The 576,716-nt window shown below is 37.1% G+C and overlaps 1 protein-coding gene, 1 long non-coding RNA gene and 1 pseudogene across 7 annotated transcripts; 2 read left to right on the plus strand and 1 right to left on the minus strand.

Annotated features, from left to right (window-relative positions):
• On the plus strand, window positions 53,814-367,211 carry LOC110255689. The gene is made up of 3 exons (XR_002336348.1): window positions 53,814-55,349; window positions 111,173-111,270; window positions 366,577-367,211. It is a non-coding gene; the product is annotated as an uncharacterized LOC110255689 (long non-coding RNA).
• MINDY3 (MINDY lysine 48 deubiquitinase 3) lies at window positions 438,420-521,032 on the plus strand. 6 transcript variants are annotated; one of them, XR_299132.3, is made up of 16 exons: window positions 438,422-438,752; window positions 450,641-450,720; window positions 454,400-454,460; window positions 456,162-456,335; window positions 459,567-459,618; window positions 460,761-460,875; window positions 463,658-463,731; window positions 464,617-464,696; window positions 480,615-480,685; window positions 485,923-486,003; window positions 505,530-505,602; window positions 512,083-512,155; window positions 514,734-514,821; window positions 516,938-517,009; window positions 518,208-518,322; window positions 520,053-521,032. XR_299132.3 is itself a non-coding variant. In XM_003130735.6 (15 exons), exons 1-15 carry the CDS (start codon window positions 438,659-438,661, stop codon window positions 520,200-520,202), a joined length of 1,338 nt encoding a protein of 445 aa, XP_003130783.1. In that variant the 5' UTR covers window positions 438,424-438,658; the 3' UTR covers window positions 520,203-521,032. The 6 variants fall into 6 exon arrangements, 5 of the variants coding, with proteins under 5 accessions (XP_005656870.1, XP_020920489.1, XP_020920490.1 ...); XM_003130735.6 differs by lacking the exon at window positions 518,208-518,322 and having other exon boundaries at window positions 438,424-438,752; XM_005656813.3 differs by lacking the exons at window positions 456,162-456,335; window positions 518,208-518,322 and having other exon boundaries at window positions 438,420-438,752.
• Window positions 570,014-570,391, minus strand: LOC100512488 (annotated as a pseudogene).

A 576,716-nucleotide genomic window follows, 5' to 3' on the forward strand; every position in this document is an offset into this window, starting at 1 on the left:
TTTTCTGTGAGACTCCACTCAACTGACTCCAATTGGGATTGGGGTAACGGGAGCAGGGAAAAGTTCACTGGTGCATCTGGGTCAGAAGTGAGTAAGGGGGTGAGCATATCAGGGCTTGGCTGTGCTCAGGTCAAAAACCCTGTAATTTCAAGTGTTCTAAGGGCCAGTGTGGGCTGTGGAAGTGTATTTAGACCTTAGCGCCATGCAGGCATGTGTGTGTGTGTGTGATTCTGAGGCTTTAATCATTGTCCAGAGAGGGCAGAGAGAATAGTAGGCTGGGTGCAGATGGGTGGTTCTCACTCATTCTCTGTATTTATTTCAGATCAGCAGGAACCCTGCTTCATACTTTTCTTACCCTGAGATCCAGACAGAAGGAGACCCCAACTATTAGGGTCTATGTGTCACTGAGACCTGTGGCAGGGAATGGGAGTAAAGCAGATCATGTGTACATGTTACAGTCTTCTGCCCAGACTCAATACACCTTAGTTCTGCTCAGTCTTTTTTTGTTTTTTGTTTTTTTTTTTTTTGGCTGCTTCAGGGCATTTGAAAGTTCCCAGGCCAGAGATCAGATCTGAGCCACAGTTTTGACCTATGATATAGCTGCAACAAAACCAGATCCTTAACACACTGTGCCCAACCAGGGATCGAACTTGCATCCCAGAGCTCCAGAGATGCTGCTGATCCCATTGTGCCACAGTGGAAACTCCAGTTCTGCTCACTCTTCATTGGCTAAAGTAAGTCAGGTGGTTTTTTTATGACTTCAAGGAGACAAGTAGCTGGCCACGTATCCAGACTGAAGAAAAGTGTAAATGTAAGTGAATAGCACGAATGACTACCAGGATTTTAGTAGGAAAATTAAGACTTTTGCTAAATAGATGAAATGTCAAAAGTTTTTATGTCTGAAACTATGCCAATGTGTGTGGGAGAAAGCGGAGGTCCAAACGCCTTCAGAACATATTAATGTTAATATTACCTTATGTATTTTTTGCAAAAACATTCTTTTCTGGCTCATTTACTCCATTGTATATTTGGATAGTGAGCACCTTCTCCAAATATTTTGGCAGAGGGAGATGGAGGCATTCTACAAAGTACTGGATATTATTTAATATCTTACAGATTCTCAAATCAAGGTTTAAAGATAATTTAGTAAGATTAGAAGTAGCATTTATATGGTAATAAATATTGTCAGTTTTTTCCTACATACAAAGATGGCACAAAAATAATACAGGCAGTTTGGAAGCAAATGAAGATTAGGCAATTGAATATGGGTAAAGTTGGCTCTTTGCATGTATTTGCTACAAAGTCAAATTCTGTCCTCAGTGACTCCTGTACAATCTCTACCATTAGAGCTGGGTCCTTTGTTACTATGTGTAAATGTACCTGATACTATATCATGTCAACCCCAAGGACATGAGTAACTGCTGGAAAATTGGAGGGTCATCTACAAGGGCTTTAAACCCATGATCCTTTCACACTGGTCGCTACCCACAGGGGGTTGTTCACACATTATGAGACATGGCTTCATTCATGGTCACTGGGAGGCTAAAACCTTCCAAGGCTTTAGGGCTCATGCTGACCTTAATGTTCTCTCTGGTGTCTGTTAACACTTAGGAGCGGATGACTGGGGATACCGAAGACTGCTGAACTTCCTGCCTCCGTCTAGGTGCTGAAAAGCAAAGGACTAGCTTCCAGGGATCATGGTTTAGCATGATGGTGCCACGTGCACTAATTCATTCCCACCTCTTGAGATTCTCTTTGTACAAATCAGTAATGCTAAAGGCATCCAGTATATCTAGCGGGATCAGATGTATGTGATAATGTCAAGTTTAGCCTATTTGCCTCCCTCTGCCGTGTATACTACGGTGGTGGACGTGAACCCAGAGTATTGGTCAGAGATTGTGGAATCTCTTTAAATTAGTGGTACTTTTGACTAAGGTCATGTCTAATTTTTTTTTTTTTTTAAGAAAGGATAAATATCTTCTAGTCAGTTTAAGAATCCTAGTAAATGAGTTAAACTTAATGCCTTGGACTTATTCTTGATTCTTAGGCAATTTCCTTGGCGCTTTTTTAATTTCATAAATGTAGAAAAAAGCCCATGGAAATCTCTTATTGCAACATCACGAGGCCAAGTAAACAAATTTTAGTTAATTTTCTATTGTTTCTTGGCCAAAGAATCATAATTACATAATCATAGCACTATAAGAAATGCCATGTTAGGCCAGACCAGTGGTGCAACCAGCTGGCATCTTATCCTTGCCTGGGAGTCTAACTAATATTTTTTGATCAGTGTGAAGTCAGTCTCAAATGTGCTGACATTTTTTCTCTTAAGGAGGCTTCATAAGTACCTACTTTTTCTGAAATTATTTTTATGGATGCATAAAAGTGGAAAGAGCTTTATCTAAATTCTCCTGAAATATTTTTCCATTTTATCATCACCCGCTGGCTTTTACAAGATAACACACGAGCCTATTTGAACCCTAATACTCTTGGAGAAGGGGAAAAGGGTCTGTGGAGTTGGAATGTGGGTGTTGTATTTTCTGTTTGGTCCTGTAGATTCATGTCTCTCCCTTCTCCCCCTTTCTGTTCCCTGGGAGGCTCACCTTTGGAGACCACATCAACTACCCTTGCCTTACTCTCTGACTTCTCTTAGGTTTCAGCCAATCAGAGGCACTAGCAGGAAATCAGAGTGTAGGAATAGGGAAAGGTCAAGGTATTTACTTCTCTGGCTCCCTCTCTCTGTGGTCTAGGTTGGCCCAGGTTCTGCTTTTCTATCAAAGATGACAGCTCCTCTCCACCACGGGCAGTCATTGAGTTGCAGAAACTATTCCCACGCCTTCCTGCTTTAGTCTTAGGCTCAATTTCCCTGTTACTTGTCCCTGGCGGCTTCATCAGCTCTTCTTGGTTGCTTTTAACAATAACCTTCTGCAAATAGTCACTTTCATTAGCTCTCTTCACCTGCCCTTTTCAAATGAGCCATCTGTTCCCTGCTAGGTCCCTGACTGATACAGGATGCTTTGTACCTTTTGTCTGGATACTCTGTTCCTTAAGGTGCTTTCAGAGAGACTGGGTAACTCTGTTGGAGTTAGAGTGGTCTTCTATCCTAAGAACTGATTTTATTGAGTGCCACAAAGGATTTGCTGGTGGGAATAATGGGTGTGTTTTTTTCTCTCTGTGCCCTAGAAGGAAGTATCTATAGTGCCTTCCTATATGCCAAAGAGGAAAATGAACTCAATACATCCTTGGACAGTGTAATAGTTTCTGGTGCTGCAGTAACAAACTACCACAAATATTTGTGACTTAAGACAACAAGGACTTATTATCCCACAGTTCTGAAAGTCAAAAATTTAAAATGGATCTCACTGGGCTGGAAGTAATGTCAGCATGTCTGCATTCCTTCAGGGACTCTAGCAGGAAGAACTTTTTCTCTGCTTTCTCCTGTTTCTAGAGGCTGCCACATGGCTTGATTCACGGCTGCCTTCCATCTTCAAAGCCAGCGAGAGCTAAATGAATCTTTCCCACATAGCATCCTTCTGACTCTAACTCTTTTGCCTCCCTCTTTCCTTCTAAGGACACTGTGCTTACACTGGGCTCACCTGAGTCATCCAGGATAATCTCCCCAGTGCAAGGCTCCAGTTGATTCGCAACTTTAATTCCATCTTGCAACCTTAATTTGCCCTTGCCATAAGACATAACTTAATTGCAGGTTCTGAGAACTAAGACTTTGGCATCTTTGGGGCCATTATTCTGCCTACCAGATAGAGCTTGACAATCTAGAAGGCATGGAGCTCTATAAAAACTAAAAGTTATGCTTTTGTCGCTATGGGGTAAAGAGTATTCCCTAGGAGTTCAGGGACTTCAAATTAGAGAGCATGGATTCTGAGGGCTGCTCCATCACCAACTAGCCAGCTGTGTGACCTGGAGAGAGCAAGAATGGTGCCAGCGAAACTGAATATTCTTTCGGCTCTCACAGAGAGTGAATGTTTGGTTGAACAGATAAGGGAAACACCTTTTAGATTCTAGTACTTCAAAAGTGTGCTAGAATTTCTTTTATTTACTTGCGATTTCAGTAGAAATGATTAAAAACATATGATCAACATGTACCAAGGTCTTTCCAACATATTCAAGCCAAGAGTTAGAGTGATATATTAATGGGACCACAAGGGGTAATGGTGACATTGACTCTGGCATGTGAATTTTTCCTGTGCAGTCTGCCTCATGACCTACACTGACTCTGCAAGAAACTTTGTCTGCATTTAGTTCAGTGAGATCATTAGCTTCTCTTAAAACCAGAACATGCCATTGAAATAGTCATGGTTTGTACTTCATCTGAAGAGCTTTTCCTAAACCTTCGGAATCAGTTCTCACCTCCAGCCTCCCCAATAGGAGCCAAAAAAGCAATGTGAAAGTGTGAAAATAATAAAACAAAAACAGTTCTAGAGCATCCCAAGAAGAAGCAAAAAGGGTTTTGCAACCCTCTTAACACATCATATGTGGGTTGGATGACGTGACATTCAGGCTGCTGATACACAGGGAACTGGGACCCTTTTTCAAAATGCGTTGAAATTCTGAGCTATCTTTTCTGTGCTGAGATATCCCCTGGGGATTTTGGAACACATATTTTTTTGAAAAAATTCTATCAGACCTATTTCTCCAACCATTTACTTTTCCCTTCCAAAAACCATAGTAATAACCTTTTCTAACTACATTAAAAAAAACTGTACCCATGCCAAAAAATTGCAGCAACATATGCTAATTCATTGCTGTAGTAACTTTATGACTTGACGTTACCTTAGAAATGAAGTCAGCCCTGAAACAGGGATTGAATTTGACCCTCCTGAGCAAATTCTAACAAGGAAGGTAGGTAGCACTGTGTCAAAGCCCTTGACTCTGTCTTCTGGCGAGGACGGACAACATTGCTTTGAAGCATCTTGTTGAACTCAAGAGAAGTAAGAGGCTGCACAGAACAAGAAGATGAGAAATATATCCTATCTGTAATAGGACCACGTTTTGCTATTGGCATGCAGATATGACTAGTAACTAAGTCCTTTAGGATTTGGAGGTACTTGGGTGACCCCCAAAGTTTCCTTTCCCTGGATCTCAGAAAGCACAATGAATTCTCACCTTTAAGTATTCTTTGAAGCAGATTAGTCTCATCCAGACTTAAAATTCAACCACTTGATATGTGAATGTATGATCCTGTGTATTATGTGATGTGGGAGCAGCATAAAAGAGTAAGTCCTTGTGGTGTCAAGGAGATGGAGAGAGAAGACATGAACACAAACAGATCACAAACCACACAAAGCAGTATTAGTGTCAGTTGAGACCACAAGATCTTGCATTTTTCTAACTCTTGTGTCATGTTATTTATTGAAATCCTCCAAGAAGACTTCTTAGACCCTGGTGAGAGGTGATCTGTTTCCATTTTGTAGCTTCATGGCTCTATTTACTGCTTCTCTGCAATTAAAATATTCATTTGTGTTTATATCTTAAGTTTCCTACTCAGTGGTACCTTCTGGAGGGCAGAAAGTAATGTGAAGTAAGCTGTTTCTTTCTGGTGTCTGTCTCATGTTTCGCCTAGAGTAGGAGTCCCAGAAAGTTTTATAAAGTGGAAAAGGGAATACATTATTTCTTGTTAAATGAATAAAGGAGAAGTGTAATAAAAACTTGGAGTATGAAGAGATCAGTCTTGGCTGGGATGATGAGGGAAAGTTGTATGGAAAAAGTAGTATTTGATTTCCTTTTGAGATGATTCTAAGAGTAGAGTCTGCTAATATGGCAAATTCATGGCATAGAAAAATATAAGATGTATAACTCTCTAAAGAGATATCTATGGATAGTATCATGGTCTCTCTCTACCCACACAAAAGGATCAAGGATTTCTGACTTAGAGGGTCTAGCACAGTACCTGGCACACAGAAGTGGGCAGTAAAAGTTGAATGAATGAAATGCTTTGATGAAAAAGAGTCATCTCGGGATTTCTTGTTGTGGCTCAGAGGTCATGAACCTGACTAGTAACCATGAAAACATGGATTTGACTCCTGGCCTGGCTCAGTGGGTTAAGGATCCGGTGTTGCCATGAACTATGGTGTAGGTTGCAGACGCGGCTCAGATCCTGCCTTGCTGTGGCTGTGGCTTAGGCTAGCAGCTGTTGCTCTGATTCAACCTCTAGCCTAAAAGCAGGTGCAGCCCTAAAAGCAAAACAACAAAACAAAACAAAACAAAAACAATGAGTCATCTCATGTGGTTATTGACAGTCAACAATTCATTTTAGAAAAAACAAAATTAAGATTTATTAAGACCTCTGTTGTAGAAAATTTGACATGTATTTTTTAATTTTAATCTTTGCAGCTATGCTGTGAGGCTGATATTATTCTCACCATTTTGTAGATAAAAGACTTGAGGTTGATGAGAGCAATTTCCTAGGTCACATAATAAATAGTGGCAATTCAGGTTTTACTCTTCATGGTATTTCCATGAAGCAGAAGATATGGGTAAAGCAGACAATGTAGGTATCTTTCCTTGCCTCATTGGTTTGTACTTTAAAACAGCATCATTATTTTTATTTTTAACCTTGCCTGCCATGAAGTAAAAATTTCTTTGGAGTTCCCTGGTGGCTCAGTGGGTTAAGGGTCCAGCATTGTCACTGCTGTTGCTCAGGACACTGCTTTGGTATGGTTCAATCACTGGCCTGGGAACTTCTGCATGCAGCATGCGAGCCCAAAAAAACCCAAACCCAAACAAACCAACCAAAAAACTCCTGAAACAAAAATTTCTTAGTCATCACTTTCAGAAGCTACTGCAGTCTTTGTTTTGAAGGTCCCAGAGTTTCTCATCTCACCCAAACCCTCTGGGTTTAGAGAAGTGTTCATGAAATCTTTCCATTTTTCCCCTTGCATTTTTTCAAACCTTGTTTGATTTTTACATTATCACATCCTCTGGTATTATATATATAAATAAACTAAATTCAGTGCTTCTTGAGCATTGTGATTGGCTAGACCAGATGGAGGATTTCTGAACTAGAACTAAAAATCAAAGCACAAGTGCTTTTTAAGGAGGTGGAAGTTTAGAAACAACTTTTCATGGCAGACTTAGCTTTAATCCCAAGCAGCGGGACTGGGTTCGTTTTCAAGTTGTGTTTGATGATGAATATTGGAATCTCCAGCCTTGAGGTACTACATATTCATCACACATCTATATTTCCCTTGACAAAGAGGTGTGTATAGCCAGAGCTTATCTGTGGGGTTTTGCAGGGCAGTGTGGCTCTTAAAGTTTGCAGATAGTTGTTTTAGCTTTTGACTTTTAAGAACCTGTGAGCAGAACCCAAGTGATGAAAAGTCTCTTTGTTGAATAGATTCCAGGAGGTTCCAGAAACACAAATACTGAAGAGTAATACATGCTCTGAGGTAGATTCCTTACATCCTCTCATTTAATCCCCAGGATAATCCTCTGAAATCAGCATTACAATTCCTGTTTTACAGAGGATAATGAGAATGTTTGGGTCCAACAGCTAGTGTAGAGAGCACTGATTTAAAATTCAAAAAACCAAAAACCAAACTCTCCAATTGATTTCAACACCAATTCTGAACTTACTACCAGTTTAGATTCATCAGAAGACAGCTTTCTTTGGTCATGCAGAGAAGGAAGGGCATAGAACTTCATCTCTAGGTGAATACATCAGTGTTTCATGGTACATAAATTGGGGCTATCCAATGCTTGTTTTCATGCTTCACCACGACCAGAAAAAAGATGTCACCCAATAGGACAGTGCAAACAGGAAAATCATATGGAAAATGTTGTTGTGTAGTGGTTAATTTGTAAGATTTGGAACCAGGAAGTTTTAGAGGTTGACTTCTATTATTTTTTTCCTAGTTGTGTTGCTTTAAGCAAATTGTTTAGCCTGTCTGCCTCTGTTTCTTCATCCATTCAAGAAAGATAATGCAATCAATCCTCATTATTCATGGATACTGAATTTCCCAATTCATTTATTCACTTAAAAGGCATTTATTTTTTAAACCATTTCTTGAGGTACGATTAATGTATAAAAAGCTGTCATATCTAATGTATACATCTAGATTAATTTGGGGATGAGCATCCACTTGTGAAACCCACCAGCATCAAGGCCATCAACACATGGATCACTTCCTAAAGTTTCTTCCTGCCCTTCTTATTATTACTATTGTTGTTTTCCGTAGGAACACTTAAGATGTACTTAGCAACTTAAGTATATGATACGGCATTGTGAGCTATAGGTACAGTGTTGTATAGTAGATTTCCATAACTCATCTTGTATAACTGAATCTTTGTACACTTAAATCTTCACCTCCCCTTTGCACATTTACCCTAGCCCCTGGTAACCACTGATTCCACTCTCTGCTTCTATCACAGAGTGTCTCTTTTAGATCCCATATATAAGTGAGATCAGAGAGTATTTCTTTCTGTTTTTTCCACTTAACATAATGCCCTCCACATTTATCCATTTTGTTACAAGTGGTAAGATTTCTTTCTTTTTCATGACTGAATAATATTCTGTTGTATATGTATAAATGCGTGTATATATAGACGTGCCACATCTTCTTTATTCATTCATCCACTGGTAGACACTTAGGTTGCTTCTGTGTCTTGACTTTTCTTTTCTTTTTTTTTTTTTTTTTTGTCTTTTTGCTATTTCTTTGGGCCGCTCCCGTGGCATATGGAGTTTCCCAGGCTAGGGGTCGAATTGGAGCTGTAGCCACTGGCCTACGCCAGAGCCACAGCAACGCGGGATCTGAGCTGCGTCTGCAACCTACACCACAGCTCATGGCAACACCAGATCCTTAACCCACTGAGCAAGGGCAGGGACTGAACCCGCAACCTCATGGTTCCTAGTCGGATTCGTTAACCACTGCGCCATGACGGGAACTCCCTGTGTCTTGACTTTTGTGAATAATGCTGCAAAGAATATGGAATGTAGATATCTCTTCAAGACCCTGCTTTCAGTTCCCTTGGATATATTACCAGAAGTGGGGTTGCTGAATCACATCTCTATTTTTAATTTATTTAGGCAAGTCCATATTATTTTCCATAATGGCTATGCCATTTTACATTTCTACCAATAGTGTCTAAGAATTCCCTTTTCTCCATATCCTTGCCAACACTTGGCATCTCTTGTTTTGTTTTTTAAATAATGGCCATCTTGGAGTTCCATTTGTGGCACAGTGGAAACGAATCCGACTAGGAACCATGAGGTTGTGGGATTCAATCCGTGGCCTCGCTCAGTGGGTTAAGGATTGAGCATTGCTGTGAGCTGTGGTGTAGGTCGCAGCGGCTTGGATCTGGCATTGCCGTGGCTCTGGCGTAGGCTGGCAGCTGTAGCTCTGATTAGACCCCTAGCCTGGGAACCTCCATATGCCGGTGGTACGGCCCTAAAATGACTAAATAAATAAATAAATAAATAAATAAATAAGTAAATAAATAAATGCCATTGTAACAGGAATAAGGTGATACCTTATTATGGTTTGGATTTATACTTCCCTGATGATTACTGATTTTGAGTTCTTTTTATATACTTGTTGGCCTTTTTATGCATTCTTTGGAGAAATGCCTATTCAGACCTTTTGTCCATTTTGAAATCTAATTATTTGTATGGCTTTTGCTATTGAGTTGCATGAGTTCTTTGTATGGTTTGGATATTTACCTCTTATCAGATGTATGGTTTGCAAATATCTTCTCCCAGTCCATGGATTGCCTATTCACTTTGCTGCTTGTTTCCTTTGGTGTACAGAAGTTTTTTAGTTGGAAATAATCACAATTGTTTAATTTTGCTTTTGCTTCCTGTGCCTTTGGTGGCATATCCAAAAAAGCATTGTCAAGACAAGTATCAAAGAGCTTTCCCCCTATATTTTAATCTAGGAGTTTCATGCTTTCAGATTTCAAGTTTTTGACCCATTTTGAGTTGATTTTTGTGTATGGCATAAGATAAGGGTCAATTTCATTCCTTTCTTGGGTATATCCAGTTTTCTCCTGGATATCATCATGTGTTGAAGACACTATCCTTTCCCCATTGTGCATAGTGAAACTCTTGTCAAAAATTAGTTGACTAGGAGTTCCTATTGTGGTGCAGTGGTTAACGAACCCGACTAGGAACCATGAGGTTGCGGGCTCGGTCCCTGGCCTCGCTCAGTGGGTTAAGGATTGAGTATTGCTGTGAGCTGTGGTGTAGGTTGCAGACGCAGCTCGGATCCCGTGTTGCTATGGCTCTGGCGTAGGCCAGTGGCTTCAGCTCCGATTCGACCCCTAGCCTGGGAGCCTCCATATGCCACGGGAGCGGCCCAAAGAAATAGCAAAAAGACAAAAAAAATTATTTGGTTATATATGCATAGGTTTATTTCTGGGCTTTCTTTTCTGTTCTATCTGTCTATATGTCTGTTTGTGTGCTAGTACCTTATTGTTTTGTTGTCTGTAACTTTGTAATATAATTTGAAATCAGGACATGTGCTGCCTTCAGTTTTGGTCTTCTTGGTCAGGATTCCTTGAGGATTAATTTTTCTATTTATTTGAAAAATACCATTGGAATTTTGATAGGGGTTACAATTGACTTCATAGATCACTTTGGGTAGCATGGACATTTGAACAATATGAAGTCTTTTAATCCATGCCCACTAAATATCTTTCCATATATTTGTGCCCACTTTCATTTATTTCATCAGTGTTTCCTAGTTTTTGGTGTATAGAATTTTCATTTACTTGTTTCATTTTATATATAAATAATCTGTTATTTTTGATGCATATTACCCCAAAAATCAATGCTTGTGAGGTTTTGAGGTAGATCTGCAAATAATGTGAGTTGCCCAATGTGCCTTTTCTCTCTCAGTTGCGATTGAACAAGGCAGCACTCAACCTTCCTGTTTCATCTGTGTCTTTTTTTGTGGTCTATTTGGTGGCAAGTTTTCTCATGTTTTTGTGCTTTTTGGGGTGGCGGTGGTGATTTTGCTTTTTAAAATGGCCCCTATGGAATTCCCTCGTGGCCTGGTGGTTAAGGATCTGATGTTATCACAGCTGTGATGTTGGTTCGATTCTTGGCCCAGGAACTTCTGCATGCCATGGGAACAGGCAGTAACATAACATAACATAGCCCTTCAGCATTATGCTGAAGTCTTGTCCAGGGTTCCTTTGTGCAGGAAGGCTGTGATATACCTTAAAAAGAAAATAAGTATGTTAGCTAAACTTTGTTCAGGCAGAAGTTAGAGTATGTTGGCTGTGACTTCAGTGTTAGTGAATAAAGAATACAGTATATCCAGCAGGAGTAAGAGGAACTGTCTTTCCTGTCTATCTGTATGGAAGGCCACTGTGAACAGTGCTAAGGTCATACCCATCATGTATGATGAAGCTATAGGAAAGAGGGAAATGTAGAGGATTCATGAGATGAGTTTTAAGAAACCTAGCCCCAGATATTTCTTTGAATCATCAAAGGATGCCCCCTATACCCATCATGAAAATTACGCTCTCAGATTATAGCAGTTTCTCCTAAAGAATTTAAAGGTCATCAGAGCAGATGAATTTATTGGACTAGTTATTCAACATCTGGAAGGGAAGAGTCTTTGGAGAGTAGATTATAGTCAAGGAAGATTTGGGCAAATATCTGAGTCACTGTCCCAGAGTAGACTTTCTCTGTCATGAGGTGGTGATAGGGTGGAGATAGATTCATGTAGTTGGAGGAGTCATGACACCCAGAAAGTGCTGGAAAACTCTCAATGCCTATTATGGGTTGGAGGGAACAGTTTAGGAGGTGAGAAGAGAACATATAGGTGGATCATAAGAGAAAGTACAAACTTACTTGTTTGCTTTATTTTACAAGTTGCTCAGAGTCTTGCTGAGGCATACGAGAAATCGTTTTGATGTGCCGCATACAATGAAAATCCAGTGCATTTGGCTCAAAATAACAGTCGTGATTATTTAGAATTTGTGCTAAACGCTATTTTTGTTTCACCAAATTGCCTCGTAGTCATTAATTAAACAATTACTCAAACCGAAAATGTGTCTCTTAGGAGAATGTTTAAAAAAAAAAAAAGCGTAAAGAACATAATCCTCATTAAGAACTGTTAGACCAAGTGTGACAAGCTCTTTTGTCTTATAGAAAGCAGAGATGTGATTTGGTATTTAGTCCAAATAAATGGGTTATGACACATCCCACCCTTTAAAATGTTCCAAAGCTGGTGGGATAAAAGCAGGAGAACTGCAGATGGTACAACAAGCAAAGGCATGGAGTGAACCTAGTGTTGCTGCGTAGCAACAACATTAGCATTTCAGTTGTTGGAATGAAGTATTGGAGTTTTTCACTTTTTCCAAGGGTTTATGCACTGATATTTCTGCAATGGTGTATCAAATGATTGAAAATGAACAAAGGCTTGAAAAATAGGACTGATGAATGAAGGAGAGTTTAACTTTCCAGACCTGAAATGATTCAGTCTGGGAGGCTGATGAGTTAGTTAGAATTTTTTCAGTTCCTGAATGAAGACTGTCCATAAGACAGTAACTAGCTCTTCTCTCTCTCCATGAAATTTATTAATAGATCTCAAACTATTTTCAAACACTGAACTACAATAGGCATTATTGGGGTGAGTTATGGGAAAGAATGTCCCACTTATTTGGGCAGGAAAGACAAATAATTTAGCAAAGAAAATGTACAGTCTCTTTCCCCTATGAATTTTTTCTGTCCCCCGCCCCCCAAATTGGAATCAATTCTCTTTGGCCTGAGATAAATAGGAACAGTCTTGTCTGAAGACAGGGGGCCATTGATGTTTGGACATCTCTGTTTTCAATTGGATTGGTTGTTGCAGTCTGTGTACTGTGCTCAGTGCTATATTAGCCTACTGCTATTCTAAGACTGTATGGCTTTATTCTTTTTATAAGAAAGATCTCAAATTAGAGGTTGAAAATGTAAAAATAACGATTGTCTTAGCCCCAAGGAATTCTCAAAGCAGATCCATTTTCCTTGCCTCGTATAACTACAAGTTCATTATTAGCAAAAGCAATTTTATTCCTATTTCCTCTCTTGCTTCCTCCTCCTCTGTCCCCCTCCTTCCCTTCTCTCTCTTAATCTAACCCATGCAGAGTGGTTACTTGAGGGAATGGCTTTATGAATAAAGACCATATCCTTTACTCGAGAGCCTTGGTGTGTGATTATAGATTAAAGCTTTCATTTTGAAAGAGCAATACACAGTCATAAAAATAGCAGTAGCAGCATTATTTTAATTACTGTACATAGAAGCAGAAGAAAAAATTCAAGACAAATACAGCACTGTAGTTTGTAGGCTTCAGGGGCTGCACCCTGACTAATTGTACCAGTGTTCATGCTGGAGCCAACCAGCCACCTCTTGGGTAAAGTCATAGAGGTTATTCCTGTATCAGGTATTGCTTGAGCTGATTCTATGCTTCTCATGGTCCCTCTGTTTTGTTTTTGTTTTGCTTAGATCCCATAATTATCCACTCCCCACCTCCTACAGGCTCTATGATCTTCTAATCTTTCACTACAAGGCTTTACCATGTGCTCCTCAACTGCTGTTTTCAGGTGATCTAAAATACAAATGCCCTATGTAAAATTTGGGACATGCCTATGCTAAAAATTTACTGTCGTTTACCTGAAATTCATTTTTAACTGGGCTTTGGTTGTTTGTTTTCATTTGCAAATCTGGCAGCCCTACAACTAGATGGGATTTTCATTAATTTAGTGGTATTAAATATGATTATTTCAAATGAGTGTTGTCTATTGCAACCCCATGGTTAATGGAGACTAAAAATTCTCCAAGCATAACAATATGGAGCAAACTCAAAGTTTGACTTTGAGGGAGTTAATTTAAGAGTGAGCAGAATACTTTTGACTAATGAAGCAAAGGGAGCTAGGTTTTGTTGGACTAACCAAACAAGTGGACCAAGAGAATATGATGGGTGGATTGAGCTGTAGTTTTTGATTTGGCCCATGGATTTTTCTTAGTAGAATAGAAGCTGTGATTGTTTTTACCCACGAAACAAAAGAAAAGATGTCATAAGGCGAGTGGCTTACTGGGGCCAGAGTGGGAAGGGTCGATCCTTGAATGCTCTTGTAAGTAATGCAAGTGAGGTGTGTATCCAATGTTATTCAATCTTCTGTGTATAACTAAGGAGAACATGGGTTCTGCTGTTTTTGTGTTGAGAATTCCCTAAATTTCAGTTAGGTCAAGTTAGTTGGCAGTGTCCAACTCTACTGTGTTCTTGCTCAATTTGTACTTGTTGCAACACTTTTTGTGAGAGAGGTGTTAAAATATTGGATTATGGGAGTTCCTGTTGTGGCTCAGCAGTTATGAACCCAACTGGTATCCCTGAGGATGTGGGTTTGATCCCTGGCCTCACTCGGTGAGCTAAGGGTCCAGCATTGCTGTGAATTGTGGTGGAGGTTGCAGACACACTTGGATTCAGTGTGGCTGTGGCTGTGGCATAGGCTGGCAGCTGTAGCTCCATTCAGTCCCTAGCCTGGGAACTTCCATATGCTGCAGGTGCTGCCCTAAAAAGGAAAAAATAATCAGATTATACTATGGATTTCTCTATTTATTCCTGCAGTTCTATTGGTTCTTGCTTCACGGATTTTGAAGCTCTATTATTAAAGGTTTAAGTCAGAATTATGTCTGTGTCCTCTTGATGAACTGATCCCTTATCCTTTACTCTTTATGAAATGACTTTCTTTATCCTACAAAATAACCTTTGTTCCAAAATCTATTGTATCTGATATTATTGTAGCCACTCAAGATTTCTTTTTATTTTTCAGATAATGCGTTTTTTAGTTCACTTGCTTTTAATCAGTTTGTGTCTTTGTATTTAAAATGTGTACTTTGGAGGCAAGCCATTGTTGGGTCTTGTCTAATATGACTACCTCTGCCTTTTATTCAAGTGTTTTAGATCATTTATATTTAATGTGATTGCTGATATGATTATGTTTGAGCTTATTGTCTTGCTACACATTTTCCCCATGATCAAGTTAGAGCATTCCCATGAAAACTTTCATAAGCCAAAATGGTATAAGTGAGGAAGTGATTACCTTTTTTTTCATAAAAGAAAAATTCCTTTTTGGATTTCTTTCCATTTGCAAAAACAGGTACTAATGTAGGTCTTTTTTCAAAGTGAAGTGGCATAAAGCAGACTTTCAAAAAGTGGAGGATATATGAATTTGTTTTGTATTTGTGTCATTTTTCTTGCTTCCCCTTTTCTTATTCCACCTTCTTTGGATCTGAATATTGTTAGTGGTTCCATTTAATCACCCCTCTTGGCTTCTTACCTAGAGTGCTTTATTTTGTTATTTTGATGGTTGCTTTAAATTTGTCTTCAATTTAATATGTCTCCTTGATATTGCCCAGACGACTAACCATGCTCCTTTGTTCTCTCTGGTCCTTCTGCTGGAAATGCTCCCCTCATACATATATCTCCATGGCTCACTTCCCCATTTCCTTTGGTGTCTGCTTAAATACCACTTTCTCAGAGAGCTCTTCCTGACCCCCTAATATAAGGCAGCTCCCTAAACCTGGTCTGTCTCTCTTTACCTTTAAATCTTGCTCAGTTGTACTTCTTGGCCCTTATCATCTCATGATGCATATTTATTTGTTTATTGTCTCTTTCTCCCTACTAGATCTGTAAGTATTATTAAAGAATGGGGCTTGTTTTGCTTGCTATGAAATTTCTTGTATGTAGAAAATCGCCTTTCTGTTTACTGAGTGAATGAATGAATGAATGATTCATAGTTGGGAGAGGAAGTGATATCCTAGTTTATGTCTGGTTTGGTCTGCTGCAGCATCTGATCACCAGAATGCATTTGGCTGAGCCATCTGGAGAGGGGAGTGCCCATCATCTCAGTCACAGCTCTGCTGTGGCCCTTTCCACTGTATACCTGCTAGAAAAGGGTAACCTTTCTGGTCAGAAAAAAAATATATATGTAAAGAGACAAAGAGAGATACAGAAAGAATGATAAAAATATACCATTTGGGTGTTTGCTTCAGCAGCGCATACACTAAAAAATTGTAATAATACAGAGAAGGTGAGCATAGCACCTGTGCAAGGATGGCTCACAAATTCATGAAGTGTTCCAAATTTTCCATTGTATGGGGAGAAAAAGAATGGATATATTTATATGAATGATCGATTCACTTTGCTGTACACCTGAAACTGATACAACATTATTTACTTCAATAAAATAAAATTAATAAAAATCTAATTAAGAAGATGTGGTACATATATATACAATGGAATACTACTCAACCATAAAAAAGAATGAAATGATTCCATTTGCAGCAACATGGATACAACTAGAGATTCTCATACTAAGTGAAGTAAGTCAGAAAGAGAAAGACAAATAGCATATAACATCACTTCTATGTGGATTCTAAAATGTTGGTACAAATGAATGTATCTACAGAATAGAAATAGACCCATAGACATGGAGAACAGACTTGTGGTTGCCAAAGGGAAGTGGGAGGGAGTGTGGTGGACTAGGAATTTGAGGTTAGTAGATGCAAACTATTACAGTTAGAATGGATTAGAAATGAGGTCCTACTGTACAGCACAGGGAGCTATATCCACCCTCTTGGGAATAGACGTGATGGAATAGAATATAAGAAAGGGAATGTATATAATGTGTGTGTGTGTATGTATATATGTGTGTGTATATATATGTATATACATGTGTGTGTATATAACTGGGTCACTATGCTGTACAGCAGAAATTGATACATTGTAAACATACTTTAGTAAAAAAACTAAAACAATGTAACATTTGGGAAATCTGGGTGAAGACCTTTAGAAAATCTTTCTTAAAATTTAATTTTTTTGGAATATAGTTGACTTACCATGTTCCATTAGTTACAGGTGTAGAGAAAAGTGAATCAGTCATACATACACATATATCCATTCTTTTTACCCCATGTAGGTTATTATATACTATTGAGTAGATTTTCCTGTGCTATATAGTAGGTTTTCATTAATCATCGATTTTATACAGTAGTGTGTATATGTTATTCCTACCTTCCCAGTTTTCCCTCCCCCGAACAGTTTCACCTATAATAACCATAAGATAAGTTTTGAAATCTGAGTTTGTTTCTGTCTTTTTAAATAAGTTCTTTTGTATCATTTTTATTAGAGTCCACATATAAGTGATATCATAGGATATTTGTCTTTGTCTGACTTACTTCACTCAGTATGAGAATCTCTAGATTCATCCACCCATGATGCTGCAGATGGCATTATTTCATTCTTTTTTTGTGGCTGAAGGCATTATCTTTTTTTAAAAAAATTTTTTCCATAAGTCTGAAATCACTTCCAAGTAAGAAGTGAAGAGAGTAAATTCAGGCACCTTCACTCCCATGCCTTCCTCTTATCCCACCAGCCAACAGGGTCTCCAAGTTCTGTTGTTTCCAACTTGTCCTCTAATGTGTACCATTGCCTCATTTCATTTCCCTCTGGCCATACCCTACTTACTGTTCCTGCTGCTTTCATATCCTCTTACCTAGAATCTTGGAACAGTTTCTGGAACTGGCCTCCAGAGGCAGTCACTCCTGGCTGCTGTCCACCCCACATATGGAAGCCAGAATGCTCGGCCTGAAATACAGATCTAATCATATTGCTCTTCTGCTGAGAGCCTGTACTGTCCCCTACAGAACAAAGGGCCAGCCCTTGGCTTAGAGCTTGATAGCCCCTCGCAATTAACCCCCCAAACTCTGCTCAGATTGATTTCCCTCCTGGCCCCTCTGTGTCCATCCCATTTGATCCCCTGCCATTCTAAGAACACATTCACACTTTCTCTTCTCTTTGCTGTCTCTCCCATCTCTTTCCATCGAAGGATATTTTCAAACGCTATCTCCTTTGGAGGTCTTCTCCCTAAAGATTCTCTGGTCATTGAGGATTTTCTGTGGAGACGGCATATCCATAGCACTGGGATTTATTTATACTTTTGTTGCAAAGTTTACACTGTTGGTTTCACCTCTGGTCTGTGAAGACTTTGACAGAAAGAATCATGTCTTGGGAGTTCCTTGGTGGTCTAGTGGTTAAAGATCCAACCATGTCTCTGCTGTAGCACGGATTCGATCCCTGGCCTGTGAACTTCCACATGCTATGGGCATGGCCAAAAAAAGAAAGAATCATATCTTGTTTACCTCTCTCTCCCCAGATTTAGAATACCTCTACATCATTACATATAAAACTAGTACTATTACATTTAGAATGGATAAGCAATGAGGTCCGGCTGTATAGCTCAGGGAACTATATCCAATTTCTTGGGATAGAACATGATGGAAGAGAGTGTGAGAAAAATATATGTATGGCTGGGTCACTATACTTGTACAGCAGTAATGGGCACAACTATACTTTAATTAAAATTTTTTTAAAAAGCCATGCCCCCAAAATAATTAAACCTAATAAATGTTTTGTTGAATTGAATTAATGTAATGTTGAATCTTGTTAACACTACCCTAATGGCTATTTCCACAGAGCCCTTGTCCGTTAAACTGTTTCATTTGAATCATATTTATTTTTACTATACCTTTCAAAAGCCCCAATCAGCTAAATTCTTCTCTATGGTATTCTGATGAGCAGAGGCACGTAAATGACCAAACGACTTGACCACTTCAAGAAAGCCATGTGGCAGTTTAAGGTGGTGAGCAAATATATTCTGAATAGTTTAGGGAGAAGGATCAAGGTCCCACAAACACATCAAAGAACACATCTACATGTAGAACTATTCATACAGATCATCTACTGAACGCTGGCAGAAGAACTTAAACCTCCAAAAAGGGCAAGAAACCCTCCACATAACTGGGTAGAACAAAAGAGAAAAAAGAGAATAGTTTATAAAGTTTCTGCCACAGTTGAAATCATGCTTTGCCTTGAATCCTTAAATACAGGCGCTTGTGCAGGCATCTGTCTTTAAAAAGCCTTCTGTAAAATGTTGTGGCCAGCACTCTCTGCAGGACCAAGATATACACCGTGCATAGTTGGGGACTGGCTAGTGTCACAGTCTAAGAAAGACTTTAATGTAATTTTTGTTTCTTCGCTACTTCATTTTAACATGATTTTATTTTATTTATTTTTGTCGCGGATTATAATCACTAGAATCAGGTATTGGAGTATGTCTTTTTTGAAGGGTGGAAAAGAAAGGTATACAGTAATTTCTAAAATTTTTCTATCAATTTTATTGGGTGTGAGGATTTTCTGTTCCCTAAAATATGTCTGAGTGATATTAATTTAAAGAGAGGCAAAGCTATACAACATAGAAAAATGACTGATGTCTTTCCTTTGTGGTTAAGAGCACTAGTATTTCAAGGTTGGAAATGTTCTAGAATGTTCTTTTATAAGCAAATACGTGTGACTTGGTTTTGTGAATTCTTTCCGTATGCAAATACAAGTTAATGTTTCCCTCATCTATTCAATTAATCTGTTTTATATCTGTCACAATAGCTTTTGTGAATTACAAAATTAGAATAATTTATTATTTTATTTTTTAAAGTGATAATTTCTGCTGTACAACAAAGTGATTCAGTTATACCTGTGCACACAGCCGTTCTCTTTCAGATTCTATAGTATTTTATTTTATTTTTCAATTTTTACTTTTTAAGTTTTATTGAAGTATAATTGATTGGCAATGTTGTGATAATTTCTGCTGTATAACAAAGTGATTCTTATACATGTACACAGAGATTCTATAGTATTTTATTTTATTTTTATTTTATTTTGCTTTTTAGGGCCACGCCCGTGGCATATGGAAGTTCCCAGGCTGGAGTTCCCGTCGTGGCTCAGTGGTTAACGAATCCAACTAGGAACCATAAGGTTGCGGGTTCGATCCCTGGCCTTGCTGAGTGGGTTAAGGAACTGGCATTGCCGTGAGCTATGGTGTAGGTTGCAGATATGGCTCGGATCCCATGTTGCTGTGGCTTTGGTGTAGGCCGGCTGCTACAGCTCTGATTTGACCCCTAGCCTGGGAACCTCCATATGCTGCAGAAGCGGCCCTAGAAATGGCAAAAAAAAAAAAAAGAAGTTCCCAGGCTAAGGGTCGAATTGGAGCTACAGCCATATCCGAGCAGTGTCTGCAACTTACACCACAGCTCACGCCAACGCTGGATCCCCAACCCACTGAGTGAGGCCAGGGACTGAACCCACAACCTCATGGTTCCTAGTCAGATTCGTTAATCACTGAGACAAGATAGGAACTCCTATCTGTTTTATATATAGTAGTTTGTATCTCCTAATCCCAAACTCCTAATTTATTCCTCCCCCACTCTCTTTCTTCTTTGGTAAGCATAAGTTTGTTTTCATTATCTGTGAGTCTGTTTCTCTTTTGTAGATAAGTTCATTTTTGTCCTTTTTTAGATTCCACATATAAGTGATATCATATCGTATTTGTCTTTCTCTTTCTGACTTAGTTCACTTAATATGATAACCTCTAGATCTATCCATGTTGTTGCAAATGGCATTATTTCATTCTGCTTTATGGCTGAGTAAATAGTATTTCAGGGTGTGTGTGTGTGTGTGTGTGTGTGTGTACCACATCTTCTTTATACATTCAGGTTGCTTCCATGTGTTGGAAATAGTGCTGCTGTGAACAGTGGTATGCATGTATCTTTTCAAATTATGGTTTTCTATATATGCCCAGGAGTGGGATTGCTGGATTATATGGCATCTCTATTTTTAATTATTTAAGGAACTTCCATACTGTTCTTAGTGGCTGCACCAATTTACCTTCCCACCAACAGCGTAAGAGTGTTCCCTTTTCTCCACACCCTCTCCAGCATTTGTTATTTGTGGACCTTTTTTTAAAAAACACGACACAATTATATTTTAATACACAACCAAAATACAAAACACCATAGTAGACTGATGGCATAAATACAGAGTATTTCACTTGCTATGCATAACAAATGGTTAATATTTGTCATAATGAACTCTTAGAAACCAGTAACAGACTGGTTTCATTCCCAGGGAAAAGAAATAAAAGAGGAAAATGAAATAACACAAGTGACCAATAAAGATTAAGCATCCATGTAGACCTTTTAATGATGGCCATTCTGACCAGAGTGAGGTGGTATCTCATTGTAGTTTTGATTTGCCTTTCTCTCATTATTAGTGATGTTGAATATCTTTTCATGTGCTTATTGGATATCTGCATGTTTTCTTTAGATAACTGTCTACTTAGTTCTCTGCCTATTTTTTGATTGGGTTGTTTGTTTTTTCTTATTGAGTTTTATGAGCCGTTTGTTTATATTGGAGATTAACTGCTTGTCAGTTGCCTCATTTGCAAATATTTTCTGCCAGTCCATAGGTTGTCTTTTCATTTTGTTTAGAGTTTCCTTTGCTATGCCAAAGCTTTTCAATTGAATTAGGTCCCATATCAGATTCCTAGGTATTTTTAATTACTCACAAACATGACACTGTTGGGTCCTCCTGAATTTTGAAAGCCTCCAGAAGTCTTTGTAACTGGTTTCCATATGTAGTCCTGATCATAATCAGTGAGTTTGCAGTCCTGTTCACTGCTGCCATGTTTCACCTTACAAAAGGGGTCAGGATAACTCCATAGATAGAGCCAAATATTCGCCAAAGGACAATAGAGGCATTTTGTTCAAGTCTCCAGGCGCTGAGTCAGCCTAGCTTGGACCGACCATAGATACTTGACTTGGGTAATCGTTGCTGACAGTTTCACTGGATTCTTGTAGTCTAGGGAATTTTTTCTGCTTTCTGAGTCCTTGAATTGCACAGAAGTGTCTCAAAGACTTTCAAAACACAAATCTGATAGAGATACTCTGAGTATACCTCAAATAAGTACCCCTGAAACTGACTTCCAATTACTCCGTTATAATTACCTTGTCCCCTGCCCCCTACCTTCCTTCTCATTTATTCCTTGAACCATTTTTGCTGGAGGAGCTTAAATGACTTAGTAGTTATTTCACAAATTGATGCAAAGGGCCTCATATGTCCAAACCACTTCAGTTCTTCTTCTTCTTCTTCTTTTTTTTCTTTTTAGGGCCACACTCTGGACTAGGGGTTGAATCAGAGCTGCAGCTGCCGGCCGGCCACAGCCACAGCAACGTGGGGTCCAAGTGACCTCTGAGACCTATACCCCAGCTCACAGCAATGCCAGATCCTTAACCCACTGTACGAGGCCAGGGATCGAACCCACATCCTCATGAATAGCAGTAGGATTTGTCTTTGCTGCATCACAATGGGAACTCCACCATTTCAGTTCCTATCTCCCTGCCATTATGGAATCTCACCCTGTTGCTTGTGCCATGGCAATAATTGATTTCTGCTAATGATCCAACATATCCAATGCATATATATTAAAATTTTTTTTAAGTTTTAATAGTTGATTTACAATGGTTCTTCACTTTTGTTGTACAGCAAAGTGACCCAGTCACACACGGTTCCCTGTGCTGTACATTAGGGCCCCATTGCCCATCATTCCAAATGTAACTGTTTGCATCCCCAAACCCCAAACTGCCCATTGTACATCCCACTCTCTCCCCCCCACCCCCTAGGAACCACAAGTCCGCTCTCCTTGGCTGTCATCTGTTTCTGTTTTGTAGATAGGATCATCTGTGCCATATTTTAGATTCCACAAATAAGTGAAATCATGTGGTATTTGTCTTTTTTCTTCTGGCTTAGTTCACTTAGTATGAGAATCTCTAGTTCCATCCATGTTGTTGCAAATGGCATTAGTTTGTCTTTTTTATGGATGAATAGTATTCCATTGTGTATATGTACCACAGCTTCTTAATCCATTCATCTGCCAATGGACATTTAAGTTGTTTTCATGTCTTGGCTATTGTGAATAGTGCTGCAATGAGCATAGGGGTACATGTATCTTTTTGAGTGAATGTTTTGTCCAGATATATGCCCAGAAGTGGGATTGCTGGATTGTAGGGTAGTTCTATATTTAGTTTTCAGAGGTATCTCCATAGTGGTTGTACCAATTCACATTCTCAGCAACAGTGAAGGAGTGTTCCCTTTTATCCACATCCTCTCCAGCATTTGTGGTTTATAGACTTATTAGTGATGGCCATTCTGACTGGTGTGAAGTGGTACCTCATTCTGGTTTTGATTTGCATTTCTCTAATAATTAGTGATGTTGAGCATTTTTTTCGTGTGCCTATTGGCCACCCATATGTCTTCTTTAGAGAAATGGCCATTTAGGTCTTCTAACCATTTTTCAGTTGGGCTGTTTGTTTTTTGTTGAGTTGTATTAGTTGTTTGTGTGTATGTGTGTATATTTATATATACACACATACATGTATATATATTTAATATTTTATTTTTTAAGTTTTATCAAAGTGTAGTTGATTTACGAGGTTGTGATAAGATCCAATAGTATATTTTAGCAGCAATATATTTATTTGCTGGTATGAAAACTTCCAAATTATTTCCTTATGTCCCAGAAATTATACAGAACCACCCTTGTTAAATATTACATGTATACAATAATGTTCTCAGCAGCACTTTTCATTCTGATTCTTTCACAGAATCTGCTCATTACAGAGTGGTCTTATCTTGGCTGTGTCTTTCTCCTGTGCACTTACCTACCTGCGCAGGATTGCTCACCAACATCCCAACAATCCCTACACTCGGATATGTAAACTTTAAAGCCAGCATGGCTTTCTAAGAATAGCTTGCCCCAGGCACAGACAAATCCCTTCTCTAAGCTCTGAGCCTGCCTATTCCCTAGTGAAAGCTAAGCCTTATCACCAAGGAATGTAGCAGACTCCTCCTGATATTCCTAATTATGGTGGCCATCTCATCCGTCTTTCAGCCTCAAGTCTCAAAGTCATCTCTCATTCTTCTTTCCTCCCTGACAATTCACCAAACCGCAAATGTGTAGCTGAAAAAGCACTGTGGTGGAAATCGGGGACACGGTATTCAATTCAGATTCCATTTCTCATTAATGAGGAACTTTCTGTGTCCATAGGTTCCTGGTCCATTTCTCCCAGGCTCAGCCCTTCCCCACTGGCCACGTATGCCTCCTGCTAGATAAGCCCACTGCTTTTTTCAAGTGCACAGAAAGCATTATTCAGGTATGGGCAAATTCTCGAATAGCCACTCCACATAATAGCTGCAGGTCACAAGTACAATGTCCACTTCCTCAGTTTTAACCCTGAGATGCTATGTAGTAAAAGCCGAAGTTCTTATGGAAGAAACTGAGATAAAATTCCTTCCATTTTCAGGAAAGAGATAGGATTATCACGTGATGTACTTTAGATGAATAGACTATATTTTACTTAAATTACCTACAAAGTTTTGGTTAATAAAGCCAAAGTTTAAATCAACCGCTGGGTTAGGACTGTCCATGTTGAATTTCTACATTGTTTCTCTGGTATTGATTTTTTCTTTACTGAATATTGATGGGAATGATTTTTCCCTTCTTGGTTACCTTATAAGTTATTCCCTCCTATTTGTTCCTTTATTTCCACTATCCACACAATTTTTATGGAAATTCTGAGGTTTTGTCTTCAATTTTTATTGAATATATGAGTGAAGTGCATAAAATGAGAAAAAAGACTAATATCATCTCATATATAGGAATACGTGTATGCAATATATATAGTAGTCAGCAAGTTCTGATAGTAATGAGTTGTGATAGGCTCAATGAAAAAATTTATGGCTTTTAGTATTTTTCAGTTCTTGTTCAATTGATATATGTTGAACACTGGTACATTTTCATCTCTGATAGAAAAGAGCAGTTAATATAACTTTCTCTGTTCAAAAATTTATATTTAAATAGAGAATTCTATTAAAGTATTTTTTAACTTCTAGCATAGTATAAATGTATGTCTTACTTCTTGGAGTAATCTTGAAAATTAGCGTATATATGGATTTATTTAAAATACAGAAAAAACATAAATTAGCAAGCCATTCGGCAGTATTTGGTAAAGTTGAAAGTATATGTGGCTTGTGGCCCATCACTTCCTCTTCCAGCCATTTAGAGTCATTCTCCAAATGGACACTGTTGTGGCGAGTAAACATACTTGTTAGTAACTAAGGAAATAGCTTAAAAATTAATAAATATGAGCATTGCTATTTGTTCCAAGTATTTTACATCCATAATCTTATTTATTCCTATTACATTTTACTACCTTACAAAACTCTTGTATTAAGTTTGGGTTGATATTCTTGAAAGTAGAATTCTAAGAATCTGCTCACCATTATACATTTATTTTCTTATTTTAAATATTTGTATAGGAGTTCCTGTTGTGGCACAGTGGAAACAAATCCTACTAGTAACCATGAGGTGCAGGTTTGATCCCTGGCCTCACTCAGTGAGTTAAGGATCTGGCATTGCCATGAGCTGTGGTGTAGTTTGCCCACACGGCTCTTGTCCTGCATTGCTGTGGCTGTGGCATAGGCTGGCAGCTGCACCTCTGAACGTCCATATGCTACAGGTGAGGCTCTAAAAAAAAATTGTATTTACACTGCTTTATAGAAATCTTACTTTACTGGCTAAAATAGCTAAGGCTGTGTTCACTGTAAAGATGACGAAGCCATCCTGACATTAACATGAATAGCCCTGGTGTTTGACCTTTAAGAGAATTTTTTTTTTTAGGGTCCTAAATAAAAGGTAAACAATGAGAGTAAAAAGGAATAAATTAAATAAAAGTGTGTTGGACCAACTTGAAACAAATTCAATGGACAAAAAAAAATAAGGCTTAAATAGAAACATATCAAATTGACTATGTAAGTAAAATTAATTATCTCCAAATTTAATAATTAATATTTTGCTTGTATAAAATTACAGTTTTTTTTTTAAACTTGTCTTTTGGTTTGTTTTTTCTTTTTCAGCTGCAGCCATGGCATATGAAAGTTCCCAGGCCAGCGGTCGAATCCAAGCCTCAGCTGCAACCTATACCACATCTGCAGCAATGCCGATCTCTAACCCCGTGTGCTGGCTGGGGATTGGACTTGTGCTGCTGTAGAGACAATGCTGGATCCTTAACCCACTGCACCACAGGGGGAACTCCTATTTGTTAGATCTTAGAAAGTTTTATCAAAAGGATGAAAATACGTTTGTCTTAAAAAAAAGAATATTGAATGATAAATAACTTAGATATTAAAGCTTGTTTTAAACCTGTACTAATTAAAGGGGCGATATTGATTCAGTCATAGATTTCAATGTTTTTTTGCTGCATTCTGGGCCTGTGACTGAAGCTTCTTTCATATTACTTTCTCTTCTGGTTTCATTCTGCTTCCTTTTTTTTCCTGCCTGCTTCACAACCATTTTCCCCCTCCCCTTTATTATGTCATTGTGTATTTTAGGTCATAAATCCTTGAAGAGACACATCAAATTCTGTTTGCTTCTAAATCATAAATCTTATTTTTTCTTTTCATCTCGTTGCAATGTTTTAATTTTTTGATACCACAGATTCTTTTTTGATTCCACTTTTTTTCTTTTCTCGATTGCAGAGTGAGACTGTAAACAGAGTAATACTTCTGCTCACAGATTTTTTTGAATTGTGAGAAACTTCCTAAAAGACTTTATAGCTGATGCTTTATTAAGGCAAATTTTTAGAAACAGAAAAACAGAAAGAAAAGGAATGGGAGAGATCTAGAGCCATGGAAATTCTGGAAAAGAAAACCTAGTCTTTGTAGGATTTGTTCTCTGTTTTGCCAGAAATCCCCTCTTTATGGCCATTTTTTCCATTTATGGTTTTCCATACCTGGTTTCCATGCTAGGTATGAAATTCAACCAAATGAGTCCTATTGAGAATTCTTTTGAGGCACAGAGGCATTTTATCCCATGAATAGTCTTTTACTTGATGTATGTTAAAGTTATTACTATACAAACACAAGAGTCAAGGAAATGTCAATTTTTCCATCCATTTCTCTTATTGTCTACTCTGCCACTGGCAGCTACCAATATGTTCTCTGTATCTATGAACCCAGCTTTTGTTTCATTGTGTTTTTGTTTTCTAGATTCCACATATAAGAGAGATTATATGGTGTTTGTCTTTCTCTTTCTGAATTATCTCACTTAGCGTAACGCCCTCAAGATCCATCCCTGTTATTGCAGATGGCAATATCTCATTCTTCTTTATGGCCAAATATTATTCCATAGTGTACATGTACCATGATTTCTCTATCCATTCATCCACGGACAGACACTTAAGTTGTTTCCTTATCTTGACTGTTGTAAATAATGCTGCATTGAACAGCGGGTATATATAATACTAACTATATCAAGTTAGTAATTTGTATGTGTGTGTTTTAATAAATATGCAGACGTGGAATTGCTGGGTCATCTGGTTGTTATTTTTAATTTTTTTGAGGACCCTCCATACCGTTTTCCGTATTGGCTGTACCACTTTGTATTCCCACCAACAATGCATAGGTGTCCCATTTTTTTTCTACATCCTCGCCAACAATTGCTATTTCTTATCTTTCTAATAATAGCCATTCTAGCAGGTGTGAGGTGATATCTCACTGCGGTCAACAATTATTAATTATGACTGACTCCATAGAAAGCATTTTCTCATTAATCCATATAAAATCCTGGAAGATAAATATTATACTCTCACTTCAAAGACAAGTAAAGTGAATTTTCAAGAAGATGAGAGAATAAGTTCTTAATATACTAATTTACCTAGATTCATTCTGTTAAAGCAGGAAAAACTGAATTTTCAGGGTAAAGACTGTAATTCGACAACTTTCCGTAGAAGTCATTTATTTTAACCTCCTCTCCAAGGCCTGAATCCCTCCTATAGTGTCCCTGCCAAGTAGTCATTTCTCCTGTGCTTGAAACTCTTCACTAGCAGGAAGCATTTTATCTTTCAAGACATTCCATTAATCTGTGAGCAAATCAAAGAGTTCTCATCTATATGTTATGGAATTCCACCCCATAAGGCTTTGGAAATTCATTCCAGACTTTCCTTCAAGTAACCACTATGCAGTTGTTAATTTGAACAATTATGTCACCTCCCTTCTCCAGAAACTGATTCACTCTTAAAACTTCAGTTGGACATGGGTTGAAGTCACGTAGGAAGAAAGGGAGTTGTAGGGGCAAGTTGTTGGCAGCCCTGTTAGGTACAGTGGCCCCTATAAGCTGATCACACTGAACCCACTTTCTCCCTGGTAGAGTCTCTGAAGACCAGGGATCAATAGCATTGAGGAAGTATGACCAGCTTTACTGGTTTCATCAAATAGGGTTACAAAAAGCCTCTTCGCCTATAATTCCTGAGTCTTATGTATTAGTCTTAAGGCATTACATCCCTCATATTTTGCTCTCTTTTCTACAACTCTCTGGTGTGCTTTGGGTTTTACTTTTTTTTTTTTTTTTTTGTAAAAGCTGCATTATTTCTCAAATAGCATCCTACGTGGATATTTTTACTTCATTTTCTTTTCAATCTGCAGCAACTTCATGCAGGGATCCATAACATGTTTGCATTTTGAAGGAAAGTTCCTGGTTGCCAAGGGAAGTCCCCTCTATCTTAACTATTTTAACATACAAAGGACAAATTTGACAGAAATCTCAGACCTCTCAACTGGTACGTCCCCTCTAACTTTATAGAGCTATTGGAGCAATCGCATTTAGTTTGTGATTTTATGATTTCTAAAGAAGAGAGAGTTCCTTGAGGGTAAATGTCAAGTCTCATAGTTCTTTTTCCCCAAATATGGAGCTAGTTCAGGGCTATACTCAACATATATTTGTTAAATGAAGAAGTAAGTTCTAGTCAATTCTGGATCTTCAATATTTGAACTGTAGTTTGAGAGGGTTGTTTTCACTGAAGTGATACATAAATACTCTGTTCTTATAAACATTACTGAAACATTCTCCTGACAGGAGAAAAAAATGAGAATGGATAGGTGTAAAAGGACATGGGTTTGGATTAGCAGACAGGAGAAGTGAAAGTTAAATCAGAGAGTTGGAGTAAGAATGAAGGATTTACATATTTGATGGTAGGATGCAAATAACCTGAGTGAAAAAGAGAGTGGCAAAGAGGAATGTGGATGGGGTGGCGGCTCTGTGTTTGTGTGTGTGTGTGTCTATTTGTGAGGATGTAAAGATAATAGCAAAGGGGTCTTGAAATGGAATCAACCGCATAAACCCAAATGAGATGAAAAATCCATCAGCAAACTAGTGTGGCACAGGAGGATGAGGGAGAGATGTGACTGATCCTGAAAGAGCCAATGGGAAAAGCAACAGTAAAAGCTTCCCACACGGAATGCTTATGAAAATAATGAAGGACTGAAAAAGGAGATTGTTTTAGGTGAATGACGAAGTGAGAAACAGACTGAGCCCATGTTCATTTAAGGAAATCTCAGAGGGGCACGTGTAGGACAGAAAATGAACATAGTCAAAAGGAAATTGGAAATGCTGCTGGAAATGAAGATGATATAGAAATCCAATGAAGATTGGCAAAATGGACTAGAGAGTAATACCCTAATTAAAAGAACAGATGTGAATTTTCATTATTCATTTGCTTTGGAATTAAAGATCTCGTAAAAATGAAGGTCTCAAGAATGAGGGTAGATAGCTCTGTGAAACTCTCTATGTATATACATACCTATATATGTCTATATATATAATAGTAATATATATGTAGCTACATATGTTATTATTATATCGATATATACAATACCTATATATATTTCTCTCTATACATATGTAGTAAGACTATATATAGGTCTCTCTGTTTCGCTCTCTCTCTATACATATGTGTGTATGTGTGTATTAAGACAAAAAAGGTAAAAGTACTTCCCTCTTTTTCTAGTAACAAGAACAGAAAGCAAAGTAACCCAGGTCATTACATATGTTTCATGAAAATTGAAAATGGTACAGTTGTGAAACAATGGTGCCTCTCCCCCAACATAGGGTTCTTTTTCTAATAGCGCAGTCAAATCCCCTGAAGTTGAACCTGTAGGGTCTTTGATGGATTTAGTGGCAGCTAGTCCACTTTGGGGTCCTTGCAAAGAATCCAAAGTGTTTTTCTTTCTTTTAAATTTAAAACTACCTGGACTAAACCATTACATTTAGAATGGATAAGCAATGAGGTCCTACTGTATAGCTGAGGGAACTGTATTCAGTCTCTTGGGATAGACCATAATGGAAGATAATAAAAGAAAGGAAATGTATATATATGTATGACCTGGTAACTTTGCTGTACAGCAGAAATTGGCACAACATTGTAAATCAACTATACTTTAATAAAGAATTATAAAAAAATAAATTACCTGGACCAAAAAACCTTATTTTCAGTGTCTGCCAGGTAAATCAGTACTTTACATCTTTAATTTTCAGCATCTTCCAGGTAAATCAGTAACTTTACATCTCACACATCTTTGTTTCTTGTTCTTTTCCTCTTGTGGATTATTCCACTTTCCCAGTAGAACTTCCTTAAGCCTCTTTGCCAACACGTGGCATTCTTCCTACTCTAAACCTGTAAAAGAGCATCCTGCTCTGTGAAATCTTTTCACACTCTACCCAAGTTGAATAACTTCAGCACTTGCATGGTCCCTTTGTTTCTTAACTTGTTTCCCAGTGCATCTTGTATTCAGATGATACAAGTATGTGATGGTTGGACCAAGAATTGCTTTATGTTCTCCGTATCTGCCTGTGATAGTAGAATTCTCTAGAAATTAGGGAAATTAATGTACCACTTATAAAATCATTGAGTGTTGGAATGGAGAGGACATTTTAGAGATCATCTAGTCCAACTTATTATGAGTCATTTATTAACAGCTCCAAGGGAGTCATTCACAATAAAAATAAAAACAATTAGGACCTCTGAAAAACTCTAGAACAAGAAAAATTACAAGATTCCCCCAAGGAAGGAAACGAGGCTAAGTGTGCTAATTGGACAGATGCTTGAACAGCATCTCTAACACATGCAGGCACAAATGCAGGGCTATGTTGATTCAATACAGTAGATGAGACTTCAAATCAAACAGAGACATTTATTAAGCATAGCGTCATGATTAAGATATGCCCAAGGTATCAGAGAAAGGAAATTGTGTTCCAGAAACATGAGAGACAGCATCCAGCTCATAGTGAAAAACCTCTCGTCTTTCCTCTTCTAAATCTGTAGCCTAATACGCTTAGAGCTCAAAATGTTACTGACAAACTATATCACTGAATAGGTTGACAAGGAGACTTTCAAAAACAACATGCAGTGTATATGGAATTCACATGCTAAAATCCTGGTAGAGATCCAGTGTAAGAAACTGACTTCCCTAGTTCCTGTTGAGGTCATTAAAGTTTACTCAAGTCAACAATTACATTTTCTCCACACGAATTTGACAATAGCCTGGAGCCTGTATCTGATTATAGTTCTTTTTTCCTTCTTCCTTCCTTCCTTCCTCCCTTCCTCGTTTGTTCTCTTTCTTTCTTTCCCTTCCTTCCTTCCTCCGTTCCTTTCCTTTCCTTTCCTTTCCTTTCCTTTCCTTTCCTTTCCTTTCCTTTCTCCTTCCCTCCCCTCCCCTCCCCTCCCCTCCCCTCTTCTTTTCTTTTTTCTTTTTATGGCAGCACATGCAGCACACGGAAGTTTCCAGGCTAGGGGTTGAATTGGAACTGCAGCTGTGACCTAAGCTGGAACTTGTGGCAAAACCAGGTTCTTATCCCACTGAGTGAGGCCAGGGGTAGAATGAACGTGCATCCTCAGGGAGAAAACATTGGGTCCTTAACCTGCTGAGCCACAATGAGAAGTCCTGATTCTAGTTCTGATGAACAAGGTTGGGTGTGGAGGAAGTCTGTCTGAGCCTTCTCCTACAGGCTTTCTTTGGGAAAGTGCTCCCAGGGTTTTAGGATGGAGAAACCCTCGGTTGACAAGCCCCAGCTGACATTTTGCCTTCACTGGGAAGCACTTGCTGACTTCTGGAGCCCAGATTGGGCAAGGTTAAATGGACATTTTTCCTCAGATGTTCACAGCTCTTTGCTGAAGACCAGTAAGGAGGCAGCTCCCTGGACAGTGGCACTGCTTTCTTGGTGGCATTTTGGAAATTCGTGAGGAGGTTTTGTGTGTTGAATGAAAGAATGCAGTTCTGGTATTTAGTGAGTGCAACCTGTGTCTATACAATAAAGTATTCTGTGGCCAGGATTTTCATACATTTTTAATAGCAGTTGATGTCTCCAAGAGTTCAACTACCGAATAAATTGAACAAAGACTACATACTGTTTTATTTGGAATATTGCCAAGAATCAATGGCAGCATCACTTGTGATATGTAAGCCCCAATGCCTGTCACCTCTCTCGTTATATACTAATGATTTTCACAGCCATGGAGAGTCTGTGTCTGGGGGCAAGTATCTATAGCACCATATCTTCTGCTGTTGAAAACCTGGGCATTTATGTATGTTGTATTTTATCCTAAGTGGCATTCCTTTTATAGCTTCTTTATTTTATAGTGAGGACAATGCATTGATTTTTTTGGAACTTATTTATGCAAATGTACATTTTCTATGAATTTTATTGCAGAACAATATAGATTATATTGAAAGCATGTACTCTAGAAAGAGAGCATTGGGTCTGAGGGGGATGCGGAGGTGTGGAGAGCATGAACTTTGAGGGCATATCTGGGTTCTTGATGGGTCTCTACCACTTACCAGTTCTTTTTTTTTTTCCTTTTTTATGGCAGTACCTGTGGCATGTGGAAGTTCCTGGGCCAGGGATCGAATTGGGGCTGCAGCTGCAACCTATACCACAGCCAAGGCAACACCATATCTGAGCCACATCCTCAACCTACACTGAATGCTGGATCCTTATCCCACTGAGCGAGGCCAGGGATAGAACCCACAACCTTATGGACACTATGTCAGGTTCTTAACATGTAGAGCCATGATGGGATCCAGTTGTTTTTTGATTAAGGGCAGTCACTTCTTTATGTCACCTCTCTTCACCTGCACAATAGGTAATTGCAGCCTTTTCTTGGTTATTGTGATTTATGTAAGTTCCTGATATGTAACTAGTGCCCAGTATTTGCTATTTTCCCTTTCCTTCCTTCATTCAGAAAATATTTACTGATGACTTACCTTGGCAAACACTGGTACAGGTGCTGGTATAGAAAGCAGTAAACCAAGGAAATAAAAGCTCTGGCCTAGCAGAGGTTACATTCTAGCGGTGGCACATCGTGTAGCATCACTCTTTTATGTAACTTCTTTTGCTCTTATCACATTGCATTACAGTTAACTGAAGGTATGTGACAGTCTCTGTATCAGATTATATGCTCCTTGAAGCAGAAGTCATGTTCATTCCCTTATATTCACTTCTAAGGGTCATCTTCTGACCACAGTAGGCCTCAACAAGTATTTTCCAGTTGGACCAAATTATCAGATATTGTCCACATTAAAATTTTTCTTTTTCCTTTTATGGCCACACCTGCAGCATATGGAAGTTCCTGTGCTAAGAGTGGAATTGGAGCTGCAGCTGCCAGCCTACTACAGCCACAACAACACCTGATCTGAGTCGCATCTGCAAACTACACTGTAGCTTTCAAAAATGCCAGATCCCTAACCCACTGAGCAAGTCCAGGAATTGAACCCGCTTCCTCACAGAGACTGTTGGGTTCTTAACCTGCTGAACCACAGTGGGAACTCCCCCATATTGAAACTTTACCATCAGAAATGCTAAGACCTCAAATTAAGTTTAAAGAGTGACAGACACCCCTAATGGATGTCAAGAGGATTTAGAACATTCTGTGCATGATGCCACAGTGTTTATTGACAGCTCCACCTTTCTTTTGCTTAATTCCACCTTAGATTAGGTAAGACAGTGCCCTGGGCCATCATCACCTACTGTGGTGATGCCTTTCCCATGAGAGAAGGAGTCCAGAGCCAGGGTTGGGATGGGGAGACATGTGTTCACCCTGAGCCCACGCTGCCCTCCATTTGGACTGGGTTAAGTTCTCTGCTTGATCTGCCCCATGGCTGATTCCGTAAACCATACAGTCTTCTTTCCCAGGTCTCTCCTGTTGCTGGCGTGCATGATCCTGGGTCCAGAGCATAGCCAGGGGAGAGTACTTTGAGAGGATGTGGTGGGAACTGTGTGTTGTTTGAGCTGGGACACTTTGATGCATGGGCATGAGGTCCCCATGGTGCCAGACCGAGCTGGCCGTGGCAGGTCAAGGATCCAGATCCCAGGGAGGTCATGTTCTGATGTGAAGTTCTCAGGAATTCTAAAATCAAAATGGAAATTCTGTGAAGGTAAGTGAATAGAAACAATGTCTTTAGCTGTTTGTTATCACAATGTGTAACTTTTAAATATTTCTGCAAATGACATGTGGGCCTCCACATTTAATTTTGCCCTGGATTACACACAGGTTAAAGATGGTTCTGATTCTGGTTCTTCTTTTCTAATTAAGTTAGCTCATATACAGGTGTGCATGTGGTCATTTTAAAGATGCTTCTTATAGTGTTTCATATATATGCTTCTTATAGTGTTTCATTTTACGGCTGTACCCATGGCCTATGGAAATTCCCAGGCTAGGGGCTGAATTGGAGCTGCAGCTCTGGCTTACACCACAGCCACAGGAACACCAGATCTGAGCCACATCTGTGACTTACACCACAGCTTGTGGCAATGCTGGATCCTTAACCCACTGAGCAAGGCCAGGGATCGAACTCACACCCTCATGGACACTATGTCAGCTTCTTAGCCTGCTGAGCCACAATGGGAACTCCCTCTTATCTTTTTTATTCTAGCAGGAAGGAATAAAAAAAATTTCTACATATTTATGAGAACTGTTTCTTTCGGTGCCACTAAACTTTAATTTTCCACTAGGTTGTATACAGTATTCCAAATCTAAGTGAAATTGTCACTTGTATTTTTCTTTGTGTAATTTCTCCTAGAGGATAACAAAATCCCCGTACATGTATTGGTAGCTTTATTCCTGGGTTCCAGCATGATAATATATTTTGTGACTTAGGATACCCTTAATATTATTGGGGTTTTGTGTTTGAATTTCTTTGGGTAGGAATTCTCATAAGAGTTTCTTTAAAAGAAAGATATATGCATTTGTTTGTTTGCTTTTTCCATATATTCCTATCCTGGAATGTTTTTCTTTGTTTTACATGCAAACTCATTATGCAACAAAGTTCTTACTTGGCTAGTTGCTGTCCCTGATGATTTTTACATAGCTGTTACAAATATATTGAAATGTAATGGTAAAATTTGTGTTGATTTTTCTTGTATTTTCTAAAGGTATTTTCTGTAGTATGTATTTTTGTAGAATAATTTTAGTTCCTTTTATTATAGATTTGCTTTTTTTGAATTTTTATTTTTAAATTTTTTTCAACTTTATATAATGATTTTTAGTTTTTTCATTATAACTAGTTTACAGTTGATATATGCTTAAATTTAAAACTATATTTCAGCTTGTTCATTTATATATTATACACTATATTATAGTATATTATCATTAGTGTTTTTCCTATGAATGCAATAATCATTAATGCTTCATAAATTTCTGTTTTAAGAGGTTGCTTAGTTTTGTCTATTTTAATAACTTTATGTTAGTTCTAGCATATCATATTAATATATTTAAATAATTGTATGCTATTTTCATTTTGAAAGGACTTTGTCTGGAAGTCATATTGAAAGCCATTTAGTGTTATGCATATTGATTCTTTCATATGAATTAATATACCCATTTGACTCTTCTCTGCCTAATGCAATCAAGATACAGCTCATATATTACCTCTGTCATAACTTTGACATTTATTCATTCATTTATTCAATAATTCAGCAAAATTTATTGACTGGCTGTTATGTTACATGCACAGCTCTAAGTGCTGGTAATACAGCAGTGAGTAAAAACAAACACCCCGTCTCTGTTCCCAGAGTGGAGAGATATTCATCTAATAATCACACTTTCCAGTCTATAACTTCAAACTGAGAAAGGAGCTCTGAAGAAAAGAAACAGGGATTTATGACAAAGACATTGAGAAAACATTACCTGGATCAACCCTAGATGGCACAGAGTAGTAATAGCAGTCTGATATAGTAACCTGACAGCCTGGAGTTCCCATTGTGGTTCAGAGGGTTAAGAACCCGAGATAGGGTCTGTGAGGTTGTGGGTTCAATCCCTGGCCTAGGTCAGTGGGTTAAGAATCCAGCATTGCCTAGATCCAGCCTTGCTATGGCTGTGGCATAGGCCAGCAGCTGCAGCTCTGATTTGACCCCTAGCCCAGGCTAATGTACCTCTGATAGATGGCTTGCAAAGATGGGTACAATAACTCCTCCATTTCTGAAGGCAGACTTCTTTGCACTGTGGGTATGCCATTCTTCCCACAAGGCTGTAGTCTCCTTCCCTTCTCTTTGATCTGGACTGGTCCTTTGACTTGCTTTGGCCAGCAGAATGTGGCAGGAGTGACATCATGTGAATGCCACAACCTTGGCTTCAAAGGGTTTTGCAGCTCCCATTCTCACTCTCTTGGAATCTTACCTGATCATTACCATGTAAGGAAATCTTGTCTGGCCTTTTGGGAGAAGGGCCACATGGAACAGAAATGAGGCTTCCAGCCAACAGCCAGAACCAATAACCAGACAATGTAAACGAGGTTCTTAGACCATCCAGCTTTATCTAGTCATATGCTGCCAGGTGACTACTGCCCCATGAATGACTTCAGGTGACACTAGCAGAAGAGTCAACCAGATGATCGTAATCCATACAGTTGGGCTAGAAAGTCATGAGCAAATAAACGATAGTCACATTCAGCCACAGATCTTGGAGTGGTTTGCTACCCATCAATAGATAATGAAAACAACAGCACTGTACATTCTGCAAGGGCTTTTAAATTGAGGTCTGTTTACTCTGGGCATGCATTAGAGTTGACAAGATCTACACAATTTTAATATTTTTTGTTTTTATCTTGAGGATAAGGTAACAATATTTTATGAATTCATTTTTGATAAAAATTATTATATGAATAATAGATAGATGCCAATTTTCATTGATAATTCATTCGTGTGAGAATGGAATTTTTGTTGAATAAGGATTTAGTTTTTTTTTAATTTTTGATTTTAAAAAATGGTTGATCCACACATCTGTTGATGGACATTTAGCTTCCTTCCAAGTCTTGGCTATTGTAAACAGTGCTCCTATGAACACTGAGATGCATATATCTTTTTGAATTATGGTTTTCTCCAGTTAGATGTCCCAGAGTGGGATTGCCGGATCATATGGTAGTTCTATATTTAGTTTTCTGAGGAACCTCCATAATGTTTTCCATAGTTGTTGCACCAGTTCACATTCCAACCCACAGTGTAGGAGGGTTCCCTTTTTTTCCATACTCTCTCTAGCATTTATTATTTGTAGACTTTTTGATCATGGCCATTCTGACCAGTGTGAGGTGGCATTTCATTGTAGTTTTGATTTGCATTTCTCTAATAATTTGTGATATTGAACGTCTTTTCTTGTGCTTTTTGGCCATCTGTGTCTTCTTTGGAGAAATTTCAATTTAGATCTTCTGCTCATTTTTTTTTTTTGTCTTTTGTATTTTTAGGGCCGCACCTGCGGCATATGGACGTTCCCAGGCTAGTGGTCAAATCAGAGCCATAGGTGCAGAATCCGAGCTGCATCTGCAACCTATACCACAGCTCACAGCAATGCTGGGTCCTCAAACCACTGGGCAAGGCCAGGGATCAAACCTGTGTCCCCATGAATGCCAGTCGGGTTTGCTAATGGCTGAGCCAGGACGGGAACTCCAAGATCTTCTGCCCATTTTTTGATTGGAGTGTTTATTGTTTTGATATTGAGCTGTCTGAGATATTTGTATATTTTGAACATTAATCCCTAGTCAGTTGCATCATTTGCAAATATTTTCTCCTATTCTGTAGATTGTCTTTCCATTTTGTTTATGGTTTTCTTTGCTCTGTGAGGGATTTTAAGTTTAATTAGATACCATTTTTTAATTTTAATTTTTATTTCTATTACTCTAGGAGATGGATCCCAAAAGGTATTGCTGTGATTTATATCAAATAGTGTTCTATGTTTTCCTCTAGTTTTATAATATCCAGTCCTACATTTAGGTCTTTAATCTATTTTGATGTTATTTTTGTGTGAGATATTAAAGAACCTAAATGTTCTAAATGCCCACTGACAGAGGAATGGATAAAGATGTGGTACATAGATACAATGGAATATTACTGAGCCATAAAAAATACTTAAATAATGACATTTGCTGCAACATGGATGGAACTAGAGATTATCATACTAAGTGAAGTAAGTCAGACAAAGACAAACATTATATAATATCACTTATATGTGGAATCTAAAAAATATATGATATAAATGAACTAGTATACAAAACAAAAATAGACTCACAGGCATAGAAAACAAACTATGGTTACCAAAGGAAACAGGGGGAAGGAATAAAAAGGAGTTCAGGATAAACATATGCATACTATTTTATATAAAATAGACAACAAGGATCTACTGTAGAGCAGTAGGGAATTACATTCAATATTCAATATATTGTAATAAACTAGGAAAGGAAACAATCTGAAAAAAAAGATACATATGTATGTACAACTGAATCACTTTGCTGTAAACCTGAATCTAATACATTATAAATGAACTATACTTCAGTTTAAAAACTGATATATTAAAAAAAACCTGTTGATGTTTTTATTAGACAAATTAATGTGTGTAATATGTTTACAACTATATTTGGCATATTAATATTCAATGAATAGAGCTATTATTATTCATTTAACAAATATATTGATTACCTACCACGTGAAAGGCCATGTTGTAGAAAAGCAGAAACACCTATATTCTTTTTTCTCCTGCTTTATTGAGGTATATTTGACAAAATTAAAATGTATATATTTAAGATGTGCTACATGATGTTTTGCTGTATGTGTACACTGTGAAATGATTAGCACAATACATCTAATTTACATGTGTCACCTCACGCAGTTACAATTTTCTTTGTGTGTTGTAAGAACACTTAAGATCCATTCCCTTAGCAAATCTCAAGTATGCAATACAGATTTATTAGCTATAGTCACCATTCTTTTCACTAGATCTCTGTGGTTTATTTATCCTGCATAATAAAACTTTATGTCCTTTAGCCAACATTTTCCCATTTCCCATACCCATCACCCCCTGGCAATCATCATTCTACTCTGCATTTATGGGTTTGACTTTTTTAGATTCTACATATAAATGAGATCATGTAGTATTTGTTTTTCTGTTCTGGCCACTTAGCATAATATCCTCCAGGTTCATCTATGTTTGTTTCAAATGACAAGATTTCCTTCTTTTTTAAGACTAAATTATATGTACATATGTATACACATATACAAATATATCTTCAGTTGTATGTATGTATATAGATATATCTCATATTTTCTTTATTTATTCATCTGTTGATGGACAGCTAGGTTTTTTCCATATTTTGGCTTTTGTGAATAATGCTGCAATGAAATGGGAGTGCAAAGATCTCTTCAAGATGCTGATAGCATTTCTTTTGGATATATACCCTGTAGGATTGCTGGACAGAATGATACTTCTATTTTAATGTTTTAAGGAACCTTTACAGTTTTCCAAATGCTGTATCATTTTGTTTCCTAGGAAGCGTGCAAGGGTTCCTTTTCTCCACATCCTCACCAATACTTATCTTTTGTCTTTTTGATAAAAGCCATTCTAAAGGCTTTGAGGTGATATCTTATTGTGGTTTGACTTGCATTTCCCTGATGACTTGTGTTATTAAGCACATTTTCACATAGTGATTAGCCATTTGCATATCTTCTTTAGAGAACTATATATGCAGGCCCTTTTTGCCCATTTTTCTTGTTGTTACTGAGTTGAGTTCCTTATATATTTTGGATATTAGCCCCTCATTAGATATGTGATTTTCAATTATTTTCTCTCATTCACTAGGTTGTATTTTCATTTTTGAAAAGAAAACCTTCTTTGCTGTACAGAAGGTTTTCATGTTGGTGCAATCCCACTTGCTTGTTTCTGCTTTCAGTGTCTAGGACTTTGGTGTCCTATCCATACAATCGCTGTTAAGAAGCTGTTTGCCTTTCTTCTCATCTAGCAGTTTTATAGTTCCAGTTTTTACATTTAAGTCTTTAGTCCATTTTGAGTTGATTTTTTAAGTATGAATTTAAAGGTCCAGATTCATTCTTCTTCACATGAGTATTTCCAAACACCCTTTATTGAAGAGACTATCATTTCCACATTGTGTATCTTGGGAACCATTGTCAAAGATTAATTGACCATGGAGGAGTGGGTTTATTACTGGGCTGTCTTTTCTGTTCCACATGCTTACACATCTCTTTTTATGCCAGGACTATACTGTTCATTTTTTTGTTTTTTATTTTTTATAATGATTTTTATTTTTTCCCTTATAGTTGATTTACAGTGTTCTGTCAATTTTCTACTGCACAGCAAAGTGACCCAGTCACACATTCACATATACATTCTTTTTTTCTCATATTATCATTCTCCATCACAAGTGATCAGACATAGTTCCCAGTGCTGTACAGCAGGGTCCCATTGTTTATCCATTCCAAAGGCAATAGTCTGCATCTATTAACCCCAAACTCCCAGTCCCTCCCCCTCCCTCTTGGCAACTACAAGTCTGTTCTCTATGTCCATGATTTTCTTTTCTGTGGAAAGTTTCATGTGTGCCATATATTAGATTCCAGGTATAAGTGAAATCGTATGGTGTTTGTGTTTCTCTTTCTGTCTTACTTCACTTAGTAGGAGAGTCTCTAGTTCCATCCATGTTGCTGCAAATGGCATTATTTTGTTCTTTTTTATGGCTGAGTAGTATTCCATCATGTATATATACACACCACATCTTAATCCAATCAACTGTCAATGGACATTTATGTTGTTTCCATATCTTGGCTATTGTAAATTGTGCTGCAATGAACATGCGGGTGCCTGTGTCTTTTTCAAGGAATGTTTTGTCTGGATATATGCCCAAGAGTGGGATTGCTATGGTAGTTCTATATATGGTTTTCTAAGGTACCTCCATACTGGCTTCCATAGGGGTTGTACCAATTTGCATTCCCACCAACAGTGCAGGAGGGTACCCTTTTCTCCACACCCCCTCTAGCATTCGTTATTTGTGGACGTATTAATGATGCCCATTCTGACTGGTGTGAGGTGTTATCTCATGGTAGTTTTGATTTGCATTTCTCTAATAATCAGTGACATTGGGCATTTTTTAATGTGCTTGTTGGCCATATGTAATTTATGGAGCAATGTCTATTCAGGGCTTTTGCCCGTTTTTCCACTGGGTTGTTGCTTTTTTGCTGTTGAGTTATATAAGTTGTTTGTATATTTTAGAGATTAAGTCCTTGTAATTTGCATCATTTGAAACTATTTTCTCCCATTTTGTAAGTTGTCTTTTTTTTTAAATGGTTTCCTTTCCTTGTCAGTTTGATTAGGTCCCATTGATTTATTTTTGCTTTTATTTCTGTTGCTTTGTAGACTCATCTGAGAAAACATTTGTAAGATTGATATCAGAGAATGTTTTGCCTATGTTCTCTTCTAGGAGTTTGAGGGTGTCTTGTCTTATATTTAAGTCTTTAAGCCATTTTGAGTTTATTTTTGTGCATGGTGTGAGGGTGTGTTCCAGTTTCATTGATTTACATGTGGCTGTCCAATTTTCCCAGCACCACTTGCTAAAAAGACTCTTTTTTCCATTTTATATTCTTGCCTCCTTTGTTGAAGATTAATTGACCACAGGTGTCTGGATTTATTTCTGGGTTCTCTATTCTATTCCATTGGTCTGTATGTCTGTTTTGGTACCAGTACCACACTGTCTTGATTACTGTGGCTCTGTAATACTGCTTGAAGTCTCAGAGAGTTCAACCTCCTGCTTGGTTTTTGTTCCTCAGGATTGCCTTGGGTCTTTTGTGGTTCCATATAGATGTTTGGATTGTTTGTTTTAGTTCTGTGAAAAATGTCATGGGTAAGTGACATAGGGATTGCACTGAATCTGTAGATTGCTTTGGGTAGTATGGCCATTTTTACAATATTAATTTTCCAACTCAAGAGCATGGAATATTTTTCCATTTCCTTGCATCCTCTTTAATTCCTTGATGAATATTTTACAGTTCTCCACATATAAGTCTTTCACCTCCTTGGTCAGGTGTATTCCTAGGTATTTGATTTTTTGGGGGTGCAATTTTAAAAGATATTGTATTTTTGTATTCCTTTTCTAATATTACATTGTTAGTATACAGAAATGCGACTGGTTTCTGAATGTTAATCTTATACCCTACCACTTTTCTGAATTGTTGATCAGTTCAAGTAGTTTTTGGGTTGAGTCCTTAGCATTTTCTACATATAATATCATGTCATCTGCCTACAGTGACAATTTTACTTCTTCTCTTCCAATTTGGATACCTTTTATTTCTCTTGTTTGATTGCTGTGGCTAGGCCTTCGAATACTAAGCTGAATAAAGCTGGTGAGAGTGGGCATCCTTGTCTTGTTCCAGATTTTAGTGGGAAGGCTTTCAGCTCTTCTCCATTGAGTATTATATTTGCCATGGGTTTGTCATAAATGGCTTTATATTATGTTAAGGTGTGTTCCCTCTGTACCCACTTTGGTAAGAGTTTTTATCATAAATGGATGTTGAACTTTGTCAAATGCTTTTTCTGCATCTATTGAGATGATCATGTGGTTTTTGACTTTTCTTTTTTTAATGTGGTGTATGATGTCAATTGATTTGCATAGTATCCTTGTGAACCTGGGATGAATCCCACCTGGTCGTGGTGTATGATATTTTTTATATGCTGTTGGATTTGGTTGGCTAAAATTTTGTTGAGAATTTTTACATCTATATTCATCAGAGATATTGGCCTATAGCTTTCTTTTTTGGTGGTATCTTTGTTTGGTTTTGGTATTAGGGTGGCACCATAGAATGTCTTTGGGAGTGTTTCTTCTTCAACCTTTTGGAAAAGTTTAAGGAGGATGGGTATAATTCCTCTTTGTATGTTTGTTAGAATTCACCTGTGAAGCCATCTGGTCCTGGGCTTTTATTTGTAGGGATTGTTTTTATGACATACTTAATTTCATTTCTAGTGATGGGTATATTCAGTTGATCTATTTCTTCTTGATTCAATTTTGGCAGGCTGTAAGATTCTAGAAAGTTGTCCATTTCTTCTAGGTTGTCAAGTTTGTTAGCATACAATTGTTCATAGTATTCTCTTATGGTTTTTTGTATTTCTGGCAATATCCATTATGATTTCCCCCTTTTCATTTCCTATTTTGTTTATTTGGGTTTTTTCTCTCCTCTTTTTGGTGAATCTGGCCAGAGGTTTGTCAATTTTGTTTACCTTTTCAAAGAACCAGCTCTTGGTTTTACTGATTTTTTTTCTATTGTTTTTTTGAATCTCTTATTTTATTAATTTCCTCTCTGATCTTTATGATTTCCTTCCTTCTGCTGACTTTAGGTTTTGTTTGTTCTTTTTCTCATTCATTTAGGTGGTGGGTTAAGTTGTCAATTTGAGATTTTTCTTCTTTTTTGAGGAAGGCCTGTATTGCTATGAATTTCCCTCTGAGCACTGCTTTTGTGGCATCCTATATATTTTGAGTGGTGTGTCATTATCATTTGTCTCAAGGTATTTTTTAATTTCCTTCTTGATTTCCTCATTGACCCATTGTTTTTTTTTAGTAGCATGTTGTTTAGTCTCCATGTAGTTAGTTTTTTTCTCATTTCTTTTCCTGTGGTTGATTTCTAGTCTCATGCTATTGTGGTCAGAGAAGATACTGAAAATAATTTCCATACTCTTAAATTTGCTAAGGTTAGCTTTGTGCCCTAATATGCGATTGATCCTTAAGAATGTTCCATGTGCACTTGAGAAGAATGTATATTTTTATTTTTTTTTTGGATGTAAAGTCCTGAAAATGTCGATTAAGTCTAGTTTTCTATTGTGTTGTTTAGGATCTCTGTTGCTTTACTGGTTTTCTGTCTAGAGGATCTGTCCATTGATGCGAGTGGGGTGTTAAATCTCCTACTGTGATTATATTCCCATTAATTTCTCCTTTTATGTCTGTTAGTATTTGTTGTAGGTATCTGGGTGCTTTATATATTAGGGGCATCAATATTGACAATTGTAATATCCTCTTCTTGAATGGATCCTTTAACCATTAAATAGTGTCCTTCTTTGTCTTTCTTTATGGCCTTCATTTTAAAGTCTATTTTGTCCGATATGAGTATTGCTACTCCTGCTTTCCTGTCTTGTCCATTGGCATGAAATATCTTTTCCCACCCCCTCTCTTTCAATCTATATGTGTCCTTTGCCCTAAGATGAGTCTCTTGTAGATAGAAGATTGTAGGTTTTTTCTCTTTTATCCAATCTGCCTCCCTGTGTCTTTTGATTTGAGCATTCAGTCCATTGACATTTAAGGTAATTATTGATAGATATCTATTTATTGCCATTTTAAACCTTGTTTTCCAGTTAATTCTGTGTTTCTTCTTTCTTCCTTTCTATTTTTGGTTGGATGGTTTCCATTTATTTTATGCTTGAGTACTTTTCTTTTCAGTTTTTGTGCATGTAATGTTCAGTTTTGATTCATGGTTGCCCTTTTATTTTAAAGTATGTTAACCCTTTCCTGTATCTGCTTGCTTTAGCCTGATAGTCATATAGACTCAAACACAGTATTAAAAAAAATGAAAAATTAATCTATATTTTCTTACTTTCCTTCCCCACATTCTATGATTTTTGTAGTCCTTTTTAAACATTTTGATGTGTATCCTTTTGCTGTTTCTTGTGTTTATCATCACTTTTACAGTAGTTTTCTTTTTCTTCCTCTTTTAGATTTGTATGCTGGCTTATTGAAGTGATTTCTTTCCAGTTGTGGTGTCCTCCATCCTATTTCTTCTGACTTCTTTTTTTAAAATTTTTATTTCCCCAATACATTTTTTTTCTACTGTACAGCCTGGTGACCCAGTTACATACATGTACACATTCTATTCTATTCTTATTATCATAAGACCTTTCAGTATTTATTTTAGAATGGGTTTAGTATTGCTGTACTCTTTTAGCTTTTGTTTGTTGGAGAGATTCTTTATTTCCTTTTCTATTTTAAATGATATTCTTGGTGGATAGAGTATTCTAGCCTGCAAATTTTTCCTTTCAGAACTTTATTATATCTTGCCACTCTCTTCTGGCCTGTAGTGTTACTGTAGAGAAATCAGCTGATAGTCTCATGGGGGTTCCTTTATAATTAATGCTTTGTTTTTCTGTTGCTGCCTTTAGAATCCTCTCTTTGTGTTTAAATTTTGACATTTTTATTGTAATATGGCTTGGTGTGGGCCTATTTGGGTTCAACTTGTTTGGGGACCTCTGTGCTTCCTGTATCTTGATCTCAGTTTCCTTTAGAGCTGGAAAGTTGTCCAGCCATAATTTCTTCAAATATATTTTCAATCCCCTTTTCTTTTTCTTTTCCTTCTGGAATTCCTATTATGCATAGACTGGCCCACTTTATATTATCCCATAGATCTCTTATGTTGCTTTCATGTTTTTTCATTTGGCTTTCTGTCTGCTGACCTGTTTGGGTGATTTCCATTATTCTATCTCCCAAGTCACCAATTCGTTCCTCTGCATTATTCATTCTGCTTATTAGTGCCTTTAGCTCAGTTTGCATCTCTGCAAATGAATTTTATAATTTTTCTCTATTCCTCCTTATATTTTCTAGTTCCTTTCTAAAGGAATCTGCATTACTTTTTATCTCTGCTCTTGTATTTCCCTTTGTTGCTTAGCAGAAATGAATCCAACTAGGAGCCGTGAGGTTGTGGGTTTGATCCCTGGCCTCGCTCAGTGGGTTAAGGATCCAGTGTTGTCATGAGCTGTGGTGCAGGTTGCAGATGAGGCTTGGATTTGGTGTTACTGTTGCTCTGGCATATGTCAGAATCAACAGCTCCAATTAGACCCCTAGCTTGGGAATCTCCCTATGCTGCAGGTGCAGCTCCTCAAAAATAAATAAATAAATAAAAGACTTTTTATCCCTGCTCTTAATTAGTTGATATTCAGCCTTAATTCCTTCAGTATTTTCACTGTCTCCCTTTTGAACTCAATGTCTATCAGACTGCAGAGGTCTGTTTCATTGTTTGCTGCTTCAGGTGAATTCTCCTGTTCTCTTAACTGAGAGTGTTTCTGAGCTTCCTTATCTTGCTTATGTTTTTCTTTTTCTGTGAGTTTAGGGAAGCCAAACTGTAGTCTTGGGGGGGCTACTTCTATGCAAGAACCTCTTTGTATTTTTGGGGGGGTGATTATTTCTTTTTGGTGTGGGAGTTTGAATATTTACTGTTTCTTTCTTTGGTGTGAGCAGGCCGTTATCCCCAGGGTACTGAGAGTGTTTCCAGGGGAGGAGGAGGCAATGGGTATGGCTAGTAGTCAGTGCCTGTTTTCTGGGCTCTTAACAGCAGCAAGGACCTGCAGAAAGGTGGTGCAGGCTACTCCTAGTTTGAGTGCCCTGGGAAGTGGTAATGAGCCTTATGCAGATTGACAAGGTGCCTAGAGCATTTGGCAATGGAAACACCAGGGTGTGTGAGTTCCCAGGGGACTGAGAACAACAACATGAACAGGCACCACCTATGGCCCCCATTAGGGAGTGTTTGATTGCAATGCCCTCCTCTGAGGTGACTGGAGACACAAGTGGTGCCTGTTCAGGTACCCCTAGTGGTGGTGGGCCACGCCCACCTCTGGAGTCAGTGATAATTGCAGTGGTTTGCCCCTGCCACCTGCAGACTATGCAAGAAGCACCTTGTCCTGCTTAGCCCCCACAGGAGGTGCTATACCAGCTCCTCCTAGTTGTATGTTCCTGGGAAGGGACAGTGATCAAGTGTCTGGGTACTGCCCAGAACATTCATTTGTGGAAGCAACTGGGTTGGTGTGCTTCCAGAGGTTTGAGAGAAACAACAGGTGGGGTTTGGTCACAGTGCCCTCCTCTGTGGTACCCTTGAGCTAATGGGGGCCATAGGTGGTGCCTGTTCATGGTCCCCTAGTGGTGGTGGGCCATGCCCATCTCTGGAGTCAGTGATACTGCGGTAATTTGCCCCTGCCACCTGCAGACCATGCAAGAAGCACCTCATTCTGCTTAGCCTCCGTAGGAGGTGCTGCACCAGCTGCTCCTAGTTGTAGGTTCCTGGGAAGGGACAGTGATAAAGCATCTGGGCACTGTCCAGAGCATTTGGCAGTGGCAGCAGCCGGGTGCATGTGCTCCCAGGAGAGTGAGAGCAACAATAGCTGGTGTTCCATCACAAAGTCCTCCTCTGTGGTGCCCTCTAACATGGTTGGGGCTGCAAGTGGTTCTTGTTCAGGGAGACCTAATGGTGGTGGGCCACGCCACTTCAGTGGTTTGCCCCCACCCCCACCTGCAGATCGTGCAGGAAGCACCCCGTCCCACTTAGCCCACACGGGACGTGCTGCAACAATTGCTCCTAGTTGTAGGGTCTTGGGAAGGGACAGCGACCAAGCATCTGGGTGCCACTCAGAGTGTTTGGCAGTGGCAGCTTCAGGGCAGGTGTGTTCCCAGGGGCATGAGAGCAACAACGTGTGGTGCTTGGTTACAGTGCCCTTTTTTTTTTTGCCAACCCCTGAGGTGACTGGGGCCTCAGGTGGAGCCCACTCGTAGGCTCCCAGGGGTGGCAAGCCACGCCTCCCTCTGTCCTCCAAGAAGACTGCTGCAGTCTGTCCCTGCTGCCTGTAGATCACGCAAGAGGCATCATGTTGCACTTAGCCCCCCACTGCCCCCAGCCCACACAAGAGGTGCCTGGTCACCTGCAGCCCATACAAGAAGTGCCCAGTCTCCCATAGCCCTAGCAAGTGGCTTCTCACCCCCTTTAGCCTGCACCAGAGCCACCCTGCCCTCTGGGAGCTCGCGGGTGCATGTGCAGGGAGATTCCTATGGTGGTCTGCCTCTCCTTCTCTCACCCTCCCCAACAATGGCATCTTGCTTCTCCTATGGGCCCAGATCTTCTCCTTTGTTCTCTCTGCCATGGCATTCCACTCCCCAGCCCATAGCACACTGCTCCTTAGCTTCTCAGGCTGTCCTCACACAGCCAACCCCAGTCCTCTTCCTGGGACTGACTTCTGGAGCCTGAGTCTCAGAACCCAGCCCTGAACCAAGTGTCTCAGGCTGTGGTGTCCAGGGCAGTGGTGCAGATGATCTGTGCAGCTCTCACTCTCCTTTGCCCTCCTCAGTGCAGCTGCTATGCTTTTCCCGGCAACTTTGAGGTCCCTCCATCTTGGCTGATCTCCTCATCAGTTACATGACTTCCCAGGATGTGGGTTTCTTCTCTCTCTCACAGCTCCCTCTCAGGAATGCTGGTCCCATCCTGGTTCCTTTTCTCTCTCTCTCTCTTTTTCTTTTGTTCTACCCAGTATGTCAAGAGTTTCTCACCCTTTTTAGAGGTTTAAGTTCTTCTGCCAGCATTCAGTAGATGTTCTGTGCAAATCATTTTTTTGAAGTGTTTGTGGGAGAAGGTGAGCAAGATATTTTACTCCTCTGCCATCTTGATCTGCCTCTCCTATACTGTTTAGATTACTGAAGTTTGTAATGTATTTTGAAGTCAGAAAGTGTGATGCGTCCAGCTTTGTTCTTGTTCAAGACTGCTTTGACCATTCAGGGTCTTTTGTGACTATGTATAAATTTTAGGACAGTTTGTTCTATTTTTTTTTGTAAAAAGTGCTATTGGAATTTTGATAGGGATGGCACTGAATCTGTAGATTGCTTTGTGTGTGTGTGTGTGTGTATTTTAACAATATTAATTTTTCCAATCCATGAACATGGAATATCTTTCCATTTATTTGTGTCTTTAATTTCTTTCATCAATGTCTTGACAGTTTTCCATGTACAGATCCTTCATCTCCTTGGTTACATTTACTCCTAAATATTTTATTCTTTTTTATGCTTTTGTAAATGGAATTAATTTTTCCCCAGTTAGTTTGTGTTTAGGAAATAGAAACACAACTGATTTTTGTTTGTTGATCTTGAATCCTGCAACTTTACTGAAATCACTTATTGTTTCTTATAATTTTTTGGTGGAGTCTTTCAGATTTTCTTTAGTAGTTTATGTCACCTGCAAATACAGACAATTTTGCTTCTTCCTTTCTAATTTGGATGACATTTATTTCTTTTTTTCCCCCTAATTGCTCTGACTAGGACCACCAATATTGAATTTTTTTGTTTGTTTTTTAACTTTTTAAAAATTAAAAAATTTTATTTGAGTATAGTTGATTTATAATATTGTGTTCATTTCAGGTGTATAGCAAAGTTAACCAGTTATACATATTCATTCTTTTTCAGATTGTTTTCCATTATAGGGCATTAAAAATAATATAGTTCCATGTATGATATAGTCGATTCTTATTAATTATCTATTTTATATGTAGTGGTGTGTATATGGTAATCTCAAACTTCTAATTTATCCCTCCCTCCCCATGTTTCCCTTTGGTAATGATAAGTTTGATTTTCAGATATGTGAGTCTGTTTCTGTTAACTTCATTTGTATCATTTTTTTATTAGATTCCATATATAAATGATATCATATGATGTTTGTCTTTGACCACTATCTCTCTATCTAATCTCTCTTTAGATTCATCCATGTTGCTACAAATGGCATTATTTCATTCTTTTTTATGGCTGAGTAATATTCCATTGTACATAGGTACCACATCTTCTTTGTGCATTCCTCTGTGGATGAATATTTAGGTAGCTTCCATGTCCTGGCTATTTTGAATAGTGCCACAATACTATGTTGAGTAAGAGTATCAATAGTGGGCATCCTTGTCTTGTTCCTGATCTTAGAGGAAATATTTTCAGTTTTCCATCATCAAATATGATTTTGGCTGTGGGCTTGTCATATATGATGTCAGTGCATGAAATTCAATAGGAGTTTTCAATCTTTACCTACTGGCCTTCTCAGCAAACATAACTTTCTTGATGATTCCATTATTCATTTATTAAATAGAAGTTTTGTTTTTACATAACTCACACACCATGCAATTTCACTCATTTGAAGTGTAAAATTCAATGATTTGGGGTATATTCAGAGATTTGCAAACATTATTGACCATTGTTCCATGGCATGGATATATCTTATTTGTCCATCATCAGTTGATGGATAGTTGTTTCCACTTAAATTTTTTTTAAAGTATATATCTAGGACTGGAATGGTTGATTCATATAATAACTCCATGTTTAACCATCTGAGAAACTGCAGAATGTTTTTTTTTTCAAAGGGGATGTACTATTTTACATTCCCATCACATGCATTATTATCTGACTTTTTGATTCTAGCCATCTGAATGTATACGAAGTGGTACCTCATAGTATTTTTTATTTTTTTTTGCTATGCCTATGGCATGTGGAAGTTCCCAGGTCAGGAATTGAACCTGTACCACAGCAGTGACCCAAGCCTCTGCAGTGACAATGCTGTATCCTTAACCCACTGTGCCTTAAGGGAACTCTTCTCATTGTGGTTTTGATTTGCATATCCTTGATGACTAAAGTAGAGCATCTTTTATGTGCTTACTGGTCATTCTTAAAATTTTTTTGAAGAAATGCCTGTTCAGATCGTCCATGTTTTAAGTTATTTATGTTTTCATGATTAAGTTACAGGAATTAGTCATATATTCTACATATATGTTCCTTATTAAATATATGCCCTGAAAAAACATTTCTTCCATTTGTGGGTTGTCTTTTCACTTTCTGGATGGTGTCCTTTGAAGACGAAAGGTTTTTAATTTTGATGATGTCCAGTTTATCTATTTTGTGTTGTTTTTGCTTATGCTTTTGATGCCATATCTATAAACTATTGTCTAATTGAAGGTAATAAAGATTTACTCCTGGTTTTTTCTAAAAGGTTTATAGTTTTAACTTTTACACTTAGGTCTTTGATATAATTTGAGTTAATATTTGTACATGACCTGAAGTAAAGGACTTCATTATTCTTGAAAAATTATCTTACCTTGGCTCCAATGAAACCACATCCTCAGCCATAAAAAAGAACAAAATAATGTCATTTGCAGCAACATGGATGGAACTAGAGCTCTCATACTAAGTGAAGTAAGTCAGAAAGAGAAAGACAAATACCATATTATATCACCTATATCTGGAATCTAACACATGGCACACAGGAACCTATCTACAGCAAAGATGCAAACTCATGGACATGGAGAATAGGTTTGTGGTTGCCAAGGGGTAGGGAGTGGGATGGACTGGGAGTTTGGGGTTAGAAGATGCATACTATTGCATTTGGAGTGAGTAAGCAATGAGGTCCTGCTGTATAGCACAGAGAACTATATATAATCACTTGTGATGGAACAGAACAGAAGATAATATGAGAAAAAGAATGTATATATTTGTATAACTGGATTACTTTGCAATATAGCAGAAATTGACAGAATATTGTAAACAACTATAATAAAAAAATTTTAAAAAGAAATCACATCATTCTCTTTTTCCCCTGACTCTCCACATGGCTGAGAACTTCCACATGCTGTGGGCACAGTCAAACAACAAAAACAAAAACACCAAAAAAGATAGGGGTTATGAAGATTGGATTCTCTGCTAAGTCGGTTACTACCTGGCTTTGTGAGAACCCACAAGTCACTAACCTTATCTCCTAGCCCTTTCAACTAGAAAAATCTCTAATTTCCAATTGTACCTCAGGCCCAAAGGTACTTGAATAAGACAGAAAAAAGAACACAAATCCATGTAGCATGACATTTGACATCGTTTTAAGTCTGATTTTTAAAATGATGCTAAGCATCTAGGTGCTATCCATGATGAAGTTATGATGTTTGCTTTTCTGATCAGAGGTAGTGTATTTCATCTCTTGAACCAGCTGAGTCTCAGTGTCTACCTCTGAAAATTAGTCCAGAATTGCACTCTGGAATTACATATTTACATTTTGGTTATTTAGAAGGTAAGGGAGAAAGACAAAGAATCATAAACCAGAGATAAAGTATACTTGATGAAAACGTTTCCACTTGTTGGTGTTCAGGCAAAGAAAGAGAGAGTCCGGCGAGGAGGTGACAGGGAGATGGAGGGAGCCAAGAAGAGCCTGTCCCAAGAGAAAACAAGCTTGAACCGTGGTGCAGGTAGAAGACATCAGAGAAAAGTCACACACATGAAATGTAAGGAAAACATGTATAAATGTGAAGAGAATGTCACTGCAATAGGAAATGCTTAATAGAGCTCTCCTGAAGGAGAGAATGGATTCCCCCATTTTATGCCTGCCTCTAAGAATCTTTTCAAGGAAAGTTCTATGGGAATAAAAGAACGGCACATGAGAAAAGCAACCTGAGGTTTTTTTGAAAACTGTTACTAGATAAATCCAAGATGCTATTAGAGATCATCCATACACGGTTTACAGAACAGAGCAACTGCCATAGGATACAGCCACGTGAACAGACACAGCTCATCTGTGACTTTAGGATAACCACAGAATCCAGATGCATTTTCAAACTGTCACCATCAGGGTTGCAAAGGTGGTTACAAATCACTTTGCAAGTAGAAATTGTAGCTTAAAGGTTAGCTTAGCAGGTTCGTTCTGTCACAGGGCAAGTATTAAGCTTTTGGACGTGTCTTGTTTACCCTTATATTTTATAGCCTTTGTGTCTGATTTTGATTTTTTCTAAAACCTAAGGGAAATTTTTCACTTCTCATTGCAGAGTTTTCTGGCTGTAGTTTAAGCAGCAACTGTTAGACAAGAAGCAGCAGTGGGTATGAAGCCTTTTAAGTTCTGGGAGTTAAAAATTAGTGTGTGAATTCCCATTGTGGCTCAGCAGAACCCAACATAGTGTCCGTGAGGATATGGATCTGATCACTGGCCTCGCTTGGTGGGTTAAGAATCTGGTGTTACCATGAGCTGCAGTGTAGGCTGTAGATGCAGCTTGTATCTGGAGTGACTGAGGCATAGGCTGGCAGCTGCAGCTCCATTTGACCCCTAGCCTGGAAACTTCCATATGCCATGGGTGTGGCCCTAAAAGGAAAAAAGAAAAAAAAATTAAATAACATGAACCACTACTTGAGTTCTTTTTCTGATGAAGTGAGGAATGGCTTCTAAATTGGGAGGAATGGCATCTAATTTGGTAGATGTCAGGAATAACTACAGAGCCCCAAACCTGTGTCCAGGGCCTAACGTGCTAGGAAGTCTTGACCAGAAACCGGCTGGGGGCCCCAGGGCCTCACAGGGATCCCTATGCTGATCAGACAAGACTTGAAGATCAAGGGCACCCAGGCTTCTCACTGCCGCTGTGGTTCCCATGGCTCCCCCTCTGAGATCTCTTGCTCCCACACTCCCCAGCCGCCACTGTAACAGCACTCCCTCTCTGTGGATGCTCTTTCTCAAAGCCCAGAATCTTCCCCCACCATCCTCCCTGCCAACCCAACCACCCCGTGTGCCCTCCCTCTTACCCGTCCCACCCCCGCTCAACAATGTGGGCCCCCCTCTCTTGCCTTTGTTCAGCTCAGTGATCAACTCTGCAAAATATTGCCTCTTCTCATCCTTTAAATGAGCTTTGGACCAGGAGGTCATCATTGGTACTTGTATGAGCTTAGAAGGCTAGTGGCTCAATTTTCCAGGAGCTCCAGTGGATCTTTTTTTTTTTAATTTTATTTATCTATTAATTTATTTATTTATTTAGTCTTTTTGTTATTTCTTTGGGCCGCTCCCGCGGCATATGGAGGTTCCCAGGCTAGGGGTCGAATCGGAGCTGTAGCCACTGGCCTACGCCAGAGCCACAGCAACATGGGATCCGAGCCGCGTCTGCAACCTACACCACAGCTCACGGCAATGCCGGATCGTTAACCCACTGAGCAAGGGCAGGGATCGAACCCGCAATCTCATGGTTCCTAGTCGGATTCGTTAACCACTGCGCCACGACGGGAACTCCTCCAGTGGATCTTAACATGTGCATTTCTCTGTTAGCAGACACTGCTTCAGAGATTATGGCACTTAAAACCAGGAGTTAGGGAGTTCCCTGGTGGTGTAGCAGGTTAAGGATCTGGTACTGCTGCTGCTATGGCTCAGGTTGCTCTGTGGCTTGCGTTCAACCCCTGGCCTGAGAACATCTGCATGCCATGCAATAAACAAACAAACAAAAACAACCCCAAAACCAGGAGTTAGGAAGACTGGATTCTCCTCTAAATTGGCTTTGGGAGCCCCCAAAGTTACGAAGCTTATCTCCTAGCCCTTTCAACTAGAAAATTCTTCCACTCTCAATTGTTCCTCAGGCCTGAGTTCTCTATCCTCCACACAGTTGGCTTTCCTTGTTACTGGTAGGACTTGCCACAGAATGGGGACCTGCCCTGTGCTGGCCAGTCTACCAGCTGCCTTATCTTCTGCCCTGTTAGTCAGTAGTTAGACTCATATTTCTTCCTATTTACTTCTCCCCAGATCCTTCAATCAGTCATTTTAGTAGTAGTTTTTGAGTGCCAGGTATGTGTGGGACCTAATTTCTGGGTATAAATGAAGAAGCTTAAAATATTTGTGTTTTCTGACCTTCTAGGCCTTAGGGTCCCATGTGAGTGAGGCAGACAATAAATGAGAAAAACGTTAAAAATTGTAAAATGAAGAAGGGCTGTGGAGGAGACCAACACAGGCTTTCTTTATGCCCATAGTGTTCTCCAAAGCTCCAGCTGCAGCTCTTGTAGCTGAATGTAAATTTGGCCTTGAGTTTGAGACCAGGTAATCCTGGTACCTGCAAACTGCAGAATCTACATTTCCACAGCCATGACCTTTGAGAGGCTCTTCAAGGTCAGATATGCATGAGAAGGTTGAGCAGGAATGTGGCATCTCTTAGGTTTCCTGAACATTCAAAACATATTATGTGTAGGATACTGTTTCATAAAAGGTATAGATAGGCCCATTATTTTCAATCTTTCTCTCTCTTACATACCTCAAAATGCATTTTTTTAAATACTGTACCCCATTTATTCAGTCTTCATGATTCATACAGTCGAGGTTTCCAGTTTCTGGAACCTCTGAGACCTAAGTTATACATTGGCCCTTTAAGAGGAACTCATTAACTCCTAGTTAAGGAGAAGATTCCAGAAAGGTGCGGAGAGACAAGCCAAAGATCAGCTGGAACCAATGAATGACAACCCTCTAGCTCCCAAAGCCAGTTTGGGTTTGCAGGCTCCTGGAGTAGCCGGTTCTTAAGGTGTTTTTCAGTCCATCCCTGCTTTTTGGTGAAAGTTCTAGCTTGGAGTTGGTTTTGTGGCTGGGTTCTTCGTGGTCAGCAACTGTGCAGCATGGGGGCAATAATCTTGCAAGCAAACAGCAAGAGAGCGCAAAATTGAAGAGCCTCGAGGGGCTGGTTCCTGAGCAACCAAGAGGAAGAGCCCTAGGAAAAGGTCCAGAGAGCTTCGGAGCCTTTGAAGGTGGGGAGATTACCGGAATTTAGGAGGTACAACCTTGTTATGTTGTCACAGGCTGTTCAGGCTGGAGATATTTAGTCTAGATATTATTTCCTCCTTTCCCCCCTAATTCCCCTAGAGTATGTTTGGGGAAGCCATCATTATCAATGCACCCTCACATTTCACTGAATGTGATTTCATCATTTCCCCACGGTCACATAAGGCAGACCTGGGAGGCCAGCTTTTCTTTCTTGAGGCTCCTATAACTTTAGTAAACCCCCCTAATAATTACAAGGGTGCTGGGAAGGTGGACAAGCCCCACAGAATGGGAGCTACCATATGTTTTCCCCAGTTCTCCCACTGTGCTTTGCAGTCAAATCAAACTGCTGTTCATTTCGGGACTAAGGATGCAGTGTTCTGGGATACAGTGTTCTCAGCCCTGTTCCCAGTGGATGAGTCTCCACAGATCACAAATAGCACAGCTGATGTTAGTGATTGCTTATTACCACACAGCATCGCAAATAGCCTGCCAAGTTGGCAGGTGAGCTCTTGGGCATGGAAACGTAGGGTCTCTGTTCGATGGTATTAAAGCATTAAGAGCGTCTAACTTAGGTGGTCTCATACTTGTTCAGATGTTTGAGCTCCTGAAAGTTACAGGCGGAGGGACTCTCTGAAATAATGACACGTGTGGTTCTGCTAAGTGGTATGGGAACAAAAATGAAACGTGTGCTCTATAAAAATCATAACCTGTGTGTGTGAAATAAGTTGAACCAGGTCCTTTTTCAGGGTTTTCATTAACTCTCACTACTTTAAAAAATTATAGTTAACTTACAGTGTTGTGTCCATTTCTGCTGTACAGCATAGTGACCCAGTCTTACATGTATATACATCCCCTTACTTACATTATCTTCCATCATGGTCTACCCCCAAGGGATTATATCTACTTCCCCGTGCTGTACAGTAGGACCTCCATTCTAAATGTACTTATTCATTGATTTAATTCTGTCCCCGCTTGTTACTAGGAATGGTAATAGACACCAACCACTGAAGACAATTCAATGAGGAAAAAGTCAAGTGAAAGGTTTTCTATACACAAGTTACATTTTTTTCCTGCTGTAAATCAGGAGGAGACCGCCATTATTTGATTGTTCTGGAAAAATAGAATACCACAATCTAGCTTTCAGAAGATGTATTTTGGAGTCACTGCTATTGAATCAAGTATAAGTAAATTTGATTTCAGGAATTTGTACTAATACAGAGAGGGGTCCCTTTGGACTTTTTTCTTAGGATTTTAAATGGTTGGCTAGAGAGCCAAGTGGTTGGTTAATTAATGGTGTGAATAGCAAGAGTGAAAGGAAAATTCTTAATCTGTTGAAGACACTCCATTTTCCCAAGCACTTTGGACACCTTTACGTAGGTCATTAGTGAGCTGTTTCCTCAAACACCTTACTTGTTGATTGCTAGCCTTTGAAAAGACTAGCAATCTTTTTTTCAGAAAAAAATTTTTATTTTAATGATTTTTAGTTTTTTCCATTATTGCTGGTTTACAGGGTTCTGTCAGTTTTCTTCTGCACAGCAAGGTGACCCAGTCACATATACATACATACATGCTTTTTTTTTCACATTATCATGCTCCACCATAAGTGACCAGATATATCTCCCCGTGCTATACAGCAGGATTTCATCGCTTATCCATGCCAAAAGTAATAGTTTGCATCTATTAACCCCAAATTCCCAGTCCATCCCACTTGAAAAGAAAATCATGGACTTAGAGAGCAGACTTGGGATTGCCAAGGTGGAGGGGGAGGGAGCGGGAAAGACTAGGAATTTTTGAAAAGATATACTAAGCTCTACTGTTTCGTCCAGCATCCTCTTTCTCTGTCCCATTTCCCCTCTGCCCTTAAAAGAATCATTCTTCAAAACCCAGGGCTTCTCAGAAAACCAATCTGAAAACCACCTAGTGGTTTTCAGTTTTCTCAAGATGGGTTGCTGTTTACATGGAACATGCAGTAAAAGTTCATTGTCATGTTACAACCTATTGATCTCTTACCACCAAAGGCTGTTGAGTCTCATCTATACTACTTGTTAGACTGCAGACTCTCAGAGGGCAGGAGTCAGGGTAATCCTGCTCCCCATCCTTAAAACCTGTGCTCACACACCTCTGGTAGCATCATTGTTATATTATTACTCGCAACGGTGACGAAGACAGCTAAGACTTAGATAGTGTTTTGGTATGCTAGGTAGCCTTCTAAGCACTTGACACACATGAACACTTAATTCTCCACAACCAGTGGAGCCAGTGCTATTTAAATACCATATGATATCACTTCTGTGTGGAATATAAATAGGGCACAAATGAACCTATGCAAAACAGAAACAGACTCACAGACAAATAGAGAACAGACTTGTGGTTATCAAGGGGGAGAGGGGAGGGAGTGGGATGGACTGGGAGTTTGGGGTTGGTAGATGCAAACTATTACATTTAGAATGGATAAGCAATGAGGTCCTGCTGTATAGCACAGGGCACTATATCCAGTCTCTTGGGGTAGAAAATGATGGAAGATGGCATGAGAAAAAGAATGTATGTATATATGACTGGTTGACTATGATGTACAGCAGAAATTGACACAACACTGTAAATCAACTATTCTCTTACAAAAAAAAAAAAAAAAAAATCTAGCACTACTGTTCTCTCCATTTGCATGTGAGAAAACCCGGGCACTGTGTGTTTGAATGACTTGGTGAAGGTGAGTAAAGGACAGAGCAGGATTCAAGACCAGGCCGCACGGCTGCCGGACCTGTGCCCTTGACTGTCACAACAGACTGCCTCTCAGTGCATCAAAATAAAGTGGCACCTCTGATGAGAAAATTTTATTTGATCTCAGCTCTTCCCCGACTGCTCCCTTATTTGCATGACATTTTTATGCCTTTCCTAGAGCTTCCGCATATTTTACCTTATAATCAAGTTTTCCAATGACCGGGTCCTAAATCACTATAAACCTTGCCATTTCCCCAAAAGCCATGCTTTTCATCACTCATAAGTCAGACTCAGTTTTAACTTCTTGGAGGTTGATGCTAGTAGCTGACAGGTGAAGGCTTTGTTTACCAGTCAATTTGGGCTGTGGACATCACTTGTAGATATTCAGCTGGGTTATTCTCAAAGCTTAACTGGTATTAAAAAGGGGGGAGGGGCAGGGGAGTTCCCGTTGTGGCTCAGCGGTAATGAACCTGACTAGTATCCATGAGGATGAAGGATGGATCCCCAGCCTCACTCAGTGGGTTAAGGATCCAGCATTGCCGTGAGCTGTGGTGTAGATCAAAGACTTGGCTCAGATCCTGCATGGCTGCAGCTGCAGCTCCAATTTGACCCCTAACCTGGGAACTTTCATATGCTAAAGAGCAAAAAAGGTGGGGGCAGGATTCCTTTTAATGAGCAATTTGTATAGCTACTCACAGTCCTTTTTTATTTCACTTTGTAACTGCACTCTCAAGCTATAATGGCTGATGTTTACATTAAAAAAGAAAAAGAAACAAACACAATACTAAAGTTTGAAATCCTAAAAAAAGCAAAACTCAGGATTGCTCCTCTGTCGCTGTGTGCCTCCTCTAACTGCTGCCGCCCCCAGTGATAGTGGAAACTGTTAGAACATCTTAAAAACATATCTGATGGGGTCCCACATTTATTCACATTGATTTTGCTCATCAAGTGTCTACCTGACTGGGTAGGAGAGAAAACAAAGCAAAGCAGCTTAGCCTAGGGTGAGGTTAAAAATTAAAAAAAAAAAATTATTTCGACAAAATACTTTCATGTGTTTCTTTCAGTGTAAATGGATTCCGTGGACAACTGCTCAGAGTTTCAGGTTCCCTAATGTTTTCTTTTCCAAGATGGTAGCCCATGGTAAGAGGCAGGGACCCTGTGAAACTGGGAGGACTAGGTGGCTGTGATAACTGATGTGAGCTTAGTACAGTCAGTTTGGATCCTGGGTAACCTGTGTATCTGTTATGGAAGTATTTGATGGATCAACTCACGATACAGCTGTATGGTTTTTTTAGGGTCTGAGGACTTGCGAAAACTCGAAGGACTTGGTGTCTCCTTGTCCTTCATAGGTTTTGAAGCCTCCTTTGAGTCACTGCCATATGTTTCCTCTGGCCGCTGGCTCCTCCTGCTGACAACCACCCCCCCGCCACAAAACCTCTGCCTGGAGCATGGGGGGGGGCTCCCTAGCAGGTTCCCCAGCTTTCACCTTAGTGCTCACCCCACCCAGGAAACAAAGAACTATTAGCAAACTCCATCTTCAGTTTTGGGGATGTGCCTATTTGAGTATTTTGGGGCCATGTGAAAGCAGCTCAGTGCCCTCTGTACCAAGGCCTACCCCACACAGACGACTGAAAAAGAGCTCCTCTGCCCTCCACATCCCAACCAGTGCAACTGATGTCATCCCTGCACTGTGGATGCACGACTGCCTCCCGCTATTAACTATGTTGTGCTTTTTCTTCCTGCATATAATGGAGGGAAGGCTCAGACATTTCTACCCTCCCTCTTTGACCTGGGTAGGGTAATCCCCTAAATAGTAGTCATGCTTTTCAAAGGCTACATCTTCTCTCTCTCTGTTCCTAAAACAAAATTCATGGACTGCCTTGGGGAAGAGTGAAACCAACTGAAAAGCAAACATGAAGACAGAGATAATTAAAAAGTAATGCTCCAGCCACAAATGTGTTTTAGCTAATATGGGCATTTAAATACCATGTTTCAGACTTGTGGTTGCCAGGGGGGAGCGGGGAGGGGGTAGGGGGTGGGATGGATGGGGAGTTTGAGGTTTGTAGATGAAAACTATTACACTTAGAATGGATAAGCAATGAGGTCCTGCTTTATAGCACAGGGAGCTATAGCCATTTACTTGTGATAGAATATGAATGAAAAAAAAATATGTATGTGTATGACTGAGTCACTATGCCATACAGCTGAAATCGGCACAACAGTGTAAATCAATGATCATTTAAAAGAGTTGAAAACTCTGTAATGTTAATAAAATAACTTTTCATGAGTAATTACAATCAAAATTATACTGCATCTGAAAACATATGATAACCAGTGAAAATGGTCATTATTTTAAAACTATGAGGACACAATATAACTTTGTAGTTGTAATTACAAAATGACAAAGTTGGCATGACTTATTCTCAGCACCCACAAACCATAGAATGTAAGAACTATAATAGGAAAGAATATTTATTGGACACCTAGTATGCTCTCTTCAGACAGTACATATATATATATGTGTGTGTGTATATATATATATATGTATATATATATTTCATTTAATCCCCCTAAGAGATTTAAAAACTTTTGAAACAGATGTTAGTTTTAGGTGGAAGATGAAACAAGCCCTAAAAAGACAAAAAATCAGCATAACCCAGCTGAATCCAGACTTCGAGACTCCTTCTTACTGAACGGTCCCATGTAATGGATTGAGTTCCCTAGAACAAAGTTAGCCCCAAGGCCACAGACTACATGGTTCAATGAAATGACCCCTGTCTATAAAAAACCAAGCACTCCCCTGCATGGGTGGGGGTGGGGGTGAGGACTGAGTCTTGCTTGCTCAGAGCATCTGACCACTCTGCTGGTAAATAAACCCTGCTTGCAATCTCATTGCTCTAACCTCTGTGTCCTTTTCCCCCACCATTCTAACAGCGTCTGTAAAAATTTTAAATAATTCCTTAATGAGGCAACCAGGAAGACGACCAAAAAGCAGGCTCAAAGAATGTTTCAGGAACAGGGATTAGTAAAGAAAGAAAAAGAGTGTATAAGTACAAATGCTGATTTAGATATACAATCAGTTAACATTGTAAACCTCATCCATTTCAGAGATTAACCTTTAATCTCACCAGATTGGAATTACCTGTGTTTTCATTACTTGTGGGTTGTTAATGCCATGTATGGTAACAACAACAAAATATATTTTCAGCAGGGCTATCAGAAAATGACCCAACATCCTGTAAAAAGTTAAGTACTCATCATTTTGACTCTTTCTGAGTTTGGAATATTTCATTTCTGTCTATGAGTTGGGTAATGATCTCTGCATTTTATCCCTAAGGAAACAAGTATGGGAAAGACAGATACCATGACCAGAAAACACATGGTTAATCACTATGGGAAGACCGTTCTTCATGGATTTATAGCATGTCTGCCTGTCTTGAAGGTAGAGTTATTTGGTCGGGACCATTTTTTCAAAGATATCTGTCTTTAAAACTGTGTCTTAGGAGACAGAAAATAATCTCTCCTTCCAGAACAAAGATGAGTCAATTTGCTGCCTATTATAAAAGGTTGGAGTTTCCTAGACTGAGTGTTCCTCTGCCACAACATAACCCACTGCATATATCACCTGGCCCTTTTAGCGTTGTTCTATGGGAATTGGGTGTCAGAGACCTGGGGCAACATGACAGCAATGCTATCGCTATTGCCCTTAGGAAAACATTAGCCTAGGTTTCTGATCCAGGAGTCTTGTCTTCTGCCAGCATCCTTGAAACTGTGACATGTTAACGTTTAGCTTGCTTGGAAAGTCTCAGGGTGCTCACAGTTCCGGGCACCAATGGTAGTCAAAGATAGGACTCAGTTCTAAACTCTCAGGCCTGGTGCCCCTTCCACTTTACCATGACCAGTCTGCATTTCCCGCCTACCTGAATTTCCTGCTCTTGCATCTTCTTTCCCAATCTTGTACCTCCAGAAATTCTGGACCGCTGTTCTCTCCTTATGATAAAAGACTAATGCTTCACTAAAGAAAGCCTCCTCACCAACCAGCCTCTGAAACCTGTCCCTCCTGTCTCCTTCACTGGCTTCTCTTTACTGTATGAGAAAAATAACAGACAAAACTAGTGAAGACTGGTAACTCGTACCCTTTTATGTTGGTGAGTTAAGTGATTTTTTTTTTTTTAACTGAGAGAGCATAAAGACAGTACTTTCGCCCAAATGGAATATACAAGAGGGTGGAAAAAATGGAAGGAGACATTAATTACACTTTCACAAAGCTTTTCTGGATCTCCTTAAACTTTGTAATTCATATTACATAGGTGTCAGAATGCAAACAAGGTATTTTTGGTAATTGGTCTCTACCCTTCCCACAGCACCAATGATTTTCTGAACTCACTCATCAAAATTGATCTCTGTTGTAAAACCCCTTGATGGCTCCCCACCAATTCAGGGTAAAATGGAAACTTACTTGTATAGATTTCACAGCCCTCCATGATCTGCCATCTTCTTCCCTCAACTTCCGCTGCTGCCTCTGCTCAGACCTGGACTCATCGGAGTTTCCTAAACCTACCAAGCCCCTTAATGTCTCCGTACCTTTGTGTGGAAGCTCTTGCTTTTTCCTACACTGCCTATTTTCCACTTAGCTTTCAGATGAACTCTTCTTGGAAGGCTTCCTGGAGTGTGGTTCTTCCTCACTGCCTCCATTGAGCTGAGCACCACTTTTCAGGACAGCACTTGCTTGGTGATGAAGTTGTTGAATTGTGTGTTGTGTTTCCCAGCTTGCATTTTCCCAAAGCCCTCCAGGCAGCTCACAGTGTTCAAGAGAGTCAAGGTATCCATTGGGCAATAACATAATTATTTAAGCCATCAAGCCATAAAGTAATTATCACAGCCTTTTCTCCCCTTTAAAACCACTGTGTTGGAGAGTTTCCAAGGATGGCTTGATGATCATGCAAGGCAGTTCCTGAGTAACAGTAACCATGACCTAGAGTCAGTAATTCCAAAGTTTCATTTTTTAGCCACACCCTACTACCCATCTTGTGGCAGTGGCCATCATACAGCTCAGAATTATGTGTTTTTGTTATTATAGGCCATCTATTATTTAACTCCATAACAGGCCTGATTAATTCCATTAAATACAGGGAAATCTGATTTTGAAATTCAGTAAGTTACTAGAGAGACACAAATGATGCTATGTCTATAAATTTACCTCACTCTGAACTTCTTAAGAGCCATTAATCACATTCATGTGATCAAATGTCTTGGGCTGATCGTCAAGATAAAAACTGATACTACAAAATTGAATACTAAAAGGGAGAAGCTATACTGTTGATTATTTCCAATTTGCTTTTTTTTTTTTTTTTAAGCTTTTGGGGAATTAAGACTATCCCCACTCACAATATGTTATTTACAGAAATGTACTTGCAAATAAGAGTCTGAAACCTGTTGATTTTTTTTTGAAAGCACAAAAATGCAAAATTACCGCATATCAGATGCTGGAAACAGTTTTTGCCTTTTAAAACAGTATTTAGCATGTAGCTAAGTTTTATTTTACATTTTAATATATATTTAATTCTTGAACCAACATGTCACAATTAATTTTACGTGTTAACAGATTATGTTTTTCCTTATGAAATTTAAAATAAAATGAAACATTTGGAGCACATGCTAAGTGGAACACAAGTCAAAATTTATCTGTACTTAGTTTGAATGTTAATAATGCCCTTTCTCCAGATAGCTACATGATTCATGGCAGCATTTGGATTTTACTCAGAAGTTACATTTGCAGAAAGGCTTGTCCTGGACATTCTTCTGTTTTCTTTCTTTTTTCTTTTTTTTCTTTTTGGCCACGCCTGCAACATGTATACGTTCCTGGACCAAGGATCGAACATGCACCACAGCTGTACAATGCCAGATCCTTAACCTGACGCCCTGGCAACTCAATTTTAAATTGCAAGACATATCTATCATCCCTCCTTTAATTTTCCTTCCATGGTTTGGTTTCTCTTTAGCAGTTTTCTCTCTCTTACATTCCATAAATTTTACTTTTCAAAAAAATTTGTATTTCTTATTCATCTCGCTCACTAAGATCCTTGCCTTCCTGAAATGTAAGCTCCAGGAAGGCAGGGATCTTGTCTGCCATACACATTGCTGTATCTATGATGCCTAGAACAGTGCCTGGCCTTTAGCAGGTGCTTGTAAACATTTTTTGAATTATAGGATAACTTTATAATATTGTTAAAAATTACCAATCTAGAAGACTGGTAATTTATCATTTGCCATTTTAAAGATCTTTACCTACTTTTCATATTTTATCATTTTTACAGGGGTTTGCCGTGTTACATATTATTCTCAAAGTGTATTGAATGGGGGATAATGCTGGGAAAAAAAGTGCTGTGCTGTGATGCCTGATTCTCTTTAACTGGACTGTGAGTTTTTGTGCTCAATGATATGCATTCATTAATACTTTTTCTTTGTTTCCTTTGTGATGCTAGAACTTAGCTCATAGTTGGTCCTAAAAGTAGTTACTGAATGAATTGATGATAAGGTTTCAGAGGAAGGCCAACAGATGTTAGTGTGAGAATGAATTCCCAGTACACACAAACATGGAGCCATGTTATAATAGCTGTGCTGTAAGCCTGATGTCTCAGTGTATCTGTCACTGTGTTTAGAGACCATTCATTAGTCACTCCTTGATTTCCTGTTTCCTCTTCCCTATTAACTTAAACACTACAGTCCCAATGTCAGAGTTGTGATCATGAGAAGATTTGCCCATTGTTGACTGTAGAAGTTACGCCAGTGGGAGGTAGCAGCAGAGTTACTCTGGGTACAAAGACAGCTGGAGTAAACACAAACAGAGATAACATGATAAATGAACAGAAATTGAATACAAAGTGAGCAGAAATGGAGTGGTTCTTTTTTGGTTAGGTAAAGTATAGAACTGCTACCAATTTCAGAGTGAAGGGAGTAAAGTGATTATAATTATTGTAAGTCATTGTGGTTACACAGATGAAGGTTAAGCCAGGAGTCACTGGGTCTTTCCCATCTTTTTTTTTTCCTGCCCAGGACACAATTGATATTATTCTTGGGAAAAAAGGAAGAAGCCTTGACATGCTCATATCTTTCTGCAAATGCCTGCATTAGGGAGATTTTGAACATGGTTACAACATGGGTCTAGGTTTGAAGAAAGGATAATTGTTGAGGTCCAGTGATTTTCACCCTTGGCTACTGGGCAAGTCAAGTCCTGACTCTTGGAGCTGTTTGTGAGCCTTCACTCTCTTCCTGTGTTCCCACTGTAGAACCATAATAAGGTTATACTCTAAAGAATAGAATTCTGAGATTTCACCATGTAAATAACTGAAGTATAGACAATAACCATGCTAGCTATTTTCCTGCCAAGTTGGGTTTTTTTTTTTTTTTTTAATAAGATTTTCCCCTCACCATTTACCACACAGCTGTTTCTGCTCTCACTTGGTCATGTTGGAATTAAAGGGGCATGTACCCCAATTTTTTAAAAAACATTTCCAGCCATGACTACCTTCTTTGTATAAATAACTTGCATGCATGCACAATGCTTTTCTTCCAAATTCTCAAGGAGCATTGTGAGGGGGTAATTAAAGCAGTCTGTTTCTCCAGCACGTTCTGTCTGTTTTTTCTTTTCATTATTAGATGTGATGACACATTTGCCTGTGTGGCTTCCCACAGATGGCATAGAAATTTTGTGATCAAATGGTAAGAGTAAACCAACTGTCGTCTCAGATCACAGCTTTCTGTGTTGCTCCCCACGTATGGGAATCTCACTTTAATAAAATGCTCGCTTCTTTTAAAGGCATCTTACCTGGTGTGCAGAAGATTTTAGAATAAAGTGGGAAGTTTGAAAAGGCAGCTGAAAGTGTAAATTACTGCCTAGTTGTGTGTTCTGTATTTTGACTCTCATAGAAAAGTGACTTAGAATAATTTCTGCATGGAAAATTTGATGATGACAAAATTAACTATTTTGTTTACAAATAAAGTAGAAATAATGAAGACTTTGGATTATATCTTGGTGAATTTATGAAGAAATCTTGTAAAGTTTTTTTTAAGTTGTACTAAAGTATAGTTCATTTACCATGTGATAATTTCTGCTGTACAACAGAGTAATTCAGTTATACATATACACAATCCATTCTCTTTCATTCTTTTTCCACATAGATGATCACGGAATATAGGGGAGAGTTCTCTGTGCTCTACAGGTCCCTGTTGGCCAACCATTCCATGTACCTTAGTGTACACATGCCAATCCCAAACCCCCAGTCCATCCCTCCCCCTGTTTACCCCCTTTGGTCACCATAAATTTGTTTTCAAAGTCTGGGAGCATGTTTCTGTTGTGCAGCTAAGTTAATTTTTATCCTTTTTTAAGGTTCCACATATAAGTGATATCTTGTGATATTTGTCTTTCTTGTGAAGTGTTTTTTTAATAGCCTTATGTTTGGTTCTAAATTTATTTATGTCCTTAGTAGACGTGTCTTAAGACATTTTTTTTTGCCTACCAAAAACTAAATAGAAAGAGCATCTCCAAAAGACAAAAAACTTTGTTAAAGCAACACCTTTAGCATTTAATAAATCTTAAAAAATTAGCTCTGACCTTCAGAATTATAGGCACTTATGTAGACAGTGTATTCATTTCATCTTGAATGGAAGAAGTATGATGGAAACCCAATGAACCACCTTTAGTGGCATGTTTCTTTTGTGTTTTGGCCAAAGGAGTAAGTAAAACAGAAGGGGTCAAAGACCTATCTAGCATGCAAGCCATGGGGGATAGGTAGGGTTGGAATGATAACTTGGAAAAGAGTACAAGATAAAAGCTGCCTCACTGAGGGGGTGAAGATAATGGTTTTGGAGCTGAGATGGTTGGAAGAGGTCAACCAGAGCAGGGGTGTGGTCAGCGAGTGTTCACAGCCATGTCTATGGTAACTGCTCTCAAGTAAAAGTTCAGGAGAAAGCACAGCCTGGAAGATTTTATTTTCTAACATAGTTGACTCAGAATTATACCAAAGAGCAATTGATAACAGATGCAAAGTACAGTGAAGCAGTGGTTGGAAAAAATGTAAATTTGAAATCTCTGCTGGTATTCTCCACTCAGCAGCATCCTGAACTTTTGAAGAAGTCATCGAAACCCCAAGTCTCAGCTCCTATGTGTATAAAATCCAGGGCTGGATAAACTGGGCTAGCAAATAGTGACCAACCAAGAACCTCTTAAATCATTATTGTATCTAGATTTTATATTTTTTAAATGTTAGTTAATTTTATGCAAATAATGATTATGACTAAGAAAATTTCAATATGATTATTGGGTTAAAATAACAATGGTAATTCATTTTTTGAATTATTTTACATTTTTTGGGGGGTATAATTGATTTACAATGATGTATTAGCTCCAGGTGTATAGCAAAGTGGATCAGTTATACATATACATACTTCCATGCCTTTTTAGACTCTTTTCCTATACAGGTTATTACAGAATATTGAGTAGAGTTCCCTGTGATTATACAATAGGTTATTGTTAGTTATTTATTTTGTATATGGTAGTGTGTATAGGTTAATCCCAAACTCCTAGTTTATCCCTCCCCCTCACCTACATTACCCTTTTGTTAACCATAAGTTTGATTTCATGTTCTATGAGTCGGTTTCTCTTTTATAAATAAGTTCATTTGTATCATTTTTTATTAGATTCCACATATTAGTTATATAATATGATATTTGTCTTTGTCTGACTTCACTTAGTGTAATAATCTCTAGATCCATTCAAGTTACTGCAAATGGCATTATTTCATTCTTTTTTATGGCTGAGTAGTATTCCATTGTATATATGCACCATATCTTCTTTATCCATTGCTCTATTGATGGACATTTCAGTTGCTTCCCTGTCTTGGCTCTTATAAATAGTGCTGCAATGAACATTGGGGTGCATGTATCTTTTCAAATTATAGTTTCTCTTGATATCTGCCCAGGAGTAGGATTGATGGATCATATGGTAGTTCTATATTTAGTTTTTTAAGGAACCTCCAAACTGTTTTCTATAGTGTCCAAACCAATTTATAGTCCTACCAACAATGTCAGAGGGTTCCCTTTTCTCCACACTCTCTCCATAAAAAAGAAAATGTCTACAAACATTAAATAAATAAATACATAAATAAATTTTTACAAATAATAAATGTTGGAGAGGGTGTGGAAAAAAGGGAGCCCTCCTACACTGGTGGTGGGAATGTAGACTTTTTGATGATGACCATTCTGACTGGTGTGAGGTGATACCTCATTAAATGTTATGAGAAATTCCAGTCCTTAGGTTGAAAAATGTTGGAACTCGTGGACAGCTAGACTTGAGAAACAGGGATGTTGGTTATCAATTCTCTTGAGTTTCCACTAATCCAGTCTTAAATCCCAACTTGTCCACTAACTACCTCCGTGAAGTTAGGAAACTAACTTCTCCTACCTTAATCTAAAAAAAAATTATGGCCACACCCACAGCATATGGAAGTTCCCAGGGACTGAATCTGCGCTGCAGCTGTGACTTATACCACAGCTGCAGCAACACTGGATATTTTAACCCACTGCACTGGGCTGAAAATCAAACCCACACCTCTGCATTGACCCAAGCTGCTGCAGCTAGATTCTTAAGCTATTGCACCATGGCAGGAACTCCTCCTACCTTCATTTTTATTCCCTCCAAATTGGGTAATTCCTTTTACTTGACTCATGGAGTTTTTATGAAGATTAAATGTAGCAATGAGTCAAGAAGCTGGATCATAATAAATGCTAGTATTTTTTAATTGATTCTTGGAGTAAAATCTGTTCTCAAACTTCCACTCTTTTCTATATAAACTTAGATTTTGTATTTGTTTTAATGTTTCTACTCATTTACTCTAAACACTGATTGTAATAATTAAGAGAAATTTTCTATGATTATTAGCTAACAATACCTTATATGTAGGCAGTAGGTCATTATCTTGAGATCATGTAGCCTAAATGTAGCATTTACCCACTGTTTCTTGCCTTGGTTTTTCTGTTTTCAATATATAATCAGTCATTTATTGCTTGGTAGAGTAGAGATGGTGACAAACATTCTGGTGGGTTTTGTTTTGGTGTTATTTTTAGTTTAAAATACTTAATGTTTCTATGAAATATAATTTTCATGGAAGAGATACTTTTTAATAAACACTGTCATAAAGATAGACATATAGATCAGTGGAATATAATTGAATCAAGAACTAAGCTATCAGAGTTCCCTTTGTGGCTCAGCAGGTTAAGAACCCAACATAGTATCCGTGAGGATGTGGGTTTGATCCCTGTCCTCACTCAGTGAGCTAAGGATCTGGCATTGTCACAAGCTGTGGCATAGGTCACAGATGCAGCCTGGATCTCGTGTTGCCGTGGCCGTGGCTGTGGCTGTGGTATAGGCTGCAGCTCTGATTTGACCCCTGGCCTGGGAATTTCCACATGCCTCAGGTGTGGCTGTAAAAAGAAAGAAAAAAGAGAAACTCTCATGTTTACAATCAATTGATTTTTTTAAGAAGGGTGTCAGGAAAAATTCAATGGGAAGAAGAAGAGTCTTTTCAACAAATGGTGCTGGGATAACTGGACACTCACATGCCAAAGAATGAGGTTGGACTCTTAGGTCATATACAAAAATGAATTACAAATTGATCAAATACCAAACTATAATTGCTAAAAATATAAAATAAAAAACCCAACAGGTACATGTCTTCATGACCTTGGATTAGGCAATGGTTCCTTCGATGTGATGCCCAAAGTACAAGAACAAAAGAAAAATGGATATATTTGACTTTATCAAAATTCAAAACTTCTGTGCTTTAAAGGACACTGTCATAAAAGTGAAAGAACACCCCACAGAATTTAAGAAAATACTCTTAAGTGGCAAGTCCCTTATTAGATTTATGTCTAGAATATATAAAAATGCTCATGACAATAACAAGACAACCTCATTTTAAAATGAGGCAAAGGATCTGATTAGATGTGGTCAATAAGCACATGAGAAAATGCACATCATTAGCTGCTAGGGAAATATCAGGCAAAACCACAGTGAGATACTGGGATAGATATAATCAAAAAGACAGATAATAAGAAGTGCTTGGAAGAAAGCAGAACCTCTATACATCACCGGTGGGAATATTGAATGATGCAGATGCTTTGGCAAACAGTCTGACAGTTCATTGAAAGGGTAAACACAAAGTTACCATATAACCCAGAAATTTCAATCCTAGTTATATAAACAGTAGAAATGCGAACATAGCCACGTTAAAAACTTGTACGTGCATATTCATGTAAGCATTAGTCATAACTCAAAAGTAGAAATAAACCCTAATGTCCATTTAATGATGAATAACTACATGAAATGTGGTATATCCATAGAATGGGATATAGTTGACCTTCTGAAAAATATGAGTTTGAACTTCATGAGTCCACATGTATGTGGATATTTTTAATTGTATATACTATATCAATACTATACAATCTATGCTTGGTTAAATGTACTGATGCAGAGGAATTGTAGATGTGGAACGCTGACTATAAATTATACTTGAATTAACCCTGCATGGCTCAAGGGTCAGTTGGGTTATTTAGCAATAAAATAGGATGAAGTACCTACAGCATTTAAGAACCTCGAAAACATTAAATGAGGTGAAAGAAACCAGTCATAAAAGGCCACATATTGTATGATTGCATGTATATGAAATGTCCCTAACAGTCAAATCTACAGACAGAAGACAGGGTACTGGCTGCCTTGGGCTTGAGGGACTGTGGAGAAATGAGTTGTGACTGCCAATGGTGTGGGGTTTCTTTTAGGAATGGTGAAATCCTCTGAAGTTAATGATGCTGGGGGTTCCTGTTGTGGCTCAGTGAGTTAAGAACCCAGTTGGTATCCATGGGGATGTGGGTTCCATCCCTGGCCTTGGTCAGTGGCTAAAGGATCTGGTGTTGGCTGTGAACTGTGGTGTAGGTTATAGACGCGGTTCAGATCTCAGGTTGCTGTGGCTGTGGTGTAGGCTGGCAGCTGCCACTCCAATTCAGCCCCTAGCCTGGGAACTTCCATACGCCATAGGTGTGGCCCTAAAAAGACAATAAATAAATAAATAATAAATTAATGGTGCTGATGGCTGTGCAATTTTGTGAATATACATAAACCATTGAGTAGTACTCTTAAATGAGTGAAGTGTCTGCTATGTGAATTATATCTCAATAAAGTTGTTATACAACAAACAGATACATGCACAAACTATGAGAAAAATAGAAAATATGTCTGAAATATTTTTTAAAATTTAAAGTTAAAGCATTAAAGAAAACAGCTCTGGAAACAACTTCTCTAGCAAAACATATAAAATGGAATTGAAAATGAAGAAAATCTAGATAAAGAGATCAAAGAATAAATCTATTTTGAATTTTTATTAACTGTCTCATGGCGTCATTTTACTTTGTCCATATGTCAGTGGCACTTATTTGGCTCTAAATATATGCTTGGAAGATTTTCCATAAAACAGAATCATCAGAAATACCCTATTTAAAATTTGTTGCATCATTTCTTTTTTCTTTTTACAGTCACAAGGGTGGCATATGGAAGTTCCTTCGCCTGAGTCAGATTGGAGCCACAGCAACACTGGATCTGCGCTGCATCTACAATCTATGCCTCAGCTTGAGCAATGCCGGATCTTTAACCCACTGAATGAGGCAAGGGATCAAACCCACATCCTTATGAATACTGGTTGGTTTCTTATCCCACTGAACCATAATGGAAACATCTGTCATCACATAATTTTTTCAAGTTCTATCTGTCAAAATAGCTGCCTCTCACAGAGCCTCAACCCTTCATCTGAATTTATTGATTGAATTAATGATGGAATTTAAGGACTGTAACATAGTTTTTGGCCATTTGGAAGCTGACCATACTCAACTTGTGATACAGAGGGTGGGATGTTTTGCAGGAAGCTCAAAGTCATAGTTCAGACTTTCTGAGCTTTTATTCAAGGGCCATTAAATTCATCTCTGCAAATGTAGGTTGGGAAAAAAAGGGGGCCTATGTGCAATGAATGATTACAAATTCATCCCTCTGATAGATAAAATATTCAGTAAAACTCAGCAAAATAATTTCAGTTGAAGAATGACAGCATATTATGGTTCCTATTTTGTGCAATATAGAATGAAAATAGATGCAGAGAAATAGTGGCTCAAAGGAGAATATAAAAAATGAATAATTAAATTGGAATATAGGATCTAAGGAGAAATATTAAAGGAAATGCAGTTATCTAGACTGTAGAAGAATTGTATTTAATCCCGATAATAGTAAACACCCAAGTTCATGTGCCTTCAAAAATAGTGTGAAGCAGCAACACCAAGACATTTCTGGAAACAAAAAAATTGGTTATGTACTAAGACAGGGTTACTTTTTAGTCGTGATGTAGTCTAAGTACTAAATATTTTAGTACATACTAAGTTACTTACTCTTAATATTGAAAGTCCTGTGTAATAGGGGATTTTTTTCCCACAGAGCTTAGACCTTCCACTTCAAGTCTGTGAACAGATAGACCCATTGTGAACACAACCTAATCTTCTCAGAGCTGGGCAAAACTTGGGCATTTTTTATTTTATATCCTGAAGAAATTTATCTTGATCCCAGCCTTCAGTTAATTCTGAAGTGAAATGGCCTTGGATTTATTTATTTTTGTACTTTAATAGAGATAATTTATTGTTTTTATTTTTTTCACTTTTTAAAAAGTTGTATTAAAGTATAGTTGATTTACAATGCTGTGATAATTTCTGCTATACAACAAAGTGACTCAGTTATACATATACACGCATCTATTCTTTTTCAGATTCTCTTCCCACATAGATTATCACAGAATAATGGGTAGAGTTCTCTGTGCTATACAGCAGGTCCCTGTTGGCTAATTATTCCATATACCTCAGTGTGCATATGCCAATCCCAGCCCCAAGTCTATCTCTCCCCACCCCACCAGTCCCTTTTGGTAACCATACATTTTTCAAAGTCTATGAGTCTTTTTATGTTCTGAACATAAGTTAATTAGTATCCTTTTTTTAGATTCCACATATAAATGATACCATATAATGTTTGTCTTTCACTGTCTAACTTCACTTAGTATGATAATCCCTAGGTCCATCCATGTTGCTGCAAATAGTATTATTTCATTCTTCTTTATAGCTAAGTAGTATTCCACTGTATACATATACCACATCTTGTTTATCCATTCCTTTGTTGATGGACATTTAGGTTGCTTCCATGTTTTGGCTGTTGTGAATAGTGCTGCAATGAACATTGGGGTGTATGTATCTTTTCTCCAGATAGATGTCCAGGAGTGGGATTGCTGGATCCTATGGTAGTTCTATTAGAACTGGCCTTGGTTTTAAAGTTGTACCATTCTCTTTTCTATAGAATAGCTTCAGACCTGTGTTTGCTTTCCCTAGTCAGGGATCTGTACCGTAAAGAGGACTTATGACTTGCAGCATTGGTGGTTTTGTATATTTCACCATAAGGATACAGAGAATCATGGAATCCTTAAAGATGTCCTTCTAACCTTCTACACCTGAGTATTTTACCGTCCATGGAAAGAGTCAGTGCAGATGTGATAGATTAAGGATCTTGAAATGGATATATTATCCTGGATTATCTGGGTGGGACCAATGGGATCAGAAGGGTTCTTGGAGTATTGGCAGAGGCAGGGGGAGAGATTTGAAGGTGCTATGCTATTGGCTTTGAAAATGATGGATGAGGCCATGAGACAAGGAATGCAGGCAGCCTTTAGAAGCCAGAAAATGGAAGGAGATGGATTCTCTGCTTGTATTAGTTTGCTTTGTCCTTATGATGAGAACTTTAGGACCTACTCTCTTAACTTTCAGATAAACCAGAGAGCACTATTAACTACAATCACCTCATGGTCTATTATATCCCCAGCATTGACCTGTAATGGGAAGTTTGTACCTTTTGATCACCATCATTAATTCCCTTTTCAACCTTTACCCCTGCCTCTGGTAATCACAAATATGGTCTCTTTTTCTATGAGTTTGAGTTTTTTATTGTTGCCTTTTTTTTTTTAGATTCCATGTACAAGTGAAATCATGCAGTATTTGTCTTCTTCTTTCTATGGCTGACTTATCTCACTTATCATAATGCCCTAGGGTCCATCCATGTTATCACAAATGGCAAGGCTTCTTTCCTTTTTAGAGCTGAACAGTGTCCTATTGTGTGTATAGCTACTACATCTTTATCTCTTCATCTTTTGATGAAAACTTAGAGTGTTTCCGTAGCTTGGCTATTGTGAATAATGCTGCCATGAACATGGAGCGCTGATATCTCTTTGACATAATGTTTTTATTTCCTTCACCTGTATTCCTGAAGATGGATGCACTGGATCAGATGAAAGTTCTATTTTTAATTGTTGGAGGAGCCTTCATACTGTTTTCCATAGTGGCTGCACCAGCAGTTCACAGGGTTCCCTTTTCTTTACCTCCCCTTTAGCATTTGTTGTTTCTTGTCTTTTTAATAATTACCATTATAAAAGGCATGAAGTGATAGCTCATGTTTTTGATTTGCATCTCCCTTTGGCTTAGTGATATTGAAAACCTTTTGGCCATTCATATATCTTCTTTGGAAAAATGTCTATTTAGGTCTTTGCCCAAGTTTAATCTGATTTTTTTTTGTGTGTGTTGTTGTTGTTTTTGCTATTGAGTTGTATGAGTTCTTAAAAATCTGGATTCTGAACTTTTCATGAAAACTCAGACCCTCTCATCCATGGCCTGCATTTTATAATGGCAATAATTGGCTGAAACTAAGTGGGTCTGTCCCTTTAATGGAGATGGGTACTCTCAATCCATCCTTGCCCCCACTTAATTAGGCTATTTTCCTGATTCCTTGAAGGCATTTGAGTATTGGCTCCAAGATTAGCTGATCCTTAATGTTTATTTGGTTTTCGATTCAGTGATTCTACATCCATAGTACAAGCTTATCTTTTTAGTAAGCTAACTTTCCTATTATCTAAACATGGCCTCAGTATATAATAACAGTGAATCTGGAGGTTCACATTATGAATTTATGGAACTAGATATAAAATACATCTTAAATTCCTTCCTGAGGAAATATGAGAGCTGTAATGTGCCAGTTTCTGCCAAACGTTCTTAGGAACAGATCACACAAAAAGTTATGCAGTATCTTAACAGCCACATTAAATTAAAGTGAAAAGATTATAGAAGACAGTGCAATGTCATGCATGTTCTATAAGACTATTTTTTAAAATTTCCGCATGGACTGTGGGGGAAAGACATTTAGAATCTGAATGATGGAATTGGTTATTCGTTTTCTAATTGATGATTTAACTAAGATGAATTTCCACTGGCTATAAAAAAGACTTGGTGAAGATGCTTGTGGAAAATGTAATGGGATTTGTCTGCTTCTTTACAAAATACTTCATAATTCTGGGCAATTTTCCTTCTATCATCATTTTGAGCATCATGTCCATTTTTTTTTAGGCTGGCAAACTAACTTCTTTAGCCATTCATTCAGACTCTGTGTGTGTGCGCATGTGTGTGTATTTTTCCCTAAAACAGAGACAAGCAAAATTAAATTTTAAAAATTCACACCAGGCCAAAGCATGTGACGCAGTGGTCTTGTTTCCACCACACAGAGAAACAAACAGCTTGTTTTAATAATCAAATACGTTTCCTAAGGGTCTTGTTAAATTGCTGAATGTAAATTGCAATTGGAATTGACTATTAAAGATCTTGGTAGAGTAGGTTAAACATCTGTTCAATTTATAACAATTTTATTTGTACTTCAGCTGTAACTGGGGCAATTAAGCCAATCAGAGCAAGCAAATCAACTCTAATTTACACTCTAATGGACTAAAAATGAATGAGTAAACACCGCACTACTAGATCCAAGTGATTAAACATGTCTCCAAGGATATTTTTTCTATTTCAGTATATAAAATCAGGGTGTTTATACTATAATTAACCACTTAAGAATGATGTAAATAAATTTGAACATATCTATTTTTTTCACATATTTTTATAAATTACTAAATGAAATTCAAGAATATAATACAGGAGTTCTTCTTAGACAAGTTTGCTTACAAAATTTTTCATTAAATCCAAGTTTATGATTTTATCTGAATGCTAGAATTTAAATGGAACATACAGACAGTAGTTATATTAAATAAAAGTTTCTACATTCATTCTATTTTTTTGCCTTAGCCATGGATTTCATTAAGGAAGATTAATAATGGATTTAGTATTGTGAGTTAAGATATTATTGATCTTCATAGGGCTCATACAGTTTAGAAATGACAACTTGAAAATGCAAAAATGTAACATTCAGGACAGTATCTAGGCAGAGCCAGGTAACATCCATCTTATTAGGATCCTGGAGTCGCTATAGCCACCAAGGAAGTGTATGCTGGAGCATGCATCCCAAAATGCAGTATGAGTGTTGCAAAGCAAACACCTTGTTTCAGATAGAGATCCAGGCTCACCTTACATGGAACAGCAACTCCCAGTTCTGGGAGCTGCTATTTTTAGTTCAGCAAATACCAAACAAAATACTATGGAATAACATGCACTAGATTGAACACTGATTAAATAATTACCACGTAATAATATACCAGACCAAGTGTCAGGCTCTTTCATATACCAATCACCTTATTTAGTGAGCTAAACTTCTCTCTACCAGGGAAAAGAACAACAGAGGTGATATGATATTTCGACTAATTTTTAGCACTCTCCAACTGGCCCTTCAGTAAGTTCACTTGTAGCATTTGCATAATTTATTTGGAGACTTAAGGGCTTGGGGAAGGCCATGTAGTCCATCCTTTTAATTCTACTTTGTGAAGAAAGCAAATTTAGCTAAGTCTGTTTCCTCAAAGGAAAGATCTTACGGCCCTATGTCTTCAAATGTATGGAGTCTGGCCTATCTCATTAAAATCCACCAAGTCAAGGAAAGCTACCTCCAGTCTAGACCTCTGCCAATGAATTTTGCAGGTATCCTTCACTCCTCCTAGATGCACCCTTTGCCATATCCAGGAAAACTTTCCCTACTATACTTACCACTTTCCTCTGACAATTAATCTTTGCTAATTTCTTTTGATAAAGCAGCAGTTATTTCTGGAGGACCTATTACAGAGTCATGGGCTGGGTCCCAAGCTTTCGGTAAAAATATTGTATTATGTTTGGGCAAATCCTTCCTACCCACCCTTCTTTCTTTCTTTATCTTTCATACTTCCTCAAGCAATTTTTGAGGTGTTGCTGCAAAGTGCCAGGTGCTAGGTAGACCCGAAGAATATCATTGTAAACAAGAAAGATATATTCCTTGCCTTATGAAGCTACTGGGAGAGAAATCATTTATTAAATATCCACAATGCATGGAAAAACAAAATCTTTTTTAAATTAAAGTATAGTTCATTTATAATGTACCAATTTCTTCTGTACAGCAAAGTGACTCAGTCATATATATCTATGTATAAATACATTCTTTTTCTCATATTATCTTCCATCATGGTCTATCCCAAGAGACTGGATATAGTTCCCTGTGCTGTACAGTAGGACCTCGTGGCTTATCCCTTCTATATGTAGTAGTTTGCATCTACTAATCCCAATTTCCCCATCCATCCCACTCCCTACCCACTCCCTCTTGGCGACCACATGTCTGTCCTCTGCATCTGTAAGTCTGGTGAAAACAAAATCGTCTTAACAATTACAAAGATGAAGTCAGGATACAAAGAAAACAATATAATAGAGGCTCTTTGCCTACTTAGGTTAAGGAAGGCTCTCTGATAAAAAAAACCTGTTGGACTGAGATATAAATATTGAATAGTTAAAAAGGTGAAGAGAGAAGGAAAAGGGATTCTAGGCATAGGAAACAGGCATATATAAATATTTTGAGACTGGTTGGAGTAAGGTCCTTAAGAGAGACTAAGAGACTAGGACTGAGAAACCCCAAGGCAGTGGTGTGAGCTGAATCTTCCCAGAGGTAGGGAAGGGTTAGAATTTATAGAGCCTGGAAATTGTGTTAAGGAAGGTTTTTATTTTTAAAGGGGTATAGCCTGTTGAAGAGGTTTAAGCAAAAGTAAAATTGTCACTTTGCCTGCAGTGAATCAGTGGAAGCAGAGTAAGAGCAGTTGGACCAGCCAACCAGCTAGGAAGAAGATTCTAGAATTCAGTTGTGAGAAGATGCTAGTTTAGGTTAAGAGAGTGGTAGTCATTAAGAGAAGTGGATGATTCGAGAGGCACAAAGTTATATGTGTTGGTTTTGAGTTATTCTTCTCCCCCCCTTTTTTTTTGGCCATACCCATAGCATATGGAAATTCCTAGGCCGGGACTGAATCTGAGTCACAGCTGCAACCTATGGCACAGCTGTGGCAATGCCAGATCCTTAACTCACTGTGCCACAGCTATAACTCTGGAGTTATTCTTTATTTTAGGTAATTTATACTCACTATTTGTTTTATTCTATTTTATTTAGGGTTTAATTGATTTACAGTGTTGTGTCAATGTCTGCTGTACAGCGTAGTGAAGATAGTATGAGAAAGCGAATGTGTACACACACACACACACGTGTATATGACTAGGTCACTATTTATTTTAAATTTTATCCTCAGTAAATGATGAACTTCCCAAACACAAGACTCTTCTCTTATTCCTTTCTATTTTCTTCAGCTTTATCTTCCTTTGCTGTTGTCTTCTCCACACAGTGGAATGCAGTTTATCTTGGGGTGGGGGGAGCCTAAACCAAGCCTTTCAACTCTGGTGCTTATTTTCAGTTGAACAGTCCAGGTTTTTTTTTTTTTTTTTTTTTCTTTTTCCCCCAAGTGTTGGTGACGCAGCTATGGGGCGGTGAGAAGTGAAGAGGTGAGTACTTGAACATGTTTGGAATCTGGCCAAGACATATTTACTTTTAAGGAGTCCTGAGAAATCTGGCTATTATAAATCCTAATTGAGTCTCATAATGTTTTCCAAGCCAATGAGACCACTTTGTGAAAAAGCAAAAGCATCTTCTCACCAGGGAAAAGGGCCATGTGCAAGAGGAGGAGGTGTAAATGGAGAGAAGCCACCAGCCCTTTCAGAAAGCTGCATGATGTAACAGCCCCACTATACACTGCCTCATTTGTGCTGGAAAAATTTAAACAGTCAAGAGAAATAGAATCCTGTCCCATTAGCATAGCAACAAGTGTGTTCTCAGCATAATCAACACAGTTCCAGCATGGCATTCAGCTCCATTTTGCATGCCCTTCTGTCTCACCTTTCATTGTCAATGCCATTGAAGTCCTAATGGAAAGACAGCCTTTGAAAGAACCCTGCTGGCTTTTTGGCTGCCTATTGGCAACAAAGGAGACAAGGAGAATGGGAAGGTACATTTGTAAAGTTCCACTTGCTTATCTTACTTAGGAACAGCATTTTATCCTTCAAGCTCATCTGCCAACCACTGTAATTAGGCTTTCTGGAAACAGTCTTGTAGCCGTCTTTACATCACAATAGCATTTTTATAAGCTTAGGACAGTTCATCTGTCTGGCAAGACATTGCAGCATACCCAGAGAATTCACTGTACCTTGGTGGATGCCCTTAGTTCCCAGAATGGAAATAGAAAAATTTCTATGACTGAATGGAAAGAAGTCATTTGTGAGCAGGCTTAAGGTATCAAAACTTTTATCTTTAAACCTAGCAACAAGTCTATTCAGATTGAATAATTTGCTTACAGAGGCATAAATGAACATGGAGTTCTTTCACTGGTGAAAAAGGAAAGAGATAATCTAAGAAAGAGGAAGATTGACATGGAGAGGTTGATGGACAAAGCAGGTGGAGAAGAAAGGCAAGCAGAAGAGCAGTGTATTGAGTTGTAAGCTTTCAGAGGTCAAGGTTCGTGTTTTCAGCATTCTTCTTTTCAACATGGTGGTACATATGATCATATTACTACGGCAACAAATAAAACCTACCCCAATGGAGCATTATTGATTTTAAATTTGGACCAAAAGCCTCTATCCTATATCAGGGCCTTCTATAATGAGAGAATCTCGAGTTCAACGCCAGAATTGTCTGCTTTACGTACTTTGAGAGTAGAGTTGTCCAGTGAAACTTCCAGTGATGGTGGAAATGTTCTATTTCCTGCCATCAAAGCACTTGGAGTGTGACTAGTACAACTAAGGAACTGAACTTTTTAATTTTTAAATTTTAATTAAATGACTTGTGGCTGGTGGCTTACCGTCGTGGCTAGGGCTGTGGAGGGCTGGAATTATCTTCTATAGATATTCTTGTATTCCTCCTAAGAGAGGAAAGTACAACCATCTTCTCCCTCCCCACCCTTAGAAGAGAGCTCTTCTGTGGTCATTAACCCTCTGAAATAAACCTCAAACCCTCAAGTGAAACTATATCTAAAAAAAGATACATGCACCCCTATGTTCACAGCAGCATTATTCACAGTAGCCAAGACATGGAAGCAACCTAAATGTCCATCAACAGATGAGAAGATTAGGAAGATGTGGTACATATACACAATGGATACTACTCAGCCATTAAAAAAAAACAAAACAAAGTAATGCCATTTGCAGCAACATTGATGCAAGCAGAGATTCTCATATTAAATGAAGAAAGAGAAAGACAAATACCATATGATATCATTTATATGTGGAATCTAAAATATGGCACAAACGAACCTCTCAACAAAACGGAAACAGACTCATACAGAAGAAGAACAGACTTGTGGTTGCCAAGAGGGAAGGAAGTGAGATGGTCTGGGAGTTTGGGGTTGGTAGATGCAAACTATTACATTTGGAATGGATAAACAATGAGGTCCTATTGTACAGCTCAGGGAACTATATCCAATCGCTTGGGATAGAACATGATGGAAGATAGTATGAGAAAAAAATGTGTATATGTATGACTGGGTCACAGTGTTGTATAGCAGAAATTGGCACAACACTGTATATCAATTATATGTTCATAAAAATAAGTAAATTAAAAAATAAGTTAACTATTTTAAGTGCCCACATGACAGTGAAAAAAAAGGTGCATTTTGAAGTCAGATAAAATGTTGTATATAATATATGCATAAAGTCAAAGGATGTAAATCAAAAAATAAAGAGGCATCTGAGGGACAGACTAACACCTCATGCCTTTGGGCTAAAGCCATGCCTCTTTAGACTTTCTTCCACTTCATTTTCAAAACCTAGTCATTGCAAATATTTCTAGCATCACTACAGAAAGAGAAAGAATAACTTCTGCTTTTGATGATCATCTATAAGACCAGCACAGTGCTGAGCCTCTACTTCAAAGATACTAAATAGATACAACGTATGTCTAAAAGGGAGTGCTGAAATTCACTCATGATATGACTATTTTTATTGTGAGATGTGATTTCCCAATGCTGGGAGTAGAGAAAGAATATTTTCTTCCTCTAATTGCAAATGCGAGATTGCTTAAAAAGTCTTTTGCTTGTAGGTAAGACCTTCTATTTGAGCCCTAGGCAGGGGTATGTATGTTCTTCACATGTGTCCTGTTGTCATTGACTCACATTAATGATTAGGACAATAGATATTGGGGGGCAGTGCTTGTGGCCCTGCCTGTGGACATCAGAAAACATGGCAAGTAGACAAAAGAGGGAGGCAGCATTTGGCCCAGTGATTCCACTGCAGCTGCTAAAACAGAAATGCCAATGCAAAGCTGAGCCACTAATTGGAAATGGAATAAACGAAAGAAATCTTGGTTCAAATGGCAGCTATATTTTTTAAAGAGAAGATTTCAGTTGAAATGCCAAAAGAGATAGTTAGCCAAAACATTTGTCTGTGGAAATTTCTCTTCTCAATTTTTATTCAGATTTACAGCTGGGTGCTAAGCAAAGCACTCCTTGAGAACACATGTCATGGATAAACCAAGATGTTTATTTTCCTAAGGAGCAGATCTGATTGAACTCACAACAAATAGTTCAATTAGCATGGTTACTAATAGGCTGAGCCAGGCAAGCTACAATAAACGAAATCGGTATGTTGGAACTGAGCTCCTAGGAAGGCCATATCAACAGTAAGGTTGTCAGCTGAGCAAGCCAGTTATGGCAGGCTTTCAGCTGTTGTGGAACATCAGGGTGATAGGGTCAGAACATGCTCGTGCAAATTCTGCAGAACTCTTGAGCATGGTATTCCTTTATGGCTCTTATGCAGGACTGATGGGATAAGTTCTTTGAAGTTAATATCAGAAAAATACTTTCTTCTGGTGAGCTGGCATAATTCCTTATATCAGTCCTTAAAACAACACACCTGACTCTCACGTCACCTTTGCCCTGGATTCCTGAAAACTCAAGAGTTGAATTCATTCTTCAGTTTTGCACTTGGCTTCTATTTCCTCCACTCCCACTTCTTTAAAAGCACTGAAGATACTGGTAGTCAATGAGAATTTAACTCTCTCCTTGGTGAGTAACCTTGAACAAGTGACTTTTTTTCTTTTTTTCTTTTTTTTTTTACTGAGCCCAAATTTACTCATCTCTAAGTTGGGGTCATAATTATTATTTCCCAGATGTTTTGCTATGGTGTTGATTCTCTTTTTTTTTTTCCCCACCCTGAGACATATAGAGTTCTTGGGCCAGGGATCAGATCTGAGTCACAGTTGTGACCTAAGCCACAGCTATGGCAACACCAGATCCTTCACCCACTGTACCAGGCTAGGGATTGAACCTGAGTCCCAGGGCTCCAGAGAGGCCACTGATTCCATTATGCCATAGTGGTATCTCCTATAGTGTTGATTCTTAAGAAACACTCAACACACAAGAAAGACCCAAGAATTACCAACTTTTTGAATTTGAATACTGTTGCCTCCTGATTGAGGTGTTTTCATGCTTGTCCACTCACCTTAATAAACCCAAAGGTAAGGAAAAATGCTAATTATTGAATTTTAAATTATTCTTTTGATATACAGCATATTGTAAATCATAAAATGTAATTGGAAGCAAGCATGGCATTATGAGATATCAACTATATAGTTTGAGGGTCACTATTTAAAGGACTGAACCAAAATGGGTATATTTGCTTTTTATTCACAGTTCCTTCTAAGGGTAAAATCTACGTACAGTGAAATGTAAAAATCTTAGGTGTAAACGTCAATGAATTCTGACCAACGTACATACTCATATAGCCCAGACCCTTGTGAAGATGTAGAGCATTTCCATCACCCAAGAAAATTTCCCTTGGGTCTCTTTCAGTCTAGCCCTTCCCACTCAGAGACAAAACTTTCTTGAATCATGTCACTATAGACTTCTTTTGTCTATTTTAGAAATGCATGTAAATGGCATCCTGCTATGTGTTGTCTTTGGGTCTGGCTTCCTTTCCTCAGTGCATGTCTTGAGTTTAACCCTATGATTGAGAAAATTAGTTCCTTCCCCTTTAATGCTAAATACTTTGTGTTGTGTGACATACCATGGCTTTCTTATGAAGACTCCTATTGATGTACATTCCACTGTTTTCAACATTGACTATCATGAAGAGAGCTGCTACGAATATTCTTTTACCAGCCTTTTTTGTAGTCACATGCTTTCATCACTCCTGGAAAAAGACACAGACATAAAATCCCATGTCAAGTGATTGTATCCTTTCATGTTTCCATCAGCAGAGGAGAGGTATTCCTCACCAAGATTGGGTGTTATGAGTCTCCCGCAGAGCACAGGGAACTGTGTCCAGTCTCTTGGGGTAGGACATGATGGAAGATGGTATAATAAAAAGAAAGTATATATGTGTATGACTGGGTCACTCTGTTGTACAGCAGAAATTGGCACAACATTGTAAATCAACATTGCTTAATAAAAAAATTAAAAAACCAAAAAAACCCACCCACACAAAAAAATACTTGTATTATTGAAATGAGTTATTTCCTTGTGTGTGTGTGTATGTATGTGTGTATGTGTTTATTTTTGCCTTTTTTTTTAAAGGGCCACACCCATGGCATATGGAAGTTCCCAGGCTAGGGGTCAAATCAGAGCTGCAGCTGCTGGCCTATGCCACAGCCACAGCAATGTGGGATTTGAACCACATCTATGACTTACACCACAGGTCCTTGATCCACTGAACAAGGGCAGGGATCGAACCTGCATCCTCATGGATATTAGTCAGATTCATTTCTGCTGTGTCACAACAGGAACTCCCTCTTTGTATATTTTTTAAATAAACATTTAATTTTGGAATAATTTCAGATTTACAGGATTATTTCAGATAGAGACTTCCCATTTATCCTGTACCAAGTTTTCTCTATTTCTAACATCTTACATTAGTATGGTAAGTTTGCCACAATTAATGAATCAGTATTGACATATTAAGTAAACTATAGCCCATACTTTATTCAGATTTCCTCAGTTTTCCCCTAATGTCTATTTTCTGATCCAAGGTTCCATTCAGGATTTTATATTTATTAATCATATTTCCTTAGGCTTCTCTTGGCTGTGACAGTTCCTCTGACTTTTCTTGTTTTTGATGAACTTGATAGTTTTCAGAAATTCTGGTATTTTGTAAAATGTTCTTCAGTTGGGATTGGTCTGATGCTTTTCTCATGATTTGGCTGAGGTAATGTGTTTTGGGAAGGTAAATCACAGAAGTAGGATGCCACTTCTCATCACATCATATAAAGTATATGTACTGTTAGTATGACATTGTCGAGATTAACCTGGAATTCTTGGCTTGAAGTAGGGTTCATCTCTTTTTTCCACCATGAAGTTAACTTTTTTCTTTCTCCCTTTCCAGAAAAAAGGGAAATTTTTTTACTCCAGAAAAAAGTCACTGTGGACAGACCATATCTTAGGAATGAGAAACTATGTTGTACCTCCTTAAATGTAAGGTAAAGTAGGTACATAAATTATTTTTAATTCTTTTGCACTGGCTTTTTGTCTATTACCTCTTATTTACTTATCTATTTAATCTTTTGTAACAGTATGGATGCATATATGCTATCTTATACTTTGGGTTATAATCCCATACTAATTTCATTTGTCGCTTAATCCAGTTTGGCAGTTGGGAATGCATTCAGTTAGCACTTGTGTCACCTGCAATGTATCACTGAATGTGCAATTATTTTTTTTGTGTGTGTGTTTTGCTACTTTTTGATATTGCAGAATGCTTCAGGGTCAGTCTGAGAGCCAGCCATTTCCCCAAGGAGACCTGTTTCTTTTTACCTGGAGTATGGTATTTAGAAACCAAGAAATGCCTGATAGGTGTGCTCATTGTTACTGGGATACCCTTACTTCTCAGCTGGCAGACAAAGAAAACATGTGTATATGTGTTTTAAACTATGTTTGCACTCATATCTATCAATATTTCTGTATATAACCGTCTGTGTCCGTATTAGGTCAAACCCGAGTTCAAACTGATGTCTCTAATCTATCATCACATGAGTCATTCTAGCCTACTCCCCTTGTTGATCTGTAACCTCCTACTTCAGTAGTGAGAAGCCTGGATTCCAGTATCTGCTAGCCATCAATTTTTTTTTCTTTGACAAATGCTATTGGTGTTATATTTAAAAATTTAATGCCAAGTTTAAGATCATGTAGATTTTCTGCCATGTTTTCTTTTGGTGGTTTTACACTGGCATTTTACTTTAGATCTGTTATCCATTTTGAGTCAATTGTGTGAAAGGTATAAGGTCTGTGTCTAGATTCTTTTCTCGGTTTTTTTTTTTTTTTTGATATTGTTGTATCTTTGTTGTAAAGATGATTGTTGTTGTAAAGTCAGCTGTATTGCCAGTTGTTGTTGTATCTTTGTTGTAAAGATGATTTCTCCATCAAATTGCCTTTGCTCATTTTTCAAAAATCAGTTGACTGTGTTTGTGTGAGTCTCTTTATAGGCTCTTTATTCTGTTGCATGTGTCTATATGTCTGTTCTCTGACCAATACAACACTGTCTTGATCACTGACTTAACAACTTGTAATAATCTCAAAAACAAATATTATGAGTCTTCCAGTTTTATTTGTCTTAAGTGTGTGTCAGTTATTCTAAGTCCTTGCCATTCCAAGTATACTTTAGAATTAATTTGTTGATGTCTACAAATTATCCTTCTAGTGGGGATAAAGTTGAATTTATAAATCAAGTTGGGAAAAATAGACATGTTTACATACAGCATCTCAGTCTGAAGACAAAAATCATCTATTTGTTTAGGTTTTTTATTTCTTTCATCAGAGTTTTACAGCTTTCTGCTTATTGACCTTGTTCATATTTTGTTAGATTCACATCTAACTATTTCATGTGGGGAGCAAGGTTAAATGGTACTGTGTTTTAATTTCAAATTCCAATTAATTGTTGCAGATATATAGGAAAGCCAGTGAATTTTGTATATGAGCATTTTATATTGACACCTTGTTGTAATCACTTATTAATTCCAGGAGATTTGTTGTCATTTTTGATTCGTTGGATTTTCTCCATAAACAATCATGTCATCTGTAAACAATGATGTTTTATTTCTTCTTTTATTTCTGTGTATGTTATATGCTTTATTGTACTAGATAGAACTTCCAGTGCAGTGTAGAATAGGAGTGCTGAGAGCAGATATCCCCACATTTTTCCTGATCTTTGGAGGAAAGCACCGAGCATCTCACCATTAGGCTTGATGTCAGCTGTTAAATTTTCTTTAGATGTTCTATATCAAGTTTAGGAAATTCCTCTCTATGCCTACTTTGCTGATAATTTTTATTATTAATGCACATAAGATATGTCAAATGTCTGTATCAATTGATATGGTCACACAATTTTTCTTCTTTAGTTCATTGATGTGGTGGAGTACATTGATTTTGTTGAACCAGCCTTGCATACCAAAAATAAATCACACTTGGTTATGGGGTATAATTCTTTTTAATACAGTGTTGGAGTCTGCTTGCCAATATTTTTAGAGAATTTTTTTGTCTATGTTCATTAGAGATATTGGTCTGTATTTTTCATTTTTATCTGGTTTCAGCATTAGGGAAATACTTAACATAGGATGAATTAAGAAGTCTTTCCTCTGCTTCTGTTTTCTGGAAAATATTGTGGAGGATTGGTATAATTTCTTGCATAAATATTTGGTAGAATTCACTAGTGAATACACTTGGGCCTTATCCTTTTTTTTTGAAGGTTATGAATTATTAATTCAATTTTTTTAAATAGGTACAGGGGTAAATGTTATCTCTTTCTCCTTATGTGTTGTTGGCAGTTTGCATCTCTCAAGAAACTGGTCCATTTCTTCTAAATTATGAAATTTGGGGGCATAGTGTTTTTTCATAGTTTGCTTTATTATCCTTCTAATGTCCATGGTATCAGTAGTCATGGCCCCTCTTTCAATTCTAATTTACATTTTGTCTCTTTCTCTCTCTGCTAGTTCAGCTGGAGGTTTATCAATTTTATTGATTGTTTTAGTGAATCATGTTTTAATTTTATTTAATTTATTGTTTTCCTGTTTTCAATTTCATTGATCTATACTCCAATTTTTATTATTACTTTCGTTTTCTTTGCCTCATGTTTAAGTACTTTTCTTTATTTTCCCAAGGTGGAAATTTAGGTTATTGATTTTAGATCATTCTTCTTTCTAAACATACGCATTTAATGCTGTACATTTTCTTTTAAGCCCTGCTTTTGCTAATCCCACAAATTTGGTAATTGGCTTTTAATTTCCGTTTAGTTCCAAACCCTTAAGTCACTTTTGAGACTTCTTTGATCTGTCTCTTATTCTGAGGTGTGTTCTTTGATTTCCAAGTATTTGGGGGATTTTCCAGCTTATTTTTATTAGTGATTTCTAGTTTAAGTCCATTGTAATCTGAGAACATATTTTGTATAATTCTGTTTTTTATGATAATTTCTATTTTTTTTTAATTTTGATTTTTTGCATCTATTTTTTTTTTTTTATTTTCCCACTGTACAGCAAGGGGGTCAGGTTATCCTTACATGTATACATTACAATTACAGTTTTTCCCCCACCCTTTCTTCTGTTGCAACATGAGTATCTAGACAAAGTTCTCAATGCTATTCAGCAGGATCTCCTTGTAAATCTATTCTAAGTTGTGTCTGATAAGCCCAAACTCCCGATCCCTCCCACTCCCTCCCCCTCCCATCAGGCAGCCACAAGTCTTTTCTCCAAGTCCATGATTTTCTTTTCTGAGGAGATGTGAGATATTTTTAAAATTTTGTAAAGTGCAATCTATGGTGTAGAATGTAGTCTGTCTTTGTGATTTTTCCACATAAACTTGAAAAGAATCTTCATCCTGTTTTTCTGTTTGTTTTTGGTTTGCTTACTCTTTTATTTATTTGTTTACATTGATATATAATTGACTTATAACATTATATGTTTCAGATGCCCAACATAATGATTTGATATTTGTATGTAGAACAAAATAATAACCACAATAAGTCAGGTTGCCTTTTTTTTTTAAAGGACTATTGTAAAATTTTCATTTAGTCCTCATTGATTGATAGTGTTATTCAGGTCAGCCATGACTTCATAGAATTTTTCCCTATTTAATCTATCAGTTACTGACAGGAGGTTTTGAAGTCTCCAACTGTAGTACTCAGTATGTCTATTTCTTCTTTCACTTCTATCAGTTTTTGTTTTATTTATTTTGATGCTTCTTTCACTTCTATCAGTTTTTGTTTTATTTATTTTGATTGTTACATATGCTTTGTGTGAAATTAATATAGCTACTCCAGCTTTCTTCTTGTTACCATCAGCAATAGTATATCTTTCCTTTTGATATTAAACTATCTATTAAGTGAATTTCTTACAAATAGCATAGATTTGTGTCTTTATAAAAAGGTACTTTGACAAGCCTTGTATTTTATTTATTTATTTATTTAAAAATGATTTTTATTTTTTCCATTATAGTTGGTTTACACTGTCTGTCAGTTTTCTACCACACAGCAAAGTGACCCAGTCATTTCTTTTTCTTACATTATCCTCCATCATGTTCCATCACAAGTGACTAGATATAGTTCCCTGTGCTATACAGCTCCAAATTGACCCCTAGCCCAGGAACTTTCATATGCCACAGGTACAGCTGTAAAAAGAAAAAAAAATGTTTTAAATGGTTTCCCTAGATTTAAAAATTTTTAATTTTAACAAGTGTAAAATGACCTTCAAATAACACTATTCTGCTTCAAATGGAGTGTAGTTATCTTATAATAGAACATTCCTAATTCCACTCTCCTGTTTCTTACGACGTATTTATCATTCATTCCACTTATTGATATGCTAGAATAACCAAATACGTCATTACTAATACTACTTTAAAGAGAGTAGTATTTTATGTCATTTAATAACAGTAAAAAAGTCAAAAGTTTTAGTTTATTTATTCCTTCTCTGTTTTTCCTTTCATGTATGTATGTATATATATAAATTTTTGTATATATGTAATTTTCCTTCTGTATGAAAAAATCTTTTCTGATTTCTTGCAGGGTGAGCCTGATGGTGATGAATTCCACATTTTTTATTGTTTGAAAAATCAATTTATTTAAACTGGAAACACAAAACAACCCCCCTCCCCAAAAACAGTTCACCCATTTCTCCCACCCTGCACCCTCTGCCTCTAGCAACCACCAGTTTGTTCTCTGCATCTGTGAACTTGGTGTTTTTCTTTCTCCCTTCCTCCCTCCCTCTCTCTTTCTTTTTCTGATTTCACATATAAGAAAAATCATTTAGTATTTGTCTTGGTCTAACTTCACTTAGCATAGTGTCCTCAAGGTCCATCCATGTTGTCAAAAATGACAAGATTTCATTCTTTTGTTGGTTTTTTATATATTTCTCTCTGGGTGTGTGTGATATCTCTATCCATTCATCCATTAATAGACATCTATGTTGTTTTCATATCTTGATTATTGTAAATAATGCTGCAGTATACATCAGACTGCATATATCTTTTCACATTAGCATTTGCATTTTCTTCACATAAATACCCAGAAGTTCAGATGCTGGATCATCTGGTAGTTCTATTTTTAATTTTGGCGGGAAGCTCCATACTGTTTTCCACAGTGCTTGTGCCAATTTACATTCCTACCAACAGTGCACAAGCGTTCCTTTTCTCCACATCCCTGCCAATGCTGGTTATTTATTGTCTTTCTGATAATAGCCATTCTAATAGGTGTGAAGCGATATCTCATTGTGGTTTGATTTGCATTTCCCTTATCATTAATGATGGTCAACATTTTTTTATGTGCCTTTGGCCATCTGTGTCTTCTTTGGAAAAATGTCTATTCAGATATACTACACAATTTTAAATCTCTTTTTTTCTTTTGCTATTGAGTTGCATGAGTTTTTTATATATTTTGGATATTAATCCCTTAACAGATAAATGCTTTGCAAATATTTTCTCCAATTCAGTAGGTTATCTTTTTCATTTTGTTGATGGTTTCCTTTTCTATACAGAAGCTTATAGTTGGATGTAGTCCCACTTAAAAAAATTTTTTGCTTTTGATGCTTTGGTGTCATATTTAAAAAATCACTGCCAAAATCTATGTCAAGGAACTTACTGCCTATATTTTCTTCTGGCAGTTTTATCATTTCTGGTCTTATATTGAAATCTTTAATCCATTTTGAGTTTATTTTTTTGTGTATGGTGTAAGATTGTGATCTAGTTTCATTCTTTTGCATGTGACTGTCCAGTTTTCTCACACCATATTTTGAAGAAATTTCCTTTCTTTATTGTATACTCCTGGCCCCTTGGTTATAAAGTAATTGATCTTTTATATGAGTGGGCTTATTTATGGATTCCCAATTTTATTTTATTGGTCTGTCTGCTTGTTTTCATGCCCGTACCATACTGTTTTAATTATTGTAGCTTTCTAATATAGTTTGAAAGCAGGGACCATGATACCTCTAGCTTTGTTCTTATTTCTCAGGATTTCTCTGGCTATTTAGTGTCTTTGCAATATCATACATATTTCAGAATTATTTATCTCCTTCACTTTTGAAGGGGAATTTCACTAGAACTTTACTATTTCCCCTTGCCCCAACACTTTTAGCATTTCACTCCACTTCTCACTTGCATGGTTTCCAATAAGAAATTTTCTGTAAATCTAATCTATTCTACAGGAAAAGTGCATTTTCTGTGTGAATTTTTACACCAAGATTTTATGTTTGTCTTTGGTCTTCTGTAGCTAGAATAAAATATGACCAGGTACAATTTTTAAAAATATTTTTAATTTCTAATTTGATGTCCATAATTACTTTTGGGAAGTTCCTAGGTGTCTACAGGACTGGTGTCTTGTGAGGCCTCTCTCCTTGATTTTTAGATGGCTTTCCACTCCCTATATCTTTCCTCTGTGTGTCTGTGTCTCCTCTTCTAATAAGGATATCAGTCTTGTTGAATTAGAGCCCATCATAATGACCTCATTTTAACTGAATTACCTTTTTAAAAACTCTATGTCCAATTCTAGTCAAATTCTGAGGCACTGGAAGTTAGGACTTTAATTTATGAACTTTGAAGGGGACAAAATTCAGCTCGTAACATAAAGATTACTTCTGCCTCACCTTGGGCAGGACAGGAAGAATAGAGGGAGCTGGAATAAGAAGAATGTCCTTTCCCTGATTCTTGAACAAGGCTCTGGTAAAATCATCCTAAAGAGTCAGCGTTTCTTTTGGAGAAAGCTCTGAGTATATTCTATAACGTTTACTCTACCCTTTCCCCTGCCAGAGCCATGAAAGAATCTTTCTCAAATCTTTACCATCTGGTGGGGTTCCTGAACAAAGCCCAGGAACTATGGAGGTTTCTCTACTGTAGCTCCAAAGAGTTTCTCACAGTCAAGCTAATCCACACTCAACCTTCAATCATTCATTCAAATGACAGTTTACTTATTTCTACCAGTTGATAACTTCACTGGATTCTGCTCCTATGAAGCAGATCTGGGCTATAACTCTGGATCCACTCATCTTTCTAAATTATACGGTGTCAGTTTGCCCTGCCAACTAGGTCTCTGATAAGTCCAGGAAAATTTGTTAACTTTGTCTACCTTTTTCTTGTAAGGATGGAAATAATAACTTCCAAAATGTTTATATATTGGAGTTGAAACCAGAAGTCCTGATTATATTTTAAGTCATTCTATTTACTTAGAATTAAAAATTTAAAAAAAATTAAACTGAACCCAAATAGAAATTTCTCTTTTCTTCCTGCCATGTGAGGAAATTAAAACATTTCATTTTCTCTCTTCTTCTATTTCTTATTGATTTGAGCTGTGAATTTAGAGATATAATGCTATTGAATTATTGGAATATGAGTCTGTCAAATTTTATTATTGACATCGTATTAACCACAATTATTTGGGTTTACATCTACATTTTACAGGCTACATTTTTCATATTCATTTCTTTAATACCATGACTTAAAAGTTTTTTATTTGGATGGATATCTTGGTCAGCTGAAATATATTTCACTAGATATTTCCAGAAGAGTTCATGGTTGGTATAATTTCTGAGTCCTTCAGTGGCCAAGAATATCTTTGTTGCTTTTACCTATAATCATCAACTGATTTGAGCATGAAATTATTCTATTCAGGTTCCCTTCACAACTCTGTAGAGTTTGCTCTGTGACTTTGCCATTTAGTGATGCAGGGATGTTTGCCGTCCCCTAAGATTTTTTTTTCTCTTGGTAGTTAGCTTTTTTCCTGCCAGGATGGTTTTAATAATTTTTATCCTTGAAATTCAAAAGTTTTATCAATGTATGTCTAGATATTTGTTTCTTCTCATTAATTTTGCCAGGAATCCTTGACCTCTTTCAAAGTTATCAGTCAGGTGTTCCAGTCAGAAAGTTCTTTTTATTATGAAGTATAGAGTGAATAAAATCTTTATAATGCATATCCCTGACTCTACCACTCCATTTTAGAAAATCATACTAGCCTGCCACATATGCCACAAATAATTTGAAATAAACCAAATTTTACAGCTATAATTGAAAGTTCTTGTGAATCCTTTCACTACTTCATTCTCCTTTTAAACCTAAATGTAAACACTATTCTCATTTTTGCGTCTCTTGCTTATCCATTTCTCTACACTGTTATATACATGAGCTCAAAAAATATATTCCTTTGCATCTTGCAATTTTAAATGCTATGCAATCATATTGCATCTATATTTCTGAATCTTTTTTCAGTCCACATGGTGTTTTTGAAACTTTCCTATGGTGGTAGCTGTAGCTCTCTTTTATTCATTTTAATATGCTGTCTCATTCTGTTATGTAAATATATCACAATTAATTTAGCCATTTTTATGTTGATGGACATTTAGGTAGTTTTGCAGGTATAATTAATGCTGCAATGAATATTCATTCACCTGCCTTCTGTGAGAGTTTCTTTAGGTTTTGTGGAGTTGTTTGCAACAGACACGTTGACCTTCAATATTAGCATTATTAAGGAGGTGGTCCTTACATGGTTCCTATGTGCCAGGCACTATTCTTAATGCTTAATCTATACAGACTCACTTATTTAACCTTTCAACAACTCTATAAGTTAGGTAGTATTTACTGTCCACATTTTATAATTGAAATACAAGGGAGTGGAAGGGATTGGGAGCTTGGGGTTAACAGATGCAAACTATTGCTTTTGGAATGGACTAACAATGAGAGCCTGCTGTGTATCACTGAGAACTATGTCTCGATACTTACAATGCAGCACAACAATGGGAGAAAAAATTATGTATACATGTATGTGTAACTGGGTCCCCATGCTATACAGTGGAAAAAAAAAAGGTGTGTTGGAGGAAATAACAATACAAAATAAATTTTAAAAAAAGAAAGCATACAGGCATGTTGGTGCAAACTGAAAAAAAAAAAAAAGAAAGAAATACAAGGCACAGAAATTTTAAGTGACTTGTCCAAGGTCACAAAGATGCAGGTAATAGAGTCAGGATTTGAACTCAGGTCATCTTGTCCAGAGTCTGCCCATTTAACTGATATGATATATTGAACAAAAATTTATTCTATTTCTCCTCAATTCAGTTTTAGAAGTCATAATTTACTTAGGTAATTACTTTGTCTAAGTTTTCAAATTTTTCACATAATGTTTTCCATTATATAGTCATATTATCTTTTCGTCTCTGCTGTATGTATATTTATGTCTGTTTTGATATTTCTCATGTTATATATTAATATTCTTATTTGAACATATGAAATATAGTTATAATTATATTTTAATGTTCTCATAGAAAATTCCAACATCTATATCAGTTCTGGGTTGGTTTCTATTTATTCATTTTCCTCCTCATTGCAGGTCATATTTTCTTGACTCTTTCATACTTGATAATATTTAATTGGATGCATACATTGAGATTTTTATTTTGTTGGGATATTTTTGCAGTCCTATAAATAGTTTTGTACATTGATCTGGGACGCAGTTAAGTTACTTGGAAATAGCTTCATCCTTTTGGGTCTGGCTTTGAAGATTTGTTAGATGGGATCACAGCAGCTAAGTTAGTTGAAGGCAAATTCTTCTGGAGACAATACCTGAGTACCATACCCAGCACCATGCATTATTAAGTTTTCCAGTGTGGCTGGTGGGAAGAGGCACTATTTTAACCAAATCTTTCATGAATTCTGGATACTTTGCCTCTAATTCTTGGACATTCCTCCCCCCACCACGAGCCTCTAGGGAGTCCCCTTTCACACATACACTCTGAAGAATATTCAAGGAGGATGTTATGCAGATCTTTGCATTCCTTCTTTGTGCAGCTCTGTCCTCTATAGAGGAAACTGTCCTGCAAATGCTGACTGCTTCAGTCCCTGGATTTTCTACAGTTGCCACTTCAAATTAAGATGGGCTCCACCCAAGTTCTTCCTCCAGGCACTGCTGCAAGGAAACTCTAAAAGTAGAAAGCTGGGCAATTATAGGGCTCACTTTGTTTTCATTGCTCAGGAATCTCTGATATATATGTGTTTATATGTGTATTTACCCTCATATATAGTGTGTTTATATCTACACACACATATGTGTGTGTATATCTATATCTATATATCTATATCTATCTATCTCCATCTTGGTTTAAAACAGTAGTTACTTTTAAAAAAAGAATTAGATCATTTGGTTTCTTATTATTGAGCTTTGACAGTTCTTTATGTATTCTGGCTACAAGTCCTTTGTCAGAAATATGATTTGCCAGTATGTTCTTCCCATCTGTGGCTTGATTTTTCAGTCTCTTACCACTGAGAAATAGTTCTAAATTTTAATAACATCAAATTCTCATGTTTTTCTTTTATAAATGATTACTCAGCTGTTAATATCTAAAAATCCTTTGCCAAACACAAGGTCACAAAGATTTTTTTTTTGAATTTTTTCTTCTGAAATGATTATAATTTTATGTTTTACATTTGGTCAGTTTTGAGTTAACCAAAAGTTGTATATTGTGTTAGTGAAGATTGTTTTATTCTTTTTTGGCATATGAACATCCAGTTTTTCCAAGTATCACTTACTTAAAATACTGCCCATTCTCTTCACTTAAATATTTTTTTTACAATTCAGTCAAAAATCAGTAGGCTGTATTTTTGTGGGTCTATTTCTGGACTCCCTATTCAGTTCTACTGATTTGTGTGCCTATTCATTTGCCTATATCACAATGTCTTGACTACTGTAGTTTTATAGTAAATCTTCAAATAAGGTGTAAGTCCCCAAAATCTGTCTTTACATTTCCAAATTGTTTTGGATATTCTAGTTTCTTTTCCTTTTTACTGAAATTTTAGAGTTGTGCTGTCATTTATAAAAAATGTCTATTCTTATTTGGGGGCACTCTTTTGAATCTATACATCAATTTGGGGAGACTTCATTCCTTAACAATATTGAGTCACCCCTCCCGTGAGCTAGATCTCTTTATTTGGTATTTTATTTCTTTAATGCTGTTTTGTAGTTTTCAACATACATGTTTCATACATATTTTGTTATATTTTTACCTAAGAGCATTCTCTTTTTTGGTGACATTTAAGTGGTACTTAAAAGTATTTTTCAAATTCTAAAGAATGTATACATGTATGTGTAACTGGGTCACCATGCCATACAGTAGAAAAAAAATTTGTATTAGAGAAATAACAATAAAAAATTTTAAAAAGTTTTTTCAAATTCTAATTTTTATTGCCAGTGCATAGAATTACAATAGATTTTAAAATACTCATCTTTGGTCCTAAGAACTTGATGAATCACTACTTTTACTTTTAGAGGGTTTTGTAGATTATTTGGAATTTTATATATGAAAGTCATATTGTATGTGAATAAAGACAGTTTTTATTTCCTCCTTTTGAATATGAGTGCCCTTTTTTTTTTTTTTTTAAATCATGTCCTATTGCACTGGTTAGGGTTTCCAGTATAATATTGAATAGGAGTTATGAAAGAGAACATCCTCAATTTTTTATCATATTATGGGAAGAAAATTAGTCTTTCACTATTAAGTGTGATGTTAGCTGTCATTTTTTTGGGTAATGTTTCCTATTATGCAATTTCTGTACCATTCCTAGGTGGTTGAGAGTATTTTCTTGAAAGGATGAAAATTTTGTCAAATGCTTTTCATGTATTTATTGAGATAATCATGCTCATTTAGTCTGTTAAGATGGTGAAATTACATTGATTTTCAGATATTGAAGACCACTTTAACTTAGTTCCTCTTTTTGAGGTTTCTTAGCCTTGTAGGAAGTATAAATGTGAAACCAGACCCGTGTGAGAGCAGCCAATAGTTACGACTTCTCTGAAGAAACTTCCCTTTTCCTTCTGAAGCTATGTCAGAGACAGATTTTCTTTTCCTGATGAAGATTTTTTTTCCCCACCCCAATTTCTTTGAATGAAAGGAGAGGAAACCCTTTCAAAGTTCCCAGCTTTATGTGGAGGTTTCAAGTTCAAAGACCTTCCCCGCCAGGGTCCAATGCCACATCTCTTATTTCATCTCCTGAGTTTGCACACAAATCTCTGAATGTAATAACTTGTATTTGGGCATTTTTCTTTTAGAGTGTTATTGGTTTCCTTTATCATTCTGGTTTAATGATCTAGGCTTGTATTGTTTTAACCCTTGGTATTTTTTCTTACATTGTTGAGAATGCCACACTGCAACTTTAAATATCATTGTCAGACTTTATTTAGCATTTTGTTAATTTTTAGTTAGAATATATTTTCAGAAGATTTAAACCATTGGATTATCAGGAGTGATTGCCCTATTGTAACAATTGTTATGGATTTAAACTTTTGGCTATACTTTTCTTTTAGGTCTATTTCTTTAGGATGGCATATAGCTTTTTGGTTTTAAATTTATCCTGAGATGGAATTCCCATTGTGGCTCAGTAGGCTAAGAACTCGACGTATCCATGAGGATGCAGGTTCAACCCCTGGCCTTGCTCATTGGGTTAAAGATCTGGCTTTGCTGCAAACTGCAGTGTAGGTAATCGATGCAGCTTGGATCTGTCATTGCCATGGGTGTGAATCAGCTGCAGCTCTGATTCAACCCCTAGCCCAGGAAATTTGATATGTCACAGGTAAATAAAATAAAATAAATGTATCCTGACTCTGTCTTTAAACGGATTAATTGAATCAATTTATGTTACTATTGTTACTCATATATTTAGACTCTTAAAAAAAATCAGGTATCTTCTAATGACCCCAGTCAGTTATAGCTGCCAAGAGTTTGAATTCTCTTCTTGCCAGAATTTATCTCAGCATGAGAAACAAAAATTGCCCCAGGGGGCAGTTAAAGCTCAGTGAGATTCTACTGGCATTCCTATGAAAAGCAGGGCTTTCCTTTGAGAATCTGGTCCTCAGCATCTACAGAGACCAGAGTTGTAGGGACAGAAAGCCCAGTTTCTCAAGTGGGTCACTGGAAGCGATGCTACATCATACCACTTACTTCTCTTTCCATCCCTTTTTTTTTCTTGACCTATATTTTCTACCCACTGGGGACATAGAATCATACAGTCATCTTTGATTCAGAGGATACACTGCATCCTGGAAGATGGTGCCTCTCTTAACAGAGAATTGTTTCTGGAAAAGCACCTTACTGTGCTCTGAACAGACCATTCCATCACTCTATTAAGATAGCAGCTTCACTGGAGCATGTACTGTCCATTTGGGGCTTGCATTACACACTGGGCCAGCCCATTAGTTTTTTTCTACCTCCACCCTCCTACGTCTCCTATCAGTTAGTCATAAAAGTTCCCCGGGTGCACTGGGCAGCTGGTAAGTTGCACCCAGCCCATGATATTTTGTAATGAGCCTGCCTTCTCACTAGACCGTATGCTTCAATAAAGAGGGATGTGTTTGGTTCATTGCTATATCCCCAATTATTCCAACAGTACCAGTTTAATAAATTTGGGTTGGAAGAATGAATGGTCTAGCAAAAAAAAAAAAAAAAAAAAAAGGAAGGAGTTCTCATTGTGGCTCAGCAGGTTATGAACCCTACTGGTATCCATGAGGATGCAGTTCGATCCCTGGCCTTCCTTGTGAATTAAAGGATCTGGCATTGCCCTGAGCTGTGATGTAGACTGGCAGCTGCAGCTCTGCTTCCACTCTTAGCCTGGGAACTTCCATATGCCACAGATGCAGCCTTGAAAAGAGAAAAAATAACAACAACAAAAAATGATTGAATCCCTCTCAAATGGGATTTGTTTCCCTTTACTCCTCAGGAGCTGTACACTGCCTGCCTCCAACCTAGAACCTACTTACCACTTAACATTTCTACTCCATTTGGTGCTCATTTTGTTGTTGATCTAGATTTTTCATTTCCACTTATCTTTTTGTTTTTTTTCTTGTCATTGGTGTTTGGAGGGGGAGTGCAAATAGCATAAAGTTACTGCACAATCATGATCAGAAGTTAAAATTTTTATTTTACCATTTCTTGGATAAGCGTTTTGTCTCCATTTGCTATTTCTCTTCATCATAATGGTTATTATATGCTAGATTTAGATCACCTTTTCTTCATGATTATTTAAACATGTTCATAATTTGCTGCTTTTATCCTTCTGATTTTGGGAATGTGTTCTACCACTTGTTAGCTAATTGGCAACTCTGTTTCAATAGTATTAAATCTTCTGTTTCCTGCCTTTTTCCTTATAATTTTTTTTAAATACAGCAATTATGCTTTTTATCTCCTGCTGTCTTTACTGGTTTTAGATTACTCCTTCTTATTTTCTATTGTGTTTCCCTAATAATTAATTTTCTTAAATAATTAGTACATGCTACATACTTTTCAAGCACATAAATGAATTATTAAAAATGCACAATAACCCTATTAGGTAAATACTGCTGTCACCCCATTTTATAAATGGAACTATGGAAGCAGTATAGTCTTAGAAACCAACGATGATCATAAGTAGCTCATAAGTAGCAGAGATGTGATTTGAACTTGTCGAAACCCATAGTCTTTAACTATTCCTCCACCTTGCCTGGAAATAGGTGAAATGTTCTCTTGGATTATTTTGAGAAACTGAATTAGAAAGTGTCTAAATTCTCTGCATTATCCATTTCATAGGAAGTACTTGTGTTGAGTCCTCAGCATATTTCTTGCCTTGAACTTCATTATGTTCTTTTTTAAAAAATTATTATAGTTGATTTGCAGTATTCTTTCAATTTCTGCTGTACAGCAAAGTGACCCAGTTATGCATTTATATACATTCTTTTTTGGACATTATCCTCCATCAATATTTTTCATGTAACCTCTGACTTCTCTTTTTCATCCTTATTGGAAACGGTGTAGCCATGCTTAGCATTGCCAGCGAACATAGTTTGTCTCAGAACGTATTGCCCCTGTTTAAATACTCTAGACCTAGCAGACCAAGGGAGAGAGGAGCTGTGGGTTTATTGCCGTGTTGGGTTATAGTTAAGGTACCCAAACCACTGGATGTATGGGGTAAGAACAGAAGGGATTTGCAACCCACAGTTTGCCTTCTCTGCTTACCTGTCTTACTTCAGGGGTATCAGTGCTGTTCTGCTGTATGGCCTCTCAGCAAGCTGTTATTTCTTGTGCAGGCAGGAGATTTCAAGAGAGTCCTGATCTTTGATTGTAGCTCTATTTGTGGAGATTTCTCAAAGTTTTTGTCATGGATCTGAAATATCTAGTGGCCAGCAATGAATACAGTTTTGTCTTCCTTTAAAAAAATTCTATTTTAATAGGAATCTTAAAAAGAGATGGGAGAGTTAGACATTCACATTCAAATTTTCTCTTTTGTTCCGAATCCTAAGTAGCAAATTACCAGACACCCTTAAGTAACAGTGAAAAGTAGGCTAGAATTTCTGTTAATTTTCCAGACACATTGTTCTCAAGCTTCCATTTAATAGTTACAGCCATGTATCAGAGCAGATTCTGAGTTCTGCAAGGCCCTGGCAAAAACTGTTCATGGAAACTCTATAAATGCAACAGTAGATGTGATTTGGAGGGTTTATTCTCAGCAGAAATTAGGGCCTGAGTCTTAGCAGAAGAACAGGAGGGAGAAGGTAGTTTAAGTTGTCTGTAAACTGACTTCCTCAGAAAGGCTCTGCTGAGATGAGCAATTGTATTTAGAATGGTTGCTGCTCATCTTTCTACCAAGATAATCATCTGACGTCAACATGAAAAAGCAGATGCAGCTTTTCAAACTCTAAGTGCTTTCGAACTCCAGTATTATTCCCAGTGAACCTGAAAGTCAAATAAATAATCACCTTGAAATTCTGGAAGAATGTGAAGAGCTGGACAAAGCTGAGCCCCAGACTTTTACCAAAGGAGCCCTGAAAGCTAAGCATCCATTTAAATTGGAATTTTTGCCTCCTCTGTTTTCTTCCATGCAGTCTCTTGCCTCTTTGCTAAATATCAAAGATATTTATGCTTAAACAAATGTTGTCTCCCTCTTGGTGCATCCTCTCCTTCTGGCAGGAAAGTCAGCCTGCTGAATTGGTGGCACTTGCCATGGCAACAGACGGTGATGTCAGAAACGCGGTGCCAAGCAATTAGATCTCGGAGGTGCCACAGTTAGGAATCTGAGGCTCTGAAGATGAGGATGAGACAGAGCAGTTGTTGTAAAAGAATCTCAGTAAAGACCGAGAGTCTGAGGCGTGCTCTCAGAGGTCTGTTGCTCAAGAAGGGTGACAGCAAAGGAAGCCAGGTGAGGCGAATGGGGATGCAGTGCTCTAGACAAGATTTCAAAGGAGACGTGTGTTGATGAGGACAATTTGCAGAAGGCCACATCCAGGTGGCTGGAACTCTGCCATATTCTGTGGCTTTGATGCTTTACAGGTATTCTCTAAGGCATAGAAGGGGAGGCTCCAGCCTCACTGTCTCTCACTGAGACCAAGGAGTCAGGACAGAAACAGCAGACTTGTTGCTTTTCTCTCTCAGAAAGCAGGCACATTTACAGTTTTGCTGCTTTCAAGGAAGGGACACCCTGACATCAAGACCTTTTAAGACCTGAAAACTGAGGATGCTGTGGGGAGAAGGATACCCTAAGAGATGTTAGGTTTTCGGCAAAACCTTCCAAAAGGAGGTAATGAAAGCTAGTCCCTTGTGTCAGTGATAGGAACAATCTGAGAGTCCTTTGAGATGGACTCTTAAAAGCTTTGCTGGTCTGATGTTGACTATGCAAAGGTAGAAACCAATACCTGTGGAAAATCATAGCTGAAGTTTTAAAATACCCATTTCAGTGATACAGTATGGATAAATTTGGACTGCATATGGCTTCTTATGTAAAGGAAGATTTCTTCTCCATTTAGTAACACATTGTCTGCTGCCTGTGCTTAGCACCTTCTGCCATATGTTCCTTAAAACAAGCTGCTGCAATTCAAGAACTAGCCCTAGTAATTAAGATCAAATGAGCCAGATGAAGAAAATGAGATGAAGAAAACCACATGCCTGAGGAGCCCAGCCTTTTTATATTAGAAAAAGGGAAACAAGTATTTGCTAATGGACTACTCAGAGGATTTATATGCAATCCACTCTCAAGATTATTGTTAACATATATGCACATATTTTGAACTGTTCTGGGCTTGATTGATTAGATCCATGGACATATTGGCTGTTAGATGCTGGGGCTTCCCCATGGAATATAAGTAACACTCAGTCAAGTGCAACTTATTTCATGAAAAAAAAAATAGGGCATAGAAGATATTATCAAACAGTTTGAGATGAAGCTTTCAGAGATCCTTTGAGATATTTGACCTCTCATCCTTATATTGTGGGTGGGAAGTTGAGGTCCAGAGTGAGTGAACAACTTCCCCCTGGTCATGAGCTAGCTAGAGAGAAACCTTGGATTAGAACATAGGATTTCTGACTCACCTACAAGCTCTGTAGTTCTCACACTTGAGCATGCATCAGAAACTCCTGGAGGGCTTGTTAAAATACAGATTGCTGGGTGTTACCCCAGTGCTTCTCATTCAGTAGGTCTGGCTTGTGGCCCCAAATTTTACTTTCCCATCAAGTTCCCAGATGAAGCCGAACTGTAGACCTTACTTCCCAGTCTGTAGGCTGCCTTTTGGAAAATAGCTGGGATTTTTTGTTTTTTTCCTTACAATGGGTTTTCTCAGACTGTGGTGGAACCTATATCAGAATCACTGTGAGGTGGTGGATATTAAAAATATAGATTATTGGCACATCTTAGAGTTACGGAATTTGAATCTCCAGAAGTAAAGAACTTCCATCTCCACTGTATGTGATCACCCCTCATAATGTCTCTTACCATCACAGTTTGAAAATCACAGTACTTGACCATACTGGTTGACTTAAAAAAAAAAAATCAAAGACAGAACTTTTTGGTGAGATGGTAAAATTAAAGGTGTCTGAATTTTTCACCATCCTCTCAAATCTTCAAGCAAATGACCAAAGGAATGAAGAAGAATTAAAGCCCCTGCATCTAATTTGGGAAAATGAAAAAGATGTCAGTCCTATGTCAAAAATGTCTAGAAGTTTTTTTTTTTTTTTTTGGTAAGATGTTGTGCCAATTAGACTCAGTTGAACAAGATGTTAAAAAAGCCCCTAGAGAAAGCAGCACAGTCATAGGTGAGTAAGGAGAAAAAGTCAGAGCAGAGCCCCACTCATGCCCACTGGAACGAGGGCAAACTGATATCACAGAGTCTAAGATGGGAAGTCCTCTCTCCAGCTCTGGATAAGTTAGTTGCATTCTACCAAACCTGTTTAGAGAATCCTAGATTTCCATGGTGAAAGTGTTTTGTGCATGAGGGCATCAGGACAGAGGAAAAGCACCGTGTGGATACAGATCTATGAAGTGACACCACGAAGACGTAGTCAAAAATTTAAGCACCCACTCAACAGTTTTGCTTGATGATAATTGTGGAGGAAATCTCCACAGAGGTGATTCCTCTGCTTGAAGCTCCCATAATGCAGGCTTTATCCATATTTTTACAGGCTAAATGATGACTGTGTTGAAAATTACTTTTATCAGTCTGGCAGTTTAAAACTAGGTGGAAGATTGGGAGTTCCTGTTGTGGCTCAAAAGGTTAAGAATCTGGCTAGTATTCATGAGGGTGCAGGTTTGATCCCTGGCTTGCTCAGTGGGATAAAGGATCTGGCATTGCCACAAATTGTGGTGTAGGGTGCAGGTCGGCTTGGATCTGGCATTACTGTGGCTGTGGTGTGGACCAGCAGCTGCAGCTATGATTGGGCCCCTCGCCTGGGAATTTCCATATGCCACAAGTAGCCCTAAAAGGACAAAACAAAAACAAAAAAGACTAGGTAGATTATAACTATGAATGGGAACACCGTGAGAGAATTCAGGGAGCACACATTTGCCTGACAAGTGGGAAGACCAAAGTCTGGATGAACTTTTTCAACTTCACTATGGGTCTAAGATTTGTTACCAAGCAAGTTGTCAGTCATACATGCTAAAAATAGAACAATTATATCAAGATATGCAAAGGTTCATAATGAAAACCTCTGTACCCTTCCAGACTATGTGGCATATTATGGACAACCAGATGATGAGTATGACAAAGTACAAATATTCCGGTAGAAAAATGGGCAAAAGGATAAACAGACAATTCACAGAAGAAATGAAAAGTAAACATATGAAAATATGCCTAGTTTCACTAAAGAAATGCAAATTAAAACAAGGAAATGCCAACATTTTGCCCACCGTTTTTGCAAAGATTTTAAAATGTGAAAAAATTGAAAAAGATATAAGGAATAGGCATTTATACTCTTTTGGAGGGATTTTAGGCAACTTGGAGTACAATCTTGGGAGGAAATTTCATGATATGTGTCAGAAGTCATAAAATGTTTATACCTTTGAATTGATTATTCCATTTATAGTAATTCTAAGTCAGCAATAATAAGAGCTATAACAATATTTATATTTAAGAATGTATATTATGACATTATTTATGTTAGTGAATAGTTTGTAACAACTTAAACATATATATGGTAATGTAAAATAAGTATTATTTATACCTAAAGTGCACTACTGTATAATCATAGTAGTTACTGAAGAATATTTAAAGATATGAAATATATTAATTATTTTAAAATAATAGGTCAGGTTACCAATTCATATAATTTTGCATAGAAATTCAAGAAAAAGAAGTGGAAACATATGCACCAATGTATTCTGTCTTCCATATTTTGTGCAGGAAGTATTCTTTTATTCATTTAAAAATGTTATTGGAAATATTTAATGTCTGTTTACATGAATTATTCTTTGTAAATACAATGGAACACTATGCAGCCATCAAGAGGACAAAATTATAGGTATTGGTAGAGGATAATCACAAGATTGTTAGGTGAAAAAAATAAGGTACAATACAGTGTGTAACTGTGTTAGGAAATAAGAATTTAAAATAAGGCATACTTGGCTAATACTGAATCCCCTCCAAACACAGAGAAGTGGTGAATAAAAAAATAATAATTACTTTCTATACATTCCAAGCTCAAAAAAGAATAAAAACACCCATGTGTTAGAAATAAGAGAAGATGGAAATCAAGTTACTAGGCTCACAAACTGAGAAAGCTACCATGATCTATGGGAGTACAGAACATAGAAATAGGCTTAAAGTTCTGTATCTGAGGTCTTAATGACAATGTGGGGTTAGATAATATTGCTTAAACTTATCCAAGGTTATGATTGAGACATAATATTCCTTCAATAATCTTATAACTGGTACCCCTTTGTTAATAGACTATAAAAACTTTAGAGAATTGAAATTTTTGCTTTTACATAAAACTATGGATAAAAGTATAAAACTCCGTAAGAGTTGAAATACCGAATATATGGCATATGCAATTGGGAAGTCTGAAATTATGTCACCTCACAGTTTAGGAATATAAAGCTGATAAATTAACATATAAGAAGTCCAGGATTGGTGGAATTCCTGGAGCAGCTGACAGAAGCCTATGTAAAACCATTCTGTTGGGAAATGTACATAACTCAGAGAACCAAGGACTCCCTGGGATAGTCACCTTGAAAATAAAAAAAAGAGGATTAACATCCCAAGGACATGAAAAAAGAGAACAATCTGAATGAGAATATAGGAATTTGAAAATATATAGGACATTAAGAAAGCAACTAAAATCACAGTGAAAGACTAGGATGCAGTGACAAACAAGATTTGCAAATAAGAGCATACAGAATGCTAGATGTTAATAGAGCTATTGAATAAACATAAAAGGTGGATGAGATACAATTGTAGAGAGCATTTGTAAATTGGAATATATGTTGGAGGAAATTATACAGAATTCAGCCCTGGAAAACATAAGTGATGTTGAAGATAGGCTCCAAATTGAGTCTGATGGAGCCTCTCTAAGACAGAAAGTGAGAGAAAGTCAAAATGACTGAGAATTTGATAAAATTAAAGAGTGATACAAAACTTCATATTAAAGAGTATGATAAATAAAAGTAAACCTACATCTAGAATCATCATAGTGAAGTTGCAAGTTACCAAAGTCAGATAGAAAATTTAATCATTATCCTGGAAAATGAGGGGAAAAAAAGAGGCATGATTCATGGAAAACACATAATGAAATTAACTATCAGTAATCACAAGAAATGTGAACAAAATTAGATTCATCTATTCAAAGAAAGAAATTTAGATATATCTCTTTAAAAAGCATATGCCTAGTCTGTTTATTTTAAAGGGTAAGCAGATGAAAGAGAAAGAGATGGAATAAGGTGAAACAAAATATTAGCAAGGCAAATCCAACTATGTATTAAAAGGATCATACACCTTGATCAAATGGGATTTATCACAGGGATGCAAGGATTCCTTAATATCCATAAATCAGTGTAATACATACAAACTTAAGAATAACAACCATATGATTATCTCAATAGATTCAGAAAAAGCTTTTGACAAAGTTCAAAACCTATTTCTGATAAAAACTCCAGAAAGAGGGTATAGAGGATGCCTACCTCAACATAATAAAAGCCATATATGACAAACCCATAGCTAACATCATTCTCAATGGTGAAGAACTGAAAGCATTTCTGCTAGGATCAGGAACAAGAGAAGGATGTCCACTTTCACCACTGTTATTCAACATAGTTTGGAACTCCTAGCCATGACAATCAGAGCAGGAAAAGAAATAAAAGGAATCCAAATTGGAGAAGTAGTAGTAAAACTATAACTGTTTGTAGATGACATGATATATGCCTAGAAAATCCTAAAGACACTACCAGAAAAGTGTTAGAGCTCATCAATGAATTTGGTAAATTTGCAGTATATAAAGTTAATAGACAGAAACCTCTTGTATTTCTATATACCACCAACAAAACATGAGAAAGAGAAAATAAGGAAATAATATCATTTACCATTGCATCGAAATGAATAAAAACTCTAAAGAGACAAGAGTTGTACTTTGAAAACTATAAGATGCTGATTAAAGAAATCAAAGATACACCATGCTTTTGGATTGGAAGAATATTGTCAAAATGACTATACTATCCAAGACAATCTATAGATTCAATGACATCCCTGTCAATTTACCAATGACATTCTTCACATACCTAGAACAAAATATTTTAAAATTTTTATGGAAAAGCAGTTTTTTTCTTGTAGTGGATTTCTAGTCTCATAGTGTTGTGGTACTCTGAAATCTGTAAGACACATGAAAGGAATTGAAGACAACACAAATGGAAAGATATTACCATGTTCTTGGGTTTGAAGAATTCATATTTGTAAAATGATTGTACTACCCAAGGAAATCAGTAAATTCAGTGCAATTCCTATGAAAATACTAATGACATTTTTACAGAATTAGAACAAATAGTTTTAAAATTAGTAAAAAAACACAAAAGACTCCAAATAAGGAAAACAATCTTGAGAAAAAACAGAGCTTGAGGAATCAGTCTCCCTGACTTCAGACTATACTATAGAGTTATAATAATCAAAACAGTATTGTACTGACACAAAAACAGGTTCATAGTTCAACAGAACAGTATAGAGACTCCAGAAATAAATCTGCATATTTATGGTCAGTTAATCTATGACAAAGGAGGCAAGAATATAAAATGGAGAAAAGACAGTATTTTCAATAGGTGGTGCTGAGAAAACTGGACAGCTACATGAAAAAGAATTAAATTAGAACATTCTCTAACACCATATACAAAAATAAACTCAAAATAGATTAAAGACGTAAATGTAAGACCAGATAATATAAATCTCCTAGAGGAAAACATAGGCAGAACACTCCTTGACATAAATTGCAGCAATGTATTTTTGGATCTGTCTTCTAGAGTAATAGAAATAACAGCAAAAATAAACAAATAGGACTTAATTAAACTTAAAATCTTTTGCCCAGCAAAGGAAATCATGGACAAAAAAGTTAAGAGACTAAATCCTAAGAGTATTCATCACCAGGAGAAAATAATTTTCTCCTTTATTCTTTATTGTTGTTGTTGTCTAGATGAGAACATGGATGTTAGCTGAATTGTGGCAATCATTTTACAGGATATGTAAATCAGTCATCATGCTGTACACTTTAAAGTTGTACAAGGATGTGTGTCAATGATTTCTCAATAAAACCAGAAAAAAATGTACATATATATGTAAATGTGCTTGGGTATGCATAAAATACCTCCAAAGAATACATAAGAACCGGGGAAGGAAATGGTATACCTGGATTTTAGGAGGTGAAGGAGATTGACCTTACATGTTTTGTGCTATTTGCATGAATTTACTCATATGAATAAATATAAGTAAACAAAGTTTTCTTTTAAAGTGAAGACCCTTTAATTATAAGGGATTTCTCAAAAGGTAATCTTAGATAATTTCTGGGCATTTGTATTGCCTTATGTAGATCATTAGATGCTACCATTTTGGAATTCTGTCCCTTCAGAAATTCTTGGGATAACAAGGTTTTAGTGTCTAGTCCTCTTGCCCCCTTCATCTCCTGAAATTTCTCAAGAAATAATGTCACTGGAGTTTGATGGCCTGGATATTTGGTAAGACATCCTTCTTAGCAAAAACCAACAAAAAGCTTTTGAGATGCAGAGCAGCAAACTCTTGGATTTCTTTCCAGGTCCATCACAAATGTTACTTCCTCCCTTCATTAAATCAATTAAAACATGTTTATTTATCTAGAAGCAGCAGTGTATTTGATTTTTTTTTTATGTTCTCTAAACCTTGGTTGTAGTCTTGACCTTCTAATCTAGTTCTGCACACACACCACTTAGATAGAAATATTTTCCTAGAATTTCAGTTTTAGATAGAGGAACTATTTAAATCTATGAAAGGACAGGTGATTTGCTCAACTCCTAAACTTTGAAGCTGACCATTTCTTTCAGTTAGAATATACTTTCTTCCTTGTAATTGTTCTCAAACTCTTTGGTTCATGTTTCATGTATTTAGTAAAGTCATAGACTATTTGAGAGAAGAAGTCTTCTTTTCTTCTCAGTTACTTCAAAGCAATTTAAAGGAAAATCACTAAGTAATATTTTGTGTCAGGCACTGTGTCAGGCACTCTGCCAGGTGCCAGATATAGAAAAGTACCTGTGACACTGGGCTTATGAGAGGTTCACAGTGTTCTTCTTCCCTATCCCTTAAAGTGTTCAATAACCTCTTCTTTTTCTGAGACAAAGAGAAACCACCGTCTTGTTCATCTACCTAATCAAGGGAGAAGCCTGGTAAGAACTATAGTTCTGTAATTTCCTTCATAATTTCTGGACCCAAGAAATAATTTCTGAACAAACATTAATTTAATCAAGCATATGATGCATTTGAGAAAAAATACTTCAATTAGGTCCCAAATTTCTCTCTTCCAGGTCTTAAGGAAATGATCAGTTTCTTGATGCATCAAGGCCATTGGTCTACATCATAAATAGAATTTCTTTCCTCGACATTGTGCTTCTATTTTTTTAAACAATCCAAACTATAAACAACATTCTCTCAACTTCTAACTGAAAAAATATTTTCTACATTGACCAGAAGTAATATGTCCACCAATTCTACCAACACAGAAAACCAGACATTTATGATCATCTCTTGATTGGAACACCGGGTATAACACAACTTGCTTTCCGTGCTCAGATCCTGAAATGCTTATCAACCATGGACAGGCCCTAGAAAAACAGAATTTCCATTAGGCTTTAACTGGTTCTGTTACAAGCTCTGGAAAGAGGAAAATAGATTAAGCCAGAGGTTGTCATTTTAGGTCCAGCCCAGTGCAAGTGTGTCTTATAAATAAAAGGTGTAGGAACTGCCCTTGCCCCATTAAAAATAATTTCTTAAGGTAAAAGAGAAATGGTCTTTCAAAGATATCCTAGGACATGAAAGAAATATTCCCAACCTTTGGTCAGACTTCTGTTGCCAAATGAGAATTTTAAATTAGTTCATACCAGGTATACAGTGGGGATTACTGGAGAAAGACAACAAAAGATTGGGAAAAGATTCTGGTGTTTGCACTTGGAATAAAAGAAGAAGGTTCATTAGTAAAAACTTTATTCAGGACCAGTCTAAAATTCAGAATGAAATCCTACGAAACTCAGTATGACAGTATTTATTGAAAGTGTTCTTATCCAGAAATGGAACAGTCATTCTTCACGTCAAAATTCCACTTGAAATAAGTCATGGACTACTATAACACACACACACACACACACACACACACACACACACACACACACACACAAATACATAAATTGGGTGTTTGGGATTAACATATACACATCACTATGTATAAAATAGATAAATAGCAAGACTTACTGTATAGTGCAAAGAACTCAATATTTTGTAATAACCTGAATGGGAAAATAATCTGAAAAAGAGTTTATATATAGCTAAATCACTTTGCTGTACACATGAAACCGACACACCATTGTAAATCAACTATACCTGAAGAAAAAATATGTCATGTGAATTTTTATCATTAAAACAATCATTTATAGTTAAGTATAGGCATTTTAAGCAGATTTAAGGGCCCCATCACAATTGGGGGATGTGTTCTGCGCTCTCCATATAAGCAGTATGTGTCTGGAATCTTTGCTCTTCTACACTTAGGCAACGTTCCAGCTTCCCACCTTTCTGTTTGGGGCAATAATATATTCATCTATTTTTCTTCATTCAGTAAAGTCCTCAGTTGGTGCCCATACTCCATTTGGTCTTAAAATTCTTTCTGCCTTTCACAAACTTGGTAGGATCTAGAGATTCTAGATATTTGTATCAATGGATAATGTCTTGGGGAAGAAACACACATGCTCAGACATCTTTAGAACAATAATGGAAGATGTTAAGAAATGCCAAGAAGCAGATCCAACAAATAGAGCAGTGGCAGGTAATTTGACCTGTCTTTCCTGTGTGATCCCTTCTAGCCTTGTCATACACTGTGGGTGGTTATGATGTTGCCTGGGAATGTAGAAATTGGAAAAATGGTCTGAGTAATACTCTGCTACAGGAAAGGGTTTTGTAGTCTCTACAAGTCCTATTAAAACCTACTGCATTGACAGCCTTGCATGTGGTTCTTTGGCTATACAAAGAAAATAAAACCTCCAAAGTTATTTCCAGGCACATTGGTCTTTTTCTTTTGAATTACTCAGAGATTACAAGGGGCCTTGACAATGAAAAGTGGGTCCTGATGACTCAACCTCCCTCAGCCAAAGTTGTGACGATCAGAGGAAATAATACATGTTGTTAGGCAGTATCTGACATAGAATAGGAGTGTAATTAATGTTTGTTTTTTAAAAGCTGCCGGGCAGTAACCTGAAGTTGACACGTGTTTTGTTCCTTCAACTTTAGGCGAAACAGACCTGCAGCTCAAGTTGAAATGATGGACAACTTGACCCTGACAAGGCCTTCCAATAATTTGAGATGCTGTTGGCTGTCTGGAGGGTAAGGTAAGACCATGGTTATTCCATGTTACCTTCATTCACTGCAGATTTTTTCCCATCAGTAACATAGAGCCAGGAAAGAATGTACAGAAACCCACTTTCTTGATTGACTGCAATGATATTCTTTTTGCATAACCTCTATAAAAAGAGGTAAGATAGCCTTTTGCCTTTCATGAGCATATTCGAAAGCTCCCCAGTTTCCTACAGGAAAAAGTAAGCAAAGCAGATTGGAGGATACTGGGAGGCTAAAGTACTTATTTGCTTTGATGCAGTTTTATCCATATTTATGTTTACATTTCACATCATATGGTATCCTAGTGGAGAAAGGTTTGGTGGTACAAGTATGAACTATAGACTTAAGTAGAATTGAAGAGCAGGTTAAAGGCAACCACTGAATTTCTAGTGCAAAGTCCCACTTAACTGTAGGTGCAGGAGACCACACCTATATTTAAAGAACAAAGAAGGTATCTGTGAAATAGAAGCAGAAAAGCAAGAGGAGAAATCAATGAAACCAAAAGATGGTTCATCAAGAAGTTCAATAACATTGATAAAACTGATATATTAGGAATATTTGAGTGCATTGCAAATGAATTTATGGCCGTTATACTCACATATCATTTGCATTAACACATACATCTATAATATTCTTCTCATTAATTAAGACATAAGAGCTACTAAAATTGAGAAATAAAGTTTTCTAAGAATAAACTATGAGAAAAATCATTGATTATTAATAACTTGGGGCTATTACATTACTAGACTTGTTGGGTCTGAGAGATGGGACAAAAAATTGTTATGTTTTACAGTAGGTCCAAAGGAAATGAATGTTCATTCTTACTGAAGGCAGGGCCAAAGAAAGAGGAAGAATTTCACCTTAGGCTGAAAGTTGATTCTGATTGCATATCTCCAGAATTTTTTCTCTTTGGATATTTGGATGAATATATACATATTGAAACATGACTTGTATTGAATACTATTAATTCTTTCATCATGTACAATAAGATGCAAAGGCTTCTATCTCTCTGTAATCAGAAAGCAGATTATAGAACAAGAGAGAAGCAAAGCTACTACTAGAAGAAGGTAAAAAATACTGTATGTGAGGCATAGGGTCACATGTATATCTGTGTCTACATACACAGGTATGTGTGCACGATGTTTCCCATGACTATCTGTGACATTTCAATGAAGTTAGGTAAATGAGTTGGTGTCCCTCCCCAAAGATCTAGGTTATAGAAGCCCTTCTTTGGACAGTGCGATGGACTTCATGAAGCTCTTTGGGCTCTTGGAGGCCTTTAAGGTCCTGCTGCCCCGTAATGCGATCCTGAATATGTTTGGGCCTTGGAGTTAGTGTGTATGAATCTCAGCCTATCCTAGAGCATGTGTCCCAGGCTGGAAGACCAGTCTCATGGGACCCAAGCGTAGAGCACATATTTCTGCTTGTGAGTATACTGGACAGTGGAATGGCTAATACGGACATAAGACCTTGGGTTCTGGCTCTCTTCCCATCTACCCTAAATTTCTTTCAGGTACTTGTATCAGAATTGTAACTGTTTTCTTTGTCTGGAACTTGGGCTGAAATTATCTGAAGGCCTAGTTGGATCTAGTCTGCATGAGTGGTGTAAAATTGTTTAAATTTTGCTTATGAAATACGTAATTTTGAAAAGGGTGCATAAAGCCAGAATGACAAATCTGCATGCATATGGGATAGAGATGTGTGTGTGTGTGTGTGTGTGTGTGTATTTATCTTTAGCAAAAGCATTGCTTAAACAACACACACCAAAAAAACTTGAAATCCCTACTCTGTACTCAACCCTAAGGCAAAATAAACAGGGAGAGTAATGAATGTATTAATGGGTTCTAATAGTGGTGAGTGTGAACATCATAAAAAATTAGGATTATCTGACATTGCTTAGAACATAAATAATGAGAGTGAATTACCAATTCCTCTCTTTTCCTCTCCTCCTTGATTTACCCCAGAAGAACCAAGATAGAAATATGGTCAAGTGTGAGGGAATCCTTTCTAGATCTATCATAATTTTGATATTTACTATTGCTTGTGATTATTCTTACTGGACTCGAAGCATGATTGAAATCTCTGTTCCTTATTTGCTTTGAAGTGTCAGATCACCATTGCAGTTATACAGAAGTATTGCCCTTGTATGGCTCTATGCCTAGGAAAGACCATGAAAATTTTCCAGAGAAAGAATCCTAAGTGTAAAATTCCTAATGTATCTGAGCCTGTCAGTGTGACATATTTACCTGATAAAATTACTAACACCCTATACTGTCAATGGAAATCACCAACTTTCTCTTATCCCCATACAGTTTTATTTTCCTACTCTTCTATAAATTTGATTTTTCCACAATTCTACAAATCATCATCCTTGAAACTGGAAGTTGTTTCTAGTTTTTGCCTTTTCCCTCACCCCCACAACCAAATCAATCCCCAACTGATCTTTCTTAGGTTGGTCGTCCCACAATGCCACTTGAAATTCTCATCCATCATTTCATTCAAGGATAACTGCAAAAACTCCAAAATGATATTCCTGCCTCACTAACCTGTCACAATATTTAAAGCAACTTAAATTTACTCTTTTCATTGTTTTTACATGGCTACTCAAACAAAAACCCTTAAAAGTCTTCTCATATTTTTTATCTTGTTATGCAAGGTTTCCAAAGTTGTCTCTCCTGCACAGGCAATAAAGAAGCCATGCATTCTTTTTGAAAAAAACTTGTTCTGGTCTAAATGTGTTGTTTTTAAGAAAATTAGGACCAACCCAGTTGGCAAGTGCATTTCTACATAAAGAGAAGCTGGAGAGAGGGGCTCTTGTTTTGGTGTTTTTGGCAATAAGCCAGGCACAGGGAAGCAATCTGTGGACTCCAGCAGAAGATATAAGTTGGGAAAGTAAGGGATCTTAGGTGACATAGGCAGAAAGAGAGTAAGGCACACAAAAATTGGAGGTGTTGGATGGCCTGAGCCTCCGTCAAAATGATAAAAATACAGAAATGAAGAAAGAAGAAAATGAGCCACATTAGGGGATAGGGAGGGAGAATTGATTCTAATTTGGACATTCTGAGTTTGCAGTGAAAACGTGTGACTGAATAACAACGGCCAATAGGCAATCCAGGACTGGAACTCAAGAAATGGAACTTGCCTCCAGATACAGACCTTAAATGATACCCATGGTTAAACTGTTGAATGATAAGTTTATCTGGAGAAAATATCAATAAAGGAGAGGAGAATTAGTGAGGACTGATTTTGTAAATATGGAGTCAGGAGATAAAAAAAATTGGGAAGGGGAAACAATGAGGTAAAGGGAACACTGCATGATTGTGTCATGGAAACCAACTGAGAGAGGAGTTCCAAAAGAAGAAGCTCCAGACAAAGATAATGAGCAGCCAGGATGTCATGAAATTGATGATGGAGTCATTGGTCTGCAGAGACATTGTCATGTGAAGGGAAGTCAGATTTCAGAAGGTTAAAGAGAATAGGTGGCAAAGAGTAGAAAACTTGGTTTTAAGAAACTGGTGATCCAACACAAGGAGACTGAGATAGTAGCCTGAAAATTCAAAATGGTCATGCTTTGCTTTTTTTTTTCTCCCAAACCGAGGAACATGTGAACTTTTTTTCAAAGCAGAAAGGAAAACAGAAAAAAAAAATCACTGTGGACGTCCCCAAAGGGTAGAGGGGGTTCACATAAGAGAAAAATCAAGATAGAGGGGATCCTTTTGGGAAAGAATGTAAGGCACCTACCTCTCTTCTGAAAAGAAGCACAAGAGCACAGATCTAGAGAAAAGAAGTTTCAGGTGGATAAGGGGTAATGTTAGCTGTTAGAATGAGAGTGAGATGGAAGACTTGAAGCATGGTTTGAATAACCACTTGCTCAGTGTACACAAAGTTTAAAAATAATTCAGTGAAAGAAGTGAGAACAATAAAAGCCTGATGGAACACAATGGCATGGCTTTTGAATGATAAACATTCAAAGAAACCACATCATTGTTCATCAGCATTTACTGATAGAGCCTCTGTTACTACTTGCTAATTAATTCACTAAGATTGATGAAGATTAAATTGGGATAGTGAGATACTGGAAAATTTTATTTCCTGATCCTACGCACTCGCACTCAACGTGAGCCAAAGCCCTGGTTGTCAATGGTTACACCACTGTGATTCAGAAGAAAGCTGTTCCACATTAGTAAATTAGATGAAAAACACATTGTTACTTTCAACATGAGCAAAAGCCACATGGTATGTTGCAACAAAGCAGAGGATTAGGGATCATAAAATCTGTCCAGTCTAAGCAAGGCAGTAGGAGTGATTAGTACTTACTCACTTGCACCTTGGGGCTACGAGAATTGTTTTATTTAAAATGTAGAATGAATTCATATAAAAGAGAAAAAAGGCATTGTTCATCAGAAAGGCCAAAAATGAGACACAGGTGAAGCAGAGATAGAGCTCTATTCGAGAAGCATTAGGGAAATCTGGTAAAGTATTAATAGGCTGAGAAAAAGAAAAGCCATTCAAGAAACAGGAAATCCGTGGCTGCTGCTGTGATTAACTGACTGGGCACGAGGCAAAAGCAGCAAGAGCTAGAAATCCAACCCACATTGTAAGTTGAAATGTAGGGCACTTTTCCCACATGCATTTTCTTCTTTATTAGGTAGGAATTGAATTGGAATTTGAATGCAGCTTCTTAGCCCACTTACAAGGCCAATGTAGCAATATTTCAACAGCACACATTTGCTTTTGATTTAGGATTCTTTCAAGCTAGGTCATTACAGAGGAAATTCTTCCTATGTTCCTAATCTCTTGATGTGTCCCATCCTAGAGGGGACATATGTCTGGACACTTATAAACAAAGAAAACTTGAATCCATTCTGCTCTGAGCCTGATGCCATATGCAATATACGGAGACTTTGATTATGAGCATGGTCACTGGTATCCAACCCTTCAACCACATGTTGAACCACAGAGAAGACACCAAGAGATTTCTTTTTCCCCAGAAAAATTTGAATAGCATCACAGAAATCAATAGAGTACTTACTAACAGAACATAACTACAAGCATTCTTTGGGTTCTGGAGGCAAGGATGGGGACCAAAGGGGCTAGAAACATACCACATGGAATCCACTTAACAATAGTGATCAGTTTCTGTTGAAAGCAGCGGCTCTGATGGTTGAGGATTTGAGCAGGGACTACATGTAATGGAAAGTCACCATCCTTTCACTGAGACACATGGAAGGTAGCAGCATTAGGAAAGAGACCTGGCTTGACTCCGTCATGAACCCAGAGTGATAAATAGATCAAAGAGACGCCTCGTGAGTCAAAATTTGCAGATAGCCAAGAGGAAGAAGTTGAATAATCCAGGTGCTAACTGATTAGAATTAGATATTTCAGTATAAGCTCATGTTTCTCTTGATGCAGATGCAAAAGGATACACCTGGAAGCAGTCATAGACCTAGGTATACACACATGTTAGATTATACACATATATTTCCTTGCTCTGTTATCTGAAGGCCCTGTAGCAGTGAGAACATTAGGACCCAAACGTTGGTTTCTAATACCATTTTCCCAAAAGGAACCAGGGTTCCTTTGTGAAATGGTTAACTCTAGGACTGGGGCAGCAAATGTACAAAATGAGTGTGGAGTACCAGAAAATAAGGAAATGCTAAAAAAGAAAAACACCACAGTGATGGGTCATGCCAAAGGGATATAGGAATGAACTAAAAGCACTTCCAATGGCCAAAGCTAGAATAATTGGAGATATAAACAAATTTAACCCAAAATATGAAATAAATGTCCATAATGCCATAAATAGATGGGTAAATGACTATGTGAGTGGGGAAACAAATCTCCCACATGAAACACTTTCCAATACTCAGTGCAGATCCACAGTCCTCAAGGAGAGTAATCATGACCTTCCCCTACTTCAGCGTGGGCTGGTGGTAACTCCATGAAGAATAGGGGAGTGACTTCATGATGAGGAAAACTGGCGAACATTGGCTTAGCCTGGTGTCAATTATTTGGGACACTAAGGAAGCTGGTAGAAGTGGGCTATGCTGAAACAGTTCCTTCACTGTTGCTGAGGTTTCTATTCAGCTTAAGGCTTTGGTAAGTTGTGTTCTCTTTTGTTTCCCATTCCCAAATAATGTTCTACTGCAAAGATATTCATGGAGGAATTTCCCATTGTGGCTCAGCGGTAAGGATCCCGACTAGCATCCATGAGGATGTGGGTTTGATCCCTGGACTTGCTTAATGGGTTGGGGATCTGGTGGTGCCATGAGCTGTGGTGTGGATTGCAGATGCGGCTTGGATCCCCCGTTGCTGTGGCTGTGGCGTAGGCTGGAAGCTGTAGCTCCCATTGGAAAAAAAGGTATTCATCGCTCCAGATTCCTATCCCCTTTCCTCAAAATGGTGATTTGCTAAACTGGTAATGACAGTTTATCATTAAAAGTAACTCTTCCTGATTAAAAATCTTGGTAGAGACTGAGAGGAAACAGGATATTCAACTAATCTTGTTAATGGACAAATATTCTGCCTGGAATGACTTGGTCATCTAAGGGTAAATAAATAAAAACCATTTTTAAATTGAATATGCAATATTGTGTTAATTTCAGAACAACATGATTTGGTTTTATACATGCATAAACATATTTCGGATTTTTTCTGTTTTAAGATATTATAAGATTGAATATACTTACTTGTGCTATACAGTAAATCCTTATTGTTATCTGTTTTTATACAGTAGTGTGTATAGGTTAATCCCGTATTCCTAATTTATCCCTTCCCCAATCCTGCTTTTTGGTAACCATAATTTTGTTTTCTATGTCTATGAGTCTGTTTCTGTTCTATAAATAGATTCATTTGTATTATTTTTTAGATTCTAACTATAAGTGATATATCAATATTTGCCTTTTTCTGACTCCATTTAGTATAATATTCTCTAGGTCCATCCATGTTGCTGTGCATGACATTTCATTTTTTATGTCTGAGTAATATTCCATTGTGTTTATATGTCACATTTTTATCCAGTCATCTGTTGATGGACACTTAGGTTGCTTCTATGTCTTGGCTATTTCAAATAGTGCCCCTATGAACATTGGGGTGCATGTAGCTTTTCAAATTGGAATTTTCCTCTTTTCTGGATATATGCCCAGTGGTGGGATTGCAGGATCATGTCATAGCTCTGCTTTTAGTTTCTTAAGGAATCTCCAACAGTTTTCCATGCTGGCTGTACCAATTTGCCATTCCTACCAACAGTGTAGGGGGGTTCCTTTTTCTCTACACCTCTTCCATCATTTATTATTTGTTGACTTTTGATGATGGCCATTCTGAACAGTGTGAGGTGGCTCCTCATTGTAGTTTTGATTTGTATTTCTCTAATAATTCGTGATGTTAAACATCTTTTCATGTGCTTGTTGGTCGCATGTGTGTCTTCTTAGGGTGAATGTCTCTTTCGGCCTTCTGCCCATTTTTTGATTGGATTATTTGTTTGTTTTGGCCACGCTCATGTGGAAGTTCCTGGGCCAGGGATCAAACCTGTGCCACAACAGTGACCCAAGCTTCAACAATGACAGCACCAGATCCTTAACCTTCTGTGCCACAAGAGAACTCCAGGTTGCTTGGTTTTTTATATTAACTTGTGTGAGCTATTTGTGTATTTTGAAAATTAACCGTTTCTTGGTGGCATTATTTACAAATATTTTCTCCCAGTCCACAGGTTGTCCTTCCATTTTGTTGATAGTTTACTTTGCTGTGCAAATGCTTTTAAGTTCAATTAGGCCCCATTTTTCTTTTTTGCTTTTATTTGTTTTGCCTTGGGAGAATGATAAGAAAATATTGCTGTGATTACATCAGAGGATGTTTTGCCTAAGTTCTCTTCTAGGAGTTTTATGGTGTCATGTCTTATATTTAGGTATTTAAAACATTTCGAATTTATTTTTGTATGTGGTGTGAGGGAGTGTTCTAATTTCACTTATTTACATGTGACTGTCCAGCTTTCCAAATACCACTTGCTGAAGAAACTCTTTTCTCCATTGTGTATTGTTGCCTCCTCTGTAAATGATTAATTCATAGGTATATGGGTTTGTTTCTGGGATCTCTGTTCTGTTCTGTTGGTCTATATGTCCTTTTTTGTGTGTGCTTCTATCATGCTGTTTTGATTACAGTAGCTTTGTAGTTATTATCTGAAGTCAAGGAAATTTAATCCTCCAGCTTTGTTCTTTTTCCTTAGGGTTACTTTGGCAATTCTGGGTCTTTTTTGGTACCATATAACTTTTTGGATTATTTGTTCTAGTTTTGTGAAAAATGTCATGGGTAATTTGATAGAAATTGCATTAAATCTCTAGATTGCTTTGGGTAGTATGGTTATTTAAACATTTTTAATTCTTCCAATCCAAGAACAAGGGATGTTTTTTCATTTTGTGGAATTATCTTTACTTTTCATTATCAATATCCTATAGTTCTCAGCATATAGTTCTTTCATGTCTTTGGTTAGGTTTATTGCTAGGTAATTTTTAATGGGATTGTATTTTTTTACTTTCTCTTTCTGATATTTCATTGTTAGTGTAAAGGAATGCAGCAGGTTTCCACGTATTAATCTTGAGTCCTCTTGCCTTTGTGGATTCATATGGTAGTTCTAACAGTTTTGTGTGGAGTCTTTAGAGTTTTCTATATAGAGTACATATTATCTGCATATAATGACAATTTTACCTCTTATCTTAATTTTTGGATACCTTTTATTTATTTTTCCTTGTCTGATTGCTGTGGCTAGGACTTCCAATACTATGTTGAATAGAGATGATGAGAGTAAGCATCCATGTCTTGTTCTAGAATTTAGTGGGAAGGCTTTTATCTTTTCACCACTGAGTATTTCATTTGCTGTGGGTTTACCAAAAATGGCTTTTATTATGTTGAAATATGTTACCTCATACCCTCTTTGGTAAGAGTTTTTATCATGAATGGATGTTGAATTTTATCACATGCTTTTTCTGCATCTATTGAGACGATTATGAAGTTTTTCTTTTATTGATGTGGTGGATAACATTGATTGATTTGCAAATGTTGAATCATCCTTGTGACCCTGGAATGAATTTAATTTGATCATATTATATAATTCTTTTTATGTATTGTTGGATTCAGTTTTCTAATGTTTTGTTAAGGACTTGCATCTATATTCATCAAATATATTGGATTTTAATTTTCTTTTTTTGGGCAGAGCCCCATGCTGCTGGAGAGACCCTGGATGAGTCTGAGCACCTGGGTAGCTAGGGGAGGCCAGAGGAGACCTAGGCCACAGGGATTAGCTGCAGAGGGTGGCGGAGCCAGCCTTGCACATACTGGGAGGAAAAATTAAAAAAAACACATTTTTTTCTTTTTTTGTAGTGTCTTTGGTTTTGGTATCAGGGTGATGGTGGCTTCATAGAATGACCTTGGGAGTGTTCACTTCATTCACTTCATTAGATTATGATGGATAGTTATAAGTTCTTTGTATGTTTGGTAGAATTTCCCAGTGAAGACATTCATTCCTATATTTTTGTTGCAGGGAGGTTTTGTTTTTGTTTTTCAGATTCTATTTCACTTCTAGTGGTTGGTCTGCTCAAATTACTTGTTTCTCTTCACTCAGTTTTGGCAGACTAGATGTTTCTAGAAATTTGTCCATTTCTTCTAGGTTGTCCAGTTCAATGGCATGTAACTTATCATAGTATTTTCTTATTATATTTTTGTATTTATATGGTATTTGTTATTTTTTTAATAATGACTTTTGTTTTTTCCATTATAGCTGATTTATAGTGTTCTCCAATTTTCTCCTGCACAGCAAGGTGACCCAGTCATGCATACATGTATACGTTCAAGGAAACTGAGATCTTGCATCTCTGGTTTCAAGTCACTGGTTTCTGTTAATGACCTGGTATTGGTTATTTATTTGTTTGTCTTTCATTTGGTATTTTGTTTATTTGGGTCCTGCCTTTCCTTTTTGGTGAACCTGGCTGGAAGTTTGTCAATTTTGTTTATCCTTTCCAAACAAAACAAAACAAAACAAAAACAAACAGCTCTTGGTTTTTTAATCTTTTCTATTTTTTTAATATCTGTTTTATTTATTTCTACTCTGATCTTTATTATTTCCTTTTTCCTGCTGACTTTGGGTTTTACTTATTCTTCTTTTTCTAATTTTTTAGGTGGTAGTTTAGATTGTTTGAGATTTTTCTTGTTTTTTTGAGGAAGGCCTATATTGAACTGCTAGGAACTTCCCTCTTAGAAATGCTTTTTGCTCTATCCCATAGATTTTGTAAGGTTGTGTTCTCATTGTTTTTTTAAAGGTACGTTCTTATTGCCTCTTTGATTTTATCTTATAACCTGTTGGTTTTTAGTAGTATATTATTTAATCTCCATGTAATCATTTTTTCCTTCTCTCATTTTTATTTCTGTGGTTGGCTTCTAGTTTCATACCTTTGTGGTTAGAAATGATACCTGAAATAATTTCTATCCTCTTAAATTTGTTGACGCTTGATTTGTGTCCTAGTATGTGGTGTATGCTAAAGAATGTTCCATGTGTGCTTGAAAAGAATGTGTATTCTGTCTTGTTTATTTGTTTGTTTATTTTTGGAAGTAATGAACTATTCTATTCTGTCATTTAGAATCTGTTGCTTTATTGATTTTCTGTCTGAAAGATCTGTCCATTGATGTCAGTGGGTGTTAAAGTCGCCTACTATTATTACATTCTTGTCAGTTTTTCCCTCTATGTCTGTTAGTGTTTATTTTATATGTTTAGGTGCTCCTATATTGGGTGCATATATATTAATGATTATCAAATCCTGTTTTATATTGATCCTTTTATCATTATGTAGTGTTCTTGTCTTTCTTCATGGAATTTATTTTAAAGCCTGTTTTGTCTTATGTAAGTATTTCTACTCTCACTTTCCTTTCCATATGAATGAAATATATTTTTCCATCCTCTCACTTTGAATCAATGTGTCTTTTGCCCTGAAGTGAATCTCCTGTAGGGAGTATATTGCGGGTTTTTGTTTTCTATCCATCCTGCCACTCTATATCTTTTGTTTGGAACATTTAGTCCATTGACATTTAAAGTATATATTGAAAAGTATGTTTTTATGGTTATTACACCTTGCTTTCAAGTTGATTTTGTAGTTCTTTGTTCCTTTGTTCTTTCTGTTTTTAAGCTTGAGTACCTTTCTTTTTTTATGCATCTATTGTATGATTTTGATTTTTGTTTTCATAACCCATACCATATCTACTTGCTTCAGAGTAGTAGTTGTATAAGCTCACACACATTCTGAAAATCTACATTTTTATTCTCCTTCCCCACTTTTCATGATTTTGGTATCCTATGTTATAGCTTCATGATTATCCTCTTGCTGTTAATTGAAGTTATAATCACTTTTCAAAAAAATGTCTTCTTGTTTTTAAGTATATGTACTGGCTTATTTAAGTGATGTAAACCTCTTTCTTATATTCACTTTTCCTGTTGTGTTTTTCTCTTTCCTATAGATTTCTTGCTTTTTTATTTATTCAATATTTATTTATTTCAGTATTTCTCTTCAATTAGATTTATTATTGTTGTATTCTTTTATTTTTTCATTTTCTGAGAAATTCTTTGTATTTCCATTCAAAATGGTAATCTTGCTGGGTAGAGTATCCTCAGTTGCAGGTTTTTCCCTTTCAGGGCTTTGAATATATCACGTTACTCATGTCTGGCATGCAAAGTTTCTATAGAAAAATAAGCTAATAGCCTCATGAGAGCTCCCTTGTAATTGACTCTTTGTTTTTCTCTTACTGTCTTTATAATTGTTCTCTAACTTTTGCCACTTTAATTATGTTTAGAGGGGGTTCAGTTTGGTTTCAACTTGTTTGGAACCCTCTGTGCTTTCTGTAGCTGGATATCTTTTTCCTTTAGATTTGGGATGTTTTCAGCCATAATTTCTTCAAATATATTTGTAGTCTCCCTTTATTTTCCTTCTTCTTTTTTTGGAACCCCTATTATATGTAGGTTGGCACACTTTGTATTATCCCATAGATCTCATATATTGCTTTCATTTTTTACTTATCTTTCTGTCTTCTATTCTGACTGAGTGATTTCCATTATTCTACATTCCAGATCATGTATTTAGTCTGTTCTTCATTGCCTTATCTCAGTTTTTATCTTGGTAATTGACTTGTCTAATTTTTATTGGTTCCTCTTTATAGTTTCTAGTTCCTTGTTATAGTGATCTCATTTTGTACCTATAATCTTGCTTAATTCTTTTTTTATTACTCAAATGAATTTATCACATCTATAGTTGTATAATGATCATCACAGTCCAATTTCACAGGATTTCCATCCCACAACCCAAGCACATCCCCCCAACTCCCCAAACTCTCCTCTGGAGACCGTAAGTTTTTCAATGTCTGTGAGTCAGTATCTGTTCTGCAAAGAAGTTAAGTCTGTCCTTTTTTCAGATTCCACATGTCAGTGAAAGCATTTGATGTTGATGTCTCATTGTATGACTGACTTCACTTAGCATGATAATTTCTAGGTCCAATCATGTTGCTAAAAATGCTGTATTTTGTTCCTATTAATGGCTGAGTAATATTCCATTGTGTATATGTACCACCTCTTCTTGATCCACTCCTCTGTCAATGGACATTTAGGTTGTTCCCATGTCTTGGCTATTGCAAATTGTGCTGCAATGAACATCGGAATACATGTGTCTTTTTGAGTCATAGTTTTCTCTGGATAGATGCCCAGGAGAGGGATTGCTGGATCAAATGGTAGTTCTAGGTTTAGTTTTCTGAGGAATCTCCATACTGCTTTCCACAGTGGTTGCACCAACTTACAATCCCACCAACAGTGTACTAGGGTTCCTTTCTCTCCACACCCATTCCAGTGCTTATTGTTTGTAGACTTTTTGATGCTGGCCATTCTGGCTAGTGTAAGGTGGTACCTCATGGTGCTTTTGATTTGCATTTCTCTAATGAGTGATGTTGAACATATTTTCATGTGTTTTTTGGCCATCTGTATGTCTTCTTTGGAGAACTGTCTGTTTAGATCTTCTGCCCATTTTTGGATGGGGTTTGTTTTTTTGGTATGGAGCTGCAGAAGTGTTTATAAATTTTGGAGATTAATCCCTTGTCAGTTGATTCACTTGCAAAGATTTTCTCCCATTCTGTGGGTTGTCTTTTTGTGTTGTTTAGGGTTTCCTTTGCTGTGCAGAAACTTTTAAGTTTGATTAGGTCCCATTTGTTTATATTTGTTTTTATTGTCAATACTCTAAGAGGTGACTCTGAGAAGATATTGCTGTTATTTTTGTCAGAGAGTGTTTGGCCTATGCTTTCCTCTAAGAGTTTTATAGTGTCTGGTCTTATATCTAGGTCTTTATTCCATTTGGAGTTGATTTTCATGTATGGTGTCAGGGAGTGTTCTAATTTCATTCTTTTCCATGTGGCTGTCCAGTTTTCCCAGCACCACTTATTGAACAAGCTGTCCTTTCTCCATTGTATATTCTTGCCTCTTTGTCCTAGATTAGTTGGCTTTAGGTGCGTGGGTTTAATTCTGGGCTTTCTGTCTTGTTCCACTGATCTATATTTCTGTCTTTGTGCCAGTACCATATGGTTTTGATGATTGTTGCTTTGTAGTATAGTCTTAGGTCTGGGAGCCAGATTCCTCTAGCTCCATTTTTCTTTTTCAGGATGTCTTTGGCTATTCTGGGTCTTTTGTGCTTCCAAACAAACAGACCTGAAAATATGTTGTTGGTGTTCTGTGAAAAATGTCCTTGGTAACTTGATAGGGATTGCATTGAATCTGTAGATTGCCTTGGGTAGTATAGTCATTTTGATAATATTAACTCTTCCAATCCAAGAGCATGGTATACCTTTCCATCTATTTGTGTCATCTTTGATTTCTTTCATCAGTGTCTTATAGTTTTCAGAGTACAGGTCTTTTGTCTCTTTAGGTTGGTTTACTCCTAGGTTTTTTATTCTTTCGGATGTTGGTAAATGGGATTGATTCCTTGATTTCTCTTTCTGATTTCTCACTGTTGTCGATTTCTGTGTATTAATTTTGTATCCCGTGACCTTGCTGTCACAAAGTGTAGAAATGCTGTCTATTTCTGTGTATTAATTTTGTATCCTGTGACTTTGCCAAATTCATGGATGAGCTCTAACAATTTTCTGGTAGAGTCTTTAGGATTGTCTAGGTATAGTATCATGTCATCTGCAAATAGTGATAGTTTTACTTCTTCCTTTCCAATTTGGATTCCTTTTATTTCTTTTATTTCTCTGATTGCTGTGGCTAGGACTTCCAAAACTATGTTGAAGAGTAGTGGTGAGAGTGGACATCCTTGTCTTGTTCCTGATCTCAGTGGGAATTCTTTCAGCTTTTCACCATTGAGAATGATGTTCGCTGTGGGTTTGTCATATATGGCCTTTATTATGTTGGGGTAAGTTCACACCTTCTGAAGGGTTTTTATCAGAAATGGGTGTTGGATTTTGTCAAGGGCTTTTTCTGCATCTATTGAGAGGATCGTATGGTTTTTATTCTTCAGTGTGTTAATGTGGTGTATCACACTGATTGATTTGCAGATATTGAAGAACCCTTGCATTCCTGGGATAAATCCCACTTGATCATGATGTACAATCCTTTTAATGTATTGTTGGGTGTGGTTTGCTGGTATTTTGTTGAGGATTTTTGCATCGATGTTCATCAGTGAAATTGGCATGTAGTTTTCTTTTTTTGGTGGTATCTTTGTCTGGTTTTGGTACCAGGGTGATGGTGGCCTCATAGAATGAGTTTGGGAGTTTCCCTTCCTCTGCAATTTTTGAAATAGTTTCAGAAGGTTGGTGTTAGCTCTTCTCTAAATGTTTGATAGAATTCAGCTGTGAAGCCATCTGGTCCTGGACTTTTGTTTGTTGGAAGTTTTTTAATCACAGTTTCAATTTCATCTTGGTTTAGTCTAGGAAGATTGTACTTTTCTAAGAATTTGTCCATTTCTTCTAGGTTTTCTGATTTATTGGCGTGTAGTTGCATATAGTGGTCTCTTATGATTCTTTGTATTTCTGTGATGTCCGTTGTTACTTCTCCTTTTTCATTTCTAATTTTATTGATTTGAGTCCTCTCTCTTTTTTGCTTGATAAGTCTGGCTAGGGGTTTATCAATTTTGTTAATCTTTTCAAAGAACCAGCTTTTCATTTCATTGATCTTTTCTATGGTTTTCTTTGTTTCTATTTCATTGATTTCTGCTCTGATCTTTATGATTTCCTTCCTTCTACTAACTTTAGGTCTTGTCTCTTCTTCTCTCTTGAACTGCTTTAGATGTAAAGTTAGCTTGTTTATTTGATCTTTTTCTTGTTTCCTGAGGTGCGCTTGTATTGCTATAAACTTTCCTGTTAGAACAGCTTTTGCTGCATCCCATAGGTTTTGGAGTGTCATATCTTCATTGTCATTTGCTTCTAGGTATTTTTTAATTTCCTCTTTGATTTCTTCAGTGATCCATTGGTTGTTTAGTAGCATGTTGTTTAGTCTCCACGTGTTTGAGTTTTTTGCAGTTTTTTTCTTGTTGTTGATTTCCAGTTGTATAGCGTTGTGGTTGGAAAAGACGCTTGACATGATTTCAGTTTTCTTAAAGTTACCGAGGTTGGATTTGTAGCCCAGGATGTGATCAATCTTAGAGAATGTTCCATGTGCACTTGAGAAGAATGTGTATTCTATTGCTTTTGGATGGAATGTCCTATAAATATCTATTGTCTACCTGGTTTAATGCATCATTCAGGGCTTGTGTTTCCTTATTGATTTTCTTTCTGGATGATCTGTCCATTGCTGTAAGTGGGGTGTTAAAGTCCCCCACTATGATTGTGTTATTGTTGATTTATCCTTTTAAGGTTGTTAGCAGTGGCCTTATATATTGTAGTGAACCTATGTTGGGTGCGTAGATATTTAAAATTGCTATATCTTTTTCTTGGATTGATTCTTTGATCATTATGTAATGACCTTTGTCCCTTAAGATATTCTTCATTGTAAAGTCTATTTTGTCTGTTATGAGTATTGCTACTTCAGCTTTCTTTTGATCCCCATTTGCATGGAATATTTTCTTCCATCCTCTCACTTTCAATTTGTATGTGTCCCTAGAAGTGAAGTGGTCTCTTGAAGACAGCATATATATGGTTCTTGTTTTTGTATCCATTCAGCCAGTCTATGTCTTTTGGTCGGGGCATTTAGTCCATTAACATTTAATGTAATTATTGATGTATATGTTCTTATTGCCATTTTATTAATTGTTTTGGATTTGTTTTCGTTGTTCTTTTTCTTCCCTTCTTCTCTTGTTCTCTCTTCTTCTGGTTTGATGACTATCTTTAGTATTGTATTTGAGTTGATTTTTCTTTGTTTGTGTATCAATTGTAGATTTTTGGTTTGTGGTTATTCTGAAGTTTTGATATAAGAGTCTATATGTATATGAGATTGTTTTAAGTTGGTGTACTCTTAATTGTAGGTTCATCTCCAGTGTCCTGCATTTGTACCCACCTCTTCTCATGATTTCTGATTTTGGTGGTATAACTGTGCATGGATGATTTCATATCTTTATGTATATATACCTTTACTGGTGAGCCTTGTCATTTGTGGTATTTTTGTTTCTGGTTGTGGCCTTTTCTTTTCTGTCTAGAGACATTCCTTTAGTATTTGTTGTAAAGCTGGTTTAGTGTTGCTGAATTCTCTTAGCTTTTGCTTATGTGTGACACTTTTGATTTCTCCTTCATATCTGAATGAGATCCTTGCTGGATGATGTAGCCTTAGATGGAGGTTTTTTCCTTTCATCACGTTAAGCATATCATGACACTCCCTTCTGGCCTGCAGAGTTTCTGTTGAAAAATCTGCCGATAACCTTATCAGGGTTCCCTTGTATGTTATTTGTTTCTTTTCCCTAGCTGCTTTCAAGATTTTCTCTTTGTCTTTAATTTTGGTCAGTTTGATTAATATGTGTCTTGGCATGTTCCTCCTTGTGTTTATTTTATATGGTACTCATTGCGCTTCCTGGATTTGAGTGAGTGGTTCCTTTCCCATGTGAGGAAGTTTTCAGCTATTATCTGTTGGAATATATTTTCTGTCCCCTTCTCTCTCTCTTCTCCTTCTGGCACCCCATAATATGGATGTTGGTGCATTTAACATTGTCCAGAGTTCTCTGAGATTCTCTTCATTTGTTTTCAATCTTTTTTCTCTTTTCTGCATTTGTAATTTCTTCTAATCTGTCCTCCACCTCACTCATTCGTTCTTCTGCCTCCTGTATTCAGCTGTTAGCTGCTTCTAGTGAATTTTTTATTTCAGTTATTGTGTTTTGCATCTCTTCTTGTTTAAGCTTTATATCTTGTATCTCTTTGCTCAGTGTTTCCTGTAAGTTATCCATCTTTGCCTCCAGTTTATTTCCAATGTCTTACATCTTCTTCAGCATCAACAGTCTAAAGTCTTTTTCCTGGAGGCTGAGAATCTCCTCATCACTTAGCTGGTTTTCTGGGGTTTTTCCTTTCTCCCTCATCTGAGTTATAGTTCTCTGTCTTTTCATTTTTACAGGTTTTTGGTGTGGTGATCTTTTTACAGATAATAGAGTTGTAGCCTCTCTTACTTCTGGTGTCTGCCTCCCTTGTGGCTGAAGTCGGTATGGGGGCTTGCTCTAGTCTTCCTGATGGGAGGCTGATGCTTGCCCACTGGTAGGTGGAGCTGATTCTAATCCCTCTGGTGGGTGGGGCTTAGTCTCTGGATGGGATTAGAGGCAGCTGTGTGCCTGAGGGGTCTTTAGGCAGCCTGTTTACTGAGGGGTGGGGCTGTGATCCCGCCTGGATTATTGTTTGCCCTGGTGCTTCTCAGTGCTGGTGAGTGGGGCCAGGTTTTCCCAAAATGGCCACCTCCAGAGAAAGGCACACTGCTGAATATTCCTGAGAGCTTTGCTTCCAATGTCCTTCGTTTACAACAAGCCACATTCACCCCTGTTTTCCCAGGAAGTCCTCCAAGAACTGCAGTCAGGTTTGACCCAGATTCCTATAGAGACTTTGCTTTGCCCTGGGACCCAGTGCATGTGAAATCTGTGTGTGCCTTTTAAGAATGGGGTCTCTGTTTCCCCCAGTCCCGGGGAGCTCCTGTGCACAAGCCCCATTGGCCTTCAATGCCAGATGCTCCAGGGGCTCTTTCTCCCAGTGCCAGATCCCCACATGTGAGAGTTTGATGTGGAGCTCGGAACTCTCACTCCTGTAGGTGAGTGAGTCTCTCTGAAACAGTTACTTTCCAGTCCCTGGGGCTTCCCACCCAGGATGTATGGGGTTGTTTATATCATGAAATCACCCCTCCTACCTCTTGATGTGGCCTCCTCTTTGTCTTCTGGAGTAAAATATCTTTTTTAAGGTTTCCGGTCCATTTTGGTGAAAAGTGCTCAGCCTTTAGTTGTGAATTTTGTTATTTTTAGGAGAGAAGTTGAGTTCTAATACTTCTATTCCACCACCTTAATCCCATCTCCTCTTGCTTAATTATTATAGCGTTTGTATCACTTTTGTAAATTCAAAATATGGTAGACTGAAGAAATCTGTCTCACTGTTTATTCTTTCAGGGCATTTCTCTTGTTCTTGTAGTTGGGAGTCATTTCTTTCCTTTTCCTTGAACTTAAATTTATCTGATTCTATAAGTTTAGGAGAAACAGTTACTTGCTGTGGACTTGAAGAGATGTTTTATGTGGGAGCATCCTGTATAGATTGTGTCAGTTCACTATTTTGGTGTGAGGGTGTTTTTGGTATGGATGCCTGCCACATCTTAGAGTTTTCTAGCCATTTTCCCCTTTATAGGGTGTGTGTTTGGTGTTAGGATTACCAAAGCCTGCACTGAATATTGCCAAGGCCTCCTCTTTACTCTGTATTTGTCACAGCCCTATTGGGGACAGAGTCTGTTCCTGTTGTTGGAGTAGAAACCCCTGATATGGTTCTAAGCTGTGATGTGAGGTATTTGGGACTGGAGCACTCTCAGATACTGTCCTAGGAACAGTCCACCAGCAGTAGGAATGAAGGGTTCTAGAATACTGCCAGACACTGTATGGTGCCAACAACATCCTCTACCTCTAGAGCTGCTCCTGGACCTACTCTTACTGAGGAAGCACTGATAATCAGCCTCATCTTCAGTGTATATGTACTCACAAAGTCTACTTCTTCTGGAGCCACACCCCACTATGAGCATGCTGATAGGACTGTTTCACAGCACCCACCTAGGAGTGAAGGTCCTGTCTTGGTTCCTTTTTAAAAACTTTTTGTCCTATATGGTTATATGGGAGTCTTTCTTGCAACTTTAGTTGTAAAAGAGATCTTATCTCAGCCTTCTGTTGGTTTTCTGTGGGAATTGTTCCACATGTGGATATATTTTTGATGTTTATGGGAGGAAGTGAGGTCCACTTACTTCTACCCCACCATCTTGATCACTCTCTGAATTGAAATTCTTTTAAGTTTTTAAAAAGTAGTTGAAAGCTTCATGGTATCCCTACAAATAACATTATTTGAGAGCCTAAAACTCTCTTTGAGTTATTTCAAAAGAAGGTTTTAATGTGGACTGATTTCTTGATAAACTTGACATTCTGAAATAGAAATTATTTTTAACATTTCTCCTAAGTCTCAAATGGTTATGTCTGGTGCACCGTTCATATGTTTGTGTGGTCAAACCATCAGGTTGTAATGGAGACTTCTAGGACCAATTTTAGAAATAACCCAAGAATAATCTGCTGTCATGGCATCTTAGACCAGGAGTAAGACCCCCACAGAGTACTCGTTGAGTGTGTTAATTAATGTCTTAAAGATTTCCTTTTTCAATCATAATAATATGAAGTATTCAAAACCTTTCTTGTACCCTAGTACCATCACATATATGAGCAACTCGATGATGACATTAGTGTGGAGTTGAGTATCTCCACCTTAGGTAATGTGTAGGCATTAATGAGGACAAGAGACCATTTAAAAACTTTCCCAGAGTTAAGTCTGTAATTTTATGGAAACAGACATAACTAAAGTCTCTTTACTTCTGGATGAATGTGCTTTATATAATACTTTTCATTTTTCACAACTTATTGGAAGTTAAATTAAGCCATTAGTGTATATACCCTGACAGATAAATTCTTTTTTTGTTGTTTCAGTTCTGAAGAGGATTTCAAAAATAAGTTTACAGTAGAGGTTGCCTTCTCTTTTTTTTATTGAAAGGTTTAATTTTCTTAAAAATTCTACAATCTAATTGTGTGGTAAAAAGAAATTGAATAAGGTTATAACTATCCCTTGATTAATCATGCTAGTTAAGGTCCACCTTCACAAATCCTTTAAGATACTTTCAATGGAATCAAACAGTTTCTTTCCTTTTTAGTTAAGCCCTCAAAAATGTTGGGTGGTGCTTACCTATATAGTAATTTTTAACATCCACAATATTTATGACTCTTAAGATGAAGATTTATAAAAGAAAAGGAATTCATTAAGCATGAACTCATTATGGTTAAATACAACAGGTTTTTTTTTTCTATTGCTAAGCCAGCCTTAATAATAACGCAGTAACATTGCTTTCAGTTGTTTGTTGACTATAGACGGCCAGGGAAACCACCAGAGAGACCTACTGATCAAGCAAAACTAAGTTTGCCCCACCTACTATAGTGAGAAAGAATACCGCCTAGATGGTAGGTAGCTGGATGGGTGGATGCCTGCATGCTGAGTGAATTGATAGATGATGATAGATAGATGGATAGACAGACAGACAGCTAATAGGTGGATGGATGGATGGAAGGATGGAAATGTCTCAGTAGTACATCAGAAGCAGGAAGTCGGGAGAAGATCCATGGTTTTTGGAGGTTTGGACTCAAGTGAATGAAGATATTTCTTCAAGATAGGGAGATAATGGGACTGGACAAATATGGGATGTAAATTGCTAAGATTGTGGATACAGCAAGAGAAGGGTCCATAGCAAGTTTTGATAAGTAAACTTGTTTTCTGAGACATGAGCTGTTTTCAAAAGTGAGCAATCTATTGTCCCAGTAGGAGAGCATTTTGCCCACAGAAGCAAACTATTAGGCTGGATAAATTAGTTGGCAAGAATTTTTTTGAAGCAAACAATAAACTAATATGTTGATATAAGGTTTTATTTTCCTAGGATAAACTGTCAGGTCATGCTGACACCTGTGGCCTCAATTCTTAGTTGCCAAAGATAAACTAAAACAGGGCGAATCTGTTTTTCCTTGTATCACACTGTTGTTCAATAATTCTTCTTTAATAGACCCTAAAATTAAAAGGCAGTGAATATGTATTAATGTTTAAGTCGAGTCTTAATTCAGATTGCCCCAGTTTGATTAACTTTTCTCCCATGGAAGAGCAGAAAAACTAATGATACATTGGAAGTTTGAGACTGCTGATGGTCTGCTTCTCCCAGCTGTCAGGCTGCTGTTTCATAAACAAGAAGTTTAGTGGTATATCTATTTTATGCCATATAACATCACAGCCAGAATGGAACATGGAAATACCTGGGCAGATGCTTAGCCTCATAGGGAAGAACTTCACGGGATGCCTGCTCGAGTGAAACTGTAGTTTAATCACTCCATTCTAATGATTCTAGAGAAAGCTGGAAAACGGATGGAGGAGACAGAGGGAATGGTGGGTGTTGGACACCCACGGCTTGAAAAATAGCCTGAAACTGAGTTTTTCCATTCATGACTTAACAGGGCTTCTTAAAGAAATCGTTACAAGTAGAATACTGTAACGCAAAGTATGAATTAAGATAAAAAGAATCCCACTAGTCCTAGTCTCTTGAATACCATACTGGACTATAAAGAGGTGGTTTCAAATACCATACTTGGAAGTCAAGTCTAGGAGGAGGAAAATTGGGTGGGAAATATCATAAGAAATTGATAAGGAGCTTATAGAGAGGGGAGAAGAGAGGAGATTTTCCATTTTTAGCAACCTTATAGGCACTTTAAGACACTGGTTTCCTCCATTTCTATTGGCACATCTTTCAATGGCATGGTACCTCACTCTGGCCCCCAGTTTCCCAAAAGCTTTTCCATCTAAAAATGACTATTTATTCCCCAGCTATTTCTAAAACTACTATTAATAGAGCCCCCAAAGCACTCCTGTCTGTTGAACAAATCACAGAAATAGTAACACACTGCAATCTGCTATGGAAACTTGTCAATTAAAATAATGGATCTTTAGTCACAAATCATTATCACAGTTTGACTTTAAAGTGAATGGATGATGTATGGTAAGGATAAAGGAAGGGCAATGATAAAAATGTGCCAAATGATTCCAGAATTGGACGATTTTTGTAGAGAATGCAGGTTACTGTGGAGTTGAGACCAACCCAGTGGGTATTACTTCTTAGGACAGACTGGGAAACATGGGAATTATAAGGCTTCTTAGTATTTTTTTTTAAGTAAAAATATTTAATTCAAGTGTGACAAACTTTTATGTAGGTTATGTAAGTGTAGATATGCATCAAGTTCACAAACAAATATGTCAATATCACCAGCGCCCAGTAGATTAAAGAAAAATAACAGTGACCTTCAAGCTCTTAGTTTCCTCCTCTGCTTTACCAGGAGCCCCAAATGTATTTTTATCTTCTTTGCCTTTGTTGATTGCTCCCTGCTTTTCTGCTTCCTGGATATGGAATCATAGCATACCTACTCTTTTGCACCTGGTTTCTTTTGCTCACTATAACATCTAGTGAGATTTAACTATACTGACGTTTGTAGATATAGTTTATTCATTCTCATTGCTTGGCTCGGGAGCATTGCATCTTGTGAACATGCCACAAAGTACCTGCTCAACGGTTGATGGACATTTGAGTGGTTTAAAGAGTTTCTGCTACTAGAAAATCATGTTGCTATGAAAATTCACATATGTGACTTTTGCTGAACATAGACACACTCCTCTCTGTTGGGTATTTTGCTAGAAGTAAAAATGGTGGCTTCTGGGGGCACGTACACATTTAGTTTTAGTAGGTTCTGCCAGTGACCTTCCAAGCTAATCATGCTAGTTTACACGCCTCCCAGTAAATCATGAAGTTGCAGTTGCTCCATATCTTTACACACACTTGGTATTTTCTGTCCTTTTTTTCATATCATCTTGTTTTTATATATCATCTCTCCAATCATGTCTAGAATTTCAGCCTTCCCTTCACAAGTGTAGTTAACCTACACAGTTCTTGAAGACCTCTGTGTAGTCAAGGTCTCTGAGTCAAACAGCGACCCAGATTGAGTTGATGGAACAATGTCAAAATTCTATAAAGTAAAAGTAGATAACTTCCAGGAGGCGAAGCCTTTTTCCCTTGTCATGAAACTGAATATTCCTATTATAGAATTTTGGTTACGAAGTAGGTGTAAAAATTATTATCTTAAATTTATAGAAAAGGAAGTTTATATCCAGAAGCTAAATGTCAAAGACCACCCCCTTTAAACTCAAGTTCATATGCACCTCTGTGGTGTTTTTCTACCAGGCTGTATTGCTTTTTTTTTTTTTTTGTTATGGGATTATGAATACACACTTTGAATACATCCTAGATTAGTTTTGCTCAATATGTTTGTTCCATATTTTGTTCATCTTTACATCTCCTATTTAGTTATTCATTACTTTGTTTATTTCTCCTCCCTGCTAGATGGCCTTTCATAAGGTGCAAAACTGTCTTACTCACTTTTTACTATCCATTACCTTCAGCTGTCTCTGGCACAGAGGAAGTACTCAATAAACAGTTTGATGGGAATGAATTAATGACCGCTGGAAGGAGCTTCACGTGCATGTGGGAGGATGAAGAATGATGTACTTTTTAAATTATTAAAATGAAAACATTAAAAAAATTTTTTTTTGTCTTTTTGAGGGCCATACCAGCAACATATGGAGGTTCCCAAGCTAGGGGTCAAATCAGAGCTATAGCCATGGCTTATGCCTCAGCCACAGCAGCGTGAAATCTGAGCCACACCTGTGACCTACACCACAGCTCACAGCAACGCTGGATCCTTAACCCACTGAGCAGGGCCAGGGATCAAACCCCAATACTAGTTGGGCTCCTTACCTGCCGAGCCATAATGGGAACTCCACATTTTTTAATTTAAAGCAACGTAATCTCACGGGAACTAGCTTACATTTAATAATTTGAGACTATTCTCTTTATGGCAAGATTTTGCAGGTCCATAGTTAAAACAAATTTGTAGACAGTCTCTCCAAGGTTTGGAAAACCTGACACTTCAAGACTGAGGAGGGTAGGCAGAATTAAAAGAGCGAATTCTTTTTACAGCCTCACCTGCAGCATGTGGACGTTTCTGGGCTAAGGGTCGAACCAGAGCTCAGCTGAGGCCTATGCCTCAGCTTGCGGCAACACTGGATCCTTAAGCTACTGAGCAAGGCTAGGGGTTGAACCTGCATCCTCATGGAGACTAATTGGGTTCTTAACCTTCTGAGCCACAATGGGAACTCCAAAAGCAAATTCTTTATTTTCTTTCCTGTCTTATTCTGAGTTATGATATTTGCTATAAGTTTCTTGTTTCTTAAGTAATTCATCTGTACAGTTTTTTAAAAAGTCTCTAATACTGCCTTCTTGAGATGGAGAAAGTTAATATTTTGATCCTTAAAGCAGCTGCTACCTTTTGTCATTATTTTTAGTTCTTGTGAGTACTAAGTTTAGATATAAAGTGCCAAAGTATTATTGCATGAATTTGTCATTTACAATTATATGACTGCATGTCTTAAAGAAGTATTGTAATTTATTCCTCTCTTTCCAGGTATTTAATAATTCCAGACAAATAGCTCTCCACTAAATTCTTAAGATTTCCAGGAAATAGAATAAAATAACATGACCCTTTTTGGTATCACACTGAAGTCTCATGTCCCTGACCTTTAGCAACTTTCTTTATGTTTTATCCTTACATTGTACTTTGAGTTTAATCATAGCTCAGAAAAATGCCTTCCCTTTTTTCCCCACTTTATTTTATTTTTATTAAAATATGGTTGATTTACAGTGTTGTGCCAGTTTCTTCTGTACAGCAAAGTGACCCCTCATACATATATACATATACATTCTTTTTTTCATACTATCTTCCATCATATTCTATCCCAAGAATGGATATAGTTCCCAGTGCTATACAGCAGGACATCTTTGCTTATCCATTCTAAATGTAATAATTTGCACCTACCAACCCCAAACTCTATCCATCCCGCTTCCCTTTAAATGGCCTTTCTTTTCCTTGTCACTCTCTGAAGAGGCAGCTCTCTGATCCAAAGGCTCACTGTCCTGTTGCATGTACAATTATGTTGGTTGCAGTCTTGCTGCCCTCTCTAATTTGCATTCTAACTAATGTAAAGGTGGATGCTGTTGTTTTGCAGCCACAATAATAGCACATGTAGAGGTGTTGGAAGTACTGTCATAGTTGTCCGAGGAAGTCTCTGTCAGCATTTTTCAGCAGAGGAAAACAGCGGGAGCTTTTTAAATGTAACTTTAATTATAATGTCTAAGAACCCTGGCATAGGCTGAGGATCTGTTTATGATACACCTGTCAGGAATAATTTGAAATGCTTCAAGATGTGTCTCATAAGTGGTGTCACCCCCTACAGGTGCGAGCCAGTGGTTCTTTCTTTTCTTCCCCTGTCCCAGATGTCTGTTTGCTCTTGGTCTGGCTACTCAAATACATAACAACTTAAAAAAAAATGAAGAGCCATAATCAATGATGTGAGATTAGCAAACCACTCAACAAAACCACCATACCTGTGACACAGCTAAATACCTCCAGTTTTCAAGCTGTGCTTCGGAAATGTAAATTAATACAAATACAAACAAAGGGGGTCATTTCTCACCTTCTAATATGAAGTTTATTTGTGGAGATTTATATTCAAATGTGACCTTCAAAGAGACAGATCATGAAACCTCAGAAAACCCACCAGCAGATGGCAATATATGTAGATTTACCTGGGGTTTCCTGATTGTTTTCTTTAAGAGACTGTTAGATTTATAATTTAGTTTGGCCAGGGAAGTTCAGGGGTAAGGAAATATTTAAACCAAAAGGATCAAGCAAATTTTATCTATTCGTATTTCTAATCATGTTTTTTTTGCAGGTAATTTTACATTTTCTCTAGCCCTTGAGGATTATATTTTAGACAATAATCACCAGGATTTCCAGTTCTCTATGCTGAGCATAACTCCTTGGAATGCAGTTGACTAGAAAGATAAACTGGGGAATCTTTAAGCACTTTGAGCAGATTACCATAGTTAGGGTTTTATTAACAATAACAAACACTTAAGACCTTGTTAAATTTCTCTTTGAATTGGATTCATACACTTCTGAGTGTTTCGATAATCTACCTGTCTATAAAATATTTCCAGAGATTTTCAATATATTGCAGAATTTTACACTAATATGCTGGTAAGAGGAATAAATGGTTTTCTGTTGCAAGAGTTGAACTATTTCAGTGGAGGCATTAAGGAAAGCAAATGCCTCTGCTTCCAGGCAGCTGAGAGCTTCAACAGTGTTCCTCTCTCTTCAAACCCACTGCCTAATCACAAAAATGAGAAGAGTGATAAGATCTCCTCTTCCTCTCTTTACCAAATACCAAAGTCACCTGTTCCTAGTTAGGTGGGGGGTGGGGTGGAAGGCAACCAACAGACTTCTTTACAGCAAGTTGGCAATTCTGAGGTTGTGTCTCAGAACACAAAATGAAAGGTGTTGAGCCCACATTGGATGTTCTATAGCTACTACTCTAATGGAATTATAATCTGCTAATACTAATTATGAGCTGGTATAGGAAACATAATACAAAATCTTGTTAGAGCACTTTTTTTCTCCTTATATATTCTGCTAACTCATGCACACCAGGGAAGCGAGGGAATATTGGAATTGGTGGCAGACGAATGATGGATGAATCATAAATTGGACTGTGTGTTGGTTTATTTAATTAGTTTATTAGAGTTCTCTGGCAACATCTAGGCACTGTGCAAAATTAATATATACAAGAATATTTAGCTGTCCAATTAGGAAAACATAAATTAGTCATATCATCTATGCTGTAAAAACCACAACTGCCAAAAGAAATTAAACAAATGAAAGTCTAATAAGAATAAATGCTTGGCATGTGTTCTGAATGCCTTGTGCATGAAGGCAGCGAAGCAGCCTGAGTTTATTAAGAAGGCAACTTCTTCCCTATGAGCTTGGTTATTTGGAATAGTCACCTTCACCTATCTCTTTCTTTAATATATTTACCTATGTGTTGTTTGATTGATTGGCAGATGATTGATTGTATGGTTGTCTTTCCAAATTATGAAATTTCTGGTTCATTTTTATACTAAAATTTTATCACAGAACTAGAAAAACTTAGAACATATCTTTTCCTTCCATACTTATTTCTTCAAAAGCTAAAAATTCTACTTCTGTTAATCATCTGTTTTGTTCTTATCTGTCTTGAAGATCACAACCCATTGGTTGAATATGGATCACCACTATACTGAGAAATATCTATAGTTAAAAGGAAACTTAATTCACCTTAAAATCTACTTTATCATGAACACTATGGATTCTGAAACATACTTTTCTTTTTTTTTTTTTATTTTCCCACTGTACAGCAAGGGGGTCAGGTTATCCTTAGATGTATACATTGCAGTTACAGTTTTTTCCCCCACCCTTTCTTCTGTTGCGACATGAGTATCTAGACATAGTTCTCAATGCTATTCAGCAGGATCTCCTTGTAAATCTATTCTAAGTTGTGTCTGATAAGCCCAAGCTCCCGATCCCTCCCACTCCCTTCCCCTCCCATCAGGCAGCCACAAGTCTCTTCTCCAAGTCCATGATTTTCTTTTCTGAGGAGATGTTCATTTGTACTGGATATTAGATTCCAGTTATAAGTGATATCATATGGTATTTGTCTTTGTCTTTCTGGCTCATTTCACTCAGTATGAGATTCTCTAGTTCCATCCATGTTGCTGCAAATGGCATGATGTCATCCTTTTTTTTATGGCTGAGTAGTATTCCATTGTGTATATATACCACCTCTTCCGAATCCAATCCTCTGTCGATGGACATTTGGGTTGTTTCCATGTCCTGGCTATTGTGAATAGTGCTGCAATGAACATGCGGGTGCATGTGTCTCTTTTAAGTAGAGCTTTGTCCGGATAGATGCCCAAGAGTGGGATTGCAGGGTCATATGGAAGTTCTATGTATAGATTTCTAAGGTATCTCCAAACTGTTCTCCATAGTGGCTGTACCAGTTTACATTCCCACCAGCAGTGCAGGAGGGTTCCCTTTTCTCCACAGCCCCTCCAGCACTTGCCATTTGTGGATTTATTAATGATGGCCATTCTGACTGGTGTGAGGTGATATCTCATGGTAGTTTTGATTTGCATTTCTCTTATAATCAGCGATGTTGAGCATTTTTTCATGTGTTTGTTGGCCATCTGTATATCTTCCTTGGAGAAATGTCTATTCAGGTCTTTTGCCCATTTTTCCATTGATAGATTGGCTTTTTTGCTGTTGAGTTGTATAAGTTGCTTATATATTCTAGAGATTAGGCCCTTGTCAGTTGCATCATTTGAAACTATTTTCTCCCATTCTGTAAGTTGTCTTTTTGTTTTCTTTTTGGTTTCCTTTGCTGTGCAAAAGCTTTTCAGTTTGATGAGGTCCCATGGGTTTATTTTTGCTCTAATTTCTATTGCTTTGGGAGACTGACCTGAGAAAATATTCATGATGTTGATGTCAGAGAGTGTTTTGCCTATGTTTTCTTCTAGGAGTTTGATGGTGTCCTGTCGTATATTTAAGTCTTTCAGCCATTTGGAGTTTATTTTTGTGCATGGTGTGAGGGTGTGTTCTAGTTTCATTGCTTTGCATACAGCTGTCCAGGTTTCCCAGCAATGCTTGCTGAATAGACTTTCCTTTTCCCATTTGATGTTCCTGCCTCCCTTGTCAAAGATTAATTGACCATAGATGTCAGGGTTTATTTCCGGATTCTCTATTCTGTTCCATTGGTCTGTCTGTCTGTTTTGATACCAGTACCACACTGTTTTGATGACTGTGGCTTTGTAGTATTTCTTGAAGTCTGGGAGAGTTATGCCTCCTGCTTGGTTTTTGTTTCTCAGAATTGCTTTGGCGATTCTGGGTCTTTTGTGGTTCCATATAAATGTTTGGATTGTTTGTTCTAGTTCTGTGAACAATGTCATGGGTAATTTGATAGGGATTGCATTGAATCTGTAGATTGCTTTGGGTAGGATGGCCATTTTCACAATATTGATTTTTCCAATCCAGGAACATGGAATATCTTTCCATTTCTTTACATCTTCTTTGATTTCTTTGATTAAAGTTTTATAGTTCTCGGCGTATAGGTCCTTTACCTCTTTGGTCAGGTGTATTCCGAGGTATTTGATTTTGTGAGGTACAATTTTAAAAGGTATCATTTTTTTGTATTCCTTTTCTAATGTTTCATTGCTGGTATATAGAAATGCAACTGACTTCTGAATGTTAATCTTATATCCTGCCACTTTGCTGAATTTATTAATCAGTTCAAGGAGTTTTGGGGTTGAGTCCTTAGGGTTTTTTAGATATAGTATCATATCATCTGCATACAGTGACAGTTTGATCTCTTCTCTTCCTATATGGATGCCTTTTATTTCTTTTGTTTGTCTAATTGCTGTGTGAAACATACTTTTCTTATCCAACAGTCAAAATTATATTCTCAGTCCTTTCACCTTATCAGTAAACCACTGAACATAAAAAAACATAGATTCCGGACTGGAAGAAAAAAATAAGTTAATTCATTACTGTATATCTTAAGTAACAAGTTTAGTATTTAACTGTTTTAAAACCAGTAGGTTGGTGATAATTATCAGTTTAAAAACAAAGTGACTAGCCTTCAGTAGAAAGATGCTGTAGATTTGAACACATTATTTGTTTCCAGTTATCTCTGAAGCCTCAATAACTAATGGTGAATTCTCATTTGCAATTCTAGGGTCATATGATTTTCTTAGGCTTAGAAATATCTGTTACTGTTTGTACTACCTAGTAGATCAAATTTGTGTGGTAAGCAGAGCAGGTGCTGTCCATTCAAAGTAAATGAACTCACTGCAAGTTTCTGGCAAAGGAATACAGAGAAATCAGAAAATTAAATGAAAATATTGCTAGACATTTATGAGCCATTTGAAAACATATAAACACACACCAACAGAGAGACAGAGACACACACAAACACTCACACACAAGAATGGCTAAAAATACTGGGGCCATTCTGAGTATCCAATGACAATACTGAAGGTATAATTTAGTATTTAAATTTAGAATTTGCAGTATATTTTGAAATCAGGAAGTGTGATGTCTCTGGTTAGTTCTTCTTTATGATTGCTTTGGCTATTTGGGGTCTTCTATGGTTTCATAAACATTGTAGGTTTTTTTTTCTATTTCTGTGAAAAATGCATTGGAATTTTGATGGAAATTTCATTGAATTCATGGAATTCTTTGGGTAGTATGGACCTTTTAACAATATTAACTTCCTGTCCATGAACACAAAATGTGCTTCCATTTGTTTGTATCTTTTTCTGTTTCTTTCAACAAAGTCTGGTACTTTGTATCGTACATATCTTTAATTTCCTCAGTTAAATTTATTCCTTAGAGTTACTGTTGCCACCCAGCAGAAACAAATCTGACTAGCATCCATGAGGACACAGGTTCAATTCCTGGCCTCACTCAGCGGGTTAAGGATCCAGTGTTGCCGTGGCTGTGGTGTAGGCTGGTAGCTATATCTGATTCAACCAGTAGCCTGGGAACTTCTATATGCCTTGGGCATGGCCCTGAAAAGACACACAAAAAATTATTTCTAGGTATTTTACTGTTTTTGATGCATTCGTGGATGGGATGGTTTTCTTTTTCAGATGTTTCATTGCTAGTGAATAGAATTGTAATTGATACTTCTTGTACCTTTACTGAACTTATTGATTAGATTCAACAGTTTTTTTTTTAGTTGAATCTTTGGGATTCTCAATATCTAAGATCATTTCATTTGCAAATAACCACAAATATACTTCTTTTTTAATTTAGATTACTTGTGTTTGTCTTGGCTGATGGTTTTGGTGAGGACTTTCAGGACTATGTTGAAAAAGAGTTGCTAGCGTATGTGCCCTTCTCATATTCCTGATCTAGGAAAAGCTACTGATTTTTCTCCATTGAGTATAAGGTTAGCTGTGGGTTTGTCCTATATGGACTTTCATATGTGGATGTATATTCCTCTGTACCCAGTCTGTTGAGGGTTCTTATGAAAAAACAATTTTGTGAATGTTTTTTCTGCACTTATTGAGGTAATCACATAGTGTTTATTTTCATCCTATTTGTGTATTCCATTTATTGATTTGCATGTATTGAACTAGCCCTTAATCTCAGAGATAAATCCTCCTTTTAAGGAGATCTTTGTTTTAGTTTGTTAATATTTCATTGAAAATATTTGCATCTATGTTCCTCAGGAATATTGGTCTATAGTTTTCTAGTATTGTCCTTATTTACTTTGATACCTGAGTGATACTGACCTCATTGAATGAGTTTGGAAGTATTTCTTTCACTTCATTTTTTTTTGGGAAGAGACTGAGAAGTGCATTCTTTCTTTTGCTTTATTTATTTATTTAACCTGTTTTGGGGGCTGCAACTACAGCATATGGAAGTTCTGAGGCTAGGGGTTGAATTGGAGCTATAGCTGCAGGCCTACACCACAGCTACAGCAACACAGGATCTGAGCCACATCTGTGACTTATGCTGCAGCTTGTGGCAGTGCCAGGTCCTTGACCCACTGAGCAAGGCCAGGGATCAAACCCACATCCTCACAGACACTATGTCAGGTTCTTAACCCACTGAGCCACCCTGGGAACTCCCGACATTCTTTAAATTTATGATGGAATTCACCTGTGAAGCCTTGTGACCCTTGGGTTTTCTGTATTGGGAGGTTTTGATTTCTCATTCAATATCCTTATTCACTGTTGATTTGTTCGGACTTCTTATGTCTTCCTGATTCAATCTTAGTAGTTTCTATGATTCTAGGAATGTACCCACTTCTAGTTTATGTAATTTATTGTTTTATACTTGTTCATACCAGTCTCTTTTGATTCTTTGTATTTTTGTAGTGTCATTTGTAGTTTTTCTTTTTTCATTTCTGATTTTGAGTCTTCTCTCTTAATCTTGCTAACAGTTTTTCAATATTTTTTATCTTTTCAAAAATAGCTCTTATTTTCATCATCATTTCTATTGTTTTTCTGATGTCTATTTCATTTATTTCTACTCTGATGTTTATTATTTGTTTCCTTTTCATGACTTTGCTCTTTTTTTCATTTGTTCTTCTTTTTCTAGTTCCTTGAGGTATAAATTTAAATTGCTAATTTCCAATATTCCTGGTTTCTTATAACTTGCAATTATCTCCCTAAACTTCCTTCTCAGAACTGATTTTGCAGCATCACAAAATGGTATGATTTTGGTATTTTGTGTTTCCATTTTGATTTGTTTTGAGATATTCTTTAATCTTTCTTTTAATTTTTTTCTTTGACCCACTGATTGTTCATGAATGTTTCTTAGTTTCCACATATTTGTAGATTTCTAAACTCTCCTCATGCTATTGATTTCTGATTTCATACCTCTGTGACCAGAAAAGATACTTCATATCATTTTAGTTTTCTTAACCTTGCTAAGGTTTGCTTTATGTCTTATCATATGATCTGTCATTGAGAACAGAACAGAATTCTTCTTTTTTTTTTTTTTTTTTTTGTCTTTTTGCCATTTCTTGGGCCGCTCCTGCGGCATATGGAGGTTCCCAGGCTAGGGGTCGAATCGGAGCTGTAGCCATCAGCCTACGCCAGAGCCACAGCAACGTGGGATCCGAGCCGCGTCTGCAACCTACACCACAGCTCAAGGCAGTGCCGGATCGTTAACCCACTGAGCAAGGGCAGGGACCCAACCCGCAACCTCATGGTTCCTAGTCAGATTCATTAACCACTGCACCACGAGGGGAACTCCAAGAACAGAACAGAATTCTTAATTCAAAGTTATTTTCATTCAGAGTTTTGGTAATATTAGTCACTACTTCAGTCTTCCATTGTTGCTCTCTCTCTCTCTCTCTGTGTATATAGAAGCTCAATTTATTTTTTTCACACTCTGTTGGTCACTTTTTATAGTTCTTGATCCTTGCACAAGTTTTGGATTGCCTCTTTTTTCTTTAAACTTGTAACCGTTAATCTTATTCCTGTGTTTGTGGTACCTGACATCCTTGGGGTTCTAATTACGACTTCTTATTATTCCTGAAGGTTTTTGGTTAACATTGCTAAGTTCTTTGATTATTAAGTCATTTTAGACTGGGAGTTTCAGAGCTTATATTTGTCTTCTCTCAGTCTGTGGCCATATTGAGGGGCCTGGCATCTGGATGTTTCCTTCCTGAAAGGTTGTATGTGCCCTTCTTGCCAGGCTTCCATGGCACCTTAAACCAAAATTAATTTCTTGGTTTTTATCTACTACAGGCCATTCAAGTAATGCCAGTAGGTAGGTATTTTATAGCTCTCTCTTTGATTAAAGTGTAGCTTTTGATGTCCCAACCTTTATGTGAAGATCTCATTTCCAGTTTCTCAAGATTTTGTGTCTTATTCCTTCTCAACTGTTAACGTCTTAGTAAACAAATGTCTTTAGGGGGACATTTCACTTTTTGTTCCTTGTTTTGAGATAAAAATCACATACCTTATGTTGTGGTCTGTGTACATGGGTCAGAAAATAATTTCCAGACTCATATCAGGGTGAAAAGAAAGAAGAGTTTATTGAGCAGGCAAGTTGGAGAGAAAGTGGGGTTTATTGCGATAAGATGCTGCTGGCACAGTGGGATGACTTCCTGATAATCAAGGAGAGCTGACCATGAGTGCATGGTCATGCCTGTTTTTAGAACCCAGGGAAAGGAGAGAGATTGTGATCCAGCTGCTGACCTGCTGATCGGTTGGTGAAAGAGGGATCTTATGATACACTTGCTGGTTGTTGGAGGCATATCAGACCCCTATAGAGGCAGCATGAGGAGTGAGCCACATACTTTTCCTAGTAGTGGGCAGGAAGGAATAGAACATGTTGCTCAAGGTGGGAGAGGGACATTACAATGAAGCTGGTGATATGAAGATAGGGTTGGGTAATTCTTGTCTTGGCCAGAGGCTTTGAGTTCATCTCCTTGAAGAGGCCTCAAATCCCAACACCTTAGAATTCATCTTTTTACAGTATAAAATTAATCTTTTTGCAGTATAAAATTTAATATGTTCACAAAGCTGTGAAACCATCACTCTCCCATGATTCAAGGACATTTTTATCACACTAAAAAGAAACCCATGCCCATTAGCAGTCTTGCCCCATGCCCTCCTCCCTCAGCTGCTGACAACCACTAATCTGTCTCTATGGATTTGCCATTTCCGTATATATCATATGAAATGAATTACATGATTGAAATCTTTGTGTCTGACTTTTGTCATTTACCATGGTGTTTTGAGGTTCCTCCCTATCATAGTAGATATCAGTACTTCATTCCATTTTTATGGCTGATTAATATTTCATTGTGTGGATATGTCATACATAGTTTATTCATTCATCAGCTCATGGCCATTAAGGTTTCTACATTTAAACTATTATTAATAATAGTGCTATGCATATTCATGCACAAGTTTTTGTGTAGATGTATATATTTTTTCATGTCTCTTGGGTCTGTATCTCGGGTTGGGATTGCTGGGTCATATGACAGCTCTATTTTTAACATTTTAAAGAACCACCAAACTGTTCTACAGAGCAGCTGCACCATTTTAATTCCCACCAGCAATGTATGAAACTATAAATTTCTCCACATCTTTGCCTACAGTTTCTCTTATTTGTCTTTTTTTATTATTGCCACTTTAGTGAGTATGAAATGGTGTCTCACTGTGGCTTTGATTTTCATTTTCAAATGAATAATGATATTGAGCCTCTTTTCATACGCTTCTTGGCCATTTATATATCATATTTGGAGAAATGTCTATTCAGATCTTTTGCTTATTTTTCATTTAATTGTGAGTTTATTGTTGAGTTTTAAGACAAGCCCTTGGCAGATATATGATGTGAAAAATATTTTTTTCCCATTCTGTGGGTTGTCTTTTCCCTTCCTCTCTAGTGCCCTTTAAAATAAGAAAGGTTTTGATTTTGATGAAGTCCATTTTTTTTGTTGTTATTTGTACTTTAGCTGTCATATTTAAGAAATCACTGGGTTACTTCTGCACTTGCCAACTATGTTTTAGGTCCTCCTTTAATTTTGATCCTTAGGTATTTCTTTTATATTTGTGCAGGCTCAGGCATGCATTTAATAGGAGATATGTTGTATTTTTTATTTTTGCATTTCTAGATTTTTTTAGTGGGAGGGATTATCAGAACATCTGGCATACCTTATTTTCAGAAATGGATATGACAGTTTCTACTAGTATGTATGGAGTCAGCATTGTACATACTAAAGAACACTTCCTTGGGAACTGAAGAGCCCCAAATTCAAATTTTGTTTCAACTATTTAATAGCTGTATGCCCTTGAGGATGTTATTTAATCTCTCACTCTGAATATCCTCCTGTAGAAATGGAGCTACTGATAATAACACCTAATTCATACAGTTGTTGTGAGGTAAAACAAGACCATACATTTAGCTGGAACATTCTAAGGATTCAGTAAATGTTGTGTAGCTATGTCATTATTAATAATAAAGTTCTCTTCAAAGTGCCTTTAGAAACTGCATGTGTCAACCATTTACCCCTTTCTTTCATTCAGAGTTAAATATTGTGATAAAGCTACGTTTTCCTGAATGGTAATTTATTGACCACTACGGTAGTTATTGTTTTACTGAGTAGGATGCTGAGGCTGAGGGAGACATAATAGACTGATGAAGTTCACCAAATGAGAAAGTAGTAGAGCTGGGATTTGAACCCAGCTTGTCTGACTCTGAGATACATACTCATTTTTACTCACTCCAAGAATCTCTTAAATCTAATTTCTCATTCTATGTAATTATTCTCTAAGTCTGATTCCATTACATGTGATGGTTTTCTCTCTGGATCTATCCAATACTGCAGCTACTAACAATAAGAAGCTATTTAAATTCAAATTATTTAAAATTGAATGACATTAAAAATTAAATTTCTCAGTTACTCTAGCCATATTACAAATACTTCCTGACTGCACCTGTCAAGTGGCTGTCATTGAACAACACAGACACAAAACATTTCCATCACTACAGACAGGTCCATTGGACTACTTTAAATGTTTTCCGTGGAGAGGACTATATCGTGGACACTATCACAGCCTTTGTTTGCTCCATTGTTGCCCTTCAAAATCATATCAGTCTTTTTTGCTCACTGCACTCTGCACTTAACCACATCAAAAATTGCAATCTTAGTGAACGACTCCAATCTGGTTGGCATTCATACATTGATTGCCCTATGCTCAGGTGAGTGAATGAGGCGCTGTTTTCCTCTCCTATGCTGTAGTTTGGCAACCATTTCCTCCTGGGGCAGACAACAGCATTTCAAATCATAATGACTCACAGCCTAAAAATAAGCTCAAGCACAGCCAAATAAAAGTATATAAAAATTATATCATCCTAAGAGTGAGCCCTATGTAAGCATTTATTTCTATTAGCCAAAGTTCTAATTTTTTAATGGAAATTTGCTGAATCCTGTATACTCTTAAACCTTTCTTGCATAAAAAGAAAGAAAGATAATACATCAATAAGCATTTATGTCAGTATTAAAGAAAGTAAGAAATTGATTAGCAGAACAAGGCACTATTGATAGAAACTCTAATGTTTGGCATCTAACAAGTGAAGATTATAACACCCTTTTCTCACTGTTCTTAACACCAGGTTTCCCAGCAGAGAAATTGAAACAAATTCTAACAAATATATTACTAATGCCGTTTACACAGATTAGGCTGGAGTAGACTTCTCTGACTCTTGAATCAAGGATTTACTGGTGCTTTGGTATATTTCCATTTTAGAGAACTTCATGGTCAATAGAATCTTGATTTCAATATAACTCATTAGTTAATAACTGAAGAGAAAGGGAATGAGAGCCTCTGTGCTCTCAGGAGACTAGGCATCAAACTCTGATTTGGCGTTATCTCCATTTTACCAAATCAGAACTGTACAATTTGATTTCTCAGCAAAAGGAATGTGATTTAATGAGCTGGTTCTCAAAGATGATGAAATTCTTAGGAAGCATAGCATCTATTATCATAATTTTAATACTTTTGAGAAAAGTCACCTTTTAAAATTGGAGTTGATATGATGCAGCAGAAAATGGATGTATTAGGTGTTTTAAAGGAACAGTTTGTTGAGAAGAGGTTCTGTGAGGATAGTGATGGGTCTGTCTTATCACCTCAACTCTTGCAACTTGCACAGTACCTGGAAAATACTGGTAACTCAATCAGTAGTCATCTATTCATCCATATCATACTGTTCTGAGTTCTGCCCTCACAGAAAAATATTTGACCATATCTTAACTAACAACAGTTTTAACAGAGCCTAACTGATGTGGGAGAAGGGAAATGCCCAAGTTCAGCCCCCTCTAGCAATCCTGCATGACCTAAAGTGAGAAGTGGGGAGAGTTGAAAACATCTTGTAAAGGTCACAGTCAAGGGACAGAGGCTCACTAAAAGAATGAGACCTAGTCATAAGATTATAGAATGCTTCTTCTCCCATGTCTTACTACCACAACACTAGGGTTCCTATATTATAATAGGGATTACAACAGAGAAAATTGCAAGACTGATTCTATTTAAGAAAAAGTCTCTAGGGAAATCCAAGGACAACAGAGGAGACAAAACTAAGGAGACTGAAGGAAATTGTAGCCTCTGACACCTGCAACTGTTACAGCCGAGAAATACAGCTTAATTCTGGCTAGATGAATATAAAACCTCACACTAAAGGCTTTTTTCCCTCAGTTCCTTTTATCTAATACCAAGCTTTCAACAAAAACATATGGGTAGAATAAAAGACAAAAAACGTATTTTTTTTTTAGAAACAAAGTAAGCATTAAACTGGACACAGATTTGGCAGAGGTTTTAGAATGATCAGAGCAGGAATTTAAAATAATGATGATTAGCATGCTTAGGAATCTAAGAGAAAAAGTGGACAGCATACAAAATAGATAAGTAAAGTCAGCAGAAATATGGGTACTCTAAGAATAAAGAAGGAATGCTAGAAATTAGCACAGTAACAGAAGTAAACAATGTCTTTTATGAGCTTATCAGTAGACTGGACACAGCTGAGGAAAAAAATCAGTGGGCTCAAGCTATAACAGTAAAGACAAAGAGAAAAAAGTTTTTAAAGGAATAGTATATCTAAGAAAAGTAGGACTGTTGCAAAAAAGGAAATATATGTGTAAAGGGACTTTCAGAAGAAATAAACAGAAGAAATACTTGAAGTAATAATGCCTAATAATTTCCCCAAAATAATGACATACATCACAAAACCACAGGTATAGGAAGCTTAGAAAACACCAAGTAGGATAAATACCCACCTAATCACATGACAGTTGAATTGCAGATAATCAAAGCTAAAGAGAAAATTATAGAAGAAGCCGGGGGGGGGAATCTTTTATTTATTTATTTATTGTCTTTTCTAGGGCTGCACTCGCGGCATATGGAGGTTCTCAAGCTAGGGGTCTGATATGAGCTGTAGCCGCCACCTATGCCACAGCCATGCAGGATCGGAGCCACATCTGCAACTTATACCACAGCTCATGGCAACGCCGGATCCTTAACCCACTAAGCGAGGCCAGGGATCAAACCCGCAACCTCATGGTTCCTAGTCAGATTTGTTAACCACTGAGCCACTAGGGAACTCCGGAAACCTTAACTATAGAAGAACAAGGATAAAAATTACAAAAGACTTTTCTTCAGAAACCTACAAAGTAAGACATACTGAAGTTAAACATTAAATGTTGAAAAAAAAAAAAACAAACCCCACTGGCCTGGATTTAAGTGTTCAGTGAAAGTATCCTTTAATTGTGAAGTGAAGAAAAAAACTGCTTTTTAAAACAGATAAAAATAAAGGGAATTCATTACCCGTAGACTAGCTTTGCAAGAATTGTGAAATGAAATTCCTCAATGAGAAGAAAAATAATACAGGAGTCCCCATCGTGGTGCAGCAGAAACAAACCTGACTATGAACCATGAGGTTGTGGGTTTGATCCCTGGCCTCACCCAGTGGGTTAAAGATATGGTGTTGCCGTGAGCTGTGGTGTAGGTTGCTGACGTGGCTCATACCTGACGTTGCATTGGCATAGGCTGGAAGCTGTAGCTCCGATTAGACCCCTAGCCTGGGAACCTCCATATGCGGGGGTGCAGCCCTAAAAAGCAAAAAAAAAAAAAAGAAAAAAAGAAAAATAATACTGATCAGAAAGGAGGTACGTTGGGGAAAGAATAAATGAAGTAAAATTTTCAATTTTTTTATCATTTTAATTGACCTAACCAGATAGTACTTTGTTTAAAATAATAATAGCAATGATGTATTTGGTGATTGTAACTTATTATAAATGAGTGCAATAAATGATCCTATTGGAATAAAGGACTGGAGAAAGGAATTTGGAATATTCTAAGTTTCCAGAACCACATGTGAATCACATTACATGATTTGAAAATGTTCTTAAATTAATTGTAAATGTATATTGCAAACTTTAGGGCAACTGCTAAATTTTTTTTAAAATTATAAATTTTGGAGTTCCTGTCATGGCACAGTGCTTAATGAATCTGACTGTGGGTTTGATCCCTGGCCTCGCTCAGTGGGTTAAGGATCCAGCGTTGCTTTGAGCTGTGGTGTAGGTTGCAGATGCGGCTCAGATCCCACATTGCTGTGGCTCTGGTACAGGCCGGTGGCTACAGCTCTGATTCGACCCCTAAACTGGGAACCTTGATTTGCTGTGGGAGCGGCCCTGGAAAAGGCAAAAAGACAAAAATAAATAAATAAATAAGTTAATAAATAAATTTTTATAATTTATATACCAAAAGAAGAAAGGAAATGGAATCATAAGAAATGCTCAGTTAAAAATGGAGAAAGTAGAAAAAAGAGTGGAAGACAAAAACATTAAAAAAATGAACAAAGATAATCAATAGAAAATTTGCAAATAATGTAGATATTAATCCAATTATATCAGTAATCACTTTAAATGTGAATGATCTAGGAGTTCCTGTCAGGGCTCAGAGGAAATATACCTGACTAGCATCCATGAGGACACAGGTTCGACCCCTGGCCTTGCTTAGTGGGTTAAGGATCTGGCATTGCTGTGAGCTGTGATGTAGGTTGCAGATATGGCTCAGATATGGCATGGCTGTGGCTGTGGCATAGGCCAGCAGCTACAGCTCCAATTCAACCCCTAGCCCGGGAACACCATATGCCGCAGGTGTGGCCCTAAAAAAGACAACAAAATAAAACAATGGTCTAAATACACCAGTTAAAAGAGAGACTGTTTTAAATGGCATCAAACTATATGTTTTCTATATGAAACTCACTTCAAAGAAACAAATAGGTTAGGAGTAGAGGGATGGGAAAAGATATACCATGTTAACTCTATGCTTATATCATATACCGTGTTAACACAAATGAAAAGAAAGTTGGAGTAGCTCTTAATTTCAGACAAAGTAGACTGCAGAGAAAAAGTATTGGAGGTAAAGAAGGGCATTACATAATGTAAAGGAGTTAGTTTTTCAAGAAGACATATTAGTCCTAAATTTGTCTTTGCCCAACAACAAATAATTAAAATAAATGAGGCAAAAATATATAGAACTAAAAGGAAAATAGACAAATACATTACTGTAGTTGAGACTTCAGTATCCTGCTATCAGTAAATAACAGATCCAGCAGGCAGAAAATCAGTAATAACATAGTTGAACCATCACTCAATTGAATCTAATTGACATTTATAGATTATTTTTATCCAACAAGAACAGAATACACATTCTCCGCAGGTCCACTTGGACATTCACCAAAGTAGATCATGTTGTGGGCCATAAAACACATTTTAACAAAATTGAAAAAACAGAAATCATACAAGGTATGCTCTCAGACTACAATGGGATTAAACTATATATCAATAATAGAAAGATAGCTGGCAAAATACTTGGAGATTAAACAGCAAACTTCTAAATGCCTCATAGATCAAAGAAGTCTCAAGATAAATTTTTAAAATATTCTGAATTAAATGAAATGGAAATATAATTTATCAAAAATTATTGGATGCAGCAAAGCAGTGCTTAGAGGGAAATGTATAGCATTAAAAGTATTTTAGGAAAGAAGAAATAACTAAAATAAAAAATATGTTTCTATCTGAGAAATCTACAAAAAGGAAAGCAAATTAAATCCAATGTGAGTAGAAGAAAAAAGTAGTGTAGGTATCAGTGAAATTTGAAACATAAAATTAATATAGAAAATCAATGAAACCAAAAGCTGATTCTTTGAAAAGATTAGTAACATTGGTAAATCTTTAACAGTGTAACAAGAACAACAACAACAAAGGGCAGACACAAATTACTAAAATAAAAAATAAAAGGGGGGTCATCACTCCTAATCCCTTAGACATTAAAAGCTTAATAAAACATACAAAAATCTCTATGCCCACAAATTTAATAACTTAGAAGAAATGGACCAGTTACTTGAAAGATATCATCAACAAAGCACATACAGAAAAATGGATTATGAATAGGCCTATATTTATTAACAAAATTGTATCAACAGTTAACCTTCCAAAACACAGAGCATCAGACCAAGATGGTTTCACTGGTGATTTCTACCATATTCTTGAGGAAAAAATTACAACAAACCTCTATATTCTGTTCCAGAAAATAGAAGCAGAGAGAATATCCCCTAAGTTTTTATGAGGCCAACATTACCATAGTAACCAACCCAGAAAGAGACAATTTAGACTAATATCTCTCCTGAATGTAGATGTAAACAGCTTCTAGAAAACATTAGCAAATCAAACCTGACGATGTATAAAGGAATTATACACCATGACAGATTGTGATTTATTTGAGGTATGTAAGACTTGAACAGTGTTTTAACATCAGTTAATATAATTTATTCATCAACAGACCAAAGCAAAAAACTATATGATTATACCAAAAGATGCAAAAAAAAGAAGCACTTGACAAGTCCAACACCCATCCATGACAACAACTCTAAACAAACTAGGACTAGAGGAGAGTTCCCTCAATTTAACAAAGTGTATCCACAAGCAATATGCCACTGCCATCATATCTTGGTGAGAATCTAAAGGTTTTCCCTAAGATTAGGAACAAGACAAGGATCTCTCTCTCACCAGTTCTATTCAGTGTAGTACTAGAAGTCCTAATGAATGTAATAAAGCAAGAAAAAGAAATGAAAGGCATACAGATTGGGAAGAAATAAATAAAAGTGATATTGTTTATAGATGACATGTATATAGAAAATACCAACAAATCAACACAAAAAAAATCCTTGAAAATGTAATTGTGAATTTTGAGAATACAAAGCTAATATTCAAAAGACAATTGCTTTCCTATATATATGAGCAATGAACAATTGGAACTTGACATTGAAAAAACACCATTTACATTAGCACCAAAAAATGAAATACTTAGGTATATATAAAGCTAAACAAAATTTGTGTAAAATCTATATGAGAATAAATATAGAATGATGATGAAATATGTCTTAAAACACCTAAATAAATGAAGAGATATTCCATGGTCATAGACAACAGGACTCAATATTATTAAGGTGTCAGTTCTTCCCATCTTGACTTAGAGATTCAATACAAGTCCAGTCAAAATCCCAGAAGGTTAATTTGTGGATAATGACAAACTGATTCTCAAGTGTTTATGGAAAGTTAAAAGAACCAGAATAGCCCACATGATTATCACCTCTCAATTTCAGAATTTGCAATAAGGCTATAGTGATCAATACCTTATAGTATTGGTGAAAGAATAGACAGATCAGTGGAACAGAATTGAGAGTCCAGAAATAGACCCAAACAAAAACATCAACCAATCTAAAACTAGTCTTAACATTTGATCCAGCAATTGCATTTCTGGATATTTACCCAAAATGAGTTGAAAGCTTTTGTTGTTAGAAAAATATGCACAGAAGTATTTATAGCAGCCTTATTTATAATTACTAAAAAATAGAATCAAGCAAAGCATCCTTCAACAGGTGAATGAATAAACAAACAGAGGCACATCCATACAATGGAATATTATTCAGCCCAGAAAACAAGTGAACTAGTAAGCCACAGAAGACATGGAGGAAGTTTCAGTATATACTGTTAAGTGAAATTGGTTAGTCTGAAAGGGTCCATACAGTGTGATAAACTATATGACATTCTTGAAAAATGCAAAACTATTGAGAGCAAAAACATCACTTGTTGCTAGGCATTCAGGGAGAAGGGAGTATTAATGAATAGGTGGAGCACAGGGCATTTTTAGGGCAGTTAAACTATTCTGTATGATATTGTGATAGTTGATATAGGATATATATGAGACTCATAGAACTGTAAAACATGAAGAGTGAACCACAATTAGAACTAATAGTGTATCAAATTTGATTTATCAACTGTAACAAATGTGCCACACTAATGCAAGATACTAACAATAGAGAGAATTGTGCCTGGAGGTTGGGTAGGTGGACAAAGTGTATATATGGCATCTTTTTGTATTTCTGTACAAAATTTAGGATTTTTATGTACAAAAATAGGATTTATAATCCTAAAGTTGCCTTTTTTTTAAGTCTCTAAGTTAAAAAAGTCAGTCCCATGACTAGCAAAACTAGTCATTAATTGTTTTCATGGCATAACTTTGAAATTCAAGATGCAATAACCAATTAATAACATTCAGTGAACTACATGTTATCTGTCATTCACATGTACTAACCATTTGAAAGAATTAACAGCAGTCCCTAACGATATTTGGCTTACAACAAAAAGAGAGTTGGGAATAAGATTCTGGCTCAAATATTATTTCCTGCATCATCCCACCCTGAATGCTGTCTGCCAATATGACTAATCACTTAACTAATTAGATGTTAAAGATTTTCATGATTGCATTTAGTGAAAGATTTTGGAACTTATCTATAATTATTATACATTTTGTGATCTGGTAGTATCACTGAAAAAAAGTTAGAATTCCAAAGAAATTCTATTATTAATCTACAAGGAAGTGCTACTGTGCCAGTAACAATGTACTGACTTGCCTGCTCTCCCCAAACTTCAACCTGTTCAATTCTCAAAATAGTAAAAATATTCACACACAGCTGTCAGCATAAACAAAACTATACTCTCTGCCTCACAGGGAGAGTGTTTGTAAAAACTAAAACACAAGCATGGCCGAGTATATCTCTACACAGGTTTAAAAAGGTATCATTTGTGTAAGAATCAGCAGTATCCAGAATGTTTGAAAAACTTGAAATAAAAATCTATAGCTAAAGGATTGCAGTTGAAACAAAAAACAATCTCAAGAGGTTATCTAACTGAAATTAATTTGATTTGAAAAGGTATGGTACAGAAGTTCCTCTGTGGCTCAGCAGTTAAGGACCCAGTGTTGTCACTGCTGTGGCTCTGGTTGCAGTAGTGGTGCAGGTTCATACCCTGGCCCCAGAACTTCCACACGCTGCAGGTGCAGCCTGAAAGGAAAAACAAGTATGGTACCATCTTACCAACACATCATAGCATATAGATAGTCTCTACCTGTTGTATACATATGCATGTAATGTATAAAGAATCCTTGGATATTGGTAGTCACAAATCATACGTTTATTATCTGCGATAAAGCTCAGGGACTTTAAAGAGTTGGTAGAGTGAAGAGACCATAGGTCAACTATCAGATATAGATCCTGGCTTCAGTAAAATCCATCTTCAGCTGGACATGTACATATCCTTAGGCAAGTCATTTGGACTTTTTGAGACTCAATGTATTCATCCCTAAAGTATATAAAATTATACTTATTGTGATAATTGAATGAAATCATAAAGGGAATATGAATGAGTTTTATTAAACATCCATAGGCATGCCTGATCATAAATGAATCAATTTTCTCATGATAGCTACATGGGACAGTTTTGGTTCTGGTAGTAGCATTTTTAAAGAAAAAGTAATTTTAGGGGGAGAGAGGGAGTGATGAATAAGTGGAGTACACTTATGAGGGGTTTTTAGGACAGTGAAACTAGTCTAAGTTTACTGTAATGACATTTGTTAAAACCCATAGAAACCCACAGAAACCCATAGACAAAGAATAAACCCTAACAGTGTTGTATCAATTTCTACTGCACAAAATAACCGTAGCCTAATTGTAAAAAAGAAATACAATATACAAAAAGAATGAAAACAACAACAACAAAAAACACAGACACAAACATATAAGATTTGATACTTGTGTTGTAATTTGGGGATAGATTACAAAATAGCTGTTACTCTCCTTTCCTTTTGTTAAATATTGTAAAGTTTCTAGTTTACATTTAAAAAGAAGAATAAACCTTAAGGTAAACTATGGACTTTAGTTAATAACAATGTACCAGTATTGGTATATCAGTTCTAACTAAAGGACTACCCTAATGCAAGATGTTAATAACAACAGAAACTGTGCTGGGAGGAGTTTATGGGAACACTGGACTCCTGTACAATACTTCCATAACCCATATACTGCTCTCAAAAAGTGCACCAACTTAAAAACTTCAATTCCTAACTGCTTAAAAAGAATGAGCATATAAGGGGAATGAAAAGGAAGAGTAAGGGTGAATGTGAAAGGGAAAGAGAAAGAGAGTATGCAGCTGAATGAAGAGAGATCCAAACCTAAGGAGTGAACCATGGGACCAATAGAAGAAAATGAAGGGAGGAAGCCAGAGATGAAAGGGGAGAGTGTGGAAAAAAATTACAGGGTACAGTAGAGAGTCACAGGGAGAAAGGAAGAGCCAGAGACAGATGCGGTACCAATCAGATGCCACACTTAGGTTGGCATATGGTTTATGAGTGTGAACTCCATTTGTCTAAAGCCCCATTCTCTCCATCATAAAGGAGAGGGATTCAAATGGCGATCCACCTGTCCTAGAAGTTATTCGGGGACTTTCCAAGGGAGTCCCTGGTCAGAGTCCTTTTAAAACTCATGATTTCCAGGTCTTCAACTTCCCCATTTATACCCCTTCCCAGCATCACGTAGGTTCTCTTTTCCTGCATTCTCTTTTACAGCAGTTCTTCTTACAGTCCACCAAAGATCTCCCTTCCCCAGCCTGAATCTTCTAATGATGCACTTCCTGGGCATGTTTAAAAAACAAACAAACAAATAAACAAGCCAGGGAGTCAAATAAAAAGAAAATTCAAGATAGTGTTTTAGAGGATCGGATTGAAGGAACAATCAAGTCGCCACGAAATCACAAACCTTCCAGTCTTCCTTTTCACGCATATTTTTCTGTTAAAAACAGAAATGGAGTATTTGGTCATTCTTGGGATAGAAAATATGAAAGTAAATATTTTGTGGTATGAAGGTAGGCGGGATAATGGCAATTTGTTTAATGACCTCACCCCTTCCATCCCTTCCACTGTTGGGAAAAGAATGCAGTACTCTTTAAACAGGGGTCCGTTCAAGTTTGGGGGCTGATAATGTGAGAAAAGAGAATGTATACATGTACGTGTAACTGGGTCACCACGCTGTACAGTAGAAAATTGACAGAACACCGTAAACCAGGTATAATGGAAAAAAAATCATTATATAAAAAAACCCAAAATTTGAGGAACCCTCCTTATGAAAAAGAACACGAAATTGTTATCACAAAATTAGGTGCAAGGATGACTATTTATTTAGAATGAGAAAAGAACACCCCACAAATTATATTTGTTTCAAATCTGAAAATGCTGACGAATGCCAGAAATACCATGATTGAAAAAAAATAATGTTTTACTAACTACCTGAGTCAAGAAATCCCTCATCTTTCCCCTCCATTTTTCTTTTTTGCCTGCATTTTGATCATTTTTTCACTTAACAATCAGGGTAACCTTATTTCCTATGCGTACATAGAATGGAAAGATGCTTCAATCTTTCCTCCAGCGTGATTGATGGAAATTTTTTTCTTGATATTGACAGCCTAGAACGCTTTCTATCATATTTACAACCATTATTGGTAATATCTGGTGACTCTTGAGGCTGGTTGTCACATGAAGAAAGTTTTCTTTCTCATATGAGCTGTGAGACTTGCAAGAAGTTTCTCAGACTGGCTTCTTGTTTCTCCTGAGCTACTCACAGATCTCCTATAGCAAACTTCTCAGACAAGTTCATGTCATGTCACTGTAAGTTCACATCATGTCATAACAGGAGGAGTATATCTATATTAGGGCATCTCAAGGAATAAGTTTACATGGTCATGACCACCTGTCGGCAAATCATGTGAAAATATGCCCTCAAACCCAAAGTAAGTGTTTCTTCAACTCCCTTTTCCTTTAGTTGTCTTCTCCAGAAAGCCTGAGGCTATTCTAGTACCAAGTAAATGACAAAGGAAGGGAAGTCAGAGAGAAGAGGGACAGCAATTAGGGCCACACGGTCTCCACTGTAATACCTATTATAAAAATAGAATGACTCCGCTAGCACATGTTGGACCTTCCCAGACCTGGGCTTGGAAAAGCTTTGTGTCATCACTGATGTTTTAGCTTCCTCACCTTCACAGGGTATTTGCTTAAGGGAGAGGTAAATGCTGAGTCAAAAAAGAAAAAAAATTAGAAAAAGTGCTACGAATAAGAAATAATGAACACTAAGAATAACTTGCTTTCCACATATTTAAACATAAGCAATTTTTTTTCTTTTTAGGGCCACACCTGCGACCCATGGAAGTTCCCAGGCCAGGGGTTGAATTGGAACTGTAGCTGCCAGCCTATGCCACAGCCACAGCAATGTCGGATCCCAGCTGCATCTGTGACCTACACTGCAGCTCACAGAAACACCAGATCCTTAATCCACTGAGGGAGGCCAGGGATCAAACGCGCATCCTCATGGATACTAGAAGTGTTCATAACTCGCTGAGCCATAACGGGAACTCCCTAAACATGAGCAATTTTAAAAACCTATTTTCAATTTCCATTTCTAACTCTTGGTATTAGCATGAAGGAAACGAACCTTTATATATCTGAAGCAGCTTAGTGAGGCTGATTCCCTTAAAGTTACTTGACTATTTTCAGGGACTACCAAAATTTTCAACTTACACCGAATATAAAACTTATGGATAAAATTTTATATGCTTTCTTTAGAATCTATGTATGTTATTCAAAAAGGAATTTAAAACCTACTTTACCAAACCAGATAAAGATTTGTACATGACCAAAAAAGTAGACAAAAAAAGAATTGTACCCTAGAAAAAAACTGTTTTTCAATACAATTATTCTAAGTGCATGCAATTATCACTTAAATTCATTTTAAAAAATGGTTAATATAATCCACTTCTGCACAAAAAGTGCAGTTATATTCTAAGTGCTCAATCAATAATTAATTTTTTAGCTGTAGCTTTTTTCTTTCATTAAATATACAGAAAAAGTACAATTATGATGTTTCAGGCTATTGATGTTGTTATCTTCGAGCTTATAAATGTGATTTTGGTTTAATTTTTCTCACATGCTAAGCAAAATTTACTGAAGGCATACCATATGTTGCTTCATAAATAAATTATAATCTTAACTAGACAATATATTGGATTATAACAGGCTAAGGAATGAGAAATACATTTTCTTATTTTTATAAATAAGTATGATGCAGATAAGTTAGTTATATTACCAAATTTTAAATTTTGCTGTCTTTTGTTCTCATTTCTTGATATGAATATTAACACTGCATATAAATAAATGAATTTAGACTTTTTCTAAAATTTGGATGGAACTGTTTGTTGACAAGAGAGAATTAAGCTTGCTTATTAGATTTTGTATAAACTGTTTCCCACAAATTGAAGGACCTAAATCTGCATCTCCATGGTTTCGATTGATAAGATGTTTTAAACTAAGGGTGAAATAAAAGCATTTAAGGGAGTTCCCTGGTGGCTCAGCAGTTAAGGACCTGCTGTTTTCATTGCTGTGGCACAGGTTCCATCTCTGGCTTGGGCACATGATATGGCGTGGCCAAAAAAAAAAAAAAAGCATTTTATAAAAATTATTATAGCTAAGTTGCACTGAAACAATCAATGTTCAGATTTTTCCAAATCTTTGTGAATCTATTGGATTATGCCAAGTGCTTCAAGCAGGCATAATTAATAAACATTTGATAAATCTTGGTCTACTTCCCAGAAATTGAGAAATTGAAAGATTCTATTGACGGAGTAATAAATGCTGTTGCAAATCAGGTCATTTCCAATTCTTTTCTTTCAAGACATTTGAAGGAGGATCTATTCAAGTTGTCAGCTCATACGTCATTAAGAATAATTTTCATGATACATCACTATATGAAATTTGGCAAATACTTAAGGAAGAATTTAAAGAATTGAGTAACATTATTCTAAAATTCTCTTCCTTCCCACCTCCTTATTTAGATGAACAAGGTCTCTCAGGTTCTACAACAATAATCATGGTGAATTGCATAGGATTTGTGTTGTACCCCATATCATTATAATAATAAATAAAATGCATACATAAATACATGAACTAAAACAGCCCTACTTATCTCACTATGAGATTCGTTTCCAATTAAACATTATTCTTTTTAAAAAATAAATTTCCAAGTTTGTTATTTATTTTTTGTATTGTGTTAAATTTATGTATTCCTAATAACAGTGATACTGACTCAATCAAGAAAATCATTGAGAGCCTTATGGGTAGAGAATTTAACAAACACAAAATTTTAATTTATGTACATGTTTTTGTGGCAGACATGTATTTTATCAATATAAAATCGATAAAAGACAATGAAAATATATTGCAGGAGAATAAAAATGTAGGGAAGGTGAATAAAATAGAACTTCAATGACATAAATTTTCCTAATAAAGAGCCTCTTCATGAATTTTTTATTAAAGTTATACAGTGTTGTGCCAATTTCTGCTGTACAGCATAGTGACAAAGTTATACATACATTCTTATTCTCATACTATCTTCCATCATGTTCTATCCCAAGAGGTTGGATATTTTTCCTTGTGCTATACAGTAAGACCTCGCTGCTTATCCATTCTAAATGTAATAATTTGCATCCATCAACCCCAAACTCCCTGTCCATCCCACTGACTCCCCTCTCCCTCTTGGCAACACAAGTCTGTTCTCTATGTCTGTGAGTCTGTTTCTGTTTTGTAGATAGGTTCATTTGTGGCATATTTTAGATTCCACATATAAGTGACATCATACAGTATTTGTCCTTCTCATTATGACTTATTTCACATATGGGAATTTCTAGTTGCATCCATGATGCTGCAAATGCCATTATTTCATTCTTTTTTTATGACTGAGTAGATTCCATCGTATATATGTATGTACCATGTCTTCTTAATCCATTTGTCTGTTGATAGACATTTAGGTTGTTTCCATGTCTTGGCCATTGTGAATAGTGCTGCAGTGAACACAGGGGTACATGTATCTTTTTGAATTATAGTTTTGCCTAGTATAGAAGTTGTGAGTGTTAAGCTAGTACAGTACATGGAGTTTATTAGATGCAGGTATTTTTATTTTCTTGTGGAAACAACACATACACAACACATAACAGGTTAAGTGTACCATACAGTATTATTAATGATAGGCACAACGTTGTATAGACCTTTAGAACTTACTCATCTTGCAAAACTGAAAGTTTCTACTCACTGATGAGCATTTCCACACTATCCCTCACAATAGCCACTGCTTTTATAAGTTCAACATTTGTAGATTTCACATAAAAGTGAGGTAGTATTTGCTTTTATGTGCAGTATTTGCTTTTCTGTGTCTGGCTTATTGTTAATTAGGTCTTCTGGGTTCATCCATGTTTCATAGAGCAGGATTTTCTCTGTTTGGGAGGCTTGAATAATATTCTGACAGACCCTTAGGTTGTTTCTCTCCCTCGGCTACTGAAAATGATACCTCTGTGAATGTGGAGATACAATATCTTTTTGAATAAGTGTTTTTGTTTTCTTTGGTTAAACACCCAAAAGTGGGATTGTTGGGTCACGTGGTAGGTCTATTTTTAATTTTTTAAGGACCCTCCATATTGCATAGCAGCTGCATCATTTTGCAAGCCCACCAACAGTGTACAGGGTTTCAGTTTCTCTATACCCTCACTACCAATTCGTTATACTTGTTTTTTGACAGTTGCAAGTAGCAAGAATGAAGTAGTATTTCATTGTTGTTTGATTTGACTTTCCCTAGTGATGGGTGGCACTGAGCATCTATTTATATGCCTGTTGGCCATTCGTGTGTCTTCATTGGCTACATTTTAAAAATTATAATACTAGTTTTATTTTTAAATGACAATATTTCTAGTACACTTGAATTTTCACCATTTGAGACTTATGATCAAGATACTTAAACAACTATTTTAAAATATGCAAAAGGAGTTCCTGCTGTGGTGCAGTGGGTTAAGAACCCGACTGTAGTGGCTCAGGTTCCAGCCCAGTGCAGTGGGTTAAAGGATCCAGTATTGCTGTAGTTGTGGTGTAGGTCACAGATGCTGCTCTGATTCAGTTCCTGGCCCAGGAACTTTCGCATGGCATGGGTGCAGCTATAAAAAAAAAAAAACAAAAAACATAAAAATAAAAATATGCAAAGCATACATAGATTTTCAACATAATTTTAAGAAATACAGAAGAAAAACATTTGAAGACTACTGCTATAAATGCCATAAAAACTAATGATGGTATAATCTTTTGGAAATAATTTTATTGTTATTGAGGGAATGTATAACTTAAAAAGTTATGGTCAGGCCACAGTTAATCTACTTAAGTGTATCTTTAAATATCACAATTTTAACTACCACCTATTCTTTCTGTCTAGTTAATTGTATGATAGTAACATTCTGGAATGTAACTCCTTGAAGACAGGGATTTTTGTCAGTTTTGGTCACATCTGTCTCTGTGGAATGTAGAATAATGTCTGGCATATATAATAAGCATCCAACAAATATTATCAAATAAACCTTAAGAGACAAACCAAATAAATTTTATTTATTAAAAAAGTTAAATTATAGCATCATGATTATAATGAAAATTAGTCATCTTCTACCAGGGCTCAGTAGACTACACCCAACTAGTTGTTTTTGTAAAAAAAAATAGGTCATGTTGAAACACAGCATCTATGCCCCATATGTTTCTCTAGTGTCTTTGGTGGCTTTCACACTATAAGGACAGAAGTCAATAGTTGTGTTAGAGACTGTATGGCCTGAATAAGCTAAACTATTTACTGCGCGATCCTTTCCAGTAAATGTTTGTCGATCTCTGCTCTATCACATCCTGCTCCACTTTCAGTGAGGCAGAAATTAAAACTCTTTTCGCTGTTTCTGCTTGTATTTAACTGTGCATTTATAATTGTCGCATATATTGCTATTAGCCTGCATTGAAAAACAGATGCTTGTGCACGCACACACACACAGTCACACACACTCCAAACAGATTCACAAACACTTAGGATTTTTAAAAAGTTACTGTGACTATCCAATTATTGTTACCTACTGACACATTTCATTTTTTTCCCCTTTGCAATCTTTTTATTTTTCTGTATTCAAGATTGCTTTGATGTGTGCAAATACCAGACAGAATTAATATTAACCTGAAATTCATATAGCCTTGGGAGCTTTCAGAAGGTTTTCACTCACATGCCCCTAAGATAAGTATAGAAAATTGTACAGTCTTGGGTATATCTTGATAAAATTCTACAAAACGTAGCTATTACCCAGATCAAGATATGGAATATTAGCACTACTCCACAGTGCCTCTTTGTTTCCTTCCAGACATTCCAGCCCACAAAGCAACCACTGTTAAGATTTCTACCATTACAAATCTGTATTCTTTTTTTTTTAACTTGTTACAAACTTAATCACGCAGCAAAACTCAGTTGTATCTTCTTTCATTCTTGTCAGCGAGATTTATTCATGTTGCATTCAGGTAGTAATCTACCATTATCATAATTAGTTTTATAAGAGACTGCCAAATCATCTTCCGAAGTGACTGCCCCATTTTGCATTCCCACCAGCAATGAATGAGAGTTCCTGTTGGCTCTACATTCTTGCCAGCTATTTGGTTGTTACTGTACTGGATTTTGGCCATTCTAATAGGGGCGTTGTGGTATCTCATTGTTTTAATTTGAAATTCCCTAATGACATGATATGGAGCGTCTTTTCATATGCTTATTGCCATCTGTATATTTTCTTTGATGAAGTGTCTGTTCAGATCTTTAGCGCATTTTTTAATCAGGTTGTTCATTTTCTAATTGTTCACTTTTTAAAGTTCTTTGTATTTTTTATGAAACCAGTCTTTTATCAGATGAGTCTTTTGCAGATAGTTTCTCTTAGCCTATGGCTTATCTTCTCATTCTCTTGACAGCCTTTGGCAGAGCACACGTTTTTAAATTCAGCTTATTTTTTCCATGGATTGTGCCTTTGGTGTTGTATGTAAAAAATTCATCTCCATACCCAAGGTCATCTAGAATTCCCTCTGTGTTTTATTCTAGGAGTTTTGTTGCTTTGCATTTTACATTTAGGTCTATGATCCATTTTGAGTTTAATTCTTGTGAAAGGTATAAGGTCTGTGTCTATTTTCATTTTTTTTTATATATGAACGTCCATTTGTTCTATTGCCATTTGTTGAAAAGACTATCTTTCCTCCATCATATTGCCTTTACTCCTTTGTCAAAGATCTTCTGGTTGCTTTAAACATCTTCTTTCCTCCTGTCTCCTTCCTCCCCTTCCTCCTCCCCTTCATTCTACCCTCCCTTGTTTCCTTTCTCCCTCCCTCCCTCCTTTCCTTCCTTCTTTCCGCTAGGCAAAGAGCACTTTGCCTAAATACATCGAGTATGTAGCTGTCCACAGCATGATGTGTGTAGTTCTACTTTTCTGTTTTACCTCTCTTGTTGTGGGTTTGTAGACCTTCTTGATTATGTGGCATGATAACCTTGATGATTTTGAAAGTATTGGGGCTAGGATCTCTTTTGATAATTTCTTTTTAAAATATTTTTTATATAATGGATTTTTATTTTTTTCCATTATAGCTGGTTTGTAGTGTTCTGTCAATTTTCTACTGTATAGCATGGTGTAACACCAGTTACACATACAGGTGTACATTCTTTTTTCTTACATTATTATGCTCGATCATAAGTGACTAGACATAGTTCCCAGTGCTACATAGCAGGATCTCATTGCTAATCCATTACAAAGGCAATAGTTTGCATCTATTAATCCCAAGCTCCCAATCCATCCCACTCCCTCCCCAACTCCCTTGGCAACCACATGTCTATTCTCCAGGTCCACGATTTTCTTTTCTGTGGAAACGTTCATTAATGCCATATATTAGATTCCAGATATGTGATGTCATATGGTATTTGTCTTTCTCTTTCTGATTTACTTCACTCAGTATGAGAGTCTCCAGTTTCATCCATGTTGCTGTCAATGGCATTATTTTGTTCCTTTTTATGGATGAGTAGTATTCCATTGTGTGTGCGTGTGTGTGTGTGTGTGTGTGTGTGTATGTGTGTATATATATATCACATCTTCCTAATCCAATCATCTGTCAATGGACATTTGGGTTGTTTCCATGTCTTGACTATTGTGAATAGCCCTGCAATGAACATGTGGGTACTTGTGTCTTTTTCAAGGAAAGTTTTGTCTGGATATATGCCCAAGAGTGGGATTTCTGGGTCATATGGCAGTTCTATGTATAGTGTTATAACATACCTCCATACTGTTCTTCATAGTGGTTGTACCAGCACCACAGCAGGAATTCTGTATGTTTCTTTCACATTTCCTTCTTTCCTTCTCTTTAGGCAACATTTTGTATTCTTTTAACTAACCTATCTTCTAGTTCACCAATCCTGTTTTCAGTATCTAACATGCTATTAAATCCATCACTAAATATGATCCTTTTTTTTTTTTTGTCTTTTTGCCTTTTCTAGGGCCACTTCCCGCAGCATATGGAGGTTCCCAGGCTAGGGGTCTAATTGGAGCTGTAGCTGCTGACCTATGCCAGAGCCATGGCAACACAGGATCCGAGCCACGTCTGCAACCTATACCACAGCTCATGGCAACACTGGATCCTTAACCCACTGGGCAAGGCCAGGGATTGAACCCACAACCTCATGGTTCCTCGTCGGATTCATTAACCACTGTGTCACAATAGGAACTCCTAAATATGATTCTTGATTTCAGTCATTATATTTTTTTTCAGTTCTATGGTCTCTGTTATGCTTTTTTATATATTTCAACTTCTGTCTTGAAAATCCCCATCTTATATACTGTTGAATATATTAATCATAGTTGTATTTAAAGTGTATTTCTTATCACCTATGGATTTTTATTTTATTTCTTTCTTTTAGTTTTTTGTATTGTTTCTGTCTCCTGGCATAAGTAGTCATTTTTGACTGAATGTTTCAATAGGCAATTTCCAAGTAGGGTTCATCCTGGAATAACAGTGGTTCTCAGTTTAGATGTTATAGTTATAGATTTTTATGTAAATAATAAAACAGGTGTTCACACATATAGTGTTTGCTTTAAAGATTTTTTTTTCCAATGGCCACCTTGCAGTAGACATTTAACATAGTGTGGAAATAATTATAGTCAACTTATTGTCCATGGACAGTTAACTTATATTCCTCAGAAACTGTTCTTGGCCAGTTGATGCTCTTTTAATAAAAGGTTCTCCTTATTTTATTGTTGGTCGAGTTTTATGGACTTGTTCAATGGGGTGGCACATAGGCTAAATAACAGCATGCAATGGTCCCTCCTCAGAACCTAGCAGAAGTCTCTATAAAGGTCAATGGTGCACCCATTCTTTTTCTCCTTCCTTTTTTTTTTTATAAGGGAAATGTCTGTAGCATATGGGGGTTCCCAGCTAGGGGTCGAATTGGAACTGTAGCTGCCGGCCTACACCACAGCCATATCAATGCAAGATCCAAGCCACATCTGCAACCTATACCACAGCTCATGGCGTAGCTCATGGCCAGATCCTCAACCCACTAAGCAAGGCTAGGGATTGAACCTGTATCCTCATGGGTGTAGGCAGATTTGTTTCTGCTGAGCCGATGATGGGAACTCCCCTTTTTCTCCTCTTTTCATATGCATGTACACACACACATTGTATCAACACATGTCTAATCAGGATATGGAAACCACAGGAATTTTGTTAACAGTATAATAAGTATTATTGTTAACTAGGTACTAGGGAGTAGAAAAGACAAATATTGACCACTTAGGTATTACCAAGTAGTAGCTATAGGATAAACTGCCACCTCCAGGACTAGGAGAGACAGTGAGAGAAAATTGGAATTACTATAAACAGGTGGTTTGGAAATGGGATCCTATGGCACTGAGACTTTTGACTTACTTGTCTGGTGCTAGGGACTCTGAGAGAGACAGTGATTCAGCTTTGAGAATGTTCTGCATACCCTCAATAATTGCTACTATAGGTGATGATTCTGGATAAAGAAATATTGCTAGAGTGATGATGAAAAGAGTAGAAGATGGGAGCCTAACAAAAAGAAATTATTTTGTCTCTCCTCTCACTTTCTATTGTTCTCTGGCAGCCTCTGAGGAGGAGTCACCTGGAAAAGAAATAATAATACCCTATTTCTCCCACTTTAGGATGCCCATTTATTTTACATTTAAACATATTTGAAATTAGCATTAATCTTAGAGTGGGTGGCAGGTCATGGTTCAGTGATCACGATGTTTTTTTTTCTTAATGTCATATGAAATAAGGATGCTTCTCATAATTAAGAGTGTCTGTAATTCTATGAAATATGGTATTCTTAAAAGCATAAGATGATTTTTATCACCAAACGTTCTGACCCTGGTAATGATGGTTTTCTCTTTTAAGTTCTCACACACCATCTGTTAAATAGTTTTGTAATTTTGCAAGAGGGTCCAGTGTTCATCTTTCTGAATTATAGTTTCTGCGTTATTTCCCCAATTTTCTTTTTAACATTCTCCCACCTCCAGGATCATGGTAATCTTCTTATTTTCTGTTGAACCGTCTCTCAAAGAACATGTTGACATCCTCTGAGCACTGATGCTGCCATCACATGCATAGGCCACTCGGGTGTCAAGGGATTTCAGTCATGTGGTCATAAAAACTTGCTTCAGAACATGATTGCTCTCTCCTACTTGAGATTCAAATTCCCCATTCATCGTGTTTGTTACTCTCTCCGGTTTAAATGTTTTGCTTCAAGGTCAGTGGCAACTCCTCATCATCCCTCAAGAGCACCATTTCTGACACCGTAATGAATGTATCCATGGTTTTCTAGATCTTTCCAGAGAAGATTGAAGTGGAGTCTAGAACCTTATTTCTGCTTTAAAGGGCACTCTAAAAGTATTTTGTGTAAATCCTGTTGCCTCTTTTATTTATTTATTCATTTTTAGGACATCACTCCTGGCATATGAAATTTCCAGACTAGGGGTTAAATTGGAGCTGCAGCTGCTGGCCTAAGCCACAGCCACAGCAATGCAGGATCCAAGCCATGTGTGTGACCTACACCACAGCTGATGGCAATGCCAGACCATTAACCCACGGAGTGAGGCCACGGTTCGAACCGACATCCTCATGGATTCTAGTTGGGTTCGTTTCCACTGTGCCACAGCGAAAACTCCTAAATCTTATTGCCTCTTTTAAAGCTTGTCCTGTTTTGTGTGGCTCTGGAATTGTACCTCTTCACCTAATTTTGAGCTAGGTTTGAAAAATATTTTAAATTTTCTGAAGCAATATGCCAACATCCAACAAGAGAAGAAACATCACCTTGTTAACACGGGTGAAGAAATATGATTTTGACAACTAAAACATAGGGCTCTATGTTAATTCTTAGGTAATGTATTCAATTAATTATTTCTGTTAACAAACTGCCCCCAAACTGGAGATTTCTTTTTTCTGAAAATCTCCTCACTCAGTGAGTAATGTTCATTCTGTATCACTTCTGTTTTCTAGGTTGTGGACTTGAGCCAAAATTGTGCTGCTATATAAGAGACAGTTTACCCTTGAACAACATGGGTTTGGACTGTGCAGGTCCACTTATATGTGAATTTTTAAAAATAAATACTATAGTACTACACAATCTGTGATGCAGAACCACATATACAGAGGGCTGACTATGAATTTACAGGATTTTCTTCTGCATGAGGGGTTGGCACCTCTATGCCTTGAGTTGTTCAGGGGGTCAATTGTAGATTGTCATTTGCTCAGACTTCTATAGGTTTTCTCACTATTTCTCTGCTCCTTCATGTTTTGTTACTTCCCCACTGCCTATGCTCTAAGCTGTGCTATGTATTTAGGTTTTTTTTTTTTTACAGATGGATTCCACTTGAGGGTACCGATGTATATATATTTGTTTATTATGACTGCATAAAAAAGACTCCCTCAAACTCAATGGCACTAATTATGATTTATTTAAATCTTACAAGTGCATGGGCAGTTGCAGTTTGGTTGGTTAAGGGTAGGTTTGCATGGCCCTGACTCCAAGATGCAGGTTGAGCCCAGGTCAGCACCACATGTGTCTCATCCTCTTTAGAATAGCATGTTCTCCTCATGGCAGTGGCTGAAACAGGAGACACCATGCCTCTCTCCTAACAGCATCTCTGTTAATATCCCACTGATAAAGCAAGCTCAGTGGGTAGGAAATCATATTCTACTCCCAAGAGGAGAAGGTGGGGAATGTATATTTGCTCAACAATAGTTCTAATTATACTAGAAGTTAACCAAAGAGTAAAGATAGACATTGCAGATAAAGCTTCCATATGAATTGATCTCTTAGTATTTCTAGTACCTCTCTGTCACGGTTCAAGGACATGCTTGGGTCATGGTGATCCAAGCAAGAGTCTTTATTTGCAGCATATCCATCCATGATCTGGAAAGTAGAACAAAGAAAATAGTCTTTAAGCTACATAGAGAGTATTATGGACTGAATTGTTTCCCCCTCAAAATTCATATATGAGAGCCCTAACCATCATGCTACTGTATTTGGAGACAGAGCCTTGAGGGAGGTAACTGAGGTTAAATGAAATCATGAGGGTGGTATTCTAGTCTGATGAAACCTATGTCCTTTTAAGAGGAAAAGAGCCCGAGGCCTCTTTCTCTGCACAAGCACAGAGGAAAGGCCCTGTGAACACACAATGAAAAGGCAGCTGTCAATAAGCCAGGAAGAGAGCGCTCATCAAAAACTAAATTTACCAGCACTTTGGTCATAGACGTCTTGGCTCCTGAACTGTGAAAAAAAAATATATTTATATTTTAAACTGTGAAAAAAATATATATATCTGTGTTTGTGTGTGGCAGCCTGAGCAGACAGAGAGAGCAAGACGGTTAAAGAAGGACCATGATTGGCTGGTAGGTATGACTTATATAACATTCATGGAGGATCAACAAGCTGAGCATGAGTCAGTATTATAACCCCATTGTTGGGATAGCAAACTCAGATGCTGGGAGTAGGCAATTAACATACATCTGTGAGCTGAGATATAAGGAAATATGAACCTTATGGTGATTGGGAGGGGTCTATTCTACTGAAATGCATTAAGCTTTAACTTTTATTTTTACAAATGGTAGTGAAATTGAAACACCTCTGATTTGAACCCAACCTAAACCCAGATTGGGACTTGAACCCATGTGTTGAGATTTGAACACAGCCTAGACGCAGTTTGTGACTTGAACTCACGGTTTTTAAAACTTAGAATAGATTTACAAGGAGATCCTGATGAATAGCATTGAGAACTATGTCTAGATACTCATGTTGCAACAGAACAAAGGGTGGGGGAAAAATGTAATTGTAATGTATACATGTAAGGATAACCTGACCCCCTTGCTATACAGTGGGAAAATAAAATAAATAAATAAATAAATAAAAGTGGAATCACTCACCTGTCATGACTTACTGAGGCTCAGGTTCTTTGTGTCTCAGTGCAAAAGGAATTCATGGAGAGAAAAAGCGATAGGCAAGAAATAGATTTATTAAGATACTTGTGAGGGATGCAAGCGGGCAGGTGAGAAGACTCTGCCCTGAGGATTAGGTGGGCTACAGTTCTATAATCCAAGGAAAATGGGGAGGGGGAAAAGACTGCCTCTTCCTCTTTCTCTGAGTAGACATCAGGCTTACATCATTAGCTCCTCCTTCGAATCCAGTAAGAGAGTATTCGACCATATGAAGTCAAACTAGGAATGTCCTGGGGCTTATTCAAATCAGCAGAAGGGTGGTAACATATGCTAAGATATCTTGAATCATCTCAGGTTTCTGTATAGCACGGGTCTCCTACTCTGGAATGTCATCTTTCCCTTAAATCCCTGTCCTTGGAGTTGAGGATCATTATCTTGCTGAACTGGAATGTAGGCTTCACTTGATCTTTCATTTAATGACCTGAGGTATATGTCATGCTTTTATTTATGGTTTTATATTTAAGCAATCCTGCCTTATTCCACAATGTTCTGATGGCTTTCTTGAGGGATCATTGACTTAGTGGTCTCCCAAAATTTTCCCTAGGTTTCCCTCTCTATCAATGGTCCCTTACTGGGACTTGTACAGCTACTTCATTTTTTTTTTTTTTTTTGGTCGTTTTGCCATTTCTTGGGCCGCTCCCGCGGCATATGGAGGTTCCCAGGCTAGGGGTTGAATTGGAGCTGTAGCCGCCAGCCTACACCAGAGCCACAGCAACGCGGGATCCGAGCCACATCTGCAACCTACACCACAGCTCACAGCAACGCCATATCGTTAACCCACTGAGCAAGGGCAGGGACTGAACCCGCAACCTCATGGCTCCTAGTCGGATTCGTTAACCACTGCGCCACGACGGGAACTCCTTGTATAGCTACTTCTGTAACTATCCTTCTCCATCCTTGTCAGTTGTATCCTAAATAATCAGTTTGGATTCAGATTGCAGTCTGTCCGTTGGCACCTAGGGATCTAGAATGCTCTCCTACCAGATAGAAGAATTCCTTCTGTAATCAAATAGATGAATCCTTAAGGTCCCTACAGGGATGACTTTTCCCCTCCTCTCTTTAGGGCTGCACCCACAGCACATGGAGGTGCTCAGGCTAGGGGTCGACGCAGAGCTGCAGCTGCTGGTCTATACCACAGCCACAGCAATGAGGGATCTGAGTCGTATCTGCAACTTATACCACAGCTCATGGCAACACCAGATCTTTAACCCACTGAGCAAGGCCAGGGATTGAACCCTCATCCTCACAGATACTAGTCGGGTTCACTACCACTGAACCAAAAGGGGAATGCCTTCTGACCATTTTAAAGCACTGATTTTGATTCTGTTTCCTGATGAAATGAGGAGATGGATTAGAAATCAGTCTAACAAAAATGAAAAACATGATTTAGTAGATGAAAGAGGAGATGGTACCTTACATAAACATGAACTTGAAAATAGATTATTTAGAATTATAACCTACGAGTCCCTGTCTCTGGAGATTAGAAGGATGGGAAGCCCACCTCAGTCTCAACATGAATGGTACGAGTACAAAAAGAATAACTAGAAAAGAAATAATTCCAGTGACCCTTTGAGGCTCCTTCTGGCTTCACATCAGGAAGTGAGAGAGCAGTAAGAAGGGTTTCAACCCTTCTTCAACCTCCAAAAAGGAAGCATAGTATTCAACTAGTAAAAGTGGAAGACAGTAAAGTGGAAACTACTAGCTCCCACTGTGGAGCAACAGGATTGGAGGCATCTCTGCAGCACCAGGATGCAGGTTAAATCCAATGGGCACAGTGGGTTAAAGGATCCAGTAGGTCTCAACTGTGGCTCAGATCTGATCCCTGACCCAGGAACTCCATATGCCATGGGGCAGCCAAAAAAGAATAAAGTCAATTAAAGTGGAAAATGCTATATGGAAAATAATACCTCTCTTTGCATAAAATATATTTATGATATTTATATATTTATAGACACACACGAATGCATGCCACATAAATATGCATATCCTTTCTGACCTTTTGGAAAAGGAATTTTCTTGATTCAGAATGCAGGCTCACAGAGAAACCCACAAGCTCCCTCCCAAATCTGAACTACAGCTATCATTTGTTTAGATTGGGTGCCTTTCTTTTGAAAGCCTTAGAAAGAACAGACTCAAAAATATTTTAAAGAGTAGGTTAAAAAACTTTAGCCAGTGGGAACACAGCAAAAGGAATGGCCAGACACAACAGTTAGTAGGCCAGTTAGTAAGATCCTCTGTCAGAGAGGCTAACATCTTTGTACCAATAAACATATATTTTTTTTCTTTTTATGTTTCATGTCTCTTTGCTCCCAATTAATTCCATGAGTTCAGACTGAACTCTGATGGGCTTTTTCTGGCTGATCCCTCTTGGCTGTTACTGTACATCACTCATTCCAGAGACATTTACTTTGCGATTAAAGAAGAAAAAAAAAAAAGTTTTACTCTGTGAAATAATTCCAGAAGGTATACACTTTCCATTCTAAAGTTCTCTATGTATCAACATATTTCACTCCCTTTGCTTCCCCCTAAGGTGCCTGGGCTGTGGTTACATAAGAGGTGGTAACTTTGAATTTGCCCTTCAGGTCCCCAAAGAGAAAATATGACACTTCTCCTGAGTGTCATTGGGACTAACTCCCAAACTGATTTTCTCATCATGATAAATAATGTCAACCAATTCCCCAATCCAAATAAAGTAGAATACTAAGACTTATTGTCTCTGTCAAAGAGTTGTCCAAAAGTTGAAACATTCAGGAAGTCATTCTGCTCCTAGGATTGGGTCTCTAAATATATCTCTCTTGAGTGGATTTTCTTTCATAGGAGGAGAGTACAATCCATACAGCTCAGGTCAGACATGCTCTATCTGGCAAGTCTTAGGGGGCTTTTCTAGGACCGCGGGTGGACCACTTGCTGTATTCTCCCCTGGTGGGAAAGAATGAGCAGAAAGGGTGGTGGTAATGAAGATAGAATAAGAGAAATGGGACCAATCTACATGAAAACACAGCAACATATTTCTCTTTCCATCTGTGCATGAATTAGAAACTAGCTGAGTGGTACTCCATCCCATGAGGTCTATTCTCTGAAGCATGTGTCTACCTCCCATTAGCATTGTATGAATGAGCCTTTTGTAATAATAATGAAGCGCAAAGGAGGAAACCTTTAATACCTAATCCATAGGGGTATATTCTTCTCTTGATGGACCTATAATTCCTATCTGGGCTAATGGGTGTTCTAAACTGACATCAAAAAAAGCTGTCTGTCCCATTGTGTGAAAAAGGTAAAGGTCTCTCCTTCCAGCCTCATTATCATTCAAACCGATCTTTTCTTTCCTGCTTCTCTCTCAAAGGATGGGCCTCTCTCCCTTGAGGTCCTTGTAAGAAGGGAGAGCCTTGGAAATTACACATCTGGTAAATAGAACAGATTTTCATGCCGTTTACTCTACAGTTCTTCATCTGTTTCTCTTGGATACCAACGCAAAGGTTTTAAACTCAGAAAAAAAGACATTATTCTTTCCACAAAATGGGTTCACATTTACTCAAAGAACATATGTTCTGCAAATGTGATATATCAAAGGTTATTCTGAAACCATAAAAACTTATGAATTCTTTAGTTCTAATGAATAAAATCAGGCAAGCTATTTCAGATCACTTTGTGCATATTATAGCCCTCTCTATTTTTTTCCTGCATAGAATTTTTTAGAGCTATTAAGAGAATGGAAGCAGAGAATAGGAAACAAAACTGATGGAGGAAATTCTTTTCAGAGCAATTTTTTCAGCATTTTTAATTTTTAGGTGGAGTATTTATTCTGACACTTTGTAGAATGCCACCTTCCACTGTGGAATGGGCCATTTTTTGTTTTTCCTTTGAGATGCTGTCATCCTCTTAAGGATGGACTATATATACTATGTATTTTGCATCCCTCATAATACTGTAACACAAAGTTCAGTAAGCCAAATGGAGTTTTATGACCATGGTAGTTTGTGTTGTGGCTACAGGGCTAAGCTGAACTACAATTCCCAGAATCCTCTTTGCTATATGTTTCTGAGAGTGGTACAAAAGAGGGAGTCATATGAAATTTGGAAGGTTGAAGGAAAGCAACTGTCTTTTCATTCTTTAGCCTGGCATATTAGAAGGCAGCCTGACACACAGAGCTTCTGGGGTATCTCATCTTGTCCTCACTCTCCCACTGGACATCCAGTGACCCCCATGTCCTCTACTAGATGCAGAGGCAACAGCTCTGCTCTGTATGTGAAAGTGGTCCTCTTTATAAGCCTCCCTGTGGTCTCACCCAAGCATCTGGACTTGTAGGGCTTCCCACATTTCTTGGCAAACTCCCACTAGCCTACTTGCACCAATACCTCAGAGGTCTCTGCTATTATCACTACATATGCATAGTGATCCTACTCTTCACTTAGTTTCTCTATAAGCATGTCCAGCTTTAAACATAACATATATCACTTATCCCATGCTATTCATATGATCTTGGGTACCCTGATAGAATCTTTTTTTCTTTTTGTTGAAGTACAGTTGACTTACAATGTTGTGATAGTTTCAGGTATACAGCAAAGTGATTCAGTTATACATATATGTATTTATACCTATGTCTTTTTCAGATTCTCTTCCTTTATGGGTTATTATAAGTTATTGAATATAATTCACTGTGCTATGCAGTGAGTCCTTGTTTTTATCTATTTTATATACAGTAGCGTATATCTGTTAATCCCAAACTCCTAATTTATCCCTCCCCTCCCCCTTTCCCCTTGGGTAACCAGAAGTTTGTATTCTATGTCTGTGAGTCTATTTCTGTTTTGTAAATAAGTTCATTTGTATCCATTTTTTTAGACTTCACATATAGGTGATATCATATGATATTTGTTTTTCTCTGTCAGACTGACTTTACTTAGTGTGATAATCTCTAGGTTCATTCATGTTGCTACAAATGACATTATTTCCTTTTTATGAATGTAATATTCACCCTGCATCTTCTTTATCCATTCCTCTGTTGAGGAACATTTAGTCTCCTTCCATATTTTGGCTATTTTAAAAAGTGTTGCTATAAACATAGGGGTGCATGTATCTTTTCAAATTAGGGGTTTCGTCTTTTCTAGATATATGCCCAGGATTGGAATTGCTGGATCATATGGCAAGTCTATTTTTACTTTTTTTAAAAGAACTTCTGTACTGTTCTCCATAATGGCTGCACCAATTTACATTTCCACCAATAGTGTAGGATGGTTTCCTTTTCTCCATACCTTCTCAGGCATATATTATTTGAAAACTTAATGATAGCCATTCTGGCCACTTTAAGGTTGATACCTCACTGTAGTTTTTATTTGCATTTGTCTAATAATTAGTGATTTTGAGAACCTTTTCATAAGTCTTTTGGCCATTTGCATGTCTTCTCTGGATAAATGTCTGCTTAGGTCTTCTGCCTAGTTTTTGACTGGGTTGTTTGTTTTTTTGGTATTGAGCTAAATGTGTATTTTGAAAATTAATCTTTTGTCAGTTACACTATTTTCAAATCTTTTCTCCCACACCATAGGTTGTCTCTTTGTTTTGTTTGCAATTTCCCTTGCTGTTAAAATGCTTTTAATTAGATCTCATTTGTTTGTTTTTGCTTTTACTTCCATTACTCTAGAAGACAGATCCTAAAAACATTGCTGCAATTTATGTCGGAGTGTTCTGCTATGTTTTCCTCTAAGAATTTTACATTACTGAGTTTTACATTTAGGTCTTAAATTCATTTTGAGTATATTTTTTATATGGTGTTAGAGAATGTTCTAATTTCATTCTTTTACATGTAGTTGCCAGTTTCCCAGTCACTGCTTATTGAAGAGACTGTCTTTTCTCTATTGCATTATTTTTGCCTCTTTTGTTGTAGATTAATTGACCATAAGTGTGTGGTTTTATTGCTGGACTTCCTATATTGATCTATATTTCTCTTTTTGTGCTAGTACCATACTGTTTATTACTGTAGTTCTGTAGTATAGTCTTAAGTCAGGCAGGTTGATTCCACTAGCTCCATTCTTTCTCAAGATTATTTTGATTATTTGGGGTCTCTTATGTTTCCATACAAATTTTAAAATTATTTGTTCTAATTCTATGAAAAATGTCATTGTTAATTCGATAGGGATTGCATTGAATCTGTAGGTTATCTTGTGTATTGTGGTCATTTTAATAAAATTGATTATTCTAGTCCAAGAACATGGTATATATTTCTATCTGTTTGTGTTGTCTTCAATGTCTTTCATCAATATCTTACAGTTTTTGGAACACAGGTCTTTTGCCTCCTTAGGTGGGTTTATTCCTAGATATTCTTTTTGATGTGATAATAATGACATTGTTCCCTTAATTTCTCTTTCTGATGTTTTATTGTTAGTGTGGAAAATGCAACAGATTTCTACATATTAATTTTGCATCCTGCATCTTTACCAAATTCTCTGATGAGCTCTAGTAATTTTCTCATAGCATCTGTAGGATTTTCCCCTAATTGAATCTTGACACATATGACTTGTATATGTTAGTATAAAACTTGAGACTTCTGGTATTTCTCAGGAAAATAAAATAAAATGGTTCTTTGCATCATAAGCTTTTAAGTAAAGATTTATTGACTCTGGAAATAATGCTACTCCATTCACTTGAAGTTGCAGTAATTGAATAAAAAGATAACTTTGTGAAAGAAGTACATGCCTTCTTGTTATAGTAAAACAAGATTTGAGAGGGAATAGTTTCCTAATTGAGAGGAAAAATTATTTCTCCACTTAAACTGTATGTAATGTATAGAAAAATTACTAACATTAAAAATGAATAAATTTACCTTAAAGTAATCTTTAGATAATTCAACTTGTAGCAAGTGCTTAAATATGATATAATATCACTTAAGATACATTCTCTAACTTTGTTAATTTTCCTATGTTTGAATTAGTAAATATATCATATATTCTATCCTGTAAAAAGGAAAAATAAGGAAAGTATTTTGGCCATTGAGTGAATTGTTGTCCTGCCAAGGCTAGTTATTCTTTCTGTAACTTGAATTATACATTTATAATATTAGAATATAGTCTTTGTTTTATAATAGTCAAATGCTTTGAGAAATATATAAGTTGTAGTATAGAACAGAAACTTAATTTGTCTAAGTTTTAAATAGTTCTAATAGTATTTTTAGGTCTCTTAGATAGCAATTGTTTAAGGAATATTTTTCTAATTCCTAGATGATTATTTGACTCTAGTCATAATAAACCCATGTGCCTCTATAGTCGTAAATCTGGTTCTAAATACATCAGTCTCAAATTTTTAGACTTACCTTAACCATAATTCTATCATTTTTTCTTTTTCCAAGGACTGATTTTATTTTATTTTTTAATAATTCAATGTATTTTATTGTATTTATAGTTGTACAATCATCATTACAAGTTAATTTTAGACTGTTTCCATCCCAAACCCCCATAACTCTATCTTTATATCATATAAGATTCTAAATTTCTACCCCTAATATTAGCATACTTATTTTATACCACTAAACCTGTAACAAAATGGAATGACCCAATGTTTCTACTTTACTTTTGGCAGTAAGGAAACAGGAATATAATCAATGCTTTACCATTTGTCCCAAACCATCTGCATGTCATATAAAAACCCTATAATCTCTTCATGGTTCTTTCATTTTTGAAGAGCTAAACAAACTATAAAGTATCATTTTACATCTAGGATTATAATAGATATATAGGGAATGCAATCTGCTTCTGCTAAGTGGTGGAGTAGGGATAAATCTTTGCAAGCTGAATTCAAGAACAGACACATTTCTCACCCTTAGCTATAGTGCTTCTGGTGCTAGAAGAAAATAATGAAATATGAACTGAGAGGTAGTCCTGAAGGTTCAAGCCAGAAAAGGGTGTCCCAATGGATTGTTGGACAAAGAAAACAAGAAAGAAGGCAGAAACTGGGAGCAAGAGGGAAAGCTAAGAGATAGGAGAGCCTAGATGGTCTAAAGTAAGTTTTTTCAGGTGGTTATGGTAAAACAGCATGGAAAAACCTGGAAGAATCCTAGATACTGAACTTTTATCCCCTCTCCTTAACATAACTTTTGAGAGAGTGACGGGCCCATTTAAAAGGGTCCAAAGTGAACTAGAAGAATGTCACTAAAATAAAGACAAGCATAGCTTTTTTTTTTTTCTTTTTTCTTTTCTTCTTCTTTTTTTTTAATGGGTGCACCTGCAGCATAGGGAAGTTCCCGGGCTAGGGGTCAAATTGGAACTGCAGCTGCCAGCCTGCACCACAGACATAGCAACACTAGATCTGAGCCACATCTGCAACAGGCACCTCAGCTTGCAGCAACACTGGATTGTTAACCCACTAAGCAAGGCCAGGGATAGAACCTGCATCCTTACAAACACTATGTTGGGTTCTTGACCTGCTAAGTCACAACAGGAACTCTAAACATAGCTTTTAATCATTCCCTGAAATTCACTTCCTGTCCCTGATTTAGGATCTCACTGATTTATACAGTGCTTTCTACAACAAAGTTTTCTTTCTTCTTTTTTCTCATTTCCAATCTTTTGAAAGAATAATCGAGCACTATTATTTCCATTCCTGCTACCATCTATATTCAGAATGACCTTGACCCAGCCATCATGGGTCTTGACTTTGCCTTATGAGTTTTTTGGCCCCGTGGCTCAGACAGTGAGATAGAGAATTCTCTGCCCTGGCTTTGGAATCAAGCCTCCCTGTGGCCACAGCTGATAAAGACGGCCAGACCTCAAAATGGCCTTGAATCTGTTTCCAGTTTCTCAGCCTGGTCATCCTGATAGGCAGAGTCCTGGCTAGGCAATGTGGAAGGCCAGCCAAAGCACTCTACAGTGTCCGTGAAGTTAATGCTAATATTCTGCTTAATAATGTCATGTAACTGTATTTTGGAAAAATAAAATTATTTCTGCAAACAAACAGGAATAAGTGCTCCTCAGAGACTAACTGAAATGCTTATCACTGAATGACCAAGTGTGTTTCCCACATGCCTCCTGGTCTAATGTTGAGGGCACAGTGTCACAAGGGTGCTGACACACATCTGGCATCAACACACACAGGATGGAAAAAAAATGGAGAGAAGGTGTCAGAAAGTATAATACGAAAGAAGAACTTAAATGGAGACTGTACACAACAAAGAGAATGGGGAAAGCAAGAGCAAATGCATTCTTTCTGTTCAGACAGGCACTATATACACACCAAAGGTCTGGTTCTGGTTCAATAATTTTTCAACGTTGACAACCAAACTGGGTAATTGAGGCCAAAGTAGAAAAACACACCCTTGCTTATCATGGGCCAGTTTCTGCCTTAATTATCTAGCATTTTAGTTTATTGCCTTTCTACTCAATCTTGTACACTGTTATGTCTTTGGAGAGAGTGAGAAAGATAAATCAACTATTTCACATGGATTTGTTGGCTATCTGGTGAAAAGACAATGGCAAAATGAAAAGGACAGTCAGAAGGAAATAGTGCCACATACTCATGCAATGAAAACACACACACACAGGAGTTCCTTGGTGGTACAGTGTGTTAAGGATCTGACATTGTCGCTGCTGTGGTTCAGGTTGCTGCTGTGGCCCTGATTTGATCTCAGGCCTGGGAACTTTTACATGCCATGGGCATGACAAAAAACAAACAAACAAACAAACAAACAAACAAAAAACAACCTCAAAAACCAACACACATATTTGCATAAATCATTTCATGATCTTGGTAGAGAAAAATCTTTGGAATTTATTTGTGAATTTTTGTTTGTTTGTCTTAAGTGAGATACCAGTCGGGAAGAAAAATGATACTCACTTGCCCCTACCCACCCCCAGCCAAAATGCATGCATATGTTAACTAAAATTAAACAAAAAGGAGTTCCTTTTGTGGCTCAGTGGGTTAAGAACTTGACTTAGTATCCATAAGGATATGCATTCAATCCCTGGCCTCACTGAGTGGGTTAAATGATCTGGTATTGTTGTGAGCAGCAGTATAGGTCACACATGTGGCTCAGATCTCCTGTTGCTGTGACCATGGCATAGGCCGGCAGCTGCAGCTCTGATTCCTAGCCTGGCAACTTCCATATGCAGCATCTTGCTAAGATCTGGGAGCTAATTCTTGGACTAACTGGGACTAACATTGTAATCAGGGGCACCCAGAACTTCTCAGAGCTCCATGTGAGGGTCCGGGGAGAAAAAAACAGCAGCAGCTAATCTATCATTAATGACTGGTCTGTGCAAGGTAGAGCTTTTGTAAAATTTTCACCAGCAAAGGCAAGATGTTTGCAAACGTCAGGTAAGAGCAAGGAAATGCCATCTATGATCTAAATATCAAAGTCTGTGTGTTTTCAGTTTTGGCAAAGTGAGTGATTCCCCACCCAACCCATCAGTAAGGACCTTACAAAACTGCAAACATCATCTGAGAGTAAATAGATGGAAAGAGAATCGTAGGACCATGGAACTGCAAGACCTGTAATTACTTGCAAGTTCTATCAATAGAGAGCAGCTGTAATTGATATGCACAGGCACACTTAACGCAATAAAACAACAATAACCATGGTATGTTTGTACAAAATTGTTTATTCTTTATTGAGACTTTCTTTGTGCATAACATTTTCATCGACTTTTTTTTGAGCCTGTGAGAAGAATCAAATTATGCTTATTAAAAATTTGTATATTTCTGGAGGGATATACATTCCTGTAACCTTCATTATGATGCTCTTAATTAACCAATATGCCTCATAATAAAGTATCTAGCTGTCACCCAAATCAACACTTTTCAGTTATTAATAGATTAAGGAAGGAATGTTAATTTCTTCAAGCTCCATTTCATTTGGTCTCATTACTTCAGGAGCCAGATGGTTACAGGGCTGGACCTGTCAACAGTTACTGTGAGGAAGAATACATTCAGAAACACCAAACTGAAGTATGAATAACAACGGAAAAATGAAGTCTGAGGTAGCCGGGCACACATGCACGAGGCAGGGCAGAAAGTCATTCTGCCGAGAAATAGAATTATGAATCAGGCCCATTTTAACTGATGTTCCCCCACTCCCCCAGCACAGCCTCCTTTCCTCCCCTCCTCCATTAAATTCCCTCCCCCACATCACAGCCATGGGGCTCCAGCTGTGCTGTAGAGTGGCTTTCCATTTTTCAGGTGACTGACTATTTCTCTTGTTCCCTCGTGCTGCCGGCATCTGACAGTTCTCCTACACTGTAGGTTGATTGATGATGTCAACTTGGAAGAGACAGTACCACAAGCAGCCAGTTTTTTTTTTTTTAAGATGTTTGCTTCTTTGATTTTTAAAATTCTCTCTGAGTGCTTCATAAAGGACATCACCCTGAAGGGCATCTCCTGCTCAGTTCCTCAGCCTGCTCTGAGGCTGACCGTGTTGGCGAGTGTCAAACAGATGAGTCAGCTGCTTGTTCTGTGTTACCTGTTGGGTGAAACAACATCTAAGTTTCCAACGAACGCTCAGGTGCCACCATTCTCTAATTCATCCGAGTGATGGTCCATGTTCAGAGCGAAGGCATGGGAGGTTGGAATATTACATCCTATTTGGGGGGACGTGTCTGTGCTTTCAAAACAATCATTTGTTTGGAATACACAACCGTCCCCATTTTCTGCCAAGACGGGTCAATATTTTTTCCTTGTAAAATATGTTGTGATGTTCAAATGTGGAGTGTTCCACAGCTTCCACTTCTGTGCCAAGGTAACTCCCGTGTTACCGTTTTGTATTTTCAGTCGTTCTTAACCTCAGATGTGTCTCAATAGTTGCCCCTCGAGTTCTCCTGGTGTCTCAGCAGAAGCAGATCCAGCTAGTATCCATGAGGATGCAGGTTCTATACCTTGGCCTCCCTCAGTGAGTCAGGAATAGGCTGTTGCCATGAGCTGTGGGCAGGCGTGGTTAGGATCTGCATGGCTGTGGCTGTGGCTGTGGCTGTGGCAAGCAGCTGCAACTCTGATTCAACCCCTAGCTTGGGAATGTCTATAGGCTGTAGGTGTGGCCAAAAAAAAAGAAAAAAAAAAACAACCACCCCCAACGGACCCAAGGCAGTTTGCAACCTGCATTTTTTTTTTTTTTTTTTTTTTTTACAAAAGGGAAGTTTAAACAGCACACATCTGCTGCTTTGGGGTCATCATTAGTACCTGTAAACCTTGCAGTGTAAAATTTCAGCCTCATAGAGCTTGAAGTAATATTAGAGCTTTCTTGTCCAAAACTTTCACTTTTTTCCTTTCTTTTTTTCCTTCCTTCCTTTCTTTCTTTCTTTCTTTCTGACCACACCTGTGGCATGTGAAAGTTCCTCAGGCCAGGGATCCAACCTGCGCCACAGTAGCCACCCGAGCCAATGCAATAACAACACCAGTTCTCACAAGAGAACTCCCAAAACTTAAACTTTAAATGAGTTTGAAAGATCTTTATAAGGTCCTAGATGTTACTTCACCAGCTTCAGTTTGGAAAAGTAGGGAAAAAAACAGAATTCAGAGCTGACTCCAGGCTATGAATCTTACTAAATTTAAATAGCTCCATTTTTTAATTTGTTAAATTAATTATTTATGTATTTTTGTCTTTTTAGGGCCAGACCCTTAGCATGTGGAATTTCCCAGGCTAGGGGTCCAATCGGAGCCACAGCTGCCAGCCTATGCCACAGCCACAGCAACCCGAGATCCAAGCCCTGTCTGTAACCTACACCATAGCTCACAGCAATGCCAGATCCTTTAACCCACTGAGCAAGGCCAGGGATCAAACCCACATCCTCATGGATACTAGTCTGATTCTTAACCCAATGAGCCACAAAGGAAACTCCTCCATCTTTGTATAACCCTAAAATTCATTCATTTATCCAAGCATTTGTTTATTATTTTTTGAGAACCTACTATGTTCCGGACACTGTTACAAACATGGGGGCAGGGAGATTCCTGGTGAATAAGCATATCATTTAGTGATTATTTTTTAAAGCAATCTTTTCTTTTTTTTTTTTTTTTTTTTTTTTGTCTTTTTGCTATTTCTTGGGCCGCTCCTGTGGCATATGGAGGTTCCCAGGCTAGAGGTCTAATCGGAGCTGTGGCCGCCAGCCTACGCCAGAGCCACAGCAACGCAGGATCCGAGCCGCGTCTGCAACCTACACCACAGCTCACCGCAACGCCGGATCGTTAACCCACTGAGCAAGGGCAGGGACCGAACCCGCAACCTCATGGTTCCTAGTCGGATTCGTTAACCACTGCGCCGCGACGGGAACTCCTAAAGCAATCTTTTCAACATCTATAGAAAATTAATTTGCCCAAAGCCATTGTTTTGTTCATAACAACCAAAAAAAAATATAAATGTATGTGACTTTTAGGATACATTTTCCTGTATACAAGGAGAAAAAAAAAAAAAACCATTCTGTGTTTTTTCATTCAGTTTTCTGATACATACTTTTAAAAGGGCGAGAGACCAGTTCAACTGTCAAAAGAGATTCTAATAGATCTTAAGAGGAACACTTACTGTCCATGTGCTCCTTAACCTTTCTCTCTGAAAGACGTGAGGCTCTTCAATCAGTTCTGCCTTGAACATTTGTCTTCTTGTCCCCAAATTGATTAGAAAGAATCTTCTAAGAACATATAAAGGTATGGACAAAGCGTACTTGGGTCTGAATGAGGGGTAGGCAAATTTTTGCACAAGAACAACTTTTAGAAAAAGAAAACCATGAATGGGACATGTTTTTCTTCTCCCCCAGATTCAAAATGATCGTAGATACATTGAATATCATGGAAAGTCAAAGTATGTTCTTCCAGGTCAAATTATCTTCTTGACTGGAGTAGAACAATGCTGCAGTGAAACTTGATACTGAATTCTAGGCACCAAATTTAACCAAATAGTCAACAGTTGTAGCAAAAGAAAGTCTTTTTATTCATCCATCTGGGCTGGTCGTATTTTATCTTGGGCCTCTAGTGGCTCATCGCTGGTGAAGACAGGAACCACCAACAGCAGTTAGATTTGTTTGAGTAAACAAGGAAGACAGGTGGCTCAGACTCTGGAAATATTTCTTTGTAGGAAGAATTGAGTAGCCTCTTTGGAAAGACCTCATCTTAAGATGAGTATGGGAGGAGTGGGGCTTGTGTGTTAACTTTGGTTGTGTAGTGTCTCAGCCAGGGGAGAGCAGGGTATATTCTTGACATAGTATATTGTTTGTCATTCATATTTTCCCAAGCCACTTCACCCACCTATATGTCTTAGGACCTAGAAGGAGGAGAACTGTTAGAATAAACTGAATGAACTGTTTCCTCACAAAAGCACTGGAGTCTTTGGAAATCCAGAGTATCTTGGAATGCAGTGAAAAGGGAGCGCGAGTTGCCTCTTGCAAGATCCAAGGGTTTGTTTTGAGTATGCAATGGTAGATTCCCAGGGGCTCCTACATAGAGCTGGTGGAAGAGACTTAAAAGAGTTCCAGAGGTTTTAGGGTTGGTGGAATAAAACCCAGGAAACACTGTTAAGTTGCCCCATTTTATGCTTAGAATGATGTGACTTGGGAATTAATACAAAAAACAAAAACATCTTTCAAAAAGTAGTAGGGTCATCCTTCGTAGAAAACAGAAATGAGCCATGATTTCTGTATTTAGTCTTTGTTATGCCCCTGACTACCATACACTGGAAAGGCCCTTCTGTCTTTTAATACACCCTGTTAGAATGTTAGAGTTGGGTACGATTCAGGTCTTTGGGGACCACTTTTAAAAGTGCAGGGGCGATAGCTATTTATAGCTACTGACTAAAAGGGCCTAAACATGGCCCTCAGCTTGACTAAACTTTGGCCAGGTTTCTTCCTGACTGTCAGGCTCTGACTTCCCATTTCTTAGAGTATTTACTTTAGAAATCTTATCATTATAAATTCTTTCTCAGCCCCCTTTGAGATATACATCTTTTCTCAGCCTCCTGCAAGTTTTATAACCCAGGGATGTCTTTCTTCAGGATCCGGGAGCCATCTCTCTAAAACATAATCATCAAGGAAGGTGGTACCCTGTCTTCTAGAGTCAGAGGGCATTCAGGAGCCTGATTAGCAGAACCAATTAGCAAACAGAGGTGGCCTCTTCCCATTGATCAACCTCCAGCTAAAGTTCTTTAGGACTCTTCCCCTACTCCATCCCAAAGCGTGAAACTCTCCTACCTCTTCTTTGAATAGAGTTGGGTTCCATATCTCCTCCCTAGTGTAGAAGTCTCGAATAAATACGTCTTCTGTCCAGTGCAATTTTTCTTCTGATACCATCTGTAGACTGGAACTTTTTCTTATTATTTGGACTCATCCTCTCCAGAGGCAAGAGGATTTTTTACCTGATTTAGGATCCTCTTGCTCTTCTTCTGACCCTGACATACAGGGTCTTCCATCTAGTTCCTAAACTCTAACCTGATCTTCACTCCTCTCAAGACATCAACATTCTTATAAGTGGGACTTGGCCTCGGTCCTTGTTTGTCGCTTTTTTTCCTGGGTAACTGCCTGGATCTTGTCTTGTGTCCTGACTTGTTCCCATCCAGATGGATAGCAATTCTACGTTGTTCTCTTCCTGCAAGTTGATACCTTCAAATTCCTCATTTCAGTGTGGATTCCATGTCATCAGTAAGTAGCCTGCCTGGACTAAAACTGGGCCTGATAATGAGAGCCCTCCCCCTTGGAAAAAATGCCTCGAATCTTGAATGGCACAGCCCTTGGGCATTTGCAGTGAGTCACTTCTCTTTTTCCTTTCCCCCTACCTTGACTCAACAGAAAATCTAATTTCATATCCCTGCCCTTGCCCACCTGGCTTAGCTTAATGTGATATAGTGAAATTCTACCTATTGACATGTAAAATCTTTGGAGAGAAAAATTAACAAGTCTCTGGGTCATATTTGAAAAGCTAGATTATAGGCATTAATATTATAATCTTCTTAACATCCTATGAAGGAGATAGAGTTGGGCCTCTGGGTCTATGGCTTCCACAGTTGTGGCTACAGAGGTCCCGCTGAGTGATTTGAACATCCATGGAGTTTGATGTCCATGTAAGTCCTAGAACCAAGCCCTCATGGATATGGAGGAATGACTGTATATTGCTACCTTCACTTTATGGAGGAGAAAACAGAGGATCAGAGAAATTAGAACTTATCCAAAAACACAGGATGGCTCAACAATTTGTTGAATTTTTTAAATGCTGTTTCTAACTGTAATTTGCCTACTGCTTAATCTTGTGCCCTTTCTTCTGCACCATGCTGAAATCCTTCTGGTTGTAGATGGCATTCATGAAATATCTCTCAGAGTTTAGAAGACCGATATACAATTTAATTCAGCAATTTTGGATATTATTTTCAGTGGAAATTTGATAAAATTGTGAGTTGTTACTGAAGCCACACCTAGATACTTTGGGAATTATTCAAAATGGGGTTTGGTGAGTCCTTTGGTAAATATTTTTGAAATTTGTTCTTGTGCCTTTTTTACATGTATACTTTTTTGTTAGAGATATTTTTCCTTAACATCTGCTGCTCTCACCCCAAAACATGTATTCTCCCACATAGTTTACTCATACTGCATTATGCCTTTCTGTTAAATAGCCTTGCTTCCTATTGAGTTGACTGTTTTCTAGGATGCTGCTGTCATATCAATCCTATTTAAAATCCCAGGATGAGAACTGGTATAGAAATATAATTTTTCTTGGTTTATGTAAGTCTGAGGCATCTGGGGCTGACAGAGAAGGTGGGTCTGGTGTTTCCTGGGTGCATTGCAGTTTCTGGGTATAATGGTTGTTTCTCCAGGACAAGTTGGCCGACTTTCAGAATTCCAGTCGCTGAGTAGTAGGTTCTGGGGCTTTTTACCTGTCTTCCTCCTAGAGCATGAGGCCCAAAGTAGAGATCACTGCTCCCTGTTCTCAGTTTGCTTGGAATATGGCTTACTTACCTTGAGGCAGGAATGACACAGCTCCATTCCCTTCATACTGATGTACTGGCTTCCTTTTGCTGCTGTAACAGATGGCTAAAAACATAGCAACATAAAACGAGAGTCTATTATTTTACAATTCCGGAGGTCAGAAGTCCAAAATCGTTTTCAATGGCCTAAAATCAAGATGTCAGTAGACCTGTGTCCCTTCTGAAGGTTCTCAGGGAGAATCTGTGTCTTCCCTCTTTCAACTTCTAAAGAGCATCTGAATTTCTTGTCTCATGGCCCCTTATTTGATCTTTGAAGCCAATAATATAGGAGATTTTCTCCTGCACCTCTGTTTCTGTCCTTAGATCTCCTCTCTCTCCCTTCCTCTCTTTCCCCTCTCTCCCCCCTCTTTCATAATGCCAACTTCTTCTTCTTCTTCTTTTTTCCTTTTTACAGCTGCACCATGGCATATGGAAGTTCCCAGGCTAGGGGTCAAATTGGAGCTGCAGCTGCCAGTCTATGCCACAGTCATGGCAACACCAGGCCCAAGACACATCTGCAACCTACTCGGCAGCTTGTGGTAACGCTGGATCCTTAACCCACTGAGCAAAGCCAGGCATTGAATCTACATCCTGATAGACACTGTGTTGGGTTCTTAACATGCTGAGCTGCAACAGGAACTCCATAATGCCATCATCTTATAATGACCCTTGTGTTTACATTGGGCCCATATCAGGATAATCCCCTCCTCTCAACATCCTTCCATTAAGGGACAACAATGTTATGTCATCCCTTGTTTATGTTCCACATTTAGTAAGTCCCTTTTACCATACTGGACTACACATTCATAGGTTCATGGGCTCGGGGTGTGCATATCATTGGGGAATTATTTTAAGCTAACAATACATGATTCCTCTCTTCTAATGTTGTTAGGAAAACTGTTAGAATCAAATAGCCTGATTAGTCTTTTCTTCCTTCTGTTCTTGTCTTCCTCTCTTCCTGCTTTCCATTTTTCTGTCTCCCTTCCCCTCCTCCTTCCTGCTCTTCCTCTCTCTCCCTCTCCCTCTTTCTTCAACATTAAAAGATCTGATCCTAGGAGAAAGAGTGGGTTAGAGGGTGTTGGAAAGTTTATATGGAGTGATAAGCTATAAACTCTAGATTCTAGTTGAAACTCTCCCATTGTTATCAAAGAATCAGAAGGGTTGCTCTCTGTTTTTCCATCATAGATCTAAAATCACAAGTGTGATTGGTGCATTTTTATTGTCTTTGAAATGGACGTCAATCTATTCTCCTCCTTTGGGGAAAATGATGGTCTAAAATAGAAGTGATGCAAAGATCATGTTTCATGTTTTCTTTTTTTCTTTTTCCTTTTTTTTTTTTCTTTTTAGGACTGCACCCATGGTATATGGAGGTTCCCAAGCTAGGGGTCTAATCGGAGCTACAGCTGTCGGCCTATACCACAGCCACAGCAGTGCAGGATCCGAGCCACATCTGCGACCTACACCATAGCTCAGAGCAACACTGGATCCTTAACCCACTGAGCTGAGGCCAGGGATTGAGCCCGCAACCTCATGGTTCCTAGTTGGATTTGTTTCCAACTGTGCCACGATGGGAACTCCATGTTTCGTATTTTCTAATAATAATTTTCTAATAATTTTAATTATTTTGAAATAGATTGCTCTATGATATATCATGTGGGGAACCTCAAAAACATAAATATCCTGGAGTTCTCTTGTGGCTCAGTGGGTTAAGGATCCTGCTTTGTTGCTGCTGTGTTGCAGGTTCGATCCCCGGCTTAGGAATTTCCACGTGGCCAAAAAAAATTTTTTTAAAAAAAACCGTAAATGTCACATAGGAAAAAAACACAGGTAACTATGTTAATTAAAAACAGAAGAATTTATTACATGAGATTATTTTCTAGATTTCTTTTATCAAATTGTGGCTTGATTCCTCTAAATTCTGAAGCTTTTTGACAGTAGAATGTATTCTTTCCTAAATTTTAACATGTCTTAGGGGAAAATCAGTTTTCAAAAGCTGATGTAGTAACTCCAACTGCATGCATTCAGCAGATTACTTGTTCCAATTCTTTTCTAGAAACAAATATGCCATAAGGCCAATGCACATATAAAAACCGTGGATCATCTGTAACTTTAAAATCTGAGAACAGATCTATTCCCATCAGTCCTAATAAGCAAATGAAAAATAGGATGCTCTACAGGACTTAACCTACATACATTTTAAATTTTCTAATGTCAAAAGAAGCCTCTTCTACCTTTAATATAAACAAGGGACAAAATTAAATGCAAAAGAGTCTGCTAATGTAAGATTGAGATTCTCAGAGGAACATCAGTTTTCTCATGTTCCACACATTCTGAATATTAAAGTAGCACATTTAAGAGACTAGCAAGTTCTGAAGGAAAAAAAAAAAGTATCTGAAGTATAATGGGTATAAGTGAAAGGAATGACAGCCAGTCTCACTTCTTTAGTATGTATGACCACAGCAGAGCCAACTTTTGATTTTTGAGGGTCTAATTAGGGACAATTAGTATGATCCTTGTCTCTTTTGTTTTCCCCTTCATTTCTTGTCACTCCTTCAGCTAAAGGACTTTCAAACTTCAGGAGGAGAAATAAAATGAGAGCAGGGAATCTGGTTTCCAATTCATTGCTTGATTACTAGTTTGGGATATGTAGATGGAGGGCCAGATTGAAATTGTCATTAATCAGGCAGTATTACCTGTATCTTGTCCCTTGAGTAACTTACCATGAAAATCAGGGATTTAGTGCTTTCACCCTGAAATGGTTCCCACAAACGGTGTACAAATGACCACTGGAGATGGATTCCTCTAAAACCAATTGAATTTTTCAAAATTACATCCATTTTTATTTCTAGGAACGTTTATACACATAGGATATTGAATAGAGGCAAATTCAGTGGTCATTTTGCCAGAGGTGGAAATTCTATCCTATAGAATAATCCATACATTCTGACTTCCCCATCCTTTCCATGTTGAGAAATGTACAGAGAACTTGCAGTCAAGAAGCTGTTGAATAACAATAGTAACATTCTGTATTTAAACAGCACCTTTCTTTCAGAGCGTTCAGAGTACTTTATAAACCATATCTCATTAATCTTCACAACTTCCCTATATGGAAGGTGGTTTCAGCTATCATTACTCACATCTTTATCAACAAAGAAACAGTTGCCTGCAGAGTGGCTAAGCAACTTGTCCAAGGTCACTGAGGGAGTGAGTGGCAAAGCCAAGAATAAAACTCAGAGCCCTGACCTTCCAGTTTAGTATTCTCTCCAGGAAGCCACCTTGAAGGAAGAGCAGCATCTAACATGCATATTCATAAGTCTCCCAAGAAAAATCTACCATTTCACAATATTGTCATCAACCACATTTTGATGCTAATTGGTGGCCATCTAAAATAAAATCCAGTGGCTGATCATGATGGGGAAACACTGAAGCCATATGGAGAGAGCACGTAGGCCTCAGTCTCTAAGCCTCATTAATCACCTAGAGACCAACAGTTGGCCACACACAACTCATTAGACCAACTAAGTCAGAGAATGCTGAGGACCAGGCAGTGGCCACCCAGAATGTGAAGACCCTACTTGAACTGGCCAAACTCTCCATCCCTCTCCCCAGAGGTAGGTGGGTAGTGCTCATTAGGATAAATTGCTACTTGTTGGTTGAATCATTATCATTTATTGTATGTGAAGCCTATGCTAAGGGCTGCATACCTGTCCTCAGGTAGCTTATGATCCGGTGGAAAAACATGGAGATGGTTGTACATGGTGTCATAGGAGGGAAAGATCCACGGCTAACACTGCCTGGGAAAGTTAGAGAAGGCTGGAACCAAATTCTAACTCCCAGAGCTCTCATCCAACCAAGCCTTTAATTCCAGCATGGTGTCATCTTTTCCTGGACCCTCTTTCACTTTTCTTTGCATGGCAGGTGTGTTCCAATCTTAGCTATCAGCTTAACTGCCTCACTTCAGAGAGGTCCTCCTGACTTTTCCAACAGAGTTTTCCTTGTTGTTGTCCATCAAGAAACTCTTTGTTTCTTTTACAGCTTTCATCTCAGTTGGTAAAACAGAGCTATTTGTTACCCAGTGTTTGATTTTTCTCCTTCCCCAAACTGTAAGCTCCATGGAAAGCCAAAACAGTGGCTATCAAATAGTATATGCTCAATGAATGAATGGTGACTGCATGGATGACACCCCTTAGCTTCTCTTTCCTCCTCTATAAAATAAAAATATTGATGCCTACCTCTTAGCATCATTGTCAGATTTAAAGGCACAATACACAAAGCTGCATTACATCATACTAGGCACTAAATACAATAAATGGTAACATGAATGTGACATTAAATGTCTATAAGCTTAACAGTTTAAAAGTATTGGTTATTTAGTCAAATGTAATTTTTTTTCAGTTAAAAAAATTTTGTTGGGGTATAATTGATTTACAGTGTTGTATCACTTTCAGATGTACAGCAGTGATTCAGCATTCTATCTATCTATCTATCTATATCCATCCATTCTTTTTCAGATTCATTTCCCATGTAGGTTAACACAGAATATTGGGTAGAGTTCCCTGTGCTATAGAGCAGGAACCCATTGACCATCCATTCCATATGCAATAGTGTACATGTGCCAATCCCAAATTCCTAATCAATTCCATCATCCATAATTTTTTGTGTATAGATAAACAGAGGCGAAGTTCAGAAATAAATGAGTGTTAACTTTTTATTGAGCATAATTGTGAAAAGAAGTTAAGAGCCATGATTGCATAGAATTATGTAGGATTGAAGAGAGTAGATGTGTGTATGTGAATTTGTTTACATGCTGAGAGACCAAAAAATACAGGATAAGAGAGGCAGACTTGATGGAATTGGTATCACTGAAGCATGAATAGATGGAGAAGTTAGTCTTAGCTAGAAAAGAGAACATCTCTCTGAGGTAGGAGAAAAGGATGGAGGGGTGAATGTGGATGGGATGATAGAAATTATTATTATTATTATTATTGTCTTTTTGCCTTTTTTTTCTAGGGCTGCTCCCACGGCGTATCGAGGTTCCCAGGCTAGGGGTCCAATTGGAGCTGTAGCCACCTGCCTACACCACAGCCACAGCAACGCAGGATCCGAGCCGCATCTGTGACCTACACCACAGCTCATGGCAATTCCAGATCCTTAACCCACTGAGCGAGGCCGGGGATTGAACCCACAACCTCATGGTTCCTAGCCAGTTTCGCTAACCACTGTGCCACGACGGGAACTCCTACAAATTATTTTTATAATTCTTTTTATAATTCTCCCTCACTGGGAAGGCTTATGCTAAGTTCTCTCTATATAGATCTGATTTCTTTATATCCTTTTTGAAAATAAGTGCCTTTATTTTCATCAGTTTGTGAGGAAACTAACGATTAGAGGGATTACATAACTGCCAAAGGTCATACACACAAGCAGTGGTGTGAAGACCCTGGGCCACCACCATGACCCGGGTCTACATCGCACTGCTCGGTTGTTTCTTATATGGATAAATCAGTGGAGAGAGGTCCTCAAGGGAAAGCATCGGATCCTAGTAATCTTTCATTTATTTGGGAGGAGAGAGATCATTTTTGTGATTATGTGGATGTCTGAGAGGGTCTCCAGGTGACACGATGGGGAAGAACTGGAGAAGGATGGTGAAGGTTGGGAATAATGACTACAGGACTTGCAACCAGCACCAGGCACCAGAAGTTGTGCATTTCCAGTGTCACCAGTCTTTTCAGGAGCCTGACAGTCTCAGTACTGGAAAGAGTAAGGGAAGGGTTAGCTTGACCCAAGATGGGCCAGTTGTTGCTGACAACTAAGGGAGAAAAAAAAAATGATGCTTCAAGTAAGAAGGTAAATAGGTTGGTTAGCCATGAGATCTAGATTAGAAGGTAAATATGCAGTGCCATGAGGAGACATACAGTATTTAGGGGCACAAAAGAGAAGACAAAGTATTGGAAAACAAGATAATCAGAATGGGAATAAGTTAGCTAGAAAAAGAAAAGATCAAAGTTAATGATTATAGTCATATTCAAAAAGCACATAATGGCAAGACCCAGGGGCAGTTCTTGAAATTAAATGAGGATGGAGATCACAGAACAGTGCCCTGTGAAGAGACCTAGTGAAACTACTGTACAGTACAGGGAATTATGTCTGGTCTCTTAGGAGAGAACATGGTGAAAGAGAATATGAAAAAAAAGGAATTACCTATATGTATGATTTTTGTACTTTGCTATACAACAGAAATTGAGGAAACATTGTAAATCAACTGTACTTTAATTAAAAAAATTTTAAAGACTTTAATAAAATATATTTTTAAAAAGGCCTTCATGGTATACATGCATAAGTCCTATGTTGATAAAGTGTAGTTTTTCTAGTGGAAAAGACTTTCTTTGTCTCTGAGGTGCCTACATGGTTGCTGGCATCCCAAAAAGGAAGCTTCCTGTCTTTCCTTGGTGGGTAGTTTGATCATCTCCAATAACTATAAAAAAGCCCTTTGTCTTTATCTCTCACACTAGTTGGCATTCTCTTAAAACAATCCACAATTTCTGCCAAAATATGTTCAGGAAATATGAGCTGCTGCAGCTCGTGACCCCTTTAGATAACCACAAACTGAATCATGGAATACAGTTCAGCTGAGTAATAAAATATAATCAGATTGGCAGGCGGCCTCAGACTCAGCCAAGCCCATACAGATCTTCTTTTAACCCAGTTTAACAAGTTGCTCTCCAGAAGTTATTTATTCCTCCTGTCAACATTCCTATTGTGGAAATGACAGCCTTCCAATCTCTTTTAGATCCTAATCCTATTCTTTTCTCTTCTGCCTCAGGTAGTGGAAAACCTCAGATAAGCAATATCCTTTTAGTCACTTAAGTGATTTGTTTGACACTGATCATTTGCTTGAAGGAATAGCCATCATCTTAAAAAAATAAATAAATGTAATATCCCCATCATTAGCCATGTAGTAAATTCTAAATAAATATCTGCAGCCAAAATTACTTTGAAACCTTAGGAGCCTTGGATTAGTGTAGGTAGCTGTCCAGCCAGCAGTAATCTGCCGTTCCACTCCACACGGCATAATAAACTGTCAGTCTTTGTTCAGCATCACTACAAGGTATTCTCAGACTGAGTTCCACGTTTCACTCTTAGTCTCATTCTTAACAGAGATCTGGTGCTCAATGGGCCAAATAAGGTCAGTGATCAGTAGGAGATGACCTTCAAACTGAATCCCAAATACGTAGCAGCAATGAGAAGAAGATATTAAAGGGATTCAAAGATTAAAATCATCATAAATCATAGGAAATCAATTTTTAGTTAAGGCCACCCATCCCGCCCCTGCACCCAGGCAGATCCAATCTTAGCTAAAACCAAATATCTTTCATAATTTACTTTGTTTTTAATAAAAAAAATAGCAAGTGTTTTTGTTTTGTTGTCTTTTTAGGGCTGCACCCACAGCATATGGAGGTTTCCAGGCTAGCAGTTGAATCCAAGCTGTAAGCTGCCGGCCTAGGCCACAGCCATAGCAACGCAGGATCTGAGCCATGTCTGTGACCTACACCACAGCTCATGGCAATGCCGGATTCTTAACCCACTGAGCAAGACCAGAGATTGAACCTTCATCCTCATGGATTTTAGTCAGATTCGTTTCTGCTGAGCCAGGATGGGAATTCCCAAGAGCGAGTATTTATTGACTGTCTTCTTTAGGCCATCTATTGTTCTTAGTCTTTGCATGTGTGTGTTTAACAATATGCAATATGTAGTATTATTTTCTTTATCCCATGTACTAGAAAAAATGAAGCTTGGAGAATTTAAGTAATTTGCCCAAAGCTAGTAGGTGGTAGATCCAGAACCAATGGTAGTTGGACTCTTTAAGAACTAAAATGCCCCATTTTACAATTGGATCTGGACCAGCAAGGAGAACATGTTGCTCAGGAGTTCTTAAATCCTAAAAACAGAATTTCAAGCCATCAAGTTATTGAAATAAATAAAACATTAAATAAAGAGTTATGCTTCTGCAACTTATACAACTCAACAGCAAAAAAGTCAACCACCCAATTGAAAAATGGGCAAAAGACCTGAATAGACATTTCTCCAAAGAAGACATGCAGATGGCCAACAAGCACATGAAAAAATGCTCCACATCACTGATTATTAGACAAATGCAAATCAAAACTACCACAAGATGCCACCTCACACTAGTAAGAATGACCATCATTAATAAGTCCACAAATAACAAATGCTAGAGGGGGTGTGGAGAAAAGGGAACCCTCCTGCACTGTTGGTGGGAATGTAAGCTGGTATAACCACTGTGGAGAACAGTATTGAGGTACCTTAGAAAACTATACATAGAACTACCAGATGACCCAGCAATCCCACTCTTGGGCATATATCCAGATAAAACTTTCCTTGAAAAAGATATAGGTGCCCATACGTTCATTGCAGCACTATTCACAATAGCCAAGACATGGAAACAACCCAAATGTCCATCCACAGATGACTGGATTAGGAAGATGTGGTATATATACACAATGGAATACTACTCAGCCATAAAAAGAAGGAAATAATGCCATTGGCAGCAACATGGATGGAACTAGAGATTCTCATGCTGAGTGAAGTAAATCAGAAAGAGAAAGACAAATACCACATGATATCACTTATATCTGGAATCTAATATATGGCACAAATGAACTTTTCCACAGAAAAGAAAATCATGGACTTGGAGAACAGACTTGTGGTTGCCAAGGGGGAGGCGGAGGGAGTGGGGTGGATTGGGAACTAGGGGTTAATGGATGCGAACTATTGCCTTTGGAATGGATTAGCAATGAGATCCTGCTGTGTAGCACTGGGAACTATGTCTAGTCACTTATGATGGAGCATGATAATGTGAGAAAATAGAATGTGTACATGTATGTGTAACTGGGTTACCATACTGTACAGTAGAAAAAAAAATGTATTGGGGAAATATCAAAAAAATAAAAAAAAAAAGCAGTTATGCTTCTGGAAAAGTTCATTGTGGTAACAAAGTCTGTCATTCCTGCTATAACAAAAAGATAACATGAGATAGATTTAGAGGCATTAGAAATGATGGATGCAAAGGAGTCCAAATTAACAAAATTCTACAGTAAGACAGTCTTTCACTGGTAAGATGGGCCCAGAGACTGCTTCCATTACTAGGACATTTGCAGAATTTCAGGTCACAAGCAGAGACAGAAATATGCCTTCTATAGGCAGAAGAACTTTGTTGAGACAAGGTGAAACTGGCGAGATTTCTACCAGCTACCCATAGCCTGGTGTGGTACTTTGGAATATAGAAGGTTACTTCACCAGTACCTTTTATCAACTATTAAAAAAATTAGACTTTTTTGTTGTGGTTTAGTGGGTTATGAACCTGATGATGTTCGTGAGAATGTGGATTAGATCCCTGGCCTCACCCGTGGGCTAAGGATCCCACAAACTGTGGCATAGGCTGTAGATACTGCTCTGATCTGGTGTTGCTGTGGCTGTGGCATAGGTGTGCTGCTGCAGCTCCAATTCCACCCCTGGCCCAGGAAATTTCATATGCCACAGGTTCTGCCATAAAAAGGGAAAAAATTTATACGTCTTAATACAAACACTTTCAGAGAGAATTGAGGAATAACCTTCAGCTTGTTTTTTATGAGATTAATATAATCCTCATGTCAAAACCTGATGATATAATAGGAAAATAAAATTACAGACTAATATGTCTCATAATAATAGACAAAAAAATCCTTTAAATTAGCAAATTGAATGTAGCAATACTAGAAAGGATTATACACCTTGAACAACTGTGGTTTATGCCAAAATAGTAAGGTTAGAGGTCAAAAGCCAGGGTAATTCACCACAAGAGCAAAGTAAAGAGGGAAAAAATGTACTTCTCAATAAATGTAAAAATAAAAAAGGCATTTGAGAAAATTCAACACCTATTCATGATAAAACTTTTGAAATAGAAACAAATTATTCAATCTAATAATTAAAATCTATAAAACCTATAGCCAACATACTACTTAATGGTGACATATAAACATTTTCTTCTTAAGATTTGGGATATGACAACAGTTTCTGCTTTCAGCACTTGTTATTGTACTGGAGGTCCTAGTTAGTACAATGGGGAAATAAAAAGAAATTTTAGAAATATAAATTATAATCAGATTCTTCTAGGATAGCCAAAACAATTTTTCAAAAGAAGAAAGTTTGCTTGATGCTAAGTTCAAGACTTACTGAATTCAAGAGTTAGTGTAAGGAAACAATTAATACAGTGTGATATTGATATAAAGATATATGTAAATTAATAAAATGGTATAAAAATAGCTTATTTTATTTTATATAACTTCTATTTGCAGATTTTCTGTTATTCACAGATCAACTAGATTATAAATATTTAATCATAAGTATTGGGTCTCCCTTTTCATTGATTTTAATGCTTTAATATCCTATAGCAGGCAGAAATTTAAGATGACCCCATGGTTTTAATCCTGGCATAATATTTTATTACAATATGGTAAAGGGTTTTTGCCAATGTAATTCAGGTTAATAATCAGTTGACCTTAATATAGGGAAATTATCTGATTGTACCTAACCTAATCACATGAGTCCTTTGAGAGCAGAGTTTTCTTTGGCTGGTAGCAGAAAAGGAATGCAGAAAGACTCAAGGCATGGAAGGATTACATGGGGGAGCTTCACTGCTGAGACCGAGGGAGTCTGGAATAGGGCAGATACCTAAGAGTGGCCTCTAGGTGCCAGGTCAGTCCCCATAGACAAAAGCCGGTAGAAAATTGAGGAGATGAGTCCTACAGATACTGGGAGCTCAATTTTACCATAAACTTGAAATGAACTTGTAAAGTGGCTTCTTTCCTTGGAGCCCCAGATAAAAGCCTAGCCTGACTGATGCTTTAACTTTGGCCTTGTGTTTTTCCAAGTAGAAAACTCAGACAAGCATGCCTGTATTATTTATATACAGAACTGTGAGATAATAAATGAGTAGTATTTTAAGCTGCTAAACTTGTAATTTCTTATACAGTAAGAAAAAATTATTACAGATTATTAATAGTTTTAGTTTCTTCCAAAAGTACTGAATATCTCTTGCTAGATATGTTTCTAATTTATTTTTATTGCAATTAAGCATCATTTTCAAAAAATTTACACCTTAAAACTATTTGTTGCTTATTTATAAAAGTAAAATTTCTGAATACTGATCTTATATTCCTCAGCTGTTGAATCATCTGAGCTGTTTTAATCATGTTCATAGAAGTTCTAATAAAGTATATGGATTATCTTTGAGATAATCATATTGTGTGAAAGTGAAGCGAGATTTCTTTCCTCCTTTCCAGTCCTTATATCTTTTATTATTTTTCCTCTATATTTCTAGTTTGCAAACACTTTCCGTCTCTCAGGTTTATGTCTTACAGATATCTTTTAATACCTATACCTTGCCCTTTTACTCCCTTAATGGTATCTTTTGATGAAGAAAAGCTCTTATATTTAATTGTTATATATCTTTTCCTTTATGAACAGGCTAAGCATATATTAGAAATTTTTCCTACATCAAGATTAAAAATTTTTCCTACATCAAGCTTCCCATGTTACCTTCCCAAAACTTTATTAGTTTATCTTTTGAACTTAGGTTTATGAGGTATTTGAACTTGATATTTATAATGGCATAAGGTAATGATCAATGTTCATTTTGTTCCATTCAAATAACCTAGCTGCATTATTGTGTAACTTTGTTATAAATTAGGTGAATGTATAGGTGTGTGTGTAAGTGTATTTCTGGGCTCTCTATTATGTTACGATTATTTGTCTATCTTTACTTCAATTTTAAATTATATTTATTACTGTAGTTTTACAGTGATTCTTATTATCCAATAGAGCAAGTCCTTTAATTTGTTCTGTACATGCAAAGATTTCTCAACTGTTCTTGGCCCTTTGTATTTCTATCTATACACATTTTAGGATCTTCTTGTCAATTTTTATCAGTTTGCAGAAAAATGATATCATGATAATATGATCTCTGAGCCCAGTATATCATTGCATTTATTTAGGTCACTAATTTCTCTCAATAATATTTTTAAATTTTCTGTGTTGAGGTCTATCACCCTTTACTATATTATTCCTAGGAATCTGCTCATGTTTGATGTTGTTATAAATGGTATATTTAAAATTTTTATTTTTGAATTGTTTGAGTATAGAAATTTATTTGGTATATACATACATGTGTGTATAAAGGTGTATGTATCTTAACTGCTGTCTATTTGTTATTCTCTCCCAAATGATTTAGTCATAAATCTAAAATATTACAACATTAATCCCTGATTTATGGACCTTAGGACATTTTAACTCTATTAATTATGCTCTATTTTTTGTGCTATTCTTACCATGTATTTTAACTCTAAAATATGAATACTGAAAGTCAAGATTATCATTGTTTATTTATAGTCAATATTCACTTAATTTTCCACTTGTTTACCCATTTTTCTTTCTTCATCTCTTCCTGCTTATTTATACTTTCACCAGAGCATCTTGATTGCGCTTGAGGGTCTCCTTTAGAATTTTATTTTATTGAATGTCTGCTGCTGTTTACTTTTTAAAATATTTCTCTAAAAATGTCTTAATTTTTACTTTCATTTTTGAAGAATGCTTTTGGAGGTGAATTATAATTGTAGCAGTTTTTTTTTTCAAGCTCTGTCTTCTATCTTTATTATGGGCTAAATTGTGTCCCTTAAAAATTTATATGTTGAAGTCCTAACTCTAAGTATCTTCAAAGGTGACTGTATTTGGAAATAGGATATTTAAAGGGGTAATTAAGAAAAAATAAGGCCATTGGGATGGCCCTAATCCAATATGAGTGTTGTCCTCTTAAGATGAGGAAATTCGGACACACACATATAGGGAAGACCATAGGAAGATATGGGAAGAAGACAGCCAACTACAAGCCAAAGAGAGGGATCAGAAGGAACCAACCCTGTTGTCACCTTGGTCTTCGATTTCTGTCCTTCAAAACTGAGAAAAACACTTATTTCTGTTTAATCCACCCAAGTCTGTGATACTTTGTGATGGCAGCCCTAGCAAATTAATGTAATTTTCTATTGCTCCCAGTGAAAAGTCAGCTGTCTCTCTTGTTATCCTTTGACTATATCAGGTATTTTGCTCCTGTTAATTTTTAATTTTCTATGTCCTTTGTTTCCAACATTTCAATGTGACACCAAGCCAGTAATTGCATACAAGCTGATAAAGCACTCTGTAGCCCCTCCCTCACACTACTTTTAAAAACCCCTCCCTGAAAGCCATCAGGAGTTCAGACCTTTTGAGTATAAGCTGCCTATTCTCCTTGCTTGGTGCCCTTCAATAAATGCTATACTTTCCTTCACTTAAAAAAATAATCCAGTGTGATAGGCATAGATATGATTTTTCTGTTTTATTCCACCTATGCTTTGAACCTTGATCCTATAGATACCTTGTATCAGTTTTGCAATATCCTAGACCTTTAGTTCTTCAAATGTTGATTCTTCTGTATTCCTTCTGTCTTCATTTCTGGGATGCTGATTTCATGTATATTAAAAATATTTAACTATATATTATATATCTTCTAGGTTCTTTTTAAAATTTAAACTTTTGTCTCTGTTTCAGTTTGGATATTTTCTTTTTATCTACAATAGAGTTCACCAAAATTATGCTATGTCTACTCTGCTATTAAACCCACATATTGAGTTCATAATTTATATTATTCTCTTTCAGCATTTTCATTAGATTCCTCTTTATAGTTTTCAATTCTGACAAAATTCAAAGCTGTATTTTGATTTTGCTCTGAATCTATTTCAAAACACTGTTTTTCTTCTGCTCATCAATTTTCATCTTGCTTCCCTAGTTGCCTATGAATTTCAGAGCTTATCAATGAAACTTTGAAGAGTTAATTTGAGACTTTGTATAATTATATTTTTCTTCAGAGAAAATTTAGTTTCTAGAAGGCATTTAAGATATAGGTAGACAGGAATTCTCTTGCTTCCAAAAGTTGATTTTCAATCTTTCTGCGGGTAGATCTAGATTGATTTTATCTGTACATTTAAGTATTGCTTTTTCAGGGCCCTAGTTGGAAGCCTGTTTGTTTTGTTTTGTTTTGTTTTTTGCTTTTTTCTCATTGTGGCCATTTACCCAATCCAAGCACAACTTTCTTCCAAGATTTTCAGCCTCTCAGCTGTTGCTTTTTTGTTTGTTTTTCCTTTTTATGACTGCACCTATGGCATGTGGATGTTCCTGGACTAGGGGTCAAATTAGAGCTGAAGCTGTGGCCTAAGCCACAGCCACTGCAATGTGGGATCCAAGCCATATCTGCAACCTTTACTGCAACTTATGGCAATGCTGTTCCTTAACCTAGTGAGTGAGGCCAGGAATCAAACTGGTTTCCTCACAGAGACAACATTGAGTTCTTAACCCACTGAGCCACAACAGGAACGCTCAGTTGTTGCTTTTGAACCAGAAATGTTTCATATAAAAAAGGAACACCAAATATTGTGCTTCACCCTTTGGATTCTGCAGTTTATGCTACCATCTGGGACTATTTTCTCTTAACTTCAAGAATTTCTTTAAATATTTCTTATAGTAAAGGTCTGTCAGAAAGAAAGACTCTCCACTCTTGTTTGTCACAGAACATCTTTTTATTTTTTTCCCATTTTTGGTAGCTTATTTCAATAGGTAGAGAATTCTAGGTCAGCACTTTTTTTTTCTGCTTTAAAGATACTATCCTATTGTTATCTGGCTTAGATAGTTTCTGTTGTGAAAGCAGTCAAATACCTCAAATACCTTACTTCTATTCCCTTGAAGACATAGCTTCAATATTCTGGATGTTTCAGACTTTATATCTGGTTTTTACCTTGCTTTGGTTTTCTTTGTATTGATCTTTCTCTTGGTTCCCTGAACTTTTTGAATTTGTGAGCTGATGTATTTCATCAGTTGTAGATTAAAAAAAATTCCAATGTTGTTTCTGTCTTATTTTTTATCTACTTTTGTTCTGATGCTCTGGTTATATATGTATATATTAATCTCTGTTTTTTCTTTATGATATTTGTATATATATATATATATAAATATGTATATTAACATCTGTTTTTTCTTTATAATTTTTTTCTCTTTCTGTTTTGAGATTTTTTTTTCTTTTCTTTTCTTTTCTTTTCTTTTCTTTTCTTTTTTTTTTCTTTTTAGGGCTGCACTCATGGCATTGGAAGTTCCCAGACTAGGGGTTGAATTGGAGCTGTAGCACCTGGCCTGAATCACAGCAACAGTGACACTGGATCTGAATCACATCTGTGACCTACACCACAGCTCACAGCAATGCCAGGTCCTTAACCCACTGAATGGGGCCTGAGAACAAACCTGCATCCATGTATATACTAGTCAGGTTTGTTACCACAGAGCCACAAGGTGAACTCTAAGATATTTTCTTTTAATCTACATTTTATTTCTTTTATATTTGGGACATTTTAACTAACCCATCCACAGGTTCACTCATCCTTTCTTCTGCTGTGTTTAGTAAAATTTAGTCCATCTCTGGCTCATTCATTTTCCTCAGGTTTGGCTCTTTTTGATTTTTTTTTTTTTTTGTCTTTTTGCTATTTCTTGGGCTGCTCCCACGGCATATGGAGGTTCCCAGACTAGGGGTCAAAGTGGAGCTGTAGCCACTGGCCTACTCCAGAGCCACAGCAATGCGGGATCCAAGCCACGTCTGCAACCCACACCACAGCTCACGGCAATGTCGATCATCAACCCACTGAGCAAGGGCAGGGACCGAACCCACAACCTCATGGTTCTTAGTCGGATTCGTTAACCACTGCACCACGATGGGAACTCCTCTCTTTGATTTTTGATTGAATTGTAGTTGGTCTCATATCCTTGGCCCTAAGATTTAGACAACAATCACTTCTGTGCTTTGTAAATTTGGGGTTTAATGCTTTAGCTCCTACCCTACACAACTCAACATCTGTCACATGTCTTGAGGAAAGTCATATATTTATGTTAGGCTTCCTACTTTCAGCAAGACCTGTTTCTTGTGCACCACAGAACCTTTTACTCTGACACCTATAAATTTCTTGGCTTCTCTTCAGTGTCTTGCAGAATCCCAGAACTTAGATAATACCTCTTTGTGCAAACTCATCATCTTGGGAGGAATCTTCTAGTTTCCAATCAATCACATTTGTAAAAACTCTACTGGTTTCTCTTCTCCTCATTTGGGTGCCATTAAGCCAGGTTGATTCTCATCTGCCCTTAGAATTAATAAATGCATCCAGGATAGTAAATGGTTAGTGATTATCAACTCAGATAAGAAGGGATCTTTTTTTGTGTGGAATTTTATTTAACTGAATTCTTATGACTTCTGTGGTAACTTTACAATTTTTTTTACATACATCCACTTTTCTAGTTGTTGCTTATTGTTGGCCTGCTGAAATATACTAAGCCCTATTTAGAAGTGTAGGACAGGTAAGAATAGATCCACTATCCTTTGTACCACAGTATCCCTCTTCCTATGCATGCAGTCCATGTGGGGACTCTTTCAGTTGTTCAGGGCATCTGTTCCATCTATTTATGCAGGAACGTGGATAATATTCATTGCATAACTTTGAGTACATACGGCCTCCTAAAAATAATCTTAGTCAAAGCTCCATTTATCACCTGAAATTCCATGTATTCCGATTCTGAAACAGTCCACAGTTATGGACTTGACTATCATGCATTTATAAATAAAAAGAATTAGTATTGGCTAAATTAGTTTAAAAATCCACTCTTCCCTCCCCCATTCATTACCATCATTTGGTTATTTCCTTTTTCTTGTTATTAGTGTGAAGGTTAATGGCTCCAAATCCCTTATAGAAAGGCTAGGAGGAATGTTCATAGCATTCTTTTGTACTGTAGAACAGAATATTTCGTGAAGAATACTGAGATTCCAGATTCAAGGGCTCTGAGTTTATGAACTGAACCAAGTTGGAGAATAGGCTAAAGGTTCGTGATTAGTCAGTAATTCAAGTTAGGCCTCTGATTAATTACCTTTGAGAAATTTTGTGTTACATATCACAAAACTGCTTCATGAATTCCTTACTGATTTTACTTCTGTGGACCCTGTGATTAACTAGAGATGTTTGCCATTTGAATAATTCTTAAAGATATGATGACTATCCTTTTTCTGTTACCTATTGCTCTATCCATACCTACTTTGTTTCTTTGTTTAGGATCTGCCTCTAGGCAGAGCTGCCTCACAGATCTATCCCTATCTGTTACAATTGCAATCCTTTCTACCAGAACGCCTGGCTTAGAAAAACATGCCCGTAGAGTGATTTTTTTAAAAAAATTAAGTGCTTCTCTCTCCAATATATTCCACAGTGATAGTTTGAGGAACATGGGAGAAAAATAGAGAAATAAAAAAAAGTTACAGTTGAAATTCTGGGATAAACCCTATTTGATCTTATTGGATTATTCTTTAATATACATTATGGCTGGATTTCAATTTCTTGTGTTATTTAGGATTTTAAAGGCCACACTCATAAGTTAGATTAGCATAGTTTCTTTTCAGTGTTAGGTTGAGTTATGAAGAGCTCCATCTTATTCTTTGCATTCTGTTCCTTAAAACTCCAAGATTAATTTGCAAGAAATCATTCATTACACTAACTGAGAAAACTGTGTTTTAGAGGACATTCTTTGACAAATTTTCAAATGTACTCAGGTTTTGATTTCTTGAATAAATTTTGGTCATCTTATTTTTTTCTTAAAAACCAAGTAGCTTATCAAGATTTTCAAAAATATCAACCACTGTCATGAATATTATTCTTTTATGATTTAATACCCTATTTGTTCTCTCAGTCTGTTAGCATTTGTTTTATTTTAGATTTGCAATAATGTGTCTCATATTTTTAAGATGTACCCTACATTTATTTGTCAAAATGGCTGTCTTCTGAAGTTGTGCTGTTATATTTATTATTTGTTTCTTGTAATATAACTATGGCCATTTTCTTCTTCCTTAGATTTTGAATTTCCATTTTATTTCATTTATGTTTAATAATGAAACAAAATTTATTTTAGTGAAAAAAAAGATTCTTTAAATTCTATAGTGCTTTACAATTTTCAAAAATTTCACAGACATGATTTCATATAATCCCATAATAACTCTTTTTTTTCTCCCTAATTCTATATTTCTCCTCCCCACTGGTAACCTCTAGTTTATTCTCTGTATCTGAGAGTCTGCTTCTTTTCTGTTTTATTCACTGGTTTATTGTATTTTTTAAATTCCATATTTAAGTTTAGTGTACTTTTTTAGAGTCCACACATATAATATTTGTCTTTTTCTGACATATCACTTAGCCTAATGCCCTCAAAATCTGCACATGTTGCTGCAGATGGTGATATTTCATTGTTTTTTTATGTATGAGTAGTATTTTTATATATGAGTGTATATATTTACATCATATCTTATTTATCCATTCATCTCTTGATGGACATTTAGGTTGCTTCCATACCTTGACAGTTGCAGATAATGCTGCTATAAACATTGGAGGGCATGTACCTTTTTCAACTAGTGGGTTTGGTTTGTTTGTTTTTTGGTTTTTTGTTTTGTTTTGTTTTTGATATGTACTCAGGAGTGGAATTGCTAATGATATATTCCTATTTTTATTTTTTTTAGAAAACTCCATACTTTTTTCCAATGTGGCTGCACCCATTTATCTTTCCACCAACAATGTATAAGGGTTCTCTTTTCTACACATCCTTTGCTACATTTGTTATTTGTGTTCTTTTTGGCAATAGCAATTCTGACAGCAGTGAGGTGACATCTCATGGTTTTTACATTTCTCTGCTGATTTGTAACCTTGTGCTTCTTTTTATATTCTTGTTTGGTATTTCTCTGTCTTCTTTGAAGAAATGTCTACTTGGGACATTTGCCCTTTTTTATTAGCTTATTTACGGGGGTTTTGCTTTTGTGTCATGGGAGTTCTCTATATATTTAAGATATGAATTTCTTATCAGATGTATGAATTGTAAGCATTTTCTCTATAGATTTGCTTTACACCCTCTTGATTACTTCCTTGCTTTACTGAATTTTTTAGTCTGATGTTGTCCCACTTGCCTATTTATTGCTTGAGTTTTTCATGTCATATCTATGAAATTGTGGTCAAGATCAGTGTCATGAAGATTTTCCCCTGTGTTTACTACTTCTAGGAATTTTATAGTTTCAGATACAAGTCTTTCATCTCTTGGATTCATTTTATTCTCCAGTTTTATATCATTTTTGATGACATTGTAAATGGGATTTTTTAACTTCCTTTTTGCATATTTCCTTATTAGTGTATAGAAACACAACTGATTTTGTATATTAATTTTGTTTTCTTGACTTTTCTGAATTCATTTATTCTAATAACTTTATTCTAATAACTTATTATTTATTATTTATTCTAATAATGATTCTAATTAGACTTTCTTAAACATAAGATTACTCATCTGCACACAGAGTTTTATGTATGTCTTTCTGATTTGGATGAATTTTATTTCTTTTTCTTGCCTAGTTGCTCTGGGTAGGATTTTGAGTACTCTGTTAAATATAAATGAGGAAAGTGGACATCTTTGTCTTATTCCTTATTGCAGAGAGAAAGCTTTCAGTTTTTCACCATTGAGTATATTATCTGTGAGATTTTCATACATGGTCTTTATTATATCAGGGTAAATTCCTTCTCTATTTTTTGAGAGTTCTTATCATGAAATAATTTTCTTTTTTGTCATCTGCATCTACTGAGATGATCATGTAATTTTTATCCTTTATTGTTTTAATGAGGTTTGGCACATAATTGATCTTTGTATGTGAAACATCCCAGCATCCCAGGGATAAATCACACTTGTTTATGGGAGTGTGGTGGTCCTTTTAATGTGCTGTTCATTTCATTTTGCTTGTATTTTTTGAGACTTTTCGCATCTATATTCATCAGGGATATTATCCCGTAGGTTTCTTTTCATGCAGTGTCTTTGGCTTTGGTTTTACATTAATGCTGGTCTTAAAATATGAGTTTGGGAGTTCTCCTCATGGCTCAGTGGAAATGAACCTGACTAGCATCCATAAGGGTGCAGATTCAATCCCTGGCCTTGCTCAGTGGGTTAAGGATTCTGCATTGCCATGAGCTGTGGTGTAGGTCACAGACTTGGCTCAGATCTGGCATTGCTGTGCGTGTGGCATAGGCTAGTGGCTACAGCCCCAATTCAACCCCTAGCCTGGGAACCTCCATGTGTCATAGGTGTGGCCCTAAAAAGACAAAAAAAAAAAAACAGACTTTGGGAGAATATGAGAATTATTGGCATTAATTCTTCTTTAAGTGTTAGGAAGTATTTATCAGTGAAGTCATCTGGTTTGGGCTTTATTTTTGCTGTTGAAAAGTTTTCAATTACTGATTTATTCTCCTTATTTTAGGTATGTTAAGATTATCTGTCTTTTCATGATTCAGTCTTGGTAAATTGTACGATTTAAAGAATTTCTTGAGAAAGACAAATACTGTATGATATCACTCATATCTGGAATCTAATATAAGGCACAATGAACCTCTCCAAGAAAAGAAAATCATGGACTTGCAGAATAGTCTCGTGGTTGCCAAGGGGGAAGGGGAGGGAGTGGGGTGGATGGGGAGCTTGGGGTTAATAGATACAAACTATTGCCTTTGGAATGGATTAGCAATGAGATCCTGCTCTGTAGCACTGGAAACTGTCTAGTCACTTATGATGGAGCATGATAATGTGAGAAAATAGAATGTGTACATGTATGTATAACTGGGTAACTACACTACACAGTAGAAAAAAAATTGTATTGGGGAAATAACTATTAAAAATAATATTAATAAAAAAGAATTTCTTTTTTTCATGTTTTCCAATTTTTTTTGTGTAAAGTTATTCATGGTAATCTCTTGTGATCCTTTTTACTTCCGTGGCACTAAATATATTTATATATATTTACATGTATATATACGTGTGTGTGTGTATTGTGTATTAACATCAATTAATAGGTTTTTTTTAAAAATCTTTTGGACTACCTTTACAGATTTGATATTGGCATTTGGGGGTCAACAGGCAAGGAACACCAAATCTATTCTCATGCAAACCTATAAATTCAGATTTTATTTTTTTAAATACATTGGCATTATTTTGATTATTGCTTTTTCAGTCTACATTTGGTAATTTTCTTGGACCGTACTTGGTAGCTTTTGCTTTATCCAATGACTCCTACCCTGTCGTCAGCCCGTGCTCAGCATTATACAGATTAGTAGATAAAGCTCTGATGACCTGATGACCTGCATCATATCTATGTTTTCCATCTGTTTATTTCCATAAACTCTAATACCACAACAAGTTATGTTATATTTAGTAAGAGGTAAAAGGCAAAATTAGTATATATATACATATTTGGTTTGGACACAAACACGTGAAACAGAATGGTTATAGCAAAAGCAATATGTGTGGTCATTTAATTTCTTTTTTAAAGGCTGCACCTATGGCATATGAAAGTTCCTAGGTCAGGGATTGACTCTGACCTATATATGATCATTTTAGGTCTATATAAACAGTGAAAATGGATAGGATGTACAATACAATTTGAAACTCTTTAATGAGTATTATATGGGTTTAAAATAACCATTTATAAATGTGCAATCCCAAACTTGTTTAAATTTCCCAAGTTTTAGTGGAAAGAAAACAAGAGGGGGTGGTTCTTATTCTGGCTTGATAATCATGAAACAAGAACAGGACACAGGAAGAATAGAATGCTTTGTTGATATGTTCTACATTTTCTGTTAGAAAAGAGAGTTGGGAAGAGGAATTCCTACTAACAATAGAATTTTAAAATCTTCTGTAAGTGTAAACATTGTACGTTAAATAAATCAATGTAATCTGGAGCATGCTGTGAGTATAGCAGTTTATTAAGTTAAACCTAGCAGAGACTTCAATTTCAATGGTTTAGTATGATACACAACTGTTTCTTACAAAACATTCATATTTAAGTGTTACTAGTCAATGACAATTGTCTTACACATAGAGATTTATGAAGCCACACAATTCTTTCATCCTTTGGCTCCACTGCTGCCTTGAGTCATGGAATTCTTTTCAGCCTACTGGCAATTGAAGAATGGGAATCCATTTGGGCTCCTATAACAAAATACTATAGACTGGGTGTCATACAGAGAATCAAAATTTATTCTCCACAGTTCTAGAGACTAAGAAATACAAGATCAAGTTACTGGAAGATTCAGTGTCTGGTGAGGATCCACTCTCTGGTTTATCGAATCATCTTGTCTCTGTGTACTCAGATGATGAACAGGGGAAGGAAGCTCTCTGGAATCCCTTTTATAAAGACACTAATGCCATCCATGAAGACTCCACCCTCATGACCTAATCACCTCCCATACTCACTACTTCCATAATACATCACATGAGTGGGTAGTTTTCAATATATCAATTGGAGGGGGGGCACAAATATTCAGTCTATAGCACCAGGTATAGAAAATCAATCCATCATCCCCCAAACGCACTGGGCTAAAAGTGCTACTCAACACTTTCTCTTGCCTTGCAGTGATGAAAACACTTGGCCACTCCTGAATTCTGTGAGCAGTCGGGAAGTAAGCACCAATATGTATTTTCTACTGGGGAAGAAATTTCCCTGCAATAGCCCTACAGATGGAGGGGGAATATTAGTTTTTGCTGGACCTGCCATAAACAGAAGGGGGCTATGAATTGGTTGGTCAGAAACCATCAACAAGCCACTTCTTTGTTGACCGAGGGATCTGGAAAGCTAACATACTAACTTTTCCAGCCTGAATTCAGCTGAGATTTAGTGATACATTTTTGGATCATGAAATGTTCCTGAATGTGCCTGCCTCTTAAGGAGAAATCTCTTTGTCCCTTGGTCTTCAGCCAATTGTTGCCTAGAATATGACAGTCATGAGTATGAACGTCCTCACAATAAGGAGAAAGATGGAAGAAGCCTGGATCAGTGACATTGTTATGAAACGGCATCAGCCTCAAGTGCCTACCTCTGGGCTTTTTTATTATATGAGAAAATTACCTATATCCCTCTTTCTTTAAAATACTACTTACTGGAGTTGCAGTTAGTTGCAGCTGTAATCCTACCTGATATATAATTAGAGTGATTGTCCCATTCATGCAATTTTTTTCTTGGGACAAAAAAAAATCTAAATTAACTGCCTGTCTTCAGCTATTTTTAATTAAAAGTTATTCTAAAATTCACACCACCTCAAGGTTCACAGTGTTCTTTTATCAAGATCACCAAAACAATATGAATTCAGAATCCAGCTGTTTAAAGAACTGCTTGTCACATTAATTAAACAAAGTACTCTCCAGAAAATTAAAAACTAAAATGACCATCATTGGTACAGTGAAGGATAAAAAATATACAAGATAGAATAAAAAGTTGAAAATGACATGGAATAATGTGGCAGTTATATAGCATAAAAGGAAATGTATTAGAGGAAAAGGAGGCAAAAATATTTAATTAGATGGGAAGGGGAATTTATTATCTGATTTCAAAGACCAGAGCTGTGAGTACATTAGGGAGAAGAGAGAAAAAAATATAAGAAATTTAGAAGATGGAAGTGATAATATTGAGCATGGAAGCAGTGGACTAACCAAGTGTCCTTGATATCCAGCCGAGTAGCACAATAATACCCTGACAAGTTGGAAACTAAGAATCAGGGAACAAATAAATGCCAGAAAGATTGTATATCTTAAACACTATCCTCATCTCAAGAGCAGATAGCTGATGAGAGAGGCAAATGAACATCACTTTCAGAAATTTCTTAAACTTCATATGAAAGTGACAGGTCTATTTCCAGAAAAAGCTCAATTTGTCAATCTAGTGCTTCTGCAGAATTTTACCACATTTACTGAGGAAAGGACTGTCCCCGCTTCCCCCTTCATTTCTTGTGATGCTGATTCATTGATTTTATTTTGGGGTCTTATTAGTTAGAGATTGAAATTGTGTACAAAAAAAAACAACCAAACAAATAAAAAAACCCATTCTCTTCTGATTTCCACTGCCTCTCTGAGCTTTATGCAATAATATATAAATAAGGCATTTATCGTGTACACATTTTAAAAAATCTATACCATCTTTCCTAACAGTTCCTCATTAGTGAAGACAGGCCCGTGGTTTGGATATTAATTTTCCTCTATCTCAAAGTAAATCGATATGGTTTCACTTCTTGTTACTATTATTTATTACCTTCCAAAGTGTAGACCCTTGAAAATTAAAACCATAGAAACATGGTTTGCCAAAGAGCAATGATTCTTATAATAAAATTTTAAAGTTCCCTGACTCACAGAGTTATTGCACATTTTGATTTTGTTACTATTTTCATGTGAATAATTGTTTCTGCAGCCAATTCACAGAACTGCTTGTTGAACAATGTGAATAGATATTATCACATAATTGGGATTAATGCATAGAAATATCTTTGGCATACAGTAATTTGGAAGGTACTTGGAGAAATGAATCCTAAATGTCACTTGGCAGTGGTTAATGGGCTTTAAATTCATGCTTTTTGCTAAGATTTGAGTGGAAAAGAGAAATATGTGCAAAAATCTCATAATCTTTGGGAAATTCGCCAATACCTTTTGAATTATGTGATTAGTTTTTGAAACTCAAATTTGCCAAACAATTTAGGCTTCCCAGTACACTTTTAAAAATAAAGTTGAAGCTGAATAGAAACCAGAATCTGATGGATCTGATGGGTATGGCTGAATTAAAGAACTTGAGGAACTTAACTCTGTATATTTTACATAGTGCTTTGAAAAATTAAACCTAGGAATAATATTAAATTAAGAAAAAAAAAGCTTTAGAATCAGCATTAGATTTTTTTTAAATGGAGATATTTGGAATCAGAATAAAGGAAGAAAAAATTAGATATTAAATACATATACTCTTTATTTTAGAAAAAAGAAAAGAACTTCAGTGAAACTATAATTATCTCCAAAGGAGACAGTGAAAAATTTTCCAGATACTTTTATTAGAAAATCTTAAATACAAAGAAATCCATCAGTCTACAGTGTTAGGAAAGATGGTGTTTGTGAAAACCAAACTATATTGACTCTACTGTTTGCCAAGATTCTTTGCTATTCCTCAACTTTCATTAATACAACTTTCCACCAGTTCTGCACCGGCACCAGTGTAGCTCAACATCACTTGAGAAAAACACACAATTAGTGTGATGGATATTACTTTAAATTCAAGATCACATTTAAATGGATTCTTTGTGTTGCTAGATAGTCATGCTGTACTTCTCTAGCTCATTCGTTCTCTCATTCTCCTGAAGCTCCATTTCACAAATTTACCTTTCTCCTAATACTTCCTCTTGTTTCCTCACACTGGGCTGAAAAATATTCAAGTCCTTGGAAGAGATTTTCTGTGGACTTCCATCATCATATTCACACCCATATTGTACTCTGGCTTCATGCTGGTTCCATAGTTGGACTGTGCATGTACCTATCAAAAGGCACCTTCAGGCCCAGGTTCCATCCCAGCTCACCTACTCAAAAACCTTGTTCTAGTAGTTCTCTCTCCTCTTTATCATCGACTTTTTATGCTAGACTGGATTATTCCCATCAGCATGCAAACATCATTATTTCTCTGAAGTACTTTTTGTAGCCACCCCCGTGGCATGTGGAGGTTTCCCAGGCCACAGATTGAATCCATGCCACAGCAGCAACCCAAGCCACTGCAGTGACAGTGCTGGATCCTTAACTCACTGAGCCATGAGAGAACTCCTGAAGTTACTTTTAGTCACTTTCTTTAGCCCTCTTTCACTACCACTTCCCTATTTCTTTGCCCTTCTTTGCAATAGAATGTCAACAAAGTTGTTTTCTCACTGTCCCAAATTCCTATTCTCCGGGTTCCTCTTAAAGCCCTTCCGTTTACTCACATCAAAGCCACTAATTGTTACTTACGTTGCTGAAACAGTCAATTCTGAGCCCTCATTGTTCTCGAGCAATGAGACCATTTAATACAACTGGCCACCCCCTTCTCTGTATTTTTAAAAGGTATTTTTTTTGGTGGCAAAATATTTATAACATAGCATTTGCCGTTTTAACTTCTTTAAGTATACACTTCAGTGTCATATAAGTATATTCAGTGTGGTGCAACTATCACCCGTGTTCATTTCCAGAACTTTTTTATCATCCCACATGGAAACTCTGCACCCATTCAACAGTAACTCTCCATTTTCCCCTCCTTCAGCCCCTGGAAACCTTTATTCTATTTTCTATCTCTGAATTTGACTATTCTAGAGATCTCATAGAAGCAGAATCATAACAGTATTTGTCGTTTTGTATTTGTCTTCACTTTGCCTAAGGTTTTAGAGGTTCATTTGTGTTGTAACATGGATCGGGATTTCGTTCCTTTTTAAGGCTACAATATTCCTTTGTCAGTATATGCATTTTGTTTATTCACTCATCTATTGATGACATTTTGCTTGGTTCCACCTTTTACCTATTGTCAATAATGCTGCAGTGAATATTGGTGTACAAGTATATGAGTTCTTTTTCAATTAAGCTGGGCATCTACTTGTGGGTGAAACTGCTGAGTCATATGGTAATTCTATATTTAATTTTTTGACAAACAATCAAACCTTTCCACACTGGCTGCACTATTTTACATTATCACCTGCAATGCATGAGATTTCTAGTTTCTCTACATCCTTAACAGCATTTGTTATTTTCTGTCAGTTCAGTGATGTTTAATGGGTGTGATGTAGTAGCTCACTGTGGATTTGATTTGGACTTCTCTAATGTCCAGTGATGTTGAGCTTCTTTTACGTGCTTTTGGCCATTTGTGTACCACTTTGGAGAAATGTGTGTATAAGCCCTTTGCTTATTTTTGAATTTGTTTTTACTGAGTTGTAGTTTTTAATACAATTCTGACTATGAATCCCTTGTTCAATAGATGATTTGAAATATTTTCTCCCATTCTGTGAGCTATTTTTTCATTTTCTTAATAATATCCTTTAATACACAAAAGTTTTTAATTTTTTTTTCCATACCTGTGGCATGTGGCATTTCCTGGGCCAGGGTATTAAAAGCTCCTGTGTCACAAGAAGTAACCCAAGCTGATGCAGTGAAAATGCAGGATCCTTAACCTCCTGTGCCAGAAGAGAACTTGCAAAAGTTTTTAATTTTGATAAAATCTAATTTATTTATTTATTTTTGCTTTTGTTGTCTGTGCTTTTTTGTTTGTTTGTTTGTTTGCTTTTCCTAGGGCTGCACCTATGGCATATGGAGGTTCCCAGGCTAGGAGTCTAATCAGAGCTGTAGCCGCCAGCCTACACCACAGCCATAGCAATGTGGGATCTGAGCCAAGTCTACGACCAATACCACAACTCATGGCAATGCAGGATCCTTAACCCACTGAGCAAGGCCAGGGATAGAACCCGAAACCTCATGGTTCCTAGTCAGATTTGTTAACCACTGAGCCATGACAGGAACTCTTGTTGTCTGTGCTTATGATGCAATGTATAGTAAATTACTGTCAAATCTAAAGTCATGAAGATTTCTCCTTATGTTTTTTTCTAAAGGTTTTGTAATTTTAGTTCCTTGATTTAGGCTGTTGATTCCTTTTAAGTTATTTTTTATATATGTGTAATTTAAGTGTCCAACTTAATTCTTTTGTATACAGATATCTAGTTTTTTCATCACTATTTGCTGAAAATACTCTCCCCAATGAATGGTCTTGGTACCCTCTTTTAAAATGAGTTGAAGATATTTGAGGATTTGTTTCTGGATTCTCTATTCTATTTATATCTGCATTTATTTTAACCATACTACTTTAATTATTGTATATTTTTAATAAGGTTTAAAATCAGGACATTGTCAACATTTCAACTTTGTTCTTCTTTTTCAAATTTTTTTTTTTTTGGTTGTTTGGTGTCCTTTGAGATCCCATTGAATTTTTGATAGGTTTTTAATTTCTATAAAAAATGCCACTAGAATTTTGATACTTATTGTATTGAATCTCTAGATAGTTTTTGATAGTATTGTCATCTTAACAATATCATGTCTTTCAATCTGTGGACACAGAATATCTTTCATTTTGTGCCTGCTTTGATATCTTTTAGCAGTTTTTATATTTTTCAGTGTACTAGTATTTTGCCTCCTTGGATGAATTTATTCCTAAGTATAATGATATGATACATTGGATTATTTTCTTGATTTCCTTCTAGAATTGTTCATGGTTAGTATATAGAAACACAACTGATTTTTTGTTTCTTAATTTTATATTCTATAACTTCACTAAATTTGTTTATTCTAACAGTTTATTTCTGGCATATATAGGAATTCCTACAGATAAGATCATGTCATCTATAAACAGAGATAATTTCCTCCTTTCTAATTTGAGTTCCATTTTTTATTTATAATGATTTTTATTTTTTCCATTATAGCTGGTTTATAGTGTTCTGTCAATTTTCTACTGTACAGCAAAGTGACCCAGTTTACACATACATGTATACATTCTTTTTTCTTACATTATCATCCTCTATCATAAGTGACTAGACATAGTACTTTTTAAAATTTTACTCATTTATTTAGTCTAATTTCTCTTATTAGAACTTCCTATATTATGTTGAATAGATGTGACAAAAAAATGGACATCCTTGTTTCCTGATCTTAGAGGGGAAGCATTATGTCTTTCACCATTTATGATGTTAGCTGTGGGTTTTTCTAAATACAGCCTTTATTATATTTAGGAGGTTTCTTTCTACTCCTGGTTTATGGTTTATTGTTTTTGTTTTTATATTTTTTGAAATCACAAACGGGTGTTGAATTTTTTGAAATGCTTTACTTCAAAAATGGAGATGATTATGCAGTTTTATGACTTTATGAATGTAATATAACAATTGATTTTCATATGTTGAACCATCTTTGCATTCCAAGAATAAATCCAACTTGGTCATAGTGTATGCTGCTACACTTTGTAATAGAATCTTTTTGAGGATTTTTGTATCAATATTCACAAGGGATCTTGGCATGTAGGTTTCTTGTACTGTCCTTGGCTTTGGTATCATGGCAATGTTGCCTCATAAAATGTTAGGGACAAGTTCCTAGAAATGTACAATCTCCAAAGACTGAATCAGGAAGAAACAGAAAATATGAATAGGCTGATCACTAGCATTGAAAGTGAATAAATAATAATAAAGCTCCAAACATAATCCAGGACCAGATAACTTCACAGGTGAATTCTACCAAACTTTCAAAGAAGAGTTAAAACCTATTCTTCACAAACTATTCCAAAAATTACACAAGAAGAAATAATTCCAAATTCTTTCTATGAGGTCAATATCACTCTATCAAAAACTAGATACAGGAGTTCCCACTGTGGCTCAGTAGTTAACGAATCCAACTAGGGACCATGAGGTTGTGGGTTCAATCCCTGGCCTTGTTCAGTGGGTTAAGGATCCAGCACTGTCGTGAGCTATTGTGAATGTTGCAAACGTGGCTCAGATCCCACATTGCTGTGGCTCTGGCATAGGCTGGTGGCTATAGCTCCGATTAGACCTCTAGCCTGGGAACCTCCATATGCCATGGGTGCAGCCCTAGAAAAGGCAAGAAGACAAAAAAAACTAGCTGCAAAAATTACCAAAAGATATCACAAAATGAAAATTAAGGGCCAATATCACTGATGAACAACATGAGCAAAATTCCTTAACAAAACATTAGCAAACTAAATTCAACAATACATTAAAAGGATAGTATACCATGATCAACTGGGATTTATCCAAAGAGTTTGAGGATGGTTTATTATGTGCAAATCAATCAGTGTGATACACTACATTTAAAATATTGATGAATAAAAATTGTATGGTCAGAGTATGTGCTATGGCACAGTAGTTAAGCATCTGGCATTGCTGCAGCTGTGGCATAGGTTGCGGCTCTGGCTTGAATTCAACCCCTGGCCTGGGAACTTCATATGCCATGGGGGTGGCTGGAAAAGTAAAAAATAATAAATAAATAAATAAATAAATAAATCATATGATCACTTCAAGAGAGTCAGGAAAAGCTTTTGATGAAATTCAACATTTATTTATCATAGAAAAATCTTAACAGGGTGTGCACAGAGGGAACATACCTCAATCTAATAAAGGCCATATATGACAAGCCCACAACTAACTCAAAAATGATGCTAAAATCTTTTCCTATAAGACCAGGAACAAGACAAGGTTGCCCATTCTTACCACTTATATTCAACATAGTATTGGAAGTCCCACAGCAGGAAGACCAAAAATAAAGAAATAAAATGAATCCAAATTGGACAAGAAGTAAAATCGTTACTGTTTGCAAGGTGACATGATACTATACACAGAAAATCCCATATTGTTACCAGAAAACTACAGATATTAACAATGAATTCAGTAAGTTTATAGGGTCTAAAATTTAAGTGAAGTCTGTTGCATTTCTATACACTAACAATGAACTATTACGGAGAAATTAAGGAAGAAATCCTATTTATAGTCACATCACATGGAATAAAATACCTGGAAATAAATCTAAGGAAGTAAAAAACCTGTATTTGGAAAACTATGACATTGATGGAAGAAACTGATGATGGCTCCAACAGATGGAAAGATATACTGTGCTCATAGAATGGAAGAATTAATATTGTTTAAGAATTAATATTGTTAAAATGACCATACTACCCAGGCAATCTATAGATTCAATGCAGTCCCTATCAAAATACCAAAGACATTTTTCACAGAACTAGAACAATTTCAAAATTTGTATAAAAACCCAAAAGACCACGAATAGCCAAAATGATCTTGAGGAATAACAAAACTTGTATAACAGTCCCTAATTTGAAACCTTACCAACAAAGCTACAGTAATCAAAACAGTATGAACTGGCAGAAAAACAGATATAGATCCATGGAACAGAATAGAGAGCATAAACTCATATGGACAATTAACTATGACAAAGGAGGAAAGAATATACAGAATGTATAGTAGAGAAAATATAGCCTTTTCAGTAAATTATGTTGGGGAAACATGGGCTACTTTCTCATGCTGTGCACAAAAATAAACTCAAAATGTATTAAAGATTTAAATGTAAGGTCTGAAACCATAAAAGTTTGGAAGACATAGGCAGTACACTCTGACATGGGTCTTAGTATTAATTTTTGGATATGGCCCCTCAGGCAAAGGAAGCAAAAACAAAATAAAACGCACTACATCAAACTAAATATTTTGCACACAGAGGAAACTATCAACAAAATGAAAAGACCACCTACTAAATGGGAGAAAATATCTGCAAATGGTATATCCAATATGGGGTTAATATGTAAAATATACAGAGATCTTATACAACTTAACATCAAAAAAAAAAAAAAAAGAAAAACCTGATTACAAACTAAGCAGAGGACCTGAACAGTATTTTTCTCAAGAAGATACACAGATGGCCAACAGGCACATTAGAACATGTTCAACATCATTAATCATCAGATAAATGCAAATTAAAGCCATAGTTAACTATCACCTTATACCTGTTAGAATGGCTTTCATCAAAAATAATACAAACAACAAAAGTTAATGAGGATGTGTAGAAGAAAGAATTCTCTTACACTGCTGGTGGGAATGTAAATTGGTACACCCACTGTGGAAAACAATATGGAGATTTCTCAAAAAACTAAATAGAACTACTCTATGACACATTAATTCCATTTCTGTGTATTTATCTGAAGAAAATAAAAATGCTGTTTCAAAAAGCTATATGCATTCCATATTCATTGCAATGTTATTTACAATAGTCAAGATGTGGAAGCAATGTAATGGTGTAGGCTGGCAGCTGCAGCTCCAATTCAACCCCTAGCCTGAGAATTTCCATGTGCTGCATATGCAGCCATTAAAAAAAAGATGGTAGATAGATAGATAGATATTACTCAGCCATAAAAAAGAATGAAATGTTGCCATTTGGACATGGAAGAACCTAGAGGATATTATGCTAAACAAAACAAGTCAAAGAGAAAGACAAATACTGTATGATTTCACTTATATATGAAATATAAAACACAAAAGAAATGAATAAACATTACAAAACAGAGTCATAGATAAGAGAACAATCAGATGGTTGCCAGAGAGGAGAGTGTGGGAGATGGAGGGAAACAGGTGATGGAAATTAAGATGTACAATCTTCGATTTATGGATATGAGATGTGCAGTGTGGGGGATAGAGTCAATAATTATGTAATATCTTTGTATGGTGACAGATGGCAACTAGACTTATTGTGATCATTTTGAAATGTACAAAAATATCAAATCACTGGGTTGCAGACTAGGAACTAATGTAGTGTTGTAGGTCAATTATACTTCAAAAAAAAAATAATAAACTAATTGAAAAAGAGACCACAGATCAGAGACACTGTGTTTGTGTAGGAGGAATTAGATGAAGGTAGTCAAAAGTACAGACTTCCAGTTGTAAGATAAATAAATACTAGGTATGTTATAAATAAGTATTAGGCATGATAAATACACTTAACATGCTGTATGTTATATATGAAATTTATTAAAAGAGTAAATCCTAAGAGTTATCACAAGGAAAATATTTTTGTCTTTTTAATTTTGTATCTATAAGAGATGATGGAATGTTCACTAGACTGTGTTAATAGTTTCATGATGTATGTAAGTCAAATAATTATGCTATGCACCTTAAACTTATAAAATGGTCTATGTCAATTATATCTCAATAAAACTGAAAGTAAAAATAAAAAATAAAATTGTTAAAAATATTCATTTTGGAATGGCAAAATTCACTCACTGCTCTCATTTTCATTTGTCTACCTTCTATCGTCATTGGCTGTATTACTCATTTTCCCTAACTACAGCATATGTGGGAATTGTTATGTGTTTGTTGAAAAGGAAAGGGAAAATACATAGTTTTAATTTTCTTAAGTTCAATTCTCCTTTTTAAAAATAGCTCTGAGAATAATTGGCCATTCTTCCTCTAGAGGGTCTGATGCATCAATAACCAGAGTTAAGTCCCTTAAGGCATTTATGCTAAACAATTAGAGTTTTATTTAACGAAAGCAAAACTACTCACCCATTAGTTTTGATCAATTGCTTTGTGGTCACTTTCATTAGACTGTTTAATTCGAACCACAATTAGATTTTACCCTTTAAAAGACAAAGCAGATTCCTCAGCCACTAATTAAAGGGTCTGACTTAAGTTGGTTACAAGATGGATGTTACATACCTTTCACTGATGACCCAACTCAGCAAAATAGTCTACTTCTGGGCTTGAGAAGCAAATATTGTAACTCTAATAATGAAAACTTGAGTTTCTTCCTGGGGCATGTGGAGGGAACTCATCAAATGCTTTCAGGTATGCTGTTACAACACTCTGGTCTCTCGGACTCCATAAGGAATCATGCAGTGCATACCAACATAATAAGCCTATGAATGCTCTCTTTTATAGAAATATGAATTCATATGTATAATTTATAAATTAGCATGGGAATAATGTCAAAATGATGTTCTGTATTAAACCATTTTTGCCCCTCATGAAAGTGATGGATTGGTGGAATAGTTTTCAACTGACCAGACTCCCTGTGACATATTTGCCTCAAAGGCAATGGAAGACACAACTCAAAAGGGGAAGTTTCTGCATCTGGAAGAGCTGATCCCATCAGTTGCCAATAACGCTTTCATCTGTGCTTAGCCTTCCCATGCCCTCCTGCCTTAATCCTAAAGGAACTTTCCCAATGGATAAAATGAAAATAAAGATTTTTTTTAACAAATCACCCAAATGGGTGAGCTAAGTTGAGCAAGGCTTTTAAATGACCAAAAAGATCATGTGATCATATGTGAAAATGATATTTGCATAACCATTAACTTCCTTAAAAAATACTTAACTTCTATGTGACTCCTACTTAAACCTGAAAGCTTCTTATTGGCTGAGACTCAGGAAGGAAGTAAAGTACACTAGTAAAGAGCACAGATACACGTGTCCACCTGCCTGCTCTTTTTCTTCCTCTAAGGACCTGATGACCTTGTGCATATCATCTAACTCTGTGGATGCTCACTTGTAAAATGGTAGCTTCTCATAGGTTTGCTATTAAAATTAAAAGAGAAGATTATGTAGAGTGTCAAGTACATATTAAATACTCAGGATATTTTCTTTTTTCCTATTGGTTGTTGTTCCCTGTATTTTTGCGTGAAGTTTTTGTAACACAGAGCCTACTGTCTACCCCTGCTTGCTTATTCTCTATAGGAAAGGGGGGCATGTCATCATCCTTATGCTAATTCAGCAAAAAAGATTTGATGCAGGTGAGAAGGTGAAGGAAAGATGTAGAAATAAACGCGATACTTCCCTGTGAGACTTCTTGCATTTGGCTTTAAAACTAGAAAGGGAAGTGGTATAGATATCATTAGAGAGAATCCCATTATCCTAGTACTTATGAAGGTCTTATTGAATTCCTAGTCACAGTACAGCCAAGTACAGAGTAGAAAGGGATTACTAAACATTTTCTGGGGCATCTCCAATTCCCCAGAGCATTCAGTATTAGGTTAGCAGCAAATATTTTTTAAAATTTAATGTTATTCAAGTATAGTTTATTTACAATGTTCTGTTAACTTTTGCTGTACAGCAAAATGATTCAGCCATGCATATGCACATATCCATTCCCATATACGTGATCCCAGAACACTGAGTTCCCTGTGCTATACGGCAGGGCCCCATTAAACATCCATTTCACATACAAAATTGTGCCTTTGCCATTCCCAAACCCCTAATCCATCTCTCTTCCCACCCTTCCCCTTTGGTAACTATGTTTGTTTTCAAGGTTTGTGAGTCTTCTTCTGTTTCTTAAATAAGTTCATTTGTATGATTTTTTTAAAAAAATTACACATATAGGAGTTACCATTGTGGTGCAGTGGTTAACAAATCCGACTAGGAACCATGAGGTTGCAGGTTTGATCCCTGGCCTTGCTCAGCAGGTTAAGGATCTGGCGTTGCCGTGAGCTGTGGTGTAGGTCGCAGACGTGGCTCGGATCCTGCGTTGCTGTGGCTCTGGCATAGACCAGTGGTTACAGCTCTGATTAGACCCCTAGCCTGGAAACCTCCATATGCTGCGGGAAGTGGCCCTAGAAAAGGCAAAAAGACAAAAAAAGAAAAAAATTACACATATAATGATATCATATAATTGTCCTTGTCTGATGTCACTTAGTAGGATAATATTTAGGTCCATCCATGTTGCTAAAAATGGCACTATTTCATTCTTTTTTATGGCTGAGTAATATCTCATTGTATATATATATGTACCAAGTCTTATCTATCCATTCCTTTGTTAATTAACATTTAGATGGCATTCATGTTTTAGCTGTTACAAACAGCGCGGCAATGACTATTGGAGTGCATGTATATTTTGTGAATTATGGTTTTCTCCAGATATATGCCCAGGAGTGGGGTTACTGGATCATATGGTAGTTTTATTTTCAGAAGCAAGTTTTATTTTCTCAGTTTGCATGGAAATCATTGTAGTATAAAGTGGAAGCAAAGATAATAGACATCAAACATATTGTTTAGATTATATTATCTAATACCCATCAATATTTTTTGCCTTAGTAATAGGTCTAGCCAGGGGACACATGCCCTACTCAAGAAAAAGAAGAATCTTCCCCACTGTGGCAGAGTTAGAGAAGCTTCTCTTCTCAAATTTGAAGATACACTAGCCCAGAGCCACTGTCAGCCATGACCACTGCCAAATAGAGGGAACTGGTATAAAAGAATAAAGCTGACATGGACAAGAGATAGTGAGAATATCACAGCAATGGTGTAATTTGTTTTCAGTCATCTCTGTCCTCAGGATAACACTGGTCAGGTTTTTAATTTGTGAACACCCATACAACCTTCTAATAACTTCTCAGAATACCCACAGTCCAAAGGATCACCTGCCATGTTGAATAGCTGGTACGTGCCATTAAAAATTTAAAAAGATATTTAAACCTTAAAATCACCTGCTATTTATTTATTTGTGATCCAACATACAATTGTTTTTGAGAAATACTCCATAGACTTTTGTAAAAAATGTAAGTCTTCATTTCTGAGTGATATATATATGCCAAGTAGGTCAATGTTGGTATTTTTGTTCATCAAAACTTCTATATTCTTACCATTTTTTTTTCTATTTGTTTTGTCAACTCTTAAGAAAAATGAGTTAAAGCTCCCAACCAGAGTATGATTCTTTCCTACTATGGTCCTGGCACTGGTGCTGGCATCTTTTAAAATTTATCCTACTTAGTCTTCATGAAAATCCTATACAGTTTTGTAGCAGGTATCTAGGAGACAAAGTAACTAAGTGACTCATGCTCACAGCCACTAACAGTAGAATGATGACTCAGATCCTTATCTTTGTAGCTCTAAAGCCCATATTATTGAGAGTACTGGTAATAATGACATGGAGTGTAGGTATTTTTAATCTATTAAACTCTCTAAAGCTCTCCAAAACCAACAAAAATAAAATTAGGAAATAAAGCATTCTCTTCAGTGAAAGCTGGGTATAACAATTTCTCTATTAAACAGAAAGAAATATCTGCCAAATTTAGTGGAATTTGGAGCAAATTAAAAGAGGGCATAGGAGTTGATGTAAGCAGCAGATGTAGATATTTCTAAAAGTCAGTGATGAGCTCCTAAAAGTTCCAACTAGTATTTAATTTTCTTAGAATAACAAAGTCTAGGGGCCTGAGTGGACCAAAGACAAAAACTTATTTTGACACCCTGGAAAAGAGAAGTTAGTAGAACTAAAAGGAGAAATGGATTAATCCAGAACCAAATTATACTTGAGAACTTTAACTTATTTTTCTCAAGAGTTGACAAAACAAGCAGAAAAAAAAAATCAGGAAGACCATAGAAGTTTTGATTAACAAAACTACCACCCTCGACCTAATAAACATACACGTAATATATCACACAACAATGATGATTTACACTCTTTAAAAAACCCTGTGGAGTATCTATCCATAATTATTATATGCAAGACCATAAATAAAACCTTAATTCATTTCAGTTATTGAAATATTTTAGAATATGTTCTCTAACTACAGTGGGATCCAGCTAAAAATCAATAACAAAACAACTGAAATTCCCAAACTACCTGGAAATTACATAAAAATTCTTAAGATGTTATATAGAAATTAATACAAAAAGCCACCTCTAAAAACCTTCCATTCAGTAAGAATAAGGTGTAAGAATTTGAATCACCATTTCTCCTCTATGTGCATAAATCACTTAGTTACTTTGTACCCCAATTCCATTCAGTATCCTTTGCATGTTCATAAAATATCTTTATAAATTTGGCAATAAAGTAAACAAATCCCCAAAGGAGAAAGTTTGATTGATTACATTCTGTAAATACAGTAAAATATAAAAAAGGAAATTAAAAATGTAAGAAAACAATCCTGGGATATTGGAAATTTTGTTTGTTTTTAAACAGTTTGGGGTTAAAAGAGAAAAATGCAATTGTATTTTTAATGTTACTGTCAACAGCATAATTCAAGATAAATGGAATAATGTTTAATGCAGTGCTTTGAGGAAACTTCATAGCCTTCAATCATTACTAAAAAAGTATAAAAATGATTAAATATTCAGCACAGAAAAATGTAAAAGGAACAAAAAATAAATATACAGAAAAAATAACAAAGACATAAAAAAACTGATTCACAAATGAAAAACTAGATCAACGGTTTTCCTAGGGATGGTGATGATAAAAAATAGGAACTGTATAAAAATTAATTCAAAATGGATCTAATACTTAAATATAGGTGCTAAAACTATAAAACTCAGAAGAAGACATAGGAATAAATCTTATGACCTTATATTTTGCCATGGTTTTTAATATATAGTACCCAAATCCCAAATGACCAAGGGAAAAAAAATAAATACATTGAGCATCATCAAAGTGAAGATTGTTGTAAGTTCCCACTGCGGTGCAAAGTTATAGATCTGGCATTGTCTCTCTGGGAGTTTAGGTTCAATCCCTAACCCAGCACAGTGGGTTATGGATCTGGCATTGCTGCAGCTGCAGCACAGGTTGCAGCTGTGGCTCAGATCTGATCCATGAATCAGGAACTGCCATGTGCTATGGATGCAGCTGAAAAAAAAAGTTAATTTTTTTTTCAAAAGATATCGTATTAAATCAGGTTCTGCTAGAAAAAGAATCAATAAGATATATAGAAAGAAACAGAAAGATACAGAAAGAGATTTATTATAAGAGTTTTGACTCAGTTCCACAATTATGGAGGCCAAGAAGTCCTCCAGTCTGCTGTCTGCATGCTGGAGGCCCAGGAAAGTAGTGGTGTAGTTCTAGCCAAAACCCCAAATCCTGAGAACCGGGAAGAACAAGTGGTGTAAGTCCCTGTCTAAGTCTGAAAGCCAGAGAACTAAGATTATAGATACAGGTACGCAAGAGAAGATGAATGTCCCAATTCCATCAGAGAGCAAACTCACCCCTCCTCTACCTTTTTGTTCTATGCAGGCAGGTTTTCAACAGATGGACTGTTTCTGATCCACATTGTTGAAAGCCTTCTTCTTTATTCAGTCTACATATTCAAATGCTAATCTTTTCCAGAAACACTCAGTCAGGCACCTCCACAAATAATCACCTACTAACTCTCTGGGTACTTCTTATCCTAGTCAAGTTGACATTTATAAAATTAACCATTATAGATACTATCATGAAAGTGAAAATAAAATATCCAAAATGAGAAAATATATTTACAAACAATCTTTTAGAGAACTTTTATTCATTAAAAAAAAGAGAATAAAAGAAAAGAAGAAGAACTCTTACAACTCAATGATAAAAAAACACCTCAAAAAGTGGACAAAGGATCTGAATAGACAATTTCACAAAGATAAACAAATGGCCACTAAGTACATGAGAAGTTGCTTAACATCATTAGTCCTCAGAGACATGCAATTTAAAACTACAATAAGATACCACTTCACATACATTAGGATGGCTAGAGTTAAGCTATATAACAAATTTTTTCAAGAATGTAGAGAAATTAGAATTCTCTTCCTAGTGGTGGGAATGTACAATGATGTAGCCACCACTTGAAAAGTAGTCTGTTGGTTCCTAAGAGGGTTAAATTTTGAATTATCTATAATATGCTCCAGCAATTACACTTCTAGGTATATAACCAAAAGAAAAACATATGACTACATACAACCTGTATGTGAATGTTCATAGAAGTATTATCCATAATAGCCAAAAAGTGGAAACGACCCAAGTATCTATCAACTGATGAATGGAAAAATAAAATGTGGCAAGTCTATACAATGCAATGTTGTTCTGTAGTTGAAAGGAATGAAGTACTGTTACATGTATGAACCTTAAAACATGTAAAAGAAACAAGTCATAAAAGACTACATATTGTATGATTCTATTTATACAAAATGTCAGAGTGAGCCAGTATAGAGAAACAAAGTAAATTAGTGGTTGTCCAGAGCTGTATGGGTAGATTTGAGGCTAACAGTAAAAGTGTGTGAGTTTTTTTTTTTTTGAACTGATGAAATCTACTATGGTTGGTTTAGTAACAGTTTCCTAACTCCATAAATATACTAAAATCCATTAATTGTATACTATATATGGATGAGGTATGTAGTATATGAACTATGTGTTAATAAAACTGTTCCAAAAAAAAGAATATTCTTTGAGAAGATCAATAAAATTGATCAAACTCTAGCTAGGCTGATCAGGAAAAAAAAAGGAAGACAAACTAATTTTCTTAGGAATGAGTTCAGTGATGTCACTTACAATTCCAAAGATATTAAAAGGATAATAGGAAACATTATAAGCAAATTTATGGTGGTATGAATTTTACAGTTAGATGAAGCAAATTTCTTGAAAGACAGCTTACCAAGCTCACTCGAGAAGAAATAGACTGCCTGAATATCTTTATAAATAAGAAAATAAAAGTTTAGTTAAAAACACTCACATAAAATAAACTCCAGGTACAGTGGATTTACTGGTAAATTCTATTAAACATTTAACAAGAAATAGTAAGAAATCTACAAAGGTCCTACAGAAAATTGAAAAGGAGAGAATATACATCCCAGTTCATTTTATGAGACCAGCACTATTACTTGATACAAAGCCAAACAAATAAATCACAAAAGAAAACTATAAACCAACATCTCTCACAAAAAAGATGAAAAAAATCATTTTAAAATTTTAGCACATCAAGTACAATACATTAAGAAGATAGTACATTGTGAATATTTGTCTCATTCCAAAAATACAAGGTTGATTTAACATTGGAAAATCAATCAATAAAATTCATCATTTTAAACTAAAAAAATTAAGGCGTTCCCATTGTGGTGGAGTGGGTTAAGAATCTGATTGTAGCAGCTTGGATTGCTACAGAGGCGCACATTCAATCCCCAACCCAGTGCAGTGGGTTAAAGGATTCAGCATTGCCACAGCTGTAGTGCTGGTAACTGTAGCTCAAATTCAGTCCCTTGTCCAAGAAATTCCACATGCCACAGCTGTGGCCATAAAAATAAAAAATTTTAAAATAAAAATCATATGAGCGTCTCAATACATGTAGAGAAAGAATTTGACAAGCTTCAACTACCATTCCTAACAAAAACAATCAGCAAAATAAAGGGCATTTAATAAAAACATGCGTCATACTCAGTGGCAATAGACTGAAAGTTTTGCCTTGAAGATCAGGAACAAGACAGAGATGTCTTTTCAATGCTTAAGTTCAATGTTACACATTAAATTCTAGCCAGTAAAATAGGATAAGGAAATAAATGAAAGGCATCCAGATTGAAAAGTAAAACTGTCTTTATTCACAACCATGTAAAATACCCACTGGAATCTACAGAAATGTTACTAGAACTCTGAAAGTGAATTTAGCAAGATTGAAGGGCACTAGATATGATACAATCAATTGTATTTCTATATACTAGTTTCAAACACTCTGAAATTGAAAATTTAAAACTCATACCATTTACTGTAGAATATAAATATGAAGTATCTAGGAGTTCCCACTGTGGTGGTGCAATGGGATCAGTAGCATCTCTGCAGTGCCAGGATCCAGGTTCGATCCCTGGCCTGGCACAGTGGGTTAAAAGATCCATCATTGCCACAGCTGCAATAGGTTGCAGCTGCAGCTGGGATCTGATCCCTGGCCTGGAAACTCCATATGCCATGGGCAGCCAAAAGAGAAAAAAAAATGAATTATCTAGATAATTATACACATCTTGATAATTATACACATCTTCATTTTCTGAGTTATCATTATCTGGATACCAAAAACCAGATAAAGACACTATAAGAAATCAAACATATGGGTCAATGTTCCTGATGAATATAGAGGAAAAAAATCCACAAGAAAATACTAAAAACCTGAATTCAGCAATGTGTTGAAAGAATGATGCACCATAAGCAAGTGGGATTTATTCCTAGGATGGAAGGTGTCTCAACATATGAAAGTCAACCATAGCAAATTAACAGAATAAAGGATAAAAGTCCTATGTTCATGTCAAGAGATGTAGAAAAAGCACTTCACAAAATTGAATATGCTTTAATGATAAAAATCCCTCAATAGACTGAGTATAGAGGGAACATACCTCAGTGTAATGAAGGCCATGTATGATAAGCCCACAGCTCTGCATAATCATATATTAGCCCAAATCTGTTAAATCAGATTTTTTGTTTGCTCAATCTGATTTTTGTTTGCTCAATCTATCAAATATGGATTCAAGCAAATTCACAGAGTATTATATTTAAATGATCATTTTTCATTCCCCAAGTAATCTTTATTCAGATACATGGTGCTTTGGTGGTTATATTGTTCTATTGTGGTGTCTGCAGTTGACTCTTCCTTGGTATGTTGTTCCCTCAGATGATTTGCAATTTTGGATTGTGAGCTTGTCCTCAGTGGAGTTTTATCTGTGAAAATTCTGGAAGCTCTAGACTGTGGAAATAGTTTCTCTAGCTGTTTCAACATTTGCTTTTTCCAAATCTTACTATAGAACTCCCAAACTGGATCCTTTTCATTTTATTCTATGTGTTTACACACATACACATATATAAACACATATATATGTATAAAATCAGCTTTACTGACATATATATCACATGATATAATCCATCCATTGGGCAATTCAATGTTTGGTTTTGTTTGTTTGTTTTAGCATATTCACATATTTGTTCAATCATTAGTCCAAACAATTGTGGCCATTTTAATCACCTTAAAAAGAAATCATGCATCCATTGGAAGTCATTCCCATCTTCTTCCCAAGTCCCTCCTTCTATTTTAGGCAACCATCAGTCTATTTACGGTTGCTATAAATTCACCTACTCTGACATTTCATATCAGTGGAATCATATAGTATGTGGTGTTTTGCAACTGACATTTTACTTAGCATAATGTTTAAAAATTTTATACATGTTAGAGATCATGGAGTAGTTCATTCCTTTTTATGGCTGAATAATATTCCATTGTATGAACATACCACATTTCATTTATTCCTTGGTTAATGGACATATGGGTTCTTTCTACTTTCATGCTAGTGTCAGTAATGCTAATATGAACACTCATACTAATTTTTGTGGGACATATGCTTTCATTTCTCTGGAGTATGTATCTAGGAGGAAAATTGCTGGGTGATATGTTTACTACATGTTTACCTCTGTGAAGAACTGCCTTACTCTTTTCCAAAGTAGTTGCATAATTTTTCTTTCCCACCAGCAACATAAAATTTCAACTTTTCTCTGTCCTGGCCAACTCTTATATTATTTTTATTTTTTATTTTACCTCTCCTAGTGGGTATGATGTAGTGTCTCATGGTGGTTTTGATTCACATTTCCCTAATGAATAATGATTTTGAGCATCATTTCATTCACTTACTGTGTATTTATTTTCTTTGGAAAGATATCTATTCAGACACTTTTCTTATTTTTGAATGGGATTGTTGAGTTTTTATTACTGAAATGTAAATGTTTTTTTAAATAAATTTTTGATACGTGTTCTTTTTCAGATCTTATGAGATGTACAATTTGCAAATATTTTCTCTATTCATTGTGTTTTCACTTACTCACTGGTTTTCTTTAGAGCACAAAATGAAGGTTTTATCTACTTCTTCTATTGCCACTTGTGCTTTTGGTGTCATAATCTAAGAAGCCTTTGCTTAAGTCAAGGTAGCAAAGATTTGCTGCAGTATTTTCTTTAAAGAGTTTTATAGTTTTAGCTCTCACATTTAAATACCTGATGCACTTGAGATAATTTGTATTTATAGTGTGAGGAAGAGGTTCAACTTTATTCTTTTGAATGTGGTTGTATAGCAGTACTTGGTGAAGAGATTATTCCTTCCCCCATCAAATTGTATTTGAACTTTTGTAGAAAATTGACTATAAATGTGATGAATTATTCCTGTAGTTTCAATACCTTCCATTCCATTGATTAACATCTCTGTCCTTATGCAATTTCTACACTGTCTTGATTACTGTAAGTCTGTAGTTAGCTCTGAAACCAGAAAATGTGAGTCCTCCAAATTGGTTCTCCTTTTCATAAATTGTTTTGGCTATTCTTGGTCCCTTGAATTTCCCTATGAATTTTAGGATCAGCATGTCAATTGCAAAAAAAGCCAGCTGATATTTTATTAAGTATTTTGTTGAATAAAATCATAGATCATTTTTGAAGACTATTGCAATATCAACAATACTAAATCTTCTTATTTATAAACATGTGACATCTTTTTGTCTGTTTAGATCATCTTTATTTTCTTTCAACAATGTTTTGTAGTTTTCAGAGTTTATGTTTTACCTTTATTTTATTAAATTTTTCCTTAGTATTTGTTCTCTTCATGTTATTGTAAATGTAATTGTTTTCTTATTTTTTTTAGATTGTTCATTGCTAATATAGAAACACAATTGATTTTTTATATATTTTGTATTGATGTGGATCTTGAAACATTGGTGAACTAATTTATTATTTCTGATAATATTGTAGTAATATTCTGCAGGGTTTTCAGATATACAAGATTATTTCCTCTGCAAGTGGAGATGATTCTACTTCTTTCTAATCTGGATGCCTTTTATTTCACTATATTTCTTAACTTCCCTGTATAGAACCTCTATTAGAATGTTGAGTAGAAATTACAAGAGTGGACATCTTTGTATTATTCCTGATCTTAGAGGAAAAGAACTTAGCCTCTCAACAGCAAGTATGTATTAGCTGTGAACTTATAGATGCTTTTTAGAAGGTTGAGGAAATTCCCTTGTACTCTTGCTTTGTTGAGCATTGTTATAATAAATGATGTTGGACTCTGTCAAATGCTTTTCCTGGGTCTATAGTGATCAATTTGTGGTTTTGTCCTTTGATATATAATTGAGTTATTACATTAATCAGTTTTCTGATGATAAGAAAACTTCAAATTTCTGGGTTAAATCCCAATTTATATCAATGTGCAATATTTGTTATATGTTGTTGGATTCTGTTGGCTAGTATTTTATTGAGGAATTTTACATCTATACTCATTAGAGATATTGGTCTCTAGTTTTCTTTTGTTATGATGTCTTTGGATTTGGTGTCAGGGTAAAACTGAGTTTATAGAATGAATTGGGAAGTATGTCCTACTTTTCTGTTTTTGCAATTGTTTGTGCATAATTGGTATTCTTTTTTAATTCTTGGGCATTTAAAAAAGAAAAGCTGGGAATTCCTATCATGGCTTAGTGGTAATGAACCCAACTAGTATCCATGAGGACACGGGTTTAATCCCTGGCCTTTCTCAGTGGGTTAAGGATCTGGTGTTGCCATGAGCTGTGATGTAGGTCGCAGATGTGGCTCAGATCCTATGTTGCTGTGCCTGTGGTGTAGGTGGGCGGCTACAGCTCTGATTCAACCCCTAGACTGGGAACTTCCATATGTTATGGGTGCAGCCCTAAAAGAAAGAAAGAAAGAAATACACTAAATAAATAAATAAGCAAAGCCATTTGGGCCTGAATTTTTTTGGGGGGAGGGTTGGGTAGTTTTTACATTACTAATTCAATCTATTCTACAATGTTTACCTGTTATACAGTGATTCAGATCACCTACTTCTTTTAGAGTTAGTTTCAGTGGATTATGTCTTTTTAAGAATTTCATCTAAGGAGTTTAATTTGTTGGCACATAGTTCATAGTATTCACTTGTAAGCCTTTTTATTTCTGTAAGCTTGGTAGTAATGTCCCTTTTTAATATTTCATTTTAAATATTTTAGTCTTCATTCTTTTTTCATTGACCTGTGTAGCTAAATTTTTGTCAATTTTGTTGATTTTTCAAACAACTTTTGGCTTATTGTTTTTTTCTATTATTTTTCTATTATGGAATTAATTACATTTTCTCTAATGTTATTTTCCTTCCTTCTGATGGCTTTAGGTTGAGTGTGCTCTTCTTTTTCCACTTGGGACCTTTTTTTTCCTTTTTAAAAATTTTTATTAGAGTATAGTTGATTTACAGTGAGTCAATTTCTGCTGTAAAGCATAGTGACCCAGTAATACATATCTATATCTATATCTGTATACCTATATCTACATTCTTTTTCTCATATTATCTTTCCTCCTGATCTATCACAGGAAACTGGATATAGTTCCCTGTGTTACACAGTGGGACTTCATTGATTATCCTTTCTAAATGTAATAGTTTGCATCCACCAGTCCCAAACTCCCTGTCCATCCTACCCCCTATCCCAACCTTGGCAACCAGAAATATGTTTTCCATGTCTGTGAGTCTGTTTCTGTTTTGTAGATAGGTTCATTTGTACCATATTTTAGATTTCATGTGTAAGTAGTATCATATAGTATTTGTCTTTCTCTTTATGACTTACTTAATTTAGTATGAGAATCTCTAGTTGCATCCACATTGCTGCAGATGGCATTATTTTGTTCTTTTTTATGGCTGAGTAGTATTCCATTATATGTATGTACCACATCTTCTTTATCCATTCATCTGTTTGTGGACATTTAGGTTTGTTCCGTGTCTTTTTTTGGTGGGGAAGGGACCAATTTTTAATATTTTATTTTCAGCAGGCAATATAAATTAAGCCTTCAAATAAGCAAGGAACACATTGCTCAGCACCAAGTCATGCTCTTAATTTTCTGGTTTATTATTCCCTCTTTATTTGACCTAAAGAATACTTCTATTTTGGAAACCTACTTATATATTATTTAAGCTAACATTTATAGGTAATGTGGCAGAACGAATATCCCTTACAAACAATAATCCCATTCACATCACTTATAGTTGCTGGTTAATGGAAAGTTAAGGCTCAGAACTTCTCTTTTTCCCCAATAATTGATCCTTAAAGATGAAAGAAAAGTAGACTGCTTAAATGTAAGAAAGCATTCTGCTTATGCTTCAGCATTGAAGACTAGAATATAGCTTTGAGTAAAATCCCCATAGTAGAAGATATTTGCTTTGCAGAAATTAATATGAGCTATAATTTTAAAACATTTTTCTGCAGCTAAATTGTTTGACTCTGTCTTCAAATAAGCATGTGTGTGTGTGTGTGTGTGTGTGTATATATATATACATATATATATGTATATATATATATAACTTGCTCTTTAAACTAAAGATGCTTTTCTAATGAAAGTGTTAGGTTAAATATAAGTATGTATAATAAATTATCACATTGTTAATAAAGAAAAACTAATCCACAATGACATCATTATCTGATTTTTACCATTGTTTTTATACAAATTTTTTGTAAATTAAGGGATGGATTTTTTTTTAAAGATTAGTAAGAACTGGAGCTGGTAAAGTAATATCTTTTTTATCTTCCAAAGTTTTAAGATCTTAAAAAAATCACTCTTTACCATGTATCTCATTTCTTTGTCTACAAAATATGATTAATGACACTAATCTGGGGACAATTTATAGCAAAGATGCAAGAGATAGAGCAGAATCTGAAATGTAATTTTTGCCCCTTATCAAGGAAACTTTGTATAATAAAAGACTGCATTATTCAGATGCTGAATATCCCAAGTGCCTAATGTTATGGGAATTGTGGGTATGCTGTAGAAAGTTAAGTAGTTCACTCTGTGAAGTCTGTCTTTTTTAAATTAATACCTTGTTTGGAGAAAGAAAAATAATCCAGATCAGGTGTCTCAAAATTATCTCATTGTTTTCATTTACCATATTTACCAATGCTTTGCTCTAGGCTTTGCCTAATTATATTTTTGGATTCTGAAAAATTTTTACTCTAGCTGAAATAATGACCATGCTTCCAAACATCATTTTTCCATGGGTAGCCTGGATGGATACTTGCCTAGCTGCCAAGAAGCCAAAGCTGAGCAAAGAAAGGGATGATTTCAATATGTTTGATATACATTACTAATTGTTAAAGAAATATATGAAAAATGAACCTGAGCATGAAAGAAATACACTTGGTCTTTTATTTTATTTATTTATTTATTTATTTATTTATTTATCTATCTTTTGTCCTTTTTAGGGCCACACCCACAGCATATGGAGGTTCCCAGGCTAGGGGTCAAATCAGAGCAGTAGCCACCGGCCTACGCCAGAGCCACAGCAATGCCAGATCTGAGCCGCGTCTGCGAGCTACACCACAGCTCACGGCAATGCCGGATCCTTAACCCAATTTGCAAGGCCATTGGTTCCTAGTTGGATTTGTTTCCACCTGCCACAATGGGAACTCCCATTTTGTCTTTTAAATTAGATACAGGAGGAAGAAGAACCAGTGCACCAGTTCTTCAGGACACTGTTAACCTCCAAATAAGACTTACCCTCTAGATTTATATATATTTTTAGTCAGATCTTTAAAAAATCCTAGATTTCCTTGTCCAGGCTATTGTAAATAGTGTTACAATGAATATTAAGGTGCACATACCTTTTAGAATTAGTTTTTTTCCAAATATATACCCAGGAGTGGGATTGTTGGATCATATGATAGTTTTCTATTTCATTTTTAAAAGTCCAAACTGTTCTCCAAAGTGGTTGTATCAATTTACATTCCCACCAACAGTGTAGGGTGGTTCACTTCATCAACAAAGGAATGGATAAAGAAGATGTGGTATATACATAAGATGGAATATCATTCAGCCACATAAAAGCATGAAATAATGCCATCTGCATCTTGATAGATGGACCTAGAGATTACCATACTAACTAAAATAAATCAGACAGAAAGACAAGTATCATATGAGATAATATGTGGAATCTAATAAAAAATGATACAAAAAACTTATAAAACAGAAACAGACTCAAAAATTTTGAAACCAAACTTGGGGTTACCAAAGGGGAAATGTAGGAGAGGGAGTTATAAGTTAGGGGGTTAGAATTGTCATATACATACTATTATATGTAAAATAGATGGGTAACAAAGACCTATTATATAGCACAAGAAAATCTACTCAATACAGTGTAATAACCAATATGGGGAAAGAATCAGAAAAGGAATGGATACACACACACACACACACACATATTGAATTGATATATATATATATATATATGTATATATATATATATATATAACTGACTTACCTTGCTGTACACCTGAAACTAATACAACTTTGTAAATCAACTATACTCCAATAAAAGTTTTAAAAGAAAATCCTAGATTTAGCTTTTTCATTTGACTCCTGTGTTTGAGAAAAACCAAACCCTCACCAATTTTAATTGCAGAGTTTGAGCCTTTCCAATTTTTGAGCTTCCTTTTGTCTATAACTAATGTAACTCAAAACCTTCCTGTCACACTGTTAGCCTGTTCTTAAAAATCTTAGTAACAACCATGTAACCCTTAGAATAACAAACTGTAAGTTGCTTTGATGATTGGGACAGGATTTTATCCTAGGATGCATTCAGTAAATATTTTTTCAACATATAAAGTATAAAATATAAATTTATGAAAATGTTTTAAGTTGTCTATCATGAACATATAAATTTATGAAATTGTGTTGTCTATCCTCTAATTTTCACATTCTCTTTATATGTCCTTAAATAGACTTAAAGTGTTTGCACTTAACTTATGCAAAGCAAAGTAAACTAGATGTCTCTCTTTTATCCATTAGCACCCCTAAGTGCTCTGACCAGATTGAATGGAAGTAGCAAGAGCGAGGGCCTTTGCTTCATTCCTGATCTTAGAGAAAGAGTTTTCAGTTTTCACAGAAGGTATAATGTTAGCTGGGGTCATTTCATATATGACTTTTACTGTGTGGAGTTATATTCCTTCTACACCTAGCTGTCAAGAGTTTTTATCATGAAAGTGTACTGAATTTTGCCAAATACTTTTTATATGACTATGGAGATGACCATATGAATTTCATCCTTCATTTTGTTAATGAAGTATATGTCACATTAATTGATTTTCATATTGTGTCCCAAGAATAAATTTTAATTTGTCATGGTATGTGGAAAACAGCATGGAGATTCATGAAAAAAAATTAAAAATAAAACTACTGTATGTTTCTACAAGCACACTTCTGGAATGGAACAAAAGAATGGAAATCAGGATCTTGAAGAAATACTTGCACTCTCATGTTCATTGTGGCATTATTCACAATAACCAAGATATGGAAACCCCTAAGTGTCCATCAGTGGTTGAACGGATAAAAAAAAAAATGTGGTATAGGGGAGTTCCCTGGGGGCCTAGCAGTTAAAGATTTGGTATTGTCACTGCTGTGGCTCAATTTTGATCCCTGACCCAAAACCCTCTACATGTTATGGGCGTGGCCAAAAAAAGAAAGAATGAATGAAAGAAAGAAAACATGGTATATACATGTAGAAAATGCTACTCGGCCTTAAAAAAGAAGGAAATCCTGCTACAGGCAACAGCATGATGAACCCGAAGGACATTATGCTAAGTGAAAAAAGCCAGTCACAAAAGGCAGATGTTGCATGGTGCTGCTTGGAGGAGGCATATAAAATAATTAAACAGAAACAGAAGCAGAACAAAATAATGGTTGCCATCATTTCCATGGCATATAAAATTAGTAATTAAACAGAAACAGAAGCAGAGTAAAATAATGGTTGCCATTATTTCCATCATTTTATTAAATTTCTTTTCTTACTTTTTCCTGCTTTGCTTTGTCTCTCTCTCTTTTTTTCTCCATCTGTCTGTCTGTCTGTCTTTCTAGGGCCATACCCACCACATATGGAAGTTCTTAGGCTAGGGGTTGAATCAAAGCTGCAGCTGCCAGCCTGCACCACAGCCACAGCAATGTGGAATCCAAGCTGCATCTGTGACCTACACCAGAGTTCAGGGCAACTCTGGATCATTAACCCCCTGAGCGAGGCCAAGGATTGAACCCATGTCCTCACGGATACTAGTGGGGTTTGTTACAGCTAAGCCACAATGGGAACTCCTGCTCATTTAATTTTCTCCTTATTCTATTTTTCTTGCTTATATTTATGTTACTTGGTTGTTTTATATAATTCTGCTGCCTTTCTAGTATTTTGAACCCCAATTAAATCATAAATACATACATTCAAAATTTAGAATTAAAAAATAGTAATATATTGTAAAATACATTAAAAAGAGAGATTAAACCCATGGGCCCAGGGGAACCAGTGGGGCATTTGGTTCCATTTGATATCATGCTCCTGGAATATAGACATAAAAGTAAAAATAAAACAAAAAACTTAGTAGTACATAGTATTGAAATCTGGCTAGAAATAAGAGCATGTGAGAATTCCCAAAGAGAAAGTAAGTTTGTTACTCTTGAAGGAAGAGAAAATTATTTTCTGAACTAGAAAAAAAAATCACTCTTCTTCAAAGAGTTAACAAAACACAGCTTTACTGCCTGAATAAACTTTAATATTTAGTCCTTAATAGAGTTATTTCATAAGAATATATTGAATGGAATTAGTGCCAATGTTAGGTAGTATTATTAGTGACTATTCATTTTTTATTAGTAAGTATACATTTTTACAGTAAAATGCACATATAATTTTTAAAAAATCTTTTCCATTACTTTGAGATAAGTATGACTTTAATTAAGAATACACTTAATGGAGTTCCCATTGTGGCTCAGTCGTTAACAAATCTGACTAGGAACCATGAGGTTGAGGGTTCGATCCCTGGCCTTGCTCCATGGGTTAAGGATCTGGTGTTGCCGTGAGCTGTGGTGTAGGTTGCAGATGCGGCTCAGATCTCGCGTTGCTGCGGCTGTGGTGTACACTGGCGGCTATAGCTCCGATTCGACCCCTAGTCTGGGAACCTCCATATGCTGCGGGAGAGGCCCTAGAAAAGGCAAAAAAATAAAAATTAAAATTAAAAAATAAAAAAAGAGAGAGAATACACTTAATAGTTGGTACCTCAAAATCCGACAGATACTACAGAATTGCTGGCTGTGTTTTCCTTGCAAAATCACAAGTCACAGTAGGATGGTCTGTAGTTATTACTAAATTTTTAAAACAGCTAATAGTTATAGTACCAGAAATGATCTGTTTTATAATACTGACTTACCACAATTCTTTCTTCTAGGTGATTAAACTAAAAAGTGGCTTATTTGAAGAACTAAAATAAAAGGCAAACTTCATTTGAATAGAAAGGAAATATAAGAATAATTTAATCATATGAATGCTTGCATATTTGGCAAATTTCCCTTCAAACCAAATGACCCTCCATGTCTTAACTTATTAACATGGAAAAAAAAAAATACAGAATGACTCTTCTTTTGCTTTGAGCTGCATCACTACTTATCTGCTGATTAGACATCCTGCTTCTTCCTAATTTATCACTTTAATGTTACTGTTAGTATAAATGACTGGTCTGCAAAACACTAAGACACAATTATAAATTGTGTGGCCAGCTTACAGAAGTGCCAGTGTAAGCAACAGTACCAGTCTTCCATTTATCACCATTTGCTTTGATAGAACAACATTCATTTCATTTATCGCTTGATCCCTTTCTATTATTTCTTTCATGGGAGGGTTCTTATCAGCATTTATCTCAAATTGTATTTTCTTGAAAGCTTTTAAGAAGCTCCTAACAAGGGCACAATTACTGTCCTCATTTCAGGAAACACCCAGTTGTACAAGACAGAGGTTCATATTACAGATCACTCTCTTTAAATGTGAATTATTAGGAGAGATTTTTAAAAAAGATTAAATTACACTCTCATGGAGTTTTCTGCCTTTAAGTGTGTATATTAACCAAAAGGACACTCATTAAAATGAATAAATTAATGAAATGCAACTTATTGACGTAATCAGTGAAAATTTTTAAAAAAGAGTGGTTAAAGGATGATTCTGTGGTCCAGTGGTTAATATAGAAAACAGGGAGTTAAGAATTGCAGAATCTTGGAGTTCCCATTGCGGCTTAGTGGTAATGAACCCATCTAGTATCCATGAGGACACAGGTTCACTGCCTGGCCTTGCTCAGTGGTTAAAGGATTCAGCAATGCTGTGACCTGTGGTGTAGGTCGCATTTGCATCTCAGATCCTGCATTGCTGTGGCTGTAGTATAGTCTGGCAGCTGCATCTCTGATTAGACCCTAGCCTGGGAATTTCCTTATGCCCGAAAAAGAGAGGGGGGGGGGAGAGAGAGAGAGAGAGAGAGAGAGAGAGAGAGAGAGAGAGAGAGAAAGGAAGGAAGGAAGGAAGGAAGGAAGGAAGGAAGGAAGGAAGGAAGGAAGAAAGAGGAAAAGAGAATGGTAGGATATTTTCAGTATATCTGTCAGGTTGGTGAGAATTGTAAGTTATCCACATTGCATAATTATCCATTACTGAGAGAAGTGCTGTCTTTATCACTTACGGACCAGCTACCCATTTGCTTTCTTACTTCTTCTGAAAACCAGGGACAGTAATTATCATGTTTCATCTTCTAGGAAAGATCTGAGTTTCTTGGATAAAATGGCTACTTTTGCAATGATATTTTTCTGTTAGCAGGGCACTTTCTCTTTTGCACTTTGAAGTTCATAGTGCAGTGTTGCTGTATTTTACCTGTTCAAGGGGCAGTGGCAATGTGAAAACACTGATGAACAACCAAACAGATAAAATTAGTATATGGGGATGGGACTCAAGAAAACTGATTCTAATCCAAGTTCTGGAACCAAGAAGTTGTGCAGCCTAAGTTCTAAATCTCTGTAGATTTAGGATGTTAGGGCAAGCATTTTCCATTCTAGTAACTTTTATTTTTTTATTTTTTTATTTTGTTGTTGTTGTTGTTGTTGTTATTGTTGCTATTTCTTGGGCCGCTCCTGCGGCATATGGAGGTTCCCAGGCTAGGGGTTGAATCAGAGCTGTAGCCACTGGCCTACGCCAGAGCCACAGCAATGCGGGATCCGAGCCGCGTCTGCAACCTACACCACAGCTCACGGCAACGCCGGATCGTTAACCCACTGAGCAAGGGCAGGGACCGAACCCGCGACCTCATGGTTCCTAGTCGGATTCGTTAACCACTGCGCCACGACGGGAACTCCCATTCTAGTAACTTTTAAATCATTTTTGTCATATTCACAGTTAAAAACAATACCTACAAATGTGCAAGATGCTTTTCTAAGAACTTTAGATATATTATCTCATTATCGCGTCTTCAATGTGATGTAGATACCAATAGGATCCTCATTACGTAGAAGCAGAACTAGGATTTCACTGCCAGTAAGTAGCAGATCCTGGATTTCAGTCCAGGCAGGCCAGTTTCAGGATGTAAATGGTTATTTACTGTATTGTAATGCAATTCATTTAATTTTTTCTCTGGATATCAATTCTCATCAGTACCATTTTTCCTTTTTTTTAATACATTTACTTCAAAGGAAACCTTATGTCCCAATCGTAAATGGAAAACCAGTGTCATCAACACAGACAGAAGGTTACCATACACGTTTAAAATATACAAAACAAGGTTGTTAATTTTAAAATAATAACATAGAAGAAATGATAAGTCTAATCATAGCAGAATAGACTGAGATGGATTTGCCCCATATTTAGGAGCAGCTTCCATGTGCTTTGGGAAGGTAATCTCTGTGTTTTCCAGTCCAGAGTTCTATTCACCCTTGGACATCACTTCTGTCTTTAGTAGTGGATCAGTCTGCTTGCTTGCCATCAGGTCTCTATTTACCAGAAATTCCAACTCCTCCCCTTTTAGCTGCATTTCCTATTCTATGTCTCTGAAAGCCATGTTGCTCATTTCCTTTTCTGCTTGCTTTCTCATTTCCTATCCCGAATGCTTTCCCAAACACTTTTCTGTTATCTGCAGGGTGTGGCTCATTTTGGGGGTACTCAGTTCTCCCACCAGAGTCCTTGCAGTGTCATAGAAGGACTGAGAATCTGTGTGAATCCCTGGAGCTCATCTCCCCCTTTGGTGCTCTGTCCCTCAGCCCTGGCAGTGATCTCATGCTTCCCCCCTGCACCCCACTTAGCTCACAACCACCAGTGTCCTGGGAATCAAACCTCTGCCTTAGTTCTAGCAAGGCTTCCAAGCCTCTCTTCTTCCTCTGGCTTACCTTTTCTTTCCCTTCACTTTCCTCACCCTCTCATCTCTTTATCCTCCCCACCCCTTCCTAGTCTGTTTGTCACTCAGGATTGTGCAATGGTAGAGAAATATAAATATAAAAAGATATTTGATCCTATACCCCCTAAACATCCTCATAAACTACAGGCAGCATGTTGGGAAGTGCAGTAATAGATGTTGCATGTGCCCTGTCTAAGCTTCAAAATTGCATCATCTGAAATGGGCCAAGTCAGCTACCTTCTCATCAGTACTCTTTCCCTAACAATCACATTAAGACTTCATTGCAACTGGAACCCGTCTGATGATTACTCTCTGGCCTGAATCTAATTAACAGTATTGAAACCATTGCAGCTCTTAAGCTTTCCATGGGAGCCTTTCAACAGAAATCACACCCACTTCCCTAATGTGACTCTGGTCTCCTATGGCAACACTTATGTGGAAAGAGGGCATTTGTGGGTCTTCAGGGAAAAAAGGGGACTTGCGAAAAGGGGGTTGCATTGACTTGGATAGACTAATGGCCTCGTTAAACAGAAGTGGGGACATTTAGAACAGTTGATTTCACAGAAACACAGATTTAACGTGAAATATTAAAGGGAGCTGTGCTTACGGCTTGGAAGAGTTCTTGATGGAGGAGGAGCACCATCTCAGGCAATAAGACGGCAGGAAACATGAGGTTTGAGGACTGGAACACTGGGTCTTAAGGACTAAAGGACTGAGGTGAAAGTGTTTAGGGAAATTTTTCATGAGTCTTGAGTTTGGAGTAATAGAATTCAGAGAGTACATGAAAATATAAGAATCATTATTATGCATCGTACAGTATAATAGGGAAAGAGATGAATTTGAGTTGCTTGAATATATGTGTGTGTGTGTGTGTGTATATATATATATATATACACTGAGTGAGTAATAGAATCCAGAGAGTGTATGAAAATATAATCATCATTAGCTATCATACAGCATAATAGGAAACGAGATTATGAGTTCCCTGAAAAAAATGTCTACACACACATATAAGTTTTTGGGGAAAAAATCTGTTTAACCCTGAAAACGGGGACCTTGATTGTTGGAAATTGGCCATACCACACTGGAGTAATTGGTTATAAGAAGATGTGGCAAAAGTAGAATGTTTCATATGGCTGCTAAAGAGGGCCAATTTGAAATCCAATCCAAGAAGTGAAGGATAGAACACATTTCCCAGTGAGTTCTCCCATATTAATAGCTCCAGCCCCATCCACATTACAGTGGGGAATTAGAGCTACATTTTTCAATTGCTTGATTAGTTGCATACTTGCCCTACTAACTCTTGTTATATCAGAGTGTATTAGGACAGAAAGGGGGTTAATAGCACCAAAGATATTAAAAATGACCAATCTGTTTGGAAAGATGCATACCCATTACATTCTGAAATATATTCCCCTGGTTCCCAAACATCAATCAAAAGCTCCAAATGGAACGATACCAGTATTGTATTCTCATCCAATTGCAAGAGGAGACCATCATGCTGGATGGGTCTTTACTGTGGGTCTATATCACCTGTCTCATAGACATGGGCAGACAGAGAGGTGGCTTCCTGCATCCACTTTGGCTCCCAGCAATATGGGAAGAATGCAGATGTACCCCTATTTAACTTATGGGGTAGGGGAAAATGAGGAGTGAGATGTTAGACCTTTCATGAAGGCAACCAAGGCAAGGGATAATGTGACCTCTACAGGATGTGGGATTCACCATTCCTAAACCAGATCCCGGAAAGAGAATATAGATGGATACTAGAGTAGTCTTGAAGGCCAGCAAGTCCTGAGTTGGGATTAAATCGGAGGAGAACCCTGGGCCATGACCAATCCAAGAGGTCATCAGTCAAGACTTCAGTAGTGGATACTAGAGGAGCAGCACCACAAAGAAACCATGGGCCATTGCAGAAGAGGCCAGAGGTGAACAAAAACAGGCTAAGGTCACAGTACTTGCCTCCCAGGCCCACCTCTAGCACAAGGGCCTGTGTGTCCAGCCATCACTTAGGTGCCATCTCGGGAAAGAGAAAAATATAAGCAAACATAGGAAAGACTAAACGTTTACATGAACACAGTAAGTTGCTTGAATGAATTGGTTTTAATGAGATGATATGAAGGCATTTAACTGCAAGTTTAATGCCCGTCTCCACTCTTTCAAGCCCCTGGTAGAGTGATGCTTATGAAGAAAAGTAATAGATCAGTACTAATAAAAAAAATTTACAGCTATATTTTCTTTATCCCCCCCCATTGGTATCCTCCATGCACCAAATTAAAAATTTATTATAGTTGGTTATATTTTCTTTACATATCTGATTAGTAGTCTGTAAATTTGTGACCTTATTTGCTTTTTCTTCTTTCTTCCTTGACTTCTTTCCTCCATTCTTTATTAAATTAACACTTAATTCATCCCTCCTGTGTCTCTGACACTTTAATGGGTACTTGGAATGAAAAGGCAACCATTGTAGATCCTGTCTCCAGGCGTTGGCAGTCTCAGGGAGGAGGAAACCAAGGAAATAAATAATTACCTTGCAATGTAAGTGCAGAATACAGATGTGAGCAAAGTGTTGTAGGTGAAGTAATTGGAGGAATTAGTTTCCTCTCCGTGGAGTAGAACTTGGACTTTGAGTATGATATCATGAAGCAAGTAACAGGATTTTCAGACAATGTTAGAATTTAGGTTGAAAATCCTAAAGATGACTTTAGAAATGTAACAGAATGCAAAGATCATATACTAAAGTCAGTGTGGCATACTTCTATGTGAGAAATGAATAGGTGGAATTTGTAATATGAAAAAGTGTCATTTACAATAAAACCCAAAGGAGTGAAGTATTTAACCAAATATTCACAGCATCCCTATGCTGAAAATTATAGAGTACTAATGAAAGAAAGAAAAGAGGTATTCAAATGTATTACAAGATGTGTCAGAAGCTCATGGATTAGAAGATTCAATATTAATGAGATGTCAGTACTTCCCAATTTGATCTATAGATTCAACTCTCAAATGTAATCAAAATACCCACAAACCTCTTTGAAGATAACAAGTTGAGTCTAAAATTGACATGGAAAGGCCAAGGAATTGGACTAATCATAATAATTCTAAAAAGAAGAATAAAGTCAGAGGAGTCACAATGCCTTGAGGCAGGACCTCATTTGTTCCCTGATTTTTAGATTTACCATAAAGTAGAGTGATCAAAATGGTATAGTTTGGGCAAAGGTATAGGTAAGTATGTAAGTCTATGAAACAGAGAGCCCAGAAATAAACCTACACAAATGTAGTCAACTAATTTTGACAAAAGCATAAAGGAAACTCAGTGGAGAAAGGATAATCCTTTTAATGTATGGTGTTGGAACAATTGCTAGACATCCATATGCAGAAAAAGCAACCTTGACACAAATGTCACACAGTAGGCAAATATTAACTCAAAATTGATCATAGCACTAAATATACAACATAAAGCTATAAAAGTTTTTGAAGAAAGAATGGGCTAAAATTCTATATGACCTTGGGTTTGGTGATAAATATTTAGACATTGCTCCAAAACAATAAGCCATGAAAATGCTGATAAATTGGACTGTATCAAAGTTAAAAACTATCACTTCATGAAAGATTTTATTAACACAATGAAATGTCACAAACAGGAGAATAGATTTTCAAATCATGTAATCTTCAATGGACTTGTATCCAGAATATATAAAGAACCCTTAAAATTCAACAATAAGCAAATGAACACCAGATAAATAAAGGGCAAAAGATTTGAACAGACACTTCACCAAGGAAGATATATTGATGGCAAATAATCACATGAAAAGATGCTCCAAATCATTAATCTTTGGAGAAATATAAAGGACACCCATAAGATACTACTATATACTTACTGGAATTTCTAGACTTATAAAATTATATATATATATATATATATATGTATATATATATATATATGTATATCATGTGTAACACTATGTTTTGAAGTACATATACGTAATGAAATGATTACTACAGTCAAGCCAATTCATACATCCACCTCCTTATATAGTCATCAATTTTTTTGTGTATGTGGTTAAGAGCACCTGAAATCTGCTAAGTCTGTTTTGAGTATAAAATATAGTATTATCAATTATAGTTGTTGTGCTATACATTAAACCTCTAGATTTACTCATCCTACCTAAATTCAACTTACTCTTGACCAGAATCACTCATTTCCCAAACTAGCCTGCCCCGATCACTACCATTCTACTCTCTGTTTCTAAGGATATAACTTTTTTATTTCCCACATATAAGTGAGATTGCACAGTATTTTTCTTTCTCTATCTGGCTTATTTCCCTTAGTGTAATGTCCTCCAGGTTCATACATGTTTTCACAAATGGTAGGATCTCCTTTTTTTTAAAAGAATGGATAATATTTCTGTGTGTGTTGGAGTTCCTGTCGTGGTTCAGTGGTTAACGAATCCGACTAGGAACTATGAGGTTGCAGGTTCGATCCCTGGCCTCACTCAGTGGATTAAGGATCTGGCATTGCCATGAGCTCTGGTGTAGGTCACAGACTTGGCTTGGATCTCACGTTGCTGTGGCCCTGGCATAGGCCAGTGGCTACAGCTCCATTTAGACCCCTAGCCTGGGAACCTCCATATGCCATGGGTGCAGCCCTAGAAAGGACAAAAAAAATATTTCAGTGGTGTGTGCGTGTGTGTATCACAATTTCTCTATCCTAGAATGGTTAAATTTTTTAAAGAAATTGACAATATCAGGACTTCCCTGGTGGTTTAGTGGGTTAAGGGTATGGCATTATCACTGCAGTGGCTTGGGCACTGTTGTGGTGCATGCTTAGTCCCTGGCCTGGGAACTTCCACATGCTGCAGCCATAGCCGAAGAAAGAAAAAAAAAAAGAAATTGACAAAATCAGAAGATAATAAGAGTACAGATCAATAAATGTTGTTTTTTGTTTGTTTGTTTTTTGCTTTATAGAACCACACTCATGGCATATGGAGATTCCCAGGCTATGGGTCCAATCGGAGCTACAGCTGCTGGCCTACACTACAGCCACAGCAATGCAGGATCGGAGCCACATCTGTGACCTACACCACCGCTCAGAGAAACATCATATCTTTAACCCACTGAGCGAGACTAGGGATTGAACCTGTAACCTCATGTTTCCTAGTTGGATTTGTTTCTGCGGCACCATGACAGGAATTCCCCAGAGCAATAAATTTGATTCATTGCTCTTAGAATGTGAAATGGCAGGGCCATTTTGGAAAACATTTTGACTGTTTCTTATAAGGTTAAGTAGATACCAAATGACCCAGCAATCTCACTTCTGGGTATTTTCCTAAGTGAAATTAAAACTTATGTTCTCACAAAAACTTATGTATAAATTCTCATAGTGGTAATTGCCATAAACTGGAAACAGCAAGGATGCCTTTAACAAATGAATGGAAAACAAAATGTGGTGTGTTCGTGTATATAGAATGAAACACTATGCAACCATAAAAAAGAAAACTTCTGTTTCATGCAATAACATGGATGAATCTTAAATGCATTTTTCTAGGTAAAATATTTAGACTCCATAGGCAGTATGTTGTATGACCTCATTTTATGATATTCTAGAAATGACAAAACTGTAAGGGAAGAAAACATTTATAACAGCATCATCTTATGCTGGTGTGAATCTGGATCCTGTATAGGACCAGGTCTCAAAGCTCAGTACTAAGGGGACCTGATTTTCTGGTCTGACCTAGTCTCTTAAAGATACTATGAGGTACCACCTTATACCAGGCAGAATGGCCATCATCAAAATGTCTACAAACAATAAATGCTGAAGAGGGTGTGGAGAAAAGGGAACCCTCTTACAAGGCATGAAAGCAACCTAAATGTCCACCAACAGAGAAATGGATAAAGAAAATGTGGTACATATACACAATGGAATATTATTCAGCCATACAAAAGAATGAAATAATGCCATTGGCAGCAACATGGATGGACCTAGAAACTATCATACTAAGTGAAGTTAGTCAGACAATGAAAGACATGCATAATGTGATATCCTATATGTGAAATCTAAAAAAAAAAAGGTAAAAATGAGCTTATTTGCAGAACAGAAATAGACTCACAGACTTTGAAAAACTTGAGGTTACCAAAGGGAATGGGCGGTGGGAGGGTGGGAGGGCTGGGTTGGGGTTTGGGACTGGCATAAGCACTCTGAGGTATATGGAATGATGGGCCAATGCAGATCTTCTATACAGCACAGAGAACTCTACCCAGTATTTTGTGATAATCTATGTGGGAAACGAATCTGAGAGAAAATGGGTAGGTGTACATGTATGACTGGGTCACTTTGTTGTACGGCAGAAATAAACACAACATTGTAAATTAACTATACTTCAATAAAACTTCAAAAAAAAAGAAAAAATTAAAAAAAAAATTTAAAAAGACACTCTAGTCTACCTCAGTCATCTTGGTTTGTATATATCCTCGGGGCACATACTCCTTAACTAGCCTCTTACAACTCATTATTTAACCTCCTATTCTAGGAAAGAAACAAAACCAAGTTTTATAGTATTTTCTTTTCCTATAAAGGCCAGCATCTGGCCTTTTCAGTTTTGCTGTAATCATTTTCCTTGTTTTGGAGAACAATATATTCTTCATACGAATAGTACAAGCAGTAGACTTGTAAAATCTCAGGCAGGAGGGAAAATATTAAAGAAAAGACTAAGTGCAAACTAATAAAGCATAAAAAATTTGCACCATAAAAAAGAGCTGGGAAAATATCATTCGTGTGGCCAATTATTGGAAGAATAATTTTCCTCAAGATGTTCAGGTTACTTGCTCCATCTTATTTGCAAAGGAGTGTCATAATGGGATAAGGAGATAAAACTGTCATTCCTCAGATGTTTGAAGGGGTAAAGCTTTGAACATGAGATGAAATAGGCTGTCCAAACAAGTTCAATATCAGTGCAATGAAAATTGGACATTGTGGGTGTTTGGTGTGTATTTGGGAAATGAGCATTTGAATGCAAAGCACAGGCGACCTTGGATTGCATTATTAGGAAGAACCTAAGATGAAAAATTTCCTCCCAGAGACTGCCATTATTTACTTTTTCCAAGTGGGAAAGGCCAGGTGACTATATGTGGCATATTGTTGTTCTTATCAGAACAATGCCATTTGGATACAGAGGTTTCTCAACAGTTTGAGGGATGCTGAAACATTCTCAGGTCATCAGGTACCCACCAGTGTTCCCCTTTAAAGACACTCATGACAGGAAATCATTCTTTTGGACGAGTGCCATCCATGTGCTCACACCCCAACTTAGGGCTTGAGGAAGTAACACTGCTGGGCTGATTTGGTGGCACAATAATCCAATGGAATTTATGACAGAATATCATTTAATGTAATTATGTTGGAAGATCCTTTGAAGGAACAAAAACTTAATTTTTAGGATAGTGATATTCTGACCACAGTTTTTCTGAATTCCTGTACCATTTCCCAGATGTAAATTATGGAAGCAATTCTTCTGACTTCAGCTTTCATATAAGTCAACTGCCCATTCATGTCTACTAAACTAAAAAGATCCATAATCAGTTGACCCTTGAACAACATGGGTGTTGGGGCACCAACCCTCCGGGTAGTTGAAAATCTACATATAACTTTATGGTGGTCTCTCCATGTGTGCCCTTCTGCATCCATGAACTCAACTAACCACAGATTATATAGTACTGTAGAGTCTATTTCATGAAAAATAATCTGTGTATAGTGGACCTGTGCAGTTTAAGCCTGTGTTGTTTGATGATCAACTGTATTACTATGAAAAACAATTTTTTTTTCTAAAGACATATGTCCACGAGTCAGGTATTTCTGAAATCTTTGTATTTTCTTGGTTCATGAAGATATCTGCCATCTGCTTTGTTCATTGGAACTAGAACTGGGCAAGTCCTAGAAAAGCTTGAGAGACCAAAATTGCATTATGTGGCTGTTCAGTAGTGGTGGCTCGTTTACTCTTACTTTATAAACAAAGATAATTTATTTTCTCTTTAGGTGTATCCTCCTGGTTGGATTCTTTTAGAATTTGGTAATATAAGTTCATATTTATATTAGCCCTTATTTTTTTAAAGTAGTTTTTTTTATTAAAGTATATTATATTTACAGCGTTGTACCAATTTCTGCTGTACAGTATAGTGACCCTGTCACATATATATGTGTGTATATATATATATATATGTATATATATATTCCCTTTCTTATATTTTCTTCCATCATGGTCTAGCACAAGTGATTGAATATAGTTCCCTGTCCTGTACAGTAAGACCCCATTGTAATAGACAAATGTAATAGTTTGCATCTTCTAACCCCAAACTCCCCATCCATCCCATACCCTCTTCCCTCCCCCTTGGCAACCATAAGTCTATTCTCTAGGTCTGTGAGTATGTTTCTGTTTTGTAGATAAGTTCATTTGTGCCATATTTTGGATTCCACATATAATTAATATATGGTATTTGTCTTTCTCTTTCCGACTTCACTTAGTATGGGAATCTCTGATTGCATGCATGTTGCAGCAAATGGCATTATTTCATTCTTTTTATGGCTGAGTACTATTCCATTGTGTATCTGTACTGCATCATCTTAATCCATTCATCTGTCAATGGACATTTAGATTGTTTCCCTGTCTTAGCTGTTGTGAATAGTCCTGCGGTGAACTTAGGGGTGTGTGTATCTTTTTGAATTGTAGTTTTGTCTGGATATATGCCCAGGAGTGGGATTGCTGGATCATATGGTAGTTCTACATTTAGTTTTCTGAGGACCCTCCATACTTACATAAGCCCTTATGCTTGATACAATACTTTCACATCTATTTTCTCTTTGGATTCTCTAGTTACCATAGGAAGTTTGACATTTTTATTGTAGATGAGGAGACCAAGACTAGCAGAAGTAATCTGCCCAAGATCACTTGGTCAGCAACGGCTAGGCTGGGAGTCAAGCCCTACTGAAGAAATGACTCCAGAGTCTAAGCTCTTTCCCGTGTGCCAAACTGGAAGTTGGTTGTGTGTAAAGGTAGAGGTGATGTCAGGTCTAAGCCATCTTGTTCCCCAAATCATTTAATAACTGGTGGTCTAAATATGTGAAGCCCCATTTGATAATGTTAGAGCAAGATGAGCAGGTTGAAGCAAAAGTCATAAATTCCACTTTGGACATGGGGTCGGTATGAGAGGAGCTGTTTGTTGACATTAGATGTGCAGGTGTGAAGAACCAGGTAGAAATCTGGGCTGGTGATACAGATTTTGCAAACCCTAGTTGGAGATGGTAATTAAATCTTTAGAATGAAAGAGACCTCTCTGAACAAAGAGATTGCTGTAACTTGAATTAAGACATGAATTGTTCAGATGAAAATCAGTTCTACTTAGATTTAGCTCAATGCTTTGTAACTATTATCATATCAGAGAAAAAACAAGAGAAGAAGTGCTGTATTTTGGAAGTACTATCCGGTGAATAACAACAACAAAATTTTTTGTGGTTTGCTACATATTACAGAGTGATAAAACATGACATTTAAATTTAAGCACTTTAACTGGTCCCTTAGGCTCTGTTCAGGGCAGACAACAGCTGTATGTGTAATTAAATAAAGCTAATTTAAATAAATTAAGTTAATAAGAAAAATCACTCAGAGTTTGCGTTTATAAAAGTTTTTTTGTGTGTAAGAAGCTGTGAACACTGTTTCTTCAAACTACATATTTTGGAACATGGTGGGCTCTGGGGCAAGACATACATTTTAAAGTAGTAAAAATAGAAGGCTTCTTTTCTTCCAATTTCATACTCGAAGTATAATTTTACTGATATTTTACACAGATGAATTGCAAGAGAATATTTGCAATGTAATTGTCATTGAAGACACCAAGAAAGACAGTGAAATAGAATAAAAATATGCTTTTTTGGGTTTCTTTTTACTTCATATATTTTAAGCACAATACACACATCTGGGAGATGATATTACCTTTCTTTTTGGTAGCAGCTATTGTCTGAACACATTTTCACATCAGTGTTTATGTGAGAATCTATATTCAAGAAACTGGTCAGTTGTTTTATTTGTTTCTGGGATCAAAAGGGAACTGTTGCTTTAGCAAAGCTAAACATTTTTAGAATAAAAATGAGCGTACAACTAGCTTTAATGTTCCTGACTACAAGGTTGTTATCGTGTAATCAGCAAGGGCTATGAAATTGTTTTCACCAAAAAGCTATGTGGATGATTTTTAGAGAACCAAGGTGAATTAAATTTTGACCTTTTAAATTTTTTTTCCTTTCTTACCACTCTCGCAATAGACACTGTTTTCAGGTTTCAGGAATGTGGTGCATTGATCCCATTTTTAGAGATCAGTCATAGGGGTAAACAGAAGGCTCTGTGATTTATGACCAAACCTGCTGATAGTTCCTTAGAGAGGTTCAACATTCACGGATTGAGAACTGTTCGAGGATCCAGGGATTCAAACAAGACAGGGGAGCTGCTCCTCTCGGTCTCCATTTCAGAATGAAAATAACTGCACGTTGAAATTTATTAGAGTCCAGTATAAAGAAATCTAATGTCTAGCCAACCCACAATAAACAGATTTTTTTTCTGGCCTTCTGTAAGACTCGTTACCTTGTTTTTGTCTCATTTCTTTTTAAGATGGCTTTAATGCAAGTGTTTTTCAGAAAATGCATTTAAATCTGAAGAGGAAGAGAAACTTTTAGGCCATTTAACTTAATCCTATTCTGGAACCAATGGTCAAGGGAAAACTTAAGCAATAGGAGAGATGTAAGAAAAATTTTCAAAACAGTGGAATGAGGTATCATCAGCTTTCAGAGTGATTTCTTAGCAGCCATGTGAGAAGAAAATATTGTGTGCTACATCTTTATTAGTCATATTAAGTGTCATGGATATAAGATAAAGCAAATGTAATCATTACCCACAATACATCAAAATCTTTCCCCTCAATAGAAGTCATCCAAATTGAGTTTTATAAAAATGTTCTTTATTTTAGAAAGGATAGATCACATTTACTGAAGACATATGCCAGTATGTCTGAAAAGCTATATGTTTCATTTGATTTCACATATGTCTGTATATGTGTGTATATATATATATGTATATGTGTTTGTATATTATATACACACATATATAAACATATACGCATATATGTGTGTGAATATTGTATAAAGTTGTTTTCTAAAGCTCAGAATTATTTGGTTAGTTTCTGCTTTCTTCTTTAATCAGAACATATAACACAACAGTTATTTTGCTATTCTCTTCAAATTCTTCTCATTATAAATGTAAATCTGATTTCTTTTTTTCCTGAAAAAAAATCAACATTCTTATAATTCTCATCTGAATTATACTTTTCCCCCTACACCAGAAAGAAAGGATTATCTGCATCTCCTTGTGTTCATAGATACTTGTGTTTTCCCATTATTGTTTGTTAGTGCTTTCTTTAAAATGCATTTTTCAGCATTACTCAGAATAGCCAAGGAATGCAAACAACCTAAATGTCCTTTGACAGATGAATGGATTGGGAAGATTGTGTACACATATACAATGGAATACTACTCAGCCATAAAAAACCCAAAATAATGCCATTTTCAGCAACATGGATATAACTAGAGATTCTCAAACTATGTGAAATAATTCAGAAAGAGAAAGGCAAATACCATATGATATCAGTTATATATGGAATCTAAAATATGGCAAAATGGACCTATCTACCGAACAGAAACAGACTCACAAATATAGACAACAGACTTGTGTTTGCCAAGGATGAGGGAGAGAGAGTGGGACATACTGGGAGTTTTGGGTTAGTAGATGCAAACTATTACACCTAGAATGGATCAGAAATGAGCAATGAGGTCCTGCTGTATATCACAGGGAACTGTGCCCATTCTCTTGGGATAGACTGTGATAGGGGCTGCAATGAGAAAAAGAATGTGTGTGTATATATATATATGACTGGGTCACTATGTTGTGCAGCAGAAATTGACACAACATGGAAAATCAACTATACTCTAAAAAATAAAATTATAAAATGTACTTATAGAACCAAACTGCTTGCTGTTGACAGAGAGAAATACAGAAATAATTTTCACAATCCCAATTTGAAAATATTTGAGCACTTACTTGATTGGACACATTTAACTTAGTGTTCATTTGTTAGTTTGCATGTAATAAAGCCTTGTTCCTGTGACAGGTATCCCCAGGAATTGCTTGTGTACCTCTTAAGAATATATTATATCTTTTGGGACATTTAATAACAATTTAATTGATTATCTACAAATTACCCATATGTCATGATAAACCAATCAACTTAAAAATCATGGAAATATTTTAAATGATGTAATCAATGCCACAATTCCAACTATGATCATTTACATCAAAGATATGTATGTTTCTTCCTTTCTTTAAATGCCAAGTCTTTTACAACCACATTTGTACACCGGTCAGGATAAAAAAATATATCTAATTTATAGGCAGACTATTTTCTTTCCTAGAAAACAAAGCCCTTTTGCAGTAACAGAGTTTGTTGTTTTTGTCATAACTGCACCAAACACCAAATGATACATAAATGAGTGTGCCTTGTCTAGCTGACTTATTTAAATACAGTCACAATAGTATTATGGTCTCAGGTTCAGTCAAAATATAGTTTAGTCAGCTTTGTGGGAAGAGAAATATCATCATAGGAACTTCAATTCTAAGAATAGGACCAAAAAATAACTTGCTCAATCCCTGGCACAGGTCAAAAAATTAACAACTATGGATAACAGTTTTTAAGTGTCTTACATTCATTGATGAGCTGGCAAAAGGTAAGAAATCTTCAGGTGAAAAAAATCTATGGAGTAGTTGGGACCTTTCTCTGTAGCTAGCTTTGGCCTGTGCTCCGCTGCCTGAGATAAATCAGTACTTTAGTTTTCCAGGACTTTCATCGTATAGAGCATGGGAAACAAAATCCAAGGACCACCAAGAACATTAAGTCTAATAGATCTTACTCATTGAAAAGTAGTGATCCATACAGGGTGCCTTTGTAAGAGTGAACTAGTATTGGAAATAAATACATCTCCTGCAAGAATTTTCAAAGAATAAACATTGCAAACCATCTGCTCAACAGAAGTTGGGAAGAGTACCTACTGAACACTAGAACAAAAGATAAACAATAATAATTTGAAAAAAGGAAAATGTAACTGTGAGTTCTGCAGGCATTTTAAAAGTAATAATTTGATAATAATTTTCTTAATATATAGCATATAAACAAACTCAAGAATGAATGCCAGAAAATGAGATTATGATCAAACATTTTTCCACAAAGGAAAGCTCAGGCTCTGATGTCCTTACTTTGGCAAGCCCTACTAAACATTTAGCAAATAAATAAGTTCCATTGTAAAGAAGCTATTCCAGAGGATAGTAAAAAGGAGAGCATGCTTCAGTTCATTTTATGAAGCTAGAATGACTCCAAAATCTGACAATAACAATGGGGGAAAAAACCTACAGGAGTTACCACTGTGGTGTAGTGGGTTAAGAATCCAACTGCAGTGGCTCAGGTCACTGCAGAGGCACAAGTTCTATCCCTAGCTCTACACAGTGGGTGAAAGGATCTGGCATTGCTGTAGTTGTGGCTTGGATTCAGTCCCTGGCCTGGGAACTTCCAAATGCTGTGTGTTCAGCCATTAAAAATACAAAAAGGGAGTTCCTGTCGTGGCGCAGTGGTTAACGAATCCGACTAGGAACCATGAGGTTGCAGGTTCGGTCCCTGCCCTTGCTCAGTGGGTTAACGATCCGGCGTTGCCGTGAGCTGTGGTGTAGGTTGCAGACGTGGCTCGGATCCCGCATTGCTGTGGCTCTGGCGTAGGCCGGTGGCTACAGCTCTGATTCAACCCCTAGCCTGGGAACCTCCATATGCCGCAGGAGCGGCCCAAGAAATAGCAACAACAACAACAACAACAACAACAACAACAACAACAACAAAAGACAAAAAAAAATACAAAAAGAAAAAAAGAACCCCACTGAAGGGTGGTAAAGAAATATAAAAAGAATTCCTACAAATATTCTGAAAAATATAAATAATCTACTACAAAAATAGACCATCTCATGATTGCTTCACAGAGACAGGATCATCACATGTGGTTCAAAGGTCATGATGTAGTATCACATGTGCACCAAGGGAAATTAAGTGATTCATTGCTTGCATATTGAAGCTTTCTGGGGAAAGTAGAACACATGCCCAGTCCAGTCTAAAAATGGATTGGGTATTTATTGTCATTAGGAGGCAGGTCTAGGCATCTCTTGCAGTTTTCAGGCCAGGATTTGCATGGTGTAAATAACCCAAGATGCTAAGGGAGTGAGCACTTGGGCTTTCTTGCCTAGAGTCAGAGAAAGAGTGTAAGAGAGGTGAGGCTTGAAAGCTGTCACCTCTCAAATATTGAGAATGGAGTAAGACTCTGATAAAACTTGTACTTCACAAAAGATAAGCCTTGGAAATAACAAAGAACAGTTTCTCACAGAAATTGAGATGAAAAAGACAATAAAAGGGCAACAAAACTTAGAATTGTGCAGGTTTATTTTTATGGAAAGATAAAATAGGCAAAATTTTAATTAGTCTCAACAAGAAAAATAAATAAATAAAACCAGACTGAAAAAGACATTAAACTTAATATCACAGAAATGCAAAGGACCTAAGAGACTATGATGAACAATTACACACCAGATAAATTAATGATAAGAAGATTGAATCAGTAATCAAAAACCTCCCAGGAAACAAAAGTCCAGAACCAGATAGCTTCACTGATGACTTCCACATACCATTAAAGAATTAATATCAATCATTCTCAAACTCTTCCAAAAAAATAGAAGAGGATACACTTACGTACTCATTTCATGAATCCAGCATTACTCTGATTTTGAAACCAGATTAGGAACTACAACAAAAGACAATTACAGGCCAATATTCCAGATGAAAACAGGCAAAAATTCTCAACAGAATATTAGCAAACTGAATTGAACAATACATTAAAAAGACAGCATACAATGATCAACTGGAATTTATTCCAGGGATGCAAGAATGGTTCAACATTTGCAAATCAATCATTTGATATACCAAATTAACAAAAAGAAAGATGAAAATTATGATTCTCTCACTAGATGTGGAAAATTCACTTAACATTTTTGTTATCCATTCATGATAAAAATTCTCAACAAGGTGAGTACAGAGGAAATGTATCACTACATAATAAAGGCCATAGCTTACATCATACTTAATGTGAAAAAACTGAAAACATTTTCTCTAAGATTAGAACCAAGACAAGGATTCCCACTATTACTGCTTTTCAACATAGTATTGGAAGTCTTAGAGTAATTAGGCAAGAAAAAGAAATAAAGGGCGTCCAAATCAAAAAGAAGAATTAAATTTGTCACTGTTTGTGGATGACAAACGTAGAAAATCCTGAAAGACTCCATCAAAAAAACGTTAGAATTAATAAATTCAATAAAGTTACAAAATACAAAATCAATAAACAAAATAGGTTACATCTCATATACTAATAACAAGCATCCAAAAGAGTAAAATACCTAGAAGTAAGTTTAACCAAGGAGGTGAAAAACCTGTACACTGAAAACTATAGGACAGTGATAAAGGAAATTGAAGAAGAAACAAATGAATGAAAAGATATCTTGTGCTCATGGGTTGGAATAATTAATATTGTTAAAATGTCCTTTGCTACCAAAGCATTCTACGGATTCAGTGCATTCCCTATGAAAATTCCAATGTCATTTTCACAGAAATAGAAGAAATAGTCTTAAAATGTTCATGGATCAAAAAGACCCCCCAAAAGCAAAGAAATCTTGAGAAAGAAGAACAAAGCTGGTGACATCATGCCTCCTGATTTCAAATTATGTTACAAAGCTATAGTAATCAAAACAGTATGTTATTGTCATGAAAACAGACATGTAGATCAATGGAACAGAGCAGAAAACCAATATATTACAAAGGAACCAAGAATATACAATGGGAAAAGAACAAACTCTTCAATAAACAGTGTTGGGGAAACTGGACAATTATATGAAATAGAATGGAACTAGACCACTATCTTAAACTCTACACGAATATTACACATTCAAAAGGGATTAAAGTCTTGAATGTAAGACCTGAAACCATAAAGCTGTACTGTTATTGGAAATTTCTAAGAGAGTGAATCTTAAAATTCCTCATCCTAAGAAAAAAATTTGAAACTATGTATGGTGACAGATGTTAGCCAGAATTATTGTGGTGATCATTTCACCATATGTATATATATTGAGTCCTTATGTTGTATAGCTGAAACTAATATAATGCTATATGTAATAATAGATCAATAAAATGGTTTAAATATTAAATAAATGGAGTCATGTGTTGTGTAATGTTTTAGAATTGACTTTTATCATTCAAGCATAGTTCTCTGGAAAGTCACCCAAGTTTTGTGTGTATCAGTTTGTTGTCTTTTATTGCTGAGTGGTATTCCATGCCATGGATGTACCACAACCACTTTAACCAGTTTAAGTTTCTGTTGAAGAATGTATGGTCTCTGTCCAGTCTGGAGCTATAGATAAAGCTGCTATCAATATTTATGTACATGATTTTGTGTGATCACACATTTACATTTTTATGGTATGAGTATCGAGGGGGGCAATTGCAATTGGAAAATAAGTCCACAATCCATTTGCATTAAGTTTGGTATAAGGTGTGAAGTTAGGTCAAGGCTTATCTTTTTGTCTCTGGATGTTCAATTGAGCCAGCATCATTTGTTGAAAAGAAGAAACTTCTTCCACTGAACTGCACATTTATCAAAAACCAGTTGGGCATTTTTTTGTGTGAGTCAATTCTGGGTTCTCTATTTCTTCATTGATTTATGTGTCTGTCTTCCACCAATTTTAGGAGAAAAGTTTTGGTAGTTTGTGCTTTTTTGAGGAATTAGTTCATTTCACCTAAATGTGTTGTAATATTCACTCATAAAGCTTTTGATGTCTCTAGGGTCTGCTTCATCCCTGATGTTCATCATTTGTATATTTTCCCTTGTTTATATTGGTCAGTCTTGCTAGAAGATCATCACTTTTATTGATTTCCTCAAAGAACTACCTTTTTGTTTCATGATTTTCTCTTTTGTTTTGATGTTTTCATCATCTCTGCTCTTTGTGTTTTTTGTTTGTTTGTTTGTTTGTTTTGGCTTTTTAGGGCCTCACCCACAACATGTGAAGGTTCCCAGGCTAAGGAGTCTAATCAGAGCTGTAGCTGCCAGCCTACACCAGAGCCACAGCAATGCTGCAACTGAGCTGCATCTGTGACCTACACCACAGCTCATGGCAACGCTGGATCCTTAACCCACTGAGCAAGGCCAGGGATCGAACTCACAACCTTATGGTTCCTAGTTGGATTTGTTTCCAGTATGCCACGACGTGAACTTCTGCTCTTTTTTTTTTTTTTTTCTTTCTCCCTTCTTGCATTAGATTCATTTTGCTTGTTTTCTGGGCTCTTAATGAGAGCTCAAGTTATTGATATGAAATGTTTCCTCTTTTATAATTTAAGCATTTAAATTTAAATGCTTATTTAAATTTAAGTGCTGTAATATCCCTCTTGTTATCATTTTCTCTGTGTCCCACATATTTTGATATTATGTTTTCATTTAATGTTTATTCAGTTAAATAAACTTTCAGTTTTTTTTTAATTTCCCTTGAGACTTTCTCTTTGACCCATGATTACTTGGAAATATGTTTTGTAGTTTATAGGTATTTGGAGACTTTTCTATTATCTTTTTGTTATTAATTTCTTATTTGATTGTATTGTGATCATATTATTTCCATTCTGTTAAATTCATAAGGCATTTTATAGATTGGAATATGGTCTATCTTGCTGTATGTTCCTTTGGCAATTAGAAAGATTATATTCTGCTATTGGTTGAAATAGTCTAATAATGTCTATTAGATTCTGTCAGTTGACGTTGTTGAGTTGATGTTGTTGATGTTGTCTTTTATATCCCTATTGATTTTCTGTCTAGTTAGTCTATCACTTGGTGAGACATGGGTGTTAAATTCTCCACCTATAATTGTGGACTTGTCTGTTTCTTCTTTCAGATCTATTAGGTTTCACTTCATATACTTTTAGCTCTGTTGTTTTGTATATATCCATTTAGAAGTGCTTTGTCTTCTTGGTAGACTTGCACTTTCATCATTAGGTAATATTCACCTCTGTCTCCAGTTATTTTCTTTGTTTTGAAATTAACTTTTATGTGCTATTATATAGCTACTACTTTTTTCTTTTGATTCATGTTTGCATGATATATCTTTTCCCATACATTTAATATCAGTCTACCTATATAATTATATTTGATGTGTTTCTCAAGGACAGCATATAAGTGAATCATGTTTTTAAAACCGCTCTGTCAATCTTTGCCTCTTATTATTGTATTTAGACTTCTTATAGCTCATCTGGGAATATTTTCTCCCAGATATATTAAGGCTTACATTTTCAACTTTATTTCTTATTTTCTTTTTGTTCCCTTTTCATTTTTTCTTTTCCTTTTTTGGGTTACTTAAACATGTTTTAGAATTTCATTTTGATTTATTCTCAATGTTTTTGAGTGTAACTGCATAAAGTTTTAATGGTTACTCTAGGTATTACATTATATGTGTGTGTACAGATTCACACACACACACACACACACACACCCCTATAATCATCACCATCTACTGGTATTAACATTTTACCAGTTTGAGTTTAGTGTAGACTATTATCTCCTGTTTATAAATGTTTTAAAATTTTTCTTTACATAGATTTAGAACTATACCAGGCAATGTTAAAATTATTGGTTCAAAACTCAAAAACACTTTAGAAAATTCAGGAACGGAAAATGTTCCCAGGCCCAAGAACTTCCACATGCCATGGGCATGCCCTCACCCCCACAAAAAAAGGAAAATGTATTATATTTCACTATATTTCATCCCTCCTCTTGTTCTTTCTTACTTCCTGATAGTTTATGGTCCTCTGTTTATCATTTCCTTTTTCTCTAAAACTTTCATTTAGCTATTACTTTAGGATCGTTCATTTACTTTTCCTTCATGTAAGTATAGTGCCTGTAGTTAAAAAAACTCTATTGTGCACTTAAAATTTGGTTAATAAGATTGATCTCATTTTAAGCATTCTTACCCCCGGTAAAAAAGAAAAATTACATGCAAGTGTTTGCCTGTCTGTGGGGAAGGGTTCATCTTCGGTTGTATAGATGCATTTGCAGAAATGCCTCACACACTATTAAATCTCTTAACTCTATACCCCATGCCTTTCATTAGTCTTTTTTCTTTACCCCTGATTCAGGAATTATTTTTTTCTGTTTTGTCTTCTGCTTTACAATTTGACTTTCTGCAGCATCCAATCTGATGAATACTCCCACCAGTCTGCAATCATTTTTAACCCCGTGCAGTCTCTCTCGATTGAAATTTTTTTTTCTTTTGTTCTGGATACTGTATCCTCTTGAATCACGTCAATAACACGAAATAGGCATTTTCCTCTTATCTTTTTTAGTAAATCTGTATCAGGAGAGGCTATCTGTTCTGATTCTTTATAGTGCCCTCTTATTTGGGGACTGGAATATTTTCTCCCAGTTTCACTATGTCACATTTCTGCTTGCTTATCCTTACAACCAGAGACCCTCTGGCTTCTGCCTGAATTCTGCATTGAAGGAAGGTCTGTCAATGTCTGATGTGGAATGCTGCCCAATTCTTTTATATTTAGACAATACTGAAAGGGAAAATATAAATCTACTGTAAATGATCATGGCCAGTTCACAAATAGCAGCCTGAGGGAAGCAGAGCAGAAGCTGAAACCCTGGGCAGTCCCCACAGAAATCTGAGTCTCTGTGTCATTTATTCTCTGTGTTGTGTGAACTGCCGTGCTGGCTTTCAGGATAACCAATTTTTGTTTTGTTAGCCCAATACCAGGTAGGAGCTGTAGCTGTACCTGGCCAGTGTAGGGCTCCTCTCCCCCACAACACTGTCATTCAGTTTATTTTAGCTCATCCCTCCAAGAACAAATGTGAGAATCCCCCACAGTTGTAGGTGGCTTCTCGGGGTGTTAATCGACAGAGTGTTTGCAGTGAGTCCTGTCAGGCCCCAGTACACCCACCTTTGTTTTTCCCTCTGTCATCCATCTGCCTAATGTGTTTTGGGGTTTTGCCATTAGCTTCCCACTTACTCTCTTGGGATACTTTCTTATAAGTAGGATTTCTCCTTCTCATAAGAATGACTTTAAGTTGGCCTTTTCCTTATCTGTCTATTAAATTCAGTTAGTTGTCTCAGTGAGAACCTAGGGAATGGCCCTTAAAATCACTGTTTTCTGCGCAGGACTTTACCCCCCAGATCCTTCCTGTTAAATGCAACACTAGTGAGGAACATCACCATCAGACCCTCACTGCTATTGTTCTTTATTTTCTTTTTTTAAATTTCTGAACTACAATTTTTCTAGAAACTTCAGAGTCCTATATGGGACTCTCAGAAACTAAGATGCTTGTGATATTAAATTAATTATTGCAGTAATTATGGAGGGCCTAGCAAGCATATTCATTTTATGCATGTAGCAAACATTTCTTCAACACCAACTCTTCAAGTTCCATGCTAGGCACCGGGGAAAAAAAATGTTTTTAAAAAAGAGAATATGGCCTGTTCCCTCAAAACATCATATAGGGTAAATAACAATTAAAGACACAGTTATAATTTAAGGTGTTATCAACAACACAACATGAGGTGGGAGCACCTAAACAGTATTGTTGTAACACAGCTCAGAAAAGATTCCTCAGAGGACTTGATAATTGAATTTTGAAAGAAAAAAAAATATGTGGAGGTTGCTCCAAAAGGGCTGCTTGGTAGCAATGGGAAGAAAAAAATTTCAGCTGCAGCCAAGTCAGCTTTTGCAGCATTACCATTCAACATCTATATTTACCTTCTCCCATGAGCATCACCGTCAGACACTCATATATACATGGACCATCAGCATCCCCATACAGCATCCGTATCTACATCACCCATGAGCATCCCCATACTGCATCTTTCTCTATCTATATCACCCGTGATGAGCATTACCATCCAGATGCCCTTATCTGCATTTTCCCATCATTCAGCACAATGGCTCTTAAAAATCTTGAAAATGGATAGCAAGATCTCTTAGCCCCCAGAGTGACAAGTAGAAACATAACAGGATTTGAAGAAAAGAGTTTTCATGCAGCTATCTTCTTTTTGTTTGTTTTTGGTTTCATTTCTAGTGTCACTATAGCTGTGAACACTGTGGTAAAGAGCTTCAAAATCAGATGCGCATCTTAGTGCTTGACAGGGAAAGAGGTACAGGCTGTGACTTTTAGCAAGATAAATCCATAGTTCTTTGATTTTAAAAATGCTCAAAGCACAGATATTAGAAGTTGGGGTGTAGGGCATGACCTAGGCAAAATAAATTTGATGAAAGTACCCATAAGTTTGTGCTAAAAAAGTCAAGGAATTCTCATGAATAAAATGGGACCTAAGTTGAGGCATGGACAGTAAATCATAAAAGGCAGAGGAAAGGAGATGGGCAAAGTCTTGGAGTCAGGTAGAACCTTGACTTCTTCAGGAAAGAGTGAAGAAAGGGATGTGAATAGAGGAAGGACTCAAAACAGTGAGTGCTATGGCTGGAAAAATCTTTTTTTTTTTTTTTTTTTAATGGCTGCACCTGTGGCATATGAAGTTTCTAGGTTAGGGGTCAAATCAGAGCTGCAGCTGCCGGCCTAGGCCACAGCTATGGAAATACTAGATCCAAGCCACATCTGTGACCTACACCACAGCCTGAAGCAACACCAGATCCTGAACCCACTGACTGAGGCCAGGGATCACACCCACATCCTCAAAGACACTATGTCGAGCTCTTAACATGCTGAGTCACAATCTTAATTGTCACATGGAGAAGCCTGCATTTATCTTTTGTGAAAATGTTTGAGAAGGATAATGACATAATTTCAAAAATAAAGTTTAGGTCATAGTAGTTTTGATTTGCATTTTTCTCATAATCGAAAATGTTTGAGAAGGATAATGACAATTTCAAAAATAAAGTTTAGGTCATAGTAGTTTTGATTTGCATTTTTCTCATAATCAATGATTTTGAGAATTTCTTCATGTACTTGTTGGCAATGTGTATATCTTCTTTGGAGAAATGTCTATTCAGGTCTTTTGCCCATTTTTCAGTTGGGTTGTTTTTTGTTTGTTCGTTTGTTTTGCTATTGAGTTGTATAAGTTGTATATTTTAGAGATTAAGCCCTTGTCAATTGCATCATTTGAAACTATTTTCTCCCATTCTATAGGTTGCCTTTTTTTAGTGGTTTCCTTAGCTGTGCAAAAGCTTTTAAGTTTGGTTAGGTTCCACTGGTTTATTTTTGATTTTATATCTGTTGCTTTGGGAGACTGACCTAAGAAAATATTTGTAAGGTGGATGTCAGAAAATGTTTGGCCTATGTTCTCTTCTAGGAGTTCGATGGTGTCTTGTCTTTCATTTAAGCCTTTAAGCCATTTTTAGTTTGTTTTTGTGTATGGTGTGAGGGTATGTTCCAGTTTCATTGATTTACATGTGGCTGTCCGGTTTTCCCAGTACCACTTGCTGAAAGATGGTCTTTTTCCCATTTTTATATTCTTGCTTCCTTTGTACCACTTCACATCAGTCAGAATGGCTATCATTAATAAGTCCACAAATAACAAATGCTGGAGAGGTTGTGGAGAAAAGGGAACCCTCCTACACTGTTGGTAGAAAAGGGAACCCTCCTACACTGTTGGTACTTTGGTAGAACCACTGTGGAAAACAGTATGGAGGTACCTCAGAAAACTAGAGAGCTACCAGATGACCCAGCAATCCCACTCTTTATGTCTGTGCATATATCCAGACAAAACTTTCCTTGAAAAAGATACATGTGCCCATATGTTCATTGCAACACTATTCACAATAGCCAAGACATGGAAACAACCTAAATGTCCATCGACAGATGAATGGATTAAGAAGATGTGGTATATAGACATAGTGGAATACTACTCGTCCATAAAAAAGAACAAAATATTGCCTTCTGCAGCAACATGGATGGAACTAGACACTTGTACTAAGTGAAGTAAGTCAGAAAGAGAAAGACAAATGCCATGTGATATCACTTATATCTGGAATCTAATATATAGCACAAATAAACCTTTCCACAGAAAAGAAACTCATGGACTTGAAGAACAGACTTGTGGTTGCCAAAGGGGAGGGAGTAGGATAGAATGGGAATCTGGGGTTAATAGATGCAAATTATTGCATTTGGAATGGATAAGCAATGAGATCCAGGGAACTATATCTAGTCACTTGTGATGGAGCATGATGGAGGATAACATGAGAAAAAGAATGTATATATGTATGTGTGATTGGGTCACTTTACTGTACAATAGAAAATTGACAGAACACTGTAAACCAACCATAAAGGAAAAAATAAAAATCATTTAGAAAAAAACCCCAAAAAATAAAAATAAAATTTAGGAAAGATTAACCTAACGTGTGTGGGTGGAGTGGCTAATTTAATAAAAATTAAAAGAGCGTTCAGTGGATCAATCACTCCCCATCCCAACACTGTCTCCTCCTTTGTTGAACAATATACTGTCCTCTTCAGCTCCTTTCCAACTACTTTCTTTCATCTGCGTCCTTTCTTCCTCTCAGATTTCTTACTGCCCTCTCCTCTTCCACTCACTAATTCATTATTCATCATCTATTCATTTAAGATATGGTTTACTGTAAGCCAGTTACTACACCTGTTGTCAGGTTAGTGTCATGAACAAAATAGTCACGATTCCTGGGTGCTTGGAGCTAAATATAAGATCCTCCATTATTCAGTCTTTTGTCCTGTTCTTGTCTAATTCCAACCTCTTATGCACAATCACATACAATTCTATGGCTTTAATGACCCCTGATACATATACATTTTATGGACTTTTCACCTACGCTTTATATTTAAATTTCCAGTTGCTACCTATTTTTCTCCTCCTTGATACCTTGCAGATGTCCCAAGCTGGACATGTTCAAACTAAACTCATCTTATCAGTACTCTGTACATCAAACCCTTCTCCTCCACAGACCTCTATTGTGTTTAACATCACAACCCATCCAAGGAACACAAGGTAGAAAACGTGAGGTTATTTCCTCTTTCTACTCATCATAGATAAGTTATCTTTCATCCTATGGATAACAGTTGCAAAATGGCTCTAGAATTTGCCCCATCTTTCTTCATTGTCCTTGATGTTACACAAAGATTTTGCCCCTTTTCCATTAGGTTACTTAGAGATACTTTTCTTAGTTTCCATGCCTCTGATCTCTCACGAGCTCCAATTCATACCCATATTCCTTCACAAAATGAAAATAGAAAGGTGATTCTGCATATCACTCCCCTGTGTAGAGCCTTCCTCTGCCACCCCATTGGTTATGAAGATTCACACTCTTAAGCGTCCCATCCGCGGAGCATCCTCAGTCTGACTACACCTGAGCTTCACCTCATCTCCAGTTACTCCCTTCCATTCTTCTGTGTGCAGTTATGCTTTTATTTTTCTTCTGCTGGGAGAATCTATTCACCTTTTAAACCCAGAAAAAACTCTTCCTCAACCCCATCCTTAGACAGGATGAAACCTACCTCCCTCTAGCTGCCTAGTCCTTCTGGAGAGTGGAAATTCCACCATGCAGAACAAGTCACTCATAACATCATTTAGCAATTGGCCCCTTGTGTGTAAGATTGTTTGTGACTATCTACATTCACTCAACTTATCTTTTCACGTCTCTTTCCAAGTAAGATTTGTGAAGATCTGAGGATCCAATATTGAGCAGAAACATAGTCTCTACCCTCTTGGGGTTTTTGGAGCGATGTCCTCCAAATCCTCACACTCAAAAAGATGGAAATCTATTATTTACATCTATTAGTTTAATAAATGCTGTGATGGAGAGGGATACAGCACTGTGTTACTGCTTAAGAGGCCAGGGTGTTTAAGAAGAAATTTGACTAGTCTGGGATGATAGCAAAGGCTTCCCCATGCAAATAGTGATTAATGAGAGCTGTGAACATTGTGTAACTAAGTTGGACTAAATTGAGGAAAGAGAGGCAGAAGCTCCAGTAACAAGAAAATCTTATCCTAAGACTCCATATGATACTCATGCATGTGTTGGAAGATGGACGATTTTAAGGGATTTCTCATAGAGGTGTGGTTGATATCAACTTTTACAGCATGTCATGAATAACATTCAGAAAACACTGATCTGACACAGGCCAGGTATATTCATTGAAGGAATAACCCTTGGTATAAAGGAATCCTATATGATTTGTGCTTTAATGGAGCCAGAAGTAAATTGTGGAGGAAACATTGGCTTTGATATCAAGCATATCTGGATTTGAATTTGACTTAGATACTTACTAGCTGAATAACCTCGAAGAAGTTGTTGACCATCTCTGAGTTCACAGGGTAGATTTATCTGGAGACCTGAATGAATGAGAGAGCATGTGTACAGTATCAGGCACTCCGTAACTGTAACTTTCCTTGGAGAATCATGTATTTAAATGATCCTCCTGTCCTCAGGGATGGTGCTCCTTTGTGTTTTGTTGTTTGCATATTGCTAATGATCTTGAATTAATTGGTTTGGCATATAATTATGCATGATAATTATTTAGGTGTGTGAACAGATTTATTCATACTGTTTCACCTTCCCATGTTTAAGGGGTTATGTTCTACCATTTACCTCCTTCAGGAGCCTTTATGTATTTCCCTTGTATTGATAAAAATGTGGTAATACATGATCCCTTTATTGCTGTCCTTTTTTTTTTCTATTTTAAATTCTGTTTCCTCACCTGTATTGAAAAAATGTAATCTTATACTTCATGGTAGCCTCACTATATAACAGGATGCCCCCACATAATAGGAGCACAATAAATATTGACTAATGATAATGATAGACAAAGTCAAGTCAAAAAGTTTTCCAATCTAGATCCACTGTACCTGGTCTCCATAGAATTAACGTGGTATTTTTAAAACTAGATGTGAAATGGGAGTTTCCTAGTGGCTCATTAGGTTAAGGATCTGGCATTTTCCCTGCTATGGCCTGGATTGTTGCTGTAGCATGGGTTTGGTCCCTGGCCAAGAATATCTACATGCCATGGAGACAGCCAAAAAAAAAAATCTATTGAAAAGACTGTTACATGTTGTAGCTGTTTATATCAACATAGCAATAGACATTTGTTGAAAAATCAGAGTTTCCATTGTGACTCAGTGGGTTAAGAACCTGACATAGTCTCCATGAGGATGCAACTTTGATCCCTGGCTTTGCTCAGTGAGTTAAGGATGTGGTGATGCCACAAGGTGCAGCATAGTTTGCAGATGCAGCTCAGATCTGGTGTTGCCATGGGTGTGGCATTAGGCTACCAACTGCAGCTCTGATTGAACCCCTAGCTCAAGAACTTCCATAAACTGCAGATGTGGCTATAAAAAGAAAGAAAAAAAAAAGGAAAAAATGGAGAACTATAAATAGTGAAAAGCCAAAACTAGAAGAGAGTGTATATAAGTGTAAAATTTTGAGATAGGCCTGGAGGAGCATTAATGAAGTAAAATTCTATGTGTTAACTCAATCTTTGTTAAGATAACTTAAAATTGTATCTGATTTTATTTATGCCTTAGCTGTGAAGGTTGCCATTCACAGTAGAAATAATAACAACTTTTAGTAAAATTGATTCTTTAAAACTCGTTGAAGTTATTCATTATATATGAAAGATTACTTTATAAATGTAATGATAACACTATGAACTCTAACCCTACAACTATAGTAAACTCTGACCCCAGAAAATAAGTTGATGTGAGGCCTTTGAAATTTATTAAAAGACCTTTAATCAGTGTAGCACTATAACATAAATAATTTCCTAATACCATCAGATCAAAGACTCAGGGAATGAAAAACTGGCATCTAATTAAAAATAGAAATATGCATTTGGGACTCCTGAAAAAGAAAATATGACAAGAATATGACATTATGTGGGTTATTGGACAAATGTGGTGAATTTATGTAGGTGGCCATCTACCACCACCCAGCCAGAAAGGCCTTCTGTTCTCATGAATTCTTGACTGGCTGGGCTAACCCCTTCCTGATGACAGTGATTTCAAGCTTGGGATCATTTTTTTCCCATTGAGAGAATGGAACAATAGGAGGCATTACGGATGAATTTTTTAATTACTTATCTTTGTTAACTTTAGAGGATAAAGTCTAATCGTCATATTTTTAAATTGCCTAATTGCCCAAGTTCTTATCACCCATCAACTGATGGCACTTAGTGAATAATTACCAGAGTCAATACCACACTGAGTTCACTCTTGCTTTAACAGTGAATGTTATGGCACATGTAGATGGTGTACTCATGGTCTACCATATCCATGGATGCTCCTTAATACGACTTGACCCCTGGTATACCTAGAAAGAGAAACTAACAGAGAATGGCTCATGTTTTTTTTCAACCAAGGTGATTAGATAGAACAGTGATTCATGCATCACTGGATAACATCATTCTGTGCAGAAATGTCTGTTAATATGGTTCAGCTAATGAGTGATATATATCTATTGGACATATTTTTCATATTCTCAAATGCACAATATTGCTTGTCTCAACTGTGTCTGCATTAGAGGAGGGATTGTTTGATGGGTTGCATCTCCAGGATTTTAAGTAGAGTCAGAGGACTCTAGTCTCTTTTAGTTTCAGTTGCTTGATGTTCCAGAGCCTTCGAGACACAAAGAAAACAGAACCTACAGTAGCCACATTCTGTTTAATGACTTTGCTTCTCATTTCATCTGAATCTTTTGAATATATAAAGCTCTCAATTTTGGGGGCTATGGGTTTATAATTTTCTAAAAAAAAAAATTATTCTCTCCCATTATTTCCAAGGCCAGTTCTGTCTCTAAGGAGTTTGATATTTGATGTCTCGCCTATTTCATATCAAAATGCACTTGATCTCCCATGATTGTATACCATGCATATACCCTGCCCTCTTTTGAATCTTAAATCTCTCCCTCTTTACGGATACTTTCCACAGGGTCTTCACACGTGAACAATTTTCTACCGTCTTCAGAGTATCTAGAATTTTCTTCTTCTGTTCACCTTCTTGTGTCTCTCCTTACATTCAGTCCTCAAATCCATAATTTCTATCCATGCCTTACATCTTTTCAACATTTGTTACTTACCAATGTTTAATTCTGTTTCTGAATTCTATAAACTCACCAGTGACGCACCTTTCGTCAAACTACATGACCTCTTCTTAGCAAATTCTGTATGGATTTTTATATTTTTGGTCATCTTCTCATTCTCCACTGGTCTCCACAGTTGGTTTCTATGGCTATGCACATTACTGAGTCTCTTCCTGTTTGTGTCTGTTGTTTTGAACTCTACCCACAGTTCAGTTCTTGGCTATTTTCTGCCTTGAATCTTGTCACTAGGTGTAAAAAATGGATGAATTGCTGCATCCTCATCGCTTCAACCATTATCTGTTTGAAGATGACTCTCAAAAATAAGTTTATCTTAAGTACAACCTCTCCTCTGAACTTTAGACCCCTTATCTACAACAATTTGCAACATATTACACTTTTTAATTCCAAGCCCAATATGCAAGTATTAATTTTATAGGCTGGCATACAGTAATATATTTAATAAATTTTTGTTAAATAAAGAAAGGAGTTCCCGTCATGGCTCAGTGGTTAACAAATCCGACTAGGAACCATGAGGTTGCGGGTTCGATCCCTGGCCTTGCTCAGTGGGTTAAGAATCCGGCATTGCCATGAGCTGTGGTGTAAGTCACAGATGTGACTTGGATCCCACTTTGCTGTGGCTATGGCATAGGCCGGTGGCTACAGCTCTGATTGGACCCCTAGCCTGGGAATCTCCATATGCTGTGGGTGAGGCCAATAGAAAAGACAGAGAAAGAAAGAAAGGAATAAAAAAATCTTTAAGATATTTCCTAATGTTTCCAGATGCCCTTGTTTATTACTTTAAAATATATTACTATTAGTATTACTTATAAGTAACAGATAATTATAACAAGTATATATAACTATATTATATATTGTTATAAAATTACCATTGTTTAGTACTTTTTATTAATCATTCTGTTTCAGTTGCCATCATCATCTTTTTAGTTCTTGCTTTCACTATTTTATGCCTGACCCAAAGAATCTCCTATAAAGGTACTCTGCTATTTCTCTTTGCTACAAAACAGCCTACATATTGTTACCACTTGACTTTCTTCTAAACTGCAAATTTAATTATATCGCTTCCATACTGATACATCCCTGTGTTTCCATCCCCAATATGAACTCACCGTTAAAGCTAGATCAAATGATCAAATGGTTTATGCATTTATAAATTTGGCAAGTAGGCTAAATTGTCTAAAGCGATGTAACAACATTAAACAGTCTCCCTAAAAGAAACAAACTATCAAGCCATGAAAAAGGCATGGAGGAATTTTAAATACATATGACTAAGTAGAAGAAGCCAATCTGAAAGGCTACATACTGTTTGATTTCAATTACATGACATTCTGGAAAAGGCAACACTATGGTAACTAGAAAAGATCAGTGGTTCCCAGGGAGTTGGAGGGAGGGGTGAATACGCAGAGAACAGAGGATTTTTAGTGCTGTGAAACTATTCTGTCTGATAATGGTGGATATATGTCATTATACATTTATCAAAGCCTTTAGAATGTACAACACCAAGAGTGAACCATAATGTAAACTATGGACTTTGAGGGATAATAATGTGTCAATGTAAGTTTACTTATTGTTACCAAGGCCCTAATCTGGTAGAGGATATTGATAGCAGGGGAAGCTGTGGGTATGTAGAGGCAGAGACTGTATGGGAAATCTGTACTGTCTGCTCAGTTTTGCCATGAATCTGTAACTTCTCTAACAAATAAAAGTCTATTTTAAGTTTTCCTCAAAGCTTCTCCATAGATGGTATGATGAAACTTTTCAACTTTTGCTCATAAGTTAGGTAAAAATTATATCTTAAAGTAGTTGTAATTTTCATTTCTCTTATGAATGAAAGAATTTTTTCTCTGTGACCTCTGTCTAGGTCCTTTGTTCATTTTTCTATGGAGTTGTTTGTTTTCTTCTTATCCATTTTGAGGAGTTTTTTTTTTTTTAATGGTTTTTGAATAGTTTCTTAAAAGAGTTCCACTATGTTTTTCTTTGCTTTGTGAAAGTTTAGTTTCTCTTATACGTAAAGTTTTTACTTGGTTCTAAAGATTCATATTACCTTTTTATATACTACTATATATTGTAGATAGTACACTGCATTTATATACTACTATATACTTTATATACTACTGAACACAATCTCCTACATGATTCTGGGTGCATCTCTGACTCTGCTTTTCTGAACCAAATAATCTTCTAGAAGGTTTCTACCACCAGAACTTCTCACTCAAATTCCCACACCACAGCCAAATGCCAGATCCAAGCTGCATCTGCAACCTACCCTACAGCTCACTGCAATGCCAGATCCTTAACCCACTGAGTGGGGTCAAGATTCATGGATATTAGTCACATTCATTTCCGCTGAGCCACAACAGGAACTCCGCCCTTTAGTTTTGAGAGGTGTATTTTCCTGGTGCTTTTATTGAGGTGCAGGTGACGAGCCCTCTTGCCCTTCTCTGTGTTTAATTATCACTTTCTCCTGCACAATTTCTGCCCAAGCTCAGCTGTTTGGGGCAGCTCTCACACATCTTTTGGCAACTGTTGATTAGATTTGTCTGCTAAGATTATTGACAATGGATGTTACCCTTTTTGTTTTCATTCTCCATTAGGATTTTGGTGAGCTCCAGGAGAAGAGAAAATGTACTTAACTGACTTTTTACAGAAATTTTATAGCCTTTCTTTTACTCTGTCCCAAATTTTCTGAAAAGAAGAAAAATATATCTCTGGTTTACATTTTACTAATTTCAGTCACATTTTAATTAAATCCAGAGGCCCCATTTTTTTAGCTTCTATTGTCAAACATAGAAGGAACAAAGATTACTTAATATATAATTGTTTGAAATGTGCTTTCATATTCTCTCCCTTTCTTTCCTTCCTTCCTTCTTTTTCTGGCTGCACCTACAGCATATGGAAGTTCCCAGGCCAGGGATCGAATCCAAGCTGCAGCTACAGCTGTGGCAACGCCAGATCCTTAACCCATTGTACTACTGTGGGAACTCTTCATATTCATTTTCTTGAATGATTTTCAGTCATCTCTATGAGGCCAGAAAGATTTGCATTATTATTGAGAAAATGTGCTACCAGTAATTTTACTATGCACTAGGCTGACATTATATACAGATTTTATAGGCCAGATCAGGATAATCCACACCTATATAAGACCATTTTCCTGATAAGTTAAAACATAAAGAAGAGCTGAGTTTCTTCTTCTTGTGCTCCAGTTACCTTTATCTCAAATGTGTTCAATAAAATGTGAAGGTTTCCAAGAAAGTGTCTTGATACTCAGAAGGGTGGGGGAAAGATGGTGGGATCTGCTCCCCCTTGATCTGTTACACATCACATTTCCATGTAAGATTTTATCTGCCCAAGGAATTCACTGGCTAAAACATTGATGCTAGGAAAGCACTTTCCCACAAAATAAGAGAAAAACTTCTCTATGCCATCTCAGTGATAATTCTAGGAAAATCACATTTCCTCATAAGTCACCTCACCCTTTTACTTCTTCAAATAGTCAAAAAAAAAAAAAGAAAAGAAATATTTTGGCCTATAATTAATATATCAGTGTCTTGGTTTTCACTGAAACTGAGAGTTGAAGCTTGAGTAAGAGTTACTTGAGGAACGAATGGGGGTGAGTATTAGGTGCTGGGGGTGGTGTAAACATAAATTGTGGGTGTAGGGACCACACACATGCAGAGCTCTTAGAATTTAACATTAAAGTGCAGGCCCTTTATTGCCTACCTCACACTTAGAAGCTGGAAGAACTTTTTTTATTTTTTAAAAGTATCACGTAACTGTGATCTATGTATAAATATGTGTTACATTTGCGTATTTGGTGACTTTTTTCATGGTGCCTTCTGGTTTTCCCCATTCCTGTATTGTTTTTCCTCTGTAACCTCTTGTAGCTCCCTTGAAAGAATAACCAAACATAATATAATTTTGAACCTGGAACATGGCAAAGAAAAAGCAAGAAACTTTTCCAAGGCGTGGGGATCCAAGTTTTCCCATGGAGCCAAAGGAGTTGCAGACTGGCATTTTGCCGAAAGAGGAAGCGTTTCGTATGCTGTCTTCTTCCATCACCATCTGACATCTATGTTTATATCTGCCTTCTTGATGGAAGAACCTTCCCTGTGACACTCCCATATGCTTCCTCTCTCCCCATCCCTGTCAAGGTTTATGTAGAACTCTGTGAATGTAAAAACCAAAATTATGTCTATGAACTTGAAATCCTCCATACATAACCCCTAAAGACAAAAACACTTAACTTTAGAGCCACCATGTGAGAATAACCTTGCTGGAGTTGGTCTGGAAGCCTCCTCAGCTTTGGTCAAAGGAACCTGATTAGTGTCCCTTTTCGGCTTGTCTCTCCCATTGTCTAAATGCAATTCACCGTCCGTTTTACATTCCTTTAACCATCAACAGGCAACAGCTGACCCCCAGCTCAGATGTGCTCCTTTTCATCCTGCCCCAGTACCATAGACACTGGCTCATGAAAGAAGCACTCTGGAGGGGCTGGGAGCAGGTGTGATATAGAATAACATAGCTCTGACGGTTCATCCGAATTTCCAGGGTTCAGGAGTTTGGTATTTGAGTATTTTCATGTTTTCTGATGCAACTGCTTTTGAGACATAAGCTCTTCCACCTCCCACTCCTAACCCAAGGCGGGCTGTTTCCTTAACCTATTGATGTTTTACATGATGTTCCAAGTCAACAAACTGATTTTCACAAGGTACTTAAATGTCAGAAAAGAAGGAAGGAAGAGGCTTCTTAGGGTAAAAATGAGTGGAAGGTTAGCAGCAGCAAGCTGACGAGCCCCTGACAATATGGTTGGTTGCTATAATGACAGTAAAATGCTGAAACCAAGGAAGTGTTGATTAAGAAAATTTTCAGAGAGACAAGTAATGGGACGTGGAGCTCTTCTTATCTCTATTTGAAATGCATCCCTTTAAGCTAGCTGGGGGATGTTCATGTTTTTGCTATGGAGCTACTGTGATTATCATGAACCTGTGAAATCCAAGATTCTCAAGCCAAACAAATTCCATTTGTAAAATAATCTAGTAATGTTTATATAAGCTGAACAGGCCACATAGAACCACATGCATCCCTTATCCAACCTCAACTCAATAAATACATGGGCTTGGCCAAGTCTGTCTGTCCTTCTATTTTTCTGTCTTTATCTCTATTTCTTTCTCTCTTCCTGTGTCTAATTTAAAGTAAAAGATACAGAGGCTGAGCAGAGTGCTAGCTGGGTCTCCTTAGACGTGAAGTATTACTTTGAACGTCCCTTACCTTGAACTCTCAGTTGCTGAAATACCCAGAGTTATATTGTTCACAAGGCTTGCTCTTTTGTCTCTTTCTTGATTTCAGTGAAGTCTCTGTCTTTATAATAAACACATTCTTTGTGAAGTAATTTGAGCAGGTTTAAGTCCCTTGCATTTAAATATCCCCTATGGTGCAGGAGTCCCTGTCTTTGAGGAGCTTAAAGTACATAATTAGTTACAATCCTGTAACCTAAAAGTTTAGATAGCCAGTTTATAGGCCCAGTTTCTTGGAGGATAGAAATGAGATGGTTTATAACAAATGAAAGCTTTCCTTAATAACATATTGGCTATATTCTCTACTTTTTCAAATGAATGCAGCTATCCTAACCATTTCTCACTCTAGAATTTAAGATTCAGTGCTATTTATTTTAAAATGTTTAGTTTCAGTACTGCCTCAAAGTTTTCCTTGTCCCTTCTCCATTGAGAAGGGAGAGAAAGCAGGTGATCTGGCTCTCAAACACTGTCCCCCCTTCCTCTTCCAGATCCTTGTCCCTTCTCTGTTGGCCATTTGTGAGAGGGAAGAAGCAGAAATGGTCAAATAAGGAGTTCCTATTGTGGCTCAGCAAGTTAAGAACCTGACTAGCATCCATGAGGATGCAGGTTCCATCCCTGGCCTTGCTAAGTGGATTTCAGATCCAGTGTTGCCGCAAGCTATGATGTAGGTTGCAGATGTGGCTCAGATCCTGCATTGCTGTGGCTGTGGTATAGGCCAGCAGCTGCAGCTCTGATTTGTCCCCTAGCCTGGGAACTTCTATATGCCACAGGCGAGGGCCTTGAAGAAAGGAAGGAAGGAAGGAAGGAAGGAAGGAAGGAAGGAAGGAAGGAAGGAAGGAAGGAAAAGAAATGGTCAAATAAGACTTACCTGAGATTATTGTGGCTGCTTTTCCACCTGAGATTGATCATCTTGTTGCAGATGTGCTCTTCATGACCCACTGCTGATACCCATTGTGTGGTGGGCGCGATTATAGGCAGAATGTTAGGTTATATAAATGGAGTCTCACGGGTAGTACTCTTGCATATTCTTGAGGGAGGACCTATGGGAATCCCCCCCCAATCCAATTTCCTGATAGGGAAGACCTCACTCTATGATCACCATCTGCTCCCTCTGTTTATCATGGCTCACAACACAGGTAGGTTGTCCTACGACTTCCAGCTACTGGGCTCTTCCCTGGAAGGAAGTCCCATCAAGGTGAGTCAAATCATCTCCCTCAGTGTCCACTTGACCCCTGCAAATATCACATAGGTTGCCCTGTTATGTAGAGAGAAGGCAGGGCAGCTTTCACCCTGTTCCTGTGGTCAACATTGGCATCTTTCTCTTTCCCCTCTCTGTATCACTGCAGCAGAATCAGATGGTCATTAGACTCAATGGAGCGGAATTAGAGGACAGTTCAGAAAATCACCAGCTTTATAAGTGATTCTCCTGGAGTCCACCTCCTTTGGTTTCAGGGAGGGCAATATCCTCCTTGCCCCCACCTTGAAAGAAGTAAGATTTGGAATGCCCCCTCCAACAGGGGAATGCAGCAGCTCACATAAAGCTTCATGAAGGGAGTAAACATATAAGTAGAGAACAGAGGAGCTCCCCTTGTGGCTGAGGGGGTTAAGACCCAACATGGTGTCTGTGAGGATGTGGTTAGATCCCTGGCCTCACACAGTGGGTTAACGATCTCACATTGTCTCAAGCTGCAGCATGGGTCACAGATGTGGCTCAGATCAGGTGTTGCTCTGGCTGTGGTGTAGGCCTGCAGCTGCAGCTCCAATTCAACCCCTGTCCCGGGGATTTCCATATGCTGCAAAATGAAGAATAAGAACTAAAAGCTAAATCACTTTCCAGGAGAGGAAGGAGAAGGGCACACTGGCAAGGAGATGAGAGAATGCATAACATACTTACCCCATAGCTAACCCTCTCTCCCTCCAAAACCCTAACACTGCCCCTGGCACAGAGCAGTCACCCTAACAATGTATATTGGTGTCAAGCATTCACCCTCTAGGAAGGTTTCCTGGAGAATTCAGCTGGTTGTCCCCTGGGTACTAAAATGTTCATTTATACAGACGAACATTCTTTTTTTTTATGCTTTTTTTTTTTTTAAGTGCATGTCTTTCTTTTTAATAGCAGCTTGGTTGAGATATAATCTACATATAGTAAAACTCGCCCTGTTAAAGTGTACAACTCTTTTGTGTTTAATATATTCACAGAGCTATGCAATCATTTTTTTTTTCTTTTTTCACTATATGGAAATTCCTGTGCTAGGGGTTGAATTGGAGCTGCAGCTGGAACCTATACCACAGCCACAGCAACACTGGATCTGAGCCACATCTATGAACTACTCTGCAGCTTGTGGAAACCTACAATCCTTAACCCAGTGAGTGAGGCCAGGGACCAAACCTGCATCCTCACAGAGACTATGTCAGACCCTTAACCCGCTGAGCCACAATGGGAACTCCTGCAATCATTATCACTATCTACTTTTTGAACATTTTATTTCCCTAAATATAAATTCCATATTCTTTAGAAATCACTCTCCTTCCCTTTTTTCCCCCTAGTTTTTACCTCCAGTACCATGTAAATAGAAGGGAGTGGATATCACTGTCTTGTTCTGATCATAAACATTCCTGATTATATTTTGGTGAACACTTTCTGCAATAGGCTGAACCACGTACCCCAAAGCTATCAACTTTCTAACCCCAGAAACTTGTTAACAGGTACCTTATATGGTACAGAGGACTTTGCTATGTGATTAAATTAGGAATTTAGAGATGGAGAGATTAACCTGGATTATCCAGATGGGTCCACCCTAGTCACTAGGTTCTTTTAAAGGCATGTAGGAAGATTATAATCAGAGAAGACAGTGTGGTAAGGGAAGCAGAGGTGAAGTGATGGCCCATGAGTCAAGGAATCAGCAGCCATAGAAGCTGGAAAAAGCCAGCTGTGTATTCTATCCTGAAGCTTCCAGAAAGAACACAGCCCTCCCAATACCTTAATTCTAGCTCCCTGAGATTGATCTTGGACTTCTGACCCCCTGAACTGTGAGATAATAAGTTTCTCTTATATTAAGCCACTAAGTACATGGTCATTTCTTAAAGCAGCAAAAATGAAACCATGTCTCTGGCCCCTCTGTGAAGTTCCTGTCATGTTCTAAGAGCTTGTCTTTCCTTCCTCTCTTATCTGTCTCAAGGTAAGGGTCAGTTGTACCTGCAGCTTGCTCCCTTCCTGTCTCAAATAGTTTAAGCTAATGATCTTATCAATGTGACATTTAAATTCTACTGCACTTCTCTACATTCCACAATTGTCACAGGCTGCATGGTGCCAATTTTTCTGGTCTGACCTCTTCACCTGGAACCAGACTCACCTGGGCTCAGTTTCAGTGTTCAGTGTTAACAGACAAAACAGAAATGGGTGGGGGGAGTTTCTTATTTTTGTTGTTGTTGTTGTTTTGTTTTGTTTTCATCCTAGGGTTTTTCCGCTAGCCAAACACCTTTGTACAATACCTCTCTTGCAATGAAAGCTAGACACACATCTGTTTCCTCAACAATAATGAGGAAGAGGGAAAAATCTATCTTTAGGATTTCCCACTGTGGCACAATGGAATCAGCTGCATCTCTGGAGCGCTGGGATGCAGGTTCAATTCCCAGCAGGGCACAGTGGGTTGAGGTTCCTGAGGTGCCAATAGCTGTGGCGTAAGTCACAACTGTGGCTTAGATCTGATCCCTGGTTTGGGAGCTCCATATGCCTCAGTACTGCCAAAAAAGAAAAAAAAAATCTATCTTTAATGTGAACTGAAAGATCTCAAATGAATCCTCTGAGTGTATTGAATCTTCTCCAACCCTTTCTTATTTAATCCAAATGGTCTGAATCAAAGAATGAATGATTCAGGATTAAGCTGATAATAGGCAACTTGGAGAAGAAAATAACTAACATTGTCAAAAACTAAAGCTCAAGGCCAACTTGTGTTTTAATTCTCTGCTATGCTTGTCTTTTATTGTTATTAATATTTGGAAGCTACTTTAGGTAGTACATCTGATGACTTTAATAGCCCTTGTTTTCTCTCTTCTAATTAATAATAATAATAGAGTGCAAATTTTAGAGTCAATGGGATTCCATGTTCGAGCAGTGAAGAGTGTCTCTACAGTGTCCTCAATAGCATCTTCTCAAATGTCTCTGGTCACCAAATCCTCATTGTCAGCCAAGGTCGCCTTTGTAAGAGAGTGTAATGAAAAGTATAGTATTCTTCCTCACTTATACTAAAATTCTATGTCACTATGACATATTTTTTCTTGAGCAAATCAATTATTTTAAGGAAATATATTTGCATATACGTGTGTATATGTGTGTATATATAAATGTGTATACACATGTGTGACTATATAGCTATGTATACATTGTGTATGTATATTTGAATTAGGGACAGGATCAAAGACATGCAAATAAATACTTTGAATATTTGGAAAATGTTCTCTGATGTCTAAAGCAGCCCAGATGTCTGCTGAGGCCTCCTGCCCTTGAGAAATGTGGTTGAACTTGGCCTAAGGCCCAAATTCATAGCCTGTGACAGTCCAGAGCCCTCCTCACAGTTTTTCTGGCATCCTAATTGAACTCCTAGTCTTTTCTCTGCCCCCAGATGGTTTCCTCCTCCTAAATTGGAACACAAAATACCCTCTTTTGTCCACATCATGCACTCACCCCAACTATTGCTTCACAATTTAACTGCAGAGTTTAGGGCTCAGGGAAAGGTCATAATACATAACCTAAAGCCTTCTGCCTTTCCCTGGCTCTGCCCCCTTATTATTTTCTCCTTTCTTCCTCTTTCTTCCTGACTCAATCAAAAGTTCCTTCTTTGGCTTTTTCAGGGGAAGCCCAAACTCCTCAATGATCCATAGGGCTAGTACAATTGACCTGTTAAATAATTTCTTCCAAACAAGCATAATGATGCTTTCCTTGAAGGGGACTCTGGTGAATGCATTTATCACCCCAAATAGAAATTCCATATCCATTGGAAGTGATTCCCTAGAGTTTGTTTGTTTTGGGTTTTGTTTTGTTTTGTTTTGTTTTATTTTGCCTCAACTAGAACCTCCAGTACAATGTCAATAGAAGAGACTGGATATCATTGTCTTGTTCTGATCACAAACATTCCACATTATATTTTTGTACAGAGGAACAGTGCATCACACCTGTGTCTATTATGTCAGGGTAGACATTTCCCATTTCATTTCCCCCTGCCTAACTGCTGTCATAGGCAAAGGCAGCTATCTCAGGTCTCAGCTGTGGCATCTCCTGAAGCTGGACCACAGTGGTGCAGAATCCTGGGTGGGGAAGCCAGAGACCTGACCCCACCGTAGACTTGCCTTGCTTTTTACCCTGATCATGGACTTTCTCAGAGTCTCTGAACTTCACAGATTTGTTGGGAGGTGAAGTTCTCCCTTGCGTGTGGAAGGTATTTAAAAAGCACACAGTACCATACAGGTGTCTTGGTGATTATTCCTATGATGTTCATTTGAAGAAACAAACAGACCACGTGCCATTGAACACAGTTGTGGGGAGAAAACTCACAGTTAGTACTTGATAAGCTTCCCAGATTTAGCAATATCTTGGCTGCACGTTGGGCCAGGAAACTCTGGAAAGATTTGTTTCCTAAGGAGAGGCTAAGGACTTCCTTCACACTTTCAGGCTCAAATTGGTGAGACTGTCCTTTCTGGGAATTTTTTTTTTTAAACAAGTCCACCTCCAGTCCAGATGGTAGAAGGAAGCACGGTGACAGGACAAAATAACAAACAAGAGCAATTACACTTTTCCCAATATTCCTCTATTTGTATGCAATTCAGGAGCTTGGGACAGGTTGGAAGGCAGTTTCAAGGTTAAACAAGATCAGTGAAATAGAAGATATCAGGGATTCAGAGGCAGGGAATAGTGAAGTGACATTTATTTATGCAGGGCTGGGATCAACAGTTTTGTTTGAGTCAGCTCCCCAGTTCTCTTTAGCAAAGACCCACAGGAGGAAGGTGAAGATGGCAGTCGGATGAAACTCTCGTTGAGTCTGGAAGCAGACCAGTCTCTCGAGGAGCAATGAGAATGGGCAGAAAGGATGGTGGCAGCTGACACAGAGTCCAGGAAGCAGTGACTCATTTTTGCCCCAAGCTCCTTTCTGCATACATTTAGTGCCCAGTCCCCAAGGTAGCCACCATCGTCTTCCCCCTTGGCTTCTCTTCTTCCTGAAGTCATCCATGACCTCCTTGTTGCTAAACACAAGCACTTTACCTCCATTCTCCAGCTCTTTCTTGTCTGGAGGCACTTAACAAAGTGCTACCACTGCTTAAAGCCCTCTCTCCCACTGATTCTCCATCAACCCTCTCCTTGCTTCACCCCTCGCATCTCTTATTACGCTTTTCACCCAGGCCCAAGCGACACTGCAGAAGTTGTACAAAGCATTTGCTGTGGTTCTTCTTCTTCCTCTCTTAACCTTCATGTTGTGTTTTCAGTAGTCAGTTCTATTGCTCTCAGACACCATAGCTTCATCCTAACTTTCTCCCCTGGTTTCGTCCAGTTTCAACTATACCTATAACTGATGTCCTACCAATAACCCCAATGCACTCTTTAAAATGAAACCCATCCTCTCCTACCTGAGCCTCCTGCCCCATGTTCTCTGATTCTGTTTATAGCGCCATTGTCGCAATCCAGCCCTCTACTCCACCCCCAGCCAGCTCCCACATCCCCCCTCCCCTGACATATACACCACGCTGTTAGTTATGTCATTGATCTCTCCATCTCTCTCTCCCCCACTCCCTTTCCCTCCCTCCCTCCTTCTCCCTCCCCCTCTCTATCCACCCTCCTCCCCTTCCCACTTCCTCTCTCCACTTTCATTAGCTAATCAGGTGCCAAAACTCATCAACTTTACCAGCTCTGTTTCTTTAACTATTTCTCATCTCTTGATTCAAATAGCTCTTACTCCAGACTAGGTTCATTGACTCTCTAATTTTTCTTTTTAATTATGAAATCTTTCAAACTTAGACACAACATAGAGCTACAAGTAAGAGATGTCTGTGGAAAAAACCTCAGATATTGCTACTATCAATGTTTTATGTGATAGCACATGAAACACTGAAAAATGTCCTCTCATTTTCATTATGATCATTACTGTATTTCCCCCCCATCCCTTCTCTCAAGTCACGCCTATTCTGAAATTGGAAAAATACTCTTCCCAGCCATTCATATGCTATGAATAAATATGGCTACAATAATAATATATATTATTATACATTTCTAATTTTTTAGTTTCATGAGTGACATTGTATTTTTTATTTCATGAATGACATACTATATCTAGCCTTTTGATTTTTTTTATTATTCATGAATGGAAGTACTATAACTAGCCTTTTGCAACTAGTTTTGCTGTCACTTAGCATTATGATTTGGAGGTTACCGTTGTGGCTCATGGGGTTAAGTACCTGACATAGTGTCTGTGAGGATGCTTGTTCAATCCCTGGCCTCACTCAGTGTGTTAAGAATCCATCATTGCCACAAGTTGTGGCATAGTTTTGGATCTGGTGTTGCCATGGCTGTGGTGTAGGCCAACAGCTGCAGCTATGATTCAACCCCTAGCCTGGAACTTCCATATGCTGTGGGTGTGGACATAAAAAAAAAAAAAAGAAAAACACGATGCTTTGGAAATTAGTCCATGATGATTCACTCATTTTAATTAACAGATAAATTTCATTGAATGATTATATCAAATTTTTCTTTTCCCTTATTGATTTAGATTGTTCCCAGTTTTTCATTCATAGAGTGTATATTGAATGACACATCTTTGTACACTTGTTAAAATTTCTTTGGGTTACATATCTGGAAGTGGAATTACAGAGTACATGCATCCTCAGCTTTACTGGGAATTACTGCCAAATTGCTCTCTAAAGAGTTATATCAAAACACACTTCTACCACTAACACAGAGAGATCGTACTCCCACAGTTTTCTTCCCAACATTTGTTGTTATCAAGATTTTTAATTGTTTCCGATTTGATGATTGTTGCTTCAGATTACATTTGCATGGATCCTGGTGCAATTAATCATTTTTTCCATGTATTTTTTGACTACTTAGGTTTTCCTTTTTTAATATATGCCCATACTTATCACTTGGGTATTTTTCTATTGAGTCATTCTGTTTTTCTTAATCATTTGTAGGATTACTTAAACATTCTGTATGTCAGTGTTCTTTTTGTTAAATTCAAATGCATTCCTATAATTTTCCTCACTTTTAAAATGGTATGTGATGTCCCTTATTGTGTGGAAAGTATTAATATTAGTAAGGCCAGATTCCGCAATTTTTCTTTATATTTAGAAATTTTGAGGCTTATTTATGAAATATTTATCTATCTAAATATAGCCTCCTCTACTTTTTAAACATTTTAAAAAATTGGTATTCTTAAACATTACCTTGTAATAGAATCTTTGTTCTATAATAGGTGTATGTGTATGATAGGTGATATACACCTCGACATCCAATAATACACATCTTTCAGTTGTATTTTCTTCTTTAAAATTTCTCTATTCTTGGGCCTTTGGTGAAACCATTTCTCTGGTTTTAAAACATACATTTTATAATTAGCTTGTCAATTTCACAAAGAAACTAGTTATATTCTTATTGTTATTGTATTAAATTTACAGAACATTTCAGAATAGTCAGTATCTTTACAATGTTGAATCCTAGATCTGTGAGCATGACCTATTCTTCCATTTATTTGGATTTTCTTTAACTCTCACAATAATATTTTGTAGTTTTTAGTGTAGTAATATAATGTTTTGACATCATTTGTTAGGTTTATTCCTATTTGATATTTTATTTTATTTTATTTTATTTTACTTTATTTTACTATTTTATTTTATTTTATTTTATTTATTTATTTTATTTTTTATTTTATTTTATTTTATTTTATTTTATTTTATTTTATTTTATTTTATTTTACTTTATTTTATTTTAATCTTTTGCTTTTTAAGGCTGCACTTACAGCATGTAGAAGTTCCCAGACTAGGATTTGCTGGCCTACACCACAGCCACAGCAATGCCAGATCCAAGCCATGTCTGTGACGTACATCACAGCTGATGGCAATGCTGTATCCTTATCCCCCTGAATGAGGCCAGGGATCAAACCTACATCTTCACAGATACCAGTGGGGTTCAGAGCCACAGTGGAAATCCCTCTATTTGATATTTTAGATGCTAATATAAATGACATCTTTTTGTAGATAGTATATAGTGGTACATGGAAATACAACTGAATCTTGTATTTTAACCTTATATAGTGACTTGTGTAGGTTTGTGTATTAATTCCAGTATTTTGTCTCTAAGCACAAAGATGTCATCTATAAATAATGGACTTTTTCCCTTCTTTCTAATCTTGATAATATTTGCCTTACCTCACTACGTTGGCCAAAATCTCCAGGATAACATTAGAATCAGCTGATAATGGAAGGTAACTTTGTCTGATTCTTGATTCCAGAAGAAAAACCTTTAAATTTTCATCATTAAACATGAAGTTTTCTATTGTTTTATTTGTAGTGTTTTGTTTGTTTTTGTTTTTTGCTTTTTAGGGCTTCACCCAGGCATGTGGAAGTTCCCAGGCTAGGGGTCAAATTGGAGCTACAGCTCCCAGCCTACACCACAGCCACAGCAACACAAGATGCAAGCTGGTCTGCAACCTAAGCCACACTGCATGGCAAAATGGGATCCTTAACCCCCTGAGCGAGGTCAGGGACCAAACCCGTGTCCACATGGCTATTAGTTGGGTTCATTTTTGCTGTGCCATGACCAGAACTCCCATAGTTACTCTTTATTGAAGTAAAAATTTTTCCCTTTTTTCTTAGTTTATTAAGAATTTTATCATGAATGAGCATTGACTTTGTCAAGTACTTTTACTTCATTTATTAGGCTGATCATATTCTCCTTTCGTCAGTGAAGGCGATCAACTAAATTAATCACTAATCAAATGGTAAACCACCTTATATTCCTGAAGTGAATCTTACTTGGTACTCTCAGGTTATCTTTATCTATATCTCTGTTTTAAAGTAATTAATATTACATTTCAGATTTTTTCGTCTAATGTCCATGACAGGGATTAGTTTTTACTTTTGCTTTGTTATAATGTCCTTGTCAGGGCTTAGTACAAGTTTATTCTGGCTTCATGAAAGAACATGATAAGTGTTCCTTTTTTTGAATATTCTGCAAGAGTGTGTGTATGATGATGGCATTTCTTCCTTAAATATGTGGAATAATTCGCTAATTATGGTTGTAAATTTTCTTTTATAAGATGGCTTTTAATAATTCATTATGTTATTTTATTATTACTTTTTAAAAAGGCCACACCTGTGGCATATGGAAGTTCCTGGACTAGGGATTTTACCTGAGCCACACCTGCAACCTGTGCCACAGCTGAGGCAATGCTGGATCCTTTTAACCACTCTGCCAGGCCAGGGATGGAAACCATGCCTCCACAGGAACCCAAGCCACTGCTGTCAGATTCTTAACCCACTGCACTGCACAACCGTGGGAACTCTTCAATAGCTTTAAAATAAATAAATACGCTCAAAATTTCTATTTCTTCTTTTTCCTAGAAAATTTTCAGTATCAATAAATTTACTAAATAATTATAAATAATAAATTTCCTATATCTTCCCATTACATTTCTAATGAAAGTTATATCTGGAAATATTTCTGATATGATAAATTCGTGATTTCATGTCTTATTATATTTTCAAGGAATCAACTTTAGGTTTTGTTGAATTTCTTTATCAACAATATTACTTTAGTGTTTTTATTTCTGCTGTAATTTTTATTTATCCCTTTCTGCTTTGTTTGGGTTTCTTTTTAGGGTTCTTTTTCCTAGCTTCTTGAAATAGAAGAAGCTTGACTCATTTTTAGTCTATATCCTTTCTAGAAAATGCATTTAGGATTATACATTTCATTCCAGGCACTGATATTCCACCATTTGAAAATCATTTATTTCAATTATTTTCTAAATTTTACTTTTCTTTTATTGTCCTTGGGTTATATAGAAATTTATTGTTCAATTTCCAAATAGCTTTATTTATTTATTTATTTTTTATTTTCCCACTGTACAGCAAGGGGATCAAGTTATCCTTACATGTATACATTACAATTACATTTTTCCCCACCCTTTGTTCTTTTGCAACATGAGTATCTAGACAAAGTTCTCAATAAAGGCAGCAAGAGAAAAGCAGAATGTTACCTACAAGGGAGCCCCCATAAGATTATCAGCGGATTTCTCTACAGAAACCCTACAGGCCAGGAGGGAATGGCAAGAGATATTTAAAGTGCAAATAGCTTTATTTGTAATTTGTTCTGACATCAAATTCTAGCTTAATTCTTCTATAGTTAAAGAACATGACATAAATTATTTCTATTTAAAATATTAAACTTCCTTTCTGGTCCAGAATATGGTCAATTTTGGTATATAATACATGTGTACTTGAGAAAGACTATATTCCCTGTTATTATTTTGTAAAGTGTATTAATTATATTGTTCGTGTTTTCTCTACCCTTATTAAATTTTATTTTCTCATGTAAATGCAAATTTGGATTCTTTTCTTTGAAATTATAATAGACTCTTCAGTGTTTACAAGGTTGCATCTGAGTATCAAAAAAATTATCTTCCTTCCTCAGTGTTTTTGTAATTCCTGTATTCCCCCACTCAATCTTGGCTGCCATGATCAGAGAGAAAATAAAAAGACAATTTTTTCTTACATCTGGAGGGAAAACCTAGCAAGCAGCACACAGTAACTGTTCCAGGTCTGTCAAATAGATGCATTTGAATCTGTTGTCTGCTGGTTCTCTCAGTTATTGAGAGGAGTATGTTAATGTCACATTGTAATTGTGGATTTATTATACCTCTCCTTTCAGTTCCATCAATTTTTTATTTTTTACATTTTCAAAGCTACCCTATTAGTTATATGCAGATTTAGAATTGTATTATCTTCACTGTAGATTGAACACATAGTATTATGAAATATTCCTGTTTATTTTTAGTTTTGCCTTAGCCTTCTGTGACAGTTATTAGTACAGCTGTTAGAATTTTCTTTTGGTTTATGTTTGCATAATTTGCCTTTTTCCGTTATTTTTTCCAAACATTTCTGTGTTCTTACATTTAGCATATGTTTCTTATGCGAAACTTGTATTGAATTTGGTTTTTGTAACTAATCTGTTGGTCTCAGTCTTCAAACTTGGATTACATAACCCATGTACATTTAATGCATTACAACATTGTGTTTAAAACTACAGTCTAAAATGTGTTCTCTCTTTATTTGCTATTAGTCCCATTTTATATTCCTCTTTTTCTAATTGACCAGTAAATGTCTCATTAATTTTCCTCTTAACTAGTTAGCTCAATGTTATTTTTCTTTTCTTTAATAGTTGCCTTATAACTTACAATGTGGATATTTTACTTAAAGTCTTGTGCAAATTTCTACCTGACCCCTTTTAAGATAATTCTGGAGTTTAGACCATGTTAACTTCATTTACCCACTCACCTCTTTAAAGGTATTATTATTATTATTATTATTATACTGTTTAGTTCCACATATATTTTTTCCAGTTCTATGGAGAAATAACTGTATACATCACTAAGGTGTGTATACATCATTTAAGGTGTGTAGCATGATGGTTTGATTTACATATTGGTGAAATGGCTACCACAATAGGTTTAGCTAACATCCATCATCTTCTATAGATAAAATAAAAAGAAAAAAGAAAAAAATTCTTAGTTTCTTAATAATTTTCCTATATATTATACAGCACTTTTAAGTATAGTCATCATATTGTACATTGCATCCTTAGTACTTATTTATCTCGAAACTGGAAGTTTGTACCTTTTGACCACCTTCCTCTATTTCTCCCTCTTCCCACACTCCACCTCCAGTAACCACAAATATGATCTTCTCTTTTCTTTGGGTTTGGTGGTGTGTGTTTGTTTCACTTTAGATTCCACATATAAGTGAGATCATATAGTATTTGTCTTTCTCTGCCCAACTTATCTCACTTAGTTCGGTTCCATCCATGTTGTTACGTGTCATTTCCTCTTTATGGCTGAATAATATTCCATTGTAAATATATACCATACTTCTTTATCTATTCATCCATTGATGGACAAATGTTGTTTCCATGTCTTGTCTTCTGTAAATAGTGTTCCTATGAACATGGGGGTGTATTAGTTTTACTAATATTCTTAAGTGCGATTTTCTTATATCTATCCTACCTGAAGCTTATGGAACATCTTGAATCTCTGGACTAATGTTTTTCATCAGCACTGGAAAATACTGGCCATTGTATCTTCAAAAAGTGCTCAGCCATATTCTTTTTTTTTCCCTTTTGGGATTCCAGTTAAATAATTTTAAATTTGTTTCCTTTGCCTCATATGCCTGTTACGTTCTCTTCTTTCCTTTACTCTTCCTTTTCTTTTTGTATCTCAGTATCTTTTCTACTGATCTGTCTTCCAGTTTACTAATTCTACCCTTCATATTTGTTTTTGATGTAGTGTTTGGTTTTATTTAAAGACTTTCTCTACTTTTAATTGGGATTGATCATTTTTTTTTAAATTGAGTTTGAGGAGTTCTTTTTAGATGTTGGATAAAATATCTTTATCAAAAAATATGTTTTGAGGGAGTTCCTGTCATGGCACAGTAGTTAACGAATCTGACTAGAAACCATGAGGTTGCGGGTTCGATCCCTGGCCTTGCTCAGTGGCCATGAGCTGTGGTGTAGGTCGCAGATGTGGCTTGGATCCCGTGTTGCTATGGCTCTGGCGTAGGCCAACAGCAACAGCTCCGATTAGACCCCTAGCCTGGGAACCTCCATATGCCATGGGAGCGGCCCTAGAAAAGGCAAAAAGACAAAAAAAATGTTCTGAAAACAATTTCTCCTAGCTTCTGGCTTGTTCTTCTCTCTGACAGTGACTTGAAAAGTGCAGGAGTTCTTACTTTGATGAAAGCCAGTCTATCATTTCTTTTATATATGGTGTTTTTGTATCATATCATAAAAATCAGCATCAAAACTAAGGCTATGAAGGCTTCCTGCTGTGGCACAGTGGGTTAAGAATCCAACTACAGGAGTTCACATTTTGGCTCAGTGGGTTAATGATCTGATGTTGTCTCTGTGAGGATGTGGGTTCCATTCCTAGACTCACTCAGTGGGTTAAGGATATGGTTTTGCTGCAAGCTGTGGCAAAGGTTGCAGATGAGACTCAAATCTAGCATTGTGGTGGCATAGGCCTGCAGGTGTGGCTCCTATTTGACCCCTGGCCCAGGAACTGCCATATGCTGCAGGTGTGGCAGTAAAAAGAAAAAAAAAAAAAAGAATCCAACTACAGCAGTGGCTTGGGTCACTACAGAGGCACAGGTTACATCCTGGCCTGGAACGCTGAGTTAAAGGATCCAGTATTGCTGCAGCTGTGGCATAGGTTGCAGCTGCACCTTGGATTAAATTCCTAGCCCAGGAACTTTCTATGCCACTGGTATGGCCATTAAAACAAACAAACAAACGAAAAACCTAAGTCTATGAAGATTTATTCCTATATTTCTTCACTAGCTTTTATAATTTTACATTTTACATTCAGGTTTATAATCTATTTATGAGTTATTTTTTGTATGTAGTGCAGGATATGAATCAAGGTTTACTGGATATCCAGTTGTTTCAGTACCATTTATTTTACTAAATATCCTTTCTCTTGTATTGCTCTTTTCCTTCTGTTGAAAATCAATTGATTGACCCTGTGAGTGACATTCTGTCCTGTTTTTCTATTCTCTAATCACTTTCACAATGTCTTAACTTCTGTATCGTCATGGTAAGTCTTTAATTAAATATTTGGAAAAATTTAAATATCTTCCTATTATCAATTTTTAATTTAATTTTTATGGTTAAACAAAATACTTGGCATGATTTCTGTTCTTTTAAATTTTCTATATTTTCTTTCATAATCCAGAATATCTAGGATAAAGTTATATGTGCACTTGAATGTTTATTCTAATTACTGAGTGGAATGTGCTATAAACATCAGTTAAATCAACTTGGCCATAGTGCTGTTTATATTTTCGATATCTTTGCTAATTTCTTGTCTACTAGTTTTATTGAGAGAGAAATATAAAATCATTCAGTATTTGGACTTGTCTCTCTCTCAGCGGTTTTGAGTATTTTCCTCATGTATCTTTAAGCGCTGTTGTTAGGTACATGCACATTTTGGATCATTATATCTTGGTACATTGTTCTTTTATTGTTGTATAATATTCCTCTTTATCCCTTAAAATATTCCTTGTTGTAAGATCAATTCTGTTATCAAAATAATTACTTTAGTTTTACTTTTGTCACCATTCAAATGGATCATTTCATACTATTCTTTGCTTTCCACCTATCTGTGTCTTTATAGTTTTAGTGGGTGGCTTGTAGTTAGTGTACAGTGGAGTCATTTAATTTTTAATCTCGTCATATAATCTGTCTTTAATGAATTTTCTCTTACTATTGCTATTTAATGTAATAATTTATATTGTTAACTTAAATGAACCATCTGTTAGTTATTTTCTAGGTTTCATCTGTTCTTTGATTTTCTCCCTTTTTTTTTTCTGCCTTCTAATGGATTGATTACTGAAGTTTTATCTTCACTATTAGTTTATAATTTAGAGCTTTCAAGAAAGACAGTTATCAGTTCCCTAGAGTTATATACACATCTTTAATGGAAACCTGCCTTCAAATAATATTATACAGTTTCATGCATATAGTGTTATGATCTTACAATATTCATAACTACTCAAAAATATATTTTGAAAATACTTTTGAGCTAGGGTTATCATATAAAGTTTTTAAGTTTACTTTACACAAGACACATAATGCTAACACATAATACATTACAACTATTCAAGAGAGAATTTTCTATTAGAGCAATTTAAGTAAGAAAATAATAAATTATACACGCACACATTCATGTCATTTCTTATATACGCCTCATTTCTTTCTGTAGGTCCTGGTTTCTGCCTGGTATCATAATCCTCTACCTGAAGAAATTCCTTTAACATTTCTTTTAGTACATGTATTCTGTTCTGAATTATCTCAGATTTTGTTTGTCTGAAGACTTCAATACTTTTCTTCCACTATTGCAAAAAGCCTTTAACTGTGGCATGAAGAAGCTACTGGTCCAGGGCTCAAATCCAAGTCATAGTAGCAACCCAAGCCATAGCAGTGACAACACCAGATCCTTAACCCACTGAGCCACCAGGCAACCCCAAAAGAGTTTTTACTGGATATTGAAATTGAGGTTGGCTCTTTATTTTTGTTTCAACATTTTGAAGATCTCAACAAACTGTTTCCTAACTTTGATTATTTCTAATGATAAAGCTGATGTAATTCTTAATTTTGTTTCTCTGGGTGTAATTCATCTTCTTTCCAAATATTTTCAAGATTTTGTCTTTGGTTTTAGTGGTTTGATTGTCTGGGTGCGTTTCTTAGGTGTTTATCCTGCCTGTTTTTTAAAGTTTTTTGAATTGCGTTTTGGTGTCTGATTAATTCTGGAAGTTTTCAGCCATTATTTCTTTAAATATTTTTCTGCCCCATTCTCTATCTTTTCCTTCTCATATTCCAATTACACATATATTAGACTGTTTGATATTGTCCCACTAGATATTCTATTTCATTTTTCATTCTTTTTTTTGTTTTTGTGCTTTGTTTACGTAATTTATATTGACTTATTTTCAATTCACACATTCTTTCCTCACCTGTGTCAAATTGTTTCCTTCTGGTGAGCCTAATAAAAAGTATTTTTCATTTCTTTTATTCAGTATTTTGTTTCTTCATTTTCATTTAATTTTTCTTATTCTTCTTTTGTAACTCTACATCTGTTCATATATGTTATCTATCTTTTCTCCCATAAATAATATGAATACATTATTTTAAATTTCCTGTGTGACAGCAAAAATATCTGGATCATATTGGAGTCTGGTTCTATGGATTTCCTTGAGAGTGTGTTATTTTTCATACCTATTTACATGTTTCATAGTTCTCATTTTAATGCTACACATTCTTGTTGCCCTGTAATATATATAGTATTTATGCCTGGAAATGTCAAACTATTTCTTTTGTTACATTAGTAGTATGAGGGTAGAATTGATCTAGTCATGACTTGACCTGGATTGGGGTTGCTTTAGCTGTGGTCACCCTTAATGCACCTCAAAATTCAAATTCCTCTTATGGTACTTTGTACTTAGAGTAATGTCTGCGTTTCAGCAGTATTTTTTATTAATGTTTTTGTTCTTCCATTAGCCTTAGGCTTTCCCTGTGACCTCAGCTCTCTAATTCATTCAGGAAAGGTTTGAATTTCATAGCCATCTCTTTCTTAGTGGAAGGATTGTAGCAGTATTCTTTGCAGTTTTCTCCATTTTAGTAGAAGCCCTGAATACTTGATTTTTAAATTTCTCTCAAACTACAAGATTTTGGTACAATGTCAAGACCAGAAAAATCTCAGAAAGAGATTGTCCAGAACACTTCAAGAGAAATTGAACAACAAATTTATGGATGGTATCTTGCAAATGTTTGCTGGGTAACCACAATTTTAACATATGTAACCATAATGGATGGTGATCTAATAAGAAAATACAGCTATTAAAATTAATAATAATAGCTAATATTTATCAAGGGCTTAAAACGTACTAACTAGGCACAATGTAAGGTGTTTTACAGCTGTCCTGTAATTTAAGTATCTTACCACCACTATAAGATAGGAACTGATAGGATCTCTACCTTGTATCAGAGCAAACTGAGTTTCAGAAAGTCAGAAGAGTTCTGTTCAATATTGCACCACTACAGAGTGTTCTGTCAAGTTCCAAAAGCCCCAGTCTTGACTCCTATGCTGTATTCTTTCTTTTGGGTGTTCTCGGGTTATTTTTTTCTCTTGTGAAAGTACTCCCCTTACTGTTTTTTATTCTGTATTCCTTTTCTGATATTTTTTAAAGGAGCAAATGCTTAAGAGCTTGGCAAAGTATCCTATCTATCACTGGTTTTGACTATTTTTCTGTTACAAAAGATTCATGAGTTGTCTACCTTTTAAACACTGTGCATTATTTACTGTATGATATAAAGTTGGTAAAAGTTTTGAGAATGGGGTACGGAAAAATTCTCTATCTTTATTCTAAAACTATCATGTTTATCTCAGTTTTAGGAGAGTGGGTCTGCTCATAAATTCCATCACTTTCTTGCTTCTATTTCTGTCTAGCGAATTATTTCTTTATTCACGAGGCAATAAAAGGTCACTGGAAAGAAGAATATAATATCCACTCTCATAAAATAAAGTTAAACAGTATTTAGCATTTATATCTTTCCAGTGTAGTAAACAAAATATGGTTTATTTGACTCAATGAAGACCTATGATACCAAAAAAGATAAATCTAATGATTTGTTTGAACACAGGAAGATAAATCTTGCACAGCATGCCCTCAGTGATGACATGTTACCATTGTCCTAGTTCTCTTTAAAATTAGATAGAAAGCAAAGCAGGCCTGGCTTCTTGTTCCAAAACATACAGAACCTAGTCTAGGGCTACAGTCTATGGAGACTAGTTGAACAGCACAATTCATTTCTTTATTTATTTGCTATGCTTTTTACGATTCTTATTGAAATGAGATTGACATGGTGTTCTGTCTTTCAAGGGTAGAAAACGAAAAGGTCATTTGTTCTTTTTAATTTGCTTTATTTTCACTGAGTATATGAGAAAGTGTAAAATTTTCTGACCTTTCTTCATAGATACCACAAGATAATTATATCCTTTTTAAATAGACATTCATATCTGTGGTTAAGATATTTAACAGGTGCCTTATTAAAACTGAGTTGGGAATTTTTTATAAATGCCAATTTATTATTTTTATGAAATTTCTGTAAATTTTATTTATAGAGAATATTCTGCACAAAAATCAGCTTAAGAAAATGTTTCTTTATCATTCCAATCACTTTTGTTGCCATAATTCAAATCATACAACTAAAATGCAGTAAGTCAGTTAGTGCCTTTGAGAAATCCAGATATCAAAATAATGCATTTCTCCTTGAACTCTACATGGCTTTAAATATGTAGAGTTCTTTTCACTAGGAATATAGTAATGAAAGAAACTGAAAATGCAAGGAAAAGAAAAGCAATGGAAGTAAATGTTTCAAACTATAAAGGGACAAGATTTTGTACCCTATTTATCAATCTAGGCATTTCTGAAAGATTTTGATGCTTTTCTATATAGTAAAAGTAAATGTTGTTTCAAAATGTGCTAATTTCCTCTAAACTTATTTACAAAAAAGAAAATCCATCCATTGCTTAAAGTCTTTTTTCCAATTTCTTTTTTATACATTTTGTTTCTCATTATCAAAAAAAATCTGTCTCCTGCTTTTATAAGTCTTTTATAAAGGACTCCCTTCACTGAACAGCAGACTGTGGCCTTTTCTTTTTATCTCTCTAATTAAAACATTGCAACCTGGGGAAGCTATCAGTTAGTCCTCAGTAAATGGCACTTATTTTGATCTCCTTTGGTAGAGCAAGAAAAATGGTGAGCCGAAATGTCCTGGTCCCTAAAATTAGATATAAACTCACTAATATGCAACCTACAGAGCCCTCTGGGTCTTCAGAAATGGCACCCAGTAATTTATTTCGACATAAATCAACTTGCTTTCACTCTACAGCTCAGCTGTGCTGAGATCATTTTTCAAAGGAACTTAACAGTTCAAGATTGTTCATGCCTTCTGGAATCCTACATCTGTATTTTCCTTCTTAACTTATTCTCTGAAGTTTGCATCAAAGACCATACATCATGATGTAATTCCATAAGACTCATCACTCTGGCTACCATTTTATATTCTTTTCTTTCCCTTTGTATTATTGTATTTGCTCAAGGTGATTATCGGGGATTGTTATGTTTGGGACGGGGTGTTTTTTGCTTTCAGCAGAAAAGTCTTATGCCCTATTGTCAAAGGCATAGGCAATAGCTTAATAATTACACAAACCAATGCCTCTACACTTTTTCCTGTGTCCCAAGGCTATTGATAAGGCCATGTTTCATGGGCACATTGACCTAATAATGGATTGTTTTTAAAAATATTTCTTCTGAGGGAAATTAATTCTAGTAAAGAATGCAAAGAAAGCACAATCAACTCATGTTTAGTGAGCATTCGTTCATACTATGACTGTTTGAATGTTTATAGAATAATTAAGAAGCCATTTCTCAAGAAATTTACTTTCTAGTATAAAGGGGACAGGCAAGAGTTCAGAGAGGCAACATATTTTCATGACTCATCTATACAATTCATGTCAAAATTTTGAATAGAATATGTGATAAAGGACATCTACTATACCTGAGTGAGAACTAGTGTAACTGGTATTTATGTTGGAAGTCCTCAATTCATGAAAGTTGTTTACCTAAAAGAAGAATGGCCAAAATGATTTTATACAACAAGAATAGGCCCCTTAATTCAGAAAGTAGTGATTTCAGTACAGTGAAACATTGGATTTAGCTTAGAGTGTCATTTCTAGACTTGTGCACTGAAGACTACAAAATATGGATAAAAGGAATTGAAGAAGACACAAATGAATAGAAAGACATTTCATTGTTTTGTGAAATGGTGCAGCTGCCATGGATAGCAGTATGGAGGTTCCTCAAAAAAATTAAAAATAGAACTACTACATGATCCAGCAAGCCCACTTCTGGTTATATGTCCAAAAGAATTATAAAAAATCCATATGGAACCACAAAATACTCCCCATAGCCAAAGCAATGCTGAGAAAGAACAACATGGAGGCGTCACACTTCCACACCTCAAAATCAATCACACAGCTCTAGGAATTAAAATAGTTCGTTACTGGCATGAAAACAGATATACAGAGCAGTGGAACAGAATAGACAGCCCAGAAGTAAACCCACACATATATAGGCAGTTTCATCTTTGAATACAATGGAGATAGGATAATCTCATCAACAAATAGTATTGGGAAAACTGGTTATACACATATACAAGAATTAAATTGGTCCCTTATCTAACATGCTATGCAAAAATCAACCTCAGATGAATTAAAGACTTTAACACCTGAAACTATAAAACTCCTAGAAGAAACAATATTCATGATGGGAAAAATCTTCATGACGTATGCTTAGTGATGATTTCTTCGATGTAGTACCAAAAGCATAAGCAACAAAAGCAAAAATAGGCAAGTGGGACTACATCAAACTATAACACTTGTGCACAGCAAAGGAAGTAGTCCACAAAACGGAAAGGCAACCTACAAGATGGGAGAACATATTTGTAAACTATGCGTCCAATAAGGGGTTTATATATAAGAAACGCTTTAAATTCAGTAGCACAGTAATAGTGGCAATCATAATAATAACAACAATGGCAGTCTGATTAAAAAATAGGCAAAGGATTTAAATGGACATACAAATGGCCAATGGATATAATAGGCATATGAAAAAATGCTCAGCATCACTAATCATCAGAGAAATGTAAATCATAACCACAGTGAGAGGAGTTCCCATCATGGCTCAGCAATGACAAACCCAACTAGTATCCATGAGGAGGCAGGTTTGATCCCTGGCATCCCTCAGTGGGTTAATGATACAGCATTGCCGTGAGCTGTGGGTAGGTGGGCAGCTGCAGCTCTGATTGGACCCCTAGCATGAGAACTTCCTTATGCCACAGGTGTGGCTCTAAAAAAAAAAAAGCAGTAAGAAATCACTTCATGCTTGTTAATGATTTCTTTTATATGAGAAAAAAAGATACAAAGTTTGACAAGGATGTGGAGAATTTGGAACTTTCATACATTGTTAGTGGGAATGTAATATGGCACAGCTGCTGCTATAAATAGCAGCAGGGAGTTTCCTCAAAAACATTAAAAATAGAACTACCACATGATCCAGCAAGCCTACTTCTAGGAATATGTCCAAAAGAATTAAGATAAGGTTCTTGGAGTGTTATCTGCACTCCCATGTTCACTGCAGCATTATTCACAGTAGGCATGATTTGGGAACAATTTAAATGTCTCTTTACAAATGAGTGGATCAGAAAATGTGGCATGTACATACAGTGGAATATTATTCAGCCTTTAAAAGGAATGAAACCTGCCATCTGTGACAGCATGAATGAATCTGGTGGGTGTTGTGCTAAGTGAATTAAACCAGTAACACAAGGACACATACTGCAAAATTCCCCTTCTATGAGGTATTCAGAATAGTTACACTCAATAGAAGCGGAGAGCAAAATGGTAGTTGCCAGGGGCTGTGGAGAGGAAGAAATGGGGAGTTACTGTTGAGCATGGATAAAGTGTAAATTTCCAGTTATGCAAAATGATTACATTCTAGAGACCTGCTGTACAACACTGAGTCTGTAGCTAACAGTGCCATACTTTGCATTTAAAATTTTTCAAGAGGGTAGATCTCATGTTAAATGGTCTTACAAGAAAAGAAAAGAAAACAAAAGAGAAGAAACTTAATCATTCTATCCTACTCTTTTTGGCATGAGTGAATAAGAAAAAAAATTTTTTCTATTCGTCTGCGATTTGTTGTCCATACCTATCCACCCAAGCATCAGCCAGAAAAAGCCACTTGTATCTTCCAGGCAGGTTTCCTTTCATCTCCATACTTTTCAAAGTTTCCCATCCATTCAGGAGATGGTGGCTATCAGTCTCACCAGAAGGAAGAGTGTTGACATGCCTTGATGCCATCCCATCATATAACTTAGCATCTCCCAAAAGGCAGTGAATCAAAATATGTGACTGTCTATAAACTGGTTGGAGCTAGCAAGGGAGGCCACTTAATAAATCTCAGGTGGACTGCTGAAGTCCATTTGTGGTTTCTTAACAGTCTCTGAAGAGTACATGTAACTTTTTGTTTTGCCTGATTAAATTTCAAAAGCCCCTTCATTTATGCCATAGGAGTTCCTGGTGTGGCTCAGCAGGTTAAGAGCCCACCATAGCTTTGCTGAAGATGCAGGTTTGATCCCTGGCCTCACTTAGTGGGTTAAGGATCCCACATTGCCACGAGCTGCAGCATAGGTCACAGATCTGGTATTGCTATGGCTGTGGTATAGGCCTGAAGGCGCTGCTCCATTTCAACCTATACTCTGTGAACTTCCATATGCCACACATGTGGCAGAAATAAGAAAAATAATTCATTCATTAAATAAAATAAAATAGCTCTTGCAGTTTCCTTGTGCCTTAATGGGTTAAGGATAGCTCAGGTCCCTGCTATGGTGCAGGTTCAATCCTTGGCCCAGGAACTTTCACGTGACATGGGTACAGCCAAAAAGAAAAAAATAAGATAAAATAATATCTGCTGAAACATGCCCATTAACCCTGCTCATAAGAAAATATAAATTTTTTTCACTTGCAGATAACACTCAATATGGTTTTGGTTGCATATTTCAGAGAAGACTTCTAAATTAGGTTTGTTGTAGCAGAAGAAATCCTTCCTGACTGCTGATCTGAAGCAGCTCTCCTGGATGTGCATGCTCTGTGGCAGATGCCAGACTGGCTTGTGTCCATCCTTGGGGATTGTTCATAAAAGCAGATTTCTTTATCTGAGAGCATAATCTCTCATGATGTTTGATCATCTCTAGACATGGGTATAGATATCTCTGCCTTGTCTGCAACCGCTCCTGCAGAATTCTCTGATTTCTCTATCTTATCTAGAGAGTGCTTCTAGAACACACAGAAAGAAAGTGACCATAACACTTCGTGCCCTTGAGCCCACCTTCCACAGTCACTAAAGCATTGGTGATCATGATGCATTGATAATGTTGAGGAAATTCACTAAGAGACCTTAGTGTGTCCATAACTAAAGGAAAACTTTGGAGTAAAAGAATATTGTAAGTCATCTAAGAAAGCTCCCTGCTCACATTGGGGTAAGGGGTTAGCATCTCTATGTTACTAATGAGGCAGTTCCCTTCTAAAGAGAGGACATAATTTTCAAGACCACAAATAACCTGAAAGAAATGGAAAGAAAAGCATGAACCTCTGGTTGTTACACTGCAACCCAAGTGCTTGTTTGTTTACACACCAAATATTTTATTGAGTACAGAGTACCAAGGAGATGGTCAGTATTGCAGAATATAATAAAAAGAACAGTTCTCTCCTTTGATAACCTGACAGCATAAAAAGAGTTGGAAGACATGACTGAGGACAGTTTCTAAAATACCAAATGAGCCTCATTTTTTTTCCTAAATGATTTAGCTGCTGTGTTTTTAAAATCATTTTTTAAACACAGGAAGCATGTTGAACGTTCATGTTATTTACTATGGTATTTTGAGGGATGGGTGAACTTCATGGCCTGGTTGATTAAGCTAATCTTTCTTGCATAGAAGTCAGGAAAGTTCCCATGCTTAAAAAAGAAAGCATTAATGAAACTGTAGCATAACTGTGGAAAGTAACATAATGTGTTTTCTATCCAAGGAAATCTTTGTTACTCCATTTGCTTCAGTTTTGCCTTCCTGGGACCCCCATCCCTCCCCTTTCTCTCTTCTCCCAGTAACAATTTGTTTCAAACTAGCCAACAGGGAAGAATGTGTGCCCTGACCTGACCAATGGGAAGGGGACAGGTAAATCACCTGCGTTAGGGATAAATAGGGGAGGGTCCTTTGTTCATTGCGTGCTTTTTGGAGTACCTGTGCCCTTCTGCAGAAGTAAAGAGACTTGTCGAGATCTCCCCGTGTTCATGTGTCTCATTTTTCAACAATCCAAGCCATGTCTCCAACATAACCTCCACCAGGTTTTGGGGTGTGGTTGCTCTCCACAGTTTCTAGATTGAAAAGTAAAATACATAACTTGCTGTGATTTAAAGCTTAGCATTAAGTGATAATATCTTTAATTAATATATTTGATTCAAAAACATTTTTTGAGCATATATGGGCAAAGCTCTCTGGGGAATGTGGAAAATGAATAAATGAATAAGAACTATTCATATCAATGAAGTACAAATATGAAGATATGCTTAATTGAGGATAGAACATAACAATTGCCTAAAGGAGGCAAAAACAAAGTGCTTTTGGGAACACAGGGGAAAGAAGCCCAGGGGAGTAGGGGGAATATTTAAGGAAAAGTGGCAAATGAGCTGAGCCTTGAAGCATGGCTAAAATTTCATTAGAGGTGGAGAAAGTTCCTCTAACAATGAAGGGAGGAAAATGGAATGTACAGAAAATCACGTAGCAGATAGTCTGCTTACTAGAGTGGAGGTTAGTTAGAAAAAGTCTAGTCAGAGAGAGAGAAAAAAAAAAAGGAAAGTATATTATCACTGCTATAGAAATTCCTTAGGGATGATCTTTATAATACGAGCAGAGAGGATTCACTGAAAACTACTTATCAGGAGTTCCCATTGTGGCTCAGCAGGTTAAGAACATGACTAGTATCCATGAGAATTTGGGTTTGATCCCTGGCCTCACCCATTGGGCTAAGGATCTGGTGCATTGGTATAAGCTGTGGTATAGGTTGCAAATGCAGCTCAGATCCTGCATTGTTGTGGCTAGAGGGCAGGCTGGCAGCTGCAGCTGCAGCTCCAATTCAACCCCTAGCCTGGGAACTTCCATATGCTGCAGGCTAAAAAGAAAAAAAAAAGAAGGAAAGAAAATTACTTATCAAAGAAGTGACATGGCCAGAGTTTTACCTTATGAACAATACTCTGCAGCTGTGTGTAAGCAAAGGGAAGGAAAAATAGAAGACAAGAGACTACTGTGATGCACTAAGAGAGATTAGGGGGTTAAACAAGACTAAGACCAATAGGTAAAAGAGAAAGAAAAAGCATTGAGAGTCCTAGTGGCAGGATTGAATGCTACATTGATTTTTGCATAATGTGTGCAGTCAGTCAACAAATAGTCACAGAACAACTACTAAGCAAGAAGCATTACAGTGAGTGATGAAGATGCAACAGTAAAAGAGATGTAGTTTTTGTTTCTAGGAGCTTATAGTCCAGGATGGAACAGAACTAAACAAAGATGTAACAACAACACAAAATAAATTAAAAAAAAAAACAAATATGAAGGGATGTTCCAAAAGGGAGAACAGCATATGGAAAGTTCAGAGGTGGGAAAGAGTATGCCTGATATAGTCAAGAAAGAGCAAGTAACTTAGCTCTGGCTGAAGCATAGAGTGAGGCAGCAAGTGGAAAGAGATAGGACTTTGGTATAATAGGCAGGGACAAGATACTACAGATTCTGTGAACCTCAGTGAGGATCTGTGATCGATGCTGCAAAGGGAATGCCATGACCACATTTTACTTCAGGAAGTAAAGGATTTTAGGAAGAGGACAGGAGTGGGTAGAATTTTTAAAAGAGAGGAGTAGAAAGGAGGAAAGTCAATGGCGGTGAGAAAATTATAAAAACCCAAAGGTTTGGAGTTCCTGTTGTGGCTCAGCAGGTTAAGAACCCGACATAGTCTCCATGAGACTATGGTTTGATCCCTGGCCTCACTCAGTGGGTCAAGCATCCAGCATTGCTGCAAGCTGCGGCATGGGTCACCGATGTGGCTCAGCTCCAGTGTTGCTATGGCATAGACTAGTAGCTGCAGCTCTGATTCGACCCCTAGCCTGGGACCTTCAATATGGCAAATGTGTAGCCATAAATAGAATTAGGAACATACAATTAGGAACATACAATTTTTGAGAAAACAGTTTCAAAAGACCACCAGGACAGAAGCCCAATTACAAAGGGTTTTAGAAGAGAAAGTAGTTGGCAGTACATCATTTTTAGAGAATTTAGGAAACCAAATGGGGAAAAAATGGATTCCATAGCTGTAGAAGAAGTAGCAGCACCTAGGAAAGGATTTCTTTTGTTCATGAAGAGCTGAGACATGAAGATTTTATCACAAGAATGGAAGAAGCTCCAAGAGATTGGATGCAGAGGCATTGGAAGAAACACTGGATGGAGCAGGGAAGGGATGTTACCGAACTCAGGTTCAGCTACTTGTTGCTCAAAAGCCAATACTCAAGAGATAAGTGTTGGTTGGAAAAGGAAAGGCTGCTGTACCCAAAAGACCAGCAACTTGGGGAGAAGGCAGAGTCATGTCCTAGAACCAACTCTGAAGATTCTGCTCTCCCATGAAAGTTTTTTTTTCGTTTTTTTTTTTTTTCGTTTTTTTTTTTTTTGTTTTGTCTTTTTGCTATTTCTTGGGCCGCTCCCGCGGCATATGGAGTTTCCCAGGCTAGGGGTCTAATCGGAGCTGTAGCTGCCAGCCCACGCCAGAGCCACAGCAACTCGGGATCCGAGCCGCGTCTGCGACCTACACCACAGCTCACGGCAACGCCGGATCATTAACACACTGAGCAAGGGCAGGGATCGAACCCGCAACCTCATGGTTCCTAGTCGGATTCGTTAACCACTGCGCCACGACGGGAACTCCCCATGAAAGTTTTTAAAGGAAAAAAGAGGGAAATTAGTTGCAGTTAATCACTTGGGGAGGCGGTTAGAGTCTTCATTGTATTTCACTGTGTGCAGACATGTGGATTCCTTGTGATCTTCCTCTACATGCTGTCTTGTTCATGTAGTTTGCTCATGGGATTACTGAAGGGGAAGCTGGGAAAGATCTGGTCATCCATTAATTACTCCTTTTCTACTTTAAGAAAAGAATCAACAGGTTAGGCAGGGCATTATGTAATCAGGAACCTGCAAAGGTTATCCAATTGATGAAGCATGAGCCACATGCTACAAGGGTTTGGTTAAATGCTGCCTGGTGATCTCACATCTATAAGCTTTTAAAGTTTGAAGGGAACATAAATGGGCAGATAGGAAAGGGACAAAAGAGCTGCTTGCAGGAACAGTATCAAGAGGACCACTTTTCCCAAAAGCTCAGATCCTAAGCTAGAAAAACCTTATCATGATTACCCATCCTCATTTAGGAAAAAATAAATAAATATAAAATATTTTTCCAAAAGTTTACTGCAAAAAGCAATCTGATAGAGAAATCCAGCACATAAAATATTTGTGTAACAAGACCTTGGTCTTAGTTAGAAGATTACAGAACTAGGTCGGGCCCGTATCGCAGCTTGAAAAGAAGGTACTTTTAGGTAGAATTATTTAATGTTTTGGCAAAAAGAAAAGCAAAAACAAAACCCAAACAAATAATCAAAACCTGCAGAAAAAGAATTTCCCTTATTACTCTTAAGCTGATGAAAACTGATTGTTTCCTCCTATCCAAAAGTGATTTGTAAGGTTTAGATCATGATTCCTGCTCCCTTACGTTTAATTGAACAATGAGGTGTCCTTGCTGGGTCTCTCCTTTCTTACAGGATGCAAAAGATGCTTCAGGCCAAAAAAATAAGACAGCCAGTTGAGAGCACAGCTGGAGGTCTGGACTGTCTGGCCTGGCTGTCAAGGATCAAATGTCCTTCCTTTGTACTCTTTTTTTCCTACCAGGCAAACACCCAACACTGGAAAAATGTTTTGGTGGGAACACTGTTTTGATAGGAATACACTGCCACTATCTTGAAGAAGAAGCCTTCCAACAACCATTTAGTGTCTTAACATAGAGTGTAAACACCACAAGAATTGTTAAGGAATTAAGAGTGGTTTAGGAAAATACAAATAATCCATTGGAACTTGAATTTATTCATATTTGACTCTCTTATAAATTCATTTTCTTGTCGTATGGATCTTGTTAGTAAACCTGGGAATGTACAAAATCTGGCCTATCCAGAAGACAGAGGAAATAAAGAAGTTAAAAAAGGACTCTCTCAAGACCTGAGGACTCTGGTAGATAATCAAGCATTGGTTTGTTGTTTTTTATTTTTATTTTATTTTTAAATGATTTTTATTTTTTCCATTATATTTGGTTTACAGTATTCTATCAATGTTATACTGTACAGCAAAATGACCCAGACACACACACACACACACACACACACACATATACCTTCTTTTTCTCAAATTGTCCTCCATCACACTCCATCACAAGTGACTAGATAGAGTTCACAGTGCTATACAGCAGGATTTCATTGCCTATCCATTCCAAAGGCAATAGTTTGCATCTATAAATCCCAGATTCCCAGTCCATCCCACTCCCTCCCCCTCCCCCTTGGCAACCACAAGCATCTTCTCCAAGTCTGTGAGTTCCTTTTCTGTGGAAAGGTTTATTTGTGTCATATATGAGATCCCAGATGTGCGATATAATATGGTATTTGCCTTTCTCTTTCTGACTTACTTCACTTAGTATGAGAGTCTCTAGTTCCATCCATATTGCTGCAAATGGCATTATTTTGTTCTTTTTTATGGCTGAGTAGTAGTCCATTGTGTCTCTATACATCTTCTTAATCCATTCATCTGTTGATGGATATTTAGGTTGTTTCCATGTCTTGGCTATTGTGAATAGTGTTGCAATGAACATACAGGTGCATGTGTCTTTTTAAAGGAAAATTTTATCCCGATATATGCCCAAGAGTGGGATTGCCAGGTCCCTGAGTGAATAGATACAAAAGCAAAAATAAACCAATGGGACCTAATTAAACTGACAAGCTTTTGCACAGCCAAAGAAACCATAAAAAAAAAAAAAACCCAAAAACACAACCTACGGAATGGGAGAAAATAGTTTCAAATGATACAACTGACAAGGAGTTAATCTCTAAAATATACAAACTGATATAACTCGACAGCAAAAAAAACGCAACAGCCCAATTGAAAAATGGGCCAAAAAACCTGAATAGACATTTCTCCAAAGAAGATATACAGATGGCCAACAAGCACATGAAAAAATGCTCAACATCACTGATTATTAGAGAGCTGTTTTTGTTTTTTAAAGAAGGCTCTCTGTCTTCCTTTCAGAAAAAAGAAAACATGGAAAAATAAGTTATCAATATGCCATGTTTCATTGTATCTAGGGCATAACTGATTGGAACACATATACCAATTTCAGATAGGTTAAACTTCAAAAAAAAAAAAAGAGTCTTGGAACCAAAAAAAAATGGTATCTTGAGGTGGTGAGATTGAGAGTTGATGTAATGCAAAATCAGATTGTCTTAATTTCTGTAAGAAAGGAGACTGTATTACAAGCTGAGAATGAGATGACCTTGGGATATGATGAGGGTTGAAGAGAGCATGAAGTGTCCAGAGAAGCCATTAATTGAGATGATAAGGAAGATGAGAAAACATTGTCTCACTGAAATTGCTTTCTCTGGTTTTTGAGGTACTGCCTTATACTGGGGCATGCAAGCTAGAAGGCTGGGGCTGTTTCTCATTCTCCCTTTTCTCTCTCCCATACCTTCCTAATCACCAAGTTCTATTACTATTATGCCCTAAATTCTTATCAGTTAGTTCTCTACTACCTCTCCCAACCACTATTCCTGATGTCAAAGTCTCTCATCAGTCCTGGCTTAAAGTATTGGTATAACTCTTGGGTTAACCAGCCTCCAAGATGTTCCCTCATGATTCCTTCCTCCTGGGATTCACTCTTGTGGAAATGACTTCTCACTTGCACTTTATACCAGGGTTGGTCCATGTGAACATCTGAATGTGGCAGAAGTGAGAGTACATCATTTCTGGAGTTCTCTTGTGGCTCAGAGGGTTAAGGATCCAGTGTTGTTCCTGTAGTGGCTTGGATCGCAGCTGTGGTGTGGGTTTGATCTCTGGCCCAGGAACTTCCACATGCTGTGGGTGCAGACAAAAGACAGACAGAAAGACAGACAGAGAGAAGACAGAAAGACATCATTTCTCAGCCCGGGTCATAGAAGACATATGACTTTTGCCTTCCTCTCTCTCTTTCTCTATTTCTCTCTCTCCTTCTCTCTGGGATCACCGACACTAGGGAAAATCAACTTCCATGTCATAAACACACTCAGGCATACCTGAGGAAATATCCATGCCATGGGGAAAGGAATTGAGGTCTCTCTTAAGAGCTAATGAGGAGCTAAGGCCTCCTGTCAACAGGAATGTACATGAGGCAGGGAGCAGATCCTGCATCACTGGTTAAGCCTTTAGATGACTGTAGCCCAAGCTACCTCTATCAAAAAAAAAAAAACAAACACTTTATTGAGGCATGACAGACATGTAATATATACACTTAACATACACATTTAATACACTTATAAAACAGTCACTACCACCAAGGCCATAAACATATCCATCACCTCCCTAAGTTTCCTCTTGCCTCTTTATTTGTATGTGTGGAAAGAACCACTTAGCATATGACCTACTCTCTTAGCAAAAAAATATATATGTATATATTTTTTGGCCACACCCGAGCCATATGGAAGTTCCCGGGCCAGGGACTGAATCCAAGCTGCAGCTGTGACCTGCAGCACAGTTAGCACAGTCCTGGTGACTTGGATCCTTAAGCTGGGGATCAAACCTATGCCATAGCAGAGACAATGCCAGATCCTTAAACTGCTGCACCACAGCAGGAACTCCATCAAATTTTAATGTATAATAACAATTAAATGTAAATTTAAAAATGTACATTTAAAATATGCATTAAAAATTAAATGTAAATTAAAATTAATGTACAATTAAGTCTAACAATATTAACACAGTATAATATTGTTAGCTATAGGGACTATGCTATATGGTAGATCTCCAGAACTTATTTATCTTGCATTAATGAAATTTTGGTGAACTTTGACCACCACCTCCCCATTGACCCCTGCTACTGGCCACTGCAACAAACATTCTACTCTCTGCTTCCATGAGTTTGACTATTTCAGCTTCCAAATACAAGTGAGATCATACCATATTTATCTTTCTGTGGCTGGCTTGTTTCACTTAGTATAATGTCTTCCAGATCCATTCATGTTGTCATAAATGACAGAATTTCCTTCATCTATAAGACCAAACAATATTCCATTGTGTGTATATAACACATTTTATTTTGAGATTTTTTTGGGGTGTCATTGAAATATAATTGACATTCAACACTGTATAAGTTTAAGGTGTGTAGAATATTGACTTGCATTGTGAAATAATTATCACAACAAGTTTAGTGATCTCATAGAGATAAAAAAAGATGGGTTTTCCTTGTGAGGATAACTTTTAGGAGCTACTCTTAGACGTTTCCAATTATTCCACACAACAGTGTTAACTATAGATATCCTGTAGTACATTACTTCCTAGTAGTTACGTACAGTTGGAAGTTTGTACATTTTGACCACCTTCATCCAGTTTCTCCATCCCTACCCTTTGCCACTATAACCATTAATCTGACATATTGTTCCATGAGTTTTGTTTTGTTTTTAGATTTGACATGTAATTGAGATCTTACAGTGTTTGTCTTGCTCTAACTTATTTCAGTTAGCATAATGCCCTCAAAGTCCATCCACGTCATCATAAATTGCAGGATGTCCTTTTTTATGGCTGAATAGCATTTCACTGTATGTTTTTATGACTTCTTTATCCATTCATCCTTTGATGGACATTTAATTTGTTTCCATGTCTTGGCTATTGTAAATGAAAACAAAGGGGGTGATTTTCATTTCCTTTGATAAATACCCAAAGTAGAATTGCTAGATGATATGGCAGTTCTCTCTTTAATTTTGAAAAAGCTTCGTACAGTTTTCCATGATGATTGTACTAATTTACATTCCCAGAAAGAGTGCACCAGTGTTCTCTCTTCTCTATATCCTTGCCAGCAACTGTTAACTCTACTTAATGAGTTAGCCATTCTAATCTCATTGTAATCCTGATTTGCATTTCCCTAATGATTAGTGATACTGAGCATCTTTCCATGTACCTGTTGGCTGTTTATATATCATCTTTGGAAAAATGTCTCTTCAGGTCCTTTGCCTATTTTTTTCAGACTTTTTGCTGTTGTTTTCATTTTGGTTTGGTTTTGTTTGCTACTAAATTTTGTGAGTTCCTCATATATTTTGAATATTAACCCCTCATTAAATCTAAAATTTGCAAATATTTTTTCTGTTTCATAGATAGTCTCTTCATGTTGTTGATGATTTCCTTTGCTGTTTAAAAGCCTTTAAATTTGATGTAGCCCCACTTATAAATTTTTTATTTTGTTGCTTGTACTCTAGGTGTTATATCTAAAAAAATCATTGCCAAGGCCCATGTCAGGGAGCTTTTTTCCTATGTTTTTTTCTAGGAGGTGTATGGGTTTTGGTCTTACATTTTACTCTTTAATGAATTTTGAGGAAATTTGTGAGTGGTATAAGGTAGGGGTCTAGTTTCACTCTTCTACATGTGAATATCAATTTTCCCAGCACCATTTCTTGGAGGGATTCTCTTCTCCCCCACTGAGTATTTTTGGCTCCCTTCTCATATAAGTTGACCGTATATGCATGGGTTTATTTCTGGGCTCTTGATTTTGTTCCGTTTGTCATCATGTCTGTTGTTATGCCAAGTATCACACTATTTAAATTACTATAGTTTTATAATATAACTTGAAAATCAGGGAATGGGATGCCTCCTGCTTTTTTCTTTTTTTTTTTTTTTTTTTTTTTGGTCATGATTGCTTTGGCTATTCCATGTCTTGTGTGGTTCCATATAAGTTTTATGATTGTTATTTCTACTTCTATAAAAAATGCCATTATTATCTTGATAGCAATTGCATTGATGCTATATAGATGTCTTTGGTTAGTATAGACATTTTAACATTATTAATTCTTCCAATCTCTGGCCTGGATACCCTTCCATTTATTCGTATCCTTTTTTATTTCTTTTTTGTAAATTTTATTGGGGTATAGTTGACTTACAGTGTTGTGTTAGTTTGAGGTATACAGCAAAATGAATCAACTTTACGTATTCATATTCATTCCTTTTCAGATTCTTTTCCCATGTAGGTTTTTTACTTAATATAGTATTGAGTTGATTTCCTTATGCTATACAGTAGGTCCTTATTACTTATCTATTTTATATATAGTAGAGTCTATATCTTAATCCCAACATCCTAATTTATTCCTCCCCCCAGCATTTCCCCTTTGGTAACCATAAGTTTGGTTTCAAGATCTGTGAGTCTATTGCTGTTTTGTGCATAAGTTCTCCTGCATCATTTTTTTTTTGATTCCACATATTTGTGATCTTATATGATACTTGTCTTTTTTATTTCCTTCATCTATGTCTTACAGCTTTCACTGTAGGGATCTTTCACCTCCTTGGTTCAATTTATTCCTAAATGATTTAGTGTTCTTGATGCTTTTATAAATGGAATCATTTTTTCTATTTATTTTTCAGATAATTATTTCTTAACATGTAGAAACTGTACTGATTTTTGTAAGATAATTTTGTATCCTGCAACTTTACTGAATGCGTTGATTAAATCTGTCAATATTTTGGTGGAGTCTTTGGGATTTTCTAAATATAAAGTCATATAATCTAAAAATAGAGATAATTTTACTTTTCCTTTTTGAATTCTGATGCCTTATTTCTTTTTTCCTTCCTGATTGCTCTCCCTAGGTCTCCCAATATTATATTTAATAGGAGAGGTAAGGTTGGGCACTCTTGTCCTGTTCTTTGTTAATTGTGAGCTTGTCATACATGGCCTTTATTATATTGAGATACATTCCTTCTATACCTAATTTGTTAAGAGTTTTTATCGTGAATGAATGTTAAATTTTGTCAAATGATTTTTTCAGCATCTATTGGTAAGGTGATAGGATTTTTTCTTTCATTTTATTAATGTAATGTACCACATGTATTGATTTTGCATGTTGAAACATCCTTGAATCCCAGGGATAAATCCCACTTGATCGTGAGGAATGATCCAGTTAATGCGATACTGAATTAAGTTTGCTGGTATCCTATGAGAATTTTTACATTTATATTCATCAAGGATATTGGCCTGTGAGTTTCTTTTCTTGTAGTGTCCTTTTCTGACTTTACCCTATCATTAGGGTAATGCTGGTATCATAAAATGAGTTTGGTACTGTTACCTCCTCTTTGACTTTTTGCAAGAGGTTGAGAAATATTGGTATTAATTTTTCTTTAAATATTTGGTAAAATTCACCAGTGAAGCCATCTGGTCCTGAGCTTTTCTTAGAGACTTTTGATTACAGGTTTAATCTCCTGACTAATAAATGGAGTGTTGATATTTCTTATTTTTCCTGATTTATTCTTTGTGTGTTGTATGTATCAAAGGATGTTTCCATTTCTTTCAGATTGTCTAATTTATTGGCATATAGTTCAGAGTAGTTTCTTATGATCTCTTGCATTTCTTGGATATAAGTTATAGTAATTCCATTTTCACTTATAGTTTTGTAAATTTGAGTTCTCATTTTTTCCATTGGTTACTGTAACTAAAGGTTAGTCAATTTTGTTTATATTTTCAAAGAACCAAGTCATGGGTTTATCAATTCTTTCTATTGTTTTATTGCTATTTCATTTATTTCCACTCTAATCTTTATTATTTCCTTTCTTTTGCTAACTTTGGACTCAGTTTGTTCTTTTTTGAGTTCCTTGAAGGATAGAATTAGGTTGTTTATTTGTGATTACTTATGTTTCTTAAAGGAGGCACTTATTGCTATGAACTTCCCTCTTAGAACTTCTTTTTTAGCATCTCATATGTTTTGTTAGGTTGTCATCCATTTTCATTTCTCATGATACATTTTTCCCCCTTTAATTTCTTCTTTAATCCACTGGTTGTACAGGACAATGTTGTTTAATTTCCATGTACATGAGTTTTCCAGTTTTTCTTTTGTTATTGAATTCCAGTTTTCATACCATTTACTTTACAAGAAGGTATTTGATATGATTTCAGTCTTCTCAAATTTATCAACTTGTTTTGTGGCCTAACATATGATCCATTCTAGAAAATGTTCCATATATACTTGAAAATAATATGTATTCAGACAGAATGTTATGTATATTTCCATTAGGTTCTTTGGTCTATAATGTTATTTGAATCTGATTTTCCCTTATTGATTCTCTGTTTGGATGACTTATCAATTTCTGAGAGTTTGGTATTACAGTAGTGCTCTTTATTTCTCCTTTTAGTTCTGCTTTTGCTTTATATATTTTGGTACTCCAATGCTGGGTGCACGAATATTTACAATTGTTATATCTTCTTGATAAGTTGACCTATTCATCAATTTTACAATAACCATCTTTGAATATTTTTATCATTTTTAGTTTGAAGTCTGCTTTGTATGATGTAAGTAAGCTACCTCTGCTTATTTTTGGTTACCATTTGATGGACATAGCTTTTTCATCCCTTTACTCTCAATCTATGTATCTTTAAGACTAAAGTGAGTCTCTGTAGATAGCATATCATTGGATCTTGTTGTTTTTTTTTAATCCTTTTAGCTATTCTATATCTTTTGACTAGAGCATTTAATCCATTCACATTTGAAGTAATTATTCTTAGATTAAAACATACTGTTGCCATTTGTTAATAATTTTCTGGCTGTTTTGACAAGTTATTTTTCTTTGTTTCTTATCTTGCTGTCTTATTTGTATTTTGATGTCTTTGACTATTCATATACTTTGATTTCTTTATCATGTTCTTTTGTATAATGTACAGATTTTTCTCTTGCAGTTACTCTGAGGCTTATAAAAATACCTTAAAATTGTAAAGTCCACTTGTAAACTATCAACTTAACTTCTATAGCATTCCTGAATCTCTCCTCCCCTTAGGGAGTTTAGGTCATTGATGTTACAGTTTGCACATTTTTATATTGTTTACTTAGTGGCATATTATTGTAGTTATAGTTATTTTTTACTATTTTCCCCTTTTAAACTAGAATTGTAATTGAATTATACTTAACTGTTACCATATCACAGAATCTGTCTTTCACTATATGTGAATTTTATGCTATTTCTTATGTTTTTGTGAATTGATGTCCTTTCACTTCTATGCAATGAACTCCTTTTAGTATTTCTTATAAGGTGGGTCTTGTGGTGATGGGTTTCCTCAGCTTTTTTTTTCCCCTAGAAAGTCTCTCATTTCTGAAGGACAGTTTTGCTGTGTATAGAATTCTTGGTTGGCATGTTTTTTTCTTTCAATATTTTGAATATATCATCTCATTTTCTCCTGGCCTGAAAACTTTCTGTTAAGAAATCTGCCTCAAGGATCAAGATGGCAGAAGAGTAAAATGTCACCTTCGGTTGCAGTGCCCTTCTTCCAAAAACACATCAAAAATACACATCTATGTGTAAAACAACTCACACATAACATCTACTGAATACTGGCAGAAGAACTTAAACCTCCAAAAAGGGCAGGAAACTCCTTACATAACTTGATAAAACAAAAGAAAAACAGAGAGAGAGAGAAAAAAGGAACCATAATGGGACTAGCATTCCTGAGAGGGAGCTGTGAAAGAGAAAAGGAACCCACATCCTGGGAATCCACCTAACCAGGGAGGCCAGCCAAGACAGAGTGACCTCAAAGTAGCTGAGAAAAGTGCAGCAGCTGGACTGAGAAGGGCAAAGTAGAGTGAAAGCCTCACAGACCATCTGCATTACCACCCTGAACACCAAAACCTGAGAAAATCAGGTGGGGACTAGGCACTGAGACTTGGGCTCCAGGGGTCAGTTCCGGGGAGAGGACTAGGTTTGGCTGTGTGGGGACAGCCTGAGGGACTAAAGAATGGTGTGCCACAGATGAGGCTGCAGTGTGCTACAGGCTGGGGAGTGGAATACCATGGTAGAGGGAACCTGGGAGAAGGTCTGGGCCCACAGGAGAAGCAAGGTGCTATTCTTGGGGAAGACAAGAGGAGGAGGGGCAGACAACCATAGGAATCTCCCTGCACATGTGCTCTGGCTCTCAGAGGCACCTCTGGTGCAAGCTGCAGGTGGTGAGAAGCCACTTGCTCTGGCTATGAGAGATTGGGTGCCTCTTGTGAAGGCTACAGGTGGCCAGGCACCTCTTGTGTGGGCTAAGGGCAGCTGCGACATGGTGCCTCTTGCATGATCTACAGGTGGCAGGGACAGAATGTGCAGTCATCTTGGAGGACAGAGGGAGGTGGGGCCTGTGAGTGAGCTCCACCTGCAGCTCCAGTCACCTCAGGGGTAAGCAAAAAAAAAAAAAAAAAAGAGGGCACCGCAACCGAGCACCACATTGTTGCTCTCACTCCCCTGGGAACAAACCCACCCTGCTGCTGCCACAGCCAAATGCTCTGGGAAGCACCAAGACACTTGATCACTGTCCCTTCCCAAGACCCTGCAACTAGGAGCAGCTGGTACAACACTTCCTCCATGGGCTAAGCAGGACAGGGTGCTTCTTGCATGGTCTGCAGGTGGTGGGGGCAAACTGTCACATTTATCTCTGACTCCAGAGGTAGGCATGGCCCATCACTACTAGGGGTCTGTGAACAGGCACCACTTGCAGCCCCAGTCACCTCAGAGGGCACCACAGAGGAGGGCATTGTGACTGAACACCACCTGTTGTTGCTCCCACATCCCTAGGAACACACCCGCCCTGTTGCTGCTGCTGCTGCCACTGCCAAATGCTCTGGGTAGTGCCCACATGCTTGATCTCTGTCACTTCCCAGGATACTGCAACTAGGAGCAGCCTGTGCACCACCTCCTGGGCGGGCTAAGTGGGATGGGGAGCTTCTTGCATGGTCTACTGGTGGTGGTGGGGCAAACCACCACAGTTATCACTGACTCCAGAGATGGACATGTCCCACTACCACTAGGAGTCCCTAAACAGGCACCACTTGCAGTTCCATTCACCTCAGAGAAGGCATTGCAATCGAACAGTACCTGTTGTTGCTCTCACTCCCCTGGGAACTAACACACCCTGCCACTGCTACTGCCAGTGCCAAGTGCTCTGGGAACCTTGTAAACCTGCCTCAGGCTAATTACCACTTTTCAGGGCACTGTAACTAGGAGTAGCCTGCACCACCTTCCTGCAGGTCCTTGTTGCTGTTAAGAGCCCAGCAAACAGGTGCTGACTATTAGCCCTACCCATTGTATCCTTCTCCCTGGAAACACACTCAGAACCCTGGGTATAACAGCCTGCTCACACCAAAGAAAGAGACAGCAAATATTCAAACTCTCATGCCAAAAATAAATAGTATCCCACCACAAAATACAAAGGGGTGCTCTTGCATAGACGTAGCCTCCAAGACTACAGGTTGGCTTCCCTAAACTCACAGTAAAAGAAAAACATAAGCAAGAGAAGAAGCTCAGAAACCATTCCCAGTTAAAGGAACAGAATTCATATGAAGCAACAGAAAATGAAAAGGACCTCTACAGTCTGATAGACATTGAGTTCGAAAGGGAGATAGTGAAAATACTGAAGGACCCAAGGCTGAAGATCTAGGAATTAAAAGCAGATATGAACAGTAATGCAGATTCCTTTAGAAAGGAATTCGAAAATATAAGGGGGAACATAGAAAAACTAGAAAATTCATTTGCAGAGACACAAACTGAGCTAAAGGCATTAAATAGCAGAATGAATAATGCAGAGAAATGAATTAGTGACCTGGAAAATAGAATAATGGAAGTCACCCAATCAGGACAGCAATAGAAAACCAAATGAAAAATCATGAAAGCAACATAAGAGATCTTCAGGATAATATAAAGTTGGCCAATACATGCATAATAAGAATTCCAGAAAGAGAAGAAAAAGAAAAGGGGATTGAAAACATATCTGAAGAAATTATGGCTGGACAACTTTCCAAATCTAAAGGAAACTGATATCAAGATATAGGAAACACAGACGTCCCCAGACAAGTTGAACCCAAATAGGCCCACACCAAGACATGTTATAATAAAAATGGCAAAAGTTAAAGACAAAGAGAGGATTATAAAGGCAGCAAGAGAAACACAAAGCATTAATTATACGCGAACCCCCATAAGGGCTATCAGGTGATTTCTCTACAGAAACACTACAGGCCAGAAGAGAGTGGTAAGATATAATAAAGTCCTGAAAGGAAAAAAATTGCAGCCTAGAATACTCTATCCAACAAGAATATCATTTAAAATAGAAAGAGAAATAAAGAATTTCTCCAACAAACGAAAGCTAAAAGAGTATGGCAATACTAAACCCATTCCAAAGGAAATATTGAAAGGTATTCTCTAAATAAAAAAAAAGAATTAAGAAGAAATAGGATGGAGGACACCACAGTTGGAAAGCAATCACTTAAATAAGCCAGCATACATATCTAAAAGTAGAAGAAAAAAAAAACTACTGTAAAAGTGAGGATAAACACTAGGAACAGCAAAAAGATAAACATTAAGATGTTTAAAAAAAAAGACTTCAAAATCATAGAATGTGCAGAAGGAAAGTAAGAAAATATAGATTCATTTTTCTTAATAATATGTTTGATCCTATATGACTATTGGGCTAAAGCAAGCAGATACAGGAAGAGGTTAATGTACTTAAAAAATAGGGCAATCACAAATCAAAACCAAACATTACATTCACAAAGAACTAAAGAAAAGTACACATGCATGAAATAAATGGAAATCATCCAAACAAAAAAAGAAAAGAAGAAAGGAGAAACATAGAATCAACTGGAAAACAAGGTTTAAAAAGGCAATAAATACATATCTACCAATAATTACCTTAAATGTCAATGGACTGAATGTTCCAATCAAAAGACACTGAGGGGCATATTGGATAAAAAAGCAAAAACCTATAATCTGCTGTCTACAAGAGACTCACCTTAGGGCAAAGGACACATATAGATTGAAAGTGAGGGAATGCGAAAAGATATTTCATGCCAATGGACAAGACAGGAAAGCCGGAGTTGCAATACTCATATCAGACAAAACAGACTTTAAAACAAAGGCCATAAAGAAAGACAAAGAAGGACACTATTTAAAGGTAAAAGGATCCATTCAAGAAGAGGATATTACAGTCATTAATATCTATGCCCCTAGCATTAGACTAGCCAGATACCTGCAACAAATACCAACAGACATAAAAGGAGAAATTGATGGGAATACAATTATAGTAGGAGACTTTAACACCCAACTCATATTAGTGGACAGATCCTCTAGACAGAAAATCAATAAGGCAAGAGATCCTAAAGGACACAATAGGAAAGTTAGACTTAATTAACATTTTCAGGACATTACATCCAAAAAAAAATCAAAATATACATTTTTCTCAAGTGCACATGGAACATTCTCAAGGATCAATCACATACTGGGGAACAAAGCTAACCTCAACAAATTTAAGAGTATAGAAGTTTTTTCAAGTATCTTCTCTACCACAATTGCATGAAACTAGAAATAAACCACAGGAAAAGAAGTGAGAAAAAAAACTAAACTACATGGAGACTAAACAATATGCTACTAAAAAGCTAATGGGTCAATGAGGAAATCAAAAAGAAAATTTAAAAATACTTTGAGACAAGTGATAATGAAGACATAACCACTCACAATCTATGGGTTGCTACAAAAGCCATGCTCAGAGGGAAATTCATAGCAATACAGGCCTTCCTCAAAAAAGAAGAAAAATCTCAAATTAACCCATCACCTAAATGAATTAGAAAAAAAGAACAAACAAAACCTAAAGTCAGCAGAAGGAAGGAAATCATAAAGATCAGAGAGGAAATCAATAGAGATTCAAAAAACAATTTAAAAAAAGGTCAATAAAACCAAGAGATGGTTCTTTGAAAAGGTAAACAAAACTGACAAGCCTCTGGCCAGGCTTACCAAGAAGAGGAGAGAAAAAAAACTCAAATAAACAAAATAAGAAATGAAAAAGGAGAAATCTTGGAGTTCCTGTTATGGCACAGTGGAAACAAATCCAACTAGGACCCATGAGGTTGTGGGTTCTATCCCTGGCCTTCTTCAGTGGGTTAAGGATCCTGCATTACCATGATCTGTGGTGTAGTTCACAGATGCAGCTCCGATCTTGTGGTGCTGTGGCTGTGGTATTGGCCGGCAGCTGTAACTCTGATTAGACCCCTAGCCTGGGAACCTCCATATGCCATGGTGTGGCCTAAAAAGACAAAAAGACCAAAAAATAAAAAATAAATAAAAAGCAGAAAAGGAGAAATCTCAACAGATACTGCATAAATACCAAAAAAAAAAAAAAGTAAGAGAATACTATGAACAATTACATGCCAACAAATTTGACAATCTGGAAGAAATGGACAACTTTCTAGACACTTACAGCCTGCCAAAACTGAATCAAGAGGGAACAGATCAAATGAACAGACCGATCACTAGAAATAAAATTGAATATGTACTAAAAACACTCCCTACAAACAAAAGCCCAGGACCAGATGTCTTCACAGGTAAATTCTACCAAATATACAAAGAATAACTTATACCTATCCTTTTTAAGTTTTCCAGAAGGTTGTAGAAGAAGGAACACTTCCAAAGACATTCTATGAAGCCACCATCACCCTAATACCAAAACCAGGCAAAGATACTACCAAAAAAGAAAACTATAGGCCAATATCTTTGAAGAATATTGATGCAAAAATTCTCGACAAAATTTTACCCTACCGAATCCAACAACATAACAAAAAAGATCATACATCATGACCACATGGAATTCATCCCAGGTTTATAAGGATGGTTCAATATATGCAAATCAATCAATGTCGTACACCACATTAATAAAAGAAAAGTCAAAAAACGTATGATCATCTCAGTAGATGCAGAAAAAATCATTTGACATAGTTAAACATCCATTCATGATCAAAACTCTTACCAAAGTGGGTATAGAGGAATACACCTGACCAAGGAGGTAAAGGACCTATATGCCAAGAACTATAAAACATTAATCAAGGATATTAAAGAAGATGCAAAGCAATGGAAAGATATTTCATGCTCCTGGGTTGGAAAAATTAATATTATAAAAATGGCCATACTACCCAAAGCAATCTACAGATTCAGTGCAATTCCTATCAAATTACCCATGACATTTTTCACAGAACCAGAACAATCCAAAAATTTACATGGAACCATAAAAGACCCAGAATTGCCAAAGCAATCCTGAGAAACAAAAACCAAGCAGGAGGCTTAACTCTCCCAGATTTCAGGCTGTATTACAAAAAGCACAAAATCAAGACAATGTGGTACTGGTACCAAAACAGACACACAGACCAATGGAACAGAATAGAGAACCCTGATATAAACCCAGACACCTATGGTCAATTAATCTTTGACAAAGGAGGCAAGAATATAAAATGGCAAAAAGACAGTCTTTTCAGCAAGTCGTGTTGGGAAAATTGGAAAACCACAAGTAAATCAATGAAACTGGGACACACCTTCATACCATGAACAAAAATAAACTCAAAATGGCTGAAAGACTTAAATATAAGACAAGACACCATCAAACTCCTAGAAGAGAACATAGGCAAAACATTTTCTGACATCAACCTTACAAATGTTTTCTCAGGTCAGTCTCCTAAAGCAACAGAAATAAAAGCAAAAATAAACCAATGGGACCTAATCAAAATGACAAGCTTTTGCACAGCAAAGGAAACCATAAAAAAAAAGAGACAACTTACAGAATGGGAGAAAATAGTTTCGAATGATACAACTGACAAGGGCTTAATCTCTAAAATATACACACAGCTTATACAACTCAACAGCAAAAAAGCCAACGACCCAACTGAAAAATGGGCAAAAGACCTGAACAGACATTTCTCCAAAGAATATATACAGATGGCCAACAAGCACATGAAAAAATGGTCAACATCACTGATTATTAGAAAAACACAAATCAAAATTTCTATGAGGTACCACTTCACACCAGTCAGAATGGCCATCATTAATAAGTCCACAAATAATAAATGCTGGGGAGGGTGTGGAGAAAAGGGAACCCTCCTGCACTGTTGGTGAGAATGTAAGCTGGTACAACCACTGTGGAAAACAGTATGGAGGTACCTTAGAAAACTATACATAGAACTACCATATGACCTAGGAATCCCACTCTTGGGCATATATCCAGAAAAAACTTTCCTTGAAAAAGACACATGCACCCACATGTTCATTGCAACACTATTCACAATAGCCAAAACATGGAAACAACCTAAATGTCCATTGACAGATGAATGAATTAGGAAGATGTGGTATATAGACACAATGGAATACTACTCAGCCCTAAAAAAGAACAAAATAATGCCATTTGCAGCAACATGGATGGAACTGGAAACTCTCATACTAAGTGAAGTAAATCAGAAAGAGAAAGACAAATACCATATGATATCACTTATATGTAGAACTTAATATAAGGCACAATTGAGCATTTCCACAGAAAAGGAAATCATGGACATAGAGAACAGACTTGTAGTTGCCAAGGGGGAGGGGGAGAGAGTGGAATGGGTTAATAGATGCAAACTATTGCCCTTGGAATGGACAAGCAATGAGATCCTGCTGTATAGCACTGGAAACTATATCCAGTCACTTATGACAGAGCATGATAATGTGAGAAAAAAAATTGTATACATGTATGTGTGACTGGGTCACCTTGCTGTACAGTAGAAAATTGACAGAACACTGTAAACCAGGTGTAATGGAAAAAATAATAAAAAAAAGAAATCTGCCTCAGTCTAATGGTGGTATTTCCTTGTATGTAATTTGTTTATTTTCTCTTGATACTTTAAAATTCTTTCTTTGTCTTTGACTTCTGACAATTTAATTATCATGTGTTTCAGTAGTAGTCCTAGTCAGGTTCAACTGATTTAGCATTCTTTGGGCATCATGAATCTGCATGTCCATTCCCCTCCCTAAGTTTTGGAAGTTTTCAGCCCTTATTGCTTTAAACAAACTTTCTGTACCATTTTTGTTTCCTCTTCTCCTGGAAGAAAGGCTTATGCCCCAAATTCTGTGGCCAAATGGACATACTTGCTTTGCTCTGCTGAGAGACACTGTTGTCATCTGGGCTCCACATTCAAAAGCGCCACTCAAGAGTTGATTATTGGACCACCAAGCTTCCCAGGTGTTCAGCCCAGACTTCCTAGTTGGGGTGAAGCAGTGATAAACATGGCTATGACTCAACTGCCCTGCACTGATGGAGGTAGGGGTCGGGGCAGATCAGGTTCCAGGGTGGGCCAGCATGACTCTTAATTTGAGCTCTAAATCAGGCTTATCTGTGCTTCATGGAATTTCCTTATCAGACTACACCACCATCTGCAAATGAGCAAAGATGCTGGTTGAGACTACCACTAAATCACCACAGGTTGAAATTCACTTTGCCAGTATCTGAGTGCTGGTTATTGTAAATCTCTCCCCATCCATTCTCCATCACAACAAGATTCCTGGTGATCAAAACCCCAAAGAGCCTTTCCAATCTTGAATTCATTTATGCTACCTCACCTGGGCAAGGGATCTAACTGATTGCCTTCCTCATGGCTATGTGTAGCCTCAAGCCCTGCCTGACCAGGAAGAATGTTCAATTGGACAATGCTGGTGTACAGTAAATATCTATCAGGGATTCTTTTATGTAGAAGATTTTCCCCCTTCTCCCTCTATCCAATCTATAAACTAGTCTTTGAACTATTTTTGTTTAACTGTGAAATATATCACATTTGCAAAATGTTGTATACAATTTTTACGTACAGTTTAAAGAGTATTAATTTTAAAAATACTCAGCAGCCAGCCCAAGAAGTACAGTTTTGCCAGTAGCATTGGAAAATCCTGTGTGACCATCCCTAATCACAATCCTTTTCTTTCCCTTCAGATTTAGACATTATTTTATGTTCGCAGTTCTCTCGTTTCCCTTTACGATGTTTTCTACTATGTGTACACCTCTAATCAAGCTATTTTACTCCTGTTTTCCTCTTTACGCATCCAGATAAATGCATATATTTCTGTGTATTTCTTTTTCTTCACATAGGATTCTTGCATGTTATTAAAAGTCGTAATTCATTTTATTTTTAACTCCAACGTGGTATTTCTATATTTGGATATTGCACAATATATTCACCCAGGTTTCTGTCATCAAGCACTGTGGTTTTGTTTTGCTTTGTTTCACTATTACAAACTGTGCTATGATGAACTGTGAGGATACAAGTCTCCATTCATCTCTCCTGTTGCTAAATATCTAAGCACTAATAGCCCATTTGCTCCAGTATTATCATTTTAGGAATATTTGTTTATACAAGCACCCCTGTATAGATGGGGTCAGTGGCTTGCTCTGGAATGAATTCATTTATATTCCCAGATAGTAAAGATAGATATTCCCTTTCCTGAAGACACTCTGGAGTAAAAAAAAAAAAAAAAAAAAAAAAATGTGCAGAGGCCTCTCTCCTCTCCCAGAGATTATTGCTTAAATTTCAGACTAATAAGAAAATATTACTCTCTGGAAGGCAGAATAGGTGGGTTGGTCAGCCACCCTAATGTAAAGGTCTCTTAATCTCAGGGTTCCTCCACTTAATGCATTTTTTTATTACTTATACAAACAACACCTAGCCCTCACCACACCATCCTTTGGGAATTGGAGGCTACAGTATTCCGCTAAAAGCTATTTTTGCTGTGAATAATAATCTGCCCTTTGTCTCTAATACTGACATTTCATGTCTTTCTACCAGTATCTATGCAACTAACTGGATAACTTGTTGGCTTGTAAGCAAAAGGAAATCTCCGATGCTTTCACAGTTTCCAACTTGATGGTTTAACATGTACATTTTTGTACATGTTAGCAGTATAGTTGTTGAGCAGTTGTTGATGAATTTTTTAGGGGGTATACCTCGAAACAGGATTACTAGATTATAACTTCGCTAGATACTGCCAAGTTGGTTTTTAAGGCGGTTAAACCAACCCACACTCCACTCAATAATGTTGAAAGAGTTTTTCATTACATATCTTTGCCAGTGCTTGGAATTCTCATTTTATTATGTTATTATTGACCCATTTGGTGTGAATGGCATCTTGTGGTTTTAATGTGCAATTTACTGATCTAATGTAACTAAGTGTTTTTAATATATATATATGTATATATATATATACACACACACATATACATACATATACACACACACACACACACACATGTACACACTAAATATATAGTTCATAGTTTTGTTCCATGTTCCTACTGGGTTGATTGTCTTTATCTGGTTAATTCCTATGAATTCTTTGTATTTGCTGGAGCCTGGCCACTTATTAGTTACACGGCATACAAACATCTTCTCCTAGTTTTTGCTTTTCGTATCACAACGGAGTCTTTTGAGAATCAGAAGTTTTTACCTTTAAGAGTTCCCGTCATGGCACAGTGGTTAACGAATCCAACTAGGAACCATGAGGTTGCAGGTTCGATCCCTGGCCTCGCTCAGTGGGTTGAGAATCTGGCGTTGCTGTGAGCTGTGGTATAGGTTGCAGATGTGGCTTGGATCCAGCGTTGCTGTGGCTCTAGCAGAGGCCAGCGGCTACAGCTCAGATTCGACCCCTAGCCTGGGAACCTCCATATGCTGCAGGTGCTGCCCTAGGAAAAGAAAAAGACAAAAAATAAATTTTTACCTTTAATGTAATAAAATTTATCAATGCTTTTCTTTATTATTTTTGCTTTGGAATCATCTTTAAGAATCATTTCCTGCCCTCAAGATTATAAAAATATATATTATTTTTTGAAATTTAATATTTTTTGTTTAGCATTTAAACCTTTAAACCATCTAGAATTGATTTTTATCTATGTAATAGGGGAAGAATCCACTTTAATTTTTCCTGTGTGGATAAGAAGTCAAATTACAATTTACTGAATTGTCCATCCTTTCCATGCTGAGCTATCATGCTATTTCTATCCATATATCAGCTTTTCACATATAAATTAGCTTGTTTCTAGGTTGTTTGTTCCATTGGTGTATTTGTCACTCACTGCCTCAATACTAATTACTATATATTACTATATTTACATAATTACTATAACATAATAAGTCTCATTAGCTGGTATGACAAAGTTGTTCCTAATTATTCTTCAAATATGTACTTGCTTTTCTAAATATATTTTATTTCCTTTTTAGGGCTGCAGTTGCAGCATATGGAGGTTCCCAGTCTAGGAGTCAAATTGGAACTACAGCTGCTGGCCTATGCTACAGCCACAACAGCATGGGATCTGAGCCACATCTGCAGCATATACCACAGCTCACAGCAATGCTGGATCCCCAACCCACTGAGCGAGGCCAGAGATAGACCCCACATCCTCATGATTACTAGTTGGGTTCATTGCTGCTGAGTCACTGTGGGAACTCTCTCTAAATATACAGAATCAAGTCGAATTCCACAATAAAAGGGGACAACTTTAATTAGATTTCAGTTAGAAACATGCTAACACATAATGATTTGGGGAGAACTGCTATACTTTCTATAAATAGGAAATATATTTAATATTGCCTATTGCTAATCATGAACATGCTATATCTCTCTATTTAGATTTCAGCAATAACATCTTATACATCTTTTTAGATTTATACTAATATTTTATTTTCAATGTTGTTATTGTTGAAAATGACATCTTAAACTATTTTATAATTTCTTGTTGCTGGAGTGTAAAAGTAAAGTGAACTTTGATATATTGACATTGTCAAGCTCTCTTATTAATTCTAATAATTTGTCAATTATTAAGAATTTTGACATAAAAATTGTATTCCCTGCTAATGATTTTTCTTTCCTTTCTAATCCTTGTGATTTTAATTTATTCTTCTTTTCTTAGATTACTAACTAATACCTTCTGGAAAACATTCTATCTAAATGGTGCTAGCTGACTTCCTTGGTTTTATTTCTTGGTTTCAAGGGAAATGATTTTAATTTTTTTATTAATGATTTTTATTTTTTCCATTATAGCTAGTTTACAGTGTACTGACAATTTGCTACTGTACAGTAAAATGACCCAGTCTCACACACACACATATATATACATTTTTTTGTCACATTATCCTCCATCACAAGTGACTAGATATAGTTCCCTGTGCTATTCAGCAGGATCTCATTGCTTATCTACTCCAAATGCTTTTAAAATCTCCCATCAAATGTGAGGGTAACATCATCCTTTTAAGAGTTGAGAATATTTTTCATCTATTCCTAATTTGCTAGGGACATGTGAATTTTGGCTCTTATAAAGTGCTTCTTCCTTATCATGTGAGACAATCAACCATGTAGTAAATTACCTTAATAAAATTAATGAACTCTTTAGTGTTGATAAAACTTTACATCTTTGCACTAAATGCAACTTAATTTTTATACATTAGAGAATTTGGATTGTAATTCTTTAATTTTTTTAAACCCAGTTTTAGAAATTGAAATTTCCCATCTGTTTAAGAATGAGAATGACTTATATTTTTTTTTCTCACATTGTTTACTTCTAACTTGGGCATCATGATTATTCTAGCTACATTTAACTTATCACCAGATCTTTTTGAATGCCTTTTTTGTATTAAGCACTGTTTTGATGCTTTGGAGAAAGCACACAAAATAGTCAAGATCCCTGACCTTACCATTTAACACAGAAAAACAGATAATAAATGACAAATGTGATAAATAATTAAACTTTATGGTATATTAGAAGATGATACTGCTATGGAAGGAAGGAATAGCACATGGACAAAAATTATCAGGAAAGCAAGGGTGATGGGTGGGTTGCAATTTCAAATGGAGTGGTTCGAGGGGTTGTCATGGAGAAAGCGACATTTGAGGAAAAACTTGAAGAAGGTGAGAATGTGAGATTTATGGACGTCTGGGACAAGAGCGTTCCAGGTGGGAGTCATGTTACTGCAAAGATCCTGAGGCGGGCATGTCTGTGAAGTGTTCAGAAAACATCAAGATGAGGGTGTGGCTGGAGGGGGTGAGTGAGGGAAACAGTCATGAGGTCTGAGATCAAAAAGGCAGGATCGTTGGGTTCCAAAGGGCCTTTGAGACTCTGAGAACCTGGTTTTACTCTGAAGGAAACCAGGACTAGTTGTAAGATGTGAGCAGGAAAATGACGTGATCTGTCTTACAATTTTGGAGCATCACTCCAGCTGTGCTGAGAATAGACTTCAGGGGGGGCAGAGACCAAACCAGGAACATATCAGGGGACTATTGCAATTGTCCAAGGGAGAGACTAGGGAAGGTAGCAAGGGGACGGGGTGGTGAGAATTGCTCAGATAACAGAAATTTTTGGAAGGAGGATCCAACAGAATTTCTTGACAGATAGGATGTGAGGTATGAGAGGAAGAAAGGGGTGAAGGATGGTTCCACCGTTTGGGTCTGAGCAACTGAGATGAGGAAGACCAAGTAGATACAACAGACCGGGGGTGGGGGAAGGTGAGGGGAAGTTGGAAATTGAGTTATAGACACTTAAACTTGAAAAGTTAGACATCCAAGTGGAGGTGCCTAGTGGCAGTTAGATATAGGAATCTGGAGATAAGGCAGGAGGAAAACATATGTTTATGAGTGAATATGCATCAAGAATTGAGCATAACGATAAATAAGAACTAAACATGCAGGTCTCAGTGGTCAGGGAGAAGAGGATGATCCTGCAAAGGAAACGGAGCAAGGACAAAAATTTTTTGCTTTTTTTTGGAGGGTAGGGGGAGAGCAGAGGAAGACCCATACAGGTAGTATGAATTCAGGACAAATGTCCTCGGAATGTGAGCTCATGGTGAGAAATTCTTAAGAAACCATTCACCTTCTTCACCCAGATCCCTGCCATGACAGGACAGAGAGATCTCGTGCATCAAGTCTTAAGTTCACCCTCTCACCTCTCTCAGCCCTCTCCTTTAACTCTCCACCTCTGCTCTGGTAACTCCTCAACATGCAGGCTCTAGATCAATGGACCACAGTTATTCACCCCAGGGCAAACTTAATACTCAGAATCCATATATCTTTTTCACAATTGGCCTGCTGATTTGTGCAAGAGAATGTGCTTTTTAGAAACAGTGACAAAAATTATGTCATGATGAGCCTGTTGGAAATGGTGGTTGATCTCGGTAGGGAATGATAGTTTGGAATCTGATGTGTATATACCACAACTTAACGACTGACTTTCTATGGTGATGTTCTGCCCTGGCTTGTGCATATTTCAGCTCAGGTGATCTGTGTGTATTTATTGATGGTGAGACTCTTTAGAGCAAGATCAGGGACCCTGGCCAGAGTGAGTCAAAATCATCTGCCATAAATCTGAATGAGTAATTGTGGGGAGGCAGAAGGCTTCCATGCACTTTCTAATATATCTCGCCCCTTTGTTTATCCACTGGAGCCCTACTGAGGATAGTGCTTGTCAGTGGTGCCGACTTTGAATGACAAAGTCTTCACATAACCTTCAAGCAAAGCCTCAGCCCAAACCTATCACAGGCGGCCCAGGGAATCCCTTAGCAGCAATAAATGTCTCATATTCATTTTTCACCGGATAACACCATGGTGCTCAGTCCTGGAAGAAAACTGCACACAGCTCTATTACATTTTAAATGCCCCTGATTCCATTCCTAACTGGCTTCCCTTTAAGGAAAAAAAAGGGAATTTTTTTTGTCGTTTATTTTTTCATCCATTTGTGTCCTTTTTGTTTCCTTTTTAGTTCAAATGTCCTAGGTCATTGTGTTGTAAATAACCTCAAGTGATTCTCACATCTACTTTAACATGATTTTCATGGACTCCTTTATCTAAAACAAATACATCTGTCTTGGCTTTTGTGACAGGGTTAATAATTTCGAATCATTTTACCATTAAATTGCAATGCTGGCAATTATAATAAAATATTTCTACTTCTCTATATGTATGATATGTATTTTAAGAGATAAACTATGGATTTTTTGCATGACAATACATTTCTAATGCAAAAACCACTAAGGAATATGATGTCTGACTTTCTGGACTGCATAAATCATGCATTTATTCATAGCTGAATGATTTGTATTAGGCTTAACCAAGTTATGTTTCTGTTTTTCCCATGGAAAGTCATGATGGTTCTGAGATGGATTAAGAAATATAAAATTAAATATCTCAAAGTGATCATAATTATATTTAGAAAATAATTTCTTAAGATGCTATAATAGTTAAAACATTATTTATATTCAATTATGGTTAATTCTCATAATTTTTTAATTGAAGTATCATTGATTTATAATATAACTAACACTGAATATGTTAATTTCAAGTATATAATACAGTGATTTAATAATTTTTAGACTATACTCCATTTAAAGTTATTATAAAATAATGACTATATGTCCTTGTGTTGTAGGTATATCCTTGTAGCTTATTTATTTTATATACAGTAGGTTTGTATCTCTTAATCCCTTACCCCTGTTTTCCTCTCACTTCTTCCTCCTTCCCACTGGTAACCATTAGTTTGTATTCTATATGTAAGTCTTTCTCTTTTGTTACATTAATTCATTTGTCTTATTCTTTAGATTCCACATATAAGTGATGTCACACAGTATTTGTCTTTGTGTTTTTTCATTAAGCATAATACCCTCTACTCCATCCATGTTGTTGTAAATGGCAGAATTTCATTTTTCTTCCTACTGAGTACTATTCCAGTGTGTGTGTGTGTCTATCACTTATTTATTTATTCATCTGTTGATGGACACTTAGATTGCTTTTATATCTTGGCAACTAAATAATGCTGCTATGAACATTGAGGTATGAGTATCTTTTTGAATTACTGTTTTCATTTACTTTAGATACAAACCTGTCAAATTGTTCGATCATATAGTAGTTCTATTTTTAGTTTTTTGAGGAACCTCCTTACTGTTTTCCATAGTGGTTGTACCAATTTACATTCATACCAGCAGTGTACAAGGGTTTTCTTTTCTCCACATCTTCACCAGCACTTGTTATTTGCAGACTTTTTGATGATAGCCATTCTGACAGGTGTGAAGTGATGTCTCATTGTGGTTATGATATCCCTTTCTCTGATGATTATGGATGTTAGCACATTTTCATGTGCCCAAATGTTCAGAGAAAGAGGACCTGAGTAAACCATGAGACATCCATAAAAATAAGAATATTCTTCAGTTGAGGAAGGCATGTAATTCTCAATATTGATATGGAGCAACCTTTAAAATATATTGTTAAGTGAAAAAGCAAGGTACAAAGAGTTCTTATAGTTAAGAAATGAGAAAAATATCAATATTTATGTATGGATATGTTTCACTTATTTTTTTTTTAAATATCACTGGCAAAAATTAATAATTAATAATGTTGGTGATCTACATTGAAATAAAGAGATCAGGAAGGAGGGTAATGGATTAAATTGACACTCCTGTGAAAATAATTTATTATTTTGGCTTTGGAATCATGTACATATTTTATGCAAATTTTAAAAATGTAAAATCAAAAGAAAAAAAAATTCCTAAATACTAAAATCAAACTGAAGGAAATTATTCTGAACATACAAATAAAATATAAAGTTGTTGGGATAACTGCACTGATAATCTACTTTCTTCAATTGCCTTTAAAACTTAGTATTGTGTACATGTAAGGATAACCTGACTCCCTTGCTGTACAGTGGGAAAATAAAAAAAAAAAACAAAAAAAAAAACTTAGTATTTTGATGAAGTTCTAGAGACATTACATGAAGAGCAGTAGTAATCCATAATCGACTGCTCCTAGAAATAGTACTCTTATTCTTATAATTATATAAAACACAAGTTTCAGGAGTTCCTGTTGTGGCTCAGTGGGTTAAGAACCCAACATAGTGTCCATGGGAATGGGTTAACTCAGTGGGTTAAGGATCAATTGTTGCCACAAGCTGCAGCATAGGTCTCAGAGGCATCTCGGGTCTGACGTTGCTGTGGTGGCGGTGCCGGCTGACAGCTGCAACTCCCATTCAACCTCTAGCCCAGGAATTGCCAAATGCCACAGATGCAGCTGTAAAAAGAAAAAAAAAAACCCACAAATTTCATAAACCCCTAGTAAAATAAAATACTCAAGAAATAATAGAATAATTGGAATGACAGGAAGAATTGGTGATCTTTTGTTAGTATTTCTTTCAGAAACTGTATCAAAAGGAAAGGTCTTTTTAAAAAAACTCTTATTTTGAGACAGTGGGCTAGCATCTCCCCCATGAAAAATAGTTCTCACTTTTAAGTACACTGAAACAGTTGTCTTGTGTTAAGTAAGAAATAAAATTAAGCACCAATATGAATATTAATAGAACAGTAATCAGAGCCATAATTCAACTCCTAACTGCCCAAATTAAATAGTCATTTGGAGTTTTAGAAATAATTCATTGACAAAATCATTTTCCATGTTTTTCTGGGATCCCATTCCTTTATAATCATCTTAATTTTTATTTAAAAAATATTTGTATGGCCACACCCCTACAATATGGAAGTTCCCAGACTGGAGATCGAACCTGTGCCTCTGCATTGACTTGAGCTGCTGCAGTCAGATTCTTAAACCACTGCACCACAGTATGGAACTCCTAAAATAATTTTAAATGGACCTTCGTCATCTATGCTATATTCTACCCAATACTCATGTTCCAACATGATTTTTTAAAACATTATGTAAAATGTCATTCCAGTTGGTGAAAGCATACCTTTAAAAAAAATCATAAACCAAAGCAAAAAAAAAAAATGTTTTAAACATCCAAAAGAGAAAATTAAAATGGACAAAATAGTGAACTAGGTTCATAGTAAAAAATATCAAACTTATCTTTCAAGACCATGTCTATGACCAATAGTAAACAGAATATTTTGGAGATTATTAAACTGTTTTGATCAATAAGACCATTTGTTTAAAAGCCTGTGAAATTTTCCACTAAATATCATTTTTAAATTTCAAAATTTCATGATTATAGGAGTTAGCACCTTAAGGATACAGAACTCAAGCATGTCCCTGAATTAACCCCAATTAATTTGAGTTCTAAATGATGTCACGATGTAAACATCTCCTATTGACTTGGTTTCTAGGTCATTACCTTCCAAAACAAGAGAAGCAACACTCCAAAAACAAAAACATTGGTTTCTTAGAAAACTAAATATAGGACTATCATATGATCCAGCAATCTTACTCCTGAGCATATATCTGGACAAAACATTCATTCAAAAAGATACGTGCACCCCCATGTTCATTGCAGTGCTATTCACAGTATCCAAGACATGGATACAGTCTAAATGTTCAATAACCAATGAATGGATTTAGAAGATGTGGTACATATATACAATGGAATACTACTCAGTCATAAAAGGACAAAAATAATGCCATTTGCAGCAACAGGAATGCAACTAGAGATTTGCATACTAAGTGATGTAAGTCAGAAAAAGACAAATATCGTATGATAGCAGGTATATATGGAATCTAAAATATGGCACAGATGAACCTATCTACAAAGCGATAGGTTCTCATATAGAGAACAGACTTGTGGTTGCTGGGGGCAGGGGAAAGGGAATAGATGGGAAGTTCGGGGTTGGTAGATGAAAACTATTACATTTAGAGTGGATGAGCAGTGGGGTCTTACTGCACAGCCCAGGGAATTATGTCTAGTCTCTTGGGGTTGAACATGATAGAGTATAAGAAAAAGAGAGAGTATAAGAAAAAGAATGCATATCTATGTATAACTTGGTCAATTTGCTATACAGCAGAATGGACAGAACATTGTAAATCAACTACATTTTAATAAATTTTTAAAATTTGACTTCCAACACACTTAAATATTCAGATACCTGCCTGATGTAAGCAGAAAAGAAGTTCCTTAGAGAGGTGATAGGTAACCCACAGGAATGCTCAGAGGACTGAAGAAAACTGGGCCTATCCAGCCAGAAAAAGCACTGACAAGTTGGTGAGGGCCTTGCAGCCATACTTCCAACATCCCAGCACTGTTCTCTCCATGCTGCCACAGCACCACCACCAACAATTGCCACCACAGGGCTCAACGTAAATGGCAGAGTCATTCCTTCGGAGAAGCCTCAATCAGGTATTCACAACTTATCTGCCAGGAAAGCTGGAAAAGAAAAGATCTAGTATGTTTACAACAGAGGGAGACAGGCTTTTCCTCCTACCAAGACTCATCACAGAAGGATTTCAGATACTGGGTTGTTCCCCCAAATGGTAAATATCTACTCCAAGAGGGTTCTGGTGGGACTCTGACAAGACAGCCACATTCAGAGTTAGAATAATCTCTTACCTGTATATAGCACATTGTTTATTTGCTTGTGTTTCTCCACTAAACAGAAGCTCCTTGAAGGGGCCAGCTATGTCTTATCACGTGTGTGTATTTAATGCTTGGTACAGAGTCTGACATTCTCAAAGTTTTGTTGAGTAAATAGAAGAACAAATGAATGAATAAATAAATGTATATAAGGAGCATTCTTATTTCACGGCGGTAATAGGCCTAGGGTGGCCTGGTGATGTATAATTAAGTTTCTCAGTAAGTTTCCTTGGCATGGTTGTCCAGAGATAGAGGTTGAGCCTTGAAAAGCCGAAGACATTTTGGAACACATAATGGTGATAACTGTCTCTTTTGTGATGGGTCAGAAACTCTGGGATGTAAGCCCAGAAATTTAGACATGGAAGAATGAGAATCAATAAGAGAAGGGCCTCTTGAAGCAGGCAGCTTCTGGAAAATATATGGATCTTCTTTCATTTCTGATAGAGCCTGCTCCTTATTATCTCTTCCTAAATGATCCATTGCAATTTGTGTCAGAGTTGGCTCTTGGGTAAAAATTAATGATTGATTCCCAAAAATGATTCATTACACATTCAAACCAAAAGTTCTGATTAGCATGTGACTAATTGGTTGTCTCCCCTTCAAAAGAAAAACCAGGACACATAAATTGAACTTCTAGGGGGTCAAGGAAAGCAAAATATATGACTTTGCAAATTCATCTCAAAGTTTTCTGAAAGTTGTGATTAGATGTTTTCAAATATTTCATCTTTCAAGATTAGCTAGACTAAAAATAAGTATTCAACGGTGGCTTAAGGGTCATCTTAAGGGACCTTGAAAAGGGAATCTGTTACTCAAAAGTTTTATAGAGATGATACATAATTCATTTTAAAAAGTAATTTGCAAATCTTATTAGGTTAAACCTGTAGAATTTTAGAAATCATGTAGAAGTGTTTTCAATTCAGGAAGCTGTATTTACTTAAATATCTAGCTGTAGCTGAAATGCACATGAAAATGCATGCTGTGTAGAAAGTAAAACCACCAGCACAGTCTATGCAACTTAGTGAAAGTATTTAAACACCCAAAGATAGCCTTGGCAAAATATTTGTTCATCTTTCATTTTAAAGCACACCCTGCTGCACTACCCATTTCATTCTCATAGTTCTTTGTAGTTAAGAAGCAGTTCAATCCAAAGACTTCAAAAATAAACTAGAGAACAATTTGTACTTTCATTCCTATCCTATGCCTGCTCCATTTTGTAGGGTAAATAATCTTCTTTTTCCCCAAAATGAACGTGTATGACTTCATAATTTTCTTCATGACCAAAAGGACACAGACGCTTGGAGAAATAGGTTACCTGGGATTTAGTGTCTGCTTGAGAATCTACTTCTGGTCTTGTCCAGCAGAAAGGTTTAAGTTAGTAGCCTTAAAACTCTGACTCAGTCACCATCATAAGGATTCTCTCAATGGTAAGAGAGGGGGAAAGGAAGATGTGGGCAGGGAGTAAGAGAGGCAGCTGCTTATTTATTAGGCTGGATTGAAAGAGACAAGGATGTGCTAAAAGTAGGACTTGCAGATGGTCTGTCTGTATCTCTCTTTTCTTTCTTTGTCTAATTTCCCTTTTCATGTACTTGAATCCTATCATTGGAAGACTTTTCCACAAATACCCAGACACAAGAAGAAAGTGAGGGTGACCAGGAGATTCAACTCTTCCATGAACTTTTGCTGCAAAGGGAAATAGACAAATGGACTTTAGCAATGAGACATATGGAAGCCTGGGAAGGTTCTCTTTTTGAAAAAGGAGAGAGAAGACATTGTTATGGTGGTGGTGTTTTTGAGGAGGCAAAAGGGGATGGGATCTAAAAATAAGTGGCTTTAGGTAGAAGCAGAGACGTTTCACTCATGCAAATAGAGGCTAGGGAAGGATGGGAACTCTCTTCTGATTATTTCCATTTTGAAGGAGAAATAGGAAGCACGGTGATCTGAAAAAGTGAAGCTTGCTAAGCGGGTGCTGAAAGTTTGAGAAGAGATGATTAAGTCCAAAATGATCAGGAAGGAGAATGCACGCAGATGGATACGGAAACACAGCATTTCTAAGCATCATTTGAGGTTAGCATGGCTGGGTGTTTTTCTCCAGACAGGTTCAGGCACAAAGATATAGGTCTTGAATAGGCCAAGTTTAAGTTTAACCAGGTATCAGGTTTTACTATTGAAGATGTTGGGATGGTGTGGAGGGAACACAGTAGCAAAGGGTGTAAGCAGTGGAGTTATAGTGATGGACCACAGAATCCAAGATGAGTAATAAAGAAGAGGGTTGAGGCCCTCCAACACTGTTGGTGGGAATGTAAATTGGTACAACCACTATGAAAAACGGTATGGAGATACCTCAGAAAACTAAATATAGAACTACCATATGATCCCGCACTCCCACTCCTGGGCATATATCCAGACAAAATTTTCATTCAAAAAGATACATGCATTCCTATGTTCATAGCAGCACTAGTCACAATAGCCAAGACGTGGAAACAACCTAAATGTCCATTGACAGATGTTTGGACTAAGAAAATGTGGTGCATATATACAATGGAATAATACTCAGCCATAAAAATGACAAAATAGTGCCATTTACAGCAACATGGATGAGATTCTCATACTAAGTGAAATAAGACAAAGAGAAAGACAAATACCATGTAATATCATTTATATGTGGAATCTAAAATATGGCACAAATGAACCTACCTACAAAAAAGATCACAGACATGGAGAACAGGCTTGTGGTTGCCAAGCAGGAGGAGGGAGGGAGTGGGATGGATGGGAAGTTTGGGGTTAGTAAATGAAAGCTATTACATTAGAATAGATAAGCAGTGATGGCCTACTGTATAGCATAGGGAGCTATATCCAGTCTCTTGGGATAGGCCATGATTGGAGATAATATAAGAAAGGGAATATGTGTGTGTGTGTGTGTATACACACACACACACACATATATACATACATATATATATAGTAAATATATTTATATATATTTAAATATATATTTAATATATGTATAGTAAATATATATTTCTTGTATATAAGAAAGGGAACATATATATATAGTAAATATATATTTAAATGTGTAAATATATGCTTAAATATATATTCAAACAACATTGTACATCAATCACTTTATTTTTTAAGTTTCTTTCTGAATTAGTTGATTTACATTGTTCTATCAATTTCTGCTATACATCAAAGTGACCCAGTCATATATATATATTTTTCTTTTTCTCACATTATTCCATCACAAGTGACTAGATATATTTTCCTGTGCTATACAGCAGGATCTCATTACTCATCCACTGCAAATGCAATAGTTTTCACTTACTAACCCCAAACTCCCAATCCATCCCTCTCTCCCTTCCCCCTCCCCCTCAGCAACCATAAGTCTGTTCTCAAAGTCCATGAGTCTGTTTCTTTTTTGTAGAAAGATTTATTTGTGCTGTATATTGGATTCCAGATATGTGATATCATATGATATTTGTTTTTCTCTTTCTTTCTTTCTTTTCTTTTTTTTCTTTTTTTTTTTTTTTTTTTTTTTTGGTCTTTTCTAGGGCCATACCCATGGCAGATGGAGGTTCCCAGGCTAGGGATCTAATCAGAGCTGTAGCTGCTGGCCTAGGCCAGAGCCACAGCAACGTAGGATCCAAGCCACATCTGCATCCTACACCACAGCTCACGGCAATGCCAGATCCTTAACCCACTGAGCAAGACCAGGGATCGAACCCGCAACCTCATGATTCCTAGTCGGATTCGTTAACCACTGAGCCACAATGGGAACTCCTGTCTTTCTCTTTCTGATTTACTTCTCTTAGTATGAGAGTTTCCAGTTCCACCCATGTTGCTGCAAATGGCATTATTTTGTTCTTTTTTATGGCTGAGTGGTAATTCAATGTGTATATATATACCACATCTTCTTAATCCATTCATGTGTCGATATGCATTTAGGTTGTTTCCATGTCTTGGCTACTGTGAATGGTGCTGCAGTGAATACAGGGGTGCATGTATCTTTTTCAATGAAAGTTTTGTCTGGATATATGCCCAAGAGTGGGATTGCTGGGTCATATGGTAATTCTATATTTAGTTTTCTGAGATACCTCCATACTATTTTCAATAGTGGTTGTATCAATTTACACTCCCACCAACACTGTAGGAGGGTTCCTTTTTCTCCACACCCTGTCCAGCATTTGTTATTTTTTGACTTATTAATGATGGCCATTCTGTCCAGTGTTAAGTGGTACTTCATAGTAGTTTTGATTTGCATTTCGGTAATAATTAATGACACTGAGCATTTTTTCATGTGCTTCTTAGCCATCCATCTGTATATCTTCTTAGGAGAAATGTCTATTCAGGTCTTTTGCCTGTTTTTCAGTTGTGTTGTTGGTTTTTTGCTGTTGAGTTGTATAAGTAGTTTGTATACATTTGTATGGTTGATGTCAGAAAATGTTTTGCCTATGTTCTCTTCTAGGAGTTTGAGGTTGTCTTATGTTTGCCTTTGAGCCATTTTGAATTTATTTCTGTGCATGGTGTGAGGGTGTGTTTCATTGATTTACATGCAACTGTCCAGTTTTCCCAGCACCAATTGTTGAAAAGACTGTCTTTTTCTCATTTTATATTCTTGTCTCCTTTGTCAAAGATTAATTGACTATAGGTGTCTGGGTTTCTTTCTGGGTTCTCTATTCTGTTCTATTGATCTGTATGTCTGTTTTGGTACCAGTACCACACTATCTTGATTACCATAGCTTGATAATATTGTCTGAAGTCTGGGAGAGTTATGCTTTCTGCTTTGCTTTTTTCCCTCAGGAGTGCTTTGGTAATTCTGGGTATGTTATAGTTCTATATAAATTTTTGGATTGTTTGTTCTAATTCTGTGAAAAATGTCCTGGATAATTTGATAGGGATTGCATTGAATCTGTAGATTGGTGTATGACATTGATTGATTTGCGTATCTTGAACCATCACTGTGAACCTGGGATAAATCCCACCTGGTTGTGGTGTATTATCTTTTTTATTTGTTGTTGGATTTGGTTGGCTAAAATTTTGTTGAGAATTTTTGCGTCTATATTCATCAAAGATATTGGCCTATAATTTTCTTTTTTGGTGGTATCTTTGCCTGGTTTTGGCATTAGGGTGATGGTGGCTTCATAGAATGTCTTTGGAAGTGTTCCTTCTTCTTCAACCTTCTGGAAAAGTTTAAGAAGGATAGGTACAAGTTCATTTTTGCATATTTGGTAGAATTTACCTGTGAAGACATCTGGTCCTGGGCTTTTGTTTGTAGGGAGTGTTTTTAGTACATATTCAATTTTATTTCTAGTGATCGGTCTGTTCAGTTGATCTATTTCCTCTTGATTCAGTTTTGGCAGGCTGTAAGTGTCTAGAAAATTGTCCATTTCCTCTAGGTTGCCAAATTTGTTGGCATGTAATTGTTCATAGTGTTCTCTTACTTTGTTTTGTGTGGGTTTTTTTTTTTTTTTTTTGTATTTATGCAGTATCGGTTGAGATTTCTCCTTTTTCTTCTTTTTATTTTTATTTATTTATTTTTTGGTCTTTTTGTCTTTTTAGGCCACACCATGGCATATGGAAGTTCCCAGGCCAGGGGTCTGATCAGAGCTACAGCTCATGGCCAACACCACAGCCAGAGCAACACAAGATCCGAGCTGCATCTGTGACCTATACCACAGCTCGTGGCAATGCTGGATCCTTAACCCACTGAGCAAGGCCAGAGATAGAACACACAACCTCATGGTTCCTAGTCAGTTTTTTTCCACTGTGCCATAATGGGAATTTTGATATTTCTCCTTTTTCATTTCTTATTTTGTTTATTTGAGGTTTTTCTCTCCTCTTCTTGGTGAGTCTGGCCAGAGGTTTGTCAATTTCGTTTACCCTGTCAAAGAACCAGCTCTTGGTTTTGTTGATTTTTTTCCTATTGTTTTTTGAATCTTTATTTTATTGATTTCCTCTCTGATCTTTATGATTTCCTTCCTTCTGCTGACTTTAGGTTTTGTTTGTTGTTCTTTTTCTAGGTGGTAGGTTAAGTTGTTGATCTGAGATTTTTCTTTTTTTCTGAGGAAGACCTGTATTACTATGAACTTCCCTGTAAGGACTACATTTGTGGCATCCCATAGATTTTGAATGGCTTTGTTTTCATTATCATTTGTCTCTATGTATTTTTTAATTTCCCTTTTAATTTTCTCATTGGCCCATTGGTTTTTTAGTATCATGTTGTTTGGTCACCATGTAGTCAGTAAAAAAAAAAGTAAAATTAAAAAAAAAAAGAATAGGGTTGAAGGACATTGAAGAGTTACTAGGGCCAATGCATCGGGGGAACCCAGGGAACTGGAAGGATTGTTGGACAGAGGATATTGCAGAATGTGAGCCACAAAATAAAATGTGGTGACAACACAGTGGCGTTTTAAACAGATTATTGAAGCTGTGCAGTTATTGGTAATGATAAGGTCTAGGGCACATCTTCAGGGCTTCAGAAAACAACAAGGTCATGCGCAGAAAGAAGATCAGGCACGGAGAGGTCAGGGTAGTCAAAGGATTATCTATTTATATATGAAACAGTTTACTGTTATATGACCACAGATTATGGCATGCTTTTGCAGACAATAAGGATGGTTAATTATGGGATATGTAGGGAGAATGATTTGAGAAGAACAAAGAGGCCAAGTGGTATGAGGAAGGTAAACAAAAAAACAACCACCTTCCAAGGGCCACAGAGAAATACCTGGCAAGGATCCAGATTTCATTTAAAGTAAGAGTGTAAAGGGAATCTTCAGAAATGAGGTTGAGGATGTAGAGCATTTTGCTGATAATAGACTGTGCACTCCAGAGGACACAGTGGAAGGGTTTCGAATGTTGGGAACATACAGAGGTGGGGTCAGATGAGAGGATGTACAAAACCACATTAAGGATAAGGGTTCCCATCACAAGAGATGTGGGTACTTTGAGTCCCTTGTGGCAACTGAAGTAAACAGATGAGGTGCATGATGGAAATGGTCTTACCATGTGTTAGTTGGTAAATATTTCAGTGCTAGAGGAGTTGGAAGTAGCTTTTCCAAGAGCACAGAAGACTCTGTGGTGGCCTTATTCCTGCCAGTGCCAGTATGATGACCTTCTTTTGACCTCATACTCTCACTATATGGCATCCATTCAATTTATGATGTCACCCCAGTTACCTCTGGGGAAATGGCAAGCATCCTCACTGTCTACCTGTAACACATAGAGGATTAGAAGCTACAACCTGAGTAAAGTTCCTGGAGATCCAGCGAGGAACATAGGGATTTTTACCTCCAAGGAGAGAGCAACGTGGCCATCTTGAATGCCTTACCCGTCACCTGCTGGGCAACTTTGAGGTTTGAAATTCAAATGTCCTTCCTAGGAAACTTTCTTTGATTCCTATCCCTCTTCAAAGTTCAAGCTTTCTAGACGTCCAGGCTCAACAGGGAGCATTTCCTTGTTAATCATTCATTTGTGCCATATTTTAGATTCCACATATAAGTGATATCATATGATATTTGTCTTTTGTCTTTCTGACTTCATTTAGTTTGAAAATATGAGCACTCAGGGAACCTGAAATGCAAAAATATATTACCTACAACTTGCTCCTCCATCCAGCTTCCTTCCAGTTATCCTCAACTAATACTCAGGGCTCCATATATCCATTGACAGAGTAAGAATACTGACAGTGTATTATCCATACAAAACTATAATTCAAAATTATGCATGCACCCCTATGTTCATAGCAGCACTATTCACAATAGCCAAGATATGGAAGGATCCTGTCCATTGATAGATTAATAAATTAAGATGTGGTACGTATATACAATGGAGTACTGCTTAGCCACAAAATAGTGCCATTTGCAGCAACATGGATGCAACTAGAGATTTTCATACTAAATGAAGTAAGTCAGAAAGACAAAATATCATATGATATCACTTATATGGGGAACCTAAAATATGACACAAATGAACATTTCTTCAAAACAGAAACAGATTCACAGACACAGAGGGTAGACTTGTGTTTGGCAAGGTAGAGGAGAGGGTGTGAATGGACTGGGAGTTTATGGTTAGTAAATGCAAACTATTACATTTAGAATATATAAGCAAAGAGGTCCTACCATACAGTATAAGGAATTATATCCAATCTCTTGGGATAGACCACAATGGAAAATAATATTTTTTACAAAAAGAATGTATAGTAGTTCTCACTGTGGCTCACTGGTAACAAACCCAACTAATGAACTTATCTATGAGGATGCAGGTTCAATCCATGGCCTTGCTCAGTGGGTTAAGGATCCAGGATTGCCATAAACTGTGGTGTAGGTCACAAACTCAGCTCAGATCCCACATTGCTCTGGCAGTGGCCAGCAGCTGCAATTCCAATTCAACCCCTAGATTTGAAACTTCCGTATGGTACAGATGTAGCCCTAACAAGAAAAAAAAAAAAAAGAATGTGTGTGTATATATATGTATGTACGTATGTGTATATACATTTGTGTGTGTGTCTATATATTTGTGTGGTATGTGTATATATGTATTTGTATATATATATGTGTGTGTATGTATGTGTGTATGTATATATATGACTTTGCTGTATAGCAGAAAAGGGCAGAACATTGTAAATTAAATATACTTTAATAAAAAAATACAAAGAAAAAAAGATTGAGCCTGTGTTGAGTGAGGATTCACATCTGACTCCCTCCCATCCTGTAGCTCATGAAAATTCCTAACAGTCCCTAAAAGATGGTTAAGCATTAGCCCCAATCCCATGTTCTGTTGCCATGTTTCCATCTTTTTGAGAGCCTTCTCTAATAATTTAACAGGAACCTGAAGGAAGCTACTGTTGATTCTTGTTATTAGTGGTAGTTATATTCTTTCTGAAACTCTCTGCAAATACTTAATACTGAAATGTGTCTTCTAAGGAAAGTACAGATTAGGTTCCTGTGAGCCTCTGGTCATGGCATTTTCACCAACCCATCAATACATAACCTTGGTCTATAAGTATTTCTGTTTAAAGACACCTTGGTTAGCATGTATTTTAAACTCATTATCTTTCAGGTCATAATCAATAGCACTATAACTCATGCCTCAGCGAAACTTATCTAACAACACACACACACACACACACACACACACACACACACACGGTTTCTCTGTAAGCAAACCACATCTTCTTGTGCTTAGAAAACAGCAGCAACACTACGTAGACAGCACTTTAGCACTACATTTGGAGGCCATATTCAACAGCAAAGTCTCCAGCAAAAAGCACAAAATGCAAAAAATATAACACTAAATAGACTGAAGGAAGGACACCTTTTGACAGTATGAGGGCTGAAACAAGAAGGAGGTTGAATAAGGCAGGTTCAACAAGAAGGAGGTTGAATCTGCTTTGTTCAACTTCAACTGGCAGGATGCACATCAGACAACTTTGTCACCTCCTTACAGTTGTCTGTGAATGACTGCAAAAGCATTGCATTTGATTTGGGGATCACAAATAAATTTTAGTGAGTGGGTGAATTCACAAATGAACAATCTGAAAATCCTGAGGATCAGCGATATACTGGGAAGAATCCTTAGGGATGTGAGTGTGCTCTTCCAGATGTCTTATCTGAGCACACTAGACTCCGGACAAGGTACCCTATACCCTTGCCCCCAAGCCACTTGCGTGGGGAAAATGAAGTGAACACTCCTAGCATCACACTGATTTACAAAAGGGAAATAATACTATTTCCTTGTTATTAGATGAAGACGAAGGTAAAAGAAAGTGGTAGCACTAACCTCTGTTTCTTCATTTCCTTTTGTGTAGCCAAACTGAAATATTCTACAGATCTTCTTCTCTGGGCTGAGCATGTTTGGAGATGGAGATAAACTCTTTGCCTTTTTGGATAATGACTTGGCTAGTGCTAAGCCCTCTTAGGTGACCTGTTTTAAAGAGAAAGTGATGGAGTGAAGTCTGATCCATCATTTAAACAAATAGTTATACCTTAAGATCTAGCCTCAACCATCTTAAAGAATGTGCCCCCTCACCTGCACACCTGCACCAACTCCTTTGCATCAGAAGTGGGGCATGTTCCTTAATAGTCCTCATTATGGTAGCGATAATGATATCTAATGCCTAATGTGGTCTTACTACATGCCAAGTACTATGCTTGTTTCATTTAATCATTATAATAGCCCTATGAAATAGTATTAATACCTTCATTTTATACAGATAAAGCGGCTGAAGCTTATAGTTCTATTTAGATAACTTCATACAACAGAGCAGTAGAGCCAGGATAAGGACTAGATGGGTACTTCCTGGTAAAGGCTAAGTTTATTACTTCAGAAGCAGGTTGTATTAGCCAGCATAGGCTGGGGTCTGCAATAGTAACACGTAGCCCAAAAACTCCAGCGACTTAAAATCACAGATTTCTTTCTCATATGCCTCTTGGATTAGCTATGGATATGTGCCATGCTGCAACCATTCCAGACTGCTCCAGGATCTGTGGAATATTGCCAGAGTAGAGGAAATAAGAAAATACAGCAATGTCACACTGTTCAGAGAGGTTCTTACTAAAAGTGACATCACTGTTTCTGCTTCTGTGAGATTAGCTAAAATAAGTCATGACCAATCCTAATTCTAAGAGGTCAGGGAAGTGCAATCCTACTAAGTTCAGAAGAAATGTACTATGTGGTAATTAGGGCTTGTTTGTTTGTTGTTGTTTTGTTTTGTTTTGTCTTTTGAGGGCTGCACCTGTGGCATATGGAGGTTCCCAGGCTAAGGGTTGAATTGAAGCTGTTGCTACCGGCCTACGCCATAGCCACAGCAATGCTAGATCTGAGCTGCATATGCGACCTACACCACAGCTCACGACAATGCCGGATCCTTAACCCACTGAGTGAGGCCAGAGATCAAACCCACAACCTCATGGTTCCTAGTCAGATTCATTTTCTGCTACGCCACGACGGGAACTCTGAATTAGGTTATTTTTAATCATCTTGTTTAGCCTGAAGACTTCTCAGATATACAGGAGTTATCATTTTTGGCTCCACACTCTTTTGTTCTTAGAAGCAGCCTTCCATTTATCTTGGAACTGGAACATTGTTATGGTCAGACACTGTTGACCATAATATGATTTTTAAATAGTGACTATATTTCTAAATCCCTATTGAAATGGTTGCACAATATTGCATTACACCACTCTTCCATTAATCACTGAACAATATCCTACTGTTAGACTTTGCCGTTGGTATCAGTCTTTCACTATTTCAACACAGAGCTGTTATAAATAATTTATATCAGGGTACTTTTCTTATTGTCGTCGTTTTTTTTTTTTTTTTTTTATATTGGTTTGACTATTTGCTGTTTAGTTCCTAAGAGGCTTTTCCTGTCATAAATGTTGTAAGTAGTTTCCATGGTTTATTCGTTGCCTTTTAAGTGTTACCATGGTATTTTAGGACAGGAAGTTTTTCAAGAACCGTGTTGGAACAACCACCTGAGTAGAGGAGCACTCCATTTCCATCCTGTGCCTCACGTCAGTAGTCAGAGCACATGAAATCTGATGATGAGCTTTGGGGTCCCAACACCCAGAGCTGTCTTTATCTTCTAACATTTTTGTTCGCTTGTTTTTTTTTTTTTTTAATTGACTCCTTGGACATTCTGATCTGTATCTCTATAAACAGTAAAGCATAATAAATGAAACACACGAGGAACAAAAAATGAGATTTAGTATTATTAAAGGAAAAAGAGAACACCGGATTATAAAGACAGATAGGGAGAGTAGATAGCCCTAAACAATGCCAGATGCACTAAGATACAGATCATATTACATTTCTCCAGGTCATTTCTCTAGGTTTTTTGGTTTTGTTTTTTTTTCTCATTCCTTAGCCTCTAGCATTCAAGTGGACTTGTTTTTCAGCTTCAAAACAACATTTCAAATGTTCACGTTGGCTCACATTAAATGACATTCCAGTAAAAGTCTAATATTCCATTCATTGGTGAAAAAGCAAAGTCATCATCCTCTAGGAATGCAAAAAAGTTTTAAACAGAGACTCCTTTTGCCATCAATATAGCCATCAAACATTGAGACATTGTGGGATTTAAAGAAACCTGGAGTTTTAATTTTTTTTGTTTGATGCATTTTTATGCCAGTTGTATTTTTTACAAGTGTTTGCATTTTTTTGTACAAGAAAAATTAGTATGTGATTAAGGTATATAAATGAACTTAGGAATTAAGTTTTAATTGAAACGTAATACTCAACTATTCTGTGGGATGCTAAGAAATTTCTAAAGATAAATACAAATGGCTTTAAGGTAGGATAGTAGCTTGGAGCAAAATGGGGAAGATATTTCTGTGTTATCCTAAATGATAGTTAAAGGAGTTTCAAGGTTAAATGAAATCTTGATTTGACCATAATTCAAATGATTTCTTTTGAAATGCATTACTTAACATTACCTTGATCATACTTTTTTTTTCAGAAAACAAAATACTAAATTGATCCAGAGGATCTATTCTATACAAGAATTACATCATAGAATATACTTTAAAAATAAATTCAATTTAAAAGAAGGACAAATTTCTCAGGTGACTTAAGGAATAAGATAAAGCCATTTATTTACAAATCACTGACATCAAATTGTACTTAGTAGATATATTATCACCAAAGGAATTTGTTAGAAATTATATTCTGACTTAAAAATACCTTTCATTGGAGAAGTGAAAATGAATTATGTTTTCATCACCCGGGATAGGAAAGAAATATTCCATAGATGTCTTGAATGTTGTTCAACAGAAGACTTTCTGAATCATCCTATGAATAAGAAAGATCTATAAAAAATAGGAATTGGGATAAAATAAGTCACCTCCTGAGAACTATTTCATTACTAGATTCAACTTCTCCTGACCTTATGCTGATTATATGATAAAGTTTTACGAGGAGATATAAAAGGAGAGCGGCTACCTCAGGTGGGAGTTTGGGGGGAAGCCAACAGCAACTTGACTACTAAAACTACTCTATTTAAAATAGCAGCATGAAATTATGGCAAAGATTTCCAAAGGGTAAAAATCATAAATATGTTTAGGACCCTGATTGATGGACCTTTGGCAGTATTTTGAGCTATTTCAAAATGGGTAGTATATTTTTCTCTAGGTGAAAGCTGTAACTTGGAGTTAAAATGACTAGAGTCTTGGGTCTGAACTAAGTTACAGGAGCCTTAGGTTAAGGTATCTGCAGGAACCATTTCTTTTTTGTGTGCCGCTCCAAAGGAAAATGTGCCGTGCTTTTTCTTTTAATAGAGACCCATTTATTCCATAGCTTAACTTGACATATCGTACACAGGCCCCTTGAATCAGAACTCACTGTGTATAATAGCAGTATAACACCATCTCAAAGACATAGACATCCTTGACCTCGTCACTTGAATTATCTAGAAAAACGGCAAACATCAGGACATAAGAAAGGTATTTGAACAGCCAAGACAAATAACATATAGACCAAACTTTGTGAGCTCTCTTCTCATGAAAGAGCTCTGTAGGTCTTTATCTCTGCACCTAACACTAACTTTAGACACACATTTAACATATTTGTATATTTGATTTCCCTGTCTGTAGCAAATTAGAAGCATTAAATTAAAATTTGGATTATTTTTAGTAACTAAGGTTTATAAAGCGTTTCTGGCTAGAGTGTAAACTTGACATTGAAAAGTCATGTCCCTAAGAAAATGGACAACACTACAAAATACACGTAATGTTTTGGTTGCTTAGATATACTGCAAAAAGCACATGCAACAATTTTCTTCAATAAAGGAAGTTAAGCTTCGAAAAAAAAGTTGGAAACATTGAAAGCAACACATTGACTGATAGAGGAATAGATATTGTGTAGCCTGAGCCAAAGAATGAGAAAGAAGAAAATTAGAGCATGGATTCATATAACACTACAAACAACAACAATATCAATAGTAATAGTAATAGCGCTCTGTTGCCATATAGCATGCCGTAAATGGCCCATTTGTCTACCAAGGTATAGGTGAGAGAAAGGCAGAGTCTGTGGTGTGGGAGTATTCCTGTATGAGAAATATAGCATCCTCTGTGGAGAAAGTCTGTCTCCATAAACTCTCACCAGGAAATGTTATTGAAGGTTTGAACTAATCTTTGAACAACAAGGAATTTTAAACTTAGCTTCCCAGGAATCTTGTCATTGGGAAAAGGGATGATATCCTTAGGAGATCTGTGCACCCAGTCACTGGAACTCCCACATTAAAATTAATATATTGGGAGCTCCCACGGTGGCACAACAGAATCAGCAGCATCTCTGTAGTGCTGGGACACAGCTTCGATCCCCTGCCTGGCACAGTGGGTTAAGGACCCAGTGGTGCTGCAGGAACTGCATCTGGGATCTGATCCCTGCCCCCAGGGAACTCCATATGCTGTGGGGCAGCCAAAAAAGAAAATAATAATAAAATAAAACTAATATATTGACTCTCTGACTTATATATGTCTTTTATATGATAAATCCCCTATGACTCAAATCATCTTGGATTTTACTAATGAAACCCAGTTTTTAGACCTGCAAGCCCTAAAAAACAAACCTTAATTTCTAGTAAAAATTGGAAGCCCTGCCACCAGCTGAGGCCTCTGAGTACCAGCCTTTCCTACATTCCCCAACAAAATCATCACTTCTCTTCAAGCAAAGTTTTAGCAGGAAGATTCTGTTTATAAAGTTTTGCAGTATTTCCTTGAGGAAGTACTCATTTTCCTTGGGAAAATCTAAGAGTACCTCCCCATTTGCATGAGGCAAAAACATTCTTTAGTAAGCCACAGGCTGTGATATTTTTACAAATGCCCCAATTAATTCTCTGTTAGACTTTAAACAGTCACATTAAAGAGTTTCTGGTCACACATACAGACATTTTTTATAATTAAGGAGAAAACTTTTTAAAAAGCTGCTAGAAGCAAAAAAATAAGACTTTTGGTTCACAGTAGAAACAATGTTATTTAGAATCTGCAAGTACTTTTGTGATTTTAAGTCAGCTTTGGGGGAGGTAAAATTCTGTGGTAGCATGGCAAGCTCTCTGTCCAAAATACAATGGTGAGCCTGAAATTTTTATCTGTACACAGACATGGTAAGAGGTGGAGGTCTGGTTATCTCCTCGCATCTTAAATACTTGCTGATGTAAAAAAATATTTACTAATGTCTTTCTGAGATTTTTCATCCATTCTAGGCACTGTGCAAAGTTGTATTAAATAGTCAAGGCTTAGAGATCAAGAACAGATTGGTGATGGCCAGAGGCAGAAGGATGGGAGGGACTGGGAGAAATGGGTGAAGAGGGTCAAAAGGTACAAACTTCCAGTTTAAAATAAGTCATGAGAATGTAATGTACAGCATAGTCACTGCAGAATGTTGCTAAGAGGAAATCTTAAAAGTTCTCATCACAAGAAAGAGAAAAAATGGTAACTATAGAAGGTGATAATATTAACTAGGTCATTGCGGTCATCATTTCCCAATGTATATGAATATTTTTCTTTTTTTTTTTAAATTTTTACAGCTGTACCTGCAGCATATGGAAGTTCCCAGGCTAGGTGTCACATCAGAGCTACAGCTGCTAGCTTGTGCCACAGTCACAGCGGCACCAGATCCGTGCTGCCTCTATGACCTACACCGCAACTCACAGCAACTCCAGATCCTTAACGCACTGAGCAAGATCAAGGGTTGAACCCACATCCTCATAGAGACAATGTCATGTTCTTAACCCACTGAGCCACGACAGGAACTCCTGTAAATGAATGTTGAATTGTTACATTCTACACCTGAAACTGATATAATGTTATATGTCAATTAGATCTCAATTTTTTAAAAAAAATTATAATTCTTTAAAAATAAAATTTAAAAATAACTCCTGGTTGTTCCTTATCACCTTAGACAGACTTTACAAGCACAATCATATTTGTAAAGCTCACCTGGAAAGAGGCTAAAAGTAGATCTGCTTGTCTTGTTTATCGCTGAGTGTAATTTTGAGAGTTGCATTTTCAGACAAGGTCAGGGCAATGAAAAGTGGTCTCTTCTTTTCCAGCTTATCAGACAAGACTTCATCGTGACGATAGGAGGAAGGAAAGGGGAGAAACTGTTGAGTCAATTGCTTGCCGTTTCTTCTTTATTATTTGGGTCTTTAAGCCATTATACAACTACAGATGTGATAAATTCATTTGAGTAATTAAAAAAAAAAAAGAGGCTTGCACAGAGCTGCCCAAGAGAAGAGGCTGAGAGGGGGTGCCATTCTATAAATGGAGGTGTACATAATCACATCTCAGTGCAAGAAGGCAGGCTTACCTCCACAACCGCCTGAGAGGGAGGGCCTGTCCTCAAGCATGGGTGTGTGTACATGTGTGACCACATCACTTTGCTGTACAGCAGAAATTATCACAACCTTGTGAATCAATTGTATGTCGGTAACTTTAAAAAATGAAAGAAGAAGAGTTCCTGTCATGGCTTAGTGGAAACAAATGCAACAAGGAAACATGAGGTTGCAGGTTCGATCCCTGGCCTCGCTCCGTGAGTTAAGGATCCAGCTTTGCCATGAGCTGTGGTGTAGGTTGCAAACGCAGCTCTGATCTGGTGTGGCTGTGGCTCTGGTGTAGGCCGGCAGCTGTAGCTCCGACTGGACCCGGAGACTGGGAACCTCCGTATGCCATAGGAGTGGCCCTAAAAATAAAAAGACAAAAAACTAACGAGAAAGAAAATCAAGTCCTGCCCCTTCCAACTAAACCCCCTCCCAGATATGTTTTAAATTCTCTGAAGACATGTTTAGAAGGTGATCTCATGCATGATAATCTTGTAGGCAAAATGCTAAACTGCAGATCTCGAAGCTTAAAGCGAATGGTAACACTGCAGAGAGGATAGCCGAAAGGACAGAAGCCCAGTGTCCATGTCCCTCTGAGTTCTTCTTAGTTCCACTTCTTTGACAAGCCTCTGTTAGCACAGAAAAGTACAAGATGGTCTGTTCTGCTCCTTTCAGGCGGTTCACAAAGCATTCCTTGAATCTGGGTTCTGTCCTTCACAGCTGGACACTTACCTTCCCTGTGCATCACTTTGCTCTTGTTAAATGGGTATAATAATGCATACTTTCCTTCCAAGATTGCGGGCAGTACTCAGAGGTGACGTTATGTAAAGTACTTGGCCAAGTGCCTGCCATCATAGATTCTCAATAAATGGAAGCTGCCACTCAGAGCATTTTATTGAGGCTTTGTCCCCTGCCTGGTTTTGCTCCCTAAACATTATATCCTAACTTAACAAACATGTCAAATTTGCCAACTTTCCTTTCTGATTGTTTATCCACCTATAAAACGAGGCTAGCAGGCCAGAAAGCCTATTTAAACTAGAGATAAAAATTACATGTGTAAACTATTTGGAACCACTAGAGGGAAAGACATTCTGAATTGCCTCCATGGTATTTTAGTAGAAACAAAATGCTGCCTTGGGAGTAAAATTTCTCCTCCTTTATACAACATCAAAAAATATTCTCTAAGACTAAGTGCATTGACACAGTCATCCTTTATTACTGTGAGATTGCTAAAATAACAAAGTCTGTGGTAGAAAAATAACCCATGACACTGTATATTCATGGCTTTATGTATAGATGTATCCCTCTGGAGGAAACTCTTGAAAAAGTGCAGAAATCAAAGAACAAAAGAAATAAATAGCTTAAAACAGAATTTTTTTTTTTTTTGGTATTTTCTCCCTCATTTGCTTCACTTATTCTTATACCAAGACTCAATGATTAGAAACATTTAATCAGAGATACCTATTTTTTTGGCAATTTTATGTCACCATATTGAATATCTGTATAAATATTCTTATATGAGTCATTAGTAAAAACTCATGGTTATAATAATGAAAAGAAACCCAGTAACAAAATTATTTTATAGTCTGGATTCTCATGATGTCAAAATTATTATCTTCTATACTTATGAATCTTAAGAGTATTTGAACCCTTCCAAATATGTCCAGTCATTTGGCTTCATAATAACCATCTTAAACAGATTCAAAACTCTTTCTAAAAATTAGGTTTAAAATATGAAGACATAAAATTGATATATTAAAAGATTTGGTGACTTGAAGATCGGAAGACAAAGTCTGCATTTCCTGTGATTTAAATGAAATTTAGAGACAACTCAAAGGAATTTTCCACCTTATCTACCTTAAATAAGAGGACAAAAGGGTGGATGGTCCAGACTACAAGCAGTGACCTATAAGATTAAAAAGAAGTCTTTTTGTTGCAATTTTATCATCACTTGTAAGTGATAAAGTGCCAAAAGACAGGCTTGTGGCAGTAGCAATACATTTTCTTCCAGGCAGTAAAATCATCAACAAGGTGTCTGTATGTATGTAGCCCTGCTTGAATATGAAAGCAATTTTCCAAAGCCCTGTAGCTTAATTCTATTGTTTTCGTCAAGAAGAAGTATTCTAGATCACAATTTTCAGTGACTGATTGTAATGGACATAGCTTGAAAAATGGATGAGGAAGCTCCCCAAATGATTACCAGACAAGAGTCTAATACCATTGGCAGCAATATTTGCATTTATCTAAAAAGAGATTAAACACTAATGAGACTGCTATACATTTGTCTGCATAGCACCTTTGCATGCTTTTTCTATTAAATTAAAGTAGGGAAGAGGCAAGATTGGAGCAGAACAAAAAAGAATAAAATCTAAATAAAACAGACCTAAGTAAAAGTTTAAGAGGATATTACATAGAAATACAAAAGTTAATATACACCTTAGACTAAAACACTGAATTTTTAAAAAAATATTCCAGTATTAGAAATAAAATAGCTCCAATAAAAAATATAAGTGCCATTTAATTATCTAACCTTCCACAAGTTCCTTTTAGGCTGATTTTTCAAGTCTAAGGCAAATCCAACTTTGGACAATATTAACATATCACCTTTAAGAATTTAGTTTATTTATGACCAAAGACATTTTTAATTATTTAGCTTCTCAACAGCTTTTATGGGTAATTTTACGGTTGACAGTTTCATAGAAATGTTGCTTAGAAAAGGCTAATAACTTTTATGTGCAAAGAAGTAAGTGGATTGTCATGGGTCAGAAATTAATTGCTCTGTCTGCTCTTTGTACCACTTAGTGTGGTGGGGTAAGTTCATGCTTTGGAGCTTTCCTTATCCTTGGAAGGGTGGCATGCTGTTGTTGTTAGTGCCACAGAGGGGCTTACAGAAATGATGATCTCAAATCGGAGCTTGATGATACTCATTTTACGACATGCATAAGTGTATGTACTTAAGAAGTTGGCAGGGGTACTTGAGTGGTTGTTTTAGAGACACACAGGGGATCACAAGCGACAGGGAAGTTTAAATGATGGTGGTGCACAGGGGAAAAGGAATAGCGGGATATTGATGGCCTGACAAGTGTAACTGAAATACTTTGGAAGATAACTAGGAAGTAAATAGTAGTATAGCATAATCAGAATATAAGATGCTTCAATGAATTGAGTTTCTAAAATGATTTTAAGAACTTTCTCATTTCAGTAACTTTGAAAGTGTTTCTAATGTAATTTGGTTTGTTTCATTAATTAGCACAGTAAGGCGCATAGTTGCATATTTCATTTGCTCTATGATGATTGAAGACCTGCAGAAGCTCATTCTACACCTCAGATATCACTTAAAAATTCTATACATGTAAAGAAAAAAAAAGGTGTAGGAGGAGATTGGACTTAATGTGGGTAGACTTAGAACATATCTAAGGTCAAAAATGTCACAAACCCCTAGTTTTACCTTGCTTTTTGGAGACTTGCTTTCTGATTTTTAAAAACAGCATGGTGGAAAGATTCTTGTTCCTAGGGGTTTTCCTATCTTTCAAGGTTTCCCTTATCTTTATTTTAAAAAAAATTTTTTATGGCCACATCTGATGCATATGGAAGTTCCCTGGCCAGGGATCGAACTCTCACCTCCACAAACACCCAAGCCACTATAGTTGGATTCTTAACCCATGGGGCCACAGCAGGAACTCTCTCACTTATCTTTAAAAGCATGATAAGGAGAAACAAGCAACTTGATTTTGTAAAACACTCACTACACCAATCACACATTTGAAAACTCTTGCTTATATAAATAACAGACTGTAACAGTGAAGCTAAAACAATAGTCATATTTTCAAGACATTATCTGGAAAAAAAAATCATGAGATCTCAGAGTTCCTGATGTGGCTCAGTGGGTTAAGAACTGGAGATAGTGTCTGTAAGGATGCAGGTTCAATCCCCAGCCTTGCTCAGTGGGTTAAAGATGTGGCTTTGCCACAAGCTGCAGCTTGGATCCCATGTTGCTGGGGCTGTGGCATAGGCTGGCAGCTGCATTCAACCCCTAGCCCAGGAAATTTCATGTGCCACATGTGTTGCCTTAAAAAGGATAGATAGATAGACAGACAGACAGACATATAGATAATACATACATACATACATATGTAGATCATGAGATCTTATCCCTAAAAATCCTAAGCAATTAGATTGTAGCCTGGCTGGAATGGTTTAGTAACAAGTGGTCCCAGAAAGAAAAAGGTAGAGCAGAGGAACCCTCAAGAACTTTCTTACATTCAACTCTGAGAGTTCACCTTCCATAACACAGAATTTAAATGCCTTTCTTATTTGGGAAAAAAAATGTTTCTAAATTCTCTATTATTCTCCCTATTCTCTTACCAATTCCTAACTCTGACTTTTTAATTACCCATTTTTGGTAAGAGTGTTTTTTTCTACATTAAAATAGAGTGCACTCCTATGTTCACAGAAGCACTATTTACAATAGCCAAGAAATGAAAACAACTTAAATGTCCATCAACAGATGAATGGATCAAGAAGATGTGGTACCTATATACAATGGAATACTACTCAACCATAAAAAAGAATGAAATAATGCTATTTGTAGCAACATGGATGGACCTAGCAATTATCATATTAATCAAATTCAGGCAGAAAGAGAAAGAAATACCATATGATATCACTTCTATGTGGAATCTAAAATATGACACACATGAGTTTATCTACAAAACAGTAACAGACTCACAGATGTAGAGAACAGACTTGTAATTGCCAGGGGGTGGTAAGAGGGTGGGGAAAGGATGGATTGGGAGTTTGGGATTAACAAATGCAAATGATATATATGTGTGTGTGTGTATATATATATACACACACACACACACACATATATATATATATATATATATATATATATATACAAACACACAGCAAAGTGATTCATATATGTTCAGCATATATATATATATATACACATATATATGTATAGCAAAGTGATTCACCAGAAATCAACACAACATTGTAAATCAACTATACTTCAATAAAATAAATTTTTAAAAAATAAAATAAAATATAGTACAAAAAAACTCATCTATCCTCTTCACTTTATTAAAAAAAAGGGACTGAGCCAGACAGAAATCAGATGATTCATTCAGGGTCATACACATAATTCCTTGTATAGCCAGAATGAGACCCCAGTTTTTCTCTGCTTAGTACATGAGTCTTTCGTGTTTAACAAGGAAAGTTGTTTTGAGTTACTCCATGACCAAACTATATATAATAGTGTAGGTAAAAATCTACTAAAGTGTCTCTGCATTATACGACATGTGCTTTTTTACATTATGGCTTTCGTATTCCCCTCTCAATGCACCCCCTTACCTCATGAATGAGGTCAAATAGCCCAGATTCCAATATGCCAAAAATAATGCTAATATCTAACTTGCTAGTATGTATTTTCATTCACTATAATTAAATTATAATTTTAATTTGTTTTGGTTTGGTTTAATATAGTAGTCCTAAGAATTTGAGAAATAGTATACTTAAGATGAGCTAGGTCAATTATAAAATAACAAATTATGCCAACAAATACATGTGATTTTTAAAATTTACCTTTGGGTAGAAAAAATGATTTTTTCAAACATCAGATGTTGGAGTTCCCATTGTGGCTCAGTGGGTTAAGAACATGACCTAGTGTCCAGGAGGATGTGAGTTCAATTCCTAGCCTTGCTCATTGGGTTAAGGATCTGCCATTGCTACAAGCTATGGGATAGGTTGAAGATGTGGTTTGGATCCTGTGGCTGTGGCATAGGTCTTAGCTGCAGCTCCAATGTGACCCCTGGCCTGGGAACTTCCATGTATTGCAGGTGTGGCCATAAAAAGAAAAAAGAAAAAACAAAAAACAAAAAAACAGATATTGAGTGTATATGCATACTTCGCAGGATTCCACAACCTGAAATGAAGTGTTTCATTTAGTGTTATTAAAAAATGGAATTGTGTCATTATGTGTAGCAATGGGAACTATGTCTAGTCATTTATGATGGAGCATGATAAGGTGAGAAAAAGAAATGTGTACATGTATGTGTAATTGGGTCACCATGCTGTATAGTAGGGAAAAAAAAATGGGGATTGTGAGGAGAGGGAGATTTTTTGTATAACATGTCCTAAATATGTATTTAAATGACTGAGCAGCTACTTGATAAATATTCACTGCTAATCTCTATAAAAAGATATTTTCAGATACACAGTATTTCTATTAAAAAGATCAGATTAACCAGTGAAATGGATCCTTTAAATAAAATAACTCCAGGGGAGAAGCATTTATGAAATGCCATCCTAAGGACCTCAGAATATTCACTCCTTCATAAAACCAATGTGAACACCTGCAAAAAATTGTCAAAGTCAACTTTTTCAGGATTCTTAAAATTAACCAAACAAGGAGCTTGATTTCAAGAAAAGCAGCTGAAGCTTGGTAAGAACAGTGAGCTTTGTGGCACTTCAGCTTCATTTTCTCAAATCTCTCTCCCTAGTTCCAAAATCACCTTGAAAACTGGCAGCCTTGAAACTGTGCTAACTGAGAATAAATACAAGCAGCCCAGCAGCCGCTGAAGGAAGCCAAACAGGTTTGGAGCACCCACAGAAGTCCCATTCCCACATAACTGTCATGATTTTACCTGACTAGAAGCTGCATGGAAAGGAGACAGCCATTCACAGACTTGTCTCTATTCAACCTGAATCAGAGATCACTCAGTGGCAAAGTCCTATATCCAAGTGTTAGTCCAAAAAAAAGGGGAAATGTTTAATATTGGATGTAACTACCTGAAGTAATAGTACTGGTGGAGGCAACAACAGGCTGAACAAAATCCTTAAAGGAAAGATCTGGGTAATAAGATATCCCTAAGGGCCAATCTCAACATTTTCCTTAGGACCTAGAGGGCTACAAACAAATGCGGAAGCCTTATCTCTAAGCTCTTGCTCACCTTAAGGCTTTGCATAAACATCAGATGTGGCTAAGGCAGAATTGTAAACTGCCTGACAGTTCAAGCCATGAATGAAAAAAGCACAGAACTCCGCAGCAAAGGAGGGTTGACTTACCAGTTCAAAAATTTAAGGAAATCTCCATCTCATTATTACCAGCACACTAAGGTAACTAAGATGACTACAGTGGCTGCACAATTTACATAATTAGTGCAGAAAAGTCACTAAACAATAGTAACAGTCACAAACTGTAGGGAAGGAGGTGAATCTGATTTTTAGGTATCCACATTATGTCCAAGAACACACCAAAATTTGTGAGACACGCAAAGAAGCAGGAAAGTATAAAAGCACACAGGAGGGGGAAAAAATCAGTCAGTAGAAAATATCTATGAGGAAATTTAGTTATTATGCTTATTAGAAAAGGACATTAAATTAGCTATAATAAATATTATAATATCTAAATATGTATGAGGACAGTGTCTCACCAAACAGGGACTATCAATAAAGAGACAGAATTTATTAAAAATGAAAAACAACCAAACAAAAATTTTGAAATTGAAAAGTGTAATCACTGAAGTGAAAGTCAAAGAAGTTCACCAGACAATTTGAACTGAAAGAAGAAAATACCAGCAAAACTGATGATTAAGTCCATTCAAAGTATCTAGCCTAAGCCACAGAAAGAAAAAAAGAAGAGGAAAAAAACACAGAGACCTGTGGGATACTATATAGTGTACAAATATATCCATAGAGTTCTGAAAGGAGAGGAGAGAGAGAGCATAAAAATTAGCTGAAGAAGTCATGGCTGATAACATCCCAGAGTTGATAAAAACATTCATCTATGCATGAAGGAAGCTCAACAAACTTAAACTCAGAGATCCACACCCAAACACATCGTAGTCAAACTGTTAAGGGTCTAAGATAGAGACACAGTCTTGAAAGCATCACGAAAGAAAAGAGAAAAAAAAAAAGATTCATAACAATGAGATGAACTGCTCAATATCCATCAGAGACCATGGAGAACAGAAGGCAATAGGATGACATATTCAAAGTACTAAAAGAAAACCGACCACTAAGAATTCTACATCCAGAAAAACAAAAATATTGACATTCCCAGATAAACGAAAATTTGTCATTGTCATACCTGCCCTACAATAAATATTAAGAGGAATCCTTCAGAGTGAAATTAAAAGATACTAAAGAGTCACTCAAATTCATACAAAGAAATAAAAATCCCTAATAAAATGACTAAATATAGCTAAATATTAAACAGTATAGATGTGCTTTGTTTCTAACTCCTTTTTTCTCCTTATTTAAGAAACAGTTGTATAAAACTGCATCTGTAAAACTGTATTGAAGAGCTCATAATGTATAGAGATGCAAATTGTGGAACAATAATAGCACAAAAGATGTGGGGAAGAGAGAACTATGTTAGAGCCATAGTTGGATTGGCATTAATATGAATTAGACTGTTTTAAATTTAAGTGTTAATTTTAATCCCCAGGAAGATCACTAAGAAAATAACTCAAATATATACTGAAAGAAATAATAAGAGAATTAAAATGGTAGTATAGAAAATATTTAATGCACAAGAAAGCAGTAATTGGGAAAAGAGGAAAAAGACAAAATGTAATAGAAAAAAGTGGAATGACAGATGTAATTTCAACATTATCAATACTAACATTAAATGTAAATAGGTTAAGCGCTCAATTTATTTGTTAAGCACTTAATTTATTTATTTATTTATTGTCTTTTGCCCTTTTCTAGGGCCGACCCCTCCCAGGCTAGGGGTCAAATCAGAGCTGTAGCCACTGGCCTATCCCAGAGCCACAGCAAAGTGGGATCCGAGCTGCATCTGCAACCTACACCACAGCTCATGGCAACACCGGATCCCTAACCCACTGAGCAAGGCCAGGGACTGAACCCACAACCTCATAGTTCCTAGTCGGATTCGTTAACCACTGCACCACGACGGGAACTCCTAAGCACTCTATTTAAAAGAACGAATTCAGATACAAATAAAAGAATGAAAGCAACTATATCATGCAAACAAATAACAAAAGAAGAACTACTTTAACCATATCAATATCATAAAAATAGACTTTAAGAGAAATTATTGCTGGAGACAATGGAGGCCAGTTTATTATGACTTTAAAAAAAAAGGTTTATTAGGAAGACATAGCAAATGTAAACATATATGAACCTAACAATAGAGCCTTAAAATACGTAAACCAAAATTGATGTAATCAAAGAAGAAAATAGACACTTCAACAGTAGTGGAATACTTCAATGCTCCACGTTCATTAATTGATAAAACAACTAGACAGAAAGTCAACAAATAGAAACTTGAACAGTACCATATACCAACTAGATCTAACAGACATCTCCACTCCACAAGAAATATTTTTTTCAAGTGCTTGTTGAAATTTTTCTAGAATTCATGACACATTTGGTCCGAAGAGAATCTCAACAAATTAGAAGCATTGAAATCATATAACAAAAATGAAGTAAAATTGTTATATAATAATGAAGTAAAATTAGAAATAAAAAACATTGAGTGATTCACAAATATGTGACAGTTAAACAATATACTCCTCAGTAACCAGTGTATCAAAAAAAGAAATCACAATGGAAAATACTTTCAAATTAATTAAAAATTAAGACACAAAATACCAAAATTTATGAATGTAGCTAAAGCAACACTTAGAAACTGATTGATGAAAATGTCTGTTATGAAAAATTTACATCTAAAATAATAATCTAAGCTTCTACCTTTAAAAACTAGAAAAATAAGAGCAAACTAAATCCAACAGGTAGAATAAGTGAAATAGAAAAAAGAAAAACAATGGAGAAAATTAAGGAAACCAAAATTTTGTTCTTTCAGCTGGCCTTACCAAAATGCAAAAGATTACAAACTAAAAAACAATTTTATGTCAATAAATTAGATAATCTAAATGAAGTGGAAAAATTAGTAGAAAGACACTATTGAAATTGATTCAAGAGGAAATAGATTTGTATGGAAGTAAAAAGATTGAATTACTAATTTAAAAATTCCCACAAAGAAAACACTTGCCCAGGTTGCTTACTGATGAATCCTACAAATGGCATAAAAATTAATAATAATTTTCATAAACTCTTCCAAGAAATACAAGAATATACAACAGCTCCCAACTAACTCTATAATGCCAGTATTAATTATAGCAAAAACAGTACAAGAAAACCAGAAACTAATTTCTCTTATGAATGCAACTGAAAAACTCCTCAATAGAATACAGCATCACATAACAAAATTATGCACCATGACCAACTGAGGTTTATTCTAGAAATGTATGGTTGATTTAAGGCCCAAAATTCAATTAATGAACTACACCATATTAATAAAGTACAAAAAAATGATCATTTCAAGAAGCAGAAATAGAAAAATGCAATCATTTCACAAAAACCAGGATGTCTTTTCTCACCACCTCTATTCAGCCTTGCGATGCAGTTCTATCTGAGGAAATTAGGAAAGAAATAGAAATAAAAGTTATCCAGATTAGAAATGAAGAAGTAAAAGTATCTCTATTAGTATATGAAATGATCTTACATATAGAAAATTCCTAAGGAATTCACAAAGCTATTAGAACTAAAAAATGAGTTTAGCAAATTTGCATAAAACAAGATCAGTTTTGTATACCAGCAATAAAAAATCTGAAAGTAAATTAAGGAAACAATTCTATTTACTGTAACATGCAAAAGAATGAAATACTTATGAATAAATTGAACAGAAGTGCAAGATTTCTATACTGAACACTATAAAGCATTGAAAAATTAAAGATTTAAGTAAGAAGAAAGAAATCCTGTTCATGGATAAGAAGACAATGTTATTAAGATGGCAGTACTCCCCAAACTGATCTACAGATCCAGTGCATTTTCCATCAAAGTCCTAGATGTCTCTTTTAAAGAAATTGACAAAGTGACTCTAAAATTCATTTGACAATTCAAGAGATCTAGGGATCTAGGGGTCAAAATGTTCTTGAAAAAGAACGAAGTTGAAGAAATTATATTTTCTGATTTCAAAACTTACTATAAAGATATCATAATCAAGTATATGTGTACTAGCTTGAGAGTACACATATATCCCAATGGAAAAAAATGGAATTTGGATGAAATTCTTACATTTATGGTCAATTGATTTTTTTTTTTTTTTTGTCTTTTTGCTATTTCTTGGGCCACTCCCGCGGCATATGGAGATTCCCAGGCTAGGGGTCTAATCGGAGCTGTAGCCACCGGCCTACACCAAAGCCACAGCAACACGGGATCTGAGCCGCATCGGCAACCTACACCACAGCTCACAGCAACGCCGGATCGTTAACCCACTGAGCAAGGGCAGGGACCGAACTCGCAACCTTATGGTTCCCAGTCAGATTGGTTAACCACTGCGCCACGACGGGAACTCCTCAATTGATTTTTTAAAAAATTAATGGGAAAGGAATAGCCTTAAACAAATGGTTTGGGGACAAGTCAGTATTTACATACAAAAGAATGATACTGGATCTTACTTTACATCACACCCAAAAATTAACTCAAAGTTGATATACCTGAATGGAAATCTTCATGTGCTTGGGTTGGGCAATACTTGATTAGGTATGACGCTAAAAGCATAAGGGACAAAAGAAAATACACAAATTAGACTGCATCAAAATTCAAAACTTTTGTGCTTTAAAGCACACTATCAAGAATCTAAAAAGACAACCCACAGAATTAGAGAAAGTATTTACAGATTCTATAACTGATGAGGAACTTTTTTCTTATTTTGTACTTAGGCATTTTTCTTTTGATCACCCATCCCCTCACCTGCCCCCTCTGACAACAACCAATCTGTTCTCTGTTATCTAGGAGCTCAGTTTTGGTTTTGTTTGTTGTTGTTGTTTAAAGATTCCACTTATAAATTAGATGAAATAGTATTTATATTTCTCTTTCTGAAATAACACCCTCACTTAGCATAATGCCCTCAAGGTCCATCCATTTTGTTGCAAATGCAAGATTTCTTTCTTTTTTATAACTGAATATTCCATTGTGTGTGTATATGAGATATAGATGATAGATAAATAAATATCACAATTTTTAAATCCATTTATCCATCATTGGACAACCAAGTTGTTTTCATTTCTTAGATACTATAAATAATGCTGCAGGATTTCCCATTGTGGGTCAGTGGAAACCCATCTGACTAGTATCAGTGAGGATGCAGATTCTATCCCTGGCCTTGCTCAGTTGGTTAAGGATCTGGCATTGCTGTGAGCTGTAGTGTAGGTCACAGACATGGCTTAGATCACCTGTTGCTGTGGCTATGACGTAGGCTGGCAGCTGTAGCTCCAGTTAGACCCCTAGCCTGAGGACCTCCATACGTGGCCCTTAAAATAAAGACAAAAATAAAATAAAAATAATATGCAGTAAACATGCAGGTGCATATATCCTTTGAGTTAGTATTTTTGTTTTCTTCAGATAATTACCCATAAGTGGAATTGTTGGATCATATGGTAGTTTTATTTTTAATTTTTGGGGGAACCTCCATACCATTTTCCATAGTGGCTAAACCACTTTACATTCCTACCAAATATTCATGAATGTTTCCTCCACATCCTTGCCATCACTTGTCATTTCTTGTCTTTTTGATAATAACCACTCTAACTGGTATGAGGTAATATATCATGGTTATTTTTATTTGTATTTCTCTGATGATTAGTGAAGCTGAGCACATTTTCATGTTTCTATTGGCCATGTGTATGTCTTCTTTGGAAAAATATATTTACTTCCAATTTTATGACTAGATTGTGCCACTTTTTTACTAAGTTATATAAGTTCTTTATATATTTTGGATGTTTACCCCTTCTCAAATATATAATTTGCAAATATCTTCTCCCATTTTTTAAGTTGCCTTTTCATCCTGTTGATGGCTTTCTTTGTTGTAGAGAAGCTTTTGAATTCATGTGCTCCTACTTGTTTATTTTAGATTTTGTTGCCTTTGCTTTTGGTGTAAAATCCAAAAAAATCATCACCAAGACCAATATGAAAGAGCTTATTACCTTAATTTTCTTCTAGAAGTTTTATGGTTTAGGTCTACGTTCAAGTTTTTAATCCATTTTGAGTTAAATTTTAAGTATAGTGTGAGATAGTAGTCTAGTTTCATTATTTTGCATATGGCTATGCAGTTTTCCCGATACCATTTATGTAGGACACTGTCCTTTCCCCATTGTATATTCTTGGCTCCTTTTCCATAAACTAATTGACTGTATATATGCATGGATTTATTTCTGGGCTGTTTTGCTTCATTGATCTGCGTGTCTGCTTTCATGCCAATACCGCATTGTTTTGATTACTATTAGATTTAAAATATAGTTTGAAATCAGAAAAATGATACCTCTAGCTTTGTTCTTTCTCAAGATGGCTTTGGCTGTTCAGTCTTTTGTGGTTCCATACAAATTCTAGGGTTGTTTGTTTTAGTTCTGGGAAAAATGACATTGGAATTTTGATAGGGATTGTGCTGAACCTGCAGGTTGCATGAGGAGTATGGATATTTTAACAATATTTTTTCTTCCAATCCATGAGCACACAATATCGTTGCATTTATTTGTGTCTTCTTCCATTTCTTTGATCAGTGTCTTATAGTTTTCAGAGTAAAATTCCTTTACATTCTTGGCTAAATTTATTCCTTTTGATGCAGATGATAAGGGGTGGATATCCAGAATATGTAAAGCACTGTTAAAAGTCAATATTTAAAAAGAAAGATAACCCACTTCAAAAATAGACAAAGGATTTGAATAGACTCTTCTCCAAATAAGACATACAAATGGAAAATAAGCACACAGAAAAGATGTTAAATATCATTATAGGGAGTTCCCTGGTGGCTTAGTGGTTAAGAACTCAGTGTTTTCACTGATGTGGCATAGGTTCGTTCCCTGGTCTGGGAATTTCTGCATGCTGTGAGCGCAGCCAAAGGTAAATAAATAAATAAATGTGATTCCCTTTAAAAATAAATAAATGGCCATCATTAATAAATCCACAAATAACAAGTGCTGGAGGGGCTGTGGAGAAAAGGGAACCCTCCTGCACTGTTGGTGGGAATGTAAACTGGTACAGCCACTATGGAGAACAGTTTGGAGATACCTTAGAAATCTATACATAGAACTTCCACATGACCCCGCAATCCCACTCTTGGGCATCTATCCGGACAAAACTCTACTTAAAAGAGACACATGCACCTGCATGTTCATTGCAGCACCTATTCACAATAGCCAGGACATGGAAACAACCCAAATGTCCATCGACAGATGATTGGATTCGGAAGATGTGGTATATATACACAATGGAATACTACTCAACCATAAAAAAGAATGACATAATGCCATTTGCAGCAACATGGATGGAACTAGAGAATCTCATTCTGAGTGAAATGAGTCAGAAAGACAAAGACAAATACCATATGATATCACTTATAACTGGAATCTAATATCCAGCACAAATGAACATCTCCTCAGAAAAGAAAATCATGGACTTGGAGAAGAGACTTGTGGCTGCCTGATGGGAGGGGGAGGGAGTGGGAGGGGTCGGGAGCTTGGGCTTATCAGACACAACTTAGAATAGATGTACAAGGAGATCCTGCTGAATAGCATTGAGAACTTTGTCTAGATACTCATGTTGCAACAGAACAAAGGGTGGGGGGAAAAATGTAATTGTAATGTATACATGTAAGGATAACCTGACCCCCTTGCTGTACAGTGGGAAAATAAAAAATTAAATAAATAAATAAATAATAAAAATCAATATGGACTTGCCATTGTGGCACAGCAGAAACAAACCCCACTAGTATCCATGAGGATGCAGTTTCGATCCCTGGCCTCACTCAGTGGGTAAAGGATCAGGCATTACCGTGAGCTGCAGCATAGGTTGCAGACTTGGTTTGAATCCTGCGTTGCTATGGCTGTGCCATAGGCCTGCAGCTATAGCTCCATTTTGACCCATGACTCCAGTTTGGGCCACAGGTGCAGCCCTAAAAATAAATAAATAATCATTATAATTTGTGGATTCAAATCAAAATCACCGTAAGATAACCCCTGCCCCCACCCCAAAACTAGTATGCTAATATCCAAAAAGAGATACAGTAAATGTTGGCCAGGATGTATATAAATCAGAATCCTTATACATTGTTGGTTCAATTGTAAACTGTACAGACACTTTGGAAAATGATTTGGCAGTTTCTTAAAATGTTAAATAATGAGTTACCATTTGACCTAGGATTTCACCCAAGGGAAGTAAAAATATATACATCCACTCAAAAACTTGTACATTAATGTTTATAGCAGCATTATTATTAGCAGCTGAAATGTGGAATAAGTTAAATGTCCATCGACTGATGAATGGATCAACATATGTGGCATAGTATTTCTCAGTAAAAGGGAATGAAGCACTAGATACAAGCTACTACATGGATAAATATTGAAAACAATACCGTAACTGATAGAAGCCAGTCACAAAAGACTATCTATATGTGATTCCATTTATATGAAGTGTATAGAAAAGGTGAGTCAATAGAGATATCAATAGATTCATGGTGACCAAGGGTAAAGAGAAGGGAGGATGGAAGTCACTGCTAGTGGCTACAGAGTTCCTTTCAGGGGTGATATAAACTTTCTAAAATTAGATATTGGTGATAGTTGAACAACTCTGTGAGTATGCTAAAAAACACTGAACTGTGGACTTTAAAATGGTTATTTTTATGGTATATGGGTTCCATTTCAGCAAAGCTGAAATTGAAGAAAAAGGATTTTTTTAAAAAGAGAGTTCCCTTGTGGCACAGTGGGTTAAGGACCTGATGTTTTCACTGCAGTGGCTCAGATCACTGCTACGGCATGGGTTTGAAATTCCTGGCCCAGGAATTTCCACATGTGTGGCCAAAAATACAAAAAACAAAAACAAACAAACAGAACACCCCAGACCCAATGCCTACATGTTAAAAAATCAAAAAAATAAATCATGGGAAATCTGAAATGTTAATGAAAGGCATAATCACCTAAAAAGTGACATAGTAAAAATATAACATATCCTATCACAACACAGCATCGCATAATCTCACGTTAACATAATATAATGTGACATAGGTGGAATATAGTAATATGATATATATGAGACTAGAGGATGATATGAAATGACATGACATGACCCTGGAGTAGGTATTAAAAATGCAGCTCTGAAAGGATCATGCCAGCTTACGGAAACTGACTGTATAACCAGTGTTCTGGGAGTCAGAGATGTGAGAACAGTAGTTTAGTCTGTCTTGGCCCCGCTGTTTATACTCCTGAGTATTATTATGTCATGAGCATATCTATAACCATGAATAAGTTTTCTGGAGCTCCCACTGTGGCTCAACAATAACAAACCCAACTAGTATCCAAGAGGATGTGGGTTCGAGCCCTGGCCTCACTCAGTGGGTTAAGGATCCAATGTTGCGATGAGCTGTGGTGTAGGTTGCAGACACAGCTCAGATCCCCTGTTGCTGTGACTGTGGTGTAGGCCAGCACCTGCAGCTCTGATTGAACCCCTAGCCTGGGAACTTCCATATGGTGCAGATGCGGCCCTAAAAAGCATAATAATAATAACTGTTATTAGTATTGTTATTATTCTGTGAAATCCAGGTCATAAGAAGACAAACACAATAAGCCAGAAGCATAGGCCTTGGATGACCCTCGAGTGTGGGTACAACTAGTCTAACAGATGACCCATAATAAAAAAGACACACAGGTTCCTCTGAGGTGCAGTGGGTTAAGGACTGATGCTGCTGCAGCTGTGGCACAGGTTCAATCCCTGGTCCAGTAACTTGCATATGCAGCAGGTGCAGCCATACATGCATACACACATACATAAAATGGACACACATGCCTTCAAACTCAAGGAGACAGTAATTTTTTAAATGGCTTATAACAGTAAAATTAAAGTCTACTTGAAATACCTTTTTATATTTAATTTCTTTATAATAACTTAGAACACCTAATATTTATGCATATATTCTATATATACATAATTGAATGCACATGCAAAAGCATAACCACTCACATGATTATTTCAAGTACATGTTTTTGATTTTCTTTTCTGTTTGGTTCCTCCTTCCTTTGTGCTTTCCCCTTCATTGATGTCAAATACCCTCCCCCAAATAATCCATGTTTAAAATCTAATACTATTCATATTTTTTCTGTATGCCTATCATCCTATGTAGTTATGCATAGTCACACAAGGCGGATTATCTTGATTTTTAAAAATCAAGTCATGGAGATCTGGTTCAGCACATCTTCATTTTCACTACAATGCCTTGTCAAAATTCTTCTGAGCCATCTGATACAGCTTTAATTCATTCTTTTAAAGCTGCATAATAGTCCTAACTGTCCATGCCATTTCCTCACTCAGGGACATTCATTTTGCATCCCTTTTTTGGCTCCTATGAAAAATGCTGCAATAAACAACTTCAATTCTTAGAAATATATGTCCTATGTGTGTTTTAGTTCCTAAGGCACAAATTCCCAGGAGTAGGATGAAATATATAATTATAGAGAAAGATACATAATTTATATATCTATATAAACACAAATGGATGTTGTGTATTATGTATACTTTTCCCTTATCCTCACCTATAATAAGGACTCTAGTTTTTTTCATTTTTGCTATGCAGATATTTTCTATTCAATTAGTGAGAGTTCTGCCCATTACAAAATTTTTAAAAAGAGCTACCTGACTGTTTAATCAAAAAGGGAATAGAGGGATTCCCATTTTGGCTCAGTGGATTAAGAACCCAACATAGTGTCCATGAGGATATGGGTTCGATCCCTGGACTTACTCGGTGGGCCAAGGATCTGGCATTGCCTCAAGCTGCAGCATAGGTAGCAAATGTGACTTGGATCTGGTGCTACTGTGGCTGTGATGTAGGCCAGCAGCTGCAGCTCCAATTCAGCCCCTAGCCTGGGAACTTCCATATGCAACAGGTGCAGCCCTATAGATAAATAAATAAACAAACTCACAAAGTCATACAATATTAAGACTTGGTTTTTCCCTCCTCCCACTTGACCTCATTCTCATATTGGCTCTCCCCTTCTAGTTACAGGATGGTGGCCAGCAAGTTCTGGAGCTACCCACATTCTTCTAGCTTGACATCCCACAGGAAAGAGAGCCTTGTTTTAGCATCGCCAGCAATAGCTCCAAGGTTTGTTCCTTCCGAATCAACTATGTAGACCTTCGAACATAACTCTGTATAGCTGTGAAAACCTGATTACTTGATTGGCTTAGATCTTAGTCAAATGCTCTATACAGAGAGAGAGGTAAGAGCTTTAACCAGACTATCTGCAGTAGAGGTGGGAGAATCCGGGAGGAAGCAGCCCCTCCATAAATAGCAGAGTTGTTGCCAAAAGAGGAAAGAGTAGTCACAGAGGTACCCACTATGTCTTTCTTAATACGGGAAGTACGATTGAATCTTATTCATATGGCAATTCTTTCAAAAGGTTGTGTTCATTTTCAGTCAGTGATGGTTCACCTCTTTAAACAGCTGTAAATGTCAAAATTATAATTTTAACCTTTTGTTGAAAATTTTATGGTACTTTATTATATCTTAAATGATAATCATATCATCTATGTTCTTATTACTTCAGAGTAATCGTTAGGAGTCTCTGTTGTTGCAGTAAGTTACATTCCAATATAATTAGGGTCTTTGAGAAATACAGGGCTGTTGGCTTTTTAAAAATTTTTTATTATAGTGGGCTTACAATGTTCTGTCAATTTCTGCTGTACAGCAAAGTGACCCAGTCATACATAGAGATACATTCCCTTTCTTATATTATCTTCCATTATTTTCTGCCTAAGAGACTGGATATAGTTCCCTGTGCTGTGCAGTAGGACCTCATTGCTTATCCATTCTAAATGAAATAGTTTGCATCTACTAACCCCAAACTCCCCATCCATCCCACTCCCTTCCCTTTCCCCTTGGAAATCACAAGTCTGTTCTCCTTGTCTGTGAGTCTGTTTCTGTTTTGTAGATAGGTTCATTTGTGCCATATTTTAGATTTTACCTATAAGTGATATCAGATGGTGTTTGTCTTTCTCTTTCTGATTTACTTCACTTAGTATAAAAATTTCTAGTTGTATTTGGGTTGCTGCAAATGGCTATTAGCTTTTTTTTAATAAAATGATTTTTATTTTTTTTTCCATTATAGCTGGTTTACCGTGTTCTGTCAATTTTCTACTGTATAGCATGGTGACCCAGTCCCACATACATGTATACATTCATTTTTCTCACATTACCAATTTCCATCACAAGTGACTAGACATACTTCCACACTCAGTTCAAAAGGGAGATAGTGAAAATCCCGAAGGAATTAAGAGAGGATATGAACAGTAATGCAGATTCCTTTAGAAAGGAGCTAGAAAACATAAGGAGGAGCCAAGAAAAAAATAGAAAATTAATTTGCAGAGATGCAAACTGAACTAAAGTGGGCTGTTATCTTTCGATGATCATTTCTTTTTTTAATTCTTATTTTTTCTTTTATTCTTTTTTTATAATTCTTTTTTATTGTTATTTCCCCAATACAATTTTTTTCCTACTGTACGGCATGGTGACCCAGTTACACATACGCGTATACATTATTTTTTCTCCCATTATCATGCTCCATCATAAGTGACTAGACACAGTTCTCAGTGCTACACAGCAGGATCTTATTGCTAATCCATTCCAAAAGCAATAGTCTGCATCTCTTAACCCCAAGCTCCCAATCCATCCCATTGATCTTTTCTCAATTTCTTAGTCTTGCTTATATCTTTTCTCTTTTCTCTTTTTTTCGTAATATTACTGTACCCATCTCCAGCTTTTTCTACTTCAACTCTCCCATCCCTGAAACTTGCCAATTAAGATTTACAATTTGTCTGGAAAGTAAGAGGTAAGAGTGAGACCCTAAGGTGTTTTTCCATTGCAATAGTGTTAAGCTTCAGTACAAAGGGTATAGGCTAGGCTGAGTCAGTCTTGATCACAATTATGTATGAGGACCTAGAGGGTCACTTATTTATTGAATGAATAAAATTATTTAGCATACTCAGAGCTCTTTTAAGCTCACTTTCTGATCCTTGGGTCTGTCAAAGATTTTTTTTTTTTCCTTTTTAGGGCCACACCTGTGGCATATGGAGGTTCCTGGGCTAGGGGTCGAATCAGAGCTGCAGCTGCACAGCAATACTGGACCTACGCTACAGCTTGAGGCAACACCAGATTCTTAACCACTGAGTGAGGCCTGGGATCGAACCCATATCCTCACAGATTCTCGCTGGGTTCTTAAGCTGCTGAGCCATAATGTGAACTCCAAGATCTATCAAAGACAGATGAGGTTGTCAAGGAACAAACTCAGGGTAAGTTTTAGTATGTGTTTGTGTGTGTGTATACATATCCTATACTGTGTATTATAAATATGCAGATATAATAAGAGCATAGGCTCTGGAATCTATGTTCAAAACTTGACTTCCGCACTAACAGGCTGTGTATTCTGGGAAATATATATACTAAGCCTCTCTGCCTCAGGGCACCTATCTGTATCTGCTTCAAAGGGTTTGTGTGAGTGTTGAAATCATCTTTGTGAAATTCATCATGGTGCCTCGTGTATAATGTGTTCCATTAGTGATAGTTGGTATTTACCTGTTAACTTTTTCCTCACCACTAGACGGTGAGTGAGAATACACCCAAAACTCACCACAGTTCCTGGTACCTGCTAGGTTACGCACAAATATCTAATACATTACCAGACACTCCAAGATATGTTTCCTCTGTTCACAGACATGTACATGTGTATCTGCTCCATCTCAGATGGGAACTGCTATCTTGAATACTACTGGATGAGGAACCAGCAGTCATAAAACAAAATGAAACAGTATATGCCCGGGTTTATAACAAAGCCATCATAATTCCTGAAAATTGCGCCGGGAAATCCCTGAAGTGGGATTACATTCTCCTGTTTCCTTTTAATACACTGCTTGTTTTCCTGATCAAAAATTCTCCTTCCAGCCATATTTGGAATGGAGAGAGAACCATTTTCAAAAAGAGAAGGCAGTTAAGAGGAAGAGTGCCTAACTAGTTGTGTGCAGAAATAGCAGAGGTGTTTTTTTCTAGGGGGCATTCACATTCTGATGTTGTACAACACTGCCTCAGGTTACCTGAACGTGCTGACCCTGGCAATGTCTTTGGGGTGTCTTCACTACCTTTTGTCTTGTAATTTCTTCCCCCGCAGTCATACTCCTCCCGCCGCCCCCCGCCCCCAAACCTCTAGCCCTCAAAAGTACCAGACTTTATTTTTAAAAATCAAACAAAAAGAAAATCAGGATGATACAGAGATGTTAAGAACCAAAGCTCTGCCTTCAACTTCCAATCCTCTTATTAATACTCATGTCATGACTCTTGTCGAGGGAAGGGCTTGGTGTCAGTGTCCTCAATCAGTGTTCTCTCAGTCACTTTCATTAGGAGCCATGTTTTCTTGACAAAGGATAACAAATGGACACTGTTGGTCCCTAATGTGCTTTTGACTAGAGATCCTGCACCATTTCTCCACAAAGCAATTGCAATTATTTGTCATTTTAATATGACTTGGCAAGGAGATCCGAAAAACAGGGCTATTATTCATCAACATGTATATTTTGTACTTATATTAATATTAGAATATCATTATTACTCGTCTCACATTGTATGAGCAAGATAAAATTACACCATGTAAAAAATGCATTAAATTCTCTTCAGCTGCACTCCTATAACACAAGTAAAGGTAATTTAAGAGCTTGCGCCATTTATATGCTAAATGCTACCATTTATTATTATTAGTGAAGAAATACTTTTACCTTTGCACTAATGGAAAATATACCAATATGTTCCCACTGTTAATTGGAAATAATATAGGTAATACTAAAACTCAAACCTTGTAAAGTACACCTCTCCATCCTTTTACACCTGAAATGTTCTAGTGCCTAATTTTTCTAGCATGTTGGCATAATGTAAATTTAACAATGATATTAGGATACAATTCTTTCATTCTGCATTTTTTCAGAGGCTTTTGCACATACGATTAGTTTGAAACCTTTGACATTCAAGAGCTAGCTTTGTAAATAACTGCTAATAATTGACAAGCTTCTCTCAATGGATGTAGTAATATTACATCATAATTGTAATGAAACAAGTTAAATCCCTATCCAATTCTGCATAGTATTAAATTGGTTCTGTAATTTTATCAGCTCTTTTTTTCTAATTCCAAGCTAGAGCTAAGTAAAATTCAAGTGTGTTGCAAATAAATAATGTTTTTAATTGCTACATGCTATGCAAATGGAAGAAAAAGGCAAGTTTACTAAAACTGTTTCTCTGAATTAAGGGCAATACACACACACATACATGCACATGCGTTCTTACTGCAATAGGAAACATAGAAAGGCTAATCAAGTAGATTTTCATATTTCTAACGTGAATAATACCTGTATCATCATAGCTCAAAGTAAAATTAAACTTTTTTTTCCATTCAAGAAAAATTTTTTCATTGATCCTTTACTAAGTGCCTTATGAAAAGCCAGGTACATTTTAAAAATCACCTCCTGTGTACAAGACTATGCTAAGGTCTGATTTCAGCTCATAAAGCTTAGAAAATTGGGGAGCAAGAAAACAGTCCTTTAGTTGAAAAAGAAAGCAAGGGCAAAAATCAAGGGAAAACATCATACTTGTTTATTTTGGTGGGTAGGATGGAAGAAAGGAAAAGACTAGAACCATTTAAGAGAGCTTTGCCGAGCTCCCAGTTATAACTGGAATGAAATAAATTGAGCTAAAGAGAAATACGTATATTCAAGGTATTCCCCCCATTATTATTTATAAGATAAAGTATTGGTTAAATGAAATAGATTATACAATGTATTATCTAAAGTTATCTTTTGAAAACTGTAGCTATGAAAACACTTAAAATTAAGTCTTAAGAGTATTTTTTTTGTTTTTATAATGATTTTTTTCCATTATAGCTGGTTTACATTGTTCTGTCAGTTTTCTATTGTACAGCATAATGACCCAGTTACACATACATGTATACATTCTTTTTTCACACATTATCATGCTCCATCATAAGTGACAAGACATAGTTCCTAGTGCTACACAGTAGGATCTCAGTGCTAATCCATTCCAAAAGCAATAGTGTGCATCTATTAACCCCAAGCACCCCATCCATCCCACTCCCTCCCCCTCCCCCTTGGCAGCCACAGGTCTATTCTCCAAGTCCATGATTTTCTTTTCTGTGGAAAGTTTCATTTGTGCCTTATATTAGATTCCAGATATAAGTGATATCATATGTATGGTATTTGTCTTTCTCTTTCTGACTTACTTCACTCAGTATGAGAGACTCTAGTTCCATCCATGTTGCTGCAAATGGCATTATTTTGTTCTTTTTATGACTTAGTAGTATTCCATTGTGTATATATACCATATCTTCCTAATCCATTCATGTGTCAATGGACATTTGGGTTGTTCCCATTGTGAATAGTGCTGTATTGAACATGTGGTTGCATGTGTCTTTTTCAAGGAAAATTTTTGTCCAGGCATAGCCCCAAGAGTGGGATTGCTGGGTCATATGGTAGTTCTATGTATAGTTTTCTAAGTTATCTCCATACTGTTCTCCATAGTGGTTGTTCCAGCTTACATTCTCACCAACAGTGCAGGAGGGTTCCCTTTTCTCCATACCCCCTCCAGCATTTGTTATTTGTGGACATATTAATGATGGCCATTCTTACTGGTGTGAGGTGGTATCTCGTGATAGTTTTGATTTGCATTTCTCTAATAATCAGTGAGGTTGAGCATTGTTTCAAGTGCTTGTTGGCCATCTGTATATCTTCTTTGGAGAAATGTCTATTCAGGTCTTTTGCCCATTTTTCCATTGGGTTGTTGGCTTTTTTGCTGTTGAGTTGTATAAGTTGTCTGCATGTTTTAGAGATTAAGCCCTTGTCAGTTGCATCATTTGAACCTATTTTCTCCCATTCTGTAAGTTGTCTTTTTGTTTTCTTTTTGGTTTCCTTTGCTGTGCAAAAAAGCTTGTCATTTTGATTATGTCCCATTGGTTTATTTCTGCTTTTATTTCTGTTGTTTTGGGAGACTGACTTGAGAAAATATTTGTAAGGTTGATGTCAGAGAAAGTTTTGCCTATGTTCTCTTCCAGGAGTATACAGAGATGTAAAAATACATACAATACAAGTAAAAATAGACTTTTTAAAGCAATGTACATAATACATAAAAACACAGATATGTACATGTATAAAGCTGACCTGAGAAAACATTTGTAAGGCTGATGTCAGAAAATGTTTTGCCTCTGTTCTCTTCCAGGAGCATTTTACTTTACAATACAAGTAAAAATAGATTTTTAAAGCAGTGTACATAATACATAAAAACACAGATATGTACATGTATAAAACAGTATGCTACAAAATATTTATTAAGTGACAAGATTATGGGTGATTTTAATTTTCTTTTTTATACTTTTTGTTTTACTCAGATTTTTTGCAATGAATGTATTACTTTGTCAAAAAAAAGTCACTTAAAAGGCATACTAAAATATTAATTAGAAGATTATTTTTTAATGTGTAGAATTTAAAACCTTTATTTTTACAACTCAATACTGGACTAAATTATAGGTTTCTGTTGAATTTATTAGGAGGCTTAAGTTTGTGCTAAATAAACTTTTGGTCCTTCCTATGATATTTTAAATATTGACATTTAATATTTTTTAAAATATCCATAGGAAAGCCTAAGCCCTGTAGGAGGTAAATTAAAAACTTGTTCCAGCCTAAAGAAATCACAGAACCTCTAGGAAATACAAAAACACTATTTTTTTTTCTTTTTCAAGGCCACAGACCAAATCCTAGCCACAGCTGCAACCTACACCACAGTTGTGCTAACACCAGATCCTTAACCCACTGCACCACAGTGGGAACTCCACGAAAACACTCTTTTTAAGGTAAACAAAAATATCACCCAGATTTTTTTAAAAAATTGAGTCTCTCACTGACAATTTTTTCCATGTATCAAATTTGAAACACAGATGATTCAAAAAGTCATGAAAAATAATGTATTGCTGAACACCTTTTGAGGAGACAATAAAACATGAATCACATTACATAATCCATGATAAACTTTCCCCACAATGCTCTTTGAGCATCCCTTCTCCTCCTCAAATTTCTACCCTGGCTTCCTCCTCCTCCTTCATGGTTTTCTGCTTGTCTACAAGATTCCTCCAACTTTCTCCTACCTCTCAGATCACTCCCCTCCTTTCTACTCTCTCCAGAAACCTCCATGCCTTTTCTATGGGCAGAACATTTCTAGCCTTGCTTGGATTCTTTCACTTTTCTTCTCCGTCCCAGTCAGTATCTGACTTTACTCATCTATGAAAAAAAAAAATGTGAATATTAATACCAACCTTAGAATGGGTAACCAGGGTAGCCTGCCGTATAGTTCCTGTTCAATAAATATTAACTTACTCCTTTAACTATGAGAGCTATGTTTTAATCTTATCAGTTTCTTCTCAGCCACTTTTATAGTAGTCAAAACATAAGATGGGAGTTCCCGTCGTGGCGCAGTGGTTAACGAATCCGACTAGGAACCATGAGGTTGCGGGTTCGGTCCCTGCCCCTTGCTCGGTGGGTTAACGATCCGGCGTTGCCGTGAGCTGTGGTGTAGGTCGCAGACGCGGCTCGGATCCTGCGTTGCTGTGGCTCTGGTGTAGGCCGGTGGCTACAGCTCCGATTCAACCCCTAGCCTGGGAACCTCCATATGCCGCGGGAGCGGCCCAAGAAATAGCAACAACAACAACAAAAAGACAAAAGACAAAAAAAAAAAAAAAAAAAAAAAAAAAACATAAGATGGTTCAGGGAGTTATAATCGTGACTCAGCGATAATGAACCTGACTAGTATCCATGAGGACACGGGTTCAATCCCTGGCCTCACTCAGTGAGTTAAGGATCCAGTGTTGCCGTGAGCTGTGGTATAGGTCACAGACACAGCTCAGATCCTGCATTGCTGTGGTTGTAGCATAGGCCAGCAGCTGCAGCTCCGATTCAACCTCTAGCTTAGGAACTGCCTGGGAACTTCCATATGCCACAAGTGCAGCCCTAAAAAGATTAAAAAAAAAAAAAAAAAGATGGTGCATTCATGGCTTGGGGTCAGTCCCTGGCAGGGAATTTCCACTTGCCATGGGCGTGACCAAAGGAAAAAAAAAAGTGATCCAAGAACTCAATAAGATGTCATGAACACATGAACATTTAAAAACCACAGACAAGTGTAAATTCTCATGACCAGGCATCAGCAATGGTTTCTTAAATATGTTACCAAAAGCAAAACCCACCAAAAAAAAAAAAATAGATAAATAAGAATAAATTATACCTAAGTTTTTAATTTTAATTTTAATTAAAAACTTTTGTTCTTCCAAGGAAACCATCAAGAAAGTGAAAAGATAACCCATAGAGTTGGACAAAGTTTTACAAAACATGTATCTGATACGGGATCCATATCTAGGATAAATAAAGAACTCCTACAACTCAAATAATAAACAGACAATGAACCCAAGGGCAAAGGATATGAACAGACTTTTCTCTAAAAAAAAAAAAAAACCATGTACAAATAGCCAATAAGCACATGATAATACGCTCCACATCATTAGCAATGCGGGAAAATTAAATCAAACCCACAATGAGATACCACTTCATACTCCTGAGGATGACTATAATGAAAAAGATGAAAAACGAGCATTGGGGAAGTTCCCTGGTGGCCTACTGGGTTAAGGATCTGGCACTGTCACTGCTGTGGCTCAGGTCGCTGCTGTGGCTCTGATTCATTCCCTGGCCCACGAACTTCTGCATGCCATGAGTGTGAGGGAAAAAAAAAAAGTGTTGGGAAGAATGTAGAGAAATCAGAATCCTCATGCATTGCTGGTGAGAATGCAAAATGGTGCATTTGCTTTGAAAAAGAGGGTAGCAGTTTCCCAACAGGTTAAACATAGAGTTACTTCATGACCCAGCAATTCCACTTCTAGAAATATACCAAGAGAAATGAAAAGCTCTGTCCACATAAAAACTTGTATGGAGATGTTCATAGAAGCATTATTCATAGAACCCCAAAGGTCAAAACAGCCCAAATGTCCATCAGCTGATGAATGGATAAATAAAATGTGGCATATCCAGACAATGGGATAGTTTTAGGCAGTAAGAAGAAATGAAATACTGATACTTGCTAGACACAGATGAAACTTGAAAATGTTGTGCTAAGTGGAAGAATCTAATGGCAATGACCACATATTCCATGGTTGCATTTAAATGCATTTAAATACAGCCTAAGTAAATCTACAGAGACAGAAGGAAGATTTGTGGTTTCCTAGGGCTGGGGTGATGGGGGGCTCGGAAGTAACAAGTTAGAGGTGTGGAGAGTCTTTGGGGGATGATGAAGACGTTCTAAAACGGATTTCAGTAACGGCTCCACAACTCTGTGAAGGTACTGAAAGCCAACTGATTGTACACTTAAATAGTAAATTATATAGCATGTGAATTACATTTCAATAAAGCTTTTAAGAAAAAAAATAGACATTTTTATCATTCAAGATCTCAAGGATTCTGGCAACTACAAGGCTTTCTTTTACTAAGAAAAAATAAGGACTTTGTGACAAAAATCCCTAGGTCCCTGTCCCATTCATGTTACTTCTAATTTGTCCTTCCATCCTAACTACAGGATGTCTCCATATCTGGATTTCTCTGACCATTCAGTGCCCTCAGGCCCCAGCATGTCCTTACCAAGTCAGACTTGGGTGCAGGAAACTGCAGAAGCCCCTACCCTCAACCTCGCTCTGGGTCAGGAATAGAACTTTGCTGCTCTCACACCATGCTCTCAAGGGCTTTCAAGTCTTGTGCCTCACTAGCCATGTAAGCACTTTCTCCTCTGAGTTTTGTTTTTGTTTTTGTTTTTTCTTCTTGCTTCCCAAACCTTTACCTACGAAGACAATGGTCCAGTACTCCATGCCTTTGGGTTTCCCCAAATCTATCAGGATTTTCTTTCATTTATTCTTCTTCCCAGAGTCTAATCAGACCCAGGACTCCATCATCACTCCTGCTTTTCCTTACATGTTCTTTCTCTCATTACCCAAGGAATCTTTATTATGTATCATGAAAAGGAAGATCTGATGTTTACTTCTTTGGGTATTTTCCCAGATTTGGGGCCTTTCTCAGAGACTGTCCCACTTTTTACAGGCTTATATCACTGAAACTCTGATACCTGGAAACAATGTATTTATTTATTTATTTTTCATTCCTCATTGTCATGTCTGTCATCTTTTCTCCCATCAGCCACGGATTCTTGAGTGAAGAGTGGTCAGAGTTATTATACAGTATTTGTCTTTCTCTGACTTATTTCACTTAGCACAATGCCCTCCAAGTCCATTTATTTGCTACACACATGACAACATGTCATTCTTTTTAGCTGGGTAGTATTCCATTGCATAACATATACTACATCTTTTTTATTCATTCATCTGTTGATGAACATTTAGGTTGCTTTCATATCTTTTGTTTTTGTTTTTGTTTTGCTTTTTGGGGCCATACCACAGCATATGGAAGTTCCCAGGCTATGGGTCCAATCAGAGCTACAGCTCTTGGCCACAGTCACAGCCACAGCCACAGCCACACCAGATCTGAGCTGCATCTGCGACCTACACCACAGCTCAGAGCAGTGCCAGATCCTTAACCCACTGAGTAAGGCCAGGGACCAAACCCACAACCTCATGGTTCCTAGTCGGAATCATTTCTGCTGCATCATGACGGGAACTCCTGCTTTCATATCTTGACAACTGTAAGTAGTGCTGCTATGAACACTGAGGTGCATGTATTTTTTTTTTTATTTAGTGTTTTTGATATATACCCAGAAGTGGGATTGCTAAATCATATGGTATTTCTCTTTTTAGCTTTTTGAGAAACCTCCATACTGTTTTCCACAGTGGGTGCACCAGTGTACATTCCTACCAACAGTGAATGAGGATTCCCTTTTTCATCATGTCCTTGCTAACATGTGCTGTTTGTGTTCTTTTTTACAATAGCCATATTGACAGGTGTGAGGCAATATGATGTCAATTATATGTGTGAATCTAAAAAAACAAACTAGTGAATAAAACAAAAAAGAAGCAGAATCATGAATATAGAGCTATAACTACTGGTTACCAGTTTGGGGAGAAGCAATATATAAGCAAGGGAGTGGGAGGTACAAACTATTAAATTTAAGATAGGCTCAGGGAACATAGCCAAAAATTTTTTATTATTATTGTTATTTTTTAATAGTTATTTCCCCAATATAATTTTTTTCTACTGTGCAGCATGGTGACCCAGTTACACATACATGTACACATTCTGTTTTCACACATTATCATGCTCCATCATAAGTGACTAGACATAGTTCCCAGTGCTACACAGCAGGGTCTCATTGCTAATCCATTCCAAGGGCAATAGTTTTTATCTATTAACCCCAAGCTCCCCAACAACCCCACTCCCTCCCCCTCCCCCTTGGCCCTAGAACTCTATACATAGAACTACCATATGACCCAGCAATCCCACTCTTGGGCATAGCCAAAATTTTATAGTAACTGAATGGGAAATAACCTTTAAATTTGTGTTAAATTTTTAATTTTTTTTTCAAAAAGGATGGTAAAAGTTAAAAAAAAACCATGGCAAGAAAAGTTAGGTTGATATTTCAAAATAATACTTCATCACATTAAAAAATCAACTCTTCTTTATATAATCAGTAACCAATTAGAAAACATAAGTAGGAGTTGCCTTCATGGCTCAGTGGTTACCAAACCTGACTAGGATCCATGAGGATGTGGGTTCAACCCCCGGCTTCTCTCAGTGGGTTAAGGATCCGTTGTTGACATGAGCTATGGTATAGGTCACAGACTGTGGCTGTGGCGTAGGCTGGCGGCTGCAGCTCTGATATGACCCCTAGCCTGGGAACCTCCATATGCTGCAAGCATGGCCCTAAAAAAGAAAAAAAGAAAACAAGAAAACATAATGGAAGAAAGATCTCATTTATATTAGCAATAGTGACCATAAAATCTCTGCCAGTCAAATTAGCTAGAAATATGCAAGAGCTATGCTGAAATTAAAAAGAAAGGAAGACTTTAGAACTCTACAGAAGAAATAAGAGAAGGCCAGCATGAATAGTATGATATACATTGTTAATGAATAAGATTCAGTACTAGAAAAATGTCATTTCTTCCAAAGAGTATCTTTGAAATTAACTAATCCTGAAGCAAATGACAATAGAATTTTTCCACGTGAAGCATGTATTCTAAAGTTCATATGCAAAGACAATTATGGGAAATCACTAAGAAAGTCTGGGGGAAGAAAGAAATAAGAGATCAATAACCTAACTAGGTATTAAAATTATTAATGAAACTATAGTAATTAAAATAGTGTATGACTTTCTAATAATAACAAGAGGTCAATGAGACAGAATAGGGAATTTAAAAATGCATCTAGGAGTTCCCGTCGTGGCGCAGTGGTTAACGAATCCGACTAGGAACCATGAGGTTGCGGGTTCGGTCCCTGCCCTTGCTCAGTGGGTTAACGATCTGGAGTTGCTGTGAACTGTGGTGTAGGTTGCAGACGCGGCTCGGATCCCGCGTTGCTGTAGCTCTGGCGTAGGCCGGGGGCTACAACTCTGATTAGACCCCTAGCCTGGGAACCTCCATATGCTGCAGGAGCGGCCCAAGAAATAGCAAAAAGACAAAAAAAAAACAAAAATTAAAAAAAAATTAAAATAAAAATGCATCTAACTACTTATATGTGTTTGATACACTGTAAGGATGGCATTTCAAATAGGTGAGGAGAAGATAGGTTTTTCAATAAATAGTGTTAGGGAAATCTGTATTTGAAAAAAAATTTAAGTAAAATTCCTCCATCTTTCTTTATATCAAATAATAACAAATTGACTAAATATTGAAAGATAAAATTCTGTATCCATAAGATAGAAAAAAGCCAAGGTAAAATTTTTATATAATCTTAGAGTGAGGAAGTCCTTTAAAACAAGACACAGACCCTAAAAGCTGTAAGGGAAAAGATTGAAAGGTTGAAACAATTTATGACATAAAATTTAAAGCTTCAGTGTGGCAAATACATCTTAAAAGTCAAAAGGCAAAGCAAATGACAGATAAAAAGCTAAGGGAGGGTTGGATTACAAAGGGACACAAGTAGCTTTTAAGAGTGACAGAAATATTTGTAACTTTTATTGTAGTGATGGTTTTACTAGTGGAGATACACATAGAAACTGATCTAATGGTATGCTTTAAATATGAGCAGAGTATATTTCAGTTATATCTTAATGTTTCAAACAGTTTTTTAAAGTAGAGGCAAAATTAGTCTATCATAGTAGGCATCGGAATAATAATTATCAAGAGGCAATAGGGATCAACTGAAAGAGAGCACAAGTGAACTTTCCGGGGTCATAGAAATGTATTATTTCTTGATTAGTGTGTTGATTAGTCAGGTGTTGATATTTGTCAAAACTCATCAAATCGTATGCTTATGATCTGTGTAGTTTATACCAATTTTTCTTGTTTTAAAAAATTCATTATTTGAAATTTTACTTCCCAGTGTCCCTAAAATACTTCACCTGTTTTTGCAAGGTTGTGATTTTTTCCTGACCAAACAGAATTAAGTTTTGTGTCTGATCTTTCATTTCCTACCAAGGGTAAATATTTATATTTACATCAAAGAGTTTCAGCAAACTGGAGAATTAGTAACAGAAGCTGCAGCGTGTGAAGAACAGTCTGATTGAGTGACAGACACTGTTACTGCCTCACCAAAGAACTTATTCATTGACCTTAGTGGTCATTTAGGAAACAAAGAAATTTTAGTTTCATAAGCAGGGTCAAGGAGTAAGTGAAACATTGCAAAATCATAGCAAAATTGTTACAGTCATCATTTTCTTATATCTGTGCTTATGTCACTCTGTTGAATGCTAAGTTGCTTTTTTTGGGGGGGGGCGTCTTCCTTAAGTGAGAACGTACTATGTGTGGTAGCAGACTCAGACCTTGTCCCCTCCATGACCATTGCTTCTTGGTGTTCCCACTTTTGCATAATCCCTTCCTCTTGACTGCAGGTGGGACCAGTGACTCTCTTCTAAACAACATAATATGCCAAAGGATAGGCTATCACTCTCATAACTACATTAGATTAAGTAAGATTCTGTTTTTGTAGCAGGCTCCTTCTTAAGACCCTCCCTTCCTAGCTGGGTGTGAAGAAGTTAGAGAGTCACGTGACAGATTCCCCTTGGCAAAGAGTTGTGGATGGCCTCTGGATGCTGAGGGCAACTTCCAACTTCTGACAGCCAGTAGAAGTGGACTCATCAGTCCAACAGCCAAATGGAAATGAATTCTACCAGCGACCTGAATGACTTTGGAAGAGGGCTCTTCCTCAGTCAAGACTCCTGGTGAGAAGGTAGCTTTTCCAGTGTCTTAATTACAGCCATACGAGACCTTAGGCACTGGACCCAACTAAGCCATGCCCAGACATATATCCCATAGAAGCTCTGAGATGACAAGTGTGTGTTTTTTTCATGTTTTCTATTTTCTCCTTGTTCAATCTTTGAAGGTGGTACTTTCTAAGAATTTGTCCATTTCTTCTAAGTTGTCCATTTTATGCACATGGTTAATTATAGTAGTCTCTTATGATCCTTGGTTTGTCTATGGCACCAGTTGTAGTTTCTCCTTTTTCATTTCTAATTTTATTGGCTTGACCCCTCTCCCCTTTTTTCTTGGTGAATCTGGCTAAAGGTTTGTCAATTTTGTTGATATTTTCAAAGAACAAGCTTTTAGTTTCCTTGATCTTTTCTCATGTTTTCTTCATCTCTATTACATTTATTTCTGCTCTGATATTTATGATTTCTTTCCTTCTACTAACTGGTTTTTGTTTGTTCTTCTTTCTCTGGTTGCTTTAGGTGTAAGTTTAGGTTGTCTGAGATTTTTCTTGCTTCTTGAAGTAAGCTTATATTGCTTGTATTCCCTCTTAGAATTACATTTGATGCATCCCATAGGTTTTGGATCCTTGATAATCATTGTCATTTGTCTCTAGGTATCTTTTTATTCCTTCTTTGATTTCTTCAGTGATCCATTGGTTGTTTAGTAACATATTGTGTAGCCTCCATGTGTTTGTGTATTTTGCAGGTTTTTTTTCCCTTGTGGTTGATTTCTAGTCTCATAGCATTGTGGTAAAAAAAAAAATGCTTGATATGATTGCAATTTTCTTAAATTTACTGAGGCTTAATTTGTGACCCAGCATGTTATCTATCCCAGAGAATGTCCCATGTACACTTAAGAAGGCATGGGTAGTTTTAAGCCACTCCATTTTGGGGTAATATGGTATAAAGCAATAAAAAGCTTAATACAGTATTTTCTCTAGAATGTGCTAATTAAAGCTCTTCAGATACCTTCTGTGTTCCCTTGACTTCCAAATTTATTGCTGAAGCTTCAGCTCCAGTCACAGTCTGGGGGCTCCAGACTCGGTTCCTCTGCCAAGTGTCTTGATGCTGACATAGAATTCTGCTACAGCTCAAGTATCTGATAAAACCAGATGCACTTCTTCAATTCCTCTCCAGAGATTAAATTATGGCTCCATCTCAGGCCAAGAAAATAATTCCCCACCTGTACATAATAAGGGCTAGGTTTGTATATTCATCTAAATTGTGTTAGGAATTAACCTCAGGATAAATAAACCTAATAAAATAAATATGTAATATGGGAGAGAAATTGGGGAGTAATTTTGGCAATTTAAAATTCCAAGTTGTGCAGATTTGCTTTCTTCCTCATTTAAGTGACTTTGAAAGCAACTTCTTAAAAAGACTTTGCTGTCAAAAATATCGTCAAAAGACTTCTTAGCATTATCACATGGTTCACAATTTCAGAGCTACTCATTTAGAGAGGTCAGAGGGGAAAAGCTACAAAGAAACTTTTATTTTCAGTTTTATTTGTTTTGCTTAATTTTTTAAAGTTCAACATCATAAAAGAACTTTATTACCTGAATGTCCTTTTCTCCTCTTTAATTTAATGCAAAATAATCTTATCTTAGTTTTACTGAAATGGTTCTGTATTTTTGTTGAAGTTCTTCAAACCCTAAATATCTTTCAGTTTATTTTTTAAAGCATTTTATTAAGGACATAGCTCTTAATTTCTATGGATATTGGACTTGCCTCTTATAAACTTCCAAAATCAGTATTGAGTCTAGATGTATTAATTAATGTATATAACAAAATAATATACATGATACTTTGTTTTACTGTATATGCAGCTCAAGAGATCACATTAGACTAACCAGAGCCAGACATTGAATTCTGCCATTTTTAAGTGTTGGTTTAAGAAACCAATTAGTAGCTATCAAGTTCCTATAAAGTAAAACATTATAGCCCAAATGTATATGTGTTTTTAGTCTTAAAAAGTTTTTAGTCTTAAACTTTAGAGTTGATAAATCAAATACAGAAGACTACATGGGATAAGGTAAGTGATTAAAAGAAATTTTTTGATCCCGTGCTTTGTTTATATATTACATGGAGACCTTGGAACAGAATCGAACTATGTCATTGACTTCAACAATAATTTTTAAGCAAAAGATGTAGTCAGTAAGTTTAAGACAAGGTCAAGTGCTAAATAGCTTTCTGTATAAGTATGGAAAATTATAACCAGGAAGCCTGAATAAATTGAGTATCTTCCAAGTATCTTCCTAGTGACCAGAAAGTAGTAAGGACTCTGGGGCATTTAAGTACAGAGTCCACAGTGAGTATACTATTTTTTTAAAACTTTTTATATAATGATTTTTATTTTTTTCCATTATAGTTGGTTTACAGTGTTCTGTCAATTTTCTATTGTACAGTGTGGTGACCCAGTTACACATACGAGTATACAAACTTCTTTCTCACATTATCATTCTCCATCATAAGTGGCTAGACATAGTTCCCGGTGCTACACAGCAGGATCTCATTGCTTATCCATTCCAAAAACAATAGTCTGTATCTCTTAATCCCAAGCTCCCAATCCATCCTACTCCCTCCCCCTCCCCCTTGGCAACCACAAGTCTGTTCTCCAAGTCCATGATTTTCTTTTCTGTGGAAAGGTTCATTTGTGCCATATATTAGATTTCAGACATGGAAACCACCCAAATGTCCATCAACAGATGATTGGATTCAGAAGATGTGGTATAGATACACAGTGGAATACTACTAAGCCATAAAAAAGAACAAAATAATGTCATTTGCAGCAAGATGGGTGGAACAAGAGACTCTCATAATGAGTGAAGTAAGTCAGAAAGAAAAAGACAAATACCATATGATATCACCTATATCTGGAATCTAATATACAGCACAAATGAACTTTTCCACAGAGTATACTATTTCTTAAAGTAGTAATCTGCAGACCACTGTTCAGAAATAATAGATTCCCATGGTCAAACAAGTTAGGAACAAGGTAGTTAGTGATATCTTGGTGGTTCACAATACATGAACATTGGCATTTTAAAGCTGTTAGGAAGCCCTATTATAGATAAGCCCCTGTGATTTTAACTCAATATTTCAAAACATATTGAATATAGGACACTTGCAAAGACACATTTACTAACATGGTTAAGAACAATTTTCTGCAGAACAGTGTCCCATGAGACATGTATGGTTAAAACTAGAGCCTAGAAAGAAAAAGGTGTAGGTCCACAATGGTGGAAAACTAAAAGTAATTTGTCACTAAATTATTATAATATTAGAAAAGAGAAGAATGCCAAAAAAAAAGGTAAGTATTCAAACAATGAAAACTAAGTCTGAGAATCTAATACCAGGGTCTGCTGGAAGTTGGTGATTGCACAGTCAGTGGTAACAATATGCTTCATATCTTTTTCACCATTGTCCCAAGATTCAAATACTTAGAGACTTTTACACAGTGAGGTCCAGTCATTTTACTTTTCGACCTGCAGGTGCTGTGCTGAATGGTAGTTTCTAGATTGTTCCTCTACACTTATCCCCACTCTCATAGCCTCCCCTTCCACCAACTTTTCCCAACCTTGCAGAATAGCAGGAAGCAAACATCTTGGTAATGAAATCTATATTCAAACTGTATACTAAAGTAATGTTCTGAAGGCAGGCGAGGGAAGAATTCTAGTATAACTAAATACTAGAAATGAGAGTTTCATTTATGGTACCAGAGACCCTAAGACCCAGGAAGTAGACAGAGTTGCTTCTGCTGAATAGGAGAAAAATCGAGCTTAGAAAAACTAAAGACTTGACCAGGACCTGTACATTTCAACCTGTTCTCCAATCATGGATCTAAGAAGGAATTAAAGTACCAAACAATCAGGCAAAGAACAAGATGAAAGGCATTTCACCCATAAGATTTGTCGACAAATACTGAGTCAGGAAAATTCCTTCACCAGAACATGAGTAGGAAGTGAAGCACCATGAGGGAAAGAGGATACTCTGGATTAAATATAGCAGAAGAAGAGGAAGGGAAGAAAATCCAATGTGCCTTTGAAACTGACCCACTATGGGGTCTACAAGAAAACTCTGCATGGAATCTAAAAAATAAAAGAAACTGGTGGATATAACAAAAAAGAAACAGACTCACTGATGGAGAGAACCAACCAACAGATACCAGTAGGGAGAGGGAAAAGGAGAGGGGCAAAATTGGGATAAGGGATTAAGAGGTACAAACTATTATGTGTAAAGTAAATAAGCTACAAGGATATATTATACAACATAGGGGATATTTTAAAAACTATAAATGGAATATAACTTTTATAAATTTTCAATAACTATACATACACCTGTAACTTATATAATATTGTATATCAACTATACCTCAATTTAAAAACTAACTAAACAAATACATATGGGGAGATGGGGATAGGTAGAGAGAGAAAGAGAGAGACAGACAGAAATACCATGGTCATGTAGGGCTATTCTCATAATGCAAAGGAGGTTTAATATTAGAAAACTTATTAATATGAAATAAATGTGCTTTATTCCTTCCAAAATTACTGTGGGCCTCAGGGTTTCTTTCTGTTTTTATTATCAAGTCATTTGATAATATAGTCACAAAAGGCTAAAAGTCAGAAACAAAATATCCATCATGGCAGAGGCTCAAAAATATTGTAGGGATAGATGGAAAGATGGATGGGTGGACGGATGGATAAACAGATAGAAGGATGAATGGATAGATGATAGAAGGATGGATGAGTGCATAGGTGAGTAGGTAGAAGGATGAATGGATAGATAGATGGATGGATAGACAGAGGATAGATGGATGGACAAACAAATGAATGAATGAATCAAACATGTTTCTTAAAAACCATTATGTTCATACCCTCTCTCAAAGCCATTATTTTCTAATCATTGCATTATAATCATTAAGCCATAGATAATTGGAAAATACTGACCAAAAAAAAAAAAAGTAAGAAAAGGCAGAAGTAAAGAACTGGGGTTCATTTTATTATGAGAACAATTTTAACAGTTTGGTTTTCTGAAGCTAAATGAAAATATATGATATTCTTGTAACTAAAATTAATAATAGCTCTGTTTCGCATTCAACACTAAAACATCTTTTGTGATAAAAGTAGTACAAATGTTTTTAGACATAATGATTTTAAATTACTTGAGAAGGGCTCCAAATAGATTTACGTAAATCTCTAAATTGATTCACATCTCAATTCATAAGCATCATATGACAGGTTTCAAATATTTTGAGGAATATTTCATATTATAAAGGAATTTAAAGTTTACTTTAGAAAAAAATCATACATACTTTCTAAAAGATACCATAAAAATAACACAGGCATCCTTTTGATCCTTATGAGTATACTTTATTTGTCCTTGAAAAAAAATACATCCAATGTACCTTTCAGAATGATTTATTAGGTGTTATTGTTATGGTGTTCAATATTGTTCAATACTGAACTACCATACTGATTACCACTCTCCACTCTGCTTTAGTTCTATCATGTGCTTTTATTTACCTCCTGAGGCAAAAACATTTTAATTGGTTTAGAGAAGCTTGAACTCCCTTTTATCAATGACAGATTTCATCAAAATCGAACTAACCCAGGAGCAGTCATCCCAAGGCAAAAAAAAAACGAAAAAACAAAAACATGATCCACTTTGGGTTCCTAAATTCTAAGACTTCTAAACCAACAATTTGAAAAAAAGGGAAAATAAAGCCTCTTTGTAATTTAAGAACTTTTTTCTTTGTAACTTAAGAACTTTTTTTGGAGATTATATATATACACACACACACATACAGATGAACATAGAGATATGTATACACACACACACACATACAAATGTGTATAGCCCTCAGGTATAATTTTACAAAGATGTTAAGTTTCAAACACATTAGAATGTCTACAAAACTCTTTAACATAACAAAAAAAGGGTTTAAAATTCTAACAGGTAAAGCAGATGAAACAAGTTAGTGTTTCTCATGTTTTGTTTTCTTAATGAGCTTCTTGCCAAATTATCCACAAGTTAAATTTATAGAACACTGCAGTCAATTTTGAATTAATTTACTGTTACAGTAAATCCTGCTAGCTGCATAAACCTAGGCAAATGGTGCATTATTTTAATAGGTCTATATTTCTTTTAAGTATTCATTTCACAATGTTCCATTATTTATGAACAATAACACAGGAAATAATCTGCTGGTTGTACAGAAATTGTATTTATTTCATAGATTTTAGTTCCGTACAAATTTCACTTCTTCAAAAATGGAAGCTAAACTGAAATATGCACAGAGCCAACCATTAATTTTAAAACAAATACAAAACAAACACTCAAATACTAGCCACAAGGGTAGAAACCCACTGTTGGTTGTCACTTCCTTCAAATTTTTTTTTTCTTTTTTGGCCACCCCTGCAGCATATGGGAGTTCCTGGGCCAGAATGTAATCCGAGCAGCAGCTGCAACCTATGCCACAGCTGCAGCAAGGCCAGATCCTTAACCCACTGCACCGGGCCAGGGATTGAACCAGCGCCTCTATAGAGACAAGCCAGATGATTAGCCTACTGCGCTGCAGAAGAAACTCCTTAAATTTTATTTTATTGTGGTAAGAACACTTAAATTGAGATCTACCCTTTTCACAAATTTAAGTGTACAATATGGTATAATACAAAAAAAAAATACTAAATATAACAAGACTATGAAGATGTGGAGAAACTGGGGCCCTTGTACACTGTTGGTGGGAATATAAAATCATGCAGCCATTATGGAAAACAGTATGAAAATTCCTGAAAAAAATTAAAAATAGAACCACCAGATGATCAAGCCATCCCACTTCTAGGTATTTATCCAAAAGAACTGAATTCAGAACCTCAAAGAAACATCAGTAGCCCCATGGTCATATGTTCATTGCAGCACTATGTACATTAGCCAAGATGTGGGAAAAACCTAAATGTACATCAGTGGATGCTTAGCTGTCACTTTTGCCAAACAAGATGACAAGAATCATAAAGCCCTATCCACAGAAGGGCCAACAGAAGTAAATTCAAACTCTCCCAACATTCCACTGCAAATAGGCACAGCCTCTCCTTGCACTGAATTTAAGTGAAGTTGCTCATACATAAATCCACAGGCACTGTGCCCATAGGGAAGGTAACATGGGTTGTTTAAAGTTGACAGTAGCTTCTCTACTTTCAGTAAATTCTGTCTATGGCCGGGGAGAGTCTTCCTTAGAGCTAAATTGTACACTGATTTGTAATGCTCTTTCTAGCATGGGTTTGTTTCTCTTTAATTTCTCTTCTATAGCAAGCTGAGCAAAAGCTGTCGAGAGTCATAGACACTGACCTTAATGTTTTCCCCCACCCTGCTGCAAAGTTAGGGGCTTTTTCAGCACAGAATCATTCTAAAGACTAAAGTCATCTCATATTATGTTGTCGTGAAAGAAATGTATTCTCTTCTAAAAGGCAAATTTGTGGAATAGGTAGAAAGGTAGGGTCATCTCTGCACTATGCTATAAAGGGTTCAGAAAATTGATTTCTCCCACAGTAATAATTCCACCACACTCACACGTTATTCCAATGTACTGAATATACACATGTATCTAGACATTTCATTTGGATTAATAGACATTCTTTGTCAAAAGCAAACAAAAAAGTCTGTGAAAGTACAATTTCAGTAGACAAAGCAATCAAGTATTTACAGAGCACCTGCTCTGTGTTCAGCTATGTGCCTGGGAATTATGAAAGATACAGACAAAATGTAAGACATCATTCAGCTTTTAAGCAGCAGCTAAAAATTTGGTTAGAAAAACACCAAGATGTATCCATGAAAACGACCTCAAAAAATGTCATCTTGCTTCAGCTCCTAAATTTCATGATGCCAACCTGCAGTCAGCAAACTTTTTCTACAAAAGGGCAGATAGTAAATATATTAGACTTAGGGGAACATAAGGTCTCTGTCAAGACAACTCTGCTGCTATAATAGGAAAGCAGCCAGGGATAATTTTAAATGATGAGTGTGTCTGTGTTTCAATAAAACTTTATTTATAAAAACAGGTGCTGGGCTGCAGTTGGCCCACCAAGGTAGTTTATTGATCTAAGGTCCATTCAGCAAGTATGTTTACATTACATTACCGATGTCTTGGGAAGAACAAGATTTCTTTTCAATCTTTTAAAATTTTTAATTGAAATATATTTGATCTATAATATTGTGTTACTTTAAGATATACAACGTGTTCATTTGACATATTTATAAAATACAATATGATTAGCATTGTAGCAATAATTAGCACCTCCAGTGCATTGCATAATTATCCTTTAAGTGGTTGAAATCATTATATTCTAGTCAAGAATCTTAAGTTTGGTGATTATAAAACTATATTGTTGTCTATATTCTAGTGCTTTGCTAGTCTGTGCCTTTAAACTACATCTGTCCTATCTCCCATCCCCCATCCATTGGTAACAACATTTTACTCTCTGTTTTTATGAGTATGGTTTTTTTATTTTGTGATCTCATATAGTATTTTTCTTTCTCTTTCTGACTTATCTCACCATGATATTCTCAAAGGCTCATCCTTGTTGATACAAATGGCAAGATGTCCTTTCTTATAGCTGAATAATATTGTGTTGTATATATATATATTTTTTTTTATCCACTCATCCATTGATGGACAGGTGTTTCTGTATCTTTAATCTGTATCTTTAAACTGATCAGGAACAGAGGCTCCTGAGCACAAAAGCCTTTCCATGTGCCCAGTTTCTTGTTTGTGGCAAATAGGTTTCAGCCAGCCTCCATGACCTTCTCTGTGTTCCAAAGGGCAGGTTCAAACATTTGCCCGACATAGAAAGGAGGATCTGCAGAGACAAGGGGGGAGCAGTCAAGAAATAAGACTACACACTTGGGGCTGGGTCCTGATTCCTCCCCAAGGGATACACCTACCAACATCTTTCAACTCTTCTGCAGAACTAACCCCCCCAACAAATGGAAAATGTTAACTACTTGAGGAAGCATTCTTCATTTCAGAGAGAAGAACAGAAGCCCATCACAAAACCACTTGATCCTGGGTGATCTCTGGGTTGAAGGAATTTAAGCCCTGCAGGAGCCCTGATCCTTATCAGCAACCCCGCCCCGAGACTATAAAACTCTTCACAAATGCCCTCACATTGGCAGGCAGAGTTTTGAGGGCATTAGTCTGCAGTGCCCTCCTTTGCCTGACAAAGCAATAAAGCTATTCTTTTCTACAGCATCCAAAATCTCTGTCTCTGAGATTCAATTCAGTACCAGTGCACAGAAGGACGGATAAAATTAGAAGAGTCATCATTTTACAATGTCCAGTGAAATTATGAATTCAGACCAGGATTACAAATTGATTTTGAAACCATTACCCAAATGGTTGATTGAGAAATCGATGTGTATATTGTGCCAAAGTACACTGCACAGATTATTTTCTGGTTGTAAAGGGAAATTTTAACATGCAATGAAAGGACAAGGCTATCTCTACCCTAATCTGATGTCCAATATTTAGTTTAAATAATGATAGAACAGCTAGATATCATGTTTCTATGTGTAATGCATCATGAAATATACAGCATCGCTTACGATGCATTCCACCTAAAAACATTTAACTCTGATCAAGACTTTGAAACTAAATTCTAGGCTACAGGAAATACAAGGTATTGAGTTTTAAAGTTAAATGACACCAGGAGGTTTAAGGAGGCAATGTACAAAGTGTGGAATATTCCACAAGACAATATTAGGTTCCTATGTCATGAAATTTGCTTTGATCCAAAGAGATTTATGAGGTCCTATATATGGTCCTGGATTCAGTAAAGTTCTTACATACCGACCGTTTTTGTTTTTGTTTTTGTTTTGCTAGGGCTGCACCTGCGGCATATGAAAGTTCCCAGGCTAGGGGTTGAATCAGAACTGCAGCTGCTGGGCTACACCACAGCCACAGCAACGCAGGATCCAAGCCGTGTGTGCAACCTACACCACAGCTCACAGCAATGCCAGATCCTAACCCACTGAGCAAGACCAATGATGGAACCTGAGTCCTCATGGATAATAGCCGGGTTCATACTGCTGAGCCACGATGGGAACTCCCACCCCAAACCAATTGTGAAAGACACTTGGGGGACAGGGAGAATAGGGTAAATTTAATATATGGATTAACTATTAGATAACACTAGAAAATGTTAATTTTAATTAAGTACGATAATGTTGTATTATTTTGTCTATGTGGTAAAATGTCCTTACTTTTTAGAAATGCATATTTGGAGTTCCCATTGTGGCTCAGTGAGTTAAGAACCTAGCATAGTGTCTGTGAGGATGTGGGTTTGATCCCTGGTCTCTCTCAGTGGGTAAAAAATCTGGCATTGCCACAAGCTCTGGTGTAGGTCGCAGATGCAGCTCAGATCTAGTATCACTGTGGCTGTGGTATAGGGCCCACAGTTGTGGCTCTAATTCAAACCCTAGCCTGGGAATTTCCATGGTGCAGCCCTAAAAAGAAAAAAATAAGTAAATAAATAGAAATGCATGTTCATTTTTTATATGTAGAATGTTACAACATCTCTAAATTGCTTTTAAATGCTTAAGAATAAACAACCAATGTTAAAAAAGAGTGTCTTTATGCCAATGACCCCACATCCTCTCAGTTCTCCCAATCCTTGCTCACTCTCTAGTGTGTGTTGTATTATTTTCTCCATGATAGTTGGCATTAGCTGTAAAGACTTCTTGGTTGTTTAGTTGTTTTATTTGGTTGCTCAGTCATCTGCTTCCTTCAAAAGGCAAGTTCAATGAGATGTAGGATCTTGCCTATTATATTTACAAGTGTACCCTTAGCCTTTGCAGAATACATAGCATATAATAATTGCTCAATAAGCATTGTTACTCATAAAAAAAAGTCTCACCAGTACTAAGTCACAATTATTTGTGAAAATTTTCCTTTGAAGATATCCTTTGCTTAGTTTGACATGTGGTTTCCTGTGCAAAGATAAAGATGTGGACAAAATTGGGGAGGGGATGCTTTTTTATTTAGCATGTGAATGAAATTTACATTGCGTACTGCCAGCTAACAAACAGAAAAAGATGTGAGATTTAAATTCAGTGTTGTTTGAAATCACATGTGAACAGTCTGCTGTGCTCTGCAGGAAGACATCCCTGTGAAGTTCAAAGAGCTGAGTGTTCTAGCACCTGTTTCTGAGCTATAACCTGTTTACACTTTTCATAATAAGATGAAACTCAATGTTTTCAGAAAGCCAGTACATGAGAGTTCTAAACATATCCTGTTGGAATTAAATCTTTAGTCCTAAAAATAAAGCTTGCAGTGCTCCGATGAAAGAAAATTAAAACATTTTATTTTAAAAAATATGACACTGAAAATCAGAATCCAAAGGAACCGTACCAGTGTGAATAGGAACATCTTTTCTACCTACAGGAGGCATAAATTACAGGCAAGATCAGATTTAAATTTGTAGATTACAGAGACTCTTTGGCTCAAAAAATACTAGTAACAGATTTTTGTCCTATATAAAGAGACTGGATTCCAGAGAAAACTAATAATAAGACCATATGCTCATCATTTTATGACTTGACATTGAATCTGCCTTAAATGATAAAGGCCACTAGGTGCCATGTCTGATGGCTTTTTCTATATCTCTTACTCTAATCGAAACATGGAGAATAAGCATCATAGACACTGCCATTGCAGCAGAAAAGCACTGTTGCATGGCCATGTTTCACCAGGTTACAGTTTTTCTTATAACCAGAATTCTGCTTCTCTTCTGCATTTAGTTGTCATTGAAAGGGAGGATCATATGAAGAGGTACAGAAACACTTAGAAAAAGATCTAGACAATAATGAGTATTGAAATCCATCTTTTTCCCCAAGCCATAATAACTTCATCTATTCAACAAATATGTAGCGAGCCTGAAACATGTTTAACTATGTTAGGAGCTGAGACTATGAAGAACAAAAGAAACATATATTTATCCTCATAGGCCATATATTGTAGTAGAAACTGCCCAGCAGAAGTTTCATGGATGAGGCAAAATGTATCCCATATCTATGCAGAGATAGATGAAGGAGCCCAGGTTTTAAAATTAGTACTTTTCTTAAGCGCTACAGGGTAATCTGTTAACTCTGTGCTCTGAATGTTTATGCCCCCCAATCTCACCAACCCTGTCCAAAATTCATATGTTAAAATCCTAATGCCCAAAGGTGATGGTGTGGCAATAGATCACCTACTTCTATGCACCAATCCAGAATAGAAATATAGAAACAGAGTTGGCGGAAACAGAAAAAGTAGCTTTCACTGCCAGGCAAAGAGGGAACATAGTGGGCTAGTGCCTCAAGGACCCAAGGGGTAGTGAGGAGTCTTATAGTATCAAGGAGCAGGACATAGTCAGCTCTGGACATTTTCCTGATTGGTGAGTGGTGAGATAATTGGGAGTCAGCATCACCAACCAGTAGATTGGTTCCAAATAGTCTGTGGTCTATTGGCTTATGGGCAGCATACAGTTAATCTCTTCTACCCAGTTAGGGCTTCAGCCCCTGCAAAAACCTCCAAGGATATGGCTCAGAATATTATCTCTAGTCCTTGAGGAAGAACTAAAGATCTTTGACTTTGTTGAATGGCTAAACTACTGTTTTGTCTTGCTTAACTTCCTTTTTCTCTGTTATTTTCTCACTTCTCCAGTTAAATTAATTCTTTGACTAAAATGTTTCTTCAGACAAAAGGTAGGCAGAGGATATTGGGGGGGGGGGGGATCTATTCTGGGCCTTAAAGAGTTCTGCTCAGTTACAGTGGTACTAGGAAGTGGGATTTGGGGGAGGTGATTAGGTCATGAGGGTGGAGCCCTCATAAGTGGAATTTCGTGTTCTTATAAAAGAGACTCCACAGAGCTCTCCAGATCCTTCCACCATGTGAGGATACAGTGAGAAGGCTGAAACCTGGAGGAAGAACTCCTCCAGACATGGCTATGATGGCATCTTGATCTTGGACTTCCTAACTTCCAAAACACAAGATTGCAGTATTGTGTTACAGCCACCAAATGGACGAAGACAATTACTATATTAAATGGGTGTATCATCTGGAGCTCAGTGAGGCAATATAAAAGAAAATATCTGTCAATGTTTAAAACACTATATGCAGATAATGGAAATATTATTAGAGTCATTTTCCAATTTATTCATTAATATCTATATAATTTTGATTGAAAGTAGGCAGTTTTAAAGTACCATACACCTGTCTAAAATATGTATCAATGTAAAATTAAGTAACTAGCATATAAATACCAAGACAAATAGGGTTTGCTCCAGGAACACAAGGAAACCTCAATATAATTTACTACATTAGTATAATCATCTACATAGATACCAAAAGGCTTTTGAGATAATTCATCATCCATTCAGAATAAAAAAGAAATTTGTTTTACTTGATAAAGAGTATCAGAAACCAATAGCAAAGTTCTGTTTCCAGCATAAAATCAGAGGCTGACTTCTGGCTTTCTTTTAAGGGCTAAATAAGCTTATGGATATGCACTTACAACAGTGCTTTCTGTATGACTAATTGTCTTTTTTTGCCTTTCAGTTCTAAAAATGTTTAAGCCATTCTTAGTTCAGGAGTCATAGTAAAACAAAACACGGACCAGATTTGGCCCATGGACCAAAGTTTACCAACCTCCACTCTATAACTCCATAATCCAAAAAGTATCCATCAAAATTAAAGAGGAAAATGAAAATATATTCCCCAAATCATGAGCATTTAGGAATTAAACAATAAGTTCTAAATAACCCATGAGTCAGAAAAGAAATTGTAAGAAAATTCAAAAAAAATTCAAGCAAAATGATAGACGAATCATTAAGGGTAGTGAGCTATAAATGTTAGAAAACAACATTTTTTTTTTTTCTTTTTTAAAGTTTCCTGTGTAGCATGTAGAAGTTCTTAGGCTAGGGGTGGAATCAGAGCTATAGCTTCAGGCCTACACCAGTCACAGCAACGCAGGACCTGAGCCATGTCTGTGACCTACACTATAGCTCACAGCAAGGCTGGATCATTAACCCACTGAGTAAGGCCAGGGATCGAACCCAACTAGGATCCATAATGATGCGAGTTCAATCTCTGGCCTTGTTCAGTGGGTTGAGGATCCAGCATTGCTCTGAGCTGTGGTGAATGTCACAGACGTGGCTCATATACCAAGTTGCTGTGGCTGTGGCGCAGGCTGGCAACTGCAGCTCTGATTAGATCCCTACCTTGGAAACTTACATATGTCATGGGTGTGGCCCTAAAAAAGCAAAAAAGAAAAAGAAAAATAACATTGAGCAACTCTTCTCATTCTAGGGCTGAGACAAAAAGAAGACCAAACTAAACCAAAGAAAGGAGACATAACTGGAAGAGTGAAAATCAATTGAGCAAGAAATGGACTAATAATAGGGAATATTAAGAAAGTGAAAATAGGTTTTTTTGGGGAAGTTTAATAAAATTGATAAACCTCCAGCAAGGTCGATCAAGGAAAAAGGAGAGAAAGTATAAATTACCAATATCAGAAATAAAAAGGAAAATATACCACAGAGTATACAAATATTTAAAGGAATTTACAGATAAGGAAAAAAACATTATTGGTAATGTTATGTCATTTAACCTGAAAACTGATATTAAATGGACTAATTCCTTCCAAAAAACAACATACGAAAATTGACAAAGAAGAATTATGAAAATTAAATATCCCATGTCTATGAAAGAACGTTTGTCATAAACTTCCCCCCACCAAGGAAAAAAAAAACCAAAAACCAAAAAATCTGTATCCCACAATGTCTCCAGTGCTGAATTCCTTCATACATTTGAGGAAGAAATAATGGAAATTCTATGTAAACTTTTTCAGGAAATAGAGGGGGCAAAAATCCCAACTCATTTCACAAAGCCAGCATACTCTTAAAAAAAAAAAAAAAAAAAAAAAAAAAAAAAAAAAGCTAATGGAAACATTCCAAAACAAAATTATAGACAAATATCCCTCTTGATCATAGACAACAAAAATCAGCAAGATATATCAAACCAGACCAGAAATATATATATATTAAAAAATAGTATATCATAACTGAGTGGATCAAACCTAGCAATATATTAAAAAATAATAATACATCATGACTCCCCTTCTTGCCTTCCTCCCCGCCCCCCCCCCATAGGTCACAGATGAGGCTCAGAGCCCACATTGCTGTGGCTATGGTGTAAGCTGGAAGCTGCAGCTCTGATTCAACCCCTCAGGAGTGGCCCTAAAAGGGAAAAAAAAAGGTGAATAAATCAAACACACATGTAGTGTTTCTGTTCGTAAAAATCACCCATTATAAATTGACTTGGGGAGTTCCCATCATGGTGCAGCAGAAACGAATCCAACTAGGAACCATGAGGTTGCGGGTTCGATCCCTGGCCTTGCTCAGTGGGTTAAGGATCCAGTGTTGCCATGAGCTGTGGTGTAGGTCGCAGACGCCACTCGAATCTGGTGTTGCTGTGGCTCTGGCATAGGCTGGCAGCAACTGCTCTGATTAGACCCCTAGCCTGGGAGCTTCCATATGCCGCGGGTGTGGCCCTAGAAGGACAAAAAAATAATAATAATAAAAAAAATGGACTTGGAAAAGGGATCCTAAGAAAAATGAGAAGTGAGGCAAGGGTCTGGAGATGCTTAGTCTTTGAGACCTGTTCCCTGGCACAGAAGACACTCCCTCACAGGGTCTTGATGTGTGTCCCTCTTCAGAGTGAAAAGGCTGCTCATGGGAACGGAGAAAGGAGGATTGGGAAGTGGGACTGAAACTGAAACACCCCTACTCAAACCCAATAAGAACACAGAGTGGGCCTTGAACCCCTACTCTTTTTGATTGGACTCACTCCCCTGGTGTCTAGACTTACTGAGGCTTAGGTTTTTGGGACTCCACACAGAAGGAATTCAGGATGAGAAAAAAAAATAGGCAAGAAATAGATGTATTAAGATAGGACATTTATGAGGGATGCAGATGGGCAGGGGAGGGGGCTCAGCCCTGGGGATTAGATGGGCTGCATTTTTATAATCCAAGGAAAGCGGAGAGGGAGAAAAGACCAACTTCTTCCTCATTCTTCAAGTTGACATCAGCCTTACATCACTAGCTCCTCCCTTGTATTGTGTAGGAGAGTATTTGACCCACCTTCTTCCTCATTCTTCAAGTTGACATCAGCCTTACATCCCTAGCTCCTCCCTTGTATTGGGTAGGAGAGTATTTGACCCTCTGAGGTCAAACGAGGACGGTCATGGTACTCATTCAAATCAGCAGAAGGCTGGTAACGTATGCTAAGGTATGTTGAATCATCTCAGGTTTCTGTATAATGAGGGTCTCCTCCTGAAATTCCTGTCCTAGGTTCTGAGGATCATTATCTTGCTGAACTTGAATGCAGGCCTCCTTTTATTTTTCACCTAATGACTTGAGGCATATCATGTGCTTTTAGTTATTGGTTTTATAGTTAAGCAAGCCTGCTTCATTCCACAACATTCTGATAGCTTTCTTGAAGGATTAACTTAACAGTGGTTCCTCCAAATCCCCTAGGTTTCCCTCTCTATCTATGATCCCCTCATGAGACTTCTACAACTACCTACATAGCTGTCCTACTCCATCTCTATCTTTATCACCACTGCCCACTGTCCCAGGTGATGTATCTCAGAAGGACCCTAGTGTCTTGTACTTTTCTCTAGATGCAATTCAGGATTATTGACCCCAAGCTTCAAACCTTGAAGGGATCATCCAGGACTGTAAGAGTAAGACAGGACGTTCTTATTTATTTATTTATTTATTAAAGTATAGTTGATTTACAATGTTATGTTAGTTTCAGGTGTACAGCAAAATGATTCAGTTATATATACCATATATTTTTTGCAGATTCTTTTCCTTTATGGGTTATCACATAATATTGAGTATAGTTCTCTGGGCTATATAGTAGGACTTTGTTGATTATCTATTTTATGTATAGTAGTGTATATCTATTAATCCCAAACTCTTAATTTATCCCTCACTTGCACCCTTCCCCTTTGGTAACCATAAGCTTGTTTACAAAATCTGTGAGTCTGTTTCTGTTTTGTAAATAAGTTCATTTGTATCATTTTTTAGATTCCAAATACAAGTGATATCATATATTTAAGACAGGACATTCTTAATAACTTGGAGAAAATGTACAAGATGGTTTTGCAGCTAGAACCATTCAGAATAGTATTTGGGGCATCCCCTAGCAGTCAGACCCAAGTGTAACCCCACCAGGAGCTGATAAGTCAGAGTATCAGTACTGGCTACTTGACTCTGACTTTCATGATACCTGAAACTTTGTAATTTTGTTACTATGTATTTCCCAGTATTTATCCTAGGCCTAATATTGAGCAGAGGCTCATTAAATGTTTGTTGCATAAATACATAGTCACAAAGATGTTAAGAATTAGAGAAGGTGCTCATTAGCATATTTTGATGTTAATTACCTTGAGCTGTATTGAGATGAAGAAACCTATGCAGTCATTCAAGTCAGGGCATTAAGTGGTACTCAATTTAACTGTTATAATAATAGCTAACACTTATAGAACAATATAGAGTATATAGCAAGCACTACTCCAGGAATTTTACACATATTAAATTTCAGGGCCTGTTACAATGCTATTTAGCAGGAATTAATTACCTTCATTTTACAAATAAGAATATTGAAGGATGATGGAAATGCTAAGTAACTTTCCTAGGCTCACATAACTAGTGAAGGGATTGACCTGGGATTCAGCTACAAGCAATCAGTCCCCAGAGTCCAAGCTATTAACCACCACCTCTAATTAAATTGAAAAACGTTAAGTATTTGATCCTAGATTTCCTCTTTCTAGATGAGTTCGGTTATACTATGCTGCCCCCTTTCTAAAATGCAATCAGTTCAGCTGTCTTAGAATCTTATTCTCTTTGCAAAGTCCCCCCTTAAATATGACTTGTTTTCATAACTATTTAGTTAGAATAGTAGGTTCTGGGTTTGTTTTTTTAAACCCTGTAGAAGAACTGACATGCTGATTCAAAATATACTCTCATCTACATGAGTTGCTTTTAGGTGAAAACTAGTCAGTTCCATCTTATCCAACTGGGACAAAACCAGCTAAACTGACAGTACCTTCCCACTGCATGAAATGTGCTGTAAAACCTGGTTAATTAACTTGCAAGCCATATTAAATTCATCTTTTCCAAAAGACTTCAGATTTTTCCAACTTAAATATGGTGTGTTTTATAAATATGGGACACAAGGTTTGTAAAAATATAGAAATTTGAATCTACCATTTTTGCAAATAGTTTAGTGACTTCTGAACCTTTTCCTCTTTGAGGACCATTGCCACGTTCATCAGAATCCTAAACTCTGTTTTCTATTCTGTGCATATATATTTTTAAAGACATTTATTTGCTATGTCAGCGTGCCAGTTTCAGGTAAGTATCAAGATATGCTTGATATCTGTGGTTTGTTGAAATCAATATGTGTAAAATGTTCTATTTTTCAAATTTAGACATCAATATTCCTTTTTAGCCATATATGTGAAAATTGTTATGTACTTAAGGCAAATACAGCGCGTGGAAGAGAATTTTCACAGAACTAAAGCACCATTTACTCAAATGTAAATTGAAGGAGGTAGACTCAGATAGTTTAGTATTTGCAAAAAAAAAAAATTGTATATTACAGGCAATACACAGTGAGCCCAGTTGGAGAAATCCCTCCACGTTATTAAGAAAACCAATGCAAAAAGACAGCATTTAATGCATTGAGGAATGTATTCCCTTATGGGATGAAATATCCCTTCTTAGTGCATGTGTTGACCCCGAACTCTATATGAAGGCAGACCTGGGGTCAAAAGCAATGCAGTCTCTTGTACTCAATTCACCCATATTCTGGCTAATATTGTTCAGTTGAAGGCTTTCATGGGGTCATCATTTCTCATCACTCAGTGCAATTCCTGAAGGTCAGGATTACTTTCATTTAAATAAAACCGCATACAAAGCAAGGAGGACTACAGTGGGTGTCTTTGCTGGTTGTATGGCTTTCTTTAACAGTTGGAATGTCTGTTTGCTGATTGTAGGGCTTTCTTTAAGCAGTTGGCATATCTATGAACAGGCCACAGAGACACTACCTTCATTATCATGAGCAGGGACTGCTGCACTCTCTGTCTTCCAATCACCCTCCAAATCCACTTTCCATCCTTCTCCATGGATGCATCAGAGGCCAGATATAAGGACCACAGCAATGTTGGCTTCTTGCTTCCTGGCTTGCTATGGGGTTGGCCAATGGGGACGCCCCGCAGGAAATCAAAAGGATGGGGGGGATGGTCATGTCCCCAAACAGAAGGTCTCAGTTTTCCTCAAAACACATAATTTTCTCCTTCCAAGTTCCCATATTCCTATCTCCACTCTTCTCTTTGGTCCACAGCGTGGCCACATCCCTGCTGATGCTAGCCCCAAGGTACTGCACCACCTCTTAGAACTTCTCTACATGCTGACTACCCCCTTTCTGTAGTCTCTTTATGAAGCATCCTCCTCTGTCCCATGAATTATCCCAATTTGAGTGTGCCCTCAGGTTCTTCCTGGTGCCCTAAATTATCAAATTAACCATATAAGTAAAAATGTTTCAAGTCCTTCTCAAATATAATACAACAGCTTTTAGAATATGTATTCAGATTCTTCTGTGAATGAAGAATGTATAACTTCCTTTTTGCTTCTAAAAATAGTTTAAAACATTTTAACTAAGTAACCAAAGATCTTATTAAATGCTTCCTTTATCCTTCACTGGACAATATAGATGACTTGATACCAATCTCTAACTTAAAGGACAAGCCTTCATTCTTTATATTGAGCATCTATTGTATACCAGACATTCTGCTAAGCCAGAGAGATGCAAGAGAAACAGTTATGCCTGGCCTCTAAGGAGCTCAGATGTATAAGTCAATAATTATAATGCCATGTGCCAAATATGATGATGAGTAAGAAAAAGAATATTACAGAAACTCAGCCTAGGAATACAAGGGGAAGTTTTCTGCAGGAAGAGAGATGTTTTAAAATTTTATTGGAGTCTAGTTGACTTAACGATGTTGTGTTAGTTTCAAGTGTACAACAAAGAGATTCAGATATATATATATATGTAATTTTTTTCTCACATAGGCAATTACAAACAATTGAGTAGATTTTCCTGTGCTTTACAGTAGGTTTTTGTTAATTATCTGTTGTTTACAGTAGTGTGCATATGTAATTCCCTTTGGAAGAGTGGTTTAAAAAAAAAAAAATGGAAGAAGTTGAACTCTTTTATGGTCTGGAAGAAAGAGGCAACACTCCTGGAGGAGACGTCAGAGTACTGAATTAAGAGTAAGAAAAAACCGGGAGTTCCTGCTGTGGCACATGGATTAAGGAACTGGTATTATCTCTGTGGTGGCATAGATTCAATCCCCTGCCCAGCACAGTGGGTTAAGGAACCAGCATTGCTGCAGCTGTGGCATAGTACACAGCTGTGACTCGGATTTGATCCCTGCCCCTGGAACTTCCATTTGCCTTGGGGGTGGCTGAAAAAGAAGGAAAAAAAAGAGTAAGAAAAAAAAAAATGAAGGTGTCATAAGCTAATTATATGTCTTTTTGAAAGAACAGAAATACTTAAGCAATAGATACCTTTGTTTACTTGGATGATGTAGAGTGCTTTAAATTATTAAAATCAGTTCGAGTGCTGCAATCCAGAAGGGCTATATCTCAGCCTGGGGATTTATTACCACTCAGCCATCTGTGACCAGTAGTCCCTACAGAATTGTTCCAAATTTATTCTCTAAAGTTAAATCGATGATAGGGAAAAAAAAAAAAAAAAAAACTGGCACCCTTTCAGTAGGTGAACATCTGGATTCAATCTGCACAGGTAAGAACCAGATACCTGATATTTTAAATTTTTAATGACCACAAGGAGTCATGTAGAAGTAAATTATTCTATTGTAATATAGTAGAAAAAATTAATTAACTATATGTTGGAAGGATGCAGAAAGTGGTTGGACTACTAAAAGTTCTGCAAAACAGCTGAATAAAATTTGGAAGAATTACTCGTAAAACAGCAGGCTGTCGGGGGGTGGGGGATGTGTTCAATTTAGGATTCCTAGTCCCCAGTTTTGTTTAAACTGAAAGATTAGTAATTTTAAAGGTTTTCAAGAAAATACATTTCAAACATGAATGTCTGCAGGTGAGCCAGCATTCATATGATAAGTTTAGCAAAGAGGGCGAGTGGATCTTATTCTCAGAGAAAGACATAATTATAGAAAAATCTTTAATTATACCCTCCCTTAGGTTAAGGAACTAGCAGGGGTAAGAGTTGTCAGAAGTTGGAATTTCCTAGTGGCTTAGCAATTAAAGATAGGATGTTGTCACTGCTGTGGCTCAGGTCACTGCTGTGGCACAGGTTCCCTGACCTAGGACCTTCTGCATGCCCTGGACATAGCCAAAAAGGAAAAAGGGAAAAAAAAAAAAAAAAAAAAGAGTTGTCAGAAGCACCAGGTTGAATCTACTGCCATCCATTATGAACACTGGGAAAATCTACCCAGATGTCCACTTCTCCACGGGTGCTTTGTGCTTCCTCCAATCCACTGTAGGGATCTGTACAGATGGACAGGTAGTTTCTGATCTTAAAACCTCCAATCTGTCTCAGTCGTCACCTACACGAAAGTGTCTCTCAGCTCAGGCCCCAAGCATAGAAGCAAAGCAGGCCTCTGAGCCACCACCTCCCCAGTGCCTAGACACTGAGTATTGGTGTCCCCCACAAAGTCCGACATTGAAACCGAATTCCCAATATGATGGCATTTGGAGTTTGGTGTTTGGGGATGATTAGATCATGAAGGTGGAAGCCACCTGAATAGTCAGTGACCTTTTAAGAAGAGACTCCAGGTGTCTCCATTGTGGCTCAGCGGGTTAAGAACCGCCGTAGTCTCCATGAGGATGTAGGTTCAATCCCTGGCCTCACTCAGTGGGTTAATGATCTGGCATGGCCACAGCTGTGGTAGGTTGCAGATGCAGCTTGGATCCAGTGTTGCTGTGACTGTGATGTAGATCTGCAGCTGCAGCTTCAATTCGACCCCAAGCCAGGGAACTTCCATTGGCCACAGTTGGGCCATTTTATTTTACTTTTTTATTTTATTTTATTTTATTTTATTTTATTTTATTTTATTTTATTTTATTTTAGTCTTTTTGTCTTTTTAGGGCCGCACCCGTGGCACATGGAGGCTCCCAAGCTAGGGGTCCAATCAGAGCTGAAGCTTGCTGCTTATGCCACAGCCACAGCAATGCAGGATCCGAGCCACATTTGCAACCTACACCACAGCTCACAGCAACTCCAGATCCTTAACCCAATGAGCAAGGCCAGGGACCAAACCCACGTCCCCATGGATGCTAATCAGGTCTGCCAACAGCTGAGCCACTTCAGGAACTCCTACGAAGGGCCATTTTAAAAAAAGAGAGACCTCAGCTAGCTCCTCACCCCTCCACCACAATGGGAAGATGTTGTCTATGAAGAAGAGGCCCCTCCCCAAACAATGAATATGCAGATGCATTGATCTCAGGCTTCCAGCCTCCAGAACCATGAGAAATAAAGGTCTGTGCTTTGTAACCCACCCAGTCTACAATAGCTCCAATTCAGGCACAGAGTGGCCCAAATCTGACCTGCATGAGGTCATCCACACAGAAGGGCTAGGGATTAAGATGCAAAAAGGGGAGTGGATCTCAATGGGAGGCAACAACAGGGCCAGAAAAGAAGGATCCCATGTAAAAAGGCAAACCCTGGGGCCATGACACCTATTAACCAAGGGTAGAAACAGATCAGCCAAGAGGCTCCAAGAGTCACTTCCGGGCGGGCCAGTCATCAAGAACCTGAACATCCCTTCCTTCCCCCAAATGTAATGGGATTATCTGTACATTTGCCTTGGTATGAGTTTCTGTATATATATTTTTTACATTTAAGTGTATTTTTAAAATTTTATTGGCATATAGTTGCTTTATAATATTGTGTTAGTTTCACGTGTACAGCAAAGTGATTCAGTTATAAGTATACATATACCCATTCTTTTTCAGATTCTTTTCCCAAATAGGTTATTACAGAATATTGAGTAGATGTCTCTGTGCTATACAGTAGGTCCCTGGTGGTTATCTTTTTATATGCAGTAGTGTGTATATGTTAATCCCAAACTCCTAATTTATCCCTCTCTGCCACCCAAGCACATATCCCCTTTGGTAACTGTAAGTTTCCAAAATCTGTGAGTCTATTTCTGTGTTGAAAATAAGTTTATTTGTGTCATTTTTAATTAGATTCCACATATAAGTGATATCATATGATGTTTGTCTTTCTCTGACTTCACTTAGTATGATAATCTCCAGGTCCATCCATGTTGCTGTAAATGGCATGATTCAATTCCTTTTTATAGCTGAGTAGTATTCCATTGTATGTAGGTATTACATCATCTTTATTCATTTCTCTATCAAAGGGCATTTAGGTTGTTTCCATGACTTGACTATTGTAAATAGTGCTTCCGTGAACATTGGTATTCATGTATGTTTTCTAATTGTGTTTTTTGTGGGTTTTTTTTTTTTTTTTTTTTGGATAAATGCCCAGGAGTGGGATTGCTGGGTCATATGGTAGTTCTATTTTTTTCCCACTGTACAGCAAGGGGATCAAGTTATCCTTACATGTATACATTACATTTTTTTCCCCACCCTTTGTTCTGTTGCAACATGAGTATCTAGACATAGTTCTCAATGCTACTCAGCAGGATCTCCTGGTAAATCTATTCTTTTTTTTTTTTTTTTTTTTTTTTTTTTTGTCTTTTGTCTTTTTGTTGTTGTTGTTGTTGTTATTTCTTGGGCCGCTCCCGCGGCATATGGAGGTTCCCAGGCTAGGGGTCCAGTTGGAGCTGTAGCCTCCGGCCTACGCCAGAGCCACAGCAACGCGGGATCCGAGCCGCGTCTGCAACCTACACCACAGTTCACAGCAACTCCAGATCGTTAACCCACTGAGCAAGGGCAGGGACCGAACCCGAGACCTCATGGTTCCTAGTCGGATTCGTTAACCACTGCGCCACGACGGGAACTCCGGTAGTTCTATTTTTAGTTTTCTGAGGAATCTCCATGCTGTTTTCCACAGTAGTTGTACCAGTTTACATTCCCACCAACAGTGTAGGAGGGTTCCCTTTTCTCCACACCCTCTCCAGCATTTATTGTTTATAGACTTTTGATGATCTTTTGATGACTGCCGTTCTGACTGGTGTGAGGTGCTAACTCATTGTAGTGTCGATTTGCATTTCTCTAATAATGAACGATGTTGAGCATCTTTTCACGTCTTTTTTGGCAATTTGTAAGTCTTCTTTGGAGGAATGTCTGTTTAGATCTTCTGACCATTTTTTGATTGTGTTGTTTGTTTTTTGATATTGAGTTGTATGAACTGTTTGTATGTTTTGGAAATTAACCCTTTGTTGGTCACATTGTTTGCAACTATTTTCTCCCATTCTGTGAATTGCCTTTTTTTTAATGGTTTCCTTTGCTATGCAAAAGGTTTTAAGTTTTATTAGGTCCCATTTGCTTATTTTTGTTTTTATTTTCATTACTCTAGAAGGTAGATAGAAAAGATATTGCTGCAATTTTTGTCAGAGTGTTCTGCCTGTTTTCCTCTAGGAGTTTTATAGTGTCTGGCCTTATATTTAGGTCTTTAATCCATTCTGGGTTTATTTTCTGTGTGGGGTGTTAGAGAGTGTTCTAAATTTATTCTTTTATATGTAGCTGTCCATCTGTATAATTTCTTCACAAGAATGTATTAAAGGGCTCTTACTAGGTAAAGTGTAGAACTTTTTAAAGTCTGTAATACATATAATCATAACCAAGATCCTTCTGAGAGAGAGTGTATCAATTATCACAGCCACTAGTAGTCTATGAAGTTTGCCAATAGTGAGCAGTATCTTTTTTCTTTTAATTGTAGCTAACAGGTAAAGAATGCTATCACAGTGTTATTATGAAGCATATTTGTTTCTAATGAGATTTAAATTGTTTTCAACTTTCTGTCACTTGAGAGTATGTGTGTGAGCATCAGGTGTTTTAGACTATGCTTTCAATTTGGCTATATTGTATAATTTTGTCTCTCTACATTCTTTTTTTTCCCCCTTTCTTTCTTTTTTTTTTGTTTTTTTTGTTTTGTTTTGTTTTGTTTTTTGTTTCTTGTTTGTTTGTTTGCCAACCTATATCATATGGCGTTCTGGGGCCAGGGATCAGACTTGATCTGGAATTATAGCCAGTTCCTTTAACTCACTGTGCTGGGCTGGGAATAAAATCTATGTCCTGGTGCTGGGGAAGCACCACCAATGCCATTGCGCCAGAGCAGGAACTCCTCATCTCTATACATTCTACCGTCATCTCATACTGAGTATAATTAGTCATAAGGTTGTCCAATATATGACTTTCAGCTGTTGGAAGGAGGTTTTAAAAACTTCACAGTATTTACATTTTGATATAGAAAAAATATGAATCTTTGCTCTACCTTTTATAGGTTAGCAAATCAAAAAGCTTGAGAAATTTGTGGAGTTCCCATCATGGCTCAGCAGTCACAAACCCAACTAGTATCCAGAGGACACGAGTTTAATTCCTGGCCTCGCTCAATGGGTTAAGAATTTAATGTTGCCATGAGCTGTGGTATAGGCCACAGATGTGGCCAGGATCCCACATTGCTGTGGCTGTGGCATAGACCGGCAGCTGCAGCTCTTATTTGACCATTAGCCTGTGCTGTAGTTGCAGCCCTAAAAATAAAAAGAGAAAAAAAAAACTTAAGAAATTTGTAGAGAAATATCCTAGGTTTGGTTCAAGGTAGACAAACTTAGAGATAGTTAAGATTAAGTACACAAAATTTACTTAGAGTTGTTCATGTACTACACTCTTTCTGTCCCTTTCAAAGGCAAAGTATAGGAATGAACTCATTGTTCTAAACAATGAGAAATATAGGTACCATTTTTGTATAACATTTCTTGATTCAACACAATGCATCTTTTACAAATAATACACTTTTTTTCCTTGTAAGGCAGCCATAATAATTCTGCAAAAGTATATGTTTAACCACATAAATGTTTCTTAACAACTCAAGGAGTTATTTTAAGACACTTACATATCTTTCAAATGTTCCCTCCAATTTTTATTTTTAAATCCTTAAGTTTCTAATTAGCACAAAGTTCTTTCTTAAAACTATTTTTTAGAATGAGTAAAAATTCACTGTCAACACATTAGTGCCATACTGATGTAGATAATTTCAAAACCAATAATTTTTATGTGGTAATCCTTCCTATTATAGTAATTTAACCACATGTTACATTTTGACTGTTTCATTTATTGAACCACTATGAGTTGACACTGCTCTGCCTGTGAATATGCATAAGACAGCAGTCTACAATTAAAGTACTGGTGATGGGGTTACAAGATACTATGTTATACAAGTTGAGAGGTGGGAGATCAGAGAAGGATTCATTAAAGAACTGTTTCTGAATTGCGTTTCAAGCCAGAAAGTAAAATTTAGACAAATGATAACCGTTTTTGCTCTAGAAAAGGGGGAAAGCTTGTGTAAATGTGGATGGGAAAGAAAGGTCCAAAAATATCCTGGTAATGCAGCCCATTTCAGATGGTAAAGGAGTTCATACTGGGAGATTCTAGAGTATAACAGTTCAATAACATACTGCAGGTTGGTGGTGTTATTTCTGCCTGGAAAAAGACTATTTATATCAAGAGTTACAGCGCCCTCTACCGATAGAAACTAGAAAATCCTCCCTTGATTTCGGGGGAAAATGTAATGGTTAGAACAAAGACTGGATGTTCCATTATAAACTGGCAATACTGGCAATATCTTGGAATATCTTCTTTTAAGCTAAACACATATTTTCTTTTTTTAATATATACCACCATTTAGAAACTTGTTAGTAAGAGAAAAGACTCAAAAAGTTGGCAGAATCATTTAAAGCTATTCATTAGAAAATGTCACATTGCTTCCATGAAGTTCAGGAAAGTTCCTTCTTCCTCACTACCCTTGTCTTTTCTTCCTAAGCCTACTGAAAGTCAGAGCCAACATTAAATCTCTTATTCAGTACATTTCCCAACTACCTAGAAGCATACTATACCCAAATGACTCACTCTGAAAGCTTGTAAAAAACAATAGTTCCCCCCCACAATTCACTAGCACATGAGTGCCGAATGGGTTTGCCAATTTATGCTTTTAACACTTGCCCCCAAAGATTCTTCTCATACCAGTTTGGAAAACACTCCTCTGAAGCAAACCTTTAATAAACCCAAACTCTTCAGCAACAACTGACTTGTTGCTGAACAGCTGACTCCCTGACTCCCGATTATCCTCAATTAATTAGCACCACCTGTTTAACAAAAGCGAATGGCTCTCTATTGTCTATTAGATCAATTCTAAAACTGCTCTCTGGCAGGAATGCAGGTTCTCTACCAGCTGGTCTGATCTCATTTGTGCACATCCCTCTCCAAAGCCCTGATGCCAGCTGGGCTTCTCTTTCATGGCTCCCCACTCTGCCATGCATCTCCCAGCAGAACAGTTATCTGCCCCCCACCAGAAAATGTTACTTCTCCACTTCTTTGATGTCTGCTTCGAATCTCGACATCTTCTGTACTGACTTTTATGGCCTACCCTGGTCTTAACTCTCTGAAGCCTCTATGTTCTTCATGTTGTAGACTTGCTCCAAAATGCCATATTTACTGGCTTCTTATTCATTTATGGGCCAATGCCTGTGTGCACAGCCCTAGCAGACTGATAATGTGGCAGCCTTCTAATTCATCTGAGTTAAATATTAGTTAAACCCTTTTGTAAAAGAGAGGTTGACATGAGATGTGGGAGGAACACAGGACTACAAAGGTCAGGCGTGGTTCTGCTGTTCCCCAAAATTTGTCATCTCCCAGCTGAGTAGGTCAGATGTCTGGGACAAGTCTGAGACTTGGTTCTCTACACAAAGTCTCACAAGTTTGAAATCGAGGTGTCAGTAGGCTGATCTGATCTGTTACCTGAAGGATCTAGAAGAATCCACTTCCCAGTTCATTCAGGTTGTGGACAGAATCCCATTCCTTTGTGGTTGTAGGACTGAGGTCCTCATTTCCTTGCTGGCTGTCAGCTGGGAGCCATTGTTAACTCCCAGAGGTCACCAGCATTCCTTGGCACATGGGCCTCTCCATCTTCAAAACCAGCAAGGATGCATCAAATGTCCATCAAGCTTGGCATCTCTGACTTCCTTTTCTCCCAGCAGTTGTTTGAAACTCTACTTTTAAGAGCTTGTGAGATTAGATTAGACCCACTCAAACCGTTTCCTTTTTGCCAGGTAACATAGTATAATCATGACAGTACAATCATGGAGTGGTAGCTTATGATATCCGCATTCAAAGGGGAGGGGATTACACAAAGGTGAGGGTCATTACAGTCATAATCTGCCTACCACATACGTCAAAGTGTATGCCTTAGTGGTTATGCTTTATGTTTTTAAAAACTGAGCATAAATTTATTCAACATGTATGACACTCCAACTAGGTACTGAGTACTGCTGATACAAAGAATAATCAACCATGGGTCCTTCTCTCAAGGAGATTGTGTTCTGAATAAACTGTGAGGAGTGCAATCACAGACTCTAAAATGTACAATGGTGGCATAAAGAAGGACAAGGTGGATCTGAATCCTGATGTAGAATCTAGTTAGGTAGTAAAAAGAGATGATGAGATCTACGTAACATGTGGGATCTCAGAGGGCTTTGCATGTCCTGCTTAGGAGTTTTGACTTTACTCTGTTGCTGAAACAGTCATTGGGAGTTATTAAGCAAGAGAATGACATGAAATTCCTGCAAACACTTGACATCTAGCTTATGAAGGGATCCCTAGGATTAAATAGTACAATATCAGCTATACCATATGCAAACTGACTTCCTGTAATCATTGCTGCCTTGGGGAGAAGTGAATTCTAATGACCTAGTAGCCAAGCACATTAGTGCAAATTTTCAAAGGAGCCTAATCATTGCCTAAGCGCTGGGAAAATCTGACTCAGGCTGGCATCTCCTCCATCAGTATTCTGTGACACATTTCTAATTTGCCCATAATCTACTATGTCATACTTCCAAAATTCCATGACTTTCCCGCCCACCCTCTGCCAGGCTTTCAACTACCCACCAAAAAAGATTTTTCTTTTATAGCCTGGAATTAAAGCGTTGTGCGCATTTAAAAAAAAAAAAAAGAAAGAAAGAAAGAAGGAAAAGTAACTGCACATTTTATACCTGCTGTTGCTTCCTGAGAAAAGGTTACAGGAACCTCAAGTAAATTTTAATGAGTTAGATTCTTAGGTCTCAAAACTGATTTATATGGGGAAGTGTTTTAAGAGTTTGTAGTAAGAGCATAGTTGACATGAATTATGTAGCTGTACACCATTCCACATGCATTGTCCTTTTATTTTAAAGAGTAGCCAAGTTACAGGTACAGAACAATTGTTAAATGTCACTGTTAGATCTCTGCTAACTATAAAGAACTAAGTATTTAGAAAATCAAATTCCTGCCTCTTAGAAGTGACTCATCAAATGTCTTCTTGTTGGTGAAGTATGTTGTTTAAAAAAAATAAATAAAAGTGGAGAAGGCAAGACCATATCCTGATTAAGATGAGCAGGAAAAAAATCAAGCAACTCCCTTCCCATTATCTTTGGTACTTGCACATCTCCCCTTGTCTCCCTCATGTTGGCAGAAGTGTGTGTGACTCATGAGCTTCTATTTGAAGTTTCAGCTCAACTATTCTGTCCCCAGAATGAAGTTTTCTGTTAAAATCCATGAGGCAGAGGGATAGAGGAGCCTGAGCAGTCAAGCTTCCTGGCTTACAAAAATAGGTGAACATTTTTCAATAGGAAAGGTCAAAAATCAAAGTATTGGTGGAGTTCCTGCTATGGCACTGTGGGTTAAGAATCTGACTGCAGTGACTTAGGTCACTGTGGGGGTGAATGTTTGATCTCCAGCCTGGCACAGGGGGTTAAGGATCCAGTGTTGCTGCATCTATAGTGTGGGTTGCAGCTGTGGCTCAGATTGGATCTCTAGCCCAGGAATTTCCATATACCATGGATGAAGCCAAAAAAAAAAAAATCAAAGTTTTGGTAAAAATTTAAGAAAGCCATGTCATCTTCCCTATATGTATAATTCAGAAATTCATATTGCTATAAGTCAATGGGAAAATTTAGGGCCTCTAAAAATTTTTTATGAAAATTACCTTAAGAAACATCTAAATTTCTACAGAAAATTTGTATTTTATTGAAGCAAAAATATTTTCTGTGCATCTGCTATGTGCCAGTATTATACTAAGCATGGGAAATACAATAGAGAACAAGCCACCTTGTCAAATTCTATTTTAGAAAAGAGTGTTAGGAATTCTGTTTAACCCTCAATAACAATACACCAGGGGAAGCTTTCTAGTTTTATTTTATTTTATTTTATTTGGCCATGCCTGAAGCATGCAGAAGTTCCTGGGCCAGGGGTTGAACCCATGCCACAGCAGTGACAATGCCGGGTCCCTACCCACTAGGCAACCAGGGAACTCCGTGGGAAGATTTTTTTTTTTTTTTTTTTTTTTGTCTTTTTGCCATTTCTTGGGCCGCTCCTGTGGCATATGGAGGTTCCCGGGCTAGGGGTCGAATCGGAGCTGTAGCTGCCAGCCTACGCCAGAGCCACAGCAACGCAGGATCCAAACCACGTCTGCGACCTACACCACAGCTCACGTCAATGCCGGAACCTTGACCCACTGAGCAAGGGCAGGGACCAAACCCGCAACCTCATGGTTCCTAGTCGGATTCTTTAACCACTGCGCCACGACAGGAACTCCAAGATTTTTTTTTTAATGTTTTTTGCTTTTTCTTCATTTTGTTTCAGCTTTATTAAGATATAATTGACATATAACATTGTGTAAAGGTAAGATGTAGAATATATTGATTACACATATGTATTGCAAAATGATTATCAGCATATGTATTGCAAAATGATGTATTAATACCTTCATCACACCACATAAATATTGTTTCTTTTTTGTGATGAGAACATTTAAAATTTGCTCTTTTTTTTTTTTTTTTTTCTTTTTAGGGCCACACCTGTGGCATATGGAAGTTCCCAGTCCAGGGGTGGAATCAGAGCCATAGCTGCTGGCCTACGCCACAGCCACGGCAATGCCAGATCCGAGCCACATCTGTGACCTATGTAGCCACTCATGGCAATGCCAGATCCTTAACCCACCGAGTGAGGCCAGAGATCAAACCTGCATCCTCACGGACACTATGTTGGGTTCTTAGTGCACTGAGCCACATTGAGAACTCCTAAGATTTACTCTCTGGACCGCTTTCATATATAAAACACAGTATCATTAACAATGATCACCACATAAGATTTACTCTCTGAACAGCTTTCACATATAAAACAGTATCATTAACAACGGTCACCATGCTGTTTCTCTCTCTTCTGCAGTCCTCCACACAAAGTTTCTGGAACTTTGAAGAATTAGCACATGACAGTCATGAAGAAAAAAATCTTATCCATTTAATCTACCAGAAGGTCCAAATTCACAAACATTTAGTGCAAACTAGAACAACTATCTTTTGACTGGAGGTCTGCTGATGGGCAAATAGTTTCCACCCTTGTTACCAAGAGCTATGTATGACAGTTTATGAGTGATTTTTTTGGTGTTAAGTACCTTATCTTACATTTTGCATGTGCTATCAACATCCTGAAGATAACCATATAATTGCCATTTTCCAACCATTTCTACTATTCTACCACCCACTCCTTGAAATTAGAAAGAGTCCTTGTTGCATCAGCAAATGTTTTAAGAATGCAGTCTTTTAACTTAATTCCCCTAATTCATCATCATTTTGGAAGAAAGTCTATCAGAGAACTCTTAGCCTAAGTCTTTATTCACCAATGCCATGTAGAAGGCACTTGAGGGGTGCCCTCTCTTGGAAAGGAAAGGGAATTATAGCCAAGACGTGGAAACAACCTAAATGTCCACTGAAACATGAATGGTTTAAGAAGATGTGGTACACAGTGGAATGCTACTCAGCCATAAAAAAGAACAAAATAATGCCATTTGTAGCAACATGGATGCAACTAGAGATTCTCATACTGAGTGAAGTAAGTCATGAAAAGAAAGACAAATATCGTATGATATCACTTGTATGTGGAATCTAAAGCATGGCACACATGAACCTATCTATAGAACAGAAACAGACTCACAGATATGGAGAATAGACCTGTGGTTGCCAGGGGGGATGTGGGAGGATATAGGATGGGGAGTTTGGAATTGGTAGATGCAAACTATTACATTAGGAATGGCTAAGCAATGGGGTCCTACTGTACAGCACAGGGAACTATGTCCAGTCTCTTGGGATAGAACATATGGAAGATGTTATGATAAATGAATGCATATGCATGTATTTTTGGAGATTTTATTTTGCCATTTATTTGAATGAAGGCCAGTGGTGGCTTCAGCCGGATATGAAGAATATATTTACACATTTTAATGATACCTGTGGGAACTCTGCCCAGTTGCAATCATTCCCTTTTTTGAGTGATGACACCAACTTTCTAAACCTAGTAGGCTCCTGGCTGCCACATTCGTCTGACAAAATTTTATTCCTCTGGTCATTCCTAATATACTAGGATTGACATCATATATTCATGGAATCTTAGTCCAAAGTCTGCAGGAATTTGAAACTGGAGTTTACAAAACACCAGACAGTTTCTAGATACAGCTGGACTACAGTATATAAAGTTCGGAATTCTCAAATAATCAAATTCACCTCATGGATCATGGAATAAGCATTTAGGAATTGAGAAACAGAGATGAGAGGTTAAGAATGCTTACAATTTTTTAATATGCAGTTTAGTCTTTTCCTAAGAAAATTTTCCTAAGAAGTACCTTTGAAATCTTTGAGTTAGCTCTTTATTTTTAATGTAATTTTTTATTATAGTATAGTTGATTTATTGTGTTGTGTCAATTTCTGCTTTATAGCGTAGTGACCCAGTCATACATATGTATTTTTTTCCCATACTATCTTTCTTCATGTTCTATTCCAAGAGATTAGACACAGTTCCCTATACTATACAGCAGGATTTCATTGCTTATCCATTCCAAATGTAATAGTTTGCATATATTAACCCCAAACTCCCAATCCATACCACTTCCTCCTCCCTTCCCCTTGGCAACCACAAGTCTGCTCTCTATATCTGTGAGCCTGTTTCCGTTTTTTTTAATTTTTTTTAATTTTTATTTTATTTTTATTTATTTTTTTTTTTTTTTGCTTTTTTGGGCCACACCCGTGGCATATGGAGGCTCCCAGGCTAGAGGCTGAATCAGAGCTACAGCTGTCAGCGTACACCACAGCCACAGCAACTCAGGATCAGAGTCTCATCTACAGTCTACACCATAGCTCACAGCAATGCCAGATCCTTAACCCACTGAGCAAGGCCAGGGATGGAACCTGCAACCTCATGGTTCCTAGTTGGATTTATTTCCATTGTGCCACGATAGGAACTCCCTGTGTCTGCTTTTTTAGATAGGTTCATTTGTGCCATATTTTAGATTCCACAGATAAGTGACATCATATTGTATTTGTCTTTCTCCTAGTGACTTACTTCATTTAGTATGAGAATCTCTAGTTACCCTCATGTTGCTGCAAATGACCTTATTTTGTTCCTTTTATGTCTGAGTAGTATTCCATTGTGTATGTGTACCACATCTTCTTAATTCATTAATCTGTCAGTGGACATTTAGGTTGCTTCTGTGTCTTGGCTCCTGTGAATAGTGCTGCAATGAACATAGGGATAAATTCGCTTTAACTACCTTGATTTGGTTTCTTTCCTTTGCAAACACATGCACACACTATGCACGTGCACACACATCTAATAACCTACTTTTTCTCTTTCAGTAATACCAATAATATTTTTCCATTAATAAGTATAGTTTTATAACTGTTGATTTGTAGATATCGATTGATTGATTTATAGATACTAAAAAATCCTTGCATCCCTGAGATAAATATCACTTGACCATGGTGTATGATCCTTTTAATTATTGCTGGACTAGTTTTGCTTGAATTTTGTTGAGGATTCTTGCATAAATGTTCATTAGTGATATTGGCCTGTAATTTTCTTTTTTTGTGGTATCTTTGTCTGGTTTTGGTATCAGGGTGATTGTGGCCTCATAGAATGAGTTTGGGAGTGTTCCTTCCTCTGCAATATTTTGGAATAGCTTCAGGAGGATAGGTGCTAACTCTTCTCGAAATTTTTGACAGAATTTGCCTGTAAAGCCATCTGGTCCTGAGTTTAGTATGTTGGAAATTTTTAAATTACATAGAAGTTTGTACCATTCTAAGAATTTATCCATTTCTTCTAGGTTGTCAATTTTATTGGCATATAGTTGGTTGTAGTAGTCTCTTATGATCCTTTGTATTTCCATGATGTCTGTTGTAACTTCTACTTTTTCATTTCCAATTTTATTGATTTGAATCCTCTCTCTTCTCTTCATGAGTCTCGCTAATGTTTTATCAATGTTGTTGATGTTTTCAAAGAACTAACTTTTAGTTTCATTGATCTTTTCTGTTCTTCATTTCTATCTTATTTATTTCTGTTCTGATCTTTATGATTTCTTTCCTTCAGCTAACTTTGGGTTTTGTTTGTTCTTCTTTCTCTAGTTGCTTTAGGTGTAAAGAATCCAAGTTGGAAAGGAAGAAGTAAAACTATCACTGTTTGCAGATGACGTGATGTGGGATGGAAATCCTGTGAAATTGGATTGTTATGATCATTATACAACTACAGATGTGATAAATTCATTTGAGTAATAAAAAAATTTAAAAAAAAGAAAATCCTGAAAAGAAAAACCAGAAAGCTGTTAGAGGTCATCAATGAATTTGGTAAAGTTTCAGGATACCAAATTAATGCACCAAAATCAGTTGCATTTCTATATACTAACAATGAAAGATCATAAAGAGAAATTAGGGAAACCATCCCATTTATTATCACATCAAAAAGAATAAAATACCTAGGAATAAACTTACCTAAAGAGACAGAACATATGTACTCTGAAAACTATAAGACACTGATAAAAGAAATCAAAGATGACACAAAAAGATAGAAATATATACTATGCTCTTGGATTGGAAGAATTAAAATTGTCAAAATGATTGTACTACCCAAGGCAATCTACAGAGCCATCACAATCACTATCAAATTACCAATGGCATTTTTCACAGGCAACTAGAACAAAATATTTTTAAAATTCATCTGGAAATATAAAAGACCCCAAATAACGAAAGCAATCCTGAGAAAGAAAAATAGAACTGGAAGAATCAGGCTCCCTAACTTTGGACTATACTACAAGGCTATAATCATCAAAACAGTATGGTTCTGGCACAAACCCTGAAACATAGATCAATGGAAAGGAATAGAAAGCCCAGAAATAAGCCCATGTACCTATGGCCAATCTATGACAAAGGAGGCAAAAATACACAATGGATAAAATAAAGTTCCCTCAATAAGTGTGCTGGACAGCTACATGTAAAAGAATGAATTTAGAATGCTCTGTAATACCATTCACAAAAATAAACCCTAAATGGATTAAAGACCTAAGTGTAAGACTGGATACTGTAAAAATCTTAGAGGAAAATATAGGTTGTACACTCCCTGATGTAATAAACTGCAGCAATATCTTCTCAGATCCACTTCCTAAAGTAATGAAAATTAAAAACAAAAATAAACAGCTGAGACCTGATTAAACTTAAAATTTTTTCACAGCAAAGGAAACCATTAAAAAAAATGAAAAGACAACCCACAGAATGGGAGAAAATATTTGCAAATGAAGTGATTGACAAGGGGTTAATCTCCAAAATATAAATACCTCTTGCAACTCAATGTCAAAAACAAAAAAACAAAAACAAATAACCCATCAAGAAATGGGCAGAAGATCTAAACAGACATTTCTACAACAAAGACATGCAGAAGGTCCATTGTGACTCAGCAGTAATGAATCTGACTAGTATCCATGAGAATATGGGTTCAATCCTTGGCCTTGCTCAGTGGGTAAAAGATCTGGCTTGCCATGAGCTGTGGTGTAGGTTACAGATTCGGCTCAGATCTGGCATTGCTGTGGCTGTAGTGTAGCCTGGCAGCTGCAGCTCTGATTTGACCCCTAGCCTAGGAACTTCCATATGCTACACATGTGACCCTATAAAGGAAAAGAAAAAAAAAGACATCTCAATGACCAAAAAACACACAAAAAGATGCTCTGGAGTGGATGCAGAGAAAAGAGAACCCTCTTACACTGTTGGTGGGAATGGAAATTGATGCAACCATTATGGAAAAATAGTATGGAGTTTCCTGAAAAAAAAATATAAATGGAATTCCCTTATGATCCAGCAATCCCACTCCTGGGCATCTATCTGGAGAAAACTATGACTTGAAAAGATACATGTACCCAATGTTCACTGCAGCACTATAATCAATAGCCAAGACATGGAAGCAATGTAAATGCCCATCAACAGAGGAATGGATGAAGAAGATGTGGTACATATATATAATGAAATATTACTCATCCATAAAAGAGAATGAAACAATGCCATTTGCAGCAATATGGAGGCAACAAGAGATTCTCATACTAAGTGAAGTAAGTCAGAAAGAGAAAGACAAATACCATACTTTATCACCTCCATGCAGAATCTAAAATATGAACCTACCTACTAAGCAGAAAGCAGACTCATAGACATGGAGAACAGACTTTTGGGTGCCAAGGAGTGGGGGGTCGGGGTATGGGCTGGGAGTTTGGGAGTAGTTGATGCAGACTCTTACATTTAAAATGGGTAAGCACTGTGGTCCTAGTGTATAGCACAGGGAACTAGATATAATCTTTAGGATAGACTATGATGAAACATAACATAAGAAAGGGAATGTATATGTATATATGATGGGTCATTTTCCTCTATAGCAGAAATGGGCACAACACTGTAAATCAACTCTAATAAAAATTTTTAGAAAATAAACATAAAAATAACATTTGTACTATTCTATGCTCTGCCTTTGTCCTCTAAAGTTCTTCATTTATTGTACTGCAGAGCAAGCATAGTTGTTAAAATTTAATCTTTTCACTCCCCAATGTATAATGAAAAAAGGACATATGAGTTAAAGGGATCTGGCTTACTCTGGGCTCCAGTACTTCAGCGTAACTTTTAAAAATTTATCTTAATTATGGAATGGGAATTGTTACAAAGTTGTATGTTAAGAATCAATGAGAGCAGATCTAATAATAAATTTTAAAATGTGCCTTTGAGCCATAGAAATATGCTAATCAATGAGAATTACATATTAAAATTTACACTGAAGAGAAATATTTTCACAGCACTTCTTAGTTTAATAAAATAAAACAGAATTTGTCCAGCATATTGATAATTGCATAATTTACCATAGAGCCCCTAACTTGGATGTCTGCTCCTAAATAAATTCGATTTTGTCTACTTTGAACTGATTTTTCCATCTGCTGACCTGCTCACCTAATTGATGCAAATGATTTTAAATGTATTTATTTCGTTTCTTGATATTTGTGTTGCCTACATTTTTAGTATTGCTAAAGAACTGTATCATTTTCAGTTACTTTCAGATCATCCATATGAACAACACAGGACTAATTAGCTTAGAAGGGCTAGCTGTTGCTGAAATCACTGAGGGGAATCACAGGACACCTCCAAGCATCTTTCTGTCAGTAAGTTCCAACTTCTTATTACCACCTCCTGTGATCATGCTGTGACTCTGACAACCATCCTTGAGGAAAGCGCTTTGCCAGTTTACATAGTGAACCAAAGGCAGAACTAAGAAAGGAATGGAGCCCAGTGTTTTCCTCTATCCATTCTCTTTTTACCAGTGCATGGGGGTTACCCATTCCATTCAAAGATGACCCGGCATGAATTGCTGCAATATGAAGAGACCTCTACAGTGCTGTTATTTCTGGGAACACTTAACTACAATGAGATCTCTTGAGACTGAGAATGAGATCAATGAGACTGAGCTGTGACCAGTGTAATATTTCACAGCATCTCTAAACACACACACACACAAATAGACATTGGGTACTGTCTTGCTTTTCTCAGTAGAAAAAAAAAATGCAGGTTTTTGTTTTGTTTTTTGTTTTTGTCTTTTTTGCCATTTTTGGGGCCGCTCCCATGGCATATGGAGGTTCCCAGGCTACGGGTCGAATCTGGTCGATTCGGAGCTGTAGCCACCGGCCTACGCCAGAGCCACAGCAACGCGGGGTCCGAGCCGCAGTCTGCAACCTACACCACAGCTCACGGCAACGCCGGATCGTTAACCCACTGAGCAAGGGCAGGGATCAAACCCGCAACCTCATGGTTTCTAGTCGGATTCGTTAACCACCGCGCCACGACGGGAACTCCAAAATGCAGGGGGTTTTTTTGTTTGTTTGTTTGTTTTAATACAAAGTATTTTAAAAATTATGAAATTTTCTGTGGTTTTTTTCATATACGGCCTTTATTATGCTGAGATATTTTCTTTCTGTGCCTACTTTAAGGATTTTATTATAAATAGATGTTGAGTTTGTCACATGCTTATCCTGTGCCTATTGAGATAATCATCATCTTCTTTTTCTTTTTCAGGGCCAGACCTGCAATATATGAAAGTTCCCAGGTTAGGGGTCAAATCAGAGTGGCAGCTGCCAGCCTGCACCACAGCCATGGCAACACCAGATCTGAGGCTCATCTGCAGCCTATGCCACAGCTTGTGATAATGCCGGATCCTTAACCCACTAAGCGAGGCCAGGGATCAAACCCACATTCTCATGGCCGCTATGCCAGATTCTTAACCCACTGAGCCACAACAGGATCTCCCATATGATTATTTTTTTTATTATTATTCATTTAATGTGATAGATACCTTGATTGATTTGTTTATGTTGGACCATCTTTGCATCGCAAGGATAAAGATTGCTTGCTCATGGTGAGTAATTCTTTTAATGTGCTTCTGAATTCTCTTGGCTAGTATTTTATTGAGCTTTTGGCATCTATATTCGCCAGGGATATTGGCCTGTATTTTTCTTTATAAAATAAGAACTTGTAATAATCTAAAATTATAAATTATGCATTGATCCTGTGCATATCAGAATACATAACTACGTATTGTTTTGGCTTACTATTGCTTTGTAAACAAAATAGCACACATATGTCCTGCAATTTCTAGAAGTATCCCATCACTAGAAGAATCCAACCAAACTTATTCCATGACATAATTTTTTTAACATAAAAATTGTTTAAAAGGAACCATAGGAGTTCCCGTCGTGGCGCAGTGGTTAACGAATCCGACTAGGAACCATGAGGTCGCGGGTTCGATCCCTGCCCTTGCTCAGTGGGCTAACGATCCGGCGTTGCCGTGAGCTGTGGTGTAGGTTGCAGACGTGGCTCAGATCCCGCGTTGCTGTGGCTCTGGTGTAGGCTGGCGGCTACAGCTCTGATTAGACCCCTAGCCTGGGAACCTCCATATGCCGCAGGAGCGGCCCAAAGAAATAGCAAAAAAGACTAAATAAATAAATAAATAAATAAAAGGAACCATAAAATAAAAATTTCTTAGCATACAAAAAAAAAAAATGACAGAAGCATTCAGGTAAGGGAAGATGCTTGCAGGAGCAACTGCTCCAAAATGGTCTTTTCTTTCACAAAATTCAAAACTGTAATACCATGGCACCACCTATTGATGGAATGGAAGCACTGAAATCCTAAAATCACAAACAACACAGTATCAAACATTTATTGGAATTATAAATCAAAGTATAAAACATACATCTTGGATTACTGATTAGATGATATCTATCAATGAGATGGTTAGGTGGTAATTGATATACTTATGTCAGTTGTTTCTTTGACTTTCCATGAAAAGTCACAGCATTTCTTCAAGGACTAAAACATTGCTTGAACCTAAGATTGATATAATTAAATTTTGTTTTCTTACATCTATTTTAAAGCAATTTTAGACGAAAAATACAAAATTGATTTTTTATATAAACACAGTGACATCAAATGTTAGGAGTATGCAGAATGTTTTAAAATAACTTTATAAAACACATTCTCATGTGCATACTAATACTTGGAAGAAAGTAAGAGATACTCCCATAGAACAGACCTAAAAAAGACTGATAAGCCAATGAGTTGGATAATCCCCAGCTGTCCTGGAGGAAGGTGTTTGTGTGTTGAGGACAGGGTTTTGCTTTAAAATGTACTGGGTTTTCAGACATTCAATCAAAAGATGATAACTTGAACTCGTGGGATGTCACCCATTGAAACTCAAACTTTAAAATGGCTGTAACTTTATTGAAAGTGTAGAATTAAAAAAAAAATATGCCCACCATGCAAAAAAAAAAAAAAAAGACAAGGAAGCTTGTTTGTCTTGACATAAGATCTAGATGGACCAACAAGAAGTCAGATTAAAAATTTATGATAACAGTTTTCCTCCAACAGGCTGAAGTTTTTATTTATACTATCTCTGTGATCCAGGAGTGTTTCAGCTCAGAAAGCAACATCTGGGGCTAGCTAGCCAATGCCCCAAATTTGAGGTCTCACTGAATAACAGATACTCCATCTAGGAGTTCCTGTCCTGGCGGAGCAGAAACAAATCCGACTAGGAATCATGAGTTTGTGGGTTCAATCCCTGGCCTCACTCTGTGAGTTAAGGATCTGGTGTTGCTGCGAGCTGTGGTGTAGGTCACAGAATTAGCTCAGATCTGATGTTGCTGTGGCTGTAGTGTAGGCCAGTAGCTGTAGTTCCGATTGGACCCCTAGCCTGGGAACTTCCATACGCCACTGGGTGCGGCCCTAAAAAAAGCAAAAACCAAAACAAACACTCCATCTAGATTATACAGACATGCAAGTTTCTCAAAAATAAAACCCAATTGAAAATGAACTCATAATCTAAAATGATAAAATTAAGAAGGAAAAGTTCCGTCATAAGTGATTCAGAAAATACTAAAAAGTTCTGGAAAATCTGGAAAACAATCAAAGATTTTGTTTGGTATAAATAATAACTAAATAATTGAGATTTAAAATTCAATAAGTTGGCTAAGAGCAGGAAAGAAGTGGTAAACAGAGAATTAAAAAATAGAAGACTTTATTTCACATGTAATATATAACACTATAGAGAAAAATAAATAAATGGAAAATAAGAATTGAGACACAAAAGATGGAATGACTGAATCCAACATATGTCTGTTCAGATGTCCAGAAATGGATGATAAGTAAAATGACTAAGAGAAAATTTAAAATTAAATGGCTGAAGTATTTCCCAAATTGATGAAAGACATGAATTTCTAATTTGAAAATGAATAAAAAATAACAAGCAGGATAAACAGACAGGAACCCTTCTGAGATAACCCATTAAAACAGTAGAAACCAAAGTTAAAGAAGTGTTCTCAAATACAAACAGAGAGGATAGGTTTTCTAAAAATAAACCACAATTAGATAAATTGACAAACTTCTCAAAAGTAACAAAAACAACAGACAGCTGTAGAGCATTACCTTTAAAGAATAAGAGCAAACAACTCTCAGCTTATTCATGTACTTCTCTTTTTTTAACAAATATTTACAATGATACTTATCATGAGCCAACACTATTCAGGGCCTTACAAGTGTTAACCCATTTAATTGACATAAATCTCATATCCCCATAATGTAGGTACAATTTTAAAATTTCATTTCACTGATAAGAAAATTGAGGAAGATTGAGGTAAAGTAATATTTTGAAAGTCACATGGCAAGGAAGAACTTAAACTTGTATTTTATACCTAACTAAATTATCACTTAAGCATAGGACATTTTTACAAACAAATATTTAGTAACCACAAAAACTTCTCATTAGAAGAATTCAGAAAAGATATACATTACAAACTGAGAAGTTAAATCAAGAAAGAATGGTGAACAAAGAATGTGGCAACCATATGTGTAAACTAAACAAACCTCAAGTATAAAAAAATAATAAGCAGAATTTTGAGATTACAATAAACAAGGGAAAACTAAATATTGAATCCTATCACTGTTTATTCTAATTTAGTTCATTATAGATAAAGGGATGATTTTCCAGATACATATAACAGTTTCATATGTGTAGACACTAATATGTAACATAGGAATATATAAAGTAATGCTTAGCACAAGAAAAATATTGGCAATTTTTTTTTTTGTCTTTTTAGGGCCACTCCACAGCATATGGAAGTTCCCAGGCTAAGGGTCAAACTAGAGCTGTAGCCACTGGCCTACACTGCAGCCACAGCAATATCACATCTGAGCCATGTCTGCAACCTACACCACAGTTCAAGGCAACGTCAGACCCTTAACCCACTGAACGAGGCCAGGGATTGAACCTGAATCCTCATGGATGCTAGTCAGGTTTGTTTCCTCTGAGCCACAATGGGAACTCCTGACAAATTAATCTTAACCATGGGAGTTTAATATCCTTTCCTATAATATTAATAAACAATTTTTTAAAGTTTTAAAGGCTGTGGATGAATAAAACAATGAATTAACCTTTTCATCCACTGGTAGTATCTAGAAATTTGTACCAAAAAAAAATCACACAGCAGATATTCTTTTCAGTCATGCATAAAACTTTTATAAAAACTGACCATGGGAAGTTGCTTTGTGGTACAGCACATTAAGGAGTAAGCATTGCTGCAGCTGTGGTGCAGGTTGCAGCAGTGGCAAGAGTTCAGTCCCTGGCCCAGGAACTTCCACATGCCATGTGTGGGGCAAAAAGAAAAAAGAAAAAAATGACCACGAGCTAAGCGTAAAAGTGAGACTCACTAAATACAAAATTTTCAGGATCATGAAATATGTGCCTGGTGAACAAAATATAATTAAACTAGGAAGTGATAATAGATGCCTCAAGAAAAATTGGAAGATTTCAAATTCACTTGGAAATAACTGAGTTATGGAAGAAAAAAATTGTGGGAATCATGAAGTATTTGAACCGACTGATAATTATGAAAATGCTATACATCAAAACGTATAATTCTTAGTAATTTCTTAGCACTAACTGCTACATTAAAATGTTTGAAAAATAGCAAATTAACCACTCAACTCAAGAAGTTGAGAAAAAGAACAAATAAATAGACCATGATCATTTTACAACTCCTAACAAATTAACTGACTCAGGCGGGGATGTTTAAAGGATGAGAAACCCTGAGATAAAAAGTTGACTGAAAATTTAATTGACCCAGAACTAGAGTAGAGCCTACAGATTACCTGCTGCTAACACCTTCCACCAGTGACCAATGTTAACAGCTTTAGCAATTAGACACCCAGCCCTTTATTGTGATGCAATGAGAAACACATAGAATTATTCTTAAAGTTTTCTTGCCTTTGCAAGTGTTTTGCTATCTAATTAATTTATTTAAATTACTCACATAAATCTTTATACCTAAACTTCCAATTTACAGGAAATACTGAAATGTATATAAAGGTACAAGTCAAACAGTCTTCATGAGGAAACAACCATACACATTAAAGGAAATCAGAAATTATAAAGGGAAATTGATCCAGTCTCTTCAAAGGATTAGTGTCATGGGAAAAGGAGAGAGGAGAGGAATGTTCTATATTAAAATATTCTTTAGAGAAATGGCATATACTGTCATTGATTGAATCATGGTCTGAATAAACTAGCTTTAAAAAGCATTGTATGAACTAACAGAGACATCTGGATAATATGAAAGAGTATTAAATTATTTTAGGGAACTACTATTAAATTCGTTGTGTGATAATGCTGTTGTGGTTATGTGAAAAGTGAATTTCAGAGATGGATACTAAAATAATTTCAGGTTTCTTGTTATGATATCTGTAATGTATATTTATAAATTTATCAATAATTGTTGTAACAAATGATTTCATTTTTTTCACTCATTTACTTTTATTCAGTTAAAGTTTACTGAATAAAATGTTTACTGACTCTCAGTAGACTGACAGACACAGGGCTAAAATATGCAGGAGAATTTCTGCTTCAAGGAAGATCTATAGTTCATCCTATTTCTTTTTTCCCATTTTTTAAAGTTTTATTGAAGTTTATTACATTTTATTGCAATGTTGTGATCATTTCTGCTGTACAGCAAAGTAATTCAGTTATACACATATACATAAGCCATTCTTTTTCAGATTCTTTTCCCATATAGGTTATCACAGATTATTGAGTGTGGAGTTCCCTTTGCTCTACAGCAGCTCCCCCTTGACCATCCATTCCAGATACAGTAGTGTGCATATGCCAATCCCAAATGCACAGTCCATCCCTCCTTGCTACCTGTCCCCTTTGGTAACCATAAGTTTCTTTTCGAAGTCTATGTGTCTGTTTCTATTTTGTAAGTAAGTTCATTTGTATCATTTTTTAAATGCACATAAAAGTGATATCATGATGTTTGTCTTTCTGACTTACTTCACTTTAGTATGATAGTCTCTGGGTCCAACAATGTTACTGTAAATAACATTATTTCATTCTTTTTACAGCTAAGTAGTATTCCATTGTATATAGGTACCATATCTTCCTTATCCATTCCTTCACAGATGGACATTAGGTTGTTTCCATATCTTAGCTACTGTAAATAGTGCTCTCATGAACAGTGTGGTGCATGTATCTTTTCAAATTATGTTTTTTTCTGGATATATGCCCGGGAGTAGGATTGCTGGATCATATGCTAACTCTAATTTTAGTTTTCTGAGAAATCTCCATGCTGTTCTCCATAGGGGTTTTACCAATTTACACTCTCATCAACAGTGTAGGAGGGTTCCCTTTTCTCTGCACCCTCTCTAGCATTTATTGTTTGTGGACTTTTGGTGATGGCCATTCTGACTGGTGTAAAATCATACCTCATTGTAGTTTTGATTTGCATTTCTCTAATAGTGATACTGAGCATCTTTTCGTGTGTATGTGTGTGTTTGCCACTTATATTTCTTCTATGGAGAAATGTCTATTTATATAATCTGCCCATTTTTTTATTGGGTTGTTTGGTTTTTTTGATACTGAGCTGCATGTGTTGTTTGTATATTTTGGAGACTAATCCCTTGATGGTTGCTGATTTCACCTTTACATCTCAGAAAAAGGCATTTATAATCTTCTTCTTTGTGTATTTTTTTAAATTTTAGAATAATGTTTCAAAAATAAAAACCAAAGAAAAGAGGAGCAGCCTGGGGGCTCTGCTATTGCTTGTTTTCCAAGGTGCAAATTCGCACTAGACCTCTGTCTGTCTAGGCTCCAGTCTCACCTAAGGCTGCTGCCCAATGTTGCAGAATGTGTGGCATCAAAAAATTCAGAAACAGAGAATTCATCCTTCAGGGAATGTGGCATTCTTTCTGAACAGATGCCCTGCTAGCAATAGTGACCCTCATGGAACAGGGAGTTGATGCTCATTCACCTCTTCCTTCTCTGGTTTTACATACTGCATTCCAGTATCAACTTTGAGTCCAGCAAATTTGGACAGCTCCTGGTGAAGCTACCCAAGAAAGCTGGGGAGACAGCGTGGAATAAAATGAAAAGCAGCTTCAACTCATGGAACCAATTTTCCTATTCACTACCACTGCTTACTTACTTAAAACTTGCAGAAAGTTCTTTCCTGGCTGTCCTATTCCATTTAGTTTCTTAGTTTTAACAAAAATTGTTGTTCTTCTTCCAGGATATAGGAGAGTAATTAAATATTAGATTGGCAAAAATTAAGCAGGGTCAATTCTGCATTTATGTATTAGAGTCTCACCCTGCCCAAAAGGGATTCAGTCAGTGCTGTGATGGACTCATAAGCAGGTAAACACTAGAAGAAAGCACGAGTAACAGTGGGAGGGAAAGGTCTTGAGCATTAAAGGAAAACAGTGCTATAGAAATCCAGGGGGAAAAAAGTGCTATCTATAGACTAAAACATGAGATAGGCTTGGAATAATGATAATTTTCTTTCTACTTTGTTAATTCTGTTAATTCTTTAATTTCTTTTTCTTGCCTTGCTGACTAGGACCTCCTCTTTTTTTTTTTTTTCTTTTTTTTTTTGGCCACCCCACAGCATATGGAGTTCCCAGGCCAGGGATCAGATCCAACCTAAGCCACAGCTGCGGCAACGCCGGATCCTTAACCAACTTTGCCAAGCGGGGGATCAAGCCTGCATTCCAGTGCTCCCAAGATGCCACCAGTCCCACTGCACCACAGCAGGAACTCCTAGGACCTCCTTTTTATATTGAATAGAAGTGATGGTAGTGAATATTCATAATTTGTTGCCAATCTAAAAGGGAAAATTTTCTAGTTTCTCCACAAAGTATGATATTGCCAAAGGCTTCCTTACTTGGGGGTCCCCATAACAGATGCTATTAGTCTCTGCTCAGTTTCCTTTTTATTGAATTAGTCAATGTAGTCATCCTCCAGCTATTAGAAATTATAAACAATTAAATCTTACAGTGGCCCCTTTCCACAAAGAATTAACTTTGACCAAACTGGACCCACTGGGGCAACCAGTGAGTAATGACAAACATGGGATTGCAAAGATGGACCACGTTGTAAATACCAATGAGATACTGAAGAAAAAAGCAGACTCATTCATTAATCAGCAATCCAAGATAAAATATGAGACTTAAAAATTCTCCTAGGCAGCCATTTTTAAGGAAAAAAACAAAAACAAACAAACAAACAAACAAAAAAAACGCTCATTTCCTGCCATGAGGGAGCAAACTAACCTGAAGGCCAGATGTAGAATTTACCTATGAGAGCAATAGAACTTCAGAGAAGGCCAAATTCTCCTTGCCCAGGTCAGGAGAATAATAAAGAAGTGGGATTCAGAGATTTGGTAAAGAGATATCTAGCCTCAGTTTCTGAATATGTGTGCCTGTCTACAGACAGCTTGAGTGTCCTCACATTTTGGCAGCCCACTTCCCACGAAGGGGAAGCACTAAGAGGTCAGGCAGCACTGCAGTGCCTCTCGTGACCAGGGTTTGGAAACTACATGTCATTACTTCCACAATATTGTGTTGGTCACACAGTTCAGCCGTCACTGTGGGAGAGGACTGCTCAAGGGCAGGTACCGTTGGTTTCCATCTTGACGTCTGTTCCACAATCCTTTAGCCTCTAATAATTCAAGTTTCTCCTACATGTAATATCTATCTATTCCCTGCCTAAAGTCCCTCAACGTCTCATACCATTACAGCATCAGCCTGAATTCCATGAACCTTATCATCTAAATTAGGTACAGGTGGTGTTCCCATTGTGGCTCAGTGGTAACGAACCTGACTACCACCCATGAGGGTGAGGATTCAATCCCTGGCCTTGCTCAGTGGATTTAGGATCTGGTGTTGCCGTGAGCTGTGGTGTAAATCATGGAATCCATGTTGCTGTCGCTGTGGCATAGGCCAGCAGCTACAGCTCTGATTCAATCCCTAGCCTGGGAAATTCCATATGCAAAGGGTTTGGCCCTAAAAAAGATAAATACATACATACATATGGTACAGTTGTGTATGAGCTTCCTTTAGTGTAGTTTCTGAAGACTTATGAACTAAGAGACAAGTTGTCTGGTTCACACACCCATCATAATGGTGAGGCAGAGACAGGATAACCACAAGAGTCTCTTCTCTCCAAAACTAGCAAAAGAGGAGGTATATGGGAGTTATGGCCTCTTAGTATTTCTGAAATCCAGAAGGACGCAATGGGACACATGTTGACAGTTTCTCATTTTGGACTTAGGTCCTGGGAATGAGTCATTATGATTATGGGTCTGCCCCCTGAGCTCCTGATTCTTTTAGTCATCTTTCCTTTTGGTCACCCTTCCTTCTGCCATGAAAGATATATCATGTTTACAGGTAGGTAATTTTCTCAGCCTTATTCCTATATAAATTTAAGGGTTCATAGTCCAATTTTTATTTTTATTGTCTCTGATCCTTTGAGTCCAAATTGCTGCTATTTCCGCAAATATGATTACTTTTATTATTTATTTATTTATTTTTGCCATTTCTTGGGCCACTCCCGTGGCATATGGAGGTTCCCAGGCTAGGGGTCTAATCGGAGATGTAGCTGCCAGCCTACGCCAGAGCCACAGCAACGCAGGATCCAAGCCGCGTCTGCAACCTACACCACAGCTCACGGCAAAGCCGGATCGTTAACCCACTGAGCAAGGGCAGGGATCGAACCCGCAACCTCATGGTTCCCAGTTGGATTCGTTAACCACTGCACCACGACAGGAACTCCAGTATGATTATTTTTAAACCTTTGTGGGTCTCCTGTGAATCTTATCATCAAAGTTTAATATATTATGTAATAGCCACACAATGGTTCTCTTTGAAATAAGACTTTTTGTAATTGGACTTCCCAATGATGTTGCTGAAGATGACACACAATTTAGATTTTTAGAAGCCCTTCTGTTTAAAGTGTAGGATCCATGAGACACATCCTTAAAATCTTTCGAGGGTCTTTGGCTAATTGATTTTTCTAAAGTTTTTACAATCACATTGGTTTTTGGCTGATTTTTCTAAAGTTTTTACAATCGCATCCTTCTTTTCAACTTTAAACCATATTTTCCTGATCTTTCCCTATATTTAATTTTTGTCTGAAAGCTATTTCTTAACTTTTACACTGTTTGCTCCAAACCAGCAAATCCTAGATTTTTATGCTTAACAGTTCTTTCCAAGCATATCTCTCTCCTCTTGAATTTTACCCACAGGCGACAAGAAGCCAGCTGGCACATTCAACACTGTGGCTGGAAATCTTCTAAACTAGATCACCCAGTTTGCTAAGGAAATTTTCTACCTGTCACATTACTGCAAGAGAGAGCTTGATTACTGGGATCCCTTTCTCTGTAGTTTCCAATATTTCTCTCACTTTCCTCATTGTTGGTCTCCTTGGAAATACCCGGCTTCCACTAACAGTCATTTTACTGCCATTTAGGCTTATACTAACATGCCTTTTAAAAGCCTTCAACTTTTCACCCACTGCCTAGTCTCAGAGCAATTCCTACATTTTTTTAGATTTTTTTTTTTATGGTAGCTCCAAACGCCTAGTATCAACACCTATGTTAATTATCTATTGCTGCATAACCAGTTACCTTCAAATTTAGTGATTTAGAATAAAAATAAACATGTATTGCCTCTTAGTTTCTTTAGGCAGGAATCTGGGTGCAGCATGGCTGGGCAATTCTGGTTGAGGGTTCCCCATGAGTTCAGTCAGATGTTGGCAGGGACTGCAGTGATGTGAGGGCAGGAATGGGACCAGGGAATCCACTTCAAAATGGTTCATTCCCACGACTGTCAAGTTGTTTGGCTGATGAAGGAAAGTTTCAGGTCTTCCCTAAGTGCCCCTCTCCACTGGACAGTCACTGTGCTCAGGACAAGGTAGCGGGCTTCTCCTGGAGGGAGTGAGCCTAAAGTACAAAAGTAGAAACTGCCATACTCTTTATGACTCAGCTTCAGAAATCACACACAATGTCATTTCTTCAATATCTTATTGGTCACACAGCTTAGTCCTTTTCATGGTTGGAAGGGACCACACAGAGCACAGATATCAGGAGACAAGAGTCATTTGAGCCTTCTGGAGGCTGGCTACCACAGATGCACTTACCATTCATCAGACTTTTCCTATTTGGATTTTCATTTACAGAATAAGAGTAGGAAGTAGGAGAGGTCAAGTGGAAGCCCCTGAGACTGCTCCCTCCAGCCAAGACAGATTATCAGATACAATATTCCATTCTGTGGGGAGTGTCAAAGATAGCGCCACACCAAATGACTTAAAGGATGCTGTGGTAATGACCCCTATCATATTCCCCATTTAATTCACCAGTCTGGCCCCTCTCAAAACTGGATGGATAAGGGAGGATATCAGTAGATTACTACAAACTTAGGCAAAAAGTAGTCCTTGGAGTTCCTGTTGTGGCTCAGTGGATACGAACCCAACTAGTATCCAGGAGGATGCTGTTTCAATCCCTGGCTCTGCTCAGTGGGTTAAGGATCCCGCATTGCTGTGGGCTGTGGCATAGGTCCAGACATGGCTCAGATCCCACGTTGTTGTGGCTGTGGTGTAGGCTGGCAGCTGCAGCTCTGATTTGACCCCTAGTCTGGGAAATTCTATATGCTGCTAGGTGCATAAAAAGCAAGAAAGAAGAGAAAAGAAAAGAAAAGAAAAGAAAGGAAGGAAGGAAGGAAGGAAGAAAAAAAAGAAAGAAAGAAAGAGGGAGGGAGGGAGGGAAAAGAAAATAAAAGAAAAGAAAAGAAAAGAAAAGGAAAAGAAAAGAAAAAGAAAACTTGCCCTCATTGCAGCTGCTGTGCAGGCTGTGGTAATTTTACTAAAGCTAATTAAAACAATTTCAGGTACACAGAATACAGCTCTTGATATGACAAATGTGTCTCTGTGTCTCTTCAATACCTGATCTGGAAGGAGGATCAGAGGTATGGCACATTCACAAGGCACTATTCACAATAGTACATATGCACTGTCTGGCCCCAAGTTTGCATGGCTTCCCTGTGTTCTTCCAGTTATCATTACAAAATGGATAATGTTATCATCCCCCTATTCAAAAATCTTAACTCACTCTTGTTATATTTAGAATAAAGTTTGTAGCATTAAGAACCAAGTAGTAGTAAGGCCATAGACTCTGGCATCAAATCTGAACCTTGTTCAGATTCTGGGTCAGAAAAACCTAGGTTTGCATCTGAGGTTTTCCATTTACTGCATGATGCAGAACAAAGTCTTTATCCTTCGAGGAGGTAACGGTAGTACTTCATAGATTGACAAGAGTTCTATGCAGTAATACACAGAAGGAGCTGAGTATGGTAACCAGCAATATCTGATCAATCCATGTTAACGTCTATAATTGTCAGATTGTAGTCAATGTTCTTGAATACTTCAATATTCTTAAGATTCTGGCTTTCAGTATTAGTCTGTTCAGTCTGCCATAACAAAATACTAGAGATTGGGTAGCCTAAATAATGGAAATTAATTTTCTCACAGTCCTAGAAGCTACAAGTACAAGGTCAGTGTGGCGTGAAGTTTGGTTAATGGTAAAGCCTCTCTTCCTGGCTTGTAGAATGCCCCTTCTGGCTGTGTCCGAACATGGCTTTCTGTCTGTGTGACATGGAGAGAGAGATGGAGATCAAGATCAAAATCTGGTCTTTTCTTCAGGCAATTTTACAAAGCCACAGTCATCAAAACAGTGTGGTACTGGTACCAAAACAAACAGACAGACCATTGGGACAGAATAGAGAACCCAGAAATAAACCCAGACACCTATGGTCAATTAATCTTTGACAAAGGAGGCAAGAATATAAAAAGGGAAAAAGACAGTCTTTTCAGTAAGTATTGCTGGGAAACCTGGACAGCTGCATGCAAATCAATGAAACTAGAACACACCCTCACACCATGCACAAAAATAAACTCGAAATGGCTGAAAGACTTAAGTATAAGACAAGATACCATCAAACTCCTGGAAGAGAATATAGGCAAAACTTTCTCTGACATCAACCTTACAAATGTTTTCTCAGGTCAGTCTCCTAAAGCAACAGAAATAAAAGCAAAAATAAACCAATGGGACCTAATCAAAACGACAAGCTTTTGCACAGCAAAGGAAACCAAAAAGAAAACAAAAAGACAACTTACAGAATGGGAGAAAATAGTTTTAAATGATGTAACCGACAAGGACCTACTCTCTAAAATATACAAACAACTTATACAGCTCAACAGCAGAAAAGCCAACAACCCAATGGAAAGATGGGCAAAGGACCTGAATAGACATTTCTCCAAGGAAGATATACGGTGGCCAACAAGCACTTGAAACAGTGCTCAACATCACTGATTATATTAGAAAAATGCAAATCAAAACTATCATGAGATACCACCTCACACCAGTAAGAATGGCCATCATTAATAAGTTCACGAATAACAAATGCTAGAGGGGTTGTGGAGAAAAGGGAACCCTCCTGCACTCTTGGTAAGAATGTAAGCTGGAACAACACTATGGAGAACAGTATGGAGGTACCTTGGAAAACTATGCATAGAACTACCATATGACCCAGCAATCCCACTCTTGGGCATATATCCAGACAAAACTTTCCTTAAAAAAGACACATGCACCCGCATGTTCATTGCAGCACTATTCACAATAGCCAAGACATGGAAACAACCCAAATGTCCACTGAGAGATGATTGGATTAGTAAAATGTGGTATGTATACACATTAGAATAGAATACTACTCAGCCATAAAAAAGAACAAAATAATGCTACTTGCAGCAACGTGGATGGAACTAGAGACTCTCATTCTGAGTGAAGTCAGTCAGAAAAAGAAAGACAAATACCATATGATATCACCTATATCTGGAATCTAATATATGGCACAAATGAACCTTTCCACAGAAAAGAAAATCATGGACTTGGAGAATAGACTTGTGGTTGCCAAGGAGGAAGGCCAGGTAGTGGGAGGGACTGGGAGCTTGGGGTAAATAGATGCAGAATGTTGCCTTTGGGATGGATTACCAATGGGATCCTGCTGTATAGTACTGGGAACTCTGTCTGTTCAATTATGATGGAACACGTAAGAAAAAAGAATGTATACATGTCTGTGTAACTGGGTCACCCTGCTGTGCAGTAGACATATATATAAAGAAATAAAAATAAAAATAAATTATTGTTTAATCACACACAAAAAGCCGGTCTTTTCTTTGTATTAGGACAGCAGTTCTATTGGATTAGGGCCCATGTTTGTAACCTCATTTAACCTTAATTACCTCTTTAAAGGTATTATCTCCAGATACACTCATATTGGGCCTAGGGCTTCAATATATGGATTTGGAAGACACATTTTAGTCTATGGCATCCTCCTTAATTTGACATTCTTTTTTTTTTTTTTTTTTTTTTTTTTTTTGTCTTTTTGCCATTTTCTTTGGCCACTCTTGCGGCATATGGAGGTTCCAAGGCTAGGGGTCAAATCGGAGCTGTAGCCACCGGCCTACAACACAGCCACAGCAACGCGGGATTGTTAACCCACTGAGCAAGGGCAGGGATCGAACCTGCAACCTCATGGTTCCTAGTCAGATTCATTAACCACTGCGCTACGACGGGAACTTCTAATTTGACATTCTTCATTCATCTCTCACTAGTGACATACATGTCTCACTAGTGACATAAATGCCGGGCTCCTGCCACAATAGTATTTCATGCCTAGATGCACATTCTCCCTGTCTTCTCTAGTCAAATTCTATCCAGTTCAAAATTCTCTGATGTTTTCTCCAGCTTATATGCAATAACTACTCATCTTCCATCTTTCTTCCTATGGTCCTTCATTCAAACTATTAATATAGCTAACATAAAAACAAAATATTTCAGTTTGCATATTTCTTTTACATACAATGTTCTCCGTTAAATACCACAATCATTATATGATATGATTGTTAGTAGTAAGCTTATTTTATGTATGTGGCAACTGAGATTTAAAGAGGTTGTTTCTTTATTGTATAAAAATGGAGAATATTAAAAAATGTGCTTGTGCATAGATAATGACACCATCTACAGTTTATGAAACATTAAAAGGGGAGCAGGTTTCATGGGAAACGATTTGGTATATATTGAGTTTGAAGCGCCTATGACACATCCAAGTATGCAAATATTAGGTACTCATTTAATATAGCTAGTCCTAGATTAATATACAGGTTTGATTTGCTATTTCATAATGTTTGCACAAATAAGTCATAAGTGTCAAATTACTAATCTCTTTTACTCTATGTGTTAGTGAAGAATAGGGCTAAATTATTTGTTTACTCTTCATATTTGCTCAACAATCTTTTTCTTCTCCTTCCATATATCTTAATAGCTAGTACTTAAAATCAGAAGTGGGTAGGATATGAAATAAATGGGATATTAAGAGATTATCTAAATTTAGTTCTCTCTAAAGATGAAAAAAGACAATATAGTGTGTTAAGTGACTCATCCAAGGTAATAATATCCAAATAAAAACTAGCATCCAGATTTTCTAATTCCTATCAAAACTCTTTCCTTATACCAGTGATTCCCAAATAGTATTCTGTAGAACATAAACTGTATGAGAAGCTCGGTGAATAAAATGATCCTAATGTGGTTTTTAACCTTGAATATAATCCCACCTCTTGTTTTACTTTAACCCAGCACTTAATAATAGAAGCCCTTTTCCACCGTGTATTAATGTTCATAGGAAATACTTTGGGAAATGATACACTATGCCATATTTGAGTATGACAATGGTGGGTTTCAAAGGACTTTGGTATGCTTGATTGGAAAATTATCCTGCTGAGATAAGGTTAAAGTGATGCAAAGGAAAGAGTTTCATTTGTTTGATAGATTTATACTGTTAATAGAAGACATAAGGCATGTAAATGAAATAGTTTTATTAACAAATGAGTACAGGGTTGTCATAGCAACCTGCCTAGAATTAAATCTTATTGTAGGGTGGGTTTTTGAAAGACTGATTTCTCCTAAGTAAGTGGTAGTGAAACTACAATAAATTAGCAGTTGAGGGCTTCTAGCTGGAGAATTGTTCTTTTCATCATAGTTGCTAGGGACATGGTAATGGAGCTGTTTTGCTTTTAGTTGACAGGGAAATTTGGGGATAGCCAAGAAAATAATTAAGCACAGATTTAGGGTTTGATAATAGAGTAATTAACTTTGCTGTGAGGTAGGCTAAAGAGAATTAATTATCATGGAAATCTAAGCCCAGTTTTATGGAAGTGCCCTGACTTGAATTTGAAAGAAAGAGAAATACTACTAATAAAACTAGGTGTGAACAGGAAGTTTCTCATATTTTAGGACTCTCTTTTATGATCAAATATAATTTATGCAACCTCTGTGCATCTTAATGATACACTTCAATTTAATCAAAATCATAGATGGTTCTAAGGAAAAAAATAATAGTATGCTAAAATATGGAGCGAGAAAAACACTCCAAAAATTTACATAATTTTCAAATCACTATAATAAGTGAGAAAGTCTTTATTGTCCTGTACCAGATATATTGCAGCAAATTTGACTGCTTGCAATTTTTATTATTTTTCTATAAATTACCAAATAAAAAATTTTTAAATGAATGTTAATTTGCCTTTCTACTGTAGCTTAAGCAAGTTCATCATTTAAATGTTATAAGTAATGAATAATTAAGCAACATAAATAATTTAATATTCCTTGTTAAAAATACATCCTGCTAATTAAAAATTTTTAAACATTGCAAATAAAGAACATAACCTAAGGGTGGAAAGAACATACATACCAATGTCTACCCAAGATTTTTCCAGCTTCATCACAGCTGGAAACTAAGAAAAATCACAGATAAAGGAATATTTCATTTTTATTTTTACTATTTTTTAAAATTTTGTATGCTTTTTAGACTCAGTCCCATGTCATACGGAAGTTCCCAGGCTAGGGGTTAAACTGGAGCTACACAGCTGCCAGCCTATGCCACAGTCACAGCAACTCAGGATCCAAGCCATGTCTGCAACGTACACCACAGTTCATGGCAATGCTGGATCCTTAACCCACTGAGCGAGGCCAGGGATCGAACACGCATCCTCATGGATACTCATTGGATTTTTTAACTGCTGAGCCACAAAGGGAACTCCCTATTTCATTTTTAAAAATACATTTTGAAACTATAGTTTTTTCTTTATATCTATCAACAGTTAATCAAATCTATAATTACTGTCTATTAATGGGAAGAAAACAATGGTGGCAAACACCTTTGAACTTACAGAGTTCTGCCACTTACAGGATCTATAAACATTGACCCATCTATGTCTTTCAGGATGTGAAATAATTAGGTATTGTAAATCACCGTGCAAATGTTAGATATTTAATTGGACCAGTCAATGGTACTGATTTCCTTACTTTCTGAAAGATAGTGAACTCTTTCTTTTTTTTTTTTTTTTTTTTGTCTTTTTGCTATTTCTTGGGCCGCTCCCATGGCATATGGAGGTTCCCAGGCTAGGGGTAGCAGCCGGCCTAAGCCAGAGCCACAGCAAAGCGGGATCGGAGCCACGTCTGCGACCTACACCACAGCTCACGGCAACGCGGGAACATTAACCCACTGAGCAAGGGCAGGGATCAAAACCGCAACCTCATGGTTCCTAGTCGGATTCGTTAACCCCTGCGCCACGACGGGAACTCCAATAGTGAATTCTTAAGTTCCATTAAAGGTAAATTTCATTCTGTCAGCTAATACTTATTGAAATCTAGCTAAGTTATGGCTCTTTAGCAGGTACTATGAATAAGATGAGACCTTGGCTTTCATAAATGTGTATCCCAGGAGAAGGATAAATAATTCTTTGTAAATAGAAGTGATGATAATTATCATAAGCAAGTTACAGATAAGGTGCTACAAAATTTCAGAAGATAAAAATTTTCCTTTATATTGTAATGACTGGGGAAAGCTCTATTACAAAATGCCATGTGTACTAGGTCTTGAAAAATGGGTAAGATTTGGTTTGAAACAGGATAAAGGATATTCCAAAGGGACTAACAATTAGAAGGAAGACTATGGATATGGTTGAAGCTCTTTGAACAATTCCTTTTAACTACAGCAAAGGCTGCTTAAGTTGAAAATAAAGTATAAATTAGCAAACCCTCGTATTTTCTACATGACAGTAATTCATCAGATTAAATGCCTTTTAGTTTTAAATTCAAAGCTCAGCCAGAATAAGTTCTCTTCTTGAGCATCATAAACCTAAGTTTTTACCCAAACGAAATGTAATTGAATGCCCGTAAATGATTAAAACCTGGTCTTTAGTTCAGGTGTTGCCCACACACCCTACAGCATTGAAACTTGTAGATGAAACTGCTCTACCTTTTACAAACAAGCAGCTTGGAATCTGTTTTCATATAAATGCCTTTGTAATTCTGCAGAGACATTTCTAAGGCATGATGCACCACAGTCTCTGGTTATGTTAACAGCTGGTTTGACTTATACGATTTATCAAGAGGCTGATAGCCTTCAATTTATCATGGTTCTCTACACAGACACGGCCGTTTTCTTGCGGAGACTCAACCATCACCTTAAAGCTGCAGTTTGGAATAATTCAGATTTCAGAATTTTAAGGTGGAGGCTCTGTTCTGAGCGAGCCCCTGGGCTTGGGCCTCGGTGCCTCCAGACAAGCTCAAAGCAGTGCAGTGAGAATGGAGTTTTCCAGGATGGTAGAAATATGCCAGCGCCCATGGGACGCGGTGCTCCTGCCAATACAAAGGCAGCCACCGGTCCAGCCGGTCGGGCACTAAGTTCAGAGAGGCCAGTAGCCTCCGCAGGTCCTCAGCGCATTCTGCCCCCACTTCCGCTTCCGGGGAGGTGACGCCCGGCCCTCCGGCTGTAGGGGCGGGAGCGAAAGCGGAGCCGGAAGCGGCCTCAGTACTTCCGGTACGGGAAACTCTGCTGCAGCTCCGACCCGGCTTGACAGGCGCTGTCCCTGCAAGTGGAGCGCTCTTCTTTCGCCTTCCTCGGGGCTAAACCTTCCAGCTCCTTTGCCGCCCGCCGTCCCGCCACTCCTGTCTCGGAATCCGCCCCTTCCCCATGTGCCGGGGCAGGAGTCCTGAAAGCCAACACCCGCTCGCCGGCACCCGATCATGTCCGAACTGACTAAAGAGCTGATGGAGCTGGTGTGGGGCACCAAGAGCAGCCCTGGACTCTCTGACACCATCTTCTGCCGCTGGACTCAAGGTACCCTGGCTGGACTCGCAGGTCCAGTCGCCGCTTCCTTTTGCCCGGCGAGAGTCGAGCCGTGAAGCCTCTCGCGCCAGCCCCCTCGCGTGCCCCGTACTCTGTCCCAATTACCTCGCTCAGCTCGGAACCTGGACTTCCTAGAAACGCCCTGCCAGCCTTGAGGGGAGAGGTTGAGTGGGAGAATGGTTCCAGCTGGGCACTAAATATCCAAAGAGCCTCTCCCACTTCCTGGGCTGCCTTTCGGGTGGACAAGAGAAGGGCTGGTTGTTGGGCTGCAGGGTGTGACCCTGAAGGTGTGCCGAGTGCCCCGGTGTCTCTCCAGAAGTGTTCTGGCCGCCTGGATCCTTACCTCCCTAACAGGGCTTCGTGTTACTGGCGTTTGGTTTTATTTTGGAGAGAGGGAAGGCCATCTCAAAGTCGACGATAGTTAACTGCGAAAAGCGATTTTGTTCGTATTTTGGTTAGGCGTGGTACTCGGTGCATAAGTAAAATGTTGCTGCTGCATAGGGTTCTCTTGACCCAAAGTATCCCTGGTTTTGAGGTGGTTTAGTATCTTGCAATTAAAAGGAAGGGGGATCATTAGAAATTCCTGCCGATTTAATTGCCCCCACAGGATTTTGAGTTATATAAGTTTTATTAATACAAATAATAGTGAAATTTAAAATACTACTTATTGAATTTCAGCGTTGTCTGAGGCTCTGCCCTGGGCACTTAATGCTCGTAATCATCCGTGACTCGTAAGTTTTAATATTAAAACACAGCAGACACATTAGTTAAGGTGACTTAAAAAAAGACTGTGGTGAGGTTAAGAGCAGAGCCTTTGGAGTCAGAAAGATGGGTAATGTATGAATGTAAAACATCACAAGGCAGTAAATAATGGGCAATTAATACTACTATTAAAATATTACAATATTTATTGAGAAAATGCCTATTTTCAAAGGATTTGGGGGAAATTTAGCATAGTAAATCTAACTTCATAATGTGTATTTATTAACGAAAATTCAGGATAAGTAATCCCTTTTTCCCTCCCAGATACTTCTAAGAGCTGATAAAATTAAAATCATAATGTATCACAGCCAATTAGGTTATTTAGTCCATTACTCTCGTTTGGAAGATGAGAAAAACAAGTTGCGACGGCTAAATGAGCAGACCAAAGTCACCCAAATGGACAGAACTGGGAGCGAATTTCACCTCTCCCAGCTCCTAAAACAAACTCTGTCTTCGTTATTTTCCTTTGTGTTTCTAAACTCCCCATGTAATTAGTTTGGCTCCTTTTACACATTTAATTGTCGCTAATATGTTCTGAAACCTTGGACATCCACATTGGCAGATTTTATTTGAAAATGTACTTTTTGTCTTATTTCTTTTAATAGTCAACAGCCCTAAAGTACACAAAGCTGTGAAAGATTGAGAAGTTTTACTTCTTGTTAATTAGTTAATAAGACAACACAGAAGAAGGAGATACTAGGCCTCATTTATTTTAATACTGTTGTGCAGATTCAGGGAGAATTCGGAGAAGCAGTTCTAATAATGACTAAGAGCAGGCTTTGGGAGAGGCATACTTGGGTTCTAGGTTCAAGCTTTTTTTTTTAAATTTATGTAAGCCTCAGTTTCCTTCTTTGGAGAGTGCAGATAATAGTAGAGCCAATCTTGCAGGGTTGTTGTGGGGATTAAAGGCAGGTAAATACTTGAGGCACTTAGCGCAATATCTGACATGGAGTCAACACTCAGAAAATGGTAGCTTAATTTAAAAAGTGTTTAGACCAAGGCAAAGATCACTCTCTGGCCATGCCCTGACAATTGCAAGAAATTGTTTATTTGATGGATAATCACTAAATAGAACTTTATAATGACATGTTAGAATGCACTAGCCACCTTTTAGTCGTAGAGAGTTTCCTTAAGAAGATTCATTCAATCAGTACCATTTCAAAATAAAAGGTTATTTATTTATTTATTTGCTCTTTCAGAGAATGCAGTTATATTGTGGCTATGTAATTCTTCAAGCTCTTAAATTGATCATGATTTTAAGGCAACCAAGTATGTATCTTTAAGTTATCACTTCTGAATCAGCGGGATGTTGTTATTTATTTGCTTCTGTTGACTTTGTATTCATTTGTTCAATCTGAGAGGCAGAAACCGTTGCTGAACACTGCTGTGGCAGTGATTTGGAGATTGTGGGAATTGGCACACAGCAGTGCTTTGCTGAGCTTTGCCTTACTGCATTTATAATGTGACATCAGCTTTGGCTTTATTTCATGGTCTATAGCTATTCTTTGAATTGACAGCTATAATCTCAGTAGTCTTTCGGCATGGAAGCGAGTTATAAGTGTAAGGTGTTTGGGGTGAATATTTATAGAACTGTGTCCAGGGGTGTTCCATTTATGAAACTGACTGGTCATGTTAAATTCCTTTGATATGTTAAACAGCTGCAGGAGTTGGGAGTTTTTCCTTCTCTCTTGTATGGGTAGTTTTAGATAATATATTAAAGCAGTAAGCTGCAGAAGTGGCACATAGTTTTTGTTTGTTTTAAATTCAGTTGGCAGTTGTAGATAATTCTCTTCTGCAAATACTTACTCTTAAAAAAAGAAGGATATTTTTTGTTTTCTGCCAGTTTATATTTTGAAGGTAATAAGTCACATAATTTAAAGATTTGAAGTTGTTTTGCTTAACTTGGAACTTTACTCCCTACTTCTGGCTCGCTTCCCTCCTGCTCAATTGCCTATAATACTTTTTCAAGAAAAGCTTGTATTTTCTCATTCCTTCTTTGTAAGCACCATTTAGCTGTCCTTCTCCCTTCTTCTCACAAACTAGATACTGTTCTAGGCTTAGACTTGGTATGGTGGGAGGGAAGACAAATAAACAATAATATAATATAAATTAAGTATATGTGATAGTTAGAAGGTAAAGAAATAGGGAGTTTTAGGGTAAAGTAACCTGGACGGGCCTAACACTTGAAATAACTGCATCATGCAGATGTGTGAAGAGTGTTCTAGGCAGATAGGATGGCCATTAGAAAAGACTTAATGCAGATTGTTTATGGCTTTTTTCAAGTAACAGGAAAGAGGTGGTTTGGCTGGAGAGGGAATGAGAGAAGGGGACAGTAATGAAGACATTATAAGAAATAATACGGCCCAAATCATATAAACATTTAGGGGCGATTGTAAGGACTTTGGTTTTTATTCTGAATGAAACAGAGAGATCTTTGGAAGGTATGAAGCAAAGGAGAGACAGGACATGACAAGTTTTTAAAGGATTGTCCTAAATTTGAAGATAGACTCTAGAGTATTGAGTGAGACAGCACGACCAAATGAGAGACAAGTGCAGTGATTGGGGGTAAAAGATGCCTTAAACCCAGGATGGTAGTAGTGGAGGTGGTAGGGAGTGGTTGTGTTGACTGCATCCCAGCAGAACTAAGATAAGAGTCATCTTACTGTAATGCACACGTTTTGACTTAATTGAGAATTTGTTTTCTTGTCAGTATCGATTGTCTGGCCAAGGTTTGGCAAATGTTTTCTGTAAAGGGACTGTGCCTTTATTGTCTCTGTCTTAATACTCTGCTATTGCAGCAAAAGCAGCCCTAGATAATATGGGTGTGGCTGTGTTCCAAAACTGCAGTTAAAAAACAAGCCAAACCCGGATCTAAATTATAAACTCCGAGAAGCCATTTTTTCCTTTTTTCCTGTCCCTTTTCTTACTTTCTTACGTTGTTTCACCAAAAGATTAGTCAGAAGAGAAACCCAGTTTTGCTGGTCAGAGCAGTTGAGTGTGTTTTGGGATGGAGGTGGGGAGGGAGATATAGTTGGTTGAAATTAGAGTCTTGGACTTTTGGTATAGGACAATTTTTATGTAATACGGAAAAGAGGGGATTCCAAATAACTTTGGAAAAAGCGAGGGATAAAGTATAAAATGTATTTAGGAGTTAAAATGTTGGGATTAAAGTCTGAAAGTATGATGTTTATTATAATGTGATTTAACATTTTACCGAACTATTAAACTCAAACACCGGTGTCATTCATTTGTCTTCCAAAGTGAAGGTAAGTTAATATTGTGGATCATATTATTTCAGAGATTTTTGTTGTTGGGAGCCTTGTATTTTCAAATACAGATTTTCCTTTCCCCAACCTACCTAAATCATAACTCACCTAAAACCCAAATTTTTAAACTCATAATTTATAAACTTACATGACAAGCTTAACTTGATACTTTAAATACATTATAAATATGACTTATTTTTTAGTTCAAAGTATCTTAATGTCAAATATTTGTATTATGCTTTATAGTTTTGAAAATCTTGCTTAATCCTTGCAACAACCCGCAAAGATAGCAAAGGATTAATGTAGTTATCCTCCTTTTTATAGATGAGAAAACTAAGGCATAGTTCAGATTCCATTCAACCAATACTATCTAACTTGTAATGACATTGTCTTTCTATGGCCTTTTGTTTATATGGAAGGTTAGAACTATGGAGGTGGTAGTTGTCAAACTGGTTGGAATAATGCAAATAAGTCATGAAAATAAATGACTGGAAAATTGCAAAGAGGTTCGTGGCTCAGGTTTAAATTAGTTATAAGCTATAAAACTGAGACAGACTTCTGTGTTTCTAGTGCTGTGGAATGTGATAAAGAATCTGTATTTAGGATCAGATGCTTTAGATGGCCAATTTCGGATCTCATCAGAAAGAAAACATCCATTTTGTGATGCTAATTCCTCTTGAAACTAGGAAATAATATGAATATGAGAACACTTGGTAAGAAAACTTATATCCTAAAAAATTCGACCTCAAGTGAAACCGTATTATGGAGGAGATGCCTACTTGGCATAGTCCTGCTGTTTTAGGATAAAATAGTTAATTTCCATTTATCTGACTTTATTTCATTTTAAGCTCCAGTAGCCTTTGTTCATTATCAAATAACACATTGACACATGTATATTGTAATTAAACAGAATTTGGCATAAAGCAGATCTGCATAAAATTCTCTCTGTGGTGTTTTTATCTCTAATGTATAAAAGTAGTTCACCATAATACATTTCAAACTAAAAGTCCCTATCCATGGATTTGGAAAAGTGATTTACATTACTAGTAATTTTAAGGAAGGCCAGAATCCATTACAGATACATGTTTATCACAACCCTGAAAGTTTGGAAGAGCCCAGTTTCAGCTCTGCTCTTAGGCCTAACAGCAGTAACCCTTTGCTTCTTCTCAGCAGGAAAAGAGGTGAACAAAGAGTGGAGGCCCCTTGGCTTCACCTCTTGTTTCTAGGTTGCATCTCAGATTTGATTGTCTTGATGTGATAACCAGCACCCTTAGTTTTCAGTTGTCCTTATTAAATTTATCCTATCCCAAGTTCCCACTGTGGTGCAGTGGGTTAAGGATCCAGTGTTGCTGTAGCTGTGGTGTAGGCAGCCAGTGTGGCTTGGATCTTGAGGCCTGCAGCTGCAGCTTCAGTTCAACTCCTAGCCTGGGAACTTCCACATAATGCAGGTGCGACCCTAAAAAGCAAAAAAAAAAAAAAAAAAATTGTCCCATCCTGTCCTAAATTTAGCCTCTGTGCCCAAGCTGTTGTGTATTGCTGGAGAAAATTGTGATCAGCTTCCATACAAATGGAGTAATTAAATCTTAGCTGAACCGTCAATATTCTCTTAGCTCTTTATCCTGTCTCCTTTTCTTATGTTTTTTGGAATTAACATTCTCCTCAATTTTCTACCCACCTCAGTTCTCCTTGATCTCAATCAGTAATATTTCTTCACTTCCTCTTGGCCTATATTTTTAACTTAGGAGGCTGCTAAGATTTCCGTCTCAAGTTTTTTAAATTCAGAACCCCATTATACTCTTAAAAATTATTAAAGACTTCGTATTTTTCAAAATTTTTTAAAATTAATGAGACCTGTGGCACTATTTTACATTTTAAAAATTTTCTTAAATGTCTATCTCATGAGAAGACAAGATTCTCCCATTGTTTCTCCATTCAGTCTGTTATAAGATGTTGTTTTGGTTGAAGTGTGTGCAGAAAATCCACCTTCACACAGATATGCAAGTTGGTAAAGTAGTGTAATAGCCTTTTCAGATAATTGTGGATATTCTTTGATACTACACCAAAACTTGACAAGTGGTAGTAACTCAGAGTTTAGTTGCAGTGTGGATTCTGAAGCCACATCAATGAACTTTTTGTGTTCTGTTAAATTAAAATCCATTGGTTAGTACTTGGAGTAGATCTTTTACCCAGACATTAATTTCTTTTTTTCTTTTTACAGCCACACCTGCAGCAAATGGAAGTTCCTGAACCAGGGGTCAGGAATGCCAGATCTGAGCTCATCCGTGACCTATGCCACAACTTGGGCAGCGCCGGATCCTTAACCCACAGGGGGAGGCCAGGGATTAAACCCTCACAGAGACATTGAATTCTTAACCTGCTGAGCCACAACGGGAACTCTGATGCATTCGTTTCTAACAGCATGCACTAGTTATTTGGAAGTTATCTGCTGGCTTATGCAGAGTTTCCAGATGTTAACACATTTCATTATACAATATCAAAAGTCACATTTATTGCTATCTCACTGATCTTGTCAGAAGAAAACTTGAAGTATTGAGAAGTTGTCAAACTCACAGTACTGGACACAAGTTTTCCAGAATTTTAGTTTTTACTTGAAAACTTGAAATGTTATCACTGGCAAAAATACTGTCAGTTGTTCTCCTTGAAGTACCAGGCTTAGACGTCATTCAGTTCTGAGAAAAAGTCTGAATGATCATAGTTTGTTACTAGCTCTTCAAAGCAAAAATAGCGCTCCACAGAAAAGCCATTAATTCAGCTCACAATTTGGAAGATTACATGTGCTTTTCTTTGAGACAGCTGTCAGTCATCATACTAGACATGTAGCGGAGATGCTTTCTGGGTAGTTTCCATTTTGTGGCACAGACAGTTTTTTTCAAGAATATTGTATCAAGGTCAAGATTTAATAAAACTAACATCAGTAAAGACTTTCTTAAGGTACATCAGTTTTTTCTGTGTGTTTGAGAGTGAATAGTGTGCTTCCTTATGTAGTGACTGCTGTCACAGTTTAATGTCACTGCCTTGACGTGTACTCAGGCACCAGCAGCGTAACCCGCTCATCCTTTTATACCATCACTGTAAATGTCAACACAGTGAAAAGGACAAATAACGTCTTAGTATTATAATTAAAATAATTTTAACCTCTAGCAAGTTCCTTCAAAGGTCTCTAGAACTTCTAGGGGTCTGTGGGCCACACTTTGAACCTACCTTACCCAGTCTGCCACCACCACACCACACTCAGTTCTTGCAAGACTTGGAGTCCTTAGTCCTTAAACTGTTCTCTTTACCATTTCACCACTCTTTTTCCTTCTTAAAAACTCATGCCCTTTAGTCTGTAAAATAATAATTCTTTATAACTATCCTTCAATCTGTCATCTTTTTTCCCGTCACTTATTTAACAAGTAGTTTGCATTTCTCCTCCTCCTATTTATTTATTTATTTATTTATTTATTTATTTTTGCTTTTGTTTTTAGGACTGCACCCGAGGCATATGGAGGTTCCCAGGTTAGGGGTCAAATCAGAGCTGCAGCTGCCAGCCTACACCACAGCCACAGCCATAGCAACGCCAGATCTGAGCCACGTCTGCAACCTATACTACAGCTCATGGCAATGCTGGACCCCCAACCCACTGATCAAGGCCAAGAATTGAAGCTGTGTCCTCATGGATACTAGTTGGATTCATTTCTGCTGTGCCGCAATGGGAACTCCCTCTCCTTCTTCTTGTATTCTGAATTTGGCTGCTCTCCCTAGCATTCTGATTTTTTTTTTTTTTTTTTTTGCTTTTTAAGGTCGCATGTATGGCACATGGAAGTTCCCAGGCAAGGGGTCCAATCAGAGCTGCAGTTGCCAGCCTACACCACAGCCACAGCAATGCGGGATCTGAGCCACGTCTTCGACCTGCACCACAGCTCATGGCAACGCCATATCCTTAACCCAGTGTGCAAGGCCAGGGGTCAAATGCACATCTTCATAGATACTAGTTGGGTTTATTATACTGAGCCACAGCAGGAAGTCCCTGAATTTCTTTTTTTCATATTCCCAGTGATATGCTTAATCCAGTATTTTTATTTATGTTTTTATTCCACTCAGCAGCATTTGTAACAGGTGACTGTGTTTTACCTTTCAATTCTTCATCACTCTCCTTTGCTAACTTGGCCTCTGGTCACTTTTTAATGCACCAGGTTCAAAATGCACCAGCCTCATTATTTTTGTTCTACATGTTCTCATTCACTTTAACTGCCATGGTTAAGATGATTAAAGTTGCTTTCTCCAATCCTAACCTCTGCCTTAAGCTCCTGACATCTTTTTTTTTTTTTTTAACCAAATTGTTGATTCATATTTTTGAGACTGAAATTAGAAATAAACACCTGCATTATATTCCCTCCTAAAGCTTCAGCAAGCCTTTATTAAGCATTAATTATATAACATATTATGAAAACAGCGGCAAATATAATAAGCAAGGTACCTATAACACAAGACAATAAGTGAACAATAATATAAATAGAGATGATAATAAGTACTGGTTGTGCTGGGGGATGATAGGAAAGATCTACTTACTTAGACTTATCTGGAAATATCTCTCTGAGGAGTTAATACCTAAACTAAGTCTTTAATAATGAGAAGGATTCAGCTGTGTGATGAAAGAAGGAAAAAGAGCATTTCATGCAAAGGGGACAGCAAGCATCAAGGCCCCAGGTAAAAGACTGTGGGATGTTCTAAAGGCCTAAGATCGCTATAGATGAGGAAGGGAAGAGTGAACTGGGGGAAGGTGGGGTTGATCGATGATACAGGCCATGAAAAGGCCTGAAAAGGAGTTTGAATTTTATTGTGATTGCAGTTAGAAGCCGTTGAAGTGTTTTAAGCAGACTTGGACAGAAACTGATTTCAATTTCTAAAATATTTTTCAGGTAACTCTATGGTGAATAGATAAGGGGTGGGGTGGAGGTTGGGATGTGGATAGAAGGGGGGATGTGGTTGGAAACTCTTTAACAGTATTTCTCAGTGAAAGATGATGGTGATTTCATCCTGAAGGTGGGCTAGAAATGAGCAGATACAAAGTCTGAGGGCCTTGAACCAGAGGACCATTACCTTGACAAAGTGAAACCTTAAAGATAAGTCAGAATTTTTTCAGAGGATGGGTTAGCAAGTTTCAAGAGGAGGGAGCAACAGCTTGTTCAAAGATAAGAAACTGGAGAGGAAATGGGTGTCTGAGGACCCGAAAGAAGTTCTACATGTGTGGAGGCTAAAGAGAGAGAGAGTGGCAAAGGATGAGGTAGGAGACAGAGGCAGAAACCAGACCTTACCGACCATGTTAGAGAATTTGGATTCTGTCTGTGGCTGGAGTTCTCATCTGGGCTCTGTTTGGGAATTATAATGGAAACCTTGGAAGTAGGTGAATTACCCAGGGAGAACATGTAGAATAAAAGAAACAAGATTCTAAAGCCAAGACCTGAGGAGCGTTAAGCATGTAGAAGGAGTTGCTCAATGAGAAGAAACAGAAAAGGAAAATTTGGCACAAGATGGACCACTAAAACAAGGGCGAAACGTTTTTCAGGTATCAGTGGTCAGCATTTCAGGTGATTCTCTAGGAAGTTCAGTAAGAAAAGACTTGAGAAATAGGCTATCTGGTGAGAATGAGTTTGATGTAGTCACGGGTTGAAAACCAGATAATTGTGGGTTGAGTAAATTGGAAGGTAAGGAAACTGAGATAGTGTATGTAGACAACTGGGTCCTTGAGAGAGTAGGTTTGGAGTTTGGGTGGATTTTTTTTTTTTTTTTTTTTTTTTTTTTTTATGGTCCAGGGATTTTTTTTTTTTTTTTTTTTTTTTAAATCAAGATTTTACTTTTTAGAAAAATTTTAGGTTCATAGCAAAATTGTGGGCAAGGTACAAAGATTTCCCACATACTTCTTGTTCCCATAATAGGCACAGCCTCCCCTATTATCATGTACTTCAACCAGAGTGGTACAGTTGTTACAATTGATGAACCTGCATTGACCCATCATTATCACCCAAAGTCCATAGTTTTCATTCTTCGTGTTGTACATCCCACAGGTCTTGACAAAGGCGCAAGGGTATGAATCCATCATTATAATATCATAGAATATTTTAACTGCCCTAAAAATCCTCTCTGCTCTATGTATTCACCACTCCCCCTACTCCCTGCTCCTTGGCAGCTCCTGATCTTTTTACTGTCTACAAAGTTTGCCTTTTCCAGAATGTCATATAGTTGGAATCATATGGTTATGTAGCCTTTTCAGATAGTTTTTTTTTTCATTTAGTAATATGTAATTAAGGGTCCTCCATGTTTTTTCACAGCTTGCAACCTAATATCTTTTAAAAGCTCAATAATATTCCATTGTCTACATATACTATTTATCCATTCATCTCCTGGAAGATATCTTGGCTTCTTCCAAGTTTTGGCAATTGTGAATAAAAGTATAATAAGCAATGTGTGCAGGTTTTTGTATGTGGACATAACTTTTCACTCCTCTGGGTCAATACCAAGGACCTTTTGGTAGAATCTAAATATGATTGAAGTGTAAAGAGAGAGGAGATGGGATGGAATGGGATCCTCCATTCTATTTCTTATCTCACTTGCTGTCACCTAGTGTCTCGAGCTAGAAACTGCATAGTCAGCTCAAGTTTCTTTTTTACAGAGCCTTTGCCCCAATTGCACATACTCATCAAATCTTAATTTTTGCCGTAAAAATACTCTTTGGATATAGCGTCTTCTCTCCACACAAATGTTACTTTTATTAGTTTGGCACCATCTCTATAGGTCTGTTAAAACAGTTTCTTCCCCATTCTGGTCCTTTAAAAAGGAAAAGAAAAAACAAAACAAAACAAAGGCCAGTATGACTCTTACTATTTTAATTAGCACTTGTCTTAGTGTGGCCCTTCCCAGTCTGTCTGCTTTCCCTCCTCCCATTTACCATCTTCCCCTACCCACCGCACCCCTCTTGCCCCCCCATCCTGCTCTTCAGCTGCGTTAAACCTCCCTCTGATCCGTAAATTTGTCCTGCTCTTACCAAATCTTTTTCCTTTAATAAACGTGTTTTCTTTACCTGAAAGTCATTCTCCACCCCTTGCCTCTCTGGTAAATTTCTATTCAAGGTCAGCCTCAAAGTCTGTTGTGACTTAGGCATAGTCAAGCTTTTCTGTATTCACAACACTCTCTTCATGCTTCTGTTGTAACATTTATTGATTTTAGTAATTATGCGTTCATATATCTCTCTTCACCTGAACTGTCGGCTTCTCCAGACCAGGGACTTTTTCATTCATATATCCTAAATGCTTGGTGTGGTATCTGATGTCATTAAGTGCTTGTGGTATGGATGACTGAATTATAACCATTAGTGAAATTTGACATATTCCTAGCATGTTGGAGTTGGAAGTGATCATTTTAAAACAAGGTAGACTGGGGTCCAGGGAGATTGAAACTATAAAAGATACTCTCTGAAAAGGGTCCTAAAAATTCTGTATAAATTTGTGGGTAGACTGTCTAGTCTTCCTTCCAGTAAATTATTTAAAATCAGATTTAGTGTCCTTTTACTGAAGTCCACACTTTCTCTCTGGTCCACTTAGGTCCCTGAGTGCTGAATCATGTGTGTGTACGTGTATATGTGTGTGTTTGTGTGCATTTGGTAGGGAGCCATATCTTTTTCCAAAGTGTTCCTTGATCCCCTCAAAAGTTAAGAACCACTGCATGTGACCAACTTGGAAGATATTTTGCTGTTATGATGAGTGATCTTTCTCAAAGCAAAGTACTTTAACAAGTCTTTTAGCTTCTACTTGAATTATGTTTTTAATCTTTACTACTTGCTTTCGTTTTTAGGGTTTGTGTTTAGTGAATCAGAGGGATCTGCATTAGAACAGTTTGAAGGTGGCCCCTGTGCTGTTATTGCACCTGTTCAGGTAACATAGACTACTTTACCAACTCCTTAGAGGGACGTGTTCAAACGTTTCATACTTTTTGTTTTCTGATACCTGTACTCTATGTAATCATGAGGCATGATCAGTTACCTCTTAACGTCTGTTCATACAAATTGCTTTAAATATCCAAAATAAAAATGAATTCAGAACATGAGTAGGTTACACAACAGTGGCTTGTGGCTGTCTTCATTTTTGAGAAAACGTAATATGTGTTCCCAGACTTTGAGAGAATTTAGAAGTAATGATCATGACATCTTTCTTACACGGTGATTCAGTGGAGTAATAACATTTTTATGCCAAAGATAGTTACGCCATAGCAGTTGGTACTATTTACATTTGTCTTGTCTATAAAAATGATTTTTATAGAATGTTAAAGATGAGTTAACATTTTCATGGCCTAAAACTTTATCAATTTTTAAAATATGTTGATAGTATATACTGTTGTAGGCTCTAGCTTTTGATCTTTAAAATAAAATTAGTAGCCACTGATTTCAAACAATTCCCAAAATAAAAAGCAGACTTTTTTTCCTTTGCATGAAAGATAGGGTTAATCTCACTACATGTATTTGATTCTGATGTGTTGCATTTTTTGAAATTCAAAGGCTAATTTGCTATAAACCATTACGTTATTAAAATGGAGAATTGAATTTTCAGTTTGCTTTAATATTTACAATGTCTAAACAGCAGTGTAACTTCAGAACTGTTATAAAAAGAACCTTGAATTTATTGTTTGTTTTAATCAGCACATTTTGAAAATACATATTTAATGCGATATTTATTATTCATTGGGCATGAAGAATGCATTCCTGAACTGTTAGCTGCAAAGTAAATCTGTCTTCCAAACCTTATACTCCATACATTTACATTATTAAATTTAAAATGTATGAAGTAGAAAAAAATTCCCCTTTATGGTTGATTCTAAAATATGTCTTCTATAGATAATTATTTCTTCTTTAGAGAGTAAAGTTGATAATCTTTTTTTATTAGTAGAATTATTAAAAAAAAGAAAATTTGGAATATTTGCGTTTTGCTTGGCAATTACATACTATAAAAAATAAAGTTTAACTAAGAATACTTACTAGAGCTGTTATGTTGCATAACTTAGGCAGATTTTGGGTGCTAGTAGGACTATTACTATCTGAACTTGAAAATTCTTCATCCTGTCCATATGCAAGTTAGATTATATTAACACTGCCCCTTTTGGGCTGTAATAGTACCCTGCGGTCTATATTGCAAGTCTGTGACTATATAAATGCAAGGTAAACCACAGGAGTTTCATGTTTTATAAACTTCAGTAAATTTCCAAAATGATAGTTATTTTTGCAAGAGGAGTTGCTATGTGACAAAGGATAATTGTAATGTTCACAATCCTGATGCATCTTTGAAGTAGGACCTTAGTGTCATAGTCACAAAAATGTTTTCAATCATAGAAGAATTGTCTATAGTAATGTTTCAGTGTAAAGACAAAACTAAATTACTATGAGTAAGGAAGGGAAATGAGCAAGTCCAGATACTAAACTTTTTTAAACTATAAAAACTAGAACATGACACTTTTTGCTAGAAGAAGAGGCATATCATGGAACGAAATAGATAATACAATGGTAGACCACATTACGTAAAATAATTTACCAAGAATTAATCATGAACCATGCAAATCAGAAGTTGAATAAAATGTAGTTTAGTAAATGTCACTGATATGAATGGTTGATAACTTCAAGGGAAAAAATGAATTTAAGTCATCTCATACTTTATACCAAGTGTATTCTTAATTTAATGTTCAACCTCAGAAAGCTAAAAATAATGTATCATCAGCTGTCTAATAGAAAGGATGAGTCCCAAGCCCAGAAAAATACTGTGATAATGTTAACAACAAATGAATCTTTCTTATATGAAGAACTTGTACAAATTGGTTAGAAAAACCCTAAACCTCAGAGGTGAAATGGGCAAGTATATGCAGCCATCACAGGTGGAATGATGCTAGACAACCAAAGAATCAGAATGTCTAATCTCACTAGGAATCCAAGAAAGTACAAATAAAACTGTAGCTCTGTTCTATTGCTTACTCTTTCTAAACTTAGATATAAAATAATCACTGTTGCCTATAAGGGTAGGATGATGCTGGCACATTCAGGTATCTCTATTAGTATAAATTTGCAGTTTGAGTTAGGGAGAAAATTTGGCACAGTAATAATAATAGTAATGCATATTCTTTGATGCAATGATTGTACTTCTGTGAATCTCTCCTAAATAAATAATCCTTAATATTGAAAAGGTTGTTTTCAAGAAAAAGCATTTTTTTAGAGCAAGTCCAGATGTTTTATCTTTATAGCAGTTTTTAAAAAATTGCAAACAACCTCATGTACTGTAATGTAGTTTAAACATGGAATAGTGTTTAAGAAAATTTTAATAGCTTGATACGCATTTAGACATTAAGAGTTCTAGGTAGGAAATGTGTGGGAAAACAGAAAAATGGAAGCCAATCACATACCCATTTTGTGCCTCATTTAAAATTTAAAATTGCCATGAAAGAAAGTCTAGAAGGACGTATATCAAAATGCTAACAGTGGTTATATTAGTGGTGAAACAATGGATGTCCCACCTCACCTTTCCAAAATTTGTGATGTAGTTATTTTACTCGATTTTATGATTTTCTTTATTTGGAGGAAGTTGTAGTTTTTGTAAGATTTTATTTCAATGAGAATATTATAAAATGTTATTCTTTTTCTTTAAATACTTTAAATTCATTGCTTATTAGGTGCCAGGTACTGTGCTAAGTGTATTAATAGATTATCTCATACAATCCTCACTGCAACCTTTTAAAGTTTGTGCTATTACTATGCTTAGTTAATAAAGTAATGGAACCAGGATTCCATTGGAAGTCTATCCAGCAGTCTTCTTATCTGTATACTACTGTTTGAAACTTTTTTAAAGTAAGAATCACCATAGTAACCTTTTTCTGGACTCTGCCCCCTAGAGATACAATAGACTCTGCCTTTGAAATAAACAAGTCAGTTGACTGGGATGCAAATAGCCCTTGAGCTACAGTTTGAGAAGGAAACACTGTTATACACTGAACTAAGTCACTATTGCAACATAGTTGGCTCACTTAAGGAAAGGTTAGAAACCAGTTTACTTTTCTTTGGAATCTTAAAGCTTTTTGAGTTAAACCAGAAAGTTAGGAGCTCCTTATAATAAAGTGATGGCCCACATACATAGTGATATAGTTGTGTCACAAATCAGAGCTAGTAGAGCAGAATCACTTTGATATTTAGGTTTCTTTTCCCCATGGAATCAAAGAGAAATGAAGGCTTTTTCCTGGTCTATAGGGCCTTTATTCTGTGAATGGAGCAGTAAACTTACTTAATTTTCCAGTTATGTGGTTCTTTTTCTGAGTCAGTTCTTCTATTTGCCAGAAAATATGTATTATAAAAAAGGAAGAATTGTATGGCGTTAGTATCATGTTTGTAGTAGTATATTTTGAATAAGTAATTATGCTCATTTACTGTTGACTGTGAAGGGAAAACATTTGAGATTTGCGTAACAGTAGTCAAAAGATCAGAAAGGAGGGACATCTTACTTTTTTTTTTTTGCATTTTAAAATAAAAGAATGATACAGCTGTTTTTAATGCGTTCTAATAATTATCGCTTTAATTGTATAAAGGCATTTCTTTTGAAGAAGCTCCTGTTTTCTTCTGAGAAGTCTTCTTGGAGGGAGTGCCCAGGTATGATAGCTGTCTTTTTATCAACTTTTGCTCCATTTTCTGTTGTAGAAATGATCCATGCAGCATTTATCGGCAGTATTTTAGTTGACATTGTCTATCTTTAAAAAGTAAGCTATCAATGGGTTATTTTTTTTTTTCTTTTTTTTTGCTGAGGTTTACTTTTTAAATGTTTCAGAAAGTTTCATGGACGACTCCAGAATTTAAGAGGTGCATTTCCAAATTTGGTTTTCCTAGCCAAGAGGTATAAGGCACGATATTGTAAAAACTAAGGGGAAAAGCCTTTATTTCATTTCCCTGAACTGTTTGTTCAACAATATGATGCCATAAGGAACGGCCATTTATGTTTGTTTTACCTTATTTAGCTTTGAGTGAAAACTCAGGATTATCTTTGTATTCTTGCATCTTTTAATATAATGCCTTACACAATTCAAATAATACTGCAGGTAATTCTGAATTAAATCATAAATCAAGCTGTCATGGCTTCTGCAGTGTGATTAAGTCTGAGAGCTATATGTGCTATCTGCTAATAATAAACATTTGCATTCCTCTTGACAGTTTACAAAGATATTTCCTTCACTTAGCATGATTTTATGCAAACTCACAATAACTGCTGGAAGAAGGGAGGATGTATTATAATCACAGTTTTGTATGGAAGGGCAAAACAGCCTCCACTCCAAACCATGCACATAGAATCTACTAGTGGATTAAGAGTTAAAGCGTCACTGTCATGTGTTTGTAATTAATGAATAGGCTGAAATGCAAAATAAATTTCAGTAGAGAAGAAACTATTCAAAAGATGCTATTAACATGGTCATTATAATTAGTAATATTTATAGTATTTCTTGCATAGAAATATATTCATGTTGATAAAAAATTTATGTAGCATTGTCATAAATGCCGTAAATGCTCTAGTGGCTATCAAGTGAATGGCACAGGTCCTGCCTTTAGAACTTTAAATCTATCAGGGGAGAGAGAAACCTCCCTGTAGCATAAAATTTTACATCAGATGTATATACCTCTTTGCCCCTTTGTTTGTCAGGGAGTAGGACTACTTCTAGAGATTAATACTGTTTGAAAGGGGGAGGGTGGCTAAGGTTCAAGAAGAAACTGAGCTTTTGTACTATTTTCCGTAAACATCTAATGCTCTGATCACTGCAGTACAGCGTCAGTAGTGTCTGCATTATGAAGCATAACCGCAGTGGCCTCCGCTAATGGAATGTATTGTGACATTGTGTGTGCTGACAGTTTAGGATCTCATTATTCTCACCCCTGTGGGACAGGGAGATCAAAGACATGAGACTAACTCAGAAAGTGGAAAAACAGAGGTCTCAGCAGGCTCTTACATTGTGCCTGGTTCTACAAAAAAGGAATCCTCATGGTTTAAATGCTCCATTTGCAGCCTAAAAAGGGGATGATTAGATTAATATCAGGTTATTTCATATAGCATATCCTTTCTTCTGATTAATCCTGCATTTTCCAGGATCTTTTTTCTCATTAATGGAAATATTTAATAGAGGTGACATTTTAACCCTCAAGCACGTTGTTTATCTAACCTCTAATTTAAGATCAGTTGTTGGATTTTTCTCCGCTAAAATTACTTGATTTTCATTATTCAGTTAACGCATTCTTAATATTGTTATTTATGACAGGATTTTTTTCCCCAAAGAAAACCATTATAACTTATACTTTGGTTATTTTTAGAGGAAGAGCGGAAGGAACTCCTTTGTCATACCTTATGTGATATTTTAGAAAGTGCTTGTTGTGACAACTCTGGATCATACTGCTTGGTTTCATGGTTAAGAGGAAAAACAACTGAGGAAACTGCTAGTATTTCTGGGAGTCCTGCACAGTCTAGTTGCCAAGTGGAACATTCTTGTAAGATACACTTTTATTTCCTGAAATAATTTCTTGTACGTTTGTTTTACTGAAACTATTGAAATTTTTAAAGTAAAAAAGATTTAAATTTTTTTATAAGGTCTCTCTTTTTTTTTAGCCTAAGCTTAATTCATGAGTTTTGTTAGTTTTTCATTTCCCTTTCGATTATTTTAATTTCTGGAGGATATTACATTTATTTTTGCATCTCCTAAACTTAGAAAAAAATTCTAGTTAATTTCTGCTTAATGACAGTCCCTTTTGAGCTTTTGAACTCTCATTTAGAAAGCTTAAAGAACGTATTTCTATAGTCTTTAGTTTCAAATACCTTAATGTTTTCTTTGGTGTTGGGAAAAAGAGGGTTGTTTTGTTTGTTTGGTATCTTTAGTTGCTTTCTAAAGCAAAGATGGAGACATTTTTCTTCATGACACATTTCTTTTCCTCCTGTACTTTTTGGACATTGTTACTATATATGAATTATTTTAAGGTGGTTTTAATTGTGAATTTTAATTTTTCCTTCCTTAAGCTTTCATAAATAGAAGATTTATCTTTAAAATAAAATAAATAACAGTTATTCTTACTTACAGAAATTATATAATCTGTGGTCTTTTAGTATTTGAAAATTCTTTGGTAATTGAGCAAAAACCTGCCAGAATGAACTAGTAAAGTGGAGACTTCTGGTGGCACAGAAGCTAGATAAAAAGAGTTGCTTTTCTGGTTTTCTTTTCAGGAATTATCTTACTTTTAGGTGGCTTTTGATAATTAGTAGTTCCAAGTCCGATATGTTGAATAAGTGACTCATTCTACCTGTAGTGTGTTCCATTAACTATCATCTCTGCGGAAATTGTTTTTAAAGAAATTGGACACCCAATTTCTAGAAAGTAAATTTCAACCCTGGTGATCACTGGGGTGACAGATGTCACAGCCAGATCGGCCTCACATTTGAAAGTAAATTTCAGTTGGTTGTGATAAACCAACTTTTATCTTGCTTTCCCTAGAGGATGGTCTGTGGGCACATTGTCTCCTTCAGCTGAAATATCTCTGTGATGTCAGCATCTTTTTTCTTTTATCTTTGCAGTTAGAGTGGCAAATTCTACTAGTAGTACATTCGCAAGGAATAATTTTTAAAATTTAAACAGTTCAATGGCATTTCCTTTTCAGGCCTCTTAAACCTATAGCCTTTCAAAAAGAATTTAATGTATTTTCAGCGTTGATGACAGTTGGAGCAAACAAGTAGGAAATATTCACAAGATTGATAGTTAAAAATGTCATTAAGACTCGTTTTAAAATATTTTCCAGGTTTTACTGAGTTGCATACAGGCATATTTAGTAGTTTTATTTAGGATATTACAATTTTAATAGGAATAGTTGGACTAATTAGAACTTGCTTTAAAGAATATGTGCTTAAAATTGGTCTACATATTAATATGGAAGAAACTAGTAAGGTCTTTATTTGTTACATTTTCCATTATTATCTTAGTAGTCTGTGCGGTACATTTCTATGAGGATAGGTTAATGGTCTCCTAATGCATTATCTTTGTTATTTCAGTAATTAATGTAGGTGGGTGTATTATATTGAATTCCCATCCAAAAAATATTTTAGTGATTTTTCAGTTTACTTTGTCTCATTTTAAAATGGACATGAAATAAAACTGTATTTTAAATTCGCTTTTAATATTGTATAAATTTGAAAAGTTTTAATAACTGAAAATTTGAAAATTCACTTTAGATGTTGATAGATGAACTTATATGAAGATCTTTATTCCATATAACAATCTATTTTACCTGTTCTTTCCTTTATTCCCAATTATGTTCTTTTTCTTGTGTTTTATATTTTTCCACCATCCTGCCTGCTAAGCTTTTTATTTTGCTTGCCTCTTTTCTCTAAATTTCTTTTTTCATGTCACCTTTCATAGTATATACCCAGTAAAATTATTTTGATGATTAGGAGTTTCAGAATAATTAATACAGTTTGGAAATGTTTAGATAGAATTTTCATTTTATCTCAAAATTTTAAATGTGGAGTGTTTTTCCCCTTGTCAGTATTCCATTCTGTACAAACATTAATTTCATTGGCTTGTGTGGTGTGTATAGTTCTAGCTTTTGGTTACGCAATTTTGTTTGCAGTAGTGAATACTCGGGTTCAATTTCAGTTTGTTTCCCACACAAATCAAAAGATTATTTAAATTAATCCATTTGGACTTCTACAGCTTTTCAAAAGTAATTTGAAACATCTGAAAATCAAAACTGAACTTTGGAAGCTAGAATAATGTGACGTTTTAAATTGTAAATCATGCTTTTAACTTTGAATTCATATTGAATCAATTTCTTCGATTCTCTAGTGAGAATTAATATTTGAAAGTACTAAGATTTCCTTTATGGAACATAAATGGAATTGTTCATCTTGATAAATTATAGTAGGCCTTTTGATTCATGTAGATATTTTTGAGGACTTCCTCTTTGCAGAGCCGAGCCTATCTAGGTTCAGATATCAGCTCTGTTTATTGCTTTGTGCTCATGGGAGGAACCTTCTCTGGGCCTCAGGTACCTTTTCTATAAAATGGGATACTAAGTTTGTTGAGGATTAAATGTGGTTAAGTCCCATAGAGCACTTAGAAAGGGGCCTGGCACTTAGAAAAGTGCTATGTAAATATTACCTTTGGTTTAAATAAAAAAACTTATAATTGTACTGTATTAATAAACATAATCTTAACTTACAAATAAATAAGGAAACAAACTTAAAGCTGTCGTTGAACCTGTGTACTTTCAAAGTGCTCTTACCGTTTTATACACATTTGTTTAGTAATTAAGCATCAAGCCTAAAGATTTTATATATGAAGGAGAAAAGTTAGCTATGAGGATTTTACTTGGCCCTCTGAATTGAAAGATAATTTAAAAGTGCAGGACACATTACAATTTTGTGTGAAGCACTATGATTGTCAATAATTTCTCATATTTCATTAACTATCCTAGCACAACTGAATTAAAAAGAAATGTTTATTATCTAATCACCCTTCTACACTCTCAGTGTTAAATCCATTTTAGTTATAATCATGGTAACTAAGATGTTGAAATACAAATTTATGTTACAGTAAAGGTGAAAATAAACAGAATTTTAGGGGAGTGAGGAAAGAGGGAAACTTTTGATTGCTTGAAAGTATTTACAGCCTGCTGTGTGTATCTTGTGTCATTTATTTGCCATGTGTAGTGCTGAAAAGTGTCTTTTATGTATAGCTGCCTTGGCTGTCGAAGAGCTTGGCTTTGAGCGATTTCATGCATTAATTCAGTAAGTAACATTGGAACATTTAAAATACTTACCTTGTGGACACATTGACATTTTAAGTCTATTCATACTGTGGAAAGGTACTTAGATTTATATGCTTAAGGATTAATTTGTTTTCAAATTAAAAAAAAAGAATAATTTATAAATGTGTACTTAAAATATTCTGATTTCTAAGTTAACTGTCAAAATACACTTTTCTATAACATTAAAGCCTTTTTCATCATAATGAAAAAAATCATTTTAGCTTAGTGTTTCTTTGTTCTAAGTACATATAGCAATTTCTAGTAGGATAAATATTTGTATTATTATTTATTATTTGCCAAAAATATGCTTTCTCTAATTTTCATTAAAAGTACTATATTTTCACTAGAGTATATAAATTTTTTGTTACAAAATAAAAGGTAAGGATAGCTACATCAGTAGAATCTGGTTTGAAATATAACATTATTTTAAAGGAAGCCGCAAATGTACACCTTATCTTTGGTGTTCAGATATTTGTTAAATAATTTTCAGGCATTAAAAGTTAAGTTCTCTGGAGTTCCCGTCGTGGCTCAGCGGTTAACGAACCGTGACTAGCATTCATGAGGATGCAGGTTCGATCCCTGGCCTCAGTCAGTGGGGTACAGATCTGGCGTTGCTGTGAGCTGTGGTGTAGGTTGCAGATGTGGCTCGGATCCTGTGTTGCTGTGGCTGTGGTGTAGGCCGGCAGCTGTAGCTCCAATTAGACCCCTAGCCTGGGAACCTCCATATGCTGTGGGTACGGCCCTAAAAGGCGAAAAGAGAAAAACAAAAGACCAAAAGTCAAGTTCTCTTTTTATTAACCATATCTTAGAAGAGGGACTCAGTCCTTAAATAACCATATTAACGTTGAAGAAGCTGTTGATGCCAGACAATTCACCTAAGAGATGTAAAGTTTTCCTACCAATTAGGCATTCTCTATTTTAATGTTATCTATTATATGTGGTGACAATTGTCAGCAGTAGCTTTTGCTTTTCATGGCTAAATTTTTATTTGAAAAGTTGAGACACAGAAATCTCCTGTTTGTATGTATGCATTTCAATGTAGAAGATAATTTAAAGTTTTTTCATTTATGAATATAGTCAATATCACCATGGTGTTAACACGTAATATTTTTTTCCCCCCAGAAAAAAATCATTCAGAAGTTTATCAGAATTAAAAGATGCTGTCTTGGACCAGTATTCAATGTGGGGAAACAAATTTGGAGTATTGCTTTTTCTGTATTCTGTGTTACTGACAAAGGTTTGTTAAAGAAGTTGCTTCTTCTGGTTTTTATTAGTTTGAGTTCAGTATTTGTCCTGCTGTGAAAAGAAATTTTACTCTTTGTTTCTCCCTCAAATTTATTTATTTTTTGGCCATGCCTGTATCATGCAAAAGTTTCCAGGTCTGGGGATCAGACCTGTGCCACAGCAGCGACCTGAGCCATAGCAGTTGCAGTGCCAGGTCCTTAGGCTGCTGTGCCACCAGGGAATGCCAAGAAATTTTATTCTCCAAGAAATTTTATTCTTGATGCTCTTCCTAAATCTCAAAAAATCTCCTAGTCTGATGATGAATAATCAGCCTCTTCTTCTTCATTCACTTGTTACTTAACCACTTTTCAACTTTCACCCTGATGTTCTGGAGCACAGAGGTTATCAGTAATGTTCTAATTATGAAGTTCAGTCAGTTCTCCTGAATTTTATTTTCTTTGATCTTAGCAGTGTCAGGCACTTAACCCCTTAACCCTTTTGGAAGCAGTTTTTAACCCCCATACTGTTTAATTTACCTGATAAGTTACTATACTAGTTCTCTTTCTCTAATGCTTCATAATTACTTTTTTGTTTATAGGTTCATTTCCATCTTTACCTGTTACTAACTTCCTTTATGCTCTTAGCTGACCTTTATGTAGTTAATCCCAACATGTACACTTCGAGTTCTTCCCTTTTCTCTAGCAGCCTGTTAAGTCCAGTTACCCTACTAGATTTGCCCTGTCTGAAATTAGACTTTGTTCGTTGACAAGTGTTTATTGAACATTGACCCTATGCTAGCAACTAAACTTAAAATACCAGATACAATTTTTTTTAATCAACTCTCTTCAGTGTAGTAAATGAAAAAATGGGCACATTAATAGTTACTTCCATTATGGGAGTGTTTTTGGTTTTTTTTTTTTTTTGGTGTTTTTTTTTTGTTGTTGTTGCTTGCACAAAGCATGGTGGGAAAATAGGAAAAGGCGTTCATAGGTCCATTTGATGGAATCAAGGGCTGACTAACTGTAGGGAACATTTAATGGATGAGAAGTTTTTTAGATGGAATAGCTGTGGGAAGATATTTCAAGCTATGGGAACAGCAAGTATAAAGGCATCATAAAGTGGAGATATAACACACATTTGGGAAACTATAAGCACTTCAGTATTAATGCAACATAATACAACAGAGAGGCAGCTGTGGAAGATGAGACTGTGCATTGATATAGAAAAAGCTAAGACTATGAAGATGCTTGCATACTGTGCAAAAATTGGAACAACACAAAAATTATAAACAATAGATTATAGATTTCATGTGGCCAAAATTGGAACAACACAAAAATTATAAACAATAGAGTAACAAGAACTTTTTGTCAATAGAAGATTTTTAAAATTGGGGTAAGAGTTGTGCTGGAGGGAGTTGGTTTGTGAAGTCTAAGTCTAGAGTCAGAAAAACTGGAAAAGTAGTTACTGAAATAGGTGAACCTAAGTTATAGCCATGACCGTGGAAATGGGAAAGAAAAGGAGCATATTTAGAAGCTTGTTTCACATTTAGAATTTTTAAAACATTTAGACAATATTTAAGAGAACTAAAAGTACTTGGTAGTTGGTTAGCCATGGGGAATGGCAGAGATGGAGGTGTCTGGGATGACTCGTTTCTTAGGAATTCACCTTGACTGTTCAGTATTTTCCCAGTTTCTTGTGCTGAAAACTTTTGATACCTCTTCTGTCTCTTGTCCTTTAGAGCCAGTAAAACCATCATGCCTAGCTCTTCTTCCTTGAGCTGGTCTTTGAATTGATCTCCCCTCTCTGACCAGTGATTGTGTCACTTGTTCCTGTCATTCATCATGGCTTTATCATAGTCTGCTTTGTATAGTTGTTTCCAAGGAAGGCCAGTACAAGATCTCCCACTCGTTTGTATCCTTCTGTAATATTTACACAGTCATTAATATTTTCATTGTTGATTAGCATCTCTTTAATTCTTAGAAATGGCATGTAATAGAACCAGTAATTAAAGTTTGGTGAACTGTGCAATAAATGGCAGTTTAATCTCTGTAATTTTGGAATTGAGGGAGCTAAAATGCCTAGGTCTTTCTGTAGACACCCAGTATCTAGACCTTTAGGCCTTTGGGCTCTTTGGCGGGGGTTGGGAGGGATGGTTAAAAATATCAGAAACTTGGCTTTCAAGAAAATAAGAAACTTCCTGCCCTCCTAGTTTGTGTTTTATTTTGTAAGTGTCCATTTGAATTATGTAAGGACACACAACCAGAAGCAAACCTTCTATTTTCTTTTGTACCAGGTATACCTTTTGTGTATGTAAATTTATATCATTATCAACACTCACGTGTATGTATTTGGTATCAATAAATTTTTTTTAATGACCTAAGAAAATACATCAGAAGCCATAGCAGGTATATTAGTTTCAAATTTAGTTTTGCCTGAAATTAAATGAGTTTAACCTCTGGGTGCAATTTTCTCTCCCTTCCTTTTGAAACTCAAGCTTTCTGTCTCTGTAACCAACATACCAACGTTGGATCTGTTACCTGTGTTCTTTTTTTCCCCCCCCTGTATTCTTATGTAGAGGTCATGAAAGAAAAAAAGAGCCTTAGAGAACTACTACTCACCATTATCATATTAAATGTCCCCCCCCCCCCAATTTCAAATCTGGGTAATTCTTTGGGAGAAAAGTTACTTAAATTATTGTGTTTCTTTAATCCATAGTAAAAACTGATCATTTTTAAACTACCATAATTTTCATTTTTAGTTTTTAAAATGAGCTAATAAATTCTTGGTTTCCCTAGGGCATTGAAAACATAAAAAATGAAATTGAAGATGCAAGTGAACCTTTAATAGATCCTGTGTATGGACATGGCAGGTAATTAACTAAAATCTGTTAATTCCTCATATAGACTTTCATTTTCAGGGACTCAAAAAAAAATTACTACTGAGTCAGATAATTTTTTCAGCGTTGACAATATAATGTCTATGAATTTGAGTAGTCTTGTGCTTTATGCGTTGTTTGCTTTAGGTATAAAGTGTTAATTTCCACTTTAGGTTTATGTGAGCATTGCATTTATTATAGCAAATATTTTGTTTTACGATGGTAATGGGGATATTTTAACAAATTCTGCTTGATACTCCATTCATGAAATTTTTTAGTAGGTAAATTGTACTCATTTTGACTTAGAAATAAGTATATCCTTTCCTGTTTGTTAATGCTTTCCTGCCTGAGAGGAAAAAAATTTGTCTTTATTTTTCTTTAAGAATACCCTCCCACTCAAGCTTTTTATAGCTAGTTCTACTATAATTGATAACACAGTGATCAATTGTTAAAATATGAAATATGTCATCTCCTTCAGATATTTCTGCCTCAGAGGTTAAAATTCACATATCTTTCATCAAACACAGAAGACTAACAATTATATATGTATTTTTTAGATAATTATAAATATTAAGTAAATTATCAGTCTAAGTACCCTTTATTTTTTTTTTCATCCATTTAAATACACTGTCTTGGATAAAGATATTAAATTTATATGAATGTAGAGAACAATAGATATCATTGTGGTGATAAAATAAGAGATAGACTTAGCAAGTTGTTCAGCAGAGTGTATACAGTGAGAACTGTGAGGTTTTTCTCTGTTTTTTAAACAACAAAATTTAATGTAAAAAGTCATCACTTTATGCCTGACCATAGGAATCATTTGATTTGAAAGTTAATGTATTCATATTTTAATTACTTTTTCATTTTTATTAATAGCCAAAGTTTAATTAACCTCCTCCTGACGGGACATGCTGTTTCTAACGTATGGGATGGTGACAGAGAATGCTCAGGAATGAGTAAGTACAGTCTTTGTGGTGTTTACCTCCTTTATGGTTAATATTTCACTGGAATACAGCTGATTATTAATTCATCTGTTCAGAAGCTCTGCGTTTCTTAGAGGTTAGGATAAATGCTTTATCATAGAAGAATCCCTTACAGTTTTCAAGGTGCTGTAATGTGAAGAGCAGAGAACTTGAAGGCAGACAGATTTGGGTTCAAATCTCAAGTGTATGACTGCACTCAAGTTACTTCTCAAGCCTTTAGTTTTCTCTAGTAGAAAATGAGGATTGTAAGACTAATTTCTTTGAAAAAAGTAATTAATAGATATCTTAGTATATGTAAAGTTAGTTCATATTTATCCAGGGGTATCTGAAAGTCTGGAGTGCTATTGGATTTTTTTTTTTTAATTACAGGTATTACAATTTGAAATATTTTCTTTAAGAGTCCAGTGGTTTTTTTCCTAGATTGATTTTTAATTTATAATCATCTTTAAAATGCTGGGCAAATTACTGTTATTTGAGACTTTTAAACCACCATCTCCTCTATTTCTGGTATGAGGTATTTCTTTCCTGTAGCTTCATATGTTGCCAGGGTCGTTGAAGTGAAAAATCTTTGGCCAATCGATCTAGATACAGAGAGCTGATATACAGCTCTGAAAAAAATTCCCTTTAGCTTATTCCTGGGTCAGTCTAAATCCATGTGTTTACTCTTTCAAGTTATGCTGAATAACTACTATGCACCTCCTCTTGAAGTATGTAGTGTAGAACAGAAAGCACCATGGCTCCTACTTTGTCCCTGAAAATATTCTTCATTTTAAAGTCTTTTTTGTCTGATATGAGTATTGCTACTCCAGCTTTCTTTTGATCCCCGTTTGCATGAAATATTTTCTTCCATCCTCTCACTTTCAATTTGTATGTGTCCCTAGAAGTGAAGTGGGTCTCTTGAAGACAGCATATATATGGTTCTTGTTTTTGCATCCATTCAGCCAGTCTATGTCTTTTGGTTGGGGCATTTAGTCCATTTGCATTTAAGGTAATTATTGATACGTATGTTATTGCCATTTTATTAATTACTCTAGATTTGCTTTTTGCTGCTCTTTTTCCTTTCCTTCTTCTCTTGTTCTTTTCTGCCTATAGAAGTTCCTTGAGTATTTGTTGTAAGGCTGGTTTAGTGTTGCTGAATTCTCTCAGCTTCTGCTTATCTGAGAAGGTTTTGATTTCTCCTTCAAATCTGAACAAGAGCCTTGCTGGGTAGAGTAATCTTGGTTGGAGGTTTTTTCCTTTCATCACGTTGAGTATATCATGCCACTCCCTTCTGGCCTGCAGAGTTTCTGCTGAAAAATCTGCCAATAGCCTTATCGGGGTTCCCTTGTATGTTATTTGTTTCTTTTCCCCAGCTGCTTTCAAAATTTTCTCTTTGTCTTTAATTTTGGTCAGTTTGATTAGTATGTGTCTCGGGGTGTTCCTCCTTGGGTTTATTTTGTATGGTACTCTTTGTGCTTCCTGGATTTGAGGGAATGATTCCTTCCCCATGTTAGGGAAGTTTTCAGCTATTATCTCTTGGAATTTTTTTTCTGTCCCTTCTCTCTCTCTTCTCCTCCTGGCACCCCTATAATGCAGCTGTTGGTGCGTTTAATGTTATCCCAGAGTTCTCTGAGACTCTCTTCATTTGTTTTCAATCTTTTTTCTCTTTTCTGTTCTGCATCCGTAACTTCCACTAATCTGTCGTCCACCTCGCTTATTCATTCTTCTGCCTCCTGTATTCTGCTGTTAGCTGCTTCTAGTGAATTTTTTATTTCAGTTATTGTATTTTGCATCTCTTCTTATTTAAGTTTTATATCATGTATCTCTTTGGTCAGTGTTTCCTGTAAGTTATCCATCTTTGCCTCCAGTTTATTTCCAATGTCTTACATCTTCTTCAGCATCAACAGTCTAAAGTCTTTTTCCTGGAGGCTGAGAATCTCCTCATGGCTTAGCTGTTTTTCTGGGGATTTTTCTTTCTCCCTCATCTGAGTTATAGTTCTCTGTCTTTTCATTTTTATAGGTTTTTGGTGTGGTGACCTTCTTACAGATAATAGAGTTGTAGCCTCTCTAACTTCTGGTGTCTGCCCCCCTTGTGGCTGAAGTCAGTATTGGGGGCTTGGTGTAGGCTTCCTGATGGGAGGGGCTGATGCCTGCCCCCTGGTAGGAGGAGCCAATTCTAATCCCTCTGGTGGGTGGGGCTTAGTCTCTGGATGGGATTAGAGGCAGCTGTGTGCCTGAGGGATCTTTAGGTAGTCTGTTTGCTGAGGGGTGGGGCTGTGATCCCACCTGGGTTGTTGTTTGCCCTGGGGCTTCTCAGCCGCTGACCGCTGACCGATAGGTGGGGCCAGATTTTCCCGAAATGGCCACCTCCAGAGAAAGGCAGCTGCTGAGTATTCCCGAGAGTTTTGCTTTCAGTGTCCTTCCCTCACAACAAGCCACATTCACCCCTGTTTTCCCAGGATGTCCTCCAAGAACTGCAGTCTGGTTTTACCCAGATTCTCTTGGAGTCTTTGCTTTGCCCTGGGACTCAGTGCACGTGAAAGTCTGTGTGCGCCTTTTAAGAATGGGGTCTCCATTTCCCCCAGTCCCGTGGAGCTCTTGCACACAAGCCCCACTGGCCTTCAATGCCAGATGCTCCGGGGCTGTTTCTCCCTGTGCCAGATCCCCACATGTGAGAGTTTGATGTGGGGCTCAGAACTCTCACTCCTGTAGGTGAGTCTCTGTGAACCAGTTAGTTTCCAGTCTGTGGAGCTTCCCACCCAGGAGGTATGGGGTTGTTTATATCATGAAATCGCCCCTTCTACCTCTTGATGTGGCCTCCTCTTTTTCTTCTGGAGTGGGGTATCTTTTTTAAGGTTTCCGGTCCATTTTGGTGAAGTGTGCTCAGTCTTTAGTTGTGAATTTTGTTGTTTTTAGGAGAGAAGTTGAGCTCCAGTCCTTTTATTCCGCCATCTTAATCCCGTTCCCCAGCACCATGGCTCCTATAGTTCACAGAGAAAATTCATTTTTTCTTCTGTAATTAGATAAAACTGTCACTAAATACAGAAGCAAATATTATGATTGAGAAAATAATAGTTACTGCTTTTTGCTCCCTTTTAAATAAGTGAATCTTGATTTTTGTTTGTTTGTTTTTGTTTTTTAGAGTCACACCCACAGCATATAGAGGTTCCCAAGCTGGGGGTCAAATCAGAGCTACAGCTGCCAGCCTACACCACAGCCACAGCAAGGCAGGATCTGAGCCATGTCTGCAACCTACACCACAGCTCATGGCAACGCCAGATCCTCAGCTCACTGATCGACGCCAGGGATCTAACCCATAACTTCGTGGTTCCTAATTGGATTCGTTTCCACTGTGCCACGATGGGAACTCCGAGTGAATCTTGATCTTAAATCTGAAGTTTTTTTCAAATTTTAGAAATATGTATAGTTAATTAACAGAAATGTGAAGAAAAGATTCGATATTAAGGGGAAAATTAGTAAAAATCGTTATATTTCAAAATTAAAAAGCACCTTTACATGACCCAGCTCTTCATGTTACTGTTTTAGAAAGTGAAGCACTACCCCCCTTTCTTACATAAGATAATATATGTGAAATTATTCTCTTAGTGATGAGGTCAGAATGAGAAGCTAGTTCAGGTGATTACTGGTAAAGGTCAAAATTTAAACAGTAAAATTCACAGACAGAAAAACTGCTGTTACCTTGCTCTGTTTTTTTGTGATTGAGGCCATCGTGTTCTTGACGGACATCTGAAAGGATTTAATCCTGCCAGTTAAGGTTATCTGTTTCTTTAGTTTCCCTTAGGCTTTTCTTTGTGCTATGGTTTCTTTACAGGATATTGGTCGGTTATCTAAGTTTAGGTTCTTGATATGTACAAATTCATCCTGTTTCTTGAAATATTAGTATTCAAAACTATTGTCTTGGTATGGATTTTAAGTAAAGCTTAAATATCAAAACTAAGCAATGACTTTGAAATAATTATCTTGGAAAATAGAATGGGTAGAGTCTATTTCCTGCATTTTCCCTTAATTGTTAGGAATGATGACTTAAGGTTGAGTCAGTTTTCATTCATCAAACTTAAAAGTCCATACATCAGCCTTTATTGGATGTTTTTCTGTCTAACAACGTGGGAGGAGGCTGTGATAAATGTAATATAAAAGTATTGTAGAAGTTCAGGGGAAGGAGAAAACTTCTCCTACCATATTTAACCTTTGATCCCACAAGCGTGCAGTGGCTTGATGTGGGATCTGAGTTCCCAGACCAGGGATTGAACCCCAGCCACAGCTTAACCACTAGACCACCAGGGCACTCCACAGAAGTTAACATTTTAATGGGGCCAGATGGAATGAGAGAGAGGGAAAGATAAAAGTTCTGTCTAGGAACAGGAAGACAGATCAGTCTGATGAGAGTAGTGTATCTTAATCCCAAATGTACCTTGGGGGGCTTAAAAGTAAGTTAATGCTCAAGCCCAAGCTGAGAGTAGATAAACAAATTAGAATTTCTAGGCGGTGGGGCCTGAACATGATCATTTTTAAATTATCCCTAGATGATTCTAATGTACAGGCAGGTTTGAGACCCAGGAAATAGGAGCATTAGCTTTATGAAGCAGATGAGTAAGAGGAAAGGTCATAAACGTAGGATTGGGTAAGAATAGATGCTAAGAAGTTTCAACATTAGTTGGCAAGTGTTAGAAAGAGAGTCATTGAAGTTATTTGAACAGAGCAGTAACATAAGAAATAAAATAAGAACATTAGGAGATTCTGCCATGGCTCAGTAGCTTAAGAATCCGACTACAGAGGCTCAGGTCTCTGCAGAGGTGTGGGTTCAATCCCCAGCCTGGGCTGTGGCTGACGTTGCAGCTGGCTGGGGCTTGGATTCAGTTCCTGACCCAGGAACTTTCATATGCCGCCGGTGTGGCCAGAAAATTTAAAAAAACAAAAACAAAAACAAACCCAACATTAATCTGTCAGTCTGTAGAATGCATTGGAGTGGGATAGGATGCAAAGTTGAAAGCTATAGCACATAGTCAAGATGGGGAGCATAAGGAGATGAAGTAGGCATGGCAGGAAAAGAGAAAGCAACTAGTACTTATGTACCTTGTGCTAAGCAGTATGTTTTGGAAATGTATTTTCTTAACCTTAGTACATAGTTAAGAAAACCGAGGTTCAGATTATTTAGTAATTTGCCCAGTGTTGGACAGCAGAAGCATACACTTCTTTTGACCACAGCCAAGGCCTGTGCTTAGTCCACCATAGCACATTCTCCTTCTGGACCACTCTGCCTCTGGGAATGAGCCTGCAAGAGGGTAGAATCTGTAGATTCAGCTTCAAATTCCATAGATGAGGGTAAGGTACAAATAACCAATAGGTTTTCACATAAAGCTTAGTAAATAAATGAACACATGAAAGAAACATCATGGGGAGTCTGCTTGAAGTCACCGGGTATGTTTTGGTGGCAAAAAACAATCTTTGTCCTCAGATTATTTATTTCATTTTCCTTCAAGAGCAATTACAGCTGTTGATTGTTAAGGAAGCCCATTATGCAGCAGTGGTGAACATTATTTTAATAAGGCCAAGCACTGCTCTTCGTACTTAATGACTGTCTTTTTTATTTCCATTTGCTCACTTTGTTCTTTAAACAACTCTGTGAAGGTCATAGAATAAAGGAAACTAAGGAAACTAATGGTTAAGAATCTTGCTTCATCCATACAACCTAGTAAATAGCAGAGCTGGGATTTAAACCACATAGCCTGGTTCCCTACAACCAGCCTACTTAGTTATAATATACAGCCTCTTATACTACACTTAACAAAGTCTTGAGTGAGAAAATGAATATGTGGGATGATGTGGAAGAAGTTTATTTTATTTCATTTCTGAGTAGTCCTGAGAGGTAGTTACTTGCCTCATGTATAAAAGAAACCGAGATTGAGAATTCAGTCCAAAGATTCCTATCCATGCTAACAGAGTTAGTGAATGAGCCATGCTGTATCTCTCTCTCATTCAAGGAGAATGAGGACTAAGAATAGGCTATGAATTGAGCAATTGGCAAGGTCCTTCCTCTGAAAGAGCAATTGAGATGGAAGCCATAGCATAAGGAGGAAGTATTTTAGCTGTGTAAGAGAGGAAATTTTGCTGGTGAAAGGATGCAGAGAGAGGAGTTCATTGCCTGGTCATAATAAGGTGAGAGCTGGTATCCCTGGGTTTGTTTTAAGGGACAGAAGTCACCTAAATTGTTTGTTAGAAGGGGAACTGCTTTTACGGAAAGAGATGCTGAGTAGAGTTTAGGGTCACAGTGACCTTGGAAAGATGAACAGTTCTTCTAAAACAAGAAGAATGTGTTGAGGAAACAAAAAGGCATTTTGAGGTATGAAAGATTTAAATTGGAATAACTCTTGAAATTTTGCAGTTGCTGAAATGAGTGGACAGAAGTAGTTAGAGGCATATAAAAAGGAGAGAAAAGGTTTGAATCACCTGCTTTAAGAAGGAATGTCAAAATGGATTAGGAAACAAATTTTAAAATGTGCTATCAGAATTAAGAACTGAGATGAGGTTACATAGACTGATTGAGAGTGGATCCAGCCAGTAAAGCTTATGGTTCAGTTTCTTCCTAGCAGTAATCATCAGTCTGAGAGTTGAAGGAAAATGGATTTTGTGTGTTATCTGGGAAAAGCCAAGAAGGTCCAATGAAAATGAATGGTGTAGTTTTCTCACCTTTATTTATAAACTTTATCAGTGCTTGATATGTCATGAAATGTATGAAATAAAGATATTTTTCCCCTGGTTTGTCTTTTGCCCTTAGGCTTTTTTTTTTCCTCCTTTTTATGGCTACACCTGTGGCACATGAAAGTTCCTGAACTAGAGGTCAGATCATAGCCATAAGGAGAACTCCCCCTTAGTTTATTTTTGATGAACATTTAGATGGTCAACATTTTGACTATTAGAAACACTTCTGCAGTGAATATTTTTGGTCTGTTTCCTATTGAAATATTCCTATAGGATAGATTCCTAAAAGTAGAATATATGTTAAAAAATTTAAGCTTCTGGAGTTCCCATTGCTGCTCAGCAGGTTAAGGACCAGATGTTGTCTCCATGAGGATGCAGGTTCAGTCCCTGGTCTTGCTCAGTGGATTCAAGATCCAGCGTTGCCACAACCTGTGGCATAGGTTGCAGGTGCGGCTCAGATCCGGTGTTGCCATGGCTGTGGTGTGGGCCTGCTGCTGAGGTTCTGGTTTGACTCCTAGCCGGGGAACTTCCATATGCTACAGGTGGGACCATAAAAAATAAAAAAAGTAAAATAAAGTTTAGGCTTCTGTTCTTGTCGTTTATTCACTATTAGCTTTTTTTTTTTTTTTTTTTGTCTTTTTGTCTTTTTAGGGCCACACTTACAGCATATGGAGGTTCCCAAGCTAGGGGTCAAATTGAAGCTAGAGCCACTGGCCTACACCACAGCCACAGCAACGCCAAATTGGAGCCACATCTGTGATTTACACCACAGCTCATGGCAATGCCGGATCAATCCTTAATCCACTGAGCGAGGCCAGGGATCAAACCTGCGTCCTCATGGATGCTAGTCAGATTCGTTTTTCCACTGAACTGTGACAGTAACTCCTACTATGTATGAGCTTTATGGAGATATAATTCACATATCCTACAAATCTCCAGGGTAAAGTGTACAATTCAGTGCTTTTCAGTATGTTCTTCAGAGTTGTGCAGCTATCATCACATCAGTTTTAGGACAGTTTTGTTCCCTTCAAAGTAATCCTTGTGCCCATTGCTATCATTCCTCCTCAGCCCTTATTAACCCTTATTCTACTTCCTGTCTCTATAGATTTGCCTGTTTTGAACATTTCTTATAATGGAATTATGTAATATCTGGTCTTCGATACACACGTATTTAATTTAGCATCATGTCAGGTTTCATGCCTGTGTAGCATGTACCAGCGCTTCACTCCATTTTTTTAATGTTGTTTCATGGTATGGTTTATACCACATTTTCTTTCTTTGTTAATCAGTTGATGGACATTTGGCTTCTTTCCACTTGGCCATGATGAATAATGTGGTTAGGAATATTTATGTACAAATTTTGGTGAGATGATGTTTTTATTTGTCTTTAGTATCTACTCAGAAGTGAAAATTCTTGGTCATATGATAATTGTGTTTATTTAACCTTTTGAGGAACACCTGTTAAACTTTGATAGATAATGCCAAATTACCTTCTAAAATTGGCTTTAGCAACTAGAAAAGTATAGAATTAAGCTTCCAGGATATAGAAAAGTCCTTATTTTTCTGCATCCTAGACAACACTCAGAACTATCCCTCTTTTATGCTTTCTCAGTCAGTTTATTGATGGTTTCTAGCCTAATTTGATTCATGTTTCTTCCTGGTGAGCCCGCACTTGATCATCTTCTCCTATGTTTGTCAACTTGTAGTGTTTCTTCTTCTGGGAATTGTGTTTTTCCCTCTTTTGGCATTTTCACGGGAAAGGTTATTTTCTTTTATTTATAATTTCTAGGAGTGCTTTATAAATTCTTAGTTCTTTGTATGTTAAATCTGTGTTGCAAATAGTTTCTCTCAGCCTTTTCTGTTTCCATGAAGTTTGCCACTGGTATCTTTCATATATCAAAGCTTTTCATTTTTATGAAATCAAATCATTTGATCTTTTCTGTTATGGCTTCTGTTTTGTTTTTAAATTTTTTCCATGTATCTGTTTTATGTTACAGCCACCCAGGATTAAAACTAATAGTCTCTAGTATTTTCTTCAAACACTTTCGTAGGCTTTATTTTTTTTAATGTTTAGCTCTTTAATCCATCTGGATTATTTGTTTTATGTTATGAGCAATATGAGATAGGGATCTACTTTTTTACTTTTTTTCCCAAAGAATTCCTAATATTCTAATTCCAGTCAATTCTCCATAGATACAAAACACCTACTTTATTAAATAACCATTTTTCCCATACATATAATTTATTTTCTGGAGTATTCTATTCCACTAATTTATTTGTGAGTTCTTATGCCAAAACTACACTGTTACATAGTTTTTTAATATACTTTGATATTTTTTAGCAGATTTCCTAGGATTGTACTTTTTCAAATTTTTAGTAGTCCTTTCCACACTGCGTATTCTAATTGAAATTTTTTTCAGATTTTTAGGTTCTGGTTTTTGATTTTCTGAAGATTTTGATTGAGGTTACTGTAAATTTGTTTATTATTATTATTATTTTGCTTTTTAGGGCTGCACCTACAGCATATGGAAGTTCCCAGGCTAGGGGTCAAATTGGAGCTACAGTTGCTAGCCTTCGCCACATCCACAGCAACACCGGAGCCAAGCTGCATCTGTGACCTACACCACAGCTCATGGCAACTCCCAGTCCTTAACCTACTGAGCAGGGCAAGGGATCAAACCTGCATCCTCATGGATACTGATCAGTGCGTTTCCACTAAGTCACAATGGAAACTCTGATTGGTATATTATTTTAGACAACTGACATCTTCACAATATTAGGTCTTCCCATCTAGATTGTTTTTTATATCTTGATAATGAAAGTATATATTGTTGGTCATACAAAGCATAAAATTCCTGAATTCTCCTCACCTGCTAAAACTAGTTTTTGCTTCTGTAGTAGAGTACAAATAAAACTGCAGTAGAACTAATCACCAAATTCACTCTTGCTCACCTCCTCAGTCCTTCACAGTGATGAGTGTGGTATTTTAAATCTAAATTAGGCTCATCATAATATTCTCTTACTTAAAACTATTTGATAGCTCGCTTCCCCATGCACTTCACTTAAAATAAAATCCAAACTTCATAGCCAGGTTCTCAAATCCTTTTGGGCCCTGGTACCCATTGACCTGCCGGATGTGTTCGTTTTTACTATTGTCTGTATTTTTAGCAGAGATTTTCTTTGATTTTGTTTTCCTGCAGATCCATCTTCCCATGGCCCCCTTTCTGTCTCAGATGAATCCCAGTATTTGTGTACCATCTGTTTTTTGTGTATTGTACATTTATTGCTTTTGTATGCTTATTTTATGATTATTTTTATTTTAATGCTTTCTTCATTTCATGAGATTGAAATAGAGTCAACTCTTATAAATCATAAATCCACATATTTCTTTTTTCTTTTTGATAGAAGTCAATATCACAGTCTACCTAGGCAAGTTATTTGAAAGTTGATAAACTCATGATACACAGATAGTAAGAGATTCTAAACTCTGAAGATTAAGATTATTTTGAGGATTCTCTTGTGGCCCAACAGGTTAAGGATCTTGTGTTGTCACTACAGTGGCTTGGGTTGCTGCTGTGGCACAGGTTTGATCCCTGGCCCAGGAACTTCCACATTATGGCATGGGCAGGCCAAACAAAAATGAACATTTTGAAATTTTAGTATTTTTACATAATTAATATGAATTGCCATTAAGTGGCTAGGTGCTAATACAAATTTGAAAAGTATTTGGTTTATCAGAATACACGTGAAGATCAGAAGTGTTTATTTTCTCCAAATTTTATTGCCTATAAAAATACATTGAATTAGCTGGAACTAAGTTGTCAGATAAAATGCAGGACTCCCATTTAAATCTGAATTTCAAATAAGCAATGAATCATTTTTAGTATGTCTCATAGGGTGTTTGGAATATACTTAAAAATTATATTTTGTATCTGAAATTTAAATTTAACTGGGTATCTTGTGTTTTTATTTGGGTAAATCTGGCAACCCTGACTAAATGCCAACTCTCTAGCAATCTGACTTCTTAAGAATATAATAATCAACCAGTAAGTGGGTTTTTAAAAGCCCGTTACTTCAAAAATAGATTTCACCAAGTTCATGGCTCAATTTGCATGTACCTTTACCTATGAGATAATCAAGCCTTTCTCTACATTGTATTGTTTTTTCTTTTATTTTAGCTATTCTAATGTTCTTATTTTTAAAAGTACATATTTTTCATATTTTTAACTATAGATTCTATACCTTACTTACTCAAGGCCCTACATAATTTCACCCCAGCTTATTTTGTCAGCCATTCCTGAACCTCTGCTTGAACAGAGTCTCGGCTGCTTGCTTTCATTTCTTGGTTCATGCTGCTCCTTGTGCCTGAAGACCTGTCCCTCCCACCTGTGATCCACCCATCCTTTACTTCCCACTTCACATGCTGTCCCTTCCCAACGGCCGTCCCCAGTCCTGATTCCCATAGGTGATCCAGCCTGCCCTGAGCACTTTGCCTTCATGGCATTTACCACATTCTACTTTGTCACCTACTGTGGAGTTTTTTTGGAGTGGGGGAGGAGGTTGAATTTCCGTAATTGTAGTAAGAACATTTAACATGAGAAATGTGAGATATACCCTTGTGATGAAGTTTTTTTAGGGCCAAACCGGCAGCATATGGAAGTTCCCAGGCTAGGGTCGAATCAGAACTGCAACTGCTGGCCTACACCACAGCCACAGCCACGCCAGATCTGAGTCGTGTCTGCAACCTACACTGCAGTTTGCAGCCATGCCAGATCCTTAACCCACTGAGCAAGGCCAGGGATCAAACCCACATCCTCATGGATGCTAGTCAGGTTCATTACCACTGAGCCACGATGGGAATGCCATATCCTTAAAATGAATTTTTAAGTAGAGTATTAACTGTTGGTACGAAATTGTACAGGAGATCTCTAGAACTTACTCATCTTACATAACTAAAACTTTATGTATTTATTGAATGAGCTGTTCCCCATTTCTTCCTCCCCCCAGCTCCTGGCAGCCATCATTCTACTCTCAGCGTCTTTGAGTTTAATTATTTTAGATACCTCATGTAAGTGGAATCATGCAAATATTTCTCCTTCTGTGACTAGCATATGTCACTTAGCATAAGACCCTCAAGGTTCATACATTTGCCACATGTAGTAAGATTTCCTTCTTTTTTATGTCTGAATGGTGCTCCATCATATGGATGTTGCAAAGTTTCTTATCCATTCATTCGTTGCTAGACATTTAGGTTGTTTCGGTTTCTTAGCTATTGGAAACAGTGCTGCAGTGAGCATGGGAGTGCCAGTATTCCTTTGAGATCATGATTTCATTCTTTGGGATTAAACACCTGGAAGTGGAACAGTTGGATTATATGTTTTTTTTAATTTTTGTAAGGAACATCCATACTGTTTTCCATTTTCCATTCCCACCAACAGTGTACAAGGATTCAAATTCTGCACATCCTCCCCAGCACTTACCTTTTGTGTTTTTTTCTAATGTCTATCTGACAGGTGCAAGTGATACCTCATTGTAGTTTCAGTTTGCACCTCTCTTATGATTAGTCATTTTCAGCATCTTTTCATATACTGGTAGCCATTTGTATGTATTCTTTAGAGAAATATCTGTTTAAGTCCTTTGCCCAGATTTTTTTGTTTGGGGGTTTGGTTTTGCATTTTGGGTTATTTGGTCTTTTGCCATTGAGTTGTCAGGGTTCCTTATCTATTTTGGATAGTAACTCCTCATCAGATAAATGGTTTGCAGAGAGGCTCTTTGCTTCTTCGTCTTTGCATGGTATCATCTCTGTATTCCTTTACTTTGCTTAGCATTGTTCTTTTCAGTACTTGGCACTCAAGATGTGTTTGTTCTATAAATGTAGTACAGTTATCTGGTTTCCAAGTCGGCATCAATTCGCAAGGCCCAAGAAGGACTTCTCTGGACACCCTGACAGTAGTGAGAAGGAAGTGATGGTTGGGAGTGGAGGATAAGGCAGTAAAAAAGCAAACTCAAGAATATAAAACTGTGCATTTAGATACACTCTCAGTGGCTGAAGAGAAGAGCTGATAGGCACTGATCATAAGTAGTCTTAAATGTGAGGCTAAGAAAACAAAGTTAGAAAAATCTGAAAAATAGTGATGCGGTTATTAGAATTTTCTGCAAATGTCAATAGACTTTTTTTTTTTTGGCTGCACTCTAGGCCTATGAAAGTTCCTGGGCCAGGGATCAGATCCAACCCCAGCTGCAACCTAAATGCAGCTACAGCAGTGCTGGATCCTTAATTCACTGCACAGTGTTGGGGATTGAACTGCGCCTTTGCAGAGACAGTGCCACAGCAGGAACTCCTCAATAGACTTCTTTGAGACTTACTGAGAAAATTCTCTTATAGCTAAACTCTGAATGTAAACTCTAATTACAACTTTGTATAATATTCAGTATTCTTAATGGTGCACTTCGGTTATCAAAAGAAGATAAAAATGTTAAGTATATATCCTGTTTAAGGAAACGGGAGTAATACATTTTTAAAACATTATCCAAACAACATGCCTAAACACGTGGCAACTGACCTAATCTGAATAATTCCTTGTTCAAGAATTATGACCAGTGAATTTGCTTTATGTAGTAGCATATTATAAGTATACTATTGTAGACATTTAAAATTCTAAGGAAAGAGATGATGTAGTATCAAGTTGTAACACTAGGTGGTAGTAACTGATTTTAGAAATTAAAGTGTGAAAATGTCTTTTAACATGTATTCTTTGAACTCGAAAACATTTAGTGCTGCTTACATTTCAGAAAGTAGAGGAGGGGAAATTTTGAAAGGCTGTAGAGTACCATCTCTGCCTATTTGGGCTGCTCTTGTTCACTCTCTTTTTCCCTTAAATGCTGTATAATAAAACAGTTTCCACATTTTTTTTGTTCTCATGTCCTTTACACTTGAAAATCACTGAGAATCTGAAAAAGCTCTTGCTTATTTGATTTATAAGAAAATTATGCTCACCTTTTTTTTTTTTAATATAAAGGCTGAGAAAGTTTTAAAGATGTATTAATTCATTTTAAAATAACAGTAATGCACCTATTTATTTAATTTTGGGGGTCCTGTGTGCTCATAATCATCTTTTTTTTTTTTGCTTTTTAGGGCCACACCTGCGGCTTATGGAAGTTCCCAGGCTAAGGGTCAGATTGGAGCTGCAGCTGCCAGCCTACACCACAGCCACAGTACCATGGGATTCAAAGTGCATCTGCAACCTACACCACAGCTTGAAGTAACACTGGATCTTAAGTCACTGAGTGAGGCCAGGGATCAAACACGCATCCTCATAGATACTAGTCAGGTTCGTTACTGCTGAGGCACAACGGGAACTCCCACCCATTACTTTAAATATAAACCTTTTTAATTAAAAAACTATTTTCCAAAATAAGAAAAAAAAATTTTAGTAGGAAGAGTGACATTGTTTTAAAATTTTACAAATCCCTTTAATGTCTAGTTTATTAGTAGACAGCTGGATTCTTATATCTGTTTATAGATTCCATCTGTTGGAAAATAACACCATTTAGCCTCTGGAAAACTCTACTCTACACTCAGGAAAGAGTAGGAGTGAAAAACACAATAAATGTCTTTTTATGAAAATCATTTTGATTTCGTATAGCCTCTAAAAGGGTCTTGTAGATCCCAAAGAATCCTAATCCAGTTTGAGAATTTTTACTATGTATGCTTCCTCCATGCTAGTAAGTAGTTAGTGAAAAAATACAAACTATGTATACATGCCTTCTATTAATTTTGAATTAACAAACCTAAAAGCTGAAATGTCAGTTCTTGGCTTACACCATCTTAATGTTGGACTTACGGATACATAGTAAGATATTTACAACAAAAGCAGCTAAGTTTATATTATTACATTAGTTGAGAAAAACATAATTTCCTAATAGTAAAATGGACAATACATGACCAAATGATAGAAAGGATGCAAAGTTATATATACATTGTGTTTACAGTGGACATAATTTTTAACCAGGAAAAAAAAATGCTTTTTAGAAATATGAATGGACCCAAATTACTATTATAATGATATTTAATATACATGAGCTGAAAGCTGTAGTCTATGAAAAGACTTTATTATCATCACAGTTACATGTCTGATGTAGAATAATGTCTTTTCATTTTCTCTGCTTTTTCTGTTTTTTCTTATCCATTTCCATGATGTTAACTCTCATCTCTGAGGCTCATGACTCCCAAAGTTTCACCTCCAACACTGATCTCTCTTCCATGTTTCTGAGCCTCACTTCTAGTTATATATCTGTCTGTAGCTAGAAGTCCTAAAGGTTCCTCTCTCCTGGCTTGTCTAAGACCAAACTCATGTTCTCTCTTCATACCACTTGAGAACCTACTGAATTCTTTCTCTTGGTTGCTCACCATTTATCAAGCTCCCCAGGCTACATAGAAACCTTTAAGGAAGCTTTGATAAATTCTTTATCCCTTATGTATGTTGCGTTTTCACACTTCTTTGTCATTTCCTCTGCCTTGAATTTTCTTCTTATCCTCCTCTGGAAAATTCCTACGTATGATTCAGGATTCAAATCAGATGTTAGCATTCGTGTACACCTTCCCTAACACAGGGAGCAGATGTTCTCATACCGCTATAGGATAACGTGTGTGTGCATGTAAACACAGAACCCAAGTGTTTTCATGTCTCCCTTGAGAAGATATTAGTCTTTGTAAAGCTGTTACTGTGTTGTTTTCATCATTATTTACCCCATCTGAAGCATGCTGCCTGTGTTTATTTATAGGAGAGAGACATGGTTTCAAATGTCCATCAAAAGTTATCATTGACGAGTTCTATGGCACAGCCAGTTAAGGATCTGGTGTTATCACTGCAGCGGCTGGGTCGCTGTTGTGGTGCACGTTCAGTCGCTACATGCCACAGGTGCAGCCAAAAAAAAAAAAAAAAAGTTATCATTATAAAGTTTAAAAAATACACTTAATGTACATCTGAAGTATCACTTCACCCGCTACTTAATCTAATGACATTTTGTAATGAGTAGTACTGTAATGATGACTTGGTGTGAACTCTTAACAATGTGTACCAGGTGTTAAAGTCTAGTTTTGGGTAAAAGTTTTAGTGTGGAATATATGTACGTTTACATTTAAGTGCTTTTCAAATTTATATACTAAGGCAATGCTAACTTCTGTTGCAGAACTTCTTGGTATACATGAACAAGCAGCTGTGGGATTCTTAACACTAATGGAAGCTTTAAGATACTGTAAGGTGAGTTGGTTTTTAAGGTACTTTGAATGGTTTTTGTTAACACATGCATTGTTGTGGAGAGCATTTTTCTATGACAACATATTTTAGTGTCCTACCGATAGTATATACTCTCACCTCCTTTCTGATTTCCCTTCCTGAACTGCCAGCCTTACCAAGGATAGAGTTAAGCTGGCTGACCATGCTGAGTTTCCTTTTTTGTTGCGGGGAGGGGGCATGCCTGTGGTATGAGGAAGTTCCAAGGCCTGGGACTGAACCTGAGCCACAGTAATGACATCAAGTCCTCAACCACAAGGCCAAGTGTGGAACTCTGAGTTTTCTATTTTTGAGGCTCATTCCTTTTTGAGTTTTGGGGAGCAAAAGCCAGTATAAAATAATTTATAAAAACAGAGGTACTTGTTATTAAATACAAATGCAGTTTCTAGTAAACAGAGGGGAAGAATGTCCTGTTCCTCACTAACCGTATGCTTCACTGAAACAACTGGTAGTATTTGATCAGGCAAAGAAAAATAATTTGCTTTAGCAAATTTTCCTGCAATTCTAACTTTTGTCTCTGTCATCTGAAAAATAATTTAGCACTAAAAAATTTAAAAAAAAAATCCAAGCATTTCATAGCATTAAACTCTTTAACACATGGCTAGGGACTGCCGTGAAATTCTCATTTTTTTAATATATATCTCATTTCTTTCTTGCAAATCTGAAATAAGTCTGTGGAACTTAAATCATTAATGATTTGCACTTAAAAAGATGTTCTGATTTTGGAGAAAGAAAGTAGATCTTACATTCTTTTCTATTTTAGAATGGTGGTGCCGTAGCAGTGGTTCTGGTGGTGGTGATTATTTTTTAGTAGCAACAGCAGGTGCTTTTCTCTCTTCTTTCCTTTCTTTTTTTACCAGACAACATTTCCTCTTTCGTGACAGCACTTGGTCAGGGGTGACATGGGTGTGATAATCAAATAGGTTTCATCATGCTCTTATTGGTGAAAACGGATTGTTCTGTGAAACAGTAGCAACTCTTATATTTTCATTGACTTTAATTACAGGAGTTAAAGCTATTCTGAAGTAGCCTAGCAACCAGAGAGTCAAGCTGGTAGATGGCTCCTTTTCCCCTTGGGTCCTTCTTCAGACCATGCTGCAAAGACTTTGACTATTCCCTCAGTGACTACTCTTCACATTATTTCATAGCAGTAATCACTTTTTCATAACTTTTTTTGTTTACATATTTATCTTTTTTTGGTCTTAAATCTGTTTTTCTGTTGTGATCCCTAATGGAATGTAAACTCTTTGAAAGCAGGCTCATTGTCTTTCTGGGTACATAGTCAGTACTCAGTGAATGTGAATATTTGTTGAATGAATGAATGGAAATTTAACCAGAATTGTAAGCTTTTATGTGCATTTTCTAAATGCACATAAATGCTAAATATGGTCATTTGCTTTTTTTTAACTGTTAGGTAGAACAGAGAAATGTGTTTTCTCCCCAAGTGGGAAGTCATTAGCTGCTGAATAGTCTACTGTTACTCCAGTATTATTGCTCTAGTATTACTCAAGTGTTACTACTCTAGTGTTCTAGTGTAAATATTTTCTAAGATTTAAAGCTGGTTTTTTTATTTTGCTTTTCTGGGGCTACATGTGCAGCTTATGGAAATTCCCAGGCTAAGGGTCTAATTGGAGTGGTAGCAACACCCAGATCCAAGCCATGTCTATGACTCAAACCACAGCTCACAGCAACACCAGATCCTTAACCCACTGAGCGAGGCCAGGGATGGAACCCATGTCCTCATGGATCCTAGTCACGTTTGTTACTGCTGAGTCACGATGGGAGCTCCTAAAGACGTTTTGAGTGGCAAGATACAGTACACTAATACTCAGATAGATGGAAGGCATCTCTTTGTCACTTAAGGTTCCAAATAAGAGAAAGCTACCAGGCAGAGCCGAAGAGAGAATTAACCTGGGAACAGAGCAACAGCAAGCTGATGAATGAGAGTTAGGGTAGAGTATGCTGGGTCTCATGGGCTCCCTGTGGACTGGCTAGTTTGAGTAGTTTTGGTGAGCTCTGGGGCTTGTGCATTGTCCCTGTCTGGCACCTGGTTCCAGGGCACTTAAGGCCATGGTAGGGGTTTGGCCTTAATCAGCCGTCTTTTTTTTTTTTTTTTTTTTGTCTTTTTGCCTTTTCTGGGGCTACTCCCACGGCATATGGAGGTTCCCAGGCTAGGGGTCTAATCGGAGCTGTAGCCACCGGCCTATGCCAGAGCCACAGCAACACGGGATCCGAGCCGCACCTGTGACCTACACCACAGCTCACAGCAATGCTGGATCCTTAACCCACTGAGCAAGGGCAGGGATTGAACCTGCAGCCTCATGGTTCCTAGTCGGATTCATTAACCACTGAGCAACTATGGGAACTCCAAGCTGTCTTTTTTAAGGGAACTGACCAGCCCCTCATCAGGGCCTCAAAACTGAGTTAAGAGAGCATTTAAAAATAAAAACAGCTTGATCACGTTGTGGTGCTCATCCATATGTAGCTGTAGATATCCTTCTGAAAATATACATACATTTACTTTTTACCAAACATTTAGAGAAATGGCATTAAGGAAATAATAGTGTTTGTATTGGTTTTCTGAATCTGAATATTTCCCTATTTATGACTGTTTAGCAAATTGTTTTCACATCATTTTGATCATGTGTGTTCATTAACACAAATGAACCAGTCTCTCTAATGGTCTCTTTAGCTCTCTCTCTCTCTCTCTCTCCCCCCTCTACTCGTATTTGTGTGTTGGAGTGTGTATGTGTGTGTGTGGTGGTGTACATATTCAAGTGAGAAAAGAAGCAGGTGACTGAATGCTTTTGGCTCTGTACTTTTTTCTTTTTTGTTTTTGTTTTTGTCTTTTTAGGGCCACACCCATGGCACATGGAAATTACCAGGCTAGGGCTTGAATTGGAGCCGTAGCCACCAGCCTACACCGTAGCCACAGCAATGCTGGATCTGAGCGGCATCTGTAACCTATGCCACAGCTTGCAGCAACACTGGATCCTTAACCCACTGAGCAAGGCCAGGAATCAAACCCGCATTCTCATGGATATTAGTCAGGTTCTTAACCTGCTGAGCCACAACGGGAACTCCTGGCTGTGCACTTTTTAAAAAAATTGTTATATAACTCATATGCCATAAAATTCCATTTTCAGGTGTGCAATTCAGTGCTTTTTCTTATATTCACAAGGTTGTGCAGCCATCCCACTGTCTAATTTCAGTATGTTCTCCCAAAGATCCTCTAAACCCTTTAGCTGTTACCTCCTCCTCCTCCCCGACCCCTGGCAACTTTCGCTCTAGTTTTGCCTGTTCCAGACGTTTCATCTAAATGGAATCCTATGCTCTGTGGCCTTTAGTGTCTTTCACTTAAATAGCATTATGTTCTCAATGTTCATTAATGTCTTAATATACATTAGTACTGCATTCCTTTTTATGACCAAATAATATTATGTGTGTGACACATCAGTTAATATCTGTTTTCTATTTATCAGTTGATGGATATTTGGGTTGTATCTGACTTTTGACTATTATGAATAATACTACTGTGAGTATTAATAAATGTGTCTTTGGGGAACATGTTTTTATTTCTCTTGAGTATACAACCAAGAATGAAATTACTTGGTCATTTGGTAATTATATGTTTAATTTTTGAGGAACTGTCAAACTGTTTTCCAAAGTGGTTGCACTGTTTATGCCCTCTTGATTTATTTATTTTGATTATTATAAAAATCCTCATGAGTTCAGTACTCATGTACCCTTTGATCCTACTGTATATAATTTTGTCATCATTTTTTACTTCTACCCTATTTAAACACACATACACACAGATACTTTTGCTGAAAGAGAAATTAAACTACATCTAAACTTTTCATCACAAAATGCAGCATGATATAATGGAAAACTGCCACATTAGGAGTGGAAAACCTGAGTTTTAATTCCATCTCTATGGTAGTTAGCTGTTTGAATTCAGACCAGGCACTGATCCGGTGAACTTTTCAGTTTCCTTATGTAAAATTGAAGGACTTGCGCCGAACATTCTAAAATCCGTTTATTCCAAACCTGTGACCAGAGCTTTTCCTTTTTCTTTGTCCTTTTGCTGTTACTCTTCTGTTGTCCTCAAACCATCCTTACTCCTCTGCTGGTTCACCATTACTGTTAGCACATCCAGCTCATCCCTCCCAGCTTAGGTCAAGGATACTTGTTTTACTGTCCATGAATACAAAGAGTTCCTATTTCCCACTGCCCTCCTAACAATAAGAGAATTCCAAAGAGTGGCTGAAAGCGGCATCAAAGCAGGGCTTTTGGTTGATGAGGGAGAATAGTTGGTCCTGACTGCCACGCACAGCCCCTTGGACTCTCCCACTTCTAGGGAGTCTCCGTGAGAAAAGAATTGAGCATCTGCGATCGGTAAGGTTAGTTGTTCAGTCAAAGTCTTTGTCTGCCTAAGAGTGAGTGATTGATGTGAACATGATTGGATTTCACAAGTCTGTTTTTTATTTGGTGAATTTAAAGTTTTCCTTTTTTGTCATGCACACACAAAAAAAGATACTCTCAAATTTGGGTTACTATCATTTTTATAGATTAAATATATAATCTTGAAACAGGCTATAAAGTGTAGTTTTTTATGCATTTAAAGAGACTTCATATTGTAAAACTGAATTTACTTTCTACCATGAAGAATCAAATGACAGGCTTCTTTTATATTGTTAAATGTTTAGGAGAATGTATTTTGCTTTAGAGAAATTATTATATATTGTCCTAAGTTCTTTGAAGACAGGATGTTCTTAAGGCTTTTTTCCTTATTTATTCAAAAATTTACTCATTAATTTATAATCATTTTCCTGGTAAAGTTTACAGTACCAAGTTTATAGTTTTAGGGTTTGAGCAAGGAGAAATTCTAGAAGGGGTCATTCTATCTAAGATCTTTAGTAAAACCTGAGAATAATTCTTAGGGCTAAACCAGTTCTTTTTAGCTGTACAAATCTGTGTTATTCTTCTAATGTAAAGATGCAATGTAAGCTTAGCCCTGTCTTTTATAACATTCATTTTCACATTCAGCATTTGACCGTTATGGGTAAGGCATTTTGGCAATGCATCATTCCATTTAAATATGAATAAGACACTTTAGTTATGCTACAACTGTTCATTGGCAGATATTTAACAGGCAGTATAAAATTTTCATTTGTTTTTTTATTTTGCTACATTTGTTCTAGGTTGGTTCTTACTTGAAATCTCCAAAATTCCCTATTTGGATTGTTGGCAGTGAAACTCACCTCACCGTATTTTTTGCCAAGGTAAGCTTGTTTATAGCAGGATTTTTTTTTTTTTCCCAAGTATGGCATCAGACAAACAAGTAATGTAAGTCTATATTTAATTTGGATATTTATATAGACTTAAGTGTATTTCCATTGAGGAGTGGATCATAATGTAAAAAATTAATTCTGAAGAACGTACTGTTGTACTGCTTTGGTTTTGGAATCATTTCAGTAAAATCTGTCCTGAATTAGTTATAATTTCTTTATCTTTTCCAACTTAGAACTTTGACTCTAGATTTTTTTCAAAAATCACTTGTGTTATGGTGACAATAACTCTAAAAATTTTGGGTGGTCTTTTATAGAGAGGATAAAAATCTAACGTCCATGGTATAAAATAATGTAACATTTTCTATGAAAACATTTTAAAATCTATTAATAATTCAATGGTATAGAAGACAGTCGCTCTTTAAAATAGGGTTTAATAATAGTCCTTTGACTTAGAATTGTCATCAGGTTTGAGTATAAAACATTTAGCAGTACCAAGTGCAGTTTAAATACCCAGTAAATCTTAGCTATTATCATCATCATCATCATCATTGCCATTTTCATTATTCTTGATGTGTTAAACATTTCTGGTATGCCTTACGTAGAGTTGCCAGATGTTAGACTAAAGGAAGAGAATGTATTATTATATTTTTGAAGTTGCTTAATGCTGTTGCACGGTCCTGACTCCTCAGCATGCTTTTTCAGCTTGTACTTGTAAAGTAAGTTTATTTGTATCTATGAGAAGTATGAATTGTATACATTGTTCTAAAGACTGGATTGACAGTTTTAACTTTTTTTGGATCCGTTTCATTATTTATTACTTTTATTGTGCTGGTAAATGTCCAGCTAGTGGATTTAGTGAAAGACACATACTTACCTTACCCGAGACAGGGAAAGCTGTAAAATGCAAGGACAGAACTTACTGATTTGTTATATTTCATCTGACAGCTTTTGCTGTTAATTTGCCCTCCTGAAGCAGAGAGGAAGAAGTTAAAAGCACATGAAAGCTACAGAAACTAAACAACTAATTCCTGAGTGAGGATTTCATCATTTGACTAATTTTTGTGTCAAGTGTTAAATATTGCCAGGAAAGGAAGTTAATTCCAATGCACACACCAAAAATGTATTTTCAAGCCAATTATTATTTTTATCACCAAGTCTATCCTTTAAAAGCATTAGGAAAACTAATTTTATAAAACTACCTAAGTACCAAATAGAAAGACAGTAAGATAAGAGTATTTTAAATCTTTAATTTCATGATTGATATTTAAGAAATGATTTTGTCGTCCAAACAGCAGAAGAGATTTTACAGATTGATACAAGCAACAGTGTCATTTGCACTGTGTAAATATATAATTATTAGGGCTTCAAGCATGGAAATGTTAGGAGTGTTGAGAGAGTCATGGGAGTGACACTTACCTTTCTATGAAATAGACATTTCTTGGCCTACCTGTTCTGGTATTCTTGGTTGTTCCCATAGCATTTGGTACATTGCCCTGTTGCATTTATCACATGACACACAGCTGCTATTTCCCAAGCCTTTTTTAGCATGGCCCAGGGTCAGCAGTGAGCCTGGTGTGGTGGGGCAGGGATTCTCATTCATCTTCGTATTCACAGACCTCAGGCATGCGCCCTGAAATGTTGAGCTGGAGCCAGGAAGTACATAGAAAAACAAAACCCCCCACTGCACCACATGTAGGCCTGACAAACCACACTCAGTGTACACCATGGGAGTCAGTCAAGGTTTTTAAATGTCTTCATTATTTGCATCCTTGAAGCTACTGATAATCCCGATAGGGGAGTGTGCACACATATGCAGTGATTATAGAAAAGTCTACATTCAAATTTTAGGTTCTTCAACTACTGTAAATCGTTTAAATGATACATCTCGAGGAGTTCCCTTGTGGCACACCAGGTTAAGGATTCAGCATTGTCATTGCTGTGGCATAAGTTCAGTCCCTGCCCCAGGAACTTCTGCTTGCCATGGGCACTGCCCCCAAAAAGAAAAAAACTCAAATACCTTCTTTTTCTTTGAGAACCCTTACATTTCCTACTAATTGTTGTTGTCTTGATACTTAGCTTTGTGTTTTCTGGATCTGGTATGTAGATACTGTGTGTGTACAATTTAGTGTAGGGAATAAAGCCTTCGCATGAAGTTTTCACAGTTGAGTTCCAGCGACTTATCTTCTAAAAATACTTTTTCATGACTCATTCTGAAACTTCTTAAAAGCATGGGTGCTTCCATTTCAGTGAGTTTTAGAGCATTTGAATTTGGATTACTGGAACAGTTTATCTTCAAAAAGAGTTACAAGTAAAGCACTTTTCCCTTTGAAATAAAGTATTATAAAGCTGGAAGAACACATAAATGGTAAATGACATTGATAATACTAGATAACATTTACTGAGATAATACTAGATAACATTTACTGGGTGCAATTTTAATTTTTTTTGAATGAAGTAGTATTTATGTAGTCTTTTCTATAAAGAAAATACTGTAAATTTTTCTGTTCTTTACAAAGATCTATTAGTTGGTTGTTCTTCAATATTTATATATTTGAGCAAGTAATTTTGACTGTGGGTTTGTTTTTGTTATTCTTCTTGATTTTTGCTTGATTTGTTTTGGTGGGTTTGTTCACATTTATGATCCTGACTTGAAATTAACAACACCATTCTGCCTCCCACCCCACCACCCCCAGGAGCTTAATTAACTGTTGATATCATTTTCTGTAAAACTAGTGTGTTTTTCTGGTTGTGTATTTCATGTGCTGACTTCTTTGTAGTGATTTTTCTTTGAAAAAATACGTTTTAAGGTCACAGTTTTCAGGGCAGTCTATAATTTAGCATTTGTAAAATGCCTTTGATGGAGTTCTCATCGTGGCTCAGTGGAAACAAATCAAACTAGTATCCACAAGAACGTGGGTTCGATCCTTAGCCTCACACAGTGGGTTAAGGATCTGGCGTTGCCATGAGCTGTGGTATAGGTAGCAGATCTGGCATGGCTGTGGCTGTGGTGTAGGCTGGCAGATACAGCTCCGACTGGACCTGTAGCTTGGGAACTTCCATATGCCATGAGTGTGGCCTTAAAAAGGCCAAAAAAAAAAAAAAAAAAAAAAGGAAGAAGGAAGGAAGGGAGGAAGGAAAGAAGAAAAAGAAAAGCAGCAGGCCAGAAGGCTTTTTCATGCCCTTATACACTAGAGGCAATGGTAGTTCAAGTCTCTTTATTTCTGTTTATGTCCATTTGTTGTGTATTTACAGGGCCTATAATGTGCGCCTGGCATTATGCTGGGTGCCGTAAATGCAGTGATGAGCAAAAATAGACGAGGCTCCTGTTTTTCTGAAGGGTGCGTTCTAATGGGGGAGGCCTTAATCGAAGAATCACACAAAATGACAGCTGTGATGAGTGCTAACAAAGCACGGGTCTGTAAAGCTGTAAGTAAGATGAGCGTTTCCCTAAAGAATTGATATCGAAAGTGAGCACCGAGGCCTCGTCAGTAAGATTAAACTATGGGAAGAGGGGGTAAAAAGGCCACTCCCTACAAAGGAAGTAGCTGGAGCAAGCAAGCAGCTGCAGAAGAAAGGGCTGTGGTGTGAACCAGTGAAAGAGCAGAGCAGGAGACTGGAGACCTGGAGGCTGTGCGGGAACGGGATGAGGCTGCAAAGGGAGGCAGCACATTCAACTCTTCTAAGCCTAACGACAGCCACTGGACTTGAAAATCTCTGGTGGGAGCGGTTAGGGGGAGGTGGGAAGGACGGGAAGTGGACTAAAATTGCCTTTTGAAAGATCTGTCTGGCTAATTGTGGAAAACAGACATAGAAGGATGCCCTAGGGGCTGGATCAGCTGGCCAACAAGTATTCCTGGTAATCACAGAGTGTCATTTGATCCAGGGTGATGGTGGTGGGAGACGGAAGTACAACCGACCCTTGAACAACACAGTTATGAACTGAGCAGGTCCACCTACACATGGACGTTTTTCAGTAGTGAATGCTTAGTGCTGGACAATCCCAGTTGGTTGAGTGCCCATTGAGCCTGTGGATGCAGAACCACAGATATAGAGGAACTGTCGACACAGGGCCGACTATACACGATGCAGATTTTTGATCTTGCTGAGGGTCGGTGCCCCCAACATCTTCATTGTTCAAGGGTCAGCTATATATTAATTTAAGAGATTCATTCCTGGGTTAAACTGACAGGAGTTGGTGATAGGTCGACTTGGATAGATGAGGGGTGAGCAGTCTAACCAGATGATTAGATCTTAGACCCTCAGAAAGAGCTCAGGAGTTTTGCTCCTGTTGATGGTGGCTGCCCATTACTAAAGCACTTTATTTTTCTTCAGCCAAATTGACCAAGGTCAAAAAGAAGGATGAAGATACTGCAGTTTGGGGTTTCTCATTGTGGCTTGGTAGTAACGAATCCGACCGGTATCCATGGGGACGTGGGTTTGATCCCTGGCCTTGCTCAGTGGGTTAAGGATCCGGCATTGCTATGAGCTGTAGTGTAGGTCACAGACGTGGCTTGGATCCTTGGATGCTGTGGCTGTGGCATAGGCCGGCAGCTGCAGCTCTGATTTGACTGCTAGCCTGGGAGCCTCCACATGCCATGGGTTTGGCACTAAAAAAGACATAATAAAATAAAATACTGCATTTTGGTGCATCTCACTGAAATGGCCCTGCCAAGTAACATAGTGTGGTTTACCGGTCCTGCCCACACAAACAAAACTTTTTAATTTTTCATGTATTAGCAAACCACCCAGGGTCACCAGACAGTTGAGTGATGCTTACGTGAAAAACAGAAATCAGGGCAGATGGGGAAAGGAACTCAAAAAAGTTGACAGTGTAGGATAGTGTAGTGATCAAAAGACAACTTCAAAAAGCTGTAAAAGTGATTATACCCATGAAACTGTGGAGGCCATGGGAAAAGAATATTTGAAGGGCAAAAGAGAAACTGAAAATTTACTGAAAGACAGATCAGATTCTCTCTCCTAGGTCACTGAAATAGCGTTCTAACTCATGACCATGCTGTGCCCTTCATGTATCTTCTCAATTCAGCAGCTAAAATGAGCCCATTAAACGTAAGTCATTTCATGTCATCAGCTCCCTTTCCACTAAGAGGAAAAAACCTCGTAGTCCCTACCTTGAGTCATCAGATTCCCTGTGACCCTCAGACTTCATTTTCTCCTGCCCTCCCCACAGAGAGCACTGTCCTGCTTCCATAGTGGCCTTTCCTCTGCCTCCTGCTCTTTCCTTTTAGCATCTTTTGTCACATGTCTGTGTAGAAGTCCTTCCTTCCCTCAGGTCCTCATCCAAGTGTCACCTCCTTCCCTGGCCACTCCTTCTAGAATCTCAACCCCTCTCCCTTCCCCCTTTTCATTAACATTCTGTTGCTCACTCTCAAAAAAATAGATTTTTTAACTGAGGCATATTTCACATAAAACTAACCATTTTCTTTTTTTTAAGTTTTATTTTTTTACATTACTCAATGAATTTATTACAGTTATAGTTGTACAATGATCATCACAACCCAACTTTATAGCATTTCCATCCCAAACGCCCACAGACTTTGAAAAATTTATGGTTTCCAAATGAGACAGATTGGGGTGTGGGGGGATCTGCTGGGGGTTTGGGATGCAACACTAACCATTTTCAAGTGAACAATTTAGTGGCACTTAGTACATTCACAGTGTCGTATAACCACCACCTATATCTAGTTCCAAAACATACTCATCACCCCAAAATAAAACCTCCTATTCAGGAATTCCCATGTGGCGAAGCGGGTTAAGAATCCGGCATTGTCACTGCAACAGTTTGGTTGCTGCTGTGGCACAGGTCCAGTCCCTGGCCTGGGAACTTCCTCATGCCGTGGATGCTGCCAAAGAAATATGTAAATATATCCATTCAGCAGTTACTTCCCATACTCTTCAGGGCCCTGGCAACCAGCAATTTGCTTTCAATCTCTATGGATTTATCTATACTGGATGTTTCATATAAATGGAATCATACAACATGTCATTTTTTGTGTCTGGGTTCTTTGAAGATAAAGTTTTTGAGGTTCATCCTCATTGTAGCATGTACAAGTGCTTCATTTCTTTTTTCTGGCTGAATGATGTCACAGTGTATGCGTTTCACACAGTTCATTCCCTCATCAGTGGCATGTTTCCACTTCGAGGCTGTTGTGAACAGTGCTGCTGTGAACATCTACACAGGCCCTTATTTAAGCCTCTCTTTTCAGTTCTTTGGGGAAGTTAGGTATGTACCTAGAACTGGAATTGCTGGGTCACACGGCGATTTTACGTTTCGCTTTTTGGGGAACTGCCACGGCAACGTTATCATTTTACATTTGCACCAGCAGTAAACAAGCGTTCCCAATTTTCCACCCCTTTGCCAAAACTTGCTATTGTCCTATTATTATTGCCATCCTAGTGGATATTAAGTGGTCACTGTGATCTTGATTTACATTTCCCCAGTGACTAACGATGTTAATCATCTTTTTATGTGCCTTTTGGCCATTTGTATATCTTCTTTGGAGAACTGTCTGTTCAGGTCCCTTGCCTACTTTTGAATTTGGTTGTTTTTCTTTTTACTGAATTGTAAAATGTTTTAATATATTCTGGCTCTCAGGCATATTCTCTATATTGTACTTATTTTGTTCTGTGTATTGTCTATTTCACTAATAAGCTCTATAACAGCAGGATTTTTGTCTCTTTTGTCTCCTGCGTTACCTAACACCTAGAACAGTGTCAGGCACGCGTTCATGTTGTATAAATTTTTATTGAACATATAAATTGGAAGAAAACACCAAAAATTTGTTTCACATTGTGATATAACCATGTTGATACTTGAGGAAGAGGGGAAAGGGGCTTAAGTGTGCTAAATTGCCTTTGATCATAAAAATTCAGTAGATCCCTAAGCTTATAAGCCAAAAAACAACAGTTAATGCATGCCGTATCATGTGTGGAGGTAAAAACAGAAGAACCTCCTTTTATTCTTCTATCTGATCAATTTAAATACACATGCATACACAGATTCTTTTTCCAGTTAGTGAATAAAAACAACTTTGATGAGTATTTATAAATAAACATTGTCACATTATATACTCCATCATGTTTAAGATTTGTGTTCACGGTTTGAGGTGGATAAGAAAATTGTTTTTCTTCAGTGAAATAACTTCTTAACTATCTGTTGTGGCTTTTCATTTTTTGATGAACAGTTTATTTTTTGGATTCTAAGTAATTACTGTTTTTAAAAAGAGGTATGTGATTTTTTTAATTTATTTTTTATTAGGCTATCGTTGATGTACACATTGAGTCAATTTCTGCTTTACAGCATAGTGACTCAGACATACATATATGCATTCTTTTTCTCATATTAGCTTTCATTTTGGTCTATCCCAAGAGACTGGATATATTCCCTGAACTATACAGTAGGACCTCATTGCTTATCCCTTCTAAATGTAATAGTTTGCATTTGCCAACCACAGACTCCCCATCCATCCCACTTCTTCCCCCTCCCCCTTGGCAGCCAAATCTGTTCTCTCTGTCTGTGAGTCTGTTTCTGTTCTGTAGATAGGTTCAGTTGTGCCATATTTTGGATTCCACATGTAAGTGATATCATATGGTATTTGTCTTTTTCTTTCTGACTTACTTCACTTAGTATGAGAGTCTCTAGTTGCCTCCATCTAGTTGTTGCAATGGCATTATTTTGTTCTTTGTGGCTGGGTAATATTCCATTGTATATATATGTACCACATCTTCTTAATCCATTTATCTGTCAATGGACATTTAGGTTGTTTCCATGTCTTGACTATTATGAATAGTGCTGCCATGAATATAGGGGTGCATGTATCATTTTGAATGAAGGCTTTGTCCAGATATATATGCCCAAGAGTGGGATTGTTGAATCATGTGGTGGTTCTATATTTAGTTTTCTGAGGAACCCCCATACTGTTTTCCAGAGCACTTGAACCAACTTACATGCCCACTAACAGTGAAGGAGGGTTCCCTTTTCTCCACACCCTCTCCAGCATTTGTTATTTATAGATGTTTTAAGGATAGCCATTCTGACCAGTGCGAGGTGGTACCTCATTGTGGTTTTGATTTGCATTTCTCTGTTAGTGAGGTTGAGCGTAAATTTGTGATTAAGTTTTAGTGCCAACCTGTTTAATAAAATCACTTGATACTGGAGATGTCCAGTGGCCCAGGACTTATTTTTATTTCATTAGAACCCTCTTCCCAACCCATGGAGAATCACTGAACACATTTGGTAGGATTGGAGGAGATTTTTCGTAATTCAGTTTTATTTGAAAATCAATAATAAAAATAGATAACCTTTGTGAACAGGTGGTAAAACTTTAAATTGATCATTTATATCCATCTTTAATCTTCAAGTTTTTTAATTTTGACCCTCTGCCATGTTTTAGACATAATTTTACTTTCCATCTAATATAGACAGGGTCACCTTTTTTTATCTTAACATCTGTGTCTGTGAAACAATAGAAATGATACTGTACTCTGATTATCTTAGAGAATGTGGTTGAAAAAAATGTATAGCTTGCTATCCTCTGTCAATAGGAGTTTTATACTAAATATTGAGGGACAACAGCATGGAATCTAACTGCAAGGACCTTTTAGGAACTCAGAGGCATCAAGCAGCAGGGGTCCCACAGAAGCTTCTATAAGGTGTTGAAATGCAGTACATAAATGGACTTTTTCAAAGAAGGAAACAGTTTCTTTTAAGCAGGAAGGAGAGTTTTCCAATTAGGTTCCTGAGCCACGGCAGAATAAAACCTTGGGATCGGTACATTGTGAGAGCCTAGGCTCTGTGGGCATAGGCAGTGTATTCAGACATCATACCATGGTGCTTTTGATGTCTTAGCTGCAAACTTGCAAATCTCCTGCACAGGTAAAAGGAATGACTTTGAATAGCAGATACTTAAAGAATTTAGGACATATGTTTTAAAATTATTTATCTTTTTGAGCAGTTTTCCTTAACTTCAAAAGAAAAAATAAAGCAGTGTAATATTTGTTTTAATGATACATTAATTAAATCTTTTCTTTTATAAACCAGGCCTTTTCATGCTCATGTTAATATACTTTAAAGGCCCAAATATTGCCCAATAGAATATTTGGACATTTGTTCCATTACCTTTTTTTTTTCTTCTTTAACCATCATTTTTCCTTTTGACTCTTAGACTTCCTTTTTATATTTGGGTTCTAAGATTAAGTTATTTGGGTCACTTTCATAATTTCCTCTTGATTTGGAACTAATTATGAAACTAATGTTCAGTGTGAATTCAAGATGAGGGCTTTGCATTTGAAAATATAAATATGATACTTAAGTATTATATAGAATTATGCATATACAGTGATAAAATAAATTTTTATCATCTTTGTTTTTATTGTGCATTTAAATCTGGGATAGCAGCTGCCGATCCAACATAAAAATAGTTCAAATCTACCTGTAACATCTAGTTTCATCTTCAGAAGATCAGTGATTAATTTGCTTGGTAATCCATTTGAGACTTTTGAAATTGGGAAGATGCATTTTACATTCCCTTTTGTCTCTTTTATGGTTATAAAAGGACTCATTGTATGGGTGTGCAGAGTGTCACCTTTGACCTTTCCTATGATAAAGCAGTTTTCCTTTCAGGTAAGAACACATGAAAATACATTTCTGTTTAAATGCAAAGTATGTAGAGAAACTGAATTTAATGCAAAGGAGAAACAAAACATTGAACTGTTCCTGTACCAGCTGCCAATTCTTACAGTGGTATCTGTTACTGGGAATCTAGGTAGAATTCTTTCCACAGAGCAAGCTCCTTTTGTGTATTACTCTTTGGTGTAACATTAGCAGGACTACATTACAGTTAGAGCCCTTTTTTAGGGTTTTTAAAAGTTGGACAGTTCTACTTTACCATTAATACATTTCTCTAGACGTATTAACACAGTTTTAAGGAAAAGAAGTAAGATGATGCTTTATAGATACTGTTTGTTATAAAGAAGATTCACTTCTGTGTATCTTTAATTACTGGGAAAAAGTCTTAGGACTGGAATGTAATTCGCGGTTGGGCATTTTGTAATGGGGTTTTCCTATGTATTAATGCAGTGTGGTCATCCTGTCCATTTATCCTAAGTAAATTTTAGAGTTCACATATTTGTTTAAATTTCAAGCCTTATCTCCTACAGAAAGGGATTGAATTTAAGAGCTAAGGTATTAATTTTTTTTAGTTTAAATCATAACTTGTCATGTTTCTATATTGGTTTTTAGGAATTTTTTTCTTCTCTTAGTTATCTCAGTCATGTCAGTGATGTCACTCAGCCTACCGAAACTAATCCCTCTTTCCATTTAAATTTCTTATAATTTTTTGTTAACAATAGAACCCAAATAATTGTTCAAATAAGACAAAGTATCACTGAGAAGCCTAAAGGCATTCTCTTATAAGTCAGGTCCATGTGTTTAGAATCAGCACTGAGAAGTCCGCACCTCTACCCATCTGTCTAGAATTGATGAAAATAATTGTAGCAAATAGAGTTGACTGCAGAAAAGGTCTTACAGCACATATTTAATGTATAATAGTAAGTGTTAAGAAATTTGTGTTTTTGCTTGTTTATTTTTCTGTGCTTTTGTTTATGTTGTCTTCTGCCCAGAATGTGATCAAAATCCTGCTCAACATTCATGGTCCAGTCTTGCCATCTTTTGTGTTATGACTGCTGATTCTCTTTCTCCCTTGATGCTCCTATAATTTCCTTTCTACATTCTTGTATCTATGATACTTCCTGATTTATCTGCTTTCCCAAGTCCCAAGTAGAACAAACATTATTTAGTATTGTGCTAAATACTGTTGAAATGCAGAGATTCATATACATTGTAATAGTTTGCTACTTACTTTTACTGAATGTTTCCTATGTGTCAGGCTCTAAGTATCTCACATTCATTTCTTATTCAATCCTCATTACAACCCTGTGAAGTCAGTATTTTCATCTATATTTTATAGTTTGGGGCCAGTGAAAAATAACACCTCCTGGCTAAAGCAAGGATTCTGACTTCTGAGGTTTTAACTAATGTCTGTCCTTTAGGAAAAAAAAAGAAAAGACACGAAAATTTTTACAGTAGAGTGAAATAGAGACTGATAGAGGGGAGACAGAGGTTCAGAGGAGATGATACTTGAATTAGAGGACATGGTATATATTAGATGTATAAAAAGAGGGCTAATTTCTAGGCTTGTGAAAAAGATGAAGCAAAAAGGCAAGAGACGTGGATGTGAAACTTCATGCTGTGTTTGGAGAACAGTAGTTGGTTCGGTATGGCCGAAATGTACTTGTTGCACTAGGAGACTGAGATGCAAGCAGAGGTTGGGATCAGATATAGTACCAGCTGCAAGAATTGTCTCTTCCCAGACCATCTTCATTACACCATATTTACATTCTTATCTTGATGGGAAAGGCTAAGCATGAGTGTCCAAGGTTTGAATGAAAAGTGTCTTCATGGACGTAAAACAGCCTCCTTAATTGAACAGTAAGAATTTCCGTATGAAGCTGTAATAAAACTTGAGTATTAGAAATTGGATACTATGACTCTTTTCCACGGTCAAACTTTTTTAAAAGTGTAGAAAAGGCCTTTGTATTAATCCAAGCCCTCTAAGCTCAGAGGACTCGTGGTGTGTGGACTCCAATTTCCATCATCTTTTTAGGCCTCCATTTTCATAGGAAGTCTGTACGTGCAGAGAGTCCCCTGTGTGCAGCTTGTGTTGCTAAAATCAATGTTGATGGGTGGCGTGAGGGAATGGAAGAGGGAGAAGTAGGTCGAGTGTGAAGAGGAAGAGCAAATACTGTACACGTGGGCAAGCAGACTAAACCTGGGGTACACGATTAGGGTTCAGTTCCTTTGGCCAGCTTTCTGAAGTCACAGAAACAACCCTAAAACTTAAACGACTTACACAGTTGTGTTCAAGAAGGGGGCAGTGAGAGCAGTGCGCCCCAGGTAGGAGAGATGTTTGACCACTGAAGTGGTTCAGAACTGCTTGCGTACGATGATGATAAAGGGGACTTTCACAGAGTCAGTGTTATTATATTTAAACTCTGCATACAGAGCACCCTCTGTTTGCCGGTGCTGGAGCACACTGTTCCCACCACACCCATCTCCCCAAACACACACCCCAGTGCTCCTTTTGCTCTTTTGTTTTTGTCTTTTTAGGGCCACACCCATGGCATATGGAGGTTCCCAGGCCAGGGGTCAGGTCAGAGTTGTAGTTGCGGCCTACACCACAGCCACAGCAATGCCAGATCCAAGCCACATCTGCAACCTACACCACCGCTCATAGCAATGCCGTATCCTCAACCCAGAGAGCAAGGTCAGGGATCGAACCTGCCTCTTCATGGATACTAGTTGGGTTCGTTAACCACTGAGCCATGACAGGAACTCCTCCTTTCGCTCTTAATCTTAATGTTGGCTGCACGTACCTTCTGTGCGCCTCCTTCTTCTATGGAGCAGCCTCTGTCAGGATGGCCTGTTTGCTCAGCAGAGGGAGAAGATGCCAGGCAAAACCACAGATGGCACTTAGGGTTTCTTCTAGGAGCTCTCAGGATGTCACTTCTGCTTCTATTTCTCTGGCCAAACCTGATGTCACTGGGGCCAGGAAGTAGGCCCCTCCCACAGAGAGGTACTGTGGGTCCCATAGCAACAAGCAGAGGTGACAGCTTACAGGGAAGTAAAAGGAATTGAGAACAGCAGTACCATCAACCACCATGGGTTACCATGTGTCCAGGTGACTTAACAGAGTTTTAATTAGTGTCAAGGACACAAGGAGTCTTTGCCTAGAAATAAAGAGGAACTTTTTGACTATCAGATTGATTTTTGCCCAGGTGATTATAAAATATTAACATCTAACATTTAAAAAGTCAGATAATCATTTCTCTTGAATCCTGTAGGTGTTCATACCTAGAGAGAATTGGCTTATGTTAGCTGTTTGCTTAATGAAATAGTGGTTAAAAGTGAAGACATTTCTTGGCCCAGTTCTTCAGAGTAAACAAGAGAACCCAGAAGGTGATTCTAAGTGCATAGGAGAGAGTGGACACCTTAGGCCTGAGGGGTGAATTCTCTGGCAGAAACTGGTAGAGAAAGGCTGGGGTTGGGGGGATCATAAAGTGAGTTGTGCAGTTATGGCAATAAAGAGAAAGAAAAAGAAGTCCAGTGGCTAATAGTAATAACTGTAATAGTTACGGCAAATCACATCTATTGGAGACTGCTCCTCCTACTGCCTTCTTTCGTTTACCCGGTTAGAGTGCATGTTTTTGTCCAGAAAGAACCTCACAGGGCTTTGCGGTATGTTCCCTACCCTGACTTCTCTGCTGACCCAGCACGGAGCCAGGTCACCCCCCCAGGGCTGTTGTGGAGATAGCTGGGACTTCTGCCCATTGTTTGGGAAAGATGGAAAAGTAAGAAAAAAGACCACTGTCCTACCTGCTTCCAGTTGATGGCAGTCACTGATTACTGTTTCTGACATTGACACTGAAGAACATTATGTACTTGAGAACATTTGAGAATTTTAAATGTTTCCAAAGTTGTTTACCTAAGTATTGTTAATGAATGAAGAGTCAATATGAAGCATACAATAAAGTGATTTTAAAGTGAAATTTTACTTACAGCTTAAAGGGAAATTATATACCAGTTAACTTCATTTTTTTTTTGAAGGACTCTTAGTAGCTCTAAAAAATATCTGCGAGCTATGATGTAATTTATATGTGTGTGATCGTTCTTGAACTTAGGTAACTCTCAGAGGTTCTTTGATTACTCATGACAACAGATTGCTCCTGATAATAATGAAAGGTACAGTGAGTAAGCTTTAAAGACCTTTTCCGTAATGAATTACATACTTATACCTACCTAACAAACTAAACACAAGCATTTCTTATATTTCAGTAGGTGTTCAGAAGGACAGCTAGCATTACAACATTTAAAAGGTTTATGGTGTACAGATAGAACGACATGAAAATGAGGTATTTGTTTCATGACTCTGGGAAATTAGATAGTCCCATTACAGCTTGGGGTTTTTTGGTTCCCTTCCCTTCTGTACCATTTTGCCATTAAGGAAAGTTGGGTGAAGCTAGATAATTTTAAAAGCTGTATTGTTTAGCCTTCCCTGTTGACCAGTAAATTGGCTAAGAAGGGGTTGTTTGCTCCAACATTCCTTTGATAAAAGCATCTGATTATACTTGACTAATGTAGAGAGCTACTTTTAGAGTAAAAATAATGTTGATGATAAATCAGAGTTTTAAAATATAGCTAACTACCACTAGCAAGAGAATCTAAAAACAAGAGTCGAATATTTAGATTCTCTTGCTAGTGGGGGAGGGAGGGTACGTGAAAGTGTTTCAGGTGCAGTACACGTTGAAATTTTCTCCTGACTGCTACAGCTAGAGACGACAAAAAGAAAATGCTTATGCAAGTATTGTTGCTGACTGGAGTAACTTGGAATTACATCTTTGGAATCTATTTATTTATATAACTCAATAGTTTTTTTAAAAAGAATGTTTATTACAGTATAGTTGATATATAATGTTCTGTTAATTTCTGCCGAACAGCAAAGTGACCCAGTTTTATATATATATATATATATGTGTGTGTGTGTGTGTGTGTATATTCTTTCTTGCATATATATATATTCTTTCTTTCATATTATCTTCCAGCATGTTCTGTCACAAGTGAATGGATATAGTTCCCTGTGCTATACAGCAGGACCTCATTGCTTGCCCACTCTAAACGTAACAGTTTGCATTTACTAACCCGGAACGGAACTCCCAGTCCATTCCTCTCCCTCCCACTCCCCCTCCTCCTCGGCAACCACAGGTCTGTTCCCATGCCTATGCATCTTTTTCTGTTCTGAAGATAGGTTCATTTCTGCCATACTTTAGACCCTGCATATAAGTGATATCATATGGTATTTGTCTTTTTCTTTCTAACTTATTTCACTTAGTATGAGAATCTCTAGTTCCATCCATGTTGCTGCAAATGGCATTATTTCACTCTTTTTCATAGCCAAGTGGTATTCCAGTGTATATATATACCACATCTCCTTAATCCGTTCATCTCTTGATGGACATTTTGGTTGTTTCCATGTCTTGGCTATAGTGAATAGTGCTGCAGTGAACATAGGTGTGCACATATCTTTTTGAATGAAAGTTCTGTCCAAATATATGCCCAGGAGTGGGATTACTGGATCACATGGTAATTCTATATTTAGTTTCCTGAGGTACCTCCATACTGTTCTCCATAGTGGCTGTACCAGTTTACATTCCTACCAACAGTGTGGGGAGGTTTCCTTTTCTCCACACCCTCTCCAGCATTTGTGTAACTCACTTTTTGAGGGTGAGACATTAATGTATGTTTGAATTTTATTTTAGAAGTAAATTTTTCCTAAGATAATTTTAACCACATTCATGGAAATAAGGATATAGGAACATCTTTTTCTCTCTTTCCCATTAGATTGTGACTTTAAATGTATAGAACAGGTGTTTATCTCCTCTAATAGACTTGACAGTATTCAAAACATTATGGGTGTCTGGATAGTTTTATGGGAAAATATATTAAAGATGTAATCTAAAAGCTATTGCCATATTAAGTTTTGGAAATGGAAAATCTAAGAGTGGAATCCTCTTCTTCATATTGTTCTTCACACTTAACATAGTTTTTAACTAAGAGTACTGTTTTACATTATCCTTTCTAGTTAAACCATTCCCTTTATGTGCAGTGAGAAAAATTTGGCACTGATATCACACTAAAATATTTTGTCTTAAGTTTATAAAGGACTCTTTCTCAATTAATGGAATTCTGTACTTGCTGTTCAGACTTACTATGCAAAATATGAAATATATTTAATATTAATGTGATGCCAAACTTACTACATTCTACTCCAGATATTTAAACTGGGGACCTTATTCAGAAGTGTTTAAGTTAAATAAGGCAGTAGAGGTCCCATCATGGCTCAGCAGTAACGAACCTGACTAGGATCCCATGAGGATGCGGGTTTGATCCTTGGCCTTGCTCAGGATCCAGTGTTGTCGTGAGCTGTGGTGTAGGTCACAGACATGGCTCAAATCTGGTGTTGCTGTGGCTAGGCTGGCAGTTGTAGCTCTGATTCAGCCCCCAGCTAGGGAACTTCCATATGCTGCAGGTGCACCCCTAAAAAGCCCCCCCAAAAAACAAAAAGTACAAATGAGTGTTGGAATTTGTAATTTAAAATCAGCCTGAACAGTTAAAAGGAGTTGAGCATGAAGCACTTTAATGGGAATAGAAGGTGGTTTTGTAACTTCCTGATTTCATCCCTAAACATTTTTTCGTTTTGTTGGGTTTTTTTCATTTTATTATTATTATTTTTAATAGCTATTTCCCCAATACAATTTTTTTTCTACTGTACAGCATGGTGGCCCAGTTACACATACATGTGCACATTCTATTTTTGCACATTTTCATGCTCCATCCTAAGTGACTAGACAGAGTTCCCAGTGCTACACAGCAGGATCTCATTACTAATCCATTCCAAAGGCAATAGTTTGCATCTGTTAACCCCAAGCTCCCCAACCACCCCACCTCCTCCCCTCCCCCTTGACAACCACAAGTCTATTCTACAAGTCCATGATTTTCTTTTCTAATATAAGGCACAAATGAACCTTTTCATCCATAAACATTTTAAACATTATATAAATTTAAATAAGCTTTAACTGAAAGGTTTTTTTTATGGTAATCTAAAAAAGCAATGTAAACACTCAAAATAAGCAATCAGTTTAGAAGACTGGCTTTGATTTGTGGTTGAAAAACTTTTGGAATGTTTTCATTAAAATTTACTGTGGGTTTTTTTTTTTTTTCTTTTTTTGGCCTCCCCCCCCTTATATAAACACATCTTAAAATAAGTGGTATAAGAACAGTTAATTCCTAAGGAGTTTAGCAGATTAGCTATGAGTCTATCACTAAGACCAAAGAAACAAAACAAAATTTTTGTTTTCTTTTTCTTTTCAGCCACACTTGCAGCATGTGGAAGCTCCCAGGCCAGGGATTGAATCCGAGGCGCAACTGTGACCTGCGCCACAGCTGTGGCAATTCCAGATCCTTAACGCACTGCACCAGGCTAGGGATTGAGTTCCACCACAGCAGGAACTCCACAGTTTTTTCTTAATTATTCAAGACACAGTTTGCTTTATTGTAATGACAGTTACAATTGATGGCTTTATTATGTGGAACCTGACTGCTAAACCACTGGGTTGTATCTTGAATGAAAAAAAGGAATTTTTGTGTAGGTAGTTTACGTCTGGGTTTTTTTGTTGTTTCCTCACAAAGAGGGTTCTGAGATACGTTTTCACCCGTTTAAACTTTAAGCAGCACATTCTATAAATTACTTTTTGGAAGCACTCTATTCTGAAGTCTTCGAAGTAACTGCTTTCACCCTTTTCCGTATCTTAGCTGGCAGGCTCTGCAGCCTTGCTCTCCTCTAGTGCTCAGCGCCAGTTCCTGCTGGCCTATGCGAAGCCTACTACTGGCACACACTGGGTGTTGATAGCATGCCAGGCAGTCAGCCAGCATGTGGTCTGCTTGAGTGTTGAATAGTCACCTCTGAATTCAGAACATTCAAAATTAATTCATTCTTCATCAAAGCCGATTCCCCTGCCCACCTACTGCTTTTCTTTCACAGTTCTCAGTCCTGTGTAACACCTTCAGTTCCTCTTGAGCTATGCTAGCTAATTCACATCTTTCTGCCTTTCATAATCCTATTCCTGCCAGCTAGAATTCCCTGTCTTCTTTTCTCTCTCCGCTGAAAGTCAAAGTATCTCTTTGTCCAACCTACTCAGGTGATTAAGACATCATCACATGCCCATATCTGTCAAAAGAAGGCATGTCTAATAAGTGTCAGAGCATTTGGGGGGAAAATGTAATATATTCTCTAAATCATCAGTCGGCAAACTGTAGCCCACAGGGCAAATCAAACCCCAGCACCTGTTTTGTGAAATATTTATTGGAACACATCCATGCATATTTGTTTATGTATTGTGTTATGTTGCTGTTCATGTGTTGTATTATCTTGCTACCATATGGCCTGCAACACCTAAAATAGTTACTTCCTGGCCCATTACAGAAAAAATTTGCCAACCCTTACTCTAAATGAACATTTGTTAAACCAGAGTACACCAGGAATTTTTGCCCAGTCTTCAGCTGATCTTTCTATGTCAGGCCAAGCCTATTCAAGCAAGAATTAACAACACATTTTCTAAAGCCTGAATTTTGTGCATGTTCATAACCAGAGGCAAGAGATAGGCAGTGAACAGTTCCTTAGGTCTACTTTCTTTCCACATTAGCACAGTATATTTTTTTATTTGTAGCATTTGAAACTTAGAGACGAGGCATCAGGTAGTTCATGTTAAGTTCTTTTTGTATTCTTATATTTTCTGAAATCTTTAACGCCAGAGAATTTGATGCAGACCTTTTTCTAGGACTAAAACTGGAATCATCCTTGTTCCCCCAACTTTATAAACAGTGGTAATTTCCTAAAACTTCACTTTGTAGGAAGATAAATGTCATGCTTCAGTTGTAGTCTCTGCCACCTCTCCCCCCCAAAAGACTCTTTTTGACCACGGAAAACTATTTCCTTTCCTTCTATTTAGAGCAGTTTTAATTAACATTTAGAAAATTTAAAACTCATTTCAAACTTTTCCTCATCACTTACTGGTAACAAAGTTGAAATGCAGCAGATAGTGAAGAAAAAGAAGGACTGTACCTTCACCTTGTGGCCCCAGATGTTCCCCCCTTGTGTAGAATCTCACCACCAGCCATACCCGTCCTCCTCAGCCAGAATTTCAGTGACAGTGGCTCACCCGCGAATTCCAATAGCCAGTCTGAAGGGAAAAACAGAAAAAGAAAGAAGAGTCAGAAATAGTTAAGGGGGCTACAACTTATTCTGGAACACATGTAGAAATGTTTACAAATAAGGTTTAGGAGAGGTAAAAGAAGTTAAGGAACATTAATAATGGTAGTTCCAATGTTAACAATTGCTCCCTAAATGTGAGAGCGACACCGCAGTCCTAGCTTTGACATAATGGTGATTATAGAGCCAAGGCTCTGCTGGTGCTAGAGAGAAAAAGGAAAGTGTTTTTGGAAATACTGTTCAAAAGCAGGCTAAGGGAACAAATTTAACTCAAGAATCCAGCGATATCTACCAAAATTACAAATGCCATCTCCCTTTGGCCCAGAAGTCCTACTCTGGAACTCCGTCCTACAGGTACAACTGTTCATGTATGAAATTACATGTTCAGGTTTGTTTGGTGCAGTTTTGTTTATAATAGTAAAAGACACAGTCCAAGGATGCAGCTATGAAGGACTGGACCATAAAACCAGAAAACCATCGAAAGTTCCACCAGAGGAAAACATGTCCTTTAACATGCATAGTGTTTATAAAATAATATTGAAAATGCAGGAAAAGGAGGCCCTAAAAGTTACTATAACTGTAGTTCATTGATAGCATGCTTTTTTTTTTTCTCCCCAGGATATGGCTTTAGTTGCCCCTGAGGCTCCTTCAGAACAAGCCAGAAGAGTGTTTCAAACTTATGATCCAGAAGGTAAGCGATTTTTATTTTTATTAACATTGACTCTGTGATTTGTATTGTTATATATTTGAAATATATTGATACTTAATTCCTGAGTTTTATTTTAAAGAGTTACTGGATTAATGAATGAAATGTAGCTCGCATTTCTTGAAAATTTTAAATAGGAACTGGTGAAAGTGGGAACCAAAAAAAAATTGAGTACTCCAGTGATCTTCACATTTTCAAATTTTTACATGGTATAAGGTTTTGTCATGTTTCTTGAGGTACTAAAGTTAGGGTTACTTGAATCTTTTTTTTTTTTTTTGCTTTTTAGGGCCACTCCTGTGGCATATGGAAGTTCCCTGCTAGGGGTCGAATTGGAGCTACAGCTGCCGGCATACACCACAGCAGCACTGGATCCGAGCTGCATCTGTGACCTACACCACAGCTCATGGCAGCACCAAATCCTTACCCCACTGAGTGAAGCCAGGATTTGAACCCACATCCTCATGGATACTATTCTGGTTGGTTTCCTTGGAACCACCACAGGAACTCCAGGTTACTTGAATCTTGATCTCTGAAGCCGTTTAACAGGGAAAGACACCACCTCGGAATAAGCTCTTTGAAAAATCATTTCTTTATTTATGTATTCGAATGAATAAATGTTCTATTTCTTTTTTAAAAATTGAGTTATAATTGGCATACAATATTCTCTAAGGTATACAACATGTTACTTTGATATATTTATACATTGCAAAATGATTATTACATCAGTGTTAGATAACACCTCTATCACATCACACAGTTAAGCATTAAGATCTAGTCTTTTAACAGCTTTGAAGTTTATAATACAGTATTTTTGACTCATAATCACCATGCTATTCATTAGTTCTCCAGAACTTAGTTATCTGCTAGTTGCAAGTTTCTGCCCTTAAACATGCTTTAGGTATGTGATGAATTAAATAGACTTGCAGGTTCATCACCATTGATAGCGTTGCCTCTATGAGACTGCATTTTCAGGGTTCTAAATAGGTCACTTATTAATGATCTTTGGAGACATATACCTGATTTATAAGTGGGGGCTGTCTCAAAGTAATAATGTTTTCTGGTCTTTGCATGATGTATCACACTTTATAAAGCAGTTTACCTGCATGGTCTCATTAGAAGTTTACTATAAACCTAGGAGGCAGGCAGGGATTTCCAGCACCATTTTGTTCTTAAGAAACCGAATGTTGTGACAGTTTAAGTCAATTCATCAGAGCTGCGTTAACCTTGTTGTGAGAACAGAGACCAGATTCGAAGGGTTCTTCCAGAATGTCAGGCAGTCTTTCCCCTTCTCTCTATACCAATTATCTTTTTTAAGAAAACCGAAGTCATTAAGAGGTATTTTTTAACCTCTTTGTCTACTTTTAACTATTTTTAATTTATTGGAACAAGGATATATTTGCTGTCATTCCCATTGAGCAGTTAGAATAATCTCCATTTCTGAGTCTTTATGATCTTGGGAACTTAATTATTTTGATGCCAAGCATATATATAAGTTCAAAAATATATTTTTAACTATTAACTTCTTCTTTGTAATACTGCCCAAATTTAATATCAGCAGGACCTTGACATATTTTGCCTCTAATTACATGGTTCACTTTAATGAGTAATCCCAACTTTAGAAATGAAAATAAACACTAGTATGTGTGCTCAGATCCTAAAGAGAATCAGATACTGAACCCATAAAAAGGGTGACATATGGGCTTTAGCAAAGGTCCATAGGTTTGTTTTCTGGGGGTTTGTTTTGGGAGGGTAATTTTTTATATCCCTTTTGTGGGGGCACGTGTTTGGATATTTGGTTTGTATTCAAGTACATGTTGTATAGGAATTTTTAAAAATAGCAATAATAGTGTAGAGATGGAGGGAAATTGATCAGTGTGATCAAAGATCCTGAACAAGAGAGGAATTTTAAAGTTATTTTAAAGTGCCTCCAGGTGTTCTCAGAAAATGGCTTTCCAAATTGCTGAAAGCATTCCAGTGACTGTCAGACAACCTAGATTTAAATCCAGCCTCATTATTGTGTATATGTTGGACAAGTTCCTAACCTCAGTTTTCTCAGTTGTAAGATGGACTATATCTACTTTATATCATCATTCATGTATTCAATAAACTGACATATTGTTGTTGTTTTAAAAAGGAAAAATCCCAAACTATGTAGCATAGAGCTAATACTCCAAAGAACTAAATTCTACATAGATTGTTTTTGAAAAATTTTGCATCACACATAATGGGTTTTGTTTTCTTCTTTGCCTCTCTCTTGCTCTCTTTCTTCTCCTGGCCCCTTTATAGCATTCTTCAATTCTGTTTGGGCGAGGGATTTATATTTTGATTTTTAAAAGCCCTTGTATTTTTCGTTTGTTTTTTGGTTGCTAAAATGTATTGACAGCGTATTTTGTCTTTAATCTTTAAGAATAATTTCATTTATAGTTTAGTAGACACCAATTCTTAGACATTATCTAGAAATTGCCTATCATTTAATTCAGTCTTTTCTCAACCTTTTAAATAACATTTTCTTCTCTCTATCCTTGCCTCCCTTCCCATCACTGCCATTCTCCTGTGTTCCATTGACACCTCTGTTTCTTTCATGCTGCCATAGCTCTTCTGTACTCCACCCATATTTTATTGGTTTAGCACCTTCCCCATCACGTAATTGAAGGGGTCCTACAGGGACAAGCCCCCTAAGTTAAAACTCCTCATTTCTTTGTGAACTTCTTATGTCAATTCACAGGGCTGTTTTTGGTTGAACCACAGTTCTGGAACAGAGTGGTTTGTTTAAATGTGAAGTTCGGATTAGCTTGAGTAAGTAAATGTAAGAAAGGTTTTTGAGCAGTTACTTGTGTCCAGCCCCATGTTGGGCCCTGGGGTTACGGAATCCCTGCTTCCCTGCCACCCAGAGTCCAAGAGGAAAGCTACAGGAGACTCAGGCAAGACCAGGCAGGCAACTATGAAAAGGCCTTCCCCTGCCTGCAGGCAGAACTCACATACTCTTTTCACATACTCTTTTCAGTAAGAGTTATAATAAATTGTAGGTGTTATTAAATAATAACATATACCTACAATTTATATGACTAGGTAAATTATGATACAACATTTAATAAAAGTAAAATCATTTATTAACTTTTGGACTGAAAGCAACAGCATTAAATCCTCCTTAACTAGATTTCAATTTTCTCTGCTTAAGAAACTTGACTCCTTTTTTTGTAATGATTTTTATTTTTTCCATTATAGCTGATTTACAGTGTTCAGTCAATTTTCTACTGCACAGCAAGGTGACCCAGTCACACATACATGTATACCTTCTTTTTTCTCACATTATCCTGCTCCTTCACAAGTGACCAGATACAGTTCCCAGTGCTGTACAGCAGGATCCCATTGCTTATCCATTCCAAAGGCAATAGTTTGCATCTATTAACCCCAAATTTACTTGACTCTTTCTCATCCACTGGGGTTTGACAACATTCAGGTCAGGTCCCAAATGCTGTCTCCCCACAAGCTGTTTCTCTGTGAATTCCTGGCACCCGCTCTCTGCCTGCAGCTCTCCCTTTAGCAGGGGCCAGTGCTGCAGAAGACCTGCCTGCCAGGCTTCCCCCTACCCCACCCCACCCTCCGCCAAGTCCTCCCCAGCCTTTCAGAAGAGAAGTTGTAATGGGTCCTTCCTTCTCCTTAAAGCCCAGCTCTGAGGTCTTCACAATTATGAAGTGGCCCTCCGTCGCCTACCCAGGAAAGGCTAACCCACTTCACTGTGGCTCTCCCTGGGCAGCGCCACTCGCTGAGCTGTTCCTCCTCTCAAGCTCTAAGAGTTCCCGCATTCTTACAGTCTGCTTACTGGTTTAAAACAAAAACAAAGGCTTTTTAAATTTTTTATTCAAACAGCTTTTCCCCCTCCTTTTCAAAGGTCTTAATAGACAATTGAACCCGTTTGAATATTTACACAGTAACTGCTCACCATCACAACTGTTGTGTCCTTGTCACCTGCCCCATCTCATCTTCCCCTTTCTTCTGAGCTTGAAAAGCTTACAGAAGTCTGTTTTATATTCATGTGGTTAAATTACCAGTGCATTCAAATTCTCCTTTTTCTTTCAATGCATCTTAGGTCTGCTCAAGTAGTCAACACATTGTACGCTCAGATTTCCCTTGCAGTTGGTCCCGAGGTCTTATCATGTGTCTCCCTTTCCATATTCTTTAAGGAACCAATTGACTAAATACTAGATGCTATGAGTTTCCTCAGCTTAGACTTAAGGCTTCTGTTCTTTTCCTAAAGAATTTGTTTTGATGGGTATGATTATTAAAGAATAAAGTAACTTCAAAGTAGGAGTTCCTGTTGCGGCTCAGCAGTAACAACCCAACTAGTATCCAGTGAGGATGCGGGTTCAATCCCTGGCCTCGCTCAGAGGATTAAGGATCCAGTGTTGGCATGAGCTGTGGTGGTAGGTAGCAGATGCGGCTCAGATCCTGCGTGGATGTGGCTGTCGCTGTGCCCAGCAGCTGCAGCTCCAATTCAGCTCCTAGCCCACAAACTTCAATGTGCTACAGGTGCAGCCCTAAAAAGCAAAATGAAAAAGTAACTTCAAAGTAAATGTTTTTAAAAGGTAAGCAATTCTAAATCTCCTAATCTTGGGTATATTAAAAGTCTTTGAAGTATTGAAAAAAATTAATGCTGCAATCTCCAGTTACACAATACTATGCTGCAATCTCCAGTTACACAATACTATATATACGAAATGTGGAGTCACTCACTGGCTTGGTATCATTGTACTCCAGAATGTCCATGCTCACCAGCTGTAAACCTCCCAGGGCCCTTAAAGATACGATGGAATATTTAAGCTGGAGGTTAATCATGTTTGAGTTGAGGAGGTCATTTTGCTGTTTTCCAAGTTGCTGTTGGCATCTTTATACAGCCAGTTAGCTCTTTCTGGGAATGGGACCTGAGTCTCTGGTTGCAGTAAGAAGAGATAAGCCTGCCTGCCATTCAATGCTCCTGAAAATAACTGTAATACACACCGCTTCTGTAGGGACACATCTGACAGCCTGTCCAGATAAATGCCTATCTGCCAGTGGCCAGATCAAGCCTGTTTTTGCATTGGGAGATGCTAAGCTTTTAGCTGTGACCTGAGTAGTTTTTTCTACCTAAGTTGGGCTTACAAAGCTTGAGTATTTTCACTGGTATCTTCTGTGTCTTTAATTATTCTTTATTCTCTGTGTCTTAAATTATTGATAACCTGACAAAGTAGAATTAGTCCAAACTTTCACTTTTTTAAAAATTATCCCAAATGATTCTTAGCCTTTTAGCCAAGGCCAATTGTCTTCGCATGAGTTAAGCATGTGCTGGTGAGGTTTAAGAAGACTTTTTAAAAATTATAACTTCTTTATTTCCTTTGTGATAGAGACAGGGCACCCCCTACGTCCAGAAAGAGCAACCACTCTTTATTCTGTAGTTCAGTGATAGAAGCAGGACTTTTGGACATCTTGTTCTCTGGGACAGGATTTTTTTTTTTTTTTTAATTATCCTAATCTCTGAAAAGGATGTCGTGTTGGACATTGACTTCAAGCTGAGACAGTCTTCAAGAATGAGTGGATGAGTAGAGGAACTCGGGCATTGTACATTTAAGGGAATCAGCAGCCAGCCTGTTTAAAAGTACTGTGATTTCAAACAGTCCTACAAGCTTTGTGTGTGTGTCATGTTCTGTTGCATCATCTTAGTTTGGGCCATCTACTAATGCTATTTCCATATCGGAGCCCACGGAAAGGAATATTTTCCATTAACTAATCTTCATCAACATTTGATTCTACTCTGCATTCCAACTCTGATTTTTTTCCCCTATTAAATCTGTGGCTTTTATTTAAATCAAGTCTGTTGCGTCACCATGTTGTACAGTAGAAAAAAAAATAATGTATTGGGGAAATAAAAAAAAAATCAAGTCTGTTGATTTACATAAGGACTATCTTTTCTTATATTGTCAAGAGATCTATAATTAACAGTGGATCCTAAATAGTCTTGCAAAAAAATTAAATAACATTCAGTGGATGCTGAATAGTCTTGCAAAAAAATTAAATTGTGACAAAAGGAATTTGTTGGTAAAGGATTATTTTAAAGGGAATTTAAAGGTTTACATTGCTAATTGAAAGATACGCTTAGTAATTGTAAATTTAAGTAGAAAAACAGCTTGGTTAAATTTGTGAGCCTTTTGAAGAAGTAATTTGGCTTCAAGGTTTCCTTGAAATTCTCAGGTATAAGTCATGTGGTTAATTTTTGTATTAGAAACTAACCTTGAAAACAAATCTTTTCCTATGTGCCCAAGAAAACTAATAGATGAGCACCTAATAATAATAGACATTGTGCTCAAAAGAAACTTAATATGCTGCTCCCTAATTCTTTGTACTCCTCTTATGTGATTTTTAGCTAGAGTCTGATCAGCAGTAATAGTATTTCTTGACATAAACGTAATCCAAATTTTTTTTTTTTTTCAGATAATGGATTCATACCTGATTCACTTCTAGAAGATGTGATGAAAGCATTGGACCTGGTTTCAGATCCTGAATAGTAAGCTCACAGGAAGTGTTATGTAACCAATTGATTTTTTTTTTAATGTAAAACATTATACACACATTATTGCCTTTTTTCAAAATCTAAATTGCATATATGAAGCCTAACACTTTATAAGAAGTGAAGATTTAGGAGGCAATCAGACCAATCAGTATTACAGCAGACTTGACATAGTTAAAATGAGCTTCCTTTTCCACTCTGTGCTTATGGTCTCGCTTTAAAAAATGATGCTAAAAATATAAATACCTTTTTCTATGTTAAATATATTTTTTCTCACTGCAAAACTTTTTCCATATTTTGAAATTTTGTGCATGCCTTCAGTACCTTCAGTTCGAGTAGTGAGAGTTTTGTAGACTGTTTATATCACTAGTCATCCTGCTTAAATAACCAGCAGGCCTCTGCTTTCAGTCTTAAAGACAATGAACATTCTGAACCTTTATAAGTGGCCGCAGTATATTACAGAATATAGTTTTCAGTATTGCCTATCATGAGTATCTGTCATTGTCTTCATTCTGTTCCATTTTTTACATTATACCTTTAACTTTTTCCATAAATTTAGGGTCTTTATTGTCCATGGGAAAATAGCCCTCTGGTTAAGTGGATACACCTGTTGATCAAACAGAAAAGTTAGAAATCAGCTATGAACTATATTAGCTTTTCCTTTTTCTGCATAGTTTATTTTTCCTCCTGAAAGTGTATCTGACAATGAACAAACTTTAGCTTATAAACATTTCAGGAAAGGATACAGCAAAAAGCAACATAAGACATAGTCGTATACATAGTTTTTAGAACTTGATCCTATTGTGTTTTTAAATAGCCGGGGTGTATTTTCTTTTCTTTTCTTTTTTTTTTTTTTAAAGTCTGATATACATATAAACATTTACAAACTAATCACATCTGAATTAATATGTCTCCGTCTCTACTTACCGCTATGATGTTATCCTTTCTTAGTAAGCATAATTGCTGATTCCAACTCACAGAGGAGAAATTTGGGAGAGACAGGTGACCTAGTTAATAAATGGTATAATAGTAACTACCATATTTCTTCTCACCTCATCTCCAAGTGGAGACCTTCTTGTTTACATTGCTCTAATATGCAAAAAGGACTGAACTCGGGTAATTTTGGTTACTAACAGTTCTTAAGATGGGAAGGAGGAAGAAGGAAAAGTTAGGTTTTCTTTCAAAACTCTTACATAGATGGCCATACATCATCTACTTAATTTTCCCATTTCATTAGACTACATGAATGATAAGCTTGGCGCAGCTGAGTTAGTGAAATTGTTTCTCTAGAAGTAGCTGAAAGGTTGGAACAAGTTACTCACTCCATCCTTTGGTCTCGTCGAGTGTATAATATGTGATGGCCCATAAACCAACAGGGTCATATCAACGATTGATAAATTTAATTAAATATAATATGACCTTGCCTTCATTTGTTTCATGTCATAACCTTCTGGCATTACTCAGACCCACTGCAGTGTCACATCTTTGGTATATTGCACAGATGACTTGAACAATGCAGGGGTTGAGGTCACCAACCCTTGGGCAGACAAAAATCCATGTGTAACTTTTGACTCCCCCAAAACTTAAGTACTAATAGCCTACTGTTGACCGGAGACCTTACTGATAACACACATTTTGTATGTTATATGTATTATATAGTGTTTTCTTAAAGTAACTTAAATGTTTATAGGAAAATCATGAGGAAGCAAAAATATATTTATGGTACCTATATGTATTTACTGGGGAAAAAATCCACATATAAATAGACCCAGGAGGTTCAAATCCATGTTATTCAAGAGTCAACTGCATAATAAGGTATATTTAACCTGACAGTTAATAACAGGGAGAATGAACATTTTCTGAAAAGATCATTTCCATTTTTGAAGCTCTTTGATTCAGTCCACTTTTCTCTGCCTTCTTTCTAGTCACACATAGCACTTTTCAGTAACCTTGTCCACACCTAATACCGAAGCTATACAGAGCACTGTTCACTTCAGGCTCCTCCTGGAATAATACAGTACATTTCCACTTATTGAAATTCATATACCTTAGCCCTTGAGGATTATCTTACTTTTTAACTATCAATTTACACTGTAAGCATTTTAAGCCTCCATCTCATTTGGTTCTTGAAAGTAAGCTCTTTAGGAGATGTTTTTAATTACCTAATGTACCCACTGCCTTTAACACTGTTTCTTTTTCTTCTTAAACATTTTGTTTAAGTTAAATGCCTCATTTGATAGTTAAATTCAAGCGTACCTACGAAGCAAAGAGAATGTTCCTTTGGGAAGTTATAAGCCTGAGTTTTTAAGTTATTTTACCTAATAAGGAACAATATTCCAAAGTCATCATTGTAATTTAAATTTTAAATAGTAACAGATTAGTCTAGTTTAAAAATAACCAAGTTTTGGCAAATTAGATGTCATTCCTATGTATTTGTCATTAAGGATCTAAAAAGAACAGCTCTTAGGACTTTTGGCAGTCAAATGTGTTAGAGTACTAGTAATTTAATCATGAAAGAAGAAAAATAAGCTTTTTTTTCTTTGGTATCCACTGTTTCTTTTTTCTCTCCCCACAGTATAAATCTCATGAAGAATAAATTAGATCCAGAAGGGTTAGGAATCATACTATTGGGTCCTTTTCTTCAAGAATTTTTTCCTGATCAGGTAACATAGATGAAGAAATATCTTTATTGTTTTGTGCTGTTGAGATGATCATATTACGATTGTTTCAGCATTTTTTTCTACTAATTTAAAATGTTCCTACATCCAGATACAAAACTAAGAAAGTGAAATTATCATGTGAATACTTTCCCCTGACAGAGAGGCTGGGGGGGGAGGGTACCTGTGTTCCAAAATTCAGTAAGTCACAACTTTGATTGGGGCACGGGGGCGGTGGAAGAGAGTATATAAACCAGTGTAGACACACTGATACGGTTCTTCTAAAGGAAGATTCAAATCCATAGGTACATGGAGTGAAAAAAGACAAGTGTCGCTTAGTCCACTCCCACCCCTCTTTTCCTCCTCTCCAGTAACTGTTGTTAATAGATAGGAAGTTCTAGGAGGATACGTTCCAAAGTACTAGGAGAGGAGGCAGAGGAGCCTGTTGTATGAGTATGAACTCGTGAAGTGCTCCTGAGTTTCAGAGAAGTGAGTGAATGGAGCTGAGTAAAAAAGGAAAAGCTTCACGTGGAGCCGTGCTGTTTGATGTCGGGACACATCTTCCACAGGCTGTGACAGGAGCTCAGTTAAAAGAATCTATGCTGGTCTCAATACCCTTGAGTTATTGGCTAATTCGATAGCCTCCACCCGGTTTTTCTTCCTGTCTGCGTGAAGGGTTCTACCACTCAGCCACTAGCCAGGTAGACTGTGATCATTTTATCAGGTACCAGCATGGCTTAAATTACAACTCACTAATTAAAGAAATCCCAATTTCTATTCTACGTCTGTCATATCTACCTCTGTCATAAAGTAACTAAGGATATCCCAGCATAGCTATTAGCCTTTATGCAACTTTGGGAAAATGCTTCATAAAAAAAATTTTTTTTCTGACATTATTAGGAAACTTATTGGATTTAAGGTCCTCAGACTCTAACTACCAGGGTTTTTTGAAAGTTCTCTTTTGGAATCTAATATGGTGTTTTAGATATCCTAAATTTTTCATAAGTTATAGCATTTAACTTTATATCCTTAAATTTTAAATTATAGTATTAAACTTCTGGGGGTGTATTTTGAAAAGTGCTTGGTAAATGTAAACAAAGTGATATAGTTACCAAATCTGATATTATATATTGCCAAAAGATATAAAAGACATATATACATATATTTAATTAATACATGGTGCTGCTTATAGTCTATGAACTTATTTCAAGAAATTTTTTATTGTAATATTCCATGAAGTAATTAAAAAGAATTATTATAGTCCCCTTCTCAGATAACAGACTTTTCCCTTCTCAGATAACAGACTTTTCCATGTCACTATTCTTTTTTTCTTTCCAAGTTCATCTCTTTCCATTTGCTTATTTCCTGCTATTTTTCTCAACCTGGTCTTGGTTCTCTTTAGAGCGAGGGGTTCTCAATGTGTGGTCCCCAGTGGCAGGTTAGAAATCAGATTCACAGGTGCCTCCCCAGCCCTAGTTGAGAGGTTTAGGGGGTGGGCCCCAGCTGTCTGTCCGAACCAACCCCCCAAGGGATTCCAGTGGCACCGTATTGAGACCTACTTCTTTAGGGGGAGACTTGTCACATCCCTGCCTAGTCACACCCTGTAAGAGCTGCGACCTGTCTTTGGCACAGATCCCAGCCCATAGCACTGATGTTCTCCTCTGTCATGAGGCTGTGAAGTAACTGGAAATATGGATGCAGGTATGTTTGTAATCTGAGTGAAAAGGATGTCACGGCCCTCTGTATTTATTGAGAGGAACAGATTATTTACAACCAGAAAAAAAGCAGAGATGCATTTTAGGAAGTATTTTTGTATTTTAGAAGCTTGTCCTTTTAAAAAAAAATTATAGTAATGCACCTATTTAAAAACAAAATAAGCTGCTATAGAAGAGCTTGTAATAAAAACCAGTACTTCCCCATACTTCCCCAGTTTCCAGTCTCTTCCCGAGAAGCAACTATTCCAGCTTTTAGATTTAGTGGCAGTTCACTGCATAAAGTTTCTTGCTTTATTAAATGATTCCTCAAAGGGTGTGGCTTTAAGAAACTTCCATTTTACTTTCAATAGCTAATTAGACATTGCCTGATGTAAAGACCTGAAGTTTTACTCATACTTTATGTATAGGGTTCCAGTGGTCCAGAGTCTTTTACCGTCTACCACTACAATGGATTGAAGCAATCAAATTACAATGAAAAGGTATGAAAACTCTCATAGTAATTTGTCTTCACGTGGGTTGATAAAATATAGGAGTGTGTAACAATGTTTGAGCCCCATAAAATCGCTCCTTTAGGAAGAAAATTCTAAGAGTCTCTACTGTCACAACATATTTTAGAACTAGACTCAGTAAGACCTTCACTGAAATTCTGGAGCAGTAGTTTCACCGTGACAAAATAACTACATCTAAATACACGTTCTTATGCATGGGTGTGTAGTTATTACTAAATCAAGATGAGTCTGCCCCAAAGGTACTGATCCATTTAAATGGAGAAAAGGGTAAGAGTGAGATTTTTGATTTAGAAGAATATTTTTAAGGATTTAAATTAATAACTCTAATAACTACTAGCATTTATTTGCCTAGAATTGCCTTAAGCACTTTGTTTCATCCAAAGTTTCCTGCCACCCCATAAAGTAAGTATTGACTGTATATCCCCATTTTCCAGTGGAGGAAACAGGCACAGAGAGGTAAGGACCCTGCCAAGGTCAGGCAGCCAGGAAACAAGGTCAGGCAGACCTGCGACTGAATCCTCGGTCGTCTGCCTCCCAGCCTGGGCTCACCCCCTCTGCTTTGCTGCTTTTCTTCACAAGTCACACTGACAGAGAGGCACATCGGTGCTTCCCTTCCAGATGCACTCACTGGTTTAAATCAAAAGTTTGGTCTTGCCACTTCTGCCTCTTTGATTAATGAGCTTTGTCTACACACAAGATGTATCTACTATGTTCACGTTTGTTCCAGTAACAGTCACAGTATTGATGAATAAGGCTTGACATGCCTTTTTAAGTTGAAATACCCATGCTGGTTTCATCTGTATCAAAACTGCAGATGGCTACAGAAAATAGATCATAATGTACATCAGAGACATCGTTTTAGAGCAAATATACCCTGCGACTAAAGTTTACTCTTATTTTCATAATGAAACATCAGTTAGAACTTTTATTAAATTAGGTCCGAAGACTTTTTCCTAGGACAATCATTGGTTACAGATAGCAAAAAGTAGAAACGGTCCATAGGAAAACTCGTGTGCTCCGTCCTAATGTGTGGAAATGAATGCTTTTTGTAGATTGTGAAGTTTGTATGTAGCTTTACAATAGAAGGTACTTGCTAAGTCAATCATTAGTTGCCTGCCTGCCCAATCCCTGCAAGGTAGGTCAGTCACATATTATCTGTATTTTACAGATGAGGCATCTGAGACAGGGTCACAGAGCAAGTCACTGGCAGAGCAGGGATTGGAACTGAGTTCCTGATTCCCCAATCCTGTCCTTGGTCTGCTTGACCACGCTACCTGTATATAGTAAGTTTTCAAGTCTGCTCCTGACAAGCGTCTGACATACTAACAAAGAGATGAGAAATCCAAGATGAACTGTTAACATGACCACAGTAGATAAGAACTATAAAGCAAAGCGTGTATGCCGTTAAGTTGCAGGGGTATAACGTTTTGAAGTTCCTCAGGAGCCAGAAGTATGGTAGACCGCAGAGTAAGGTACTGTTAAAAGTATCTGAGGCAGTAGACGGAAGGAGAAGGCTGGCCACATGGGAGGGAGCGTGACCTGCCGGGCAGCACAGGCCTGCTAAAGCTGCAGAAAAGGTAGGTCACGATACGCTGTCCAGGCAGGTCTGCTGTAACGCCACGAGCCAGTGAAGTTCTTGGTGAAAAAGAGGGCCTGTCTTATTTGTTAATTATAATAACCTGAGATGTAGTCTTCATGGATGATTTTTCAGCAAAAGAAGTTTTGGTCTGGAGGGTTGAAGAGCATGACTCGTAGTTTTAATAGTAAATATAGTCCATCAAAAGCAGAAACTAATATATTAACCAAAATAAAGGTGCAAAGTAATAAAGTATTTCACATCAGTGTTTTTAGTGCTTCCCCAAAAAGGAATAGAGTCATGAAACCAAATTATATGACCCAGTAAAATAGAAGATACTCTAATTCTATATTTTATTTTATTTTTTTAAAGGAGACTCCATCTTTAGGCAAATAAAGTTGTTTCTTTTGGCCTCTTGGTCAAAGTAGTTTATAGCTTTTATCTTGGAAGAACATAATTACAATCATGTGTATCAGCCACTGAGCGTGTAAAAATCCCTGTACATACTTTGGAAGAAGGCAGCCTGTATCTGTTTCTTTTAAAGTATGCAATTAGAATTTCTCTTGGTACAAAGAGACATTAATGACTGAATCAGTTAATGCCGGTGAGCACTTATGAGTTAGGGTCTTAGTTAGTATGTTACTTCATAGATAACTTGTAAAAAGTTTTTTATGTAAGTTAATTGGAATATAGCTTTTTTCTGATATTCACCTGCAGTGTATCTTTTAAATGGTCATTGCCAACGCATGTCAAGTACCTATTTTTATCCCTCAACCTTTTTCTACTATTTGATTTTTGTTGCTGTCCTGACATTCTTTAATTTTTTTCTAATGATTTTTCATGCAGAACAAAGTCCATTCATGAAGAGCAACTCAGTAGTATCTAATACAGTAGTAGAACATTTCATTCACACATCTAATTTGCTTTCAGCTCTGGAAATTCAGCACTTCAATTGAGAGTAAAAATAAAGTCCTTCTCAAAACGTAGAGCTCTAGGGTAGCCTTTTATCTCAGGAGGCAGCATCAGCAGCTGAGTGCCTCAATATAAAAGCACTAGGAACTATGTAAATGTTAAATAAATAAAATTTGAAAATATTCCAAGTGGCATATATTATTGAAGAGTGATTTTTCTTTTATCAGAAACCATATATGTTCTTGGGGAGTCACATACACTTTTTTTTGTTTTAATCTATGGCAGCTGGTCAGCTAGTAGTTAAAACTGTTTCACCATCTTGTTTCCAGATTTATTTTCAGTACCTAATCAGTAAGCATATATTCTTGCTTATAATTTCTACCCAAGTAAAATTAGATAGAAAGTTCCATATCGAACAGTATACAGTGCTCTGCTCTGTTTGCTAGCTTGTGATAAGTTCTGTATCCCTCCTAAGACTTTGCTAAGAATACTGATTGACCTTGGTGGTTTCATTTTGTTCAACAGGTCATGTATGTGGAAGGAACCGCAGTTATTATGGGTTTTGAAGATCCCATGCTGCAGACAGATGACACTCCTATCAAACGCTGTCTCCAAACCAAATGGCCCTACATTGAACTACTCTGGACCACAGATCGCTCTCCTTCACTAAACTGATTTGCTGAGTATTGCTAAGGAAAATCATAGCAGCTGTTGAAAGAGGGATGCAGGACTGGCGATTGGCTCCTTTAAGCTATACACTGGTATCACTGATGAACTGTAAATAACAATTGACAACACATTTTCAGTGTTTAAGATATGTTTAAATTATTTGTTTTAAAGCTTTATGATGTTAAAGGTTACCCCTATTTAAACTCTTTATGTGAAATTCACTAGCAAAACTAAGCTTTACTCAAAGTTCATCACTGTTGCAGTCAGAGCAGTCATTTATCAAATTAGAAACACCGTATCACTGTAACATTTTTATATTGAGTATCAAAGTTACGATTTCTAAACTTCTAGTTGGGGGTTTTACTTCATTTGGGCACAGTTTATTGTTTAAATGATTCTGGCATGCAATATATCAGCCTCCACACTGAAATGCAGAAGGGTTTAATCTTTGTTATTTCTTTTCTAAAGTCTGGTTTCCATTAGAAATAATGATATATAACAAATTATCAACCTGGATCTTTGACAATTGGCTTAGCTCTAGCATGTTTATAAAAAGTAGAAACTATAAGGGAACACTACCACTTATTCACAGATATGAGAGGATGTATTAAAAAAAAAAGGAAAGAGAATCTGTTTGATAGTCTTAACACTGTTGACTTTCACTGTATTGCCAAATATACTTTTCCAAATTTGTCCCAACAGCCCTGTAAGCCAGCTTTCTTGTATATTTATAAATGTGATAAATGCATGAGAACATCTGTTATTACATTAGTATATTGCATTATTTATTATGATCCTAGTGGATGGCCTAAATAAACACTTTTTTTCTTTAACTGTACCCTTGCATTTTTTGCATTCGTGGCTCAGAATAACTATTTTTCAATGATTCTGCCTGGTCACTGTAAGAGCACCATATCGAACAGATTCCTGCCTGACTTACACAATACCTCGAAAGGGAGATAAACCACTTACTCGGAGCTTAGTAACTGACTCTGACAGCCAGAAGCTCCAGAACCTAGGGGCAGCTGTCTGGATCAGTGGACAGGTACAGAAGCCCCATCCTGTTTATTTCTGAGAGAGATTTACCCCATCTCTATAGGTTTGTTGCCCAGCAATTTGAACTGTGACTAGCCAGTCGCTGGGGAAGCAGACAGGATATCCTGTTAAACATCCTAGAACTGAACTTTACCTTCAGCAGTGCAGCTGAATATATAAATCTCTTGAAGGTTTTATTTACAGTTTATCTTTATAGACATTAACAATTATAAGTAGATTGTAGCATAGGAAAAACATGGCAAAAACCTTTTCTATATAACTTTTAGTGGCACTGTGTTCAGCAGTGAGATACTAGCTACTACAATTACAGCTGTAAAATGTCAGTCTTTGGGGTTAATCCTGGCTATTTCCAAATGTATATAAAATACATTATGCGAGAATTAATTTTCTTAACTCTGGTCCTAAATTCCAGGAGGATTACCAAAAAGCATAGATTTTCTCATAAACCTTGAGCTTACACTATAGGCTATTCTTCTTACAATTGCTTCCTAACAAACCATCCCCAGAACTTCATGACGTAAAGCAATCATTTTGCAAAGACTATGTCTCAGTAGTTTGAACAAACTGCAGTAGGTATGGCTTGTCTGCCTCCCAGTCTAGAGACCCAGCTGGTAGACAATAGTTGTCTTGACTCACATGACATGATCAAAGACAACATCAGACACTTGCAGATACATTTTTTTTCTTTTCATATCCATATGGGACACAACAAAGTAGTCTATATGCTGGGCCGTAAAACACATCCAGAAAAATCCCATAAAGTCAGAAAATTAAGGAACACACTTCTAAATAACCCAAGGGTCAAAGTGGAATTGCACTGGGAATTAGAACATATTTTTTACTGAATAATAAGGAAAACAGCACATAGCAAAAATTATGGGATATAAATAAAGCAGTGCTTAAAGAACATATAGTTTTTAAATATATTAGAAAAATAAAACATTTAGAAATTGGAAAGCTGTTTTCGTCTTAAAAACAAGAAACTGAAAGTAAAGTAAAAAATGAGACAAAAGAGAGGTCTTCCTATGCAAAAGAGCAAATGTGGACTCCTGCTTCACACCATTTATAACAATTAACTTTAAATGACCAGAGATCTAATTTTAAGAGCAAAAACTATAAAAGAAGAAACAGGACTAAATCTTCATCACAGTGGGTTAGGCAGTGGTTTCTCAGAATACCAAAAATAACAGCAGCAACAACAAAGATGAATTGGATTGGTCTTCATCAAAATTAAAATATTTGTGTGTCAGGGGACATCATCGGAGGGAGATGACAACCCAAAGAATGGGGGAAACTATTTGAAAATCATATCTCATAAGGAATTTGTATCCAGAATATATAAAGAAATCTTAACACAAAAAACATATTTTTAAATGGGTAAATGATTTGAAGAGATCTGTCTCCAAAGGTGATATACAAATGGCCAGTAAATACACAAACGGAGTGATTCACAAAACTAGTCATTAGGGAAATTCAAATAAAAATCATGAAATAGCACCTCACCTACACTAGGATGTCTAAAATCAAAAAGCTAGACAGAAGTATTAGCAGAGACATGGAGAAAGTGGAACACTTAAGTTGTTGGTAGGGATAGAAAATGAAGTCTCTGCAAGAACAGTAATGAAGTTCTTCAGGAATGAAATCAAGGGACAGCATCTCCATTCCTAGTTATACACCCAAGAGAAACAAAACATACACACAAAAACTTTAAATATTTATAGTGGTGTTACCCATGCTAGCCAAAAATGAAAACAACTTAAATGTCCATTAACTGATGGGTGGATAAATAAATGTCCTGTATATATAGTATATACATACAATGAAATATTTGCAAATAAAAAAGGATGAATTACTGATAAATGCTGCAACATGGATGAACCTTGAACACTTGATAAATTAACCCTGTCACAAGAGATCATATTTTATGATTCCATTTATGTGAAATGTCTAGAATAGGCAAACCAAAGAGACACAAAAGGGATTAGCAGTCACCAGAGCCAAAGAGGGAAAAGAATTGGGAAGTGATTGCCTATGTATACGGGTTTCTATGTATAGGGACATAAAATGTTCTAGTATGGGTAGTGGTGAAAGTTGCACAACTCTGAACATACTAAAAACCACTGAACAAAATTAAAGATCAAAGTAGAAATCCATGAAATAGAAAGCAGATATATAAAAGATGAAAAAAGCAACACCAAAGGTTAGTTCTCTGAAAAAAAAAACCTAATAAAAAGGATAAAAACACCAAAGAAAGGGAACACTACTCAAGATTATGTAATAGGAGTTCCCGTCGTGGCGCAGTGATTAACGAATCCAACTAGGAACCATGAGGTTGCAGGTTTGATCCCTGGTCTTGCTCAGTGGGTTAAGGATCTGGTGTTGCTGTGAGCTGTGGTGTAGGTCGCAGACGTGGCTTGGATCCCGCACTGCTGTGGCTCTGGAGTAGGTCGGCAGCTACAGCTCTGATTGGACCCCTAGCCTGGGAACCTCCATATGCCACGGGAGCGGCCCTAGAAAAGGCAAAAAGACAATAAATAAATAAATAAATAAATAAATAAATAGATAGATAGATAGATAAATAAATAGATAAATAAATAGATAAATAAATAAATAAATGTAATAACCTATATGGGAAAACAATCTGTAAGAGAATGGATGCAGATGTATAACTGATTCAGTTTTGCTGTACACCTGAAACTAACACAACATTGTAAATCAACTATACTCCAGTAGAACATCTAAGAAAACTGATCAAGAACAAAATGAGATATAAAACAAATTATTAACACCAAGAAAGAAAAGGGAAACATTTTCTCCAGATATTCAAAACTGGAGTTAGAGTATATTCAAACTAAGTTGTTGTTATCATAAAATAGATTGTTACAAATTTAAACTTTATAGTAACCACAAGGGAAAAACCTGCAATAGGTAGATACACAAAAGATAAAGGAATGTAAGCACTCAACTACAGAAGAATATCAACGCAAATGAAGACACCAAGAGAAGCAAACAAAGAATTCCAAAACAACCAGAAAGCAATGAACAAAATGGCAGTAAGTACATACCCATCAAAAATCACCTGAAATGCAAATAGATTAAATTATCCAATCAAAATGCATAGCATGGCTGAATAGATTTTAAAAACAAGCCAAAAATAAAGAAAACAAGACCCATCTATACACTGCCTGCAAATGAAAAACAAAAGAAACCTGGGGTAACTAAACTTTAATCAGGCAAAACTGACTTCCAGATAAAGGCTGTAATAAGAGACAAAAGGTCATTATAAAATGCTAATTGGGTCAGTCCGGCAAAAGGACATAACATTTGTAAATATACTCCCAACCTAGGAGCACCTAAATATATAAATCAAATATATATTGATTGATAACAGCCCTAAAGAGAGAAGGAGATATCCATATAATAACAGGGGACTTTTAATATCCACTTTCATAAATGGATAGAACATCCAGACGTAAAAAGGAAATGTTGGATTTAAACTGCACGTTAGACCAGATGGACTTAACATATACAGAACATTCCATCCAAAAGCAACAGGATGCACATTCTTCTCAAGCTAACATGAAACATTTTCCAGGCTATATCATGTTAGGCCACAAAACAAATCTTAACAAATTAAAAAAGACTGAAATCATATCAAGCATTGTTTCTAACCACAGTGGTACAAAAATTGAAATCAATTACCAGAAGAAAACTGTAAAATTCACAAATGTGTGGATAATAAGCAACATGCAACTGAACAACCAATAAGTCAAAGAAGAAAACAAAAGAGAAATAAAAATTCGAGTACAACACACAAAAACTTACGAGGAGAGTTCCCATCATGGCTCAGCAGAAACGAACCCAACAACTATCCATGGAGATGCAGGTTTGATCGCTGGCCTGGCTCAGTGGGTTAAGGATCTAAGTGGCTATGGCTGTGGCATACACCAGCAGCTGCAGCTCTGATTCAACCCCTAGCCTGGGAACTTCCATATGCCATGGGTGTGGCCCTAAAAAGACAAACAACAACAACAACAAAAAATGAAACAAAACCTTATGGGATACCAGAAGCAGTTCTAAGAGGGAAATTCATAATGATAAATGCCTGTGTAGAAAAACAAGGAATATCTCAAATAAACAACCTAACTTTATACTTCAAGGACACAGAAAAACCAAATGAAGTAGACACTAAAAAGACAATTAAAAGATCACTGAAACTAAGCTAGTTTATTTTTTTTTAAAGATACACAAAATTGGCAACATTTGGCTAGACTCAGCAAGAAAAAGAGAGAACTCAAAATCATAAACGAAAGAGGAGACACAACTGTACCGAGAAATAACGAAGAATCCTAAGAGGCTACCTGTGAACAATCTCATGCCAACAAATTCAACAACCTAGAAGATAACGAAATTTCTAGAAATATATAACTTATCAAGACTGAATCATGACGAAAGAGAAAATCTAAACAAACTCATTACTAGCAGGGAGATTAAATCAGTAATCGAAAATCTCCCAGGAGTTCCTGCTGTGGCACAGTGGGTTTAGAATCCAACTATAGTGGCTTGAGTTGCTGCAGAGGCAAGGGTTCAATTCCCAGCCCAAAACAATGGGTTAAAGAATCCAGCATTGCTATAGCTGTGGTATAGGTTGCAGGTGCAGCTCAGATTCAACCTCTGGCTCAGGAACTTCCATATGCCAAGGGTGCAGCCATTAAAAAGAAAAAAAAAATCCCCCAACCAACAAAAATGCTGGACCAAATGGCTACACTGGTGAAGTCTATGGAAAAATAAACAATAGCTATTACCAATTCTTCTCAAACTCTTTCAAAAAATATGTAAAGGGGGAGAATATTTCCAAAATCATTGTATAAGGCCCACATTACCTAGACACAAAAACCAGACAAGGATACCACAAGAAAAGAAAATGGCAGGACAATATCCATGATGAATCTAGATATAAAATCAAAATAGAATAAAAATCCTCACAAAATATGAGTAAACCAAATTCCACAATACATGAAAGGAATCATGCACCATGAACAAGTGGGATTTACCCCAGGAATGCAAACACATTTCAACATAAACAATCAACCATTGTGATATACCATGTTAACAAAACAAAGGATAAAAATCATATGATCATCTCAACAAAGGCATAAAAAGCACATGACACGCATTTATGATAAAAAAACTCTCGGAGTTCCTGTTGTGGCACAGTGGAAATGAATCCAACTAGGAACCATGAGGTTGTGGGTTCGATTCCTGGTATACTTTGCAGACGTGGCTCAGATCTGGCATTGCTGTGGCTCTGGCATAGGCCGGCAGCTGTAGCTCCGATTGGACCCCTAGCCTTGGAACCTCCATATGCCAGGGGTGAGCCCCTAAAAGAAGACAAAAGACAAAATGAATAAATAAAAATAAATACATAAAAACTCTCGACAAACTGGTATAGAGGGAATATGCCTCAACACAATAATGGCCATATCTGACCAGGCCACAACTAACATCATGCTCATTAATAAAAGCTAGTATCTCTCCAGGAGCAAGACAAGGATTCCCACTCTTTCCATGTTTATTCAACATAGTAATGGAAGTCCTAGCCAGAGCAATTAGGCAAGAAAAGAATAAAATAAAAGGGCATTCAAATTATAAAAGAAGTAGTAAAACCGTTACTATTTGCAGATGATACTATATAAAAACCCTAAAGAGTCCACCAAAAAGGATGAATAGAATTAATAAATAAATTCAGTAGAATTGAAGAATTAAAAAAAATCAATATGCAAAAATATGTTGCATTTGTATACACTAATAACAGACTATAGAAAGAGGAATTAAGAAAACAATCTCATTTATGGTCACATCAGAAATAATAAAATATCTGGAAACAAATTTAACTACGGAGGTGAAAGACTCCTACACTGAAAACTTTAGGACACTGATAAAAGAAACCGAAGAAGGAACAAATAGATGGGAAAATGTTCTGGGCTCATAAATTATACCTTTTCCTGCAGGTGTGTATTCTGTTCTAACCACCACTGTAGAGCCTTTCTCTTCTCTGTCTTTCCAACTTTTTGATATTGATATGAAGCCACCAGGCTTATTCTTATCTTTAAGAAAACCTGTCAAAAGCATTTGCTTTTTCACTTGTCAGGGAAGGCTTATATTTACACCATCTATTCTGTTCTTATAGTACTTTTACAACTAGAAAATCTGAAAAAGAATGGACGTGTGTATATGTCTAAACTTGTTGTACAGCAGAAATAATCACAGCATTGTAAATCAACTATATGTCAATAAAACCTTAAAAATGAAAAAAAGTTTAAAAAAATATTAAAATCTACATTCTTCCCAAAGCAATCTCCACTCCAATGCAATTCCTATCAAAATTCCAATCATATTTTTCAAAAAATAGAAGAAACAATTCTAAAGTGTATATGGAAAGACAAAAAGACCCCAAAGAGCCAAAGCAATTTTGAGAAAGAAAAACAAAGCTGGAGACTTCATAGTTTCCAATTATATTACAAACCATAGTAATCAAAACAGTATATTTGCATAAAAATAGATACACAGGTCAATGGAAGAGAGTATAGATCTTAGAAATAAATCCGCACTTGTCTACAGTCATTTAATTACAACAAAGAGGCCAAGAATATATAATGGGGAAAGAACAGTCTTGTCAATAAACGGTGCTGGAAACACTAGACACCCACAAACAAAAGAATGAAACTGGACTACATAATCACACCACACACAAGAAATAACTTAAAAGGGATTAAAAACTTTAACAGAAGATCTGAAACCATAAAACTCCTAGAAGAAAATGGGCAGTAAGATCCTTGACATCAGTGTTGGTGACGATATTTTAGATGTGACACCAAAATCAAGGGCAACAAAATCCAAAATAAACATGGTAGGATTATGTGAAACTAAAACTCTTCTGTACAAAAAAGGAAACCACCAACAAAATGAAAAAGCAATGAGAGAAAATATTTGCAAATTATATCCAATAAGAGTTTAACATTTTAAATATATATATATACACATATTTTTACATGTATATAGAGATTTCATTCAACTAAAAAAATCTTATTAAAACATGAGCAGAGGATCTGAACAGACATTTTTTCCAAAGAAGACATACCAATAACCATCAGGTACATGAAAAAGGTGGTAAAGGAGTTCCCACTGGGGCTCGGTGGGTTAAGGCACTGATATTGTCTCTGTGAGGATGTGGATTCCATCCCTGGTCTTGCTCAGTAGGTTAAGGATCCAACATTGCCACAACCTGTGGTGTAGGTCATAGATGCGGCTTGGATCTGGTGTTGCTGTGGCTATGGTGTAGGCCTGCAGCTGCAAGTCCAATTTGACCCCTAGTCGGGGAACTTCCATACGCCACAAGTGCAGCAATTTAAAAAAAAGGGGGGGTGGGTCAACATCAGTAATCATCAGAGAAATGAAAATCAAAACCACAGTGAGATACCACCTCAGGCCTGTTAAAATTATTCTTATCAAGAGGAAGAATAACAAATGTTGCAGATAATATGGACAAAAGGAAGCCCTTGGGCACTGTTGATGAGAATATAAATTGGTGTAGTCACTTTGGAAAACTGCATGGAGTTTTCTCAAAATGCTCAGAACAACCTTCAGATCCAACAGTTATTTTCTGGGTATATATTTAAAGCAAACTTAATCACTTGCTCAAAAAAGAGTCCATCTCCAGGTTACTGAAGCATTACTTACAAAACCCAATACAGAGAAACAACCTAAGCTTCCACTGACAGATAAATGAATTTATTTTTCAGCTGCATCTGCAGCACATGGAAGTTCCTAGGCTAGGGGTTGAATTGGAGCTTTAGCTGCCAGCCTATGCCCCAACCACAACAATGTGAGATCTGAGATGCATTTACAACCTACACCATGGCTTGTGACAATGCCGGAACCTTAACCCACTGAGCAAGACCAGGGATCCAACCCTCATCCTCACAGAGACAATATCAGGTCCCTAACCCCAAGAGCTACACAACCAGAACTCCATAAATGAACCTTTTAAATGTGGTATATACATAACAGAATATTATTCAGCCATAAAAAAGGAAATCTGTGACAGCATGGATGAACTTTGAGGACACTATGCAAAGTAAGACAGAAAGAAATATTGGATGATCTTACTTGTAAGTGGAATCTGGAGAAAGAAATTTCATAGATACAGAGAACAGATTGGTGGTAGCTGAGGCAGGGAATGGGTGGAATGGGATCAAAAGATACAAACTTCTCATTAATAGATAATAAGTCCTGGGGAGATAATGTACAAGATGGTGACTAAAGTTAGTAACTTTCAAATATACACTATATTATTATTAAGAGGGTAGATCTCAAAAGTTCTCATCACAAAAACAACAAAATTTGTAACTATGTGTGGTGATTAATGTTAACTTTTTGTGGTAACCACCTTGCCACAATCAAATCATTATTTTGTATACCTAAAACTAACCCAGTGCTACGTGTCAATTATATCTCAATTAAAAAGACAGAATTGTAGGGATAGATGTGTATGAATTATAGGCTAAATAAATAAAAGGTACACATGACCTTTATCATTAAATAAAGGTTAATGAAACCAACATAATTCTCTTCTTTCAAAATCAAACACTAACTGTTAAATAAACAACATAGCACACCGCTGATATTTCAGGCTCCCTCAAGTCCCTTCTAGGAAGACAAACAATAATGCATAAAGAACACTGGCCTTATAAAATCTTGTTTTAAATCCTGGCTCTATCACTTACTTATTTTTTCATTTAGCAAACCTTTATCAACAATCTCAAAGGCACCAGTCCCTTAATGTTTTGAATCCTACTTCCTCTGCCATAAAAAGAATAATTTTACCTACCTCACCAAGTGAGGTACACTCAATAATCATTGATTGACAACATTCTCACTTGCTTAATTTCTCAGAATAAAGATTATGGATAATAATCGGAGGGGGGGAGGGCAATTAGGGAAAAAAATAGTCACACTCTAGGTAAAGTTTGCCTTAGTTCTTACCATGTGTCAGATATTATCTTCCCAATGTCTTTATAATTACAGGTACCATTTATATACTGTCTCTGAATCGGTTGTGACATGTCAACAGCCCTATGGTATAAGTTTTCCCATTGTAAAATGGCAGTTCCTGAAGTTTTGAGATAAACTTACTTCCCTTAATCACACAGTCAGAATGAGGCAGGGCCGGGACACAAGGCTGGCTTAACCATTTCTGGTACCATGTCCTTGAATGCCAGCAGACCACAATGACACCAAGCCCCAAAAACAGTCAATGTCATCCATGCCTTCATTAAGGATGGTTTTACACACTCAGTGCCATGAGACACAAGAAGGACTTGGTCTCATCTTTGAATACTTGCTCCAACATAGATTTGGGCAATTTACTTCAATATTTTATATGTATCTTGTATGCAAAACGGATTTGAAAATGATAGTTATTTTCATTCACAAGACCTTAGTAAGCATTACTGTACTAAGTAAGATCTTAAATATAAAGCTCTCTAGCACATACTAGATGATCAAAGCAAAGTTCGTTCTCTTCTGCCCACCACTTTCTTATGAAGACAACAAAATATGGAAATCACAGAATTGCCATATGTACCTGGGAGGCACTTGTGCCACACAGCAAATTTACACCAGCCCAGAATTTGTAAAAATAAGTATTAATTTAATTGAAGAAAATACAGTACATGACTCACTGTAATATAACACAGTATCCATCATATCAAAGGTATGTGACAATTTTCTAAGCATGAAAAAAACTTACGCTATGAAGGAATTTTAATCTGAGTATAAGATTGACAATGCAACTTTTTTTTTCACTGTTTCAAATCAGAGTTAACACTACATGTCTCTATGGAGAACACAAACCCATTCTATCAACACAATGGTCACATTATACAATAATATTTTCTTCCCTGTCAATTGCACTTTTTCTCCTTGTTCACACTAACTGATGTTACACATTAAATCCATTGAGTAATTCTAAACAAATATTTTGAGCAAAAAAGCAAATGTGAGCAATTTCCAGCTGTCTTGTAGAATTAAATTAAAACATTTTGTCTATAAACACACATATAATCTTGTTAAAATGTAATGGGGGAAATATGCCATGTCAAAATCACATGGCTCTGGGGGAAAAATATTTCTTTTTCTTTACTTAATTTCTTATACAGTCTTATTTGTTTTCCGTCATACTTAGTTACTTATTTTCACAATTCCTAGAAAGTCAGTACCATCTTTTCCCATGTGTCAAAATAACAGAATTCTAAATGAAATATCAGAATTTTCTTTCTTGCAAGAGGCTGGAGCCAGGAGTTTACATATTGGATGTTTCTGAAGGCAGAGTAGACCCTTGACATACTCACTAGCTACGAGTCCTTGAATTAGTTGCTTGGTTTCTACATTGTTTTCTTCACCCAAGAAATGAGTTGTGAGAATCCTAAATAGCATGTGCAAATTTTCTGGTTCCAAGTAAATATTCTAATCATTATTATTGATTATCAGCTTCCTCACTTGCCAACCAATGACTTAGGATCCCGATCAACTGAAAATACTAACTATCTAAAGGAGATGGGGCACAAATCTATTGGAAATAGAAAATTGTAACTATATTAAAAATAATAAAGCTTCCAAATAATCCAATTTGTTATGGAATGGGGCAAAAGTGTCCATCAGAAGTGGGCTTGTGACCTCACTTACAATGCTAATAATCACTGCAGTAAGGCGTTCCCTTGTGATGCAGTAGGTTAAGGACCCAGCCTTGTCACTGCAATGGCTCGGGTTACTGCTGTGGCATGGGTTTGGGGTTACTGCTGTGGCACGGGTTTGATCACTGGCCCAGGCACTTCCATATGCTGTGGGCAAAATTATAATCACTGCAGTAAGCTTTAAGTTTTCAGAGGCAGCCTCCAGATTTTATTCATATTTGTGACTCTAGTAACAGTTTTTGGAACAAAATGGAGACTCCAGAGTGGGAGGTGGAATTGTTATTCAATATAATACCGATTTTCGATCCATTATAATCTTTACTCATTTGAGTAAGGGACATTTCATAAATTAATTTTTTTCTTAAACTGCCAGTGTTATCAAAGTTTCCTCCACTTTTCCTCAGTAAATGTAATACCTCATACAAGTAGGGTAATAGATGAATATGGAATAAAGGAACATGTCATTGATAGCTTCTATATTCCAATAAATGAGGCAATTGGGTAATCCAAATGAATCTTGACTGGTGACATTTGAAGTAGAGTTGATTACAAGATTAGGGAAAACCTTAGGCAATGAGATAGGAAAGATTGCTTTAGTGAGAAAGGGTTGTCTTCTCTCCTAATACTGAGCCAAACCTTGAGGGCATGTGGCTTTGGTTTGGCCACAGAGCAGGAGGCATGAGGGATGTGGGCATAGACTCTTGCCTAGATTTCTAGGAGGAGGCTATGGAAAGTCGGTGAGGGTTGGCAGAAAGGACAGTGGGAGGAAGCCCAATGCAAATGCCCTCGTTCACTATTTTTAAAAAGTAAAGGTGCCACAAGCAGGATTTAGGAGCCAAAACCAAAACAGTGCTCAAGGCAGGGAATCCAAAATGGGAAAACTTTCAAACAGTAGGCAGGAGGGGCTTTCCTGAAAGACAGGTGGAAGGTACATGGTAGAGGTCATGTTCTATCCCCACTACACAAAACCTGGCGCTGAAGGCTCAATGTCATATATAGTAAGTGGCAGAGCAGGGACTCTCAAGAGTTTGAGTCAAATACTTACTTGTTCCTGAGCCTGAGACTAACAAGGAGGAAATCTGTGATATCCAGGGGCAGGAAGCTAAAGTGGATTATTACACTTCCTTCTGCAGTTAGTCCCTGCCACCCTACCTTACAAGTCTCATTTTGGTTCTTTACTTCACCTCTGCCACTGGTTCACTAGCCACTGTATTATCACTTCCCACTTCCCTTTTCTTTGTATCAGAAAATGAAAGGGAAGGGATCCTGTTCAAGAGGGTGACAGAGGAGGATCGTGAACTCACCTACTCCCGTGGACACACCAAAGCTACAGCTACATATGCAACAACTTCCTATGAAAAAAACTATATGGTGATGACTGGACATATATGTTTCATTCCATATGCTGTGGGCATGCAACAATGTGGGACTTTATATAAGCCACTTACATGAATGAACAGGTCATCCAGAGACAAAATCAATATGGAATCATCAACCTTATGTGACTTATTATGCAAGACAGACCTTAACATTCCATCCAAAAGCCAACAGAATATGCAGTCTTCTCAAGGGCACATAAAACATAATTCAGGATAGATCATATATTAAGGCACAAAACAAGTCAATAAATGTAAGTAGATTGAAATCATATCAAGCATTGTTTCCCACAAGAGTGGTATGAAGATAGAAATCAATTTCAAGAAGAAAACTAGAAAATTCACAAACATGTGAGGCTTAAACAACATGCTACTTAAACCAAGGGGCCAAAGAAAAATCAAAAGAGTAATAAAAAAATACCCTGAGATAGTGACAATAGAATTACCACATGCCAAAGGCTATGAGGTGCAACAAAAGCACTTCTGAATGAAGTTCATAGCAATAAATGTCTTTATCAAATAAGAACAATCTCAAATAAACACCCTAACTTTACAGTTCAAGAAACTAGAAAGAGAAAAAACAAAGCCAGAAATTAGTAGAAGGAAATAACTAATAAAACATTAGAAGAGTATAAATAAATAAAATAGAGACTAAAAAGATAGTAAAATATATCAATAAAACTAAGACCCAGTTCTTTCAAATGATGCACAAAATTGACAAACCTTCAGCTGGACTCATCAAGGAAAAAAAAGGACTCAAATCAATAAAAGCAGAAATGAAAGAGGAGATGTTACAATTCTTAACACAAAAATAAAAAGGATCTTAAGAGAATATTATGATCAATTTTATGACAACAAATTGCAAAACTTAGCAGAAACAGATAAATTCCTAGAAACACACAAGATTGAATCATGAATAAATAGAAAACCTGAACAGAATGATTACTAGCAAGGAGATAAAATCAGTAAGAACATACTAAAACACAGAAGTCTATGGTTAGATATCTTTACTGTTAAATTCTACTAAACATTCAAAGGATAATTAATACCAACCTTTATCAAACTCTTCCAAAAAGAGAACACTCCAAATTCATGTTAAGAGGTCAGCACTGAGGCTGAAGGGAAGGCAAAGATGGGAGTGAACTGCGAGCATAACACCACTTTTATTTATTTATTTATTTTTTAGGCTCTTTGCACTGTGGGTGGCTTAAGACTCTGGGGTTGTAGAGGTCCACAGCAGGCTATTCACCTGGCAGGAAGTGTTACCTCAGAGCAAACTGACAAAAGGCATGAAGTACAGATTTCCAAGTAAAAGTTTGAGCCTCTGGAGGATGAATACATACCTGCAAGGTTGCACAGGACCATTAAAACACCTTGTAGAAAGGCAGCTGAGGAGGTGGCTAAGTGGGCCCAACACATGGAAGATGACCATCACTGAGTACCACCCGAGCCTTGCTTACATTTTTAATGTCGTTAGTCAGAATTCCAGACAAGATGGCAGAGTAGAAGGACTTGAGCTCATTTCCTCTCATGAAAACACCAAAATCACTACTAACTGCTGAATATCCATCAACAAAAAAGACTGGAACCGCCTCCAAAGATTTTTTACATCCAGAGACAAAGAAGAATCCACAATGAGCTGGTTAAGAGGAGCATTTCTCTGATATAATCTAATCCCATACCTGCTGGGTGGACAGCACACAATATAGAATATAATTATATCACAGAGATTCTCCCACAAGAGTGGAAGCTGTGAGCCTAGAAAGCAATTAGGGAAAGAACAAACACAATCCAAAGTAATTAGAAGGAAAGAAATCATAAAAATAAGAGAAGAAACAGAGATGAAGAAAATAAAAAGGATCAATAAAAGCAGTAGCTGGTTCTTTGAAAAGATCAACAAAATTCATAATTCTTTACCCAGACTCATCAAGAAAAAAAGAGAGAAGGCTCAAATCAATAAAATTAGAAGTGAAAAAGGAAAAGTTAAAACAGACATCACAAAAGTACAAAGGATCATAAGAGACTAATAGAAGCAACCATGTGCCAATAAAAAACAACCTGGAAGAAATGGACAAATTTGTAGAAAGATACAATATTCCAAGACTGAACCAGGAAGAAATAGAAAATATGAACAGACCAGTCACAAGCACTGAAACTGAAAATGTGATTTTAAAACTTTCAACACACAAAAGCCCAGGAACAGATGCTTTCACAGGTGAATTCTATCAAATATTTAGAGAAGAGTTAACACTTAGCCTTCTGAAACTCTTCCAAAAAATTTCAGAGGATGGAACACTCCCAAACACATTCCACAGGGCCGCCATCTCCCTGATAACAAAACCAGACAAAGATACCACAAAAAAAAAAGAACACTACAGGCCAATATCACTGATGAACATAGATGCAAAAATCCTCAACAAATACTAGCAAACCAAATCCATCAGTACATTAAAAGGAACATATACCATGATCAAGTGGGATTTATCTCAGGGATGCAAGAATTCTTCAGTATACAAATTAACCCATGTGATATATCACACTAACAAATCAAAGATGAAAAATCAGATAGTCATCTCAATAGATGTAGAAAAAGCTTTTGACAAAATTCAGCACCCATTTCTGATTAAAAACTCTCCAGAGAATAGGCACAGAGGCAATATACTTCAACATAATAAAGGGCATAGTGAAAAGCTGAGGGCATTTCTGCTAAGATCAGGAACAAGACAAGGATGTCCACTCTCACCACTTTTATTAATTTTATTCATCATAGTTTTAGAAGTACTAACCATGGCAATAAGAGAATAAAAAGAAATAAAAGGAATCCCAATTGTAAAAGAAGAGAAAAGCTCACTATTTGCAGATGATATATACTACACATAAAAAATCCTAAAGATGCTATGAGAAAACTACTAGAGCTCATCAATGAATTCAGTAAAGTTGCAGGATCCAAAATTAATACACAGAAATCTCTTGCATTTCTATACACTAACAACAAGAGATCAGAAAGAGAGATTAAGGAAACAATTCCATTTACCACCACATCAAAAAGAATAAAATATGTAGGAATAAACCTACCTAAGGAGGCAAAAGACCTGTACCCTGAAAACTGTACAACGCCGATGGAAAAAATCAAACATGACACAAACAAATGGAAAGATATGCCATACTCTTGGATTGGAAGGACCAATATTGTCAAATGACTATACTATCCAAGGCAATCTACAGATACAATGAAATTCCTATCAAATTACCATGGCATTTTTCACAGAACTATAACAAATAATTTTAAAATTTGTATGGAAACACAGAAGACCTCAAATAGCCAAAGAAATCCTGAGAAAAGAAAACAGAGCTGGAGGAATCAGATTCCTGACTTCAGACCATACTACAAAGCTACAGCCATCAAAACAATATGGTACTGGCATAAAAACAGAAATATAGATCAATGAAACAGTATAGAAAGCTCAGAAATAAACACCCATGCACTTAGAGCCAATTAATCTTTGACAAAGGAGGCAAAAATATACAATGGAGAAAATATAGTTTCTTCAATAAGTGGTGCTGGGAAAACTGGACAGCTATATGTAAAAGAATGAAATTAGAATATTCCCTAACACCATACACAGAAATAAACTCAAAATGGATCAAGGACCTAAATGTAAGGCCAGATACTATAAAACTTTTATAGGAAAGCATAGGTAGCGCACTTTTTTTTTTTTTTTTTTTTGGTTTTTTTATGGCTGTGGCATATGGAAGTTCTCAAGCTAAGGGCTGAATCAGAGCTTAAGTTGCTGGCCTACACCACAGCCACATACAGGATCTGAGCTGCACCTGCGCCCATACCACAGCCACAGCAATGCAGGATCCAAGCTTGGATCCTTTAACCCACCGAGCAAGGCCAGGCATCGAACCTGCATCCTCATGGATACCTGGGTTTATAACCCACTGACCTACAAAGGGAACTCCAGAACACTCTTTGACATAAATTGCAGCAATGTCTTTTTTATCCACCTCTTAGAGTAATGAAAATAAGAACAAAAATAAAAAAATGGGTCCTAATTAAACTAAAAGCTTTTGCATAGCAAAGGAAACCATGAACAAAATGGAAAGACAACCCACAGAATGGGAGAAAATATTTGCAAACAAAGCAAACAACAAGGGATAAATCTCCAAAATAAATACACATACATCTCATGAAGCTTTATATTAAAAAAAAACCCAATCAAAAAATGAGCAGAAGATCTAATCATAAAGGCCAAGAGGCACATGAAAAGATACTTAAGATCACTATTATTAGAGAAATGAAAGTCATAGCTGCAATGAGGTATCACCTCACACCAGTCAGAATGGCCAGAACCAAAAATTTTACAAACAATAAATGCTGAAGAGTGTGTGGGAAAAAGGAAACACTCCTACTCTGTCAGTGAGAATGTTCATTAGTACAACCACTATGAAGAATGGTATGCAGGTTTCTTAAAACACTAAAAATAGAACTAGCATATGATTCAGCAATCCAACTTCTGGGGATCTACCCAGAGAAAAACCGTAATTCAAAAAGACATTCATCCCAATGTTTACTGAAGCATTATTTACAATAGCCAAGACAGACAAGCAACCAAAATGGCCATCAACAGAGGATATATATATACTCACTCATAAAAAGAATGAAATAATGCCATTTGCAAGGCATAGAGATGATCATACTAAGTGAAGTTAGACAGTGAAAATAAATATCATATGGTATCACTTATATGTGGAATTAAATTTTTAGAATGATACAAATGAACTTTTACAAAAGCACAAACTGACTCACAGATTTCAAAAACAAACTTATGGTTACCCAAGCAGGAATGTGGCAGGAAAGGGATAAATAAAGAGTTTGGGATGTATAAAATAGATAAACTATTATGTATACAATAGATAAATAACAAAGACCTATTGTATAGCACAGGGAACTCTACTCAATATTCTTTAATAACCTATATGTGAAAAGAATTTGAAAAAGAATGGATGTGTATAGCTGAATAACTCTTCTGTATACCTGAAACTAACACAGCACTGTACATCACTTATACTGTAATAAAATTTTAAAATCAAATTTAAAAATTAGTACTCCAAAAAAAAAAAATAAAAAGAGGCCAGCATTATCCTGATACAAAAACCAGACAAGGATACCACAAGAAAAGAAAATCACAGGCCAATGTCTCTGATGAACATGATATAAAAATCTTCCACAAAATAGTAGCAAACCAAATTCAACAATAATTAAAGGGATCATACACATAATCAAGTGGGATTCACTCCTGGGATGCAAAGATGATTCAACACTCATAAATCAATCAATGTGAGACAACGCACTAACAAAATGAAGCATAAAATCATATGATCATCTTACTAGATGCAGAAAAAGCATTTGACAAAATTCAACATATTTTCATGATTAAAAAATCTCAATAAAGTGGGAACATCAACATAATAAAGACCATATATGACAAACCCTCAACTAACATCATTCACAACAAATGAAAACTAAGTTTTTTCTCTAAGAAAAGGAACAAGACAGGAATGCCTAATGTCACCAGTTTCCTTCAGCATAGTATGGAAGTTCTTGTCAGAGCAGTTAAGCAAGAAAAAGAAATAAAAGACACCTAAATTATAAATGAATTACTAAAACTATCATTATTTGCAGATGATAGGATATCATACAGAGAAAACCCTGAAGACTTCACCAAAAACCAGGTAGAACTAATTTAAAAAATCAATTGCAAAATACAAAATCAACATACAAAAACCTTATCAATCCATTGTGCTTCTAATCACTAAAAATATACAAAGAGAAATTTAAAAAATAATCCTATTTACAATCATATTGAAAAGAATAAAATACCTGGAATAAACTTAACAAAAGAACTGAAAAAACCTGTACACTGAAAACTCTAAGACATTGATGAAAGAAACTGAAGAAGGCACAAATAAATGGAAAGCTATTCTGTGTTCATGGATTATGTGAATTGATAGTGTTAAATGTCCATACTATCCAACACAATCTACAGATTCAATGCAAACCCCATCAAATTCCTATGGCATATTTCACAGACATAGAAAGACTAATCCTGAAATTTGTATAGAATCATAAAAGAGCTTGAAAAGCCAAAGCAAACCTGAGAAAGAACAACAAGGCTAGAAGCATCATGCTTCTGGATTTCCATCTATATTACAAAGCTAGAGTAATCAAAATATTACAAAATTGCCATATAAACAGATACATAGACCAATGGAACAGAACAGAAAGCCCAGAAACAAATCCAGATATATATGACGAATTAATTATGCCAAAGAGGCCAAGAACATACAACAAGGAAAGAACAGTCTCTTCAGTAAATGGTGTTGGGAAAACTGGACAGCCACATGAAAAAGAATGAAACTGGACCACAATCTTACACCATATACAAAAATTAACTCGAAATGGATTAAAGACTTGAAAATTATACCTAAAATCATAAAACTCCTAAAAGAAAACATAGGCAGTAAGCTCCTAGGCATTGGTCTTGACAATGATTTTGGGGGGATTTGACACCAAAACCAAAGGTAACAAAAGAAAAATTTAAAAAGCAAGTTGGACTATATCAAACTAGAAGTTTCCATACAGAAAAGGAAACCATTAATAAAATGGAAAAGCAATCTGCTGAACAGGAGAAAATATTTGCAAATCATATGTATCATACATCTTGTAAGGGGGTAATATCCAAAATATATAAAGAACCCATAAAACGCAATAGCAAAAAAAAAATGATTTTTTAAATGGGAAAAATATCTGAATAAAAATTTCCCAAAGAATTCTACAGATGGCCAACATGAAAATGTGTACAAGATCACTAATTATCATGGAAGTGCAAATCAAAACCGCAGTGCAATATTACTTCGTGCCTGTTAAAATGGTTATTAGCCAAAAGATAAAAAATAACGTGTAGCTGAGGATGGAGAGAAAAGGGAACCTCTGTACACTGTTAGTAGGAATGTAAACTGGTGCAGCCACTATGGAAAATAGTATGGAATTTCCTCAGAAAATTAAAAATAGAACTACTATATGATATAGCAATTCCTCTTCTACTATTTATCCAAAGATAATGAAAGCACTAGCTGAAAAGACAGATACACGCCCATGCTCACACTGTAGCATTATTTGCAATAGCCAAGATAGGGAAACTACTCAGTATCCACTGATGAATTTAAAAAATGTGGTATACACATACAAAGGAAAATTATTCAGCCATAAAAAATGGAATTTTGCCATTGTGACAACATAGATGGACCTTGATGGCATTATGTTAATTGAAATAAATCAGGTGGAGAAAGACAAATATCCTATGATCTCACATTTTTTTTTTTTTTAAATCTAAGCTAGAGGAAAGAGATTGGTGGTTGTTATGGGCAAGTGTTGAGGGATGGGCTAAACAGATGAATGTAGTCAAGAGATACAAACTTCCAATTATAAAGTAGCTTAACTCTTGGGGATGTATTGCACAGCATGGTGACTATAGTTAATAATATTTTATTGCATATTTGAAAGCATTAACAGAGCATATCTTGAAAATTCTCATCACAAGAAAAAATTGTAGGAGTTCCCACTATGGGCTAGGAACCTGCTGTACCATGGGTCACTGCACTGCAAGGGTTCAATCCCTACCCAGCACAGGGGGTTGAAAGATCTGGCATTACCATGGTTGCACCTCAGATTTAATTCCTGACCTCAGAACTTTCATGTGCCATGGGTGCAGCCATACAATTTTAAAACAATTTTTCCTTTAACTTTAAAAAAATTTTAAAAAGAAAGAAAAACAATGTTAACTATGTACGGTAAGGATATTAACTAGACTTACTGTGGTAATCATTTTGCAATATATACAAATACCAAATTGTTATGTACATACCTGAAACTAATACAATGTCACATGTCAATTACATCTCAATTTAATAAGAAAAGAAAGTGAGAAGAGAAAGAAGAGGAACAGAGAGGTTTGTCTTTGGTCATCCATCCCAGTGGGAGTGGAATATTCATGGTAAAATAGCATTCCCTCCTCACAGGAAGTATGGGAGTGGATGGGGGAGGGTCTCACCTCCTTGGAACCAAGAGAAGCTCTTGGTATTTGCAAGAATGAGGCACCTCCTAGGACAGCAGCTATGATGATATGTTGACATACCCTTCTGAACAAGGAGGAAGAGCAATGGAATGCAGTTTTGCTTGAGTTATCTCCAGGTGGCCCAGCTAGAGCAGTACCACCAGGGTTTAATACTTCACACACCAGGTAAGTCCATGCAAGGAGCTCCTCAGTATAGTCTAAAGAACTCATCTATGTACCCCCTTGAGAAAGCAGCATTTGGGAAGCCACTGAAATGCGAGTATCAATGGCAGCTTAGCGATAGCCAGGAAAGAAGTGACAAGCAGCAAGGAGGGGACTGCACGGCTTTCTAGTTGCATCCCTCTCTCTCCTCCATCCTTGCATTGGCACATCATTCCAAGTACTATCCCTGCGCCCTGCCCAAGTAGTCCTAGTCCCAGTATAATCCAGTACTGGTCAAGTCAGGGTGGGGAGTAGAGGGAGGTGATATTGACCTTGCATTGACATTGAAGTTTCAGACCAGATTGAGGAGGATGATGATGATAATGATGATTACAATTATTAAAACTGTGAGCTAAAAGTTATTCTTAATTTCCTCTCATTCTCCCTATAACACAATCAAAGCATTAAAAGAGCCTGTCAGTTCTTATTTATTTATTTATTTATTACCCATGCCCACAGCATGCAGAATTTTCCCTCGAAAGGGATCAAACTGAGCCACAACAGTGACAACGCCACATCCTTAACCACTAGGCCACCAGGGAACTCCCAGTTCTACCTTTAAATATGCTCATAATTCAACTACTTCTCACCACCACCCTGGACCCCACATGGTCTAATACAAGATGTCATTCTCTTTTGCCTAGATTATTGCCCAAAGCCTCCCCACTTGTATTCTGGCTCTCAACCTTGCCCCAATACAGCATAATTTTAACACAGCAGACAGAAAGAGCCTACTGAAATGAAATTCAGTTCACATCACTCTCCTGTTCACAACCCTCTGCAACTGCAACTGTCATTCAGCATCAAGGCTAAGCAGAGCTCTACGTGATCTGTATTCACCCCACCCCCCATTTTCTGATTTTATTTATTTTTCTTAAAGACACTTGCACATCTCAGCCACAACTGCTCTCTGTCCTTCAAATTACCATGCATGCTCCTATCTCAGGGCCTTTGCACTTGCTTTCCCTATGCTTAAAACTCTTTACACATCATCCAAATCTCATGCCCTTATCCCCTTCAAATCTTTTTTTATTTTATTTATTTATTTATTTATTTGTCTTTTTGCAATTTCTTGGGCCGCTCCCGCGGCATATGGAGGTTCCCAGGCTAGGGGTCTAATTAGAGCTGTAGCTGCCAGCCTATGCCAGAGCCACAGCAACGCGGGATCCGAGCCGCATCTGCGACCCACACCACACATCACGGCAATGCCGGATCATCAACCCACTGAGCAAGGCCAGGGATCAAACCCGCAACCTCATGGTTCCTAGTCGGATTCGTTAACCACTGCACCACGACGGGAACTCCCTCAAATCTTTTTTTAATAAAGTATAGTTGATTTACAGTTTTGTACTCCCTTCAAATCTTTGCTCAAATGTCAAGTTCACCCTTGACCATGCTATTAAAATTCATTTTCTTTCCTGGGTCCCCAGCATTCTTGTCCTCATTTTCTTCTTTATTTTTCAACTGAGCCCTTGTCTACATCTAACATATTCTGCTGTGGTAGAGTATATTAATGTTCCCAATTATTGGCCTCTCTGCCCAGTCAGGATTGTTTGTGTGTCAATAAAATATGAGAGGAAGTGACATGTGATACTGCTGAGGAAACTGACAGAAGCTCCACCATCTCTTTTTTCCCTCGGCCACATGACCAGCATGTCCCAAGGGAGGGACTTCTCCTTGACCTTGAAGGAGACATAGAGCAGAGAAGCAGCCAACCTCCAGAGGCCATATAATATAAACTTAGTCATTTCTCTTTTTGGTTGTTACCACCACTCCACTAAGCTAACTGATACATTGCTTACTATCTGTATTTTCCACTAAAATATAAGCTCTGTGAGAGCAAAAATTTTTGCTTGTTTTGTTCATTACTGTATCACCAGTGTTTAACACACAATGGGAACTCAATAAGCATTTGCCAAATGAATTCTAGCCAAGAATTTATCATAGGATGGGAAAGGGAGATTTGACAAATTATGGCTTTAAACCAGTGATTAGATAAAAATATACAATCTTTTGACACTTATACTACCATAGCATTGTGATCACACAATTGTAAACCAGTCATCTGCATGTTTGGTACATAGTAGATGCTGCATAAATGTTTGCTCTGATGTCTATTACTGTTATTTGTAGGTCAAGGAGTATTTGCAATTGAAATTAGGGTATAAACGCCAAAGGTATTTTGAGTTGGGAAAATTATGTGTTGGGGCTGAGACACCAGGATGGTGGGAAATTCCAAATGGCCTTGTTTACATGGCTAAGAGCTGGTGTCAGCTGACAGCTGGAAGTTCAGTTCAGGTTACATCCAGGGTCCTCAGTTCTTCTCCATGGGGACCTCTCCCTATAGCTGTTTGGGCTTCTGCACAGCATAGAAGCTGGGCTCTGAAAAGGAATGTTCCAAGAGGATGAGCTTCAAATGGGAAGTGCCAAGCCAGCCTCCACTCATGTTTCCTTTGCTGATGTTCCACTGGCCAAGGTCAGACACATGACCAAGCTCGGAGGCAACAAGGGAGGCAACTACACCAGGATGTGAGTATCAGAGAACATGAGTCATTGTGGGAGGTCAAGGGAACATCTCAGGGCGTGTCTGGACCAAAGACAGACTGAACTCCAGCATCTCAAATATATCATTGTATCTAAGTGATAAAGTGTGAACTAATTTGAGAGTTCATGTCACACAAGCCAACTTTGCAAGAGCCTCATTTATAAGTGATAACGCCAATGCATTTTTCTTGGAAAGTCTGCCTATCATAACTTGGAACAAGGGTGGCAGGTCCTTATAGTGGGAAGGGTCAGTAGAAATTCAAATGACAGTTCACTCGATGAGCAAGAATCAGTAAAAAGGAAATGCTCCATTATTAAAAGGATATTTATGGCAAGCTATTAATCCCTAGTGTGTCATGATTCTCCACGTCCAAGAAGATTTCCATCTCAATCACTGGAAATAGCCACTAGATTCAAAGCAATGAGCCCCTGGACAGTGCTAAACAGAGAAACAGAATTTCACACTTTCAATTTCTTCTTGAACACTTGGTATCGATGTATGCAATTATTATTGCAAAAGGAAATACCAACCAGATTACCAAGGACACACCTTCTACTAATTTAAATTTAAATTGGTGGTTCCTGGATGAAATTCAAGGATACTGGTATCAACGACAAAATACATACATAATACCTTCCAGTTGATTAGTTATTCTAATAGCTAATCACGTGCATTTCCTTGATGCTTCTTCTTAGCACCAGTTACAGAGGGTGGCATTTCTATACTTGCCTCCAATTCCTAAAAAGAGTGTACCCTATTTGGGCATAAAACTTGAAAACAAGAGTTTAGAAACATCCACCTGGCATCACCCTCAAGAATGTCAGGAGAATATAGAAAGACTAAAGATGAATAAAATAGATCAATAGTGCAGGCCAAGACCAGGGAAGGGAAGAAAGAATCTGAAACATCACAGGAAAGAAAGATCAACAGGACTTGTTTTGGGGAGTTTCCGCTGTGGCACAGTGGATTAAGAATCCAACTGTAGTGGCTTGGGTCCCTGTAGAGGCACAGGTTCTATTCCCAGCCAGGAACAGTGGATTAAAGAATCTGGCATTGATTCAGATCAATCAGATTCAATCCCTGGCTGGGGGGAAGTTCCGCATGCTATGGGTGTGGCTATAAAAAAAAGAAACAGGATTTGTTTTGAGGATTGTATTGGATGGGATATACAAATAGGCAGGAAGTGGAGATGACTCCAAAACACTGATTTAGGAGACTGAAAAAAAATGGGACTGAATGGGAGAAAGAATCCCTTGGAATTGGATAGAAAAAAGAGGATGATGAATTATTGCAGGGGGTGAGTTTCAAATACACTTATTCATTCTACAGATATTTTTTGGGCTCTCACAGTGCACCAGACGCTGTTCTAAGCTCTAAGCTCCAGTGGGGCATTAAGCAAGAATCTGGTTCTCAGGGTGCTTACATTCTATCACAGAGAGACAGACCGAGAACACGTAAGCAAATTATTTATTTATTTATTTTGCTTTTTCCAGGGCTGCACCTGCAGCATATGGATATTTCCAGGATAGGAGTCAAATCAGAGCTACAGCTGCCAGCCTACATCACAGCCACAGCAACACAGGATCCAAGCCATGTCTGCGACCTACACCACAGTTCATGGCAATGCTGGATCCCTGACCCACTGAGCGAGGCCAGGGACTGAACCCGCATCCTCACAGGACACTAGTCAGATTTGTTTCTGCTGTCCCACAAAGGGAACTCTCTGCAAATAATTTCTGATAATAATTTATAAATGTCACAAAGAGCATAAAACTAGGAAATGAGAGAAAGAGTGAATGGGACTGATGGGGGATGTGTTAACCAATAACCATGGGAGGTCAGGGAAAACCTGAGACCTGAGTGGTGAGGATGAGCCAGGGAAGGGAACACTTGGGCAAGGCATTCCGGGCAGAGGGAACAGCAGGTGGAACAGCCTCTAGGGTGGGAACTAGCGCTGCATATTTGAAAGCTGGAAATGAAAGAGGCAAGGTGAGATGTTCGCTTGGGCAAGGGAGGGCTTTACATAATGCTGAGGAGTTGGGATTTTATTCTGATGGCCACAGGGCATCCCTGGATAATATTACAAGAAAGTGGTGGGGTTATATATTAAAAATCATTCTTGTTTTAATTTTTTTTTAATTTAAAAACTAAAAAATTTTTTTTAATTAAAAAAATTACATAACAGGAGTTCCCACTGTGGCACAATGGGATTGGAGACATCTTGGGAGCAGTAACATGAGTTTGATCCTCCGCCCGGCACAGTGGGGCTAAGGATCTGGCGTTGCCACAGCTTCAGCTTAGGTTGAGACTGTGGCTCAAATCTGACTCCTAGCCCACGGGATCTATATGCCACAGGGTAGGCAAAAACGAAAAAAAAATTTATAAAAACAATGAAAAATAAATAATAAAAATCATTCATGTTGGAAAATCTAAATGTACCAAATCAACATGGTGTACACATTTACTCAATGATGTTCTATGTCAATTATATCCGAATCAAGCTGAGGGAAAATCGCTCTGGCTGCTCTGGAGGGTACGCCATAAAGGAACAAACGTGAAGCTGAGAGACCAGTTAGAAAGCTACTGCAGGACACCAAGGAAGAGATGCTGGTCTAGATGATGTTGCTAGAAGGGAAGGTGGAGGGTTGTCCTGTGTGGGGATCTATTTTGACGGAAGACCTGTGGATGGATTCAAGGTGGGATGTGAGGAGGCAGAGCGAATAATCATGCAATACTTGCACCTGCACACCCCAGGGCGAAAAGCCATAACAAACCCTGAGAGGGAAGAAGAGACACACATACGGAGTATTTGAGAGACAGTAAGAGAAAACACGGCAAGCTGTTCAAGATGAGGGCATTCTCTAGGCACCTGGAACTACGGGGCTGGAATTTAGGTGAAAAGGCAGAACTGAAGATGTAAACTTGAGACTTCTTAGCTTAAACATGATGGCTGCAATGGTCACACATTCTAATAAACTAAGCACAGAGTGGGAACAGCATGTCATGCCTAGGGGAATATTCTTATTGAGAAACTAGCAGGATGGGAGAAAGTGTGTCTCAAGTCCATTCCTAGAGACAGATGACCAGAGTAGGGGGAAGTAGATTGAGGCTGAGTAAACAAGGCTCTGAGTCTCAGACGACCTTGTCTCCTAGCAATGGCCTTGTTTGTCAGCTTGTCATATCTGAGATGGAGTTCCAAAGGCCTGAGTGATCCAGGAGGATGAGGTCTTGGAAAAGGGCCATCTATTTTTTTAAAAAAGAACTCTCCCATGTTGCTGTGGCTCTGGCGTAGGCCAGCAGCTACAGCTTGGATTAGACTCCTAGCCTGGAAATCTCCATATGCCACAGGTGCGACCATAGATAGACAAAGGAAAAAAAAAAAAACAAAAAACAAAAAACCTGTTTACCAACCACTGAAAATGGAACCAACTAAAACACTGAGACACCACTACACACCTACGAGATGGCCAAAATCCCAAACACTGACAGCACTAAATGTTGGTGAGGAGCAACAGGAAATCTCATCCGTTGCTGGTGGGAATGCAAAATGGTGCAGTTGCTTTGCAAGATGTTTGGGCAGTTTCCTACCAGACGAGCCAGCAATTGCACTTGTTGGTATGATACAAAGAAGTTAAAAATGTATGTTCACACACAAACCTGCACATGGATGTTTACAGTGGCTTTATTCATAAATTCCCAAACTTGGAAAAAACCAAGATATCCTTCAGTAAATGAATGGACACTGCATAAATATCCAGATGATAGGAGGTTATTCAGCACTAAAAAGAAATGAGCTGTCAAGCCATGAAAAAAACATGGATGATCCTTAAGTACATATTGTTAAGTGTAAAAAGCCAATCTGAAAACGCTATATACTGTAGGTTCCAACAACACGACATTCTGAAAAAGGCAAAACTACGGAGACAATAAATAGATCCCGGGTTGCCAAGCACTGGGATGGGAAAGGGATGAATAGATGGAGGATATTTAGGGCAGTGAAAATATTCTGTAGAATACTACAAGAATGGATGCATGTATTCATTCAGTTGTCAAGACCCATAGACTCTTTAACATAAGGAGGGAACCCTAATGTAAACTAGACTTCAGGTGATGATGTGTCAATGCAGGTTCCTCAATTGTAACAAATGTACCACCTGGTGGGAGGTGTTGATGTGGGGGAGGTTGTCCTGGGGTAGGGAGGTGGGCAGTATGAAGGAAATCTCTCTAGTTTCTGCTCAACTTTCCTGTGAACTTCACACTGCTCTTTTTACCGTGTTAATTAAAAACAGAAAATGGAATCAATAGAGTGGAGTAGCCTGAAGGAAATGCAAAGAGACACTTGACTGCAGCCAGAGCCATCTAAGAGATAAGCATGGCTGCTGCTTTTTGTTAGATGGACTCCATCCTGCCAGCTGCCCAGGTCAAACACGGCTATGCTGTCTTCATGCTGCTTCTTCCCTCCCATCCCTCATCTAGTCCTGAGCCTATCTGCTGCTTCAAAATATATCCAGAAGCTCATTACCTCTCCCCATATACACCACCTTCTTGTTGTGTAATAGCCTCCTAATTAGAGCTCTGTGTCCCCCAATTTGAGCCCTTAAGATCTAGTCCCAGAGTTCTTGTTGTTGCTCAGTGGGTTAAGAATCAGACATAGTGTCCCTGAGGATGCAGGTTTGATCCCGGGCTCTGCTCAGTGGGTTGAAGATCTGACTTTGCTGCAAGCTGTGGTGCAAGTCATGGATGCGGCTTGGATCTGGTGTTGCCATGGCTGTGGCGTAGGCCTCAGCTGCAGCTCCAGTGTGACCCTAGAACAGGAACTTCCATATGCCACAGGTGTGGGCATAAAAAGAAAAAGATCTATCCTCAATTCAGGAGTGGAGGGATCTTAAAGCCAGAGCCCAAAGTCCTATGTCCTACTCAAAATCCCCAGAAGACTTCCCATATCACTCAGAGCAAAGTAGCATCCTTACATGGCCAAAAAGACCCCACATTGTGTAACTCCCCTCACCCCCTCCCTATCAGCCTCACCTCACCATGTGACCCTCTCTGCCTTGAACTCCATCCACAGCAGCTCCCTGTGTTCCAGAACCCCCTGGGCAAGACCCGTGTGCTTCTTGCCCTTTCTGCCTGGAGTCCTTTTCCCCAGCTCCCCACCCCCACCACTTACCACGGCTCACTCTCTCATTTCCCCCAGTTCTTTACACCATGTTGTCTTTTTGTGATGCCCTCCTCGTCCTCTCTAAAGAAAGATTCCCTCTGCCAGCCATTGGTCAGGCCTTTGCTATCTCCTTTAACTCGTGTTATTTTTCTTCCACAGAACATTTACTACTTGGTTTATCATGTCCTGTCTGGTATCTTATGTTATTGTCTTTCTCTCTAGAGTGAAATCTTCACGAGGGCAGGGACATTTCTCTGCTCCTGCTGTGTCTGTCCACTGAGTGTTTGGTACACTCCAGGCACTTGAAAAAATATTTGCTGAGTGAATTCATAAATGATCTAAGGGGAAAAAATTCCAATTTGGTCAAGGTACATGTGAAAAAATTGAAAAAAAAAACTGAGGTTTTTGGAATGTCTCTATCCTCAGGCTGCTACAACAGAAGACCATAGCCTGGGGAACTTAAAAATCACAGAAATTTATTTCTCACTGTTCTGGAGGCTGGAAGTCCAAGATCAAGGTGCTGGCAGATTCATTGTCTGATAAGAACCCATTTCCTGGTTCAGAGAGAGGCTTTTTTCTCACATGGTAGAAGGGCTGGGGGAGATCTTTGAGGTCTCTTTATTAAGAGGACTAACCCCATTCATGATGGCTTCACCCGCATGACCTAATCACACTAACACCCCGCCGCCCCCCCAGTTCCAAATACCAGGACACTGGGGATTAGGTTTCAATATATGAATTTTAAGAGGGACACAAATGTTCAGTATACAATCTCCTAGTAGCGTTGTACCACGTAATTTTAAAACAAATGGCATATAGCACTCTTTTATTAATTACAGAGGTATTTCTCCTTTGATTATTCTGCACATAATCAATGTGATATATGTTTTATATCTTTCACTTTTTTTTAAATTGCTAAAGCTCATTTGCTTAATGCAATCTTTATGAACTAAATTAACTTTTTAGAATGCATGGAGTTGATTATAAACGCCAACAAAGCCTGAATGGTGGAAAGTCTTTGTCTTTCAGTTGGCTATTTTTGGACACTTTTGCTTGAACACTGCAACCCTACAACTGAAAGGAAAGGTAAAAAACTACACACTTTCAAGGACTTGACCATAAAACAACGGCCATGTATATTAAAACCTGTTAAACTTTTCAAACTATATTTATCACTAGTTGACAGCCAAAGCAAATTGCAAACAGGCAAAGCATGTTTTTGGTAAGACATCAATTTGTTGCCACTAAGAAATTACAGCAAAATAAAATCACTTCTCTCTTTAAACAACTGTGAAATAGCTTAAATTATACTTACTGAGCAAAAAGATAAGACGAGCTTAAGGAATTTAATAGCACTACTAAGCAAGGAAAAACATTTATCTATGCATTTAAGTAGTGCCACTAATATCTATATCTTTAATAATTGTTAGTACCATCATTATGGATAAAAAGGAAAACTTGGACTACTCCACCGAGCCACTTGTTCCTTCTCTCTTTCTCTCTTTCTCTCTCTCTCTCTTTCTTTTTGTCAGCCTTGCACATGGCATGTGGAAGTTCCTGGGCTAGGAATCGAACCCGCACCACAGCAGTGACAATGCTGGATTCTAAACCTGCTGCTAGGGAACTTCCTGCAGCTATTTCTTTTCTACAGTTTTGTTATTGCTGTCCTGTCCTCACCTTCCTATCGAACTCCCTTTTTTAGCCATAAAATACCTAGTAAATGGGACTTAGTAAAAAAATAAATAAATAAAAGTATCTCAGTACTCTCAATGTGAGAAAATATTACAAATTTAGACATTATGTTGTGTTGGGCTGTGTAACAACAAAACAGACATGAGGCTACAGACAAGCCATAAGAATTTTACAAGGTAAAATCTCACTGGAGAACTTCACAGCCTGTCTCTATGGGAACTGCAAAGCATCATTACATGACTTTGAAATACAGTGTTTCTCTCACTGAACACAACAAACCACACTTGAATTGGAAGAAATATTTCACGGCTAAATTGTTATGTATGGTCCATACTTACTCTCATAGTTCCTAAATTAGGGTTAGGATTAATTAACACTTCTGCTCAACTGTCCTCATAATAAAACTACAATAATTAACATAGTGTGATACAGACCAGGCACAGGCAGAGAGATGAATAAAGCAGAAGAGAAGATCCAGAAATGAGCCCAGGTGTAGGTGTGTGTGTGTGTGTGTGTGTGTTTAATATGTAGTATTTTAAGTAAAAGGGGAAAGGACGGATGATCTGATTGTGTGTTAACTTGTACCTACTTGAGGAAAAAAATTAGATCCCTACCTCGCACCCTGTAGTAAGATATATTTCAAAAGGATTTGATAGCATAAAAGTACTAGTAAGGATTCCAGTACAAGATGGCAATATAGGAGCCCAAACTTACCTCCTCCCATGGATACAATATTTCTACATCTATAAACAAAGCAATTCTCCTTGAAAGAAATCCAGAAACTAGCTGAGGATCTCCTATACAATTGGACAAATGAAAAAAAAAAAAAACAGCATCTTCCTTAAAAAACTAAATATACAACTATCATATGACCCAGCAATCCCACTCCTTGGCATATATCTGGAGACAACCATAATTCAAAAAGATACATGCACCCCAATATTCTTTACAGCACTATTTACAATAGCAAGGACATGGAAGAAACCTAAATGTCCACTGACAGAGGACTGGATACAGAAGATGTGGTCCATATATAAAATAGAATATTATTTAGCCATAAAAAAGAATGAAATAAGGCCATTTGCAGCAACATGGATGGACCTAGTGATAAACACACTAAGTCAAACAGAGAAAGAAAAACACCATATGATACACATATATTGGAATCTTAAAAAAATGATACAATGAACTTGTCTACAAAACAGAAACAAACTCACAGATTTCAAAAATCAAACTTATGGTTACCATAGGGGAAGCCATGAAGGCGGGATGAATTACGACAAAGGGAATAACATATACACACTAATGTATAAAATAGGTAATTAACAAGATACTGTTGTATAGCACAGGGAGATCTACTCAATAGTTTGCAGAAATGGGAAAAAAATAATGGATCTATATATAACTGATTCACTTTGCTATATTTCTGAAGCTAATACAACATTGTTAAGTCAACTATACTCCAATAAAATTAAAAAAAGAAAAACCAATATCAAAATAAGTAGGAGAGGATGAGACACAATCTCAACAGAAACCCCACTCCAACACAGCAATATACAATAGGGAGGGAACTAGCAGCTTCCAGGTTCTCCATAAGTAGTGAAAAGTTGGACCCAATGTTTAGTGCCCCAAATTTTAAGACTTCCACCAGAAGGATGGGCTCCCAAAACACCTAGCTCTGGAAGTCAATGGATACTGAGTCCACAAGACCCACAAAGATAAGAGCAAACAAAAGGGTTTATGTACACTCATAGTGGCTGTCATCCCAGGGCTCAACACAGAAGCCACAGACTGAAACACTCATCTCCCAGTATTATTATTAAATAGGCCTATTTGTTTTTCCTAAGAACTTCGGCCTGAGGGTCAGAACACAAATCTAGGATCCAACAGGAGTCTTCTCCCAAGATTGGTGGGCACCAACTATGTCCTTTGTCTCCCTCTGCCCTGATCCAGGTTGCAGATATCTCTGTGAAAGGAGCTTTTGCAGCTGCCATCCAAGAGACACAGCCCTTGATCTCTTGGCTTCGTAATCAACAAAGGTAAATTTCATCAGTCCCATAGGATTATAACAAAGAAAGAGTTCTTAAATGACTATTCCCCAGAGCTCAGTGCAGAGGTAGCAGAGAGAAATGCCCATCTCCCAGTCTGAAAGAGATCTATTAGCAAATTTTAAAACCTGTTGCCTATGGTCTGGCTTCTAATCAGCCTGCATCTATATGCTAAGATCCTCCTTGTTTGGGACACTGAAAGGTCTTGGCACAGCCTTAACTACTGGGAGCCAGTAAGAATAAAGATGCCAGCTGGACAATCACATTGGTTAGAGAAACAACTATGAGGTAGGGCAGGGATGAATGGTAGGTTTTTCTCCTATAGCAGTCCATTACCTTAAGACTGGAAGTGGTGGTTGTTTTATCTAATTCACAGAAACCACAGAGTCAAGGAAAATGATGAAACAAAGGAATATGTTCCAAACAAAAGTAAAAGATAGAACTCAAGAAACAGACCTTAATAAAATGGAGATAACTGACTTATCAGATAAAGAGTTATAAATAATAGTCATAAAGATGCTCACTAAGCTCAGGAGAATAATACATGAACAGAGTGAAAATTTCAACAAAGAGACAGAAAATATAAAGTACCAAACAGCAATTATGATGCTAAAGAATATAACTGAACTGAAAATTTTAACGGGGTGGTTCAATAGCAGAATGGATTAAGTAGAAGACAGAGCAGTAAACTGAAAGGGCAGTGGAAATCACTCAATTGCTGAAGAAAAAGAGAAAAAAGAGTGGAAAAAGTGTGAAGATAGATCAAGGGACTTATGAAACTACATATTAGACCAGATGGACTCACAAGACACTTAGAGAACATTCAAACCAAAAACAATAGAACATACTCTTCTCAAGCACATATGGACATAATCCACAATAAATCACATGTTAGACCACAAAATAAGTTTAAATAAATTTTAAGAATATTGAAATCATATCAAGCATTTTTTATGACCACAATGGTCTGAAACTAGAAATCAATTATCAGAAGAAATCAATTTCTAGAAGAAAACTAGGAAATTTATGAATATGTGGAGGTTAAATAACATGCTCCTGAAAACTAGTGGGTCAAAGAAGAAATCAAAATATACATTTTAAAGTGTATAGAGACAAATGAAAACAGAAATACAGCATATCAACACTTATGGGATACAATAAAAGAAGTTCTAAGAAGGAATTAAATAATGAAAAATGCCTACATTAAGAAACAATAAAAATGTCAAACAATCTAAATTTACACCCTCAAAGAACTCAAAAGAAACAAACTAAGCCAAAAGTTAGTAGTGTGAAGGAAATAATGAGAACAAAACAGAAATACATGAAATAGACCCTTAAAAGGCAATAGAAGAGTTGAAACTAAGAGTTCAGTTTTTTTGGAAAAGGTAAAAATGATGAACCTTTAATTAAATCACCAATAAAAAAAGAGAGAGAGAGAACTCAAATAGAATCAGTAGTGAAAGAGAAGACATTAAAACTGATACCACAGAATTACAAAAAAAAAAAGAGTAAGAGACTGAATGATTATGCCAACATATTGGACAACCTAGAAGAAAAGGAAAAATTTCTAGAAACATACAATCTACAAAGACCCAAACATGAAGAAATATAAAATGTCAACAGAATGATTACTAGCAACAAAATGGAATCAGTAAAGAAGAATCTTCCAACAAACGAAAGTCCAGGATCACCAGCTTCATTGGCGAAATTTATCAAATATTTAAAGAAGAATTAACCAATCCTTCTCAAACTCTTCCAAAGGATAGAAAATGAGGGAACACTTCCAAAATAATTTTATAAGGCCAGCATTACTCTGATGCCAAAACCAGATAAGGATACTACAAGAAAATAAAGTTACAGACAAATAACCCTGATGAACATAATGCAAACATCCTCAACAAAACAGTAACAAATTGAATTCAACAATACTTTAAAAGGATAATACACCATGATCAAATAGGATTTAATCCCACAAGGGTAGTTAAAATCTGCAAATCAATGTCATGCATCACTTTAACAAAATGAGGGATAAAAGTCATTTGATCATCTCAGATGCAGAAAAAGCATTTGACAAATTCCAATTCCACTCATGATTAAGAACTCAACAAAGTGAGTACCAAGGGATTGTTCTTTAACATAAAAAAAGCCATATATGACAAAAGCCATACATGAGTTAACATACTCAACAGTGAAAAACTCAAAGTGTTTCCTCAAAGATTAGAAATAAGACAAGGAAACCCATTCTTGCCACTTTTATTCAGCATAGTCCTGGAAGTCTTATCCAGAACAGTTATGTAAGAGAAAGAAATAAATGGTATCCACACTTGAAAGAAAGAAGTAAAACTGTCTCTATTTGCAGACATGCATAACATTTTATAACATTATCTGCATGTGTGTGTGTATAACCTAAAGACTGTAACAAAAATTATTAGAGCTAATAGAATACAGCAGAGTTGCAGGTTACAAAATCAATTTACGAAAACTTTTTGGGTTCCTATATGGCAATAACAATCTATCGGAAAGAGAAATTAAGGGAAAAAAATCCAATTTTAGTTACATCAAAATAATAGTATATCTAAGAATAAATTTAACAAAGGAGGTAAAGACCTGTACATGGAAAATATACAACAGTGACTGATGAGAAAAGACGTAAATAAATGTTCATGGGTTGGAAGGATTAAATTGTTAAAATATCCACACTACTCAAAGCAATCTACAGATTCAATGAAATCCCTATCAAAATTCCAATAGGACTTTTAACAGAAACAGAATAAACAATCCTAAAAATTTTTATGGAATCACAAAGACCCTCAATAACCAAAGTAGCACTGAGAAAGAAGGATGTAGCAGGAGGCATCATGCTTCCTAATTTCCAACTATAATACAAAGGTGTAGTAATCAAAACAGTATAGCACTGGCATAAAAAAAAGACACATAGACCAATGGAAAAGAACAGAGAGCTCAGACATAAATTCATGCATATGTGTTCAATTAATTTACAACAAAGGAGCCAAAGTGTCTTCAATAAAGAAGAATGGCAAAACTGGACAGCTACATGCAAAAGAATGAACTGGATCAGTACCTTACACTGTACACAAATATCAACTCAAAAGTGATTGAAGACTTAATGGAAGGTTTGCAATTATAAAACTCCTAGAAGAAAATAGGAAGTCAGCTCCCTGACACTGGTCTTGGCAATGATTTTTTGGATTTGACACTAAAAACAAAGGAAAAAAGAAAAATAAACAAGTGGGACTACCTCAAACTAAAAAAGTTTCTGCATGCAAAGAAAACCATCAACAAAATTAAAAGGCAACCTATGGTCTACGGATTGGAAGGAATATTTGCTAATCATATTTCTGAAAGTGGGACTCATACAAGGCAATAGGGGAAAAAATCCAAATCAAAACAAACATACAAAAAACCCAAACCAAAACAATATGATTAAGCTATGGACATAAGATCTGAACAGATATTTTCCAAAAGAAAACATACTGATGGCCAACAAATACATGAAAAAGTTCTCAATAATCATTAATCTTCACAGAAACACAAACCCAAATCATAATGAGCTATCATCCACACTTACTAGAATGATTACTCTCAAAATGACAAGAGTGGACAAGGGCTGGCTAGAACGTGGAGAAAAAGGAACACTTGTGCACTGTAAGTGGGAATGTTAATTGGTGCAACCACTAAGGAAAACTGTATGGAGATTCCTCAGAAAATTAAAAATAGAACTACCCATGTGATCCAACAATTCCACTTCTGGGTATTTATCCAAAGGAAACTAAATTACTCTTTTTAAAAGGTGTCTGTGTTCCCATGTTCACTGCAGAATGATTCACAATAACCAAGACACAGAAACAACTTAAAGTGTCCACTAATGCATGAATGGATAAAAGAAATGTGTTTTATACACACACACATATACACACACACACATATATATATACATAATTACGTATAATGTAACAATATATATAGTATTATTCAGCAATGAAAAAGAAGGGCATTTTGCCTTTGGGGACAACATGGATGGAAATGTTAAGTGAAATATGACAGAGACAAATAATGCGTTATTTCATTTACATGCAGCATCTAAAAACACAAACTGAGCTCAAAGATACAAGGAATGGATTGGTATTTGCCTGAGGCAGGGGGTGGAATGGAGATGAAATGGGTGAAGGTGATCAAAAGATGCAAACTTACAGTTCTAAGATAAGTTAGCCTTGGGAAGTATGGTCTCTATAGTTAACAATACTGTATTACTTTTTTGAAAGGTGCTTAAGAGAGTAAACCTTAAAAGTTCTCATTATAAGAAAAAAAATTGTAACCATGTGACATGATGGATGTTAACTAAACTCAAGGTAAACATTTTGCAATATATACATATATCAAATCATTATGTTTAACGCCATAGGCTAACACAATGTTATATACCAATTATATCTCAGTAAAAAACTAGAAAAAACTTTTAAGAGTACTAGTAAAAGTTCTAAGTGACTGTATATGGCTTTGGGATGGAAAAAGACTTTCTAAGTACTACCTAAATTGTGAAAATGATAGCACTGACATAAAATATTATAATTTCTGTATCTAGAAGACCATAAGTAAAATTTAAAAGGAAATTAACAAACTAGAAAAATATGAGTATATGGCTGACCACCACCTTGCCCCAATGAGAAAACAGACTTAGGATAATAGGACACTCACTAATGAAAAAAAAATGCCTCTCTAAGCTTTAGTTTCCCTCCTGAATATTGGGAATCATGATAAGGCATTTAAAGACCTTAGAGTTGGCCTAGCACTTGAAGTTTCCAATAAAAATGGTTGTATTTATTAATGCATGTGTACGTATGGATGTGTGAGGTGTGTGTGCGTGTGTGTGTATGTGTGCATCTACACTAACCAACTGTCCCATTTTTCCAGAACTGATACGCCCCAGGAAACTCCTCAGTCACCCTGCTACAAGTATACAGAGCAAAGGACCAAGGTTTTATGAGGATTCAATTCTGGGAAGGAAGTCTTATAGATGCTTTTTATTTTCTTAACCATGCTTAGTTGTATATTCTATTTTTTCATAAATGTGTCGGTTTTATGATAAGAAAAAAACACTCTTATTCTAATTTGACATTAAAAAATCAAATAGAGCCTCTAAAATTATTAATATCTGTGGAATAATCTCCAAAATATAGTCAAATATTAGCAGTTCTTATGAGAAAATCTCTGGCCTCAAGGCCTAACATGCTATCAATCTGCCAGCACTAAAGAAATTTTTCCCATGCATGGTTCATGTCTTCACAACTAGCATGGAAAATGCAATCTAAGTGTTTCAACAAAAGGCATGTTATGCAGTTCTATTAGCATGCAATGCTCTTAGGGCTGTCAGTAAAGGTTGGAGACTCTCCATTTATTTTTTTTTTGGTCGTTTTGCCTTTTCTAGGGCCGCTTCCCCCAGCATATAGAGGTTCCCTGGCCAGGGGTCCAATTGGAGCTGTAGCCACTGGCCTACACCAGAGCCACAGCAACGTGGGATCCGAGCCACATCTGCAACCTACACCACAGCTCATGGCAATGCCAGATCCCCAACCCACTGAGCAAGGCCAAGGATCAAACCCGCAACCTCATGGCCCTGGTCGAACTCGCCAACCACTGCGCCTTGACGGGAACTCCTCTCCATATTTTATCCCATTGAATGCAATGATATTTGTGATGTCATCAACTCAAAGACTATGACTTAGGTGCCAAAACTTTATCCGTTAGTTACTAGGATTATGGGATGATGACATGAACTTGACATCATAATGAGAGATTTTGTGATCGATTCTTAAATTGAGGGATTTTATTTTTATTTCATTTCCTTACAATCTGAACTGTTCCTAACTTAAATACATATTTTGAAGCATGTCTTCAGATTTCTTTGGGGGGAGGGGGTCTTTTTGTTTTGTTTGTTTGTTGAGGGTTTTTTTGGTGGAGGTCAATGGGAGGAGGTGGGTCCCAGAACTTTGATGAGAAAAAGAAAAAAGAGGGGGCATTTTCATTATTCTTTTAGTACCCAGAGGCTGCAAGTGGCATGGAAGACAGACGTGACTGGGGTGGAGGGAAGACAAACCATGGGGCAGCGATCTACACAGAGGTCCCCCGGTACCAGTGGGATCATCTCATATTTCCTCACTTAGTGCCAGCAAATTGTTAATGGCTTGACTAAAGTCTTTCCAGTTACTGTATTTTTGAATACTTCCACATGAGATTTAGAATGTCTGCATTGTTAAGAGAAAAAAAAAATTTGGAGCAGTGGAAGCACACAAGACAGCCTCTGATTCCCTAACTCTGCTTCCTAGAACTAAATTCAAAACACAGACACACATCTCCACACGTGCGTGCATGCACACACACACACACACACAGTCAGCCAGGACCTCAAAAAAACATAGATGCAACGCTGTAACTCGGCCCCATTCAGAAGACCAGGATCTAATGTAATGGCTCACCTTCATGACCAGAATCAATTACACTCTAATTCCAGATGCAGTTGAAATCCCATCTTTGGAATCTAGGCCCTTTTGAATCAGGCCCTTATACTTACTGCCTCAGCCCCTGTGTATGGAGAATTGCCTGCATTTATCACTGTGGGCCTTAATTAGAGGACGTAAATCAAGTATCTGGGATTACGTGATTGCTATATAAACTCCTCTCTGGCTTTGCCCAAGACAAAGGGGTCTCCTTTCAGCAATTACAGCTAATTAAAAACAAACTGAGCTGTGGGCTTTACCACTCTCTAAAACAGAGCAAAAACAAAAGCCAGGCAGCTGAGGGGCTCTCCTCCTCTATTGCATCAAATGCATCTCCTGAGTTGTCCCTTCTTTCTCACTCCTTCCTCTAACCCCAGTCCTTTCCATATACAGAATGAAAAAGCAGGCCACCAGGTAGACTTTTTGATGAACTGGTGAAAAGTGCACTTTCTGGCTACTATTATACTTTTTAGGTGTACAAAGAACACTCCCTGGAGAAGATGCAACTTTCATAGACCTGCAGCAGAAAGAAAGTCAAGGGGGTCCTTGAAGGTACATACCATCAGGCAGCAAGCAGAGGTCTATGAACTGTTGGAGCAATTCTGAAGCAAAGTAAACAGGCAGGGGGAACAACCAGCCTATAGAGTCTGCATCTGAAATGAAGTTCTGAGGCTCCGGACAATTCAAGAACCCAAGGCTGAGGAACAACATGAGCCAGTAAGCATGGGCATCTGACCTCTCGTTTAAAGGACAAAGAGCACAGTTCCACATTCCCTGATTTCTTTCTTCATTTTTCATTTTACTTTTAATCTTTTTAGGACTGCACCCATGGCATATGGAAGTTCTGAGGCTAGGGGTTGAATCAGAGCTACAGCTGCCGGGCACAGCCTACACCACAGCCACAGCTATTCAGGATCTGAGCTGCATCTGCGATCAACAACCACAGCTCAGGCAGTACTGGATCCTTAAACCACTGATTGGGGCCAGGGATTGAATCTGTGTCCTCAGGGATACTAGTCAGGTTCATTACTGCTGAGACACCATGGGAACTTTTTATAGATACATCTGTGGCATACACAAATTCCTGTGCCAGGAGTCAAACTGGAGCTTCAGCTGCAACCCTTGGCAACACCGGATCAGAGCCACATCTGCCACCTACGCTTCGGCTTGCTGAAACATCAGATCCTTAACACATGGAGCAAGGCCAGGGATCAAACCCAAATCCTTATAGACACTATGTCAGGTTCTTAACCCACCGAACAACAATGGGAACTCCCCATAGTCTCTAATTTCTAAGTGTTGGCAGCAGCACCCATATTCTTCTGGCCCTCATAGTACACACCACCTCTCTTTCCTCACTTCTTCCAATCCATTACCCAGTCCCAACTATTTCCTTTCTCCCCAGTTAAGCATCCATAGGCCTGTGTCCTGTGAGAGTTGCTCCCCAGCCTTTCTGCTTCTGTCTCCTCCTATTTTATCTCACACCTAGAAACAAAAATCCTATTTCTATAGTCCATTTTTGCTGACCTACCCTGCCCACAGCATCCACTGCTGGCTCTAAATTCATTAACTTATACGCATGGTTTTGATGTTTGGAAAGTTGATTATGGATTAAAGGGGATTTTTACTGTGCATGCCTGTTCCCCGTCTTTAAACAACCTTCATCTCCGATTACAAATTTCAGCACCCACCCTCCCTCTTATTCCCTATCAGCCCCAGCTCCTTCAGGGAGTCCAATATGAACAGATGCAGACAGGGTATCAGAGCTGATGAATTCTGAGACATTAGAGAGTGTCGTGGCAGCACAGAGGAAAATCCAGTTTCAACTCAAACTCAACGCAGAAAGTACCCACCAGAGCACCCACCAGAGCTGTTTAAAACAGCCTCAAGAGTAGTTAATTGGACAAAGGGAACCTCGTGGCCCAAAGGGAATAAACCCTGCAAGAAGAATCCAAAGACAGTTTCATCTAGCTAGAAACAGAGATGCAACATCAATTTAAAGAGTGTACCAGCATTTACAGAATATATAGGGAAAAGCAACAACTTCCCTAAAAAAATCAATTCATGAAGATTCATGTGTTAGAGACTACCCTGAGAGCAATGACTAGTTATGCTCTGTGTTCAGTTATAGGAACTTTGAAGCAAACTAAACTAAAATAAAATAAAATATTACAGCACAGTTGCTGCAAAACAAATTCTGAGAGAAAGACGATTCCAGGCAGAAGTCTTCAACCCACCCAGGTTGCTGCTATATCATAGGTTCGTGAATGAAGAAGAACTAAAGATTGTACTCATAACCCACTCTATGTTCCTGATAGCTTTGAGGGAGTGATCCATAAAAATCTATAGTTTATCACCTGTAGCTCTCATTTCTGAGTTCAGCCATGCTCCACGAATCCTTCTGTTCTATCTATAAGCCATCAGCCTCCCCTTCTAAAAGACCAGGTAGGTTATCACTGGCTCTTTCTAGAGGTCCTAATTGTTCACCTGGTACAGTGTATTCAAGATCACAGAAATCCCTCTGAGCCTATCCCATTCATTTCCATCTCTGTGCATAAAGTTATGTACATCTGTATATTTCTTAGTGTTTAAATATATTGATGTAATTCAGCCCCATATTCCAAGTAAAAGACTTGACCAGCTATTGTGGGTAACAAAGTGTATACCACACATTATGCTTGCTCCAATGTTAAAATCTAGGAAGAGGAAAGAAACAAAGACAAGAAGTCAAGAGTTAAAATAATGACAAAGTAATTAAGAAATAGCTCAGTCCTGGTGGTCTCTGCCATGGGAGTCAAAGGAAGAAACCCCACTGGGACCAGATGTTTTTCTGTTGTTTCTCCTTTCATGCAGAAAGTGGATTTAATGTTTCTTACTGAGTTGAGCTGGATGTTTCAGATGTACCCCTTCCCCTATTCAAAAAATGGGAATTTGGGTGCTGGGCTCAAGTTGTGATGTCTCGTCCCCCAAACCTGGGAAGAGTGTTGAGGAAAAAGTCATTTGACTGCTAGAGATCCAAGGATCAACATCTTTGAGAGGAGTGAGAATCAGAACCTTGGAGAATGTCCAATCAAATTCCATCCCAAGAGGCTAGAACGGGAGAAAGAGAACAAAGAGATGAAGAGAAAATATAGGTATGAGGGTGACCACTGGCTAGAAGCCAAGGTAAATGAAAAGATCTGAACCAGGGATGGGCACAGAGTCTGGGACCATTTCTGCAGTAGCTTTTACTAAAAGGACCCGTACCCATGGGTCTTAGTGGATGAGTCATCAAAGGACACACTGAATGTGGACACCACCTCCCACAAGCTCCAGCTCTCTTTCCCATCAGGAAGGGAAGGACAAAGCTCCCCTACAAGTGTTTACCTGCGGCAGACCCTAATGTTCTCTAGAACATTTCTGAGATGAAAGAAGCATTCCCTTGCCTACCTCTCTGACCCAGACACTTCTGAGGGTCTGATTTTAATGCCATTGGAAGCCCAGCCCCTCTCCCAGAACACACTGAGGATCTGAGGTGGAGGAGGGAGTCTTGGGTCCTGTGGATCTAGATGAGCTTTAATAGAATGCACGGGAGTGTGAAGGCCTTGAAGATAGCATCTCTTGTTACCTTGGAGACCCAGCCGTTGTGGTCTTCCAGCAGCTGGCTTCAGTAGAACGTATATTGTGTCTGGAGGCCAGCCCAGACTCACAAATCTCTCCCACTCCTTCCCTCCCCCTGCTCCCCCAGGGCCTAGCACTAGTTATAAAAGTCCTTATATGTATATGGTGACAGCTTCCTTAATACTGACCAGCTGTGAGGGTAACAGTGGTGCTGGGGATGGCAGGGGACCAGCGGGCGGGGAACAATGACTGATACAAAAGGGAGGGTTCTGGCCAGGGAGCTAAGATGAGTCATCATCACTGAATTCTGTTGTGAGTACAAAGAGCATGTATCTTTTTCAGGAAGAGGTACTGCCCTGGAGCTCCCATTTGAGTATCCATTGATCCAATCCATATGGCTGGCTGGCTGAGTCCAGGGGGCACATGGAGCCATACTTGAAAGGTCTAGAACAGTCAGCTGTTTGGTCTGACAACAGAATCACCTGTGACACATGAAGACTACAGATCACTGGGCCTCATCCCTGATCGACCGAATCAGAGTATTCAGAGGTAGAAACTTGGCACACATCCATTTTTCAAAAATTCTTATTATAGCTGATTTACACTGTTCTGTCAATATCTGCTGTACAGCAAAGTGACCCAGTCATACACATATACATTCTTTTTCTCATGTTATCTTCTCTCATGCTCTATTACAAGTGATTGGATATAGTTCCCTGTGCTGTACATCAGGACCTCACTGCTTATCTATTCTACATGCTATTTTTAATTTAATTTTTTGGCCACATCCACAGCATGTACAAGTTCCCGGGACAGGGACTGAACTCCCACCAGAGCAGTAACCAGAGCCACAGCAATGACAACACCAGATCCTTAACCCACTCCATCACCAGGGAACTCCACACATCCACTTTTTATATGCATGTTTTTTAGCTTTATTGAAGTATAACTGAAAAAGAAAATTGTAAGATAAAGACATGCATACATTTTGTAAAACTCCACAAGTGATTCTGAGGCATATCCAGAGTTGACCACTGCTCCACAAAACTGAATTCTGATATTATGTGGTCAGCTCAGCTGTGGTGAACTATGGGGCCAGGTAAACCGTGGAGCTATTCTATGCTAAGGTAATCTGTGCAAGCAGAAGGCCTTCTTGACAAACAGAGTGGCAGCAGTTGATTTAGTGATGAGTGGAAGATAAAGGTATCTTCAGTATGGGGGCTACTAGGCAATTACTTAAAGTTCTGTTAGAGATTATTTCACTTTCAGTGGTATGACAGAAAAGAAAAAAGTTTAAGTCTGTGTTCAAGCCTTTCTCAAAGAGTATTATTTTGATTACCTTTCTTAGAAGAGAAGTGAATGTTATAGTGGACATGTTTAAAGTTAGATATTGATAATGTTTTAAAATATATAATCAGGAGTTCCCTGGTGGCCTAGTGGTTAAGGACCTGGTATTGTCACTGCTGTGGAGTGGATTCTATCCCCAGCCTGGGAACTTCCATATGCCATGAGTGCAGAAAATAAAATAAAATATGCAATCAATCTGTGATAATCTTATGGTCAGCCTGACCTGGCCAGTTACCTCTCTGACTCCTAGGCAGGTATTTAATACATTAAGTTAATAAGGTACCCCCACAGGATTTGAATCACCACTCTTCTGATCAGACCTGATGGACTATATAGGTCAAGGGCTTATACACACTTGCTATCAGAATGAGAACACCAGTGGAGACAAAGCTCAACTCTGATAACAGAGGGAGGGGAGGCAAAAGAAGGGGAGTGGCAGATGCTGTAAGAAAGCAGAGCTCTTTGAAAAGTAGGACGGACGACTGCGGGATACATGTCAATTAAGAGGCAACTTCTTTTGGAGGATATTTCCCCCGAGAGGGAAAGCAAGGAAAAGGTGTAATCCCAGCACAAGTCCAGCCAGGGTACAAGGAGATTATTAACCTTTCTGGCCACATACATCTCCGCCCATGAAAATATCCTCCTTGGGAGCTTAGGCAGAACTTGTAGGGAATTTACTGCTGCCACCATGTCATTCTTGGTAAGTAGGTCACATTTCTTTCTTTTTCTTCCCCTGCTTTTTAGGGCTGCACCTGTGGCATATGGACGTTCCTAGGCTAGGGGTTGAATCAGAGCTACAGCTGCCAGCCTACACCACAACTCATGGCAACACTGGATCCTTAACCCACTGAGAGAGGCCAGGGATCGAACTGCTCCTCATGGACACCAGTCAGGTTTGTAACCAGGTGAGCCATAATAGGAACTCGAGTCGCATTTCACTTTAAAGTTCCTAGCATGGAAGTTGCCACTGTGGCTCAGTGCTAACGAACCTGCCTAGCATCCATGAGGACGTGGGTTTGATCCCTGGCCTTGCTCAGTGGGTTAAGGATCCTGCGTTGTGGTGAGCTGTGGTGTAAGTCGCAGATGTGGTTCGGACCCTGCATTGTTGTGGCTGCTACAACTCCAGTTTGACCCCTACCCTGGGAATTTCCACATGCCGCAGGTGCAGCCCTAAATAAATAAATAAATAAAGTTCCTAGCATGGAATGCTCAGTTTGATCAAGGTGAGAATGGCTTCCAATGGTCCAAATACTTAAATCAGTCAAGCAATCCACAGATATGTCCACTAGTTGGCAGCATAATGTAATGCCATGGCAGATATAAGGCCACTCAATGGTTTTGTTGGGTCGAATTTCACATGTTTTGAACGGGCCAGTAGTCAGCTGGGGCATTGCCATGGTACAGGCAGAGTACATGGGCTCAACGTCCCTTGGTTGCTATGTACAGCCATCTGGCTTCTATCTTCTCTCTTTGGCACCCTCCAGCTTTCGTGACTGCCTCTTTCATTGCAGGGGGGACCATTGTACATCAGCCATCACTCTGCTAGAGCTACATACAGCATCGTAAAGTTTGGGGACCTGAGGATTCCCTGTGAGGACACTTGGAAGTCCAGAGAGCTGTTCAGTAAGTATATTAAAGTTCTCCAGAGAACAGAACAATTAGCATGTGCTCTGCATGTGTGTGTGTGTAGATATATAGTGTGAGAGAGAGAGAGAGAGGGAAAGAGAATGAAAGAAGGGGGAAAACAAATGCGTTGAGAAAGGGAGGGAAGAGAGAGAGGGAGAGAGGTGGGGGGAGAGAGAGGGAAGGGGGAGAGGGAGGGCAAGGAGAGAAAGAAGGAAAAACGGGTTGAGAGGCAGGGGAGAGAGAGGTAAAGAGAGAGGGGTTGAGGGGGGAGAGAGGTGGGGAGAGAGGGAGGGGGAGAGGGAAGGGGAGAAGGAAAGAGAGAAGGGTTGAAAGGGGAGAGAGAGAAAGTGGGGAAGAAAGAGAAGAAGAGATGGAAGGGGACAGGAGGGGGGGAGAGAGGGAGAGAGAAGCACATTATGGAGGGTAATCTGCTTTACTCCAAGTCTACTCATTTAAATGTTAATATCTTCCAAATACACCCTCAATACACCCAGAATAATGTTTGACCAAATATCTGGGCACTACCAAATTGACACATGAAATTCACCATCACAGTGCCACGTGGGCACCCTCATTGGCCTAGAAGCCCATTGCTCCTCAAGCACCAAGGAGTATCAGGTATGGAAAATTCAGGCACAGGGGTCTCTCCCCTCTCCCCAGGTGGTAGAAGGGTGGCTCAAAGAACTAGATCAGGAGAGACCCCAGATCCATCCGAACACGTTCTGGCCAAGACAGTATTCATTCCCTCCGAAAACCACAGTATTAAGAGTGAGAGAGACTCAGAACATCACTTCAAGCAAGTCCCTGTTCCCAGCATACCTTCGCATAGGGTCTGAATGAAAATGGAAAGACGTGTCATGTTCTCAGTGCATTGGAGCAAAGTGTTGGCTGTATGAGGGTGAGGACACGAGTGGACATTCACGTGGTTCAGACCTCACTTTGCTGTAATATTTGTTTTGAAGGCTGGATCCCAGGCTTTTGTTTATCATTTGTTTTCCCAGGAATCAAATTAAAATCTCTCTGGAAAAACTCTTAAGTCACATTGTGGATCACGTCCACCTTGATGAGTTCCACAGGAGTACACATGCATGGGAGACAGACCATCTTGTAGAAGAATTTGGCAAACAAAGACTCTTGTGACTCAATTCAGGGCAGTGAACATTACCACTGTCTCGCTATTGAAAAGTGATCCCCACAAAGCCAGTGACACCAGCAGTAGAACAAAGAAGCCATCGTTACTGCTGCAGAGTGAGTCACTGTAAAGGGTCTTACAACACCCTGCAGACTTTCAAATTTGAGTTCCAAGTTTGGTGCCATTGAGTGAACGAAACCCACTATCTACAGAACTTATGTGACATGAAGGACATCAGTCTAAGCCTACGAGAAATGAGCTAAGTGATGATGTAACAGAGCCCCCATCTCCTCCCTCCCAGGTGGGTTGCAAACTCCTGAGAGCAGGGGCTTGGTCTTGTTCTCTGGCATGTCTCCAGCACCTGGCACATAACCTCTACTCAGCAAACTTTCGTGCACTAATTGATGGCTGATCAAATGAATTCCAAAGCAATCTTCCTCCAAATAGTGAGACGTCATTACTGTGGTGAAAAGGGAATGGGACTTCTTGGTAGGACAACTGGAATGTTCTCAGAGTGATTAATTTTTTTAATTAATTTATTTACCCAGCGCCCACTATCTCTGCAGTTCTGCTTGGTGATCAGCAAATTGACACTGGGGAATAACATATTTATTCAGCACCCATACAACACCCCATGACACATTAGAGAGGTAAATATGGCAGTTTGGGTGGCACCCAAACTCTGCATTCTCAGCAGCGCTTTCCATTCCTAGTGGAGAGACAGAAGGTCCTGCAAGATGATACCAGGCTGCTTCATCTGCCTGGATTTTAACTTCTTGAGGGCAGAGACTGTGTTTCTTATCCCGGAATCTACCATATCACCCGACAGCCACAGTGTGTGCTCAAGTGATGATTATCAAATGCTTATGTTCTCAATCTTTTCTTGCTCAGCAAGGGGAATGCAGTATGGGAGAATTTCAGGAAGCCTGTGATAGCAGAAAGCTGGTCAAGTGAGCCAGCCAGTGAACAATCAGAAAGAATGAAGAGAATTAACAGAGGCTACTGACAAGGAGAGCAACACCTGAAGAGAATGACAAATGTTGTGTAGGAAGAGGTAGTAAGAAAACATGAGAAAGATAACCAGACCTTGTGTGAGCACTTGTATTGCCGGGATGTGGAAAAGATTATGACAGATATTAAAAGATGGAAAGCAAGATATTGGGTCATAGGGAGATTCAAACAATGTGAAAGGTAGAGCTCCCAATCTTTTTTTTTTTTAATTTATTTTTTTATTGGAGTTCTGGTCGTGGCTCAGCGGAAACAAATTTGACTAGTATCCATGAGGATGCAGTTTCGATCCCTGGCCTCACTCAGTGGGTTAAGGATCCGGTGTTGCCATGAGCTGTGGTGTAGATCACAGACGTGGCTTGGATCCTGCATTGCAGTGGCTGTGGTGCAGGTGGCAGCTGCAGCTCTGATTTGACCTCTAGCCTGAGAACCTGATATGCTGCTGGTGTGGCTCTAAAAATAAAAAAATAAAAAAAAATAAGTCAAAAAATTATTTTTTAAAAGTATAGTTGATTTATAATGTTGTATCAATTCCTGCTGTGCAGCAAAGTGACACAGTCATACATATATATGCTTTATTTTTCTCATATTAGCTTCCATCATGGTCTAGACCAAGAGAATGGATATAGCTCCCTTTGCTATACAGTAGGACCTCATTGTTTATCCATTCTAAATGTAATAGTGAGCATCTACTAACCCCAAACTCCCAGTCCCTCCCTCCTACCCCTTGGCAACCACAACCCTGTTCTCGGTATCTGTGAGAATGTTTCTATTTTGTAGATAAACTTAGGCATGCCATATCTTAGATTCTACATATAAGCGATATAAAGTATATGTCTTTCTCTTTCTGACTTACTTCACTTAGCATGAGAATCTCTAGTTCTATCCATGTGTTGCTGCAAATGGCATTATTTCATTCTTTTTTGTGGCTGAGTGGTAATTCATTTTATATATGTACCACATCTTTTTTTTATCAATTCATCTGTTAATGAAAATTTAGGTTGTTTCCATGTCTTAGCTATTGCAAATAGTGCTGCTTATAAACATAAGGGTTCATGTATCTTTTTGAATTATAGTTTTGTTTGGATATTTGCTCAGAGGTGAGATTACTGGATCATTATGGCAGTTCTATATTTGGTTTTCTAAGGAAGCTCCGTACTGTCTTCCACAGTGGTTGTACCAATTTACATCCCCACCAACAATGAAGGAGGGTTCCCTTTTCTCCACACCCTCTCAAGCAAATGTGATTTGTACACTTAAAAATGACGGCCATTCTGACGTGGCACCTCACCATAGACTTGATTTGAACTGATATTGCAACCAACAAGGGCTTACTCTCCAAAATGTACCAGCAACTCATGCAACTCATGCAACTCAACAAAAACACAAAAGCAAGCAAACAACCCAGCTGAAAAATGGGCAGAAGACCTAAATAGACGTTTCTCCAAAGAAGATACAGAGATGGCCAGTAGGTGCATGAAAAGATGTTCAACATCGCTAATTACTAGAGAAATCCAAATTAAAACTTTTAGTCTCCAATCTTAAAGAGCTTAAACATTATACTTTCTTTCTTTTTTGGTCCATTGAGGCATTTTATCTGCACATATGTATTACATCCCTAGAAAAAGAATCCCAGGATTTTTCCTTCTATGTGTTTTCATCTTGCTTCACAGCCCATATTGCCAGCTAAGGTCATCAATACAATGAAACAAAAACTGACAGGACAAGAGCAGGTCATTCTGCCATTTTTCTAGATTTTTGAGCTGCACATCAAATCTGGGGCTGTCACTCCACACTTACCCTGCCTATGGGTTCACAACAATTTTCCAGCTCTGTGATTATCAATGACTTCAAACTCACCCGTACAACCATGCCTCATCATCACAGTTAGAAATCAGACAATGAGTTTGAAACACAGCCTACTAAGAGCCTGGTGTTTGCTTCTCTTCCTAGCATTTTTGATGCTCTTGAGAGCATCGGCAAGGACCTTCATGGGCACCACTACATCAGCACAGAAAGACAGCAGAAAGCTTTACTTTTTCATTAATGATAACCTGGACCAAATATCATAGCAAGAAAGAGTAATTATCAGGAATTGTTACCAGCTTGGGTAAACCTATGTATCTTTAACTTGAAATAATACCTATATATGAATGTTGTGATGTTATATACAAATACTATATGTTATATATAAATATTATTTCAACTATATATCTCTTTTATAAACTAAGTCATAGATTAAAATTCCTTAACAAGGTCCTACTGTACAGCACAAGGAATATATTCAATATCCTGTGATAAAACATAATGGAAAATATGAAAAAGAATATTTAAATTGAACTACCGTTTTGCTCTACAGCAGAAGTTAACACAATATTATAAATCAACTATACTTCAGTAAGTTTTTTAAAAATAAAAAAAATCAAAACTTAAAAAAAACCACAAGTATATTTAAATTTTGCATTATAATTTTGCATTTGTCATCTCAAAACAGGAATTGAGGTGTTCAGTACTTTCAAATAAGACCTAAAGTTACCAGTTTCAATGCTATTGAAAAATATCCAGCTCTTTGCAAAAACCACCAACACATTATAACTATAAAGTGGACCCATAATTCATGCCTGTACTTTCATTCTTATAGGACAGTGGATCTTGACCACTGAGAGGACATGAATGCTTGGAGGAGTTGATGAAAGGTATGGATCTTTCTCCCAAGAAAGTTTCTATATTTTGTTTCATTGTAGATGCTTTTTGTTTACCTATACCAACTATTTAAAATATGTGTTTTTATGCAAAAATCAGTGTGTACTTCCTGAAATAAAATTGAAATTAAATTTGTAAATAAAGAAAAATAAAATTGTAACTCTGTTCACACTTCATTGAGAAGTCAAATTTTGTTTTGCCTTAAAAAAGAACATGAAATTATAATGAGGCGTTTGTTATAGGGACATTCATGTTGGGTTAGCATTTGTTATCTATTCAACTTTGGCTTTTCTTTCTGCTGGCCCTAACTGCTGAAAATTCGAATACACCCAACTCTGATAGGGTGTTCATTAAAGTCAGAGTTCTATAGCTCACGGTGTCAGAAGAGCCCAGGCTTACGTCAAGATTCCCTGGAAATCCCAACTCTTGGAATTGAATTAATGCCCCATCATTTACTTGGTCGATGAGGTAACCTTAGGCAAAATTCACATCCTCGAAAATGCTAAGAATTTTTTTTTTTTTTTTTTTTTTTTTAACAAAGGAGACAAGTCATAAGCACTGACCATAGGGCTTATGCTGTTAGGAGCCTGTGACTTTCTCTTCCCCTGACTCTCGAACTGCACCCCCCTTCTTCCCCCTCCCAATCACAGCCTCTCAATCCTATTCTCTCCCATACTTCAGTCCTATTCCCACCCATCAACAACCTTCTCCACACAGTTTTACATCCCTGTGGAACAGCCAATGAGGACCGCAATCTCACTGCAGCCAGAGAAGGAGAGCAACCCCAGTGTGGTCTGAATCGTTCCCTCCACCACCCCCCACCCCCCAGCAGCACTATTAACACCGAGGTTGAGTTTTGTCGTAAACCACTCAGTCATGAGGCCATTATGAGCAAACCAGGTGGGCTGGCCTTGTGACAATCCCATTTGTTTCTATCAAAAAATCTGTTCCAACTTCCATACACCCCATAAAAACCGGCTTTGGTGGCACCATGTGTTCAGAGCCCAGCCACTGCTCATAGAGGATGTTAACTTTGCACTAGACCCGAGTTTCACCCTCGTTAGTTTTAATAAAACAGGGCAGAGACCCAGGTGTCTTTTATTCCTCTAGGAAAACATATGTGAGGGCTGCCTACCCATGGCCCAACTGTAAGATACAGACGTTAGCAAGAAAAGAAATCAAAATGAAAGGGAAAAGCTTCTAACCATCTGTTTTGACCACTGTCAGCCAAAGCTCTATCTCCTTAACATTTTGTTCTAAGAGCAGAGGGGAGAGCTGCCATATTCACAACGTTTTTCTACAGGACCATCCTGGGCCAACAAAGCTAACAGAGAAGCTGAAAACAGAATGGGTCGTCTCAGGTTAGAGAGCTAATTTCTCTCCAGACTGCCATCTTCCCAATTTGGTAAAAGCTGAGCCTTACTGTGCTACAGCTCAACTGATTCCTGATTAGCTTGAACCTTGTGTCCTCAGAGGCTGATTTCCATGGAACATGGCAAACATGTCCTTGGAAATGTACACAGTCAGAGAGAACACAGCTTCCCCTACATTTTCAGGTCCCTAACTGCATCGCTAGCATCTCCCCTCTTAGCTGCTAGGTAATGAGAAGGAAGCTGTTCTTTTAAATCTGCTAGACAACTGTGATTAATTGAAAACACGCAGGCTGATGTCTTGCCTCTGATATGATAATCTAGCAGCGTCTCATGGTCCCACCAAAAGCACACATCTTCATCACAGCAAGCTCTCCGTATTTGTGGTGGCAAACCTCCAGAACAGTGTTGTTTGGCAAAAACAGGAGTGTTTTTAGCAACAAAATCCAACACAATTGTATGCTACAATCTGAACCCAGCAGACCGTGGGCCAATTAACTGAGCATCTGTTGCATCTGGCCCTAAACTATTAACTGCAGTCTCGATTATCTTCATGTGTAAAACAGAGGAATCTCAGGGCTAGGTGTATTTTATTCTACTTTAGTTTTTTGTGTAAGTCGGAGATCCAAATTTGATTATAAATGTTCTATGGACATTTGAAGCCTCTAGATAATTTAGTGGGTTGATTTGAGTTGTTTCCTTTTGTTTTAGTTTTGCTTTTTTGTTTTTATCCACCTAAATATTTAGGGTTCATATGCCTAATATACAAAATTATTTGTATCAGATGGTATGATTTTGAATGAAACTAAAAGAAACTCCAAGTCAAAGCGACAAACAATAAAGAATGCTGACAACTTACATCATTGAAAAGTCCAAGGAGTGTGGTGTATGTCAGGCACATGCAGTCAGAACTCTAGCTTTCAGTTCCTTCTCCAGGATGACGGCCAACAGCTACTGGGGTTACATACGTCCTCTTTTCTAACTGGAAGAATGGGTCCTCTCACCGCTCATCTCTGGGTCTTGTAAACTGGAACCCAACATGGTTGCTCTTAGAAGGCCAGACACTGATTGGTCTATTCCCCGGGCACGAACTTCATCCCCACCAGTCAGAGGCCAGAAAGATGGCACAGGTTCTTTGGCTTATGCCTATCAGAGTCTAGCATAGAGTTGGTGCTGGGTTAATTTCACCTGAGTACCTAGATACTCTGCAATTGGCCAGGGGCAGGGGCAGGAAGGGAGGTGGGTTTGGGAGGGGAGGGGACAGGGTGAGTGGGCAGGGAGGGGAGGGAAGTTCACCATAGAAATGGGTGAGGTGATGGATACTGCAAAACTATTGAATGCCACCTGTGTCATTTTCTTTAAAAGATCTGCTTTTCCTTTTTAGAACTGTTATTAGGAGACATTATAGATATTCTTTAGAATTGTAAAAAGGAGACATTACAGAATTTTTTTTTTTTAGAGTAGAAAGAGAAAGAAATAGGACAGTATATATATATTTTTTTTGCAAAAGAACAATTTCATCAATACTATAATGGTTAGAAATTCAAGTGTTCGGGAACCTGAGTCCTTGGATTGAAATTGTATCTTCATCACTTACTTGCTGTGTGGCATTGGGCAAGTCAATGGCATCTGCGTCTCAGTAAATGAGGACAACAGTAGCACCTACATCATCAGGACTAAACGAAGGCACACATTCCAGTAAAGCTTGTAGCAATAATAAGGGTGCCACACTGTTACCCATCCTTTAGAATGTGGCTTCTAGGGACAGGGAGCTCACCTGCCTTATTCACTGCTGCAACCTCAGTGGCTGGCATATAGAAGGTGTCCGATAAACAAGCGTGGAAAGAATGAATGAATCTCCTTATCTCCGCCTCTCTCAACTCCAGAGGGAAGAAGAGGAAAGAGTTAAGGAAATGAGAGGCCAGTACAGCTGGAGCCAGTCCTTGGTCAAAGGCCAGCACTAAAATCCAGGAGGAACGGGGTTTGGAGTGCTAGATCCACTCCGAGTGTGGTTGGAACAGTGCAGCTGACAGAGTCTGGAAGAGAAGGAGAAGTGTTTGTTAAATTCCATAGTGTGGGCATTTTCTTTCTTTTTCTTTCTGAGCCTGAGAAGCAAAGGATGAAACTGGATCATTTGGTTCAGTAACATAATCTTAAAATAAAATGGAAAATCTGGGAGTTTCTCTGTGGGAAAAGAAAGAACAAGAGGATTCTAAGAAAAAAGACAATAGAGAATTGAATACAAAGACATCTAAAAGTAAATATTGTTTTCAGGGATTTTCAGAGATTCTCTACAGAAAGAGAAAGAAATTGAAAGAGAGCAGAGGAATAAAACTGAAGATGTTTTAAACATGGGGACTGCATGCATCTTTTTTTTGCTCTTTAGGGCCGTACATGTGCCATATGGAGTTTCCCAGGCTAGGGGTCAAATTGGAGCTGTAGATGCCAACCTACACCACAGCCACAGCAACACCAGATCCAAGCCGTGTCTTCAACCTACACTACGGCTCACAGCAATGCTGGAGCCTTAACCCACTGAACAGGGCCAGGGATGGAACTCGTGTCCTCATGGATACTAATCAGGTTCATTACCACTGAGCCACAATGAGAACTCCTCTTTTTTTTTTTTTTTTTTTTTTAATGACCATGCCCACAGCATATGGAGTTCCCAGGCCAGAGACTAAATCTGAGCTATAGCTGTGACTGACACTATAGCTGTGGCAATGCTGGATTCTATAACCCTCTGCACTAGGCTGAGGATTGAACCCCCATCTCTGCAACAACTTGAGCACCACAGCAGGAATTCTGCATCTTTAAATTATACCTACAGGGATTCCTTATTCAAACAGATAAGCATGCTCAATTTCCCTCTGGTTCTCCCCCACCTTAAGTCTTTGTCTGCCGGGCTTCTGCCAAGATGTGGCAGAATATTGACTGCAAAAAATGGGTCCTGCTCAATGAGAAGAAAAAACCTAAGCTAAACTCTGCTCCCAAGATAAAGAAAGTGAATATTCACTTTGGTATATTCAGAGAAACAATATAAAACAGAAGTCCTGTGGAAGACAACAAATGTACCAGTTTTCATTTTTAAGTAGACTTACAGAAAACTTAGCAAAAAAAAAAAAAAAAGTACAGGTAGTTTCTGTATATACCCTCTTCTCAGCAGCCCGTGTTAAGATCTAACATTAGGGAGTTCCCATCGTGGCTCAACAGAAACAAATCTGACTAGCATACATGAGGATGCAGGTTTGATCCCTGGCCTCGCTCAGTGAGTTAAGGATCTGGCATTGCCCTGAGCTGTGGTGTAGGTTGCAGACATGGCTTGGATCCCACGTTGCTGTGGCTGTGGTGTAGGCCAGCTGCAACAGCTCCAATTGGACCCCTAGCCTGGGAATCTCCATATGCCACAGGTACAGCCCTAGAAAGACAACAACAACGACAAAATATTAACATTAGTATGATGCATTTGTCACAACTAATGGAATATTGATACATTGTTATTAATGACAGCTCATACCTTTTTCAGATGTCTTCAGTTTTTCCTAGTCATTTATCGGCTCCAGTATTCCATCCAGGGTCCCACATCACAGTCAGTCATCATGTTTCCTTAGGATCCAAATTTTTTTATTTTAATTTTTTTCCACCACCCCCACAGCAAGTTCCTGGGCCAGGGATCAAATCTGAGCTGCAGCTGCAACCTACACCACAGCTGCTGCAATGTCAGATCCTTAAACCACTGTGCTACAGTGGGAACTTCTATTTTTTTTATTTTTTTAAATAAATTTAATTGGAGTATAGTTGACTTACAATATTGTATTAGTTTCAGGTGTACAGCAAAGTGAATCATACCCATTCTTTTTTCCCCATATAGGTTATTACAGAATATTGAATAGATTTCCCTGTGTTCGGCAGTAGATCCCTATTGGTTATCTATTTTATACAGTGTATGTGAGTTAATCCCATCCTCCTAATTTATCCCTTCCTCCCCATATTTTCCCCTTTGGTAACCATACATTTGATTTCAAAATCTGTGAGTTTGTTTCTGTTTTATAAATAAGTTCTGTATAATTTTATTAGATTCCACATATATGTGATATCATATATTTGACTTCACTAGAATGATAATCTCTAGACCCATCCATGTTGCTGTGAATGGTATTATCTCATTCTTTTATATGACTAATGTTCCAATATATTATATTAATATATATATTATTTATATATATATATATAGCTTCTTAATAAATT

This window comes from Sus scrofa, chromosome 10 (genome assembly GCF_000003025.6).
Source record: "Sus scrofa isolate TJ Tabasco breed Duroc chromosome 10, Sscrofa11.1, whole genome shotgun sequence".
NCBI classification, from domain to species: Eukaryota; Metazoa; Chordata; class Mammalia; order Artiodactyla; family Suidae; genus Sus; species Sus scrofa.

What these genes read in the sequence shown, in the direction of transcription:
- MINDY3 (XM_003130735.6), top strand. Translation starts at nt 438,659, where the DNA reads ATGTCCGAACTGACTAAAGAGCTGATGGAGCTGGTGTGGGGCACCAAG. An exon ending in CTTCTGCCGCTGGACTCAAG is followed by an intron (nt 438,753 to 450,640) that starts GTACCCTGGCTG and finishes TTTCGTTTTTAG; the next exon opens with GGTTTGTGTTTAGTGAATCA. An exon ending in CGATTTCATGCATTAATTCA is followed by an intron (nt 459,619 to 460,760) that starts GTAAGTAACATT and finishes TTTTCCCCCCAG; the next exon opens with AAAAAAATCATTCAGAAGTT.